We start from the raw sequence: 541281 nt of genomic DNA on the forward strand, positions 1-541281 counted from the left end.
GATGGCAGTGTCAGCTAGTCTATGGGGATGGGAAAACCGGCTGGCTTCCTTTGGACTCTCCATACAATGCAGGCAGCAGGTTGTTAGTAGAATGCTGCCCTTCTCCATGTTCCCAATGTAGGTGGTGCCTGAAATGTCACAAGGAAGGGGTGCAGGGGAGTGCTTGCAGACATATCCTAATTGCCAAGGGATTTAGACAAGATCCCTCTTGGACTTGGTATAGCCCTCACCACAAGGCCCACAGAGGCAGCATCCTAAGCAAAGTCTCTCGTGTCACAAGTAAGTTGCTACTTATTTGATGTATGTCTACATTAAATGCTTCTGACAGGGATCTCTCTCCTGTGACTAATCCTGCCACATCACTGCCCATGAATGACCAGGGCTGGTAAGGTTAGGGTGTATGGAGCAGGGACAGTGAAGAAATCAATTCAAACTCTAACTCTGGGTCTTTGGCAGCCCATGCAGAGCTGAGGTCATACATTAGATGTAATTTAGGAGAAGGAATGGGGTCATAAAGGCAGAGAGAAATCAAACTTCCCAGACACAAAGGCTCATTAGTAAGGATTCCTTCCCTGTCTTGTCTCTACCAATTCTACAAACCACAGCTGTGTGCATCAACTGTACAGAAGCCAAGAGCTACCAGGGTGACCTGAGTATTTCTCAAATCTGAGAGGCAAGGATAGTCCCGTTTCTTCCTACTGAACTAGTCAAAAAGAAGAACCACTTTCTTGTTTAAAATTCTTAGAATCCCAATGAGAGATGAAAGACAGGGAAGGAACATCTGATGAGAGATATTCTCAGGGTTCATTCACCTTTGATAGAATACATTTCAATTCTTTCATCTTCCTATCAGGAGACAAATTCAACAGCAACACCCCCCCCCAAGAACCTGTCAGCTGGCCATGTGGAAACGCACAGAACTTTGTGGGACCGTAAGTTAATTCAGATAAGGAGAGAACCAGGGATCACCTTCCCTTCCTGACTCCAATGTAGAGAAGTTGGATTTTTTAGTGAAACTGATCAGCTGATCAAAACATCCAACATTGTGATATTGGGTTGAGCAGACAGAATTATTGGGTGAGGGGATTCCTAAGGCTCAAGGGGGTGAAGCCCTCCACAAAGTTATCTCTGTTCTATCTATTCACCCTTTTCTCTTGGCTTTTCAATAAGCATCTGCAAAGACCTCTGCTTGACCCACAAAACACAACAAAATACTGCTACTTGAGAACCCCGAAAAGTGAAGATTTAGGTGGCATAATTTACAGTCATTTATTCTGCTCAAGGAGCCTGTCTTGTCTTTCTTCCCTCCCTGTCCTCAGTACTGATAGACCCTAAGGAAAAATATCACCCAACCTGAAATCTTTAGTGTGCTCCAGTCTGGGAGGAGTGAGTAGAGTCTTTCTCAATGTCATAACATCACTCCTGCCTGTACGGTTTCACATCAACTACTTCCCTCAAAGCCAAAGGCTAGTAGATCATTAAGTCTTAGGGTGAGTTTTTTAGTTTCATCTTTTCTATTTTCCTTCTCCCCTCCCACTCTATCCAGTAAACTTTAGGTGAAGGGAAAGTATGGCAAAGTGGCAAGCTAACATTAATATTATTTATACAACATTGATTCCTTGTATTGTTTTATGTAGATTACTGGAGCTAAGGGGAAGAGAGATATTTCTCTTACAAAATTGCACCACCTGATGGGTTTGGGCTCTAGGCCTTTGGGCACTCCCCAAGCACTGCTATTCCCAATCCATAAAACAATGTTTTTCTCAGCTGCCTAAGCTATCTCTCTCACCTTTGCCGAAGAGATGTCTAGGTAAACTGACCGATGCCTTGGAGTGTACCATTTGGTTTTAAACAGCAAAGACTTCTGTCTGTTCTACAATTTGTAACTCTTTGGGAACCTTCTCAGCACTCCCCTCAATCTAATTCCCTGACTACAGCTGTACATCAAATTGTTGGCACTTCCTTCCCTTCCTCCACCATCCCAAACTATGCTGGAATGCTTTAGTGAAAGTAGAAGATGGGCAGCAGAAGGAAAAAAAATGCATTATTCCTTCCCTTCCTTCCCTAACCACCCCTCCCCCCCAGCCCTCCCACAAATAAATAAGTTAATGGATTTAGGAATTTTTCCCACACAAGAGTCTTCATGATCGTCTCAACTTTTTTTTAAATGAAGCATGGAACTTCATTTATTTTTACCCATGAGCAGCTAGATGGTTTTGGAAGAGTCCCACCACAGTTGCTCAATGAAGATTTTTTTAAAAATCCCGACCATGAGGAAGTCAGTCCACTGCACTGTCTCTCTCCCTCTGTTTTGTTGCCATTTAGAACTCCATTTTGTTGTTTTAACTCACTCCACCTGTAGCAAAACCAACATCTAAACTAAAAGACCAAAGAGTCCTGGCAGTTGGGGCAGTCCTTGGACCACCCTATCCCTCCCTGCCCCCAGCTAGGTTCCTTCCCAGTTGAATGAGTTGGGGCCTGGGACTTCTGCTGCTATAGGCAGTCTTGACAGAGAGCTACTTGGCCCTTGATATAATCCCTGCAAGGGCATATTCTCCTGTGCTTGGGGTGGGCTCCTGCGCAGCTGAACAGCAAAAGATCACCTTGAAACACACAATGTTTTTTCTTGTCGTCATACGAGGGCACCAGGATGTCATTGGCCAGTTCTGTGGTGTGGCATACCACCTCATACCTATAAAGGAAAGGACAGGGAGACATGGGGTTTAGATCAAGGTTGTAGCTTTTTTTGCCACTAGTGTCCTGGAGATGAAACTGTTCCCTGAAAACTGTTCCTGGATCATTTTGTTGGCTGGTTGGTGAAGTCAGAGTATTCAATATGAAGCTAGAGAACCTAGGCTCAAGTACCCGGTCTGCTGCTTACAATCTGTGTGGGTTAACCTCACTGGACCTCAGGTTTGTCATTTGTAAAAGGAGGAGTCTGGATCAGATGACCTGTTAGCAACTTTTAAACCCTAAATCCTATGGTATGGTAAGGAGCCTGGTCACAGAGCTTGCTAAAGGTCAAAGTCAACAGAACTGAACTAAAATGTTGACTATAAATGAAATTCAACATTTTGGACAACACTGCCATTTGTCTTTTGAGCCTTGTGCTGGACATTATGAGATACACAATAAGAAATACTTTGTATTAAAGACATTTTGGCTCCCCTGACCACCAGAGAGCACAGTGGGACATCCTAGAAAGCAGGAAAGAATATATTATACTTCTACTGAATATGTGAAATACAGTAAAACTTCACTTATTTGAAATCCAAAGGGGCAAAAATAATTTTGGTTTAACCACAAATGGATAGAACGACATGTACCCTGTAATCATTCACTCTGCTATCAGCCTTCTGAGTCTTTGCTCCAACTGTTCCTGAAACTTCGATGTCCTCCCTTCAGCTTTGCACCTCTCAAATTCCTGCCTTTCCTCTAAAGCCTAATTCTAAAATGCTACCTACCTCCTCCAAGAAGCCTTCCCTGATTTCCAAGGTTGGAAATTACTTTCTCCCTTGTACTTCCTGTAGTACTTCTTTTATAACTGGTGAATGAACTTAAAAGACTGTGCATTGATGCTACCTACATGTGTCCACGTGTGTGGGTTTTATTTTCCTAGAAGGCTATAAACTCCTTGAGAATAGGGAGAGTTTTTTTTTTATCTAACTTTTATATCCTTCCCTTCAGCACTGAAAACTGTCCAGACTGGGCAGTGGTTGACACATAGTAGGCACTTAATATTTTTGTTGTTCAGTTATTTCAGTTGCGTCCAACTTGTTGTGATGTTATCTGGGGTTTTCTTGGCAAAGATGCTGGAGTGGCTTGCCGTTTCCTTCTCCAGCTCATTTTACAGATGAGGAAACAGAGGCAAATAGGGTTAAGTGACTTGCCCAGGGTCACACAGCTAGTAAGTGTCTGAGGCCATATTTGAACTTAGATCTTCCTCATCCCAGGCCTGGAGCTCAATCCACTGGGCCACCTAGCTGCTCTAATTAAGATTTATTGTTTTTATATGCATACACAATACATATATGCATTATAACATAGAAATATCCTGGCATAATAGAGAGCTGATTTGGAAGCCAGGAAGTTCCAGCTCTCTTGCATGCTGGCTACGTGACCCTGGTCGAAGGGTATGTTGGTAAATGTCTAACAACATGCTCTCCCTCCAAAAATATTTAGGACACACTTTTTAGTTTAATCTTCATCATTAACACTCTATTAAGTCTAGAAAATCGACAAAACAATAAATCAAGCGTTGATGGCATTTGGTGACTTCCCAGGTGTAAATGCTCACACTGAAAATTTAACAATTGTTTTGAGCTGACTCCATTACACCCTGGATCTGGCACAAGTCACTTAGCCTCTCAATGTTCTAGGTAACTAGAAGACTACAAATTACAGAGGAGGTGCTGACCTGCTCTAATAGGCCTTTTCTCACCTGAGCATTCCCAATATAAGTGAAATCACCAGCCCAGGCCCTATTTCTAACTCTACATCATTATGACTGATCCTTTTGTGTGTATGTTGCTCATCCTGTCCCTACACCTGTCTTATAGAAATTAGTATAACCCCTTATTCCTGCTCAGGTATAGGGTGTTTGAGTTTTTCCATCTTTACTTTCAAAATGATGCCATGATGCTATGTTCCAATGTTAAGTCAACTCCATCCAAAATATCTGCCCCATGTGGCTGGGCTCCATCACACTGGAAAAGGCCAACTGCTTAGAGGAGTTAAGGGCTTTGTAAACTCACTCCCTGGAGTCCTCTACCAAGCCAAAGAAACCCTGCTCCATCAGCACGTGTTAACTAAGAGATGTAGGACAGCTTCTCAGGAGGACATCCTAGTCTCTTATCTCTAAGCTGCTGTTGCATAAAGTTGCAAGCTAGGGGCACAGAGGAAGTCTGTGACTTCTTCTGAACTTCCAACACTTACAGCCTCAGAAGGCCAGGGAGAATAAAGATCATCTATCATGAGGGGATCAGAGAGGAAGAATAGGTTCTACTGATTTCCTAAAAGGGAAAAGAATAAGTCTGAGACTCTGTGGACCATGCAAATCACAGTGGAACTCTATTAACCTCTGGGCCTGGATTTTGTTCTCTTTGTGATTGGTTCTGATGGAAAAAGAAAGCCTAGAAGCATCTCTCAACCCTGATGGTTATCCAGAGAAGAGATGTGTGAGGATGGTTAGTTTTGGTAGCTCTGAAAAACTTCCTAACTCTATCTCTTCAACCTGGCCTTCTCCCTACCAACAAGGGAAGGACCTTATGTACTGAAGAGCTGGGACTTTAGAGTTGTCTAGATTTACCCCTTTATTTTTTTTTATTTATTTTTTCGAGGTGGTAAGGCAGGGCAATTGGGGTTAAGTGACTTGCCCACGGTCACACAGCTAGTAAGTGTGTTAAGTGTCTGAGGCTGGATTTGAACTTGGGTCCTCCTGATGCCAAGGCCAGTGCTCTAGTCACTGAGCAACCTAGCTGTCCCTACCCCTTTATTTTAATAAAGAAACCAAGCCCCGAGGAAGTTAAATAACAGGCCTAAGGTTACACAGGTAATAAACAGCAGAGGTGGATCTGAATCCAAGTTTTCTGACTTGCACTCAGGCCTCTTGAATCCAGTATTTCTCTCACTATACCATATTACAATACCTTTGCCCTCAATTTGCCCAATATGTATGGAGTGAACTGGCATAGATGCAGACTCCACCAGAGAATTCAAAAGGAATAAATGACCTCTTTTCTGGGGGAGGTAGTAGCTGGAAAGAAGTGGCTTCAATGTGGAGCCCAAGGCCTGGGACCCACCTGGCAAGGTCAACATCTGCAATCAGTTCAAGGCTTAGATATAACCTGGATCCACCCTTTTAGAAACATACTTGAGGGCCAGATAATAAATCTCTCTGGGTTAAATTGAAATCTAATGGGTGGTGCCCTAAGAAATAGCTATTTTACTCAGGAAGGATTCAGTCTACTACGCTGGGGTCTCAGTATCTATGACACATCCTGCCTCAGTGTGGGATTCTTTATTAACATGGGTTTGTCTTGGACACTGTCCAAAGTAATTTAGTTGTTGGAAGTACTGGAACGACCTCACTATTTCCTGGTGTCATCCACCACCTGGTTCCATGGCTTGGAATCTGAACACAGCATTAAGAAAAAGGTTTTGGGATGAAGGTCTCACTATGAGGCCTGCTGCTTCCCAGGATTAGGCAGCTGGATTTCAAGAGCACACCCCAGACCAATGATGACAGCAAATGATAATCATGCAACCAAGATGAGTGATAACTAATAAAGATGATTACAAAGCAGTTCATATCTGTAGGGTTTGACATTATGATATGGAGAAGTTCACAGGGACAAAGGATAATAGGCAATAAATGCTTTGATAAATTTCTGCAAAGGACTCTCAGGGGAATAAGAATATATGTTCGACTAGATAACTCACCACCATCCAACCTCCCTCTTATTTATATTAGCTACTGTTTAAGAGTTCCTTGCATTTATTATCTCATGCGTCTTCCTAAGGACTCTATGATTTAACAGAGCACCTAAATCGTCACTCTGACTTTACAGATGAGGCAACTGAGGCACAGAGAGGTTAAATCACTTCACCCAAGACATCCAGAGAGTCAGGTAGAGATACATCTAGGGCCTAAGCATACTGAGCTTCCACTAGAATCCCTGCTTTTCCAGTACCTGTTACATATATGTACACATACACTCTCACATGCTCAAGCATGTTACATACACACACACACACACACACACACACACACACACACACACACACTTTCCCCTGGGGTATATATAATCTCTTCTCTGTAGCCTCTGAATACACACTCCACCCCCACCCCACCTTGGCAGTCATGATCAGAAAATCCTGTAGGGCAGAGGCCATTTTCCTGGAGCTGGGGCTTTTTGAGACAATCCAAATTTAGGCTGCCTTTAACTGATCTTAGAAAAACAAGAGTTACTCTCAAATATCTGGTTAGACCCCCGGCTTCCTAACCTGCAATACAGGAAGTGACCCAAATCACATAAACTTATCTCTTGTGCTTCTCAGTAATTTCCAAGCATGGTATGAGACTGGCTCTTATATCAACTGCTGGGAACCAGTGCCAGGAAGAGTGATACCTAGTGGTTGGAGATCGTTTTGAGTTCACCGTCCCGTGAACATACCTTCATTCACAATGTTTCCTTTGTGAAGAATGCCACATCTTTCCTCTGTTTATACAAATCTTACTTTTTCTTTTTTTTTTCTATTATATATAACTTGCTATTCATTGCATTTAAATATATAATAAAGTTATCATGGTTTTTTTTTCCCTCCTCCCTGGATGACTACCATTAGACACAAGTGAGTGTGAGTGTGTGTGCATATATGTATGTGTATGTGTATATGTGTGTATGTGTGAAACCATTCTATCTATACATACTTCTTTTTATCAGTTCTTTTTATGGATGCACATAGTGTCTTTCTTCCTATGTCTTTCATAGTTAATTTGGGTATTTATAATAGTCAAAATGACTTATTTGCTCAAAGCTGTTCTTAAAACAATATTGCTGTTATGGTATACAATGTCTTCTTGGTTCTGGTCTTCATTATTTCATGCAAGTCTTTCCATGTTTTTCTAAGATCTACTTATTCTTTTTAAAGCCTTTCTATTCTTTCACTCACTCATTCATTCCATCATTCAACAAAAGCTGCTTGAATCTTCATTGATCTCACATTCTTCTGAGTTCCCATACCACTTACAGTCTGTATGACATTGTTTAGCATTTAATTACAGATGGTAGGCCACATTGTATCAAGTTGTTTCACTGGCATTAGCCTTCCATACTAAATTCCAAACTCCTTGAGGGTGGGGATCGTAGACTTACAGAATGTGAGTTCATCTAGTTCAATCTCATTTTATAGGTCAGGTAACTGAAGTCTAAGGACTCCTTCCTCACCTCCATTCTCACTTCCTCAAGATTCCTTCGAGTTTAAGCACTTTTCATAGTAAATCTTTCTTAATCCCAATTGCTAGTGTCCTCCCTCCCTAAGTACATTGTATTAACTGCCTCAGACTTATTTATATTTTTTCTCATTTATATTTATTTGGCACATATGTACATGTGTGTATGTATACACACATACACATATCTTATATACACATGTACATACACACAGATGTATATGTGCACATATATACACAAAGAGGTATGTGTATATACACACACGCACACACACATCTCCCCTATTAGAATGTCAGGTCCTTGAGAATAGGGATGGTTGTATGGTTGTGCTGGTATTAGTTGATTAAATGACTTGGGAGTAGGTAACAAAGCTAGGGTTTGAGCCCAGGTCTACTGATTCTAAATCTAATATTCTTTCCACTAAACCTTACTGTCCAAGGTCATACAACTTGTCACAAAACATTTCTTACACTTCTTATGTATGCTTCATAGCCGATTGTGTAGAGTTTACCCTAATGTGCTTAGCTGAGGTCCATTAGCTGAGTTTTAACCCCTTGTCATTTAATAGGTTTTCCCATGCTTCAATAGCCTGTGATCTCATCAGTAGGAGGAGTCCCTTCTCTAATGGATGCCTCTGAAAGTTGCCAATGCTGAAAATCTATCCTCCTTTGGCCAATCTAGTGATGATCCTCTCTAAGTTTAGCCAGGCTGCTCCTAGGACAAGGGTATCTATGGTCTATCATTGGAATTATACTTGAAACCCTCTGGCTTGATAGAGACCGTCGGACCTTATGTTCTGTTGACCCAAGGATAGGGACTTGGACTGGAAATGTGATATCATTGGCATGAGGAAAACTTCTCTACCAGTCCAGGATGGCACCTTTTCTGAACATTTATAGTCTGACACCAGGCATTGGCAAATGAGGGCCCTGGGGTCAAATCTGGCCCCACCATTTATTTTTGTACAGCCCCAAACTAAGAATGGTTCTCTTAACTTGTAGGCCACACAATAACAGAGGGTGGACTGGGTTTGGCTCTCAGTGTATAGAACCTTGGTCTCAGAGTTTCGTGGAACTCTGAGAGGCTAAGTCACTTGCCTAGGGTCACACAGCCAGAATGTGTCGATGACAGGACTTTAATTCGGTCTTTCTGGCTCAGAAACCAGATCTCTATCCAGCATGCCACACTACCTCTCTTCTGACATAGGCTTCAAAGACTTAGAGTCACCAATATGTCATTACAATATCATTGGAAGATTTAAACAAATCACAGAATATCAGAGTTTGAAGGAACCTCAGAGGTCACCTATTTCAATCCATAGCTGTGACATGAATCCGTTGACAATATCCTGGCATCTATCCAGACTTAGAAGTCCTCCAGTATTGGGAAACTCTATGTCTAATGAGATAGCCCTTTGCTACTTCTTCCTCCAAACAATTTCTATGGTCTATCCATTTCTTCTCCATTATTATAATTAAGTTTTAGTCTGAGTCCCTGTGATCACATCTGAACCTAGACTTTGACACTTCCCTCCTTCTTAGCCTCTAGACCCTATTCCCTCCAATTTATCCTGTAATGCACGGAAATGATTGCCTTCTTTCACAATCACATTGGACCAGTTTGGACTGTCTTCAAATGACTTTCCATTGTAAAAGAGAAACTTCATCATGGACTTCAAAGCCTCCACCAATCATCTCCCCATATGCCTTCATCACTTCCTTCTTTGTGAAGTCCATGCATTCCGAGCAGACTCGCTCTTGCTGATTCCTGCTGTGCTTTTTCAGGCCACATTTCCTTCCTTGGTGTGTCTTTCCTATTTGTCTCTGCTAAATTCTGCTCAAGCCTCACTTCCTTCACAATAACTTAAATACATCATCCTGCCAGTATGGCAGAAATGCTCCTATTCTCACATGTTCCTGATTTGTACATGCTGGCATTGGAAGAAGGGACCTTAGAAACCATTCAATCCTCTGATTTCGTATATAAGAAAACCAAGGCCCAAAGGACTACAATTCAATTCTCCTTATTTCTTTTTACCATAGCAATCAAATTTCCATTAAGGACTGGTATTGAATGGGACCAGCCTGGATATTAGGTGAAAAGCTGCTACGTTAAGTTATAAACTTTGAAAGTAAGGAATTAAAATGAGATAATGTATATAAAGTAATCAGAAAAAACTTTCCTTCAATTCTTCACTTTCCACTCACTTCTTAGCCCCTTTCAATTGAGCTTCTGACTCGCTACTCAACTGAAACTTCTCTCTAAGGTGACTAAATTTCAATGGCCTTTCCTTAGTCCTCACCCTTCTTGATCTCTCTGTAGCTTTTGACCTGATTGACCACTTTCTGCATAGTCAGTCAACAGGCATTGCTTAAGCATCTACTATGTTGTTAGGTGCTGGGGCTCTAGAGACTGAAATGAAATAGTCGTCCCTTCCAAGGAGTTTACATTCTGTTGGACAATTTCTCATCCTTTAGCCTTTTTTTTTCCTTGTTTGCTTCCTACCTGTCTGACTGCTCCCTCTCTGTTGCCCTTGTGGCAGTCATCATCTATGACCCACCCCCTAAACATGGATATACCCTAGAACACTACTTTGGGCCCTTTGTTCTTCTTTCCCTATCCTATCCCTTGGTGGGCTCATCTATTTCATGAGTGATTAATCACATGGGCTCAATTATCATCATTATGCAGATGATGATATGACAGACCTTCATCTCCCTCTTGAGCCTTAGTTCCACAACACCAATGTACTTACTGGACGTTGCTATCAAGAGAGGCACTTCAACACGCATGTCCAAAATGAAATTCATTATCTTAAAATCTAATGACTGTCAGGAGGCATACACTAAATACTTGCATACACCTCAGAAACATGTTGTGGAAGCCCAGAGCAACCATCATATGCAAATCTGGTCTAATTACAAACAGTCAAATATGTCCTGCCCAATTTGGGAAGATCGTTTAGGTCTATTGATAGTCATTATGACCAATAACTCTACATTACATTAAGTAGAATAAAGTTATTTCTGACTAAGTAAATAAATCAAAACTAGTTCAGTAGCTTAATTCACCAAAGCAAAACTCTCAAAGCTTAAACGACTTCCTAAGTACTTTCTGATGAGGTCAGGACTTTGTTAGCTCTGTTTTACTCAAGTTAGAAGTAACTTTGGAATTGCATTTTTACAAATCCACTTTCTAAGTCTCTGGGTACTGAATGCTCCTGTAGTAGTCTCTGACCTTGGGCAGTACACATATAGCTATTCCTATATATGAGTGCCTATCTGTAGACAGCAAAGCTTTTGTGCAGTTGTGTGTTCACATAGACACACACATAGATATATTTATGTTACCAAAGAATATAAAGCATTAAAAGAAACTCTAATCCAAACCATACCTAAAGCAAAATTGCCCTCTATAACCTCCTTGACATACAGTTATCTTCCTGTAATAGAGAGCTCACTACTTTCTGAGGCAGTCTATTCCACATTTGGACTTCTCTAATGGTTGAAGACTTTTTTTCTCATACTGAGTCAAAATCCACCTATGCACAACTACTTATTGGCCATTTGGGACCAAATGAAATAAGTCTAACCTCTCTTATTCAAAAATATGAAGACGCGCTCATTTGTGTGCATGTATTATATCCTGGTATAGACAAAAATAGGATGGTATTATATTATTGGTATTATAGATATGTGTTTAGAGGGATTATGGGATTAATCTGGGAAGGCTTCCAAAAGAAGGTGAATCTGAAGGAGGTGAGGGGCAACAAATAATTCAATAGAGAGAAGGATGGATACCATTCTTAGATTAGAAAGTAGCCAATGGAGAGACATTTTTGGACAAGATAACATTCTTGAGAGTCTTGTGTTCTAATAACCTTTTTGAAAGCTGGTTGTTCTAGGCTAGGGTTGGGCTGTCCCACAAGGAAACTGGCATTTGCCTGGCCTAATGGAGTCACTGACCTTTTTTTAAAAAAAGTAAGATTTAGAATGGTAAGGCACAATAGAGCCACCTATCTAGACCCCCCGCCCCCCTTTATCTTACAGATGAGGGCACTTATGAGAAGAGAGGAGATAGAAGGGATTTGTCAGCACTGGAAACTTTGCCCATTGGTTTGACCTCAAATAACAGACAGTTCTGTTCTAACGAAACATATGTGGTCCTAAATAGAACTGAGTTATGCAAAATCATGCGATAAAAACCACAGAGCTTATGAAGGAAATGGAGTTAGGGGCACAACACTCAAAAATTTTGTCAGTGACACGAGCAAAAAAAGATAAGAATCTAATAAAAATGGCAGCACAGTTAAATGTTAAATGGTTAAAAAATACAAAAATACTATGCTCAGCAAACACCCCAGGATGCACGAGCAAGTTGGGCAGCCTGCAACTCCTGGCCCGAGACTGAGGGCAAGGGGAAGGGAGTGTTGTGGACCAGCTCTTCTCTATCCACAGCTCCTGCTACACCAGCAGATACACAAGAAGTATGGCATTGTACCTTGAAAAAACCCTGAAGTTTGCTTGTGGAAGGGTGTATCAGAAAGATTACAACTTTTGAGTTATTGTAAAGTGACAGTTTTCAGTATTCATGCTATTTCTTGCAAAAGGAATCGATGCAGAAGCAAACTCAAAATTTGTGTTATGCTCAAAATGTTCCCTGATACATCAATTACATTGGAACAAATTCACGCTTTTGAAACATGCTTTATAGCAGAACCGACTGGACTTCATCCGGGTCATTAAGCCTAAGACTAGTTCTGAGAGTCTTCCATGTTTAAGTGAAGCATGAAAAAGACAGATAATCCAAGGTGCTAAAATAAAGCGATGCTAGCAGTAACTAAGCTAGTAACAGTCACCTGTCATTTTAACAGAGAGAGACTTAAAAAATAAAGCTGAGAAGTCGAGTCTTTGAAGGTGCCGATTGACAGGTGGTCGACATAATGTCTGTTCCCACCTTAAATGACATTTCTACTTCTCTTAACCTTTAATCAAAGAAGCCTCACCACTTTGCAAAAAACAGGCCTTGATTCCACTGGCATTTCTCTGTGCCTCTACATCCTATCAATTTTTATGTTCCTAGAAGAGAAAAAACTTGTTTACTGACCTGTAGTTAGACTTATTCAGGGTTCTCTCATCTCCCACATTGAATTATTTGGAAGGAAGAAGAATTAAGTACTTATGTGAGGATGAACATGGGCAAGGCATCCTTGAGAAATAATAAAATGTGCCCCCCCATACCAGAGAAAGTCTAAGCTTCTCATGATCAGAGGCTTTGACTTAATACTTCTTTGCTCCCCTGAAGTGCCTAGAAGAGTGTTTTACACAGAGTACATGAAATAATAAGTACTGCTGAAAGACTGATATGAAACACCTATGGTGCCTGTACTCATGGAAAGTAGTGAGGGGCTTGTTATTATAGGATGTTTAGTAGTGTTGGAATTACTGAATTCATTAGCCACTATGAATTTGGAGGCAGTAGGTTGCACCGAAAAATATATGCTAATAGGTTTGGAGTTTGAGGATATGAGTTCAAATCCTGCCTCCGACTCTTAATGTCTATGTGAATGTGGGCAAGTCACATATCCTCCCTGGGCCTTCGTTTCTTCATCTGTAAAATAAAGAGGTTGGACTAAATGAGCTCTTAGGTCCCTTCCAGCTCTAAATCAACGATCTTGTTATTAAACTATATTGTACAATGGCCCACAATAGCAGGGTTAATTTGCCCCTGAGGAAAAGGAGACCCTAAGAATTTGAAAATGACTTGTAACTGAACCAGGAAAGAATGTAAGAAATGCCTGGGCTGCCAAACCAATTCAGAGAAGGAAAAAAAAAAGAAAGGAGCCAGTTTAGAAGAAATAATTGCCTATGAATATGGATGTGCTGAGATTACCTGCATTCAGAGGAAGTCCTCAAAAGAATCTGTAGATAACTTGGTGCAACAACACTATCAGCATTTACCAATGCACGAATAAGTTATTCAAAAAGGGCTCATTTGGACAGAGAATTCATTTAAAACAGCTTTATCACAAACATTAGCATTCATTTCAATCTTTTAACAAACACAGAAACAGGGCTGGCCCCATCCACAGAGTCCCAGCCCAGCTGGCTTGCCTACCACTAGATCCCTCCCATCACTGAGTCTGCTGGCTACAAAGTTGGATATTGGTCCCTGAATTGCAATAATAATGGACCTTCTGGGAGAATAAGACAAATACCGCTCTGCTGGGACCTTTCTGTCCCTTTCTCTTGCTTTCCTCTTTGCTGACTTAGGATAATTATGGCGATGGGTAGAAGGGGGTTGCTATCTTCAGGAAGACACCCTTGTGGATAAGATGTAAAGGCAAGAGAGCCAGAAAGAGGAGTACAGGCAACTGGGGAGATAGGAACTTCTGAGGTGTTTCCCCTCATGGGGCTGGTGGCACTGAAAGGCAGATGTCCTTACAGTCTGTGCCATGAGAAGAAAGGGAGTAGAATGGGGCTGCAAAGCTTGGAGGGAGGGAGATGGGACAGGGAGTCAGTGAGAAAGAGGAAGGAAGGAGGGAGGGAGGGAGAGAGAGAGAGGGAGGAAAAGACAGAAGGAAAGAGGGGGGAAGAGAGAGGGAGGGAGACAGGACAGGGAGTTAGTGAGAAAGAGGAAGGGGAAGAGAGAGGAAAAGACAGAAGGAGGGAGGGGGGAAGAGAGAGGGAGGAGGGAAGACAAGGGAGAAAGACAGGACAGGGAGTTAGTGAGGAAGAGAAGCGGGGGGGGGGGGGGAGAGGGGGAGGGAGGGAAGGAGAGAGAGAGAGAGAGAGAGAGAGAGAGAGAGAGAGAGAGAGAGAGAGAGAGAGACAGAGACAGAGAGAGGGAGGAAAAGACAGAAGGAAAGAGGGGGGAAGAGAGAGGGAGGGAGACAGGACAGGGAGTTAGTGAGGAAGAGAAGCGGGGGGGGGGAGAGAGGGGGAGGGAGAGAAAGAGAGAGGGGGGGGAGATAGGACAGGAAGTTAGTGAGGAAGAGAAGGGTGGGGAGAGAGAGAGGGAAAGACAGAAGGAGGGAGGGAGGAAGAGAGAAAGAGGGGGACAAGAATATTTTCTTCCAGTTTTGTTGGCATATGAACCAACTGAAAATTCCCACCCACCCACATCAGAGCTGATAGCCTCTAATACAAGTTTTCCACGTGTTACAAATGAGTAGAGCAAGGGAAGAAGGTAACGTGGCACAGTGAAAACACTACCACAGTAGGAGCCAGGGGACTTAGATTTAAAAGTCCTACCTTGAACTTATGTTTGAAACATGGAAGCAATTTGGGACTTCTGCTTCTTTTTTTATCTGTGACATTTCAATAAACTGTCAAGTCCTGTTGTTTTTTAACTCAGCTGCTTCTTTTATAGCCCTGCCCCGCTCCATGCCCCCTAAAAACAACCAACTAAATTCAGATCTTCATTACTTCTCACCTGGACTAATGCACTGTATTTCCAACTGGAGGGACTAGTCGCTCACCTCTCCTATTCATTCTACACATGTTCTCTCCTAAAGTATCTTGTATTTACCTACTTTGTATGTATTTGTATTTATTAGTTTTATATTTGCACTCTTTATATATACTTGCTGTCTTACCATGATAATGTAAGTTCATTTCAAGGAGGGATCGTTTTATTCTTTGTATTTATATACAGCACTATGTACGATGCCTGACATATACATAATAGGGACTTAATACGTACTTGTTGACTAATTTCTGCCAAACTAATCTTCGTGCTACACAGTTGTGGATCATGATACTTTGTTTAAAAACATTCAGTTGCTTTCATCTGCATGCTAGATAAATTCCAAATTTTTAAGCCTCTCTGCCATCTGGCCCCAAACTACCTCTCCAGATCAAGCAATCAGTAAACATTTAATAAGTGCCTACCATGTGCCAGGCCTTGGGCTAAGCTCTGGGGATACAAAAAGAAAAAAGGCAAAAGAGTGCCTGCCCTCAAGATGCTTTCAATCTAAGGGAGGAACTTACAATCTAATGATCTTATACTTTTCCCTTGCATATATCCTATACTCTGTCCAAAATGGAAGAGTCACTCCTCCTTAGACATCTCAAATTTCACCACTTCTGTGCTTTTGCTTATGCTGTTCCTTATACCTATTCCGTCTTCTAATATCTCTAATTACTGCAACTCTGTGCCTCAGGGCTTCAGCTCTTCCAGGAAGTTCTCTAATCCCCCTCTCTGGTTTTCTTTCTCTTCTCTGGATTACCAACGATTGTATACACCTCTTTGTACATTTGTATCATTATACTTTGTATCATGCTATTTACATATTTAAGCTCCCTAACAGCTACTTGAGTGCTGGAGCTTCTCATTTATCTTTGTATTCCTGCAGCGCTCTGTACACAGTAGGTGCTTAACAGATACTTGGGGAATTTAAGTAACTAACTAAAGGAGAAAATTCATGATTTATACATGTTTGTTGAAAGTCTTTCCTTTGTTGCTTGTGTAGTGTGCACTTGCCTGTCTGCCTACATCAACATTTATTTCCACTGTAGACTCTGAGAGGGAAGAAACAGTGCTTGGCTTCTATCATTCTTAGTATAGTGCCTAGCACAGGCCCCCAAGTATTCAATGAATGTACCTGGATGAAGAAATCCTTTGTATGATGTGATGACTCAAGAGACATGCTGAAAAGGAGTCAAAGGTTGGTCATTTCAGGGACTTGATAACGGCAGAAGTGGTGTCTGACATACTCATTCTCATTGCCTAAAATACCTTAACCCCTAGCAGAGGCCCCAGGGAATATTAAACAAACTCACAACATACATAATTCATCAGCCTTTGCCCAAAGAACGGGGGCGGGGGGCAGGGGGGGGGGGAGGGGGAGGGGAATGGGATTGAACTGATTTCTTCTGACTCATGGGGTTTTTTTTCTTTTGGTCAAAACAGAAAATAGCTTTTTATTCTTTGATCCATTATACAAAGAAAGGAAAAAAACAGCATCACCCAAATCTCTGCTCAAAAGAACTTTCCTAGAGGTGAAGATGCTTTGCATTCTTCCTTTAAAAAACAAAACAACAAGAAAAAAGTGTTCTAACACTGGAGTTTCATGAGATTTGCAGGACAAATGACAGAAAGAGAACTGTTTTAAGACAGGAAATGTAAAACAGTCTTAACTTTATGAGTCTTAACTTTACTTGATTATTTAAATTTCCCCTTAAATGCTGTGTGATGACAGACAATGTGGACTGGCGATCTGTAATAGTGATCATAATACTTTATTATTTATAGGCAATTTTTCTAGTGGAGAGGGAAGTCTTTGTTTTGTTTTTTTTTTTTTGCAGGGGGGAAGGCAGGGCAATTGGGGTTAAGTGACTTGCCCAAGGTCACACAGCTAGTAAGTGTATCAAGTGTCTGAGGTTGGATTTGAACTCAGGTCCTCCTGACTCCAGGGCCAGTGGAGAGGAAGTCTTATTAATGGTAATAAGGATAAAAAGTGTTACTGACTAAGCAATCCTTATCTAGGGAGAGATGAATTAGACCCCAGAGATAGAGTTTTGATACTGGGGGTGTGGGTGGGGGAGAGGAATGAGTCACAGAGTAGAAGCAATTCCACTAGAGGTTCCAAGTGTGACATTCGTTCGTTCATTCAGCAAATATTTATTAAGTGCCTACTGAGTACAGAGTACTATATGCTCTTGAGCTAGGGGAAACACAAGCCTTAGCTAACACCTAGAAACACATCAATTCAGCAGAAACCACAATAATGGAATAAAAATATATGCAAGGGAGGTAGGCATGTAGATAGAAGCCAGAGATGGATGTGGGATATTTTCTGGACTCCCCTTTCCCTTCCTTAAAGTCTGAGGTCCCTGAACTTTTTGGTTAGTCACATCTTTTTGAAATTTGCTCTATTTTGATCTGATGGTTATTTGGAAGCTGACTGCTGGCAAAAGCCTCATCTCCTGTTTTATATTCATGAATCCTCATCTATATTGTCTCCCACAGTTCAGATTGAAAAACATTAACAAATTGAAAACAATGTCCATGATCTCGACCTCTAGCAAGGCAAATAAAAACAATCACAAAGCAGAGACTGTCACTAAGCTGCATAAGAATGGTACATGACTTCATCTCAGAAAACAATAAAAAGTAGCTATTTTTGGGATGATGGTAGAAATCATACAGTTCTCTCCTCCCACTCTCCTCCTTCGCTCAACAGTACAGAACTAGGGATCAGAAGGTACTCACGGCTCTAAACCGAACCTGGACATGAAAGGAGATATTTGTTCAAAGGATAAGTAACCGAACTGGTGGGCCTGGCTACACATGCAGCTGGCACATCACTCCCATCGATAGGCAGAGGCTAGCTCCTCTGCTTGGCACTTACTTCAGCACGTCCTTGTCCTTGTTGAGGTGTTGGAAGAAGGAAGGCTCACAGATGAGTTGGTTTTCTTGGCAGACTTGTTTGCATGATTTCCCAGGTTCAGAGAGTTTCACCTGCAGAGCACTAAGTGGTGGCCACATAACTTGCCCATGACAGAAATCCTATAACAACAATTAAGCAATGAGTTAAGGCTCAGCTCAAATGTCACCTTTTCTGGGATGGACAGAAATGATCTTTCCCTACTTAGAACTCTCTGTACTTGTCTTATGCATTGAACAATATTCTATTTTATTCAATAAACATACATGTCACCTCCCCCCTTAGAATGAAAGCTACTTCAAGGCAGAGACTGAATCTTATTTACCTTTGTAACTATCAGCACCTAGGATAGTGACTTACAGTTAGATTTTAATAAACATTGGCTGAGGGAAAGAAGGAAGAAATCAATCAATCAGTAAACACTTATTAAACGTCAATTTGTACTAAAAGAAACACAAAAAATGTAGATGAGATGATCTTTCAAGAAGACTGCAATCTAGAAAGGGCAAATTGCTCTACTAAAGGTTATTTGGATAATGAAACAACTCTGAATGTTGTTCCATTGACTCTTCGTGACCCCATTTGGGGTTTTCTTTGCAAAGATAACTGGAGTGCTTTGCCATTTCTTTTTCCAGCTCATTGTACAGATGAGGAAATTGAAGCAAACAGGGTTAAGTGACTTACCCAGGGTCACACAGCTAATATCTGAGGCCAGGCTTGTCCTCCTAACTCCAGACCTAGCAATCTATCCTCTGTACCGTCTATCTGTCCTGCACTCCTCTGAAAGTGGATGATTTAGTAACTTCAACAGATTTATTTATTACAACGAAGGTACTTAAAACCCAATCACTAGCCAAAAGCTGTAACAGATTGCACTAAAGAATCATGTTATCTACCTTTGAAAGCAAAGGCAAGACCACATCTTCCTTTTCTATTTGTTAGCCTCTTACTCTGCATGAAGGAGATTAGGACTTCACCTGTGAGGCCAACCTGAGTGAAAACTGATAACTGTTAGTACTCAGTCTTGAAGATAAATCACAGAGTTTATCTCTTTAAACATCACAGATAAGAGAGAATTTAGGAGAGAATGGTATCTCTGTCTTTGGGGAGGAGGCCAGACAGATCTCAGGCCCAAAGGCCCCTTATCTACAACCTATACTGTAGGTGTGGAAGGAGGGAAACCATGAAAATAAGTGAGAGTGGGGAGAAAGATTCTGCTTTTGTCCAGGAAAGGGAATGGAGAGAAGAGTTAACACTTCACCGCTCTTTGCTAGGGATATACTAACACAGGCTTTGTGGAGCAAACATAGCAAGAGGCACTCTTTGGAATCTTATATCTGCTTCAAGCATAGGAGACTGTTACTGTCTCCTAATTCCAGAACAAAAGGAAATGTCCCTAGACTTAAACTGCAAGATCATATACCTAGTGTTTTTTCTTCTAAAGTAAATTTAAAAAAACATAACAAGCCTTTATTTTCTCTTATTCCTACCTTCTCCCACCCTGCAAAAAATAAATAAAAATAAAAAATCCTTGTAATAAATGTTCCTAGTCAAACAGAACAAATTCCCATGAGGTAGGTAGCATATTTCATCATCAGTCCTCTGGAGTCATGGTAGATCATTGTGTTGATACAAGTTTTTAAGTCTTTCAAAGTTGTTAGTTTTTTTTTTTTACAATGTTGTTATAGTTTAAATTGTTCTCTTGTTTTTGTTCATTTCATTTTGCATCAGTTCATCTTAATCTTCTCAAGTTTTTCTGAAAATATCCCTTTTGTCATTTCTTACGGTACAATAGTAGACTGTGACAGTCTTATACCATAATTTGTTCAGCCACTCCCAAACTGATGAGCACCCCTCCACCTAATTAATGTTAATGAATCAAGGATCACTCCTTGAATCAAGGATCAGTAGTTCAATAAAATGGGACAGTTAAGTCTAATTCTGCCCTCTTCCCCTCGCTTTTAAGGCACACTGGAAGATTTGTCAATCATCCCCATGGGATCATCCATCTTTCTTCAAGTATGATTGGAAAAAGGAAAAATGGGGGCATGCCCTTTTGAGTGATTCCCCCAGCCAACAGGAAGGCCTGTTAGTAAATAGAGACCATATAAATGAAAGCCTACTTTACTTGTGAAGCACAAGCTTCCTTGGAGAAAGACTATTAAAAGTGAAGGTTTCATTTTCACATTACAGGAATGAAGCAATGGCGAGAGCCTGAGGCCAGCAGACCTGGGTCCGAGGACTGGCTTTAGCTGATTGTATGCTTTTTTACCATGTTCTGGTTTTCTCACTGTGAAGTGGAACTATCACCTACCCAACATCATTTATCACCAGATTGCAAAAGGAGTAAAACCAAAATGTCCTTGTGATATAAGATATGGAATCAGCGCCTTTGATATTCTAGGGCTTTTTTTTTTTTTTTAAAGTAAGACATTCTAGCTAACAGCAGCTCCAGGTCCCACTCTGAAGCAGCTTTCACATCAGACTCTGATCTTTCTAGACCTCCAGGTTCCTTATCTAGAAAATGAGAAGATTGGAAAAGGTCATCTCTAAGCTCTTTACCAATACTAATGGTCTATGAACCTGTGTAATAAAGCTAAAGAGTCTGTTTGGAACGTGTGATGCTAAGTTCCTACCTAATGCTATTTCAGCCAGTTACTCAATTTATACCAAGAGTGAACTTTCTCACCTCTTGAGTCCTATTCAGTGATATTGATGAGAGCTATTTATTAATCAATGAAGTATTGAATAATTACAGGTGACAGGAGAAGCAATATTCCAGAGCAAATGACCTCTGTGAGCAACTAGTCAAACCTAGCAATAATGCAAATTTCATCATAACAAGGGTTACAAGATAAATTTGAGTTAGCAATTTATACACAATTCCCAGCATGCTGTGACACTGTTGACAAGTGTCAATAAGTCATAGCCCTCTCAATTCTTTTCCAGCAGTGGGAAGGGTTTGTATTGTCTCATCTATGTTCTTTTGTCAGTTCCCCTTTGTCATCAATGGTACACTGAAATGACAAGTCAGGGTTTGGATACCATCAGTTTTCGAGGATCAGTGCTAACAAATGATCGCTGTGGGAATTAAACCTTTGTAAGCTTTGTATCAGCACCACACTGTAACCAACTGAGCCAAGACGTACGCTTGAAAGTTATTTCATCTAACATGTGCTAGGTAGGTAACCAGGGGGTGTATCATCTTGCCCTCAGACTCTTAATTTATTCTTTGGTAAAATGGGGTTAATAATACTCATACTACCTACCTCCTAAGATTATTTTGTGGATAGTGCTTTCTAATTGTTAAAAAGCCATATAAATGTATATCTCTATCATCATCATCATCATCATCGTTATTCCTACATGTCTGAAACCATTAGGTTGAGAAATTTGATTTGTTAAATCTTCAACCTTTCTCTCTCCTTCTCTACCCACCAGATAACAAGAAAAGGATCAGATTTTTTTTAACAGGCTTGTTCTTATGCCTACACTGGTATATTGATCATCGATGGCCCTCAATGAAAGTCTTTTTCTATTTAGGCCAATTGTAAGGTTGGCAACCTTGGTCACTGTTAACTCTTTCAAGCCACTAAAATGCTATTAAATAGCATTTCAATTCATTTGAATATTTAATCAAATAATTTACTGCTAATTAATGCTGGTAATGACCGCAAAAAATTACTTTAAAGATATTCACTATAAATCAAGGATGACAAAGAATCATAAATATATTAATTTAATAAATAAATCTTCATTATTAATTATTCCATTACAAAGGCCTGCCACACTATTTGACTTTAAGGAAATGCCTGTTTTTTTTTTCTTGATAGAGGGAATATTAAAACATTGATAGAAAGTAACCAAACTCTTGATCTTGGATAACAGGGATTTTCACCATGGCACTAACTCCCTTAGTTCTCAAGAAAGAGACCAGAGAACTGATTTTAAAACAGGATTCACTTTAAATCAAGTACAGTAAGGGAGAAAATAAGGTGAAGCTTCATGATGTTCCTAGTGATAGAACTTCTTCCCCACTGGTCCCTCACCTGAGTCTATTAGGTTTGGGTGGCATTTGGTCTATCCTGCCCAGCTACATTCTCATGCCTGACCAGTGTTGTTAATTATGATTTGCTCTGGACCAGGGTGAGCAATGATAGGTAACCTTGAAATAGGTCTTGGAGCAAAGTAGAACTAATAGTAAAACATGTGCCATGCAGCTCACAGCTTCCAACACTGTAGCTCAATTTAATTAAAACTGCACTGGGATTTTATAGCTCAGGGTTACATGAGCCCTTTATCTTCCAGTCACCTCCTCAGGGTACAAAGCTTTCCTAGGGGTTCATGAGTCTGCATGTTTCTGTCTGTCTCCATCTTCATCCCTCTTTACAGTTTTAAGAAATTATGACTTTTTTTTTCTAGTAATAGGACAACTTCCAACTGAAGCTCCAACATACCCTGGCCTATTTTTGATTATTCAAGGGCTGATTATCCCATTTGTAAATAAGAGTTTTTGGTTTTCTCCCTCCCCCTCCTGCTGTTTTACTTGGGGCACTATGGTTCTACCAGGAGGCTACTTGGGGAAGGGTTGGGAGGGTGGTTTCCTTCTAGTCTCTAGGCTATAGGAATCGAGTCAATAACTACGTGAATGATATTTCAAGGTTTCCCCTGGTTTTAGCACTGTCACTAATGTAAGAAAAATAAGAATATTGGAACTATTACCCCAAGTCAGTCCAATGCTCCATAAAACTACAAATGGACAGTATTTGGAAAACGTAGCATGGGATGGTAGAAACATCATTGGATTGCTTGGTTCCAATCCTGTCTCAGATATTTACTAGCTATGTGATCATGGGCCAATCATGTAATTTCTCAGTCTCAGTTTTCTCATTTTAAAAATAGGAATAATCATATCTACATTATCTTAAAGTTCTATATAAATGAGTTATGATTATTCAGTCTCTGCCAATGGCTAATATGAGGGTATGGTTGTCCCCTTTTTTATAAAAATCATAAAGTTAAGGATATGTCCCACTTTTCTTTAGTAACCTGTTCTAGAATTAGATCTAAATCCATTTTAGAACCCATTCAGAATGTTGTCTAAACTGAATTCAAATTCCATGCTTGACTTGCACCATTAATAATTACTCAAGTTACTATCTGTTATATAAGATAGAACTTGCTTTTATTTGTCTTCAGAAAAAAATCCTCAGCTAAGTTTCAAAGGACAACACAATAGTGCCATAATTCTGGAATCTGGTAAATAAATCCATATTCACTTGACCCGATTTATGTTAGGCAGAACCCATAGGAGGTCTCACCTCAATCCTCGTCTTTCTGTAGGTGCTTAATGAACACTTGCTGGCTGACTGAGGGATTCTAACCTTCTTAACTCTTTAACAGAATCACATGGAGCATTAAATTTGAGAGTGGTCTTGAAAGATAATCTGGATCAGACTCCTGTCCCCTTCCTCTTTTAGTCTGGAAAATTACTCCATTATCTAGGGCCCATGTTTTCTAGTCTTTCCTCCACCTACATACTCTCCTGCAGTAGCTCCTTCTGCTGTCCTTATGTGATAATGATGATGATGTTAAAGGTCTAAAAACTTGAAAGTTTAAAAAGTGCTTTACAAATATTATCTCATTTTATCCTCACAACAGCTCTGGGCAGTAGGTATTATTAATGCTCCCTCCATTTTACACATAAGGAAACTGTGGCACAGTAAAATGTCCTGCCCAGGGAAACACAGCTAGTAAGTATTTGTGACAAGATTTGAACTCAGATTTCTTGTCTCCAAATCCAGTACTATATCCACTGCATCATCTAGCTACTTTTATGAACAACAAAAAAGTTTGTCATTTTCTTAAATGTTCCCATTTTGATTTTCCCTCTTTAAGACAGGCAACACTTTAAGGCAGGAGATCTTGTTAACTCATTTTAAAAAATAAATATTTTGATAATTGTATTCAGTATAATTGGTCTCCTTCGTAATCTTATGGTTTTTATTTTGTTCAATTAAAAATAGGATTCTGAGAAGGGGTCTATAGACTTTACCAGACTGCCAAAGGGGTCTAGGCCCCACAAAAATAGTTAAGAATCCCAGCTCTAAGACTAGGAGTCTTGGCAGAGAAGACGCTGACCTCCATTGGTAGAGACAATGTCCTCATGTAGGTTTCCCTCTCCCAGTGAAAGGACAGGTACAGGTGCAGCCCCAGTCCCTATCCCTTCTACAGACATTGTTGAAAAAAAACCAACCCTCACAATGTGGGAAAAATCACCTGTTTAGATAATTACCAGAAAACTCACTTTTAGCTTCAATAAACCATCCATTCATTTTCTTTGGCCATTAGAGCAGCAAGAGAATCACCAGCATGTTTTCTTTGCTCTTCTTGAAAACCCTGTACTTGAGGTTATATGAAACAGAACAACTAACAGGAAAGAGATGTTTCTAAAGAGACTTACCTGTTTCTCAATAAATGCATTCATCCTTTGCAACATCCCTTCACATGTGAACTCATATGGCATGTAAGGTTCAATCTGTTGAAATAAGACACATTATTTCTATGTAGAAGGAGGACACTACTCACTGGTTTTTCCACTGAATGGGCAGTAAGCTCAGGTTTAATTATGTCTATCAATTGTTGCTTTTGACACGACAGTTATGATCTTTTAAAGAAGATTCATGATTTTTGTCCATTTCAGAGCCTTAATAAAAACTAAGCTCTAAACTGAGCAACCAGGGAAACTAATTCTATTGTTCCCACTCCAGAAGCCCTAATAAGTCCTACATGTCCAGGACAGAGGGACAAATTCTCGTGGCTCCAACCAAGTCCTTGTAGTTTTTACATTACACCCTGATGCCTAATCTGTAGGATAGAGAATTGGACCAACCCTATATTGGAAACCCTTGGCCTATCAACAATGCTACAATAAAACTGGATCAAACTTGGGTTTCCTTACTTTCCATGGTCTTGCACTAGTACATTACGCTGCCCATGAAATGTCCTTAAGCTTTAACCATAATTCATAGTACAGTGTTTGTTGAAGGGATGACTCTGACCAAATACAGCATTTTTTTCCCCTATATGCAACATGTAATATTTATCAGTAACACAATCTCCATGTCAGGGTAGTGGTTTGAGGGTGTGAATAAGGGAATTGTATCTAAGTACTGTGGGATCAAACCAAGGATTTTCATAGCAGAGTTCCTATTTCTAGAGTACATATCTCTGAAGAGTTCAAACTACTTTGAAAATATTCTATTATTTCTACATGACTTTTAAAATGTCCTCTACACATCAGAGATGGTCCTTCACATTAACTATTACATTTTATTTTCTTTTAAAGAAATTTGTATTTACATTTCACTGCCAGCCACTTATACTTTTCACATTCCAACAGATGTCTACCAAGAGGTTCATACAAAGGACCAAAAAAAAGGTCTCTGTAATAGAGGACTTGTGCACTCACTCACAGGTTTTAGCACACTTTGCTGTGGGCAATATTTTTTTCTACAGCTAGACAAACTGATAAAAGCCACCTTCCATGTGGCCAGCAAATCTAGTTATGGGCCTAAGACAAGCTTTAAAACACAGAAGTCTTTTCTCTAATGTATCTCAAAAGGCACACAGCAGTGAAATGGGAGTTTATTAACTCAAAAGGCTTATTTTGACAAACTCAATCTGAGAAATATTTCTTCTGTTCTCTACCCAGACAAAACCCTAGCCTAGCAAACATTATGAGAGTGCATGAACTGCCATTACGGTGTATTAAATGCTGTTAACTGTAGCAATTTTCCCTTCAAGCAAAAACAAAAAAAAAGTGTCATTCATTCCTGAAATCGTTGAACATATGAAGTACATTCCTTTGGAGAGGGATCTAGGTATGCCAATGATGATACTCTAAAAGAGATTCATCTTTCTGGAGAAACAGAAATATAATTATATCACCTGCAACATACCAAAAGGCTACGCAGTTAGCTCAACTGTAGGCATAAAGAGGGGAAGTCATTCTCCAGTAACCAGGCCTTCCAAGCTTCTGGCCACCATGGGTTAGCAGCAGCAGCATGTTTGAGCAACACAGGCAAACACAAGAGCCATCCCCTCCCCTACCTCAACATCCCTCTCTGTTAGGTTAACACAGTCTTTTTCAGGGATCCGCTCCATCTCGTGGAATTTTTCCCAGATCCACTCCTCTCTGCCATAGGAACCTCTTCAGACCTACAAAATTTTACTTTCCAGTGAGCGGAAGCTATTCCCCAATGTCATTAGTTGATAGTGATAAAGACTGGCCCTCTGATTTCACTGTAGGGGGAGGTCTAGGTGAGGAAATTCCCTCCATCTCTGCAGGTCAGCATGTTCTTGGTGACTTCTGGCCAGAAAGTTAGTCAGAGAGATTATGTACTTTGTCCAAGGTCATATAGCCTGGATGCGTCAGAGATGATACTTGAACACAGATCCTCCTGGTTTCAAGCCCAGTCCTCTATCCACCATATCACGTCCACTACCTCATTAGTTGATAACTTCTTCCATATATCAGCATGGCGTGATTGCATTGGTGTGGACAATTCCTCTACTGATGCAGATTTTAATCCCTCTATAACTTAGTACATGGTCTCTAAGAGTTGACGTAATTGAAAAAGTTTATTATTCTCTGACTAACCTAGGGATGAACCTGAGCTGCGCTGAGCTGAAATGAGGAGGCTGATCCTTGGGAAGTAAACAAAGTCTGTTTCTGGGACTGGAATACTTTCCAGAATTTTGAGGCCTTCTCAAACTTACACTCTGATTCTACAGCCTTCTAGAGCCCTGGTTATGTGCCTTCCTTGATGAGGGATCAGCGTAGGTCTGGTCATGCTTCATTACATTATCAATTCCTGGGCAGGTATAATCACATTTAATATGGGTGGCCCTTTAAGACCAAAAAAGCCTTCCACAATCAATGGAAGCGATTCTTAAATGGGAAAGTGTGATGAGAAGTAGAGGAAAAATATTTTGGGAAAAGAGGGCCTCAAATGCTACTTTGTCTCCAATTCTACCTGCTGTAGACTGCCTAGCAATAGTGGGCTAGGGCACTTGAACTTTTGGCTCAACTATTAATGCATTTCTACCTGTAGGATGCCTTGTGGTTGTTGTTCAGTTGTTTCAGTCACGTCTGACTCTGAGACCCAGTTCGGAATTTTATTGGCAAAGATACTGGAGCGGTTTGCCATTTCCTTCTCCAGCTCATTTTACAGATGAGGAAACTGAGGCAAACAGGATTAAGTGACTTGCCCAGGGTCAGACAGCTAGTAAGTGTCTGAGGCTGGATTTGAACCCAAGAAGATGAATCTTCTGACTTCAGGCCTAGCATTCTATCCACTTCACCATCTAGCTGCTTAACTAATTTGATGCCCTGAGCCTTGAAACAGAAGGATGATAAAAGGTTAACAGATGTTCTAGAGTGAAATACTTCAGGTACATGGCCCCTGCAGAGATTCTCTTAACTGGCATAACACAGTTAGGAGAAAGCCAAAGGATGTACACAGTGTAATTTCCTAAATAGGAAAATAAATTATTGCCACTCAATTGGAATTCCAATCTTCTAATTAGGCCTAACAGGGAAACCTTATCTTATGCATATTAATTTAGCACAGTAACTAATAGTTACTTTATATAGTGCTATACAATTTACAATTTGAATAGCACCAAGGTAAGAATGAGTTGCTATAAAAAAATCACTTTCAAGCATTTCCTTGATTACTTTTTCTTATCTCTTTATCATAGGCACATGCTGTACAGGCCCATCTTTTGCTATCTGTTACCTTCAGAACTTTCTAATGGAATAAGAACTGGGTGAAATCGTGGTCTACTCTTTTCAATTTCATAGAAAATGTGGGAAACTCCCATTTCAAATTCCATAGGTTAGACCCATTTTTCTATCTTTAGTGGTAAGGTACAATGGTAAAGTTTGACTTAGGAGAACAAAGCATTTAGGATGACTGCCACATCAGCATCCCCAATACTTTCTGGTTCATGCTATACATGGAGAAAATGAATGTTTTTTTTAACCTTTTGATTTAAAATTGCTTTCACTGCATTCTCTACTTCACGATGATCAGTTGGGTTCACAGTCCAGACATGTGGTCGCCCAATGAAAACTTCAGCATAAGGATGCTGAGAAGTTAGCTGAAAAAGAAAAAGAAACAAAATAAAACACATTATCATCATGTACCAGATATTTTCCTTTCTGTGCCAGACACTGTTTTTTGTGCTTTTTATGGTACTGAGTTGTACTGGTGCAAGTAACAGAATACTGAGTATTAAAAACAAACAATCAAATGAAGCAACTTCCATTCATATCCCACCCCCTTCTCCCCTTCCACCCCCCTTCCCCCAACTGGTTTTAAGCCTTCTAAACACCCATATAACAATAAAATAGGGATGACTTCAAGGCTAAGAACAAATTATGAATCCCATTTGGAGACAGGAAATGGTATGTCACTTCCAGGGGGAGATGGAAGATATGACAGTACACCTCCCCCCAAAAAAGATGAAAATAAAATAGCCTGCCACACATCATGCATCACTGAACATCTCCTATATCAGCCAGTGTCTAGTAAATATCAGCTTAGACAGTCAAGTAGCACAGAACAGAGGCTTGCAATAAAAATCAAGGTTTCAATGTTCTAAAAATATGAGTAATGGTGAAAAGCAGAGAAAAAAGAAAAAAAAATAGACCAAGAGGACACCTCACAAGTTTTTGGACTAGTCTGGAGAATACGAATTATGCCAATATAATGCTTTTCTAGTTAATGAGTGCTGACAATGTGATAGTACTGTAAGGGACCTAGGGAATATATAGTTGTTGTGTCCTCTAGGTATTAACAACTTAATTTGGCCCAGGAGACTAAGTCAGACTATTTCTCACTATGAACTCTTTTTTGGCCTACAACGATGCTTCACAATAGGTATATTTGTCTAGCCAACTTGCCTTTCTTTACATTTAAATTTCCTATTCTTCTAGGCAGAACCTGTTTTGTCTACATGGTGCTTAAAAAATCACAAGTAAATACCAGTTGAAAGAATTCACTGCATTCTCCTATCTCTGCCATGTTTTCCACTCTCCATTTCCCACTACACTAAAGGCTTGCACCACCCTTATTCAAGTCAAGCGAACAAGCATAAGACGATGGCCCCTACCACCAAGACTTTATTAATACTAGCCTTTTGCCACAGTCCTATTTGTGTCCCTCTCCTCTTTCCAAAATCTGCTCAGGATTTACCTTCTCCAAGAAGTCTTCTCTGACTAAATCTATCCAGTTCCCAGTCACTCCAGTAATAACAGAGTATTCTTGCTTCTTCCTATAATGATTATGTTGTTCCTATCCTATGAACAGTGGCAGAAGATATACTTCTGGCCACTTTCAAAGTCCTCCAATTAGACTGAAAGAAAACTCCATGAAGGAAAAAAGAATCCCATGGATTATTTAATTTGTCTCTCTCAATGCCCAGTACAACGTTCTGCACTATTCTAATAAGCACTTAAGTGTTTGAAGTCACAAAGAAGAAGGGAAAACTTTTGATCTCTCAACGCTGAGTGATCTTTTCCTCCTCTGAGTCCCCATGGTCCTTTATATGGACCTTCTCAAATGGCTTACCACTTCCTTTGTGCTTATCTTTCTGTCTCCGATACCAACTGGCAGGGTGACCTTGGGCAAGTCACTTAGTTGCAGAGGTAGAGGGTGTTTTCTCATCTGGGAGTTCCCTATACAATTGAAGCCATAAGTACTATTCCAATCCCCTATGATATTTAGCAACATACAAGCCTTATGTATCTACAAGACTGTAAATTCCATAATGATGGACCATACCTTATAATTCTTTGAATTCTCAAGTACCCAGAACATAGACAGAACTCACAGAATCACAGATTTTCAGAGTTGAGAAGGATCTCAGAGGGCAGCATAGTGCCCATAGGTATCTAATGTTTATTGACTGATTTTACCCAACCTCTACCTGAACATGAAACCCTTCTGCATCACACTTGAGAAGAGGTCACCCAGCCTTGACCTATTACTTCCCCAGGCAGCCGATTGTCCTTTTATGAGGTTTTATCACTAGGATAATTTTCCTGCCTTTTGGAGCCAGTCAGAACCAATCTAACCTCTTTTCTATATGCTAGCTCTTCATAGGCTTGAAGGTAGCTATCATATCCCTTCTGTGGTTTATTTTCTACAGGATAAATATCCCCAATTCCTTCAGGTGATCTTTATACAACATAAACTTATGGCCCTTTACTATTCTATTTTTTTCTCTTTCTTTTTGGAGGGGGGGAGGAAGGGCAATTGGAGTTAAGTAACTTGCCCAAGGTCACACAGCTAGTAAGTGTGTCAAGTGTCTGAGGATGGATTTGAACTCAGATCCTCCTGACTCCAGGGCCAGTGCTCTACTCACTGTGCCACACCTTTACCATTCTAGCTGCCTTTGCCATGATGTTCCTTAGCTTATCAAAATCTTTCCTAAACTGTGGCACCCAGACTGAAAACAGCACTCCAGATGTGGTGTGATCATGGCAGAATACAGTGGGATTATAACCTCCCTAGTCACGGACATGATGCCTCTCTAGGTAGCCTAAGATGTAATTTACTTTCTTGGCTGCCATATTAAATTATTGACTCTTCTTCATCTTTCAATCAACACGAAACCCCAGATATTTTGCCTATGAACTCCTGCTGAGCAAGGCCTGCCTCAGTTTGAACTGATGAAGTATATGATTTTACTTTGTGCCCACACACCAGGCTGTGTGACTCTGGGCAAGTCACTTAACCCCTGTCTATCTTGGTTTCTTCATTTATAAAGTGAGGATACTGATAGCACCTCCTTCCCAGGATTGTTGTGAAAATCAAATGAGACATTTGTAAAGCACCTAGCATAGCATCTGGCACATAGTAAGCACCATATAAAAAGGCTAGACTCGAGTTCAAATGCAGCACCAGACACTTTACCAGTTACAGAATCCTAGTCAAGTCACTTAATCTCTGTCTGAATTTCTTACTGTAAAACGTAAAACACCTACCTTCCAGGGTTGCTGCAAGGATCAAATGAGATAATATTTAAAAAGCTCTTAGCCCAGTGCTTGGCATTTAGTGGGTGCTTAATAAATGTTTATCCCCTTTCTTTCTCCTTTTATGCTTATTCAATTTTGTCTTGTTAGAATTAGTCTAATATTCTAGCCATTCTAGATCTATTTGGATACTGTCTCCTTAATCCAGTTTATTAGCTATCCTTTCCCCCCAAAATTGTGTAAGTATGCTATACATGCGTTTATCAAACTCACTGGAAAAAAAGTGAAACAGCATAGGGTTAAGTACAGTTCATGGAGCACATTCTTGATAACATTTTGGTCCGAATATTTGACCAGTTCCAAATCAACCTGACTGTTCTATCACATAACCCTATCTCACCATTTTTGTCCATTAATTGAAGTTAAACTCATTATCTGATAATTTGCAAACTTCCTTTTTCTGAAAACTAGGATATTTGTCCTTCAGTACTTTCATATATCCCCAGTTTTCCATGATCAAAGATCTACTAAAAAACTCAGTGTTTGTCTAATAAGTGAATGAAAGAGTTTCGTCTCAACCCATAATGAATCCGTATCATTCTCTGGAGGTCAGAAACCTATGAAAAAGAGAAGTATGAAAAATTTCCAGGCTATTAGCCTAACTAATTTTACTTAAAAGATTGAGAACAGGGAAGGGAACAAGCATTTATTAAGACCTACTATCGTGTACACTAACCATGGGATTTCCTCACGCACTATGTCTTCAATTCTTTTCCCTTCTCCCCCTATATTACCTCACTCAGTGATTTCATCTACTCTTATGGGTTCAATTATCATCTCTAGGTGGTAGATTATTCTAGGATTTATATATTCAGCTGGAACTTCTCTCCTGAAGTCTTGAACTGCTATCCCTTAGGTATCTCCAAATTAAAACTCATTATCTTCTCTCCCCTCCAAACATTCTCCCCTTTTCTGAATTTCCCTATTATTATCAAGGGTAGTGCTGTCCTCCCCCTCATCTAGGCTCCCAAACTCAGTGTAATCCTATAGATTACCTATCTGATCTACTGCCAAGTCTTGTTCTACCTTTGTAACATCTCTCGTACATGTTCCCCCCTTTTTTCCCCCTCTGACAATATCATCACCCCTTATTGCCTCTCACCTGGCCTATTGCAATGGCCTGTTGGTTGGTCTCCTTTCCTCAAATCTCTCCCCACTCTAGTCCATCCTTTACTCATGTACCAAAGTAATCTTCCTACAGGGCAGCATGGACCATGTTACTCCCTAACTGGATAAACACAAGTGATTCTCTGTTACCTCCAGCGTCAAATACAAAATCCTCTTTGACTTTTAAAGCCCTGTAGGGCCTGGCCCCTTCATACTTTTCCAGTATTTTTAGAATTAATTCTCTTCTGCTGTTCTCCAGACCTACAGAAGCAGCACGGAATATAATGAATAGACCACTTTGGGTCAAATGACCCGAGTTACATCTCCACCATTTACTACCCATGTGACCTTAGAGACGTTGTTTATTATTTCTGAGTTATTTATAATGTCTGAGAATCAGTTCCTCATCTTCAAAAAGATAATGAATAGTAATCCTTGTACTGCATACCTTACAGGATTCTTAAGAAAAAAAGTGCTTTTTAAACGTTAACACACTACACAGATGTGAGTTAATGAGTTATTTTCAAAGCCCTATTTTTCTTATGTATGAGCTATGACCATTAAGGGCTGGGATTTATTTTTAAACTAGCCTACATGGTATAGGCATTTACTTCAATCAGGAATTTCTTTCTTAGACTTACTTCAGGGACTGTTTATGACTCACACCAGGACATCACCCTTATTTCATACTTAAATCACCATTAACCAGCTTGATCATATCTTAATTCACTAGGTTTGGCTCCAAAGGCCAATTCGGCCACTTCCAAAAGTCTGTTGTCAAGGATGAATGTACTACCATGAAGGATGTATTTATTTTTTATTTTTAAATTTTTGAATTTAACAAACAGTTTAGCTATGTGGTACAGTAAATAGACCATTGGGCCTGATGTCAGTAAGACCCAAGTTCCTTCTCAGCTAATTAAGACACTTACTGTGTCTTAGCTGTGTGACCCTGGACCAGTCACTTAACTGTCTGCCTCAATTTCCTCAACCGTAAAATGGAAATAACAGCACCTGTCTCTCAGGGTTGTTGTGAGGCTCAGATGAGATAATATTTATAAAATGCTTACTTAGCACAGTGCCTGGCACATAGCAGGCAATAAATATTTGTTTCCTTCCATGTAAAATGGGTGTCTCCAAATATGCATTGTAGAAAAGGAGAGAATTGTACACGAAACCATGAATATCTATTCTGTGGAGGTTACTTAATAGGTTGAGTTTAAGATGCCTAAGGGACAATTAGTTCAAGATGTTCAGTAGGCAGTTAGAGATGCAAGACTAGACCTAGACCTCAGAAGAGATGTTAGGGATCTATTGATTTTCCTTTTAATTATATAATAAATTCAACATGGAACTTTCAAAACTATCCTGCTTGACTGTGATATATCATTAAGAAAGACACCAAAAAACCATGTGTAATTTTTTTTTGTGGTAGCAGAGTGCTGGAAACAAAATGAGTACGTGTTGATTTTGAGGAATGGCTAAACAAACCACGGCACATGAATGCAATGTAATTATGATTGTGCTATAATCATGAATATAAGGGGTTCAGAGAACTACAAAAGACTTGTATCGACTAATGCAGAGTGAAGTAAGCAGAGAAAAGGAAAACAATGCATATAATGAGAACAGAAAAGATAATAAATTAACTAAAGAAACCGCACACCAACTGGAATGACCATTTGGAGGCTCTTTTCAGTAGAGATGTAGAGGACTATGGGTGTGCAATGTTTACATACTCTCAGATGCAATCAGTTCATTGGTTACTTTTGTTTTGAACTGATTTTTAATAATTTGTTATCATGAAAGGGTTCACAGGGGGAGGAGTATGTTCAGATAGGACTGTGATGTCAAATCAAAAAGCATCAATAAGACTTTGCTTCTATTTGTGGAAGGCCTAGCTCAGTTGCCGCTCATACTATAAAGCCCTTGGACTAATAGGATCTTTCTCTTTTCCAAAGAATAGTTCTGGTAGAATCATTGGAATACAGCCTCCCAAACATTACTGTTTCGAAGGGGAGGATATTCATTTATGATTGACTTGTTAAAAAATATCCGTCACATTGCTTTACAGTCATTTCTCAAATATGTCATCGACTTGCTAGACTTCTTCCTTCTTAAAGGCAAGAAATGTGCTTCATTTTTCTTTGTGCAGCTTAACATGCCTAACTCGATGCCTTGCGTGTAGCATGTGGTGAAGAAATGTTTGCCAATCAATTTCATTTATATCACATCCCCTGCTTAGAGAAGCCTGCTATAATCAGAAGGCTAAGGATAATGTTTGTTAAAGTACTACGCTACAGTCACAGTCTTTTGGCTAATGCTTTGATAGATGCTTACCTCTCTCAGGGTTGGTTTGCCTATAAAAAAGTCCGTGTTTTTGCTGCTTTTTGGTGGGTTAAATTTGACATTCAGGAATGCACATCCGTTAGCGATAGCCTCAAGGGGAGCTGGACCCTCATATGGGAACCCCAGTCCGACAAACAACTGCAAAACAATAACAAAAAAAAATCCACACAATTCAGGATTGTTTTCCTTCACTTGAAATGAGTTATCATACCTTAAATTTCTCAACACAAAGCCTGCCGTAGCTCTGAAAGACGTCCACAGATATCTTAGATGAGAGGTAGGAGAAAGGTGTGTGCTCCCACTGAACTCTCTGCAAAAATACAATTGCAAAGCTCTCTAGAACTGTAATTAAGGTATGCCATATTCTTCTTCCATGATAAAAAGGGAAGGAATGGACTTGGAGGGAGGGAGGAGGAGGTCCTAATGTCCAACAATAATCTTTCTGTAATGGGCCAGAGAACATGACTAAGAAAAATCTTGGCAAATTAAGCAGGAGGTTTCTTCATTGAATGGATGGAACAACAGAGCCTTTCAGTGATGCTGGGGGTTGGGGGATGCCACAGAAGGTCACTTGGTAGCTTGATTACATTTCGAATGACAGTATTCTAACACATGATGGCAGACTGGAAGACACGGGTTCTTAGAATGGTTACATCGCTGGACACCATCAGAACTCTATTTTTTTTTTTTAGGAGCGTTGGTAGGAAAGGGAAGGCATTATTCTTTGTAAAATCAGTTAAGCTGCCAGTACCCACAGCTGAAGCAAAATGTTGGGCTTTTCCTACTATAGACAGTAGATGGCAGCAAAATGACAGTCTGCAGACCTCAGCAGAGCTAAGACAGAGGGACAATGGGGGTCACATAATGCTTCAACTTGGCATTGTTTTTCCTAGTCCAAAATGAAATAGGATTTAATTGGCACAAGCCAATTCTACTGTCTAACGTGTCTCCTTAGGAATTTAAGCTCCCAGATGGTGAGGGCTTACCCTCTGGAGAATTTGGTAGTGTGCGAAGTATGGTGTGGAGTGTACTCAATAAATATTAAGTATGGTATCAACAAACCCATTGTGTTGTCCCCATAGGCAAATCAACTTAAGACAGCTCACATTCCACTGGGGATCATTTACTTTTGCAATAGCTATGGAGAATGCCAAGAACCTAACATCTCACTTTCCTGGCTCTTCGAGCTAAGGATGCTGAATTAGAACTATGTTTATGAATTGGATTCCTTCTCCTTCCCCTACTCTCCTTCACCTCTACAGCTGGCTTAATGGGGAAGTAACTTAGAATGGATTAATTAAAAAGCTCTAAACAATAACCGTCCTCTTCTTTCTCCTCTTCCTACCCCCCACACCACCATGTCTGGAATTCCTTCAATCCTCAGTCAAATCCCAGAAGCGGACATAAAGGTGGTTTGGTCCCATCTGAGTAAAGCCTAGAATTTTGTTGAGGAAGGAAGCAAAATTTCAAGTTCTTTTAAATGTTTTCAGAAATGATGGCTAGTGTACAACCATAAATGTAACATGCTTTTTTTTTTCCTGAAGGAAGGGAACCTAACATTGTAATTATGGGGAGGTACCACTCCTTTCCCCAAAGATCCTGAAATCACTGAGATAGGAGAAAGTAAATGGTGACCTTCACTAGGGCTACTAAGAGTATAAAAAAGTAAACACTTAATAGTCTCTGAGCAGGGAGGGGAAGCTTCACATCTCATCCAGCCGTATACCCAGGGGGGGCTTGCCATCTGCCTGCTTTCACTTATTTGTTCCTTTCCACCTGGACTAATACTTCCCACATTAGATCTCTATACATGAGTTTTCCAGAATTCAGGTCCCAGGCCCTGGGGAAGGTCATCTACTCATCTTTGGAGCTCTCACCTTAGGGGTCCAACCCAGTTAATTATGTCACTTCTGTCTTTATGTCTCTCATCCAGCTCCTCTTCTTCACTTCCCCTGCACTCCCCCTAGTTTGAACCTTCATCCCTTCTTGTCTGTACTATTAATAGCCTCCTAACTGATGTCTCTGCTTCCTGTTTATCTGCTCTCACAGTCATCCTCTGAGATACTCCTGAAGTGATCTTCCTAATGCTCTGTAACAATTCATGTCACTCCTCTACTCAAAATTTCTTTAGTGGCTCCTCATTGCCTAAAAAACACAATATAAACATTAAAGCTCCTTGTTATATCCAGCATCCATTGCCTTTTCTAGCTTGACCTGATCTCAACCTTTCTCATTTAATTTAAGCCTTTCACATATCCCCGTGATTCACTACAATTGGACTAGGGAGGCAATATGTTATGATCCAAAGAAGTCCTAAAGGACCAAGATGGTACAAGGGAGAGTGTCCTTGATCTATCTTCTCAGTAAATATGGCAGGAATGAATGAAGGAAAGAAGGAAGGAAAGAGGGGAGTGAAAGAAGGAGAGAGTGAAAGAAGAAAGGAAGGAAAGAGGGAAGGAAATAAAGGAAGGAAGAAAAAACCAGATTTAGAGTCAGAAGGCTTGAATTCAAATCTACTTTTGCCACCTACTATATGACCCTGGAAAAGTCACAACCTTTCTTGAACCTTAGTTCCCTTCTCTGAAAGATGAGGGGTTTCCACTTGCTGCCTTCCAAAATTCCGTCTGGCTCAGAAACCTATAATGTCGTGTCACTACTCTACCACCAATCCTTGTCCTGACCTCTGTGGCTATTGTTTCTTCGCTTACAGCTTTCGCCCATAGCTGGAATAATGTCCTATCACTTTCAATCTCCTCCCTCTCTTCTTTCAAGGTCCAACTCAGGCACTACATCCTTCACAAGTCTACTTTGACTGCCTCTGGTGAATATGATTTCATCCTCCTCAAATTTCTAATAACATTTATCTCATTCTCCCTTGTGAACTTGTCACCTTTACCTTTGGAGAAATGCTGGTGTGGTATGCCTAGGGTCTAGCACAGTGCTTTGTATATCATAAATACTTAGTAAATGTTATAGCAGATATGGCTTTAAGGTCTAACAATGGATTCTCCCTCTACAGGTTAGCTACATCTTAGCAACTTACACTGTCTTCCACTAGGAGTGGGAGTATATTCATGAGAAAAAGGTGCACCTGCAGAAAAAAAGAATTCAAGGAAGTACCAGGTGTTGGTAAAGAGAAGAGAGAATGATCCTTTCCTTGACCAATTTAAAGCCCTGGAGCTGGCTGAGGTTCTTACTCTTGATTGCTTTGGATACCTTTTGCTTGCTTCTATGTCCTGGGGAGAATTGCCAGAAAATGACAGATTTCAATAGTAGAAAGTCTGACTTGTCAAGTAACGGGAAACATAGGATTATAGAGGTAGAAAGGCCCTTGTATATCAAATCCAGTGGTTTATTTCCAGTCCTCTTCCTGGCTCTTTCCATCAAATTTGACTGCCTCCTCTTTCTTCATACTTCATTGTTCCTTAATTCTGTATTCTCTTCTGGTTTTTTTCCTATTGTTCCTACATGTTCTCTATTGGCCCCTTCCATACCTTACATGTGGATTCCCACCCAATGATCTATTTTAAGCCCTAGTCCTCTCCTAGTATTTTGTCTCCCTTGAAGATCTGAACTGAATTATCACCTTTATACAACTTCAAATCTGTCCATCCAAATCCTTTCCTTGACCCCTAGAGTTCTGTATTTCTTACGGGCAATTGTACTTCTATCTTTGTCTCACCAGCACCTCAAAGTCAACATATCTAAAATCTCACTCACCAACCAACCTCTAAACCTTATCTCCCTAACATTGTGTGTGTGTATCATAAATACATATTTACCCGGGCTCAAAAACTCTTTCTTGACTTTTCTCTTATACATAACCAACATCTGTTAATTCTACCTCCCTTATTGCTTAGATTCATTTTGTTCTCTCTGATCATACTGCTAACAACCATCACAAGTCACATTTAGGGGTGAGTTGGAAGCAGCTGATATGGGCTCTTGAGAGCCAATTTTTAAATGATCAGTGTGAATATTCACACTGCAGAAATCAGCAAGTGTTACAAATCAAGTCTTGATTTATTGTTTTGATTGTCTAGACTTAGGTGATGGAGAAAATGTTAATAATGAACATTAAAATTAAAAGTTTGCCATTTATTCATCTTTGGGTTTTTTTGTAGGTACGGTGATTAAACATTTATGAGCCTACCACTGGGTCATACTCCACCTGAATGATTGTAATAGTCCTCTAACTGGTTTTTTTGCTTCTTGTCTCTTCCCTCCCCGACCCATGTCAAACAGTTACAAAAATTATATTAATGACAGTATGTCACTCCCCTGTTCAAAAACTTTTAGGGGCTCTCTGAATACAAAATCTGTAGCCTGGCATCCAAGGCCCTATACAATGCCTCCTCATTATCCATCCAGCCTTATTATTCCCTTCATGCATAATACCTATGAAACAAATTGTTTCCTGTTTTCATCTTCTACTCCTCTGCCTCTGGCTCCCCAATCTCATCCAATATATTCCTCTGCACTGATTCTCCAGCAGAAAGTGTAATCTTCCTTCTCCATGTTTTTATGTAGACCATCCCCCATGACTAGAAAGCACCTCCCCTCCCTATCACCTCCACAAATCCATCCATCAAAATTCTTCTCATCCTTTAATGTCTGGCTCAGAAGACACTTCCCCCATAAAACAGTCCTTAATCCATGGCCCAAACTTCTGTTTCATTTGAAAATGATGTCTCCTTTCTAAAAACTTTAGAGAGCACTCTGAGAACATCTTAAGAGAATTTCCCCTTTGCCCCATTCTACCTTGTATCACAGTTATTTGTATGCATGCTGTATTCTCCCTATTCCCTCCTTGAAGGCAAGGGATATATGAACCCCCTCCGCCTTATTTTTGAATCCTCAGCATCTAGTATAATGCCTCTCACAAAGTGTGTGCTTTAAAAAAATGTTTATTGTTATTGTTGTTTAGATCTGTGACATTCTTGGGAATAGAGAACGATAGAGGATTCAGACTGTGTCCCCAAAGGTTTGAGTCAGAGATATGGCTTCTTACTGCTTCATAACCTCTGTAAATAAGGGCATGTGTTGAAACCTTCATCGCAAATTGTATTGCACTGAATTGCAAATAAGAATTCTGGAGAAAAACAGATAAGACATACGGTTCTTGACTATTAAATAGAATAATTTTTTTTAAAAATAAGCTCCCATGACCAACCAATTTGAACCCATTAATTAAAAGTATTTGGGGCTGTTGCTTAATGGACTTGAATGTGACCTAGGTTTAATTATATCTGAATACATCTGAATTGGTACTATCTTCTTTGCTGAGTGTTGGTCATGAAGTAAATCCCCACAAAATACATATTTTCACTGACTCACAGAAACCATGGCAATTTAAAGCAAAGCTTAAACAACAGCACACGACTTCGCTTCAATAATTTTTCTTACGGTGCTAATTAAGGTTACAGGAAATAAACTACTTGGAAACATCAAAACAAGACTTTTAAGTTGTTCCTCCCAGCAGGTCATTTGTTTTCCTGCTTCCTGAATAAGCCCTATTATTTGTGACATTAATAATGGAGTAGTCAGGTCCATCGATGTCAAACAATACATGTGAGTACCACTGGAACATAGAATGGTAGAGCGGGAAGGTGGCCTTAAGAATTATTTAATCCACCCCTGTTCCCATTTTACAGATGAAGAAAGAGGCTCAGAGAGGTTATGGTTAAATTACAGTCACAGAGCTAGATAACAAAAGAATATAGACTAAAACCCCAGGTCTCCTGATTTCCAGTCCAGTATCTTTCTTACTATGTCACTGCAGGCTGTTAACACAGAAAATCAGAAAAGCTAGAAAGGACTTTTTATTTAGAGAGTCTCTCTATTCCAAGCCCTGAATTTTACAGTTTTGGGAAGCAAAGCCCAGGGAAACATAAGGACTTGCTGAAGTTGACACAGCTAGTTAATTTTAGAATATTGAGTGGCACCTGGGTTGTGCAATTTGTGAATCCAAAAGGCTATTTCATAAGCCTTCTGATGCATTTGGCTTTTGTCACATGCTTATAATCTGACCATGCACAACTGAAATCCCCTAACTGCCTGTCTACTTGCATATTTCCTCAGCATCCTTAGCATGCAGCCAAGTTACAAAAATGCAAGTATGCGTTAAAACGCAGGGGCCACTGAGTTTCCCTATTCAGCTAAAAACTCAATTTTTTATTTTATTTATGCTATCTCTACCCTTCAGAGGTCTGGAATCTAATGAGGATATTCCAGATGAAGAAACATCTCTACGTCTGCTCACCCCAAACTCCTTCAATGTGCATTTCTAAACAGAGGCCTTACATGCTATAAAATGAAATCTTCTAACCAATCATAAGCAGTAGAAAACAGACGAAGTACCATCCACTCATACCAACGTGTTCATAGCACGTTATTGGGACCTGGCTGCACAAGAACAAACATTTTAGAAAAACTACTCAGATTTGGATTCTTTCTAAGTGATAAGAGAAATGGAACCAACAAGAGTTTAGGTCTGGGTGCTGTTTTTTTTCTTAATGGCATAGACAATATTTGGACTCAAGTGGAAGTCAAGATGATTTTTAAAGAGCTTGTGGACTGAGTTAGTTATCAAATCATTCATGTTGTTGCAGAGCAAAAGGGAAGGGGGTGGCCTGTATAAGCCAAACCAGCAGAAAACCCCCCAAATAGTTGTCATTTGCTTTGGCATATATTACATGAGTTGTCTGAAAAATGTTTACTTTCCCAATTCTGACCTGCTTAGTCTAGCATTATAATTAGTTTCATCTTTCTGAGTATACAACCACTAAGCAAAGAAGGGAGGTAGCCCTGGCAAGAAGGGACATTCTAAGTATAGGAAATAACATGGGTGTGGAGGCAGGCAAATATGTTTGGCGCTCACTCAGTGAGGGGTGGGCCTTCATCCACTTGCCCAAGCTGCTAAGATAAGCAGGTAAGGGCTTTGTTCGATGAATGCATCCTGACTCATTAATTGTTCATTTCTAACTGGAAATTTAGAATTTATGTGATTTCAAAGGAAATTTTAGCCGATTCCTTTAAACTCCTTGGTCTGTTTGTTTTTTAGATTGGGCCTATTCTCCCTCAAATTACTATCTTGAGAACATTTCATTGTAATAAATGAGACTTCCAGGTGAGTTAGGCCCTTAGTATAAGGCATTTTAGGAAGGACATCAGCTTTTTCAGGCCATGAAAGTTTGAATTGGTGAGGGATTGTACAGTCAGTATATGATGACTAAGTCTAAGTCCAGATTCCTCTTCATGTGATTACATACAAGTTTTCAGTGCTTTATATGGAATGCTAAATCTAGCCTTTGCTATATATGCAAGGGAGGTGGGCAGAGTATGGAGCAAGGAGAATATTATTCTTAAGTGTTCCTCACAATATGTGTTTTGTGATTTCTTTCATGCCTTATAGTATGAACTGCTCCATGCTTCAAAGTTCCTGGAGAAAGGTGTGTAACTGAAAGAGAACTTGACACGGGGTGCAGAGAATATGTGAACTGAGAGGCTCTCGCCTTCAAGTCCAAAGTCCATTTCTGAGTCTTGATGCTACACAGAAGTCACATGTTCCTGGTGGGTCTTTGCTTCCTCTATTTTAATATGCTGACACTCTAGTTTCATAGTGAGGAAAGCACTCTAAAAACTGCAAAGCACCATATAAACGTGAGTTGTTACTCACTTTTACCTACAAGAGGTATCTATAAAAACCATTGTGTAAATAGATAATAGGGCATGTTCCTGGGGTAGTGCCAGGAACTAACCATGTTAAGTGTGCATATAAAACTAACACACTGTCTATGGTGCACGTGACCTGAATCACAGAATGTTATGCTAAGGAGACTTCAGAGATCAGCCAGACTAGCTGCTAGACTCATTTTACAAAGGCGGAAGGTGAGGCCCCAAGGTCGCACAGTGGGATAGTGAGATTCTCCCTGACTTCTAATGCGCCTCTCCTTGGGAACCCAACACTGAAAGCAGGGGTGGCAATAACGGAAAGTCCTGCTGGACAGCTGGGCTGTTTCATCTCCAAAAACCTCTTTTACAATGTAATGTCACAAAAGAGCAAGAAGGCCCCAAATATGCTAGGAAGACAAAAGGCATTACTTTGCATCATTAATGCTTGAAGCCTGCTAAAGTCACTGCCAAACCACAGATCCTTTACTAGAGATCAGTCCACTGGGGATAGGCCAAGCTTGTTGTACTCAGCTGTCTAGATTCTCTTTGAAAAACCAACCCCAGACTTCAGTCACTTGAAATCCCCAGGATGAAAACAAAGCAGCAAGCCTTGCATGGTGGATTCATTAATTTGAGAATTGGGGACAAAGAGGAGAGCAAAGTGGCCAAATTAAAATCATGGAAAACAAAATCCAGAGACTACAATAAAACACTTGTTTCTTTCCTATTATTTCTTTCCAAGTGCTCAGGAGATACTATTAATCATTAATGGGTCATATCCTATTGAGTGAGAGAACTTTTCAATGAGCACAGGTAAAAAGTGGGGTGCTGATTCAGGAGACCCCTCATCAAGTGGAACCCTCATGGCCTGAAAAAAGCTGATGTCCTTCTTAAAGTGCCTTATACTAAAGGCCTCACTTGGCAGTGTCTACCATTACAATACTAATCATTCACTAAAAGGAAATCTGCTAAATATGGTTATCTGAATAGGAAAGGGCCCAATCTAAAAAAAAAAAAAAAAAAACCAGGGAGCTGAAAGGAACTGCATGAAACTGTCCTTGAGATTGAATGCTCACATAGTCTAAATTTCTGGTCAGAAATAGACAATCACTGAATCACGATGAACTCATCCAGTAAAATCTTATCTTGGGCAAGTGGGTGAAGAACCCATTCCCAGCTGACATGTTTGCCCGCCTTCATGTTCATACTTCTTCTTCCATCCAGTATATTCCTTCCCTTCCCTACTGCGTCTCTACTTTTTGAATTAAGACATCTTCTAAGACCCAGATCAAATACTGCTTCTTCCATAAAGGCTTTCTCTATCCCTTAGTGTAAAAATCTTTCCTTCCCAGGCCTAATATTTACCTATCACTCCCTTAAACCTCTACCATATTCTATTCTGTGTTAGAATGACTGCATTGCTATTATACACATACTACAGAATTGCAGAGTATTACACTATATTGCATATTTGTGAGTATGACATAGCACTCCTTGCTAGATCAATCATTCAGTGAAGAAACACAAAATGTCTACTTTGTACCAGGCTCTGTGCTAGGTGCTGGGGATAGAAATTCAATAAATGAAACAATCCTTACTCACAAAGAACTGCCATTTTAAAGGAAAAGACAAGTACACAGATAAATAGATACAGAATGAATATAGGCTAATATAGAATAAGTTCCATAATGTAAGGGACCAAGTTTTAATTATGCTTGTTTTTCCCTCAGGAGAAATCAGACTGCCTTGCACAAAGTAGATACTGATTTTGGATTCACGCCACTAGGACCATCCTCTCTCATGGATCTAGTTTAATGAGGAACAGTTGCTGAAAGCACTAAGAGCAGGATTTCCTCCCCTGGGGTTCTTGACCTTGGGTGTATATGTGTGTGCATACACATCTATATATATTTATACACACATACAACTGTATTTCCATATAATTAGTTTCCTTTGTAAGTCTATGTATTTTAATTTATGCTTTTAAAGACATTATTCTGAGGAGGGCTCCATAGGCTTCACTGGACAGCCAAAAGGGTCCATGACAAGAAAAAAAAAAAAACGTTAAAACTGCTGAACTAGGGGCAGAGATCTTCGCTTCTAAGTTTACAGATGGACCATGGGACACTACTGAGCTGTAACTGATTATCAAATTGCATCTTTTTGACCTGCTCTAGTCATAGACAGAGTTGTTTCCATGTGGAAAACAAACAATTAAGTGTGATGCAGAAAGAAAAAGGAAGTGCCCAGGAAGACACCTTTCCCTGACAAGACAGCAACTGTAGAACATGGTCTGTAGCTCCTCTACAATTTAAAATTTGAGGATATAGAGACTAGCTTTGGTGGTTTCATAAATATGATATCTGTAAAGTGCCTGGCACATAATAAGCTCTTAATAAATGCTTGTTTTCTTTTCCTTCCATTTTTCTATAGGCATTTTTATTTCTGCTTCTTCTTGTATTCTTCTTTGGTTTGCTGGATTCCAGTGTGGGATATCATTTCCCTAGCTAATTTCTAAGAAGGGTTGGTGCTCATACCAAGGTAAAACTAAGACTGGGGAGCAGAGAAGTGGAGAGGAAGGGAGCATGGCTAGATAGGTGAAAAGAAGATACGTTTGTATTAAAAAACAGAAGGAACCAAGGGGAAATGCTTTCCAAGGCCATCCTAGTGAATCTTGGTTTCCTAGCTTGAATTGTACTATTGGACTTTTGTGTTAGGAATTACCCTTCTGTAGATTTCTGAGAAGCAATTAAATCATCAAAATCCATTTCTCTGTCAAGACTGTCCTTCAGAATCACTAAACATCCCAGCTCTTTTGGTTCAAATTTAATATATCACTAAAGACCTTTTGTCCTCACTTGCTTCTTGCAGCCTGATAGTGCTAATGATGCACCCGTTGGCTAATGGTGTTCAGATTTCTGCTGAATGGAGGGTTTCCTGCACTCAGTTCAGAAATGCAGAAAGATGGTTCATCATGAAAAATAATGAATCAGAAGCTGATTAAGCATCAATCATCTCTATATGGCTCTAAACCTCTTGAGGAGCAGCAGATTCACTTCATTCTGAAATAATGAGGGGTTGAAGAGAGTGAGGGATTCCATTCATTCCAGTAGTATTTGCTTCCCTGCATCTCCAGTTCCCTACCTCTAATGTAGATCAGAATAAATTGCTTTTAAATTGCCTGGAGACACAGAGGAAGGAGTTATGGGCAGAATAGGTTGTAGATGCAAAGCTCCAATGGTCTTTACTGTCATTATTTCAAAACTCAAGATTCATTCATTTTAGCTGTTGCTGGCATGATGCACAAAAAATCACCTCAGCTATACACTGGCTGGTTTCTTTCACAGTGACTAAGTGATTCAGCCATAATTCCACTCAGAGTATTTGGACATACTCTAGTAAGATCAAGAAGCAATGCATAACTGGACTGGTCCTATAAACCAAAGGAATTTAGTTTTCTAGAATGAATGCTACCTGCTTCTCATACTCCAGCTCTCTTGGCCACACCTGCGTGTCAAGGGTGTCCTGGCACCAATATGTCTATCTCTCCTGGTACCTCTGTTGCCCTCTCCTGGCCTTTGGATGGCCTCTCTTTTGGCCCATTCCCCACCAAGTGACAGAAAACAGATGCCAGAGGTGGTGGGTGAGTATTCTTTTTAAACGTGTGAGGCTGAATAAGACATTCATGAAGTTAATAGAGGTGTGAACGACAGTAATGACACACTACTGAACAACTACACCGCCAAATGTTATTTTAAAGGGGGATGAGCTTTTTCTAACACGTCATGTAGAGAAAAAAATAGTAAAGCAAAGCAAATGGCAAAAACAGCATTGTCACAAAAGGGCAGGGAAGTTCATCCAATAGATTTCAGCTCAGAACAGACTGTACCCTTCTCTGCCCTGGGGTACCTGCTGGAAGCAAATGGCAAAAATGACATCATGGGATTTCTGTGGGCTTTGCACTCTTATCTGAATATTTACCAGACTGAAAAATTATTTCCTAGGGCAACAAAGTGTTAATGAGAACAACTTTGAGAATATAACGTGGCCTTGTCCAAGGGATCTAAAGAACTCATTGGCCTTCATCTCGTTCATGACACACTCCGGGGGGGGGGGGGGGAGATTATCTTCCTTTCACAGCTGGAAAAACTGAAGCATGGGTAGGAAAACAATACCAATATCACTACACAGGGCACAGAGTCAGAATAGTTGGGTTCAAGTCCTGAGTCTACCAATTATCATATGAATTGGGTGAATCACTTTTTCTCAGAGCCTGTCTCCTCATATGTATATGAAAAATGGGAGTAACTCAGGGGGAATTCACCCCCTCTCCTCAATTTGAGCATCTCTCCCCCTAGAACATGGTCATGTATATCAGCATCTTGTTAAGAAGGTAAATGACAATGCCCAATTGGCTTTGGGCCACAGAATCATAGGAAGACAGATCTAAAACTGAAAGGTACCTCAGAAATCAACAAGTAAAATTCCATTTGTTTTACAGATGAAGAAGCTGTGTCCCAGGGAGATTTAAGGATCCCCCTAAAGTCATGCAGACAATGAATGACAGAGCCAGATGTGAGCCCCATTCTTCTGCTTCCAAGTTGTGTGCTTTTTTCCCCTGGACCATAATGCCTTAAAAACCTCGTAAGTTTTCTCTCATTTGTTGACTGTGATGTATTTATTCTCTTTGCATCTGAATGTGATGATCTGAGAATATACTTAGGAAGTACTTTATTTTTATGTGCTGTAAAATACATAGAACAAACTGGTTGGGGTGCAAAAGGAACCTTTAACTACTTTTATCAAATCCTCTTGTACCCCCTAGTTATGAATGACAATTGGTTGGCCATTTTTCAGTATTTTAAGGACTTGGCAACAGATGAGCAAAAACTAATCTAGAAAACTACTTGTCAGTCAATGCCAAACCAATAGCTTCCTAGAAGTCACCTAAACTCATTTTTTGTTTATCTGTAAACAAGGAGATGGGAAGAATGTGAAATACTGGCTCTCCCTTAAATTGGTAGTGAGAATCTCACAAATTTACCAAAAAACTATTACTTCCTGCTGTTACTTCCCTGCTCAAAAACTTCTAATGGTTCCCTGTTGCCTAATGGATAAAATTCAAACACCTCTGCCTGGCATTCAAGGCCCTTTGTAATCTGGCTTCCCCTACACTTCCTAACAAAAAATTTCCACTTTAGATAGAGGTAGTATGCTTTTTCAAAGGTCATTTTTTCCCTTTCTCCCCTGCTACCTTCCCCTCAAAAAGGCCATTTCCATTTCAAGTTCTGGGACATTATAAAGTTGGTGTGTTCAGAGAAGAGCAACCAGGATGGTAAAGGCATTGAATTCATAAGAGAGGAGGACTGGTTGAAGGAAATGGCTATATTTAGCCTAGAGAAAAGAAGAATGAATGAGGGGGACAAGATGGCTGTATGCAAGGAGCTGAAAGGCTGTCATGGAGAAGGGATTAGGTATGACCTCAGAGGGGCGGAGCCAAGATGGCAGGTGGAAAGGAGGGATTAGCTTGTGAGCTCCCCACCGAGTCTCTCCAAAAACCTATAAAAAATGGCTCTGAACCAATTCTAGAACTGCAGAACCCACAAAATAGCAGAGGGAAGCAGGCCTCCAGCCAAGGACAGCCTGGATGGTCTCTGGGTAAGGTCTATCCTGCACGGCGGCGTGGACCAACCAAACCAGGAGCCAGGCGGAGCATGCCCTAGTGCCCTGAATCAGTGAGCTGCAGCAGTTACAAGACTTCTCAACCCACAAACACCAAAGACAACAGAGAAGGTTAGTGGGAAAAGCTGCAGGAGTGGAAGGAGTTCATGGTTGGGCTACCGCCCTGGGGGCAGCGGAGGTGGGGCAGCTACAGAACTACAGCTGCAGTTGCTTCCTGCCCCAGGCCCACCTGGTGGGAGGAATTAAGTGGCAGATCACAGCAGGAGTGAAGAGCCTGCTGAAGATCTAAGTCCAGTCCAGGTTGGGGGTTCTTGGGGAAGGAGTGCTGGTGTGGCAGAGCTGGCACATCCCCCCAAGCTTGGAACATAGTTCTATTAACTCTACAAGCAGTCATACCCCACTGAAAAACACAAGGGTCAAGTTAGTTAGCTGGGAACATGGCCATGCAGCGAAAACACACCCAGATTCAGTCTCAGACTCTGGAATCTTTCTTTGGTAACAAAGAAGACCAAAACATACAGCCAGAAGAAGTCAACAAAGGCAAAGAGCCTACAACAAAAGGCTCCAAGAAAAACATGAACTGGTTTCAGGCCATGGAAGAGCTCAAAAAGGATTTGGAAAAGTAAGTTAGAGAAGTAGAGGAAAAACTGGGAAGAGAAATGAGAAGGATGCGAGAAAACCATGAAAAACAAGTCAATGACTTGTTAAAGGAGACCCAAAAAAATACTGAAAAATACACTGAAGAAAACAACACCTCAAAAAACAGACTAACTCAAATGGCAAAAGAGCTCCAAAAAGCCAATGAGGAGAAGAATGCCTTGAAAGGCACAATTAGCCAAATGGAAAAGGAGGTCCAAAAGATCACTGAAGAAAATACTACCTTAAAAATTAGACTGGAACAAGTGGAAGCTAGTGACTTTATGAAAAATCAAGATATTCTAAAACAGAACCAAATGAACGAAAAAATGGAAGACAATGTGAAATATCTCATTGGAAAAACCACTGACCTGGAAAATAGATCCAGGAGAGATAACTTAAAAATTATTGGACTACCTGAAAGCCACGATCAAAAAAAGAGCCTAGATATCATCTTTCAAGAAATTATCAAGGAGAACTGCCCTGATATTCTAGAGCCACAGGGCAAAATAGAGATTGAAAGAATCCACTGATCACCTCCTCAAATAGATTCCAAAAAGAAATCTCCTAGGAATATTGTTGCCAAATTCCAGAGCTCCCAGATCAAGGAGAAAACACTGCAAGCAGCCAGAAAGAAACAATTTGAGTATTGTGGAAACACAATCAGGATAACCCAAGATCTGGCAGCTTCTACATTAAGAGATTGAAGGGCTTGGAATACGATATTCTGGAGGTCAATGGAGCTAGGAGTAAAACCAAGAATCACCCACCCAGCAAAACTGAGTATCATGTTCCAAGGCAAAATATGGATTTTCAATAAAATAGAGGACTTTCAAGCTTTCTCAGTGAAAAGACCAGAGCTGAATAGAAAATCTGACTTTCAAACACAAAAATCAAGAGAAGCATGAAAAGGTAATCAAGAAAAAGAACAAGAAAAAGAAATCGCAAGGGACTTACTAAAGTTGAACTGTTTTGTTTACATTCCTACATGGAAAGATGATGTGTATGATTCCTGAGAACTCAGTATTAGGGTAGCTGAAGGGAATATGCATATATATATATATGTGTGTGTGTGTGTGTGTATATATATATGTATATATGTATGTATGTATATATGTATGTGTATATATATATTTAGAGAGAGAGAGCAGGCACAGGGTGAGCTGAAGATGAAGGGAAGATATCTAAAAAAAAATAAAATTAAGGGATGAGAGAGGAATATATTGAGAGAGGGAGATAGGGAGAGATAGAATGGGTAAATTATCTTGCATAAAAGTGGCAAGAAAAAGCAGTTCTGTAGGAAGAGAAGAGAAGGCAGGTGAGGGGGAATGAGTGAATCTTGCTCTCATCAGATTTGACCTGAGGAGGGAATACCATACATACTCAATTGGGTATCTTACCCCACAGGAAAAAAGGAGGAAGAAGATAAAAAAAAGGGGGGATGATAGAAGGGAGGGCAGATGGGGGTGGAGGTAATCAAAACCAAACATTTTCGACAGGGGGGACAGGGTCAAGAGAGAAAATTGAATAAAGAGGGATAGGTTAGGAAGGAGCAAAATATAGTGAATCTTTCACAACATGAGTATTGTGGAAGGGTTATATAAAGATACACATGTGAACTATGTTGAATTGCTTGACTTCTTAGGGAGGGTGGGTGGGAAGGGAAGAGGGGAGAGAATTTGGAACTCAAAGTTTTAAAAACAGATGTTCAAAAACAAAAAAAAAAGTTTTTGCATGCAACTAGAAAATAAGATACACAGGCAATGGGGTGTAGAAATTTATCTTGCCCTACAAGAAAGGAAGGGAAAAAGGGGATGGGAGGGGAGTGGGGTGACAGAAGGGAGGGCTGACTGGGGAACAGGGCAACCAGAATATATGCCATCTTGGACTGGGGGGGAGGGTAGAAATGGGGAGAAAATTTGTAATTCAAACTCTTGTGATAATCAATGATGAAAACTAAATATATTAAATAAAAAAAAAGGAAAAAAAAAGATATGACCCCAGAGGGCAGAACCCGGAGAAACAGATGAAAGAGGCAAATGTAGGCTTGATGTCAGGAAGAATTTCCCAATCATGAGAACTGTTTCCCCTCCTTGGAGGTCTTTAAGGAGCAGCTGTACAACCAATTATCAGGCATATTAATTATAAGGGGTGTCCATTTAGTGTTTAGGTTGAACTAAATGATGGCTGAGATCCTTTCCACTTCTCAAAAATGGTGATTTTGTAATTTATGCACATTGTTTTCCCTACCTAAAATGCCCTCTCCTCTCATTTCTTAAATATTGACATACTATATACCCTTTATGGCCCAGCTCAAGGCTCTCACAGGAAGACCTCCCTGACTGTTCCAGTCCACATTGATCTTTTCTCCCTTCTGAATTTCTATAATATTTGTAACTTCCAATAAACACTTGTTAAATTACCATGACTTGGGAGGAAGAAGGAGAAACATTCTTGAATGCAAGGAGATAGATAGCTCAGTGACATCTTCCTTACAACTAAAGGCTTCATCATGAGAGATGCAATTGTCATCTATAATCCTTGTGAGCTCTCACAGAAAGTCACTCCCTAGAAATAATATTCTAGAGGCTTTCCACAGCACACAGGAAGAAGAAAGGCTTGACCCTAACTTCAATAATAATTAGAAACAAATTCATAAATATGGTCATTGGATCAGCTCTTAACAAAAGGTTGACTTACCTTGGTTTCTCTGAGAAGAAATTGTAAATCTCGTCCACTGAGGATTCCGTGATTCTTCACGTAGCTGGGCATGTGGTTAGTGCTAGATCCATAGACAGTCGCATGTACTTCCATGTATGTGTGAATGATGTCCAAGTACTCCTTCTTATTCTAGAGAACACAAATACACATTATATATACTTTAGTTTTATACTCCATTAATATGGGTCATAATTAGCTATAAAGGGGAAAAAAACCAACCTTATCTTAGAAGATCTGGAGACTGTGGAGCTCATTGCTTTTAACTTTATGGTAATTTAGAAATAATAATGATGATAATAAAATCTAAGATTCATATAGTATTTTAAGGTTTGCAAAAACCTTTACAAATCCAAGTCCTGAGTTTTTTTTTTCTTTTAAAAATTCTGGCTTGGGTATTGAGTGGCAAGAGTCATATAATAGTTATACAGTTTTGCAAAGAAAAAAAAAATGTTATGCAGCAGTAGCAGTAGCAACTTGCTACTGAATACCAAATGAATAGCTTACGGCAAGTTGTTTTGAAGTAACATCCTGGTTTTGTGATTACCAAGAACTCAACACATCAGTTTTGGCTCATCCTCATTGTGGGGGAGGAAGTTTGGGGAAGAGAAAGGAAAGCCCTGAAAACTCAGTCTGCCTAGAATAGACATTTGGAGATGCCAAGGAGTCCCTGTGGAAAGCAAGCACCCAGTCCCTGCCAGTCTATCATTTGATGAATGGCTCGGTTCCTCTTGTCAAAAAGAGAGCCCACCTATTTCTGAGCTTAAGGAGACCTAGTGGTCTTGTACAATACTTATTTATTAACCAAGGTAATGTAGAGATAATTGCAGCATTCAAGTAAGGAAAAAAGGAGAAAAATTAAACAAGCATATTTCTTTTAATGCTTAAAGTTACAGAAGCAACTGACATATGTATGTATCATGTGTGTATATCTATATATATATATACAGAGATATAGATATACACACACTATATATATGCATACACACAATACAAAAATACCATGCCTAAAAATACATAAAATACGTGCGTATGTTTATACATATGTAGTATATATATATATATATATACATATATATATATATATATATATATACACATATATATGTGTGTGTGTGTGTGTGTGTGTGTGTGTGTATCTCATATGTTTGTAGGCACTAGATTTTGAGAATGATTTTATAAGTCAAAATTTTCTGTGTGTGGGACTTTATACAATTTTCCTGCCTGAGCACTGCACGATTGCTTGGTACTTGCTTGAGCTTGATTTTCTCCCCTATCTCTTCATTTTAAAGGTGCAAGCTTTCTCATGGTTTGCTATTCTATATTTTTTCTGAGCCTGTTCCCCAAGCCCTCAAGTCAAACATAGTAATAGCAGGTTTTGTGAGAGGAAACCACAAGGGCGTAGGAGCTTTCAAGGTCAGTACTGTGAACGCCTCTATTAGACTGTGAGCTCCTTGAAGGCAAGAACCTTCGTTTGCCTCTTTTTGCATCCACAGCACTTAGCATGGTGCCTGGCACATAGTAGGTACTTAATTTAGTTTATTGACTGGTTGTTAAAAGGCATAAACGAGAAGAAGAAAATGTGATTCTTTCTCCTGAGGTGGCAGTTAAGATTTGAGGGGAAGCTAGCTGGACTCCCACTGCTTAGAAATCAATGACCCATTGACTTTTAAGGCAGAGGGATAGACAGATAGACCTCTCAAGGTCCCTTTCATTCCATATCATCCCAAGTCCTTCTAGAACAGACATCAATTCCAAATGGTGTGCTACTCAGGAAAAAAAAAAAAACCCACACTCAGGTGTCCAAAGGCAATACATGAAGAGTATGGATCTGTCCACAGATTATATTTGTCCCAAACCTTCCATCCTAACTACTCACAAACCCCAAATCACCAAAATAAGTCTATTAATATCCATGTGACTGGACAGCACAGAGTCACTTTCACACTCTGGAATGTTCTTCCCACAACTCCACCTACTCCATTGTGTTTTATAGAATCAAAATTTAGTTCCACTCTCTTAAAGAAACTGAAGCCTAGAGCTTCTCCCATGGTCACAAGCCTAGTTAATGGCAGAATCAGTACTAGCTGTCTCATCCCTTTGCTTACAGTCCAATGCCCTATTATATTAATCTATCTTTGTGATGGGGGATGGGACCTGGACTTTGCCCCTGAATTTTCCCACACTGGTGTAAGACCTAGTCTTTGCCTTGAACCTTCCCATATTGGCATCCAGTCTACCTGGATACCCAATAATGCTTTTAACTCTCCTTTCATTGTGGCCTGACCACTTAACTTCTTTCATTGTCTGCATCTGACCCACCCTAGGCTACTTACCACTCCTTAATCCCATCCAGATCTTCCCATAGTCTTTTTCTGTATAAAAGTACCAATTTTACCCCCATTAAAGTACACAGATTCACTGAAAATCTTGCCAGCTTCTACTGGCATCACCATAAACTTGCTACTTTGACTGGAAGACTTGAGTGGTTGAATTCTTTTCAGGCAAACACCCCCCATGCCCTTGCATTTGGGGGTTCTCAACACCCCAAACCACAACAGTATAGACAGCCAAGTAACACAGCGAATAGAACACTAGACTTGAGTGGAAAAGCCATGAGTTCAAATCCAGCTTCAGACATTTCTTAGCTGTGGGATCCCCAGCTAACCCCTTTCAGCTTCAGTTTCCTTGTCTGTAAAGTGTAGATTGGGGCAGCTAGGTGTTTCAATGAGTAGAGCACAAGCTCTGCAGTCAGGAGGACCTGAGTTCAAATCTAGCCTCAGACACTTCACACACCTACTAGCTGTGTGACCTTGGGCAAGTCACTTAACCCCAATTGCCCTGCCTTCCCCCCTCAAAAAAAATGTAGATCATAATAGCACTTATCACCTAGGGTTGTCTGAGGGATCAGATAAATGTAAAATGCTATATAAATAAATGCTAGCTATTATCATTATGTTCAAGTGGGAAAATCACATATGAACATCAGCCTCTGATAGAAAAAATGGTAATTTAAAATATATCTCAAAAGTACTACAGGATAGAAAAAAGAAACTTAATTCACATCCTCAGTCATGTCATGTTCTATAAACAGTGACCACAATGATGTAAAGGAAAAGAACACTGGAAGACATCAGAACTTAGATCAATGCAAGTGACCAGTTTTGGCTCCAGAAGACTGACTTTGAAACCTCCCTTCGTCTTCTCCACTGAGGCTACAAGTGAGGAATAAAGCATATGCTGTCAGATATGATGAACATGCTGATTTGTTTTACTTAAATTTGCTTCTTTGTTACAAGAGAGGGTTCTGTTGGTGGGGCGGAATTAGGAAAAGACAGTCTTTTAAAAAGGCATCAATACAATATTTTAAAAATAGAGCTGCAGTTTTAATTACAGAGAACCATGGAGAAACCAGGACTATATATAATTCCATTAATTTATATAAATTTATGGCAAATTCATATTGAATAGAAGTGACATTTAAAACCTTGTTTTATTCACATATGAACCCCTCCTAGTCCCCAGAAATCCTGAATAATAAAGCTTCCACCAACAGTTCTGAGGACTAATGGCTTAAAAAAGCCTCCCAGATTGTCTTGGTATTTCAATAGTCAGTGTAATTTAAAGAGGCAGTTCTTCCTCGAGAGCTGGCTGTGTGCAGTTAATCTTTACATTAATATGGTGCTGCTGATTTGATTTCCCAGGTTACACTGCACTTTCCCTCTTCAGCCCTGACTCCCATTAGTAAGGCCAAAGCTTAAGGTTTTATACCGGATGATAACTTCCATTTTACATTACAATACCTTCCCTCTTTGGTGTGGGGGAGGGAAATGAAGGAGGGACGATGGCTGGGTAGGAAGCCTTGGCAGTTGCTCTCTCCATAAGTGAGCCAAGCTCCAATTCCTGAAAGCCACGTTCCTGGGCCATGCCTTCTGCTAACTGCTCCTCAAGATTATGTTTTTACTGTTAAATTCCTGAATATTCATCCTCTAGTCCAAGAGACAGAGAGTTAGTACTGGGCTAGGCATTAGGATGCTTGTTTTCTAGATCAGACTACCACTAACTCGCTGGGTCATATGAATGACCCTTTTGCCTCTTTTTGAATCCCCAGCTTAGCACAATGCCTGGCACATAGTAGGCACTTAAGAAATGTTTATTGATTGACTGATAATCATTCATCCCTCTGGGCCTCAGCTTCACATAGGTAATGTGAAGGGATGATGCAGGCTGATCTCTAAGACCTCCTTCTAGATCTACAAAGCTATTATATGAGCTACTCAGTCCTCCCTCTCCAGCCTGTTCCCAAAGTGAAGCCAAGGGGCTCTTTCATTGAGGATTAGAGAAAAACATGTACTGACAAAACAGCGGAAACATAAAATCCAAGACAGGAGGGGGCAGAAGCAGGGTTTTCTTAGATGCCAAGAATTCTTTTTTTTTTTTTTCGTCCTCAGCTCAATTTAAATTCTCTTTAAAAATAACCAATAAAACCTATTAAAATTTAAATTGATGAAAGCAGGAAAGGTACATTCCCAGATTTAAACAAATAAGGCTAAGGAGAAAGTGAGAACTTAGTACAGGAACACTTGGCCTCTGCTGCTTCATTCTTTCTTTAGCTGTTTTTATGATTATAGCTTGAGGCAAGTACATTTGCAACACTGGTAGTAAGATATTTAGTGCTGGAATTGAGAGCTTTGGGAAAACAACATAATATGAAATATCACTGGTGTGAGGACAAGGTTGGGGGGGGGGAGTGGCAGAATGTAAAATGAATAGCTCTTTTCTCATTTCTTCATTCACTTGAGCTTTTTATATTAAGAATTTCATTTGTGAATGCTACTTTTATATGCATTTAGTGACCTTTTAAAAAGATTCGTATTTCTAAGATCTGCTTACATTATACATATCACTAGATTTGGAGTCAGAGGACCTGGATTTGAGTCTTAGTTCTGCTAATCATTATGTGGAATGAACTTGGGACAAGTTACTTCTCTGGGCCTCAGTTTCTACCCCTGTAAAATTGGAAATTGTACTAGAAAATCTCCTGAGATTTCTTGCAGCTCTAAATCCTTTGAGCCTATCTTTGTTTGTAAGTATAAACACATTTTCATTTGCATAGGGAGTGCTCTAGTATGCACCTGGTCTCACCCATGGCCATAAAAAATCTCTATGGGTGTAAACCTCATAACACTCCATACTTTATCATAACCTGATGGTATTCAAGTTCTCCCTAATAGATATAGATCTTGGCATGGCAGCCTTCACGTATCTGTGAAGGACTGTCAGATCTGACGTATTCTGAATGACTCAAGCGCATATCATTCTGGAGCTAGAAAGGATGGTGGGGATACATCCAGTTCAGTCTTCTTATTTTATATACAAGGAAACTGAGACTGGGAGACGTGATGCTGCTTGACAGAGTGACAGAGCTGGTTAGCAGCAGGGCCATAATTAGAACTCATGTGTTCTGAATGCTAGACAAATGCTCCAATACACTATTATTTCTCAAACTACTCTGTTGGTCCTTATGATGTGAAAAGGTGTTCCATGAACAATCTTTAATACTAGAGATTTTTTCTTCTAATGTTTTAATGAAATTATATATAAAAAGGGAAAGGAAGAGAAGGGAATAAGCATTTATGAATTGCCTACTATGTGCTAGGCACTGTGCTAAGTACTTTTTACAAAGATTATTTCATTTGATTCTCATAATACTCCTATGAGGTAGATGCTATTATTATAATACCCATCATACAGGTAAGGAAACAGAGGCAAACAGGGTTGAATGGCTTGCCCAGTCACAAAGCTAGAAAGTATCTGGGGTCAAATATGAATTTAGGTCTTCCTTATTCCAGGCCCACCACTATATCCACTGCTTCATGATCTGCCTTTCAAAAACATATTAAGGATAGGAGTTTAAAACTATAAAAACAGGTTCAATTTTCTGTGTTCTAAAACGCCCTCTCTTTAACCTGGCATTATTCTGTATTCATATACTGTGGATATTTACATTTACTTTGTAAAGCTCCCAGTTTACACTGTATATATTTTGTATTTACACGTTGTCTGCCTCATTTAAATGAGAGATCCTTGAGGGTAAGGATTATAATGTTTGCTTTATTTTGCCTCTGTAGTGCTTAGTACAGTGCCTGGCACATCATAAGTGCTTAATAAATGTTTGTTGACTGAATGTTCTACGGTCAAACAAGAGGATGTGACCAAGCCCTGGCCTGGTTTGCCAGAAGAGAGTTCACAGTTGCGTTGAAATATAAAATGTCTACCCATCAGTCCTGCAAAATGAGGTTTAAGTATCAACCTCCTGGAAGAGTGTAACGGAAGTTATTATTACTGTTTAAATTTGTTTCTGTTAAATTTCTGCTTATGAATTATTCCTTGTTTAGTGTTTATTTTGGTAAAGGAAATAAATACCCGTCCCATACCCAATCCATACTGTATGAATATTTATTTCCTACTCTCTGGAGACCCTCCATAAAAGTAAAAACCCAGGCTTTAAACCTAAGCTAGGTTTTCCCCAGGAGTGAAAGATATAATGAACCAGAGCAAGGGAAAGAGAAGACTAACTCCTCTCATTAGAAGCCAGGATCCCTTGTGGTTATATCCAGACTGGATCATATACTTGGATGCAGAGCAGAGGGCTCCCTTAGTGGAGAAGGGTGTGGGGTGAGTGCCCCAGTCCCTTGGGCCCCAAAATATTATTGTTGTTGGATATGTAAAGAACTTTAGAGGTTATACAAATGCCAACTATTATTATTCAAGAGAAAACTAGTTCCATCCACCTGCCTTCAATGCCATAGTAACCAGCCCTGAGTATGACAAGTTAAAACAGCAATTACTCACATTTAGATAATATTCAAAGGATGATGCTGTAGGATAGTTGGTACAAGTATTATTATCCAAATTTTAAAAATAAGTAAACTTAAGTCAAAGAGGTTCAGTGACTTGTTACTCTACAACTGAAATGAGGTTTCCCTATAGAGGCAAACAGTATATTTGTTGTTGTTTAGTCATTTTTCAGCTGTGTCTGACTCTTTGTGACCCCCTTTAGGGTTTTCTTGGCAAAGATACTGGGGTGGGTTTGAAATATCCTTCTTCAGCTCTTTTTTACAGATAAGGAAATTGAGGCAAACAAGGTTAAGTGACTTAGCCAAGGTCACAGAGCCTATAAAGCATCTGAGGTCAAATTTGAACTCAGGTCTTCCTGAATCCAGGCCCAGTACTCTATCTACTGCACCACTTAGAGGCCCAAACATGGGGTCTACGCTTGGCTAAATTGATAGGTTACTACATGTACATTTATAGAGTCTACTGAAAAATTCGCATCCCTTCTCTAGACCTCTCAGTTTTCTCAAATTGAGGAGATTGGAGTGGACGACATGATTCCTAAAGTCTCTTGCATCTCTAATATTCTGTGATGTCCAATACCTCTGTCTATGCCACCATTTGGTTGTTCTAGTAGCAAATTTTCTTATTCCATTTCATATCGACCTAGGAAAGGAATGTTGAAATATTACCAAAAAAATCCTACCTATTAAATATTTGGAAGCAAAGGGTTCTGGGCGGGGAGGTGACTTTCCAAGAAAATGTATTGATTCTCCAGAATCATGGAATGTTTGAGGTGAAATGAGCTCTAGGATTGTGATGGGCCAAAAGATAGAAACCAAACTGAGTTGAGCTGCAGCTTTAAAGGCCTGAACTTGGACCTTTTATTCAAAAGGGAAAAAGGAAAAAAAATTCTCTTTCCTGGACTTCCTCATGGTTAGCATCTGACTACCAACAAGCAAAATCCTTCTGCACTTAGCTCAAAGGTAAGAGCTTCCACATTTGGATCACTTAATTTTAGAGCTCTCAGAAGAAAGAGGAAAAAAAAGAAAATCTGGGAGATTAATTTTAATTTATAAAAACATAATCTAGTATACCACACTGCTACCAAGAAAACAGCTACCACTATTAGCCTGACATTAAAATCATACCAACTGTGGAGCTTAATTGACTGTATGAAATTTATAAAACTCAGTTTTTGAAATAAAGCATTTGGGGTTATTTTCTTTGGAACCTATATAAAACCTATCTCTTTAAGAACCATAGGGCCATCAACAAAATGTGGGAAGGTCATACAACACAGCCTCCAATGGTGCCCTAGGCTATTGCTGAAAATTCCCTGCAAGAGGATTACAGATTTGCAGTATGATACATAATTGAATATGCCAGGAAGCTTCCATTATAATCATGATTATGCTTGTGGTAAGCAGCAATGCTTCAAAATGACTGAAGAGTTTTTGAAGATCTTTACATTAGGTGCCTCTTTCCAACATTCAGCAATAACTGTTCTGTCTCCCAGAATGGATGGAGGAGATGGAAAACATGTTGCCAGCATATGTTTTATTATGCAGGGAGATAGGGGACAGGCAAATTTGTCTCTGCCTGCAAACAGCCATTCTCCTGGCGCCTGGCACACAGGCCTAGACTAAAAGAGCAGTCTGCTAGTAAAAAGGTAAAAAAGAAAACAGAAGCCAGCTGCTAGGGAGTTTTCCTGACCCAAGTGAATCTCCTCAGGCAACTCTGACAAAATCCCAGAGAGCCCTCTCCTCTAGTGTTAACACTTACTGAAAAAAATTATGCATCAAACACCTGATTTTATCCGGAGAGATGGAGAAGGGATTAGCTGAGAGGGGGAAGAGCCAAATGACAAATAAGATACATCATGATTAAAGCTGTTTCTACCAGTACAAGAAATAGCTGCCTAAACACAGGGTTGTAAGCAGAGACTTTAAGTATCATCTAAAGAGAATGGACCTTTTCTTCTAGAGATCTTTTTAATTGGCGATTCCATAAAAGGTCTGGTAAAGGAAGGCCCTTTCTGAAATCTGTGTTTGGAGGCTTAGAATTAAAATATATCACTGACTTCGAGACAAGAATAGTGGTACAGGAGAAAAACAAAGGCTGGCTGGGAGAAAGAGGTCCTTGGTACGAAACCCCATTCTGTAGCTAACTGGCTGGGTGACTTTGTCTGGGCCTCAGGTTTCTCAGCTATAAAGTGAGATGAATTGTTTCAATTTGGGAAATGACTAAACAAAATGGGGTCCCGAATTGGGTTTAATTTGTGAAATGACTAAACAAACTGAACAATGTAATAGAATACTATCGTGCCACAAGAAGCAATGAATAGAATTCGGAACAGCATGGGAAGACTTATATGAACTGATGCGCAATAATAGTTATGTAGTGCTTTAAGGCTTCAAAGTGCTTTATAAATATTATCTCATTTGATCCCCACAGCAACCTTGGGAGCTGGATGTCATTATTATCTTCATTTTACAGAGGAAGAAACTGTGGCAGAGAGAAGTGAAATGACTTGTCTAGGGTCATACAGCTAATAAATGTTTTGAAGCTAGATTTGAACTCAGGACTTTTTCTGACTCACAAGCAAAGTACTCTATATGCACTGAGCTACTTAGATTTCTGAAGAATTAAGTAAGCAGAGCCAGGAAAATAATATACTCAGTGATAAGAAAACTATAAATGGAAAGAAGAAAAAGCAAAACAAGTCTGAACGTCACGTAATTTTAGAGAGCAAGCTTGGCCTCAGATGAAAAAAATGAGAAAAGGGAGTGCCTTCCCTTCTGTGCAGAAAGTAAGACTATGGGTGTGGAACATTGTATACACTGTCAGACTTAGAGGATGTTATTGCTTAGTTCTGCTGAACTGATCCCCCACACCCTTCTTTCTTAAAAGGGATGGCAGAAGTGAAGGTGATAGAAAAACCAAGTATCAACAAGAGTCAGTATTACCTAGGAGACAGAGCCTTGGACTTGGAGCCAGGAACACTTGGTTTCAATTTCTGCCTCAGAAACTTAAAGGCTACGTGACCCCCATTTGTGACAGTCAATTTTTCTGGCCTTCAGTTTCTTCATCTATAAAATGGGAGAGCTGGACTCAATGACTTTAAACATCCCCTTCAGTTCTAAATTTATGATAACATCTAAAATTTTTTTCAACTCAGATTTGGACTGGATAAGCATCATAATCCCTTACATTTATGTAGCTTTTTAAAGTATTAAATGTACTTTACATAAATCATCTCATCTAGACATCACAACAAATAAGAGGTAGGCAAAACATATTAACACCTCCATTTTTCAGATGAAGAAACTGAGGTTAAGACTAAATACCTTGTTCAGGGTCACAGGTCTAGCAAATAAATGAGAAAGATTTCTAGTCAGGTCTGCTTGACTTCAAATCTAGTACTCTATTCTCTACACCATGGTGCCCCTCAATAGAAGGAATAATGGGGACTATGGATGAGGGAGCACCCGCATTACCAAAATCAGGGATCGTTGAAGCATTGAAGATACCTACTAAGTTGCTAAAGAAATATTTCACTTACTTGAAGTGGGTCTGACCACTTGCACAGTAGTAGGCAGTGCAGTGTTGTGGAAAGAACACTGAATTAGGAGAATTAAGAGATCTGGGTCTTAGTACTGGCTTTGATCATAACTTTTTTTAAAATAAACATTTTAATTGTTTATTTTTAATATCATTACAAAATTCAAATTAAAGGGATGCATTTGGAAGACTAAATTTTTTTTCATTGTGATATTTTCAAGGATTTAATTTCTCCTTTGAAAAATTTTGCTATATAAATGGTCATTAGGATTTAACGGAACAACAATTTGCCCACAATTTTCTTATCAATTGTTTTAGAGACCTCTGAGTGTTTCTGAATGTTTAGTTGTTGAATTAAAAGTACTTCTAGAGTTCTCTTTCATATTGTATTCTTTCTTTTGTATTGACTGTAAGAGAAAATGTCACTTTGTAAAACTGAATGGAATGACTATGGCAGATAAAATTATATGGGAAAGAAAGTGGTATCAGCAAAAAGATTACTGGTAAGGTCTTGTGCCTATGTAGGCTTCAATTTTTTTCCATGAAAAAAAAAGGACCCATTTTCATTGATAGATCTTTTTCTTAAATCATTGTTTGGTTTTTAGGTTTATTTCTGTTTCAAAAGGCTCATCTCCCACTATAAATTTTAAACCAATACTTATAATACTATAAGTATTAAACCAATACTATAATACTATTTGAAAATATTTTATAAGTCCTAATTAACTTTCTAATATTTGTTTACATCTTATAAGAAAACATCGACTGTTTTGCCACAGGGTATGTAAATGTATTACCCAAGAATATGGGGAAAAACTATCTTTATCACAATGCTTCACTTTTTGCTATCTGTTCCTTTAAAATCACAAAGATAAACTTAATTATTGACAGAACAGCATCCAAAGTGAGTTTCATATATTAGGTAGCGCAAAATGCTGGACCTACGGTTCAAATCCTGCCTTAGATACTTACTACTCGTGTGGTCTTGGGGAAACAGCTTAATGTCTCTCAATCTTATTTTCCTCATCTCTAAAATGGGGATAATAATAGACTCTACCTCTAAGGATTACTGTGGGGGTAAAATGAGATATTTGTAAAGCATGTTGAAAATCTTAAAGAGCTATATAAATGCTAGCAATTACATACAAAAACTTGGGGCTTTAGAAACTGTTTAATCTTCATTTACCAAAGATGCAATTAATCTCATTTTAATTAAATAATTCAGGAATCTGTAATTTTGCTCCAATGGTATTGCAAGTATGTCACTTGACAAGTTGCTTAACCTTGAATCTGTTTTCCAAGACTGCCAAATGAGAAGTAAAATATTTCCACTATCTCAGCATCATTATGGAGCTCAGAAGAGAAAATGGAAGTCTTCAGAAGTATAAAGTAATTTCCAAATGAAAAGGATTATCAACTGACAGACTCGAATTCAAGAGAAATTAACGTGGATCTGAATTTGCTCCAATATAGGAGGAATATAGCACAGTGACAAATCAACAACATCCAAAATCAGAGGTCACGTGGACCAACTCCTCTTACGGAAGAGGAAACTGAAGCCCAGCAACATGTCATGATTTGCATATGGTCATATAGCTAATTAATGGGTGCAGAACCAGGGCTAGAACCCACATCACCTGACTCCAAGTCAAACGCCCTTTCCCTAAACTGCTCCTATTTACATTTATGTAAATCATTTATTATTGGATGTTTTCATTGGTGTTTTGGCTTACTTCTCAATGGGTAGTAGGAGCTGTTTGTGGTTCTGCGTCTCCTGGTGCATGCTTCCTCAAGTCGTTATCGTCCACTTCACATTTTAAGCCTCTCGAGTGCAAAGACTACATCTGTTTCATTTGCTTTCCAAGGCACACAGCCCAGTGCCATACGCACTAATAAATACGACGTGATGATGATGGATGTGTTCAGTTTGCTCTAATGTGCATAATATCTCCCCTCAGAATAACAAATGTCAACATATCATTTTTGTAATGTTGTGGACCACACTCAGAAGAAAGGACAACAGATAAAAAAAACCAGGACCCTCCATCTTTGCCTATATTCTCTGTCAAAATAAAACATACTTGCTAAAAGCCCTATTCACAAACTTTCTGTAATCTTATACAGAACAAGAAAGCTCAAATATTTTGACTGGAAATCTGATTTTAGATTGAAAATATAAGTGAGTTATAGTTAAACCCTTAATCATACAGTTACAGGCTAGTTTTAAAAGGACCGCCCCCCCCGCCGAAATCAAAGGTCCTCTTGAAATTTCTTCACACTACTTTATTTCCTTTTGGAAACAGACAGTAAAAATTAGGGCACTTGGTTTAATTAGAACATATTCAGAACTTTAAAATGCTACAAGTAAATTTATTTGCTAAATAAATGTAGCTAAAATACCTAATTTAGAACTGGCAATTTGAAAACAAGAAAAACTAAACCTCTGAAAAAAATGTAGCTAAATTCCCAGGGCTATCCATTCTTTTCAGCAATTCCCTCTCCATATCTTCCCTCAAGCAGCAATTTTCAACCAACCCAGACTTTCTGCTGAGATATGAAAACTCATATTTTGATATTTCAAAAACTCTACTACCAGACTGAAGACCATCATCAGAGAATCTGTAGATAGATTCCTTCCAGATATGCTAAATAGCCCTCCATTCAGGTAGCATCCAGATTTAATTCTTGCTTGTACACTTTACTTTAGTGTCTCCTCATTGTCCAATGGGCAAAGTACAAACTCCTCTATTTCCCTTTTCGGCGTTTGATCTAACTTAATTTCTAAGTGCTTCAAAGTGTACTCATTTTTTCCATTCAGGTTGTTTCTCTATATCACACACACACACACACACACGCACTCTTTGGACATCCAAGCTCATTTCTTTCCTGGCTTTGTTCCTAATGTTTTTACTTTCCAGCACCCTTGGCCTTTTCCAGCTCCCTTTCATGTGATACCTCTCCCCATTAGAATGTAAATTCTTAGAGGGTAAGAATCATTAATTTTTTGGTTTGTATTTACATTCCAAACACTTAACACAGTACCTGGCACATAATAATAATAATATAAAGTTTATCGATTGATTCATTAAAAATGCATTATCTATTTCTGCACTCTTGTGTCTATGCTTTTCGTTATGATTCTATTCCTACTCTTGGCTCCACATTGGATTTATCCTCCAATTCCATTTCCTCCATGAAGTCTTTTTCAACCATATCTGCCCAGAGGGATATCGTTTCCCTTTCAATCTCTGCAGCAGTTACAGTCTGGACTAAATTGTCATTTTATCATATGCTGTCTTCTAGTGTTATGTAACAATTCACACATACATTTGGTTTGTCTCACCAACCAGACTCTAAGTTCTGATAGAGCACAGTCCTCCAGTCTTTGTATAACCCATACAACTACACAGCATATAGTTGATGCTTTATAAATACTTGCTGAGTTAATCACAGACCCACCTTACTTCAGCATATTAAAAACATATTAGGTTGAAGAAGTAGAAACCTCTAAATAGAGCTAAAACCCAATGAGGAGTTCAAACATTCATATACCTTGGAAAAAGTGAAATGAACCAGATCCTATCTCCAGGGACTGAAGATGTTGACTAATCTCCCTCACTAAGTAACCCAATTTATCTGTGGAGAATCTTCCCATTTAGCAAATGACCACTCCCTAAAAGCCCCATTTTTAAAGACAGAGACCTCTTTCTTGGAACAGGGCCCATACTCTACAGCTCTAGCTCAGCCTTCCTGATCATCTTGATAACTTGTGTTTTTCTAATACTTTCAGTTTTACAAGCTAATCCCTTTCTTTGCAATAACCCTGTACGGTAGTTGGTGTAAGTATTAACATCCTCATTTTACAGATGAGGAAATTAAGGCTCAGACAGGTTAAAAGAGAGTCATACTGTTACATGGAAAAGGCAGGATTTAAACACAACTCCGTCCTGATGCCAAGACATTAATAGAGCATTGCAAATGGAGCATTTGCTCTCGATGAATGACAGCGCTGTCCATGGCAAACAGAAAAGTGATTTCATTTCTTTCATCTCCATGGACGAGCAAGGCAGCAGAGGGGTGAATTTACTGTCCTTACTGGAAAGATTATATTGAAATCGCATCTGTGCTGTTCACATAAAGTTCCCCATTTAGAAACTGTCACGCTATGAAAGGGAAGTGAAGACACACCCTACATCCCTCCACTGTGCTTAAAAAGAAGGACCTAAGACACAAGTAAAAAGAGCTCACAGCACTTTCAAGGGAAAACGCTGCTGTGTCCTGGAGTGGATTTCTGGACCTTGGCTTCTGAGTTTAGTTTCTCCCCACCAAAATATTAACATATCTGCCTAGACAAAAAACACGTGTGATCCAAATTTATCACAGGAACAGCCCATGATAATCTGCAGTACTCCTGATTTAAAATTTATTCAGGTCATCTTCACACACCATTAATTCAGTTAGCCACAAAGCCATTAGATAACATATGTGCATGACTGTGGGCCAGTTTGTTTCCAGGAAAGAAATTAATCACCAGAGACATTATCTAGTTGGTTATTCGGGTAGTTCAGCTGGTAAAGCATATGGAAGGTAGCACGTAGGCCAGGGTTTAAGTTTTCTTTTATAAAATTAAAATGTAAATGTCTTTAAGAATGTTATAAACACAATCACTCTTAGAAAAGAGTTGCTGTTGGATATGGGCAAATACTCATTGAGGTAGCTTTAGGGATGTTGCAAATCCTAAAATTTGAATAGTTAAATTCCCAGACTTGTATCAGTGTTTTCTGGGGATACCACCAATAACAGGAACAGGCCTCAAACTAGAAAATGAAAAAAAATTCACTAAAAAAATAATGTGGAAGTTTAGGAAAAAAAAAAATTAATGCCATAAGTCCAAATGGCAAGTACAAAAAAAGGGTACTCAGGTAAAATTAAATGACAGGGGCAAGGGATAAAGCATGCATGCGTGACTTAGCATGAATGAACCCAATGGCTAATGGCTGAGGTCCCTCTATCCTTCCCATCACAGAGGTCCCATTGGACCCCAGCTCTAGCAAGGCAGTGCAAAAGAACACTCCAAAGGAGGGGTTCTTAAAAAGAACACTTTACAAGAGAAAGAGATTTCTTAGAATGATATCCTTGCTTTAGGTATTAATTGCATTTCAGAATTATTAAAAAATTATGTTATGAGCAAGAGTCATTATTGGAACAACAAGGGATAGGTAGGAAGAGAAAGTGTGAGAACTTAGCTCATAAGTCTTAGATCTGATTTCAAATTGGCTAGAGCCAGAAGTGCCTCAAGAAGCATAAGGACAAAACTTCATAGATTTGTGATCTCTTATTGTACAAATGAGGGCAGCTAGGTAGAGCAGAGCACTGGTCCTGGAGTCAGGAGGCCCTGAGTTCAAATGTAGCCCCAGACACTTACTAGCCATGTAACCCTGAGCAAGTCACTTAACCCTGTTTTCCTCAGTTTCCTCTTCTGTAAAGTGAGCCGGAGAAGGAAATGGCTTTGCCAAGAAAGCCCCATATGCAGTCACAAGGCATTAGACATGGTTAATCAGCTGAACAACAGTACTAATTACACAACTGAGACTCTTTAGAAAATGTACATATATTCCTAATAACGCCTTCTAGACCACTACCCACACTGGTAATAAACCTTACTTATATTCATCCATCATGTATTTTTTTTTCGTTTCCTCTTTGTGATGAATAAATGCTAGAAAAGGTTTAACAACCAGTTTTCTGAAAAATGCATGACAAACTTTTAGGTTTAATCTGCATTATTAACATTTTCCCATCATTTTAAGTCTAGAAGATAATCAACAAAATAATGAATCAAGCCTTGATTTGTAGCATTTGCCATTTTCAGAGGTGTAAATGGTCATACCAAAAATTTTACAATTGGCTCTTACAGGCCAGAGCTGGATCCAGCACATCCTGCCTGTGATTTGCATATAGTATCACTGAGAAAATGATTGTTGAAGTAGTAGTTTTTTCCTCCCAACTCCACGATTCTTCTTGACTTCTTTAATTTTTATTAAGATTACCGCTATCCTTTCAGTCACCCAGGTTTGCAACCTTATCATCACTGACTTCACTTGCCCTCAATCCAAACACCCAATCAAATGCTAGATCTTGTCATTTCTAACTCCACAATACGTCTCCCATCTGTCCCATTCTCTCTTCTCATACAGCTGTCATGCTAGCTGAGGCCAAATTTAAAATCTTCTGTTTGGCTTTTAAAGCCTTACACAACCTTGCCCCTTCCCGCCTTTCTAGTCGGCTTATACTTTACTCCCCTCCTTTATTTTGCTATTCTACATTTTGGGGACACTGATCTTCTTGCAGTTCCTCACAAACAACACTCCATCTCCTAATTATATGGCTTTTCGCTGGCTGTCCCTCATGCCAAAATGCTCTCCCGTTTCATTACTATGCTTTCCTGGCCTCCTTCAAGATTCAGTTCAAATCCCATGTTCTGTAAGTGGCTTTCTGTCTTACTCTCCCCGCCCTGTTCTCCCACTATTTCCTATTGCCTTCCCCCTCAGAGATTTGTCGTTGAGTCTTTTCAGTCATGTCTGATTCCCTGTGACCCAATTTGGGGTTTTCTTGGCAAAGATACTGGAGTGGTTTGCCATTTCCTTCTTCAGATCAGGAAACTGAGGCAAACAGGGTAAAGTGATTTGCCCAGGGTCACATGGCTAGTAAATGCTGAGATAGGATTTGAAATCAGGACTCCAGGGCTGGAGCTCTGTCCACTACACCACCTCACTGCCCTCAGAGATTACCTCTGATTTATATGTACATAGTAGTAGATTTTTATGTACATAGTAGTTTACATACTATCTCCCCCATCAGAATGTGAGCTTTTGGAGTTCAGAGACAATGTTTTTGCCCTTCTTGGTGTCCCCAGCAATTAGTACAATGCCTGGCACACATTTTGTTGTTCAGTCGTGTCTGACTTCTTTGTGACCCCATGGGTCACAACTGCTACTTTAACAATCATTCATAGGCAGGGCTGTGCTGGATCCAGGTGCTGGAACAAGCTAGGGAAGGAATGAAGAAAGGCTGGCCTGCTCTTCTTTGTGAAATGAAGCCTCCAGAAGGAAATAATCAATGCAAAAAGGGGGGTAGGTCTTAAAGAGGGATACTCCATAGTGAGCAGGCCCAGGGGTGGTAGGATTCCAGGTCAAGGAAATCCCAGGCACTGTGGGAAGTACCATGAAGAGAAGGCAGTAGAGGCATGGTTTGAAAGTCCAGAAGGTCTGGGGCAGGGCTTCTTTAAATCCTCAAACAAACCCAAAGGGGTGTTGCATGTCTTTACATCTCAGTCAATTATATACCTGAGATGGTCTAGTATAGAAAATCATCCTCAAAATCTCGCCCATTCCCACCTTATATTTTCATCAAGGATACACTCAATACAGTACAATACATTTAGATCATCCTTAGGAAGTGCTAGAAACAAGATTTGAATCCAAATCTTCTGATATCAAATCCAGTGCTTCCCCAATGTAACTCACTGCCTTTTACATTTTATTGTCTCTTTGTTTGGATTCAGCAGCTCTTTTCAATTTCATTTTATGAGCCCTTTATGTAACACAAAGGTAAGAGTCCAAATGTAGGTGTTCCACTGGTCTTGGTGATATGAATAGATTGCTATAGAAATACTGCTAAGTTTTTTCCATTTTATGCTTATTTATTGTCTTTCCAGTTTTATTTATAAATGCTCTTGGGATGATCTGGCTTAGCAGCTTAGTTGGGACCCATGTTAAGCCTTCTATAGGCTTTTCTCCTCTACTGTTTTTTGCTTTTGTGAGATGACAGCATTTTGGCAGACCACCTGTCATCCGTTGCCGTTACCCAATGACCAGCCTATCTTCTCTTCCTATCTCATTTCCCTGATGACATATTTTACTACTGTTCTTCCTTAAATTTCCTCAATTGACATGTTGCTGCCATCTCACATCTACCCCACCCACTGCCCTCTGTTTGATATTCATTTTTAATTATTCAGAGAATGTTGTTTACGATGCCTTAGTGTCATATAACAACTGGAGAGTGATGGTATTGAAAAGATGGGCCTTTGTTTCTATGGGAAGCTTAGGGTCATAAAAGAAGCTTTGAAATTTTTTGAAGGCTATCTAGCTCATTATCTTCCTCCTGTTCAACTCTGGGCCCAACTGCATCCATCTGTATTATCTGTCCTAGAGAAACATACTGATGAGCAAGCTCAGTAGGATGCCCATCTAAATGCATGTCATAAACTGGGCAATAAACACTCATCAGCCACTTCATTTTTAAAATATGGATGGTCAAGTTAAATTTTTTTGAGTAGTTACAGATCTCTTCCAGGAGGCCATGCAATGGCATTGAGGCAATCAGCACAAATGTCATCTTTGAATAGGAGTGTCTGGAGGACCTTCCCATCCACAAGCAATCTTCAATTAGGACTATGGACCTGATCTCTTCCATTACAATGGTGAATACCCATGGGGAATTTACATCTTTATCTCCTTGTTTTATGCTTCACTAGATTTTTTTTTTACACATGGTTGTTGAATAGGGCTCCTTCTATTGCTGTATCTTTTTTAATATGAAAACATTGTTTATAACCTTTAATCTTCTATAATAATGTGCAAATGAGCTTATACTTTAAATCACATTATCCTCTTGCGGTCATGTCTTCTCATTCGTCCAAGAGATAAAGTGTTTGCTGGCAGAAAACAGTTTCTTTTCTTTTGTTCTTTTCTTTGTAGAAATTATCTTATATTGACTAAACTTCTGCAAGAAATGGTGATGAATCGTGTCAATATTTTTACTTTTATTCATTTCTTCATTTTCAGAGTCAATAGCTTGTTTAACTAACTCTGGTTGGAGTGGTTATAATTATCTTTTATCATCCCGATTCTAAATGATTCTGAATCAGTAACTAGTTGTTAGTTGTTCAGTTGTGTCTGACTCATCATGATCCAATTTTGGGGTTTTCTTGGAAAAGATACTGGAGTGGTTTGCCATTTCCTTCTCCAGTTCATTTTACAGATGAGGAAACTGAGGCAAACAGTTGAGTGACTTGCCCAGGGTCACACAAGTAATAAGTGTCTGAGGCCAGATTTGAACTTGGAGAAATGAGTCTTCCTGACTCCAGGCCTGGCACTACGGTACCATCTAGCTCCCCCAAACTAGTTGTTAAGATTCATTCGATTTCATTTCCAAAAGCCATCTTTTAGTGCTTACAATGTCCAAAACTTTCTGAATCTTTTCTGAAAGATTTAATTATATACAAATGTGAGGCTTCTGAATAATCTATAACACTTGAAGTTCTTTGATTTCTCAATCTTTAAACTATTTTCCCAACATATCTTTCCCCCTATTCCAAGGTCCAACATATTCTTCCTTTTTTCCTGCCTTTTCCTCAAAGTATCAAGGCACACAGTAGCTTGTTTCAGAGAACCTCATTAAGTTTTTTTGTAAAAATTTTCTACTCCATTATTTCTTTGGCTACACAATGAACTAACTCTGACAACCCATTTATTTGCCTCTCCAAGGAAAAACTTAGTCATCCTTACAATTAGCTGTAACTTTCATGTCATCTGATTCCATTTATAGTGAGAATGTCAAAATTAATGTGCTTCAGTTTATATGGTAGTATATTCATTGGATACTGGATAAAGATCGAGAGTGCCAAAAAGTCATGTTTGCCTATAATCCAGAAACTATGCCAATTTTGGGCAGCCTGTGTTCCAAGGGTTCTCAACCTTTTTTTGTGTCATGGACTCCCCTGGTAATCTGGAAATCTATGGAATATAGAATCTATAGAATAATATTTTTAAATGCATAAAATGAAATATGGAGGATTACAAAGGAAACTAGTTATACTGAAACAAAGACATAAGTTTTTCCTACCTGAGTTCATAGATCCCCCTGAAATCTATCCGTGGACCCCTGGGGGTTCACAGTCACTGGGTTAACAACTCTTATTCTACCCCCTTCCTGTTATTCCACCACAATCCTAGATGCAACTTGTCTGCTATTTGAGGATCAATTTACCTGAAGAAGACATTTATCATCAAGAAGGTGGCCACTAGATAGCCAACTCTTTGACCACAACAATCAAAAGAATAGTTTTTTCAGTCATAGTTGGGAAGACACAAGAAAAATTATACACAACCAAAATTTCAACAAGGCTTCAACACAACAGAAGAGCTGTTGAATAAGGTAGTACATGATTAGATGCCAAATGGAAGTATAGACGGTATGTATGATTCACATTTTCTCGTATTCAAGGACTTACTTGAATTCTACTTTAGTAAAGGGTCTCCATCACTTCTAAAAACTCCCTGAATATCCTAGTCATCACCTCTGGAGGCTATTATTCATCAGATGTCCTCACATCACAGCATTTTTTAGAAGTGGACTATGTACACTTATTTTTCTGTGTTTTGGTCTTGTGTACACATTCTTCCTTCAATATTTACTTATTCATGCCTTCAAAACCCCATGCTACATACATGTTTACCTTGGTGTCCTCCATCTCTTTGAACCTTCACCAAAGGCTCTGACCAACTAGTCATCATCTCTCTTTGACAGCTACTCCTTCCTGGGCACTTCTCCAGGCCCAGTCTTAAAAGAAACCTCCATTACCAAGCTACCCAGTCAATACTTATGTCCCAATGTGCATTTGAGCATTTCCTTTGCTGTGCTGGTGGCATACTGTTCTATGGCCTTCTTCTGATGTGGTTTACTGGCTGACAATAGAAAACTAATAAGGATTTTTCTCGGTTTCCAAATTATTATACTGTCCAATGACAGTCACAGCTCCCATCTTAGCTATTTTCATCTTTTCTACATTTCTGAAACCCACTACCTTCTAATGTATTTCTGTCCCCTGAGGAAGGGAATACTTTGATTTGTTCTTCTTTGAAGCATTTATCAAGGTCTCATTTTCTTTTCCTTTTTTTCTACTGAAAGTACTTGCCTTTTCTGCAAAGTCCAAGATTCTTAGACAAGGTTCCTCCTGACTAGCTCCACCCCAAACATGGGCCTTCCTTCATTTGGACAATGAAAACCTCTCATACTTCTGTTTTCCTTTTATACATACATACATACAAATACACATATATACACACATATATGTATATGTGTGTGTGTATATATTTATATCCTTTTACACATACACTCATACATTTTGCTCTGCTCCATGATAGATTTTTTTAGGCATCCTCAGAAGTTGGAGTTCCAAGGCCCAACTTCCACATTCCTAGGTAATCTTTCCCTAATAAACCACATTTTGATCAGTGCTTAGTCATTATCTTACAATTACTAAAGAGTTTGACGAAAATGGAATGGGATAGAACAAAATTAAGAAAAAGTAAAGAATAAAAAGACAATGATAATCACAGAAATTTAGGAATAAAATGTACTTAAATTCTTCCCCAAGTGAGAATAAAGCTGTTTGCTTTCATTAAAGCTAATTTTGAAATGCTAAATGGCTTAAACATGTACAAAGGTCATAAGGGACTGGTCTGTTAAGAAGATTGGTTGTATATCTCACACTGTATAGCAAGATAAGGTCAAAACGGGTACAAGATTTAGACATAAAGGGTGATATCATAAGCAAATTAAGAGAATAGGTCTACAGAGAAGGGAAGAATTTCTTAAAAAACAAGAGATAAAGAACATTATGAAATGCAAAATGGATAATTTTGATTACATTAAATCAAAAAGGTTTTGCATAAACAAAACCAATGCAACCAAGATCAGAAGGAAAGCAGATAATTGGGAAACAATTTTTACAGTAAGTGTTTCTGATAAAGGCCTCATTTCTCAAATACGTAGAGAATGGAGTCAAATTTATAAGAATACAAGTCATTCCCCAATTGATAAATGGTCAAAGGATATGAAAAGGCATTTTCAGATGAAGAAATTAAAGCTATCTATAGTCATATTAAAAAATGCTTTAAATCACCATTGATTAGAGAAATGCAAATTAAAACAGCTCCAAGGTGCTACTTCACAACCATCAGATTGGCTAATATGACAGAAAAGGAAAATGAAAAATGTTGGAGAAGATGTGGGAAAATTGGGACATTAATGCATTGTTAGTGGAGTTGTGAAGTGATCCAACAATTCTGGAGAGCAATTTGGAACTATGCCTAAAGGGCAATCAAATTGTGCATACTCTTTGATCCAGCAATACTACTACTAGTTTTGTATCCCAAAAGGATCATAAAAAAAGGGAAAAGGACCTTCATGTACAAAATTATTTATAGCAGCGCTTTTTGCGGTGGCAAAGAATTTGAAATTGAGTTAATGTCCATCAACTGGGGAATGGCTGAACAAGCTGTGGTATATAAATGTAATGGAATACTATTGTGCTATAAGAAATGATGAGCAGGTGGATTTCAGAAAAAACTAGAAAGACTTACATGAACTGATGCTTAATGAAGTGAGCAGAAGCAGGAGAACATTGAACACAACAAGGGTAACATTGTGTGATGCTCAACCATGATTGACTTAGCTCTTCTCAGCAATGCAATGATCCAAAACAATTCTAAAAGACTCATGATGGAAAATACTATACATATCCAGAGGAAAAAAATTAACTATAGAGTCTGAATGCAGATCAAAGCATATTTTCACCTTTTTTGTTTTGCCTTTCTTGTGGCTTTTCCCCTTTGTTCTGTTTCTTCTTTCATAACATGACTAATGTGGAACTATGTTGAACATAATGGCACATGTATAACCTATATCAGATTGCTTACTGTTTTAGGGAGGTGGAATGGAATGGAGGGAAGGAGAAAAATTTAGAACGTAAAATCATATAAAAATGAATGTTAAAAACTATCTTTATATATAGTTTGAAAAAAACCCTATTTACTAACCCCTCCCCCCCACGAAAAAAAACCCCAAAGAATGTTGAAAGCTGTCAAAAAACAAACAAACAAAAAGAATATGGGTTCTATGCTAGGTGACACAGAGCACAGGGTGTTGGGTTTGGAGTCAGGAAAACCCAAGTTCGAATCCAACTTCAGGCTGTGTGACCTTGGGCAAGTCACTTAACTTCTGTTTGACTCAGTTTCTTCATTTGTAAAATGAAGATAATAATAGCATCTACCTCCCAATGTTGTTGTGAGAATCAAATGGAAATAATAATTGTAAATTGCTTAGCACAGTGTATGACACATTATATATAAATATATATATATATATATAATATATATATAAATATATATTTATATATAAAATATATAAAATATTTTTACGGGTGAGCAAACTGAGGCCCAGAGAGTTCTGGTTTAAGGAGATTTAACTGATTTATGTCTGAGTCTCAGTTTCTTATTCTGTAAAAAAGAATGAGAATAATAATAAAAACAATTATCATACTGTCCTTCATACCTCATACATGGCTGTTGTGAGGTTTAAATAAGAATATATAAGCAAAAATTCTTTAGGATAGGGATAGGGACAGAACCTGCAATTTCATTGCTACAGGAAACTCCCGGATAAGTCAACTCCCTCTACCAATGCATGTTGGTGCCTTCTTTGAAACTTACGGTCTTATGGAGTTGAATAGAGAACCAAAAGGTTAGATGACTTGCCCTGGGTCACAGAGCCTGTGTATATCAAGAGGTGGTATGTTAATCCAGATGCTTCTGGTTTTTAAGGTAGGTTCACTATTCACTACATCATGCTGTCTCTCAAACTATGAAAAAATTATGAAAGCAATATTTAAAGTAATATTACAAACTTTATAGAACTGTATTTAAAATACTGGCAAGTATATGGAATTACAGTTATTCAAATAAATGAAATTATTGGGCTGATGCTAATATAATCAAGCACCACCAACCACCTGGTGGGCAAAGCACAATACTTTGGAGTAACTGCAAAGTCTGTATAGGCTAAGATCCATTTTGCAACTTCATATTCCTTTTAGTATTGGAAAAGTCCTTCCCCTGATTTTTTCCTCTGATGTTTTCTTATTATATTATGTACAGTAGGGTCCAATCAAAGTGAACAAGCTACATTCAGTCAGCCTATAGCATAAACTAATCAATAGCTTTTAAATATTAATTAGGACCTGAAGTCTAATAATGTTAAAAAGAAATCTCTAAATTCAAGTTAGCTCTTAAAAGCTCCAGCTTGTTGTTTTATATAGTGCAAAGGTCTTCAGAAATCCAAGGGAAAATAAGTTTTGAAAAAAGTTTGAAAAACAAACTTTGAAGTTTTTAAAGATAAAAGTCTGAGTGTGATATAAAAAGCACCAAAGGGCCTTTCCCCGCAAGATGGCACTGAAGAAGAAAGCTGTTGTCCCCCCCAAGACAGAAACCAAATCCAAAACCTTGAAGGCCAAGAAGGTGGTGTTGAAGGGTGTCCATAGCCACAAAAAGAAGATCTGAACATCCCCCACCTTTTGGCAACCCAAGACACTAAGACTTCGAAGGCAGCCCAAAAACCCTTGGAAAAGTGCCCCTCAGAGAAACAAGCTTTATCACTATGCCATCATTAAGTTCCCCTTGACCACTGAGTCTGCTATGAAGAAGACTGAGGACAACAACACTGTAATCTTCATTGTGGACATCAAGGCCAACAAGCATCAGATCAAGGAGGTGGTAAAGAAACTCTATGACATCGATGTGGCCAAGGTCAACATGCTGATCTGGCCTGATGGAAAGAAGGAGGCCTATGTCTGACTTGCTCCAGACTATGATGCTTTATAACGAAAATAGAATCATCTAAACTGTGTCCAGCTATCCCACTCTACCTACAATAAAAAGTTTTCCAGTATAAAAAAAAAAGCACCAAAAGATAACACATATTTCAATATCATCTTCTGCAGAGGTCACCAGAATTTCAAAGAGCTTTGAAAGGAGATATTCCACATGAGACAAAAAAAAAGACGTTACAAGGTAGCTTAACTGGAACTCAAACCATGTGCAACATCATAGCCTAAGATGTCTGAAATTATTATATATATATATATATATATATATATATGTATATATATATATTACATATATATTTACATAATATCATTTTCAAAAGAAGAAAAACAAATTTTCAAGCATACACCTGGACACTCATGAACATCACCAGCTATGCTGCTGTTCTAATCTAGTCTTGGGGGAAAAAAAAACAAACAAACAACATGGAAATGGTAATGTGTTCAACTTCTCACATCTCCTCATATCCCTATACACAATGCTTACTGATGTCTGATGGCATCGAATGAATGGATGAACGGTGAATGAGTGAAGCATTTATGAAGTGCTCACCATGTGCAGAGCACTGTGCTGAGAGCAAAGGAAGACTACCCCTGCTCTCAAAGAACTCACACTTTAAAGGGAGACAACATGTAAAGAGTGTTTCAGCTCTAAGTTGGATGGTGTATCAGGAGGGCAGAGTTTATAATCTCAAAGAGGATCATAAACATGTCTGAAAGGTTCGGAATCGCCGGATAGAAGAAACTCTCAAAGTAGAAGGCAGAAGAATCAAAACATTTATTTAGGCTCAACAGTAACCAACCCATGAACCAGCAACCCCATTTTGATATGTTGGTCATAATCTTCCAGGCCCAATAAGTACGCCTTGAAAGAGTAACCAGGAGGCTACAGAGAAACATGATTGCGTAAAGCAAAATCATGTTTCCCCCTTGATGGTAATAAGATTACCCACTGGACTGAAGTCTTTGTTCAGCTTCCTCCCGTAGATCAGCTCTGCTGCTGGCAGCTCCTGCCTCAGCTGTGTCTGTTTCTGAAACTGAAGCTGCAACTGAAACTGACGATGTAACGGTCGTAACTGCCTCTGTAACGGTCGTTGTAACTGCCTCTGGCTCCAACCGGAAAAGGAAAGAGAGGAAGAGAACTCTCCGAGCTGTCCTCTCCCCTCTTATAGGGTCTCTGACATCATTAAGCTCCGCCCAAATGACCAGGGCCGATTGGTTCTTGAGTTGGCCCCTCCCCCTAGCATAGACATCAACACCTCCCCTCAGCCAGCCCCATGACTCCTCACACAGGAAGCTGTCTGCTTCCCGGCATGCTCCCCGGGCCTCCTGCCCCGGAAGAGCAAGCCACAGTGTCCAGAGGCTCAATGAGGCAAGCTGAGCCATTCAAAGAAAACAAAAGCCATTATGGCTACAGATGGACAGGTCCAATTGTCTTTAGGGGGTAAGAGCGAAGTTACTAAAAAGAATAAGCATTGCTTAGAAAGGCAAAGAGTGATTGCCAATCATCCCCATACCCCATCACCCATTAACATTAAGGACAATAAATAACACAATTCTTAAAAATACAGATGTTTAAATGCTGCTGACATCTGTCATAGCACCTCTTCTGCTCATTACCTTTTTTTGTTTTTTTACATTTTGCATATATCTTATGTAGGTTTACATGTTAGTTTCCCTCATAGAGGTTAATTAACTTGCTCTGGGTCAAAGAGGTAGTATGAGAGGCAGGATTTGAACTCAAGTCTTCTAACTCCAAGCCCAGTGCACAATCCAGTAACCACACCAAAATATGTAAGCACATCCTAATTTGGCAGAATTTCTTTTGAACTTTAGAGAACAAGAGAAATACTATGATATATGGTAATTATGTCTATTCTATATAGCATAAAGAGCACTTTACCGGGAGACAGGAAACCTGGGTTCTACTCTTGGGTCTGCCATAAACTATCAGTACGACCTCGGGCAATGTTCTCCTCCATATTTTGAGCATTAAGTACCTCACCTGAGGAAGACTGAACTAGATGGTGTCTAAAATTCCTTTTAGCTCTAAACTCTAAATTTAAAGTAAGTCTTCCTCCTCTCCCTTTACTGAGGGAAAGGCAGGTTCCAAGACAGGGTTAAAATGAGACCAGTGAAGGGAAAGAAGCATGCCATATGGAATACAAATTAGTTCCTGGACTTTCATTTAGGTATTTGCTGGCATGAAAATGGCCAGATTATTTTTTTACTGGGAGGTGTTTAAAATACATATCTCCTTGGCCCAACTCCATCCAGATGTTCAGTTGGAGAATTCCTACTAACATTAGCAAATATAGCTTCCCTAATACTGCTTTCTCTCTGTCTTCAGGTACCAGAAGACTGCCTTTGCCTCAAGATGGGCCCAGTGGAAAATGAAACACTCTCAAATTCTCGTCCAACTGGCAAAGCGAAGTCCTAGAAAGTTAACAGTTACATCCTCCTCCTGAGGATGAGAAATTGCTTACACTAATTCATTTGTGAGTATTCCTAAAGCATCATATCTACTGGGTAAAACAACTTCCTTTTTATTTTAGTTCTGAGGGAACAAAATTGAAATACTTGACCCTGGAGTCAAAGTGATACAAGCAGCCATCAAAACAATATAAAATATTCAGACAGAAAATATGCTTGAGAATTTGCCTTTTTTTACCCGAAAAAAACCACACTAATTCATTTACCAACAAAACAAAACTATTTCATTCATCATTGCTTATCCCTCATAACAATAGGCTAATATGCTAATAAAATAAGAAAATAGGAGAAAAATAAGGAGAAAGGAGGGCAGGAAGAGGAGAACAGGAAAGAGAGGAGAAAAGAGTGAGAGAAAGGAGAGAAAGAGTGTGAGCATGAGGGAAAAATATGAAAAGATCAGAACATTTCACAAATTATGTTACCTAAACAGGAAGAAATGAGTTAACATAACCATGTGCTCTGCTGCTTACTAGTCATGTAACCTTTGGAAAATCACAAACTCTTTGAGCCTGTTTCCTCATCTATAAAATGGGGATCATAACACTTGTATTACCTATTCATAGGATTATGGTGAAGAAAGTGCATTGTAAACTGAAAAGCTCTAACTATTATTATCCTGAAAACACAATGCATAAACAAAACAAGAATGGCCTACTCATCCCTACTTGAAGCTGAAGAATGGAGGAAATGTAGCTAATGTCAATTTGACTGGGTAACTGCTATGTAAGGTCTGAAACTGTATTTTTCCCTGTTATTCTCCCTCTCCCAACAAGACCCTTCCAATCTATTAAAAATGTGGCAAAACAATTCATAGAAAAAGAATATTTTCTTCAAATGGCAAGGGAATTCCCCAATGAAGTTACCATGTTGCTGCTTCACTTTGCTGAGCTGTTATCTAAACTGCCAGTGGTTTCAATCATCCCATTTCCAATTCATTTCATGTTAATATCATAACTAAAAACAAATAACAAAGAAAAAAACATCTCTATTTGAGGCAAGCTCTTTTGGGAATTTGGGATTTTCAGTTTCAAAACTAAAGTTTTGAAAACTCTAGTTTGCAAACCATTTTGAACCAGGCGCAACCCTCCTGGCCATGAAAATGGATAGAACTACAACACTGTTTACTGCCTTACCAAGGGCCAATCAATCAAAATATAAACATTTATTAAGTGCTTACTGTGCACCAGGCACTGTGCTAAGAGCTAGGGATATGAAAGGGCAAAAGACAGTCCTTGCCCTCAAGAAGCTCACAAATCTAATGGGGGGAGATAACATGAAAACAAATATATAAAATGCAAGCTATACACAAGATAAATAGGAAATAATTAAGAGAGGGAAGGCACTGGAATTAAGAGTGGTCAGGGAAGGCTCCCTTTAGAAGGTAGGATTTTAGACGGGACTTGAAAAGGAAGCTAGGAAGGTCAGTTGTTAAAGACTAGAGAAAGCATTCGAAGCACTGGGGACAGGCCAGAGAAAATGCCCAGAGCTGAGAGAGTCTTGTTCATCGAATAGCTGGGAGGTCAGTGTCACTGGATCAAAGAGTGTGTGTTGGGAAGTAAGGTGTAAAGACTGGAAAAGTAGGAGAGAGCTCAGTTACAAAGGACAATGAAAGCCAAACAGAGAAGCATTTTTTTGAGCTTGTAGGCAATAGGAACCCAATGGAGTTCAAGGCGGATAGGAAGAGAAGTCTATATGCCTAGTGTGAATTCAGGTCAGTTGGCATTAAAGGGAAGCCTAGTTAAATCTCAGCAGAGTGAAGGCTAATGTTGGTCACTCACCTGTCTGCCACAGAAGGCTATAACATAAGCTTTTTCTCAAGGATGAATGAGACTGGCCTGGTACTCCCCTGTGCACCCTTCCCCCAGGGATTCCCTTGTCCTGCTATACTCATTCCAGTGGTCACCCTCCCAGCTCTCCACTTCATTTGTTGATCTATGAGGTGTGACAGAGAGTAAAGCAAGGAGATAAACCACAAGTGAATATGCATCTCATTACCTGAGAGTCACAGCTGGTGTTCTGCCATCTTTCTAACCTACTAAAAATACAGAATTTAAGAAAAGTCTCCTGTCTGTGTTTTTGTGTTAGTTTCCATTTTTATTCTGGTTATATAGTCTTCACATGTTTGGTTATGTTAGTGGTGTCTGATTATTAACTACGTGAACGCAGATAAGGTTTGTACAGTTCTCTTTGTACAACATCTACGACAGAGTCATACGCAATTTAGGGCCTTAATACATTATTTGGCTTTGGCTAATGACAAGGTCAAAACTATCCAGTCTTCAGGCAGAGTTTTATTTTGTTTAAGTGTAGCAGCAATAGAGTTGGGTTCTTCATCTAGGTTCTTCTTCTGTGATAAAAGGTTTCACCGTGGTGATAAAAGACACTGTAGAATTTGGTACAGAATCAGACCTATTTTCTTTGGAGTTTCCGCCCATTATCAATAGAGGCTTGCGCTCTGGTTTGTAACTTGGGGGTAGGAGGCTGTGGAGGTAATCTACTCTAGTGATAAGGAAGGCCCTTTTCCTTTTGCAGGTGGGAAAGAATGAATCTCAGAAACCAAAGATATAAGGGAGACAGCAAACTTTAAGATGACAAACTCTATAGGACCATTGAACTTTCCTCAGGCCTTGGCCTCCTTCAAAGTGAGACCAGGACAGTCACAGAGAAAGGTCAATTTTTTATTTCCCCCAAACATATATCAATTCTGTTATCAGGGTGGTACGTTCCAGAGTTTATTAAAATAAATTCAACAAATGTACGTTAAGTGCACACTCTGTGCAAATTGATAGTCAGCTTGATGTAATAGGTAGACAGTCATTTTCTGAGTTGGGAAGAGCTGGGTTCAAATCCAGCTTTTGGCTGTGCGATCTTAGGCAAGATACTTAAACTTTCAATTCTCTTAGGGAAGTCTCTCAGAGAAGGTCCAGATCTGATTTTGTAGCTGGAATGGGTTTCTTCACTAGGAGTTCCCCACTAATGAGTTCTTCACTAGCAGTTCTCTATTAAGGAAGTAATAATAGCTGATATGTATGTAGCACTTTAAAGTCTGTAGTGCACTTTACTGTGCTATTATTTGAGCATCACAACAAACCTGTATGGCAGTCGCTATTGTTTACCCCATTTAACAGGTGAGGAAATCGAGGTTGAGAGAGAAGTTATGTGACTTACCCAGGGTCACATAACTAGTAAGTGTCTAATAAACATCTTCCTGATTCTGAGTTTAGTGTTCTGTCCACTATGTCATCAAGTTGCCTCAAAGTCACAGCTCTAGTTTAAAAAAAAATGTGTTAAGGTACTGTGTTAAACACTGAAGATACAAAGATGGAACCAAATGGTTCCTGCCCACAAAATGTTTACATTCAGGGGTGGGGGTGGGATATAATAGATATACAATATGAAGCATATATAAAGCAAGTTCAAGGGTGGGAGGGTGCTAATGGGAGAGGAGAGGGGTAGAGAGTCAAGAAAGATCTTTGTGCAGCAGGTCCTGGGCTCTGAAGGATGTCAGGGAGTCTAAGAGCTAGAAATGGAGGTATACGTTCACAAAAAATGGAGAGCTCTTTGTACGAAGGCATTGAGGCAGAAGATGGAATTCCATAGAAAGCAAAAAGGCCAAGTCTGAGTAAAACGGAGACTGTATGGAATAATAAAAAAAGGGAAATGGAAAGGTAGGTGAGAACCAGATTTTGAAGGGCTTGAAATGCCATCACGAAAGGATGATGCATATGTGTACATAGCATTTAAAGAACCTTTTAAGAATAAAAGGTTCTATAAATGCTAAATACTATTTCAGAACCACATTACTAAGCCAGATCTAATATTTTCTAACTCTGTTTTTGACAAGTTTTCAGATGTCAAAACTATTCTTCTCAGAGTAAAAATGTGGAAAATGTGCATTCTGGCTCCCCCCAAAACTCAGCATAAGCAGGCTATGTCCACAGACAGTATTCCCTACCTAAAACCATCACTAAGTTTTGCTTTTTGGCTCCTATGTCAAGATCGCTGCCCACTGATAAGTCACGTTCCAACAAGAACAAGGGCTGTGCTTTCCAGGCTTCTGGAAAAAATTATTCATTTAGTCCTCAAATGTTTTAGCTATTATTAGTCATGGGAAGAAACCAAATGTGCAAGGCACTATGCTAAGCACTGAGAAGAAATGTTTTATATGTACATTTATATCTACTTGCATATGGATTACTTCCCTTCCAGTGGCCCCTTCCCATTTCTAGCACCTTAAGGAGAAGGACTGTCTGGTTTATGTCTTTGAACTATATGTTCAAAGACATATGTGTGCAAACATATATATTTGTATAACCATTATATATCTATATCTGTATATATCTATACGCGTGTCTTTGGTGTACAGTATATATCTACTGGGGAAAACCCTATGTTCAAGTGTCCATTTTTGCTTATTTTGCTTCCGTTAATAAAGAAGGGAGAGGGAAAAGAGAATAAGCATTTGTATAATGCCTACTAAGTGCCAGGCAATGTGCTAAGTATTTTACACACATTCTCTCATTTGATCCTCACAAACAACTCTGTGAGGTAGGTGCTCTCATTATCCATCTTATAGGTGAGGAAACTGAGGCAAAGTCACTTGCCCAGAGTCACATAACTAGTATGTGTCTGAGGTTGAATTTGAATTCAGGTCTTTCTGACTCTAGGTCTAATGCTCTGTCCACCTAGCTACCCGGTAGATTTATCTGATTTATTAACAGATTTGTGAGAGGGAGCTCAGTGTAGTGGAAAAACAGCTGGTCTCCAGGTCAGGAGGTTTTGGATTCCAGTCCTACCTCTCAGTACCCCCAGGCAATTGCTTAAGACTTTATCTGCTTGGATAGAGAGAGCTCCTCATTGGGAGTACCTTACAATAATGAAATTACAAAAACAAACAAAGCCTCTAGATTTATAGTTTCCAATTCCATGACTGACTTTTACCATGATCCTGCTTATCATTAAGAGAGGCCAGAAATCTTCAGGTGTTCTCCTTTCCCACTGCTTCTGCCACCATTATCTCACTGTAGTAGTTTAACTCAAGGGCACCTAGGTGGCCCAGTGGGCTCAGAATCAGTAAGATTCATCTTCCTGAGATCAAATCTGGCCTTAGACACTTACTAGCTGTGTGACCCTGGGTGAGTCACTTAACCCTGTTTGCCTCAGTTTCTTCTTCTGTAAAATGAGCCGGAGAAAGAAATGGCAAACCACTTCAGTATCTTTGCCAAGAAAACCCTAAAATGGGGGCACTAAGAGTCGGACAGGACTGAAATGACTAAACAACAATAGAGGGGCTTAACTCTTAAGCAAGAGTAGGTGTGAATATGTGTGAGCTCCTCCACCTTGCAATCTTGTAAGGACAAGAACAGTATAGTATTTTCCCATTATCAAATTGTGGCTCTTTAGTTTCGATTTCATTTTCCCAAACTAAAAACATAGCATAATTACATCCTCTCTCCTGCATGAAACAAGCTTTCTTTGAACACAGGGAATGGGAAGATAGATACCCTCTTTCCCCCTCTTGAAAAATGCTGGCCCTTCATCCTCAGGACTTCCACAGCCTCTGCTAGCATGAGGCAGAAGACATTTCTAGCAAGGCTGAAGTCATTTACAGGAATTAGTGTGGGAATACTCAGAGGGCACACACAGCTTCAACCACAAACATGAGATTTTGGTACTAAGAACACCCCTCAAGTGCCCATTTGTTGCCTGGAGTCATTGAAAGCCATTAAGTCTTTTCACGCTGTGGACAGTGCTTTCAGAATAACTCAGACTGTGCCCAGCACTCTCGTCCAAAACAAATTTTCCCCATAGGCTGCACTTCCAATAATTTTCTACTCAGTTCATTTTAGAAAAAAAAATCTCATAAACAAACTGATATCTCAGCTGTTCTTCTCAGTGTCTAATCACATTCGGAATACAGGCCTCTTCAATAGCTACCAATTCAGAGAAATTTAAGGCTGTCTCCAACTTTAAAAAACAGTCTTAATATCTCTTCTCCTACTCCCAAAGTGAGTGATCTCTGAGTATATTCCAGATAGTATCAACATCACTTCTCTGAATTCTTCCAGTACCATAGGGAACTTCAGCATGTTAGACCTCTTTGGTCACCATCCCAATGCAAATAAGCCAGTTTTTGCCTCCTCCACTACTGTCTTCCTTCCTTCCCTCTCTCCCTCCCTCCTTCCTTTCTTCCTTCCTCCTTTTTTTTAAACTTCTCCCCATCACTTCATTGTTCTCTAAAGCCTTCTTCCACTGACAACTGCTGTTCTTCTCTTCCTCTCAGAAAACTTCTTTTCCCAACCCTAACCACCATCGTTCCCATCTCTGTTGCCAAACTGTTAGGTTTGGAGTCATAGTAAAGAGTCTGGAGACAAATTACAACCACAACAGCTGTGTTTACTAAGAGCTACAAATGAACTCATCCCAGCGCTATTAGAATTGCAGGAGCAGGCAGCCATTTGGAACCTACCAGCATCGCTCCACCCTCAGGATGTACACTGGCTGGCTGGGCCTTACGCTCTTCCAAGCAAGTGATTGGCTTTGTGAACACATTCCTTTTTTTCTGCTGAACCCCAGAGACTCCTTTGGGCCTTAGATGTTTACACCAGAAGAACTTGCCTTTGAACGCTTAGGTATTCTTCCTTCTCACAGTTGTAGTAAATGCTGGGAGAGTGTTGCATGTAGCAGGGTAGTTGTTATTTGAATGGCAACAGGACAACTCCCTTCTCCCTAAAAAATAATACCCCTACTGGACTACCTCACATTATTAAACTCCAATATTAGAGATTCTTGGGTAAATATGTTTGCTCCTATAAAATGCAAAGAACCCTGAGAGGGGTAATGCATTAAGAAAGTGATGGGTCATTCTCATTTCAGGGTGAATTAGCAGCATCAGATCAGTGTCCTCCCAAAAGCAAACTGAGATTTTCATTCTGAGAGAAGAGTCTTTTGCTTGACTTAGCAAACTAATCCTTCTACGAAGTCCCCTATACAGGAGCAACTTTACTAACACTTGTTAGCTCAGGCTGACCCAAAGCTTTGGGACAAATCAGTAACCACCACAGCAAGGTGCCATTGCTACTGCTTGAATTCACAGGCTCAGCAGCTTAGCATTAAATCAACTTCACTTTCAGTCCCATTCAAACCCTATATTAAAATTTTTGTAATTAGCAATTTGCTTATGTTCTTAGGAACCACCTTCCACTTTACCACTTTTCCAGTAACTTGGTTCCCTGTCCTCCTGCCCTATGCTTGAATCTGTGCTTTATTTTGCTGCTAGTATCCAGTATTTTTCAAGACTGGGATTTTGTTTTGGTCCCCACTAATCTTTCCAGGAAGTAGTGTCTTGCCTTTAAGCTCTGCTGATATACCTTCCACGTTGTGACTTTCACCATCATGGTTTTGATATATCGAAGGCTGGAGTAAGAAACTAAATGGAAATTTTGGAGGAGTTTTGTGGAAGCAACAGATGACACAGAAAGGGCAGCAGACGACACAGAAAAAGTTCAGAAACTCAGAAATGCGTAAAATATGTGTATCATATATTATCAACATATATGTATAAAATATAAACACATTTTTATCTTTTAATAACATAATAATTCAGACTTCTGTGGTACAAAAGGAGTGCCAAAAAATTTTACATGGGTTTTCCAGATTGCAGGGGTGCTGTATCCCTACCTCCTGTGATGTGGAAGGGATTACTATATTTCTCATACTGCTTGCTATCAAGCTTTTTCGATACCATGTATCACCCATCTATTGTGTCGGCTGGACCTACCTAACATGGTCTGTTCATCTGCCTGAATTTCTTCTTATTGCTTGTGTCTGAGGCCTGCAGCTATGCTTACTCAGTCCATTAGCTATCCGCAGTCTGGCCTGCCTGCCATCACCTGAGCTCTAAAGGTGAGAAAAGGAGAGGATAATGTTGAAGAAGAAAGAAATGTCAGAGTAGGATACCAGAGAATGTCTATGAATGAGAGGAAATGCAACAGGTATACAGATGGTAAGAAGGTATTGTAAAAGAGAGAAAGGGGGCAAAGAAAAACATTGTCTACTTGACAATTTTGCTTAGGGCTGGCATTGTCTTCTTGTTTTCCAGACAATTTTTTTCTTTTTTTAATTAAATTTAATTTAATCTTCAATGAACAAAACCCTATTTTATCTTGCTCCTACCTCTCCTCTTTCAATGGAAAAAAAGAGAGACAAAACCCATGTAATAAATATGCATAGTCATGAGAAATAAAATTCCCACATTAGTCATGTCCAAAATGAGTCCATGACTCCACTTCGCATTACAAGTCCATCATCTCTTTCTCAGGAGGGGGGGTAACACGAGTTCATTAGTCCTCTTCAGTCAGGGTTGGCTATTGGGTCAAACAGAGTTAAAACTTTCAAAATTGTTTGTCTTTACAATGTTGTTGTTATTATACAAATTACTCTCCTCGTTCTGCTCACTTTACTCTACCTCAGTTCATGCAAGTCTTCTCAGATTTCTCTGAAACCTACTTTTCATCATTCCATATGATATTCTATTATATCAGGGGTTTTAAACTTGGGATTTGTGAAGTTTTTTTTTAATATTCTGATAATTGTATTTCAATATAATTAGTATCTTTTATAATCCTATGTATTTTCATTTTATTCATTTAAAGAACATTATTCTAAGGGGTCCATAGTCCTCACCAGAATGCCAAAGGGATCCATAACCATTAAGGCATAAATGAATGAAGAAGAACCTTTGCATTACATTCAAATGACATAATTTCTTCATCCATTCCCCAACTGATGGTCATTCCTTTAGTTTCAAGTCCTTTGTGACTACCAAAAGAACTACTATAAATATTTTTGTGTATATTGGTGCTTTTTTTTCTATTGTGTGTGTTGTTCAATATATTTCATATCTATGTGGGCATCTGGGAAGAGAAGGAAGGACAGGGATAACATCCAATCTCTGAGTCCATCATTTTGAAATATGGATATCAACTAAAATTAATTCACGGACCAAGTTTACTCCAGGACAGGTAAACAATTGTCTTAGATGGCTTGGGGGATTCATGTGTTTAGGGGAAAGGATCTGGAGTCCCTGAATTTATAACTAGAGTTGGTTTATAAGAGGTTGAAGTAGTGGTATGATTTGAGGGACACCAAATGGTCTCCCTGACCCAAAATGTCTGCCCCACCTGTGTGGCACACCATGCCTGAGACTCTCAGCAGTAAAGATGGTTCTTTTCTTTCTTTTTTTAAATTTCTATGAATCCCCTACCAAAAATGCAAATATCCCTGGGAAAAGGTATCATAAAAACTTATTCTAAGCCCAAATTCAGTTGATTAGATTACTAGTTGATTAGATTACCTTACAAACTAGGTATGGACAGAGTCCTGCAGGAAAGGATATGGGGTAGGAAAATTAGTTAGGACTGAAAAGACAAGAATGTTATATTGCTGATGGAGAACAGGCTGATGCAAGGGTGGGTCCTAGATCCCTGAAGCAGAGGTGAGGATAGGCACTAAAGGGAAAATAAAATTTATAAAAGCTGAACTTTTAAACTGTTATTTTGTTTGGGGTCAGCCTTGACTACCACCGGTGGGACCAAAATGTGGACCTTTAGCTTTCCAAACTAGGCTGTCTTTGCCAGATTTCTCTATGATGCCAAAGCAACCTCATTTTGGAAGATCACTTCAGGCCAGGAAATCACACCACAGCAGTATCCTCTGCCCCTGGGTTCCTCATATAGGATGGCTCCTCCTCCTTCCAGTTCCAATTAAGGAAGACATTCAGGCTAGCAATCTCTTCATTTCCCACCAGGCTGTACTCCTCAGGATTTCTCTATCATGCCCCCTTACTGGGTACCTTCTCTTTGTCCTCCTCCTTTAGCTTTGTTTTTTTTATAATGTGTTGTCTTCCTCCAGTAGAGTGTCAGATCCTTGAGGGCAGGGATTGTCTTTCTTTTTGCTTGTATCTGTGTTTCCAGCGCAAAATAAATGCTTGCTGACTCATCGATTGACCAACCAAACAAATATCCTCTATCCATGAAAGTTCTACTTGCTAGCTTCTTTGATGGAACTTCCACAAGTGTATATCAAGACATTTGAGATCTTCCTGAAACTGATGTGTGGGCAAACAGAGATCTGAATACTACAAGAGGGTAGCCACAAACCAAGCATGAAAATGTCCTTTAGCCCTTTCAAAATTAGAGAATGCTTTCCTTACTCAGATTGGGTGAGCTGATAACTAGATTATAAAAACATGCATGTCCATGACTCTGTGCTTCCCTGCCTTTCCAGCAAACTAGGTTAGGAATCCTGGTGAAATTATGGAAGGTTGTTCCAGAGGAGCTTTGCTCCTATTCCCATCAGGGATTATGAACAAAACCTCCACACTAAATTTAACCCACACTTAAGCTATAGAGTGCCTCTGATCACTAGATTTTTAGACTGATGACTCTGTGCAACTCTGCTTCACTTAAATTCAATTCACACAAAAGTCAAGACATCACCCCATGACGTCACTGGTCCTCTTTGAAAAACGAAGATCAAACAACTTTATTGCAGCAGTATGAATTCTTACTGGGGAAGAGAAGAGGAGGTTGGAACATTATTATTATTCTAAAAAGCAAATCAGTTAACTGCAAATCTCAAATGCAGGTTTAAAACTGCACACATCTCATCCTTTCCAAAAGAAACTGGTAAATCACAAGGTAGGAGCAGTTACAGAGATGCTGGGCACACCCTTACTGTTGCAATCAATTGACAACTCCTTGTATAAATTTCAAGGGTGACAAGGATTAGCCTCTGATGGTGAGATCTGAAGTTGAATGTTGATTTCAAGAAATTAGAACCTTAATTATGTATCAGCAGGGCACTAATGAAGTCACATGCTTATTATAAGCATTTTCAATGGGGATGCTAAGAAACTGAGGTATTCTTCTATTTAACCTCTCTTGTACCTCTTTTGTCTTCACTGTAGGAAAGGGCCTAATGGTGTATCAAAACCTTTAAACAAAGAGCAATGGATTGGCAGGCATGAAACAAGATGCTTTTCTTTTGTACTCATTTTGCGCAAGTCTTTTCTGCAGGTTCCTGCTCTTTAGTAGCCATAGGGAACTGCTTTTGAAACATGAAAGGAGATAACATTAGCTCTCCTTGAGTAGACAAGCTGTTTCTGGTAAAAGTGAAGCTGAAGAATTATAGGATCTTAAGAGTTGGAATAAAATTGACTTATGTAGAAGTTGGTCTTCCTAAACCATCTGGAAGCCTAGTAAGAACTAAGAAGGCAAAGGGCCAAAATAGAAGTCAAAAGTCCATACCCTGAAACTTTGAGACTTTACTCATAGAAGGATTCCTTTAGGCCTCCACATGAAGCCCATTTATTCTTACTTTCATATAATTATCATATTCTTGGTTATTCATTTCCTTAGTTCAAAGAAAGCTAGAAACAGCAAACTAGAAAAGGAAGAGGGAAGTCCTACCACAGGAATACTTCTCACTTTGCAATGAGAGAAGATGGAAAAACTATAAAAAACAAAATCAGACATAAGAAATAAAAGGCATTTCAGTCTGAGATGACACATTGGAAGGGCAAATAAATACTTGTAATGCCTCACAAGACCATGGGAGTGTCAGTTTATTGTAAGGGAGTGAAATTGATTATGTTCAAAATGATGAATGAGTCTTCAAAAAAAAGGTGAAACTATGTTTATATGCTCTGCTTAAAAAGGCAGGGGGAGTGTGTGATACATTGGGAGGCAATGTAAAGAAAATATAAAGGGAGGAAAACTTTAGACAAGGAATTAAAACTAAATGATAGCTGGACCCAGAATTGTCACTAACTAGCTGTGTGGCCTTGGACAACCACTTCACTGGGCTTAAGTTACCTCATTTTTTAATTAGATTATCTCTCAGGTCCTTTTCAGTGATATCATTCTAGTCTAATTGATTTCAGAAATATTTCCACCAAAAAGTGATCGAGTTATTAAATATTTACAAAGCACAAATTATTTGTAATAAATAGTAGGATGATAAAGTTTTGGAACTTAGAGGTAAGTTTCCACTATGTGGAAAATTCACTCATGTGGAAAACTGCATCCCCCTGCTCCCCCTCCATTCTAGATAACTGGAGTGATATTGCACTTTAAATTCTATTCTCTTTGAGAGAGCTCTTTTCACAGTTGTATAGCTTCGAGTCTTGTGAATACATTGGACTGTCAGGGTGTCTGATGTTGGACATAGGTGCATAAGGATGAAGGGAGTCTTAGTGAGTTATACTGGTGGGTATAGGTTAGGAGTAATCTCATTTAACGGTTCCTTGGTTTCCAGAAGGGACATACCTCCCGGTTGTTTGGGCAGCTCTTCTCCTAAAGTTCATGAGCACAAACCCTAAGAATCTCAGATCAAAATGGTACTGCCAAAGTTCAGCTGGTCTAATTCCCTACCTTCAGGCAACTAATTATCTAAACAATGTGGGAGAAATGGCCAACATTCATTTTCCTAAAGTTCTTTTTTGGAGGGATGGATGTGGGAGTGGTGGAGTAGAAAGGTGGAAGAGAGAAGGCTGCCCAACCTTCCTAGGTAGTTCCTTCTAATGTTAGTGGCAACAACACAAATTTGTGGCCTGAGTAACACTCATTTTAAAAGGAACATCTGTTCCTTGTACTTGGTTCCTTGGATGCTTTCAGATGGGAACATTTTGGAAAAAGAAACTAAACTCCTACACACTGTGTTGTGCTCAAAATTTCAAGAATATGTCCTATATTTATGCTAAATTTCAAAACGTGCTACATCTGTTTGGGCCTTTCCCAGCATACAAAGCTAGAATGATGTAATAAACTTAGAATCACATACCAAACTTCTGGTGTTGAAGCAAATCAAACTCACTTAGACATTGTATTAGTCTGCCTTTTCTCACGCTTGAGGAATAAACATGGCTTGTAAAAATGCAGAAAATCTTAACACCCTGGGATTTTTAGATTGTTCTCAAACATTTATGAAAAGGAAATAATACCTTAGGGATCTTGGTTGGCACTTGTGGTATTTTCTTTTTCTGTCTATGTACTTATCTCTCTTTTTTTTTAATAACCCTAAAAGATTTTAGACCTAAATGTTTCATCTGTGAAACTGAGAAGTTTGTCAAAGTCACCTGGCAGAAAGTAGGACTCAAGTCTAGAGACAAGAGCAATACAATTTCAAGGTCAAGTTTGGGCAGACTTTTCCCCACGCCTAACTGAGAGTGGACAGAGGAGTAGGAAGAGTGACGAAGTTAACACACAGCTCTCTCATTTTTCCTTCTGAGCTGAAGTCTCCCACAAAAACATCTTCCTCCTGCCTATGATCTCATTTCACATCCCAGGTGAGAATGGGAACAAGAAACATTTCCTTTCTTATCAGCCTCAGCTAAAAAAAATGCCTTGGTAACAGGACAGATTTTAGTGTTGGTGGATAAAGATGTATAACTTCATGGAAACCTTATAAAATAAACGTTTGTAACCCAAATAGTCCCACCTCCCCCAAACTTGGTGCTCAATTGAGGGAGAAGGGTGAGGTGACAGCCTTGCAAACAGAAAGGAAGTCTCATCTTTTAAAGCAAGGGTGTATCCTGGACCATATCCTGCCCCTCTCCAACTCTGGACAATCTAATAAAGCCTGTGCAACCCCTTTCAGAAAAAATGTTCTTTTTTCCTAAGTAAAATAAAATACATGGATTATATAGGAATCCAATTATATTGAAACAAAGATGCAATTTTTCCCCAACCAAGGTCAAGGACCCCCTGAAATCTATTCATGTCACCCAGGTTAAATTTAAAGGCATCTTTTTGCCACATTGGCTCAAAATGTTAAGGGGTCCTAGGTATTTACTAGAAAACTTGGAAAATATGGGTTGTTTATGACAAAGACAGCTGCTCTGGGTTAGTTAAATTAGCTTCCCTTCCACATCTTGATTTAACTGAGTCACTCCTCCATTCATCAACATCTCAGAAAGACATTAATATTAAGATAGAAACGAATGTGTCCTATTTCTATACACTGCTCTGAAAAGAAAAAAAAAACACAAACCATTAACATGAAACTCTTTTCAGTTCTAAATGCATTTGTACTGTTTCAGCTAAAACACACATTTCCTAGTTCAAGGGACCTTACTGATCATTCTAGAAATATATTTTATGGAACATATGTATATACCAGATAGGTGGCACAGTGGATAGAGCGCAGGGCCTTGCAGTCAGGAAGATTCATCTTCCTGAGTTCAAATTCAACCTCAGACATTGTAATAGTAATTTAAATTTGAAGATCTTTCCCACCCATTAATAGGCCCATGTGACCTGCTTATGTCACAGAAAGCCTAAGTCACATGGTGGGAGGAGCTTACTCAAGGAGAAGAACTAGAAGGGTGGAGCAGGAAATGCTTAGAGCAGTTAGAGCTGGGGGAGAGAGTAGACTTGTCCTAGCTGTGCTGAGTGTGTTTGTTGGTGGCAAGGCCCCAGCAGTGGGGCGGGAAGGTTATGGGATGGTGTGGCTCCCTGCTGTGATGTAGTGTTTCAGGTTCTTTGCTGTTATTATAAAGTGGACTTACTGGTTCTGGAATTTGTTTGCTGCTTGGATGGGTCAGACTTATTGGTTTTGGGACCTTCTTCTCTGGTGTCTGAATAAATGGTTTACTTCTTCTACCTTCTATACGGAGAGTCTCTTATATTTTGTGATACAGAATTACTAGGCATATTTACAATTATCATCTATATTGTGATTATTGCCTTGCTAATACAGATGCTTACTAGCTGTGTGACTCTGGGCAAATCACTTCACCCTGTTTGCTTCAGTTTCTTTATCTGTAAAATGAGCCAGAGAAAGAAATGGTAAACCACCGCAGGGTCTTTGCCAAGAAAACCCCAAATGGGGTCACAAAGAGTCAGACAAAACTGAAAAATGACACAACAACAATAACAACAAATACATATGTGGGCAGGCATTTTTTAACCCAGGAACCAATTTTGTCCTATAAAATGTTTCACTCTAACTTACACCTACCTATGTGTATTGAGGAAGAGTTTCCTACCTAAAGTGTTTTTTGGCTGGCTGTCAATGTATCACATTCAATCTGGTGTTTCTCCTACTTTTACCATTAATACAGTTTAGTGCTTCAGTATTAGACACCATTCCGGGAAAGGAGAAAAAGAATGCATTGTGTTCTTAGAAAAATACATGCAGTCACAAATTCTGCTGTGATCAAAGGTCCCAATTTGAAATCTGTTCCTCACTGACCTAAGTAAGTTGAGGGGCATTTATCCACGGCAGGCCTTTCCATTCACTATTTATCAGGTGATAACTGAACTAAAGGACAGGGAGGTCAGCTCTTTACACAATCTAAGGAAGTTTGAGGCCTTTAGAATATAAGTCCAGAGGGGGCAGAAAAAAAGACTTCTTGGAAAAAAAGCATAATTCCTAAGTCAGGTAATTACAGTAGTACCAGATGGCCAATAGCTCAAAATTCTACATTTTTTTTTAAGACTTGGTCTCCTTATTTCTCCCAGGTTAGAAATGCAGGGACTACTTATGGGCATCATCCTGCTATTGATCAGCATGGGATATTTGACCTGTTCTGCTTCCAAACTGGGCTGATTTGCCCCTCTTCCTCAGACAACTTGTTGGCCCTCCATTCACTCTGGAGGCCTCAACGCAGGAATGCTGAACTAAATGCAGACAGCTGATTGTCACACCCCACCACAGCTTAGAATTCCTGAACTCAAGAGATTTGCCAGCTTCAACCTTGCCGGTAGCTGGCATTAGGGGCATGCACCACTATTCCTGGCTCACTCATTATTTTTGACAGGGACACTTCAAAGCAAAGTATCTTAAGAAACTAAAATAGCATTACTTCCAAAATATAAAAGGAATGAAGAATTTGTTCATGTGGAATAAAAGTAAAAGCAGGGAGTACCTTTGTTTGATACCCTAATAATCAGCTTTCAAACTCCTTAATATTTGTGTTTACTTCTAAGGAAATCACATTAAGCCCTGAGAATTTAGCTTAATTGTTGCCTGAAACAAGGTTTAATTATATTACAGATTTTTTTTTAAAAAAAGATATATTTCTAAAAATAAGACTTACCTTCCAGAAGCTATCAACTTTGCCATACACAAGGGACTGATTTTGCCTTTTGATTTCATTAATGTGCTTGATATCACTTGAATTCAGGTGCTGTTCTACCACAAATCCCAGAAAGCTATTGTCTGGTGTGTGGGCTATTTGAAAAAGAAAGGAAAAGAGGTTTATACTTTTATAAGTAAAATGATAGAAAACACATGCACAGCTAAATGTCTAAATTTACCCAAATTTTATACAATAACATAAGAATGAAGAGTTTCTTTTGCTTGGGAGTATTCCTCTACTCCCACCCCCACCCTCACCCTCACCCCAATTCTTTCCTCTGTTTCACATTTATCCCTATTAGGTTTTTCAAACAGGAATGGTTTTCTCTATTGTGTATTAACCTAGGCCAAATCCCCTTATTCTCTAAGCACACAGAAGAAATGCATTAGTCTCAGAATCATTAAGATACATTTCTTACTGCCTCCTCAGCAAGAGAACAAAGTCTACAGACAGAAATGACAAAAACAAGGATTTTCTAAGTGATAGGTAAACCACACCAAAATGAGAACACCAATATTCATTATACAATTGTGGGAAAAGACTTGCCTCAGTATCTCCCTTCTCATTCTCTGGGCTCTGAATACCACCATATTTTTGTACTTGACTTTGGCCAAGCATAATTCACTAAGAAGGTCCTCATTTATATCCTATGCCTGTAATCTTCAGACAAAAATCAACAAATACAGTAAGAATGAAGTGAAAATTCAGTTGCACAAGCAAAGATCTTCAAAATGCTTTCCCTTGTACACCTGTCCATCCCAAGAATCCCTCAAACGCCCTATCTTATTGGCATTCTAATGGAATCTCTCTTGCTTACAGCCACATTTGAAGTCAGGACTTGGCAGAGCCAGGACTCCAAATCCAGTGTGCTTTCTACTATCTGCTAAACTGCCTCTCTCTTGCTGGGCTATGAATAATTTAGATCAAATTCTTCCTGGTAAATGAAGCATATTCATTTAACATAACACACTTGGGGGTTAATCACATTCATTCCCACAATGATCACTATTTTGGTCTATGGTTAAGAGGAGAGGGGAAATCATTTTATAGACTTTCTCCACAAAGATGTCTCCACAAAGCCAGGCTTGGCACTCTTTTTAAAAACATCAGGAGCATGTCCCACTGACTAGAGCACTGGACTAGAGAAGTCTAAGGACCTGAACCTCATTCTCAAATTAATCACCCAAAGAGGAATGACTTAACACTGGCAAAATGCAGTGAAGAGCTCAGATGAAAGATATAGATACATAAATAAAAAGTGTTATCATCATCTGGTCTCCCAAGCTTTTGCCTAATGGGGGTGACAGAATGAGGAGATAATAGGGTTGTGACGGGGGAGTTTGGTAGAGTCTGGCCAATCTGTTATTTCATTTCTGAGATTTTGAACAAGTGCCCAGAGGCGAATGCAATGCCTGTAGCCTACTGAACAGTACACAATGGAATAAATTCTTCAAGCAAGAAGAAAAGAGGACAGGCCTACTGTTTTCTGGTTGTTTTGTGTGTGTGCATGCGTGCATGCGTGTGTGTGTGTGTATGTGTGAGAGTGAGAGAGACAGACAGAGACAGAGACAGAGAGACAAACAAAGAGGTTTGGGGAGGTTAGCAGGGGGTGACAAGGGATGTGAAGAGCAGGAAGCGAAATATGGACAGGAAAAGACCCTAAATACATTTTATATTTTCCCAAAAGAATCAAAGAGACTTCACTGATGTCTTCATTACTTGGAATGCTTTAAAAAAAAAAAAGAAAGAAAAACCAGCAGGTATTTGACTCAACATACAGTTGATAGATGACAGGTATTTGTTGTATTATTACTGTAATTTACAACCAAACCAACTTTGACATGGTACAAAAGATGAATTACCAAATTACATATACATTCTCTTCTACATGTAAGGTTTCATTTGAATCATCCATCTTAACTCCTCTCTGCTCTTAGGATAATATCCTGTGAATAAACAGCCTCACAAGTAAGTTTCAACACCTCTGATCAAAATCAAAAAGAAAAATGTGTGCATGTGTGTGTAATTTTTAATGTGCATCTTTGTTGCACTGTATCAACAGAAGTTTAGACGCTGCTAAAACAAAACAAAACACCACAACATTTTGTTTGACAGATTCTGCTAAAATCTTCCATAGCATCTTAAGCCTTAGGTAGATGGAGAACTTTTCATCTCAGTTTTTTCACTGCTGCTGATTCTAATCTATACCAACAAGTAGCACAAAGACAAAGGTGGTGTCAGAAGACCCACCTATGGAGATTGGTCTAAAACAACAGACATTATTCTTAGCCATCTCTATCTCATAACAGCTATAGACAGAGATGCTCAACAGGGTTTAGGGACTGGACTGGAGAAAGATACTTAAAATAATGTCAGTAAACTCATATTATCTTTTATCTTGTCTTGGAATTACAAAAGGGGAATGGGGGGAGAGGTACAGTGGTATTCTAAGACATGAACTTAAAACTTAAGTAAAATCAATTTCTTTTTAAAAAAGATACTGGGGGAGGGGGACAGAGCCAAGGTGGTGGCTGAAAAGCAGGGACTTGCTTAAGCTCTCCCCCAGGTCCCTCCAAACACCTGTAAAAAATGGCTCTGAACAAATTCTAGAGCTGCAGAACCCACAAAATAGCAGAGGTTAGCAGGGCTCCAGCCCAGGACAGCCTGGATGGTCATGGGGAAGGGTGCATCACATGGTGCTGGGAGCGGAGCACAGCCCAGTGTGGGCCACGCCAGGACCAACCAGACCAGAAGCCAGGCAGAACAGGCCATAGGGCCCTGAATCATTGAGCTGTGGCAGTTACCAGACTTCTCAACCCACGAATGCCAAAGACAACAGAGCAGGTTAGTGGAAAAACTGCTGGATCAGAGTGAGAAGAATGCGTGGTCAGCCCCAGTCCTGGGGGCAGTAGAGGTGGCATAGTGCTGTGGCTGTTTCCAGAGCTCCATCTGTGGTTGTTTCCAGCCCCAGGCCCACCCAGTGGGAGGAATTAAGTGGGAGATCAGAGTGGGAGTGCAGAGCTTGCTTTGTCCTGCTTGGATCTGGGTTATGGTCCTGGTTGGTGGTTCTTAGAGGTGGAGGAGCACTGGTGTAGCAGAGCTTGCAGTGATGGTTGAGTAGAAGTAGCTCTGAAAACAGCAGCATAGCCCCTTAAGCTTGGAACAAAGTACTCTCTGCTCTACAAGCAGTGAGACCCTGACAAAAAGCCCAAGGGTCAAGTAGTTAGCTGGGAACATGAACAGGCAGTGAAAATGGACTCAGACTCAGACTTTAGAATCTCTTTTTGGTGACAAAGAAGATCAAAATACATAGCCAGCAGAAGTCAACAAAGCCAAGAGCCTACATCAAAAGCCTCCAAGAAAAATATGAATTGGTCTCTGGCCATGGAAGAGCTCAAAAAGGATTTGGAAAAGCAAGTAAGAGAAGTAGAGGAAAAATTGGGAAGAGAAATGAGAAGGATGCAAGAAAACCATGAAAAACAATTCAATGACTTGCTAAAGGAGACCACAAAAAATGCTGAAGAAAATAACACCTTAAAAAATAGACTAACCCAAATGGCAAAAGAGCTCCAAAAAGCCTATGTGGAGAAGGCAGAATTAGCCAAATGGAAAAGGAGGTCCAAAAGACCACTGAAAATTAAAATTAGATTGGAGCGAGTGGAAGCTAGTAACTTTATGACAAATCAAGATATTATAAAACAGAACCAAAGGAATGAAAAAATGGAAGACAATGTGAAATATCTCATTGGAAAAACCACTGACCTGGAAAATAGATCCAGGAGAGATAACTTAAAAATTATTGGACTACCTGAAAGCCATGATCAAAAAAAGAGCCTAGATATCATCTTTCAAGAAATTATCAAGGAAAACTGCCCTGATATTCTAGAGCCACAGGGCAAAATAGAAATTGAAAGAATCCACAGATCGCCTCCTCAAAAAGATCCCCAAAAGAAAACTCCTAGGAATATTGTTGCCAAATTCCAGAGCTCACAGGTCAAGGAGAAAATACTTCAAGCATCCAGAAAGAAACAATTTGAATATTGTGGAAAAACAATCAGGATAACACAGGATCTGGCAGCTTCCACATTAAGGGACCGAAGGGCTTGGAATATGATATTCTGGAGGTCAATGGAGCTAGGACTAAAACAAAGAATCACCTACCCAGCAAAACTGAGTATCATGCTCCAAGGCAAAATATGGATTTTCAATAAAATAGAGGACTTTCAAGCTTTCTCAATGAAAAGACCAGAGCTGAATAGAAAATTTGTCTTTCAAACAAAAGAATCAAGAGAAGCATGCAAAAGTAAACAAGAAAGAGAAATCACAAGGGACTTACTAAAGTTGAACTGTTTTGCTACATTCCTACATGGAAAGATGATGTATGTTAATTCATGAGACCCTTCTCAGCATTAGGGTAGTTGAAGGGAATATACATATATAGAGAGACAGAAGGCACAGGGTGCATTGAATATGAAGGGATGATATAAAAAAATAAAATTAAGGGGTGAGAGAGGAATATATTGAGAGAGGGAGAAAGGGGGAGATAGAATGGAGTAAATTATCTCACATAAAAGTGGCAAGAAAAAGCAGTTCTGTTGGAAGGTAAGAGGGGGCATGAGCGAATCTTGCTGTCATCAGATTTGAATTGAGGAGGGAATAACATACACACTCAATTAGGTATCCTACCCCACAGGAAAGTAGGGAGAAGAGGATGAAAAAGGGGGTATAATAGAAGGAAGGGCAGATAGGGGGAGGAGGTAATCAAAAGCAAACACTTTTGAAAAGGGACAGGGTCAAGGGAGAAAATTGAATAAACACAGACAGGATAGGATAGAGGGAAATACAGTTGGTCTTTCATAGTATGACTGTTATGGAAGTGTTTTGCATAATGATACATGTGTGGCCTATGTTGAACTGCTTGACTTCTTAGGGAGGGTGGGTGGGAAGGGAACAGGGGAAAGAATTTGGAACTCAAAGTTTTAAAAGCAGATGCTCAAAAAAAAAAAAAAAGCTGTTTTTGCATGCAAATCAGAAATAAGATATACAGGCAATGGGGCATAGAAATCTATCTTGCCCTACAAGAAAGTAAAGGTAAAGGGGATAGGGGTGGGGGGAGTACAGTGACAGAGTGGGTTGACTGGGGAATGGGGCAATTGGAATATATGCCATCTTGGAGTGGGGGGTAGGGTAGAAATGGGGAGAAAATCTGTAACTCAAAATCTTGTGGAAATCAATGCTTAAAACTAAAAAATATTAAATAATAAAATATGGAATTCAACATCAAAACAAACAAAAAAAAAAGAGCTGTTAACAAACTTGTGACCTCTGCAATAGAATATGTTCTCCACTTCTGAACTGACATCTCCATAACAATGTTAACCTGGCAGGGAGCCTTGAGACTCTGGGTTACAAAAACTGGGGGATTTTTTTTGCCTTGTTTTTAAAATTAATTTTAAAATTCTGAATTTTCAAAGAAATCTCAAGCATTTCCATACACACAGCTGAACACAAAAAAGAGGATTATATGTTAAACAGTGAATCTCCATTTCATGCTGCTTGCCTTTAAAAAAAATACCTAATAAATTCCACACATTACTTTCAAAAAAATAAAACAAAATAAATTTAAAAAATTAAAAAAAATTAAAAAGATACAGAAGAGTCTTCAGCCTCTATAGTATAAACACTACTAGGCCCCTAGGGGAAAGATAAACTTATATGTGACTTTGAAAGGATTTATTAAAATTCTAATGCTTATGGGAGCTTACATTATCTATTCTTGGAAATTTTAACGGCTAATAAAGTTACACAGAATGAAATAATGCAAATCTTGGGTACACATACACACGAGCCTGCATTACAATATAACTTCACTTGGAACCCTCTAATCTGGAATTTGTGATCATTTGGATGGGGTTAAATTGTTTTCATAGTCAGCACAAGCTAAGAACATACTCATCTTTTAGGATCCTTAACAAATTAGTAGGGTAAATAAGGCTTTGGGGGAGAATGTTTAGGCTATTAAGAGAACTATTTTCAAGCACTTCAAAAGTATTCATTAACATACAAACAATTAATTTCCTAATTACAAATTTTTTGTTAACTTATCAATCCCCTAAGGACAACTTTCATATAACACTATTAGGCTAGTCTGAATTACCATATTCATTCAATCAACAAATATTTATTGAGCACTAAGTTTGCTTAGAGCTCTAGAGCTCCTAAGAATGTGCTGATGCTCAGCATGTAAAGATGAGACAAACATCATCCCTGTCCTGGGGATCTTAAGATCCCTGTTAATTATGGATACATGATATGCTCCTTCTTCAAAGTTCCTTATTCAAAAAACAATAAAACCCTAAAAGAACTCTAACAAAGGATTTCATTAGGGAGATTTAGAATTGAAAAAGACTTCCAATCATGAGAAGAGAATGAAAGCTAATGAGTGGATATCTCCAGGCTGCTGGGAGCAAGCTGAGATATCATAGAAAAAGTGTGGTATACTGGATAGAAAAGTGGACTTAGAGTCAGGAGGATGTGGGTTCATATCCCGCCTCAGACAAGTCATGTAATCTCTCTGTGCCTCAATTTCTTCATCTGTAACAAAGAGATGGCTGGACTCAATGACCTCTAAGGTCCCTTCTAATGCTAAATTCCTGTTCCTATGGTCCTAAGCTAGCAAAGCTTCCAAAACATTTTGTTGAATTTAGGGGAGGTCAAGCATTAGATTCACATAGAAATGGGCAAGTCATGGACAGGCTACAATCAGGCTCTTTGAAAGGAACACTCAAACCCAGATCCCAGACTCATTTGTCTAAGGTTATTTGAAAACAACATAACTTCATTCATTTGCAAAATAGTCTAAGTGATACTTGATTTTTTTTTTTTACTTTACCTTGGACTTTTCTTCAATTAGAATGGTTTTCCTTATGCTTCCTCTACAACTAGCCACAAACATCTAAACATGTCAGACACTTTACATTTAATGGCCACTTCCAGCCTCTCTGCAGTTTCTGATACTGCTGACCACCACCACCTTCTTTTCAGAAACTATGTCTATGACAGGGTACTAGGCCTTCTTCTTGCTTTCCACACCCTGTCTTGGTAATCTCATCAGCTCCAGGGGTTCAATTATCTATATGTAGATGACTCTCAGATTTACATATCCCACCATACTTGCTCTCCTAAGCTCCAGTCCCAGATTGCCCCTTGCTTTTTAAATATTTCCAATTAGATACTTCCAATGTGTTCATAATAGAATTCTTTCTTTTCCCACCTAAACCCACCCCTTCCCCTCAAATCAGGAATCTTAGCTGAGGGCACCACCATCCTTTTAGTTACCCAGGTTTGAAACCTTGGAGTCATATTTAATACTGCACCCTCCCTCACTTCCCATATTAAATCACTTGCTAAATGTTATTGACTCTACTCCCGAAATATCACAATCAATTAATCAAGCATCAATCAATTAACCAGCATTTATTAAATGTTTACTATGTGCCAGGCACTGTGCTAAGTGCTAGAGATGCAAAAGAAGGCCAAAATATGGTCTCTTCCCTCAAGGCATTCACATTGTAATGTGGCAGAGAGCCACACAACCATGTACATATGAGCTTATATGTATCTGGCCCCTTCTCTCCAACTCATTTGGACCAGAGAAATAGTGTTCCAATTGTCTCCCCATCTCAAGTATTTCCACTTTTCAGTCCATCTTCCACAGAGCTGATATTTATTTACAAAGTAGAGATTTGACTATGCTACTGCCCTGTTCAAAAATTACCATGAGTCTACTGATTCCCTCTGGGACAAAAAAAAAATGTAAACTTCTCTGTTTGGCATTTAAAGCTCTTCATATCTGGCTCTGGACAACTTTTTCCAGGTTTATTACACACTACTCCCCTTCATATACTCTATTCCCCAGCCAAATCAGCCTACTTCATGTTCCCTATACGCATGTTACCTCTTGTGTCTGTCCTATTGTCTTACTCCAGGTTGTCTCCCAGGCCTCTCATGCCCTCCTCTCCCTCACCTCTAATTCTTAGAAACCCCAGCTTCCTTCAAAGCTGGATCAGGAGACAATTCCTACACAAAGCCTTCCCTGATCCCTCCAGATGTCAGGGCCTGCCTCCACAAAAAAAAAATGATTTACTTCATATATTTTGGATTAACTTATGTGTATACATATTGTTTCCTCTAATGGAATGTAGCTCCTTGAGATGGGGATAATCCTGTTTTAGTCTCTGTACACTTAGTAACTGTTGGTACCTAATACATAATAGGTGGTTAAAAAATGCTTCTTGAATGAATGAATTCAATGAATTGTATAATTATTTCTTGTACTTCCTCATATTTCAAACTGTCCTACTGCCATAAACATTGTGGCTTTCCTTTATACTTTGATCTATACCAATATTATCTACATTGGGCTAGCCAAGAGCCCTAGGGTCATTCCTAAAGTGCTTTACAAAAAATACCCTATGCAAGTATCCTAGAGACAGAAGTCAATAAATAAAAGATGGCTTTCTACTAATTCTCAAAATAGGAGTGGAAAATGCTAAGACACAAGGATGGCCATGGGAGTAGAGATGGGGGGCTATGAGAGAAAAGGTGTCACAGACATTGGAGCTAGAAGGAAACTGAGAGAGAGTTCCATGGGCAAATCATTTATTTCTCGGTTTCCTCTTCTGTAAAATGTAGGCTAATACTTGTACTCCCCAGATCATATGGAGGATGGCAAGGAAGCTGCTTGTAAACTGAATCACTACGTAACGCGAGCTATTATTTTTACCATCCCATCACAGGGAGGACTGTGATTCAAACTGAGCATACTCCTGTTTATAGCTATACAAGGCACACTGGGATGAATTCATCATATACCAAAAAAGGAGCCAAAGAACAATAATGGCCAAGGTCATTACTCATAAATAGAAAAGCATCTCAAAGGCCAGAGTTAAAGATCTTCTTAGCTGAGGACCAAAAGAGGAAGTAGTGTGTACTACAACTTGTGATTTTGCATACTGTGCTTTTAGAAATAAATTGTATTGATGCCTTTTGTTTTCATATCACATTCGTTCCTACGTAGATCTTTCCCTCCCCTGCCTCCAGCAAGCCTTCCCTTGGGGGAGAAATACTTTTAGAATCCTACTGTGCTTTTTAATAAAAACAACAAAAATAGATAATAATTGACATTTATATAGCTCTTGAGGGTTTTCACTGTGCTCTACACATATTCTCTTGTTTTGGCTATGGAATAATGCTGTCAGATTATTGCCCTTATTTTGCAGATGTGGAAACTGAGGGCAAGGGAGGTGAAATGATTAGCCCAAGGTCATGTGACTAGTAAGTATGACAGGTGTGATTCAGACTCAGGTCTCCTTGATTTTAATTCCTGCATGGCGTCCATTACACCACACTGATTTAGAGCTCCAAAGTCCAAAGACTTTGTTTTAGGATGGAATGGGATTTCCTCTAAGATTCCTGGCCTGTCTGGTAGCTATTTTGGCAGATTTTTTTTTTAAAAGCAAATATATATATATATATATGTACACACACACACACACACACACACACACACACACACATATATACACACACACAGAAGTTAACATTTCAATCCGTTAATGCAAATAACAATGGCTCCAAAGATCAAAGCCTGGAAAGTATTTGATGAAAATTAGAATATGAATTCTAAGAAAAATGATTTCTTAAAATTAGTAGTATGCTCATTGATCTTCAGTATTTGAATATGCCCAGCTAAATGCTTAAGAGATACAAAAAGAAGTATAAGACATGACTTTAAGGAACATATATCTTTTAATTTGTATAATAATAATAAATAGTTAACATACACATCGTGCTTCCTACATTCCAGGCACAGTGCTAAGTGCATCACAACTATTTTCTTATTTGATCCTCACAATAATGCTGGGAGTTAGGTACTATTATTGTTTCTATTTAATAGATAAGAAAACTGAGGTAAACAGAGGCCAACTGACTTGCCCAGCATCACACAGTCAGTATAAAGCTTTTTACTTGGCCAAATACATTCAAATGAGTTAAATCCTGCAAGTATATTAACAGTTTTTGTTGATAAAGAAAAACTAGAATACGGAGAATTAGACTACAGGCCTCTATGATAAACAAAACAAAACAAAACAAAAAACAACTCCTAAATCTAGAAAGCCTCACAAATCAACATATAATGGAGAGGGTTAATTCTAACCTGCCCTACACTGTGGTTGGATGACAGACCTTTCATGAAATTAAAGAGCTTCCCTTTTTGTCAACAAGAAGCAGTCACCTTAAAATAGAGTTCAAGTAAAACATGGCACAATAAATCTTCCTGTCTAACATAAGGGCACAGTGAAAGCATGGCTGGCCCATGTGACCTAGAAGTTGAAGACTCAAAATCATTGTTTGTTTTTTGTTTTTTTTATTTTAGCTCCAGAAACCCTATGGTCGAAAGCTAAAAATTACAAGAAAGCTGAGAGATCTATGAAAGATTTTTTTTTAAAGGATGAGATATGCCCAATGATGGAAACTGCAGAGTTGGATACTTATCCCAAAGGGACCCCAGAAGGGAGATAACCATCTATCGGGATGGTGTATGGGAAATCCTTGCCTTGAGTGAAGATTGGGCAGGGCAACCTGTAAGGATTCTAATTTAAAAATGTGTAGATTTGGTGAACTAGGAGAAAAATAACTCCACACCCCATTGGGTCTCATTATCTTTTCCCCCTACTGTGTCTGCTAACGTGAATCTTCCTTATCTTGAATCCTTCAGCATGGAACAAGGAAGTAAACTCCCATCAGCCAAGGCAACAGAATACATTACACAACCTATTGTAATAACTTAAAGTGATATCGAAGGGGCCAATCCAATAGAAAAAAGAGAAAATATATTGCCCAGCTTTTGTGGTATGAAAGACCACAAGAATAAACTTTCCCCCCAATCATTTCAACAAGAAATCAAATTCCTGTAAGCTCTATATTGGCTTCTCCAGGGAAGGGTTTTATTGCAGTACACTTACTAGTGTGATTAAATAACAGGGTGGGGAGAAAAATAGCCCAGCAGTAAGCATAGCCTTCTCCCAGACCAGAGTGGAGTGTACAAAAGGTCTTTCAGAAGGAAACAAGGGACACTTTTTAAAACCTGGAGTTCCATTCAATTCAATAATCATTTATTAAATGGCTACTATGTGAGAGGCATTAAGGCTGCAAAGATACAAAGCCCAAAATGAATCAGTGACTGCCTCCATGAAGGTCCCATTCTAGTGGGGAGCGAAGGGATGTGCGAGATAGAATACAGACCCAAAGAAGTGCTGGACTGAGGAGTGTGTTATATGATCTTCATGGCAGTGGGGAGCCTGTAAAGTTTTTAATCAGGGGGACAGTATGCTCAGACCAATGCCTTAGGAAAATTCATCTGGCAGAATAGATTGGAGAGAGCAAGACTACAAGCATGGAGACCATCACAGGTAGTTATTACAGTAGTCTAGCTGGGAGATGATGAGAGCTTAGACTACAATGGTGGTGGTATGAGTGGAGAAAAGAGATTTGAGAAGTATCATGGAGACAGAATCAACAAGACTTGAAAATTGGTCGAATGTTAGGGACAAGGGAATGCTTAGAGTAAAGGGTAGCCTCAAGGTTAGGAACCTCAGTGACTGGCAGAATAACAGTGCAATACAAATAAAAGAATTTGGTGGAGGGAGAGAGTTGGGGAAATCGTTGGTTTCGGACACACTGACTCTGAGATATATGCAAGGTATTCCGGAGCAAATGGGCAACAGGCAACTTATTATTTTTTATGTTGAATATATAAATATCCTTATATCAATACAGATATATTAATTACTTATAATGGGAATGACACTTTACTAGGTGCTTGAGAAAGACAAGAGGAGAAATAGTACATTCTATCAATGAGTTTATTTGGACTACACAGAATTAGAATTCGGAAGAGAGATTAGAGTTGAATTAAGAGTTCTGCCAGCATCTGAGTACTTGAACTAATAGGAACAAGTCAGACAACCAAGGGAGAGTCTAGAGAGGGTTCTTAAGCTAGTTAGTGCCTGTGAACTTTAAAAAAAATTTTTTTTATAACTGTATTTTGACATAGTTGGTTTCCTTTGAAATCCTTTGTATTTTATTTTATGCATTTAAAAGCATTATTCTGAAAAAGGGTGCATGAGTTTCACCAGACTGCCAAAAGGGTCTGCAGCAAACAAACAAACGACATTGAGAACCCCCCATTTTAGAGATAAATGTCAAAAAGGCTCAGGAAAGAATCCTGAAGGATATCCATGGTATGGGGGTAGGAGATGATGATGATTCAGAAAAGAAGCAACAAGGCAGGGAGAAGGAAAATCAGGAGAAGGGTATCATTCAAGCCAAGGAAAGAGAGGAAGGAATGGTCACTATTGTCAAACACTGTGGACAAGCAAGGAACATGAGGCCTGAGAAAAGGCTGTAGTTTCCTTGGAGAAAGCAGTTTCAGTCCAGTTGCAGGACTGGAAGCCAAAGATCAAGAGGCTGATTGTGAAGCGATAGGGACTAAGTTGGAATTTGGCAGTGATATAGGACCAGATCTTAAGGAAATGGAAGGGTCAAGTGAAGATATTTTAAGGAGCAAGTTTGTAGACCCAAAGACTAAGAAAGACTGAACATAAAAAAAAGGGAATGATCAAAGGGATGATAGAAGTTGGAGGCATAGTGGAGAGAGCCCTGGGCCTGAGTTCAAATCTAACCTCAAAGACTTGCTAGCTAGGTGATCTTGGGCAAATCACCTAACCTCTGTTTACTTCAGTTTCTTCAAATGTAAAATGGGGATAATAGTAGCATTTACCTTGCAGGATTGTTGTGAGAATCAAACAACATGATATACGTAAGTGTTTAACACAGTACTTGGCACAGAGTGGGTATTATGTAAGTGGTTATTCTCTTTCTTTTTCTTCCTTTCCCTTTCCTTCCCCATGGGACGAATTCACAATCCTCTGTCATTACCCATCATTTTTTCATTTCCCCGAGTCTCTGATGAAGAGGCAGCCCTTCTCCTCTTCCAGACCAAGCCTTCTACAGGTACCCTTTATTCCATCTCCTCATGTCTTTTTCAGCAGATTGCCCCCAGTACCATCCTCCACCTCTAATCTTCAATTTTCCCCTATCCACTGGGAACTTCCCTGCTGCCTACAAACACACACTTGCCTCCTCCATCCTTAAAAAATGCTCACCAGACCCTACAATCTCAAGCTATCATCCTGTATCTTTCCCTTTTCAGCCAAATTTCTTAAAAAATCAAGTCACTTCTCCATCCAAATGCTACTTAACCCTCAGCAATCTGGCTTCTAACTTAACCTCTCCTTTGAAACAGCTCTCTCCAAAGTTAGCAATGATCGCTCAATTACCACGTAGAATAGCCTTTTCTCAATCCTCATCCTTGTACTCTCTTGTAGCATTTGATACCATTGACTGCCCTCTCCTGGATTCCTCTTTGAGTTTTTTTGTTCTTCTCCTACCAACCAGTCTGGATACTCTTTCTCTGGATCTTCAATTAACTAACCATGGCTCAGTCCTGGGTCCTCTCTTCTTTTCTCTCTATATTCTCTTGCTTGGCAAACCCATCTGCTCTCGTGGCCCTAACTATCATCTCTATGGAGATGACTCCTGGATTTGTATATCCAGCCCTGACCTCTCTAGAGTTCAGCTCCACATCACCAACTACCTATGGGATATTTCAAACTCATATGCCACAGGCATCTCGAAACCGACATGTCCAAAAAAGAACTCTTTTAGCCTCAAACTCACCTCTCTTCTGGACTTTTGTATTACTATCAAGTATACCAGCATCCTAGTCACTGAGGTTCACCCTCACCAAGGTTCACCCTCACTTTCATTCACTTCACATCTCCAATCAGTTGTCAAAAGCAGTTTTTTTCTATTTCCTCCTCTCATTCTCACATTTGTCCCCTTCTCTCCACTGATATAGCCACCACTCAAGGTCAGATGCCCATGGCCTCTTACCTTTATTATTGCTATGGCATTCTAACTGGTCTCCAAAATGTCTTTTCATCTGGTGTTCAAAGATCATTACAACCTAGTGCCACCCTACCTTTCCTGTCTTACCATGTATTAGTTCTCTCCACGTACTCTCCAGTTCAGCCACATTGATTTTTTTAGTTATTCCTCATCTATGAAAATTCATTTCCCATTTTAAGCCTTTGTACTGGCTGGCTCCTATGCCTGGAAAGCTTACTCTCCTTCTATTTCTTAGAGTCTCTAGTTTCCTTTAAGACCCAGGTCAAAGATGGTACTTTTCTGGTCTCCCTCCCTGAGCTGTGCCTTTCTCTCCAACCTAAGCAAAGTGAGGCTGAGTGAGGTTATGTGACTCATTTCTCTCCCAACTCAGCTCTTGACTATGGAACTTTTCCCTCTCCTCCCCAGCTGCCTCCTCACCTTGGAAATGTCTCTTCCTCCTGGTAAGTTACTGCATAGAATGCCCATTTGAGGATATGCCTGGGCCAGACATGGCTGACTTTTCTCTTGGGGCTCCCCTAATTTCACCTCTGCATGGCTACCTTCTTCACTTTCCCCCACTTCTCAACTCTTGTTTATAAGTGATAAACTCCTTGAGATTAGGGAATATTTTTCTATTTATGCCAAGGTTTATCATGGTGCCTGATACAAAGCAAGTGCTTAATCAATACTTTAGTGATCTATCTGTGACTTGCCCAGGATCACAGAGAGTAAATGTCTTACTCAGAATTTGAATCTAGGTCTTCCTGACTCCCAATTACACCATGCCACACTGGCTTCCAATGATATTTAAATTCTAGTCTCTATGTCATAATGCTCACAACACCAAGAAGAAATAAGCAAAATGTCTAGGTTTATTCAAATTTGTTTGTACAAGTTTCAACTTGATTCATTGATTCAGGGTTGTTTTAACTATATGTGCCTTAGATTGTGAGCTCCTTGAGAGAAGTGACTGTCTTTTGCCTCTTTTTGTATCTGCAGTGCTTAGTAAGGCATCTGGCACATAGTAGGTGCTTAATGAATGCGTAACAGGAAACAACAAAGTCTAGGAGAATAGGACATGTCTCGCCCTGGACCATCTTGTAATAACTTAGACTCTCCCATATCAACAAGATCAGGGATATGATGAAGTACTGCCAGATTCCACAATCTGGTTTCCTTCCTCTCTTCCCTTACCCCCTGTGCTGTGTGTGTGTGTGTGTGTGTGTGTGTGTGTGTGTGTGTTGAAGAAAAACCAACTGGGAATTCTCAAAACAAAAATGAAGTCTATTGCTCTTAGCACTAGTGATTCATGGCAGGTCATATATGTGACCTTAGTGGGAATTTCTCAAGCCCGATTCAGATGGAAGAGATACCCAAGTATGGGTATGTAAGCTCATCTTGTACTCTCTACTCTTCTAGTGATTTGTCTCTCCATCTCTCACCATAATCCACCCTGCAAGTCTTATCTTTTGATCCTTTATACTTCCTTTTTCCAGGCTCTAGAAAATCTGGGACGTCACATTCTAGTGGAACGCCAATTAGATTTGAAATAATTAGGCAGCTAGGTGGTATAGTGGACGGAGCACTGAGCTTGGAGTCAGGAAAACCTATGTTCAAATCCAGCCTCAGACACCTATTAGCTGTTTAATCCTGGGCAAGTCACTTAACCTCTCTTTGCCTCATTTTCCTCATCTGTAAAATGGGATGATGATAGCATCTCCTTCTCAGGGCTGCTGTAAGGATGAAATGCGGTAGTAATTGTAAAGTGCTCAGCACAATGCCTGGCACACAACAACTGCTAGATAAACGTCAGTTATTTTTATTATTATTATTATTGTTAATAGGATCTGGGTTCTATAACTTACTACTGTGGGGAAGTCATTTAACCTCTTTTAGTGTCTCTTCATCCATCAGATAATGGCCTCTAATATCCTCTGCAGTTATAAATGTATGATCCTCTGACTCATGTGTTTCTGACTTCAGTTTCTTAATTGGATGCTCATCTCCTATATATATTCTTAACTTGGTGTCTGTTTGCTTCTAGTTGTTTCTGACCCCAGTTTTGATCATCTGACCTGACTTCCTGAAACTAGGCAAGAAGGGACTGAGTCTTTTCCCCCTTACTTCATGGCCCAAAATGTGAAGTGTAGCATGTTTTAAGTGAATAAATAAATAGGCAATAGGTACCTAATCTGGAGATAGAAAAATACAGGTACAGTTACTTTGGATGTCTTGACCTATGGGACCGCCTTCACCTCTTTCCTTGCTTTCCCACTTATTTCTTGCTCAGGAAATGAGGTTTTTTTTTCCAACCTTTTCTGTCTCTCTCATCCTAGATCTAACTTCCTGTTCTTTTTTCTCATTTCCCAGCATTTTTCACCTCTTCGTAAACTCTTTTTGAAATCATCCTACCATCAGTAGGTTGAGGGAGTGGGGGAGAGGGAATCAGTTTCATTCCTATGCCCCATTCTCCCTTGAAGCCATTCACCTAAGGGGGGGAAGCCCCAAATTTAAGTTTAATATCTTTCTGACTCTCCTATCATCAACCAGTCCTCCACCAGAATAAAGATTGATCTTGCTTTGCTATCCAATCCAAACAACTAAAAAAAATTGTAAGGCTTCTTATTCTGAATAATATCTATAGCCTTGTCAGAGATGCGAAAAACAGTTATAAGTTTTGTGTTTACAGCAAAGATTCATCTTAGGTAATAGTAGTGAATGCTTTTTATTGTATGGCAAGGATTGGTAAAATCTTCTGAAAATACAGCATAGACCACCCCTATCCTGGATAAGTGACTTAACCTCCCCCTGCCAAGCCTCAGTTTTCTCATCTGCAAAATGGGGATAGTAATACATCTACCTACCACACGGCATTATGAAGAAGGTATTTTATAAACCATTGAAGGTTATACAAATGTGAACTAGAATCCATTTGGCCTAACTACAGGTAAAACATCTTCAAGTAATTTGGATGAATTACAAAAGCATCAAAAAAGGCCAGCTCTACCACATACGAAAGACCCAACCACAGCCTGGGTGATTTGCACAACTTCTACCAACAGAAAGGAAGTCTGTCACTGGCCCACAGAGGAAGTGGTATGATCCTTCAGGCATGAATAGCACTGTCAGTTGGAGAAGGTAGAGAGAATTCATTCGTATACACACACACACACACACACAGAGCGCCCTTCTGTGTTCATTATCTTGGACACTCATCCTGCAACAACTCATGGGAATTAAGAAGTTCCCATGTATGCTGCTGCTGAAGGAGGTTCTCTAAATTCTAACATCGAGCATTCAAACTGCTTCTCCCCCCTTGTTTATCGTAACACCCAAAGTCCTCATTCCTCTCCCAGATTTTATCTGGCCCTCTGCCTTGTCTCCTTACAGTACTTAATGTGGCCAAATTTTTTTTTTAAAGCTATATGTTTTGGTGGTAGACGACTCTTCCTCAAAAGAATGTCTGGTCAGGATGTGACTTTGGAAAGAATCCTGGAAAGGAACCATACACACACAGCCCAGAACATCGGCAAATTAAAGAGTAGAAAGTGGGATGTCAATCCATGTCTCTGAGTTTGAAAAAGACTGGACCCCCACTCCAAGATGGTGTATATTCTGGTTGCCCCATTCCCCAGTCAGCCCTCCCATCTGTCACCCCACTCCCCTCCCATCCCCCTTTCCCTTCTTCTCTTGTAGGGCATGATCAATTTCTATGCCCCATTGCCCATGTATCTTATTTCCTAGTTGCATGAAAAAATTTTTTTTGTTGTTGTTGTTTTTGAACGTTTGTTTCCAAAACTTTGAGTTCCAAATTCTCTCCCCTCTTCCCTCCCCACCCACCCTCCCTAAGAAGGTGAGCAATGCAACATAGGCCACATGCATATCATTATGTAAAACACTTTCACAATACTCATGTTGTGAAAGATTAACTATGTTTTGCTCCTTCCTAACCTATCCCCCTTTATTGAATTTTCTCCCTTGACCCTGTCCCTTTTCAAAAGTGTTTGTTTTTGATTACCTCCTCCCCATCTGCCCTCCCTTCTATCATCCCCCCTTTTTTCCTGTGGGGTAAGATACCCAATTGAATGTGTATGGTAGTCCCTCCTCAGGTCAAATCCGATGAGAGCAAGATTTACTCATTCCCCCTCACCTGCCCCCTCTTCCCTTCCTACGGAACCACTTTTTCTTGCCACTTTTATGCGAGATAATTTACCCCATTCTATCTCTCCCTTTCTCCCTCTCTCAATATATTCCTCTCTTACCCCTTAAATTGATTTTATTTTTTTAGATATCATCCCTTCATATTCAACTCACCCTGTGCACTTTGTGTGTTTGTGTGTGTATATATTTATATATGCCTACATATATACACAGACACACACATATGTATATATATATATATATATACACACACATATATATATATATATGCATATTCCTTTCAGCTACTATGATACTGAGGTCTCATGAATCATACATATCATCTTTCTATGTAGGCATGTAAACAAAACAGTTCAACTTTAGTAAGTCCCTTATGATTTCTCTTTCTTGTTTACCTTTTCATGCTTCTCTTGATTCTTGTGTTTGAAAGTCAAATTTTCTATTCAGCTCTGGTCTTTTCACTGAGAAAGCTTGAAAGTCCTCTATTTTATTGAAAATCCATATTTTGCCTTGGAGCATGACACTCAGTTTTGCTGGGTAGGTGATTCTTTGTTTTAATCCTAGCTCCATTGACCTCCGGAATATCACATTCCAAGCCCTTTGGTCCCTTAACGTGGAAGCTACCAGATCCTGTATTATCCTGATTGTTTTTCCACAACATTCAAATTATTTCTTTCTGGCTGCTTGCAGTATTTTCTCCTTGATCTGGGAGCTCTGGAATTTGGCAACAATGTTCCTAGGAGTTTTCTTTTTGGGATCTATTTGAGGAGGCGATCAGTGGATTCTTTCAATTTCTATTTTACCCTCTGGCTCTAGAATATCAGGACAATTCTCCTTGATAATTTCTTGAAAGATGATATCTAGGCTCTTTTTTTGATCATGGCTTTCAGGTAGTTCAATAATTTTTAAATTATCTCTCCTGGATCTATTTTCTAGGTCAGTGGTTTTTCCAATGAGATATTTGACATTGTCTTCCATTTTTTCATTCCTTTGGTTCTGTTTTATAATATCTTGATTTCTCATAAAGTCACCGGCTTCCACTTGCTCCAATCTAATTTTTAAGGTAGTATTTTCTTCAGTGGTCTTTTGGACCTCCTTTTCCATTTGGCTAATTCTGCCTTTCAAGGCATTCTTCTCCTCTTTGGCTTTTTGGAGCTCTTTTGACATTTGAGTTAGTCTATTTTTTGAAGTGTTGTTATCTTCAATATTTTTTTCAGTATTTTTTTAGGTCTCCCTTAGCAAGTCATTGACTTGTTTTTCATGGATTCCTTGCATCATTCTCATTTCTTGTCCCAATTTTTCCTCTACTTCTCTAACTTGCCTTTCCAACTCCTTTTTGAGCTCTTCCATGGCCTGAGACCAGTTCATGTTTTTCTTGGAGGCTTTTGTTGTAGGCTCTTTGACTTTGTTGACTTCTTCAGGCCATATGTTTTGGTCTTCTTTGTCACCAAAGAAAGATTCCAAAGTCTGAGACTGAATCTGGGTGTGTTTTCGCTGCCTGGCCATGTTCCCAGCCAACTTACTTGACCCTTGAGTTTTTCATCGGGGTATGACTGCTTGTAAAGAGTACTCTGTCCCAAGCTTGAGGGGATGTGCCGTTGATTTCAGAACTATTTCTATACTGCCAGCTCTGCCACCCCAGCACTCCTCCTTCCTCAAGAACCACCAACCTGGACCTGATGAAAATCTTCAGCAGGCTCTGCACTCCTGCTCTGATCCGCCACTTAATTCCTCCCACCACGTGGGCCTGGGGCTGGAAGTAACTGCAGCTGTAGTTCTGTAGCTGCACCTCCCCCGCTGCCCCTGGGGCAGTGGCCAAACCGTGAACTCTGTCCCCCCGCAGCTTTTCCCACTAAACTTCTCTGTTGTCTTTGGTGTTTGTGGGTTGAGAAGTCTGGTAACTCCCACAGCTCACTGATTCAGGGTGCTAGGGCCTGTCCTGCCCAGCTCCTGGTCTGGTTGGTCCTTCTGCCTCCCACGCTGAGCTCTGCTCCTCTCCGCTCCGTGCGTGATAGACCCCATCCATCGACCATCCAGGATGTCCTGGGCTGGATCCCTGCTTCCCTCTGCTATTTTGTGGGTTCTGCAGTTCTAGAATTTGTTCAGAGCCATTTTTTATAGGTTTTTGGAGGGACCTGGGGGAGAGCTTAAGCAAGTCCCTGCTTTTCAGCCACCATCTTGGCTCCACCCCCGGAAGTCTTTATATAGTGCTTTAAAATTTGCCAAGGGCTATTCATATTAACTCAGTTATCCTCATAATATCCATAGAAGGTAAATGGTATTATCCTCATTCTGAGGATAAGGAAACTGAGACTAAGAGCAATCAAGTAACATATCCATAGTTAAACAGCTAGTAAGTATCCGAGGCAAGATTCAAACTCAGGTTCTACCTTTAGCCCCACACTCCAGCCACTGAACCACAGGTTATCTTATTTGATCCTCAAGATATTGGTGCTATTGTTATAATACCCATTTTACAGATGAGAAAACTGAGGCTGAGAAAGGTTAAGTCACTTGCCTAGGGTTGCACAGCTAATAAGGATTTGAACCCAGGTCTTACTGAATCCCAGTCCAATGTCCTAGTAGTACTATGCTATCTAGCTTCCTCTGAAAAGGAAGGAGAGTCAGAGTTTGCTCTATGGTTCACTCACCATACCAGCTCTCCATTGCTCCATAGCCAATAGATTACATGGCTAGCTATTCAGGCTTCTTGAGGCGACCTCTCCCGGTCACCAAGGCTAACTGGTCAGTCACCAAGCATCTATTAGGCACTACTGTGTAGTAGGCACTGTGCTAAGTTCTGGGGAGACAAAGAAAGGCAAACAAAAGAAAAACTCCAAAATAAACAAACAAACAACAAAAAAAGTCCCTGTTCTCAAGGAGTTCAGACAAGTTAGGAGGTGGAGATAAAGAGAGAGAGAATTCCAGTGAAAGCACCTTCACAAGATAGTGGGCAGGGGCAAGGTTGGGGAAATCCAACCCCATTTTGTTCCTCGTTCTTTCCAAAGAGGTCTAGTTGGAGGCTTGGTGATGTATGAAGGCAAGGCCCAGCTGCAGCATCATCACACCAAGTCATCTCTTGGAAAGGGGTGTGTGTGTGTGTGTGTGAGTGTGTGTCAGGGGGTGAGGATGAGATAGGATGTGGTTGGGAAAACTGTATCCCAGCCCTAGGAAGGACTTCTCAGTCCTCCACAGAGGTTACTTCTGGAGCCTTGATGCCTTTAAGAGTCCAATAGTTAACAGCAACTGACACTTACATAGTGCTTGAGGTTTGCAGAGCACACTACATATGTTAATTATCTCATTTCATCTTCAAAACAACCAGGTTAGTTGAGTTCTTCACTTATGTTGCTGTCATTCCTACTCCACATTTTATATGGGAGGAAACTAAAATTAAGTGACTTGCCTGTGGTCACAAAGCCAATAATTGTTGTGAGGTCAAATTTGAACCCATGTCCTTCCTGAGTCTATATTCAATGCTCTTACCTCTACAGTACCCTTAATTAAAACAATAGCACCAATACCCCTGGGAAGGATCATAACTAGCCCTTATCAACCTATATCTTAATTAATAGTTAACATTTTATCAGGTATGAGAAGGAATTGGGGGAGGGGTGAAGTGGGGAAAGGAAGGGGAAGAAGGAAGTAAAGGACCCTGAAAGAGGGAATAGAAGGATAACCAAGACAAACTGATTATTTGACAATTTTATACCCTCTGCTATCACCTCTAGGTTTGTGCCTTGGGTTGCCAGCTACTGGGTTAGTGGATTGTTTGGGGTTTCCTATCATTGGTTGTCTCCTGATTCCAAGCCATCTTTTATAAACTAATATAAATGCTACCTCTTCCAGGAAACATTCCTTGATTTTTTCCAGTTTCCTCTCTAGGACCTCACATAATACTTTACTTTATATCTTTCTCAAGAATTTACAACACATTACTCAATATTATAGTTATTTGGATACATGAAACTTCCCTGTTAGACTGAGACTGTTAAGGGGAAAAATCTCCCTATAGACTAGGATAATGTCCTGTACACAAAGCAAGGACTTAGGAAATGTCTTCAGAATTAAATTTAATTCTTTCTAACCCTCAAAGGTCGGATGTCCTCTTTTAGGTGCTCATGTGATATAGGCCTTAGTTGGCTTCCTTTGTTCCCTTGTTTTTACTCTTTTAGGCCAGAGAGCATCACCTGTGGAAGCCTTCTTGGGCATGCTAGAGGCCACTGCCTTATCTCAATAGCATGCCCTCCCTGGGCTGCTAATCTGGGGCTATTCAGCTCCATATCTTGCAATAGTCCCAGAAAACATCACCTTGTTATAGCATAGTCTCCAAAGAATTCCAACTGTGGGACACTCAAAGGGCATTGGAGAATCATAGGATAGTTGTGATGAGAGAGCAATACATTACAAAGGAGGAATTCATATAGCAAGAGCAGTGTGAAGTGTGTTATCTTAGAAATGCTTGATAGGGAAGATATGATGGGCCAGTAAAAAAGCAGGAGTTAAGAATAGACAAAATGGGCACTCTGTTGTAATGTATTTCTTAATGTACTCCATTCACTCTATTGTAATGTCATGAGAACAAAAGGAGAGAGACTAGTACTTTGGGTGTTTGGGTGGACCAGATTTATGAGAGAATCTGGATTAAAGTCCCAGGGAATGGGCAGGAATGGGTGAATTGCCCACATTGGTGAGACTGAGTTGCCAGTGGAGGGCAATAACTGATATTCACAATAAAAACTATGAGTGATCAAATTATGTTTGGTACCTTCCAAGTTCTATCTACTATGCAATACAGTTTATCAAGAATTCTATTAAAATTACATTTGGAAGGTAAGAGATAGTAATCTGGAAAATTTACTTCTGTGGAACACCTGATGATGCACGATAAAAGAAGAATTACTGTAATAACAGCCACATGACATCAAGAACATTTAGATGCTTTATGCAATCCAGATGAATACACCTCACCAATGGTGATGTTTCACAGTAGGTGGTGCAGTAGATAGAATGCCAAGCCCTTAGTCAGGAATGCTGTTGTTCAGTCAATTCTTTGTTACTCCATTTGGGGTTTTCTTGGCAAAGATACTGGAGTGGTTTGCCATTTCTTTCTCCAGCTCATTTTACAGATGAGGAAAGTGAGGTCAACAGGGTTAAATGACTTGCCCAGGGTCACATAGCTAGTAAGTATCTGAGGCTGGATTTGAACCAGGCCTTTCTGACTCCGAGCCCAGTGCTTTATCCACTGTGCCACCTATTGGCCAAACCTTACCTCACACAGCCTAGCACACAGTGAGAGCTTAAAAACTGCTAGCTATCATTATTATCCTTACTTTCCAAACTCTTTCAAAAAGGCTAAGGTCTCCCATTGCATCCTGGGCCACCTCTAGTTGTCCTGATGTATATCTAGCCACTGGATCCAGATGGCTCCAGAGAAAGTGAGGCTGGTGACTTTGCACAGCCCTTCCTCACTTAAATCCAATTCACTTGCAAGTCATGGCATCATCTTTCTGATGTCATGGTCTTCTTCAAGAATGAAGAACCACACACACACACACTCACTCACTCAAAATGCTCTCAGACACAAGTTCTTTCTCCATTTGTCTTCTTCTTTAACAATCAACAACCCCAACCCCTTCTGCATTTCCAAGTAAGACCTACTTTTTATCCTTTTGATCATTTTTGTCCCTCTGCTCTGAACCATCTCCATTTTTTCAAAACCCTTTTACAAGTCCAGTGGCTAAAACTGAGCACAGTGTTTGTTGGGTTGTGTCCATTATGTCAAAATAAAATTCATTGATTAAAAAACCCAAACAAAAACAAACAAAAGGTGGAGAATTATAGGGGCAGTTTATAATTTAATAATCTCCTTTAATACCACCATGAAAATAGGTTTCAAAATAAAGTTATACCCAAAATTACAATTCAGCACAATCCTGTACAATATGACAAATGGTGACCGTTGCAGATTCACTTTTAGTCTCTGCATATCAGACGTTGTTTTAAAGATTTTTAAACATTAACACTAGCCTTTTCATATTGAACATGTGACCAACCTGAATCCTGACAACCTGCAACAACATGCAACATGTAACTGAGAGTCACTAATTCTAATCTCTGACTTTATAATGAGAAAACTAGTTTTCATAGACCCCTACCATCAAGAATTGGGATGCAGGATGCTTTGCTCTAGAACTCTTCTTCCCCAGGTCTGAGGGAACAGAGGAGGCATAATTTTCAAAGAAACATCTCCAAATGCCTGGGTAGCTTTTTAAATACTATTCTGTCATTTGTTGTGCCTTTCTACTTTGTCTAAATTAGTCTATCCAGAGCTGCAGAGTGCAATGAAGAGCTGTGAGTATGTTGACAGACAGATATCACAAGAATCAAGAAGTTATGTAAGTCAGTCTCTTGCCTTCAAAGAGATAACCTCAATGGGGGTATAAATACTACTGAAGAAAGTTCTGACAAGTACTTCTAAGCTCAAAACTTTTTTTGTTTTGGCTTCTACAGTAAACCCACAAGTACTTCATGTGACTAATAGTGAAACTAGGAGCATCAATAGCAGCTATATCATCCCTCACTCTTTCCCCCTTTCTTCCAAGTTTTTAACAATGAGAGGACCTTGACCTTGCCAAAACCAACCCCTTTACATGTACCCTTGAATCCAACCTGTCCAACAGATTGCAACCTTAAACATTTTCATTCTCTCTCTCATTGTCTTCCTATATCTTTCCTCTCTAAGCTAAACTAGAAAAATCTACATTCATTTTTCCCCCATTTTTTATTACGATTTTTTATTTTTAGTGTACAACACTCAGTTCCACATGATTTTGAGTTCCAAATTTTCTTCGCCCCCTCTCTCCCCTCCCCAAGACGGCATGGAATCCGATACATCTTCTACATATAATTTTGCGTTGAACTTATTTACACAATAGTCAAGTTGTAAAGAAGAATTATGACCAATGGAATGAATCATGAAAAAGAAGAAACAAAAACAAAAGAGAAAAAAAAAGAAAAAAAAAGGAGAGCAAACAGTTTGCCTCAATCTGCATTCAGACTCCATAGTTGTTTCTCTGGATGTAGATAGCTCTCTCCCTCATGAGTCCTTTGAAGTTGTCTTTGAACCTTGTATTGCTGAGAAGAGTGAATTCTATCAGGGTTAGTCATTACAGAATCCATGTATCTGTGGCTGTGTATAACGTTCTCCTAGTTCTGCTCCGCTCACTCAGCATCATATCACGTAGGTTTTTCCAGGTTATTATGAAGTCCATATCTTCCCCATTTCTTAGAGCACAATTGTATTCCATTACATTCATATATCACAACTTGTTCTACATTGACTTTTATTTCCTTCCCTTTTACTTATCAATCCTTTGCCCTCTCTATTCCAACTTCAAAACCTAACTGAAATGGCTCTTTCTAAATTAATTGCCAGATCTGATGGCCTTTTCTCATCCTATTTTGATAGACTGCATTTTACACCGGTGACCATCTTCTCCTGCCTACTCTCTCCTTGTTGGGATTCTGTGACACTTCTGTCTCCTGATTCTCCTTCTCAGTCGCCTTTGTTTGCCTCATCAACAATATCACACTCCTTGCTTGGGAGTATTGTCCAAGGCTCTGTCCTGGCCTCTATGTTCTTCTCTCTCTACACCTTCTCTTTGAGAACTCATCAGTTTCCAAGAGCTAACTTATCGTCTCCACACAGACGAAGCATAGATCTAAATATTTATTAGTTTTAGTTTCTCCCCTGCTTCAGCCCCTCATCACCAATAGCCCATGGGGCATTTTCAAACTGGATGCCCCAGAGAAATCATAAACTAAACCTCTCTAAAACAGAACTCATCTCCTTCTGTACTCAAACCCACAACCCTTTCAACATTCCCTATTTTTGTCAAAGGCACCATTAATCATTCAACCTCATGGGTTCATAACCTCAGCAATGTGGTTGACTCAGTTGATTCTTCATTCTCCCTCACCTCATGTATCAAATCTGTAGCCAAATCTTGTAATTTCTACCTCCATACATCTCTCACAACAGTTTCTCCCTTTCTATTCTGGGGGCATAGTGGATAGAGCTCAGGAGTCAGAAAGTCCTGAGTTCAAATGTAGCTCCAGACACTTACTAGATGTTTGACCCTGGGTAAGTCACTTAATCTCTGTTTCAGTTTCCTCAACTGAAAAATGGGAATAACAGTCTCTACCTTGCAAACGAGATTATAGTTGGAAAGAACTTGTGTGCCTGGCACATAGTGGGGATGAAATAAATACTTCTATAGTAGCCTTAATATAAATGCTTCCCTACTTTGCCTCTACCCATCAGATAGCCACAAATCAAACTGTCCTCTCCTTGCAGTTAAACTAGTCCAATGGCTTTCTAACTGCTCTCTCTGCCTCAAATTTCTCCCCACTCTAGTTTGTCCTGCACATTGTCACCAAAACGTTTTTACTAAAGTCCAAGTCTGATGTCATTCCTCTACTCAATCAACTCCAGTGGCTCCCCATTGCTGTTAAGATCCAATATAAACTCAATTTAGCCTTAAACCTCTTTGTAACCTGGATCCCACCTATCTTTCCTGTCTCATTGGGCATTACTACTGCTCTCACTCTGTACTACAGCCAAACTGACCTTTTCTCTTTTCCTCATTCATGGCAGTTCATTTCTGGTCTCTGTGGCTTTGTACTAGTCATCTTTATGCCTGTAATACACTCCTCCCTTACTTCCATCTCGGAGTCACTTTCTTCCTTTAAGATGCAGTTCAGGTACCATCTTCTATATGAAGTATTAAAACATATATACATACATATAGAATAGCATATGTGTGTATATATTTATGCTATACATATTTTTATACATACTTTTTTAGGTTTTCTCCCCATTAGAATACAAGTTCATTGCATCATTTCATTCTTTATACTTGTATGCTCAGTACCTAGCAGAGAGCATATATGTAGCAGGTGCTTAGAAATGTCTGTTCATTAAATGTCTGCCAATAGTATTTCAAAGGAGGACTTTTTTTTAAAAAAAGGTTTATTTTAAAATCAAGTGAGAAGAAAAGAGAATATATCAAAATGAAAGCAAAGAAAGGTGTCAATTTCTCTTTTAAAAAATGTACTTGTTTTGCTATGCTACAAAATTTTGCAGAGAGTCCAAAGGAGAATTCTGACATTGGGCAAACTAGACTTCCCATCCCCCCCCCAAGAATGTAGATCATAAAATCATTTCCATATTTCCTGTTCTAGACAAAGAAATACATCTCACTTTGTCTTCTGTCAAATGACAATAGAAAGGAAGTGAAAAGAGAGGAGAAAAGATGCTAAAAGAGGAGAAAAAGAGGAAAAGAAAGAGAAAAGAGGAGAGAAGAGAATAAAGAGAATTCTAGAACTTTTGTCTGATAGGGGTTAGGAGCTGGTTCGTAGGGAACTTAAAGGTTATTTATTCCATTGGCGTCAAACCCAGAATAGAAATGGGGGAGGTCACTAAAACATACATAAAGATACCCATGGGAGATACACTGACTTAGACAACCACATATTAAAATTTTCTATGACTTTTTGTTGCTTTTGTTAAATATCTCTCAATTACATTTTAATCTGGGTTGGGTTGCAATGGAGAGGGTTGTGGGCTGCGTATCGCCTGTGGACAATGTGTTTGATACCTCTAATTTACTCTACCACTCTCATTTTACAGGTAAGGAAAATAAGGTTCAGGGAAGTGAAGTCATTTGTCCAAGGAGAAACAGGCAACAAAAGATACAGCTACGATTTGCAGTCAGGGTCTTCTGATTCCAAAGCCAATGTTTTCCCTATTGTATTATGCTGTTTACTTGTTATATTATCATGGCCACTGAGGGGCATACAAGTTGTATCTTCAGCACCTGGGCCAAATTTGTTTACAGATCTTTGAGGCAAGCTATAAATCACTCCACCTTCCTACAGTCCTTCACTCATCTGGATCTGCTCATGAGACAAAGGGAAGGGAAACACAGCCACTTTAGGAAGACTTTCAGGAAAGCAAAAGAAAGAATACTCACGGAACATTGTATAAAATTGTTGAGGATTAAGGTTCCATTTTCCCCATGGGGTCTTGTGACCTTTAGACTGGGCATAATTAGCATGATTAAATTCTGGTTCAGTTCCAAATGAATCCAGTACTCGGAGCATGCACCTGAAAGAAAAATCCAAGTTTTCTCAGAACTGAAATCTTTATCTGAAAAACCTTAAAAGCAAAAGACTAATTTATCCTTATGGTTGTCCCTTAAACACTGAAGTGCTTTTACTTTAAAAAAAGAATCTAAAAGCTAATGGCTGTTGTCCCCTTGAGTTGCTTTCAGGGAATCAATATTAGAGCTAGAAATGACAGCTTATTTAGTCCAAACCTCTTTTTACAGTAGCACAAACAGAGGTGCAGAAAAATTAAGTTATTTGTTCCAAATCTAACAATGAATTGTACAACTGAGATGAGATCTCAAATCTCTTATTCTCTCCTTGGGATCATGGTGCCGCCTTTTTATATCAAATTCATATGTCAATATTAATCTACCATGTAGGCATATAATAAACACTATTTGCCTCAGCTTTCTCACATGAATTGTAGCTTATCTTTCAAATGCTTGTTTGCCTCATACTTTAGGTGGTAATTCTTCAATAAATACATAATAAATCATAACTTGCTTTCGAAGGTTGTTACGTGAATGTATGTGTGTGCGTGTGTGTGTATGGGGGTGTTGAGCCAAAGAGACAAGAAAATGGTCAAACTTCCCTCTGCTTTGACACAAAATAACCTTTCTACAGGGTGTTCCTAAAGTCTAGACACATAGGAAATGAGTTATTGCATCGAGTTCATGTGAATATTGCAAAGTGCATCAACCTTTGCATCACAAATGCTGGAAATCATATTGAAGATGTTATTTGTTAATATTCCAATTAAATAAAATGTTGAAAATTTCATTCATTTCATTTCCTGAAAATATGCATTTTTGCCTACGCATCCAGACTTTAGGAACACCCTGTATTCTGGAGAGTTAAAAAGCTATCTATGTGGTTCTAGAAAGTGAGTCTAGGTAAGACTTTGAATTTTGCTTAAAATACAAGGTAATGATTTTTAAGTATTCTATTGGAATAGAGTGATAGCATGCCATCCAACAGCATTAAAAATGGGGAAAACTGCACATAAAGTATCCGATAAACATTTTTCAGACACACACACCCCAACCCCGAACCTCCCCCCTGGAAAGTAGGAGCCAATATCAAAGCAAAAACAATTGTTTATTTTTCAAAGCTGATGATATCAAGTTTGTCTCATTCTCATCATTAGTGGCTGCTCCTTGAAAATAGTATCTTTTCCTGGACTCATACATAAATCAAAAATTCTGAAACCCACTGAGCGAGCAAGCTTTAAAGTAAATAAATCAAGACCAAGCCCTCTATCTTAAGGCCTGATGAAAAGAATGACTTTAAAGAGCCTGGCTCAGCTACTTTCCACCTTTTCTAGAAACATGGATGCCTGCCATTTAGGAGGTCAAACTTGAAACATGTGTTGTACTTCAGGAAACAAAATCAAGGGGAAAAAAATCAAACGCACAGATGAGAAATTTTTGAATAGGAAAAAGGCATAGTGTCACTTTTGTATGATGACTTCCCTATCAGAAAATACATTCAGTCTTCCTAAAGCAATAAATATAGGAGAGGAAAAAAACCTCCAGGACCACACTGGAACACAAGTCAACCACAGGGACCATTCCAAATCAATGGCTGTTATTCTCTGCATGTCACCAGTGGCTTTCACTGAAAACATTTTAAAAGCATCAATTTTCTCAGCATACTCCAGAACACTCCATTGGGAATCCAGGGGATGCTATAGAGGTAAATGGGAACCATAGGTGTAGGAGATACGGAAACAGGGAGCTTTAGGTTTCCAACATATTTTTCTCATTTTCCATGTCCCTTGAATACTGCAAAACAGTATCTTTGCGGGGGAATTTTGGAAGCCACTGCGGGTGTTTTCTAGGATGGGGTTCTTTAATGAGCATCCACAAGGGCTATTCTCATTCCTCAGTTCAATGCAAATAGTCAATGAGTTCCTCCTTTGTAACAGGCAGCATAGGAGGTTCTATATAGTGAATGAAAAGTTGGATAAGGCATGGACCATGAAAGGCTCTCCTTCCGGCACTTTTCTCCTCTTGATGATGATTTAAAGCAGGGAACCTTTTCTGTCATGGACCCTCTGGGCAGTCTAGCTGTTAAAGCCTAGGGACCCCTCCCAGAATAATGTTTTGAAATGCATAAAATAACATACATAGAATTAAAAAGGAAATGGATTGTATTGAAATATAGTTATTGAAAATTTCTTTTTAAAAACAAGTTCATGGATTCCAGGTTAAGAAACCCCTGTTTTAAGTGGTCTATCTTTATTTATACAAACATTAGAAGAAATATTTTGAGTATGTATTGTTCCCATAAAAAAAGAAAAGAAAAGCCTTATCACTTCTCACCTGGGATATTATAAAAGCCTCCTAAATGACCTCCCTTCTCTTCCCCCTTCCCAGTTCATTTTCCCCACAGCTGATATTTCTAAAGTGTAGTTCAAGCTATGTCACTATGTCCTATGTCATTCTTGGACTGAAAAAGCTTCAGCAGCAACTTAATGCACCTAGAGTGAATTATTTTTTTTCTCTTTGGCATTTAAAGCCCTTCAGAGTCTGGCTCCAGAATTAAAATTACTGCTTGCACACACACACAAAATGTTCTAGGTAAACTGGCCCACCTGCTACTCCCTAAACCCATCATCGCTCATCTCTGTGCCTTGGCACAGGCAGTCCCCTCATGCCTAGAATGTACTCCTTCCTGATTGCCACCTCTTAGAATCCCTACCTCCTTTGAAAGCTTAGTTCAAGTCCCATCTGCTTTGTGAGGTCTTTCCTGAGCCTCACGCTGCAAGAGATTTTGTAACGACCATTATATGCAGTGACTGCATATCAGGAGCAACTAAGCATTTTAAAAAAATGATGCTGATATCCCATGCAATGGCTAAAAACTGGGGACTTTAAAATACAGAGAGTCATTTTGCTCTGAGGCTTGGGGCTTTATTTTTGTTTCTGAGCTTGTCTTTTAAAGTAGTTGTCAGATAGACTGATGGCAACAGAGGAAATAGAAGAGATTCACAGGAAAGAGCCTCTTTCTCAGAAAGCTTCTAAACTTACTATATTTTAGAACTATATTTAAGGTATTAATATTTATGCCTTCACCCTGATGCTGTATGCCTGGCATCTCAGGGCAAACTGATGATTAAAAAAGATATTCTGCCCTGAGATGCCAGGAGCAAGTTGGCCTTCTACCAATGAGGGACTCATATATCAAAGCCAGACAATTCTAGAGCATCTTTCACGGTTTCTTGTGTCTAGCATCACTGGGTGACCATTCATTACACTTCTCTACCTGTTTCTCATATCTAATTTACTGCTTTAAAAAATGCCACTATTTGCCACTGGGACCCAAATCTCTCATTTTCCCCAGATAACCTTCTTTAGGTAGATTCTGAAGTGAAACATCCCAGGAACCATAGGCAACTTAGAAAAGAGGCTATTTATAAACCTCATTTCAAGTCCAAGTTCAATGGAATTCAATGTTTACTCCTAACTGAAAATGAACAATTCTAAGCTAAATTTCAATATGATTTACTGGATTACACCTTGGCCCATCTGCCTGCCATAATGAGTCTCTCAGAACCACTGCCAAACTTCCTAGATTCTTAGTCTTGCCATGGAACAGAGCTCCTGGGGCAGAGATACTAAGAGAGATAGACTGCCATTTAATATTACTAATAGAGATGGTATTTAGGTAAGGAGCAATGGATAAGTTGGCATGCTGTTTGAAAAGATTCCTCTGAATAAGAATTTTTTCCCAAGTAGAATAAAACACCAAATAAATGACCATTTCTATTACACAATTGTCCTTTTTAATTGATCCACAAATTGCACTACTGAGGTTTTTGTTTTGTTGTTGTTTTGCACGATGGCACCAGTTAGTGGTTGTGTTATAAGCATTAAATATTCAGACAGGAATTTCCATCTAATATTTATCAGGTATTTGCCTGGTATAGGGAGGCAAAGGTGGAAGAGGGAAGAGAGGAGAAACCCAAGTCATCTAATGAAAAAAAAACCCAAATCCTCAACCTTTTAACTTAAAAAAATCATAAGTATTTGTGTCTAATTGTACGTAAGACATTCTGCTTGCAATATGTATTGCTACATTGGACATTATACTCATTATATACACATAGGTGTGTATATACACATACATACACACTCACAACTACAAAGAAGACACTGCTGTCCTAAAAAGTAATTCTGACAGGCAAATCCATGACTCATAAAGGGTAGGGGAAATAAACAGGGGAAACCTACACTGGAAAAGGGAAGTGCAAAAGCAGGACCATCATTCCTAAAAGTATAACTATAGGGAGATAAAAAGAACATAATCTCCTGTCCAATCAACTGTCATTTCCTAGAAATCTCAGAATCATGCTGCCTTCATTCCAGCCTATTCCTCCTGCTCTCAGAGCTCTCTCTGCTGGATCCCCTGCTTCTGATTAGTGAACTTTCACCTTCTCTCACTTGGTCATAGGCCCCCTGCGTCACCCGTCAGCCATCTCTGAGACATGCTGCCATGTCTTTCCAACTCCAGTTCCTATATATGTGTTGTCTTCCCTTATTAGAATGTAACCTTCTGTGTCAACAACCCAGCTGGCAGCTTCTGTGGGGGTATAAGATTCACCCACAGCCAGCACCCAGAAAGCTGTCAACAGCACAGGTTCTTTTGATCTGCCTAATTAAGGAAAGCAAGGTGAAGGGGTTGACAAGCTTACTTTTAATTCAAATATCATTCAGTTAGTTCAGGGGGAAAAAACCAGCACCCTGAACTTCAAAACAAAATGCAAACAAATTACAAACATCAACAGACTTTGTCTGATTCAAGTCCCAACAGATAGTTACCAGAGTTCAACAAAGTTTCGACATTCGGGTTTACAAGCTGGAGGGCTCCTTAACTACAGCTGCCCAGAGCCTCCTCATCAACACCATCTCCAGAGCCCCACACCAATGGCTCTGTCCTCCCTTCTTATAGGGCTTTAGACATCATCAGACATCATCTGAATCACCAGAGCTCAGGCTTTGGTGATTGGTTCTTGAGTTGGCCCCTCCCCTTAGGACCCTGGGAGGTTCACATCCACATGGATTACGTTAACACCTAATGGGGTTTGGGCCTGGGGCTTAGCACCTAGTAAAGCTCACTGAGATAAATTGAGTCACTCAAAGAAAACAAAGGCCATTCTGGTTACACCTTCTCAAAATTTTTGCATCCTCAGCACTGAGTATAATGCCTGGCCCATAGGAAGTACTAAATAAATGCTTCATTTATCCCAGAAATTGGCATTCATACCACTTCTCAGCTGTTTCTAAAACATGCCACAGCACTTGGTACTTTTTCCCTCCCCTTTCTTTTTCCACTAGAATGTAAGGTCCTTGAGGACAGGTGCTGTCTTATCAAATAAGATATTTATAAAGCTCTAAGCCCAGTGCCTGACATATACTAGGCACTTAATAATTCTCCGGGGGAGGGGCAGAGGAAGAGGTATATTTGTACCCCTAACTCTTAGCACAATGCCTGGCATATATTGCTGTTCAGTCGTTTCAGTCATGTCTATGACTCCCTTTAGGGTTTTCTTGACAAAGATACTAGAGTGGTTTGTCATTTTCTTCTCCAGTTCATTTTACAGATGAGGAAACTGAAATAATCAGAGTTAACTGACTTGCCCTGGGTCACACAGCTAGTAAGTGTCTGAGGCCAGATTTGAACTCAGGAAGATGAGTCTTCAGAATCTGAAGCCCTACACTCTAACCACTGTGCCACCTAACTGCCTGCCTGGCATATAGTACAGACTTAATAAATGGTCTTTCTTTTATTTTCCAAATATCATGTTTGTTTATTTTTAAAAATGTAAAACTCAGCCTTCATTCTAAGTATTTCCTATTAGTTTGAGGACAGATATCTAAGAGAGTGGAAATGCAAGATCATTTTACACATTAAAGAAATAGGGCATGCCATCTCCTTACCAAAGTCTGTCTTACTGAACCCTTACTTTATCAAAGAACTGAAGTAGGTATAAGGAGAAAGAAGGGATGTGAAATTGAGAAGTTAGAGAGAATGCCTGAAATAGGCTTCCTCTTCTTTGGAGATCGATGAAAATAATGAATGGATACTGAAGGTGGAAAGTAGCTGTGAACGATTTGGCTTTCAATTAGGGATAATCAGCCCAAATCGAAGGATCTTCTTTTATCTTCTTACTCCATACAAAAACAAAGGACACTTAAATGTCATTTTTAAAAAAATAGGCATAAGTGCAGACAAAATACTTACTGGTAATGAACCCAGGAAGGGCCAAGAGTTTTCTTAAATTGAGCAAGTCCCACGATATCAATATAAATGAGTTCCACAATCCTATCACCTACAGTTGGGCAGCCAGATCTATTACCTACAACCCTCTTCATTATCCTAGGGAGAGAGGAAAAACACACACAACAGACCATTTACATTTTGTTATATATACACAGGTACCCTGGTGACTTTTCTAATCAAATATCTCAAATAACTTCTTCCATGAAGCCTTCCCTGATATCTCCCAGCCATCTGTTTCTCTCTTTGTCTCTCTCTCTCAACCCTGTCATTTAGATGCTAGTCATAGTGTTGAAAGTCCATTAGAATTAGGAGTCAGAAGATCTGGGTTTGAGTCTCAATAATGATTATCTTAAAGACTATGATTTAACCTCAGAACTTTGTTCTTTCTGTAAAATGGGCCCAATACCTGCTATACCTATCCTTGTGGTATTGATAGAAGTGTTTGACAAACTCCAGTGCCCTATATAATTTCTTAAAATTATAATCATCATTATTGCATTTATCCAGAACTATTCATTGACGGTATTGCTGTGGTTGACATAATGCTAGATGCCAGTCATATGCATTTGGTCCTGTACCGCCTGGCACTTTAGCAAATGTCATTTTTCTCTTCCTTGTCTGTTCTTAATAAAAAGTAACAAGGTGCTTTTAATACTGCTTTCTAAAATGTTCCTTTCCTTGCAATTTTATGTATAAGTTAAATTCAAATCTGTCAGGAATTTTTTTCCTTATTCCACACAGTAATAACTTGGCAGCTTAGGTCAGCCTCTCTATAGGCAGTTCATCCAGTGTGTGAGTGGAAAGAACTGATGGATGTGTCTGTGAGAATGCTTAGCCAGCTGTGTCAATCTAAAAGGGATTAAGAGACTGAGAGAGAGAGAGGGAAAGAGAAGGGAAGTGAAAAAGGAGAGGGATGGAAGGAGAAGCAAATGTCAGTTAAATAGAAACACAATAGTTGACAGACTTGGAGTTGAAAGTCTGCTGACTTAAAAAGAAGTCCAGGCTTTCAGGAAATTTGCTCTTCCCAAATTAAATTACAAACAGGAACTTGCCTTGATTTAAGATATAAAAAGCTTGATGCTGAGTGGGGAAGGGTATGAATTTCAGCAAGAGACAGGGAATTAGTAAAGTCAAGAATGCATTGTGCAGCAGATGTATGAAGCACCTGTAATAGCAATGAATAAGCCCCTTAGTTTGAATTTTCTTGCATTCATTTATGAAGCCTCCAGAGCCTGCAGCTACAATGAAAACATATCATCCTTTTCACAGTGTATGTATTTAGCTCCTGAAAATAATCTTCTTATCTCCTGTTTAGTGAATTATCACTTTCATTTTTCTCTGCAAGAAATTACACACTAATAGAGGCTTCAAGAGTTTACAATTTCTTTTTTTGTATTCCAGCTTCAAAATTGAAAAGTAATCTCCTTACTCCTTGAGCTCAGCCAGTGAAGCTGAAATCCTAATGTCATGGCCCAGTAAGTAGAGAGATGTAATTAAATCACTCCACTGAACTAATTCACCAAGTGGGCCTCCACTAAATGCATTCTCTGCAATCTTGAAGCCAGATTCCTTGGTCAGGAGTCCCAGGTGAACGAGAATCTGAAAAATAAGACACATAGATAGGCTCATGTTGAATTAACATCCAAATTACTCAAGACACTTCCACCGTAAAACTCAGTACTTGATAAAGTGGCCAAAAACAGTGTTCACATTTAAAGGCTTTATTTTCTAGATTGATAAAAAGGAGAGGAAGAAAATAATATGTGAGATGGATGATCAAGGACTACGACTTTACCCTTTGCATATAGATCAGCACTTCCCTACAGAAGCCATGTTTTTTTAAAAGGATATTAAGAAATCACACTTAATAAAGAAAAGTATAAGCCAAAACAAGTTTATGGTTTCACTTCACACCCAGTAAATTGGCAAAGATGACAAAAGATGGCAATAGTCTATGTTGGAAGGGTTGTGGAAAGACAGGGGTAAAATACTAATACATTGTCGGTGGAGCTATAAACTGGACCATCCATTATGGAAACCAATTCAGAATTATTCTAAATGACAAAAATATTAATGACCTTTGATCTAGAGATCCCACTTACAGCCATATGTCATAGGGAAATCAATGATAAAAAGCAAGGTTCAATTATACAATAAAACATTTATGGTATTGCTCATAGTAGCAAAGAATTAGAAACAAAGTAAATGCCCAATCTGGGAAATAACTAAACAAATTGTGGCACATGAAAATGGTGGAATATTACTATGTTGTAACAAATAATAAATATGTTGAACGTGGAGTAAGTAAGTTTCAATTATACAATTAGGTATTAATGATGAATGTAGCAAAGAATTAGAAACAAAGTAAATGCCCAATCTGGGAAATAACTAAACAAATTGTGGCATATGAAAATGATGGGATATTACTATGTTCTAAGAAACAATAAATATGTTGAACACAAAGAAGCATGTGAAGACTTGTGAACTGATGCACAGTGAAGTAGAACCAGTAAAATGATATATATAACTAACACAATGAAAATGGAAAGAACGATAAAAATCAGAATTAAATTATTTGAAATAACAATGATCAATGACATACTGGACAGAATATTGGACTTGGAATCAGGAAGAACTGGGGACACTATGGTCAGTAAGCATACCGCTAAATTTCCAGAAAGCTGTTTATTCCTGGTGTTTGAGAGAGCCATAATTTGGGAAAACAAATACAAAAATGAGCTGCATAAAAGATACAGCAAATTCACCCTGAGGGAATGTCATTCTCAACAGCACACATTTCTTTCTTGGTCCTATTTCAAAACAGAATCGAAGTTAAAAGGAAAACTGGTGACTGTAACAAAATTAATAAGAAACTCACTTTTTTCCTTTTTCTCTTTTCAAGGTTTTGCTTTTCTGCCAATGATTTAATTGCTTCAATCCATGCACCAGCCATTCGTCTGATCCTTAGTATCATCCATCGGAATTCTTCATGCCGTTTCATCATTCCATAGAGTAGATTAAAATCCGTACGAATTTCAGCCTCGAGAGAAGGGAAATGGGGTGGGATGAGGTGAACAACCCCAAATATTTTGGAAGCATGATGGTTTTTATGTGGTGATGTTTCATCCTGAATTTGAGTGGCTAAATCACTATTGGACTTTAAAAATAAATCTCCTCTTTTGTACAACTTAACTTTAAAGAGCCAGGATTATCAATTGAAGCAAAGGAAACAGACCACCTAAGACATACCATTATCAATTATTTCTCATTAAATGAATTCTGTTCAATTTCATTTTAACTAAATGGGTTGCAAATGTACATGAGACATCTTGAACTTCTCTGAATCCTATTTTAATGGTATGGAGAAACAAACAAAGAAACAACTAGTGGGTCTATACGGCACCTTGTACGGGCTAGTTGATCCCCCAAGGATTAGAGGAAATTCCCACAGTGTATCCTATTTTCTTTTTCTAAGGAATTTATATGCAGTTCTACTGCATGAAAGGGAAAGGTTATGAGAGGGGGCAGAAGGCTTTGCTTCTGTCCCTGACCAACCAGGACAACTTTACAAGGAGTAAGTTCTAAATATAAGACACTTGGTGTTGGTATGGTCATTTTGGGAGGTGGGGGGTGGGGAGTGGACCTATGACTTCATTGAGGTAGGGGAACTCCTGGTGAGGAATCACCCTCTACCAATGAACATCTGCAACTATTTTATAGCTTAGAATTTTAGACAATTAACTTATTTCAATAATCTGTATTTGATTATATGTGTATATGATATTCTCTCCCCACTGCCCTCCTACCTCAGAGGAGGCAAGCAAGAAATGTTTCATGTTTTAGTCTTTGTAGCCCTACTGCCCTTGTGCATAGCAAGCATTGAAAGATTAAGTGACTCACCCAGGGTAAAGTAGCTTGTGTCTGAGCTCAACCTTGAACCCAGAACCTTTTTTATTTTTAAACCTCTGAGGCTAACTCTATCCACTATGCTGCACAATATCTCTTAGACATTGTTAATGGAGTACCAGGACTAACAAGAAGTCCCATATTTTATGATGAATGTAGTGAACTTTGAAAGGGCCCTGAAGAAAGCACCCTAAGTCATCAAGGACCAGAAATCAAGACCTCAGACAAAAAATTAATAGTTTAAGGGGTTCTTAACCTGGGGCATGTGAACTTACTCTTAAAAATATTTTAACCGTGTCATTTCATTATAGCTGCTTTCCTTGGCAATTCTAAGTATTTTTTTTAACGCATTTAAAAACATTATTCTGTGAAGGAGTCCATGGGGTTCACCACTCAGACAAAAGCTAAGGTATAACTTAAAAGCAAAGAACCCCTGATTTTGATGGGACAATGTGAATAAAAGATGGAAAACCCCAACAAATGCCCAAATACCTTATTTTTCTCTTAAAATAATTCTTTGTCACTATTCCTTCCAAAACTGGTAAAACTAAATTGAGCTATTCCAAGCAACTTTCTTTTCCCTAGGTCACTTTAGGGAGTTAATCAGAAAGCATCATTATTAAAGAATGGAGAAATTTTATTTCTAGGCCTAAGCTATTAACTAAAACCATCTCATTGTGATAACCCTGTTCTCTCATTAAGCAAGAAATCCAGCCATCCCAGTGCCTTACTTCTGTCTTCCTGAATCCTTGTTTACTTAAGGTTATATTCAGAGGTTGGGTGAGACAGATAATCAATCATCTACAGGAAGCGCTTCTAAATCCCTCCCATCATGGTGCTCTCTCTCCCTCCTCAAATTGTCTTGTCTTTGCTTACATGTGTACATGATATTTCCTTCCCCCCCAATCCCTACCCCCATGACACAGTAGGCAGGAAATGTTTCTTGTTTTAGTGTTTGCAGCTCTGGTGCATTGCATAGTACTTCACACATAAGCCCTTGACATATGATTGATGAGTGATGTTGCTTCAAGTGTTCTATAGTTTCGTACTGTGTTTTCATCAGGATTATAAACTCCTTGACTGAAGTTGAGTCATATTTTCTATTAATTTCATATTCCATCATGTAAATGCTACCCATAATTATACAGGACACACAAGAGGTATTCAATAAATACTGGTCAATTTTTCCAGGCCATCCATCAGCCCTGAATAGATCTTAAGTTCCACAGGATTGGCAAAGAAAGTTGTTCCTTTGATGGTGTTTTGTGTTATAACAGGAAGCATCAGGAACAGAGGTGTCAAGTATGCAGTCCTAAGGACCTCTGAGTGGGCCAGAACCAGATTCAAATATACTCAGGAAATAGTTAACAAAATTAATAAAAATACAATAGAACACTGGTAATGCTAATATGTATAATATATGGATTAGTAGCCCCCATTTCTATTTTAGTTTGACACTAAAGTTCTAGAAAGAGTTAATTACAGTGAAAATGAATCTGTTCTAAAGACATAAGACCTGTAAATAAGTTTTCAAACATTCTCACCATTGAATTCTGATCTGGTTCTTCATAGGGATTTTTTGCTCTCCAAGGTAAATGAGGACACCAATTTTCAACCTGGAACACAAAAATGCAAAGTCATAGGTGAGTTGATTTATATATTAATGTCCCTCTCCTCGACCTCCTTCTGATCCCTTCTTTGGAAAAATGTTAGAAAATAATATCAGGTCAATAATTTAGTCTGAAGTCTTTTACCTATTCAGAATGAATAAAACCTCACCAGTCTTTCTTACTGAAATCTTAAAGCTCAATTCTTTATCAAGGGCCTATCCAATTTTTAAAGTTAGAGGCCTGAGCAGCTGAGGAAAGAATCTTCTCTGTGATTGATTACAGAAATGATCAGATAAAGGGCAAGAACATCTTTTGATTAAGACACCATAGGTGTCTTCAAAGGCTCCTTCCCTGAACCCTTTTCTTTTCCTTCTCTATACCTCTCTCTTGGTGATCTTCTCAGGTCTCCTGGGCTCAATTATCTCTTTCTATATGACTCCCAGATCTATATATCTAGGGCTAATCTTTCTCCTGCTGGTATTAAAGAGATGGCCCTCTGTTTCTAGGAGAAATTTGGGATCACTAAAAGAATTATGCATTTTCCTGAAGGTAACATTTCACCAGAATTATTGCAGGGCTGTTAGTTATAAAACACAATAATTTTTAAAACTCTGAAAGTGAATGTTACACATAGAGAAGTGGAGAGGTGCATTTTAGATGGGAGGAGACTAACATAATGAAATAATAACTTTGAAGAACAGTAAGAAGTAAAGACCTAATCAAGGAAATGTATGATAGGAAGAGAAGATGGCCTGGTGATATGTACAAGGATGACAGGTAGATAGATAGCTAGTGTTCCACTGGTATTCCTGAGATATTGAGAGAAGGCAAGGAAGCCCTGTATCATGTTGAGTGTCATGAATTTATGGGAGTCATGGACAGAATCAGACAAGATGTGCAGACACGCATGGGTTTCTATTGAGTCACTAGAAGGAATGCTCCGATTGAAAAGATAACAGATTCAATTCCAGTCATCTCTCTCCTAAGCTACAATCCCACTTGTTGGCTATCTCTACCCTAATAGGCCACAAGCATCTCAATATCAAGATGTCTAATACTGAAATCATTATCTCCATCTCTCAAACCTGCCTGTACTCCAAACTTCCCTATTTATTTTGAGCACCACCACCCTTCCAGTAACCCAGGATCACACCCTTGGAATTATCTCTTATCTTTCTCTCTCCCATACAGCACCCATCCTATCAACTACCGCATCTTGTAGATTTGACCTCCATAATGTGCCTTGTATACATATCCCTTTCTTCACACTTATCCAGGCTTTATCTTAGTTTAAGTTTTCATCATTTCTTCTCCAGACTATTACAATGCCCTCTTAACTGGTCTCCCAGTTCGAGTCTCTTTCCCTTTCCAGTCTATCTGTCACATAGCTACCAAAACAATCTTAAAGCACAGGCCTCACTGTGTCACTCTTCTATCTAAATTTTTTCAAAAAGAGACTTCCTATTGTCCTTAATATGAAATACAAATTCCTCAGCCCTTCATATTGTGGATTCAGTGTATCTTACCACACTTATCTTATTATTCCCCTTCTCCCACTCTGCATTCCAGCCTAACTGCTTGTCTCATAGCTTGACATTCCATCTCTCATCTCTCACTCTTTGTCCAGGTTGTTCCTTATACCTGGAATGCATTCCCACCTCACTTCCACATCTTAGAATCTGTGGCTCTCTTCAGGGCTAAAATCAAGTGCTATATCCTACTGGAAACTTCTTCAGGTATTTAATGCAAATGTTTGGTTTTTTTTTTAAATGAATGAAAAGCCAAAGTTACAGCACTTGACTCTGATTATAATGTAGTTTAGGATCTTACTAAATGTGACTTAGAAGTCAGAAATAGGGTTCTTAATCCAGGATGCTTTGTAAAAATCTAGTTAGTAGAAATAAAGGAGGGTTTCCATCAGTAACACTTAGCTATGAATGACCTGAATACAATAACTATATAACATCCATGTGGGAGAAGAGTTTTTTTTTAATCAGAGAAGTGAAATGTATCTTTGTCCTTTTATGGATCAAAGGAGAAGCAAAATGTATCTTTTCCCTTTTCTGGATCACATTTAGATTTAATCATACTTACAAATGACTTCTGAATGTCAAAAAGACTCTCCAGAGTGAACAAAGGGAATGTTACAACAGCTCTCCATACATAAAAAAGCAACTTGCCTTGTCTGTCCAAGCTCCGATTACTGGTCTTACAACAACATTACCATGAATGGCAAAATCTTAAATACTACCAATGAGAAAAGTGAGGAATAGAAAGAAAAAATAAGCAATGTACATAGAGAAGGCCTCGTTGGACCCAGCAACACTGCTTACATCTGTGCTTCATATATTTTGGCTGGACTAAAGAGATTAGATCAAAGCAATGAAAGAGAGTGCCCCCAACAAAACATTGCTAAAAAAAAAAAGCATGTTTATAAAATGAAAGCTTCAAATGGACTTCAGGCTTCCAATACAACAAATCACAGAAAACTATAGGAGAAGAAAAGCAGAGAATCTAAATAAACTTGACACTAAGAAAATAAAACAAAAAATCCTACTTAATTTAGGACCAGAGAAATGAAACTGTCCATAAAGGAAGAAAGAATTAAAAAAACAGACAAGTAAAAAGCAATGTTAATGAGAACATGTCTTGATAACTAAAGATAGCCTCTCCCTTCCTCTACTCCTACTTCAAACAAGAAAGAGTCTTAGATTCACTTTGGTGGAAGTGTTGTATGAGCCCTTGTTCCAAAAGGTGACTTTAGGGTAGAGGACAAAACCTTTGGTTCTTGGGAATTGTTTAGCTGATCATGTATATTGGTTCTTCTTAACCTGAAACACTGGACAAAACTTTGAAAGTTTCTGAAAGAAGTGTATTTAAATATGGAAGATTAAATATGTCTCTGTAATTTTTAGCTAGGAGTTTCAATATACAAAATCCATCATAGTAGAAAAAGTAAAAATTCACCTTCTTTGATTGTGGGAATTTGAATGAACAGGAGTTGGTTTTGGCAGGGGAGAGGGATAAGGGAAGAAAGAATCCCTAGATAACAAACTAATTAATTATACAAAAACCAATTCTTCCATAAGGAAAACATTTTCATCTTTTTTCAAATCTCAAAGGATTACTCAAGCTGGAAGAAAGCCAACATTGGCAATGACTCCAACTGCTGAAACAGTTGCTTAAATGAGCAACATTTTCCAAAATAATGGCTTCAATTAATGGCATTTTGGGAAAATACTGCCAAAGTCTAGTAACTTACTGTCCTTAATCTGTAACTTTCTCCTTAAAAACCAACTTGAGATTCATGTGATCATCACTAGGCCATAAAGAACATAGCCATTTAAAAAAGTAAGCCAGATCATTCCTAAAATGACCTCTAATTTGAGGGCAAAATTCATTCACCATGAAACTATCTTTTTAGTGCATTGGTTTCAAGCTATAAAACGAAGTAGCCAGAAAAGTAGAATTCTAATATATATTTTATGTAGATGTCCCATGAATCAAGTTTTCTCAGAGAGAACACACCAAATAAAAGTATCTTTTGTCTGAAATATTATTTCAAAAGAAAATAAAATCATATTTCTATGAGTAACTATAGTAATAATATTTAATATCAAAGAGATTATCCTTTGAGTAGGGGTCACAAAGTCTCTAAAAAAGATCAAAACTAGGTCCCATTTGTATGGATTGTAAGAAGGACATATTCCATTAAGTTAAAAAGGAAAGAGACAAAAGAAATATACAAATCAAGTTGGATATAGAGTGGGATGATAAGGAAAGAATAAAATCATGTCAAAAAACAGTAGGAGATTCAATGAATGCATGTATATAATGATATATAACACGACAGATTTTCTTATTGCCATTTCTCAAAAGCGAACATTTTCTAGGCTTTATTCTTCTGAATGAGTTAATTATTCAGTTCTGTTCTAGTCCTCTCTCTTTCCAAAGATTAGTATAGTCCTTTGTTTGAATAAATAGCCAACAATTTTGACCTGAGGTTTCTGTAGGGTCTTGTGTCATATTTTTCAGTTAAGAAGCACATTGCAAATCAAATTAAATAAAGTTCAATCTTTTACTTGAAACCTGGTCTGGGTGAAGGACACAGCTGAATTTACTTGTATCCAACAAGACTACAAAGAGATCACTTTCAAAGGGATTTGGTGCATCTTCACAGTATTAAGTTTTACTTTGGGGTGGAGGGATTATTTCATTGGAATTTTTTTTTATTGTGTTCTGATTTGCAATGTTTCAGAAAATAAAATCAAAAGATGACAGTATTGTGTCTACACACACAACTGTTTTCGCTAATTTGACTGACCATTCATAATGAACTTGATTCGTATTTTGGCTGAAGTGGCCAAGTGACTTAACATGGTTTTAAGCTTTAATAACTTAAGCTTTAGTAGCTTAAAACTGCATTAATAGTTTAAGCTTGAATAGCTTAAAACTGTATTAAGACTTCTGGGACACCCTGTATATGATCTTGGTCTCTAACTAAAGTTTTTTGGTAACTTAAACTTAAATAACTTAAACTTCTTTAGGATTTTGGGGACACCCCTGCATTGCTGTGTAGTCTTTTAATTGTGATCCTTCACTATCAGCATACCACAATCCATATCTGAGACTCACTAGTCAGCAGGCATTTATTGTTCAACTACTTTATGTCCAGGAAAATGGACGGGGGAGGGGGGGAAGGGGGGCAAAGCATAAGATGTGTTTTCTGCCCTCAAGGAGCTTACTACAATCGGTTGAGAGGAATTAACATACCTAACATAAGAAGAGAAAATCAATGACTTATCATATATTACTGACTCAACTACAGTACAAGTCCAGAGAAAAGAAATAATGTGGGCTAGAAGATTGGAAAGAAGATCCATGGAGAAGGTATGATCTAAAGTGAGCCTTAAATGATGAGTAATTAGAACAGCTTACATTTATATTGTACTTTAAATTTTGCCAAAGATTATAAATATGCTACTGCATTTGATAATCACAGCAACTTTCTTTAGGAGGTAGGACAAGTATATCCACATTTTTCATAAAAGGACACTGAGGATCAACTATCCATTACATCAGTCGTGTCAAACATAAATAGAAACGGAGACCGCTAAAGGATCCCTGTGGTTTTATCCTTACCTAAAAAACCCCACATATTAACATTACTTATGTCCTACTACATTTTTATTTACTTTGTTAAATATTTCCCAATTAAATTCTTATCTGGTTCGGCCTACACCCAGGAACATTGCTGGCTGTTGGCCATATGTTTGACCCTCTGCACTGCACCACACAGTCTGTAGAAAGAGATGGTCATAAAGATTCGAATTTCCTTTGAATGACTCTCCCTGGAGAGGAAACACAAAATTATCTCTCAAAAGAGGAGACTAGGATATATTTCTCAGCAGTGAAATGAATAAAATAATTGTGCTTGCATGGTAAAGTACAAAAACTTCTTATATTAAAAATGAAGTTTCTTTTCCCTCAACTACTGCATTACTGACAGTAGAGAGAAATCTATATGAACCGTGTTTTTCTAGGAAGGCACTCTAGAGCAGCCGTTGTTGGCCATTTTCAAAGACAGTCAGATTTTTATGGTTTGGTATATACAGCTACAAACTTTCATGGATAGTTCACACATTTTTTATGTGCATTTTTGCCTAGAGACCCAGGCAAATATTGTTAAAAGACAGTAACTATTAAAAAATGGGTTAAAATAGTACCTTTGAATGTACTTGACTCTACCATCTAACATTCTAACTCTTTCATGATCTCCCTAAGCAGATCATTTTAGCCAGCAAAATACAAAGACTGAATGGAAAATATGTTGAGTCAATGTGAACTCAGAATTTCCTTGCAATACACCCCCAGTTTGAAAGCTTTATTAAGTCTATTTCTTAAGTTTGCACTGCCATGGTAATTAAGAATGGAAGGGTCCTCATCTCTGCCTCTTGGTTTCCTTCATGTCTCGGCTAAAGGCTCACACTCGGCAAGTTCTCCTACATCTTAGTGCTTTCCCTCTGAGACTAGTCCCAATTTATCCTGTCCTTATCTGGTTTGCAGCTAATTGATCGCTTCTTGTCTCCCTCATTAGCCTTCGAATTCCTAGAGACTAGAGCTGATTTGTTGTTGTTGCTGTTGCTTGTTTTGTCATTGCTTTTCTTTGTAGTCCCAGTGCTCAACAAAGTGCCTGGCACTTAGTAGGTGTTTAATAAATGTTAATTAACTACTTTATGGCCAAGAGAAGTTATAAAGCCTAACAAAAACAAAGAAGCCTCTGTGAAGCCATCTTTTTTCTAAGTGTTTCAAATGTTGTTTCTTTTAAAAAAAATTACTAATAAATTCTGTTTATACATTAACTACAGGTTCTTCTGGGGAAAATTTAGGCAATCACCAAAAAGAATACTGCTCCAAAGGATAAAGGAAACCCAATCAATCCAACCTAACAAATATCTCTTAAGCAGGGTATTGTGCTTGGGGCTCAGGATAAAAAGACAAAAATAAAAATGGTCCATTGCCTTAAGGAGCTTATATTCAACTGAACATAAGCAGTCTGATTAACTACCTTCTCCTACTGCAAAGGACAAAGAATGCAACACTAACCAGTAACAGGGCAAAGAAATATACAATATATTAATGAAATCTTCAAAAGGTACTATACTGTAGTGGTTGCTGGTAAAAATAATGAAGAGAAAGTAAAATGAGACATAATTGAAAGAGAAACCTGAGCAGTAAACTTTCTGAAACCCTGGAGGGAAATAATCTTAAGGGTTTATGGTTTATAGTGTTAGCAAGAATTTTAAAAGATCAAATATTAAACACAGAGAGAAAAATAAATTGTAAATTACACCATAGTACCTCAAAGGCTTTATTTATTATAAATAACATTTGCCAAGATTTTGGCATAATATGGGATGATTTCACCTTTTTGCTTTTTTGATTTTGGTGAAGTAGAGCCAAGAATGTGTCTGGTTGGGGCTAGGGGTTATCTTAATAACTAAAGCTTATAAACTAGAAATATGATTAAGAAAAACAACCAAATGATTCAAGGAACAGAAGATCAAAGAAAAATTGACTAGCCAAAGATATCTACCTCTTTATTAACATTACATCTTCTCTGAGTATGTGTGTACACATCTGTCTGAGTAGGAGTACCTAGGATTTAAGATAAAAACTACAAATATACATAGAGAAGTAGAAGACTCAGAGAGTGAGGGGAATATTATTATAAATCTATACATCTACATTTCTGCTGAGGTGCCCATTATATCTTACTAAAAGGGCAATTCAAATTTTGAACTGTTAAAATTCTTAAAAGACTATGTTATTCTTCTCACGTAATGAAGTCCCACAGTGAGGTGCTGTACCTGTTACACCAAAAACTAGAGAGCTGTATTCTTCATTGAGATTTTTTCCCCCTGCATCATAAACAGTCAATTCTTCATCACTGCCCACTTTGACAAATTACTCCATGCAACACCATTTCCAAGTTATCTTTAGCAGCCAACACAGCCCATAAATCCAAATCATTGTACTGGTTATTAGGATTTCATTTCATGCTCGCATTCACAAACATTTAAGCTTTCAACCTTTGCTGTTGGGCATTAATCTTGGCATTAATCATGGGATTAAGTACGCTGAATTTAAACTCAAGGTTAATGGCATGTTCAGCCAATATTAGTTTTACATACTGCCAAGGGAGAACTCAAAAAGGCAAAGACCTTTATATCTGTTGTTCACTAGATATAAGAAACAGATTGATGAGTAAGGCATAAAATTGCTTCTTTGTTCCTTTATGAAGCAGTGTCATTCCGCACCCTCAACACATACACACACACACACACACACACACACACACACACACACACACACACACACACACCCAAACTGTTGTATGAATCAACAGCTTTTACCTGTTACAATTCTAGCAATCAATCAGTCTGCAGATTTATTCTTTCAGAACTACTGTAATTCTAAGACAACTAAGTGCTACAAAAGTTGAGGAGTTTTAGAAATATATGTTGTCTGCTTCAAGGCTGGTTGCTAGAAGAGTCAGGTAAAGTTGGGAACTAGGGAACAAGGGAGGAGTAAGTAGCTAGGAAATACACTGATAATATCTATATACATAGCAAGAGAAGTGAACTAAGAAATTCATTTTGAATTCATTGAAAGATCACAGCAACGGAAGCAGATTCTAAGAGCTTTGCAGAGAGCTAAAGTAATATACCTGAAACAATGACATTCATAATAATTATTTTATGGGTCCCCATTTCCGTAATGGAGGTAGTTACATGATTCACAAAGACAGATAGAGAAAATTATTTCCCCAGTGTTCCAGAAATGTAAAACTGCCTAATGAATCAGTCACTGATTCTTTCCACTTGGAGTAGCTGAATACTCAGTTTTCCAGAGAAGATGTTTTCAAGCCTCATTTTTTTTGGGCAGGTGCCAACTCAATGGTACACATCAGTAAAATTAGGACAATTAAAGTTATTTTATAGGTATGAAGTCAGGTATTGTGATTGTAATTTCAAACATTTATTGGTCTGAATGTATGACTCTAAGTTTACAACAAGGATGTTTTGTTTGAAGACTGGACAATCATTTGTACAATACAGAATAGAAGAGGGTTCATGCTGTTGCTAAGAGTTCAAAGAATCACAGATTCTAAGGGACATCGGAGTAAACTAGTACTCTCCATACCCAACCAAAACAGGGCTCAATAATCTCAGAGGGCCCATTTAACCCTAAGATTCTATGATTTTACGGTTCATTTCAAAGTGTATTTACAAAAGGGTACAAATGTACTTTTTAGAACCAAAAAGTTCAGCCTTCTCATCTGTAACATGAGGATAATTTATCCTAGCTCTTCTTTACTTCATACAGATATTTTAAGAGTAACTGTTGATGGCCTTGACTATAGAAAGAAAATCAATGAATTAAAAAATTTGATGTAGGCTTATCCTACTGAAGGTGCAAAGGTTGGAGGGATCATAACTATAATTCAATGGGAGTTGGCCTGTCATGGGACCATTGGAAAGCAAATAAGCACAAGCCTGGAATTACTCAAAAACCAGGGTTACCGAGGTTATAAGGGAATAAAAGAAGAGTTCATTCAGGGAAAAATAGTAGGATGCAATGTAACTTAGAGAATGCAGAAGTGCACGTTCAGTTAGTGTTTATGTTTGAGACTTTATGACTTGTTTTTTGTTTTGTTTTTACAAATTTTGAAAGTACAAAGGTTTAAAGGGAAAGAATAATGATAGTAGCTAAAAATTATATAGAGTTTCAAGGTTTGCAAAACACTTTCAAAAATATTTTATTTGACCCTCACAATAATCTTGATTATCCTTCTTTTACAAATGAAGTAACTAAGGTTTAAAGAGGTTAAATGGCTAACTAACCCAAAGTCACAAAACTAGCAAGAAATAGAAGGAATTTACACCTCAGTCTCTTCTGACTGCCATTCCAACAACTCTTCATCATATCACAATACCTTTTAGAACAGACATGATTTAATTGTTAATGGATGTTGTGCAAGGAACTGGGGTAATATTTAAAGGCATATTCATATAGTCAATCAACAAATATTTATACTTATTTTTAAATATTTTGTGTACCTGTAAAAATGCCCTCTGTATATTTGTATCCCCTCCCCTTTAAAAAATGACAAACAATATAATAGATACAAAAGAGATGCAAAGCTTCTAGGAGGTAATAAGATGAGAAAACTACAAAAGCCAGCAATCCTAATAAACATAAACATTTTCATGTTTAGAAAAAAAATAAAACAATGAAAACAGATGTTGAAACATAATTGTTTTAAATTCATATATTAAAATGTAAAATGAAAACGACTTTATGTCACATTTCTAGTTCTAACTTTGTATATTTACCTCTACCTCTTATTTAGGTGGTGCAGAGTGGTTTACAATCCCACTCTACAGGAAAGATTGGAAGGTTTTAGCTTCATATTCTATTCAAATTAAATCCCTGAAAATAGGTGCCTTTGGGGGCAGCTAGGTGGCCCAGTGGATAGAGCACTGGTTCTGGAGTCAGGAGGACCTGAGTTCAAATTCCGCATCAGCTATTTGACACTTGGGCAAGTCATTTAATCCCAACTGCTTAAACCCCCCCCCTCCCAAAAAGAAAAGAAAATAGGCATCTTTTAATCTATACAGGGAGACGTGACTGGCATAAGACACCTTCCCATCTCATAGTCTCATGATATTCCTACCCAGCCATACACACTTTTTACCATTCCTGCTAGTTGTAATTTTATCCTGTGCACTTCAAAGATCTTAGACAAAAATAAGAGACTCATTTCTTGATCCAGCACATGACACCTTTCTTTGCGCATATTAGGCACTAAACTTTTATTGTATGAAATTATTAAAAAGGGAAGGAAGACCACCAATAGTTAAAATACTGGAAAACACAAGATGATGTCTATTTGGCCTTGGATTGCACTTCACTTATTTTCCTGACTCTCTTAACTCCTCCTTCCCCTCAATCTCCCCGAATGACTTACCTTCATTTTCTTTTTTTATCTAGAGTGAAAATCAAAACTGGTAGTAGTCACTGAATACATACCAATCAATAGCATATGGAAGGAATCAGAATATTGAAGAATCAGAGAAAACTAACCTCAATTAGAATCTTTCTATTAACTGAGTACAGTTCATACAAAAATAATAGGGGCTTCGTTATATAGTGTCACCAAAATCTTAGGGCTGTTTTAAACCATTATAAGTTAAATGACTTAAACTGGCACTAAGACTTCTGAAATAGCCTGTATTTATATAAGGCTAACCTACAACATAAGCAACAACCAACAAAGTGTACAAAACTGTCTTTTGGCTTTAAAAGTTGCTGGAGTTCTAATTTATGTTTTTTTTTTTCTCCTTTTCATTATCATTAATCACCATGCCATTCTACTGGAACATATTGTTGAAAGTTGTAAAAGATCCAGGAAGTCATTCTTCATGCATTATATGGATCTTTATTAGACTATAACATCTAAGTTGGATTACAGAACTTCAAACAAAATGTAGAGAAACTGGAGAGAGTCCAACAGGACAAAGATGGTTAAAGGGATGAAACTACCTCTATAGGGAAGGATGTTTGGAAACAAAAGTAGGGAGAAATGGAATAAACTAAGGGGTGGGAGAGTCAAGAGGCCTTTTTAGGATGAGAGAGTGATCTAACACATCTGTAGAGAGAGAGAGAGGAAGGAAGTAGCTCAGGTGATCTTTTGTGACGACTTTAGTAATATTTTATATATAAATTCCCATACTATGAAAGGTGACAACTAGGTGGAGAGACAGAGACTAAAAATACAGAAAGATATGGAAAAATTAATGGAACGGGGCCCCCACCCTATCTAATGGTACGTATCTTCTGTTAGGCCCTTCCACTCCTGAAAAACTTGTCTGTTTGTTTGTCCTTGAGAATGACATCATCATCTCTCCTGCCCCCAGAAAGTCCCAGTCCTCCCACCTTTATTCATAATATTTTTCTTTCCTGGAACACCATTCCTGCTTCTTTTTTTGCTAGAAACCAGAACAGATAAGAGAAAGATTCAGAAAGGAGATGATCAAGTTGCCACTAATGAGCACTTCTCTGTTAAACTATTCTCCTATGCCTTTCTTCAAAACAAAACTCCAGTCCACCTTTCCACTGGAGAGGCTCTACTTTCCATATCCCACCATACAGCACCTACTATGGCATGTTGTCATCTACTACAGCCCCTTAATTTTGCATACAAGGTAACTGAGGGTCAATGGGGTTAAATGTTAAAACCTAGGCTCCTTGAGAACAAAGACTATCTTTTACTGTTCTTTGTATACTCAGTCCTTAGTATAGTGCCTAGAACATAGTAAATGCTTAATAAATGCTTATTGACTTGATTGACTTAAATGAACTGCTCTAGGTAATGTCTAGAGTAAATGTCAGAGCTGGAATTTGAACTCAGATTCTCTAACTCCAAATCCAGTGTTCTTTCCACTGCGGTCCTCTGAGTGATTTGGCCTCGCTTCAAGGAGATAATAGTCTCAAGCTCAAATTGCATGCATGTTTTAGACAAAAGATTCATCTCTCTACACTACTAGCAACTACATTTCGGGATGAATGAATGAAAAAGCACTTATTAAGCATTCATTATGCAACAAAATTGAGCTAAACTCTGGAATACAAAGGAAAAAAATAAGACAGTTCCAGCTCATAAGGAGCTTACACAAGAAGCAAGAGAACACATATGCAGGAGTTCAGCTGCAGAAGAGGGATATATACATAATTCCTAAGCTTGGGACACTGGCAGAACAGAATTCAAGGCCAGGCCATCCTAAGCGACAAAGAGATGCATATGATACCTGGAAAGGGTAATATTGGCATACTGACCAACTCCTGATTAGGTCGTCCAGCCCATAGCTTCCCCCCTCCCCTCACAGAATTAACAATTCAATTCACCAACTATTCAGGGCTGACCAGCTTGTGCTAGGCACTGGAGGTAGAAAGCCAAAAATGAAACAGACACTAACTACCCTAAAATAGATAGAATTTTACTGGGGAAGGGAGGGGGTGAGGAACAGTACAACAGGAGTGCAGTATATACAGCATGACAGATCAGTTAGCATAACACAATCTCCATAGAAAGCACTAACTGAGGGTAGAAGGCAGGGGGAGATTGGAGTGGAGGTGAGGTCAGAGGGAATTCTGGGTATGGAAGACAGATCTTCCAAAGGCAGAGAGATGTGATGTTTAGTTCAGGGAAGTTCAGATAGTAAGAGGATGTGTGATGTATATAAAAGGGTATAATAAAAAATAGATCTGGAAAGAGGTAAAGGTAAATAAATATAAATGTTTTAGGAAGACCAAGGCAGAAGGTCTGTGATTAGATTTTGAGCTCCTTGAGGGCAGAAACTGTCTTTTGTCTCTTTTTGTATCCCCAGCATTTGGCACAGTGCCTGGCACAAAAGTGCCTAATAAATGTTTACTGATTGACTGGAGGATGGACCAGAGGCAGAGAGACCAATCAGCAGACTATTACAACAGTCCAGGAAAGAGATAATGAAAAATCTGAATTAGAGAGGTGGCCATGTGAATGGGAGAAAAGAGGGTGGATTCCAGAGATGTGGCAATTGATTTTAAAACCTTGGTAATTGAATGGGGGATGGGAGAGAAGGAAGAGTCAATAATAACTATGAAGGTACCTACCTGTCATAGTAAACTAGCAGCATCTTCCCTGCAGGTCAAAATACTACCTGAACTCTATGGTTTTTCACATGAGAATAAATCAGCTATAATATGAAAGCTGCTGCTCATATGCTATTCTAACCTTCCCCAAGTCACTAACATTTCACTATTTCAGTGGTTTTGCATTCACTTTTTTAATGGTTGGAGTATTCAGCTCTCCTTCAATGACAGCAAACATTGCTTTGACATAATAATTCTGTCCAGATCATATTCTATATTATGCTGAGTATCACTGGTCCCCGGCTGCTTAGCTTAACTAAAGATGGGCAGAAACAAGAGAATTTTTTCAACCTCAGAAACCCCATTTGCATTTCCCCTGACTGATTTTTCTCTATTCTGGTTTTCTCTGTGCACTTTCACTGGCTAAACCCCATTCCTGGAATTCTCTCCTTCATCTCTATCTTCTCTCATTCTTGGCCTTTTTCAAATCTCAGCTAAAATCCCAACTTCTGAAAGAAGGCTTTCACAATCTCCTTTAATACATGTTCTCTCTGGGGTTAGAATGCCTTTTCTCCAATCAATCCACTGCATATTGTCTCCCCTGTTAGACTCTAAGCTCCTTGAGGGCAGGAACTGTTTTTACTTTTCCTTGTATCCCCCAAGGTTAGCATAGAGCCCACACATTGTAGATGCTTAATAACTGTTTGTTGACTTGCCTTGTTTTCCACCATCCTACCCATCCTACAGTAACCATACCGGGATTTGAGGTGGTGAAAACAAGGGACCCTGAATAGTTACCAAACTGCAATGTGATTCCTTTCTCCTCTTTTACCCAGCCTTTGGATTTGAGGGGAAAGTAAAAAGAGATGGAAATATTCTTAAAAGATTATTTAATTTAGAAATAGAGTAGAATTAAATCTCCTCCCAACCATTTCCCTGCTTCTGAAATTAATCCAGACAGCTTCTCAGACACAGATATCAAGTTTGCACAAAAGTAAGGCCTAGGAAAGGCTCATATGTGGCCAGATATTTTGAAAATTCTACATATCAGGCACTGCTCTAGACATTGGGAATACAAAGAAAGGCAAAAACATCCCTTGCCTTCAAGGAACTCATATTCTAATGATGGAGAAATGTAAATAACTAGCTACAAACAAGATACATACAGAGTAGATGGAGGGGCTGAAGGAAGGCACTAGCCGCTGGGGGATCAGGAATGTCCTGCAGAAGGTGGGATTTGAGCTAAATCTTGAAGGAAGTCAGGGAAACTAAAAGACAGATGTGAGGAACAAGTGTGTGCCAGATATGGGTGACAGCCAATGTAAAGGCAAAGAAACCAGAGGAGAGTGATGTGTGAAGGATATCTAGTAGGCAAATGTGGTTGGATAATAGAGAATATGAATGAGAAAAAAGTGTAAGAATACAAGAAAGGCAGGGAGGCACCAGGTTGTGAAGAACCTTAAAAGCCAATCAGAGGGATATTTGAGCTTAGAGATAATAAAGAGCCAGGGGAGTTTATTAATTGGGTAGTGAGAGGATGTAACATGGTCAGATCTAAGCATTAAGCAAACTACTTTGCTGGTTGAGTGAAAGATAAACTGAAGTGCAGAGAACTTAAGATAGAGAAAAAAACCAGAAGTCCGGGGGTGAAGTGATAAAGGCTGACCTAGGGTGGTGACTTTGTGAGTAGAAACAAGGAGAAACATATAAGGTATGTTGTGAAGGCTGAAATAACAAGATGTGGCAACAGAATACCTATTTTTGGGGTGGGTGAAAGTAAGGAATCAAGGGTGATAACTAGGTTGAGAGCCTGAGTGTCCAGGAGGGTGGTGGTATCCTCAACAGAAATGGAGAAGTCCAGAAGAAGGTAGTATGGGGGGAGGGGAGGGAGGAAATAATAAGTACTGTTTTAGACATGTATAGCTTGAGATTCCTACAAGGCATTCAGTTGGAGAAGTCCAAAAGGTGATGCAAGATCATACTGCAGGGCTGGCTAGGCTGGCTAAAGTGATGTGCGAATCATTTGCATGGAGATACTAACTGAACCTCTGGGAGCTGATGAGATTACCACATGAGATAATATAGAAGGAAAAGAGAAGAGGGCCCAGGAGGAAACCTTTGGGGACATCCACAGATAGCTGGTGTCACAGGGATGAAGAACCATAAGAGAAGACTAAGTGGTCAGAGTTAGGAGGAGAACTAGTAGAGAGTGGTGTCATGAAAAACTAAAGAGGAGAGAGTATCTCAGACAAAAATGATCCACAGTTCAAAACATTGAAAATGAATCAAGAAGGATGAGGCCTAAGAAAAAGCCAGTAAATGCGGAAATCAATGATCGATGACAACTTTGGAGAAAGTTTCAGTTGAATAATGTAGTAGGCAGCCAAACTGCAGAAGGTTTAGAAGAGATAGTAAAGAGAAAGTTAAGGTGTCGATGTAGTGTAGATAGTCTTTCTCAAAGAGTTTAGTCAAAAAGTATAACAACAATGTGGCTTGCCCATACTGTGGCTGTGTTAGGCCAACAACACCAGCACGCAGAAGGGATGCCAGCACAGATTCTTTGATCTGCTTCTCTAAGTAAAGTAACTTTAAGGGGTCAACAATCTCACTTTAATCAAACATACATACGTCATTCACTTAGCTCAGAAGAAAAAGCCAGCACCCTGAACTTTAAAGCAAATACAAATAGAAGTTACAAACAGAAAATATCAACAGATCAGATAACACAAACCAGTAGACAGGCTTCTAGCTTTCTGTCCAACATCTCAGTATATAGTTACCAGGGAAGCACCAACATCTGGGTTTTCAAGCCAAGGGGCTCCTTAATGGCTACCCAGAGTCTCCACAGCAACACTCTTCCAATGAATGAGCCCCAAACAAAATGCTAACCTCTGAGTTTATATACCCTTCTTAGGGCCCAAAGGCTTCACAATTGATCAGCAAAAGGGTATGGGCCTGGGGCTTTGCACCTAGTAAGACTTAATCAAAGGCACTTGATTACTTTAGCATTCTAAAAGAGAAAACCTTAAAAAAAAGTTCCACCTTAATTACCAACACAAAAAAGGAAGGTGAGATATAGGGCAATATCTAGCAGAAATGGCAGGAATCAACTGGGGACTTTTTTTTAAGGTTGAAGGGGACAAGGACATACTTATGCAACAGCGAAGGAGTCAGTTTATAGGGAGACACTAAAGAGAAGATATGGGGCAGAGAGAGAGAGAGTTGGGGCAATCTGTTGGAGTAAAAGGGAGAGTATATCAAGGCTTCAGGTACCTGGATACAGAGGCACTGGCCACAACAAGGAAGGCCACATCTTTATCCAAAATAAGAGTGAAACAGGACATTGTTGGGGGAGATTTCTGGATGATTTGAGATTAAAAAAAATGAGGGGGAAAGGAAGAGCTCTTGGAGATTGATCCTTAGGAAGGAATGAGATAGAGAGCAATGCATCTTTTTCATGTTATTCCCACTGATAAAACTGTATCTGTTTCTGATCTGGTGTCTTTGTATTATGAAGACAGAGAGGTAGAAAAAATATAAATAACTTGCAGCAAGATATATGTATCTTGCACCTATTTTTTTGTGGGGTGGTGTTAAATCAGGAAGCTCTTTCTTCTAGGACTTGGACAGGAATGCTCAGTGTAGGTGCTGACAATCCCCTTACCTTAGGAGAAACACACTGCAATATATAAACCCTTAGAAGAGCATGAAATTAGCTAGGCTTGTCAATCAGTAGAGTTGGATTACAGCTAAATTCTGGAACTACAAGGCAAAAGAAGACTTTTGAAAATTAAATTGAATAAGGAACCTTTTCCCTGAGGGTGAAAAGGGTGCTTATAATTGACTTCTCCTGAGACCAGAGGCATATCTAAAGTGTGACAGCAGTATCTCCACACTCCAAGAAAATAGAAGGGTACACACATTAGAAAACCAAAGCCAGAAACATTTGAATAGAAACACTATAGGAATCCATTTACAAAAGTCTGTTAATCAGGAAAATCAGACTGCCAAAGCTGGAAATTTCCAAAGACATTTCAATGATCATTAGCTCTGGAGTCATGGTGACAACTAATATCCTTGGCTAATGGGTGACCGTGTTAAAGGGAAACTTTGTTAAAGGGAAAAGATAGTGACAATACAGTCAATCCTCAACATTCACCCATTTAACTTTAAGTTCTTCAAGTATTTGCTGATTTTATTAGTAACCTCATTTTCACTTTTACATTGGCAACCATACACACTCAAGGCTATGTACAGTAGAGAAAAAAGTGAGACTTGGGATGCGCATGTGCAACACACTGAAGTTTATAGCCACAAAAGGGAGGGAAGTATTTGTAAAAGTGTTTGTAAATCCACTCCTGAGAATGCTAATGTAACCTCCCAAGTGTTCAAAGAGAAAGTTGAAAAAATGTAAAAGTGACTAAGTTTGTGGGTAAATGAGATAGACACCACCGTCCCTGGCTTCTCACCATTGTTCTGCTTCTCTTGTTGCTCCTGCAGGGTACCCAAGCATCCCAACCAGCTCAGCATGGAGTAGCACATCTCCTTCTTCTCCCTCCCCATGCCACCATCTCCAGGGGAGGGGGAAGAAGAGAGGCTTCCAAGCTGATCGGGAGGGGTTGGTTACTCAGCCTGAGCCATGTTCTCTTCATGGGGAACGAAAGTTCAATCATAGAGTTGAAAGGGTCTAGAGATGGCAGGTCACCCCTTTCCCTTTTTTAATCTCAGGGCTCTTCTGACATCAATGCCCTTGCCCCTCCCAGTCCCATTGGCCTCTCTTCTCCTCAGCATTTTATAGGTTATTTCCTGCTTACTGTATTAGGAAAAGTACATATTATCAGAACTAATGTTGTGTTATAAAGAATTGTATGCAGAAAGGTGTATTTTCAGCAATCTCTTGTGAAAGATTACAGTTTCGGTGGTCTCAAGAACTTAACCCTGTATTTCCCATAGGTTGAATGTACCAACATTCCCACTTTTTACTTTCTTGAAACTGTTTTTTTCTAGGAACATTACCATATGAAAGTTGAGGATTGACTATATTATGGGCCAAGATAAAAAGAGGCAATAGCTGGAGTGAGAACAATCCTCACAGGCAAAAATGACAGAAATTTTGGCTATAAAGTCTATATAAAGCAGCCACCTTGGCTTCTAGGATGAAGGGCAGACCCCTCCTATCATTTCCATCATGGCACAGAAGAAAGGAAATATGAATTCCTTAAGGAAGAAGTGGGGCAAAAAGCATTTTATTCAGCTGACTTCTCTATTTATTATATAAAAAAAGAGGCATTTCCTTCTGGCCTAGAATGATTAGAGAGCTATTAGTATCAATTAGTCAAACTGAAGAGTGAACAAAGATATAATAGAGGGAAGGAGAGGCAGGGCAAGTGCCTACCTCCTGCCTCCCTCCCCTCCCACCCCCAGTTAACAAATCCTCAGAATTCAAGTTTAAGTAACTAGGTCTCATTAATTGAAAGCTTGTCAGAGTAGTGAGCTGACTTTGCTAAGGGGAATACATCTTTGAAGCAGGAATGAGTTATTGTTGTTGAGTCATTTTCAGTGGCATCTGACTCTTCATGACCCCATTTGGGGTTATCTTGGCATAGAGACTGGGAGTGGGTTGCCATTTCTTTCTCCAGCTCATTTTATAGATGAGGCAGGGTCACATAGCTAGTACATGCCTAAGGCTAGATTTGAACTCAGGAAGGTGAGTTTCCCTGATTCCAGGCCCCACACTCTATCTACTAAGCCACATAGCTGCCCAATGAGACAGAATGGGACATTATAAAACCTAGACTGGATTCCTGGCCCCATCCATGACTTGGACCTTAGGGTTCCACCTGAAGATTTAGTTTTCCTAGTGATGAAAGGGAGATAATAACAAATTCCATAATTAGGAATAATAGTCTTGGTAGAAAAGCAGCATGGTAACATGCTGGTGGTAACAGAAAGAATCCTGTACTGAGAACTAGGCTATTTGTGTACTAGTCCTTGCTCAACCACTGCCTACTTATATGAACTTGCTTAAAATACTTTCTGTATGTATAATTGAAGAGGGGAAGTCAGCATAGGTTAGTGGATATAGAGCAAATTCAAAGTGATGGAGATCTGGGTTCACATCCCTTCTATGACATATACTGGCCCTGTGAAGATGGGTAAATCACTCGTCCTCTGAATGGTTTTAGACTATAAATTACAGGAAAGTTGTAAGTCTCCAGCAGCAGAGGTAATCACCTCCACCAATGACATTACAAGTCCAGGACAAAAATGAAATAAAATAAGATGGAGGGGCTCGATCAGATGATCTCTAAGGTCCCTCCCTAGTTCTAACATTTCCTAATTTTCTGAATCTAAGTGCTTAGAGCTTCTCTAAGAAGGTGATACTTAAATTGCATGGTACAAATGGCAACACAGGGAAGTAAAAACGATATCCATTTCACTTCTTATGTGCCAACTTAGTAGCATGGCATCAGGAAAGAGGGACTAAATCGGGAAAACATGGCTATTCAAGTGAGAATGAATACAAATTCCAAAGCAATTCTAGTTCAGAACCCAACTTGAGAAAACAAGTACCACACCCTGGCCCCAAAGCCACCAGATACAGTACTGACCTCACTGAGGTAAATAAAAAAAGAGCACGTGGATCCATCCACACCATAATTTGCGTAGCAGGGATCTGTTCTCCACATATCTTTCATCCACTGCAATGACAAAAGTCAAATGAAAACATCATTGTTGTTCCTTTAGCAATACTTCTGCATATTTGCCAGCAGATAAAGGGAAATCGGAGGAGAATCAGGGCTGGCTGACCCACTCAAGTGTGAGGACAAGAACACAGGCAGTAAACTGAGAGCCAAGTACAGAGGACAGAAAACACAGTGTTTGAGTAATAAGAATTCAACACTGGTTTGTATCTGGCTTGGCAGAGTTGTTTATATCTGAAATGGTAAGAAACCAGAAAACTGAAGCTGAAATGGTATGGATTCAAACAAACTTATCAAGTGCCTACCTTCTAGGAACACTGAACTGCTAATTCTGCCTCCCCAACCAGGTAGGGTTTTCAGAGATGATACAGATGACTACAATGTAAACATCCTTGGGATTTAATATCATAATCCTAATTCCATGACCAACTCAGTTTTCTGAAACCTCCCAAACCCTGCTTTTCTTGGAGAATCATTTTCCCAGATTTGGGACATAAAAACATTATTTTTAATGGTTATTAAGGATACACTCAAATGACCTGGGGCCTTCTAAATATTTGGGCACAAATGCAAATGTGACATTTAAACCCAAGAAACAGAGACTTTCTATAAAGGGCCCTGGGCACTGATTGTAACAATAATACCTCTCTGTCAGTGCATCTTGGAAAAAGTTTCCAAGATATAGACCCAGGTCTGAAGGAGGAGTTCTGCCTCTCTGCTTGACTAGTCAGCATCCTCTACAGAATATGTTAGCATCAAGGCTGCAAAAGTTCCCTAAGATATTCAGGTTCCCAAGTATAGAGAGTTTTACCTTCATTAATGGAAATGAACACCATAACCTTCTTTATTGGGGAAGAGGAAAGGACAAATAGAAAGTTAAACATCTAAGGCATGGATGCCTAATGAATGGGTGCCATCTTGTTTTACCTTGATTTTCCCTTCGCAGTGTGGGAAGCCATCCATAGGAGGCAATTCACATTTTTCTTGAGCTCCATTAATGATATCTGTGGAGAAAAAAACAATATAAGAATATCATGAGTAATAAAACAGTGGGGTGCAAAAGCTTGTAGCAGGTATAAATCCACACAGGCTGGCTTTGCATTCTGAGAAACACTGCAAAGTTGACAAGTGATTATAAATCTCCAACAACAATAATAATTAATAAAAGTTGACATTTATGTAGAGCTTTATGGCTTGCAAAGTACTGTGTATACATTATCTCATTTGATTCTCACAACTGCCCTGTGAGTTAGGGAGTCAACGTATTACTATCCCCATTTTACAGATAAGGAAACAGAGCAGTGAAGGGATTTGCCTATAGTCACAGAACTATTGAACGTCAAAGGTAGGATTTCAAACCAGGTCTTTCCAAACTCCTAGACTAGTATTCTTTTCACTATACAATCTGTCTTCGCACTGTGGAGAAACAGCAAAAAGCCAATAGCTATTTGTGTTTCAACATTTCAATAAACTTGTTCACCTTAGTTTCCCCATTTGCCAAATGGGCATAATGATATTTGCCACCATCTGTTTTATAGTAGTACCATTTGGGTCAAAAGAGAACATGTGTTAAAAGCATTCATATTGATGATCAATTAAAGTGTACAGAACTTTATGAAGTATTGAACTTTAACAATTGCAACAAGAACTCTGCTTCCAGGTCAGATTAAGGGGGTGACAAAGAAGTGATTGACCAAGGGCAAGTGTATCAGTAAGGCAAGATTCATAATATCGATGGTGACCATAAACATGCCTGTATAGTTCGGAATTGCAAAGTATAACAGACTCTCTGTATAGAAGGCAGAAGAAGTAAAACATTTATTCAGAAACCAGAGGATCAAATCCCAGAACCAATAACCCAAATCTGACATAGCAGAAATTGTATTCCAAAACCAGTAAGTCCACCTCAATGTAACAGCAAGGAGATTAAAACATGGTATCACAGCAAAGAGCTAAGCCATCCTGTAAACTTCCCTTCTGCTAGGGCCTTCACATAAACACCCATTCATAAATCCTAACTGTCTGCTTGCCTGTGTCCTCTCCTCCCACAATTCTGAAAGCCCCTTGCAGTTCTCAGAACCCTTCCAGTTCTCTGTCTCTGTCTCTGTCTCTCTCTTTCCACAGCTCTCTAGTCTGAGCTTGATGGCTACCCACAGGTAGGTATACCTCATTTAGGGCCCTGGGGCTTACCACCTACTTAGCAAATGGGCCTTCCTACAAACAGGCCTCTCCTAATCAAGCTTCCCTTAACTAGCTCCACCAGAGGCCTATTAAATGAGTGGGGAAGATCTTTGAACTTATTAGCACCAGAGCAGGGAGTAGAATTGTCCAGGGGTAGTAAAGGTGATAAAGAGAAATGAGAATAAACAGATAAATATTGTGCTCTCAAGATAAGGAATACATATCACATCAAAGAAAGATAAGAACTATACGTAACAGGTCTCAGATTGAATGGCTATAAGAACTCAAATTTTTTTTGAACTTGAATCACAGATCAAAATGAAATCATTTTGAGTTTATAATGGTTAGCACAGAAGATGAAAGACTCAGTTCTTTTAAAAGATATATATATATAGCAAGTTGTTGAGCAACATCTCCTCGTGAGACTGAGAAGTGGTGATTAGGGGCAGAGGAAAAAGAATTTACAAATCTTGGCTTAAACCAGGAACTAGGATGAGAACAAATAGAAAAGATCTGTCATGATTTCTATTATATACCATCTACTCCATCAATGATGGTAGATTCTTATATCATAGTTCCAAACATGCTATATGAGGAAGTAGCATTATGAAAACCACGACAGGAGGAATAGCCGGATTATACCAAGTATTCACAGAACAAGGTCTATACAGGAAGTAGCACAATTTGGGGGGCACTAAGGGAACAAATTTAAAGGTGTCTGAAAGAAGGAAAAATAATGAATAACTGGAAAAAAATCATGGATATTACTATACAAAAAAGGATACCAGGGACTACTGACCCACATACCTTCTTTCTCATCTCTAAAATCATGAGGATTTGCACACATGACAGAGGCACTTTTGATTAAAAATATTAAAAAGGGACTGGCAGGATTTTGTTATTGTTGTCAAACAAAGGCTAGTGTCATATAACCCTACTGACAGGCCCCTTTGGGATATTTATTAAGCTCAGCAGTTGGGAGGTGGCTATAAAGCATATGTCTTTTTGGAACAATTCTTTTAGTGGTCCGTTTTCAATTAATTTTATTACCATTATAGATATTCTTTCTTTTTTTAAATCAAATTAATCAAAGGTTTATCTATTTTACTGTTGTTTTAAATAAAACCAGGTCTTAGCTTTATTTGTTAGTTCAATAGTTTTCTTACTTTTAATTTTATTAAGCTCTCCTTTGATTTTCAGCATTTCTAATTTGGTGTTTAATTGGGGGTTTTTAATTTATCCTTTTCCTAGCTTTTTTATTTGCTTGCCCAATTCATTGATCTGTTCTTTATTTTATTGGTGTAAACATTTAGTATTATAGATAATAAAGTATGAAAACTTATATCTTAGAGAAGGAGTATGGAGTAGTAGATAGAGAGCCTGCCTCTGGAATAAGAATGGACCTGGGTTCAAGTGTCACTTACACTAGATAGGATCTCAGGCATTTCTTCACTAAGAGAGAGGATTTCATCACTTAAGAGCTCCCTGTAATGATGGAATCATAGGACTGGACCAAAAGAATAATCTTGATTAATTTACTTCTCTAAACGCTTCTGGAACTATTTCTCCTCTGTAAAATCAGTATGTAGGTATGTCAGTGAAAGAGATGGTCTCTGAAGGTCTTTGCTAACTCTAAATCCTATGATCTTACTTGAAACCCAGATCACACTGATTGGTTGGTTGATGGTTGTCCTTCATTCTCAAAGAGGACCACAGTGACATCATTATGTTAGAGTCAAGTTACAATGCATCTGACTGTGGCTTGATTAGACCAATATGAACTTGGAATGCTCTACCACAGGTCGGGCACAAATAGTCCAAGTGAACATTTGGAGTGGATTCTCTAAATTTATGTATCTTACATTTCTTTTGAGCTACTTCGATTCTATTTTGTTCATAGAGCCAGCACCTTCTCTGAAGAAGGCATGCCATGCTGGGCAGTCTTGTGCCAGTGTCTCCCATGTCATGCAATCAATCCCAAAGTTCTTAAGAGAGACCTTAAGAGTGTCCTTGTATTGCTTCTTCTGACTACCATGTGAATGCTTGCCCTGTGTGAATTCTCCAGTTTTCTGCCAACTCTAAAACCTATGATCCTACCTGAAACCCAGATCATGACACAGCAGTACTAAAATTATTATGTCTGCAATGAAAGTTGAGACAGACCCCAATTCTTTTGGAAGTACCAGGCAACTTTTATCTTACAAACTCAAATTTTTTATCTTTTCTCCTTTCCTATCAACCCAGTACATTTCTACTTTTGATAAAACTGTATTTCACAAAAGTACTTTGTAAATATCCCTGTTGTTTGCAGAGGGGGGGTCAGGGCCTGGGGAGCATCTTCCCTGTTTTGTAGACACAACTTTGCCTAGGTCATTCTCTCAACAATATACTTTAAAAAAAGACATATTCAGCACAGGTAAGGTGCATCAAGTTACTTCACAATAATACAGAAGCCATAAAAAGTGTTTAGAACTTCACCAAAGAAAAATCAGTACCAGGCAAGCATAAATAATTATTACTGCTATTACTAACACTACCAACACCACCACCATTATCAGTTTGTCTTCTGATTTTGCAAAAGAATATAATTTGATTTAAAAATATAATTTTTTTAATTAACAAAAATCCATTTTCTCTCTCTCATCTACCCCCATTAGAAAAAGGAAAGAAAAATAAAACTCTGGTAACAAATAAGCATAGTCACTGTGTTTATAAATTAAATGAAGACATTGGACCCAGAAGAAATCAGACCAAGTATAAAGGACATAAACTGTGGGGAACAGTGGTGGTCATGGTTGTGAGTATTGCTTGGTTGTAGTGGTGGTTGCTCATGGTAGTAGTAGTTGCTGTAGGTGTTGATAGTGGTTATTACTGTTTTAAAGGAGAGCCCTCCCATATTCCTAGTACTGTTTTTTTGTAGTCCCCAGCATTTACTACTGTCAAAAAAATTAGTACTAGGACATGGCTAAGGGCAGGAATAACTACATAAGATGGTGAAATCATTAAGCTCATTAAGGACCAGGGTGCACATGGCTGACAGGCTGGATCATCTGGGTCCATGGTCTGTTTGAATAGTCTGTCATGAAACCTGGAAGAAACTCAGGTTACACAAACCTTGAAGATAGTACGCTAAGAGATTCTAAGACTGATAATGAATTTCCATTAAGAAAGTCAATTTAAGTTTATCAAGTCACGCATTTCCAGCTACAAAGGGCCTGAGAAGCCAAATAGGCCCAGGATAGTTAAATGATTTGCCTAAGGTCACACAGGCCATGACAGAGGCAGGATTTACACTCAAGTCCTCCAATTTCCAGATCAAAGCTCCAGGGAAGTATCTTCTGAATCAATAAAGTGCTATCTTCTTTGATCTTCAGTCTAGATCTTCCTACATGACTATAGTAGTAGCAGGTCTGAGAAAGTGCAAAGTCTGTGTTATGACATCAATTAGCTCAAGGTCTTGTTTTTTTTTTTTTAATTCCTTAAACAGGCAGTTTTTTGGCTAATTCAATGAGGCTTTCTCTACAGATTCATTAGTTCTTGATAGATTTTCTGTCATCTGTTTAGTTACATACTCATGAGGTCTAAATAGAAAGTGCCCTTCTGAAAGCTCAATTTTCAGGCAGGAGAAATCAGTGGGTCTGAGAAACACCTAGGTGAGTCCAGGATAGAAAAGATGTAGGGGATACTCTTTCCTAAAAAAGCATTCACATAGGTGGACCAGAGGTGGTTAAGCAATGAATGCTTATAGGAGTCGCACAGCCAGATACAAACTTAAGAGGACAGCTGGGTACCAGGGGAATGGCATGGGGGGTGGGGGAGTGAGTCTACCACACTGCAGACTAGACTCCATTTTTTAAGCTCCCTTCCTTGGGAAGGCAGCGTGAGCAATGAAAAGAATACTGAATTTGAGTCAGAGGACCTAGGATGAACCCTGACTTTATTATTGGTAGGATTTTTGTTAAGTCATTCACCCTACTGGGCCTTGGCTTTCTCTTCTATGAAATGTGAAGACTGGATCAGATTATCTCAAAGGTCTCTGCCTGCTCTGCCTAAGGATCCTATGATACCTCTCTCAAGTGGGAAAAGGGGTGTTCAGTCCTGACCTAAGGGACAATAGGAAGAACGGATATGTCTTACAGCATTTTCTTGTCCCCTATTTCCTAGTTTCACATTCCCTTCTCCATCCCATTCTCACTGTATATCAGCTCAAATCCTGCAGCTCTTCACCTTTTTCCTAGCAAACTGCACCTGTATAGTGATTCTTATGGGGATGCCAATAGCTATGTGTCCAGCCAGTAGATTATTATCCAGGTGTGAAAAAGCTGTCTGCAATTGCCATAGGGACAATGAGGTAGATGGAGCAAAGGAAACAGGTACATTTCCTGCAACTGAAGATTTTAAGGAGCAATGAAGGAACTATTAATAAGTATAGCAGGAACAAAAGACCCAGTGACCAAAATGGACAAATGGAGAGCCATTGTCAAAAACTAAAGCTTACCGCTGACACACTGAGCATCTCTTTATCTACAGTGGGTAGTGGGATCGATGTACTTACATGTCCAGTGAGATAGATTTCTGGGGACTCATGAACTTGAAACTTTTAATATTTGGGTAATTTTTAACACAATTGTTTCCTTTGCAATACAATGTATTTTATTTTATTCATTTAAAAATTATTAGTCTGGAAAGTGGTCCATAGGATTCACCAGACCGCCAGGAAAGTCCAAGACACAAGAAAAAAAATAAACAATCCCAGCGTTGAACAGATTTCTAGCTTTGGTTTTCTTACCTGCAAATGAAGGTAAGCAATAGAAATGAGGTAGAACACAGAGAGTTGAGAGGGGACTGGGCCAAACAAGGTAAAAGGGATAGTGAGAATAGAAAAAAGCTAATGATAGAAATAGAAGAAAGGTATGGTTACTATACTGTCCAATATATATTATCTGCTGCACCACTGAGGCAGTTAGGTGGTGCAGTTCATAAAGCAAGGGGACCAAGGTCAGGAATTCAAATTCAGCCTCAGATACTTAATAACTATGTGACCCTGAGCAAGTCACTTAACCTGTCTCAGTTTTCTCTTCTGTAAAATGGGGACAATAATAGTACCTACCTCTGAGGGTTTTTGTGAGGATCAAAATCCAATGATGCAATCTTTGTAAAGTGCTGAACAAATCTTAAAGTTCTATGTGAATGCTAGCTATGTCTATTGTCTTCAATTTACATTCTTTCATTTATGTAAGATAACATATTTAGAGCTGGAGAGTCCTTTAGAGGCAGCTAAGTAGCACAGAGAATAGAACTCTGGACCTGGACTCAGGAAAACCCAAGCTGAAATTCAACCTCAGACACTTATGTGACCTTGGGCAAGGCACTTAGCTTGTGTCTGTCCCAGTTTCCTCAGCCGTACAATGGTGATGATGACAGCATCTACCTCCCAGGACTGTTGTGAGGATTTAATAAGATAATATTTGTAAAACACCTAGCACAGCACCTGGCACACAGTAGATGCTTAATAGATGCACGTTCCCTTCCTCTATCCTTTATTACATTTTATATTCACAACAGACTGGGATCAAGAGAGGCAATATTCCCTCCTTTTTACAAGTCAGGCAAGAGAATTCTCATTATCCCTGGATAGTACTTCAGCTTCTGACTTCTACCCCAGACCTCTGTTCTGATTGTGATCAATCACAACTATTATCTCTGGGGTCTGGGAATACAGAGAGGTATAAGGCATGCTCCCAGCTATTGAGGAGCTTAAAATGTCATTGGGGAGACAAGACCTATACCTCAAAACTAAAAAGTAGAGGGTAACAGAGTCTAAGGGCCCAGCAAGTACTGTAGGCAATAGGAGTTCCATGAGCTCTGAGAAAGTAGCAACAAGGGGTCAGTATTTATTTATGTGGGGGCCCTTCAGTTGTAAGCCTTTTACTTGGAACTTTGAGCTCTGAATGAGTCTTAAAAAAGATTGCTACATACAAAAGTATAATTATTTGTACAGAGGATCTGTGCCATAGGAAATGGATTTTTGCTGTAATGGGAGAGATTTAAATAAGACATAAGGAAGATCTGAAAATGAGTGCTAATATTATACTATAATTTCTTTATGATGTGGGTTAAGGGGAATAGAACTAATACTCTTGTAGTTGGTTAATCAAATTTTATCAAGTTTTAAAATACATCATTATGTTTCATGTGATATGTTTTAACTCATGGCCTGAGTCTATGAGCATTTATTAAGGGCTTATTGTGCACAAAGCAAAATTCTGAGTGCTGAGGGAGATACAAAATTCAGATAAGATATAGTCTCTGTCTTCAAGATGCTATTGTCTAGTGGGGGGGAATAAGGTACCAACACAGATAACTATAATATACAGTATTATAGTTTAGTGAAACCATCAGAGAGTTACAAAACAAAATGTTATAGGGCATCTGAGGGGAAAGGAAAGGAACAATTTCCAACTCATGGGAGCAGAGGGATATAACCCCTGAAGGCGTAGTATTTAAGCGGGGCTTTAAAGGATGGGTAGGAAATAATTAAGTGAAACAGGGAGAAGGGACTCCAGGCATGTGAACAGTCTGAAGGAAAGCATAGAGGTGTGAGAGGACAGATTAGGTAGGAGAGACAGAAAGACATCCATGTTGGCTCAAGCACAGAATGCATGGAAGAGAATACACGAAGTAAATCTGTTAAGAAAGGTAAGTGGGCAACAGTCTGCCGATGGTCTGGAGTAAGTACATGAATTTTACCTAGGACGCAATAGGAAGCCAGTGAAGATTTCTGAGCAGAAGAGTGATTTGATCAGATGTGTAAGAAAGATTATTCTGGTAGTGCTAGAAGGGGTGGATTAGAAAAGAGAGATGGGTGTAGGTGGGGAAGACAGGAAAACATTGTGAGGCTACTGAAATTCAGAGTGATGATAATGAAAGATGTTACCTGGGTGGCAGTAGGACAAATAAAATTGAAGGGAATGGAATCAAGAGATGTCACAAGATAGAAACAACTGACTCTGCTTAGGTGATCATGAGAGGTTAGGAGAGGGAAGAAATTAATCAAAGATGATAGCAGTGATACAAAGACAGGAGACTAGGTGAATGATGATGCCCCATAAAGAAGCACTGAAATAAAAAAAGAGTAGATATGGGGGAAGAACAAAGAGTTTACAGTTGGGATAATTTGAATTTGAGTGTGGTGGGATAGTCACATGTAAATATCCTACGGGCAGTTGGAACTGTAGGTCTTGAACTTAAAAAAAAAAAGGGTGGGAGAGGTTAGAGCTAGATAAATATTGAGACCAAAGTTGAGGGACTAAATTAAATTTACTTCAATGAAGAGTGTGTAGATGGTTAGACAGAAGGGAGACATGGACAGATCCTTAGGCAACACCAACATTAAAATGTTGGGAAGAAATCAAAGGGATGCCCATCAATTGGGGAATGGCTAAACAAGCTGTGGTATATGAAGGTGATGGAATACTATTGTGCCATAAGAAATGGGGATGATGCAGACTTCATAACAACCTGGAAAAACCTACACGACATAATGCTGAGTGAGTGGAGCAGAGCCAGGAGAACGTTGTGCACAGCCACAGATATATGGATTCCGTGAGGACCAACCCTGACATACTGCGCTTTTCTCAGCAACCTAAGGGGCAAGGACAACTCCAGGGGACTCACGATGGAGAATGCTATCTTCATCGAGACAAAGAACTGCGAAGTTTGAATACAGACTGAGGCACACTACATGCTCGCCTTTTCTGCTTCTCTTTTGTTTTTGTTTTTTGGGTTTTTTTTTTTTGGTTCTGTTTCTTCTTTCTCATGATTCATTCCATTGGTCAAAATTCTTCTCCACGACTTGACTAGTGCATAAATTAATTCAATGAGAAGTTATACATGACAGTTATATGAGACTTCATGCCATCTTGGGGAGGGAGGGGGGAGGGAGGGGAGAAAAACTGGAACTCAAAACTATGTAGAACCGTGTGTGGTAAACTAAAAATAAATAAAGAAATTTATAAAAAAAAATGTTGGGAAGAAGAAGAGATACCACATACCAGTATTTTACTGTACAAATTAATCAAAATTCACAGATTCAACCTTGGACAAGGAGGTCTGTACAATTACACTCTGTGCATAAAAAAGACTAATTAATGTGTTTATATCATATCACAAAATAGTAGTCTATTTCCAATGGGCACCAAAGCAATAAAAATATGCCCTACTTGTAACTAAACAGATTCAGGATGTACTTACAGCAAGAGGTTGGAAGTCCTACCTCTTTTTACAATCATGTTTTTAAGTTGTCCACTGCGAAAGGAAATACTTAATGTGGTAGATGTGGGGTGGTGGGAGGAGTATGTATGGGTGTGCTTTTGGAAAGAGGAAGAAATGAAGCATGAAGAAATGGAAGACAGAACTTTCTGAGTGATTCTTGTCCCTTCAGAATTCAAATTTTTAAAAGGTTCACTTATTTTTTAAATGCAGTTTAGTAAAAATGTCAGGCATTTGAAATACTTCTCTTTGGAGGAACTTGTATGACATAGTACCATTAACATTTCAACCAGCACTGAATAGCCAGGCATCTGATATGTCAAGGGCTCCCGTCTGGTTGTCTAAGTGAACCACAGCTATTTTAAAGAAGAAAACAGCCCAACCTAGAAACCTAAAAAAATGACCATCTGTCAGCACTGGGAAGTCTAAGAGAACTTAGCAAAGTTCCTTATCCTGTTATTTAACGGATTCTAAGACAACGATCCTTACAAGAAGTGGCACCATTCAGTAGATGCAAAGATGATACACGTGCCTATAAATATTTCCTTTCAAAAGGCAAACTTCTCAAATGGCTCTGTTTTGTCCACAGGATAAGGTAGCTTTAATTTCTGAATGCCATATAAATTATGGGAGCATGTAGTCACCCTTATCTAATAACCAAAAGAGGGAAATGTATCTGTATGCCTATACCCCTATTTGTTTTTGGTTTCTAAGTAATCTGAATCAACTTTACCTCTCTCATGAGAAAAGATATTTGTCCAGATCCTATAGTAGCTGACCTCATTTAGGAGTTTGTGGGAGAGGGTATGTGTGTGTGTGTGTGTGTGTGTGTGTGTGTGTGTGTGTGTGTGTGCATGTGCATGTGCATGTGTATGAAACTAGATAATGTAACTATAAAGAATGATATTGATGGGAATGATTATTACCATTATTAGATTTCATATGCTGATGAGTTTCATGCCATTTATCAGTCAGTTTCACATGAAAAACATGATAAAGGTAAAATGCAAATCTTCTTTCAGGGCAATTCAACTTTGATATAATTATGAAATGACTCCACTATAGGTTTACAGGGGTGGGGAACCTGTGGCCTTGTGGCCACACATGGCCTTCTCTGTCCTTGGGTACGGCCTTTTGACTGAGTCCAAGTTTTACAGAACAAATCATTTTATTAAGGGAATTTGTTCTGGGAGGGCCACAGGTGGCCTTGAGTCTGTAGGTTCTCCACACCTACGACTCTGATATAATTATGAAATGACTCTACTATAGGTTATGAAATGACTTCCCTATAGGTTAGGAAACCATCTAGGGTCATATTTCTGGTCCCATTGCCCAACAGAAGCAGTCATTCTCTGATGTAAGTAAGGGTCAAGCAAAAACAAACAAAAACTAAAAACCCACCAAAATCATTATCACCAAGGGGATGAGAACACTGGAAGCTATTCCATATAAATTCCAGGTGAAGAAAGGGGGAGATTTGCCCTTAAGAAGAGAACTTACAGGAGAAATGATCCTGTGTCTTCAAGCATTTGAAGGCCTGACTTAGAGAAAGTGTATAAGACATACTGTATACTGACTGTGTGGTTCGAAGAAGATAGAAGTAGGAAAAAAATGGGTGAAAGTTATAGGCAAATATTGCTTCTATTTCTATATTAGATTTCAGCTGCTCTTCTGCAGAATAAAAATTCTTAACATGGAGCCAGTGAACTTAAAAAAATTGTTTGGTAAGTATATTACAATATAATTGGTTTCTTTTGCCATTCTATTTTATTTTGTCCATTTAAAATATTTATTCTAAGAAGGGACCCTCAAGACTTCACCAGATTGCCAAAGGGGTCCATGACAAACAAAAAGTTAAGAGCCCCTAATATGGAGTATATTATATTCATGCTTTAAATGTTTATTCGGGTAATCAGTCAGCTGATAAACATTTATGGCGAACCTATTATGTGCCAGGCACTGTGTTAGGCACTGTGGTAAGCACTGGGGACAGAAAGACAGAAAGACAGCTCCTGCTTTCAGAGTTCTGTCTAATGGTGAAAACAACAATTATGCACAAATAAGATATATACGGGGGAGTAGTCTGAATTAAATGTCAAAATAACTTTTCTGACTAGACTCACAAGGGGCAAACACATAGACTCAGAAGAGAGCAGGCCTGGAAGCCCGAAAACTCTGGGTTCAAGTTCTTCCTGACATATGCTGGCTATTTGATCCCAGGCAAGTGACTTAATTTCGTTGTCCTCTAGGCAGCTCTGTAAGACCATACAGTTGCAAAGAAGGCATCAACCTTCACAGGTTGATGGTAGAGGGAGTTTCCTTACCTGATGATTCCTTATCAATAAAATCACAGGCCAGCCCCTATTTCTATCTCTATTTCAGAAAAACTATCCCAGAATGGGTAAAAGCATAATGTTCTTTGAAGTAAATATCAGGATTCTTTGCTGTAAATTTTTTTTAAGAGGGGGAAGGTCAATTTTCCCTATAGGAATGCATCTTTAAAGTTATAATGACAAGTCAATATGAAAGAAAAAATGGTCTGCACCTGGGGTGTTATCTGTGAAGGGAATAAGAAACTCAATCCACTAAAGAAGATGAACTTTTTTCTTACCACTTTAGAGAGTTTCATGGACCCTCAAGAAGTTAAGTGACTTGCTCATGGCCAGCTAGCTAATAAGTTCCAGAGGTAAAATGTGAACCAAATCTCCCAGTAAGAAAGGCTAGCCCTCTGTCCACCATAATACTGTCATGCAAAAAAAAAAAATGTTTTTTGTCATGTAAATTTTCAACTTTTGAGAAGTGGATCTGAAACAAAAAGTAAGCAAAGATATCATGATTTCGACAGAGATTATGGCAAATAATGTATAATCAATTTGCTATTATCGATGTTGAAAGGAAAGGTAGGATCAATAATAAAATATAGTAGATAATCCCCAAGCATTTATATTTGGTACTGGAATGCAATGTATACATTTTTTCTCCGGAAGATTTAAATTCTTTATTGTGCTTTTTTCCTAAAGAGAATATTAATATTAGTTTGCTTTATTTACAACAAAACCTAATATATATAAGATTAATACTCAGTAACCAAATGAGAAATAATCAAAGGACATGAACAGATAGCCTTTGAAGGAAGAAACAAAAACTGGTTTTTACATGAAAGTTGTTCAAATTCTCTGATAATTAGAAAAAAAATGAAATAAAGACCACCCAAAGATAGCACATTACGTCTACTAAATTGGTAAAAACGGTGGGGGGTAGGGGGGGAGATTAAAGCCAGTGTTGGCAAGGCTATAGGGAAATAGGCACTCTATTACATCACCAGTGAGATTATCATACATGATCCAGAGACCAATTTGGCAATATTCATTAAAGACTTCAAAATAGATCATACCTTTGTACCCAGCAACCTTATCGCTAAGACTATAACCTCAATATGAGACAGAAAGAATAGTGGTTATATAGCTGGCCTTGGAGCCACCAAGACCTTGGGCTGAAGGTTCTGCCTCTGGAACATTTTGATTTTATGGACCCTGGGCAGGTCATGTTCTTCAAGCAACTTTCTAATACTGTAAGTTGCAGAGAAAATGCCAACCTGCCTTAGTAGGAAGAGTTTCCTCATTCAGAAGTTCCCCTTATCTATTATGTCAAAGGACCAGTTCCTATTCTCATATTCTAAAGATATCATCAAAAGAGTTATCTGTTTAAAAAAAGCTGCTTTATTTGTAATACTAACAAAAATTAGAAACAAACTGGATGACCAACAATTGTTGAATGGATGAATAAATTACAATATATTAATGTAATTGAATATTATGGTATAATAAAAATTGATAAATGTGAAGAATACAGGAAAACCAGAAAAACATATATGATCAGCAGAACCAGGATAGTATATACATATGATACATACATACACACACATTTATGTATGTGTGTATATATGTATATGTATGTGTATATGTACACACATATTGGAGATACATACATATACACATGTATATGTATATATGTGTGTGTATATAAGGTAATGAAGTTTTAAAGATTTTGGGAAAAAAGATAATTTTGGGTTTTTTTGTTAATTTGATTTTATACGTATGTCTGGAATAATATCATGGGATATTTTCCTCTTTCTTATCAAGATTTAAATGGCTCAAATTTGAGGTTTTCAGTTAAGAGATAAATGTCCACATTTTATTCAGTTTTGTTTGGTGTCTTGTTATAAATGTTGCAATACAGTAATCATTTCAAATTTTACTTTACCTTTCTTCAACAAAAACCATCCAACAAGATAAAGACATAGGCTAGGGGTATATACTCAGAGAGAAAGGAACAAAACATTTATTGAGCGCTTATTATATGCCAAGCACTATGCTGAGCAATGAAGATACAAATATAAGAAAGTCAAGGACGTGCACTCTAATGGTGGAAAATAACATATAATGGTACAGAAAACATGGTGACTGAACATCAGGAAGTGGCTAGAGTCCTGGGCCCCAAGATAAGGCAAATGATCACCTATGAGAACTAAGGCACCCAGCGGTAGAGTCCAAGATTGTAGAGGAAGGGAGATGAAGATAATGGTCCAAGAATAGAAATGCTGGTATCTAATCTCGTTCATTCTAAAGATATGAAAACTAAGGCATATAAAATGTGAAATGACTTGCAATGATTAAAAGCAACATATAATTAAAGATTAATCTGTGGGGTAAACAATACAGTTCTACTCACATTATGAGAAGAGAAATAGAGAATTGTAGGCTCTTGAAGGAGGAGATAGGAACTCTCTCTTAAAGGACTAGATAAGGGGGGGGGAGGTCAAAGGACTAACAGCCTGAGATAAGTCAAGTATGACTAGGGTACAGGGCATAGACCAGTCTTGCTAAAATTAGGGGAATAGTAAAGGAAAAAAAAACTTTGGAAAAATAAGTTGGTATTAAAGGAAATTAGACTATATCTTGCAGACAGCAGGGAAAGCTGCTGGTGGTTTTTGAACAGGGAACTGACATAATGTGAAAGCAATAACCCTTTCTCCTATTATAGGAAAAAATAAAATAAAATGGTGTGACTTGTTCCACTTTATGGAGTAAACCACATACAGAAACTCAGTGGTAGTGAGGCCACATATATTTAAAACAAGACCAGTTGTAAATTTTCAGGTAGAATGGTTTTATTTCAGATTCTAAATCAAACATTCCCAGCTACAGCCATTCAGTTGATTTACAAACATGTTGGCAAAATGTAGCTTTGCTGGTCTCTGACATAAACAATTAAGTTGAAAGGGATTACATTTTCCACATATTCATGTTCCTAGAACATGATCTAGATGACCACTCCTCCCTCATGTCTACTCATGTCTATGTCTCTCTGTCTCTTTTTCTGTGTCTCTTTCTGTTTATGTCTGTCTGTCTTTCTCACACAGACACAGACACACACACATACATATGCAGGCACAAAAACATAAGTGGTTTTATCAACTATGCCAAAATGCAAGTGTAGACATCTTTTTTCAAAGCAATGTATTCCTGGAAGCCCAGTTATGAGGCATATAAATCAAACTGAGCACACAGACATACATATACATATGCTGGTAAATTTCACAGCTCAAATATGTTCACTGTCATGGCAAAAAACCCTTCTAGGATGTGCATATGTAGTAAAAAAAAAAGGATATGTCTATTCCATACAGTATTGAATGAGTAATGCAATGAAATATGAAGCAGTGAGAAGCAACCAATGTATAGACATGCTTAATATTTTTTTATGAAGTGGAAAGCAGAGAAGCCAGGGAAGAGGGGAATGCTATAGGAATACACATAGTTTTTATTTTGCTTATTTATTTTTTCAAGAACTTTGTCAATGGTATATATAACTTTGGTGTGTGTGTGTATACACACACACACACACACACACACACATCAATGTTATATATGACTTTGTCAATGGTATATATGACTAACTTCATGAGGGTAGCTAAAATTCTAAAATTTAATTTTATCTATATGTTGCCCATCTCCTGGATAAACATAATCAGACATACAGGACTGGAAAAGACAAAGTATAAAAGCAAAGAATGAGAGATGGAGAACTGTAGTTCAATACTAGTATCCACCAAAAAATGAAACTAACCAAGGAAAGGCCTTCAGGACATTGGAGAGATCCCACCCACACAAAGGATTTAGGAAAATATATAGATGGGCAAGAAGCACACAAAATTAGGAGGCAGAAAGCAGGCTCCTCCTGGGAGGCAGAAATAGTTCATTTTTTTTTTTTTGCTTTTATTACTCTAGCTCCATAGCACAGTGCCTTGCACACAGTTGGTGCTTAATAAGAGTCTACTAAATTGAAGGTATGGAAGATGGACCCCCATCAATGAAATAAGAGCCTTTGAAATGTCTAAGGACACAGTTGCCTAAAAGAGTGTGAGGACCTAAGTGCTGAAGCTTTAACAGAAGAAAACAGATTTAAAACTAGTTGAAATTCTTTTAAAATTTATACATTTTACAGCAGCATATCTACACCATTGGCTTTTGGAACGCATGTTGAAACTGACTTTGCTGAATAATTTGGATAATCACTCTTTTATGCATAAATCTGCATTTATTCATCTCTATGTAAATGCCATTTTCCTCGAGTTTATTCTTAATTCCTGCTCTCATTGCTACTGCAACAAAATGTTCTTTACTGGCATTTTAAACAGTAATGTAAGCTATAACAAATATTCCAAAGGGACATTTATGGGGACATTATATTCATATTTTATGGTAAATAGACATTAAATTCTATGCTTTTGTGGAATCCTGTTTTTACGTAGTAAGTAATATGAAAAATTAACTGGATTGGCTTATAAAATTTATAACAATTATGAGATTCTGTGAATCATGTTTTCAAAAATCCAGGTTTTGGTACTGACACATTTAATTACTAAGATGCAAAACTGTACATAAGAAAGGTGGTAATGCATTAAAGACTGAGGAGTATCACTGAAGAGTTAGCTTTAATACTCAAGGTGATACAAATATTACCTTATTTGATTCTCTTTATAGACCTAGAAGGTAGGTGGTATTTATCATCATTTTATATTTGAGGAAACTGAGGCAGAATTAGTTGACTTACCCAGGGTCACATAGCTAAGAAGTATCTGAGGCTGTATTTGAACTCATGTCTTATTGACTCTAGGCTCTGTACACTATCCTCTCTGCCAATTAGGTACCTTAAGACACCTTCAACACCATAATTCCTTTCCAATAAAACAGATTATTTACATAATATCCCCCTCCTACACACAGATATTTTGTTTGATGACAAGAAAGATAAACTATGTGTGAGATTCCTTTAACAGAGATGAATCTTCATAGTTAGAAGCACAATTTTTTTTCCCAATCCCTATCCACCCTCATACTGCTAGTTAAGAATCTGCTCCTTTTCTTTGTGCCAAATAACAGGTTTTAGCAATGCATAGTCCACAGCTCTCCAACTGCTCTTATCAAGTCACAGGGGTTCCTGTCTATTTTTGTAAAGGAAGAGAAATTCCATGAATATTCCTGTTTTGTTTTCATCCTACTTCAGACATTAAACAAGCTATGCAAGCCTAGAGTCATTTGACCTCTTTCAGCCTCACTTTCCTCATCTGTAAGATGGGGACAATAATAATGCTTATCTTCAAAGGGTTTTGTGAGGCTCCAATGAGATAATTATGTGTAAAGCACTTTATCCTATATAAATGCTAGCTACTTATTATTAAAAATGAGAGGGAGAAATAAAAAGGGATACCAGAGAGACAACTTTCTTCCTCAGAAGAGGGAGAAGACTAAAGTCTAAGATGCTGAGATAGCATTCAGGAAATCATTCAAGCAAATTTATGTCATAAATATGTCTGCTTGCCATACTGTGTACCCTTTGAGTCACTTGTCACAGGAACTGAGGCATTTTGTGGATAAAACAATCTAGTTTTCTGCTGGCTACAATGCTCCCATTTGGCAAAGGCAAAAATATGGAACCCCCCCCCCAAAAAAAAATCTCTGCAATTTGTATTTCATCAGAAATTGTAAAACTATGTTAGGCACAGTTTTCTCACTTTAAAAGTATCGCTAGTATGTCAGCCAGAGTAGTTTAAATTTAGGTATGAGATCTGGAAGTTAAATTTCTGATGCTAGAAAAGGAGTTGAGAATAAAAAAGGAAGCCAAAAATCCTTTACTGTGTTTCCAACAAAATACTAAAGAGGAAAGGTTTGAAGAAAGAGGACTCAGTTCAAATTTAAGACCTATTCTGATTTGCTCGTAACTTATATAAAATACACTTGCCCACCCAAAAGAGTAACTTTTATCTAGTTAATTCAATCAACATTTATTGATTGTGCTAGGTGCTAAGGGGAACAAATGAAGACATGAACAGGACATAATCTCTGCCATCATTTGAAAATAAAAATAAAACAGGCACACGAATACATATAAACTAGCCCCCTTCTACCACTCCAGTCTTCTTAAACCTTACTCCCCACCATGTGCCCTTCTCTCCAGTGATACAGTCTCCTGGCTATTCCACCAAGAAAACATTCCATCTCTCCTTTGGGGAATGCTGTTCCTCCAACACTCTAACTACAGACCTCTCTGACTTCCTTTAAGTCCTAACTAAAATCCCACTAATACAGGAATTTTTTCTGAACCCCTCTTAATTTGGGTGTTTTCCCTCTTTTAATACTTTCCTATTTATCCTGAATATAGCTTGCTTTGTATATATTGTTTGTGTCATCTTCCCCATTAGACTGCAAGTTTCTTGAGGGCAGGCTTCTTTTTGTAGCCCCAGCACCTAGCAAGCACAGTGCTTGGCACATAGTAGGTGCTGAAAAAGTGTTTAAGGATTGATTGGTTGATTGATCAATATACTACAAACCAGAGCATCAAAATGGATGAGAGGTGCAAAGTGTTATCAGCATTCACAGAAAGGAAAGACTACTGCTGGCTGAAGGGATGTCTTGTGTGTACATCAGGCTGTTAACCATATCTGCTTATAGGTCTCTCTTGAAAATATGCTTATCCTACCAGATGGTAAATTTCAGAGGACAAGGGGCAATGTTTTACCCTTATATCTCCTCTTGCTCCCCATTCTCTGAATACAATATGTATTTAATAAACATTGAACTGAACTGAAATGAATTAATTTATTCTATACTCTTTTCTATTTATACTAGTGAAGTTCAGGATTTTAAGCAACAGAGAAAGTATCACACTCAGCTGACATACCAACAGAGTTTGTGGGTTTATGCTAGCATGTAAAACACTTGGTAAGTCAGCAGAGCTGGAATACCAGGGCACCCTGAGGGAAAGAAAGGAGGCAGGTGAATCAAACCATGACCACTGCCCCTCTCCCACCTACCTCAGATCCCTATACCTACAACTAATTAACCTACAACATGCAAAGTCCATAGACTTCTAACTCTGGTGTGGAAACTGGTAGGAGTTCTCAGTATTAAAGGCAAATTGCTCTTGTCAGCTTAGACAGCTTAATAACCTATCTAATGAAAAAAGAGCTGGCTTGGATACTCAGTTGCCATCCTTTCATCCTCAAAGAGGACCAAAATGATATCACTTTTGGGACGCCCTGCATAGCATACCAATAGAAGGAACCAAGTAGCCTGGTCCTTAGTTAATGTTCTATTTGTGTGTTTGTGTGATTCAGTGGCACAAGACTTGGATTCAGGAGACCCAAGTTCTAGTCTCAGCCTTGCTACTAACTATCTGTGTAACTCTGAGAAGTTGATCTCTAAAATTCTTGTCCTCAGCTTCCTTATCCATAAAATGAGGAAGTTTGATTAAATGGTCTCTAAAATCCCTTCTTGGGCAGGCCTGGAGTCAGGAAGGCCTAACAGTTACTAGCTGTGTGGTCTTGGGCAAATCATTTAACCCTGTTTGCCTCAGTTTCCTCATCTGTAAAATGAGCTAGAGAAGGAAATGGCAAACCACTCCAGTATCTTTGCCAAGAAAACCTGAAAAGGGGTTTTCAGCAAGAGCTGCACATGACTGAAACACTTCAACAACACCAACAGCAGCAGCAAAAAATCCCCTCTAGTACTAACATTCTATGATTAATCTTTCACCATCCATGAAAAAGAAAAAGGTCTATTCCTTCAATGAGTTCTTGATAACACAGTGAAGATAGTCCAACCTCCCAACATATTCCAAATAGTCACAGCCAGCTACATTTTCTATCAATAGCGGTTGCTCTGGTGAGTACAGCTGCTTTAGGTTAGTTCACAAGCATGTCAAAAATTAAACCTTACTCTTCTTTAAATCACAGTTCAAGGGTTAAGTACAGCTTGTTAAGGTGTTGTTTTTCTGACTGTATTTTCCAGTCTGTTTCCAATGTGTTTGGATCTGAATAGTTAATTGTATATTTACAGTGCTTAGCCCAAAGCTGGAGAAGATTTAAATAATACCCTTAAATCTAAAAGGTAAACTGCAGGTGTGCACAGAGTCAGCAGCACCAGTAAATAATTCACCCCTAAAACACTTCAGCAGAACAAAGGCTGTGATTTCACTCCCACTCCTTGTCTGCAAGTACTGACAAAAATCACTATAGAGATTTTAATCTACAGCATGTAACCCACATCTCTCAGCCCACACCCAGACATCTTTCTGTTTGGGACTTAGGCTGGGTGTTGAACAATCAACCAAAACCCTATCAAGATGATAAATATCAGACAAACCTAATAGATAATTACAAATTGTTCCCCTTTAGTCTTGAAAGTCTAGACAAGTAATTTACCAAAAGGTAGGATATGGGAAAGGAACGGCTGCTTCTGGCTGCAAGTACAGGTAAAACTGAGATTACAGGTCAACGAAGTTTAGAGTTGATGGTAGCCAGGAGATCTTCACTCAACCGCCCACTCTTATCAAGTCCACTAAAGAGCCAAGGGACTCATTTGGTAGCAGCATCAGCAAGGAAAAGATCAAAGAGTACCCTAATTGTTTGGCTGAGTTCTACAACCGCCTGGAGCAGCCTGATGAATTAAGACCAAAGAGATAGAAAAAGACCATGAAGAGCTTTTAAGATTTCTGAACAAAAAAAAAAAAATTTCTGAACAAAATATTGGGGGGCCCAGGAGTGGGGTTACATTGAATGAGATGTAGTTGGGGAGGCAAGGTGTTGAAGTATAGAGAGGTCAGTTCTAAGTACATGGTTCTCAAATAAAAAGAAAGTGAAAGTAGGGACATTTCTTCCTTAAGGGAAATCTCCAGTTTCTCACTACACACCCACTTTTCGAGTGGTATTCCTTAAGCATAAGGCCACATTCTCTTGGGGGCAAGGTATGAACAAAGGTGTGAAGCAAAGTAGAAAAGAAGCAAGCAGATAGTATTTCAAGGTTTTCCTCAGATGGCAATGCCTTCCCTTCCAAGGCTCTAAATATCATCATACGTCAAGGCCAAGTTAAAGTCTCATGACTCCATAAAATTTACTGAGGCCACTGTATGATTTTGCTACCATCTTTTTCTCTGAACTCCATTAGCATTGTAGGACCACCACAGCACGTAGTACTTTATTATAAACTGGTCTGCATGATTTTGAATTGTTTTTATATGCTTCCCGATAAAACAACTCAATAAACATTTTGTTAAGTTCCTATATAATGCAAAGACTGTAAGCTCAAGGTCAGTGGCCTAACCTGGACTCTTTTTCTATCTTTGGAGCACCTAGTACAGGGGTGGGGAACCTGCGTCCTTGAGGCCACATGTGGCCCTCTAGGTCCTCAAGTGTGTCCTTATGACTGAACTCAAAGTTTGGGTTCGAAGGAAACTTGAGGACCTAGAAGGTCATATGTGGCCTCGAGGCCGCAGGTTCCCCACCCCAACCTAGAACAAAGCTAGGGACACAGCAGGAACTAAATGAGGTACTTGGGAAGACCTGGGTTTGAATATCACATTTGAAATTTACTAACTGCATGACCAAGGACAAGTCACTTAACCTCTCTGAGCATCAGTTTCCACATCTGTAAAATGAGCATAATAGTACCTTTAATATCTGCTTTGCAAGAATGTGTCTTAAATGAGATAATCTGCATAATGTGATTTGTAAACCTTAAAGAACTACATAACGTCAGTTATTATTATTACTATTAATAATATCCCCTGAAGATTGATAATCATGCAAAATACACACACGAATTCTAAATGATTATATCTTTGTAATCACTTTGGTTCAGTAGAAAACATGGAAACATGATCAAGATGCTATGGGTTTGCATTTTCGTACTTCCTTTGTGTTTTGGCAAGGTATCTACAAATGCTTGAAAGTGTAACAGCATATTTTCTTCCTATTAACTAGACAAGTCTAGGAGAAAATAAGCCTCATATATCTTGAATCCTCTGCCTGAATTCTATTGCTCTAAACATAAAAAAAATGAATATTTCCCCTTCTCATGATCAGATAGCAACTTCATTTTAAATAAAGTAACAGAAATAACAGTAACAGAAAAAGAGGTTAAATGCAAAAGATAGATAGCAACATCTGTAGAATAAGGGCAATCCCATAAATAGTATCTTGATTTCATATGTACTACTAAAAGGGAAAAAAATATTTTGTTTCAACTCTAAAATCCCATAATTTTCTTTGATTCCTTTAAAGCATCAAAATCATTCCACTTGGTGAAAAATGTGGGTGAGAAATAAAAGAGAATGGCGAAGTTGTTCCCATGACATGATGAAAATAAAAAAAGGAACCTTCCATTAAGCCAATGTGGTTATGAACAGGAAATTCAGAGGAACACACCATAACCCGAGGCAGTCACTCCCTCAGTTACCATTTAAGTTTATGACTTTGAGTTTACTTAATACCCACAAATTCTAGAAATCCACCACCAGATTCAACTGGTAATGCCTAATTATACGTTAAAAAAAAAGGCTTGTGGGTTTTCATGGAAGAACAATTTCTCAACCATGGTTCCCTAAAACAAAGTCCTTCTGAGGCTTATACCAATAGGCTGATTTCTGGCTTAGCTTGCCCAGCTGGGCCTAATCATTTTCTGCAAAGGCCAGACTATGGCTCCCCTATTTCTCTCCAAATGGCCAAGACACACAATCCCTTTCTTTCCAAAAGGGAAAGAAATATGAAAAAGAACATTTATGCTCAATGTTGCCAATATGACTAAATGATCTTCTTCTCCCCAAACGGAGTTCACTCATTCATCCAACACCAATTAGTTATTAAATACATATCTTCCCAATGAAATAAAATTGTGACGATCCTTAGGTCCCACTGAAAGTAGTAAAACCATAGTATTTGAGAAGTATTTTGGAATCATTCAAAATCCATTTTCTCTGGCCCTGGGCAGTAAGACAAGAAAGTATGTGTCTTGGATTCTTGAAGAGCCCAGATAAAATTCAGAGTAAAGGTTTTGGTAACTTTATCTGATTGAAATGGGTCCCATTACTCTATACTGTAACAAAGCAGTGTTGTAGATGGAGATGGGTTCCAACGCTAACTCACAGCAGTCCTTTGCTGCTGCTGCCACTGCCTTACCAATGGCTGACAGATGTGAGAGCTACTTTGAGTACGTGCTTATGGTATTTGGATCATAGAATTTAAAGTGGGAAGGACCCCTAAAGACCCTACAGTCCAAATCTCCCATTTCACAGAAAGTAACAACAATATCACATAGGTAAATAGGCATATGATAGACATCCTCAGGAATTCTTTCATTTTACATCAATTTCATAGATGTACGTCTAGTCCTGGTACTAAGAATAAAGAAAAGAATTCACTATCCAGAAAAAAAAATGCTGGGAAAACTGGAAAGTAGTATGGCAAAAACTAGACCAATATCTTGGATCCGATACCAAGATAAACTTCAAGTGGACATATGACTTAGATATAAAAGGTCACATCATAAGCTTCCTGGAGATAAAAAAAGAAATTACTCTTCAGATTCATGGATAAAGGAAGAATTCCTGACCTAAGAAGGACTAGAGAGGAGCCAAACAGGTCAAATAGGCAATTGTAATTACTTAAAATTAAAAGTTTTTGCACAAACAAAATCAATGCAGCTAAAATTGGAAGCAAAAAAAAAGAACTGGGGAAAAAAATCTTTGCAACAAGTTTCTTTGATAGAGATTTCAACTCCAAGATATATAGGGAACTTCCTCAAATTTGTAAGAATAAGAACCATTCCCCAACTGATAAATGGTTTTAAAAGTCGTGAACAGGCAATCTGCAAAGGAAGAAACCCAAGCTATCAATAGCCATATTAAAAAAATAGGTATGTATATGAATCACAGAGAAATAAAAATTAAAACAATTCTGATGTTTCACCTGACACTCAAGAGATTGACAAAGATGACAAAAAGGGAAAAGGGCAAATGTTGGAAGGCCTGCAGGAAAAATCACATTAATGCTCTATTTGTGAAGCTATGAATTGATCCAGCCATTCTGGAATGCAATTTGGAACTGTGTTCAAATGTTACTAAATTTTGCCACCCAGTAATACCACTAAGTCTATTCTGCAAAAGAGAGAGGAAAAGGACTCATAAGTAAAAATACACACACACACATATACACACACACACACACACACATACACACACACAAACACACACACAGAAAATGGCAAAGAATACAGGTAATTAAGGGGTTGACTATCAATTGGGGAATGACTGAACAAATTATGGCATATGAATGTAATGGAATACTCTTGAGTCATAAGAAATGTCAAAAGGAATGGTTTCAGAGAAACGTGGAAATACATCACGAACCAAAGCAGAGTGATATGAGTAGATCCAGGTGAATAATTTATACAGTAACAACATTGTTGAGACAAACAATTCTGAAAGAGTTAAGAATTTTGATAAATACAGTGACCAACCATGATTCCATAGGACTGATGATAAAGCATGCTATCTACTTCTTGATAGAGATGTGATGGGCTTAAAGTGAAGAATGAAATATTTATTTTTGGATATAGGCAATATGGGAATTTGTTTTGCTTGACTATACATTCTGTTATATGGATTTTATTTTTCCTTTTTCTCAGGGGGAGGAAGGTAGTAGAGAAAATGTATTTTTATTAGTTAGCAAATTAGATAGCAAATAATAAAACTAAAAATTAGGAAAATAAAAAGCACAAAAATCTGCATGAGTTCTTTCCAAAAGGTTTGACATACCAGAAGAATGGATGATATGGAAAGGTCAACTAATGGAATTAATATGTAGGACCACAAATACCTTTCCCTTTTAATTCTAGTGGCCTGGTTCCCTCACCTTCAGGGATATGGTAAGATAGGGGTGGAGAGCAAGGAGAAAGCATTTATTCTTTCTCCTAATACTTCTCATTTTTCCTAAAGGTCTGTAGTCACGTGTATTTTTAATTTCTACTTAATATACTAAATCACAGGACCAGTAACCACATCAGTGCTTGGAACCAAGCACGCATAGATAATGTACTTGTCTGCAATTTAATGAGTCCATCGTCCATTTTCAATTTTCATATTTTCCACTCAGTGAGTAGTAACACTTATTATCATATACACATTAATAAAACATGCAGGAAGAAATGGATAGCGTGAGTGCTGTCTGAAACAAATTGTAATTAAATGAAAGTGGACTCTCTTGCGTATTTAAAGATGAGGTCATTGATTCATTAATACTAGATTCTGAGCTTCTCAGTTGTTCTACCTGGACCAAGATGGAGATGGGACTGCCCATGTATTCACAGAATCACAAGAATCATAAAATTTGAAAGTTGGAAGAGGCCTCAGTGACCATCTAGTTTAACTTTTGAAGGAAAGGACTTCCTACACTAACATCTGACGAGTGGCTGTTCAGCCTCTTCCTGAAGACCTCTATGGAGGAAGCTACCACTTTATGAGACAGCCCATCTCACTTTTGGATGGCTCTAATTGTTAGCAAGTTTTTCCCTGACATTGAGATGAAATTATCTGCTTTCCAATTTCTACCCCTTGCTCCTGGTTCTGCCCCATGGAGCCAAACAGAACAAGACTAATCCTCCACATGAAATTCCTCCAAATAACTGAGGACAGTTATCACATCTCCCCTCGTTCTACTCTTCTCCAGGTAAAACATGTTTAATCCCTTCAACCAGGCTTCATAAGAAACAGACTCAAGGAGCTTCCATCCTGGTTGCTCACCTCTTAGAGATTTCTCAGTTTCTCTTAAATCATGGTGACTAGACTAGAACATAATGGCGAGGTCTAGGGAAAGCAGAATACACGAAGCCTAAGATCTCATTTGGTTTTTGTTTGGTCGGAGTTTTGGGCTGCCACATCAAACTGCTGAACCAAGCATCTTGACCTTGCAGTCTGCTAAAACCCCCAGAACTTTTTTTCAGAAATACTTAATTCTAGCCATGCATTTTCCCATCTTATACTTTCCAAGTTGAGGTTTTTTTTTTTTGTGCTCAAATGTAAGACTTAATACTAACCTCTACTGATTTTCATCTTATTAAATTCACATGGTAGATAAAAGGCTGGCCCTGGAGATGGGAAGGACCTGGGTTCAAGTCTCTACCTCTGAAACAAACCGAATGTGCTACCTGGGTCAAGTCATTTAACCACCCAGTGCTCTAGACCAGTGGTCTTTTCAAATAGAAATGGTGGCCACTAAACTATACATAAGGCTCACGGCAGGCCACATACTGATTTAGAAAACCACATATTAACATTATTTATCTCTTATTGTGTTTTAAATTATTTTGTTAGATACTTCCCAATCACATTTTAATCTCGTTCAGGTTAAGCTCAGTAGTATTGTGGGTTTTGTGTTTAACACCTATGTTCTAGATAACTCTATAAATCTATAAGTTGGACAGAAGATACTGAGATACTACTGTAATAGAAAAGGGTTCATCCTCAGTGACATCACAGGCATAAGCCTTATTCCTATCCTTAGACTAATTCCAGGGTTCTAGTTCCTTGAGAGCCTTTGGGATCCTGACTCCATCATCTAGTGTGTTAGCAATCCTTCTCAGCTTGGGGGTCATCTGCAAATATGATGTGCATACTATTCATGACTGTGTCCAAATTTTCAACAACACATGGCCAAGCACAGATCCCTGGAGTTTTCCACTAGAGACCTCCCTCCACATTGACAACTGCTCTTTGAGTATAGCCATTCAAAAAGTGCTGAATTCATCCAACTATATTATCATAAAATCCATGTTACTCCATCTTTTCTACCAAAATAGTGAGATTTTTTGTTAAAAGCTTTTCTAAAATCTACATTAGGGAGCCAAGCAGGAAGAAATGCAGTCAAGCTCCTCAAGAAAACTCTCCACAAGATTAGAGAATTTACAAGATTGAGTCCTTTTCAGGAAACCCAAGGAGGGAAAAATGGGGGAATCATATTTCTAGTACAGGTCAGTAAAGGGGAAGAGAGAGAGAAATGTTGCCAGATAATAGAGACGGAGTCTGACTAATGGCAAACAATGGAAAAATAAAAGAAAACTAAGACCGTTACTAGGTCACAAAGGGATGCCAGATCCATACAGGGGAGCTCTGACCTTTTCCAAGATGCAGGAACAGGTGCCAATTGGCAGCTCTGTTCCAGGACCCTAATCCAGAGCAGACTGAGGAATGAACAGGAGCTTAGGGGACGTGCTCCAGGGGGAGGAGTGGTTGCAAGCCCTTATTTGTGTCCTGAGTTAGGAATAAGTTCAGAAGCAAAAAGTAGCTCTGTGGCTCTGAAATACATGGATGCAGAATAAAGATTGAGACATGTATGTATGTATATGTGTGTATATATACACATGTATGCCTACATATGTACATACAAAAGAGTTGCTGTATTTTTATACATGTAGATCCTTTTTTCTTTCTTGGATTTCTTTGGGATACAGGACTGGTACTAATATAAAATGGTCAAAGGAGATTTGCACAGTTTGGTAACTTTCTAGGTATAATTCCAAATTGCTTTCCAGAATGGCTGAACCAATCGACACATAGCTCTAGCTGACATCAGTGCTCTAGCATACCTGCTTTCCCATAGCCTCTCCCACATTTGTCATTTTGATCTTCTGTCATCTTTGTCAGTTAGCTATGAATTTTGAAACATCAAACTGCTTTAATTTTAGTGATTTAGAATATTTTCCATAGTATTGTTCATAGCTTCAATTTCTTCTTTGAAAACTACCTGGTCATTTATTGCTTAAGGACTGCCTCTTATTCTTGTAAATTTGAATGAATTCCATATGTGTGTGTATGTATGTAATAAGTATATATATATATGCATATACACACACACACATATATATACATTATATATATAATATTTATCAGAGAAGCTTGTTGCAATGATTTTCCCCATTACCTGTTTCCCTTCTAATTACTACATTAGATTGCTTTCTGAAAAGCTTCTTAATTTTATATAATCAAAATTGTCCATTTTATCTTAGTGATTGTATGACTTATTTAGACACAAACTCTTTCCTGATCTATGCATTGGAAAGGTAATTTCTTCTGGGCTCCTCTAATTTGTTTATGATGTGATCTTTTCTATCTAAGTCATGTATCCCTTTGGAGTTTATCTAGCTTCCAAAACTTGCTTTTTACAGGTAAAGAAATTGAGGTCCAAGGAGTCCAACTGAACCTCCCAAGGTCACACAGGGGATTATGTAATAAAGCTAGGCTATAAACTCATTGTCTTTCCCGCTACCCATTATTGTTTACTGCATCTGTAAAATGGACACTGTAATTTACCTTGGATGGGGATGTTCTCCCTCTACTACTCTCCATCTACTTTTCCTGGCTGTTAAAATTAGATAAAGTTGACTTAAAGGAAGACAGGGTGCATCTGGGAGGAAAAAAAATTACTTTTTATAATACACAAAGTGTTTAGCAACTTTGGCAAAATAGTTCCCTTTTATTTTATCCTTTCTTAGAAAACTGTACGACTGCCTCCCAGATAGAAATAACCATAAAAATTCAGATTAAAAATACCTAATAAACAGACATAGCTAAGCATGATAGGGCATGCTTAGCAAAAGAACACAAAACAGGAATCTTTTAGTCAAGTCCTGGTAAGATAATTGGTAATAGAGGAGTAGTTTTTAATAGAAGGTAATTGGTAATAGAAGGAGTAGTCCTGGTCCTGACTTCATGAGACTAGGTGAGCTCAAAGGAAAGAGTATATTAAAGAACCTAATGAATTTATCCAGGAAGTAGCATTTAAGATGCTACTTGACAGTTTCCAAGAGAAATCAATGAACAATTTGGAAAAACCCGAATCTTACATGCAAATTAGCATGTGAGAAAAGCTGCCAATATAAAAAATCACCACCATTCCCAGTCTAGAAGTGTGCATATATGTCGTGTGTGTGTGTGTGTGTGTGTGTGTGTGTGCGCGTGCTCTCATTTTGGATTTTGTCTTTGCAGGAACTTTTCCTACTCTTTTTTTCTTTTTTGCCATAACAGGTAAAACACAAACTTAGGATTTTGTCTCAGTGAGTGGTCTCACCTCTGAAATCCTCAAATGTTCTCTTCCCCTGTGTCAGCCTATGCCCAGGGGAGAGTGAGGGCACACAGAATTAACAATTCCCTCCATCACTGTGACAAGGCTCTACCTCATCAAACTGACAGTGGAGTTCAGAAGCAGGATAGGGTGGGGAGAGAGATAGGGACTGAAACTGACTTGCCAATCTCTCATGATCTCACGATCAAGAGAGGTTTTTGAGTAGGGGTTTCTAATTTGTGGTCCATGAATTTTTTTAAAAAAATTATTTTCAGTCTAATTGGTGTCCTTTTTAATCCTATGCATTTTATTTTATGCATTTAAAAATCCTATTCTGAGAAGGTATATGGGCTTCACCAGAATGCCAAAAGGGTCTGACACAAAATAAGATTAAGAACTCCTGGGCCAGAGAAATGAAGAGGAATACAAAAGCAAATTCATTAATAGAAATAGAGATACTAAACATGGTGGAAAGGAAAAAGAATATTAATGTCAGTGAGAAACCACAGATCAAATTCATCTAGAGCAATGAGACAGAATGGATAGGGAGTCAGGAAGAACTTGATTCAAGTCCTTCACCCATGACACATTCTGGCTGTGATACCATGGTCAAGACCTTTAATTTCTCAGTGTTCCTAGGAAATGCTTTAAGGCATTACATTGCAGGGTTTTCAGCAACTACATTACTTGGTACATAGAGTGCTGGACTTGGAGGAAGGAAAACCTGAGTTTGAATTCTGCCTGAGAAACTTGCTATTTGGATATCCCTGGGCAAATCGTTTCATCTGTCAGCTTCAGTTGCCTCTTTTGTTAATATGGGGCTAATGATAGCACCTATAACATAGGTTCCTTATGAAGATCAAATGAGATAACATTTATAAAGTGCATTGGAAATTTTAAGGTATATATGATATATATATATGCACATATATATCATATATGTATGCTACCTATCATTGTTATTTTCTCATTGTCAGTTCCCCGTGCCAATAAAATCAGAGTCTATTCCATAAACAAATCAGTGTTCCTGAACTTTTACTTTGGTACCTTTCTAAGTTGGGGTGGGAGGAAAGGCTGTATAGTGAATGAAAAAAGCAATAGTACAAGCAAAAGAGAGGAAAATGAGATTCTATAGCTCAGATTACCTACTTTAAAAAAAAGATCTGAGAGTAATACACCTAAAATTAGCCAATAATGTGCCCACCAATATCAAAGCTAAGCAGTAGAAACTGCCTCTTCTCCCCTTGCTGCATATAACAGTCTGACTTGCCCTGTGTTTGGATGTGAAGGAAGAGAAAAAGAGAAGGATGGACACTCTAATTTACCCAGGACATATACATTGTAAGGTGGGCCAGGATCCTAAACTGCCTTAGAAACAGAAGGACCTGAAAATTGTCGTGAAACCACAAATGGTGAGCATACCTCAGTATAGCAATATATTTGATACCAAGATGCTTTGCTTGAATAATCAGCCTCCTAAATGAGATTAATCAATTAACAAACATTTATTAAGCACCTACTATGACTCTATCATAAAAATCTTAGTTGCAAAGAATTAGGGGGAGGGGTTTTACCCATCTCTTCTTTGGGGTCAAGTTGGATTATTCCACAGCATTAAATTTGATTAATTTATTTTCTTATTTTGCTACTGTTTTGATTATTTTGCTGTATGTTTTCTGGTTCTGTTTACTTCCTTCTGCAACAATTCATATATATCTTTTCATACTTCTCTCTTTCATATTCATAATTTCTTAAAACACACTAATAGTTCATTAATTCATAGACTGCACTTTGTGCAGCCATTGCTCAACTGATGGACATCCACTTTCTTTCCAGGTCTTTGCTACCATGAAAACTGCTGCTTGAGGGATTTTGGTGTATATGGGGTCTTTCTTTTTGAGATACACGCCTAACCACGGAATCTCTGGGTCAAAGAGTATGCACATTTTTGTTACATCCTTCACATAATTTCAAATTTTTTACTAAAGTGGTAATAATACCAGTTCACAACTCTACGAACAATGCATTAATGTGTTCACCTTTCTCCAACTCCAACATTCCCATTTTTATCATCCTTGTCAACTTAGTTTAAGTGAAACCTTGGGGTTGTTTTGATGTGCATTTCTATTATTATCAATTTGGAACATTATTTCACATGTTGATTAATAGCTTGCAATTCTTTTTACAACTGTTTTTTCATAACCTCTGAATACTTAGCTAATGAAGGATGACTTTCGGTGTTATTATTTGGGACAACAGGAAGGAGAGACAAGGAAAGAGGGGGTATAGTGAAAAATGTAGATGATGTAAAAACAAAAAGCATCAATAAAATTTACTTTAAAAATAAATTATGAATTGATAAGAATCTTACTTGCCTTTGAAGATGGAATGATAATCACCCTTATAAACTAAGAATCTAGAACGAAAAAGCCCCAAGAATACCACACATGTAGTGAGTATAACAAAGCTAGAATTCAAACCCTGGTCTTCGGACTCTAAATCCAGTCTTCTTGTCACTGTTATCTTACATATGAAAAATCTGAAGCCAAGAGTGTTTAAATAACTTGCTTACGGTTACAGAGCTAGTAAGAGGCAGAGCCAGGATTAGAACCCAGGTCTTCCAACTCTCACTCCAATGTTTTGTTTTTTTTTTCTTGATAAAACCATTTCTCTTTGTAAGAACAATGGTGTAAAAGAGTCCAATGAGGTTGATGAGAGTTTTTATCTTCTACTGGACAATTACCAGCATTAGAGGTAGTGAACTAGGCCAGAAGAGATAGGATCACACACAAATAAGATCTCACTGTCACTAGCTCCCTTTCTTATAGAATAGCTGCTCATTGACCTAATTAACACAGAATGTTGTAAAAGAAAAGTTGTCCTCTCCATCTCCCTTTTCATATTCAACATATTACAAAGCAAGTGCATAAAAAACTTTTAGGAGTAAAAATGATTTGTTCAACATCTTGGCATTCAGACCTTTCTGAAGTATTTAGTAAAGATTCAGAAGAAAATCTGCTGAGTATCAATATAAGGTGGGGGGAAAAAACCTAAATAAAAATGTCCTTACCACCTTGGATTGATATTCAAATGAAATAACTGGAGCTTAGTCAAAGCACTATAGGAGAACTTGTCTAAAGGAAGGCTTCTCATTTTCAGGTCCTTAACTTTTTCTCATCTTAAAGAAAAAAAAACACACCACATTTATTACTTTTCTTTTGTTTTAAGATTCAATAGGATGGTATATTCTCAACAAATTAATGGATTCCTTCTTTAAACCACAATTAGGAGTCCTTAGCTACAACTGCCTCCAGGAAATTATTTCCAGTAAGACTTAGAAACATAGTATATACCACAAAGTATCTACAAGTTTTTACAGATCTTATGACCTAAGAAAGTGAGCCTAGTATTAAGAAAATAACTAATATCTCTGCAAATAAGATAAAACAAACAAACAAAAAAAAAACAAAGCCTCTTAACTGACATGTGTAACAGAAAACCACAGTGAATTAGGGGAAAATGGAGCATAAATTCAACTAGGATAAATTAACCTCAAATCCCAGTGTGTTTGCAGGTATTATATGGTTAGCTAAAGAGCACCTTACCTCTGCATGACACATTTTGCTTTTCAAATTGCTTTCTCATTATGTCACTGTATCTGCGGGTTTTTATATGCAAGTATTATCTCTACATGAGGATTAAGAAAATTGGCAATAATCACTGAGGAATCAGGGAGAACTAAGAGAAAAGGCAAGAGAAACAAAATGCTATCCGGACTTCAGAAGGAAAAAAGTGGATTCCAGTGGGAAAAAAAAAGAGTGCTAAGTTTGATACAAGTCTCAGCAAAGTTCTAGAAGAAATTATTGAACACTGAGAAAATAAAGCAGATGGAGTAGCAAAACTCATCTATTAGAACTTTAAGGTTTGCAAAATGATCATTATGAGCCAAAATGAGTTCACAAAGAAAAGCCATTTACTTGCTACTTAACTATTAGTAATGAATCTTTTTTTCCCCTGCTAGTTACTTTAAACATATCACGAACACCTCTGAGCCTCAGAGGACATTTATAATGAGAGTACTGGTCAAATAATATATAATAGGGTTAAATGAGTGAGATTCTAGGATTCTTCATTTATGCCCAACTAACTCCTTTCCCTTTTTGTGGGTAGGGTTGCTATATAAAGAGAATGTGGTAGAGATAACATATCTTGATTTCAACAAGACATCTAAGAAATCTCTGCCTATGTCCCTGAGCGCGAGAGAAAGGCAGGCTAGATAATGATAAGTCACATAATTTGATATTTTTAAAGGGCCTCAGCAGCCATATAGTCCAACTTACTTATGAATGTATGAAGTAGATTGATAAGTGTTAATTATAACCAACTGCTGATTAATGCTTTTGTCCCAGCATAAAACAAGAGTATGTAATACTAGTAGATAGTGCACTGGACTTGAAGTCATGGAAATTCGGGTTAAAATTCCACTTCTGACACATATCAGCTGAATGATACAGAGCAAGATGTTTATTATCTCCAAATCCCAAAGAGTGCCCTAGGACTTACCTACTAAAACATAGATGGAATGCAATTTGCATTGGTAGAATGAGTTTCCACACCAGGACTTTCCTACACGGGTAAAATTCATACTCTGACTGGTCTTCTCTAAGTCCCTAAATATGGCGATCACATTATGAAAGATGTGCTCAGTAAACTTCTGTGGGACCCTGGTCCATTCGATATTGTTATCAATATCATGCGTGAAGACACAGAAGGCATGCTTATAAAATTTCAATAGGAAACAGCTGAGGATGATGGCTAATATGCTGCATGACAGAAACAACATTCGCAAAGATCTTGGTTCACTAAGGAGGACTAGTTCCTAACAAAATGAAGTTTAATAATAAATTTAATGTAAAGTTACGCTGATTATTAGAGAAGGGAGGGACATTTAGAGATCATTTTACCTATTGCCATAGTACAGTCTATATTATTCTTCTTTCTAGTATGAAACATTGTTTGATTTTGTTCTTATAGCACAGACCTTACTTTCTATTTTGTCATATTTTCAATTTTCATACAATGAGATTTATCTTTCTTGGTCAGAGAGCATAGTCCTATCATATTTGTTATTCGTAAGTTAAGTCATTTTAGCTTTTGTCCAATATAACTTATGCTCCCACCTAACCACTTCATTATTTCTCCTACAGACCTTTGTAAGGTCATTCTTAACATGTTGCAAGGATAGTGAGGTGGATCCACTTTAGGTCCCATCATCGGATTACTTCATTGATGAGAATATATCAAATTACAATATCCCTTAGCAAAACTAATTCGGTTACTCTTTAGCGATAGTTAGCAGTTGATGGTATGACACAGGAAGCCCTACAGTATTTCTTGGCTATAGTACTGGTTGACTTGGCTAACGCTGTGACAATGATTAGTAGGAAGGTATTACTAAGAAAAGATCATACAAAACGATTTAAACAGAACTGTACAAGTACTGTATAGAGGAGATCTGGTTAATTGGCACAACATCGAAAAAAATACATTTCTCTCCCTGGGAATTTTAGTCTACTAAAATCCTACAAGCTCAGGAATGACATTTGTTTCAGAATAAATAATCTTAAAGTAATGTTAGACTATGTTAATCAAGCATGGTGTTCAAAGCCAGGGAGATAAGATGTTTTACTCTGAGATGTTCAGACCATAACCATACCTAGAATATCAGCTTCAGTATTGGACATCCTATTTTGAGAAGGGAGTGGATGGAATAATGTGTCTGGGAGTATAATCAGAATGGTTAAACATCCTGAAAACCATGCTATGTGAAGAAATTAAGGATAGTTAGCCTAGAATGAAAAAAAAAACAAAGAAGAAAGAATAGCTTTTGTTAAGTATTTGGATTGTATATCATATGGAAGACAAATTAGGTTTATTATGTAAAGTTCAAAAGCAAACAATTAGAAACACCAGGTAGAAACCTCAGGGAAGAAGATATCCATATAACACAAATAAAAAGTTCCTAATAATTAAAGCTGTATAAGAAAAAAAGAGACTTGCTTTTTAGGTAGCAGCCTCCCCCTCACTATAAGGGCTCAAGCAGAGTCTCTGTGACCTCTAAGGTTCCTCTAAGGTCAGAGATATTGTATGGGGGAGTCTTATTCTGGGTAAAAGCTTGACTACATGATTTCTCTGATTCCTTCTAACTCTAAAACTCAAACTCAAGGCACATAGTGGCTGTAATACGTCTGAGGCAATGCACCTACTTGGTGACACAGTTGGATCTACAACCTAAGTCTTCCAAGTTGGGCCAAGGCCTTACCCATGTCTAGGCCCATGCTTTCTCTAACCAGTGATATCAAACTCAAATAGAAATGAGGGCCAATAAATTGTGCACATGTGCCTTGCAGGTACATATTAACTTAGAAAACAACCTATTACATTATCTATATTATATAAAGCCACCTGGTAACATCATCTATATTTTATTGAATTTTTATTTACTTTGTTAAATATTTCCCAATTACATTTTAATCTGAGTCAGGCCACACATGGGAGTGTTACCCTGAGTGTTTGACATCTCTGCTCTATGATACCATTTGGTATTTTTGAGCCTGGGGCATCTAGCTAGGTAGCACAGTGGTACCAGGCCTGAAGTCAGGAAGACTCAACTTCCTGAATTCAAATGTGGCCTCGGACACTTACTAGCTGAGGAAGTCACTTAACCCTCTTTGCCTCAGTTTCCTCATCTGTAAAATGAGCTAGAGAAGGAAATGGCAAATCATTCCAGTATCTTGGCCAAGAAAACACCAAATGGGGTAACAGAGAGTCAGACATGACTGAAAAACAATTTAATAACAAATTCTTGAACCTGCTACAGAAGGAAGTCTTGCACTGACTAGAGACTAGAGGGGAAGGCCTCTGCCAAATCTAAGACTCTAAGAGTCTAACTATCTAGTATGGTTACAACACATTCTTGTCTGGAGGCCAGGACACAGAATCCAAACATCTTCTTCATGTTTCTTCTTACCATATGACACTGAGAATCGACACAGGATGAGCAAGCTTGCAAACTAGAAAGGGAAATGCTAAATTTACCAAACTACCTGAGCCATTAGGTTGATTGCTTTCTTAGGTTCAGTCAGAGAAATAGTTAACTTTAGAGATCTTATAGGAACCTAAAAGCGTATCTCTGCTGGCTATCTCTAGGAACCAAAATGATGAAACTGAAACACAATTATAAAGATTTCAGCTTCTCAGATAAGTACAAACCCAGGCATAGACAAACTACAGATTTTCACAAACCTTGAATCTGTTTTGGGAACAAGAAAATCCTATTTTGTCCCGTTAGAATATTCCTCACACTTAAAACATAATTTATCCTTGGGAATATCACTGGAATTAGCCTCATTCTCCCAGACACTAATTTGACTACTCAAAGATCATTAGCTTTTGTTTCAGCAATCCTATGGTGGAACAGTATAGTAGAAACCAAAGCACATTTGAAGTTGAATGACCTGAGTTTGTATTCCAGACTGCTATTTATCATTATGGTTCTGAGCAAGTCACTCCGTAGAGGGGTTAGACACAGTGGCCCCTAATTTTCCTTCTCGCTCTAAATCTAGGACCCTAGAAAACTTTTCAAACCACTTGTTTAACCCATGCTTCTCTTTTAATTATTGAGAATCAATAATGATGATAGCCTCAACTACACTCTGTTACGTGAATATCATACCAGGGGTTTGATGTTGAGTAGATCATAAGCTTGAAACTTCTCTAGTCTAAGGGACAAACTTCCTGGTTAGAAGCATATACCCCAGGATTCCCTTAGGGATGTAATGGTAGAGAATATGGACCACTGCTGACAATATATCAGTGACTCCATAAAAACTAGTTGTTAATTTAATCCCCCCAAAGCCTTGGGATTACAGAACTGTTAGCCTGAGCTGTTAAAGGGCTACTGTGTTTGCTGAAGAACACATACTAATAATTGGAACTCTGGGAAAAACCAAATGCCTGCCAATGGCCCAGGAAGCTTCAAGACTAGTAATTTAGAAGGCATCCTTGTTTCTGAGAAAGAGTCATTTGCCAACATTCACTTCCTTAATGCTTCCATCATTCCTGGGAAGGTGAGAGATAGACATTTATGACTGTAGCACCATCTTACAAAAGTATAGCAAAGGCCAGACAAAATCACTGGAAAGCTGGTTTCCAATAATTGCTATTAAAATGAATGCTTCCTCATTAAGAATAAGGCAGGCACATTGTTACATTGCTGGTGGAGTTGTGAACTGATTCAGCCATTTTGGAGAGCAATTTGGAACTATGCCCAAAGGGCTATAAAAATGTTCATATCCTTTGACCCAGCAATACCACTTCTAGGGTTGTATCCCAAAGAGATCACACAAGTGGGAAAGGGACCCATATGTACAAGGATATTTATAGCAGCTCTTATTGTGGTAGCTAAGAATTGGAAATCAAAGGGATGCCCATCAATTGGGGAATTGCTGAACAAGCTGTGGTATATGAAGGTAATGGAATACTATTGTGCTATGAGAAATGGGGATGATACGGACTTCATAACAACCTGGAAAAACCTACACAATATAATGCTGAGTGAGTGGAGCAGAGCCAGGAGAACATTATACACAACCACAGATACATGGATTCTGTGAGGACTAACCCTGACAGACTTTGCTCGTCTCAGCAACACAAGGTACAAAGACAACTCCAAAGGACTCACGATGGAGAATGCTATCTACATCCAGAGAAAGAACTATGAAGTATGAATGCAGATTGAGGCAGACTTCACGCTAGCCTTCCCCCTTCCTTTTTTTTCTTTTTCTCTCTTTTGTTTTTGTTTTTGGGTTGTTTTTTTGTTTTGTTTTGTTTTGTTCTTTGGTCATGTTTCTTCTTTCTCCTGATTCATTTCATTGGTCATAGTTCTTCTCCATAACTTGACTAGTGTGTAAATTAATTCAATGCGAAGTTATATGTGGAAGTTATATGGGATTCCATGCCGTCTTGGGAAGGGAGGGGTGGGGAGGGAGGGAAGAAAATCTGGAACTCAAAATTATGTAGAACCCATTGTTGTAAACTAAAAATTAAAAAAAAATAAATTAAAAAAAAGTCCACTGAAAGAAGAGACAGAGCACTAATGACTTCCTTAAAATAAACTTCACTTCTCTAAAAAAAAAAAAGAATAAGGCAGGCAAAAGAAGAAAGGATTAAAAGAACACTTGAAAAGAAGTTAATAAGAACTCAGTAAAGTGTTTTATTGTTATTAAATTATTATTAAACATTATTATTATATTATTAAACAAAAGTCACTTTTAGAGTGCTTTTATGGTTTATAAAGCCTTTTCTTTAGAGTCCTATGAAATAAACAGCACAAGTATCACTATCACCATTTTAAAAATAAATAACTTTGGAGAGGTTAAAAACCTTATCTACAATCACACAAACTGTATAAGACCTGGAATTGACTCTCCTCTCTCCTAACCCCTTAAATCAAACCCTCTTTCCACTGTCTCCTTTATTCTAGAACTCGATCCTTATCCCGATCCTCAGTTACTGTAACCTGAAAGCAAATCTCAAATATTTACTTTGGTCTTCTATTCATCAGGATCTAATATATGCTACTTGGCAGACAGGTGATGAAGTAGATTGAGCTCTCGGCCTGGAGTCAGGAAGACCTGAACTCAAGCTTGTCTTTGGTCTCTTATTAGCTGTGTGACCTGGGGAAGTCACTTAACCTCTTGCCTGAGTTTCTGCAACTGTAAAACGGGGACAGTAATAGTACCTACCTCTAGGAGCTGTTATGAGGACCAAATGAGACAATATTTGTATAGCACACACTATAATGCCTGATCTATAATAGAAGTTTATAATCCCTCCTTCTTCCCTTCCTTCCAAAATACTTTTTAAAAAAAGCAATTACTAAAAATGTTCCATTAGTATCAAGTTAAGACAGGTAGGCAATTGTCTTTGAATGATGGTAGAATACTACGATATGAGAATTTTTTTCACTTTGAGGGGGAATGAACCTAAGATGAGATAGTGAAATGCAGAACATGAGACTAGCTGATGAATCTTATTCTCCTGTGATAGACACTAGAAAGTTGTACCACCTCCATATTTCCAATTGGGGAAATTCCCAAGATTGGCACTATTTCACAATTATTTAGCAAAGGGTAATGAGAGAAGAAAAATTAGAACTCCAAGAGATCTTAGAAATCACCTAAGAAAGGAGACAAAAGTAATTAAGCAGAATTTTCAGAGGTAGTAGGTCCAATGTCTAAAGAGCTACAAAAATTTCAGGTTCCTTTCCCGCAGGCCACCTGCCAAAGCTCATTAGTATCCTGGGAGCTGTCTGATCTTAGGTGTGCAGCAATATGTAGCAGAATGATTTCTAGTCTATAAAGACTTCTAGTCTTCCCAACAGTACGAAGTATTAGAATACTGAAGGCAGATAACTGGCAGGATGTTAATTTGCTTCTGTCCACAATTTCTAAGTTTCATGATCTCATCTCCAGCTGCACGATGGTAAAGAGTAAGTCTCCACTGTAAATGTTTACTCAAAAAGCTCACAAACATGAAACATAAAGACAGCTTAAGACTAGCTAATAGTGTGGCTGTCCAACTCTGACAAGGCAAATAAAAAAGCAGTTTACAAACCCTCTGTAAATCTCAGACACATGTAGTCTCTCTGCTCTAACTGTCAATGTCGAAAATGTCAATGTCTAACATGACCTTAACTTGACGTAAAGAGAACTGGGGTGCTGCAATCAAGAAGCTTTCGATGGAACTGTCTTCAACAAAAGAAAGATGAACCACAGGGGCAGAAAATTCTACAAAGAAGATTAATTCCATTGACCCACACTTTGATATGGTTCAACTCCTCTCAATCACACAACCTACTGATTAGATACCTGGTCCCTAACACAGTGCTTTTTCACTAGGGAGTAAAGTTCAATCTTTATGTTACTCTTCTAGAGTAGCTTTTATGACATGCAATTTTGCTCAGGGTTTTGTTTCTGGAATATAAGCTAGTAGGGAGAAAAATACTGAACCTGATTTCCATTTAAAGGTCTGTAAATTTAAGCAATGGTTATGCAAAAACTAGTCCCTAAACCCTATAAACAAAATAGTTAATCTCTGTTTTTATCTCTAGATATCAATAGAAATAGATAACTATCTCTGTATAGAAATCAAGAGTTATATATAACTCTCGACATATATATAACTATATATGTCATATATGTAACTATATAAGAGCTATATATCTATCTCTAGATAGCTAAAGAGCTAGCTAGCCATATATACTTACACTCTCTCTCTCTCTCTGTTATATCGAGATATACATACATATATGATCTCTCTGTAGATATCTAAATCTAGACATGCATAGAAATCTAGAGATGGTTATATCGAGATATATAAGTATATATAGACAGATATCTAGATATCTATAGATAGCTACCTATGTATGGAAATCTAAAGATAATAATATATCTATAGATAGAGCTATAGATATATAGTTATATGTGCCTATATCTGTACATATATGAATAGTATACGAGAATTTATTTACTAATAGTATGTATATATACTATATATATCTATGTATACAAACTTATCTATATATGGAAGGGACAGTGAGGGAAGGGAAGAGAATAAGCATTTATAAAATACCTATTATATATGACGCACTCTGCTAAGTGCTATTTACAAATATTATGTCATCTGATCTTCAAGACAACTCTGTGAGGTAGATGCTATTAGTTATCTCTATTGTACAAGTGAAGGTCTGTTGAGAACACTATGGAAGTTTTCAGCCCATATTTCCAGAATCATGTCCTTATCACTGATCAGTGTAGTTCCAGCACTGATCAATGATGAGAAACTAAGATGTGCTAGAGTTCTTTGGCTCATGAATAGCCTTCAGGAATCATAGAATCATAGGTATCAGTACAAAACTGAATTCATCTGCCTTCTTACTGAGCCAAGAATCCTACATCTCCCTAAGCTTCGCTTGCACTTTACTTTTGATGGAGTTAAATGTCTTCTTGGAGACAGATAAACTGTCTTGCTGGTAAACCCTAAGGAGTTCTCGTTTTTTGTTTATCAGCTTCTGAATTTCCCCATAATTTTCATCAAACGAATGCTGACTTGCCCAGTGTCACACAGCTAGTAAGTGTCAAGAGGCTAGATTTGAACTCAGGTCTTCCTGATTTCCTGAATCTAGTTCTAGCACTCTATCCATGAGATGCTTCTATACAATAAAGAAAGGGGAGAAGGGAAGGTTAGATAGGCAGTTCAGTGACACAGTAGAAAGAGCACTAGCCCTGGAATCAGGAAGACTTGAATTCAAATCCAGCTTCAGATACTAACTAGATGTATTATGGCCTTGGGCAAGTCATTTGACCTCTTTTTGTCTCACTTTCCTCACTATACAATTCCTCACTATAAAATATATAACATTAGCACCTAACTCCCAGGACTGTTGTGAAGATCAAATGAGATAGTATTTATAAAGTGCTTAGCACAGTACCTGCCACATTAATAGGTGCTATATGAATGCAAGGTATCGTTATCGTCATTATTATTAGGTAACTATGACAACCTTGTGAGATAGATGCTGTTATTATCCGCATTTTACAGATGAGGAAACAGAGGCTGAGAGAGAAGCAAAATTACTCGTGCAGGGACACACAACTGGTACATAGCTCTCAGCCTCTGTTTCCTCATCCATAAAATGAGGATTTAAAAGCAGATCTTCTTGATTCTGAGTCTACTGCTATCCACTGCATCACCTAGGTGCATTTAAATATACAACCCTTAATAGTATTCCTGGGTTTGTTTTTGTTGTTCTTAAGACATAAGAACAATTCAACCGACACTTGCATGTCAATGAAAACAGGTAAAGAAAGATAAAGCAAATAAGACAGAGGAAAGAAAAACATATGTTAACAGTTTTAACTGCAAAATGTCTATTGAATCAATACCATATGCAAGTTGATAAGACAACTGCACACATGTACCTCATTAAGCCAAATTAGCATATGGGATCTGTCACATTTTGATTAAAGTAAACAATAAAAATTTCAATGTGTGGTATCTCTCATCCCAATAACAACAACATACAGTGAAGTCTTCATCAATGATACCAAATCAAGCACTAGCTCCCTCAGCCAGACACTGAGGAGTACAGTAAAATGGTTCCACTATGGTATTACAGATAACTAAATGAGGATCCAGAGAATCTTTCCATGGTTTTTCATCAAATGATTATGGTGGATAAGCTTTTCAAACTGGGGATGTTTAGTCTCACTTTTCAATTTTTTTTTAAAGCTCTTAAATAAAGTGTCAAGAATTAGTCCAAAGGTGTTATGGTGTTTGGATTCCTATCACTTTATATTTATTACCATATTATTGTATGTGTCTCCAAGGATTATTTTTTTCAGAATTTCCACTAATATACCAAAGGTGTGAGAATTTTTAAACATTGTGTGTTTACTTTTTAATAATTGGTTATTAAGAAAGCAGTTAAGTACTAAACCATATTTCCAAGAATATGCTGTTAAAAAAAGTCTATTCAAACTTGAATCTTAATTTTTTGGAATGCCAATAAGAATACATTAGGGTAATGGAAAGCCTGAGGAAATTAAAATATTTTCCATTTTAAGAATATGAAAATGTATTTCTGGCTCATTCAGGGGTAGGTCTCAAAATTATATGCTAGTGAAAGCTGAAAATACTTTTTTAAAAAGTTATAAAACGATTGGCCTCAGATTAACAGGTAGACAATTTTTTCCCCTCATGGATGCTTATACCAAACTGGTTCACATAGAGGAAAGGAGGACAAAAAGTTGACCCCCAGGGAGTGTCTGAACACCAGCATTTATATTTAGAGCCTAAGGCATTTAATGTTGATACTGGTTTGCTGCCTGTGGCTCCTTTCAGCAAAATGCAATTCCTTGTTTATCCCTTTCTATGTTTCGAATGTTTGTTTTCTTGCTTTTTCCAGTTTACTTGATGCATGGTAAAAAAAAAAAAATTCCCCTACCACCAGCTAAAATGGTAGTCCAAAGATTGGCCATCTCTGAAACACAAACTTTGTGGGAAGATCACCTTGCCCACACCACACCAAATTCTGGAACCTCTGCGAAGGGGCTCTTTTTAAAGAAATTATTAGATACTGAAACTTAAATACACAATAAGGAAAAAAGAAACATAGAAACTTAAAGGCAAAATAAGAAAAGAAAAAAAAAGCATTGCTATGTGCACAACAGAATGTTAAAGAGGATTCAAAATATACAGCAATATATTTCCAGTTCAAGAAAGTATATGTAATAAATACTACATATTGTGTTGAGAGTTGTCTATCTTTTCTTTTGCTTCCTTGTAAGTTTTTTTTTGTTCTCCGTGGTATACTTTTCACTTTTGTTCTTTTCCTTCTTTTCCACCCCCCAGAAGTCTGCAATTAAGCATAACCCACAAACACACACATACACACAAACACACACACATATATATATACACACACATACATATGTATATACATGTGTGTATACACAAATACATACACATGTGCATACATACATAATATACCTATATACACATAAACACATACACACAAAGATATGTATGTGTGTGTGTGTGTATATACATAAACATATACCTATACATACATATACTTATACACACATACATATACTTAGATATCTGTAATCATATATAGACAAATTCATTCATATGCATCTTATTTGTCCTGTTTTTTTGAGGTTAGCTAACCTCTTCCTTCATAAGTCCAAGTCTCTCCATATTTTTCCAAGTCCACCACCTCACTGCTTCTGCACTCCTGCACTCAGGGTGTGTGCTGGCTCCTCCTCCAACAGGGCTGCATCTCCCCAGCACAGCTGGGTCTGGCGTTCCTTGTCAGCAGAGGTTCCCTTAATCTTCCTTGGCTCTGATGCCCAACTCCTCTCACTGTCCCAGAGGTAAAAGTTCCTGTAGCTGGGGCCAAGGCAGCCTCCCAATCAGGCTAACCACAAGGCTTGCTTCTTGTTGTTTAAGCAAAACTAGCCTGGAGGTGTTTACTCTTCACAGGGATCAAACTTCCTCCTGGGATTTTCCTTCAGATCTTCTTAAATTGTCCCAGGAGGACCACTGTTCTGCCCCTACTCTTACTTATTTTTAGCACTCTATGTTCACCCTGAGGCACTATTTTATCTCCTTTGTGGGGAAAATCAGGAGAGTCTGGAATTTTCTGACCTATTCTGCCATTTTCCCAGAATCCTCTCTGCAAAGAGGTTCTTAACTTTTGGGGGGTCACAGGACCCCTTGGACATCTGGTAAAATTTATGGACCCCTTCTCAAAATCATGCTTTTAAATGCATAAAATGAAATAATTAAGGTGACAGAGGGAATCTGTTATATTGTGATAGTTATCAAAATACTAAATTTTTAAAGAAACTAAATTCAGGTTAAGAACTTCAACTAGGAGGTTGGGTCAGCTCTGACAAGTCCATAAACACAACTGGTGACTCTTTTGGCCAATCCCTATGAATTGAGATTAAGGAAAGGAATCAAGGTATGAGCTTATGTGACTTTTCAGGAGTTTCCAACTACTACAAGGGAAAAAAAAACATTTGGGAGTACAAAGTTTAATTAGGAGCAACTCTTCTTGAGCATTTTGGTACCGAATCAGCCCAATCATTATGGATTGTTTGAAGGAGGAACCTTTAACTCAGGGGTTCTTAATCTGGGGTCTGCTAGGTGGCACTATGGATAGAATGCCAGATGTGGAGTCAGAAAGACCGGCTGTGTGACCCTGGTGAAGTCATTTAATCTCTAAAATGGGGAAAACAATAGCACCCACCTCTCAGAGTTGTTGTGAAAATCAAATGAGATAATTGTAAAGTGTTTAGCTCAGTGTGCGACAGATAGTAAGCACTACATAAATGTTAGCTATCATTATAATTATTATTATGTCTGTAAACTTTTAAAATATTCTGATAATTATCTTTTGGTGTAATTGTATTTCTTTGTAATAGTGAACATTTTATTTTATTTATTTTTAAAAATTACCCCAAGAAGGGTCTACAGGTTTTATCAGATTGCTCTAGAGATCCATGACACAAAAAAGTGCACCAGCTTTAATTTGTCAAGGTCTACTGGGAAATTCTGGGGTGGAATTAAACTTTTGGCTCACTCCTGGGAGTCTCTCAAGAAATCAAGATTTGGAGAAGAATAGAGCCCATAAGCTCAGCATCCTCACTAGCCAGTGAGAGGTCAGGGCTTCCCTGTCACACTAGGCAGCTCATAGGAAAGCATAAACAACATGCTTCTGGTTGGGCAAAGCTTCACAGAATCCAGAGTATTCTGCTACACTTAAATGACATGTATCCATTACCACATCTGTCATGCTTTCTGCAGTAAGTGCCAATGCTGGGTGAACTGCAATACTAAAGAAGTGTTCCTGAGGATTAGTTTCAAGAATAGAATTCCCTCAGCCTGGTGCCATGTAATTTCTTTATAAAATTAAAATAAAGATGGGAATACATGGTTGACTTATTGTCAATTCCTTAAAATTGTGAAAATCAACTAAAAAGGGTCTTGAACATGTTACTGATATTTTATGAAAGAGATCAGATCACTGCTCTCCAACACCCCAAATCATAAAGGACATTCCCAAAGCAAAGCTTGTGTCAAAGTACATGAATTAACTTAAGCAGTAGACGCAGTAAGTGTAAGGACAAGCAAAGTAGGAATCTTTACTGTTTTTTCTTTTGGAGTGCTTCTTAGCACTAAGGCAATCAAGTGCTTTTGAGTAAGTCTTGCCTTTGTAGAAAGGCTCACACCCTTTTGCTAGTTAGGTCTTGAGAGGTGTGAAGCTCACTGACACTGAAGAAGTGTGTACACACACACACACACACACACACACACACACACACACACACACACACACTCTGAGGTTAACATTTTGTTTGGGGCTCACTCACTGGAAGCATTTCTGTGATTTGACCAGACAAGACTCTGGGTAGACGTTAAGGAGTCCACCAGCTTTGAAAAACCCAGATACTGATGCCTTTCTCTTTGGTAACTATGTATGTAATGTCTTGGTTGGACAGCTAGAAGCCCTGTGTGTTGATTTGTGTTTATTTGCTCTGTTTATATAATTTCTGCTTGTAGTTTCTGTTTGCATTTGCTCTGAAGTTTAGGGTCCTGACATTTTCCCCTGAACTAAGTGAATGATATATGTATGTTTAATTAAAGTGAGATTGAAACCCCTTAAAGTTGCTTTCCTTAGAAAAGTAGATCAAAGAACCTGTGCTAATATTCCTCTTGTATGTTGGTGTTACTGGTCTTACACAGCCATAGTAGCGGCAGGTAGCATTGTTGTTACAATAAGTTGACTACAAATTCATGTTAACCAGGTCCTCAGTGCTCCAGGCCAATCCCTTTACTCTTCCTGGATTGAATTCTCAGTGGCTGTTCCAAAGCTTTTCTTCTCTCCCTTTGCCCCCAAAAGCCATTTCTACCATCTTCCTTTTTAGCAGATGTCCTGGCCTCTGACTTTACTAGGAAACTCAATGCTATCCAACCCAAGACCACCTGCGTTCCCTATTCCACATCTCAAAAAACCCTTTATCATAAGGAATTCTTAACCTCTTTTCTGTCTTTGATCCCTTTGACAGTCTGGTGAAGCATAGGAACACCTTCTCAAAATAGTAATTTTAAATGCATAAAATGAAATAACACAGGAGTATAAAGGAAATAAATTATATTAAAATATAGTTACCCAAACTTTTTTTTAAAAGTTCACAGACACCAAATTAGGTACCCCTGCCTACATCTTTATCCTTCTTCTCCTCTTCTATTCCAATCTCTTAACAAAGAGATGACCCAAGTCCAAGTCTTTTTGTCTTCTCCATTGGCTTGTCTCATCAATTATATTCCCTCTTTTCCTACTGACCAGCTCCTTCCCTGCTAGCTCAGATCATGCTCAGATCTACTCCATTCTTAAATAAAACATTTCACTTGACTTTACTCATCATCCCCTCAAACTACCATTATATCTCTTTTATCTTTCACAAACTGCTAGAGTTTTCTAAGACACTGCCTCCATTTCTTTACCATCTATTTCACTTCTCAACTTCTCAATCTATTTCAACTTCCATCTTTCAACCTCAACATTTAATTAAAATTTCTATCTCCAAGGTGATCAACAATTTACTCCAACTACCTGCTAGACATCTTCTCCTGGCTATCTTACTGCCACTCTAAATTTATAACATGTTCAAAATAGAACTAATTATTTTATTGGCACCTCAAAATTAACATGTCCAAAACAGAACTCATTACTTTTTCACCTGTACCTGCCCCTCCTCCTTCAAGCTTCTCTATTTTTGTTAACAGCACCACCAAGTTCCCAATTACCCTCAACTCTCAAATCTAATCAGTTGCCAGGACTCATCAATTCTATCTTTACCCAACAATAACACTTCTAGGGCTGTATCCCAAAGAGATCACAAAAATGGGAAAAGGACCCATATGTACAAAAATATTTATAGCAGCTCTTTTTGTGGTGGCCAAGAACTGGAAACTGAGGGAATGTCCATCAATCGGGAAATGGCTGAACAAGTTGTGGTATATGACTGTAATGGAATACTATTGTGTGTGATGAACAAGCAGACTTTAGAAAAAACTGGAAAGACTTATGTGAACTGATGCTGAGTGAAGTGAGCAGAACCAGGAGGACATTGTACACAGTAACAGCCACAGTGTATGATGACTGACTTTGACAGACTTAGCTCTTCTCAGCAATGCAAGGACCTAAAACAATTCCAAAGGACTCATGATAGAAAATGTCACCCACCTCCAGAAAAAGAAATATGGAGTCTGAATGCAGATCGAAGCAGATTATTTTCTTTTTTTGCTTTGTTTTATGTTTTTCTTTCTCATGGTTACCCCTATTCATTCTAATTCTTCTATACAACATGACTAATGTGAAAATATGTTTAATAGGAATCTATATGTAGATCCTATATCAGATTGCTTGCCATCTTGGGGAGGGGGAAGGGAGGGAGGCAGAGAAAATTTAAAACTCGTGGAAGTGAATGTTGAAAACTAAAAATAAACAAATCAACTTATTAAAAAAATTCTGTCTTCACAACATCTCTTTTAACAAGCAATACTTTGTTGAATGGTATCTGATACCCATTCCCCTACTCTTCACCCACATAGTCACTGTCACACTAGTCAAGTTTCTCATCACCAAGGCCCAGTACATAGTAGGTTCTGAATATGTGGTTATTGAAGGAACAAATGGATCATCAACTCTTGCCTATTGTGTTCACATCCTAATTGGTCTGTCTCCTGTCTTCTAATTTCTTTCTTTTCCAATTCACCTTTTACACAGTTGCAAAAATAATCTAAGATATTAAAGTGTCACTACCCCACTCATAAGTCTTTAGTGATTTCCCTTTGCCTCCAGAAAAATGAGAAACTCCTCAGTCTGACATGTAAGGAAGTCTTCCACAATTTGGCTCCTACTCACTTTTATAGCTCCCTTTTCACGAACTTTTTCAAGCCAAGCTGAAATATTGACTATGCCCCAAACTTGGTACTTTATCTCCTCCCTGCATCCCCTCACCCGTAGACCATTCCTCAAGTCTGCAATGAACTGCACCCTCCTCTCTCTCATAATTCTTACTTTCCTTAAGCTCAGGTGTCAAATTTTCCACAAAGCATTCTCTGAATCTCACATCCCACCCCACCCCCCCAGTTATAACAATTGTATTATGTACATATTTGTATACTGTTATCATCCTCCTTTTCCCATCCCTAGAGGAGAATTTAAGTTCCTTGAGGACAAGTAGTATTTTGATTTTATCTTCCTTTTATATCTCTAGTTACTAGCATGAAGCCTTGCACAGAGATATTTAAATGTTTATTGAATTGAATGAGAATCTAATTAATTTAAGCCTCACTTATTGGGCTGTGATATGCGTAGTATTATGAACATAACACTTCAAAATAATCTCTTCCTTTGCCTATAATCAAGGTCTTAGTTATGAAGGAGATTTTTTAATCTCCAATCAATTCCTCTGACTATTTTTCAAAACAAGGGCACAAGAACATCATGAATAACTTCAGCACAGCTTCAGTGCTGTCTAACAATTCTTGCCTGTTAGAGAATGTTTTATCTTGCTATTCAGTAATGCAGGCCAACTGTGAATTGCAGTATTTTTGTTAGCTTACCTTAGATATGACTGACTCATTACTATACATTTATAGCTTAGTATTTACTCTACTTTAAAGTCATTTTTTAAAAAGATATTTATTTAAAAATATTCTGCTGACTCAGGCTTTTCTTCATTAGACTATAATCCCCTTCATCATTCTTAAGAATTTCCTAAAAATAATAATAATAATATGTACAAGTATAGGTGTATGTACATATTGTGGGATGATAGAAGAAATCATGGGATTTGTATGTTCAAAAGTAGTTTCTTTGGGTCAGGATAGATCAGGTCCCTATACTCAGTGTTCTAGTATGTCTATAGACTGCTTCCCTAGCTGTCCCTGGGCAGAAGGTGGTGCAGTGGATAGACTGCCATGCCTGGAGTCAGGAAGACCTAAGTCCAAATCCAACCCCAGACCCTTACTACCTGTGTGACCTTGGACAAGTCACTTAACCTGGTTCACCTCAGTTTCCTCATTTGTAAAATGAGCTGGAAAAGGAAATGGCAAATCACCCAAGTATCTTTACCAAGAAAACAAAAACCAAAGGGAGTCACAAAGAGTTAGACACAACTGAAAAACAGCAAGACTGCTTCCCTTGAGGTCTTATACACTAAGTTATTCAGCTGTCTGACAAAGACAACACAGAGACAACTCTGCCTAGGAATTTTGGTCTGAATTTTATGGCTTCTAGATGTCTGCTTTCCGCTGTGAGACAGCAATTCTCATTCTTGTAACTCTTCCATACTTTGGCCAACCAAGCAGTTGGCAAGCTAATTTCTTTTTTTTCATGAAAAAAAGTACAACACAAAGTGAAAATCCTAACAATGTCATGCGTTTCCCTTAGAGGTCAAAAGAGAATCACTTCTGATGAGTATCAAGATATTTAATGCTGCCCTTTGAAAGAATGAAATTTAAAGAAATGAATCTTAAAGAAAACAAAACAGTCTCAGTAAAATTAATAGGAAGGAAATCCCTTTGCAACATGTTTCCACTTTCACTAAGTGAGCCCTCTGGGATATCACATGGATCAGAAAGCTACATAGGTGAACAGGTCAAGATGTTTTGTGAACTATTCTAGTCTAACTGAAAATCCCCAAGAACAAACACAATCAAGGAAACAAAACAGATTCACCTTAATTTCAAGGCCCATTAGCAATACACAGGAGGGAAAATTATGCTTCAAATGTGACCCAGGAACTCAGAGGAGCCATTTGTCATTTTGAATTTCCAAATGATAAGTATAATGATAGGGTTTTTATTTTCTTTAAAATAGATTCCTCCATCAAACACTGGACAGATAAATGATAAGATTCAGTATACAAGTTAAAACCCATTGGCTTGATGATCTAATACTAAAATATGGTATATGATAGAGAAAATGTTCAAGAAATGAGGGGCTGCCTGCCTAATGTTCAGCTTAAACTCAAACACCAGAAAACAACCACTTGAGCTGAAAATGCACCTTCGATTTTGTGATTGTGTTTCCCAATTAACCCTGTAAATTAGATCACTCAATGTAAGGATGCTATTTTCCTTTAAATTTTGGCTAACGTTGAACATTCAACATTAACCAGTAACTCAGTTGGATGTTGGCCTGTAACTGGATAACTTATATGTACTCATATTTATATCTACTGATACATCCAGCATGCTACTGTCCAATGTCAGTCATTCCTCACTTGCATTCTATGTAGTTGACCAATGAAACACTTATGGGTGGTAAATCTGAGATCAAAGGGTAGTGTTTGTAGGTGCATCTAAGTGTGGGGTGAGGAAGAAGGGAAGTTTCTCTCTTCTTCAGGATTCATCTCACTTGTACGGAGACCTTACAAGTAAAAGTAGGGAAGAACAAATCTCGGACAGTGAATAACACTCCCAAGTAAAGGGTTAAATGCTTAAGTCATCTTTAGAGTCAGCTAGGTAACACACTGGTAGCACCCTGGAACTGGGGTCAGGAAGACCTGAGTTCAAACCTCATTTCAGATCTTAACTATTTGGGTCACTCTGGACAAACCACAATCTCTATGTGCCTCAGTTCCCTCATCTGTAAAATGAGGATCAAATTAGCATCTACCTCCCAGGGTTGTTGTGAGGATGAAATGATATTTGTAAAGTGCTGTGCATGTGTTATCTGCTATGGTAAATGCTAGTTATTATGATTTTCATCGCACTTCAATAAATATTAAGACTCTTGTCCCTTGCACATACTAGTTAGGAATATAATTAACAAAAACAATATAGTCCTTGTCATCAACAAACTTAAATGCTTTATTATCAAGCCCCTAAACTGTACCCATGACTCTGGGTTCAGCTCTGTCCTTACCTGGGCCTCTATGAACCCATCTCAGTACAGAAAAGCTAGAGTTTGTCAGGGAGAAACCATCTGTTGGCACTTTGGTCAATCTTTCCAGAAATTTATGTTATTTTGAAAGGAGGTAGCAGCATACTTTTGTGGTTATGGTTGTTTTTCCATCATGTCTGACTCTGTATGACCACATTTGGAATTTTCTTAGCAAAGATACTGGAGTGGTTTGCCATTTCCTTCTCTAGCCCATTTTACAGATAAATAAACTGAGGCATACAGGATTAAGTGGCTTGGCCAGGGTCATACAGCTAGTAAGTGGCTGAGGCCATATTTGAACTCAGGAAGATGAGTCTTCCTGACTCCAGGCATAGCACTCTATCTGCTCCTCCACCTAATTGCCCAACAGGGCAGTTATATATAACTTATATATGTCAAGTTCTATATTAGCCTACTTCAGAAACTGAAACTGGAGAGTAAGAAATAGTGACTAATGGCCAAAGTTTGGGGATTCTAGAAAAACTGCTCCTTCATCCTTTTTTTTCTACTCCTAATTCTGAGGCCAAAGAACAAACTCGCATCAAGAACTATAACTAATTTTATTTAAATTCACCTTTTGGTTTTATTGAAGTAATTATTCACCAGTGTTTACTTGAGAAACATAAAATTTTGCAGAATGATAAAGTCCCCAGGATAAGAAAAAAAGGGCTCCAATCTACCCTTTCCACCCCAATTTCTCCTACTCCTCTTTTCCTCATTTTATGTGCCAATCAAACTGACCACTTGCTGTTCCTCTCACACACTTCTTGCCTTTGCTTTCTCTGCCTGGAAGAAGGTTCTCCTTCCTTCCATGTTCTCATTCCCTACTAGTTCCACCCATCTAATGCCCCTACCTTTGAAGGCTTAGCTCAAACAACAACAACAAAAAAAACAACAAACCCAAAACCATGCTTTGAGCCCAGCTGGGCATCTTCTAAAATAATAATTCTATGTGCCTTCCTTTATCACTTTTACACTCTACCTCATATTATTATATTACTTAGATACAGTACATTCTGGGATTTGGTCAGGAAAGCCTGAGTTTGGATCCTGCTTCAGATACTTACAAGTTATATGACCCTGATCAGTTTGCCTGATTTTCTTCATCTGTCAAATGGGGATAATAAAACCTACCTCACAGGGCTATGATAATAGATGATGTATGATAATAAATGATATAGTAGACACGTATAACGTTGCCAACCAAACAACAGCAGGTAAATATTAGCTACCATTAGCTGGATGTCAGAGGTAGAACCTCCAGTGAACTTATGGGACATATGGGACATATAGTACAACCCACTCATTCTACAAATGGGGTGTCTTCTCCTAAGCTTCATGTTTCATGAAAGGGTGTATCTCCCTTTGTATCTCCCATAGTGCCCAGCAAATCGCTTTACAGATAGTATATGCTCAAATATTTATTGTTTCATTAAAAAAACTGACTTGGGATAAATGACATTTAGAAATGAAGCTTTCTGATCTTAAAATAAATGGAATAAAAGGAGAGAGTCACTACAAGGAAAATAAATTTCAGAAACCTGACTTCCACTGCCATAGTACACAATTTAAAGACAGTTTGCAATCAACGGGAAGATACATCAGCAAGCAACAAGACACAACAGTAAGCAATAAGAAACATCAGTGAGCAATAAGACACACCAGGAAGAACATTTCTGAGCAATTACCACATGTCTTAATGCAGAGAAGGAAGTAGAGGAGAAACTTCACTCAACTAATATAGTAATCCTGTTCTTAAAATATGGATTTTCTCACCTCAAGGGCAATGTTTGCCACATCTTTGCAATAGTTTGAGAACCAATGACATACAGCAGTGAGACTGAACTAAATCATAAATGTCTCAAGAGGAAAACTGCCTTTCCCCCACCCCCCAAACCAGAGAAACAGTAGGTAATGTGGCAGAATAGAAGGAGGGCTGGTCTTGGGAGTCAGGAAGACCTGGATTCAAATCCCAGCTCTAACTCTTACTGTACGATTAGGAACAGGTCGATTTGTCTTTCCGAGCCTCAGTTTTCTCATTTGTAAAATGTGTCTCAGAGGCATAGGAGACAGATATTAAGTGCTCAGAAAATCCTAACACACTATAAAAAAAAATCCAACATTGCTATTCTCTTTAAAGATCAGTGATCACTGAAGTGTGAGTGTTTCCATCTTTGATGTAGGTCACAGTTCCTCTCTGATTAGGCAGGGCTTGGCTTCAATAGTTACTGCAGTCCTCTCCTCCCCAATCATATTTATGTGGCTATCCTGGAAATGAACCTCTCTGAACTTAGCAAGGCTGGTCCTAGTTTGTCGGAACAATTGCAGTTTATTTGAACCTATCAGAGCCAGCACTGGCATAAACTTTTGAGAATCAAGGGTCCATTCTATAATAAGGCATCAGGGGGTATTCGGGTTGTTTTTATCGTTAAGAGGGTTTTTGTGTACACTAATAGCACATGGCACTGTCAAGGCACTTATTTAATAAATACCTTTAATGGTTGACAGGCAAATTCCTAACTCAATGAAGCAAAATTCAATTCAGCATTTATAAGGTGACCATTTCTGTCCCTAGTTTATAATCTACTGTGGTCAAGATATTGAAAATGAACACTCTATAACTATCTATATATTTTATTTTATCTACCTATTTTGTTAGGTACTATTTTAATACAAAGGAAAGGGCTTGCTTTTTTCCATCTTGTCAAAAAGAGAGAATAAGAGGAAGTGATCATTTAAAAAATTATTCATTTATTTTTAGTTTTCAACATTCACTTTTATAAGATTTTGAGCTCTAAGTTTTTGGAAGTGGCTTTTTAAATGGAAGCAGGACAGACTTGAATAAAAGGAAACTTCTGGTCAGAAGGATTTTTGGATAGCAAGGGACATAGTTGAATCTCATTTCCTGGTGTCTTCAAAATTTTGGTAGCATTTTAAGATTTTTCAAATATAAATATGGCAGCCCACAGAGAGACATGTTGTCTTGTTACAATCTCTTCCAGCTCTAGCTCTTGAAAGCAATGTATGGCAATGTGAAGGAGAATGAAAGAGCAGGTGTTTCCATTACCAATCTCTCTCTTCCCCAATTTTACTTCCCTTTTCTAGTCTCCATGCCTTTGACAACTGAATATTCAAGACCCTCTATAGTCTGGATTCAATTTCTATGTCTGACCAACTTTTCTCACACCATTGTAATCTTCTGCTCCAGCCAGACTGATCAACTCACTGATCTTGGCAAACACATCATGTGTATTCCAACGTACAACATAGACCTAAGATGCTCCGTCCCCTTATCCGTTTGCTCACTACTTACTTAAATCCTATCCATCCTTCAATATCCAAGCTAAATCTCACCTCCTTAATGAAGTTTTCCCATACTTCTCCAGGCTAAAATAATATTATTCTCCTTAATACCTTATCTTCTCTGGCATTCATTTAGAGCTTACCATAAACTATGGAGTGTCTCGTAATTAGTTGTCTTTTAATTGCATTATGTTTTGTTTCTCTAAATAGATCATAGAGTTTTGGAGGTAAAGAAGCATATCAAATGCTTCTTTTTATCTCTCTCTCCCAATGCCATTAGCCTACCCATGTGTACCCAGAAGGCACGCAAAAAATATCCGTTGATGGATTAAATAAGTATGAGTCATTGTGATGGGATCATCCAAAAATGAGACTCTTTTCCATTAGACTCCCAGAATATTGTATTCTACTTCTTCTGTCCAATGCTCCAGAAACCAATCTCGTGAGGATCTTTGAAAATCTTCACTATCAAAGATAACAATGCATAGATATCAGATAGCCATAATTCTGAAGGGGACCACAGGAAGGCTAAGAGCAGTAGCTCTCAAAGAAGAGAACTCTGATGAAGCTGAGGGCCTTCCTGACAATATTTTCCATTGCAGGAGGAGGGGCAGATGAGGGAGTGTTACATATTTTAATAAGCAGCTCAACACAGTGGGAGGTTTCCTTGTCTAATTACATAAGTTGTTAGAAACCGCAGGGAAGAAAGGATTTATGTCCTAGATGACATTGTCTCTGTGTTGTAATTAAAAGTTATTTTTAATACCTTTGTTTAGTTGAACACTTAGATTATTGGAAATATATGTTGAAATTTACAATTCACAAAAAGGCAAAGAACACTATGAGAAGCCCACAAAACAGAGCTAAATAAAGTAAAAGACAAATGTTCTGACATTTCAGGGGAGGAAACTGAAAAATGGGGGGTGTGGGGGGAAGAGTTTCACCAAAATCTATGCAAAATTCATGACATTTTTAAAAAAGTGGCTATGAAAAACATATACTTTTGAAACAGCAATAATAATATGTAACTAAATGAAACTATCCTCACTCAGGGCTCTGCTACCATCCAGTAGAGTTGTAAGTATATTCCTTAAGATTAACTTGATGCACTGAACTCTGGAATTAGAGGGACAGGTTTGGATCGGACTTGTTGCTTCCCTCACTCTCTCAGCCTACTACGAGGATGGCCACAAAAGTAAACGTGAGCCCTAGAGCATCGCCATGAGCTGGAAGGGACAGTCACAATAGGGAAATTGTAATCCTACCCTCAAGAATATTTATAAAGTGTCTGTTCTTTAAAAAAACAACAATAACAAAATCTCTCAGTGCCTTTTTGCCTAAAATCAACTCCCATTTATTTCAAAATCCTGCAGTTCAAGAAAGGATAAAAGAAAATATATTTAGTTGATTGTTTATGGTGCTGGTGTCAGGGATGGGGCCATGTCATTCTGGAAGGAGGTCTCTAGCGGTAATACCCAGGCCTCTGTCTTTAGCCCTGTCCTATTCAACATTTTTATGAGTGACTCGAATTTAGACATAGATGGTATGAATATCCAACTTACAGATGGTACAGAGTTGGGCAATATGTGAGTATTAGGATCCAAAAAGAATCTGACCGTCTAGAACAATGGGTCAATGCTAGCAAGATGAAATTTAATCAAGGTAAATGTAGTGCCCTGTATCTGAGGGGTTTTTTAAATATCATCGGCTGAAATATAGTGTGGAAACTTACTTAGAGAGCAGTTCACATAAAAAAGAAAATGAGAGGTTTTAAATGGGTCATAATCTCATTGAGTCAAAAGTATACTACAACTTCCCAAAAATAGCTTATTTGATTTTAGACTACATTAATAGAAGCTCATTCAATTTTAGGCTGTTAATAGAAGCATGTTATCCAGAACAAAGGAAAGTGACAGTCTCACTGTCTTCCATAATGGTCAGACTACATCTAGAATATTAAGCTCAGTTGTAGTCAACACATTTAAAAAAGAACATGCAAAACTGGAATAAGTTCAGAGGATAATGACCAGGAAGACAAGATGTATAATCACTAAAGACAGGGATCTTGGGGGCAGCTAGGTGGTACAGTGGATAGAGCACTGGATCTGCAGTCAGGAGGACCTGAGTTCAAATCTGAACTCAGTTAAAACAGCATTTGGCCACACTTACCTGCTACACTAATTTTTTCAAATGCTGCTATGCTGCTGGGAACAGCCGTTGTGGTGGTATTAGTTGAATTTGCTCCGGTGCCATTGATTACAAGATTGTCCACCTTCGATTCCAACTTGCCAATACGTTGTAAAATATTGTCCAATAAGACAGCAAGCGTTTTCTTCAAGTCTAAAGAGAATAAAATAAAATAAGGGCTATTTGAAATTAGTTGACTCCTAATAGGGCTTTCTTTTTTTCAAAAAGGTGAAGTAGCCTTCAACCCAACCATGTCAAAAGTGATCATCAGAAAATATCAGCCTGAGATCTTTCCAAAGCTAGCTGAATATTAAGGGCTTATATGATGGAAAGCTTTGAGCCAAAGCCTATTTGGAAAAATCCATTACCAATGAACTACAAGGTAGTTGCTTATGGAATTCCATGGTTATTTCAAGACACTAGGATGAGAACACAAATTCTCTGTAATACAGTTTTCTATCTGTTGGAATGCTATTAGCTCCTACAGTCCTGCAATGGCAACTCAAGTTCATGACAATGCTAGATAGTAATATGCACTAAAAACTCAAGAAAGAGTAAATTATGCTTACTTAGCAATGTCCCCATTTTCTTAATGGAGTTGACCATAATTAGACTGAATGTAATAAAGTTAGCACACTTCCTCAAACACCTAACTTTGAGTTTGAGTGGCTGATTTAGTGAACAAAATGTAATCTTTTAATCATCCCAGATCACACAATCATTATCACTAATACAAAAGGCCTCCCAAAAAACCTTTCCATATATATAGGACTACACAAAATAAATAATGGGCTCAATCAAACCCTCTGGGAGCTCACAATGTAGACATTGAAAAAAATATACACATACACCCATATATATGTGCATACATATATATATATGCATATATATATATATGCACACACACTTATGAAGGGGGAGAGAAGGAGGGAGGGAGGGAGGGAGGGGGGGAGAGAGAGAGAGAGACAGAGAGAGAGAGAGAAATATCTCAACAGAAAGGCAAACATACACAGATCAGTCAGTCAATCAATAAACATTTATTATATGTCCCATCTGAGTGCCAGGGATACAAAGAAAGGTAAACACATGGATATTTGAATGGATGCAGATTACAAGTCAGTTACTCATGCCTTCCCATCTTAGGAGACTTTTGTCCCCATTTGGGCAGGGCGCTATTGTTGAGGCCTTGATTGTTTTCCCTGGACATCACAAGGATTGCCCAATGGTAATTCTTTGCTCTTCCCATACAACCAGACTATCTTCTTTTATTATTACATGTTTCTTTAAACACATCCTTTACTCCAGTTCTTCACAGTTACTTGTTTATTATGTGTTGCAGCCTGTTCACACCCACCAAGTGCCTCTCTGATGCCCTCTTAGTGACACTCAATTTTAATTCTCTGACGACTCACAACCATATGACAACACTGGTATTAAAAAGACAGGTCTGAATTTCAGGGAGAAATAAGGTGTAGGGAATACATAGCTCAGGGTGGATGAGAATTTTGAATTTAGACAGATGAAAAATTATCACCTTTCATTTTATTCCAAGGGTACAGAGGCCAGCCTGCTTTTAAACAAATGCTTTGCTGGTTGAGCTGATGTACCCTGGCATGGCTAGGATATAAATATATATCTGTCTAGTTCACAATAGATACACTAGCAGCTGTTGGAGCTGAAGTCAAGGCTGCCTGACTGTCCCACATGGAGAATTCATCAGAACAACAACAACAAAAAAAAAAACCAAAAAAAAAAAAAAAACAACCCAGAAACGTAATTAGGGCGGAAGCTTAAATTAATAGTATTTTTAGGGATCGCTGTGCCCAAACAGTGGGAGCAAATGGCCCTAATCATCAGCAACATGCTCTATCCAAGGCTATGTTACCAAGTTTAATGGACTATCAAAGTCTCCCGACAAAATAACATTGGGCTGTGATTAAAACCCTGTGGGAAATGGTGTGACTATGCCTAATGCAGGCTTTGCTTTACTGGCTGGAACACAGTAGGCACTTTATAAATACTTACTGATTTACTTGAACATCTACAGAATAAGAACAATTGGGATTAAAGATGTAGAATGGCAAAGAAATCTGAGGATGGATGTCCATGAAAAATGAGGGAAAAGTTCAGAAACTAGTGAATTAGAGGAGCCAAAGACCGTGTCTTTTCATCCATTTTATAGCTTTTTTGAACATGTTCTTGTCCTTGAAATTTTCCTATTTGAAAAACAAGCTTAGCCTGATGTTCTCTCAAATGAAGAGCTTCCAGATAAAGCAGCTTCTTATAGAAGGTACCATTAAATGATTCTTGTCATCTGTGATATGATACCTATTAGTCTTTATGACTCAGTTATTCACCAGCATGGTATGAACCTGTCCTAGCAACGGGAAGACACCTATCTTCCTGCTTTCACAGGGCCTGAGTGAACATCTGGATTTCTGGGGTGGCCAGCCAAATAATTTGCATCTGGGAAAATGTATCAGAGAGGGTCAGTAGCATTCAGCATAAAAATCTAATGACCTCAGGACTATGAACTCCTCAATTTTATGCTCCTTGAGAGCAAGGACTTTCATAGCTTCCTCTAGGTCTGACATGGTACCCAATGTATCACAGGAGTTCAGCGAAATTTTTTTTTACTGTTTCTTTTGCTGATGATCATTGTACTTTCCTTTTGATATGGAGGTTCAACCCCTAATAATCCTTCTTATTTCTAGTTGGTAGTTAACCTAGGCAGCTGGAGGGTGCAAAGGATACAGTGTTAGACTTGGAGTTGGGAAGACCTGTTGGAAGGCTGCCTCAGACACTTATTAGCTGTGTGAGCCTAGACAAGTCACTTGCTTTCTCTCAACCTCAGTTTCTCCATCTGTAAAATGAGAATAATAACAGCATCTACCCTTACAGGGTTGATGGGAAGATCAAATTTATATAAAATGACTTGCAAACTTTAAAGCGTTACGTAAATGTCAGTGATGATGATGATGATGGTGAACCTGATGGTACTTTCTCAACCCACAAAGCCTACTATGAGAGTACTATGGCAGAGGGATGATACATGAGTTAGAAAAGCATTATCTTAATTGGGCTTGGGCTATGCCCAGTAGAGTATATTTAGTAACTGTGTTTGTATTAAGTGAAAGTCTATCCTTATGCTCTACAGGAGCCATTAGTGAGATATCACATAGGTACATATGAAGCTTGCACAAGAGCTGAATCTCTGGGCATTAGAGATGCCCTTAACCTTGACCACAGCCTTCCTCTTTCCTACAGCTAGACTCCCTAGCCATTTTGTGCTTTCTACAGAGCTTTGAAATATGACTAAAACAGGGCTGGGGCGGGGGAGGGGGGTAGAGAAAAGTAAGGGAATTATGTGCTGCAAGCAAAGTTTTGGAGCAAAAAAGACAAGGAGTGCTGCTGCTAGCTGTACTCTCCTCCCCACCGGGAGTGCTAGCAAACCAAAGATAGGGACATGGAAGAAAGGGGGATAGGACAATTCCAGCTTGGAGGAGATTCTAATTTACTCACTTAGTCATTCAATAAATATTTACTAAGTGCCTATTGTAGGAGTCTTACACTACTGCCCTTCTCTCTGTCTGCACTGAATCATGAGATATGCTTGGGCTATGCTGGAAAGCATGGGTCTTGATGGCAGAGAACTAAATTTGGCCTAAGCCTGGGCTGTAAAGGTGGTTTGATTCCATAGCAATATAGCAGTAAAATCACTCTTTGGGATGGCTGGCCAAGCAGCCATTGAGCTACAACTACCTCATAGAAGAATATTTTTTGACCTCAAATTCATGAACTTCACTGCTTGTTGTCTTAGAGAATCCTAGCAAAGGAAGATCAATCACGAGAAGAGAAAACATGGTTGAAAACCTCAACCTTGTCTGCCCACACTCTCACACTGGCTGAAGCAAATGTTAAATTGCATCAATGATCTTTTTGAGCCACTTTCCCCTAGCTTCACTAGAAAGATAAAACACAGTTAATAACAATTATAAAAAGAAACGGCGTATTCCATCCAGAGTCCTGAGAGATAATTTGCTAATAACCTGAATTATGGTAGAAAACAAAATTGAGGACACTCTCCAAAAATTTATCTCCATATTCCTCACTTTACTATTATCGGTTGCCCTAATTTCCTCATCTTGTTATAGATTCTTAAAGGCACATTTTCTTTATAATGTCCTCATACTTTATAACTAGACTTCCATTTGGAAAGATATTTATATAACAAGAGGTAAACAACACCTGCCTTAAGGATATTGGACAGTGACTACCAAAAGGTTCCACCACGCATACATCAGATTGACAAAGCTGCCAGAAAAGGAAAATGACAGATGTTGGAAGGGCTGCAGAAAAACTGGCACGTTAATGCACTGATGATGGAGCTATGAATTGGTTTGGTTATTCTAGAAAGCAATTTGGAACTATGCCCCAAAGGTCACTAAATTGTGCTTACTCTTTGGCCCAGCAATATCACTACTGAGCCTATACCTACAAAGTGATCAAAGAATGAGAAAAAGGATCCATAGGTACAAATATATTTACAGGAGCTCCTTTTAGAGTGACCAAGAATGGTAATGAAGGGAGTGTCCATCAATTGAGCAATGGCTCAACAAATTATAGTATGTGAATGTAACTATTATTACATATACGTATAACTATTATTACATATACATACAATATAGTTATTGTAACTATAAGAAATGTCAAAAGAGATAGTTTCAGAGAAACCTAAGAAGACTTATATGAACTGATAAAGAGTAAAGTGAACATAACTAAGAGAATCATTTATACAGCAGCAACAACAGTGTAAAGATAAACAACCACAAAAGATTTAAGAACTCTGATCATTATGCCAGAGGACTAACAATGAAGCATCCTATCTACCTACTGAGAGAGAGATGATAGACCTAGGATGCAGAATGATAAACAAATTTTTGTATATTACCAATATATGTCCTACTCTACTATAAATATTTGTTACAAGGGTTTTTTTTCCCTCTTTATTTTTTACCATGGGAGAGGGAAGGAGAGAAAAATCAATGCCTGTCAATTTTTTTAAAAGTAAAATAAAATAAACACTATGTAAAAAAGAAGTCTTCAAAACTATCAAGGTTAAAGAATTTCTCAGAATCAACAACCATTTATCAAGCATCTATTGTGTGCAAAGCACAATGTGAGCCACAAAAATCATTAAAGCATGGCCCCCCAGCCCTCATGGAATTTACAACCTAGTAGGGAAATGTGGCATATACACAAAGAGGCAGTATAATAAGTTTACAATAATGACAGGCAGAGTGGAACAAAATGAGAAGCTAAGAGAGTTTCAGTTAAGTGATGCATCACACAATCAGTTAGCAGCCAAGATCTGAATAAAGCCCAGGACTCCTTGATTCATAGCCTGGGCCTCTGTCTCATTGTTGAATGAATGGATGTGACCAAGATTCTCAAAGGCTCTGCCAAGGGACCACAAACTCTCGAAAAGCTGGAAAGACTTTGAGTATGTCCTCAATTATAAATGATGTGTGCAGTCTTCCAGGACAAGACTAAATTCAAAGGAGCTAATGTCAAGAAGGTCAGTCATCAAGTTATGAGGACTTGTTTTATGGGATGGTTATTAATTTTTTCAGTCACAACAACTTATAAATACTATCTACTAAGTTACAGGGAGCTTAGGATCACAATTAGTAGGGTGCCTCATCAATAAATATCAGCAAGTATCTACTGAATGTTTACAGGTCAAGCATGATTATGCTAAACAAAGTGGAGGCAAAGAGAAAAGCAAAACCTTCCTGTCCTCAAGGAGCTTACCTTCCAACAGAGGAGACAACACTACAGAGACTACATACAAGAAACACACTAAGTAGGAGCAAGTTAACCTTACAGGGGAAATTATTAGAAGCTAGGGACAAAAGGAGAGACAAGGAAAGGAAGGCTTCCTGCAAAAGGTGATGCTTGAGAGCTTACTTGAAGGAAGTTAGAATTCTGAGAGACAGAGGTGAGACAGGAAAGCATTTCAAGTACAACCACCAGAAAGGCATAGACATAGGAGATAAGTTAGCTAGTATGGCTGGGTCATGGCGACATGATTCAACAATGTCAAACGCTATTCCAAGAATTTTGTCCAGGTCATAATTAAGTTTGAGTCTTCCACCAGAAGAAATTAAATATTTGTTATATTGCTTTAGGACAGAGGCTTATAAATTTATTTGCTCTACCGTCCCCTGTTTAAAAAAAATTACTCACTCCCCCCTGGAAATCTACTTTCTTTAACCCTTTAACTTTTTGTTTTTGAAATTTGCATCATTTCAAAAAATATAAAATATCTCTATTTTTAAGTGAAGCATCTTAAGTTTAACAACTTATTGCAAATTTGTGGGTTTTTTCCTGCATTCAATTTTGATGATGCAATATTATGTCATATGACCATATAGTATCATACTATAAACAAGTCATTACATGCACATATTTCTGCCGATGTATGCTGGACTTCCTGACAACACACAATATGCTCACCTGCCTACACCTGCTTGTCAAGACCTGTCAGGTGACTTGACCACAAGTTATAACTTGCATTTTGTGTATTTGGAAAATAATGTCATCACTATGACTTTAACTCTGTTACACAACAGATAAAACATGTATGAACAGTTTTTTTTAAATTTTCTTATCTTCTTTTCTTTCCTTATGCTCCTACCACCCCTCCCTATGGCACCCAAGGCTACTACCACCTCCCTGGATTGTTCCAGCACCCCCAAAGCGGGCAGTATCTCCCACTTTGGGAACCTCTGCTTAGGATGAAAATATGGATCCTTTGAAGGATTATAGATTTACAAGAGTATAAAGTGCCATGTTGGAAGAAAGAAAGATCATTTCCAATTGAAAGAATGGGGTAGAAATCAGTGAAATCTTCAAAGTGGAGTAGCATTTGATATGGACCTTGGAAGAGGGATGGGATTTCAAAATGCAGAGAGAAGAGGAAGATGTTTCAGACACAGGAAAGAAGGTGAACAAAAGTACAAAAAATTGCGAATTGCTGGACAGGTACAAGGGACATCACATAAAGAGGAATAATACAGTTGTTTAACCCCAACTCTCAAGTTCCCTATCATTTCCTTAAGTAATTACTAGAAGCAGACCTCTTTCCCAAACTGAATTTCATTTCCTAGGTACTGATGGGGCACCATCAATGCTTGGGTAAATTCTGCTTAGCCTACTGATTATCTTATTTTAAATACCTTAATGACCTTGATGAGTCTTGCAGGAATTCTCTATTATTTTTACTGTATCTGGTCAGCTGAGTAGAATCAGTCCACCATTACCTCTCTGCAGGCTGCCAAAGGTCAAAGATATGGATGTAAGAAAGATAAAGTATCTCACTTCTAACTAGGATCCTGGTATTTCCAAGGAATATGCCACAAACACCATCAGGATCAAGAAAAGAGAAACTTGGGAGAAAAAAGAAAAATGAAGTCCAAGAATCAAAGATTTTTTAAAAAAAGCAATAGCTACACAAGTCATGGGGACAATGGCAACAAAAAATGCTTCTATGTCCAGCTCTGCCACTTACTACTGCCAGGCTGGCTTTGGGCAAGTTTCCTCATTTGTAAAATAAGAGGGTTTCATTAAATGACAGCTAAGGTCCTCTTTTACTTGTAGAGTTTAGATGGGGTTCTCATCACTTATTAGTCTTTTGTTTCTTTTTTCACTTTCAGTTTTATTAATTGGTTTTGATTTTACATTACATACATTTACATATTATTCCCACTTGTGAGGTTCCTTGTCACAAGGCAAAACAGTTAAGTAAAACTAATGATATAGTAACCTTATCTGAAAGTATGTGCAACATTTCACATCTGTAGCATACCCCAATCTCTATTTCTTTTAAATGAAGTCTATTTACTCACCTTCCCACCTCAATTTCATTGGGTTTTTTTTTTACAAATATGCATAGTCAGGCAAAACAAGTTGTTCTTCTCTGCCTTAGCTGCACCTAGAAATCTCATTATCAATAACTTCATTGTCTAACAGCAAAGATAACTCGGCAATACCTATCCTGAAGCTAAAGTGGGGTGACTTGCCTTCTTGAAACTGTTGATGCATTATATCTTTGAAATGCTGAAGTCATTGCTTGGAACTATCCTACTCACTTTTAAGGAAGATCTAAATCCCATTTCTAGTAGTTCCTCAGCAGACTTGCCATTTACTCTTCCTGGCTACAATTGGAATGCTCACCTATTTTGGAGCCATGTGACTTTATCTCACCTCTAACCAGGTCCAAATATCAATGGCAGAGGAGTACTGGAAGAGCACATAATGCTGCCACCTCCAATCCATTCACTCTGTCTACTGCCTTTCTCCCCTCAGGCATGCTGCCCAATCCTTTCTCAGGACTGCCAGCAAAGCTTTGGTCTGGTGACTACAGCCCTAGGTGGAGGAACAAAACATGCTTATTAATTGCCCACTATATGCCAGGCACTGTGCTGAGTCCCGGGGATGTGAAAACAAAAGGAAAACAGAATAGCCTCTGCCCTCCAAAAGCTTTGCCTACCAAGGGTCCAGTACATTGAAGTCAAGGGCCAAGAGTGCACAGCAGGTGGGCTGTCAGAATCAAGCATGTTTCCTTCATACCATAGCTGGCATCTGACCTCTCCTCCCCACTCACGCAGCTACCATCTTAGTTCAAGCCCTCATGGCCTAGATTACTGTAGTTTCCTAACTGATCTCCCTGCCTTAAGTCTGTCTGCACTCCAGTCCAACCTACTCCTGGCTGCCAAAGTAATTTTCCTCAAGAGCAAACCTGATTATATACGTGACTTTCCCACTCAACCAACCCCAGTGGTTCCTTATCGCCTCTAAGATCAAATAGAAATCCTCTGTTTAGCTTTTCATGCCCTTCACAACCTGGCCCCAACAAATCTGTCTAACCTCGATGAACATTACTTCACTCTTCAATCTAGCTAAACTGGCTTTCTCATTCTTCACATATGATGCTCCACCTCTTGTCTATGAACCTTTGTACTGACCTTCTTCCATGCCTAGAATGCACCCCCTCCATTCCTCTGCCACAGAAATCCCCTCTCTTCCTCAAGATGTATCTCAGGCACTGTCTTCTGCATGAAGTCTTTCCTAATCACCCAATAAACTAAAATCCATATTCATTTAGGTTATATTTATATCAGGTATATGCTAACAGCTAGGTGGCACAGGATCTGGAGTCAAAAAGGCAGGTTCAAATCTGGCCTCCAATTTGAACTTACTCCCTGTGTGACCCTGGGTAAGTCACTTAACCTCTGTATGCCCCATTTTCCTCATCTGTAAAATAAAGGTAGTAACACAACTACCTACAAGGCTGTTGTGATGATGAAATGAGATGAAATTTGTAAAGTAATTGGCAAGCCTTAAAATGCTACATAAATGCTAGATATTATTATTTTGATGCATAATTTGTATATGCATACTACTTGTCTCCTCTGTTTGAATGTAAAGACAACATAAGTTTGTTCTTTGTGCTTGTTCTCCCTAGTGGCACGTTGTAGGTTCTGAATAAACATTGTTGGGTGATTCCTTAATTTTACCATCATGCCAAAACATCATGCAAGAACACTGTTATACCCATCTGCTTGGATTCCCGGCAATCACAAACTTGGGTCATTGTGTGGGGTCCAGGCACTGAATGCTTCAGTCTTATATGTGCTGATTAAAGCCCCAAATATCCCCTCACTAGATTTGGGCCATCAGAGTTCATTGAGATCTGCCTGCTATTGTATTAATAGTGACCTAACAGTCATTTATTGTACGAGATTTTCCCATCACAATAGACTCAAAGTGGGGATGAAAGATTTCTCATGATGAACGTGTGGCATAAATTCTACCTAAATATTCCTTATAATGTGAGTTGGCCCATAAAAGAAAAAGGAAGGGGGATACCACAGTCTGCCCACATGCTGACAGCCGGAAGATGACGTGATACTATTTATGTAGCAGCTTTTGGCTGCTGGGGTGCTCTGGGTACTGATGCTCCAATGTCTCATCCATTTTTCTTGCTTTTTGACCCCCAAACTGCTGACCCTGAATTGTCTCAGTCATGGTTTAAATGAGTGGTGACAGCGATATTGGAAAAGAAATCATGATGTAACTGGGGAGAACGTGAAATAATATTTCCAAACTTTTCAGCGCACGCGTGCGCACACACACACACACACACACGGTTATTTTGAGGGCAGGGGTTTATAAGAGAACCAAAACATTCCCCCTTCTCCTCACCCCCTTCCTCATCTTCAGTTCTTTCTCTGAGTTTCTGGGCTTGTGGTATGTACAATTTTATGAACTTCATGTCTGGCTGTGGTTTTGGCAGTAGAGTGAGTTATGCTTCCAGTACAGTAGCCTTGGTGGGGGAAAACCCCAAAGGGGTGCATTGTACCTACAAGGTCTTTTCTTATGAACTGATGGTTTTCAGTTAACCACGTTAACATGCTAAAATGACAGAGGTCTCCCTGAGACACTGTATGGCCACATCAAACAGCTGTGAATATTTCCTTTAGTCGGTTTTACTCTCCACCCAAGAATGGAGTACTTCCTTTCCTTGCAGAATAGGGAGGGAGCTTCTGCTGTTTCAAAGGTGGTGTTTTTAACGTTACTCCCAAGGAAGTGCTAACATCCTAGTTCCTCCAAAGGAAAAAAAAAATAAAGTCCTTCAAGCTGTCTGTAGGAGTAGGGGCTGGAAAATATACCAGACAGTTTTATTACACTAATTAAAAATAAAAACAAAACTAATTTTAAAAGTTAAACAGGAGGCTATATAAAATGCCTGTATGCATTCCAAATATGTTGGCGGAAGCAAAGAAGAAAGAAGCCATCAGCTGCTCCTCATGGGAAATCTTTCTAAAAACTGTCTGGATTCTCTCTAGAAGAAGTTACATTCACTGATTAGTCAACAAAAGCCTAAATCCCATTTGAAAAAAGGCTATACTCAAATGTATCATGGGTGTCACACCATTCTCTTCCCATTTCATCTCCCTTCCAGCTCTCTTTTCTTCATTTGAATGTAAACTCCTTGAGGGCAGCGACTTGGGTGCTTATTCATACTTGCATTCCTAGACACTAGCACAGTGCTTGACCTATAGTAAGTACTTTCTGTATCATCTGTTGACTGTGGGTGGTGGTGAGGGGGAGGCAGAACCAGTAAGTAAGGCAGCAGACAGGCAAGGGCTTTCTGGTTTCAAGAAGTACATAGTCAATCAATCCACAAGCATTTATCAAGTGCTTGCTATTGCTAGGCACTGAGAATAGCAAACAAACAACAAAAATGACAGTTTCTGCTTTCAAGATGCTGTTAGTCTATCAGAAGAGATGGCATGTACATATATTATATGTATATGCAGAATAAATGCAAAATAAATCCAAGGTAGTTAAATCCAAATGACAGAGGGCACCAGGGGTTTGGGTAGGGAGGAGATCTGGAAGGGCTTCATGTAAGAAAGTGGTGCTTCAGCTGAGCCTCAAATGAAGTGAGGGAGTCTATGAGGTGGATGTTAAGAGAGAATATATTCCAAGGCCACAAAGCTGGGTAACTGAAGAATGGTGGTGCCTTTGACAGAAATAGGAAAGTTCAGTATGCTCCATAGAGTGACCAGTCATTTGGTCATGTGGAACTGAAGCTCCAGAGCAAGAGTGGGGCTAGAAAGACTGAACTCTAGAGCTGATAATTAAACCTATGGGGAGTAATGAAGGGAGAGAGAAGGAGGATGGGGAGAGAGGGAGATTGGGAAAATGGAGAGAGACAGAGACAGACAGACAGACCGACCGACAGACACTGAGAAAAGGGTCCAGAACAGAGCCCCGAGGAATATCCACAAACGAAAGAAATAAAATGGATGGTGAGTCAGCAAGGAATGAAAAGAAGCAATCAGTCAGGTAGGATGAAAACCAGAAAAGAGTGGTGTTATGAAAACCTAGAGAGGAGAAAATATCCAATAGGAGATGATGATCAACACTGTTCAATGCTGAAAAGCAGTCAATAAGAATGAGGACTAAAAAAAAAGTCACAATTTAGAAATCATTGCTAACTTTGAAGAGAGCTGTTTCAGTTGAGTGATAGAATCCAGACTGCAAATTGAGAGGAAAGGAAGAGAAGGCAATGAGTAGATAGTCTGTGTGTCCCCGCCCTGCCCCCCACTCCCCTCTCCCAAAGAATTTTGCTGAGAAATGGAGGAGAGATAAAGGATGATAATAGCTAGATCAGATTGTCAAGTCTAGTGAAGGGTTTTTTTTGTTTTGTTTTTAAAAGATGGGGGACATGGGTATTTTGAAAGGCAATAAGAAAGGGACCAATAGATAAGAAAACACTTTAGAATGTTTAGAAGATTAGAATGGAGGAGGGTGAAGACTGAGGGAGCAGTCTGCTAGAGGGGATTGGATACTGTAACAGCAACCACATTGGCATACCCAGGATGGCTGCTAGTCCAGGTTCTTTGATCTGTTTTACCAAGGAAAGCAACTTAAAAAGGGGTCAATGATCTTCTTTAATTACATAAAAAATACAAAGGGAATTAAAGACCAACAGACAGGGCTCTACTGCCTGAATCAAAGGTTTACATTCACCACTGGATCAAGAGAGCCTTTACTGCTGAGCAGTCAGGGAGCTCTGAACATATGGCCACTCAGTCTCGACCAGTGAATCACACCATTTTTCTCATAAGCAAGCCCCCAAAGCAAAAGCTCACCTCTTACAATATATACTCTTTCAGCTAATAAGCTCGGAGCCAGAAGGCATCACAGCCGAACTCATTGCCTAATTAGCTTATTAACAAAAGGTGTGTAAGCCTTCCTATAAGCAAGCAAGCTTCTCTTAATGGGCTCCACATGAGGCCTATTAATGGACAGGGAAGATCTAACACCCCCTCCCCCCCATTAACATTACAGATATAGCACCTATGTTGAAGTACTGATCTTGGCCAGAAAGACTTCATCACCAGGGACTGGAGGAAAGGAGGAGAGTATGGGGGATGAAGTCAAAGGGTTTTGAGATGAAGAGAAGGAGAGGAAAGGGAACTCCTGTCTAGCTCAACTGGCCTCAATCTTCTCAGTAAAGTAAGAGGAGAGGTACTCAGCTGAGAGGGTGAGAGAGGGGAAAGTAGTGGGGAGTTGGGGTGGTGAAAGGCTTAAGAAAAAAAGGTTTAGAATAGACTCTTAAGGAGTTGGAATAGAAAACCAATTAGGGAGAATAGGATTGCTTTGCTTTAGAGTGAGAGACCAACTGAAGTTCAATCATATAAACTGATAACATACTCAGTCAATTCAGTTACATGGCTTCTTCCAGATCTGGACAGAAACACGTAAGTATAAGCAGAGGAGGCACGTGTTAGGAGCAATCTAGGGCTCGGGTTTGGCAAGGGATGAACAGCAAGAGGAAGCCAAGTGAAATGCCAGGCTAATAGTCCGGGAACAAGAAAAATACAGAAGTTTAGAGGTCAAGGCAGAATAGTGGTCAAAACCCAGGCAAACAGTCAAGAGTCAAAGAACAAGCATAAAATAAGGTTTAACACAGCAAAACCTATGAGTGAATGAGGTCCCCAGGTGTGACTAGTCACCAGAGCTATATAAACTCATCATCTTTGCCCCCCTCCTCTTATGTACATTAATACTTATATATTTATATACTTAGGTACATGCTGGAAACTGTGTTGCTATCATTCCAGACTCTTTTCTTTCCGTTTATACCCCAAAATTATTCTGTTGCCAAGTCCGGCTGATTCTAACACCATAACATCTGTCATATCTATCTCCTTTTTTTCACTCATATTGCCAGTGCTCAAGTACTGGTCCTTATCATCACTTCCGACCTAAACTATTATAACAATCTCCCTGAATCCAGTCTTTCCTCTCTCTAATCTATCTACCACATTTCTGCTAAGATAATCTTCCTAAACTACAAGTTCAGCTGTCTTACTCTCCTGCTTTTAAACTGTCAATGATTCTTTACTCAACTAGGAAAAAAAATACAAACTCTTCCTTGTATTTAAGGCCCCTGTACACCATATCAAGGGGCAGCAAGGCTTACTAACAGAGAAAGTGCTGGGCCTAGAATCAGGATGATCCTATTTCACTTTTGTATCCCCTGTGCCGAGGTCAGTACCTTGCACACAGTAGGAACTTACTAAGTGTTTGATGCATCAAACGGAAACAAACATACTCCTCCTACTCATACTAGAGAAAACAGATGGAAAATACTACTATCTTCCCGCTTCCCATTTGGTTAGAGAATACACACCAAAGAAGACCACAAGAGAGGTGTCCCAGGGACATCCACAAAATGGGATTAAAAGTTTCTTTCCAATTCCCTAAGACATAAAGGTTGGAGGGCAGATAATGCTGGAGAGCTCATTAATTTCTACTTGTATCACAATTTTGAGAGCCCTCAAGAGCCTCTGACTGGATATGCTCCTCACAGATGCTATCTTGTGTAAGCCCTAGTACCAGGAATGAAACTGTATTGAACAAGATGCAGCTATTAGTCTCCTTGGGCCTGGACAATAGGAAACTACCCATAGCAGTCAAAATTGATTAAATGACTCCTCTACAGTATCTTCTAGCTTTGGAATTTTATGACTCAATATTGAACTGTTGAATCAACCCACTATTATTCTTGCAAGGACTTGGCATGTCTACCCACTGCTTTCTTAATGTATACCTACAAGATCTTTAATTAATCTGATATGAGAAGGGATAAGGGGAATTCTGTGATATTTTATCTGACATCTTTCCAACCACAGACAAGGATGGTTGCTGGGCACCCTTTCCTTCTTTCAGAACAGATGCTTATTTACCACATACATGGCAGAGCTGTAGGATAGACATTGAAGGGTCTTGCATTTTAATCCCAGTTCTGCCTATGTGGCTAAACCCCTCAACCTTCCGTTTCCTCATCTCCAAAGAACTACAGGACTAGACTGCCAGTGCTTCTTCATCTGACAGCGATGTATTCAGTGGAAACACAGGCCATCAGGATAATAAAGAGGTTCCAAGTACTGTGCCTTGAACTCAAGTCCTCTCCATGGAGAGTACTACCATGGATCTACTCAGCTTGCAACAAGAGAAAAAAGAAAGGAAAAAAACAAACTAGGCTAGCAAATTTTAAATAATTAAAATGTGGACTTGCTCAAGGATTGATATAAGATTGTGATGTCTGATAACTATGGCTTCCTCTGCTCCCATTCTCTTTTGGCCAGTGATATTCACCCTATGATCGCAAATACTTCAGCACAGCTGAACTGTCTGTCTCATTGGCACACAATCAACTACAAAACTGAGCAAGTAGAGCTGATGTGACGAATTGCCGTAAGGGAAAGAAATCATAGCAGGATATGCAAGAATTTCTGATGAATCTTTTAAAAGAAAAAAAAAAGAGGCGCTCAACTCAGAAAAGGAAATTGAAACAAAGATTGTTTCTTAGCATTATCCCTACAAAGCTTTATATCTGAGGCATAATTGTTTATTCTCTTTAAAGTCAGAGAATATTCTATTTTGTGAACAACTATTCATGAAAAGCAATGAAGAAAGAAATGAACTAATTAGAGTAGGTAGAATTTTGTCATATAGTCATATGACTTTGAATAGTTATATGACTTAAAGCAAGACCCTTCTCACAAAACTTTTCTAGTTATAGGAGTAAGAACTAGACCTATGATTTAATTGACCTAGGAACTCCGGGATGAAGAAACACCATCCAGCAATGCAAGTTGGCATCTCTGCAATTTACAGGCTTAAAAAGTTGTCTGGAACACTGAGCAATTAAGTGATTTGCCCAAGGTCACACACTTCAGAGGTTGAAGCCAGATCGTTGCACTCTGAGGCCAGCATCTCAATCCATGATATTTCACTGCCTCTAGCTTTCACAGTAAAGGGAAAGAAAATTTTTTTTCTTTTTCCTCCTTAACTCAGAAAAAGAAAAAAAATACATATAAAGCATGTAGATTAAGACACTGAATGTAGAATGGACCCTCAGAGTGTTTATCGAAGATCAATGAGACCAGTATTTTAGTTTCATATGACTTAGACAAACAATTATAGAAATATCCTTGAAGCTCTTAGTTAAATGAAAATTAGATAGTAAATTCTCAATTTCTAAGCTACTCTCTGAAAATGGGTCAGCTAGATTTTAGAAAATTCTTACAAAATGGTGTCTCGTGGCTATACTGAATAGGATCACATATAAAGCATGTAGATTAAGACACTGAATGTAGAATGGACCCTCAGAGTGTTTATCGAAGATCAATGAGACCAGTATTTTAGTTTCATATGACTTAGACAAACAATTATAGAAATATCCTTGAAGCTCTTAGTTAAATGAAAATTAGATAGTAAATTCTCAATTTCTAAGCTACTCTCTGAAAATGGGTCAGCTAGATTTTAGAAAATTCTTACAAAATGGTGTCTCGTGGCTATACTGAATAGGATCACAAGACAAAGAGCTAGATGGGAAGTTATGGGAAGATGGAATTTTATTTTAGGCATATTAGGAACAAATGTCTTTACTGACCAGCCATGCTCTGAAGGGAGAGATTAAAAGCAGACAGGCTGATGAGTTAGTTGGTATTCAAGAAACACTTTGACAAACTGCCTTAAAACTAGTTTCTCCTCACGGAAAATGCATAAAATAGGGAAGTAAATGTCATTTAAATTATTTTGTAAGAAATCATTAAGCAAGAAACAATATAGAATGGTCATTTTCTTTCTTGCCATCCCTACCAATTCTTACAATTAGCTTATACATGGTGCACCACAATTCCATGTGCATGAAAAATTACAAACAAATAAATACCTCTTCAATAGCATTTCCTTGCCCAGAGCATTGTCCTTTTACATATATAATCAACTCAACAATCATAAGAACAAGGGTGCAGATAATCTAACACAGGAGGTTATTTATAGTCTCTTAAAAATTTTGGCACTCAAGAAAGATTTAGTTAACAGGGAAGTAACCACTATCCAAAGATTGAATCTATTCTATAGTTTGTAATAAGTTCCCATGACTGTCAAATATTAAAAAAATGCAAAATACTATCATCTTATTATTTAAGTTAGCCTAGAATCTCAAGCATGTCATTGGTGTTTGATGTCAGAATATATTATGCTCACTTTCCCCCAATCCAATCCCAATTAGACTTAGTTTGTATGGGTTGAGGAAATGAGGAAGAAAGTGGTCCAGAAATGTATTGTGTGGGAAAAGAAAGAAAATAGGCTTAAAAATTTCTCGAGCAACTTCCACACACGGATATTCAAGAGTTACCTACAAATGTTTCCAATGAATCAGTGAGTGAATCTTTAAGAATATGTTGATGACCGGAGCCTTATTTTCAGAAGGGGTCAGCTCTAATGATGCATGGAATATATAGCACCATTACCGAGTAGCTAATTTAGTGAATGCTCCTAAAGACGGAGATGATGAGACACACAATTAATTACTCAATTAATAAAGCACTGTGAGTTTGTGATTGTAATTTTTAAAACACGACGAGTAGTTATTTTACTAGAGAAACACCATATTTAAGACTCACCATAGGCTGTCATCACACCAACATAGGGTCCATCCACCACGTTCCTATTTTCTTCTGCAAGAGCTTTGATATACCTTTTGCTGAGGTCCAATATTTGTTCACGAAGCATTGAGCTGCTTTCATGTTGAGTTCGTTGCTGGATGGTAAAATGCAGAAGCATCATACCCCAAATGAAGCCAAAAGTCACCAGGAAAAAGCCTAGTTTCTGAGAGGATAACTTCCATGGAGCAAAGAAAGCCATGGCTCCCAAGGAGCTGCTTCTTTCCTTGGGTTGGATCTTAAAGCACCAAAGGGAGATGCAGATCCATGGTGTTGGGCTCAAAAAGGACAGTCAGTCTCACTCAGGCTCCTGTGTCAGCCGGTTTCCTTCTTTCAGTTCCATCCTGCTGTCAGAAGAGAGAACAAAAAAAAGTCAGTATAGCACAACTAACCACAAAGAACAGACAACTCTCAGGAAATGGTACCAGGTTTCCACTTTGATGGCTATCGAATGTGAACTTTGAAAAACAAAGTGCTTGCTTCAATATTTTGCATTATGGTTGAGGATTTTGACTAAGCTGGGAGGGAAGATTTGGCAAGGTGATAAGCTGTACAAATATAAAAGGGGAAGATGTGTCTGCATTTTTGAGTATGTGTGTTAACAGGTGTAATAGAGCTTTACAAGTCTGGACTAAGTTTGAAACAGGAAGCTTATTTCAAAATGAGTGAAGTGGCAATGGGAAGAGATATCACTGATGATGGCAAACACCTGGGGAGGGGAGAAAGTCCTCATCCTGGAATACCCAATATCATTCCTTTCAGCACTTTCTGTAGCTATTGCTTGAGTTTCTAGCCAAAAATCCAAACCACACACACACACACACAGAGCAAAGGGTTATTTGTATAGGTGATAATGAAACTGGGATTCCTCCCATAGGGAGTGGTTATAAGAGAGGCAAAAGTAAGGCATTTTATTCAATCCAGGCAAACGCAGGCTTTTCCTAGGAATATTCAGAAGACAAGATGTTTCCTGGATGGCCTCTTTTCAAAGCACTATTATCAAATGGTTATATACAGGAACACTGAGTTGGTTTTAATTTTCTACCCATAAATTGAAAAGTGCCAGTGGTATCTCACTCTTCACTTCTATATTTCAACACATTTTTAAATGAAACCACATTCTTTCCCCTTTAGTGTCTTTCAAATTATGTCACACAAATTATGAAGTCCTTAAATAAGACTCATGTCTGGCCTTAAAGCAGCATCTATTCTTTGAATTTTCACTTTTGTCTTTGTATCCACAGCACCTCACGCAGTATCAGGTACATAATAAATGTTTGTGTTTTGATTCTGTGTAGAAATAACAAACTTCAACACAAACCAACTATACCAAATTTAACAATCAGGAAGGCCCTTTCTAAAAAGACAGGCTAGAGATCCCCGATGATCTATAGACCAAGCATGAATGATTACCATAATAAATAAGTTAGTATTGTAACACACAAAGTATAGAGAGGTGATTAAAATCTCCTAAGGATAAAGTACAGACCCTGTAACCTAGCTAGAGTAGTTAAGAAGATCTGGGTTTAAATTCCCAGGCTGATATTTACTAGCTAAGTGAACACGGGCAAGCTGTTTAACTTCTTTGAACCCAACGAAACTCTCTAAGACTATAAAGTATAGATGGATCACCACTTGCATCTGTGGAAGAAGACTGCACACAGCGGAAAACCAAAAGTACTATTGACCTAAGGATAAGATGCCATACTATGAATTCTAGGAGTCTCCCAGGACATGACATTCCTTCATAATATTGCACCAGCAGAGTTGGTATAGATGGGCTCAGGTCTGATCAAAGAACTACCTATAATGATAATAACAATTTATATATAAAGTGCATTGTAGGTTTATAACAGAGAACACAGATATAAAGACAAGCCTCACATGTGGTCCTAATCATTCCTAAAAAGCAGAAGGCAAGTACCATTAAGGCATCCGACTGACTACACTTCAGGCTGACCACAGTCTCCTTTCACTTAGTGTCAGAACGTTTACCAACTCCCTCAGTACTGCCTCCCACCCCCCCAATAATTTGGTACCAATCTACTTTTAGACTTTTATCTTCCACTGTTCTATCACCTAAAACCTTCATTCCATTCCTCTTCTCCTATTTTCTTTACCTTAAAACTCCATGACATCATGCCCCAATCTCTTACAGTGAGATAGCCCTTTTCCTTGCCAAGGCCTTGAAGAAAGAGAGGGATTCTACAAAACAAAAGTGAGGCAAGAAGCTGGTTCTAGACAAGAAGGAAAGGCACAGTGATGAAAAATGGAGCACCATGGAGGAAGAGTAGAGAAAAAAAAGACCAGTTTGGCTATATGGTAAAGTGCCAGTTGTGGTGCAATGCCTAATGAGGTTGGAAAGGCTGGGTGTGGTCAGGCTGTAAATGGTCTTAAAACTCACATAGTGGGTTTTTTGTTCCTAGAGGCAAAAGGGAGCCAGTGGAGATGACTGAGTAGCAGAATAGTATCATAGGTCAACCCGGACTTAAGGAAACTCACTTTGGTACAGTATAGAGATGGACTGGAATAGGAGGCAACTGAAGGAGGAAGATCAATTAGGATGCCATTGTGATAATCTGGGTGAAAGATAATGAAGGTCTGAACTAAGAGAGTAACTATAGGAGCAGAAAAAAGGGGCGAGATCCGAGAGATTTTTTGGAGGCAGATGGCAAAATCTGGCAACTTATTGGATACATGTGACAATGATGAATGAGTTCAGGATAATGCCAAGGTTAAAAACCTGAAAAACTGGAAGTATGACTGTATCTTCAAAGAAAATAGTGATAGGGGTAGATTTTGGGGAAAAGATAATGAGCTCAGTTTTAGACATATTAAGTATGAGATATCTCTGAGACATCTAGTTTGTAATGTACAATGACTGGTGATGCTGGGTTGAGTCTCAGTGGAAAACCTGGGCCTGGATAGATAGATGTGGTTGTCATGTGCAGAAAGATGATAATTAAAACAATGGGAGCTAATGAGGTTAATAAGAGAGAATGCAGAAGGCCCGGGACAAAACCTAGAGTAATACCCACTTAGAGGGGCATAATGTAGAGGATGAACCAGCAAAGGAGACAGAAAAGGAGTGGTCAGATAGGTAAGAAAGACAATCAGAAGAGAGTGGTGTCATGAACACCCTGAGAAGAGAAATTATACAGAAGGAGATGGTGGTCAATAATACTGCAAATGAGGCAGACGGTCTGCTGATAACTTTAGAGGAAGCAGTTTCATTTGAGTAATGAAGTCAGAAACCAGACTGCAAAGGGTTTAGGAGTAAATAGAAAGTAAATGCAATGAGCATGTAGTCAGCTTCTGGGGATGTCTGGTTGGGAAGAGAAAAAGAGATAACAGCATGACAGCTTGACGTGATGGTCAGGTCTACTGAAGTTTGTTTATTTGCTTTAAGGATGGATGGTAGATTTGAGAATTTTTGAAGGCAGTGGGGAAGGAATCAGTAGGTGGAGAAATAGTGAAGATATGAGGGAGGGTAGGGATGATTAAGGGTACAAATTGCTAGAGAACACAGGAAGAGAATAATATTATTTCTATGCCTGTTCATATGTTAGTTTGTTGGAAAAACTGTCAAGGGACCTATCTCATGTTAAATTACTCTAGTATACACATAATTATTTGTTGGTATAGAGTAATGGGTTGGCATAGAGTATTGTATTTAAAATAGAAAAAAAGGGGGATACCAAATCATACACAAGGATTCCCTGGTTGAATAAAGTCTTAGAAAACCATACATCAACATTATCTATGTTCTATTGTGAGCAGCTAGGTAGCATAGTGGAAAGAACACCAAGCAGAGTCACGAAGATCTGAGTTTAAATGTGGCCTTACTTACTAGCTGTGTGACCCTGGGAAAGTCACTTAACCCTGTCTGTTCAGTTTCTGCATCTCTAAAATGCCCTGGTGAAGGAAATGGTAAATGACTTCAGTATTTTTGCCAAGAAAACCCCAAATGGGGTTATGAAGAATCAGATACGACTGAACAACAACAACCAAATGTTCTGCTGTATTTGATTTATTTTGTTAAATATTCCAAATTGCATTTTAATCCAGTCCTGGCCCACTTGTTTGACACCTCTGGGGTACAGAAGATGAGCTTCAAGCATAAGCCTGAGCAATGAGTATTCCAACTTTCTGCAGACATAGAAGGACAAGATTCCTTTCTTAAATCAATAGAAACTGTTATATAAATATAAGGCAGTTAGGTAAGAGTACAGTGCAGCGAATGGAGCACTAGAATTGGAGCCAGGAAGAGCCCAGTTCAAATCTGGTCTTAGTCGCTAACTATGTGATCCTGGGCAAGTCGCTTAATTTCTGATTTCTTCAGTTTCCTCAGCTGTAAAATGGGGATAACAATAAAAGCATCTATCTCCCCTGAGGTTACTGTGAGGATAAAATGTGATATTTGTGAAGCAGTTTGCAAACCTTAGAGTGCTCTATAAATTCTTACTACCCTCTCCATTACCACATACTCAGCTACAGTAACATTAGAAACTATCTCAATTCCTATCAGGAATACAAAGTTATCTTACCCCACCCTCAAAGGAAAAAAAGAAAACCCTTCAAGTGAGAGAAATCCTCATCCCACAACAGTGGTAAAGCGAGTCCAATGATGAATATGGTGCCAGCAAACCCTTATCAACAAAAAGTTTAATCAAATGATCATCAAAACAGCTATCTATTTATCACAGGCTCCAGAGGCAATGGAATTCACGCAACAGCAGGTTAAGGAGCTGTCTTGTCGTCACATATTACAGCCCCAGAGTCTTCTAGAAAAGTTATCCTTTCTGCTGCATTAAGTGCCAAGAGTCTCATGGGGTCTTCTGCCAGACAGACCAGTAATAGCTCAGGGTATGATTCTCCCCGTCCATCATTAGAAACTGTTAATCTACGTCTGGCCACGATTATCTAAATGTCCAATAACACTTTTTGCTCTCAAGTAAGGAACTGCCCTTCCCCGTTGCTGTCAGGGATACCACCATCCTCCCAGTCCCCCCAGGCTGGCATCTTAAGCATCCTCCTTGACTCCTCCCTCTCTCTCACCCTCTATCAGTGGTCAAATCCTATTGTTTCCTATTCTGGAAGGAAGGAAAGCAGGAAACAAGCATTTATTAAGTGCCTACTATGTGACAGGCACTACATCAAGCATTCTGCAATCATTTGATCCTCACAATAACCCTTGGAGGTAGGTGTTAGTTATTATTATTCCCACTTTACAGTTGAGGAAACTGAGGTAGATAAAGGTTAAATGACTTACCTAGGATCACCCAGCAAGTGAGCATCTGCAGCTGAATTTGAACTTGGATCCTAGCACTCTATTCATCATGCTGTTTTCCTGCCTCTAAAGTCTCTTCCAGCACTAACTCTATGATTCTACATAAATAAAAGAATATAATTTTAACTACTTTATAACTTTTCTCCAATTCTTTCCCTTCTCCCAGACTAACAGCCTTGGAGTAATTTTTTGCCTCCTCCTGCTTCTTCACCTATCATTAGCAGCCAGTCCAAATCTTCCTAATTTTTCTTACATGGTATCTATCTAGTTTGGACTATGTTTTTCAAAGCCTCCACCTGGACCACTATATAAGCTTCTGAGCTTGGTTCAATCCAGTTTCTCTATGCAATAATTTCCCTTAAAATTGCCTTAATCAAACTATCTCTCTAAGCAAAACTCTCAGTGCCTGCCTTTACTCCACTTTATCAATCCTGACTCTACAGACTAAGATAAAATATTAGGCAAGTCACTTAACTTCTAAATGACTTCTAAGTTTCCAGGTAAATATACTAATATCCCAACCAAGCTCGAAGCATTCCACAGAGCCTGCTTTGGTTGCCTTCATGGCCATTGGAACAAATTATTCTCATCCACCCATTCTGCCAGGGAAAATCCTTACATGTTTGGGGTAGACACCCTCCTAACTCACCTGTGGGTCTGGGGCCAGTCAGTTACTCTCTCAACCTGGTTTAGCCCATCTGCTGAGATGGTTTTACTGATGTTTGGCTGTTGTACATGCTATAGTTTTATGGAGCCACAGGGATGAGTCGGGTGAAGCTTAGAGCTTGGTTAAACATCAAAGATGCTAAAGTCATCTACTGAATTCCAGGCCATCACTAGTCATCTTGACTTTTTTCCTGCCACTGGAAGAGGGAGTGAAGCTGCCTCACTTAAATCTAATTCACATACAAGTCAAGACATCACCATCGACGTCACTGGTCCTCTTCAAAAATGAAGGACAAACAACAGCGAACAACTAATATCTTGCTTCATCATTGTATCCCCTGCACCTAGCATATGACCTTGAACATAGAAGGGACTTAGTAAATTGTATGTTTACATTGAATGGGCAGCTGAGTGGAGCAGTGGATATAGTGCTGGGCCTGGAGTCAGGAAAATCTGAGTTCAGATTTAGTCTCAGACACTAACTGTGTGACCCTGGGAAAGTGACTTAACCCTGTTTGCCTCAGTTTCTGCAACAATAAAATGAGCTGGAGAAGGAAATGGCAAACCACTCCAGTATATTTACCAAGATAACCCTACTAAGAGTTAGATACAACTGAAACTGGCTGTACAAACAACTTTTGCATTGAACCCAACACACATCTTTTCCTTTTGGTACTAAAGAAATAGATGCCCATCTCCCATTCAGATAAGGAATACATCAATGAATCTCCAAAGTCCACAAGAGAGATGTCACAGGGATGTCTCTTCTCTTACAATCCCACACAATAATATCAAAAATATCTTTCCAATGACCAAAGACAAAATGGGAGGAGGCAAATACTGCTTGAGAACACATAGATTTCTGCTTACATCACTATTCAAGCATGTAAAAAAGGCCCTTCCTATGAACTGTCCCTCCCTTCTCTCCCCACCCCCATTACTCCCATCACAGCCATTCTATTTCAGCACCCCTACCAGACTTCCATCTGGCTTCCCCATCTTCACTTAGCAGGCCTCCTACTTCCACTCCAAGAAGAGGACATTTCTTCAAAAACTGTTCAAAAGTAATGATAACATCTAGCATTTATGTAGGACTTTAGGTTTGCAAAGCACTTCGCACACATGTTTTCATTTGGTCCTCATAAACAGTCTTGTGGAGTAGGTGTCATCATCCCCATTTTATAGATGAAGTGACTGAGGGCAGGAGAGTTTAAATGACTTGCACACGGCCCCATAACTGAAAAGTACCCAAAGCAGGAAAAGAACTAGTCTTCCTGACTCCAAGTCCAGCACTTGATCCACTGTACCACCTAGTTGCTTAATTAATTAATAATAGCGACAACAACAATTATATGGAACTTGAAGGCTTGCGAAGTGTTTTTCATAAATTATCTCATTTAATCCTCACGACAACCCTGTGAGTTTTTTGAGAATTACTCTGCCAGGGTCCATGAATGTGTTTGGGAACATGATTTCCATATTCAGATAAACTATAAATTGCTTGAAGATGGATAGTATAGTGTCTTGTATTTCTTGTATCCTCCTCTCCCAGCTCTCCCATCTCCACAGAATTGAGGGCAATGCTACATATAGAGAAAAAAAGAATGCTTTGAGGTGAAGCAGTGTAGGTGGAGGGAAGGTGTGCAATGTTAAAAACTGGACTGTGTTTGAGTCAAGGGAACTATTTCCTAGCTTTCATTTTGTTGCTAACTAACACCGTGATCTCTAAAAGTCTCTTTCTCCCTGGTGTATCTCCTCTTCTATAAAGAGATGTGGATGAAATTACCCCCAGGTCCCTTCTATTCCCTACAGAGGTACAAATCATTGTATGAGCTATGTTAGTTTACCATGATCTCCACTAATGATGAGATGTAACATTTATTAAGCACCCTCTGTTTGCAAGATGCTGCAATAGCTTTTCACATCAAAGGGCTCATCACATAAACACAGACCCTCTTAGTTCTCATATTGTTCTTTTTGTGTGGTTCTCTAAAACACCTATTCAATGTATTGCATGTTATAATTATCTACATTAGTGTTTCCCACTTGCCCCTATACAACACAGACACAGACACACACACACACATACACACACACACACATTCTGCATCATACCATACAAGTTTTAAGAGAAAGGACCAGTATCTTATCTAAACTTGTTATTTTTTTCCAGCATCTAACACAACAGGTGCCTAATAAATGTCTGCTGTATTTGTATTTGAATTTTTTTTTAAGTTTTCAGTGGCTAACCACACAATGCCCTTGTCATTTCACATTTCTATTCCTTTCTCACTCACCTCCTCTAGAAGGAATAGAATATGACAAAGTTTGTCAAGGAGGGGTGTGCTAGTAAATGTCTAAACAACAACCTTTAGGGGTGGGGAGGAATGTAAGCAGAATACACTTTTAAACTAAATCCACATCAGTATTTTCTTTATCATTTCCTAAGTCTAGACAATCAACAAAACAGTAAACCAAATCCCATTTGGTAGCATTTGCCTGTTTTCAAAATGTAACTGACCAAGCACTGAAAATTTAACAATTGGCTCTCCTTTGAGCTGATTCCACTCCATCCCTGGAGATAACTGCCTGTAATTTTTGTGTCTGAGGATATGTCGACTCTTGGTAATGTCAGAGGAAATGAACTATAATTAAGTATTTAGAACACTAACATTTAGAAAGACATACTAATTCAGAAATGTCACTGCTAGGGAGAAGTAAAGGTTAGCTAGGTAGCTCTGAGTAGAACTAGGATGAAATTGACAGCTTTTAAAGGGCTAGTAGGTTGAAGACAATGAGAAGAAGCAGAGTTAAAGGAATACTGGGATTGGTAAAGGGAAATCTTAGAGTTTCAGGTCAGAAGAAATAAGATAGAGGTGCGGTACACACACACACACACGTAGTATATGTACATACACAAACATAGATGCTGTGTGTATATGTGTGCCTATATACATATATAGCGTATATCTAGATGTGTATAAACATATATATACGCGCACATGTGTGTGTGCATACATGTATATTTGCATTATCTGTGCAGAAGCAAGGGGAAAAAATTCAGGCAACCAGTACAGATGGAACACACCAGGCACAAGTCTTTCCTCTCTTTCTCAGTCTATTCAGATCTAATCCATGCTTCAAGGCCTAGCCCAGATGCTACCTACTAAATGAAATCTAATAATATCCTTCACAGAAAGTGGTCTTTCTGTTCCTCTGAATTCCCAAAGTACTTTATACCTTCTCACACGTACATAACTATTTCTCATGTGTACATAACTATTACTCCATACCCTTATTCTCTCATACAATAATATCACTGTGCACTTGAATGAACTTCATATGCGCTACAATATAAGGAACCTGCTTCAAAGTTGAGTGTTAGCCTTCTCCCTTAAATTATTCCCATATTCCATTAGCTGGTAGAACCTTTTTCTGGCACAGAAGGCCCTCCTAATTCAGGAAAGGGAATGAGAAATAATGTAGTCATTTACACTGAGTGACTCTAGAGGGGCCTGTTTTGCCCTTCCACATTTTACTCTGTTTCTGAGATTCAATTCAAGTCCTACTTGTTTCTTTTTATTGGAAACCTTTAAAAAATATATATATATATATATGCATATATATATATATATATGTATGTATATGTATGTATATGTATATATATATATATATATACACACACATATATATACATGTATGCATGTATACATATATATTATTTTTACAAACATTTGTTTTTCCCTGCCAACCCTTCCCTTTTATTAAACAATAAAAAAAACCAACCTTGGAATAGGCGTAGTCCAGCAAAACAAAATTCCCATATTAATCATGTCCAAAAAATATATATTTCATTCTGCATTTTAAATCCATCACCTTTCTGGCAGGAAGTGAGTACACTGATCAGAGTTCTAAAGTCTTTCAAAGTCATTTTCTTTATAATCATGGGGCTATCGTATATTGTTTTCATAGATGCCTCTTCTTCTTAAATGATCTATTTCATCATTTCTTACAAACTGGTAATATTCCATTATGTTCATGTACCATAATTTGTTTAGCCATTTCCCAGGAGATGGGTACCCTTTTGTTTCCAGGTTTGGGCTACAATAAAAAGAGCTGTTTTTTTTTTCCTACATATGGCTTCATTTCCCAGCAGTCACCACAGCACCTGGTATATAACAAGCCTTTATTAAATGCTTGTTGACTTGAATTTCCTCTTTCTTTGTTCTCTTAGGAGGAAGTCTACCATTCTCCAAGGCTTCTTTGACCAGCCTACAGTGATCTTCTCCTTCTCTAAATTTATATAATTCCCATCATTTTATCACAAGATTCAGTAATCAATTACATAGCACCTTGTATTGTTTCACAAATGTTAGTATTGTCTCTCCAGGTGGATTATAAACTCCTTAAATAGTCTGGGACTATGCTTTTTATTTCTTGTTGTTCCACAGCATCTCCCATAAACTTGAACACATAAGCAAGCCTTCAATTGGATTGATTGGAGAGCTAATGTGTTTGGTTTTCTTTTTAAGTGTCTTTAACACAGGTAAGGATCAAAGCTAGTTTCAGTAGACTATTAAATCAAATCCTTGAGCTGGCTTGTAGTTTGTCTTTTTAGACAGCTTCCCCCACCCCCATGCCCCACCTTTTTAAACAAAAGTGTAGTCTGAGATGTCACTAATATCACTTTGAACAGATCTCCAACCAGAAGATGGTAAGATTACTCATTCTTTCCAGACTGACAGCGTCCTTTAATAAGCTCTTATTTTCTGAGACTATTCACTGTATGCTATACAGTTTATATAGTACTTTCATCTCCAGAAATCCGATTCCCCTACACAACTTTAATGGCATATTAATGCCTATAATGCACCAAATTTTAGTTGTGTCATTGACTTGTTTTCTTTTGCAAACTTGACCCTCGACCTCCTACTTTAATCTAACTTAGTTTCTCTGAATCTCCACGTCCTGCTCCCATAGGCAGCCAAGAGACACTTTGCGGTTTCTGTCCAACAAATAAGTAGAGAAAAGCAAAACAAAAATTTACTTTGGGAATTAGTGAGTTTTCTGTAGAACTGAGTTTGACATCTTTAAATTGGAAAAGATTTAGGGACTGGAACTCCTTGGTGAGGATGTTCTCTCTATCAGAGCACTGTAATTTATGTATCCTTAAGAGAGTTGCCTAGAGCAAGGAGAAGAGTTAATTGAGTTACTTAGTGTCACAGGGACAGAATGTATCAGCAACAGAACCCGAACTCAAGTGTTACCAGCTCTCTATCCAGGACTCAGGATTCTACTTTCTTTTAACCATTTCTACCATAGTAAACAGAATACAGAAAAAATAATTCAGCTATTTCTTGAAAATTCCAGGTCCTCATTATTCTGGTGTGCTACAATGCAGTGATGCCCTCAGGGGCTGTTCAGGCTCGGGGCAGTTTGTTCAGACACTAGATACCCTCAGGCCACTGGGCCTTTTCCCTGAGTGTTTTCTTTTCAACTCAGTAGTCACTTTTCAGCGCTGTCACTGGGTCTGCCAGCAGCAGCCCGAATCATTCTTCTAATCTGATGTCTGCTGCAAACTAGGGCAGAGCTGAAAATCGCCAGGGGATATCAGAACACCAAGCTTATTAAATCACTAACCAAAATTTTACATAGAATCCTAAGTCAATGATCTCTGTCCTGAGGGCTGCTCTACTTCTAACAGAAGAAAGTGCACCAGCTTTCTGACAACTGTTTTCATTATTGCCCAGTAACTTTTTTTTTAACTTTTGCCTTGGGTTCCTGGCTATCTGGATTCTAGAATATTTAGAATTTTGACCCATTCATACCTCTCAGGGGCATTTGAGATCATTCTAGCCCAACATCTCATTTTACTAGTAAGAAAACTGAGGTGCAAGGTGGTAGTGAGTGAGCCCCAGAGACAGTTTACAAAGCACAGCCAGAATTTAAATTCATATATTCTTACTTTAAATCCTGTGTGATCCTTCCACCTCAACCAGAATGCCTCCTTAGAAACATTATTTCATGTAGTCCCTAAAATTTCTTTGTGGTTTTCCACCTACCTTCAGCACTAAAAGAATTAGTTTCATTAGCCTTTTAATTCCGGATTGATCAGGTATTCTAGATTTATTGTGGTTTTTTTTTTAACATCAGATTCACTTTCTTCCTTAATTTAATGCTTAGTTTCTTCCTGGGAAGGTTTTTTTCTATCTTACTTTTTTATTTGGCTATTTGAAGCATCATCCAGAATTTGTCTCCTACTCACAGCCTTGATCTCCTTTTGTGCCTGTTGATTTGTAGACTAGCATCTTCAACAAGGAGAAAGAATCTCAATGCCAGAGACTAATTAGCAAATGGTAGCCCAGCCAACTTGGGACCAGGACTCTGAATCCATAATGCCAAGAAGTGAGAAAACTGAATCAGGAATATGACTCCCTCAGTATTTCAGATAGGTGGGGCTCTGCCAGCAGTGAATACTTAATGAAAATGTATGTCTGCCTTCAGTTTTCTTTTTGGCTTTTGTTTTCCTTTGTGATCTAGTCCAAGCAACTTGGCTTCTCAGGGCCTCTGTAACCCTTTCCTATAAATTAGAAGTAGTCATGCTGCTTTATTAAGTAATTTTTGAGTCCCTTAGATATCAGTTAGGAAATTATTTATTTTGTTGTTGGTATTCAGAACACTTGAGCTGGTGTCCAGTTTCTGTTTTAAAATTCTCTTCTTAATTGACAAAAACATATTTTCTCCCTTTTACCCCCTACCCACCACTGAAAAAGAAAACCACAAACTCTTAAAACTAATACTGAATATGTCTTCCCAATTTCTGATAACATGAAATAGCCAGCAGTAAATAACCTTGGATGTGGAGAGTTTAGATAAATGAAATTTATGGGATATGCAAATGTCAAATATCCAGACTTAGAGTTTTGAACCATCTGAGCCAATCTGGTCCTCACTCAGAAGCCTCCCACTGTAAGCTGCTGGTAGAAGTGATAAGGGAGTGATTATAAGAGTCCTAGGGCCATGATAACTTAGGAATAGGTCCTGGAAATTTGAAGGCTGAATATGAATTGAGGCATCTGTGGACAAACCGTTGAGATACTAGAGAAAGGAAGATCGTTTTAGGGCTGTAGAGATTAGTAGTGTGTTTTCACTTTAAAATGAACACAATGTTATGGGTTAAAATTCCATTTGTGGAACCATCTTGATCATTAGAAAAGAGAAAGTGGCGTCAATGACAAAAGGTCATTGGGGTTGGGGGAACTATCTAAAACTCTAAGAAATAATCTTCTATAAAAAGGATTTAAAAAAACCAATGCTACGGATACATTTCGGGTGTTGTCAGAAGCTTGTTAAAGAAAGGGAGTAGGATGATGAATAGTGTGGCTCAGTGGTAAATTTTGGTAAAACGAAGTGATAGTGATTTTTCCCTTAAAATACAACATGTAAATGTACCTGTATCCCTACCTTTGTGCAGGGGCCAATATTATATTATGCATGGGACAATGACAGCCCTGGCTGGTATTCAGCAATTCTAATGCCCTTCCTGAGGTGTCCTGCTGCCACCATTCAGGGGTGCTTTCCAACATACTTGCTGCTGTCAAGCACTCATGCTTGGGACTTGGGGACTTCTGTGAAGAGATCCATATGGTCTGTTTCCAAGTTGGCAGAGCTGTTTCTGCCTGCCTGGTAACTAAGCCTATCGGCTAAAAAGTCTTTTAAAAAAATGACCTCCTAGATTAATTTCAGAAGTTTACACTTCATTGGGAAAAAGAAGCTACTTCACTGGTACCCTGGCTCCCTCTCAGTTCCTCCTTTTAACAACAACAAAAAAGGCAACAGAATTTCTAGTTAGAATCTCCCCCAGCCCATCTGTCTTTCCTGTAATAATGATGCCTTAAATTTTTATTTATATTTGTATTTCTTTTCACATACGTTCCCATTGGATCCTCGTGAACCTGTGTGGTAGCTAGGGCAGGCATGAGCTTCTCATCTCTTCCTTACATAAGAGGATTTGACAACAGTTTCTGGCTTGTACTTGAAAACCAAATATAACTTTAGTATCTTTCTAATCCAAAAGTTTCCAAATCAGCCAGTAAGAGAGGGGAACATACTTACTTCTCTGAATTCTAATGGTTCAGACTGGTATAAAAAGAGACTGTGTGATATGGTGGGCAGAACACAGGAACCTATTTTCTGCCTGGGTTTGTCACTGGGCAAGCCTGGTAAGTTGTTTTCCATGGAAGTGAAGATGCAGGGAGGAGGGCATTAGCTGTGATTCTATTATTATCACCTTGATCTTGCAGATGAAGAAACAGCTAGATTAGGTGACATGATCACCATCACTCTGTGAGTCAATGGCAGAGCTGGACTGAAAACTTCTGATTCTAGACACTTAGGTCCAATGCCTTTTCAGTGATATTACAATTGTGCTTCATATTTCTTCCCATCAGCACCTCCCAATAAAAACAAGGATGAAACAGTCTAACTCTGACTATATGATAATGATAATTTTATAACATGTTCATGGTAGTACAGTATGATTTGGGAGAAATTATTAATGGCCTAACAAGAAAGAATACATTTGCATAAAAAAGAATACATTTGTATATCTGCTTACTTATATTTTGCTCTTTATCATAGTGAATTCAGCCAATACTTGTTCCAATACCTGTGTATATAAGTAGAATCTAGTTTAATCAATTAAATCCAGGTAGACTGTTTCCATTTCAAGAAAAGGGGAAAATAAAATTAAGGGTTGAGAGAGGAATGTACTGGGAGAAAGAGAAAGAGAAAGGGAGAGGTAGAATGGGGTAAATTATCTCACATAAAAGAGGCAAGAAAAAACTTTTACAGTGGAAGGGAAGAAGGGGGAGGTGAGGGGGAGTGAGTGAACCTTACTCTCATCAGAATTGGCTCAAAGAGGGAATAACATATACACACAATTGTGTATAGAAATCTATCTTACTGTACAGGAAAGTAGGAAGGGAAGGGGATGAGAGAAGGGGAAGGGGGGTGATAGAAGGGAGAGCAGATTGGGGGAAAGGATAGTTAGAAGCAAGGAGGGACAGGGTGAAAAGAGAGAATAGAATAAATGGGGTGGGGGCATAGGATGGAGGGAAATACAGTTCTTGTGGTTTTTCCCTTTTGTTCTGATTCTTCCTTCACAATAGGACTAATGTGGAAATGTCTGATAAGATTATACGTGTATAGCCTACATTGAATTGCATGCCATCTTGGGGAGGGGAGAAGTGAGAGAGGAAGAAAAAAATTTGGAACTCAAAATCTTATAAAAGTGAATGTTGAAAACTCTGTTTACATGTAATTGGAAAAAATAAAATACTATTTAGTGGGGGGGGGGAAGGGGAAATTGAGGGTTCATGGCAGAGAGAATTATACGATAGCACTAGTCTAAATACGCTGCACAGCACACATTTGTAGGCCTGAAATTAAGGCCAGTCCATCCACTGGCATCACAACATATTATAACTAAACCCTACCTACTGTTTTCAAAATCCTGCTATAACACTGATTAGCCACTATCACCATTTATATCATTTCTATCATGGAAGTAACTCAAGTTGTTTCACTTAATGGCATATTTTCACAGAACCAATTCACGATGTTGGGCAGGGCATGCTTACCTGTCTATTTAGAATTTCAAAATTCAAAAGGGACCTGTGATCTCATCAATGTAGGGGTTCTCTTCAACAATGTAGACTGAAACTCATCTGAACCTGACTATTCTGTTTCCAAAAAGTTAAACTTGGGGGTTCTACCCAACATATGACAGACCATTCTGATACTATGAGTATAGAAATGACTTGCATGAGCTCTCCCCCCCACCCCCAGGTCCCTCCAAATACCTATAAAAATGGCTCTGAAAAAATTCTAGAACTGCAGAACCCACAAAATAGCAGAGGGAAGCAGGGATCCAGCCCAGGACAGCCTGGATGGTCGCTGGGTAAGGTGTATCCCATGGGGCTAGGGAGTGGAGCAGAGCAGAACCCAGTGTGGGCCACCGGACCAACCAGCCCAGGAGCTGGGTGGAACAGTACCTAGTGCCCTGAATCAGTGAGCTGTGGCAGTTACCAGACTTCCCAACCCACAAACACCAAAGGCAATAGAGAAGGTTAGTGGGAAAAGCTGCTGGGACAGAGTGAAAGGAGTTCATGGTCTGGCCACTGCCTTGGGGGCAGCTGAGGTGGTGCAGCTACAGAATTGCAGCTGCAGTTGCTTCTGGCCACAGACCTACCTGGTGGGAGGAATTAAGTGGCCAATCAGAGCAAGAGTGCAGAGCCAGCTGAGATCTGAATCCAGTCTGGGTTGGCGGTTCTAGAGGGAGGAGTAGCGCTGGTGTGGCAGAACTTGCTTCGTACCTCTGAAAACAACAGCTCAAGTCCTCAAGCTTGGGACAAAGTACTCTATAATCTACAAGCAATCATACCCTGACGAAAAACTCAAGGGTCAAGTAGTTGGCTGGGCACATGGCCAGGAAGCAATATTGGATTCAGCCTCAGACTTTGGAATCTTTCTTTGGTGACAAAGAAGACCAAAACATACAGCCAGGAGAGATAATTTAAAAATTATTGGACTACCTGAAAGCCATGATCAAAAAAAGAGCCTAGATATCATCTTTCAAGAAATTATCAAGGAGAACTGCCCTGATATTCTAGAGCCAGAGGGTAAAATAGAAATTGAAAGAATCCATGGATCACTTCCTGAAAAAGATCCCAAAAAGAAAACTCTTAGGAACATTGTCACCAAATTCCAGAGCTCCCAGATCAAGGAGAAAATACTGCAAGCAGCCAGAAAGAAACAGTTTGAGTATTGTGGAAACACAATCAGGATAACACAAGATCTAGCAGCTTCTACATTAAGAGATTGAAGGGCTTGGAATATGATATTCTGGAGGTCAATGGAGCTAGGATTAAAACCAAGAATCACCTACCCAGCAAAACTGAGTATCATGCTCCAAGGCAAAATATGGATTTTCAATAAAATAGAGGACTTTCAAGCTTTCTTAGTGAAAAGACCAGAGCTGAATAGAAAATGTGACTTTCAAACACAAGAATTAACAAAAGCATGAATAGGTAAACAAGAAAGAGAAATCTTAAGGGACTTACTAAAGTTGAACTGTTTTGTTTACATTCCTACATGGAAAGATGATGTGTATAATTCATGAGACCTCAGTATTAGGGTAGCTGAAGGGAATATACATGTATAGAGAGACAGAGGGCACAAAGTGAGTTGAATATGAAGGGATGATATCTAAAAAAATAAAATCAAATTAAGGGATGAGAGAGGGAGAAAGGGAGAGATAGAATGGGGTAAATTATCTCACATCAAAGTGGCAAGAAAAAGCAGTTCTGTAGGAAGGGAAGAAGGGGCAGGTGAGAGGGAATGAATGAATCTTGCTCTCATTGGATTTGACCTGGGAAGGGAGTAACATACACACTCAATTGAGTATCTTACCCCACTGGAAAGGAGGAGGAAGGAGATAAAAAAGAGGGTATGATAGAAGGGAGGGAAGATAGGGGGAGGAGGTAATCAAAAACAAACACTTTTGAAGAGGGATAGGGTCAAGGGAGAAAACTGAGTAAAGGGGGATAGGATAGCAAGGAGCAAAATATAGTTAGTCTTTCACAACATGAGTATTGTGGAAGGGTTTTACATAATGATACACATGTGGCCTATGTGGAACTGCTTGCCTTCTTAGGGAGGGTGGGTGGGGAGGGAAGGGGGAGAGAATTTGGAACTCAAAGTTTTAAAAACAGATGTTCAAAAATAAAAGTTTTTGCATGCAACTAGGAAATAAGATATACAGGCAATGGGGCATAGAAATCTATCTTGCCCTACAAGAAAGTAAGAGAAAAGGGGATGGGGTGGGGAATGGGGTGACAGAAGGGAGGGCTGACTGGGGAACAGGGCAACCAGAATATATGCCATCTTGGAGTGGGGAGGAGGGTAGAAATGGGGAGAAAATTTGTAATTCAAACTCTTGTGAAAAATCAATGCTGAAAACTAAAAATAATAAATAATTAAATAATGAAAAAGAAAAATGGTCCTCTGCTCTTATGGGAAACTTGCAGTCAGTAATGGAGGTTTACAATTTCCCCAAAGCAATCAAACATGTTTTCTTCCTCCTGTTCAACTCCACCCCAACTCACTGTCCATCTGTACTGTCTATCATAGATATAAATACTGTTGAATGAGGGCTATATCCATACAAATGTATAGGGAAATTTGGGCAACAGACATTTTGATCCACCTGGTCTTTTAGATATTTTTCACCCACTTGGTCTCTCTTAGGTGGATGGACAGGCCAAAATCCCTTGAGTGATTGCAGATCTCTTCCAGGAAGCTCTACAATATTCTGGATTTTGATGTACTACACAAAGCATTTGGTCTCTTCTAGCAAAATGGCAAATACTTTAGGCAAGCAAAAATCTTGCTTTATATCTCACCTAATATTTATTTCAAAGAACCAGTGAACAAGGTTATTTCTGGGGATACACATCTCTGCTTTTGTCTCTCTGTCTCTCTCTCTCCTTCCCACCCTCCCCATATATATGTGTATGTATATATGTATACACACATACATACACATATGTGTATACAGACATTTAAATGTTCATTGATTTTAAAATATATAGAATTACGTCACATTAATCTAGCTAAATCTTTAATGCACCAATCACATTCTCTGATTGTTCTTACATGCTACCTGGACTATGAACAGAACGAACTAGATAGTAACAATGAATAAGAACTGAAATATGTACAGTGCTTTAATACTGTGAATGTTTAGTGTTCACAAAGCACATAACCTATATTATTTCATTCAGATCTCTCAATAAGGTAGGCATGACCAGTATTATTTTCCCAATTTCATCTATGAGGAAATAGGCTCAGGAAGTCTGTGACTTGCCCAAAGTCACACCCAGTTAATAAAGTTACCAGAATTTGAATTGTAGATGGATCTTGTAATGTAGGGAAGCATTTTGGTGTAGACTTGGGATTTCTTCACTGTAAAAAGAGTACTATACTTAGAGGGGGAAACCCTAATTTTGAATCCTAACTCTCCCACTGTAGGGCTTTGTGGCCTTAAGCAAGCTGCTAACTACTCAGGGGATCATTTTTATCATGTAAAAAATGAGAATAAGCAAGATGGGGCAGTTAGGTGGTGCAGTGGATAGAGTGCCAGGCCTGAAGTTGGAAGACTAATCTTCCTGAGTTCAAATTTGGGCTCAGACACTTACTAGTTGTGTGACCCTGGGCAAGTCACTTAACCCTGTTTGCCTCAGTTTCTTCATTTATAAAATGAGCTGGAGGAAGAAATGGTAAAGCACTCCAGTATCTTTATCAAGGAAACCCCAAATGGGGTCACAAAGAGTCAGACACAACTAAAATGATGGAACAACAAGCAAGATCCAGAAGGTAGAAGGCTAGCCTGGAAATCAGTCCTGCTTCTAAAACGTACTTAGCTCTGTGACAATGGGCAAATCATTTAACTTCTTAATGCCTCAGACAGATTTTTAGGGCCATATATTAAAGCCAAGTTATGTACAATGAAGAAATTATAAGCCCACATCCAAAAAAAAGTGCATTGGTAAGGTTCTTCCTGTAAAATTAGCTGATTGTGTAAAATCTCCCCCTCCCCCTCTCTCTCCCTCCCTGCAGGGTAAAGGCCAACATAAGCACAACAGGTGGGAATGGGGGGGCTATAGCCCCATCCAGTTTTATTAGGGGGAGATGACCTATTACCTCGATAAGCAGTCATAAAAGATCTTTCCATTCTGTCTACAATTCTGATGATTAGGTAAGCCCTCCCCACAGGCTTAGGCAATAGTGATAAAATTAACAAAAAATGCAGACTCACATTTATAGAATGCTTTCAAAGATATCATTTTATTTGGTTTTCAGAACAACAGAGAATACAGGTAATGCCTACTATAATCCTCACTTGACAGATAAAGAAAACTAAGAGGTATCAAGGTTAAGTGATTTGCCTAAAGTCACAAACCTTGTAAATGGAAGAAGTTAGGCCTAGAAATCATTAAATCAATTTCAAATTCCTTACTATAGATAATATTAAAATGATTAAATAATACTAATAATAGTAATATTACTTAAATTAATGAAACTAAATAATATTTTAAATATTACTGAATAACATAATTAAATAATATTTAAATCTCCAATACATAAAACCACTTTCTATTTAAATCCCACTCCAATGCCTCCATATGGTGTGGGGGGTACTCTGCTTTGTCAAGAAAATTCCAGTGAGTAAATGACCATAGTAATCTAATATATGATAAACCCAAAGATTCAAGCTTTTGGAACAAAAACTCACTATTTGACAAACACTCCTGGGAAAGTTGGAAAACAGTACAGCAGAAACTAGATATAGAACAACATCTCACATCATATACCAAGATAAGGTCAAAATGGGTACATAATTTGCGCATAAAAGGTGATAACATAAGCAAATTAAGAGAACGTGGAATAGTGTACCTATCATATTTATGGATAAAAGAAGAATTTAGGACCAAAGGAGATATAGAGAACATTATAAAATGTAAAATAGATAATTTTGATTACATAAAATTAAAACATTTTTGCAAAAAACAAAATCAATGCAACCAAAATTATAAGGAAAACAGAAAACTGGCAGCCAGGTGGAGGGGAGGAAGAATTTGCAACAAGTACCTCTGATAAAGGCCTCATTTCTCAAATATACAGTGAACTGAGTCAAACTTATAAAAATATAAGTCATTCTCTAATTGATAAATGGCAGTTTTCAGATGAAGAAATCAAACCTATCTATAGTAATATGAAAAAATGCTCTAAATCATTATTGATCAGAGAAATGCAAATGAAAACAACTCTGAGGTACCACCTCACATTTATTAGAGTGGCTAATATGACAAAAAAGGAAAATGCTGGATATCGGAGGGGATGTGGGAAAACTGGGAGACTAATGCACTGTTAGTGGAGTTGTAAAGTAATCTAACCATTCTGGAGAGCAATTTGGAACTATGCCCAAAGGGCTATAAAACTGTGCATACATACCCTTTCATCCAGCAATGCCACTGCTAGGTTTGTACCCCAAAGGCATCCAAAAAAAAGAGGAAAAGAACTATTTGTACAAAAATATTTATAGCAGCTCTTTTCATGGTGTCTAAGAATTGGAAATCAAAGGGATGCCCATCAATTGGGAAATGACTTAACAAGCTGTGGTATATGATTGTAATGAAATATTCTTGTGCTATAAGAAATGACAAGCAGGATGACTTCAGAAAAACCTGGAAAGACTTATATTAACTGATACATAGTGAAATGAACACCAGGAGAATGTTGTACACAGTAACAGCAATATTATTCAAGGAAGAACTGTGAATGACTTCGCTCAAGAGTGGGGAACCTCTAGACTCAAGGCCACATGTGGCCCTCTAGGTCCTTAGGTGCAGTCCTTTGACTGAATCCAAACTTCATAGAACAAATCCCCTTAATAAAAGGATTTGTTCTGTAAAACTTGGGATTCAGTCAAAAGGCCATACCCAAAGACCTAAAAAGCCACATGTGGCCTCGAGGCTGCAGGTTCCCCACCCTGATCAACTACTCTCAGCAATACAATGATCTAAGACAATCCAAAAGGATGAAGGATGATGCATACTATCTGCTTCCAGAGAAAGAACTAATATTGACTTAATACAGACTGAAGCATCCTATTCTTCACCTCAATTCTTTCATTTTTTTTCTTTTATGTGAGTGTTCTTATACAAAATGACTAAGAGGGAAATGTTTTACATAATTGCACGTCTATAACTTGTATCTGATTGCTTACCATCTCAGAGAAGGGGGAGGGGAGTTGGGGAGAGAAGGAGGAATAATATTTAGAACTCAAAACTCTAACTAAAAATGTTAAAAAAAATGCCAGTGAAACTTGAGGCTTTATGGAGAGGACCATTGGTGGATTATATGTCTATTATCCAGGGATGTGCAGAAATAAATTCAGAAAGATTCATCAATATGTGGGTCACCTGGGTGATGAATGTTTCTGGCCACAGCAAATTTCAAAAGACCATCTCTAAATCAGAAGTGAACTAGTAATCTTTCTCAGTGGACTGAAATGCTGAAAATATGAATCTTTGAAGGACATTTGAACCACCATTTCAGCTTTCCTTGTCTAGATGTTCTGGAATTCAATTCCATTATTCAAGAACAGTGAGCAGAACTCCATGCAGCATTTCAGATGAGGACACAGACTTGTCTTATATAGTTCAAAAGATCCATGACTGCATCCGTGCAGGTTCATTGTTGTCCTTAGAGCTTGAAGAGGACCAAAATGACATCACTACATTGGAGGCGAGGTACAGTGTGTGCAACTGTGGCTGATCAGACCAATTCAAGCTCAGAAGGCTACACCACAGGTCAGGCACAAATAGTTCATATGAACATTTGGAGTAGAGATACCTCTAAATTTGAGCATCTCACATTTATTTGGCGTTACTGCTATTCTGCTTTGCTAACAGAGCACAGTGCTTTCTTTGATGCAGGCCCGCCATGCTGGGTGGTCTTGTGCCAGTGTCTCCCATGTCTCACAATCAATTCCAAAGTTCTTCAGAGAGACCTTGAGAATTTCTTTGTATTGCTTCTTCTTACCTCTATGTGACCATCTGCCTTGTGTGAGTTCTGCATAAAATAGTCTTTTAGGCAAACATACATTTGGCATTCAAGCAACATGGCTAGCCCATGCAAGTTGAGCTCTCTGCAGTAGAGTTTGAATGCTTGGCAGTTCAACTTGAGATAGGACATCAGTGCCTAGTACCTTATCTTGCCAGGTGATCTTCAGAATCTTCCTTAAGACAATTCAAATGGAAGTGATTCAGTTTTCTGGCATGGCAGTGGTATACTGGTATAATGCCCAAGTTTTACAGGCATACAACAATGAGGTCAGCACAACTCTGTAGACCTTCAGTTTGGTATGCAGTCTAGTATCTCTTTTCTCGCACATTTTTTTTCAGGGTCTCCTAAATGCTGAGCAAGCCCTGGCAAAGTGTATGTCAACCTCATCGTCTATGTGCACATCTCTGGAAAGTATACTGCCAAGGTAAGTGAACTTATCCACAGCATTCAGAATTTCTCCATTTTCTGTAACCAATGGTTCCAACATATGGATGGTGTAGTAGTGCTAGCTGATGGAGAACCTCTATTTTTTTGGTGCTGATTGTCAGGCCAAAATTAGCACAAGCAGCAGAAAATCAATCCATACTTCGTTGCATCTCAACCCCAGAAGCTGCATTGAGTACACAGTCATCTTCGAACAAAAAGTTACACACCAACTCTCTGTCCACTTTGGTCTTGGCTTATGGCCTTTTCAAGTTAAATAACTTACTATCAGTTTAGTACCTGACCTTGATGTTGTTTTTGTCCTCATTGAAGGAATCTGACAACATTGCTGAAAACATCATGCTAAAAAGCATGGGAGCCAGCACACAGCCCTGTTTCACTACATTGGATTGGGAAAGTGCGAGAGCATCATCCATTATCCAGAACCTGGTGTAGCCAGAATGGCCTTTGTTTTCTTTGAATGACTCAGCTTACCTCATTGAGCCTCTGGACACTGTGGCTTGCTCTTCCGGGGCAGGAGGCCCGGGGAGCATGCCGGGAAGCAGACGACTTCCTGTGTGATGAGTCATGGGGCTGGCTGAGGGGAGGTGTTGACCTCTACCCTAGGGGGAGGGGCCAACTCAAGAACCAATCAGCCCTGGTCATTCAGGCGGAGCTTGATGATGTCAAAGACCCTATAAGAGGGGAGAGGACAGCTTGAAGATTCTCTCTTTCCTTTTTCGGTTGGAGCCAGCGACAGTTACGTCAGTTACAGCGACCATTACATCGTCAGTTTCAGTTGCAGCTTCAGTTACAGACACAGACACAGCTGAGGCAGGAGCTGCCAGTAGCAGAGCTGATCTACGGGAGGAAGCTGAACAAAGACTTCAGGCCAGTGGGTAATCTTATTACCATCGAGGGGGAAGCATGATTTTGCTTTACGCAATCATGCTTCTCTGTAGCCTCCTGGTTACTCTTGCAAGGCGTACTTATTGGGCCTGGAAGATTTTGATCAACATATCAAAATGGGGCTTCTGGTTCATGGGTTGGTTACTGTGGAGCCTAAATAAATGTTTTGATTCTTCTGCCTTCTACTTTGAGAGTTTCTTATATCCGGCGGTTCCGAACCTTTCAGACATGTTTATGATCCTCTTTGAGATTATAAACTCGGCCCTCCTGATACATTTGGCGTCACGAACAGGATCGCTAGGTATAAGATCTCTATTTAGAAGCAGAACAATTTCAGAGGAAGAGATGAATATCCCAGGATGGGAGGATCCATTTTATTCCTCCCTAGCAAAAGAATTGGCTAAAAAAGCTGGACCCTGTGAAAACTGGGAACCAAGGCTACGGAGAGGAGATCCTAGGGATTTGGAAAAGTGTTTACGAGAAGTTGGGATTCAGTCAGGGGCATCACTATCTAGGCAAAGCTGGATAGTGTTATCAGCCTACCGGCTAGTATACGAAAGATTGAGATTAAGTGAAAGACATGGGGGCACTCCTACCCCACAGGAAGAAGAGGAATCTCAGATAGCAGGAGACCAAACTGACTCAAATGAGAACTTTTCTATTAATGTGGCTAAGAGCAACAGGAGACCAAAAAAGCCCAGAGTGCATTTCAACCCAGCCCAGAAAGAGCCTGACTGCCTGCTTCGTCCTAGCCATGGTGGCAGAGGAAGTGAGTGGGGAGAGAATGAGACAATGTTAGGGGCTGAGGCACAAAACACTACTGGGGTTCAGGATGTGCCTCACACAGAGAATAGGAGATGGTTAAATGATCAAACAAGGGCTCGACCCATACAAAGGAGGAAGACAGAAACCCGAGGTGAAGATTCAGTTACAAGGGAAATTCAGGAAGATTTCTCACCGCAAGAGGTCACAGATATTTTGAGTAGATTCAGCCAAAGAATAGGAGAACCATTGATATCTTGGATGGTAAGACTCAGTGATCAAGGGGCCGGTGGAATATCAGTAGATGGGACAGACTGCATGAGATTCATAGGTATCAGCCATGATCCTCTAGTTCAACAAGCTTTTAGGGAACATCATCAGCAAGGAGATGGTGATAGCAGGACTACTCTGTTGGCATTAGCCGCTGTGGGATGCAATAAGAGATATGCTACTGATTCTATGTGGCCCACTGAGCACAGACCCTGGTATTCACTTAGAGATTGTATCATGAGACTAAAGGAGGAGGTAATGAAGACTGCCATTATGACAGGAACTGCAGACAAATATTACAATGATTCAATGGAACTGCCTCATAGGAATTTAATAATTAGGACAGCTCCCCCTGCTTATAAACAACTAATTTTGAATTTATTACTTGGAGAAGTAGGGAGCCGTCTTACAACAGTGATAAATAAGATTTTACAGTTATATGACTTAGGTGACTGGGGAAGGGATAGATCTCCTCAAGAGAGAAGGGTGAATAACCAGCAAACTTGGCGCCAAAGGAGAGTAACAAGGAAAGAAATGTTTACTGCTTTATTGAGAGCAGGAGTAGGTTTTGAAATGATAGATGGAATTCCAACCAATGAATTATATAGAATGTACAGAGATAAAGGCCTTGATAACAGGAGAGATAGGGAAATCAGAACTGCTCCTGCAAATGCTACAGATGTTGAACCTTCATACCCAAGTGAATCACATGAAAGGGAATACTAGGGAACAGGCCAGGCCCCAGCCCAAATTAAGGAAATACACAGGCTGGATTGTAGACCTCACATTAACTTGACCATATATTGGAAAAATGGGTCAAGTACGGTAACTGAGGCATTAATAGATACTGGGGCCGAGGCCACCCTTATTTATGGAAATCCAGACAAGTTCAGCCATGGAACTCCTATTACCATTACAGGACTAGGAGGGACTGAAATATCAGCCAGACAAGTTAAATTGATGATGAAAATTGGACAGTTGCCCAAGAAAGAATATAGTGTGGTTATTGTGCCTATTCCTGAATACATCATTGGAATAGACATTTTGAAGGGTATGACCTTAAATTTACCTGAAGGGAAATACCAATTTGCTGTGAGGAAAATAGGCATTAATGCAGTCTTAGTGGGGAAAATCAAGATGGATCCAATCACTTTGCCCGAACCTTCTGAAGTAATTACTTTGAGGCAATATCGTGTGCCAGGTGGGCAAGATGAAATTGCCAATACTATAAGAGAATGTGTTGAGGCAGGAGTGTTAGTCCCTACAACTACTCAATGGAACAACCCTGTCTGGCCAGTCCGAAAGTCAGATGGAACATGGAGGATGACAGTAGATTATAGACAGCTGAACAAAGTGACTCCTCCCTTGTATGCTGCTGTCCCAGACACGGTTACTTTAATAGAGAGAATACAAAAACATGAAGGGACTTGGTATGCAGTTATTGATTTGGCCAATGCCTTCTTTACAATCCCAATAGACCCCAAGCAATGGAATCAGTTTGCTTTTACTTGGCAAGGCCGACAGTATACATTTACACGCCTGCCGCAAGGATATATTCATAGCCCAACTATTTGCCACAGGATTGTAGCTGAACATTTGGATGAATTAAAGTTACCTGGTGTACAGCTTACACATTACATAGATGACATCATGATACAGGGAAAGAATATAAAGGAGGTGGAGGAGAGTTTAGCATTATTAATTGACCATATGAAAAGCAAAGGATGGGAAATCAACCCCGCAAAGGTTCAAGGGCCAGCTCAAACTGTAAAATTCTTGGGGATACAGTGGAATAGAGGACTGCGAGAAATTCTCCCACAAGCTCGACAAAAAATCCAGGATTTCCCACCCCTACCAATAAGAAAGAGGCCCAAAAGTTCATAGGGCTGTTTGGTTATTGGAGACACCACATCCCACATTTGGGACAGATTTTAAAACCCTTGTATAAAATCACCAGAAAGAAATATGAATTTGACTGGGGACTTGAACAAAGTAGAGCTTTTGAGGAAGCAAAGGCTGCTATTCAATTAGCTCTAGACTTATGGCCTATGCAAAATGGGCCAGTGGAGTTACAAGTGACTGTACAAGATGACTATGCAAATTGGAGTCTGTGGCAAAAACAACAAAGCCGAAGTGTACCTTTAGGCTTTTGGTCAAGGAAACTGCCCTCATCTGGAGTGCAATATACACCTTTTGAGAAGCAGCTGTTAGCTGCATATTGGGCTTTAGTAGAAACTGAGCAACTAACTCTGGGTCATGAAGTGGTATTAAGGCCTGGAATTCCAATTATGACTTGGGTAATGAGTACCCCAGCTTCTCACAGAATTGGACATGCACAAGAGGCAAGCATAATCAAATGGAAGTGGTATATTCAGAATAGGTCCAGAGCAGGCAAAAATGGAGTTTCTGCTCTACATGAATCTGTGGCGAACATTGATACTGAGAGCAATGAAAAGCCCCTTGAATCTAAGCAACAGATGGTACCATCCTTAGTGAAATGGAATAATGGATATGACGGACTAAATGAAGAACAGAAGAAACATGCTTGGTTTACTGATGGGACAGCAAATATTTAGGACAGAAGAGACATTGGAAAGCAGTAGCCTATAACCCCTGTACAAGGAGAACTCTGGAAAGTTCTGGGATAGGTGGAAGTAGCCAATATGCTGAACTGATGGCAGTGCATCAGGCCATCAGAGCAGAGAAAGGAGGACAGTGTCATATATTTACTGACTCGTGGGCGGTAGCTAATGGATTAGCTACGTGGATGCCTATATGGAGGAATCAGAATTGGGAGATTCATGGCAAACAAGTTTGGGGTAAAGAGTTATGGGAAAATATATGGGACATGTCTTTGGTTACAGATCTGTCAGTTTTTCATGTTGATGCTCATGCAACCCTGACCACACCAGAACGTGAGTACAATGCACATGCGGATCGACTAGCAAAGATTGCTACTGAATGTATTGTCCCTACTCCGACTCCAACTGATGACCCAGCCTTAGCAAGATGGGTCCACCAGACTGCTGGCCATTTAGGGGTCCAGGCCACCCATCGATGGGCACAGGATCGAGGTATCAGTATTTCTCATGCGTTGTTAAAACAAATAACAGAGGAGTGTTGTATATGCCAATTAGAAAAAGAACGAACTCTTCCTAGGATAGTTACTGGAGAAATAGCAAGGGGAAAAGTTCCAGCCCAAATTTGGCAGATAGATTATATTGGCCCACTACCCCAGGATAAAGGATGTAAATATGTATGTACGTGTGTTGACACCTATTCCGGTGTACTAGTGGCTTGTCCTTATAAAAACGCAACTCAGAAAAACACCTGTAAAACTCTAGATATTGTAAGTTTATATTATGGAACCCCAATGCAGATTCAAAGTGACAATGGGTCACATTTCAAGGGCAAAGAAGTGAAAAGATATTGTGTGTTGAATAATATAGAATGGATATATCATATTCCATATTACCCACAAGCATCTGGGCTAATTGAAAGAATGAATGGATTGTTGAAAGAACAGCTGAGAAAATTAAGCTCAAATAATTCATATCGACATTGGAAGGATAATTTGTCTATTGCCTTACGTAATTTGAATAATAGACCCTTAGGGGGAAGTACACCTCTAGCCAGAATGATGACCCCAAATCTGCAGATCAGAGAACAGCAAACATGTGAGATCCAAAACATTGAATTTTGGACTGTGAGGGAAGATGTCCCACTACCAAGTCCAGGAACACCTGGTTCAGCAGGATATGATTTACATTGTATAGAGAATTTTAGGTTAAATAGGAAAGAGATAAGAAAAACCCCTACTGGAGTATGTATGAGAATCCCCAAGAATCATCTTGGACGGATATTACCTAAACCAGGATTAGCGGCTCAAGGAATACATGTATTGGCTGGAGTGATAGATTCTAATTATCAAAAAGAAATTGTTGTGACACTCCAGAATATGGGTAAAAAACCTGTACAATTTTGTAGAAATGATAGGATGGTTCAAGTCATTATTATCCCCTGTGAAAAAATACCCTTTGTGAAAACTGACCCTCCTCCCAAAATAACTACTAGAGGGGCAAAAGGGTCTTGCTCCATTGATAGAATAAAGTCAGGAGCTAAGGTATGGGTAAAACGGAAGCCAGATGATATTCCAAAGGCTGCAGAAGTTATAGCCCATGGGAAGGACAACACTGTAACAGTTGTCTATTCAGGGGAAAATAATTACCAAATCGTACCCCTGAACCATATATTTTACCGTGAATAGGTTATAATAATAGATTCACAGACTATTCTTTTTGTCCTTTGTTTTGGCTAACCTTGTTGCTAGTTTTGTTTCCTTCAGGCTTAAGCACCCTGCACTTTCCGGTGACTGCCTAAGCATGTAGCATTCTTGGAATTCCTGCCAGCTCGTTAAAGAAATGACCTCTGGAATGGGACTTTTTGGGGGCAGGGCCATCTCTACATCCAATTTCAGCATGAAGAAGCTATGGAAAATGAGACCTTCACCCCTCACCCCAAGATTTTGAGCCCCAATCGTTCAAGGGGGGTGGAAATGATGATAGTGTTCTGTTTACTTATTTTGTGTTATCCTTGCTGTGTTGTTTTATTGTTATGATATTATTGATCCTATGTAATGGATACAAGGATTTAGGGGTGGACATTTGAATTATTAATAATTATTTTGGGGATGATTGATTGAAGAGATTATCTTGCTGGGACCTAGGGGTGGATCGCATTTGAATCGTTAAACCATTCACTCTGGACTGATGTACTTTTCAGCCATGGTAACTTTGAATTACAAGTGGGTTATGATTAGTGTTGGTGGAGGAAAGAACCACACAAAGAAAAATCACAGTGTGATTTTATTATTTTAAAATGTTGAAACTGAAATTGTACAAGTTATAGGAATGTCACCAAATGATATGTTTTGCTTTATAATGAATGATATGTTTTAGTTTCCTTTGTAATTGGATCACAATGTATGTTCTAGGATACATGGCTGATTAGATTATGTATCCTATAACAAGGGGTGGAGTGTAGCCAGAATGGCCTTTGTTTTCTTTGAATGACTCAGCTTACCTCATTGAGCCTCTGGACACTGTGGCTTGCTCTTCCGGGGCAGGAGGCCCGGGGAGCATGCCGGGAAGCAGACGACTTCCTGTGTGATGAGTCATGGGGCTGGCTGAGGGGAGGTGTTGACCTCTACCCTAGGGGGAGGGGCCAACTCAAGAACCAATCAGCCCTGGTCATTCAGGCGGAGCTTGATGATGTCAAAGACCCTATAAGAGGGGAGAGGACAGCTTGAAGATTCTCTCTTTCCTTTTTCGGTTGGAGCCAGCGACAGTTACGTCAGTTACAGCGACCGTTACATCGTCAGTTTCAGTTGCAGCTTCAGTTACAGACACAGACACAGCTGAGGCAGGAGCTGCCAGTAGCAGAGCTGATCTACGGGAGGAAGCTGAACAAAGACTTCAGGCCAGTGGGTAATCTTATTACCATCGAGGGGGAAGCATGATTTTGCTTTACGCAATCATGCTTCTCTGTAGCCTCCTGGTTACTCTTGCAAGGCGTACTTATTGGGCCTGGAAGATTTTGATCAACATATCAAAATGGGGCTTCTGGTTCATGGGTTGGTTACTGTGGAGCCTAAATAAATGTTTTGATTCTTCTGCCTTCTACTTTGAGAGTTTCTTATATCCGGCGGTTCCGAACCTTTCAGACATGTTTATGATCCTCTTTGAGATTATAAACTCGGCCCTCCTGATACACCTGGGCAAGTATGCCATCATGAAACTGACGTACAATACTGATGAGCTTCTCCAGGGCAACAAATTTTGTCATGATCTTCCACAAGCCCTCATGACTAACAGGGTCAAAGGCCTTGGTCAGATCAACTAATGTTGTGTATAGACCTCAGTTCTGCTCCTCAAATTTCTGCATCAGTGTAAGAACTTCTCCAATGGATTCAAGTCCTCATTCTTCCACATCTTTGTAGATACCAATTGCTCTGGCCAAAGGAATTTGGCCACCTGGTGGCCAAATACCTGGTGGTGGGCATCTCTGAACTTAGCTCAGCTGGTCATTGGACTGTGATACAAAAGTTTATTGTGAACGTTGTATACTTTCTACCTTTTAAGAGCCACCAGGGCATGTGTTGTACCGGCCCTAGAGAACCTATAGTTATATCTACTCCACTATCACACAAGATAATAGGACTTCCGTGGAGCTTTATTTTATTTAGATGTAGGCTAACGTTATTTGTTTGGTTTCCAGCACTCTGGGTGATGCTCTTCCTATTGTTGGGTTTCTGGTCACAGAAGCACATTGGTCCAACAACTACAATGACTCAGATTCTTTTTCTTGGTTTCAACCTTAAGCTAAAAACTTTTAGTTCTCTACATAGAGTTTGAACCCTTGATCCCTAAGGCATCATAGAACCTTTATGTAGCAGAATATCAATGTATTTTTGTAGAATGAATTAATTCTATACTACAGTTACTACATTAAAGCTGATCTGCTCATTTTTTTTGTTTACACACAGACCTTTCTATAGTTTATTCCCACCAGTTTGAGTTTTCACTACCCAAAAAAACTTAGTGTTCTAATTCAAACACCATTATTTTTGACAAAATGACTTTGAAAGTGACCGAGGACTCAAAGTGTCTTAAATTAGGGCTTCAAAACCCTTTTAAAGCAATTTCTGAAATTTTCTGTTTCTGTGTTTCTGAAAATTTCATTTTATAGGCGGCTAGGTAATAATGTGGATAGAGCGCAAGACTTGGGAGTCAGAAAGATATGACTCACTTGCTATGTGACTGGGGAGGCAATTTCTCTCTGTGCCTCAGTTTCCTCATCTGTAAAAATGGGGATAATAATAGCACCTACCTCACAGTTGTTGTGACAGGAAATGAGTTAACATGTGTTCAGCACTTTGTAAAACTTAAAGGACTATATTTCCACATTTCAGCATCCCTACATTCTGGAAAATCTGTGTAAAACTTTTTGGCCCTGCCTTCAGACCAGAGAAGAAGCCAGAATTTTTTCTTTTTCTTTTATGAGGTGTTTACAATACCTTATTCTAAAATTTGGGTTGATATTGTACAATATTATACATATATTTTATGCATTTCTGAGTTTCTAAACTTTTTCTGTGTTGTCTGCTGGCCTTCCACAAAACTCCCCCCAAATTTCCATTTAATTTTTCATGCTGACCCATGATATATCAGAACCATGATGGGGAAAGTCATGATGTGGAAGGGATAACTATATAAATGCTAGCTATTATTATTATTTGTGGAGAGACTTGGCATTTTAAAAGAGAATGTGTAGGTGTCTAAATGGCTTTCTTCTGATGGCAGAAAAATTAAATATATATTAAAAAGGTTCCAAGAATTGTTTCTTTTCTGTTTCTGGTGTGTTCTAAGATGGTGTTCACATCTTTCCCATGAGATCATAAACTCACAGAAGGCTGGTATTATGTCCACAAATGCCAGGGTATATATCTATCCCCACCCAATCAACCTTTATAAATGCCAGTTATAGCTATTATAAATAAGCACCTAGTTTAGTCTCCTTAATATACAAAGTGATCTAAAATATTCTTCACAACTTTATCAGAACCTAACACCTTAGTGCAAATTATTTTATCAATCATCTAACAAGTGATGGAGGGGAGGGCAGATGGGGGTGGAGGTAATCAAAACAAACACTTTGGAAAGGGGACAGGGTCAAGGGAGAAAATTCAATAAAGCGGGATGGGTTGGGAAGGAGCAAAATGTAGTTAGCCTTTCACAACATGAGTATTGTGGAAGGGTTATACATAATGATACATGTGTGGCCTAGGTTGAATTGCTCAACTTCTTAGGGAGGGTGGGTGGGAAGGGAAGAGGGAAGAGAATTTGAAACTCAAAGTTTTAAAATCAGATGTTCAAAAACAAAAAAAGTTTTTGTATGCAACTAAAAAATAAGATACACAGGCAATGGGGCGTAGAAATTTATCTTGCCCTACAAGAAAGGAAGGGAAAAGGGGATGAGAGGGGAGGGGGGTGATAGAGGGGAGGGCTGACTGGGGAACAGGGCAACCAGAATATAAGCCATCTTGGAATGGGGGGGAGGGTAGAAATGGGGAGAAAATTTGTAATTCAAAATGTTGTGATAATCAATGCTGAAAACCAAATATGTTAATAAATAAATTGCATTTAAAAAATAATAATAATATAAAAAAAAATCATCTAACAAGGGCATGGGTGGATAAGACACAGAACCAATAAGTTTTGATGAGAAAGCGAGGTGAAGAAAGGTTCAAAGAAGGAAGTACAGCTGGTTTAAGTCAGAAAACTTTGTCTGGGAGGGATAGGGTCAAAAGAGAGGAAAATCACAAAGAAGAAGATGATTTGCTCAAAGTTCTCAGTTCTTGTAGCATAGAGTTAGAGATGGAAACGACCTCAGGGACCTTCTAGTCTAACCCTCTGATTTTACACATGAAAAAAACTGAGGACCAAGTAAGTTAAATGTCTTATGCAAGGTCACAGAGGTAAGAAGCATCACAGTCTTGAGTTAAACTTAGGTCTTTTCCCTCTGTTCCAATATTATTTTCACTGTGCCATTCCATACATGTACTTGTAAAGTAGGAAATCTGTGTGTTCAGGGAAAATTAGTTATAGAAAAGTTCAGGATTCTCACCCCAAACCAATACTCTACAACAATACCTAGTGATGCTCCTCCCAAACATGAACAGACATATTGAGTTACATTCACAAAAGACATGGCTGAGGACAATTCCAGACTCATGGCATAAACTCAAATGACCTTTGATGATGCCACCATAATACTCCAAGATTACTATTTCTCTTGCTAAGATAAATTATCCATTGTTTAAATCTTCAATTCCCCCTCTGTTTTAGTGTTCTTTCCTTGGCATCCAAAGTTGGGCATTTAAAATCCTCGATGACCTGGCTCCAAGGCTTATTTCTCATTGTTCCCCTTCATTTGCTCTATGGTCAAGCTAACAGACTTTTTTTTGTTGTTATCACACACAAACTTTCATCAACCACCTCTTGCCACTGTGCAAGCTATTCCCTCATGCCTATAGTTCATGCCTTCCTTCTCTTATGTCTTAGAATCCTTAATTTCTTTCAAAGCTCACCTTTAAGCCCTACTTCCTGCAGGAAGCCTTTCTTGATCCACTGAGTGTAGTTGGGTGGCACAATGGATGGAGCCTGGGGCCTGGAATCAGGAAGATCTGAGTTTAAACTCAGCCTCAGACACTTACTAGCTGTGTGACCTTGGGCAAGTCACTTGACTTCCGTTTGTCTTAGTTTCCTCATAAGGAGGTGATAATAATAGTACCTACCTCCCAAGGCTTGTTGTGAGGATCAAATGAGATAATATTTGTAAAGTGCTTAACACAGTGCCTGACACATGGTAGGTGCTATATAAATGCTAGCCATTATTATTATAGTGCCCTCTTCCCTCATCCTTCCAAAATTATCCCATATTTACCATGTCTATTGTGTATAAGTGGATATGTTGTCTTTCCCCTGAAAAAGTAAGATGCTTGAGGACAGGGACTGTTCCATTTTTGTCTTTCTATCTTTTGGCGCATAAGAAGTGCTTAAAAAACACTGGTAGATTGATTGGCAGGTACTATAGATTACAAGCATCTTAAGAGTTGAATGAAAAGGTCACAAGAGCTCCAGTTAAGAGGAAACTGTCTTATTTTGGCCACTCTCTAATGTCTGTAGAGCAAGAACATCCATCAAGCAATCAATTAACAAGTATTTTTAAGCACTTACCCACCAGGCAGACACTGAGCCAGGCATTGAGGATATGAATATAAAGACTATAATGACTGCTACTCAAAATCAGCTTATATTTCATTCCAAGTAATAACCCAAAAAAGAGCGAAACAGAGCAAATCCAGGGTCACAGCAATCAAAGGAAGTCAGTTGGAGTGGCTTCATGTAATGGACCTGACTCCATCTTATCTAGGAGTCCCTTCTTGCTAAAGGGAGAACTAAATCAGGAACGTATGGTCTAGGAGATGGGATAGAGGGAAGAATAATTGCACATTCATAACAGAAAAAGAAAAAAAAAACAGGGACTCTGAGGCAGTACACTGAAAAGCCCCAAAGGGACAAGGAGTTGATTGCAAATACCCAAGGAAGATATTTTGGTTTGGTTTGCCAGGCCTTTTCTTTCTGGATGAGTAACATTGAAATTCATATATTACACAGGCATTGCTTCTCTTCTCTGATAAATTTTTTAAGAGTTCTACATACATATAGAGAAAGCCAAGCTGCACATTCCTGGTCCCATAGGTCTTCATGCCACTGCAAATGCCAAGCATGCCTAAGCCAGGCCTTTTAGAAGGGAAATAATTAAATTCCAATAATACCTGCCCTCATTTTGAATCTATAAAGGCAAGAAAGCCATAGGGAGAAGTCATTAGATTTAATGGGAGGCAGGGTTGGAGTACCAGAAGAAAAACACATCTCCTGCCACATACAAGAAAGGTTGCTCAATGAAGGTTTAGCACCTTTTGTAACTTAAATGGGCTCACTGATTCACGATGGCAGTTTTATGAATAATAAGGTCAGCGACCACAAGTACCAAAAACTGCAAACTACATGGTAATTGTTCATGTACAAAAAGTGATGATAAGAAACAGATCTGGAAAAATACACAAAAGAAAACCCAAAAGTTCATAAGGAGACACAAAAAGATTTCTTTTTATTATTATTACTTTATTAAAATACATACTTAAAAATATATCCAAGGAGCCCATTATCTTATCAGGATAGTCATTCACATTCGCATCCTGTGATACCTGGGCCATAAATCTTCCCACACATTAGAAAAGAATCTTTTTAAATTTTTGTGGGTACCAGTCCACCATTTGCAGTGCTTTTTTTTATTTTTCAGAGACTTTTTTTATAGTTGTTTGGAGGGTTCTGGGGGAGAGCTTTAGCATTTTTTTTATTTTTAAGCAAACTACAAGTGATGGGGGGAGATAGTGGACAAAGAATTATGCTACTGGCCTGCCACCAAAACGACATCTTCTTAAGAGATTTCGGTCTACTAAAAAAGATCAGCTTGTAGTAAACTATCTAGTTCTTTTCTCTTAGTATCTCTAGTCAACTCTCACTTTGATTCTGCAAACAGTTATTAAGCCCCCACTGTGTACTGAGTACTGTGCTAGGCTCTGTGATACAAAACCAAAAGAATGAAAGGAGCCTCAAGGAACCTACTTGTTGCTGGGAGTGGGGAGGGGTTTGTACAGAAGTTCTATGGCACATATTTATAAGATGGCTTATTTTGCTAGGGTTAAGCTGATTCATACAAATGAAATCTCTCAATGAGAGAGAACCTGGTCATCTTTAAAGGATCCTTCTAGGGCCAACATTGTACAAATCTGTAATAAGCCTTATAAATGGTCCAGACAAGAGACTGATCCTGGGTTTCTTTATAATAATGTTCTGAATCAACTGAAGTAACTAGTTAGGAGCTAGAGAAATTGAGAGGGGAAGACTTTGGAAGAACGAAAACTCCTGATGGAAGCTCTTCTGCACAAACATTTCTTACAGTGGAGCTAGAAATTTATGGACACTAAAATACTGAGTTATTGGTGTTTGACTTTTTAAAAAAGCATACAAAATCTATTTAGCTAGCTAGCTAGCTAGCTAGCTATGTACCAATCCCATTTAATAGTATGACTTTCTTTCTAGATAATGGAGGAGAAGGAAGATGAAGAGGAGGAGGAAGAGGAAAATGATAAGGAAGGAGAAGAAAGCAGGAGGACAAGAGTAGCATTTATATAAAGTGTCAAGGTTTGCAACATACTTTACATATTTTGATTAATTTGGTTCTCAAAGTAAACCGAGGTTTTAGGTGCTATTACTATCCCCATTTGACAGATAAGGAAACTAACTTGCCCAGGGTCACACAACCAGTAAGCATGTGAGGCAGGGTTTGGACTGAGGTCATCCTGACCGATGCTTTTGCACTTAGTTGCCTAACTCAATTTTAACATTCTTAGTAATTCCAAGGGCTTGTTAGAATAGTATCATTTGTGTTTTAATAGGGACTGTATATTATATAATAACAAAAAGCATTATTATTTGTTATTTATTAAGCCCTCTCCAAAGCCCAGAGGAAACATGCTCGTGTCCCCTGGAGCTTTCATCAAAATCAGTACAGATACAGTGGGGCTATTATTGCAAAACCTTTGCATCAGGAATAAAACATGATTCTAAAACATACAGGAAGGTGCCAAGCATTTTTGTTCCCCTAGAATCTTCAGGCAGATCACGAGGAGACAACAAAAAGGCAGTACACTTTGTAGTAGAAAGATGACAAATGAGTAAAACTGAGAAATTAGATTAAAAAAAAAGCCAAAATTTCAAAACTAACACCATGACTGGCATTCTCCTGACCTAAGTTTCCCTAATATCATGTAAGAAACTGCAGTCCTTGCTGTGGTTAAACACACGAAAACCCTTACAGAATGGCAGGGTAGAGACCACGAAGCTGAGGAGAAAAAACAATTAAAAAGGAAACAGTGTTTGGGGAATATTAGCTTGGAAAAAACTCCATGAATTGCCAACAGAATAAAGTATGGAGGTGGAAAACTAATGCAAAGAGATGTGGCAGAAATGGAGAAGAACATGATCAGAATGGGAGATGAGTCCACAACCAACTCCTGGCTACAAGTCACAAAGAAATGCCGTCAAGGCGACATTTGTTAAGCAGATGAAAAAAAGTTCCCGTGACAAAAGAGAAGGAGCTGACAGACCAGCCTGATAGAGAGTGATGGCTGGAGACAGCTGAGTGCACAGGGCCCCTCGAGACCCCTGCTGGGGGTGGGGGTGGGGGTAGGGGTGGAGAATCACAAAAGACATCAGAGATTTCGACATCTACATAATCTCAGGGCCTGGTTAGAAAAACAGGACACGAAACTGGTGATGGGTAACAGATGAGCTTTCTAAGGTACCACAAATCAGCCAGTAATTACAAACAAAAGCATTCTGAATCATAGAAAGGATTTACTGGCACTTACAAGAACCCTCTAAACTACATTATAGGGCCAATCTTGCCCCTTTTGCATTAGTGCAGGAAATGACATGGCAGAAATACCACTTTATGCTCTTTTTATCTAATCCATTTATTGTAAGGGAGCGGGGAGGAAGAGACAGAGAAAGAGAGGGAGAAATAGATAGAAAGGGACAGACAGTGAGGGAGAGGGTAAAGTAGAGAGACAGAGAAAGAGGGAGAATGGAGGGAAGAAGGGAGAGGGAGAGACAGAGAGCAGAGAAATAGGGGGGGGGAGAGAAGATGCATTTGACTATTATCATCACTTTGACACCAGAGTTGCATTTATAAAAAAGTAAGCTTCCAAAAATGGGAGTTTGAGGAGGGATTGAGTATTGTATTAAGAAGCATAAAGATGTATAGTACTATCTATCACAGCTTCCAATTTCATGCAGAATATAAATATAATATCCTATTCCTATCCACCTGTTTCAGAACTGTACCAGCACACTGAGAGGCTTCAGCTCTCAGACAGAAAGTCAGAGCGGTGCAACGGCTACATCTGGAGTCCAAAACAATCTGCACTCCAGTACTGTCTCAACTACTTAACTGGCTGCATGTTCCTAGGCAAATCACTTAATTAACGTTGGTAGGCCTCAGCTTCCTCATTTATAAAATGGGGGGGGGGGAGAAGGGAGCATTGACCCGATGACCTCTGAAGTCTCATATTATTTGTTTTCCTTTTTATTCACTCAGCTTCACGTCATTAGCCACTCTTTTAGGGACTTACCAATAAATACAGTGAGTGAGGCCATCACTAAATTAGTATTCCCCTCCATCTCCTTGTAAGGAAGGAGATAGCACAGTAATCACGGGGGTTTACATGCAGAGAGGGAAGATGAGACAAATCCTGGCTGCAGGGTTCCCAGGACTTCATTAGTCTCGGTCTATAAAGCTCCTAGAGACTGTAGACCATATAACTATTTTCTGTATAAGACTATTTTTCAAGACATATGCCTTTTTGGTGACGATTACTAACTCCACCTCCTTCCTCAAGCCTCCATGGTAGCAACAAAATCCTTGACCAGCAGAAGACCACAAAGAGGTCTCAAAACACTACCCTGCTGATGCCCAATGCATAGTCATTGTTGTTCAGTCCTTTTGCAGTTGTGTCCAACTCTTCCTGACTCCATTTGCGGTTTCCTTGGCCAAGATACTGGAGTAGCTGACCATTTCCTTCTTCAGTTCATTTTTTTTTTTTTTTTTACAGATGAGGAATCTGAGTAGACGGGGCTAAGCAACTTGCTCTAGTATGTCTGAGGTCAGATTCGAACTCAGGAAGAGGAGTCTTCCTGACTGCAGGCCCAGATTCTATCCGCTGCACCACCTGGCTGCTCCAAAAGATACAAGGTCAAAATGCACAGCAAGGGCCTCAGTCCTATTTGTCAGAGCCTACATTCAGTCAAACTAATCTTCCTTTCTCTTCTATGATCAAAAAACTTGCAAAGAATGGCTCCCTGAGAGTGTATGCCATTCAATCTCCTCAGGCTGGTGTTTGAGAACCCTTATGAGCTGTCTGGCTCCAAAGCACCTTTTTCTCAGCCTCATTTGGTAGTACACGTCCTTCTTCATTTATCTCAATCCTCACTCTAGCCATACTCCAGCCCTAGAATCCCCCACTTCCCCCCCCCCCACACACACATACACATGTTTGATCTCTCCCACTCTGATTGGATGAGTCTATTTAAGGAGGTCACTCAGGCCAGTCATGCCACGGTCCCTTCCATACTGTCCCCCTGGACTTTCTCTACCCTTTCCTCTCCCTATCAGCTCACCTTTGTGTGCTGTTTTCCCCTCTTAGAACATTAGCTCCTTGAGGTCAGGGACTGTCTTTCTGCTTATAGTTGTATTCCCAGCACTTAGTGTAGGACCTGGCATACAAATAAGTGCTGAAGAAACACTTGCTGACTATTGCTGTTCCCTGAAATCTTTCTTATCCTTCCTAGTCTAGCTCTACTACCTTGACTTCTACTAAGTCTTCTAAGATCCTTAGGTCAGAGCCTTGCTCCTCTGCAGATCTCCCCTGGCACTTGATTCATACCTCTGATTCATTTATCACATCCAAATTGGTATTATACTGACTTGTGTTCTTATTTCTTCCGCTAGGTCATAGACTCTTCGTGATCTAGGGTAAAAGCATTCTTATTGCAACCTAGCATAGCATCCTGAATCAAGTAAACACTTGCTATACACAATTACGATTGTATAAGAGGAAAAATGTATGTACAAAGAAAATGGAAGGGCAGCATTCCATCGTTAGAGCTGGAATGGACTGATTCCAGCACCTTTGCTTTACAGATTCAATTGAGCATTTAAGTGCCGACTAAGTGAAAGACACTAGAAACACAGGGAGAATAATAAGTTAAGTTTGCATGCTGACATTCATTTTTCAAATACATACAGTTGTGAACATAAGTTTAATTGCTTCTTCAGGCAGCTAGGTGGCGTAATAGATAGTATATTAGAGTCGAAAAACCGAGTTCAAATCTAATCTCAGATACTTCTAGTATTGTAACACCACTAACTTTGCTCAGCCTCAATTTCTTCACCTGTAAAATAAGGATAATAACAGCCATTCCCTCAAAGGCTTGTTTGTGAGATTCAAATGAAGTCATATACAGAAACCTACAAATGTCTTATAAACAAATCTAGCATTATTGTTGTTTGTATTTTCATTACTCCTGATATCTTGAAAGTTGATATTTTTTTATTATCAGGGGTGAAATTTTTTTTTCAAAAAATTAGCTGTTGTGGTTCCTTTGGTTGCCATAATAGTGAAACAGCCTAAATGCCCCAAAGGTCAAATTATGTAAGAAAAGTGAACATTCACCCACAGAATTTCATGCCATCATTAAAAATAATAAATGTGAAGAAAATGGCAAATGAAAAGAAACCTAAAAATATATACATTTACACATATGTGAATGGGTAATCAAAAAGACAAAAAAAGAGATTTCGAGAGAACAAAATGACAAGCCTTTACATAGACCTGGGAGTGAAACTCCCTCCTAACCTCATCCTCTCAAGGTTCCTTCAAGGCTCAGCTTCAAGGGCTACTTTGAAATATACACCTTCTGTACAAAGTTTATTCTTATATTGACAGGTCCAAGAGTCACATCCAAAATTTGCTTTAAATAAATTTTGAACTTGCCTACCCACATACAGGTTGATACGATAGAACACAATAGAATCCAAGATCCTGGTGGCCTGGGACTTCATTTTTGTGAATTATATCCCTAGTACCTAGATCAGTACCAGACACATTGAAATTCTTTAAGAAATGCTTATTGAATGAAAGCTGTTACAGTTATTTCTATGTTGATACTTTTGTTTTTGTTATTACAAATATTTTTCAATGTATGTCCTTTTTTTTGTTAAAACTCATAATATGTTTTAAATACAATAGCTTCCTAAGGGTTTTTTTAATGTTAAATAGAATTGAAAGTTATGTCCTAAAAAGGACAGTTTTCCGTCTGTCCTTGCAAAGAGTACACAGAGAAATAATCCCCTGCAGTAGGGATAAGCAATAGGAGCTAATCCAGCCTCTCTTTGATGTTCGGTTGTTGTCTTTCCCTTTTCTTCTCCTTTAGAATGCCAATCTGTTTTTCAGCTCAGTTTTCACTTAGCTACAGTCATTTCTTATTTTTCCCTCAGACTTGCCACTACATGAAGAAGACAATATAGTAAAGGAAAAAGCTTCGGAGATAAAGACTGGTGAGACTGGTGAGAAGCTAGCCTCTGCCACTAACTAGCTGTGAATTCTTAGGCCCATCACTTCCTTTCTCTGAGCCTCTATCTTTTCATTTCTAAATTGGAGGGGTGCGAGGAGGAGAGAATATTAGATTAGATCATTTCTAAGATCACCCCAACTTGAACATTCCACAAAAGTTATTTGCTGCTCCTTACTCCTCCTCTCCCACATGACTGAGTTTCTCCCCACCTCGGCTTCCTTCCACACACTCATTCAGCAAGCAAAATTCATTCATTTAGTTACTACAACAGACCATGGAATGCTGTGCCAAAAGTGTGCCCCTGAGAGTCACTGAAGAACCAAGCCATTCCCTTCATGAGTTTTTCATTTAATAACAAAGGTCTCTGGTCTCAGGCAACCCTTGGGAATACTTCCAGAAACAACAAGACAATGGGGCCATAGTAAATGAATCATCTCCTTCATCTCTAACATAGTTCTGCCAAACCTACTCTGGCTTTGCCCCCTCCCAAACATCACAAGATGACGAAATGGGTCTTTGTCATGTAGAAGACACAGAGTTAAATGCTGTCATTACCAATCCTTATCATCATCTGCTAAGCAGTAATAAAGCTATACTCAAGCCATGCTTTTCTGTTCATTATTAATAGGGCTGTGGCATTTGCCAGACAAACCGGATGGATCTGAAGGTGTGAGATGGAAGGAAGAAAAAGGCAAAAGCAATAGCATGAAAATTGGTGCCAGATCTGGCTTCATTAATCACTTTCCTGGGTCTGTTGTGAAATCATCTTAGAAGTAACTGCAGGAGGACAAATCCTTACTTGCTTATATATTGGAAAGATTCCAGCCCTCTTAGGCATGTTTCCCTCTTCCAGCATTCCCTATATACACCTTTTAACCTTTTGTTTTCCTTAAATACATTTTGGGTAAAGGAAGCCCAGCAAAGGTCTTTTGGGTAAAGCTCACTGAACTTTATTTCACTCTCTCAAGTTTTAGCCCCTACAGAGGCTTCCATTTTGGAAACGTTTGGGCTGCAGCATGGGAAATTTTGATTCACTAGCAGCACCGTGGGTTTAGTGGCATGGGATCTCTTAAGTAACAAGTCTCAGCAAGGTTTAGACTTTATCATCTTTCACCCAATAACTCCAGCCAACAACATTGATGCTCCTATTTGATGCTAATAACGTAGGCAGACCAGCACTGAGCTTCTACAGCCTGACTAATTGGAACTTTGATTTTTATTGTTGCAAACCCCATTACCACTACTATGAAGACATCTGGTGAGGACAAAACATCTTTCATCCCAATTTGGTATACCTCACTCTCTTAAGAAAATAATTAAAGTCAGGAATTGCAATGTATCCCTACTACTACTTATTACTGTCACCATCCTCTTTGTCATTCACCGAATACTGTTAATGTAGAAAACACAGCAGTTGTCACTCATGAGGGAAGTGAATAATACAAGGCAGTGCCATTTGGCAAATAGCTCGCAAGAAAATGTGATGATTTCTTCTAAATTATCTTTGTTTTTAAACTGATATTTCAAGATAAAAAAAGGTAACATACAAAGCCTTAAAAACTGGGAGGCAACACAGTATGGAAAGACTTCCACTTGCAGTCAGGAGTACTTGATTCAAATACTGCCTCTGACACTTACTAGATAGATATGTGACTATGGGGGAAATCCCTTAACCCAGTGGTGTCAAACTCAAATAGAAAGGGGCCCACTGATCCATACATAAAGATCCTTGGGCCACATATTGACTTAGTTTTATAATATAATGTTATTTATGTTATCATCAGTTTATTTTGTAAAGTATTTACCAATTACATTTTAATCTGGTTCCCAGGTGTATTTGCCACTTGCACCTCAATCCTTCTGGCTTGCAGATCCCTCACCTGTAAAAAGAGGGCAGACTGTTCTTATGATCCTCTGCTACTCTAACATTCTACGCATCTGCCTCTGGGTCTCCCTACTTCTTCTTACCCTCAGCTACTCCATACATAACTGGTATATATCTCTTCATTTACATGTTGTCTCCTTCTTTAATGTAAGTTCCCCAGAGGCAATGACTATTTCTACCCCTTTTTTTCTTGATAGTATATTATTTTTTTTTCCCAATTACATGTAAAGACAGTTTTCAACAATCATTTTTGCAAAATTTTGAGTTCAAAATTTTTCACCTTCTCTTCCTTCCCTCCCCCTTCCCCAAGAGAGCAAGCAATCTGATATATAGGTTATACATGCACAGTCATGTTAAACATGACTAAACATGACATTAACTAAACATTAGTAATATGAAAAAATGAGAACAAAAGGGAAAAACCATGAGAAAGAAAAAAACAAAAAGCAAAAAAAGTATGAATAGTATGCTTGGATCTGCATTCAGACTCTACAGTTCTTTCTCTGGATATGGTTAGCATTTCCCATCATGAGTCTTTTGGAATTGTCTTGGATCACTGTATTGCTGAGAAGAGCTCAGTCATTCATAGTTTATCATTGTACAATATTGCTGTGTACAATGTCCTCTCAGTACAATGTTCTGCTTGCTTCATTCAGCATCAGTTCATGTAGATCTCCTCCATCATTTATTGTATCCACAGAATACAGTAGTACAGTGCCTGGCACATAGTAAGTTGTTTAATAAATGCTTATTGAATTACTGCTTGTGTTGTGTTTATCTTGAAGCTGTGTAGGTTAGGCCTAGGGCCCATAAGACTTCCAGATTAGTACCAAGGAAAAAAAACACACTTGCATTTGTCTTAGTCTACAATTTTTAGAAAAATGGGAAAATCCCAATCTCACATACCATCTACACTGCCTTTAATTAGATGTCCTCAAAGTCAGGCATAACATTTTACTGGGTGACATGGAATATAACTGACCAGACCACTTCTACTCTGACTTGAGGACTTAGCACCTAAGAGCCCAATTTGTTGTCAATTAACAAATTGTATTTTAGATGAGGGGAAAAGAAGAAGATGGATGATGCAAGTAGGTTGATTGCTGGGTGTAAATCTATATCAGGAGGGTAAAGACTATTAAGGAATGGTCACATGCCTTCACATAATGTACACCCATTCAAATGTCTCATTTAGCCAGGTCTTTTCTGTATAGCACACAGCAACTAGATGTCAAACAGAGGATGAAACAAGTACTTCTGAACATGCACCGACTTCAGGTAAATGGGGTTTCTAAACCAAGGAGAGCTTCAATGCTGAGCCAGCTCATTTACCACCTACCCATTATTTGGAAGAAATACAAATTTCAAGGTCTTATACTGTCTCACCCTTGGAAAGAATAGCTCAATATGTCACAAGTTAAAAACAAAAAAATCCTTCTTTCTTTAGGTGGGAAAGGAGAAGTGGGAGGAGAGGAGTAAAAAATGGGAATGAGAAGCAGTATACTCCATAAACCCAGATTATACAGTCAATTCTCAAAGAAAAATTGAATGTTAGAGCTGAAAGGGATCTGAAAGATTATCTAGTTCAGGGGATAAGGATAAGGGTGATACCTGTGATTTTGCTGTTATAGGGAACTCCCAAATAAAAAAGCATCCCCGACACTCATACTGGTCAGCATATTCTCGGCAGCTTTAGAGAATTGCCCAGAACGCTGAGAGGCTAAATGATTTGTCCAGGGGCCTAGAGCTAAGATGTGCCACAGGCAAGAACTGAAGTCAGACTTTCTTAGCTCCAGGGCCCCTCTCCATCTCTCATGTCATGCTGCCTCTCTATCTAGTCCAAACCCTTTCATTTTCAAGAAGCAGTAACAGAGTGCCAGAGAGATGAAGGTTTTTGATTCTCTGTTTTGCCTTTAGCCTGAAGCCCAACATTGGGCAGAGCGTGGGTATTAAATATCCATTAATTTAGTGTTTTTTTCACATGGAGTTTGAAATACGGCAGCTTTATAGAAATTGTTTAAGGAAGCCCACAGCTCAATAGGAAAAGCACTGGTTACAGAGTTGAGGGACCTCAGTTTTATTCCTAGCTCTGCCTGGTATGACCTTGGGCAAGTTACTTTGCCACTTCTGTGCCTCAGTTTCCTCATCTGTAAAACAAAGAGTTAGACATAGTACTCTAAAGTCCTTTCTAGCTCTTGATCTTTGGTCCTATGAACTGATTCAGAGCCAAAAGAAAATGGGAAAAAATAAGCTTCAAAAACCTAATGAGCCAACCAAAAAAAAAAAAAAAAGCTAAAAAGTAATAATGAGATGAAAGCGTTCAGTATTGCTGGATGGAGCACTCTGAAAAAAGAACCTCATCATTATCAGACTATAGTTTGTAAATGGAGTGTGTGACAGAATGTTCTAGGCAATGCCATTCCTAAGAAATCTAGCAAAACTCACTATTGATCACATGGACAGGGAATTACATTATTGAGTCTCCTTGTTATTTAACAGCCATTTCTCAAGGAGACTCAAGAAATGAAAATATTTTTTTTGAGGAAGCCAAGTATACAACTACTATGAGGTCCTTCTTCCTCTTCCTGGGAAATAACAGACCCAAAACCCCACCTCTGCCCCACCACCCAAAAAAAGGTTAACTTTTTAACTTGGAAATAGTATTTTTGGTTTGGTGGTGGTGATGTTTTGTTTTGCTTTTTAATTTACATTTTTCCTGGGCTTTCTCAGAATTCCTTCTAGCCTGTTCAGAAGATGTGTGAAACTGGTCACAAACTCATTTTTTTTTTTACTTTCTAACAAAAGTGGACCAACTGCCAAATATTTTTTATGTGAATACTTACTTGTATGTTTGTATGGGAAAATAAATAGTAAATAAACACAACCTTAGACTTACAGGATAAAAACCGAAGAATACTCAAACCCTATTTCCCAGACCTTCCACTCGAGATACTATCCAACTTGCTCACCAGTCAAACATGCCTGTCATGGAAGCTATTGGAAGTGAGAGTGGCATCTTACCTAGGGAAATACCTTCTAGCTATGGCCATAAGAGAGGGAAGCATGGCATTAATGGAAAGATTAATGGTCTGGAAGGCAAACAACTTAGTTTCTAGTGTGACTATGATCTCTCATATGGGACCCCCAACTTCCTCATCTGCAGAAAAAGAGCATTGTACTAACTCTAAACTTCCCTGAATGTATACTATGTTACCTGTAGCAAAAACAGACATCCCCTGGCCTCACACACAGTACCTTTCTCAACTTTATTAGGCTTGTGAGATTGGAAAAATGACAGGCACCAAAGCTCTTCCAATGAAATAACAAAGTCATTGAGCCAGACTCAGAGTTGGACAGGACGTTCGCTGTCCATTAGTTTAAGTTTTCCTTATAAAGGAGGTTCATCATGGTCCCGTGTGACTTTACAATCAAAACCCTAATGAGATGTATGTCATCCTACAAATAGGCAAGGAATTTACCTTACTGGGCTGATAATTTCCATGAAAGACTTAAGTAAACCTATTAAACTGAGGACACCACATCTGAAACAATACCAAAAAACTAGACTGAGGTACTATCATGACTGAGTTGTGTCCAACTCTTTGTCACCCCATTTGGAGTTTTCTTGACAAAGATAATGGAGTAGTTTGCCATTTCCTTCCCTAGTTCATTTGACAGATGAGGAAGCTGAGGCAAACAGGGTTAAGTAACTTGTCCAGGGTCACACAGCTAGTAAGTGTCTGAGACTGGATTTGAACCCGGGTCTTCTTGACTCCAGGTCTAGCACTCTATCCACTGCACCAGTGGACTCCCCAAGAATTCGATACCAGGACAAAAGACTCCTATACTGTGTATTAATCCAGCTTGCCCAAATGTGTATTCCACATTAGATTGGGAGTTCCTTGAGACAGGGACTGTCTTTTGCCTTTTTGTACATCCCCACAGTTAAGTGGCACAGTGGATAGATCTTTTCTCCAAGTGTGCTCTAACATAGTGGAAACACTATGTTTGATATAAGTTCAAGCCCTATGACCTTGCACAATTCATTCCACCTCTGTAAAGCCCAGTTTACTCATCTGTAAAATGGGGACATTAATACTTGTATAGGGTAAGTAAAACCACAGGTCTGCATTTTAGTCAACATTTATCACGTCTGTTCTATTGCTATTTTTACACATTTAATTTGGCCAGAAAATGAATGGTTTCCAGGTATCTTCTCCTCCCTGTGTGATTGGCCAGGGCTTCCCACAGGGTATTCACTTAACTGACTGACTGTGTTTCTATAATAAGGATATTTGCCTAGCCAAGCATGAACTGTGTCAACAAATGGACCAAATGCAATGTTTTAAACTACCAGTTGGCAATTGGCAGTCCCTATGAACGCAGCTCCAAGGTGGCCTCCCTCAACTCTGTAACCAGTGCTTTTCCTATTGAGCTGTGGGCTTCCTTAAACAATTTCTATAAAGGATCACTGGATCACTGGACTGAGGGGACACCTTTCCTTGAATTCTCACTGACAGACCAACTGGACTACTACACAGCAATGGACCTAAGAAAGGGAAGCACGGCATTAATGAAAAGATTAATGGTCTGGAAGGCTTTTGGAGGAGAAACGAATCAGCCCAGAAGTGAGAGAACCTCCTTTAAGATGTTATAGAAATGATAGTCTTCCACTGTCACATGGGCAATAATAATTAATATTTGTTTTTCAGTAGCCCTTTTTAATATACTACTAATAGGTTTCTAACACCATGTGGTCTAATGCTAATCTACTGTGGTTGTCCAACAATGGAGGGATATATGCCTAATATGAACCCCTTAACTCCAGTGCCTTCCTTCTGTTGATCTTTTCCAATTTATTCTGCATATATCTTGTTTCTACACAGTTGTTTGACTGTTGTGTTCCACATTAGATTGTGAGCTCCTTGAGATAGCCACTATCTTTTACCTTTTTGTATATCCCCACAGTTAAGTGGCACAGTGGATAAATTGCTGAGCCTGAAGTCAGGAAGACTCATCCAAGTTTAAATCTGGGCTCAGACACTTAACTAGCTGTGTGACCCTGGGCAAGTCACTTCACCTCTATTTGCCTTAGTTTCCTCATCTGTCAAGTGAGCTGGAGAAGGAAATGGCAAACCACTCTACTATCTTTGATAAGAAAACCCTGCTTGGGGTCAAAAAGATTTGGACACAACTGAAATAACTGAACAACAGCAACATATTCTCCAGTACTTGGCCATAGTGTAGCACACCAAAGGCCCTTAATAAAGGTTTACTGACCCTAACAAACACTTTAAGATTCCAAAGATGGGTCTGCTCCTTATTTTCAGCATCAAACACCCAAACAAGAGTTACCTGAAGGAGACACCTTTGCTACCTATTTTAGAGGGGCTTGAAGAGGATCCAATGAGATAATGTATGTAAATTGCTAACACACTATATAAATGTGCTATTGTCTTTATTAATAAATCTGTTTCCTGAAGGGATTTCTATTCCTGGAACTGCTTTACCTGAACTGACTTGTGGTGATTTCCAGACTGGTTCTGTGAACTGAGGGAACTTCCAAATATCTCACTGGATCTCAGGAAATTCTCCTCCCAAAAGGGGAAATTATTAATTCACTGCTGTTAAAAAGATAAATATCTGCCATTGCAAGTTTAAAAAGAAATGCAAATGCAAAATGCAAATGCCAGAAATGCAAAAGACATCAGGAATTATGAGTACTAGGGAAATGAGTAAGTAAGAAGTGAAAAGATCGACAAAAATGGAGGAAGGAAGATAACCCTATAAATTAAACAATAGAGATTAAATAGAAAAAGGACAAGTTTGACCTTGTTATTTGTCATCTTGTGCAGAGACTAATTCATGGAGATAGAGACTTTTTTTGGTCACGATGGAAATATCTACCTGGTGCTAAGGTTGTATTTATGCTAGAAGCTGTTACAGGCCTGCACAACAGGTGACCCGTTGGCTACTTGCCACCCACCAAAGGATTTCAGGCAGCCCGTGAAAAATGTAGGATTGCCACTTCACGCTCTCCTCGTTATCATGTGGCCCACGGCAACCAACCATAGTTAGTCTGTCTCTAGTTTAACCTATCTGCAGCCCAAAGTTTAGCCTGTTTTAATTTGGCTCCTACCTACTGCCAAGTTGTGCAGGTCTGTGTTAACCAATAGTCACAAATCCAAAAGGCTGAAGTAGAACTTATTTTATTACGAGAGAAAGCAGAAACATACATGCTGGGTCCCTTCCTGTACAGAGTGCAAAGGATGCCAATGCTGCAGCAAGGTCTTGAGTATTTAAAGGTTACAGCAGAAAGGGGAAGTCTCATGGGAGGAGAGAAAGGCAATCCCCACCCCAAATGAGAGTGGCACGGGAAGGGAAAGGGAGCAGTAGGAGGAGGGGGAAAGAGACAGAGTCAGAGTCAGTCAGAGAGAGAAGGGGCAGGGTGGGGGGGGGTGGAAGGGAGAGAAGAGAGAGAAGGGCAGAACCTCTGTATTCCCCACCCACCCCACCCCAACCGCCAAACCATGGAGGCAGCATGTTCTGCTCATCTGAAAGGGTCCCAACTGTACAGTTTATCAGCCTGGGTAGACTGGCTACAGCCAGGTTTATAGCTGAATCAGCTTCAAGGGCATACTGAGAGTTTAACAGAGTTCAACTGCAAAAAAAAAAAAAAAAAAATCTCTACTATATTTGGTCAGGGGGCTTCATCTCTGGAAAATAGGGCAACTCAAGAAAACAAGTTCAGAAAGCCAGCCCTAAAATTGTTCCCCTCCTCGCCTCCCCATGGATAAATAGCAGTGTGGCTGTGCAAACACTGATAAGAGTAGAAATTGTCATTTGCAACATCAAAATAACGACTTGTTGTAGGATTCGTTTTGGCCTAGAAAAGCTAAGGAGGAGAAGAACACGGAAAGCCGGATCTCTCCATTTAAACTGATAATGAATTTGTTAATTGCTGCACTTATGCGGTAGTTTTCACAAATTGGTTTAGAAGTGAAAAGAATGGTGCTAATTCCTCAAGTTGTTTTTTAGTTTGGACTCGATAAAAAATTGAAAGCTTCTCCCCAGCTTCAGCTTTTCCAAATCAAAAATTAGCCTTTGGACCCCTTCTCATAATAATCCATTTTTAATGTATGAAATAAAATACATATGATTACAAAGGAAACCAATTATGTTGAAATACAGTTACCAAAATATTTTGAAAAACAAAAACAAAACAAGTTTAAAGACCCCACAGTTAAGAACTCCTACTTCATACCTTCCTCCAGATTCACAGTGGATTAAGTCATGTAGGATGCTCCAAGCTTCTTGGAAATAAAGCAAAGCTCTGGATAAAACCAGAGCATTATTATTAAACATTTGAGGACCAACCATTTATGAGGCACTCAGAACATTAAAGAATTAATTAAGCAGCTGTACAAAATCCTAGCAACTTGTAATACATGCAGCAAATTACACATTAGATCCCAAGCCTTTTAATCCAGAGGGGGGTTGGGGTGGGAGAGCTAATCAGTTGTATTCTGAGGAAACTGTTAGTCACTACTTCTGTACAAAAGCAAGCAGCCAGACTCTGGGAGAGGTGGCCTTGTGAACAAACACGTCAGGGCTGATAAGGCTGCTCTTGCTGCTGGGCCGACAGCTTCCTCAGACAACTGTACCACTTTCAGAAGGCTCATTAGCATTGGACAGCTGTCCCTGTGCTTGACAGTACTGCCTGCCTCAGGGATCTGACAAGTACAGGTCACTTTGAAGGTAGGAGAAAGAGCTCAGAAGACAAATTTGAAAAATTGTTTCATCCTTCTGGATGCTGCCACAGGCTGACCCGGTGCTACAAAAGGCATTGTTTTCCTTCTCAGGGTGAATCCCTGGGTCCACGGAGAGGCGCTTTGCTTGTTTACGATTTTCTACAATCCCCCTTTCTCACCTATTTGGGTACCTTAAAAGATACAGAGGTCTGGGGTTAGCGAGGAGAGTAGATTATAATATGAAAGGGAAATAATTTAATCGTTGGCCTAAGCAAAAAAAAAAAAAAAAAAAAAGAGGATACATAAAATATTCAATCCAAACAAGTATCTATTAATCACCTACTGAGTACAGGGAACCATGCCAGAAACTGGAGAAGAAATACATAGATTAGGGAGACAGTCTGGGGAAGAAAACTATGACAGATGCACAAATAACTATAATATTAAAGAGAATGGTGACAGTGGGTCTAAGAAGGAAGAAAATGATCACAGAGTTGGCCTTAAAGGGTCAATTTCTACAACACCCTTAATTTACAAATGAGGCCCAGACAGTTAAGTGACTTGCACAAGGATATATAGGCAATAAGTAACAGAGCTAGTGGGCCATTAATATTTGGCCTAGACTCTTTCCCCCCCCCACATTTATTTTATTTTTAGTTTATGGAATAAAACAAAGCATTTCCATAACACGGTATAATAAAAAAGACGATTGCACATGAAACTGCAAATCTATTACGTACAACTTGCTATTTCTTTTAACTATATAATAAAATTATCATGTAAATTTCTTTTTTTATCCTTTTTTTTCCTTCCCTCCCTCTCACCCTGGAAATGGCTACCATTAGACACAAATAGGCATATATACGTAAAATTATTCTAAACACACTCCTATTTATCAGTTCTTTCTCTGACTCTCCTTTTTCTCTGGCAGGTACTAAGGACACTAAGAAGCTTCCCCTTTAATCAGATAATAAAGCCCTTATCAATGTTATACAATAATTCAAATGCTCTATCTGTTCACCAACAGGCATACAGTAAGTGTTTAATAAATGCTCATTGACTGACTAACCCAATGAAAGGTGAATGATAGTTATTTTCTACTAGAGAAAAATGTGGAAGTGATCTTGGCCATGCCCCAAAAGTGATACCACAAATCTAGTCATCTGTCTTGAAATACAAGTGGGACAATAGTCATAAAGGAAGGGTGGTCTCCCTGCACTAAAAAACAAACAAAACATAGAACTTGATGCTTAGAAACATGCTACCCTACTCCCAACGACATTAAAAAAAATTCTTTTTTTTTTTAATGAAAAGTAGGAAGAAATTAATGAAAGCATTTCTTGAGCACTATACTAAGCCTTGGTGATACAAACAGAAAAAAAGTCCTTACTCCCAAGGAGTTCACAATCAAATTATAGGAGACAGCACGCAACAGCAGTAAACATTTTCCTTTGTGCATGACATTTTATGACTGATCTCACCAGTAGATATTTGAAGAAAAGCCTCCAAATAACACTAACTGGAAGATTCACTGAAACCCCATCAGACTGGGTCATTAGCAGCATTCTCACTAGCAGAGGGCTGATAGTTCTAAAATATGATCCTTTTTTATGGGCCTGCTGGAACAGCCATCTTGCTAAAAATAAATGACCATCATTTATGAAGCCCTGCACAGTCTAGTCTCAATTATAGAAGGTGTTAGAGGTCATAGGGAAATGAAATTCAGAAAGAATACTTTAAACCAATGGTTTCAAGTTCCCAGTTGTTTTATATGTGTTATTCATAATAACTTGCAGGAGAGAAAAGTGGGAAAAGACATGGATTTGAAGTCAGAGGAGTGGGTTCAAATCCCAGCTCTCTCACTCACTATCTAGTCACTGAACCTTTCTGGGCTTCCAATTTCTTACTGGTGCAAAAAACATTTAAAAAGCCTAGTCAGGGGTGGGGAACCTGTGGCCTCAAGGCCACATGTGGCCCTCTAGGTCCTCAAGTATGGCCCTTTAACTGAATCCCAAACTTCACTGACCAAATCCCCTAAATAAAAGGATTTGTTCTGTAAAACCTGGACTCAGTCAAAAGGCCATACCCAAGGACCTAGAAAGCCACATGTGGCCTTGAGGCCACAGGTTCTCCACCACTGGGCCTAAATTAAATGACTTCTAAGGTACCTTCTAGATAAAAATCTATGACATTCCATATGCTAAGATTTACAAAGCACTTTCCTTCCCAACAACCTCTGAGGTAATCTTCATTTCACAGAGGAAGAAACTGAGGCTCAAAAAAGGGAACTCTTCTTGCCAAATTAGATTTTTAAGTTACTTTCTAGGTAGATTTCTGTTCTTATATTTCTCTATCTCCTACAGCATGTAGGATAGTGTGGGCATATAATAGACATCTAAACATGATTGATTTGTCTCCTTCTCTATCAAAACTTCATCAGACCTGCTAATAACGAAATATTGATTTTAGCCTCCCTCTTTATTCTTCCCATATTCACCCTTGAGGAAAAAAAAAAGTCTGGATACACCTACTTCACAAAAAAAAAATAATTGAATGACTCAAGCAACAGGGAACTATAAAATGAGCTTTGTGTTCATCAAGTAATTTGGAGGAAATAGGAGAACATTAACATGTGGTAATCATTTAACCAACATGCAGAACAGGGCAAAAATCATTATGCTTTTTTCCAGACAGTGCCTTAATGCTCCATTTCCACAGAGCAAGAGGCAAAAAAAAAGCAGCATAGATTTTCATTTTTGAAAAAAAAGAAAAAGGATCGTAAGCATAATCCAGCTGCATCCAACACCCAGCTCTAACATACCAGCTGCAATTAGGAAACTTGAACTATAGACAATTGGGCAGGGCAGCCAAAGAATGGAGTTTTCTTCTAACAGCTGGTTCTACTACTTGCTTCATTCTGTGCCAACCATCTTTTAAGGTTTCAGCTCCGCCCTATGTAGCCAAGCTTTGTTACATCTTTAGTTCTGTGCCAGGTTGTGCTAAAGAAAAATTTGCTGCCCTCTTAGCGAATATAAAAATACAGAACAATACTCAATCTGAAATTCAACTGAGAGAGGAACAGATCATCATAGTCTAAAAGCTTGGTCAAATTTGTCAAAAATATGTTGTAGTTTAACGGGGCAAACTATAGAATGAAATTTAATATGGAAGCTATAACAACAGCTACCATTTATATAGCACTTTAGGGTTTGCAAAGCACATTACAAACAGTGTCTGAGGTCAAACTTGAACTCAAGTCTTCTTGACTCCAGGTCCAGTGCTCCATCTACTGGACCCTCTAGCTGTTTTTTAAATTTAACCCTTACTTTAAAACATAGGAAGTAGTTATTTTCCGTAAAAATGTGCAAGTGAAATTTATGTGCACTAGATTTTTTTTTTTTGAGACTGAGTATCCTTACTTTATCCAGACTAGATGTATAGTAGCCACTCACAGGCCCAATCCCAATAATATGATCTATTTCTCTGACTTGGGCCAGTTCACCCCTTCTGAGGAAGCCTGGTAACCCTCAGGTCCTTGGAGTTCATCATGTTAGTGCTAGACTTAATGTTAACATCTGATGGACCTACCTTTGCTCAGAATTCTCAAACGCAAGTGATCCACTGCCCATAGCCTCCTCAGGGGCATGTGCTCTACCATGCCTAGCTAGTGGGCTACTTTTTACATTGTCTTAATCAAAATGTTTTAAGACAGCTTAGTATGCAATGCTGCTACATTTTAAAGGAGCTAAGAAAACCAGGCACAAATGCCATTCAAAATAAACTACTTCGCCTTCATTTCTCATGGAGCAAGAAACAACCTGATGCCCATTGTTTACAATTCACAAGGTACTGAACTGTCCTTTCCAGCTAATGGAGACAGGACATGAGTCCTTCACAGCACTAGCCTTATGCAAAAGAACAAAAGGGAAGATGAGGGCAAGAAAAACCAACATAAAGAAGGCCAGGGTCTCACTCTATAGTCTTCCTCATGGAGTATGCCATGGGACCTGCTAGGTAATGAGAGCTTAGAGTGACTTGTGCCAACTGAATCTCATTAAACTCAGCCTACTTGGATGGAGTTCAAGACAGATAAAGCTTATAGGACAGACAAGGCTGTATTCTATAGCCAAGTGTGTTCCAGAAGAAATTCAAGGGCACAACTTGACCTCCTACACTGGGGAAGTCACATAGGAGAAACAGGCACCAGTGTGAGACAACCACAGATCTGGTAGCTCTGTTTAGTTTTTGTTTTAATTTTTTATATATTCTGTTTTTATGATGACACTTCCCAAATCCCCAAATATCCCCTACATACAAAATACAATCACTGAAAGCAGTTAATTTATAAAGGAGGGATGTATCCTTTATCTTTCATAGACTGGTAATAATATGGAGAGTCATCTCTGACCAGAGTTTTGTTGCCTCTGAATGTTGGCTTCACTATAGTCATTATGCACAGGACAACAATGCAAACCCTGTTCCAAGGACCTGCAGGGGACTCAGAGTCATTCAACTGACACTTCAGTTAACATTTATTACAGTACCTATTAAGTACAAGATCCAAGAAGATTTTTTTTTGAAGTTTGTCTCAGCCCATGAATTCATACCCAGTGCTATCGCATAACCCTCCTACTCTTCAAGGGCAGATTTTTTTTTCGTTTTTGTCTCTACATCTCCAGTCCTTAGCAGAATCTTACAGAGAGTAGGCACCAAATAAAGGATTATTGAATATTCATGCAGCCCTATGTGGTGCTCCTGAGGGCTGTGACCCCAATCTTTTCTTGCATCTATCAGGAAGCTCAGGAAGGCAGCAGGGCATAGAAAGTTAGGGGATCATAGGCTCATCCAATCATAAAATTTAAAACTAGAAGGAATATTAAAGATCAGTTAATTCAACCAGGAGGTTTAAGAAGCTGGCAAGAAGATTAGATAGACTTTTACTATTTGTCCTGAGAGGCCAGAACTAAGACCAATGGAGGAATGGATAGATGTTACAGACAGAGGTTTAGGCTCCATGTAAGAAAACAATGACAACAACAACCTATTTTGACCAATAAATGTAGGGGATTTAAGTGTTATCTGACAATGTGATGTGAGTTGCTATGTAAAGGTATGTTTTTGCAAAGTAACAACTCTTTTACAGAATAATAACCCTTTAATTTATCTGTTGTAAAAATCCACATTCATACATCATTTTTTTTGTTTGAGTGGAGAAATACATAAATGTTTTAAAGGTAAAAGAAAGTAATCAAGTATATTAGGGAAATTTGTGAACATGGCAGGAAAGTTAAAAAAAAACAGAAGGTAGTTGAAAAAAAGATAACACTGATAATTACATCAAATGAATCTTCCATTTCATAATAGGGTGGGAATGAAGAGGAAGCAGAAAATAGCAAGAGAAATGCCAGTCATGATAACATACAGTAGGGATTTTGTATGCCCTGAGACTGCCATGGAAGCTATGAAGTTCTGGCACAAACCCAGAAACTCCTGAAAATTAGGCTCTGGCAATACCACTGATTAGGTTAGCATTTCAGTCAGTGAGATGCAACTGCTTCTAAGAGTTACAAAAATAGATGGGAAGAGGCATAGGATTGTGGGCTGGCCTTGAAATTATTATGATGAGCTAAGTGATGCTTCTCTGTGTGTAGTTCTAATACAAGGCAGGATACAGCAGGAAAAAATCAGGAAATACAAATATTCCACCTGCTGGAGATGCTTCCATAAAGATGGTGCTGGTCACTAATGTCAGTAAACCACAAGAGTACAAAAAATGCAATCAAGGTAAGAATTATTTCATTATGTGACAGTGTTAGAACATAACAAAACTGGAAACACATTGCCATTGTCAGGACTTCATTCTGCTCTTTGTCAGTGGAACCCTGAGCTACAAGTCACACAACAACATATTGGCTGACAACTGTTAAGAAACAATTTAATTCCTAAACCAAAATTAGGTGAAATAAGAGCTGAAATTGAGGAGGGGCTGCTAAGAAGGAAGAGGGCAAAGCCGAAAAATGTGAAGTCACTGAAAATATTCACTTAACAAAAACTCCAGATATTCTGCCTAATAATGAAATAGATGACATAAAACAACACCGGTATCTCCAATGATTTTGAAGAAAACATGGACATACATTTTAGGACCTGCAAACAAGAACATATGTGGCAGATATTGCCCAAATAAGAATCAAGGGAGAAAAATGGAGCAATCAAGGATTGTTCCTAATACAAAGAATCAAATACCATCATGGCAGAAATGACTTGAAAAAGCTATTTTAAGACATGAGAAAATGCACTGGGAGATGGCATCAGTATCTAGCTGGCACATGCAATACAAAACTTGAACATATCATCCAACTCAAAGCAACCAAAAAGAAAGTAATATGGAAAATAAATGTGTAGAAGAAACTCTAAATTCCCTTAATTAGTAATTGAAAGCAAAATTCAAAAGGTTAATGTGAACAAAGAGTCAAAGCAATGTAAAGTATATTTTTTTAATTCAGCATCAAACATTTTATAGTAATTAAAGAAGAAAGAAAACCCCTGAAAGAAGACTATGTGTATAACTTCTGATTGTCTTTCTGGTTCGAAGTTGGATCAAAGCAAAACAGAAAACTTGTGCATGATCAACAAAGTGTCCCAAAACTTTTAGTGCAGTTTTAAGCTTTAATTGCTTAAGTTGAGAGAAATGTCTTACATATGCTATAAACAATAACAGAATATTCCTCTCATCACTCAGGGGAGACTTTTAAGTTTTAAACTTTAATTGCTTAAAACTGCACTAATATTTATGTTACACTCTGTGTAATGAACAATAGGAGCAAAAGGGATGTGTGACAAAAAGTCCCAGGGGTGCAAAACACAACCTATTACTGATTCAAAAATTACTGAACAAGCCAACCAAAATCATTGAACATCTACACTTGATCACTGTAAACCATTGACTCAGGTCTACATTAATGGATTATTCATGTGCTGCAAATACATAAAATAAAACCAAGTATAATGAGAACACTAAAGGAAGCTCTCACTATACTTGTATTTTTGTATTTGTGAATGTTCTTAATCTTTTTTGTGTGATGGACCCCTTTAGCAGTCTAATGAAGCCTATGGATCCCTTCTCAAAATAACGGTTTTAAATGCATAAGATATAATACATATGATCATAAAGGAAATCAATTATATCAAAATACAACTATCAAAATATTTTTCCAAAATAAATTCATGGACCTCAGGTGCTGTGATGTTAAGAACATCAAATGCTGTCCTTGTGAAAAACTTTCCCATGTTTAAAACACAGTAACACAAAAATGTCAAGAACAATGGGTATAAAATGTAGCATTTTTTAGGGAAACAGTTGAAACAATAAGATTCTTCCTAGACCGTAAAAAGGGAAAGGACCTACATGTACAAAAATATTTATAGCAGATCTTTTCATGGTGTCAAAGAATTGGAAATTGAGGAGATGCTCATCAGTTGGAGAATGGCTGAACAAACTGTGGTTTATGATTGTGATGAAATACCATTGTCTTATAAGAAATAACTAGCAGGATGATTTCAGAAAAGCCTGCAAAGACTTACATGCACTGATGCAAAGTAAAGTAAACAGAATGAGAACTTTGTACATAGGAACAGCAACATTGTGCGATGATCAACTATAACTGACTTAACTCTTTTCAGCAATGATCCAATAATCCAAGACAAATCCAAAAGACTCATTATGGGAAATGTTATCCACACTCAGAGACAGAACTGATGGTATCTGAATGCAGATCAAAGCATAGTATTTTCACTTTTTTCATGTTTTTTCCCTTTTATTCTGCTGCTTCTTTTACAACATGACTAATCATGTTTTACATGTTTTACATGATTGCACATATCAAATCAAAACCTGTATCAAATTGCTTATGGTCTTAGGGAGGAAGTAAGGGAAGGATTTGGAACTCAAATTTTTATATAAAAAATGAACATTAAAATTGTTTTTGTATATAATTGGAAAAAATAAAATACTAGTTAAAAGAAAATAAAATTCTTCCTAGATTTAATCCCATTATCATCTCTTCTGAGCAGAACTGCATGTACCTTCCACATTTAAGAGGAAGTCATGCCAAGACTTCTTGTTACTTGGTATACATTTTTGAGATCAAATTACGTGGCTCTATCAAAAACCACAATGATATAAGAAATGTCTTTCCTAACACCAAGGAAAGAGACTGAGAACTTTGAAGCCTGATTCTGAAGGTCAAATCAAAACAACTGAAGGTGATATTTAGAAATACCTTAGGCTTCTCTAAGCAAAGCTCATCAAGTTTAAAACTATGAAGGAGAAAGCTAGGGCTGTATACATCGAGATTTAATGGAATCTTGAAGTTAGAATTCAATCATAAAATCAAAACTCAATAAAAATGGTTAAAGTATTTAAGAATTAGGCTATACTAATCTTTTTTTGTTTTTGGAGGAAATCAGGGTTAAGTAACTTGCCCAGGGTCACACAGCTATTAAGTGCCTGAGGCCAGATTTGAACTAAAGTCCTCCTGACTCCAAGGCAGCTATGGAGAAATCAACACTCACCATCCAAAGGAAGAAAGGATAGATATTCTCAGAGCACATGAGAAAGGTTAATATCTTACAGAAAAATACTTTTGTAACAGACTGCCATGATTTCAGCAAACAAATGCCACTGAATTTGAATGTAATTAAAAGCAGTTTACCTCCAGACACAGACTATAAAGTAGTCAAAATTTATGACTGGAATCAAAAGGTCCTCCATGGGTGACATACACATGAACAGCATGTCCCCAAAGAAGTGTCAAGGAATGGGCAAGTCATGCAAATTCGTTCATAGAAACAGAGGGGTTTATGAACCCCATAAGAGTAGGGTTGTAGTTGTCTCCCTAGAACATAATACAGTACCTGCCACATAATAATTGTTGCTTAATAAATGGTGATGAGAGAAATTCAGGAGCAGGTTATTTACTTCAAAAATTATAGATAGATAATCTTTAAGAAGCTTGCACTTACTGATTAATGCTGCTCATGTAAGAAAATGGTAAACAAAACAAAACAAAAAACCTGTATCACTCTAGGATGCAAAAATTTAGCATCCACTGTAGGAAGACCCAGTGAATAGAATTATGCATCAGAAACTTTATTTTTTTAATTTCATTTTTTTTGGTTACATTTTAAGTTCAGAACAGTCTCCCTTCCTCTCCAACCTGCCCTAGAGAAGGCCACCATTTGACACAGACTTATAAATATATGTAAAACCATACTATGTGTACTTCTATTTATCAGTTCTTTCTCTGGAAGTGGATAGGATTTTCCTTCTTAGGTCCTTAAATCAATTCTTAGGTGACTTGAGTATTTATAGTACTCAGAATAACCTGCTTGTTCACAATTATTCTTCAAACCATATTATTGTTATTCTATACAAAGTTCTCTTGGTCCTGCTCATTTCACTTTTCATTATTTCATGCAAGTCTTTCCGTGTCTTTCTACAATCAACCAGCTCATCGTTTCTTATAGCACAGTAGTTAGTATTCCATCACAATCATATACCAACATGTGTTTAGCCATCCTCCGATTGATGGACATCCCCTTAATTTCCAGTTCCTTGCTACCACAAAGAGAGCTGGTATAAATATTTTAGAACATATAGGTTCTTTTCCTTTATTCCTGATCACCTTGGGAAACAGACCTAACAGTGGTATTGCTGGGTCAAAGAGAATATACAGTTTTATAACTCTTTGAACATAATTCCAGATTGTTCTCCAAAATGGTTGGATCAGTTCACATTTATATGAACAGTGTATTGATGTCCCAATTTTTTCACATCTCCTCCAACATTTCCCATTCTATTATTTTAGCCAATCTGACAAGTGTGAGATGATATCTCAAAGCTGTTTTAATTTGCATTTCTCTAATCAATAACATTTTAGAGCATTTTTTCATATGACCTTATATAGTCTGAATTTCATTGAAAAACTGCCTGTTCATATCCTCTGACTATTTATCATTTGGGGAATGACTCTTATTCTTATAAATTTGACAAAGTTCTCTATGTATTTGAGATATGAGATCTTTGTCCAAGACCTCATAGATCTCTCTAATACTGGGGGCCAAATTTCCCCCAATTTTCTGTTTTCCTTCTAATCTTGACTATACTTGTTTTTTTTTGTACAAAACTTTTAATTTAATGTAATCAAAATTATCCATTTTACATCTCACAATGTTTTTGTTGCTGTTCTTTATTCTTGTTTATTCATCAATTCTTTTTCTCCTATCCATAAGTCTGATAGATAATGTGTTCAATGTTCTTCTAGTTTACTTATATCTCTAGGTCATCTATCCATTTTGATGTTATCTTGGCAAATGGTGTGAGATACTGATCTATACCAAATTTCTGCCAGACTGATTTCCAGTAATCCCAAGAGCTTTTTTTTAACCAAATAGTATATTCTTATCCCCAAAGTTTAAATCTTCACATTTGTCAAACACAAGGTTACTATAATCATTTACTATTAGGTATTGTGTGTTCTGTTCCACTGATCCACCTTTCTATTTCTTCTCCAATACCTGATAGTTTTGATCCTGCCTTATATTATGGCTTAAGATCTGGTATTGCTAAATATTCTTTCTTTACTGTTCTGTTTTTCATTAATCCTTTTGATATTCTTGACTTTTCTTGAAATGAATTTTTTTTCTAGTTCAATAAATTAATTTTTTTTGGTAATTTAATTGGGATGCAATTGGATAGAGTAGGTAGAATTGTAATTTTTATTTTATTGACTCTACCTACCCATGAACAATTAATATTTCTTCAATTATTTAAATGTAACTTTATTTTTACATAAAGTGTTTTATAATTATGCTCATGTAGTTCCTTGATATATCTTGGCAATTATACTCCCAAATATTTTATACAGTCTACAGTTATCTTAAATGGGGTATCTCTTACTATCTCTTATTGAGGGTTTTGTTGATAATAAATAGAAATGCTGGTAATTTATATGGGTTTATTTTGTATCCTGCTATGCTGCTAAAACTATTGTTTCAATTAACTTTTTAGTTGAATCTTTAGGGTTTTTGAAGTATATCATCATATCAGCTGCAAAAAAAAAAGATAGTTTTATTACCTCCTTGCCCATTCTGATTCCTTAAGTTTCTTCTTCTTCTCTTATTGCTATTGCTAGCATTTCTAACATAACATTGGTAATAATAGGAATCCTTGTTTCACTCTTGATCTTATCAGGAAGATTTCTAGCTTATCCACATTACAAAGAATGCTTGCTGATGGTTTTAAATAGATGCCTATCATCTTAAGGAAAAATTCATTCATGCCTATGCTTTCAAATATTTTAATAGGAATAAGTGTTGTATTTTGTCAAAAGCTTTTATTGCATCTATTGATATAATCATGTGATTTTTATTACTGATATAATCAATTATGTTAATAGTTTTCCTTATGTTAAACCATCGCTGCATTCCTGATAGAAATCTCACTTGGTTACCACATATAAATTTTGTGATATGTTGTTGTAGTCTTCTGACTAGTATTTTATTTAGAATTCTTACATCCATATTCATTAATGAAATTGATTTATAATTTTCTTTCTCTGCTTTTGCTCTTCCTGGTTTAGGTATCAGTGCCACATTTGTTTCTTAAAAGGAGTTTGGTAGGACTCCTTTGCCTATTATTCCAAATAATTTATTTAATATTAGAATTAGTTGATCTTTAAATGTTTGGTAGAATTCACTTCTAAATCCATCTGGTCCTGATGCTTTTTTCTTAGGAAGTCACTTATGGCCCATTCAATTTCTTTTTCTCAGTAGTTCTATTTAGATATTCTATTTCCTCTTCAGTTAATCTAGGCAGTTTATATTTTTGTAAATATTCTGGGCAAAATAACTCCTAATAATTGTTTAGAGTTCACTCTCTTTTTTGATCATATTAACCAATGGTTTATCTATTTTATTATTTTTTTTCATAAAACCAACTTCTAGTTTTCTTAATTAATTCAATGGTTTTCTTGCATTCAATTTTATTAATCTCACCTTCAATGTTTAGGATTTACAATTCAGTGTTTAATTGGGGAGTTTTAATTGTCCTTTTTCCTATTTTTAAAAATTGCATGTCCAATCCATTGGTTTGCTTGTTCTCCCTTTAATTAATGTAAGCATTTAGAGATATAAATATTCCTCTACTTATGGTTTTTGCTGCATACCATAGGTTTTGAAGAAACTGACTTTCATAAATAGATAAAGCTTCATACAAAGATAGATGAAAATTCAACAAATAAACTGCATTGAAATCGGACTGTTATCACAGATGAAACTGTTGTTTACAATTATCCCTACAAAGGAAAACATTTTTAATAGAAGTTGCCAACCAATTTTATAATCTCCAAACTATGCAAAACAAAAACTCTCAAAATATAGAGATAGAACAGAATAAATAAAAACCTTACTGGTATTGGGGTAAGGCACATCCCATACCTACTGTACTGTTTACTTAACAAATGCCCTGAAGATGTTTTCAGTAAGCCTACAGAAAGAAGATAACTTTCCATCCCAATACTTTGATTCAATTACAAAAATAAATTATTTTATCCACCTGGGAATAGTCTGTAGAATATTAAATACTAAAGAATAAGAGCAGGATATTGCTGCATCCCAGGACCATACATATCTTGTCATCAACAACAGACCAGAAGATTAAAAAAAAATTAACTTTCATTTCAAATGATGACAATAAGCAATAAAGAATAAACCCGATATCCACTTTGGGAAAAGACTTCCCCCATATACTAATTTTTTTTTCACTTTAAGAGTAAAAAAAAAATATTCCCACCAGGAGGCATCCATAATTTTCTTAAAGTAGCCTAAAAATTTCTCTGTCACTCATCAAGGGTAGGTCATAAGTAATGCTTGCTAAAAGGAACAGAAACTTGGAAGAAAACTACAGGTCAACAGAAATTTCCAACTCTGCTTGCACCATGAGTTTGGCAAAGAAAGTGACCATATAAATGTCAAGCAAAAGGATATGGAACATAGCAACAACAAATACACTGATAAGAATACTATTCTTCCAAAAACTAATCTGTCAACAAGCTGCTAAGTAGCAGCCTCTGGGGAAAATCACCCAATGTGATAGGTTGATTTCTGTACTCCAAGATGCTGCTGGCTGATAATACTATAGATGCTCTCTTGCTATAAAGTTCCAGCATTCAAAAGCTCCACATATTTATACACAGAATCGCAAAATGTTAAGAGCCAGAAAGGACAGTAGCAACGACTCATATTTATATAGTGCTGTGAAGTTTACCATGTGCTTCTCTCAGAACAACCCTACAAGTGCAAAATACTGTTATTCCCATTTTGTACTTGAGGAAATTGAAGGTCAAAAAGGTTAAGTAACTTTATAAGCAGTCTAAATCTCTATTTTATAAATGAGGAAACCAGGGTCCCGTCATATAAAATAACTTACCCCCAGATCACACTATTATTAGTGGGAGAACCCAAACTTGAACTCTGGATGTCCATTATAATACTTTTTCCATTAGACTAGTGGTATCGGCCTCAAATAAAAATGGGGTTCATTAGTCCATACAGAAAGACCCCTGCCAGCTACATATTGACTTAGTTTTAAAATGCAATGTCATCTATGTTTCATTGCATTTTAATTTATTTTGTTAAACATTTCCAGATTACCTCTTAATTTGACTGGAGTATTTAAGTCACACATGACCCTCAGGATATGTGTTTGACACCTCCACCCAAGAGTATACCTCTAGTTGAAAAAGCCCTGTCCTTGAAATTATCTTTGCAGATAACCTGTCTTCTAAAATACAAAATCAGCCATGAAACCTCAATCAGGGAAATCAACAATCCTTCCCTTAATTCAAGTGCAGTGTACTCAACCTAAACAAGTCTGAAGAGGCTTTCAGTGTCCGGGTCCAACTTTACTATGGGATTTGCTAAATGAAATTCATAGTGATTCTGAGTATGAGCCACAGGAACCCTCCTTAATGGAAGCATACCCATATGGGTTCAGCCACCAGAATAATCCAGCAAAGCAAACTGAAAAGGAACAGCCAGAAAGACAGTAGGAGAACTAGGGAAAAGCAGTGTTAAGAAAGACAAGAAATAGAAAACAAGAGAAATTATCAAAAAGACTAGGGGGGAAGGATGGAGAAGGGAGTTTGCTAGCAGTGAGATGGGGGACATACTAGGTTTTTTTTTTAATTTTGTTTTGTTTTCCAAGTGTTTAGTAAGCACCTACCACATGTTAGGCACTAAGATAAGTGTTTTAACAAATATTATCTCATTTGATCTCACAACAATGCTGGGATGGTAGATGGTAGTATTTTTAGTCCCATTTTACAGTTGAGAAAACTGAAGCAGGCAGAGGTTGAGTCACTTGCCCAAGATCACATAGCCAGGTGTCAGAAGTGAAATTTTAACTCAGGTCTTCCTGACTCTAAGTCCAGAGCTCTATCCAAGGATTCACCCACTTACCATTTAAAAGACACTCCCTTCCTCACACAGTCCTGCAAAGGTGGAGATCAACCTCTTCAGCTTATACTCTCCCACATATCAATGAGAAAGGAGCTGAGCCAACAAAGATATGAATAGGTGTCTAGTAAATATATGGTGATCAGAACCACAGAAGCTTGACTAAATTGTACTTAGTGCCAGTTTCTCCAAAGATGGTAGAGAATGATAGATACCCCAAAGTCACCCTGTATATTGGTGCATACACTTGGTTCTTGGATGGGCCTGGTGCCTGAGGCCCTTAGTCATGACAAAGAAATAGATGGTATTGAGGCACATGATATTTGGGTGCTGATAATTAGAAAGGGCTCATACGTTGCATTTCTAAGGCAGTTTAGTTAAGCAGGGCAGAACAGCAGTAAATCTTGGGTTGAGGAGGCCTCTAAATCCAGACCCTGAGAAGGTCCATGTTTGAGTCCCACTCAGTAATGAAGAAAGGAGAAGGATCCAGTTTGAGAACACAGTTTGTTGTTTGTCCTTCATTCTTGAAGAAGACCATGACATCAGGAAGGTGATGTCACAACGTGCAAGTAAATTGGATTTAAGTGAGGCAGGGCTGCACAAAGTCACCAGCCTCACTTTCTCCTCCAGAGCCATCTGGGTCCAGTAGCAAGATATAGATCAGAACAACCAGGAATGGTCCCAGATGCAGGGAGAGGCCTTAGTCTTTTTAAACTAAAGTCTTTCCCAGGCCTCAGTTGAGAACACAGGCATGCCAACAATTGCTACCTGGGAATTCAATGACTGGGAAGGGCTGAGTCTTTGTTGTTTCTTCAGGCGAAGGGCCAAGTTTCTCTTTAAGATAGGACAGCCTATTGTATTGGGTGTGTGCATATTTTCTGAATTTCTTCATCAGACACTTAAGAAATCATAGGTCTGAAAGATAAGGAGAATTACAAACAGAAGGAAAATAGCAGCATTTGCAAAAAGTATTACAACAACCTATTTTCTTCATCAAGAATAGTGAAGCCACCACACTTGAACCCTGACATCATAGACCCTAAAGTGTTTATAGAGGAATTGGAAATAGCACCAAAGAAAACTAAGATGGGAAAATAAACTGGAATGGATCATGTATATAATATAGAGGATAGCTATGCTTGAGGCACCAGCTGAAAGAGCACTGATAGACCCATTTACAAGGTAATGATGCAAATGACATGATGATGATAATAGCCATTGACACTTATACTGTGCTTTATGGTTTGTAAAGCATTTTACAAATATTACCTCATTTGATACTCACAACAATCCTAGGAGGTAGGTAATATTATTATCCCCATTTTACAGTTGAGCAAACTAAGGGAAACAGAGGTTAAGTGATTTGCCCAGAGTCACACAGCTACTAATTATCACAGGTCTTCCTAACTCCACATCCAATGTACAACCTGCTGCATGACCTAGCAGCCACATAATCACTAGTAGTAATATAGATGGTGTTTTGAGATTTGCAAAACACTGTACATATGTTGAAAGGGAAGATACCAAAAGGAGGGGAAAAGTCTAGGATCTCAACAATTTGAAAAAAAGGTGACCAAGGAAACATCATCAAATGTCTACCTGTATGCCTACTCACATCTGTATAAAAATCTTTATTTTATGAGGATCTCATTTATGTACAAATTGAGGGCATCCTCAATTTATTTGAGGATGACAACAGAGAGGTTTGTTTTTTTTCTCTCACTGGAAATTCCCTATAGTGGTGAAATCACAGTTCTTATTGAAAAAAATCAAAAATAAGATGATAGATTCAGAATTAGAGGCCAACTAGCCCAAACCCCTCATAGCTTACAAAGGAGGAAAATGAGAGACAATTAAATGACTTCCCCAAGGTCACAAAGGTAGAATTTAAGACCAGGTTCTATGACTGAAAACGCAAGCTTCTTTTCAGTATGCCATGTTACCTGCATTTTCTTTTGTTTTTATTTATATATTTCGATATTTGTAGATTTCAAGGGAAATTTCAATAATTTTTCTTAAAAATACCTTAATTTTGCATAAATTTAAAGTCATGGTTTATCTGCAGGGTTAAGTTAGCAGGAACAGAACAATGAACTCCTGGGTTCTAACCTCAGCTTGCTTCTTAGCATCTAGGCAAAAGATTTTATTATGTTAAATTTTGAAAAGATAAAGTAACGCTATATTAGCTTCCCTTTTTAGCTCTCAGGGATGTTGCTGCCAGGCCAAAGGATAGAAAATCTACTTAGAGCATCTCAAAGTAATGCCTGGTAAACTCATGTCATGTGTAGCAGTGTGTCCAAACAGCCCCATGAGAAACTGACATTAATGGAGTTAGTACTCAATGCTGCTAAGTCTAGTTCTTCTGAGTATTCCCCATTGTCCTTTCCTGGCCAGATGCAGAGCCATAAGTACGGGTGAAAGCTTCTATGGCATAAAGTTTATAAAACACACATATTCTTAGGGATCCACATGAAAAGGAAAAAAACAAAGTAGGTAACAATACTGCTCATCAATAAAGCTAATTCAACAGATAGAAAATCATTATGAAAAAACATTTTCACCTTTTTTCTCCTTGCTTAAAAAAAAAAAAGGAAGGGAGGGAGGGAGAGAGGGAGAGGGGAGAGAGAGGGAGAGAGAAAGAGAGAGAGAGAGAGAGAGAGAGAGAGAGAGAGAGAGAGAGAGAGAGAGAGAGAGAGAGAGAGCACGCGAAGAAAAACCCTGTAAATTGCCACTGGCAGAGTTTTATGTTTAAGGTACATTTTATGCATAGAACATTCAAGAACAGCTCAAGGTTTTCCAGCAAATGCCTGTTCATTAACACAGCAGGAGGCTGCAATACCATCTGGCGCCCCATGCCATGTCCAACTGAAGATACATTGCTGAGACTGAACTCCAGTACCACACAAGCTTATTTTTGCCCTTCTCCCTGACCCACTCCCGCCTCTTTTTAAAGAACAGTACAAGGACATACATGCCTGTTTGGGGTATGACAATAAAGGCCTTAAAAGTAACAGGAAAGTCTGTTATACTACACAAAATGAGATCAAGTGGGAGCCCAGCTTTTATGGAGACTGGTTAAACAATTCCAACTCTGGCAACAACCAAGTTAATGAGCCTAGATAAAGAGAATTTAGGAACTCCAGAAAACTCCATAGGGGCTCACTCAGTACATTGCCATCTCTCTTACAGAGAGATTACAGCGACTTTTACAGTTGAAGCTGATTTGAGGTTTCAGATCTTCCTTTGGGGCATTTCCCTTGTATCAGAACCAGCAGACTTTTTAAAGGTCACATTCAGGTAAGAACTATGATTTTGACAAGAGCTCTTCCAGTCCTATGGGGAGGCAAATAACCTGAATCCTTCTCCATTTGAAATCCAACTCATGAAAAAGACACCAATGATGCAGACTCATTCAAGGAATCACAGACATTTACAGTTGGAGGAGCCTTTAGAGTTCTATGTAGTACCACCTCCCCATTTTACAGATGAATAAGGGGAGGCCTAGGAGGTTAAGGGAGTTGTCCATGGCTTATCACTCCCAGCCAGGTGTACTTTCTACAACACTATTACCAATGCAGCTACTCTCCATCCTGAGAATCTCCTCACTCCCCTGACATCACCCTTCAATAACCTGAAAAATTAGAGCAATAGAAAATAAGCCCCCAAGGACAGGGACTGTTTCTTTTTGTCTTTGTACCCTGCCCTCCCCCCCCCCAACCTCTGCTGCCCCAGTACTTAGTCCTAGCACCATGCCTGGTACGTAGTAGAGATAGGAACTTGATTTGGGTTTCCACCAGGATAGGGAACTCCCAGATGAAGATGCTCCCTATACCAATGCGGAACAGCACTCTTTTCTGCAACTTAAGAGTCCTAGAGAGTATCTAGGCACTGAAATAACTCCCCTAGCATTACCCAGCTTGTACAGTGTCAAGAGGCTGGGCTTGAACCCAGCTCTTTCCGGTTCCAGGGCTAGCTCTTTATCTGCTATAACCACCATCACACATAAAGGTCCTTAAAAATTTCACTGAATTGAAGCCAGAGAGGCCTCCTACAAATGAGAATGCTCAGAGAGTCTCCTATTGATCCTGATGAAGCCCTTTAACATCAACCTTCCCAGGATTATCCTCAAGGGATCGACAAGGCCTCTTCATTCCAGCATCCTCATTATGAACAAGCAGGGGTCAATGTGGCAGTTTCTGAAATGAGCCTTCAATCTCCCCAAATAAGAAAATTAAATAAAAGATTTCTAAGAGGCAGCACCAGGGAAAAGTTGGTATGGCTTTATTACCATAGCATGTAACTATTTGTCTAGGCTAGCTCATCAAATAAAAGCCAGTGTGTTTTTATTAGCTTGCCTATTTAAAAAAGGATTTGATAGCAAGAGTCTGTCCGCTTTATGTTCCATTATAATGCTCTTTTCTGTGGTACAACTCTTCTCACATCCTCTTGGGTGGCTTCTTTCAGAGCATTACGATTTCACCAAAACAAAACAGCTAATTCTCCAAAAAGCTACACTCCTATTAGTCCCACCCTTCTAGTTTGCTGTTGCTGTTGTTTAGGCATTTAAGTCTTTGTGACCCCATTCTGGGGATTTGTTGGTAGAAATACTGAAGTGGTTGGCCATTTCCTTCCTCAGCTTGCTTTACAAATGAGGAAACTGAGGCAAACAGGGTGAAGTGACTTGCCCAGGGTCACACAGATAGTAAGTGTCTGAGGCCAGATTTGAACCCAGGAAGAGGAATCTTCCTGACTCCAGGCCCAACTCTCTCCATTATGCCACCTAACTTTACCCTCTAGTTATGGATATTCAAACCCTATTTGTGACACTTACTACCTATGTCATCTAGATCAAGTCACTTACTTCTCTTCCCTTATGTCACTCTCTCTCTTTTTTTTATCTGTAAAATGAGGAGACTGGAATAAAAGCCTTTGAAGTTTCTTCATGCTCTAGAGCCATGATCCTGGGCTCTTGACTCTCCCTCAGTCAGTCAATACGCATTTAATTAAGCACTTAATTAATGTGCCAAGTGCTAAGAATACAAAGAAAGGCAAAAAAAAATCCTTGTCTTCATGGAGCTCACATCCTAATGAGAGAGACAATAGTATAATAATATTCATTAATATTAATTGTAATTAATACTATATTACTCTGAGGTAACCAAAAAGTGGAAGGCATTAGCAGCTAGGGAGTCTAGGAAAGGCCTTTTACTGAAGGTGGGATATGTGTTGAATCTTGAAGGAAGCCAGAGAAGCTAAGAAGTAGAAGTGAGAAGGAAGAGATTTGCAGGCAACAGCAACAGCCAGTGAAAATGAATTACCAGGGGAGATGAACAGCAAGAAGGTCAGTAGTACAGTACAGTACAGTAGTAGCTAGTTCATAGTGTGCATAGAGGGAAGCGAAATATAAGAAAACTGGAAAGGTACAAAGGGACCAGGCTATGATGAGTTTTCAATGCCAAATAAAGAACTTTCTATTTGATCCCAGATGTAATAGAGAACCACTGGAGTTTGAGAAGGGAAGTGACGTGGTTTACTTGCAATAGAGTGGAGGATGGATTGGAGTGGGGAGAGACTTGATGTTGGGAGGCCACTGAAAAGGCTATTGTAACAGTCCTGGTGAGAAACAAAAACCTGAACTAAGGTTGTGGCTGTGTGAGTGAAATGAAAGATGTCGTAAAAGTAGAAGTGACAAGACTTATCATTGGCTTGGATATATGGGCTAAGAATGAAATGCCAAAGATAATACCAAGGTGAGAGTTTGGGTGACTGGGAAAGGTGGTGGTGTCCTGGACAGAGATAATTCTGTTTTAGATATACTGAGTTTAAAATGCCTGTAGGACATCCAGTTGGAGATATCTAAGAGGCAGTTAGTGATGGGAGCTCTAGCTCAGAAGGTTAGGGCTGGATATACAGATCTAGTAATAGATTATAGAGAATATAATTGGTTCTATGTTATTGCTCCCAAATTATTTTCAATTTACTTGGTCTATACATATATTTTTTTTTCTTATTTGTGTACAGGTAGTTTCCCTGAGTAAAATATAAGGTCCTTTAGAGCAGGGTCTACCTTCATTTTTACCTTTACATTTCCAGGTTGTACCAGTACTTTGCACATGGGAATCACTTAATAAATGGGGGTACAAGGGAGTTTTCGACAAAAAATACTGTGGCATTGTGGCTAAAGCACTGAACTCGGAATCAAGAATGATCATATTCAAATCTTGCCTCAAACACATTAGTTACATAAGCATGTACCAATCACTCGATCAATAAACAGTTACGGAAGCAGTAACCAAGCTCCAAGTACTGTGCTCTGTGCTGGAGATACAGAGACAAAAGTAAAATGTCTCTGCCCTCAAGGAGGATTCAGAGACAATCTAAAGGCTTTAAAGAATAGAGGAATACACAAAACAGATAGAAAGTGGTTTGGTGGAGGACAGCACTAGTAGCTAGGGAGAGTTGAAAAAGACCTCAGGGCCCTGGCTTCTCCCCTCCACAAATAGCCCCTTCCAAAAAAAAAAAAAGACCTCAGGAAGAAGATGGTATTTTAGCAGAGTGGTAAAAGAAACTAGGGATTCAAAATAGTACAGATGAGGAAGAAGTATACTCCAAGCATGGGGATAGTCAGTGCAAAAGCATGGAGATGGGGGTTGGGGTCTCATGTAGGAAAACAGTAAAAAGTGCAGTTTGACTGTACTACAGAGTTCGTAAAGGAAAGTTATGTGTAATAAGGTCAGAAAGGTAGTTTGGAACCATGTTGTGAAGGGCTTGAAATGCCAAACCCAGAAGTAATAGGGAATCACTGCAGTTTATTGAGAAGGGTGTTACATGACAGACTAAGCTTTTAGCAATATCACCGGCAGCTGTGTGGAGGATGGACTAGAGAAGGAAAAGACTTGAGGCAGGAAACCAGGCAGCCATTTAAGAGGGCAACGCAATAGTCTAGGTGAGAAACAGGGAAGTTCAGAAAAAGGACTTCTGGGTGGTATAGAATAGTGTAAAATTCAATTAAAAGTCAAGGTTGAGAAGTGAGAACAGTGAAGTTAGAGCAGGGATGATGGGAAAATCCTGGGATGAGAGCACAGACCCTAATGAGGTGAAATAATGGTTTGGGGAAGGAGTAAGGCTTAAGGAGAAATGGAAAGTAAGAGGCGAAGATGTAATAAGTGAATTTCGATGTTCTTTATCATGAATACTGATGTATAGCAAAATCAAGGGTATAACTAATTATCCCAGTGTGTGGGTGAGGTAAAGGAGAAGAGTACATTATAAGACTAAGTAGACTGAGGAATTGGGAGGTTCTGGTGGTGTTATTGTTCAGTCATTTAAGTCATGCCCAACTCTTTGTGACCCCGTTTGGTGTTTTCTTGGCAAAGATACTAGAGTAGTTTGCCATTCCCTTCTCTAGCTCATTTTATAGATGAGGAACTAAGGCTAAAAGGGTTAAGTGACTTGCTCACATAGCTAGTCACATAAAGGGTCACATAGCTAGTAAGTGCCTGAGGCTAGATTTGAATTCAGGAAGATGGGTCTTCCCGACTCCAGACCCTGCATTCTAGCCATTGCACCACCTAGCTGCCCCCTGATGTTGAGTGAACATCAATATGTATATCAAAATCCAATAGGATGGGGAGTGGAAGATGATGATCAAGGCACTGAACTCACTGAGAAAGGAAGGAGAATGATTTCGGAGCAAGTAGATAAAAGCCACCAGGATCTAGACCGGGTGATAAACCTCTCTGAGCCTCAGATTCCCCCATTTGTAAAATATGGATGATAGCACAAGGTTACTGCGAGGATCAAATAAGATGATACTGTACATACATCACGTATGTAAGCCTCTTTTTAAAACTTAAAATGCTATAAGTATTTGAACTATTATAACTGAGATGTCATATAAATGGAAGGTGGATTATTAAGGCTACCAAGGAAACACGAAAGAACAAAAAATTTACATTTCTCATTTCTGTGGTTGTTGAGTTGTTTTTCAGTCATGTCCGACTCCTCGTGACCCCACATGGGTTTTTTTTTGGCAAAGATACTGAAGTGGTTTGCCATTTCCTTCTCCAGCTCATTTTACAGATAAGGAAACTGAGGCAAACAGGGTTGAGTGACTTGCCAAAAGTCACATAGATTTGAACTCAGGAAGATGAGTCTTTCTGACTCCAGGTCCAGCACTCTATCCAATGCACCATGTAGCTAGCTGCCCAGTTACATTTCATAAAGAAGGAATAATTTAAGAATTGAGAAAAATATGAGCAAAGCAACCATCCACTAGGACTATAGTGAAATGCAACTGGAAGCATCCCAGAAAGAAAAGAAATCTGAGCAAGACCTCCTAAGCCTTGTGGCGGTTGTGAAAAATAAACACACTAGCCTATCAGAGAAAAGAACTCTGCTTCCAATGTCTATGATCTGCATGGCCTTGGGCTAGGTAATTAACCGCACTGGGCCTCAGGTTCCCCCTATATAAAAAGAAAGGACTCAATGAGATGGTCTCCACTATTCTTATAGCTCTAGGTCTGTGATCCTAACCTTCTTTTGTAGCATTCTCTGGTATTTGTCTCCATCATATGCCCTAGAGATTCCTTAATCTATAAGCCTAAAGGTTGTCACTGAAAGGGAGAAACATGCTGAGACTAGGAAAGAACAGATATTTTTAGGAAGAGCAACCATTAACTACTCACACTCCTCAGAACATTAAGAAATAGTTTCTGAAAGCATGCTGGAAAGCACATTTAATGGAATTCAGAAATCATGTCCTTAAAGGGCCATAAGGAAGACAGAGAAGAAAAATGTCCCAAGGAACAGTGCAGTGGAAGTTAAGCAGCATGTGACCATTGCTTGGAAGAAAAATGCTAGGAGCAAAAGGAAAAGAATGTGACCAAAGGCTAATAAAAGTGACTGGCTAAATCACAAGGATAATGGGTGAGATAAAGGAACATAAAAAATTTGCAAAATGAAAAATAGTTTCAGGTTTTTGTCAGATTTCAAGTCTTTTTTTTTTAAGAAAAAGGTAAATTGGATACCCTACCTCCAACTGTCCTTTCCCAGTCTAAACTGATCATTCTAGCAATTATTCTACCCACCCTTGCCCCAATTCATTCAATTCCCTTCCATTGATATTGGGTATGGTGGAAAATGCAGTGACCCTGGTATTAGAGAACAAGGGTTCAAATATTGCCTGTGATACTTACTTACTATGTGTAGGATACCTTTGGGAAAGTCACTGAAACTTCCTGGGCCTCAGTTTCTTCCCTTATCTGTAAAAGGGGAGGGGGGTAGGTGGAGGTGGTGGTGCTTAGACCATATAGTCCCAAGTTACCTTTGGCTTTAAGTCGATGATCCCATGGTCTCTTATTTTCACAAAAGTAGGACAACTTTCTTCAATGGGAAAACATACAAACATATATACATACATACACACACACACACACACACACACACACACAAACTTTAAGGCTTGCAAAACACTTTACATGTTTTATTTGACCTTCAAAACAATTCTATGAGAAGGGTGCTATTATTATCACCCGTTTTATAGATGAGGAAAATGAGGCTGAGAATTTAAGTTATTTGGCCCAGGTAACATGTCTAGTAAGGCAGGATTTGAAACAGGTCTTCCTAACTCCAAGTCTACCACTCTATCCACTGAGCCAATTAATTAGAACAACTTAACTACTTCTTGGCTGTAACAAGGGGCATGATTTATTGGTGGGAGGGGAAAGGGAGAGTAGATGGAAAATAGATTTCTAAAAAAAATTAATAAACATTTATTAAAATATTGTGAAATTAATAAATTTAAAATAAAATCTGTAAAAAAAAATGATTGTGAAAAAAAATGTAAAGACCCCACCTTCTGTTTAGAAAAAGTGACTCTGGGGGGAGCTAGGTGGTTCAGTGAGTAAAGCACTGGCCCTGGAGTCAGGAGAGGACCTCGGTTCAAATCTTGCCTCAGACACTTGACATACTTACTAGCTGTGTGACCTGGGGCAAGTCACTTAATCCCAATTGCCCTGCCTTCTCCCTTCCAAAAAAAAAAAAAAGTGACTCTGCAGTCAGTCCATATACCTTTACTAAATGCCTACTAGGTGCCAGACACTGTGCAAAGTACAGGAAGTATGAAGAAAGACGAAGGCAATCCCCGCTCTCAAGGAGCTCATAGTCTAATGGGGAGACAACATGTAAACAATTATGTTCAAACTATAAACAGGCTCAACTGAAATAATAAGAGGGAAGCTAGTAAAATTAAGGGGGATGGGAAAAAGCTTCCTGTCAAAGCCAGAATTTTTAACTTGGCAGTTAAGGGAAGCAAGGAAAAAGAAATGAAGGTGAGCACTTCAGGGATGGGAGACTAGCCAGCAAAAATCTCCGAAATTGAGAGATGGAGTATGTTTGCTTGAAACACAGAAAGCAGGCCAATGCTACTAGATCCAAGAGTACATGGGGGGAGGTATAAGGTATAAAGAGATTGGAAATGTAGAGGAAGGGCAGGTTATACAGGTCTTTCCAAACCAGGCAGAATATTTTACATTTGATCCCAGGGGTGATAGGGAGCCACTGGATTGTACTGAGAAAGGGGAAAGGGTGACGTAACCAGATTTGCACCCTTCCCCCCTTCTAAGAGTTTAATATTTACATTATTATTATTATTGCTAACATTTATAATGTGTTTTAAGATCTAGATCTTAAGATCTATTTCCAAAGGGAAAATAAAAGTGTTCTACATAATTTCCTTTAATTCAGTAGAATGTAACACTCCTTAAGGGCAAGGGCTCATTTTTTTTTTTGTCTTTGAATATCCAACACATAGTACAGTGTCTTGTTATTGTTATTCAGTTGTCATTGTTATTCAGTTGTGTCTCACTCTTTGTGACTCCATTTGGGGTTTTCTCAGCAAAGATACTGGAGTAGTTTGCCATTTCCTTCCTCCAGCTCATGTTATAGATGAAGAAACTGAGGCAAACAGGGTGAAGTGGCTTGCCCAAGGTCACACAGCTAGTAAGTGTCTGAGGCCAGATTTGGACTCAGGTCTTCCTGACTCCAGGCCCAGTGCTCTACCCACTAGACCACCTACCTAGCTGCCCCATCTTGTACATGATTTAAGTGCTAAATAAAATATGCCTGTTGGATTGAATTCATATGGCAACCCTCTGAGACATTACAGACATCTTTCCCATCTTACAGAGGAGGAAACTGAGTCTTATATAAAATGTTAAGTAACTTGCCCAGGGTTACACAGTATCTGAGGCAGGATTTACAATCAGGTTTTTCTGATGCCAAATTAAGCATTCTAACTAGCATGTCATATCTTTTTCCTTTTTTTACAGTTCTCCCTACCCTCATTTTCTAATCTCCTTAAAAATGGGGGGGAGGAGGTGTCAGAATGGGAGATCACATCACTATTGCCTAAGTAAAGAATCAGTGACAGAATTCCTGGTGACAGAGTTACTCCATTTTAACTGCAACAAAGAAAACTAATTTTGAAAACACAGATAGTGTTAAGGGAGGTTAACTATTCCCCTGAAAGTCTTTTCCAACGGAAACACAAATTAGCAGCTGGATTGTACAGGATATAAATGAAAATGACAAATCTCTTTGAAATAAATGAGTAGGTTTGAAGTCCTCTTTCCTCTGTCACTGGGGTCTGCAACTCAAAACACTCACTGCATGCTAACCTGCCATATGTTTGACATCAACTATTACTTCACTCTTTTTCTATTATTTAAGCACTGGCTTGCTAAACATTTCTGTCTTCACTAAACTGATATATTGATATGCTCTTGGGGTGTTTATCATCACAGGAACTAAATATTTGGCCAGCTAGTCCTGTTAGTAATGATAGTGTGAGTACAAGTTATACACAAATACATAATCATCTTTTTGTCTTTCTTGTTCTAAGATCACACTAATACAGCCGGGAAGCTCCCCGGGTGCCCTCAATATTAAAGGAGTCAAGGAAGGCCTCCAGGATGTGGGGGTGGATCCTTTATGGAAGACTGATGGTAAGATATGGATGAAGTCACATTAGAAGAGAATATGTATCTAATTAAGTTGCTATGGGGTGTTTTAAGGAGGCTAGAAGGAGGAGGGGATAAAGAGGGAAGGAGATGGTTTTCCCCTGCCTTTAGGAGATTGTAATCACACTCTCCAGCAATACAGCTTCTGTTCACCCAGTTACTCTGGTAGATGCCAAAAGTCATCTTACTAATTAATGGACTTCTTTCGTCCTCTATTTAAAAATCTTCAGTGGCTCTTCATTGTCTACTCAATAAAGTACAAACCTCTGATCCCAAGACTCAATATCTTCCACAACTGGCTTCAGCATGCTACAGTGGAAAGTGGAGTAGCCCTGGAGTCAGAAGACTCTAGCTCAAAATCTGCCTCTGATGCTTACCACCTGCGTCACCTTGCACAAATCACTTAACTACAAGGGCCTCCCTGAGGCCCTTTCCCTGAGGGTTGGACCAAATGGTCCTGTCTTAGACCAGGCAGCTAGGGGGCACAGTGGAAAGGTATTGGACTTGGAATGTGGAAGTTGTTCTTCTCAGTCTTGTCTGACTCTTCATGTGCCCATTTGGAGTTTTCTTGGCAAAGATATTAATGTGGTTTGCCATTTCCTTCTCCAGGTCATTTTACAGATGAGGAAACTGAGGCAAACAGGGTTAAGGGACTTGCCCAAGGTCACATAGCTAGTAAGTGACTGAGGGCAGTTTTGAACTCATGAAGATGAGTCTTCCTGACTCCAGACCTGATGCTCTATCTACCGTGCCTTGGAATCTGGAAAATAAATCTTGCATTAGAAACTTACCAGCATTGTCACCCCAGGCAAATCACTTACCCTCTCCTGTGTCAGTCTCAGTTTCCTCATCTATAAAATGGGGATCATAATAGCATCTACCTCTCAGGGTCGTTGTGGAGATAACATTAGATATTTTTAAATGTTTTTGAAACCTTAAAGTAACATATAAGTGCTAACTTGTTATTATATTCCATATACTCATGCTATATTCTATATTCATATACTATATTCTACATATTCACATACTATATATTATCCAGTCTGACTGGACTATTCTCTTCTCCTCTTTTCATCCTGTTCTCCTCTCCTCTTGTTTTTGCTGCTGTCATCCCACGTGCATATCTTAAGTTCCTCCCCTCCCTTCAAGGCCTCAGTCAGGCACACCTTCCTCCTAGAAGCCTTCTTTAACTACTTTCCCCTTTCACAGTTGAAAATAATCTGCATCATTATACATAGCAGCAGCAATATTAGTAGTAACAATGATAGTAATAACGACCAACTACCAAAGACTTGGCTACTCTGATCAAGACAATTCCAAAGGAACCATGATGAAAAATGCTATCCACCTCCAGAGAGAGAACTCTGCATCTCTTTATTTTTCAGTATTGAGATATCCATAGTTGGGGGACTTCTATATTGTCAGTCCATCGAGAAGTCAAGCAATGATTATGGTTCCTATTTTTCACCCACAGTGTCGACCATGAACAAGATGATCTACATGATGTGAGAGATACAAATAAAAAAACAAAATCAGCCCTTGCCAACGAGGAGTTTACATGCTACGAGCAGATATGATCCATACACAGATAAGTAACTTCAAGGAAGGAGGAAGCAATAAAAAACTACAGGAATACAGGGAAAAGGGCTGGAAGAGGTGGTACTTGAACCATTAGGGATGCTTAGAGACAGAGGGAAAGAGGTAAACAGTTGGTACATAAGGATGTGTTAGTCTATCGATCAAAGGTATGTGCTAAAAGATACTGGGGATACGATAACAAAGACAAACCAGTCCATCCCTCAAGGGAATATACTTTATGTAAGGGAAACAACATTGGCATATACAGCTACAAATAGATACAAGATGATTTAGGGAGATGGTGGGTACAGGGTATCAGAAAAGACTCCATATAGAGGTAGAGCTTACTATGAATGAATTTTTTTTAAATCATAACTCCATCTCTCTCTTCACAAGAGAAGTTTAAAAATAGTAGTAAGCCATCCCCAACCATTTCCTGAAAGGGGGTGGGTAAGCCATGAGAATTGCACTGAGAGGTTAAAAGGAGCAGAAAGCATAGGAGGATGAGATCTAGCCCCTTTCCAATTTCTAGACACATCACAATTTTGGGGAGAGCCTGTCCCATTTATCTTCATCTGTGCTAGGACAAAAAGAAATTGTCCATAATGGTGTACCATGAACTGCCTGAACCCCCCTCCCAAGCAATAAACGGGAACTATGTACTAGGTGACCATAAATAGAGGACAGCTCACTGTACAAGTCACCAAAACATAACCTTGTGTGTTTTTAATGCAGTGTTGAGCTACAACCAGGTCCACAGGCATAGAATAAAGCACATATTTTAGCCATGTGTGATGGTAGAAAAGAAAAACTTTTAAAAAGTCAAAAAACATTTATGTCCCTACTATATGCCAAGAACTGCAAAAGCAGTCCCTGCCCTCAAGGAGCTCAAAATCTAATGAGGAAGAGAAGGAGGGAAGAGACAACATGCGAACAACCAGATATAAAGCATAAACTGGAGATAATCTCATCAAGAACTAGAAAAGGCTTCTTGCTAAACGCAAGAGATAGGTAAAAAGACTGATGGAATGATATACTTCAAATATTTGGATTTCTCTATAGGATAAAGTCTCAGAGTTCCATGACTCAAACTTTAGCCATTCAACATCTCATTTACTTATACCCTGCAGACAAGATTGCTTTGCAGCTCAGAAAACAGTCTTCAAAAAGCAGCAAAGTATAACAAAGCACTGAATTTATATTCAGAGGGCCCAGGTATGACTCCCAGGTAGATCTGTTATTTCCTATGCAACCTTGAGCCAGTTACTTTAATCACTCTAGGTCTTCATTTCCTCCTTTGAAAAAATGAAGGAACTAAATTAGATAATTTCTGATGTACCTTCCAGTTTTAAACTCTATAATCCTATTATGATGATAACCCATTGATGCGAAAATAAATTACTGTGATATTATGGCTTCAAAATCAAATGCCATTATAAACTCCTCTGCAACCATTTTTATATAGCTTTCTGGCAGATCAAACTCAGGTTTTCAATATCTGTGGCTGCCCTAACTTTAGAGTAACTTGATTTATTTTCTGCATCATTATCTATATTTCACATACATTCTGAAGCAGAAGCAAGTCATATCAGGCATATATTAGCCACTTTCTTAGTTATAGGAGGAAAAAATGTTACATGTCAGCTACCACTAAGACCAAAGTTGCCACTAATTAGTACAGCATGCCCAGACTTCAAAGGATTCTTAATGATAGGAATTATTTTCTTCATTAAGCCAGGTGTCATGTGATGAGATCTGACAAGTTTTTGGAGAGTTCTAGAGCCAGATCTCCTCACCACAGTGGAGAATAACTCAAAGTTCTTTTTTAAACAATAATAAATAATCTTGTTGTCCTGTGAGCCATGCCTACAGAAATACAGTCTCCTGTTGCAATCTACCATTAAAAAGTGGCCATGATGATAGTCGTTAAAATTTGTCACATTCCACAGGGGTTCAAATTCTCCAAGCTGGAATTTAGACCAAACAAGGGATGAATAATAGGTGTGCTGTCATAAAATCCACAGTGGGTCAAGAACTCTATTGTATATTTGCTCCCTGTGAAAGTAATTTACTGTATTCCCTACTTCCACAGACCACTAAATACACACTGACAGAAAGAAGGGGACTATTTACTGAATCTGTACTCAGAGGACCTTGATACATAATAATCAGCAATATCCATGTTTACAGTGATAACTCACTTATCTGTCAGCCTATCTAAAACATATAGAGTTCATAAAGTATAGAGACTGGACTCATGGTATTATTAAAGTATGGAAGCACAAGGTAAAGAACGTCCCCTATGAATGCTGCTCTATACCTTCTTTGAAGTTAACAGTTTCAGAGAGCTGCCTACTAGAGCACTGAAAGTGAAGCCACTTATCCAGGATGACACAAATAGTATGTATCAGAGGCAAGACTTGAATCCAGGTCTTCTTGGCCTCTATGCTAGCTCACTAAGCATTGCTGTCTCTTAGACTTTAAAAACAAAAACAAACTAAAATAAACAAAGAAAAACCCATGGACCCAAATACCCAAAATAGTTCTCAAAAAGACTTCACTATAATTCATGCAATTCATAGGGAAGCTGCTAGGATCTTGTGCCCCTCAGACCCAATTTACTCTCATTTTAGCCAAACTCCAAACAGCTTAGTTATTTGGTTTCATAGACCAGAGCAGAACAGAGATACCAAGCTGGGAAGTGAAGGGAGAAGTTACTAGAGGAAGGTAACCAAAAGAAAAAGAGGCAGCTGAAAAGACAAAAAAAAAAAATGATACAAAGCAGACATGAGAACAGTATGCATAACCTAAAGATCGTTCAATTTGGAGTGAAATGATCTGGGTTCAAATCCCACCTCTGACCATAGCTGCATGAGGCAGGTAGGTCCGGAGAAAGTGCTTAAAAAGAGGTCTGGAGACAATATAGTGCTCAGGAAGACTCAAGTTCAAACACAGCCTCAGATATTAATTTGCTATGTGACTCTGAGCAAGCCACTTAACCCCCATCTGCTTGGTCTCCTCATCTGTAAAATGGGAATAGCACATCTCCTCCAGGATTATTATGAGGATCAAATGTGATAATATTTGTAAAATACTTTGAAAACCTGAAAGCACTATATAAATGCTCACTATTAATATTCTTATATATGACCTTAAATAAGGCATTTCACTTCTGTGAGTATCCATTTCCTTCTTGTTTTAAAAAGAAAATGTTTTAAATGTTTAAAAATTGTTTTAAATGTTTAAAAAGAAAATGATGAACATTTAATAAATGTTGAATTGAAAAGAGAGGCTGATCCTAATCTTCCAGGATTCTATAGTTCTAAGATTCAAGAAGTATAGTCTGTCTATGGCCATTCAATCTAAGAGTAAATAATTTCCCATGTCTTAGTAGTCCCTGTGGCCATTGCTTTATCAGGGCATAACTGACATTTGCCTTGAGTCACAGTCAGCAAGATTAAATTATGTTTTTTTCATATATCTTTTTTTTTTCATCTCCACTAAAAGACCTACTCCAATGTCTCACTGGGTCAAGGAGATGCCTCTGTATTATCAAAGTCTAAGCAGGAGGGTACTTCTGGCAGGTCCCATAGCTTTCTGTCAAGGCTTTTAGTACAGGCCAGGTTACATTTCTGTTGTCCAAGGACCAGACTAATTAAAGTTCCCAGAGGCTCATCATCAGTTCATTAATTCAAAAAAGAGAACACATGAGTAGACCCATTTCCAGGAAAGTGGCTAGAAAATTCAGGAAGTGTAAAACATATCTTTACAGTGAGTTGGATAGTTATAGAAGGGCTAAGGTGATAGACATGTTATCTTCAGCCCACTAGCTTTGTATGGAATAAACAGCTATAGAGTCTATCCTTAGCCCTAGAAAGTCCCCCATAGCATAATAAAAAGAGGGCTGGATTTGAAGTCAAGATTATCTGGTTTCAAACTCCATTTCCAGTGCTTAGCTATCTGTGTGACCCAGAGCAAACACTTTACCTCTCTGACCCTAAATTTCCTCTTCTGTGATATTTATAGTATCTTTTCCTAGGATTTTAAGGCTCAAATAAAAAAAATTTAAAAACTTTTCAAAAAAATTTCCCATACCAAATATCAGCTATTATTATCACCATAATGTTGGTCACAAAGGCAGCTTGACAGAGTACAAAATGGTTTAATATAAACTTCATAAACACTCATTGTATACCATGAGGAAATGAGAGGTAAAGGAAAATGACCAATGACTGAAATATAATAGAAAGAGAGCTGACCTTGGAAATCAGCCTCCCTAGGTTCAAGCAATGTGGGTTTCCTAACTTGTCTGAAATCATTTCTTTATCCTTCAAAACGGGCTAATACTTGCATAACCAACACCTCCCAGGGTATTCTGAGAATTAAAGCAGGATTTAATGCTGGTGTAAATGTCAGCTATTACGATTAGCTTTTCAATCCTCACCCTCTACTGCCATTCTGTTCACTTTGCTCTCTTGCCTACATCTCTCTAACACCATGGTGTGGTATTAAATTCTTGTTGAATGCCTACCGCGTGACATTTAGGTGGTATGTTTCTAATTCTATAGCCTGGGACAACTATCTATTTGGTGAAAAAGTGAAAAAAAAATCCAAACCTTCAACAAGGAACCTAAGTTCTGTATTTAAAGGATGACCATTGGGCTCTCCATGGTAAATGGACCAGATATTAAAAGAACAGGATTTGCAGCAACCTGAAAGTCATTTGTGAATTTTTACTTAAGTGAATTAACCTAAGGGAGGTTCAACACATAGGACGGCTACTCTCCATCATTCTGTGCCGAGAAAGGGTAAGTAAAATGTCATCCCCATATCTTCTCAGGGGAGGCATGACATACAAAAAGAAATCTTTTATCTGATCTAGAGAAAAAGAAACTAGACATTATTTACAAATTGATCCTCTATTTCTAGGCACAAAATATGATCAAAGATTGTACTAAAGGAGTGGGATATAGAAAATACATGAACTTGACAGCCAAGCAACAGTTATTGAATGAATACCTGTTAGATGAAGAACACAGAACCCAGGAATGTGGTGTCAGAAAAGGTGGAATATAAGTAGACAGAGTATCTCTCCTTCAGAAGCTTGGAGTTTAAATAGAGAGGGTACTGAAGATATAGCAGGACATCAGAAATTCAAACCCTCCCCCACTACCACCCAACCCTCCCAAAAAAGTATGAATTGATCAGCTATGTACTACCTACAAAAAAAAAATGCTGAGGAGAAAGCAGGATTTGACCTTATAAGACCAGTCCCCCCAAAACCAGATATTCATAGATTAATTGGGTCTTAGACATATCACATTTTTTTAGGACCTTGGAGTGAAAGGAGCCAACGACCTATCAATCAAAATGGGTCAATAAGATACTGTGCTAGGTACTGGGAACACAAAGAAAAAGTGGATCAGTCTCAATCCTCAAGACATTTATAGTGTATGGGAACTCTAATACTGTGAGTTACAAAGGAGGTACCGATCTGCACTGACAGAAGGAGTTTCCTCTCCTGGGAGTTCTTTATAGCAGTGAAATCACTGGTGCAGTCCCTATCCCTAGCAAATAGAAGCTCTCCATAGCCTTGTCCCTTCCCATCTTTCCAGTCTTCTCTGTAACTCCCCTCTGCACACCCTATATAATAAAAATATGAATGTGGGCTAGGTTGGTGGAGAACATTGGCCTTGCCTACTTGGGTTACTCTTTGTACTGAATAAAATTTTAGTAATCCTGTAGCTTGGAGGTTCTTAATGTGAAATTAAAATAGTTTAGGGGGCTCATGAATTTGTTTTCTTTGAAATGGTCTCATAGTAGTTTTTTCAAAGTAAATGGTTTCCTTCAGAATCAGTATTTTATTTTATGCATTTGAAAAATTGAAGAGTCCATAGGTTTCACCCCCAGAGGCGGGGAAATGATATAAAAAAAAGTTAAAGGACCTCTGCTGTCGATGTAGATACCCAGAAAATCATTTAATGCCCAGTTTCATAATACCACCTACCTTATCTTTCTCCTCTACCAGTTCCTTTGGCAGTATAGACTTGAGGTCAGATCCTGGCTAACTTTCTTCCACTTGTACCTGCATGATCTTAGCAAATCATTAAACCTGGACCTCACCTTCATCTTTAAAACAAGGGAATTGTACCCAACCTATAAGATCATTTTCATCTCTAGGATCTTTGGTTTTCATATGATCCTCAGTTCTCTTGCAGAGTATGCTCATCTCATCTATTTCTAAAGTTTCAATTCTTCATGTCAACAATCACTTTTTGACTCCCTCCCTCTCCCCACATCCATGGAACCTCATAGAAAGTTTATATTTATGAGTTACAACTTTGAGGAAGAACCACAATATCAGGGCATTCCTGTGGGGTTTTCTGGTAAAGCTGTCTCAATCTCTATCTCAAGTTCCTTCCCCCAAATCCCAGCTCATCCCCTCACATTTATATTCCCTCCATCTAGACCTGGGGAAGGGGAGGCAAAATATGTAGTAGCCTAGAGTATAACACAGTGGGAAGGAGAGAAAGGCAACAAATTAAACTTTTAAATATTATTTTTAGTAAATGCACATTTTAATACCAGGAAATTCTTTTCTCCATGGTACAAAGTTATTATTTGTGAAAAATCAAGTAGTACTTCACAGTAGAGGTTCAAAGCTTCCTGTAAACAATAGCACCCGGAGGGAGCAATTTTCAAACCTTGCCTAAGGTACATGAACATATAGTCTCAGCTCTGTCCCTTACCCTTTGTGTTCTAACAACCTGTTTTATCACAATTTCTTGGCAGCCAGATGAGCGAATAGACATTTTGTCTCAGAGGTTGAAAAACTATGTCTCAAAGTGATTCATTAAGTCAAATATTAAGACAAACCATAAAATCAATACATACTCTTATTAGAGGAGACAAGTCGAAAGGAAAATTTTAATTTTGGGGGGGGGGAGGATGGGACATTTCACCATTTAGATTATTACAGAAAAATCTCTGTCCCTATTGACAGAGAATGTATCTTGTGTCCCAGAGAGCTTCCTTACAGATAATGCTGTTAGGCACAGGTAGCCTATTGGCAATATGGGTATAAAACAGCTGCCAATTCTTCATGACTAAATGTTCATTACATGTGGCAGTTGAGGTGGGGTAAGGGGACAAGAATAGTTTCTTTTCACTAATTTAAAACTCTTTAGGCCTCCGTTTCTCCATCTTTAAAACTGGGATAACAGTATCAAGCTCAAATTGTTGTTAGGAGGACCAAATGAGAATACATTTACATCTGTTTTTCAAAACTTAAAGCTCTATATAGATGTCTGTTACCACAACTAGTCTGCAAAAGGATAGGGTCACTTCTACACTTACCATAGCAATTGACATTTAGAAGAAAATATGGAAAGTAAAACCATCAATGCTTTCCACAGCATAAATTTCAATGACAGTCAATCACACTTTGAGGACTCCATACATAAGAAGTTGAAAACCAGTCAAGCAGCAAGCATTCATTAAGCACTTACTGTGTATTAATGGCAATGTACTAAATACTGGGAATACAAAAGGCAAATACACAATCCCTGTCCTCAGGGAACTCAAAGATCCATTCATTTTGGCAGGAAAGACAGACATGCACATTCACACCCAAAAGAGGGTTTTGAAAGAGCAGGGTATTCTCTTGCATTGGGGGCAGAGTAAGAGTTGGAGAGGGGGTTAGTAAGACATACATTGATGGCAGACAGATATAGCACACTGTGTCAGTGCCTGCCTGCTTATATCTAGAGGGAGGTGCAAACATTTTACTAAAATAACAGCACAAGGATGGCAGACATATATTCACCTACTCCAGAACACAAGTAACTGCAATTGTATTAGTAGGGGCTAGAAATAGTACTTTAAGGCTCCCCATACCAGCCTACTACCTGCAGCTACCATGCCTGGCTACCATTTAAGAAGACTGAACCAATTTCTCTCTCAGTCAGCAATAAGCCAATTTCAGGGGCATCATGCTGTTTTAAGTTAGCATTGTTCAGTAGGACATGAAATGAAGTTCTATTCCCATTAAACTGTGCGTGTGTGTGTGTGTGTGTGTGTGTGTGTGCTGAGGATAGAGTTAATGATGTATGTTTGACGAAAATCCCACCTCTGAAGCAGAGCAGGGAGAACATTGTACATAGTAATAATAACATTGTGTGATGATCAGCTATGACTGACTTGGCTCTTCACAGCAATGCAATGATCCAAGACAATTCCAAAGGACTCATGATGGCAAATGCTATTTACATCCAGAGAAAGAACTGTGGAGTCTGAATGTAGATCAAAGCATACTATTTTCACTTTTTTTTGGTGGCTTTTCCTTTTTGTTCTGTTCCTTCTTTCACAACATGACTAATGTAGAGATGTGTTTATATGATTGCACATGTATAACCTGTATCAGACTGCTTGCCATGTGGGGAGGGGGTGGGAAGAAGGGAGAAAAAATTTTGAAACTCAAAATCATAAAAAATGAATGTTGAATTTCAAATCCCTTTGAAGTTCAAAAGGAGACACTTCCTGTTGCTAAGATTTCTTCCTGTAGGGTGACTCCAAGAGTGAAATCTTTAGAGGATGCTTAGATAAAAGATGTTATGGTTGTGCTATTTTCTAACATTAACATTTTATTCTAACATTAACTTTTATTCACATCAGACCATTTGGATGGACTCTGTGTGTGTGTATGTTTAAATACATATGACATTGTTAGAGTATGAAGTCTGTTCAAAGGCCCACATTCAGAAGAGGAATGGTAACTGTGGTGTTTCACTCTTTGGGGCTAATGTACCTTGACTCCTAAATCCTATTAGATCCTAAAACTTGGGTTCACATCCTTGATATTGATATTGTCCATTAGTATGTGTATGAGCTTGGGGAAGTGATTAACCTCTCTGGACCTCGGTTTCCTCATCTGTATAATAACAGAGAAGCATAATACTCAAGCTCTAAGGTTGCCACCACTTCGAAGCCTTGAGAGGTAACTCTCAGTTGTGGAAAGGGGCAATACTTTCTATTACTTTTTTGTGGCAAGACTGAAAATGAGTGGGTGCCTGGCAAACTGCAACTACCCAAAATAGGCTTCAAATCATGCATTTGTGACAATTCACTAGCTTAAATAAAGTGAAATCATGAAGGTGCATTTGTTCCTTGAAAGAGGTACAACTGAGAAGCTGTTTGCAGCCATAGAATCATCGATCAAGAACTAAAAAGAATCTTAAAGATTATACAGTCCTATCCCCTCAGTTTTGCATGTGGGGAAATAAAAGATCCACCCTTGCCAGTTGAATTGCCTTATAAGCATTTGCAATTTAGCAAATACATGTTAAATCAGGCAAGTGTACTGCTCTGAATAGACAGCCCCTCTCCCTCCAAGTATCTGAACGGAGTCATTTCTACAGTCTCCAAATAAGGCCAAAATGGCACTTTCTCCACTCTTTTCCTTTTTGTTCAGTTGAGCCTTACCTGGACCTTTCCTTTGTTCACTTGAGCCTTACCTGGACCCTTTTGTTCAGTTGAGCCTTACCACTCTTAGTGGGAGTGTGGAAACTTACTGAGAGGGAGACACAAAAGGTACACACTTTGACAGCTAGGTAAGTGGCACTTCTCAACTAAAGTTCATAAATTTTTATCCATTCAAAGATCCCAAGGGGTAGAAGCTTTTGTGTATGCTTGGCAGGTATTCTGGGCACCATGCCTGGCTGGGGTTAATATCTGTTTATTACAGTACTTGTTTGCTCTAGTAGATCCTATTTAGATGTCCCCTTACTGAATAGTTTATCGGTCCTAAAATCACAGGAACAAGAAGGAAGGAGGGGGAAAACCTTCTCCTTAAGAACTTTATCTACTCCAAACAAGGTACATTTCTTTTAAACACAAAAGCTCTTTTGTCAGCTTGCCTGAACTTTGTTTCTCTGTTTGGGAAACCCAAAAGCTTTTAAAGATTGTCTCCAGAGAACATAGTCTTAAAATAAGGAGGAGGGAGGACCTATCATTTGAACGCCCCAGAGGCATTTATCTGAAAGAGTATTATCTTGCTTGTTAGGAACCAAATCCATCATTTATTAGTTCAGCAGGAGTTAAAGTCACATTTAGCAAGGACAGAACATCTATATAAAACAGATTCCCCATTCCAAGAATCAGCAGTCATTAACTAAAGCTTTCACTACTCTTAATGTTTTTCTCTCCAGCAAAATGCATACACACAGTAATGTAGGTATGTTAAAGTGATGGACTTGGAAGTCAGCCTGGGTTCAAATCCCACCTTAAAACACATAGCCTAAGAATTATGCGTTTGAGTCTTCCTTTCCTCATCTGTAAATTGGCAAAATAATACTCTTTCTACCCAGGGATATTGTAAGAAAACAAACCTTAAAGCATTATACCATCAATAGATGAATTCTACTTTTCTATTTGGGCAGGTAGGTGGTAGAGTAGATAGAGGACTAAGCTTGGCATCAGAAAGACTCATCTTCCTGAGTTCAAATCTGGCCTTAGACACTTCCTAGTATTGTGACCCTGGGCAAGCCACTTAATCCTGTTTGCTTCAGTTCCTCATCTATAAAATAAGCTGGAGAAAGAACCACTCCAGTATCTTTGCCAAGAAAACCCCAAACGTGGTCAGAAAGAGTCAGACACAACTGACAAACAACTGGATAACTTTTTCATTTATACACTATGTTTGAAATGATTATTCTATTCAGTAAATAAAATTTCTTTAAAAGAGATGTCCTTGAATAGCAGGTCTTTCCAGTCCAATTACAAATCCCTTACCTCAAGAACATCTAGATTATTTCTGATCACTTCACCTGGAAAACAAAACTAACAATCCATTCCCTTGGGCATGTAGTCACAAGAAAGAAAACACTTCAAAGCTACAATTAATACTCATTTCAGGGAACTCCAAATTCAAGACTCTCTTTAAGAAACCCAATATCAAAGGAAGAGACTGGTGGGAGGGGGAAGAGTTGGGGGTAGAGGGGAGAGGATTAGCCTTTCTGTACTTAAAAAAAAAAGTGGTATTGTTGAATGTCCTTCCAAAAAGGAAAGTAAATCATTTCAGTTTCTAATTTCTACAGAATTTACTGGCAGAAAATCTTAGCAGTAGGAGGGACAGAGGGCGAGAAACAGAAGGGAAGAGGGAGAGAAAGGAGGGATGATTCATCTTTTGAATCATCTAAGCCACAATGACCATCTATCTCATTCTTAAATATATCAACCACCCTCATTTGAAATCTGCCTCAGAGTAGAATAGCCTTTTCTTTCAGTAATTTTTTTCTCAAACTTATTCTAAACTCATTTCCTCTCATTTAATCCTCAGTATGGATGGAGCATAGTTCGTATCCTTAAGGACAAGATACATTCTATTTAATTCAAGGAGCAGTTACTCAACACTTAAACTATCTTACAAGGCATGTCCTAGGTGCCTGGAATTAAAAAAAAAAAAACTACACAAATGGTCTCTGCCCTCAAGGAGCATTACATTCTCCTATAGGGATACAATATGTACCTAAAGTATAGACAAAGTAAATAAAAAGTAATGTGGGTGGGAAGATGAAAAGGACAGCTCAGGGAATTTTAAAAGACCTTGGACTGGAGATAAAATCTGTGTGGAGGAATTCCAGGAGATACAGACATGGGGCACAGCCACTGTAAAGATACAGGAGTGACACAGGAATTTCTTGCATGAAAACCAGCAAGTATTCCAGTGTGACTGAAATACTGAATATTTCAATGAGAGTAATATGAAATCATTCTGGAAAGAGAGGCTGGAACAAAGATTTACCTGTCAAATAGGCATTTGAATTTCATCCTTAAAGCAACAGGAAGCCACGGAAGCAATCTGAGCAGGAAAGTGACACGTTTATGAAAACTTTTTTTTCCATGTCAACTGAACCCGAAAAATCATCAAAAATTAAGCTGTTAGGAGTACCTAGCCCCTAGAAGCATTCCTGTAAAGGCAACTGTTCAGCCATCTCTAATCCATAGTAACTCAGGAGATCCCTCTTGTTCTGAGTCACATGGTAGAATGGGAAAAGTCAGTTTCATTCTATGATGAGCCCAGAGTTCTCATTCAACTTGCAATCCTTATTTACCTACAGGCAATTCATGGAATAGATCCAAGATGTTGACCTAACGCCTCAGGAATTCTCAGGAGCATAAACGAGTTTCTGTCATTCTTGTTGCAATCAGATTTTCTTCTTGCTTGGCATCAGAGTAGAAGAATCCACCCCTGGTCTATATAACTTTTGAGAGGACAGGTCAGGAGTTTAGAAATACTCTACAAACTGTAAAGTAACCATTTAGGATGGTAGGGAAAGGCACTATTTACCAGATTCTTTTTGTCCTCCTGAGCATGGCATGAGAATGGATTTCCAGGTTGCTTAGTGTTAGTGTTAGAACCCAGAGTCCTCCTTACAAGTAAACATTCAGCTGCTATTTTTCTTCTCTCCCACCTCAAGATCCCACCTTCTGTCTTATATATTTATATTCAACATCACAAATAACCAGACACGAACATATCCATATAAAAAGAATGGGGGAGGGGATTGTAAATGAAACTGTACATTACATATGGTTTGTTCTTTATTTTAAATTAATAAATACTCCAAATAAATTCACCATGTCTGTCCTGCTCACTTGTGTCTCCCTTCTGACTTCCTTCTGTTCTCTTTGGTGCATTTTAAATGCTTCAGTGACATCTCCCTCCCTCACCACCCCTACCCCCGCCTTTTTTCCTTTTCCTTTTTTTTTTTTCTGGCATCATTATCACTAGTCCTAATCCCCATCAATCCCTCTCCTAAAAAAAAAAATTTAAAAATTGACTTCTCTTGTGACAAATAAGCATAGTAAAGTGAAGCAAATTCACACAATGGCTGTATCTAAGCATTATAGAGCTCATTATGCACCTCTGACAAGAAGTGTGTAGCAAGTATTGTTATCCGTGCTCTGGAGTTGTGGTGGTAGTTGCTTTGATTGGAGATCTGAAGTCTTTTAAAGCTGTTTTTGTTTCTAGTGCTGGAGTCTCTTATATAAATTGTTCTGGTCACCGTACTCTGATTTAATTCATCCAAGTCTTCCGAGGTTTCTCTGAATTTATGTCTTTCACCATTTTTTATGGTATAATAATATTCCATAACATTCATATGCCATAATTTTTTCAGCCATTCCCCAAATCAAGGGCAACCCCTCTAGGTTCCAGTACCTTGCTATAATAAATAAATATTCTGCATATATAAGTTCTTCTTTCTTTTATCTTGTGGGAGTATATGCCTCACATCCCACCTTCCATTTTAGTGCAATATGGAACCAAATACGACTACCACCAATCTTACAAATATGATAAATAAAAATGTAAGGAGGGAAAATATCAGAAAATGCAAGCTTCTCCTTCAATCCCAAAGGCTACTGTCTAATTCAGACTCTAGAGATCTTTAGGATTAGAGTACACAGGCAAACTGTCTGTAATCATTTAGGAATTATCTGCTCAGAAATAGAGGGAAAGACTAGAGCTCTAGACCCTTGCTAGCCCAATGCTCTAATGCCAAGATTTACAACAGTTAGTATGAAGACTGGAGAAAAGATCCAAAAGTGAATAAAGGTTGATTTGAATCTCCAAGCTTCCTAACAGGATGTAAAAATCATGGTAGGTGGGGAGGGTGGCAATAAGTATTATTAAACTCCAGGCAATGTTCAAAGCACTTTATAAATATGGTCGTATTTCTTCCACATAAATCAGGAAGCTATCTTTTACCTTACTTAGCTTTGAAGAAGAAAGTAGTGGTGAAAATGCTAAAATATCAGATAGAAAATGATGAGCAAATGCAGAAACATTGCAACACCCAAGAGCCCAGTCGCCAAGTTAAATGTTGGCAACTATTCCTAAGCATTTAAACATAGAACAAAGCAAAGCATGATTTAATATTTAAGAAAATGATCCCCATTAGCCCACACCCATGTGCCTGGGGGCCTACATAATGCCTCAAACTTTTTAATACTTTGCACTCTTCAAAGTGCTTCCACAAATACTTTTTTCATTTAATCTTCAAGAAATGTGTTGATTTATTGGAAATCTGTCCTTTTTGGTGAGTTCTGTGAGTGTTTGGAATCAGGTATATTTATGATCATTTGATGAATGGGTGATGGAAGACCTATGAAACCCTGTGAGATTCAGGGGGTTACTAAAATATTTAGAACTTATTGAAAGATTGCTTTAATATACTTTATTACTCCACCAACACTTTCAAATTGAGATGTACTACAGATATAGTCGTACTAATTAACAGCTCAATTTTTATTTTAATTTTGTCTTAAACATTACATCATATGTATGTGTATATGTGTGTATATATATATACACACATACATATATGCATACATAGTGCTTTTTTCACAAACATCTTGCATGGCACTCTATACACACCAGGAACTTAATGTGTCCATCAGGTTTAAGAAATAATATTTTCTTTTGGGCTAAAGCATCGTACAACTCTAGCTCATAATAAAGCTTCACCGTAAGACTTCCTTCTTCCTGGGAAGATCTTTTCAATCACTTCTGTCATCGCTTGCTTTTCCTTTCTTTAAAACATTTTGGGGCAGACATGGTCTCAAAGTAATCTAGAAAGCTCACAGGAGCATAGGTTTTTGGAGGTCATCTAGTCTAATCCCTTCATTTTATAGACCAAGGAAGTCGAAGCAAAGAAGAGATGAAATGAATTACACAAAAATCATACCAATATTAAGTGGAAGGTGATGTTTGATCTCTCATTGTTTCTAGGGCATAGGAGATAACCAAGGATCTGTGAGAATAGGCATTTAGTAAATACTCAGTCTCTCTCTAGGTCAAGCTTCACCCTTTTTCTCTTTTTAAGTGGGGAAAAGAAAAAAAAATTGTCCCTCAGAATACTTAGGCAGAAAAAAAGTGACCTACTTAAAAAGCTGAGACTGCAGTGCTTACAATTAAGATTGACTATATGAGATTTTTTCCTCCATCTCCCCACTCCTTTGAACCAAATTGTGGCATTCAAAATATCTTTAAAAGATGAGCTATAACAAACTAATACATATGGAAAGGAGATTGCTGGTAGAGCCCACTTGGGATGTGATTACACAGAAGCAGCAGTGCGCTCCAAGAATAAGGCTCTCAATTTCTCCTCCTTGGGAACCCTCTAGCACCACGGAGTTGCTCCCTCTTCTTATGCCCCAGGAACAGTGCCTCTGAACTCTCTCAAAATCTGCATCCCCTTGGTCCCAGAGCACTGACTTACGGAACTTAAATACAGACTTTCCACCATTCCCACACTCTGAAACAATTGTAGCTGATCAAGGAGAAGAGAGAAATGGCTCCTAAGCTTATTTCCTTAAAGTGTGTGGTCCAAAGGAAAGATGTTTTAATCCTTGCTCAAAATGCCTAGAGCAAAGATTTAAAATGATCAGGAAAGCAGCCAGCAGCGCTCAGTGACAACTCACAACTAGTATGATTTACAAGCTAAGTTTAAGTCATTTGATCTTTCTGTCAGATGGAACAATGCCCCTATGGTTTAAGTTAGAAGGTTTAGATCACTATGAATTAGGTTTGTAGTCCAGTTTCTACTTAGGCTTTTTGCTTTTGGAGAAACTACAATCTAATTTTTTTTTTTTTACAAAGATCAAGAAGCAGACTTTAGTCTGCTCTTGTAACCATATAGACATTTTATGTTAAGTTCAAAGATCGTCAACTTTTTCCTGAGGCTGAAATAGCCTCTCTCTCTTCCTCTAATGGACAATCCTCCCCTTTTTTGGGGGGGGGGAGATAAGAAAAGTTCCCTCCTTTTCACTTCCTTTTGAAACAGGCTCCAAGTCTTGGGTGAAAATTCCTGAAGCCCTGTGCCTTTCACATTCACCTTTACTCTTAACTGACTTCTTCACAACTCCTCATTCATTGTGTGAGGGATTGAGGGGAGGTTAAAAGGCTGAACAGAGCTGGCAACAATTAGAAGACCAGGAGTAGATCACTTGAAGGAACAGGCAACTGAGGCAGAAGACAGCATAAGTCTCCATCCATAATTTCTCAATTCTAGTAAACAAATCTTTATTAAATTCCTACTAAGTAGAAGGCTCTCTGTTACATCTGTCTTTTGGCCCCATCAACAATTCTTCCTCATTACCTCTACTTTTAAGTACTGTAAGTCTTCTAATTGGCCTACCTAATTCCAGTCTCTTTTCCTCCTTCATTCCATCCTACAAATCTCTGCCAGATTGCTCTTCCTGTTGGTACAAGTTTAATCATTTTACTTTACTACTGAAAAGCCTATAATCTAACACTTGTAGGCATGGAATATGTTGACAACCCATTAAGTCTGAGGATTCTAGGATTCTGGAATGCCTCTGGAATAAACAAGTCAGAAAAATGTTGGAGGAAAAGAAAGGATTCTGTTTTCACAAAGAAAAATAACCACGTGTAATAAGTGTTTTTGATACCTTCATGTATTGAATATTTTAGAGCAAAGTAATGCTTTTATTAGCCTTATTCAACATTATTAAAATATTTATTAACATTATTCAACATCATTAAAATAACATTTTCCTAAACTCTACAGTAGGATTTTCTAAGCTATGTTCTTCAGACTTTTGTGTTTCATAAAATGTGAATTTGGGTTCTGTGAGACAAAGTTGATGCCAGCATTATTTAGCACCTTAGCACCCTGCCCCCCTGCTTAATGCTTGTTGAATGTTGAGTGAACCTCTAAAGGGAACCATTCAAAAGCAGGCCACCTATGAAAAGTATAGAAATCAGGGACCTCAGAACTGGCAGAAACAGGAGAAAATACTGAATGCTGAGAAGAAACCACATCAATACATACTTTGGCATGAGGCAACATTGTACTATAGAAAGAACACAATACTAAAAGAAGACCAGGTTCCCAGTCCCAGATCTACTATTAATTCTTTCTGTATGCTTGCGACAAGTCTGAGCTTCTCTGGGCTTCAGTTTGTTCCATCTCTAAAACAAATATCATTGATTTAATAATCTCTAAGGAACCTCTAAGCTCTAACATCTGAATGTTGTATGTATAGAGCCAGTTATGTACATACATAAATCTTATACCACTTCCTGACCTCTCCAGCCATGCTGCCTTGACTCAGACCATCACCCTCCCAGGTAAACCTGGACTCCAACTCTGATAAGTCAGTTTTATGCTGCTTCATTCCAGTTCCAAGCTATGCCACTATCAGTACCTTCCCTTTTTCCCTATCCCCTCTCCCCCAGAATGTAAGCTTCTTTAGGGCAAGGGCTATCTTCATCATCACCAGGGAGCATTTACTAATTTATGACTATGTGCCAAGTACTACTGTTCTAAGTGCTAAAATCATGATCCCTGTCTTCCAGGAGTGTTACACTCTAATGGGGGATGTAAAATGTGAGCAATTATGTACATACAAGGTACATCATTACAAATGTAATCTCAGAGGGAAGGCATTAGCAGGACTGAGTGGGAAGGTGACACCAGGAAAGGCCTCTTGCAGAAGGTGGGATTTGAACTGAATCTGGAAGGACGCAAGAAAGCAGAGGGAGAACTTCCTAGTCTTGCTTAATTGTATTTGTATCCCAGTCTGTAGCATAGTGCATAGTCCTCAGTAAATACTTTGTCTACCTATCCAAGCCGTTTTGTTTTTTCATTTCAAGTTATTCCACCCTTGGACTTTCGGGATTGTGCAAATATATCCAACATCATCAACTGAATACCGATAGCGAACAAGACTTGATGCAAGAAGTAAAAGGATTTTGCACAATGAATCCTCAAATTAACAGCACGTACAGGAAGGTATCATGGTATTATGAAAAAGGTTAATGGCAAACATGTAACTAGGACAGATCCACAGGGGCAAATAGAGTCTCTGTTTCAAAGTGCTAAAATTTAGAAGTTGCCAACATTTGCACTCATTCCGTACTATAGCATCAACTAGAACCTAGTTACTGAGAATATTTAGTTAAAATAGGAAGCTAGGGCACCAGAAGATGCCATACTCACTGGGAGTTAATTTCTATCTCCCTCCAACTGAATTTGTCTTTAAAAGTTTAAGGGCATTCTTCATTCTGCTTGCTCCAGGAATGCTTTGTGAGGCTTTTCCAAGGTATGAAAAATGCCAATTATAGCTCTGAGCACTAGAGTAGGAATCAGAAGATCAGAATTCTGTTTGCTTTGTCATCAACCATGTGACACTTGAGAAATCACTTAACCTCTAGGACTCAATTTAATCATCTATCCAAATGAGAATAATAACACCAAGTACCCATACTACCTCAGAAAGTCATAATGAGGACATAATGAGATGAGTCCTGTTTGGCTGGGCAGCATATTTTGGGAAGAGGAGAAACTTATATAATGAAATTGAAAGCAAAGTTGGTGACTGGTTGTTAAGAACTTTAAAAGTCAAAAAAGTTTAACTAGAAGCATTAGGGAGCTACAAAAAATAGGGGGGTAACAGGGTCAGATTTGCAGGTAAGGAAATTCCCTTCTGCAGCTGTGTGAAGGATAGAGTGAAAATGAGAAAGACATGAGGCAAGGTAGCAAATTAGGAGACTATTGTAATAGTATAGGTGAGAGGCGATGAGAGCTATTGTGTTAGTATTTAAGGCAATATTGCCAAGAGGATATAACTAGTTGTAATAAGTTAATATACTCTTAATCTAAAATGCATACTCACCTGGACAGAATTCTAGATGATTTTGTTCAGACTTTTTTTAGTACAAAAAAATCCTTTTTTAAACAAAGTGGGTACTTTTGAGAAATAATTCATTTGAACCCTTACTCTATTCCTATCAGTATTAATCAGTTTGATATTTTACATATAGGGATAGATAGGTTCTGACAGGAGGCTCCAAACTTTAACATAAGGCTCACTACTTGTTCACTAATTTATGAGGTATGCTTGCACAACCACAAGAATACTGACAAAGATATACCCATCCAGTTTTGCTCAAATTCCATGTCCATACTCAGCATAGGTGGGATGGCTTGATGCTTTGGAAAGTTCCCCAACTTACTTTTGTACTTCAAGCCCATTCTCTCTTGTCCAACATGAGCAAGTGACCATCTTATGACCACTTAGTCAATGGAGATGTCCATTTCTTTGTTCCACCCACCCCACCCCCTGCCATTTTTTTAACCTACCAACCAACTAGATTCTGTATTTCACTGTGCCTCTTTTGTATATTTGGGCATCACACCCTATAAAAACAAGGGTCCTAGAAGAAGGAGATCATGAGGAAGATCTGTAATCCACTTCATCAGAGAAGACCATGGACCCTTTGATAAATTGTCATTGGCTCGGAGCTCTGACTCAGTCTCTTTTATTGTAGGTTGGACAATTTTAATCTCTAACATAGTCATTAAACAGGAAATGGCTAAACAAGTTGTAGTTCATGAATGTAATGGAATATTATTGAGGCATAAGAAGTAATGCACATGAGGAATTAAAGAAACTCTAGAAGACTTTTTTTTGAACTGGTTGAATACAAGACAGAACCAAAAGAACAACATGCACAATGATGATAATAACTCAAGGGCAAACAATATCAAGATATGAAATAGGATATGTCATTATGGACATGGCCAATGTGTACATTTGTTTTGCTTGACTATGTTTGTCTGTCACGTGGGGAGGTTTTTTCTTTTAATTTGAAGATTTGTGGGGGGCAGGAGGAGTCAAGTGATAATGATGTCAAAAAAAGAAAAGAAAGGTTCCTTGAGGCATTTCTTAAAATGACTAGAATGATGTCTAGAACAAAAGGAAATTTGGTCAAAAATATGGACAAGCAGGCCAGCTTTACACCTAGCATGATTTTATTACATGCTTTTTTAAATTTTAATAAGGCAAGCTGTTTGTAATAGGCTCATGGTTTCATATTTAATGCTCTTTTTCTGTTCTTTGAAAACTGTACTTTGTTCATTTTAATTACTGTTTGTCAAGTACAAAATAAGGAAACAAAAGAAAAAGAAATTTTTTTTTAAAAAGAAAAACAACATTGAAATTCACTGAATTCAAATAAATGCAATTACCAGTCCTAACTCCATAGGACTGGCACTGAAACATACCTCCTTTCTTTGGGTACAGAATTGTAAAGACTACAGATGTGGAATGAGATATATATACTGTTAGATATGATTAATGCTTCTGCTTTGCTTATGTAGTTTATTGTTTCAAAGAAGTGTTCTACTGGGGAAAGGATTATTATTTTTTTTTAAAGACTTGAGAGAATTAAAAAAAAAAAAACCTGTTACTGCCACAGAGATTTGTGAACTTGAAGTTTCTGTAGGGAGTAATTTCTGTTAACAAAATATATCAACATTCCAGGAAGGAAGGAAAAGCACCAGTACTGAAATTTACCTGGCTACCATGCAACTTGGAGAATGACCAATTTTAACTAAGGATACATCAAGTCACAATGAGTACTACCCAAACAATTTTTAACAATGTTCCCACAAATATCTATAAGAATCTGGTGCTCCCAGCAAATTACTGTAGTATTTATTAGTCACTGTGGATTAACTTCATAAACCCACTTTTTGAACTAGCCTTGAATTATGACAAGTCCTCTCCCCTTTTCATGAAAGGTCCATTTGCTGAAGTTATTAATTTGCAGGCGAAGTCTCACTACTTTAAATGTTACCTGTTTCTTAAAATAGACTTGGATTTTCAGTTCCTTAAAAACTTGCTACAGATGATGTCAACTGTTCTTTTCTATTTTTATTTCTTCATAAGAAGGCTATGATTCATTCGCTACTTTATGGACTCACTTAAATATTAAGGGTTCCCCCCTCAAAGTAAGGTTAATGTTGAGTGTCATTTCCGATGTAATTACAGAAACACTTCAGCAACAAAAGCTTGTATCCTTTGTCAAATGTAGCAAGAGCTCTTACCAGAGTTGGTTATAATTATATTACTCTATTCTTTTTCATAATGTACTCACAATAATGTATTCCTTTGAAACCAATCATACCACATGTCATAACAAGGAAACATGGAACCTAGGCTCCAAATTGGTTTATTGTAAACAGAGATCAAAACTGTAGGTATTTGGGCAAACCTATTTAAACTGACTAAAAACAAATACACAACTACCATCTGGCTCATTCTAATTTATCTAGGTGGCGTTTAAAAAGACATTTTGACAATTTCTGCAATTATATGATCTCTTCTAAGGAACTACCCCTAAGTTCATGATGTGTCTGATGTGTCTAGTGGTCATATCACCAGATACAGAACAAATGGATTTAACTAAAGCTATTTTTTAAAATCAGGGGCTGTTTATAAAGAAAAAAGCCAAATGTCTTTTATAACTTTTACATTAATGAAATTTATGTCCATCTAATCAAAAGAAGTCAATTTTAAACCTGCTGCAGAGGTGTCCAGATGAACTGTGAACACGAGACATTATTTTCTTTTCCTTTTCTGAATAATTTCACACTTACATTAGATGTAACTGGCAAAAATAACTATATCTGAAGAACAATATTTTTAATTCTGGTAAGATTCTAAATTAACCCCAAGGAGCACAGGAAATAGGGACTCACAATATAAAGAAAATGAAATATTCACAATTCTTTCTGATAAATAACAGGACTGAACACGTAACTTCATGAATTTATCTCAAGATTATGATAATGTTTAAGTATGTAAATATTGTAATTTACTTTTTAGTTCCAGTCTCATCCCCTTTTCTCTTCCCACTCCCCAAGGCTGAAACACTAGGAAACTCTGTAACATATTTATTTATTTCATACATACCTGAGCTCTTAGCAGCGACTAAACAGAGAGACTTGTTTAATATACAACAAACTCTCAGTCCTTCAGGTGCTGTGGACATGCTCTGTTTCTGGATTGGCCAGCTGTGTTAATTACTCCTCCTCTTCTACCTCTCTGGTCACTCACTGCATTTTAGCACCTGCAGACAAGGTGAGTTTATCAATCATTCTGACTACTTAGGGCTAAGTTTGTTAAAGGGCTTCAGGGAAAGGTAAAGTTTTTGTTTGTTTTATTTGTAGAAATAAACTGTAGTTTAATAGGGATACACATATAGTCTTCCACTTGCATTCAAAAAACTTCTACTGCACAGGCATGGTGGGAGTCTAGAAAGAAGTTCAGGTGGGAAAGACCTGGGGGTTTTAATGGACTGCAATCTCAATGATTCAACACAGTGTTATGGCATGCAGAAAGATAATCAACAGAGGGAAGGTGTTAGCATTAAGGAGGATGGGAAAAGGCTTCTTGTAGAAAGTAGGGTTTTATCTGGGACTTGAAGAAAGCCAAGGAGGGCAGGAGACAGAGATGAGGGGGAATATTCCAAGCAAGGTGATATTTTCTATTTCTCACTTTGCCCACAGGGCTTAAATACATCATGGTAACTTTTACATTATCCCCCATGCACCACCACCACCACCACCACCACCACCACCACCCCTCCTTTGAATTCCTTTAGTACTTGTAATTTATAGTGCAAAGTTTAGCACAGACTGTCGTATTGTTGCCATAGTGAATAAAGGTAGTATACATGGAGGGTAGAGCTCTAGCAACAACTACTAGTTTCCAGTGCTGCCTGACACATTAGCTGTGTGACCCTGGATAGTCAATTAATCTCTTATTGCTTTAGAGAAATTTGATAGAGGAAGCTCCTCACCAAAGGGGTTCCCTGTACCTGTAAAATCTCAGGTCTCGTCTCCATCCCTATTGTTCACTGTCTTGTGTAATGGTATTAGTCTTGCCTCCCCAGTTAGAAGGGATAATCCTGTCTTATGTGCTTTCTGTTAACTCCAACAATGTACCAGAGACAGACCACATATTCCCAATATTTAAATCATAGAATGCCAGAGAGAAGCACAACCTTGAAAATCATCTGTTCCAAGCACTAGAACTTCCTAACCATGAGGCAGCTCAGTGACACCATGATACTGTGCCAACATTGTGGAGAGCACTGATCTGGGAGTCAGAAGATCCTCAGAGACCATCAGTTCTCAAAGTGTGGGCCTCAGATGCTCTTTTCAGGAGGCCATCAAGGTCAAAACTAATTAAATATTGAGATATCATTTGCTTATTAAATACTCCCTTTCCCAACATATATACATGAGGCCAGATACACTCTTTATATACTTCAGCCATAACAAGAAAAAAATTGAACACAGAAGCAGATTTGAGAATCTGGCTGTCTCCTACTAAGTCAGACATGAAAGAAATTTACAAAAAACATATACAACAATGCCACTTTTCCAACTTTTTATTGTTTTGAAAAATATAGTTACTTTTCATTAGAATGATTTTTTGTTAATATATAGTTGGTTTAGTATTATTTTTAATGGATTAATAAACATTTCATCGAAAAATTGAGAATATTTAACATTCTCAGTTTTAGTTTCTTTTTTTTTTTTTGCAGGGGGGAAGGCATTTGGGGTTAAGTGACTTGCCAAAGGTCACATAGCTAGTAAGTATGTCAAGTGTCTGAGGCTGAATTTGAACTCATGTCCTCCTGACTCCAGGGCTGATGCTCTACTCACTGCACCACATAGCTGCCCCTAGTTTTAGTTTCTAATACGGTAGATACAGATAAATGTAATCTACATATGCAAAAGTTCTTTGGGGTCCTCAATAACTTAAGAGAGTAAAGAGGTTCTAAGATCAAAAAGTTTGTGCTTTAAAGACATGCTAGCTCTGTGATCCTGTCATTTAACCGCTCTCAGCTTCAGTTTTCTCATGTGTGAAATGAGGAGGGTTGAACTCAGGGGTACCTTCTAGCTCTAAATCTATGAGTCTATGTCACTTTGGGCAAATTACTCAGTTTCCTCGACTGTAAAATGAAGATAGTTCTATTTGTTCAACGTACAGTTGCTCACAAGGATCTTCTAATAAGCTATTATTATTATGACCTAGTTCAGGCCTCTCATCTAACTAGTGCTTCCTCAAAGTCCTCCAGATGACATATGGCAGAGCTGAGGTTTCAGGACTCAGATCTTATTGATTCCAATCTATTTGCTAACTACACGTTTTCTAAGAGCCTGACCCAAACAGAGCAATGTGCCCATGACCATGTCACTTCTCTGAAAATTCTCTGAATTTTCTTAGAGGCAAGATGAGGATAATAATCATGCCTACCTCACAGGGCTGTGGTAAGATCAGATGAGAGAGTGTGTAAAACATCATAAACATGAGCTGCCATTACTGTTATCATCATAATTACTATTAAATAATAGAGGAGTAAATGTATTTCTGATTCTGCATGATTCTTGGAAAGGGTATGAATTTAAAAAAACAAAAGTTTTCCTTCTCCCATCTCTCCAATCTCCACCCAGTTCAATATAGCTCAGCTGGCTTATAGCATCAGTCTTCTTTCAACAGTACAAGAGTAGTAGGCTCAGTAAAGCAATCCTTCCGTAGCTACTCTAAAAGCAACTGGAAAGTCACAAGATGAAAGAATAGATAAATAGAGTGAGTATGGAGAAAAGGTCTATGGTGCCTGATTTTTATGCCCTATTTACATTCCATTTTCTTCTGTTTCTTTCAAAGGTGAAGCCCTTCCAAAGTCCAACAAGCGAAATAACCATCTACAGCTACCATGACACTCTGTCCCCAAAGTAATAAGTCTCTCATTTAAAGTGACTACTAAGAGGGCCTAAAGATGGAGTATCTAGGAGGAGACTTTGGTGACTTCATTTTTGGAGGTCTGGCTCAATGATTTTATTGACACAGGGAGCTAGTAGCATGGAAATTCCCACCATTGATGCAAGCCAGCAAGTAAATACTGTAACAGTTCATAACTGATAGAAAATTAAGTAAACAGAACTAGATAAATATGTATACAGCTAAAACAACATGAATAAAAAGAGAAACGAAAAACTGAATTATGACTTCAGATAAGATTTAAGAAAATGAACTTCATAGGAAACTATGAGTTTGAAATATTGCATATACAGTCAGACTCAATCCTTGTTGGTTTTGTTGAAGTGCGTTTTTTTTTTTCCTTTTTAAATAGTTGACACAAGAAAAGGCTTGCTGGAGTTAGGATCCGGAAAAGCCATATTTAGAAAGGACTATGATATTAAAAACAAAAGGCATCAATTTAAAAAAAAACCATACAACTAATGTTAAGAGTTTTGCCTAATGCAGTATGGAATACCATAAAATTAAGTCATTTACCCATGATTATATAGCTAGGTGTCAGAGGTAGGATTTGAACCAATGGAGGTCTTACTAATTCCCAAAAAATTGTCCCTCTTTGCCTCTTTAGTAAATAAGTCTTCACATCTGATTTAAAATTTAAGTTCTTTCAAAGGAGGAACTGAAGTTTTATCCATTTGCCAAGGCAGCCAGATGTGCTAAATTAAATAGGAGGGTATATATCACAAATGTATAATTCATAATAAATTTCATTTATAAAACATTTTAAGGTTTACATACAGCATTTTCCTCAGAACAATCCTAAAAAATAGGGAATGGAAACTATAAATGAGAGAATTAAAAGGTCAAAGAGCAAGTAGATATTACAAAATGATCATCGTCTTCAACAGTAGCAACCAGCAGCAAATGTATAAGTATAAAACCAAAAGAAAATATCTCCTACACACAGATATATTAATTTAATATTCACCAAAATTTTCCTCAAGATTAAAAAAAGCACAATTTCTACTACTTCCACTAGTCTTGGTGCTCTCTCAAAATTTGTTGACTTGCTTCCACATGTTAAAGGAAAACTACAATGTATCATAAACATTCTAACCATTATATTTTATAACCCATTACCCACTCTTGCCCAATGACTTAACTATCAAATGGATAATTAAAAATCAGATAAGACACTGCCTTGACCACCTGGTAACAGGGAGCATCACTACATAGAACAAATGACATTCAAATCACTCAAGAATGATTCCTCAACCAAGATCTCAGACGCCTGCTTAATGGGTCAAGTTGCTAAGAGATACCTAATGGTCAAACTATCCTATGGGATGATATTGTTTTGGGCCTTCTACTCCTCTGCCACATTACACAACTCTTCTCACTCTGTCCCACATCTCCTTTCTGGTTCTTCGCTTTTGGACTAACTCCATTATTCAAAACTAAAGAAGTCCCCCCACCCTGGTCTAGAAAGAATTATATAACTTAATTTGGGGGTATGGTGGTTATATCTGTACTGAAAAGTTAATATCTATAAACAGAAATAAACTTGATTCACCTCTTATCTAATGCTATCATGTTAAAGAAGAAAATAGATGGTAAAGACATTGAATTCTTGGGGATACGGCTACATTATAGGTTTGTCTTTTTCTCTACTCTTGACGTTCCTCTAATGACACTCATGACAGAGCCCCTCCTGCATAATTCCTTATTTATAAAGATACTGGAGCCACTTCACACCTTGGGTCACATGCAGTGCCTTTCCATCGCATTAGGTGATGCTCAGTTTCAGTTTTTTGAGGACTGTGATGTTCCATAACTCACAATCATAAATCATCACCAAAAAGATACTGGTGTTTACAAAGATGGATCTTTGTTCTTGGGAGAAATTTCTAGATTCTATATACCTGAAATTACCTTTCTTGTTATTCAACAATAAATTTCACAAATGTTTAATAAGGACCTACAATAGGCAGTAGCATATGCTAGGAACTGGGAGTTGAGTCAGGAGAAAAAGGGGCATGGATGGCCTGAGCACCTCATGTAATGGTTGATCCTAGGCAAGAACTCAAGGATCATCAGAGGGAAGGGAGAAGGGCCACCCAGGGGTGGAGGCATCTCCAGGGTGAAAGGTTGCAGATGAGGAGGTGGAAACTGTCCAGTGAGTTAGGGGTAGAGCCAGGATTGCTCAGAATCTTTTCAAAAGGAGTTTACTATTTAACTTGATACAATGGGGAAAAGGGAAGGAGAGAGAGACATATACACAAATAACTGATAGATAAGTGGAATGGTGAGGTCCAGAGAAAATGCTAGAGTAATTATGACAAGGGATGAAACACTTTCAGCTGTAGATTCCAGGAAGACTCCATGGACAAGTTGACACCTGAGCTGGACCTTGAAAGGGAAGGACTTCAAACAAATGGAGAGTTGTGGGTGGGGGTGGTGAGAGTTCATTCCAAGCTGCAGAGGGTGAATCTCTAGTTTGTCTAGAACAAAAAGTACATAAGGAAAAAGTAGTTATGAGACAGGACTAGAAAGAGATCAGAGCCTAGATGTGAAGGAGATTTTCAAAGTCAAGAGAATAGATCTTTTATTCAGTAGGCAATAGGGAGCCACTAATGGTTTTTGAATAGGGGAGGAGCATGAATCAAATCAGTATATTACGAAGACGACCTAGGGCAACTAAAGTAAGGGGAAGGGAAAGACAGAGAGACAGAGAGAGAGACACAGAGAAAGAGACAGACAGAGACAAAGAAAGAGAGAGAGAGAGACAGAGAGAGAAAGAGAGGAAGGGGGGAAAAGAGACAGACAGACAGTGAATAAGTGATGATGACTTGAAGTGAGGTACTTAAAGTGAGAATTAATTAAGGGCAATTTACTGTAAAAGGCAACAAGGAAACAAACAGACCAAAAAAAAACCCAAATGAAAAAGTCTCTGCCCTCAAGCACCTTACTTTGGGTGGAAATGTACAAGTATACTTTCCCTATTACTGTAGAAGGCAACACAATCCTGCCAATCTCCCAGGTTCAAAACCTAGGAGTTATCCTCCACTCCTAGACTCCTCTTCTTCCCTCCCTCTCTCCCCCACCATGTCTCCCCCCTCCTCTCCCTCGCTCTCTACCTCTCTCATATGTGTGTGTGTAATATATTATGTATAATACACACATACATACGTACATACACATACATACATATACAGAGAGAGATATATGTATATGTTTGTATGTGTCTCAAAAGCACCGCTTCCTCCCCACCCCCACTAGTAAACTTCTCATTAACAGCCAGTAAACACAATAAATTCTTATAGCAAAGGCATTTACTAAGAAGATTTCAATACATTTCCCCCATAAATCTGGGGACACTGTTCCGCAAATACACCAACATCCCTGGAAAAACGGACACAAATTTAAAGTATAATGGTAATGAGGTACATGTATAGGACTTAGATGAAGCAAAGGTAATTCACAACTCCTAATATTTTCTCTCTTCTAGATCCTCACAGAGCTCTCGATGGCTGCAGTGTCTCTGCCCAGTGGGTTGTTCAGCAGTGTTCTCAGGGTAGGTTCCTATCTTAAGTTCAGCTCTAAAACTTCCAGAACTAGTTCTCTCTTGATTTAATAAGAAGTTCTCTCCTCTGCTGCCAGAATTCCTGTTCCTCAAATGTACTTCTCCCCTTGAGCGCCTTGCTTTTCTTTATACCCATGTCTGTCTGGAATGTCTGTCTGCTCTCTCAATTGCTCAGACTCTCTCAACAAACTTGCCAACAGCTGAATGGGACGTTTTCTTCTAGTTAAACCACTGCTAGATATCATGGCTGATGGGGAGAAAAGAAAGAATAAGGAAGGAAGGAACAAGCATTTATTAAGTACTCACGGTGTGCTAGGCACTGTGGTAAGCACTTTACAAATATCTCATTTGATGGGCACAACAACCCTCTGAGGTATGTACTATTATTCTCCCCATTTTACAGTTGAGTCAGAGGTTAAGTGACTTGCCCAGGTTCATGCTAGTAAGTGTTTGAGGATAGATTTGAACTCATGTCTTCCTACCTCCAGGCCCAGCACTTAATCTACTGCACCACCTGGAGGCAGATATTTCATCTCTTCCCTGTAAGAGGTCTCATCCACAAAGCACTCCTAATTCCAGACCCCGCTAAAAACTGTTCAGTTGAACAGAGTTGTCAATTTCCAGGCCAGTAAGTTTGTTGCTAGATGCTATGGATGGTTCCCCCCGCCCCCCCCCCCCCCCCGCCCCGGGTCTGGGAGAGTGGCCTGGGGGATAAGGGAGAAGAAAGATAATCTCCTTCTTCTGACCTCCCCATGTCTTGACTCTCCCTGATTCTGGGGAGCTTACATCCATAAGGTACCAAGGGTTTGTCTAATGTTCAGCCAATCACTTGCTTTCTTTAACTTCATCAGAGAAATAAGTTCATACACCATAAAGGGTTCAGGAGGTGTTGACACATTGCTAATACCTCTTATCTACTCTTTGCTTTCTAAGACATTAAGTGAGGTGAGAAACTCCTTAATATAAATAAATAGAAAATATGTAAAAAGTACAAGGTAATCTGAGAAAGCAGAGTAGCTGAGAAACATTAGGAATTTGGGTGAAAACAAAGGGATAAACACCTATCTCAAATACTGAGCAGTGAGATAAAGGAAAGAGCTCTAAACAGGAGAAAGAGAAGATGAGTTCAAATTCAGGCTTTGACACATAAGGTATGCCAAACAGATTATGTATTTTATCCTAGACACAGAAGGGAACCATGGCAACTTTTTGTGTAGAGAAACCATATTGAGAGACCTAACCTTTAGAACATTCCTTTGGAAGTTGTGTCAAAGATGGAAAAGGAACAGATTTGAAAGATGTTACAGAGACTCAACAGAAGTTGGCTACTATTATGACTGATGAAAGAGAAGGAAGAACCAAAGATGACTCTGAGATTTGCTACAAACATGGGCAGCTGGAGTAGATGGTGATGCCATTAACAAAAATAGGTAAGTTTGGAGGAAGGCAGGTGTACTTATCTGTCTGTGTCTGTCTACTAACGGGTTCTTAAGCCGGGAGTATACGTGTCTGCAGACAAATTTCAGGGAGATTGTAAACTTGGATGGAAAAAAAAAGACCTTCCTAATTTTCAACAACCTTTGGAGTCTTTTGCAGGCCTATGTAATTTAGTTTATGTACTATATTTAAAAACTCTTCTGAGAATGGGTCCATTGTCTTTATCAGACTGCCAAAGGCACGTGACACAAAAAAAGGTTAAGACCTCCTGCACCAGAATACAAGTGCCTGAAGGGTAGAAGGGAGTACTTCATTTTTGTATCAACAGCATTTTGTACATAATAGGTGTTTATTAAATGCTTATTGATTTTTTTAACTAGGTCACAAGCTCTTTGAAGAGAGAGAGATAGCATCTAATGTTATGCTTCTGTTGCGACTTCCACAGAACCAGCACAATGCCTTACTCATGAAAGGCATCAATGGGTCTTATCTCTTGAACCAATGGGGGTGGGGTTTCAATACCTAGGGGTCAGGCACTTTTTTTACCCTCAAGCCTTCCTTTCCTAACAAAGAGTATTTGAAGAATCTCTCTGAGGGCAAGGATGGGTTGCCCTTCCCATTTTTTTTGTTTCCATATCACCAACAGTGTCCTGCACATGACAGTCACAACATTTGTTAAATTGAGGATAGAATACAGCCTCCTTCTTTTCCTCACAAAACCTGTCCTAACCTTATTTGATATTTCTGACCTTCCCTTTTGGTTCCTTTAACCAAAATGTGTAGTACCAAGCCCTCCTGGCTCACCTTAGTCTAAGTTAACCCAAAAATGTCCATGTTACAGAACATTTTGCCATGAAATTGTAAGTTGTACCGTACAGAAATTTGCATTGTTTAGTCTCTCCTTTTAGTCTTCTATTCAATATTCTTTCCAGTAGTGATAGGCTGGTCTACTCTCTGAATGTTAAAACATTTCAATGCACCCTAAGCACTTCTGGAATTTGCTAGCTACCCTGCTGTTGTGCCCTTAGGACCTCCAGAGCTTTCCATCAGCTCTGCGGTTGAACCCTCCTATAGGTGTTTTCTCCCCAAATTAAAGCATGAGATCCTTGAAAGTAAGGATGGTTTTCTTTCTATTGGCACCCCCAGTGCTTAGCATAGTACATAGTACATGATAAAGCCTCAATAAATGCTTTTTCCATTCATTCAGTGCTCAGCATGATGTTCCTTCTACACACTGTACCTGTATAGTCATGTAACATTCCATCAAGTGCCACAAATATGTGCATATGAACATATATGTGTATCATATATACATATATAATGCATACATATATCACATCATCACAATGCTGTGCTACACATCTGTGTGTGTATATATGTATATATGTGTGTGTGTATATACATATATGTATATATGTTGTACCTGACATTATGGCACTGCTAGAACCATGAAATATAAAATTATGTAAATACATACAATTCTGTGACCTAATCTCTCCCCATCTGATATCTCAATCCAACTTTCCAATCCCACCACATTGTTTCATACCTAAAGCCACTCCACATGTGGACAGTAAAAATCAGGAAGTTTTCTGTTCTGGAAAAAGGTATTTTAGCAAGCATAATCATTTTTGGGGGTTATTTCCAAAGGAACATATGATGTACTTCCTCTCTTAAAAAAAGAAATGTTTCTACACCTTCTGAGCAGCCTGGTAATAACCCCTTTGCACCTTTGGGGTCCTTTACACCCTAAGGTTTCACACTCTAAGGTTACACTCCTCCACCTTTTTATAGTTATTTTTACAGCAATGAGAAAAGATTTTGTGTTGAACCAGTCACACTCTCACCACCTTTTAATGGCTGGCTAGGGTTAGGGTGCTACAATAGCCTGTGGCCCTGAAACAAAGCTTTTATAACTCACCCTCCTGGAGACTAAGCCCATGAATTTGGCTTCGTTAGTTTTTACCAAATAAGCTACAGCCAGGAATAAGGAGCAGTTTTGATATTCTAAGATTACGAATACATTCAGAGATACTGTTCCTACAAAAGAAAAAGAATCCAGTTTGCTTGATGCCTCTCAGTTGAGCTATTGTGTAGAAGTCTCAAAAAAATACAAGTATCTGATTAACAAAAAATGACGTTCTTCAAATACTCCTACTAAACTATCTATAAAAACATGAATGATATTTGCAGCATTATGTGCAAAAAATATCCTCTATTAACAACCAATAAATACTAAGGTCTTCATTCCTACTGAAAACTAATTTCTTCTCTGATGGATATGCATTAATACCCAGTTCTTCATTATTTTTTTCAATTAAGTCATTATATAGAAATCTCATTCATTTTCTTTCTTTTTTTAAAATTTGTCCTTTTTTGGGGGGGGGGAGGCAGGACAATTGGGGTTAAGTGACTTGCCCAAGGTCATACAGCTAGTAAGTGTGTCAAGTGTCTGAGGCCAGATTTGAACTCAGGTCCTCATGACTCCAGGGCAGGTGCTCTACTCATTTCACCACCTAGCTGCCCCAATCTCATTCATTTTTCAAGAAACTGAAAAGTCTAGAATGACTTTTCCTTTTCCTTTCAAAACAGCAAAAACCCTACAAAAGGCCTAATATTAGCATAAAATAAGATAACAAACCAAAACCTGATCTAGATTTCGGAAAACTGAGGGGTAGAACTGATGTGGTCACTACAACTTGACCATTTGGGAGATGATACCAGCATTTGAAGGTTCCTTCTCTAATCTTAAGCAGCACACTCATTTCCTAGGCTGAGGAAAAGAAATGTCATTTTACCCATTCCAAAGGCGATACACATACCCCATGATACACCTAAATGATTTTACTTTCAGAGAGCCGAGGGAGGAGCTGCTGCTCCACACTGAAAGAAACAGAGAGTTAAGTCCATTTCTTGATCCATAGCAACCTCATACAAAACATTGCTCCTACCCAAAGTGGGAGCAAATAAATAAAATAGTAAATATTAAGCAAAATGTATCAAAAACAGCCCCTTAGAAGGTGCCCTATATAACAATCAAGGCCATGTGGCTCAGTGGATAGAATGCTAGGCCTGGAGCCAGGAAGACAGTCAAAATCCAGCCTCAAGCACATTCTAGCTGTGTGATCCTGGACAAGTCACTTAACCCCTGACTGCCCCAATTTTCTCAACCATAAAATGGGGATAATAATAGCTCTTACCTCCCAGGACTGTTATAAGGATCAAATGAGATAATATTTGTAAATAGCTTAGCCCAATGCCATCCTAAATGTTGGTTCCCTTCCATTTCCTCCTTCAAGGCCAAACTCAAAAAAAGTACTGACCACACTAATAAAACAGGACACAACATATCATCCATTCATAATTCAGTGAACATGTATAAGACCATCTGTTCTCTGTAAATCTATGGAGGGCACAAAGGTGAATAAAGCCATGGTCCCTACTCTCAAGAATAGTATAATATAAATGAGGGCAGTGAGGTGCTGCAGTGGAGAGACAGCTGGGTCTAGAGTTCAAGTCCAGCCTCAGACACTTACTGGCTGTGTGACCCTGGGAAAGCCACTTAATGTCTGTCTGCCTCAGTTTCCTCCACTGGAAAATGGGGATAATAACAGCACCTACCTTGCAGAGTTGTAGGGAGGGTCAAATGAGATATTTATAAAGTATTTAGTACAGTGCCTGGAAAACAGTAGGTGCCATATAAATGACAGCTATTATTAGTATGAATAAGACATTTACATGCAAACTCAAAAATTAGAACATAACTATAGAGTAGAACAAACAATATATTATGAGATCATATGAGGAAAGCGGTTTTAGGGAAGAAAGCAAAGCACTCTTCTGGGAAACAGATCTCAGTTCAACTCTCAGCTTAGATATTTATGAGTTGCTTGGCCCAAGGCAAGTCATTTAATCTATCCTTGCCTCAGGTTCCTCATCTGTAAAATGCACATGACTGTTATAAACAGTGTTTTTAAACACTGGAGCACTACAGTAATGTAATCCATTACTAAATGAAGAAACAACGTATCCTCATCATTCATGCATAGGTTCACATCCTTTGTGTATGTTTTCCAACACCAATACCACCTGTTTTAGGTTATGGGAGCCCAGTGTATAAGGACCATGACCGCTTACCATGCAAAATCCATCACTGCTTCTTTCTTTTCGTTGTTACTCCAACATTCCAATGATACTGCAACCTATTAAACTGTGTGCATTCTGCCATTCTGTATGTCAGTCATCCATAAGTTCCCCCAAGTTTGTTGGATGAGGGAAAGGGAAGGTCTTTACTGCTACTGACGTCATGAATGCAGTCTGCCTATCTATCTGTTATCTCTTGTTCTTGCTACATGTACAGCACATCTTTTTTGGAGTACACATTTCTTTGGTGCCATCCTTCATCCCATTTCTCTTTTACAATTTCTTTTTTATGTGATGCAGCAGAAAGTCAAATGAATCGCAGAGTACCTGGGTTCAAATCCTACCTCTGACACTCAGTACTGTAAGAGCTTGGGTAAGTGACTTAAACTCTCTAGGCCTCAGTTAACTGTAAAATGAAGGGGCCTGTCCCCCATATCCAGAATTCTCTCCCTCTTCATCTCCACTTCCTGTATTACGTGGCTTCCTTCAAGTCTCCGATACAATCCCAGTCTTCTATAGGAAGCCTTTCCTGATACCAATTAATTCTAGCTTCTCCTATCAGCTGATCATCTCCAATTCATTCTGTCTATAGCTTGCTTGCATGTTGTCTCCCCCCATTATACTGTGAGCTCCTCGAGAGTTGGGATTGTCTTTTGTCTCTGTTTGTATCCCCAGCATTTAGAACAGTGCCTGGCACATAGTAGGAGCTTAATGGTAATTGGCTGACTGACTAGTGGCCCTTGAAGATGCCTTCCATTCCTCAATCTAGGATGCTCTAGTTGCATTCTGCCAGTATGTGCCTCCCTGCTGATCTTTGGGTAATCCTCAACTTCAATTCTTTGGCAACAGTAGAGTTCCAAGACTCAGTCACACATCATTGGAAGAACACTGGCTTTAAACAGATAGGCCTTTGTTTCCGGCAGAAGTCTGCAAATCTTTTGTTGTTATAATGATTTTAAAAATGATAGCAATAGCTTACGTTTGTCTAGCATCTTAAGGTTTCTATCTTTCATATCAACCTTATTAAGTCAGCAGTACAAGCATTATTATTGTCCACATTTTATAGATAAGGAGATGACACAATGAGGTTAAGTCACTTTCCCGTGGTCACTCAGTAATTGTTCTCTTGACTCTAAGCTTAAACTGTTCTTTTAACGGCTGCCTTCCTATCTGAAACGTGCCCTCTTTCATATATAGCAATGACACACTGGAGGCTCAACAACTTGGGAATGGGGGATAATTTGCACTTTGACAGTAAACATTTATTTAGCTCCTACATTTGGCTACTATTATGGTTACATAAACACTTCCCACTCAGTGTTATTTATTAAACAAAATCTTTGTCGTATACAATTTTTAGGAAACTCCTCTATTGGCAATTGATTAACATAAAACCCACTCAACTGGGAATCCATAGCCCTGAATTCTAGAGTTGGGCTCTGCCACAGGATAAACTTGGTCAAGTCACTTCATCTGTCTAGCCTCAGTTTCCTTACCTGCAAAATGAGGGGCTTGAACAAGATTATTCTCAAGCTCATCTCGGCTTTGACATTCTAAGATGACAAGAAATAAAAAGCTTTGTGGCATCCAAAAGATTTTGATAAGTTTGCTGCCCTCAAAGCAATCAAGGCAGGGAGAAAAGAAGCAAAATATCCATCAACATCACCCCACAACGTAGTATATGATAAACCCCAACGGAATGACAAATAGCAACCTCCTTAGAAGTTCAAAAAGGGTAACAGGAAGATTTCCCATGAAAGGTGGGTATAAATTCCAGCAAAGTCCCTCAATCAGACACTGTATAGGAGAGTTTAAAAAAAATGCTGAACTTGGAATCAAAGGCTTTTGGACATGCCAGGTATATGACACCACACAAGTATCTTAACCTTGGAATCGAAATGGCAGGCTTGAGCAGGCCGTAATACGTTACCAATGTAGAATTACACTGGTTAGGGGTGGGGGTAGGGTAGGTGGGTGGGGAGGGGCAGAAGGGAAAAGGGTACTCAGTGGACAGCTTCTGGGCTTCATGGGTATCCCATATTAAGATATCTAAAAGAAGCATTTCTGTGCCCTCTCCTTGCCCTGCAGCCTCCCCACCCCACCCTGCCTCCCACCCCAAACACATACACATTTTGTGGACAATATATAGAAGGAAAATAGACAGGATGAGCTGCATAGGAGAAGAAGGCATGGACTGACTAGCAGTGATCTCCATTAACTGAGGGTGTCTCCACACGGACAGATCTTGTATCAAACCATCAGATGACCTATCTCACAGGGTTTTGTGAGTAGCATGCTTTCTAAGGCTGAAAGCACCATGTGAATGTGATTTTTTAATAAGACCCAGAGGAAAGATGGGGTGAGACATATTTAAGGGACAGTGAATAGATCTGTTTTCCATAGGGCAAAAGTGAGTGATTAGGCTACAAAGATAGGTTAAAGTCAGAGTGCTAAAGCCCTTGGATATCAGTCTGAGGAATCTGGACATTTACATTCTCTTGTCAAATGTTCCTCATGACCAGGACCAACAGCTCTAAAATTATATGAAACAGCTGACTGGAGTTTAAAGGTGTACCACTATCACAACTCAAACTGTGTCCTAGCTAACATCATGCATTTACCCATTGACACCAATATCAAAATGGGCCATCAAAAGTAACAGCCATGAATATCAGACCCCAAACCGGTATACAGAGCTTTGGACATTTTTGATATTCAGTTCAGAGAATACCAAAGAAAACAGAAGCAAGATTACAATCACAAACCTTAATCTGTAACTTGAGATTATGCTCAGAGGCAACCAGGGGGCCCAGTGGATAAAGCACTGGGTCTGGAGTCAAGAAGACCTTAGTTCAAATCCAGCCTCAGACATTACTAGCTGTGTAATTCTGGGCAATTCATTTAACCTGTCTCAGTTTCCTCAAAATTAAAATGGGGATCATAATCCACCTACCTCCCACAGTTGTTGTGATAATAAAGTGAGGTCATATTTGTAAATAGCTTTGAACAGAGCCTGGCACAGATCAGGCACTTAATAAATGGTTATTTCTTTCCTTCCTCCTTCCCTTCCTCGCCCCCCACCCCATGCTTTTGTCCCTCCCTTTGTCCGTTCTTTCTTTCCTTCCAGTGCCTAGCACCATGCTTCGCACAAGTAGGTATTCAATAAAATGTTTGTTGAACTGAACCTCTTAATATCAGATAACATTAAACTAGTAAACAGGGAGGGGGATTCCACATATTGGGATTCTTTGCCTAGTTAGTAAAAACCAACCAACAAATATTTAGTCTACTAACACTGAGCCAGGTGCCAGGGGAGGTTGGGACAAAGAAGTAATTTAAGATAAGGCTACCTGTTATCAAAAAGTTTTGGATATTGTTTGGGGAAAAAGACTTGTTCACAAGTTATAGAGACTCCTTAATTGTCACAGCTCAGACTTAAAAGAACCTCATCTTTGCTAAACTTATTCCACCAAGCTGGAAATAAAAAGATTCTGCCACTCAACTCCCAGCCTACCAGGGAGCCGCAGGGGAGCTTATAACTTTCTTTTAGCTCTTGACCAGAAAAAGAGGGACAATGAGGAAGATTTTATAAGAAAAAGAAACAAAAAAAAAAGCCTCCAAAGTTTCTCCCATCAATCATTAACCCCAAATATAGCTTTAGTCCAGTCCCAATAATCCTAGTTCAGGGAATTTAAAACACCAGCCAAAATTAAGCCCTTTAAAAACGAAAACCAAAAGCACAATAACCTCTTCTCCCAAACAGTAAGGAGTAATTACACAATGAAAAGAGCGAAGAATATTGTCAGAGAACCCAGTTCACCTGCATTCCTTGCCACATCAATCTGTACGACCTTCAGCAAGGCCTTCTCTTGGTTTCACTTTCCTCATCTATAAAAGGAGGGTTGTTGGACTAGATATTTCTATGGTATCTTCCAGGTCTGAAACAGTAACTGTGTGATGTTTACATTCCCGCTTCCAAAGTTTTCTACCTGAAGTGAGCTAAGATAACTATACCAGAAGTCCTTCTCACAATGTTTAATAAACTGATGCTATAGTAACAACCCAGTAAGCAATCTCTAAACTAAACATTCAGCACTAAATTGTCCCAGAGACAGACAGATTTTTAGTTTATTTCCCAATTCGTAGACTATTTTTGGCATTTGACAACCTTTCCCAGGAGACTCAACTAAGGGAACAGCTACTGTGGCTATGATTGTATTACCATATTTTTTTCTACCAGCATGACCTCTGACCTAAAAATTTCTACAGTAATAATAATGAAGTAGCTAGTTTACTTGTATTATGTGGAATAATGTGGTCTTTCAATCAATCAAACATTTATTAAGCACTTACTATATGCCAGACACTGTGCTAAACTATAGATAACCAAGAAATAAATGAGATAAGATTAGACCAATCAAATACCTGCCTTTTTGTTTTGTTTTCTGTTGGGGGTGGGGGTGGTATGTGGGGGGGAACAGCTCAAAGATTCCTGTAGCTGCACCAAATGGTGATTAGGCAAAGTGGATAACTTGAATTTAATCTTAAAAATAAGATCCAGGGACTTAGAGGAATTAGACTTTACCTAATTTTGACTACAAGCTCAATGTACCCCAAGAAGACCTAGATCCAAATGCTGCCTCTAGCAGCTGGGTAACTTTGGACAAGTTGCTTAACTTTTCTGAACCTCAGTTTCCTCATCCATAAAATGGTCTAGAAATCTAGATGATCTCCACAGTCACATCAGATTCTAAATCCTACCTACCCTATGAATCTTGGAACTTTGATCTGACTAGAACTCTAAGATTTTGTGAACAGATAAAAATAATGTTATTATTGTAGGAGGGGTTGTGAAAAGACAGAAATACTAAATATACTGATGGAGAAGGGAATTGGTCCCAATCACTTGGGAAAGCAATTTGGAATAATATAAATAAATTGGCCAAAATATCCATTCCCTTTAACTCAAAGATTCCACTACTGGGCATATACCCCAAGAACATCAAAGATCTGAAGAAAGGTCTCATATACCTTATTTGCCAAAATCCTTATACCATCACTGGCTATCCAAAGAACTGGAAACAAAATAGATACCCATCAATCGTGGAATGAATAAATAGGTTTAGGTACATGAATGTAATGGATTCTTACTGTAACAATGAATGTGATGAGTACTGTCAAATGAATAGAAAAGAACAGGAAAAAGCATATAAATTGATGCAATGTTAAGTAAACAAAATCAGGAAATCAATACACACACACACACACACACACACACACACACATGCAGTGACTATTCTATGGGACCATAAATTCCAAACCTCCATTTAAGAAGGTAGCCCAGTTCAAATATCTCCCCATTTCTCACCAGGCTGCACTATTTTGGGACTTCTCTGAATGACACCTTGGTGGAGCAGAGTTCTTTCTGTGCTTTTCAGTTTCCTTTTGTACGTTGATTTCCCCTATTAGATTATAAGCTCCTAGAGGAAAGAGACTTTCTTTTTTCTTCTTTTTATTGCTAGCACTTAACACAGCTCCTGCCGCATAGTAGCAATGGAGAGGTAAGTTGTGGTGGTGATATCAGGCTGTCTATCTATCTACCCATCTATCTATATACATACATGTCTATCTATCTATCTATCTATCTCTCCATTGCCATTGTTTTGATACTCATTTTTATCCTTTGGAGGTAGTGTGTTCCATGTATTGTTGTCATATGGCAAAATCAGTAACCCAGAGGAATTCCAAAGAAGAATAAAAATAAAAGACACAAAGGGGAGAGAAATAAGCATTTATAGAGCACCTACTATGTTCTAGGTCCTATGCTAAGAACTTTACAAATATTATCTCATTTGATCTTCATAACAACCTTGTGAGGTAGGAGCTGTTTTTATTCCCATTTTACAGCTGAGCAAACAGAATCAAGTGATTTGCATGAGATCATACAGCTAGTAAGTCTCTGAAGCCACATCTAAACTTGGGTCTTCCTGACCTCCAACCCAGCAAAAAAAAAAAAAAAAAAAAAAAAAAAAAAAAAAGAAGGATGAGGGCCAGGACCCTTTAAGGCCTAAGAAAAAGGCCTCTTCCAGCAGAAGACAACAGCCAGTCCACAAGACCCACAGCAAGATATTCCAAAGGGCACTGCAAAACTGGACGTGATATTATGAGATCATATAATCCAGGTATGCTGTCTTGCCCTATATTTTGTCTTGCCTGAGTCTCTTACTCAGATTTCTGCTTGCTTACTATGCTTTGGCTTGTTTCTTCCGGTTGTGAGAATATATGTGACCTGTCTCACAACTGCAGCCCTGTCCAGCCTCAGTATCTTTCCCTCAAACCTAATCCTCTGACTATACCTCTGAATCCAGTTCTGCTACAGTTACACACATGCCTACTCCTTCCTAAAATTCATGGAACAAAAGAGCTAATCATGGGAAGCACATACATGTGCACACTCATGCACACACGCACACACACACACACACACACAATAGACAGGTGCAACCACGCAGGTAGGACAGTCCTGTAGAAAGTTCTTTCACACATAGCCCTCAGACTACATATTGTCCTTCTGTGACTTCAAAGCTACATTTATGTCAATGATGATTTTTTACCATAAACCCGGTCAGGGGTATAAAGAGGCTAAGGTTTATGAAGAGTGTGCCCCACAACAGTCTTGTGAGAAGAGACACAGTACAAGTGATGAAAACAATGAGGCTCAGAGAGGTCACCTGGCTAATAAGTGTCAGAATCAGGATTTGAACCCATTCATTTTTCTGTAAGTGAGGGAGGGGTTGACTGAGTAAATCAATCAAGTCACCCTACACCATTTAAGGTAAGTGATAAAATTCTCTGCCCTGTCATCTATAACATCAATGTTACTAGCAGCTGCTGTGGAGGTGTAAGATCAACAACACCAGCACCTAGGATGGCTGCTAGAATAGTTTCTTTGATCTGCTTTTCTAAGGAAAGTAACTTTAAGGAGTTTACAATCTCACTTTAATTAAACATACATATATCATTCACTTAGTTCAGGGGAAAAAGTCAGCATCCTGAACTTCAGAGATAACAGAAACAGAAATTACAAGCAGAAATTACACGAACAGAGCAAATAACACAAATCAGCAGACAGGACTTCTGTCTGTCCATAGCAATACACACATAGTTACCAGAGAGAGAGAGAGAGAGAGAGAGGGAGAGAGAGAGAGAGAGAGAGAGAGAGAGAGAGAGAGACGCACCAACATCTGGGTTTTCAAAGCTGGGGGTGGGGGGACACTCCTTAAAGGCTACGCAGAGTCTTGTCTGGTCAAATCACAAGAACACTCTTCCAGTGAGTGAGCCCCAAAGCAAAATGCTAACTTCAGAGTGTGTGTGTGTGTGTGTGTGTGTGTGTGTGTGTGTGTGTGTGTGTGAATGTACTTTTTCAGGGTCAGAGGGTGTCACAACCATGTGACTCAAACTCATGTGACTTAGGCTTTCTTGTGACTTAAGCAGGTCATGAAAGACTCTTGATTCAATCAAAGACAAGGCTCAATCAAAGGCACTTGGCTGCCTTAATGCTGAGAAGCACTCCAAAAGAAAAAAAAGTGAAAAGTCCCACTTTGCTTGCTATTACTCCATCCTAACCAGATGAGAACACACCTCAAAGGTTTTAGACCAAGAACAGGAAAAAGTCCTTAATGTTTGAGTAACACTATAGAGAAAGTATGGAGATTGGCTGAGAAAATGTGATGATGCTTTATGGTCTTGATACACAAGAGAGCTACTTCAGAAGCCAAGGAATTGGAGCAAGCAGAAAGGAATGAGTTTCCAGCTAAATCTGTGAGAAGGAAAGGACCAGAGGGAAGAGAACAGCAAAGCCCTAAGCCTTAGATGGTCTCCCCCATGCTTTGACCAGATGAGGACCCTGTATGTTCTGCGAAGTGCCCAGCAAAAAATGCTATACCATACCTTGGAGATCATCTTGAGGACTCCAATAAAAGGACTTCTGGGAGCTATGTGTTACCTCTGTCACATGTGCTCTCCTTGGACTCTATTTTAATGGTGGGAGAATGTTTCACAGACTTTTGGGGGGATGGAGTAAGGGGGTGTTTTATACCAATTATACCATCAGAGTAAAATACCCCTTCCTAAAAGCTAATTGTCTGACTAATTGATAATCAAAAAATAGTTGTGGCAAGAAGCACTCCAGAGGAGTTCACAAGCTATAAATCATTAGAAAGACAACGCCAAACACTTAGGGTTGTCCATAGAACCCTATGGGGATGCACCCGGATCTGACTACATATGCTAGAATATATGCTAGATTTCCATTATGCTGTCCTTCCTCTCCACCACACAATCAATCATTTTTCTCCAGAGCTGAGCATTCTGATGAGCAAACTTTTGACTTCGAAAAAAAAATTTTAAAGGGTCTACTTTATTTCAATTTCAAATTTCCTGATCAGTGACTATTTTAACTTTAGACACTTAACATAAAGCCCTGAACAAAAAAGAAAAGAATAAAAGTAAAAGGAATCATATACATAAATCCCCTATCTCCTCCACCTCACTTTGGCAACAAACCACAAAACACAGGACTCAACCTGGCAAAGTAATATGCAGCCATTTCCATGAAATCATTTACCCACTCTTCCATTCACAGTGACCTCCATCTTGAGATTTAGCCCTTGGAGAAAATGCCATTTTTATTCACATTACTACACACTAGAAATCGGTGACAAATGTCCAAATGATCCCACGGCTTTCCCCACAAACGTAATCCAATCAAATTCTAACTTTAGAAAAAAAAGGCTAGTTCACATTTTAACAAGAAGTATAATCTTGCTATTATCTCAGTTGCTCCATAATTCACTGGAGAATCTATTGTAACATGTTCTATAAAAACCACAGGGTTTGATTTTCTAAGGTTCTACTGGTATCTCTTCAGGGACAACTTACAGGACTGGGGAGAAGCTGGCATGGTTGTGCTGTCAGAATTCTGAGTCATTTACTTTGGGCTTAAAATGAAGCTTGAAGGTCTTGGAGAAATACTGTCTTACCCTCTCTTTAGTAGATTAAAAAAAAGACAGAGTCTGGGTTTGTTAGTCATCTATCTTACAGAGAATGAGGATGAAATGGTCAGATCCAAACAAGAAAAGTTAATGTTATAGAAATTCTATGGTCTTCGAAGTTGGCTAAAATGAAATTAGTAGCCCCAGGTTGGAGGCAGCCTAAAGCAAAGACAGCCAGTCGGCTGCGGTGTGAGTATTTATTGTTTTCCTGACCCACCTAAGCTGCTTTGTCTCCAGTATGCCAGCCTCTCCTCCACTCCCATGTTTTCCCAGGAAAAAAGAATAAGAACTAGATTCAAAAAGATGAATTAATCAGGTTACTCTGAGTAAGAGCAACATTACTTGGCCCCTCGAGGTGACTAGATTGCCAGTACTACATCAATGAGAAATACTAATCAATAGCCACTGATTAGGTGACTGATCTGTGCTAGGTACTATGCTAGAAGCAAGACATACAAAGATGAAAATTAAATGGGTCCTGCTTGGAAGGGGCTTCCATTCTATCAGAAGAGAAAATATGTAAACATAAACATATTCAAAATAAGCACTAGGTGATTAATTTCATCCAGTCCTTGGACCAAGTACCAAAAACTGATATCCTAACATTATAATAATTGTGAAAACATAACAAGGCTTTCTGTCTTCGGCAGAAAAAAAATCCTCAAAAGAACCCAGAATAGATATGTTCTTTGGAAGACCGTGTATATGATATACCAACCTGTCTGTCTTTCACTCTATTTATTTCTCCCATATTCCACCAACCCTCTTTTGATTTTCCCTCTTAACTGGCTACAAAATAAAACCAAAGTATTTTTATCATTTGTTTTTATTGAAGCGTTTTATGTTACCGGCTCTTAATTTCAAAAGCTAATGATCAGAATATTTTACATATCTCTTGCTATAAAAAAGTCATTTTAGAGTAAAAGTGAATTAAATTGTGTTTTAATTGTGTAGCCATCAATTGATTTGTTTTGTAGAGTGGGTCTGAGCACCTTGGGATCAGAGGCTCCCCAACTCTCCAAAACAGAAGGGTAAAAATTCAGAAGGCAAAGGTGGGAACTCAGAAGTGACTGCTAACTATATATTTGAAGGCCTAAAAGGCATAAAGAAGTGGTAGAAGGGGCAGCTAGGTGGTACAGTGAGTAGAGCACAGGCCCTTCAGTCAGGAGGGCCTGAGTTCAAATCAGCCTCAGACACCTGACATACTTACTAGCTGTGTGACCTTGGGCAAGTCACTTAACCCCAATTGCTTTCCCCCCCCCAGAAGAAACACTTTAAAAAAAAAAGAAGTGGTAGAAAAGAAGAAAATCTCGGAACAAGAAAATAATAAAGCAAAATACCCCTTCACGTACACCAAAATGGTATGCAATCCCATTGAAACATCTGCTCCCCACTTTCCCCTCTTCCAACACAGGGGACTATAAACTTCAGCTAAAGCATTGCTCTCCTACTACACTCAAGAAACAACAGTACTAGGGGCAGCTAGGTGGCACAGTGAATGGAGCACCAGTCTTCGAGTCAGGAGGACCCAAGTTCAAATGCCACCTCAGACACTTGACACACTTACTAGCTGTATGACCTTGGGCAAGTCACTGAACCCCAATTGCCCAGTCTTTCCCCCCCCACCAAAAAAGAAATAACAGTACTTTACTAAACATACATCTTCCATGGTCCTTGCTGTAAGATGCTGTATGAATGGCTTAATCACCCAATACATAAAGTTCCTTAGAGACGGTAACAATATGAGCAAAGGTATTATCATTTAGATCAGGAAGAAAAACAATCAATGACACTGGAGACACCAACTCACTGGTACCAGTGGATTATCTTAAGAAGGCTTTAGGGAGAATATGTAGATATTTTAATAAAACAGTGAAGACTTTGTCTTTAGAGAAGGAGTCAGTTATTATTTTGTCCTCCCATTTCTCCTCAAGGAAATTATTTCCTGTGAATCAACCTTGCCAATAAGGAAGTGTCTACAGGTAGGATCATAAGATTTAGAGATGGAAGCTTTAGAGCTTTGAAAAGATCCAGTCCAATTGCTGAATGAGGTCACAGAGGTCAGGAGCAAAGAAGCTAAAGAAAGAAACACCTAAGAAAGTCCTATAAAATAATTATGATTCTGGTCAAATCAAAATGTGAGGAAAGGTCTTTAAGGATAGCCCCTAGGAGGTAGCAAAATGGTAGAACAGAGATGCATTTAGCTGAGCTCTCCCAACACTCCCCTCCAAAGAACTTTAAAATAATGCTTCAAATAAAATCCTGGAGTGGCAGAGCCAAAAACTCGCCAAAGTGAGATATTCTTCCAGCCCAAGGCAAATTAGGAAGTTGGAAAGAAAGATCTGTGACCCTGGGGTTGAAGCTAGCCTGGTGCTCATATGGATGAAACATCAGTGGTGGGACTAGGTGGTGGTGATATAAGCAGCAGCAACTTCAGTTCTCAAGTCTCTCTCAGTAAGGGGACCTGGAAACTAGTCAGAAAGAGATTACAAGGCAACTCTAGGGTAGCATTAGATCAAGCCTGCACAACCTTGCATCACACTAAAGGATTTTGAGTGGTCAGTGAAAAATGTAGAGAAAAATGAGGGCCACCACAGGTTGCACAGGCCTGCATTAGATGAAGAACCAGACTCTGGCAACTCCATTGCCTACATGCACACTTCTGGCTTATAGTTCAATGTGCTGGTAAGCAAAATGGGTTCCTTAGCACTTAGTTCAACAAGTACCCTTGAAGAGTTTGGCTTTTGTTTGCTTTGAGTAATTCAACGTATTTTCATTGAGTCTTACTAAGTGCTAAGGCCCAGGCCCAAACCCCTATTAGGTATAAAACCTATGTGGGTGTGGATTGGCAACTAAAGTGGGGCCCAAGGTGGGGCTAACTCCAGGGAGGGCCTAGTTTACATGTCTGGACAGCAGAGGCTTTTAGACCACATGGGTTTAAGTCTGCCTCTTTGTGATGATTCTAGGTCACGTGGGTGAGTCGCCTGTGTGACTCACCCCTGACGCTGAAAAAGATATAAAAACCAGGGGTTGGCTGTCTCTTCCTTGGAACTCATTCCCACAGCAGTGGTGTGACTCTGGGCCAGCCCTTGTTCTGAGCTCCCGGGCTGAACCTAGATGTTGGTAACTATGAATTGTATTGGGTCTGTCTGTTGATGTTTGTAATTTGTTTGTATTTTGTTCTGAAGTTCAGGGTGCTGGATTTTTCCTCTGAACTAAGTGAATGATATTTGTATGTTGAATTAAAGTAAGCTTGTCAACCCCTTCACCTTTGCTTTCCTTAGTTAAGCAGATCAAAAGAACCTGCTGTTGGCAGCTTTCTGGGTGCTGGCTGTGGGTGGATATTACACCCCCACAGAAGCTGCTAGACAGATTGTTGAAACATTCAAAGGAAGAGAGAAATACTCTTAATCAAAAGGGAATGGAAACCCTGGCAAACAGTATCACTTTCATCCCCAAGGGCTCAGGAGCCCTGAGGAACTGTATCAATTTCAATCCCAAAGAATCAGGGGCCCTTCTGAGGTAAGAAATAGAATGCAGAGTAAGAGGGTAGCTACCACACCCCTCCCCATTTTATATCACCTGGGAAGCATGAAAAGTTCAAAACCCCCAGGACTAGCTCTGAAAATGCCAGTTCGAAAAAACCTGAAGCTTAAGATGGAGCCCTTCCTCACACACACCAGGAACAGAGTAAAATATTAACATAAAGTTCCAAATCAAGAAACAGAGTGGAAAAATGAGGAGGAGGAACAAATGAAGAAGCTGACTATAAAAAGCTGTAATGATGACAGGAAAGATCAAGATATAAACTCGGAAGACAATGAAGTCAAAATAGCTACAAGCAAAGCTTCAAAGAAGAAAACACAAATTGGATACAAGCTGAACAAGAATTCCTGGAAAAACCTAAAAAAATATTCTCTAAATCAAATAAGTGGTAAAGAAAAAGTTAAAAGAAACAAAAGCAAAGGAAGAAAATCATGAAAAAAATTAAGAGCTTGGTTCAGGGGCACAAAAAAATACCTAAGAAAATAATACCTTAAAAGACAGAATTGGCCAAATGACAAAAGAGATACAAAAATTCACTGAAGAAAGTTCCTTAAAAAGCAGAATTGGACAAACAGAAAAAAGAAGTACAAAGCTTACTGAAGGAAATAATTCCTAAAAAATTAGACTTGGGCAAATAGAAGCTAATGACTCCATAAGACATTAAGAAACCATAAAATGAAGTCATGAGAATGAAAAAAAAATAGAAGAAACTGTGAAATATCTCACTGGAAAAACAACTGACCTGGAAAACAGATTAAGGAAAGATAATTTAAGAATTACTGGATTGCCTGAAAGTCATGATCAAAGAAAGAGCCTAGATATCATATTTAAAAAAGCACTATGAAGGAGAAATTCCCCAATATCTTAGAAGTAGAGGGCAAAAGAGAAATTGAAAGAATCCACTAATCACCTTCTGAAAGAGATCCTAAAATGATAATGCCTATGAATATTATAGCAAATTCTAAAGCTCCCAGGTCAAAGAGAAAATATTTCAAGGAGCAAGAAAGAAACCATTCAAATACCACGGAGCCACATTTAGGAACACACAAGACTTAACAGCTAGAACATTAAAGGAGTGGAAAGACTTAGAATATGATTATCTGGAAGGCAAAAGAGCTAGAATTACAGCCAAGAATAATTTACCCAGCAAAACTAAGTATAGTCTTTCAAGGGAAAAAATGGATATTTAATGAAATAGAGGACTTCTAAGCATTCCTCAATAAAAGATGAGAGCTGAATAGAAAATATGACTGTCAAATACAAAACTCAAGTGAAACATAAAAAAGTAAATTTGAAAGAGAAATCATAAGGGACTAAAGTTAAACTGTTAACCTTTTGATATGGGAAGATGATATTTGCATCTTCTAAGAATTTTATGATTATCGGGACAATTAGAAGGATTCTATGTAGACATAGAAAGAGAGTATCCATTATGTTGGGATGATGTCAAAAAATGGATAGGCAAAAAATGGGGATGTCCTGGGAGAAGCTGGAAGGGAGAAGAAGGTTGGGAAATTATCTCACATTTAAAAAAGGCACAGAAGGAAGAGCTTTTACATTGTAAGGAAAATGGGGGGAGGCAAAACTTGAACCTCAATAACATCTAAATTGGTTAAAAAATGGAAATATATTGGCATGGAATCCAAATTCTTAAAGGAAAAGTTAAATGAATTATAGGAGAAAACATAAAGTAAAACTATCCTATTGAGTTATCAACATTCCCCACTCAGAGCTAGATAAATTTAACCACAAAGTAAATTGAAGAAGTTAAGGAGATAAATAGAATTTAGAAAAGTTAGATATATATACCTCTGGAGAAAATTGAATGGAAATAGAAAGGAATATGCCTTTTCTCAGCTGTACATGGCACCTTTATAATAACTAACTATGTAGGAGGGCTTAAAAACCTCATAACCAAATGTAGAAAAGAAAAAACTATTAAATGTACCCTTTTCAGACCTTAATGCAATAAAAATTACATTTAATAAAAGACAATGGTTAACACAGACTAAAAGTTAATTGGATATTATATAATCTAATTCTAAAAAATAGTGGGTCAAAAAACAAATCATAGGAACAATCAATAACATCATTAAAGAGAATGGCAATCAAAAACAAACACTTTCAAAAGGGGACAGGGTCAAGGGAGAAAATTCAATAAAGGGGGATAGGTTAGGAAGGAGCAAAATATAGTGAGTCTTTCACAACATGAGTATTGTGGAAGGGTTATACATAATGATACGCATGTGGCCTATGTTGAATTGCTTGACTTCTTAGGGAGGATGGGGGGAAGGGAAGAGGGGAGAGAATTTGAAACTCAAAGTTTTAAAAACAGATGTTCAAAAACAACAAAAAAAAGTTTTTGCATGCAACTAGAAAATAAGATACACAGGCAATGGAGCGTAGAAATTTATCTTGCCCTAAAAGAAAGGAAGGGAAAAGGGGATTGGAGGGGAGTGGGATGACAGAAGGGAGGGCTGACTGGAGAACAGGGCAACCAGAGTATATGCCATCTTGGAGTGGGGGGGGGGTAGAAATGGGGAGAAAATTTGTAATTCAAACTCTTGTGAAAATCAATGCTGAAAACTAAATATATTTAAAAAAGGGAGAGAGAAAAAAAAAGAATGGCAAGATAAAATTCCACAATTTGCGGGATGCAGCCAAAGCAGTACTTAGGGGAAAATTCATATCTCTAAACGCTTACATCAATAAAAGAGAGAAATAACAGATCAACAAACTGGGCGTGGAATAAAAAATACAATAAAATAGATAAACCATTGGTTATTTTGATGTTTTTTTCAAAAAGAAAGAAAATCAAATTACCAACACCAAAGATGAAGGTGAATTTACCACCAATAGAGAGGAAATTAAAGCAATATTTAGGAGTTACTTTGCCCAATTATATGTCAGTAAAATTGACAATCTAAGTGAGATGGATGAGTATTTATTTTAAAAAAACTGCTTAGATTAACCAAGGAAGAAATAGAATGTTTAAATAACCCTAACTTAGAAAAAGAAATTGAATAAGCCATCCATGAGCTTCCCAAGGAAAAAAAAAATCCCCAGGGCAGATGGATACACAAATGGATACTAAATATTAAAAGAAAAATTTATTTCAATTTTATATAAACTATCTGAAAAAAATAAGTAAAGAAGTTCTACCAAATTCCTTCTATTACACATATATAGTCTTGATAGCTCAGGGAGAACAAAAACAGAGAACAAAAACAATAGATCAATTTCCTTAATTAATATTGATGGAAAAATTTTAAATAAAATACTAGCAAGGAGACTACAGAAAAATACATAAAGATCACATACTATGAGTGGGTGGGATTTATACCAGGAATGCAAGGCTGGTTCAGTATTAGGAACTATCAGCATAATTGACAATATCAATAACAACAACAAAAAAAGTCATACGATTATGCCAATAGATGTAGAAAAAGCTTTGGACAAAATACAATATCCATTCCTATTAAAAACACTAGAAAGCACAAGAATAAATGGAGATCTTCTTAAAATTATAAGTAGCATTTATCTAAAATCAAGAGCAAGCATTATCTATAATGAGGATAAATTAGAAGTCTTCGCAATGAGATCTGGGGTAAAGCAAAGCTGTCCATTACCACCATTATTATTCAATATTGTACTAGAAATGCTAGCTATAGCAATGAGAAGAAAAAGAAAATTAGGAAACGAAACTATTACTCTTTGCAAATGATGTGATAATAGACTTATTGAACCCTAGAGAACTAGCTAAAAAAACTAGTTGAAACAATTAGCAACTTCAGAAAGATATGAAATAGACCACCATAAATCATCAGCATTTCTATATACTACCAACAAAACCCAGCAGGAAGAAATAGAAAGAAAAATTCCATTTAAAGTCATTGCAGGCAGTATAAAATACTTGGGAATCAACCTGCCAAGACAAACTCAGGGATTATATGAACACAATTACAAAATACTTTTTCAAAGAAATAAAGACAGATCGAAATTGGAGAAAGATTAATTGTTCATAGGTAGGCCAGCCAATAAAAAAAAATGACAATTATACCTAGGTTAATTTACTTATTTGCTGCCATACTAAACTACCACAGAATTATTTTATAGAGCTAGGAAATAAAAATATTCATCTGGATGAACTAAAGATCAAAAATGTCAAGGGAATCAATGAAAAAAAATATTAAGGAAGGCATCCTAGTAGTTCCAAATTTCAAATTATATTACAAAGTGGTAATCATGAAAACAATCTGGTACTGGTTAAGAAATAGAGTGGTAGATCAGTGAAATAGATTAGGTACATAATACACAGTGGCAAAAGACCATAGTAATCTAGTTCTTGATAAGCCCAAAATTTCAGCTTTTGGGTTAAGAACTCAACATTCGACAAAAATTGCTGGAACAACTGGAAAGCACTTTGACAGAAACTAGGCATAGAAAATATCATACATTATATGAAAATAAAGTCAAAATGGATAAATGATTTAAACATAAAGGGTGATATCACAAGTAAATTTGGGGAGCATGGAAAAATGTACCTGTCAGATCTATGGATAAGAGTTTATGATGAAGTGAGAAATAGAGGAGGATTATGGGAAGTAAAATAGATAACTTTTATTCCATGAAATTAAAAAGTTATTACATAAACAAAACTCACTTAGCCAAAATTAGAAGAACAGGAAAGTGGGGGCAGGGGGGGGATTTACATCAAGTTTCTTTGTTAAAGGTCTCATTTCTCTAATATATAGGGAATTGAGCCAAAATTACAAAAATAAGGGCCATTCCCCAAACGATAAATGGTCAAAGGATATGAACAAGCAATTTTTAGAAGAAATCTAAGTTACCAATTGTCACATGAAAAAAATGCTCTAAATCATTACTGATTAGAGAAATGCACATTAAAACAATTCTGAGATATCACCTCACACTTAATAGATTAGCTAATATGACTGAAAAGAAAAATAACAAATGTTGGAGGGGATGTGGGAAAATTGAGACACCAATACACTGTTGGTAGAGTTGTGAATTAGTCTAACCACTCTGGAGAACAATTTGGAATTATGCCCAAAGGACTATCAAACTGTGACCCTTTGACACAGTAATACCATTACTAGGTTTGTAACCCAAGAAGATCAAATAAAATGGAAAGCAACATTTTTATATAAAAATATTTATATCAGCACTTTTTATGGTGGGAAAGAATTAGTATTGAGGGGATGCCCATCAACCGAGGAATGGCTAAACAAGTTATGGTATGACTATGATGGAATATTATTGTGCTATAAGAAATGATGAGCAGGGTGGTTTCAGAAAAACCTGAGAAGACATACAAACTGATGCAAAGTGAAGGATGCAGAACCAAGAAAACATTATATACAGTAACAGCAATATTGTAAGGATGATCAACTGTGAAAGACTGTTCTGATCAAGACAGTGATCCAAAATAATTTCAAAGGACCCATGATGAAAAATACTATCTACCTCCGGAGAGAAAACTGCTCAACCCTGAATGCAGATTAAAGCATATTTTTAAACTTTATTTTTATTGTGGCTTCTTTTGCAACATGGGTAGCATGGAAATGTATTACATGACCTCACATGTGTAATCAAAATCAAAATTGCTTGCCTTCTCAAGGAGAGTTTAGGGTTAGGAAGAAAGGACAGAATTTGGAACTCAAAATATTTTTTAAAAGCAATTATTAAAAACTTTTTACATTTTTAACTCAGTAAAAAAGTTTTTAAAAAATGGTCCCTGGGACCTACATCTTTGAGCCATTGATGTTCCGTTGATGTCAAAAATATGAGAAAAAATACTCAAAGAGTAAAGTTTTTCCAGGTCTCACAGTACCACTGTAAGTAAGCGGCAGAGTCAACCATCTCATCATGGGAAATGTGAGTGGAAAAACTATCTCATAAATCAGGTTTGAAGCCTGGGTATTAACATGACAAACTTCTCATTAGTGGAAAAAATGGTTGACACCCTATGCTTGAGTTGAGGGTGGGGATTGAGGGTTGAGATAGTGAGAATGTTTGAGAATAGAGTTTTCTTGGGGCTTCCTGCTCAGAGAAAGAAAACACACAGTTCCAGGCTCTCTTTAGGTCCTAAGAGGAAGAGAAAGACTGTGAGAATAAACCAAAATGTAAATGAGGGGTTTCTCATGTATGTGCCTATTTCTGGTTTGTCACACTAGAGATTTCAGGAAATTTCCTCCTGAGTGAGATGGAAATCTGTCTGTCTGTCTCTCTGCTGGTCTATCTTTTTGCTTCACCATCTCTTTATCTTTCTCTGGTCTTTTTTTTTGGGGGGGGTGTCTTTCTGTGGGTCAATCTGTCTCTACTGAGCTATCTCATCTCTCACTCTCCATGAGAAAGCTCATTAACTCTGAGTACTGTCTGGCATACTTTAATCTTTATAACTTTTTCAAGTTCTGTTTGCTATCAGCTTGGATAAATGGATATTTGCTATTTACTACTTGTGATGGTTTTTCTGTAACTAGCATTTGGTGGGAAGGGAGTCAAGCCTTCAGATATTGCTTGAAGCACTCCTTCCCCATTAAAGAATAGCAATTAGGAAAATAGCACAATTTTAAAGTCAGTTACCCTAGGCTAGTAATATTTAAGGGAGGCAGATAGATATAATTTGTAGTCTGGAATGCCCTCTCTAAGAAAAGAGAAAGAAAGAAAAGCAACCAGCTTTGTGGCTCCAATTTCCTGCCACCCTTCAGGTAAGAATCAGTTTCCCTTGTAGCGGGGTCAGTGAGATTGTAGAGGTATCTATTCACAACTCCCTAAGAGACATATTTGGACAAACTTATATGGACACAAAACCTACATGGGCAATTCATATACCTTAAAATAGCATGCACATAATTCTCAAACTTAACTTGGAGTCAGGAAAATCTGTGTTCAAATTCTACCTCAGACATTTACTAGATGTGTGACCAACCCCAGGCAAGTCACCTAACTTCTGTTAACCTTGGTTTCTTCATTTATAAAATGGGGACAATAAAACTATCTATCTCGCATAGTTGTAGTGAGGATTGAATGTAATGACATGTATAGAATTTTGCAAACCTTAAAGTGCCACATAAAAACCAGCTACTAAAAATAATTTCAAGCCTTCAAACCAACATGTTGAGCAGAGTCCCACAGAAAACCTGATTTAATTTCTTCCTTTCCTTCAGTGGAGAAGTTAAGTAAAAAAAGTAACCAGAAGGCCAGTTCTATGAAAGCAAGGAACTACTTTATTACTCCAGGTTCCCTTCTCCCAATGACCTCAAGAAAGTTGATCCATTTTGTGGAACAGAATCCTCTCCAAACCATAGTTCACAATATTCCAAAGATTTGTTTTTATTAATCAGTCAAAGAACATACTTAGTTCGAAGAAAATGCATTTAATCAAATAGCATGATAATCAATCAACAATTATTTACTAAGCACTTGCTACCAGCCAGGCCCTGTGGTAGATGGTGTGCAGAGAAAGACAATGTTTTGTTTAAGTCTCTGCCCTCACAAAACATATAGCCTACTAGAGCTGAGCTTTGAAGGAAACTAGAGATTCTAAAAGTCATCAAAGTAACAGCAAAATATTCCTGTGTAAGCCTAGAGTTCACTCATCCACAAATATACACATCTTCAGTAAGAAGGGTGATCAAGCAAAAACAATCATGATCTTGTAAGGCATACTCTTGGGGCACCTGTGTAGGCACCTTGTAGAGGGGTACATACACAGAGAACATGTAATGCTGTTGAGAGGTTTACTCTTCAATTCTCATGTGAGATATTTCCAGAAACCCATTCTTAGTTCTCAATAAATGCCCCTGGTGGTGGCAAGCATTCACGGGATTCTATTTCTTTAAGCCAAAAAAGGAATTAAGTGAAACTGTATTATTGCAGAAACTGCCAAACTGCCTAAAACTTGCATCTACCATGCTCCCAGGTCATATGTAAATTTTAAGGGCCTGGCCAGTTAGAAAAGACCCTATTTCTCCTCCATAATAAATCACAGCCTAGTTTCTCTCCAGTCTGTCCATACCACAAATTAGATAGGTAGATCCTCTGAATACTTAGAATGTACAGCATTTATATAGTGCTTAAGGTTTGCAAAGCACTTAAATATGTTAACTCATTTGATCCTGATGATAACCTTAAGAAGTGGATGCTATTATTATCCTCATTTTATATATAAGGAAACTGAGGCAGACAGCAATTAAGTGACTTGCCCAGGCTTACACAGCTAAGTGTTAGAGGCCAGACTGAAACTCTTATCCACTGGGCCATCTAGCTGCCTAACTACTTGTCAGAAGACTTGGCTTCAAGCTCTCACTCCAATATCTATTAGCTATGTGACCTAATTCCTCATGGAAAAAAAATGGTTCTGCCCTCCATACTTCACAGGTTGTTGCAAGGAACGCATTTTGCAAAGCTTTAAGCACAACAAAAATGAGTTATTTTTATTATTATTATTCATGACTTAGCTATACTTGATCAGTCATAGCATAAGTCTTCAAGGTTTCCACTCTACCAACTAAAAACTCAGCAGCAGTTAAATTCAGAAGGATCTCACTACCTAGGAGATCAATGAAGGGAAGGAAGTTTGGATATCAGAAGAAAAAAAAATAGCCTCATTTAGGTTTTATCCAAAATCCATATCATTAGTACATTCTAACCAAATTCATACAAAACAGTGAATAAACCCCTTCATAACGATATTATTCATTTATGACATGTTTTCTATGGCTATTCTTTGTTCACTATTTTGCTTGATGTCATTTTGAAGAATAAAGGGTTATAATAAAGCATATATACACACACATAGTTACAGTAAAGGTTGATAAATGTATAATTTATTTGACTGTGTCTAAATTTCTAGGAGATTTTGTCTATTAAGCTTGAACCACTGGACTGAGTCTGCTACAATAGTTCTGACCAAAAAGAAAATGTAGGTAATATACTATTCATATGCTCCCTGACTGATAAGAAAACCTGTAGACTTGACCTTAAATCATTAAGACCTGAATTCAAATTCAGACTTAGACATTTACTATGTGACTGTGGGCAACTCACTTAACCTCTGTCAGCCTCAGTTTCCCCATCTGTTAAATGGGTATAAAAATAGCACCCGTCTCCTGGAGCGGTAGAGAGAATCAAATGAGATATATCTGTAAAGTGCCCTAAGAACCTTAAAGCATGATAAAATGGCACCTATATTAGAATATCCAGCAAAATGGCTCCAATTTTCAGTTCTTTCTTCTAGGTTCAGCGTTAGTGAGCAAAATGCTTTGCTTCTCTGTGTATCTGTCTCTCTTTTCAAACTATCCCCCCCCACCCCCACACACTTTCTTATGTGTGTTTATTCCCCTATGGAAATGTAAGCTGCTTGAGGGTAAGGCCTGTTTTCCTTTTGTCTTTGTATCCCCAGTACCCAGTATAGTGCCTTACACATGGTATATGTGTAATAAATGTTTATAGAATTATTGTTGAATTTTAACATACTCCTCTGTGAAGTAGGTATGGATGAAGTGAGTCAAAAAAATTCTAGTCTTACTCTAAATTCAGTTATTTCTCTCAGTTTAATGACATGCCTATCAGTAGATTATTTGTTTGTTTACATCAGCTAGGGTCAAATTTTAGCATTTACTCAACTTTGGTTTCATGGGTCATATAAGTATCATACATTCCAAAGTTTGACAGAGCCAATATGCCTACATTTATTTGGGACTCTGAAATTATGGATTATCTACTGGAGGTACATATGGATTTTTGGATGACCCTACCCCTTTTGTTGACAAAATGTAAAGTGTTATTAAGACTTGCTTATGGAGAAGATTAAGTTTGAGGAAGGGCAAAAATCCACAAAGATAACTCCAAGCAATCTTTATTTTTTTGTCTCCTGTTTACCCTAAAATTGACCATGCAGGTCACAAATTTCAGACATGTTGAATGTAATTATAAGAGGGGACATTTTAAAGCCAAGGGTTAATATTCCTTATAAGTTAGGTTCTGCCTACTGTGTTTATGAGATATATCATCTACCAATCTTACCCAGAAAAGACCTAAAGATACTTAACTTCAATGGAAGAGCAAAGTGAAATGGAGGAAATGGCTCATCAAGGTAAAACTCCTGACCCTGCCTCTCCCATACTTAGATAATAGAAATAATATTAATTCATATTTTTGTAACAATTTCAGTTTTAAAAAGCACTATACTCATTTCACATATTAAGAAACCGAGGGTCCAAGAGAAGGCTAGAAACAAAGAACAGGATCCTACATTAGGGTGGATGCTAGAGAGTGGAGTCAGAGACACAAGTGAAGAGGGGGAGCGAGGCAGACTAGGGGGAAAATCTATTGGCCCACAGAGGTAGTTTTCATTTTTTTCAGTAACTTTGTAACATTCCTTTGAGACACAAGAAATGTACATTTCCTGAAAACTAGCTTCACTGTATATTTTAATCAGCAATATTTTTCAAGTACCACTCCATATGAAAGAAACACTGTTTCTTCCACTAAAAAGACTCAACTGTTTTTTTTTTCTTCCCTTGAAGACATCCATCACATGGATGCCAATATCTTGGGATCAAAAAAGGGTCTCTTTGAAACTTTGTAGGAGGTTAAATCAATACACTCCTTATCCCATAACATTATGCTGTCTGCAAACTGCCAGGATAGACCAGGTCTGCTGACTTTGTCTTTTAAATGTAGAAACATAACAAACATGCATATGTAAAACCTACAACAAATTGGAATAAAAATTAAAAATTTCCAGAAGAATGTTAGATATAAAATGTAAAGTCCTACTATTAGTGATATAAAAGCTCAAAGTACATAAATGTTAGTGTTGAAATACCAGTTTCAAGTTAACAAGTGATTCTTTATAACTAACCAAAAGTTACTGCCGGTGGAGGGAAGTGGAAAGCCATTATATTCATTCATGTTGAAGTCAAGAAATCATATGATTTAGAGCTAGATGTGGCCTTAGAAATTATCTAGACCAGAGGTTCTTAACCTTTTTTTGTGTCACACTTTGGCATAGTTCGGTTAAGTCTACCTAATCCTATTTTCAGAATGTTTCTAAAAGCATAAAATAAAATATAGAATTACAAAGGAAGTCAACTACATCGAAACACAGTTATCATTTTTTTTTAAAGATCACAGATCTCGGGTTAAGAAATCTTGATCTAACCTAAATGCTTCTAGAGATGAAGAAAATTAAGTTCAGAAAGGCTAAAGGATTCGTATACAGCAGTAGGTAGCTGGGCTGAATCTGAACCCAGCCATTCTGAATCCAAATCTGGGGTTCTTGCCACTGGCCTCTCTTCCAAACAAAAGTGATTATTTCTTCCATTTCTTTTTGAAGTCAGGAAAAATGTGTGATAAAAATGGGAGACCAGTTATGGTTGTATATGGCTGTCAAAGTGGCTGACTTTAACGAAAATATTGTGATTCCCTGGAGGTGACAGACCCCAAGCCACAGAATCATGCATGGTTATAACCACTAACAGAATATTGCTTGCTTCATATTATGAATAGGTTAGGGTTTTTTCCTCCTTCCTCAGCTGCACATTAAATAGTACCATTCATATCAACATCTTCAGACATGAAGAATTACAGTTCCTTAATCACAACTCAAGAGACCTTTTGAAATTAACCCTGTTCAAACATTTTCCATCTAAATAGTCTCAACTCATTTCCTTTGACTTTAGAATGCCTGAAAGTTTGGGATTTTTTTTTTCTTTTTGAAATCAGTCCCTTATTCATTCAAAATTCAAAAGCAACAGAAAAAAAAATCGTGTAAGTAATGAATCATTTCAACATTAACCAAACACTGTAGCACTATTAGGATGCCCTCTTTATCAAAGTAGCATGTTACATCAGGATCTGGGAAAAATTATCTCTCCAGGGTATGTTTTTTTTCTAATGAAAACTAACAAACAACAACTTTCTAAACAATCTGACAAAGAATCTTCAATTCAGCTCCTTTCAAGGAGGAAAGTTACTTTGGTAACCTCCAAGAAAGGGGAGAATAAACATGATGAAGAAAGAATTAAAACCAAAGATAAGTGAGGAAATGGTAAACTAACATCCAGATATTTTAAAAGGCTTAAGTCTACAAATCCAAACTATTTATATACCAGGAATACAAAAATAACTTGTACAGAACTTACGGTAAGATCTTATAAGCCATTAAGAGAAATAGGAAGTACCACTAGATTTGGGAGTCAGGAAGAGCTGAACTCAAATCTTGCTTCTGACAGTAGCTCCTGGGCAAGTCACTGATCCTCTCTCAGTCTCTTTCCTCATTTACAAAATGGGGGTGATAATTGTTGTTGTTGTTGTTTGTCCTTCCTTCTTGAAGAGGAGGAATGACCTCAGGAGGGTGATGTCTTGACTAGCAAGTGAACTGGATTTAAGTGAGGCAGGGCTGTGCAAAGTCATCAGCCTCACTCTTTCCTCCAGGGTCATCTGAGTCCAGTGGCAAGACATAGGTTAGAATGACTGGAGACAGCCCCAGATGCAGTGGGAGACCTTGACCTTTTAATAGGTCTTGAACACTTGAAAGTGTTGCTGTGAGAATCAAATATGATACTGTATGTACAGCAAACTTTTTACAAATTTTAAGGCACCATTTAAATGCTCACTGCTATTAGCATTATAATCCTGAGGAAGTCTGAAGTTCAAAAAACTTGAAGATCTGAGATATACAATGGTTGCCTTCACTTTACAACAGGGGAGAAAAGGTGAATTACGGAAACTTAAAACTTAATATCAATCCCTTCCAACTTTCTAAAACATATTACTGACTAGAGTAATTTGTGAGCACTTAAAAATGCGATAGGTCCCTCAAGCTAATGTAGATCACTAAAAATAAGTCACACCAAAGTAACTTCATTTCAATGGATATAGATAACTTTATATATTTCCACAAATATTCACTGAAAAACATATTTCTAGTAACCAGATTTTTTTATAAATTTCTTTATTTATTTTTAGTTTACCTAGTAACCAGATTTAAACATATTAAATATATAATATTAACTTTTTGTAATAAGTTTAAATATTGAAATCTGATTACCAGGCAGGTAAATTAAAATCTAACGTAGAAAGTGTGCCCTGCATTCAACAAGGCATTACACAGACTTCTGAGATCCTAGAGGACAAGATCAAAAAAGGTGGGCAAGATGAGTTAAATGGATCCACAGCTGTGTGAAGAACCATGTTCAGAATACACATTATTTGATGTCAACCTGAAACGGATTCCTAGAGCCAGAAGGAATCTTTAATCCATCTGCCTCATTTTAACCCAAGAGGAAAATGAAGTTAAAGAGGCAGCAAAGTGAAATGAAATGATTGGACTTGACATCCAGGATCCTGGGTTCAAATCCTATTTCTACTACTCACTATTTGCCTATGTGAATGTTAGCAAGTCACTTGAATTTTCTGGGCCTCAGTTTCTCCATGTATAATATGAATGGGTTAAAAGTCTAAGAACCCGAGTCTTCTTACTCTTGGTTCAGTGTACTTTCCACATGAAGGTGGAATAAAGACTTTAGACTTCCAGGGCAACGTAACCTTGACTATTTTTATAGATTAAATTTTGAGTTTCAAATTCTCTCCCTTCCTCCAGCCTCTTCCCCACTCATTATACTACACACGCGAGTGCTAAGGCAAACAATATATAGTATATGTGCATATGAAGGCAAGCCCATTATACAAGTGAAGTCATGCAAAACCGTAATACAGACTATTGAGATAACTGGGTGTTTGTCTTTGCTATGACACAGAGTAAGAGTGTCTTAACCCTGTGCCTTCAAAAGCTCCTGAGGTGGAGTAGTTTGCTCCCCAGCTGTTTTAGGTCCATCTCTCACCCATTAGCAGAATGTCTACCACTTACCTGTTTTTATTGTCACTCTTAACCTCTATCAATTCTCTTTTCTCCACTTGTCTCCTTTCACCACTTCCCTAGTTCTAACCAAAAAGTTGGCCTTGTGTAGCTATCCCCTGCCAGACTACCCCTTTCCTTCTGATCTGGGAGCTAATCTTATCAGTTATCGCCTTGGATGTAACTATTGGATTCTCTCAATCATTTTTTTGTTACTACCAAAGATTTTTAGAGAGGAGAAGGGGGTGTAGTTGAGGAGGAGGAGGAGGAGTGGTTTCTATTTCTGGGTTTCACACTGTTCTGGAGGGATAGTCCTTAGATAACTAGAGTTTTATTATACTTGGTTAGTGGCTGTTTCAAAGTGAAAACCATTTTGAATAGACAGAAAAATAATACTTTGTACATTTTTTTAAATGAAAGGAGAACTATACTTAAAACTCCTCTTGTTGAGGCTGACTTTTAAATGAAATTCTCTTTGGCTGACATCTAGTGTAAAATCTCATCATATGCCAAAGATGTATATAGAGAGGACTTGGTTTATACCAGATTAATTCTAATTGGTTAGCATATTGCTATATAAAAGAGTTTCTTGGGTTGTCTGTTTTTTTAAGGGGGGTTGGTTTTTTTGGAGGGGAGAAAAGTATTGTGTACACGTGCTTTCTCTATTAGCAGACTGCCATCCTGAGGGCAAAGACCCTATTTCCTAGATTTCTGTATGTACTTAACAGTGTTGGATATCTTCATATGCTTTCAGTAGACTGACCACCAGTAAGTTAACTTCCCCTCAATATTTAGACCCTTCCAACAAAAGTTATTTAGCTCCCTTCACAAAATCATAAAATTTGAGAGCCAGGAAGACCCTGAGAGATAATCTAGTCCAATTCCTTTATTTTACAGATAAAGAAACTTTCTCCTACCTCCCCCACAACCATATACCCAATCTTTAGGGTCCATGTCCTAGCAAAAATCTAATTAATCCCCTCAACTTGGGGACTCCACCAAGGGGCGGGGCAAAACTGTATTGATTAGTAAGTGCAAGTTCTCCTCAACTCACTATACCTATACTGCCACTGGACTGCAACAATACTTCTTATCCCTTCCAGGTATCTCCCAGGACACCAGAGCCTCCCCAGCTTAGGCATATTGCCATCTGTTCTTTCCACCTCTTATTCTGTTAACAGTAATCGAATCATTAACCATTACTCCTGAAAAGGGCATGATAATCCACTATTTTATGGGTTTACTCACAATCCTTGTGACTTCCTAGACTGAACCTGGCCACCATTCTTATATAGGAACATATACTATATGTATGAATATATTATAATATACATTATGTCCCTATTAGAATGTAAACTGATTGGGGCGGAGCCAAGATGGCGGCTGGTAAGCACGGACTAGAGTGAGCTCCGTACCCGAGTCCCTCCAAAAACCTATAAAAAATGGCTCTGAACCAATTCTAGAAAGCCAGAACCCACAGAACAGCAGAGAGAAGCAGGGCTCCAGCCCTGGACAGCCTGGATGGTCTCTGGGTGAGGTCTATTCCACACGGAGCTGGGAACGGAGTGGAGCAGAGCCCAGCCTGAGCGGCGTGGACGATCCAGACCAGAAGCCGGGCGGAGGGGGCCCTAGCGCCCTGAATATGTGAGCTGCGGCAGTTACCAGTCCCCCCTCGACCCACAAACACCAAAGACTGCGGAGAAGGTTAGTGGGAAAAGCTGCGGGAGTGGAAGGAGTTCGCGGTTCCGGTTCGGCTTCCAGCCCCGGGGGCAGCGGAGGTGGGGCAGCTACAGCTGTTGTTACTTCCGGCTCCAGGCCCACTTGGTGGGAGGAATTAAGTGGCGGATCAGAGCAGGAGTGCAACAGCCTGCTGAAGATCTAAGCCCAGTCTGGACTGGGGGTCCTTGGGGAAGGAGGAGTGTGGCTCTGACAGAGCTGGCACCTCCCCCCCAAACGTAGAACATAGAACTCGTAAGTCTACAAGCAGTCATACCCCACTGAAAAACTCAAGGGTCAAGTTAGTGGGTTGGGAATATGGCCAGGCAGCGAAAACGCACCCAGACTCAGTCTCAGACTTTGGATTCTTTCTTTGGTGACAAAGAAGACCAAAACATACAGCCTAAAGAAGACAACAAAGTCATAGAGCATACAACCAAAGCCTCCAAGAAAAACATGAACTGGCCCTAGGCCATAGAAGAACTCAAAAAGGATTTGGAAAAGCAAGTTAGAGAAGTAGAGGAAAAATTGGGAAGAGAAATGAGAAGGATGCGAGAAAACCATGAAAAACAAGTCAATGACTTCCTAAAGGAGACCCAAAAAAATACTGAAAAATACACTGAAGAAAACAACACCTTAAAAAACAGACTAACTCAAATGGCAAAAGAGCTCCAAAAAGCCAATGAGGAGAAGAATGCCTTGAAAGGCAGAATTAGCCAAATGGAAAAGGAGGTCCAAAAGACCACTCAAGAAAATACTACTTTAAAAATTAGATTGGAGCAAGTGGAAGCTAGTGACTTTATGAGAAATCAGGATATTATAAAACAGAACCAGAGGAATGAAAAAATGGAAGACAATGTGAAATATCTCCTTGGAAAAACCATTGACCTGGAAAATAGATCCAGGAGAGATAATTTAAAAATTCTTGGACTACCTGAAAGCCATGATCAAAAAAAGAGCCTAGATACCATCTTTCAGGAAATTATCAAGGAGAACTGCCCTGATATTCTAGAGCCACAGGGCAAAATAGAAATTGAAAGAATCCATCGATCGCCTCCTCAAATAGATCCCAAAAAGAAATCTCCTAGGAATATTGTTGCCAAATTCCAGAGCTCCCAGATCAAGGAGAAAATACTGCAAGCAGCCAGAAAGAAACAATTTGAGTATTGTGGAAACCCAATCAGAATAACCCAAGATCTGGCAGCTTCTACATTAAGAGATCGAAGGGCTTGGAATGCCATATTCCGGAGGTCAATGGAGCTAGGATTAAAACCTAGAATCACCTACCCAGCAAAACTGAGTATCATGTTCCAAGGCAAAATATGGACTTTCAATAAAATAGAGGACTTTCAAGCTTTCTCAGTGAAAAGACCAGAACTGAATAGAAAATTTGACTTTCAAACACAAGAATCAAGAGAAGCATGAAAAGGTAATCAAGAAACAGAAATTGCAAGGGACTTACTAAAGTTGAACTGTTTTGTTTACATTCCTACATGGAAAGATGATGAGTATGATTCATGAGACCTCAGTATTAGGGTAGTTGAAGGGAATATCCATATATATATATATATATATATATATAGAGAGAGAGAGAGAGAGAGAGAGATATAGATATAGATATAGATATGTATATATATGTTAATGTATATATATATAAGTGAATGTGTATGTATGTATATATCTATGTGTATATGTATGTATGTGTATATATATATATGTGTTTATATGTGTATATATGTATATATATATGTAAAAGAGAGAGAGCAGACACAGGGTGAGTTGAAGATGAAGGGAAGATATCTAAAAGAAATAAAATGAAACTAAGGGATGAGAGAGTAACATACTGAGAGAGGGAGATAGGGAGAGATAGAACGGGGTGGATTATCTCGCATAAAGGTGGCAAGAGGAAGCAGTTCTGTGGGAGGAGGGGAGAGGGCAGGTGAGGGGGGAATGAGTGAACCTTGCTCTCATCAGATTTGGCCTGAGGGGGAATACCATACATACTCAGTTGGGTATCTTACCCCACAGGAAAGAAGAGGGAGGAAGATAAAAAAAAATAAAAGGTGGGGGGATGATGGAGGGGAGGGCAGATGGGGGTGGAGGTAATCAAAACAAACACTTTGGAAAGGGGACAGGGTCAAGGGAGAAAATTCAATAAAGTGGGATGGGTTGGGAAGGAGCAAAATGTAGTTAGCCTTTCACAACATGAGTATTGTGGAAGGGTTATACATAATAATACATGTGTGGCCTAGGTTGAATTGCTCAACTTCTTAGAGAGGGTGGGTGGGAAGGGAAGAGGGAAGAGAATTTGGAACTCAAAGTTTGAAAATCAGATGTTCAAAAACAAAAAAAGTTTTTGTATGCAACTAAAAAATAAGATACACAGGCAATGGGGCGTAGAAATTTATCTTGCCCTACAAGAAAGGAAGGGAAAAGGGGATGAGAGGGGAGGGGGGGGGGATAGAGGGGAGGGCTGACTGGGGAACAGGGCAACCAGAATATAAGCCATCTTGGAGTGGGGGGGAGGGTAGAAATGGGGAGAAAATTTGTAATTCAAAATGTTGTGAAAATCAATGCTGAAAACCAAATATGTTAAATAAATAAATTGCATTTAAAAAAAAAAAAGAATGTAAACTGATTGAAAGCAGGGACTATCTCACATTTATATCTATGGGCAGGACTTAACACAAGGACTAATTGATTAATTAATGCTTGTTAAATGATTTTTGATAGAATTAATAACCAAGCATATCAAAGATGGGAGAAAATAGGGTAAATATACAATTTAAAATTTTACTGCATAATCTTTCTAAAAAAATGGAAAATAATTAATGTGATTTTTTCACATAGATACTAGCATTCATGAGGTTTGAGTCTTCCCTTTTCCCTACCACTTACTTAATTTCCAAATAACGAAAAGAAATGCTGAGCATTTTCATATTCTAAATATAGGTTTTGAAAGAGAAGGGGGAACAGCATCATTTCTCAGTGACTAGGATGAAGCCATTCAATTGAATGAATCATCCTACAAGCCAAATCATTTCCTTCTAACATAAGATTCCTGGAATTGAGTTAAAAGTACCACACACTTATTAAGCAACTCGTATATATACACATTATACATAAAATTATTATTTAATATATATAATTATTATATATTATGTATTTACATGCAAGGCACTTTGCTAAGGGAAGAAACACAGAAAGTCTATGGGCTCAGAAAGTCAGGGTTCAGTGATTGTTATAAAGAATCATCAGACTGAGTGAGGAGGTACTGAGCAGAACTTGAGCCATCCTGGGGAGAAGACCAAGTGCCAGGATGGGAATTCCAAACATTCTCCAGGAAATACACTCTAAAATCTAACAATATCTGACACTAAGTGTCCTTATCTGGAATTGCCTGACCATCTCATATATCTCCCTCCTTTGTGGCTTTGAATAGGTTGGCCCCTGACACCTAGATTACACAGCTTCCTCTCTCCCATCTGAGAATTTCTATTTTCTTTCAAGATTCAGCTCAAGTGCCACTTTTATACACAACCTTTCCTGTTTCCTCTAGCTGTTTGTACTCTCTTTCCATCCTCAAATTACCTTATATTTGCCTGTTTGTTTACATGTCAAGTAAGAGGACCTAATTTTCAATCCTATCTTGATTACTTGTATAACTTTGGACCAATCACTTCAGTCTTTGCCTAAATTTCCTTATTTGTAAAAAGATAGATACCTCTAACATCCTTTCTAGCTCTCAATGTTTGATTTAATGCAGAATTAAGCTGAGGGCTGAGCATAAAAGAATTATCTCCTGAGGTCCTTGCCAAACTCCAAAATCCTATGATTCTTCAAATACAGAGGTCACAGAGGTAATATTGACCTATTTCAGGGGTGAAGAGATAAAGAGTAATTGCCCACAAAAATATTCTAAAAGGAACAGGATTTTTTTTCTGACTTCTCATTCCTAAAGGACTCCACTATACAATACACAAAAAGACACTACTTAATCACATGAATAAATACTTAGAATTTCATTTCAACAATGAGCATTTATTATGTGCCTAGCTCAGTAATATAAAGATGAATAATACACAATCCCATTCTTAAGAAGCTTATAATTCAGTAAGAAATATGAAACAAATACAAAAACCATAATGTTGATAAGTGGATTGAAGAGGTTCAAATAGAATACTGGGAGAAATTTGCGAAAGGAGAAATCATTGACAGCTACTGGGATCAGCACCTAAATTTGGCCTTGAGAAAAAGAGAAGGATTTGGGGAGGGGAGAGGCTGGGAAGCAGGGCAGTGTGCATAAAGGCACAATTACCAAAAAAAGGGGGGGGGGGCAAAATGTCATCCAGAAATCAGAGTTGGAATTAACCCTGGGAATCTGGAGCTTTGATCCAGAGGTCAACATACTGATGGGTAGGAGGTGTTTCCTTCACCCTGCCCCAAGGTTTCACAGAACAGGTTGGCTGCTACCCTGCTCCCTTCCCCCAATAAATTCAGCCTTAGGCCTTCCACGCCTTATCCTTCCAATCTTTCCATTGTGCTCATTGAAACCTTCTTCTATTGTTAACAAACACCATTCACCCAAGATCTTTTCCAGTTATCTTGCTCCCACTTTCTGGTCCTCATTGAAACCTAGCTTTCTCCTGAAGACACCATATCTCTTGGTACTCTCTTCAAGGACCCTTCTCTGACACCACTTACTACAAACACAAAGGGCCAACGGGAAAAGATGTCATACTCCTTGCTTTCTGCCTTCACTGATTTTGACAAACATTTCTTCTCTTCTAAGATTCACTTAATCCTGTCCATATCCTTTTTTTTTTTTTGTTATCTATTTCCCTCCAAATCACTATTTTTCCTGTAATAGTATCTGGATCACAGTGTTCCTTCCCCCCCAAATCCTACCCCTTTCATACAATCTGTTCTCCTCATGACTTTACCTTTCAAATGCCATGACCAGTCCAGTCTACCTCAACCACACCCAAAAATTGTGAGAATAAAATTTCATGTCCCTTTCAGTTGACCCACCTCAATTGAATTTGCCCCTAGTGGCAAAATTCCTTGTCAATAGCTCTGCCAGAAATAAAGAGTAATCTTTTAAGATGGAAAGTATGTGTGGGGAGGGGAGTAGTATATAAAAAGGCAAGTTGGGACCAGATTGTGGAAAGAAAATCAGGGATTTTTTATTTTATTTAATAACCACTAGGCATTATTTGAAAATGTGCAGCACAAATGACCTTCTTCAGAAATAAAGTCTGAGAACAAAGAGGAAAAAATGAATGAGGAAGCAACTGAAACACTGTGAGGGAAGGAGAGGAGTGGAGGAAGAGATAAGAAGACTAGTTGGGCCATTCCAGGACAGAAATCAGGGCAGGTAGGTGACACAAAGAACACAGTACTTGGTCTGGACTCAGGAAAACCTGACCTCAAATCTGGCCTCAGACACTTACTAGCCGTGTGATCATGGGCAAATAATTTAATCCTTGTTTGCCTCAGTTTCCTCCTCTATAAAATGGGTATGATAATAGCATCCAGCTTTCAGAGTATTATGTAAAGTGTTTAGCACAGTGCTTGGCACATAGTAAGCACATGTTAGTTGTTATCATCATCATCATCGGTAGTGGTAGTGGTGGTAGTAGAGGTTGTAGTGGTAGTAATAGTAGAATTATCCATTTAGTAATATTTCGTAATGTCCAGGCCAAGAGATAATAAGGTTCCAAACCAAGGTAGTAGCAATAAGGGGATAGAAAGGGATAGATGGGTGAAGTACCACAGAGGTACAATTGCCAAAGCTAGGACAATGTTTTGATCTAAGGAGTGAGGGAAAGAGAAAAGTAAAGATGAACCCAAGGGTTGAATGATTTGCAACTAGGAAAAATGCCATAAGAAGAAATAAGGAAATTAAGAAAAGGGGCAGTCTTTGGAAAGCTGATGATATAACAGTTTACTTTTAAACCTGGGGTGTATGCAGGACCAATGGAACATCCCAGGGGAAATTTCTAAAAAGCTGTTAGAGGTCAGTGCTAAATACACAGATTTGAGAGTCATCTGTATAGTGGTGATAATTGAAGCCAGGGGAGTAGATGAGATCACAAGGCAGAGAATGAAGAGGGCCAATTCTTTCAGAATGGCTGTTAGAGTTCTTATATAGAGAAATAGAAACAAACAAAAACTGAAATCTAAACCAAATTCTTCTCACAGGATAAACATTTCATTTCTTTCCATGAGGTACTATACCACATGGCCATAAGAATCCCAAAAGCTCAATCGCTTTTGTTTGAACCTCATTCTCAATGGAAGAAAAACCATTCTACTTTATTTCTTGAGAAACCAAGTCATTTCCCAGCCAGAGAATAAGCAACAACAAATTTAATTTCAAAATATCCAAGGGAAAATATCCCTAAAGGTAATGAGGCACAGAGATTTGGTTCTTCTTGAGAAAGTATCTCAACTGTGTACCAAAGCAACTCTGCCAACAAGGGAAAATCCAATTCAGTTCAACAAATTCAATTAAATGTTTGTTGAAGGAGAAAAACAATGATCATTCTTCCACAACCATTTTTGTTCTTTTACTCCACATCAACTGGTCACTTATATAATTAGAGAATACTAAACTTTGGGAAGCATCTTTAGAGATTACCTATTCTGAATCCCTTATTTTTAGCAGGAAACTGAGACACCAAGAGGTCAGTTTGCATTTAATTAAGCTGCATTTATTTTTCACTTTGCTTTGGAAGCATTTCTAAATATTTTATGTGTGCTATACATTTCCGGATAAAATACAAAACCCTGAGGCAAAAACAACATATTCTTCTTTATCTATGTATTAAAGGAGGTGCTTTGTGTTGCTAACTAATTATTTACTAACCAAATAACATGGGCAGAAATGGTGGAGAAAGGGCAAAATATAAAATAGGGAGAAATCAAAGACAGAATTAGTAGTGTTTGAATCAATGCCAAAAGTATAAATGAAGAAAAAAATTGTTCATTAGCATTCCAACATGGTAACTCCATGAAGTCAAGTGGCCCTAGTGGTCAGATGCTGTGGTATTCAAGAATGTTTTTCTAGGCTTCTGCTCTTTCTAGGATTCCACAGGAACTTTGGTGATGCCGCTGAGGCAGGGTGATCTTTACTTCGACAGATCTCCTAAAGGAACCCCCTGCCCAGACATTCCTGCCCCATTCCTTACTCCTCTTTTTCAACTTTCCTTTTTTAAAAATCTTTTAACAGAATAAAAATATGTGTTAGAAGAAACCAGGGCCAAAAGTTCTTACCAATCAGGGAAAACTGAAACACTTTAAGACAGAGGACAAATAACCCACAGAGGGAGAAGGCTCTGAAGGGGGATGAGCTCACAAATTAAGAATACAGACTACCGCTGCATTTTAAGAAAACAAACTTCAAAAGCAAAACCAGAGAAAAGGGGGATGAACTCTAAGGTACTTCTTATAACCTGCTATGGAGAGGCTGCTATAACATAATACACTGTCCTTATGCCTCAAGGAAAATGCTCCTGAGCCAGTCAGTAGCAAATGTGCTTTAAATTATTTTTTGAGTAGTGGAGAAGAATTCATATTAAGCTATCCACGGTCTCTACAGTTTCTTCTGGTCACCAAAGTAGACATTTATTGTGAGCTTGCCAGACTCAGGCAGAGAGCCTCAAGCCATGGGAAAAAATGTTTTTCTTTGGTAGTTATAGTTTACTGACCAGATTTGGGATCTGACTGACCTCCTTTACATAATCTCTAATCAAGTAAGCTGTCTCAGATAAGAGGTCAAAGAACAAATCACTCCAGTGGTCTCCAAAGCAGGGACAACAGAACATCCTCATGGGTGAAGGAGTGTGTAATCAACGTACAGGAGAGCGAGAAGTTAAGATCCTTTCTACCTCCCTGCCCGACCCATGTTGGGCCTTATCTTCAACACAACTATATTAGCCCCCAGTCACTCTGGACTGTACCTGGTCAAACTCCAGTGACTCCCTATTGACTCTAGGCTGAAATATTATTTGATCTTTACCTTATCCTTTTAAAACTTATAATGTACATAATTGTTAGCCTACTGGTGTAAGTATTGTATATTTGTATTATAATGACCATAATTATTAGTAGAGTAGTAAAGATACATAATGTTTAAGTAAGTAATGCTTGGAGACCACTGTCCTAGAGTCTTAACTTCACAGAACAAATCCCATTAATAAAAGGATTTGTTCTGTAAAACTCGTACTTAGTCAAAAGGCCCCCAAGACCTAAAAGGCCACATGTGGCTTGAGGCCACAGGTTCCCCACCCCTGGTCCTAGACCATGGATAAAGAAGGCGAGTGAGACTTTGGAAAACAATGGTTCTAACAAAAAAAATCACAACTGCAAGACCCTCCTCCCTCCCTTCCTTCCCACTTACCCACTCAGATTGCTGGGATTTTCCAAGCTGGAAATAGAAAGGAGCCTGAGGATCACAGCCACAGAGATAACCAATTCTCCCTTGTAGAAGGTCTTACTGTCAAAACTGATGGGTTCAAACCCCAGAAAGGCACACTTTTACATGTGCCTTTCTATGGAAAGGAGGGATACACTCAATAGTATAAATCAATGAGCATTTATTAAGTACCTACTATTTCTAAACACTGGGCAGGCATACAAAGACAAAAGTGAAAGTTCTTCATGTCAAGATGCCTACAATGTGGTGTCAATGAAAATTAGTTCAAATGTGGAAACACAGGAAAAAGACCCCAAATTCTACCTGTTAAGAAAATGGTTATAGTGAGTGCTACAGTCTTCTGGGACCTCCATGACATATATTTCTAGGGTAAGTACTTGGTTTTTACTACAAGGAGAGAAGACTGGATACAATAACCATTATATTAAAAATGTAATTAATGCATTTACATTACATTAAAAATGAAAATAGAAATTAAAAGGAAAAACATTACTACGGGAAAAAGAAACCCTGGCAACCATGGTTAGTTCCATCTTAATCTAACTTAATTTCCCCCTCAAATACACACTGAGATTTTCTCAGTATGTGGAATTCCAGTGCAGGAATTCCCTCTGCCACCAGGCAGATTTTGGGCAGCTGGTTGGGTGCAGTGGATAAAATGCCAGGCCTGGAGTCAGGAAGACCTGAATTCAAATCCAGTCTCAGACACTTACTAGCTGTGTAACTCTAGGCAAGACACTTAACCTATTTGCCTCAGTTCCTCATCTATAAAATGAGCCAGAGAAGGAAATGGTAAACCATTCCAGTATCTTTGCCAAGAAAACCCCAAAATGGAAGAGTCAGACATAACTAAAAAACAAACAAACAAAAACAAACAACAATAACAACAAAAAAGACTAAACAACAACAACCAGGCAGATCCCAGCCAATCCATGACTACTTACTAAATAAGTCTTAAGAATCTACTTGAATTAAGTGATTTGCCCAGGATCACACAGCTATTCAAATTCTGATTCTAGATTTGAACTCAAGTTTTCAGGACTACAACCCTGGAACTGTATCTACTCTTCTAAGCTGCCTCATAACTTCACTATTTTTATTCATGTAGATATTGAATACTAAATATCAAGCAGAGGTATTCCAGAAATGTATCTGAATAGAAACCACAAAGAGGAGGGGGTTAAAAAAAAAGGGCTTTACTTCATTTTAAACATGTAATTTTGTAACAGTACAGCCATCTTCTAGCTAGTAAAAGTTTCTTAAGAGTATAGTCTTCAAAGCAATTTTTAATACTAAAGGTGGCTTGGTAAAACATGTAATGACAAGTTTCACATCTCTCTTCCTATTTCACCAAAATCTGACATACCCACAAAGACCAAAACCCACAAGACATACCATGATCTTAAAAATACTTTCTCTTCTAGTCCTCCCACTTGCCTTTCTAGAAAACACTGGTAATAACTCAAACTACACCAGTCAGCAAGAAAGCCATCATGTCACAGAGACCACTCTATCTTACACCTAATTCTTGATAAGAAGCCCTAAAGTACACACTTCCCATGTGAGATAAAGGCCAGGATACAGAAAAGAAAATAGTACTAGCTTTTTTATACTTCCTGGCTAAAACTAAATCACCTGCATCCATTAAAGCTCATAAAAATAGGAACAGACATGAATTAGCCAAAAATGTCCTGTCATCTAGCCACTACTCGTGGGACCTTGCCAAAACTGTTCCAAGGAAGTGATTTCACAGAGAATTAGGATCCAAAAATGTAGGACTTTTTGGAAACTAAGCTCAATATTTCAATTATACCCAGATCAGCAGGTAGTTAGCATGGAGCAAAAACTAAGATTTGAATGGAAGGTCAAAGTACCCTTAACTTGATATGGGGCACCTTCCTCCATCAATTGAAGCTCTTCAGTGTAACACCACAGCATTAGACACTGTAGGGACTTCAGCATTTCAACTCTTTGGGAGGAAAGCTGAGTAAAAGTCTGATTTGTTATTTTTAAACTGAAAGGGAGGAAAAAAAAAGTATTTTGAAAGATCTTGGAGGTCCCTGTTCCAAGATGTATGTTTCTATTAAAGACCACTATGTATGCATGCATTATACATGTAAATATGTTAATAGATAGATAAATGAATACTGAGGTCACACTTTCAATCCACAAAACACCAGAAATTTAAAATTGGATCAGATTTTTTTTTTAAATCTTATTATTTATTGCTTTGTACCAGTGACCAGAAGTACACAGATGCCATTCACTAATTTCACTGCCCCACCCCACCCCCCAACCATTCCCTTTAGCAATCTTTGTCATTTCCATCCTGGTTATAAATCAACACTCATATGGATTCTAAGTACATATGAACCAGGAAGGTAGACTCATTTTTTTTAATGACTTATGTCAATGGATTTGACTGTGGTGGAAGTGAGGGAGGGAGCTGGGTACGCAAACGAACAAACAACTGAAAAGGTCTTGACATACACCTTATAGAATACCCCAGGTAACACTGCTGAGATCCAGGAAGCTTCCCTGCCCGACAGATACAGCATCTCCTCTGGTTTCACTGGTGAAACTTAGGGACCTCTCCTCAGAATGATTTTAATTATAAAATTAAATACATGGGTTTACAAAGGAACCTAATTTATACTGAAAAAAAAATTCAAGATCTTAGTTTAAGAATCACTGCTCTAGTATAAAAATGCACGAAAAAATAAGTGAGAGAAGGAAGGAATAAGCATTTAAGTGCCTACTATGTTCTAGGTACTGTGCTAAGCTCTTTATAAATCTAACCTCATTTGGAGAGAGGGAGGGAGGGAGGAACGGTGGAAGGAGGAAGCAAGGAAGAGGGAGGGAGAGAGAAGACAGGGAGAACAGGAGACAAAGAGAAAAAGGAAGGGATAAAGCGAAAGAACTCTAACCACACTCCCTCTTCAAAGGGACCCAACTTCCTATTTCGGGACCCTTTTATTTCTTGGTGTTTTTTTCTCCCAATGACCATTAGTCGACTGTTTGAAGGGGTGTTTTGATTATATCTCACATTTGAACATTTTAAATTGTAAATCATGGTCAAGGAACGGTTGTGAAAATATCTATTATAATACCATAATGTCAAAACAGAATCGAAGCTTTGTCCTTTTCAAAAATCTCCCGGCTCTGTCAAATCAGGGGAACAAAGAGGGTACTAATCTACCACTAAAGCTAGGATGAGACGTAGGGTGTGCGTCACACACAACCTCACCCAAGTTAAAAAAAAAAAAAAAACTCAAACGGGACAGTTTCAGGGATAAAAGTGAAACGGGATAGGGTCAGCTCCAACCGTACTTCCACCCCACTCCCAAAAACCTTTTCCTTACCATAGCTGGAACTTAAGGTGTTTGTGTGCTTTAAACCAGGAATAAAGACATGCATGCTCCCTCTAAGATGCTCTTTGCCCCTTTCTAAGGGTAGCACACTCCCCGAATCTCGTCCCAACTTCCTAGTCCCAGGCAGAAAATTTTTCGCTCCAACCCCAATACCGCCTCCAACTGGCTTCCACCTGCGGCTATGGGAGTTTGTAAAGCTACCCAAGGATGGATGTCTTCAGACAAGGAGTGGAAGAGGAGAGGAGGGAGTCAGTGGAAGGACCAAATAACATATAACATGTTCAGGTTCACCGGCGCACTCCCTCCATCCTTTTACCCAGAAACCTGGCTCCAACAGTTCTCGTGCTGCTTAGCAAGCGGCTCCTGGGCTCTCCAAACAGGGTGTTAACCAAATGACCAAGTTCCACCCGCGGCTTCACCCCCAACCCTATTCCTGGCGAAAGCTATAAAGCTAATAAATAGCACAAGTATACGTTACATGATATATTACAGAGTAAAAATGTGTACACACACGCCTCCCAAATCCTTCTGCGTGGAGAGGGTTTGTTGCGGAGGGAGTCAGGACTAAAACGGACTGTACTTTATGCTCATTGCCAACGGGAAAACTCCGCTCCTGCCTTTCTGTTCCAAGCCCCTTGAGTTCCAAAAGGAGACCACCATCACCACTCCCCAGGCCTCCCGCCGCCGCGACTTTGGCACCAGAGTGGGCACCAGAAGAACAGATGAAAGATGTCAAATCCCCTCCTGACCCTCCCCCAGGTCTGCAGAAGGTGGCTCGCTGGCAGGCTCCAGAAGGCGCCAGAGGAGCCCAGGTTCGGGGAGGGAGGGGTAGGTGGCCGGGACAGGCGACTGGAGCCCAGGCTGCACCCCTGCCACCCCTCGCAACTTTCAGAATTGCTAAGGGTTGAGTAAGGGAGGCGGGCAGGCAGGGTGCCTGCCTGCCTCGCGAGGCTCACTATTCGGCAGGAAGTTCCCTGGGCTCCACTGAGCATGCTCTCGCCTTTCCTCCCCCTCCTCTCCTTCCTTTCCCTTTCCCCCCCCTTCTCTCGCCTCTCGCTTTTCCCAGACTCATAAACCACCCCGAGCTGGCGGGCTCACAATTTGGCAACCGCGCTCCCAGGTCTCGCTAACCCCCTAAGTGGGCACTGGCCAGCGTACCCCTGGGGCGTAGAGGAGAGAGGAGGCCGCAAAAGGCCAGCACTAACCACAGCCCCAAGCTCGCTGCATCTATAGTCCCAGTCTCCGTGGGAAGCGCTCGCTTTCTGCCCCACCATCCCGCTCCCAACAACACCTCCCCCCCAACCCCATTCTCCTTGCACCCGGAGTCTAATACAGACCTCCTAGCCTGTTCTCTCACTCCCGGAACCAGGAGGAGACCCCTGGCCCCCAGGCATCCCGGGGGCAGGAGAGCCTGCGCCTTCACCTCGACTTCAGGAGGACTCCCGTGGGTGGGCAAGGCTCAGTCTCAAGTCTCCCATTTTAATAGCCTAATCGCTCATCCTTCTGCTCACCTCCCTTGGACTTCTCTCCCGAAGGTGATGCCCGTGGGCTTCCAACACCCCAAACACGCCTGAAACAACCCTGAAAGCTGTCCTCCTCTCTCTAGGGAGGAGCAGACCCAAGATCGGGTGCCCGTCCCACGGGTGGGACTGCGGAGGGGATACCAGGGCGCCGGTCTCCGGGCAGCAGCCCGCCCCGACTCTGAGTCCCAAGGTCCTACCCGAGCGGCCCGAGCGCTGGACAGCCGCAGAAGGAGGGCAAACCAGGGAGGCTCAGAAGCTGCCACCCGGCTCTGCCCCTCGGCTTGTCCTAGTCACCCCGTTCCTCTCTTTCTGGAGGCAGAGCTTCCCTTCTCCAGCGGGGCGGCAGGATGACGTGCTGGGGGTTGAAAGCAGAAGAGATGGGGAGGGGATGGGGGCGTGCATCCTTCCCTAGACCAAGAGCAACAAAAATCATCGCAGACGCTTCTTACCTCTCAGGCTGCCTCCCTTCTCAGTAGCAGCAGCAGCTGCCCCTGGAGGAGCTGTTCACCCGTCGTCCCTTATATGAGCCAGTGTGCAGGGATGCGGGGTTGGGCGAGCAGGTCACACCGCCTGCAGGCTGCAGCAGCAGCAGAGACCGCTGAGCCTGCCTCGCGAGCTACCTGGGAATGGAACCAGAGCCCGCGAGCCGCGGCCGCCAAAGCTGCAGGGTTGTGGAAACGGGCCGAGTCAGGGACAGTCTGCAAACTCCCAGACTTGGCAGGGACCGTGCACACAACGCGCGAACACACTTTACAGAGAGGGAGATACACTGTCAGGTTTTCAAGGGCTGGGGGCGAGGGTTCCTCTGCAAATTCCTCAACCCTCCCCTCCCCACCCCACCTCTCCAACTTCTGCCGGCTCCTGGGCCATAGCAAAAGAAGACCTGGATTGCGGCCAGGGACTATCTGCAAACTCTCCGCCCTCTCAGTCACTGTGCACAACCAATTCTGAACCAGGGAGCTCGGCTTAGGAACCGTCTACAAATTCCTAAACTTACTAGAGAAGCATTCCCCCTGCCTGCCTCTCTTTCCTGCTCCGCTGCCTCCTCCCCCTCCCCTCACCCTTTACCACCCCAAAGTCAGCAATTAAATCGGAGTCACTTGACACCTCTGATTGAGGAATTAACTAAACTGGTACTAAAGTTAGCGGCATTTCGCAAATTCTCACAGGAGCAAGGATCTCTCATAATACAGACAGAAAATTTGAACTGGCTCAAACCCTGTGTTGGCGAGGGAGACATCATAGTGTAAAATCAATAGTTTAAGAATCAAGGGACCTGGGTTCTGACTCCGACTTTCACAATCATCTTCTGCAAATCTGTGACCTTGGGTAAGTCACCTAACCTCTCTCCCTTTCTCGTTCTCTGTTCACTCATTCGAGAAATGAGAGTGAGGATCTCCAGCTCCTAGAATCCAAGGATATTATCGGTGTCTCCCAAATCCCTGGAGGAGATTCCGAAGAAGAAACATTTACTTTCCTTGGGAAGGAGCAAGCTCCCAACAAGCATGGACTGGAATTGCATCCGATTAAGCCTTCAGAGAAACCATCTTGGACAAATATACCAATAATAAGCAGTATTTCACATTAAAAGGATAGCATAATGAATTAACCGGAGATGATAAATGGTAAATTTTACAATCTCAGCAGGTACCAGGGGAAATCTGTCAAAAGATATAATAATAGCTAGCATTTATATATAGTGACTTAAGGTTTGCAAAGCATTTTACATTTATATGTATATGTGTTTGTATATATATATATGTGTGTGTGTATATATGTATATATACATATTATATATATAAAATCTTATTTGATTCTCACAATACCACTCTGCAGTGGGTGCCGATTATCCCTATTTTGCAGATGAAGAAACTGAGACAGGTTAAGTAACTTACTTGCCCCGGGGTCACCCAATAACTAAATGTCTGAGGCAGAATTTGAACTCAAGTCTTCCTGACTCCTGATCTAACACTCTGTGTACTTCACCAAGCTACCTTTCAGCTATCAGACTTATTGACACTTTGTAATAAAGGGTTTAGGAACAGGACTTTGGGTTGCACCTACCAGAATTAATGGTCTTTGTGCAATGATAATACAGAAGCCCAATTGCTTCTGTTGATTATTCTCTATCCCCCAGTTTCTAGCATGATCCTTCTGGCAGTCAAACATTCCTAAATGCTTTCAACTAAACTAAGGGCTAGGAACCATAAACTGTACGGCTATAAAAGACCTCTAGAGATCATTTAATCTAACACCTTTATTTTACTCCACAGAGTCCAAGATGAAACAGAGCTTACCAGTGGCAAAAGTGAACCTAGGTCTCCTAACACTCAGTCCATGACTACACTACACCATGAAATTGATGCCTTTTCCTCTTCCCCCAGAGCCACAAGACCCCTTACATATAGCCTCAGATTGTGGATGCAGTGACTATACTTTTCATACTTAGAGATTCAAGCAAGAGTAAGAAAACTAAGTAATTACTATCGTCTTGACTAATTCAATTTAACCCCCCTAGGCTTCAGTTTTCACATTTGTAGATGGAAGAGCTTGGACTAGATGACCTCTAAAATTCCTTCCATCTTTAAATGTGTTCCATTCTTTTTGCCAGAACATTCAGAAACTGCCCAGGGTGATGTTTTTGTTTTTGTTTTAGCTTTATTCAAGTCTCCATAGAGAATTCATTAGAAATCAAGGGAACCTTTCTAACAATTCCTTTTAACAAAAGATGTTTTGAGTGAAAGATGTGTTGAGTTCTGAAGTGTATATTTACCTCAGTCCCTAGGAAGATAGACAAGTTATCTCAAGCTTTTCTCAAGTCACATTTAGGGAGGAAGTAGAATGGTGACACCTCGTGGTCATTAGCCACTCCACGTTTGATACAGATGGTGTGGATTCTGATAAATAGTAGATTGCTTAGACTAGTGCAAAGTGTCCATGTCTAATTAATAATCTACTATCTAATTTAAAGCGCATAGATTAACTTGGAAGTCATGGATTAAGGTCAAACTTGAAAGTCTTATATTAAGTTCCAATTTGAAAATCTTAAATTAAGCTCAACAGAATCACTATGACTTGGCCTCTAGAATTAAAAAAAAATGACAATGGAATGTTTCTTTGATAGAAAAAACCCATGTCCTGAGGTTTAATACTATCCAGTAGCTTTTTCCAGGGAGTAGATAATGTAATTTACATAATAGATCCTGAAAATCAGTTACTTCTCACAATCATCAGAATAAGGCGCTTCCTAGGTTGGAATTCAGTTTTTCATCCAATATGCTCAGGGGTGAATATTTTACCAATTGAGGAGAAAAAAGAATCATTGGAACTTTAATCATGGGAAATCTGTGAGACAGTATCCAAGGTCCCATAAACCTACTGAACAATAACAAAGTAACTTTTAAAGAATTCCACACTTGTGAATGGCAATGTCATGATGCTACAAGGAAACTTTTAGATGTATTTTACAGTAATGCTGTTGTGCTTATTAACATCATTCTGTCTAGCTGGCTTGCTGTTTGCAAATTTTAGCTTCACTATAACTTAAAAAATGACATTTATTAAGCATTTACTATTTGTCAGGCATTGTGCTAAGTGCTAGGGATACAAATCTAAGAGAGTACCTGACCTAAAAGAATTTACATTCCAATAGGAGATAAGAAATAAATGAAGTAATGACAAGGGAAAAGAATGTATTGGGATTCATGGGGATCCATTTCCTGTTGTCCTGATTTATATTGTGCCACTGGACCCAGATGGCTCTGAAGGAAAAAGTAAGGCTGGTGACTTTGCCCAGACCTCCCTCACTTAAATCCCATTCACTTGCAAGTCATGGCATCACCTTCCTGATACCATGGTCCTCTTCAGGAACAAAGGACAAACAACAACCTGTGAGTAGTACAGGCTACCCCACTGAAGACCCAACTGGTCAGTTCCAGTTGGGCAATGCTGCTCCTCTCTCCCTTCCTTCCTTCTTCCTCCTTTTTCTTTTCACCTTTCTTTCCTTTTCCCTTTCCTTTCATCTTTCCTTTCCCCTTTCCTTTTCTTCCCTCCTTCCTCTCCCTCTGTCCACACTGAATATCATGGATATCATACCCTTACTTACAAGTGCAAGGAATGTAAATTTTGATAACAGAAACCTTCCGAGGTATCTTGGTCCTAATTTACTCTGGCTTTTATTGATTGACCAACAATTAGTCCCAGCCCAAGCCCCACTTAGTGGTCATTGTTTGGTCCCAGAAGGCTCAGAGTTGAACGTAAATAGTAACTGTTTCTGTTTTGGCCAGAAACCACAAGAGTCTTCTCCTACCAGATTGATTTTTTTTTTTTGACTAGGTAAAAGAGGCCATTCTTTGTCTCATTTCTTTTTTGTTTTGCCTACATTCATGAAATAATCAGATAATTTATTTTTTAAAGTCATAATATTATATATTACATTATATTATAATATATAATGTTATATAATTACATAATATATAATGATATGCTGAAATTAAATTCTAAATAGTAAATAAGTTTGATCATAAAGATGTTCAAAGTAAGATTTTAACAAAACTCTTACTTTTTTTAAAAAATGGATTAGTATAATAGAAAGAACACTAAATTTGGAGCTAAAAGAAATAGGTTCTAATTCCAGCTTTGCTATGTGATCTTGTGCAAGATACCTAGTCTTTCTGTAATGTCCTTTTTCCGATTCCCCTTTATCCAATTTTCTCCCTTGACCCTATCCCTTTTCAAAAGTGTTTGCTTTTGATTATGTCTTCCCCATCTGCCTTCCCTTCTATCGTCCCCACTTTTTTATCTCCTTCCTCCTTCTTTCCTGTGGGGTAAGATACCCAATTGAGTGTGTATATTATTCCCTCCTCAGGTCAAATCCAATGAGAGCAAGATTCACTCATTCCCCTGCACCTGCCCCCTCTTCCCTCCCAACAGAACTGATTTTTCTTGCCACTTTTATGCGAGATAATTTACCCCATTCTATCTCTCCCTTTCTCCCTCTCTCAATATATTCCTCTCTCATCCCTTAATTTGATTTTTTTTAGATATCATCCCTTCATATTCAACTCACCCTGTGCCCTCTGTCTATATATATATATATATATATATTATATATATATATATATATATAATATATATACATACACACACACACACACACACACACACACACACATATAGATATGTGTGTGTGTGTGTATGTAAATTCCCTTCAGCTAATTCCCTAATACTGAGGTCTCATGAATTATACACATCATCTTTCCATGTAGGAATATAAACAAAACAGTTCAACTTTAGTAAGTCCCTTGTGATTTCTCTTTCTTGTTTACCTTTTCATGCTTCTCTTGATTCTTGTGTTTGAAAGTCAAATTTTCTATTCAGCTCTGGCCTTTTCACTGAGAAAGCTTGAAAGTCCTCTATTTTATTGAAAATCTGTATTTTGCCTTGGAGCATGATACTCAGTTTTGCTGGGTAGGTGATTCTTGGTTTTAATCCTAGCTCCAGTGACCTCCAGAATATCATATTCCAAGCCCTTCAATCCCTTAATGTAGAAGCTGCTAGATCTTGTATTATTCTGATTGTATTTCCACAATACTCAAATTTTTTTCTTTCTGGCTGCTTGCAGTATTTTCTCCTTGATCTGGGAGCTCTGGAATTTGGTGACAATATGCCTAGGAGTTTTCTTTTTGGGATCTTTTTCAGGAGGATTCAGGTGGATTCTTTCAATTTCTATTTTACCCTCTGGCTCTAGAATATCAGGGCAGTTCTCCTTGACAATTTCTTGAAAGATGATGTCTAGGCTCTTTTTTTGATCATGGCTTTCATGTAGTCCAACAATTTTTAAATTCTCTCTCCTTGATCTATTTTCCAGGTCAGTGATTTTTCCAATGAGATATTTCACATTGTCTTCCATTTTTTCATTCCTTTGGTTCTGTTTTAGAATATCTTGATTTGTCATAAAATTACTAGATTCCACTTGCTCCAATCTCATTTTTAAGGTAGTATTTTCTTCAGTGGTCTTTTGGACCTCCTTTTCCATTGGGCTAATTCTGCCTTTCAAGGCATTCTTCTCCTCATTGGCTTTTTGGAGCTCTTTTGCCACTTGAGTTAGTCTATTTTTTAAGGTGTTGTTTTCTTCAGTATTTTTTGTGGGTCTCCTTTAGCAAGTCATTGACTTGTTTTTCATGGTTTTCTTGCATCACTCTCATTTCTCTTCCCAATTTTTTCTCTACTTCTCTAACTTGCTTTTCCAAATCCTTTTTGAACTCTTCCATGGCCTGAGACCAGTTCATGTTTTTCTTGGAGGCTTTGGATGTAGGCTCTTTGACTTTGTTGACTTCTTCTGGCTGTATGTTTTGGTCTTCTCTGTCACCAAAGAAAGATTCCAAAGTCTAAGTCTGAATCTGAGTCCTTTTTCGCTGCCTGGCCATGTTCCCAGCCAACTTACATGACCCTTGAGTTTTTCATCGGGGTATGACTGCTTGTAGAGTAGAGAGTGCTATGTTCCAAGCTTGAGGGGATGCTTTGTTGTTTTCAGAGGTATTTCTACACAGCAGGCTCTGCCACACCAGTGCTCCTCCTCCCCCAAAAACCACCAACCTGGACCTGACTCAGATCTTAAGCAGGCTCTGCGCTCCTCCTCTGATCCGCCACTTTATTCCTCCCAGCAGGTGGGCCTGGGGCCGTAAGCAACTGCAGCTGTAGCTCTCTAGCTGCACCACCTCTGCTGCCTCTTGGGTGGTGGCCAAACCTCGAACTCCTTTCACTCTGTCCCTACAGTTTTTTCCCACTAACCTTCTCTGTTGTCTTTGGTGTTTGTGGGTTGAGAAGTCTGGTGACTGCCACAGCTCACTGATTCAGGGTGCTATGGCCTGTTCCACCAGGACCCGGTCTGGTTGGTCTGGGCACAGCCCACGTTGGGCTCTGCTCCACTCTGCTCCCAGCTCTGTGTGCCATAGACCTTACCCAGCGACCATCCAGGCTGTCCTGGACTGGAGCCCTGCTTCCCTTTGCTATTTCATGGGTTCTGCAGTTCTAGAATTTGTTCAGAGCCATTTTTATAGGTGTTTGGAGGGTCCTGGAGGAGAGCCCTAGGCAAGTCCCTGCTTTCCAGCAACCATCTTGGCTCCGCTCCACTTTGTCTCATTTCTTACCTAGTCTTAATCACTGAATGGGCGTGGCCTCAATCAGACTGAGACTTGGGAAAGACCTTAGCTTAAAAAGGCCAAGGTCTCCCACTGCATCCCAGGCTATCTCCAGTCATCCTGATTTGTATCTTGCCACTGGACCCAGCTGGCTCCGGAGGGAAAAAGTGAGGCTAGTGACTTTGCGCAGCCTTCCCTCACTTAAATCCCATTCACTTTCAAGTCGTGTCATCACTTTCCTGATGCCATAGTCCTCTTCCAGAAAGAAAGAGAAATAAGAATAACAGTTGATTGATAGAATAGGTCAGTGACACATTCTTTCCAGAAATACATATGGCAACACTGATTTGATTATTGAACCTAGAGCAAGAAGGGCATGGGAGTTACTGGTATTGTTGTTGTTTGTCCTTCCTTGTGGAAGAAGACCAGGGACATCACAGGGGTGATGTCTTGACTTGTGCTTAAATCGGATATATGTGAGGTAGAGCTTAAGAAAGGCAGCAATCAGCCTCATTCTCTCCTTCTCAGACGTAGAAGTCCAGCAGCAAGACAAAGGTCAAGATGGTGATGGCCCACGTTGCAGTGGGTGATCTTAGCCTTTCTAAATGAAAGTCTTTCCTGGGTCTCCATTTGTCTGAGACCACACCCATTCAATGACTAAGGGCCTGAGACCCCCCCAAAAATGGCTCAATTCACCTTCACAAAGATATCAATCTAGGAGTGGAAGGCCCTCCAAGTTTCTGGCAAGAGCAGAAAACAATTGCTATTTACACTCACGCTAAGCAATAAAAACCTAAAACCTAAACAATGAGTTATAGAGGCTTAGGCTGGGGCTATTGTGGCCATTCAATGAAAGCCAGAGTGATTTGGAGTTTAAGGAGAAATCAAGTAGCTCCATTTACAACACAATGGGCTTCTAAAAGCTTGTCTTTTCAGAGTTATATTCCAACAACTCAAAAATGAGAACCACATGGGACAAAAAGTAAATGTTCCCAGCTTTTTGAAAAAAAAATTAATGCAAATAAATCAAGAGGGAGAACAAGGAGGAGGAGGAGAAATTAAAAACAACAACAATAAAATCATTCCTTCTCCCAAGAACCTGGCTCACCTCTTCCTGCACATACACACAATATCCATGGGAGGAATAAGCTTAAACTTAGACCATCATAGTAGTGAGGCACCCATGTAAGAAATATGTGTGACAAGGCTTAACTCATTCTCTGTAGAGACCTTCATGAAGAACCCTTATAGTTGTTGTTCATCTCCAAGAGGACAAAGGACAAAAAAGGGTAATGTCACACTTACTGGTGTTATAAAGAAAACTCCAGACTCAATTTTAGAGTTAGTGTCTCAGGCCTTTTTTATTATTTTGGAGAGGCTGAAGGACCTTTCCCTTCGATTCTCCAGAGAAACGGACACACCCCCTTAGTAAGAGAGAGTGTGTCCAGTACAGAAGCAAGAACAAGCTTTATAGGGTTAGTAACTGTAACTCCTCCCTTCTGGATCAGGATTCGTCCTGATCCTTCTGGGTTCCAGTCTTCCTTATAGGCCCATCCCATGTTACTCCTTGATATGTTCCCCCACCCTGGTCATACAGCACATGTTCACTTAAGGAGGTTCTAATCCTTTTTTGTGGCAGGGAGGGTAATATGCATGAAGTTCATTAAGCATGCTCAGTTACCAGACAGTTGCTGGCCCAGAGTTAACCCTAGTGGGTTTGAGCCAGTTTGCCTAGGGTCCCTTAGTTTGCTGTTTCTGAGCCCCTTCCATTCGTCATTGATTGGTCAAGACTTTTATCTTATCTCAGCAGCTTCCAAGTTGTCAGGAGGTTGGGGGCCCTATGGCTCTAACTGTGTGGAAACTGAACTTTATATATGTCACTATACATACATATATATATGTGTGTGTGTGTTTATGTGTGTCTATCTCACACTGGTATGCAGCTATGGGGGTGGGGGGAATAATAAGATAGCCATTGTGTATGACTGGATGGGAGATATGTGGAGTGTCATCTGAGTTGGTCATCTGTTGGGTAGTTTTGTAGACTAGTTGAGTTTGTGCTCACTTACTCCCTGATCAAAACAGCTTGGCCCAGGGTAAGAATTCCATATCCAGTGAGTGGAGTCATTTTATCTGATGATATATATACATATATATGTGTATATATATATATATATATATATATATATATATATGCTGTAACAGGTGGGAAGAAGCATGGCAGTGGCAGGGAAGATGACCAGATGGGTGAGATATATTGCCTACAATTGCCTTAGCCCAGGGTTGGGGAACCTGAGGCCTGGAGGTCACATGTGGCCTGCTAGGTCCTCAAGTGTGGCCCTTTAATGGAATGTAAATGGCACAGTAAAATTTAAAGGGCCATACTTGAGGAGCTAGAGGGGCACACATGACCTCCAGGCCTCAGGTTCCTCATTGCTGACTTAACCAATTCCTCCCATAGAAAATTACACATCATGAAAACATGCTGATACCCGTAGTCCAAACTCTTTAGTCTGTCTTCCAAGATCCTAGATCCTATAACCTGGTCCCAATGTATCTGTCCAATCTCATCTTTTACAACTCCCCAACATGAACTCTCTGTTCTAGCCAAGCTGTAGTGCTTACTGTATGTGTAAATACTTAGGCTACTTTATTCCTACCCCTGCTCTCCTGTTTCTGATCTTTACCCATTTGGAATATTTGCACCTATCCAAATCCTTCATGGTTCAACTTCATGACTTACTCCACTCTTAGCTTCAAGTCATATTCATAACTTCCTTTTCTGACCTGCTATGACACTATATACCATTTTGCTTTGTCAATGTTTTTTGGTTTTAGGTGAGAGAGGTTTTTATTTATATCAAAGATTATTTTCCCAATTAGATTACATGGCCCTGGAGGACAGAGCACATTTATTATACTTTAAAAAAATTCTCATAATGATAAAACATGGTTGGGCTCAATAAATCCTTGCTTAGTACCTTACCTCTGATATTATATCCAATGTGTCCTGTGTATATCTTGTTTGTACATAGTTATTGACATGTTGTCTCCCCCATTAGAATATGAATCACTTGAGAGCAGGGCCTGATTTTCACCTTTCTTGAATATCTATAGTGCTCAGGCCAGTGCATGGCTCATAGTAGGCACTTAGTAAATCTTATTGAATTAACATGACTCATTCAGCTCATCAAATATTTATTGATTGCTCTCTCTGTGCAATAAGTAATTGTAGGCATATAGTATTAATGAGATCAAAAATCTTCCCCACCCATTCAGTAGGCCTCAGGTGAGGCTAGGTGGGAAAGCTTGATTATATGTTTGTTTGTAAATAGGCCTAAAGCCTCTAATTGGCAGGTACTAAGCTAATTTGGGCATGAAGCCCTAAGGGACCTAAGGGGAGTTGCTAAGACCAGAGCCAACGATATGTGCACTGAGTTCTAGTCAATCATGAATTTAGACAATCAGAGACCTGAGTTCTAGCCAATCATACGCCGGCTAGGACTGTACATAAGAAGAGCCCAGAGCGTGAGAGAACCAGAATTGAAGAGGGACAGAACTGAAGAGAAGCAGAACTGAAGGGAAGCAGAATTGAGAAGCAGACATCAAGAAAACATTGAGGCAGCAAACATCAAGAGAGTGCTGAAGAGCAGATATTGAGAGAGTCAGCATTGACAGAGCTGCAGAAGAGAGTGCTGAGTGGAGAGTTAGCATTCATGAGTGCTTGTTTATAGGAAGGCCCTAGCAGGGGGGAAGGTTACAGGATGACTTGGTTCCTCGCTATAATACCGTGTTATAATGTCCTTGTTGCTACATTGAGGTGGGCTTACTGGTTTTGGAATGTAATTACTGCTCTATCCAATTGGAGTAGCTGGGCTTGGGATTTTATCCTCTGGAGTCTAAATAAATGTTATACTTCCTCTGCCTTCTACCTAGAGAGTTTTTCATACTTTATGACTCCAAACCATTCAGCCATGTTCATGGTCATCCTTGAGGTCATGAATCTTGCCTTACTGATACAAGGCATTGTACATGTAACCTCTGTCCCAAAGTCCACTGGTATGGGACTCTCTCCTTATTGGTGGACATGAAGGCCCTGTCCTTTGTGAAGGACAGATAGAGTGGAGTTGGTGAGAGCTACAGGGTTCCAGGGTTCTTTAGTACCCTTTGGGACTCTTCAAGCTTTAAGTCCTTGTGGGGACTCTTCAAGTTTCAAGTGTTTGAGCCTTGACTCACTTTGGATGCTTCTGGTTTCCAGCTTGACCAGCCCCACTTCAGGCTGCTGAATAAAAAGACACTGGGAAGATACAAAAGCAGCAGGCAGTCTCTGTCATGTTCCTGTCTCTAGCTTGCTACTCTGGGATTTCCCCTTGGATGAAATCTAGATGCTTACCCTTCATTGAGCTGAGTTATCTCCCTCCTCCCAAGTGGGAGAGCTCTTTCCCTCTCTATTTTCTAGTGTGCATTTTCCTATGTATACCCTCTCTGATTTCTGTTTTGCTATCAATTTGGAGATTTCTTTTTTCCTATGTGCTCTGCTTGTTCATTGTGGAATTGGTATTAGGTAGGAAAGGGGTCAAGCCTTGGATATAGAGCTTAGGGTTCCCCTTTCCCCAACAAATGACAAAGTGATCAGAAGTTAAATTGAACTCAATTAAATTGTCATAGATTAATAATATTTAAGTATGCAAATAATTATAATTCTAGCCTGGTAACGCCTTTCTCTGAGGAGACCAGAGTGACCTCTAACCCCAACCTCCCGCTTCCCCTCTTGATAGGAATGAAAGTCTCCTCTGGAGAAGGGTTGGGGGAAAAGAGACTAGACATGTCTATTCTGCCTTCCTTGAAGTCACAGAGTGACATTCCCATCCTATAGGAGAGACACAGCCCTCTTAAACTTGAGGTTCTCTCCTTGTATATCATACATTAAAGAATAAGCCTCTATTTTCTGCCCTGTGTCCTTGATTATCCTTACTGCTATTTTAAAGGTACATTTTGTGTATTTAATTAATTCAAATCTAGGCTACATTAAAATTGTTAGTCAATATTCATTAGGTACAAAGAGTGATTAAAACAAAAAGCAGAGACATCTCCTTTTCCTACCCTAACAGATCTAACAATATGGCTAGGGAAACAAGATAAACACATGTAAAAAAACCCTTTTTTAAAATGACAGAAACAATTAAATCCTAACCAAGCACAGCAGTACAAAGATGATTTCACAAGTGCTAACAAGGTTTCTACATTGATTGAAGTGATGGTAACCAAGTGAAGATTATTAGCCTAAGAAAATTTCATGGAAGAGGTAAGGAACTGGGGAGAGGGAATAAAAGGAATGTTTGGAGCAAAACAATTGGAAAATTAGATAATTAGCTTCTTGAGGATAGTCATCTGGTACAGCACCTTGCACATAATGGATGCTTAATTGGTATTTTTAGCTGAATTAAAACTGTTCTAAGTAGCACATGAAATACTGACTTATAAGCAACACACCAAACACATCTTGAATCATGAAAAGTACATAAAGATTATATGTTACAAAATATACTTAGTTAGTTTTCAGTACAGATGTTCCCGATACATAGAATTAAAACATTCATTTCAACAAACGTTGGTTAAACACCTGTTGTATACAAAGCCCTATGCCAGGCTCCAGGAATACAAAGACAAAAAAGTCTTTACCTTAAAGGAGCATCTATTCTCCTGGCATTCCTACAATATGTGAAATTTTCTAAAAATGTCTTGAAAATGTTCTGTATTTCAAACCTTAAGAACCTTAATTCTTAAATGTGAGATTTGTTCCTTGGGGTAAATTGTTGGTCTCAAAAAAGATTCAAATCACAAATGAAAATATAGTTAACTGTCTAAGGAAACATACTTAAAGGACAAATTCACAATTTAAAAAATAATGATTATACCCAAAGCAAATCACAACATATGAATGGAAAGTCTAGCAATATTATCTTGTTAGTTCATACTAGGTTATAGGTCTTAAGAATTCTAACAGCCATGACAACTTAATTGAGCAGAACGCAATGGACTAGTTACTCAACTTCTTTCAAGCTGCCCTACCTTCTCCATGCTTACAGTGGAATAACAGGGAATTTCTTTTGTTGGTTTAAACTCTGGCACAGAGGAGCAGTAAACAAAGAAATGAAGATGATGGTGCTGGGTCTGGAGTCAAAAAGACCTGAGATCAAATTTGGCCTCAGACACTTACTAGTGTGTGATTCTAGGCAAGCCACTTAACTTTGCCTCAGTTTCCTCATCTGTAAAATAACACCTATCCCTCAAGGTTGTTTTAAGGATCAAATGCGATAACAGTTGTAAAGGGCTTAGCACAGTGCCTTGTACATATTAAGTGCTATATAAAGGTTAGTTATTTTATTATCATTATTGTTGTTGTTATGTGAACAAATTGAGGGATACATTTATACAATAATAAATCATGTTAAAAAGTGAATGCATTTGCTGAAATACCTGGACAACAGAACTTAAATTTTCACAAACCAAGTCTTTAGGGACTACAAGTCAAATTGATTCACAGATCTAGTGCTGAAAGGGATATTAGTATGAATTTACTGCTTAATGTTATAGATGAAGACAGTGGGATAGTGCTCTTGAAAAGGGAAAGAGGAGAGACACCAGGAAATTTAGGCATTGCAAAAACAAAAGAAAACAATAAAATGTGTTTTACAACAATAAATTTTGTAAATTAAGAGTTTCCATATATTTGATGTCTTTTTAAACAATGTATGGCTCTATTAAATTGGATTGAAACGCAAGTTCAAATTTTGCTGAGGTCAACTTTCCCATCTATCTTTCTGGGTTTGTGATAAGATGTGTTGTTTAAATGAGTCTCTATGCTAGAGATTTAAAAAAAAAAACTCCACCTCTCCACAGGACTAAGTTGGCTATGTAAAACCACTCTACTCCTCAGACTAGAGTTTGACACAGTAAGCACAGTAAATGATAACATGTTGCCCAAATTAACTTGGACACATGAGTATTTTTCTTAACATATTTCTGCATCACTTGCCTTCAGTTTTTATGTTTTTAGTTTCCCTTAAGTCTACACCAGACTGCAGTTCAGCTATGGAAAAAAAAATCACCTTAGCATCTCAGGGCTATGGATTTTTAAAAATAATTTTTATTGGTATCTTTTGCTTTTCTATCACCTACATTTCCTATTGTTTTCCTGAAAAAGAAAAGCGAAAATAACCAACATATAAAAAACTCCGATGTTGTATACAGTTTTCTCTGCAAAGGAAGGAGGCATCTTCTTGTATCTCTTCTTTGGGATTAAGTTTGGCCATCAAAGTTTTGCAGCATTCATTTTATTTTTACTGCATGAAAATATATTTATTAACTGCTTAATATATGGCAGGCACTGTGCTGCATACTAGGGACAAAAAATACAAAAGAGAGGGCAATCTTTGCCCTTAAGTAACTTACATTCTAATAGGAGCACTAGTGAATAGGGTGATTTTGTACATATGTTTGGTCTGTAAAGTCCTGGAGATGGTAATAGTCTATTTTTTATTAACCAAACAGCTGGTTCACATGTATTTTTAAATATTATTTATTTTTTTTCTTTTGAGTTTTAAATTGTCTCTCTCCCTCCCTCCAATACCTCCCCCACCCATTGAGAAGGTAGGTATTACGATACCTATTACACACATGAAGTCATGCAAAATGTATTTCTGTACTAGTCATGTTGCAAAAAAACAAAAAAAATAGACAAAATAAAGAAATCTAAAAACAATATGATTCAATTCACTTCAGCCTCAGAGTTGTTTGAATTTGCATTCCTCTAACTCAGGGGTGGGGAACCTGTACACTTGAGGCCACCTGTAGCCCTCTGGGTCCTCAAGTGTGGCCCTTTGATTGAATCCTGTTACTCTTAACAATTGCTCTCCAAAATGGTTGAATCAGTTTACAACTCCACCAACAGTACGTTAGTGTCCTAATTTTCCCATATCGCCTATAACATTTATCATTTTCCTTTTATATCATGTTAGCCAATCTGACAGTTGTGATTCGGCAGTTCAGAGTTGTTTTAATTTGCATTTCTTTCATTAATAGTGATTCTGGGCATTTTTTCATACGACTATTGATAACTTGGATTTCTTTATTTAAAAACTGCCTGTTCCTATCTTTTGACCATTTATCAATTGGGGAATGCATCTTATTTTACAAATTTGACTCATTTCCCTATATGTCTGAGAAATGAGACCTTTATCAGAAAAACTTGTTGTAAAAATTTCCCAAAATTTCCTTCTAATTTTGGCTGCATTGGTATTGTTTGGGCAAAAACCTTTTTAATTTAATGTAATTCAAATTATCCATTTTACTTCCTGTAATCCTCTCTATTTCTTGTTTTATCATAAGCTCTTCCCTTATACATAGATCTGAGAGGTAAAATATCCTATACTCCTTTAATTTGCTTATATCACCCTTTATGTCTAAATCGTATTCCAATTTTGACCTTATCTTTTTATATTGTGTGTTTCCTGTAAAAAAATCTTCTTTGTGGAAATATGTTTAACATGATTTTACATGTATAACCTATATCAGATTGCTTGCTGTCTGGGGGAGGGGGGAGGAAAGGGAAGGAGGAAGAAAAATTTGAAACTCAAAATCTTGCAAAAATGAATGTTGAAAATTATCTTTACATGTAATTGGGAAAAAACCCCAAAATACTATTAAGTGAAAAAAATTAAAAAGAAAAACAAAAAACATCTTGTTGAATTCTGATTTCCAATCCATTCTGCTCTCTGCTTCCATTCTGTGGGTGAGTTAATCCCATTTACATCCATAGTTGTGATGACTGTGTATTTGCCTCCATACTATTTTTTTTCTGTTTGTCTTTTTTCCTCTCTTTTTCATCCTGTCTCTCCTCAAAAGTCCATTTTGCTTCTGACCACTGTCTCCTTTAATCTACCCTCCCTCTTATCACCCCTGCCTTTTTCTCCTAGCCCCTTCTCTTCCTACTTCCTATTGGGTAAGATAGATTTCTATAACCAACTGAGTGTGTTTATATATTCTTCCCTTTTTGAACCAGTTCAGATGAATGTGAAGTTCAAGCATTACCCACTTCATTTTTTCCTTTCTTATAAAAACTTTCTTTCATGTCGCTTTTATGAGAGATCATTTCCCCCATTCTTCCTCTCCCTTCCCCCTTCTTCCAGTGAATCCATTTTTTCACCCTTCCTTTTTTTTCATCCCAACAAAATAGACTCACACCCATGTCCTCTGTCTATATGGACTCCATATATTCTCTTCCAGTTTGGGAATGCAAACAGTTTAGCATTATGAAATGCTTTATAATTTCTCTTTCATGTTTGCCTTTTAATGTTTCTCAAGTCTTGTGTTTGCATGTCATATTTTTTGTTCACCTCTTGTCTTTTCATTAGGAATATTTGAATGTCCATTTTCCCCCGTGAAGAATCATGCTGGGTTTTGCTGGATAGGTCACTCTTGGTTATAATTCTATATTTTTTTTGTCTTCCAGAACATCATATTCCAAGCCCTCTGCTCCTCTTTTTCTGATAGCAGCTAAGTCATGTGTGATCCTGACTGTAGCTTCCCTGTGTTTGAATGGTTTCTTTCTGGCTGCTTGTAATTTTTTTCTTTTGACCCAGGAGCTCTGGAATTTGCATAATATCCCTGGTAATTTTCATTTTGGGATCTCTTTTAGGAGGTGATTGTTCAATTCTTTCAATTTCTACTTTGCCCTCCACTTCTAAGATATTGGGGCAGTTTTCCTTTGTAATTTTTTGAAATATGATTTCTAGGCTCTTTTTTTATCATGGCTTTCAGGTAGTTTAATAATTCTTAAATTATCTTTCTTGACTCTATTTTCCAGGTCCGGTGTTTTTCCTATGAGGTATTTCCCATTTTCTTCTATTTTAAAATTCTTTTGACATTGTTTTATTGTTTCTTCATGTCTCATGGAGTTAGTAGCTCCCACTTGCTCAATTCTAATTTTTAAGGAATTATTTTCTTTAATGAGTTTTTGTACTTCTTCCCCCATTTGGCCAATTATGATTTTCTAAGGAGTTTTTTTTCCTTCACTGGGATTTTATACTTCTTTTACCATTTGGCCAATTCTGTTTTTTAAGGTGTTATTTCCTTCAATATCTTTTGTGCCTCATTTACCAAGCTGTCAATGTTCTTTTCACAATTTTCTTGCATTGTTTTCATTTCTTTTCCTGTTTTTTAACTCTACCACTCTTACTTGATTTTTAAAATCATTTTTTGTTCTTTTTAAATCTCTTTCTTTAGCTTCTCCAAGAATTTTATTTTGGGCTCATGTTCAGTCTGCATTTCTATTTGGGGCTTTGCTTGTATATGTTTTCATATTGTTGCCTCCTTCTGAGTCTGTATCTTGAGCTTCCCTGTCACAAAAGTAGTCAGGTTTTTGTTATTTGTTCATTTTTCCAGCATATTTCTTGACTTTGAACTTTATTTTAAAGTTGGGGTCTATTCATCTGGTGGGGGAGGGGAATCACTATCCCAAGCTTCAGGCTTTTTCATGTTGCTATTCTCATAGCTAGTTTCAGGGATCTTTAAGTTTTCAGTGTTTTCAAGGAGGTGTGATGCCGAGAGATGTGAAATCACTTTTCTTTTGGACTGTACTCTGGTAGTTACCTAGGTAGGGACCCTATCTCCTTGCCACTGCAAGTGCTAGTGCTTTTCTGTGACCTGGTACTCTGATGTGGAACTAGGATCCCTGCTTTCTCTCTGCTCTAGAACTTTGACCCAGCTCTGCACGTGGTGCCAGCACAGGAGTCACCTATAATCTCTTTCTGACCAGTTGTCCTATCTCATTACTGTCCTTGGGTGGTAAGAACTCTGGAACTTCTGCTACTGCTGCTGTCACTACTGCCGCTTTCACCGCTATAGCCTCTGTAGCCTACAGTTAGTTGGTGTTACCTGTGCAGTGTTCAATGCATGCCCCCCCCAGTGTCACAGACTTCTTTCCTCATGAACTCCTAAGTTGTCTTGGCCTGGAAAAACGGCTCATTCTGATGTTTTGTTGGCTGTGCCACTCCAGAATTCAATTTCTTAGATTATTTAAAGTTCTTTGGAGGGGAATTTTGGCGAGAGATAGGCTTAAGTCCTCCCTTTACTCGACTGTCTCTGCTTTATCTCCTTCAACAGCCATTTATTTTTTTCTTATTTTTTTCCATTTGCATTGTTGTAGTCATTGTATGCATTATTTTTCTGCTTCAATTTATATAGTAATATGTTTATTTATTCACAAATTGATGGGCACCTATGTTGTTTCCAGGTTTATTTTTTTGCAACCACGGATTATGGCTCTATGCATTATATTTTGTTGTATACTGGGTCTTTCTTTTTGTCCATGACTTCCTATCTGGCAATGGAATATCTGGGGCAAAAGGTATTGGCATTTTAAAAAACTATGAATTGCTATCCACACTCTAGAATACATTTCTCAAGACTCTTCCAATGGGGAGACCTTTCCTGATTCCCCCAGTCATTAGTTACTCTCTCTCTCTCTGTCTCTCTCTCTCTCTCTCTCTCTCTCTCTCTCTCTTAATTTATATTATTTTATATTGTGTACATGCTGTCTTATTGCATGTAAGCTCCTTCCTTAAAAATCTTTTTTTTTTTCCATCTCTGGTGTCTAAAACAGCTCCTAGTACATACTAAGCACCTGGTCAGTTGATTGAATTGAATCCCACTGATAATGGGTAAAGAACAGTTCCTTCTATTTGTAAATCTTCAAAGGGTAGCAAGCTCTACTAAGTTCATCCATTCAATCACAGCCAGATACTCTGGAATTTTCTTACTAAAGTGAGGCAGGACAGTTTAGTGAAAATAGCCCTGGACATGATGGCAACTGCCTGGGTCTGAGTATCCACTCTGCCACTTAAAAGCCTAATATCCTTGAGGAAGTCACTGAACCCCTCTGATCTTGTTTCTTCATCTGTAAAATGGGGAGAATCAGACTTTTCTACTTCAAAGGGTTGTTTTAGGGATCAAAGGAGATTAATTAGTATGTGTGAATGTGCTTTGTAATCTCTAAAGTTCTACATAGATATAAAGTGGCATTAACAAGGCTATTTCATCTGCTGATTTCTCTTATCTGGCACCAGCAGGCACTGTGAGACTCTGAAAAATCGTGGACTCCAGAAAATTTCATGGGCTCAAATGGAATGAAGTGGCAAAAATTGAGTTTGCATTACCTTGCCTACGTCTCAGGGTCTAGGAGTAGGTAGGTTGACAGGGGAGGGGTGGGAGGAAGTGGAGGAAATTGGGAATTCAGTGAACTGGTTCATATGAAAGGACTCTTGTAAAGCATTAAATGCAGAGAATTATACAAGGTTGTTAATAATGCCTTTAGACTATAAATACCTTTAAAAAAAGATCTTTCATTTTATGCTGAAATTTTCTCCCATTTGAATTCCCAGAATTCAGTGGAAGATTTTGATACATTCAATGTATTTCCCTTTGCTTTAGGAAGGACACCAGGATTTGGTAGTGGTACAACTGTCATATTTGTTCTCAATTTTATTCCCCAAAGGCCTCCAGAAGTCCTCTTGTAACCAGCCAACACTTCCTACTTTCCCATTCTGGGACATCTCTCAGATGTGCTAAATTGAGGCAATTATGCTTGGTCCAAAACCTGAAGGGTCTGAGTAGGGAGGTGACATGCTTCTGCCTTTGGGTTTCTGGTTGCTACTGGTTGATTAACACCAAAAAACCGGAGGTTCTCCACCATCCAGCACCATACCATCCACACATGGAACCACTGGTTACAGCAAATGGAGAAATTTTGAATGCTGTGGATAAGGTCACTCACCTTGGCAATGTACTTTCCTGGGATGTACGCATAGATGATGAGGCTGATCCATACATTGCCAGAACTAGTTCAGTACTTGGGAGGTTCCAAAGAAAGGTGTAGGAGAGAAGAGGTAGTAGACTGCATACCATACTGAAGGTCTACAGAGCCATTGGCGCTGACCTCTTTGTGGTATGCTTGTGAAACTTGATCAATATACCAGTGCCATGCTAGGAAACTGATCTGTTTCATTTGAATTGTCTTAGGAAGATTCTGAAGATCACCTGGTAAGACAAGGCACCAGACACTGAGGTCCTTTTTTCAAGCTGAGCTGCCAAGCATTCAAATTCTGCTGCAGAGAGAACAACTTCGATGAGCAACTGACCATGTTGCTTGAAGCTCATATTGGTCTGATTAGCCACAGTTGGACACACTGTACTTTGACCCCAACATAGTGATGTCATTTTATTCCTCTTTGAGAAAGACAACAACCAACCAACTGAAAGAGAAAGTTAGCGAAGAAAAAAGTGGACTACCTAGCTAATGACTTCAAAAGAAGACTTGCAGAAGCATCAGTTCTGCAACTGGCGACCTGAGTTCAAATACTGCCTCACAATCTTAGTTGGCATTGGTCTAATTATTCAACCTCCATGGGTTTTCATTTCCTTATTTGTAAATTGAGAGGAGTTGGACTAGATGGCCTCTGAGGTCTCTAGATTTAGGACAGGGGACCTTAATTGTTTTCTATGTCATGGATCCCTTTGGTAGTCTGATGAAGCCTATAGACCCCTTCTCACAGTCATGTTTTTAAATAATTAAAAGGCATAGAATTAGAAAAGAAACCAATTCTAGTGAAATACAGTATAAATATATTTATTATAAAAAGTTCACAGACCCCATGTTAAGAACCCCAGGAATCTTGGGTGATGATCCTGTGACTTGATGTTCATATGCAGAGAATTAGTACATATGCCAGGGGGGTTGGTTAATTGATCTCTAAGCCTCTTCCAGCTCTAAAGGTATCTAACTAAAACCCTTAATGTATTTCTCAATTAACCACTTTCCGTTTTCATTAGCACAGTATTCCTTTTATTTAGAAAGCCTTATTTAGATACAAATAATAGTAGTAATACTCATGATGATGATAACAATAGCTAGTTTTTTACCGCATTTTTAAATCTGCAAATTTGCTTCATAAATATTATTTCATTTTATCTTCACAACCCCAGGAGATAGGTACTATTAATATCCCATTTTATAGAAACTGAAGCAAGCTACTAATAAATGTCCAAGGCTATATTTGAATTCAAGTTTTCTTGACTTCAGGTCCAGCACTCCGTCTGCTGTACTACCTAGCTACTACTATTGCTGATACCTTAGATATGTATAGAACTTTACAGTTTTAAAGCAATTTAAATACTTTATTTCCTGGCATGCATATAGTAATCCTGAAAGGCAAGTGCAGGTGTATCTCATTTTACTGCACTTTGCTATATTGCACTTTGCAGATATTACCTTTTTATTTTACATATTAAAGATTTGTGGCAACCCTTTACTGACCAAGTCTATCAGTGCCATTTTTCTAACAGCATGTATGCACATTATATCTCTGTGTCACATTTTGGTCATTCTTGCAATGTTTCAACTTTTTCATTATTATTATATTTGTTATAGTGACCTGTGATCAATGATCTTTGATGTTACTCTTGTAATTGTTTTGGGAACCACCAACCATGCCTATATAAGCAGCAAACTTAATCAATACATGTTGTATGCATTCTGACTGCTCTACTGAACAGCTGTTCCCATCTCTCTCACTTCCCTTGGGTCTCCCTATTTCCTGAGATGCAACAATATTGAAATTAGACTAATTAATAACCCTACAATCTCTTCTAAGTGTTCAAGTGAAAGGAAGAGACAATTGATGAGGCCAACTTCATTGTCTTATTTTCAGAAATTTTCACAGCCACTCCAGCCTTTAGAAACTACCACCCTGATCAATCAGCAGCCATCAATATTGGAGCAAGACCCAACGCCAGCAAAAAGATTACAACTCACTGAAGGCTCAAATGTTGCTTGGCATTTTTTTTCTTTAGCAATAAAGCATTTTTTAATTGGGCAAATAGATAGCACAGCAGATAGGGCACTGGTCCTAGAGTCAGGGAGACCTCAGTTCAAATCCAACCTCAGACATTTACTAGCTATATGACCTTTGAAAAGTCAGTTAACCCTGGTTGCCTCAGTTTCTTCATCTATAAAAATGGACTGGAGGAGGAAATGGCAAACCACTCCAGTATCTCTCCCAAGAAAATTTCAAATGGGGTCATGAAGAGTCAGACATGACAAAAAATGAGAGAATGGCAACAAAAATTTTAAATTAAGTTGTATACATTTTTTTAGACAGAATACTATTGCACAATTAATAGAATACATAGTATAGTGTAAACATAACTTTTTTATGCACTGGAAATCAAGAAAATTCAGGTGACTTACTTTATTGTAATATTCACTTTCTTGTGGTGCTCTGGAACCAAACTCATAATGTCTCTGACGTATGGCTATAATTTTTATATACACACATATTTATATAGTTTGGGTACAAATTCGACTAGAATTCTTGGATGAAATGAAGCAAGAGTTTATTTTTTCAATTGTTAAACATATTTTTAAAAATAAAAGGAGAGTGCTAAAGGAAAAAAAATTGGAGTAGAAATGAGAGCTATGAAAGAAAGAATTGGAAATGTAATTAAGTTTGGCACATCAGGTTCCAATCTTTACCCAAGATACAAACTCCCTAAGAATTTTTAAGTATATCATAAAAAAAATAAAACTAAGCTTGAAATAGATCAAGAAGAGATAATTCATGAATCATTAGACTTCCTGAAAGCCATGATCAAAAAAAAAAAGAGTCTAGATATCACTACTTCAAGAAATCATATAAGAAAACTGCAAAGATCTCTTACAACTAGAGAGAAAACTAGAAAGAAAAGAATCTACTAGTATCATATCCTGAAAGAAATTCAGATTGGTCAAGGAAAAAAATACTGCAAGCAGCCAGAATGAAAGAATTGAAGCACCTATGAGCCACAGTCAGGATCACATATGTTTTAGCAGCCACCAGCATAAAGGAGCAAAGCATTTAGAATATGATATCCAAAAAACAAAGGATAGAGGGCTTAAAACCAAGAATAACTCATCCAGCAAAACTGGGTATAATCCTATGGGGGGAAATATATCTTTAATGTAGTAGAGGACTTTCCAGCATTCCTGATGAAAAGATAAGAGCTATGTAAAAACTTTGAAGTGCTAACACAGGAGACAAAAAACCATAAAATGGTAAACATGAATATGTGAAGGACTAAATAAGGATGAATTGTTTATATCCTAGTATGGGAAGATAATATATGTGTCCTCTCTGAACCCTGTTATCATCAGGGGTCTTAGAGGGAGTCTAATTAATCTGGGCATGTTCTGTAATGTTTTGATGATTTAAAATAATGGAAAGTGAAGGGAAGAAGAAGACACTGGGAGGGGAAGGGGGGAGAAAAGAAGATTAGGGGAAAATATATCACATAACTGAGATGTACAAGTTGAAGTCTATATAAACAAAGAGAAAAGAGTGAGAGGAGAAGGTGACACTTGCATTTAACTCTCATGTGAACTGGTCAAAGGAGGAAAGACTACACACACATACACATAGAGAGCTGGGTACAGAAATAAATTTGACTGAACAAGGAAACAGAAAGGAAATGAGAGAAGAGAGAAAAAGGAATGTGGGGGAGGCAGAATTAAGGGAACAATTAACCCTAAGCAAAACAAATTCTGACTAAAGATGTACAAAAATATTTGTAACAGCTTTTTTTTGTGGTGGCAAAGAATCAGAAACTGAGGGGTTGTCCATCAATTGGTAACCCCCTGAACAACTTACAGCATATAAATGTTATGGAATTCTATTGTGCTGAAAAAATGAAGGGGAGATGCAGAATGAAGTAATAATTTGTACAATTTATACAACAGCAAAATTATTGTAAAGACAAAGAAATTGGAAAGAGTTAGGAACTCTGATTCTAGAGGATTCATGATGAAATGTTATCTATAGGTACCTACCTCACATAGGATTCAAGATAAAACATGTTGTATTGGTAATTAAGGTGGGACTTTCTTTTACTGCTTTCTCTTTTACACTTATTTAATCAAGTGCCCTTGAAGAGTCTGGCCTTTGTTTCTTTGATTGGATCAGGAGTCATTGGCCTGTATGTGGTGGTACTAGGGACTAACTTTCCCATACCCTAAATGGGATTTTTCACTGTTCTTTGAGTACTTCTCAGCACTAAGGTAATCAAGTGCTCCAGGGCCCTGAGATGGGCATATAAGATCCAAGGCTGGTGTTTGACTTTTGGGGCTCTCACTCACTGGAAGAGTGGTGTGTGACTTGAAGAGACTCTGGGCAGCTATTAAGAGCTCCCCAGCTTGTAAACCCAGATGTTGGTGCTTTGTTAGACCCATTGGTTCTTTTGTAACTATGAATTGTGATTTGGTCTGTTTATATTGCCTCTGTTGGTAATTTCTGTTTGTATTTGCCTTGAAGTTCAGGGGGCTGATTCTTTCCCCCTGAACTAAGTGAATGATATTTGTATGTGTGATTAAACTAATTGTTAACCCCTTAAAGTTACTTTCCTTAGTAAAGCAGATCAAAGAATCTGTGTTGGCAGCCCTCTGTGTGTTGGTTGTTGTTGGTTTTACACAGCCACGGTAGCTGCTAGCTGAATTGTTGCTACACATGTAGGTGCCAATAGTAACCAACTACAATAATACCAATAATAGTACAATAATAACTAACTACATCCTGATAGAGAGGTGAGAATTAAAGTTCATAAAAATATGGGTGGTCATAACCCTTGTTATATATAAAGTTAATGAGGTTCTAAGAGCTTGCCTTGTCAAGATCACCTGACTAGGTGGCAAACCCAGGATTCAGACCCAGTCTTTAGACTTTGAGGCCAGTACAAAAAAAATCCCCTTGATTTTTTTTAAGTTGTAGGCAAATTTATTAATGGGAAATAGCCCAGTTCAGTGTCAGAAACATTAGGGGAACCCAGTAAATACAGATCGGTGAAATTTATGGCAATGAAAACAGTGATGCATCAAGAAGAGATGTAGGTAAGGCTTATCTGGGGGATATTATATCCTGTGTTGTCCTTTGTCTTCAACACCACAGCATCCTGAAACAGAACCTTCCCCTGGGGGGATCCAGCAAGGAACAGAAGTTTGAAAGGAACACTGTACAAGTCCCTACTAAAACCTTATGTCCTACAGAAAGCCTTTACTGATCTTTAATGGTAAAGCCTTCTCTTTATTATTATCTCAGTTTATGCTATATAAATCTTGTTTGTATATAGTTGTTTTTATGTTGTCTCTCCTGTGAGCTTCTAGAAGTCAGTGACTGCCCTTTATCTTATATTGTATCCCTATCACTTAGCACAGTACATGGTGCATAGGAGGCGCCTAACATGCTGGTTGACTGACTAACTGCTATTCAGGATATGCCAAGGCCATATGCAGAGAAAATGAGCATCAGAATATTGGAGTAGGGAGAGGTACCTTAAGTAATAGTCTCTTAGTATGATTTGAGGGGTGCTAGGAAAACCCGACATCCAAAATTATCCCACTCACTGCATGTCACATGTCTGGACCTTCACCATTATAGATTCATTCCTTTGAGGTTTAGTTGATGATTAAAATACCCCTGGAAAGTATAAGTCAAGTCAATAAGCATTTATTAAATGGTCATTATGTGCCAGGCACTGTGCTAAGCTTTGGGGATACAAATAAAAGGAAAATAGAAGATTGTTCATATACTCCAGGAACTCACTTTCTAATTGAGGGAGATGACATGCAAATCATCACACATGTATATAATATATTATATTGTGTATGTGCACATATATATGTATGTACAAGTGTGTATACACACATGCATACACACATACAATATATACAATACATATATATACCATAATACATACTCATATACAATATATACATAATACATATATACACCATACATACATACACATATACATACACACATATATGTGTGTATGTGTATATACATGTATGCATATATATGCATATATGTATATTATATATGAAATCTGAGGTAATCTTAAAGGGAAAGCACTAACAGAGGGACATAAGGTGGGGTTTAAGTAAAGGCTTGAAGGAAACCATGGAAGCCAGGAGGCAGAGGTGAGTAGGGAGGGAGAGCATTCCAGGTGTAAGATAGAGCTGGTGAAAAGGCACAGTCAGGAGATGGAGTGTCAGCAAGACGGCCAGTGTCGCTGGATGGTGGGGTAGGTGGAGAGCAGTAAAGTGTAAGAATTCGGGAAAGAGAGGAAGGGGACAGGTTGTAAAGGGCTTTAAAAGCAAATGGAGGATTTTACATTTACTCCCTAGAAGTAATAGGAAACCACTGGAGGAAAGAAGTGACCTGGTCAGATCTGCCCTTTAGGAAGATCACCTTGTAAACTTCGAGGTGGATGGACTGGAGTGGGGAGAGACTTGAGGAAGGGAGACTTATCAGCAGGTTATTGCAGTAGGCCAGACCTGAGGGTCTATACCAAAATAGCAGCTGTTTCAGTGAAGAGAAGGGGAGATATATACATATACATATACATATACATATACATATACATATACATATACGTATACGTATACATATACGTATATGTATACGTGTGTATATCTATATCTATATCTATAAATCTATATCTATATATATACATGTATATACACACATGCATGCACACATAAATATAAACCACTAAATGCCTGCATATATAATTTGGACATTTTGCTTTGTGTCCATAGGAAAATTCGAAGAAAACCTTTTGTCAATTTTAATTTTATCATTGGGTACAACAAATAGTGACATTCAAGTTATCAAACATTTATTTTTTTTGCAGATTGAGACATATATGTATACATACATATTATATATATCATATATATATATTTAAAATATTTTATTTTTCTCCAATTACATGTTAAAACTGTTTTTAAACATTAGTGGTTATTTTATGCAAGGCACCAAGGATACAAAGGTTAAGAGGTACAGAGTCCCTGCCTTATGCAAATGAGTATTACATATTACAGATTGTGAATAAAGGGAAAGAATTAAGGCTGCAGACTAGCATTGTCAAAGATCACTATCAGCCAGAACCAAACTAAAATATATTTGGCAATGTTTAACAAAATAAATAAAAGTATAATATAACATAGATATTATTAATTTGTGATTTTTTAAGGCAACATGTTAATTCAGAGTTCCATTTTTATTTGAGTTTGACACCACTGGCCTAGACCACCACTTCTCAAACTGTGAGTTGCAACCCCATACTGGGTGTTGAATGGGTGTTTCCTTAGACAAACTGAGACTTAGAAAAGACCTTAATTTATAAAGGCCAAAGTCACTCACTTCATTGTGGACTGTTACCAGTTATCTTGACCTTTGTCTTGCCACTGGATTTCAATGACTGCAAGAGAGAGTGAGGCTGACCCACTCATATCCAGTTTCATATACAAGTCAAGATAGCACCCTTGTGATGTCATTGGTCCTCTTCAAGAATGAAGGATAAACAACAACATAAATGAATATATAAATAAAAATTATGTGTGTGTGTATAAAGTTGCCAAGGAAGAAAGAACAGGAGTTGGCACCAGATTGGATATTGTGATGTATAAAAAGTTCAAGAGACATAATTTCTGGGTAATTAATCATTTTATTAATTTTGGCTAGCAATTAATAAAAGGATTGTTATTTGGCCTTCTTTCATAAACTAAAGATGGATCATGGTGGCCTCTTGACACTTATATTCCCTTGGAAGAGTGGGTGTTCCTGACAGTAGGGGTTCTGGCAATCAACCTGATTGGTTAACAATGAAAAGAATGAATATTATAATGAGAGGTGGACTTATTCTACTGAGGGACTAGGGGAAGTGACTTTGATTATGTCATTCTCACTCCCAGACCACCCCCAGCCAAGGCAATCATAGGTTCCCAAAGTAGGGGATACTGCCCCCTGGGGGGTGCTGGAAAAATAGGGGGGATGGAAGTAGACTCAGGTACAATTGGGGGTCATTGAATAAAATTAAGAGGGCAGTGGAAGCATAAGGAAAAAAGAGAAGAAAATTTTGAAAAACCATTCATACATGTTTCATCTGATTGTAACAGAGTTAAAGTCATGATAATTACATTATTTTCCAAATAAACACACAAAAGGCAAGTTATAACCAATCAGTGGTCAAGTCTGCTGACAGATCTTAATAAGCAAGTGTTGGCAGGGGAGCATGTCGCACACTATCAGGAAGTCCAGCATGCATCAGCAGAAATATGTGCTGTATAATGACTTGTTTACAATATGATACCATAGGGTTACATGATGCAATATTGCATCATCAAAATTTCAATGCAGGAAAAAAAGCCACTAATTTATAATAAATTATTAAATTTAAGATTAATTTTTTAATTAATATTTTTTGAAATGACACAAATTAAAAAGAAATTAAAGAGTTCAAGAAAGTAGATTTCCAGTGGGGCACTGAGCATTTTGTTTTTTGAAAAGAGGGTGTAGGCCAAATAAGTTTGGGAACTTTTGATTCTAGACAATGGGCTTCCCCATTTAGGTGGGGTCTGAACAAGATTGAGGAGGATCCAATCTCAATATCAGCCTTATTCTTCAGGGGCTGATATGACCTAGTAAAGAATGAGTAAATAGTAAGGAAAAACATCCTGGATCTTTCTAATAATAATTGGTGATTAATATAAGAGAAAAATAATCATTTCTCTAAACATGTAATGTGAGTTGGAGTAAGCAATCAATAGATATCTAAGCTGGGTGACTGAGAAGATGGTGGTACCCTCAACAGTAATGGTGAAGTTCAGTTTTGGATATGTTGAGTTTGAGATGCTTACCAGATGTTCAATTCAAGATGTAACTTTTAGTGCTTATCACTTTAAGTGAGATTAGCTGTAAGCTAGCCTAGAGCAGGATAGGTGCCCTTTCAAACTCCAGGACTCCAGGAAGTGGGGAAAAGTGATGGAAAAAATTAAGAGATATCTCAGAATTCACCATTTTACTTCCCAACTTTGCCAAGGGCAGAGCCTGATAGCGATATCTATATATACCTATAAATATGAAAAAAGATATGAGGAGGAAAAAGTCAGGACTTAAAATTAAATTCCTAGATAATAAGCTACGCTTTGCTGAAGCTAGTAATATTCAGATTGTTCTCATGTCTAGTGAACTAAACCATGTGAATTAATGCATCTAGTAATTGCCTGAAGAGCCCCCAGGCCTTTAATAAGTAAAGAGTTCAGCTCGGCTACACAAGAGCACACGACACTGAAAAAGAAAAGTCTGAATGTCTCAGTTACAGTAACTATATTCCCTGGGATAGAGCCAAGGAGAGGCCCAGAGAGCATTAAAAAGAGTTGATGTTTCTCTTAAAATTCCCTTTAATTTAAGAGGCCTCTTTGGCTTCTCCAAAGAGTAAAGTCGACCTCCCCAGGACTACACAATGGCCCTGTTTGACTCTGACTTGAAATGATAGCTATGCTTAGATCTTTTCTCCTTCTGCTCTCCATTTGCAGTTCAGCTTGGTTTTAACACCATGGTATAATGGCATCTTATTCTCCATATTCCCTGATTTCTCACCCCACTTCAAACTTTCTTTTGTGTGTTGTCTTTCTTGTTAGATCGGAAGTTCCTTCAGGGAAGGAACTATCTTTTTCTTATTTTTATCCCCAGAACTTAGCACGGTGCCTGGCACATAGTGGGCATGTAATTAATTGTTTATTGAGCTGAAGTTATCAAATTATATCATTTCTCCTTTGGCTCTCCTTTACTTTTGAAAAAGCACAGATTTTTTGTAACAGTGAGGGATTTCCATGAAATAAACGTGAATGACCGTCATAAACAGGACTTCACTTTGAGAATTGTTGTTGTGGTTGAGTCATTTTTCAGTTGTGTCCAATTCTTTATGACCCCATTTGGAGTTTTCTTGGTGAAGATACTGGAGTGGTTTGCCATTTCCTTTTCCAGCTCATTTTACAGATGAAGAAACTGAGGCAAACAGGATGATGTGACTTGCCCAGGGTCACACAGTTGGTAAGTGTGTAAGGTCAGATTTGAAGTCAGGAAGATGTTTTCCTGACTCCAGGCCTGGCACTTTACCTACTACACCTTGCCTCCCAGTTGCCCCATTTTGAGGATTAGTCAGGGCTTTCTGGCCACTTTCCCCAAGGTATTTCCTTTCCTGCTCCAAATTCTGGAAATCCCAGAATGACTAATTAACCAATCAACCATGGATTACATACTCTGTACCCAAAAGTTTTACTCCAAAATGAGGGACGTCTAAATGAAAATACCCCCGGGAGAAAGAATATTTTACTCATGTTAAACTGTGAAAGACTGGTAGGAGAGTGTTTCTTGAGGACAAGGTTTAATAGTCAAGTCAATAAGCATTAAGAACTACCATGCACCAGGAAGTAAAAGTAATAACAATAGTAGGTCATGTTTACTGAGGGCGTTATAAAATTTCATTTAAACTTTGTAAAACTCTTGCCTCCCAATGACTCTGTGAGGTTTGGGACAAGCGAAATTAAAGCAGTTTAAAGGTAAATTATGAAGAGGCTGAGAATATCAGCTTCACAATATTTATGATATTATCGAAGGCTAGTCTTATCTACAACATGGGCTTCGAAAATGCAACATGTCAGGCCAACGTTGTTTCTTCCTACCACATGGGACAGTACAGGAAGTACAGGTTACTACCTCCTTCAGGTGTTTGGGTCAGTTTCTACCTATTCACGAGAGACCCACCCAGCCACAGAGTCTGCCACTCAGAAGTCTTTTTTTTAATGTACTTAATAATCATCAACAAACAAATATTTCAATATTCAAAAAGGAACAAGAAAGAGGCTTGCATAACAAATAACAGGCATGTGAAGAAATGCTCCAAACAACTAATAATTAGAGGAATACAAATTAAAAACAGATCTGAGATTTTACCTCACACTCATCATATTTACAAAGATGACAGAGGGACCGAATAACTGTTGTTGGAGGGAATATAGGAGAATATGCCCACTAATATACTATTAGTGGAGCTGTGAATTGGTTCAAACACTGAAAAACCTCGGGGAACTATAACCAAAAAGTCACTAAAGCATATATACACTATGACCCAGAAAACTCCTATCAGGCTTATGTATCCCAAGGGGATCAAAGATAGAAGGAAAGGTCCCATATGAACAAGAATATTTATAGCAGCACCTTTTGTAGTAGCCATGGCCTGGAAACAGAAGAATCTCAAAGGATGTGGGTTCAGGCAAATTTCATCTACTTCGTTTCAGCATGTAAGTAAAAATGGGATTTATTCACTGCACGTTGTTCTGACCTCTTTAATTTTCCCTAGAAAGAGCTGACGTTGCTTTTATATCAACTTCTAAACAATTGAAAACAGAAAGCATGAAAGAAGAAGGTAATAAGTGTAAAATTAATGGAAAGGCATTGGACCAGGAATTAGGAGACCTACGTTCCCAACCACCTAATGGCCACCACTAATTTACTCTTTGATCTTAGGCAAGCAATTTCCACTTTTTAAGCCTCAGTTTCCTCATGGAAGGAATGAGAGAGCTGTACTAGATGACTACTAAATTCCCTTTTACCTATAACATTCTACAAGCTACCTACTATGTGCCAGGCACTGTGCCAAGGGCTGGGGAAACAAAAAGGCAAAAGACAATCCATGTCATTAAGGAGCTTATAATCTAAAGGATCGTAATGATCTAATGATACTGTGATCCTTAGCTGTGCCTGGCGAAACATTGTGATCACAGCTACCAGGGAGGATAAGGCTGGTAGAGCTCTTATGCTTGGGAGTTCTGAGCTGTAGTTGGTCAAGCTGGTCAGATGCCTGCACCAAGTCAATCCAATATCAATATGGAGTGCCCTTGGAAGCTGGAAATTGCCCAAGGAAGACAAATTGGCCCTGAGCTGGCTCAAAGCTCCAGTGCCAATCAGCAGTGGGATCAGGCCAGTGAGTACACTTTCTACCTGGGTAAGATAGGGAAATCTAGGCTTAAAAAAAGAAAAAAAACAACTGCGATTCTATGAGAGTTGAAAGCTCATTTAGCCTTCTTCCTTGTTATGCTCTTGAACATTTTATTTCCCACATATAATTTCCTCAGACCCAAGGAAGCACCTGAATACTTTGCAGTAAGCAAGATGCTTATTAATATAAACCATTTCAATCATCTTTATTTCATACTCATCATCACAAAAATGAAAGCTGTGAGAAAAATATTCTCTCTGTCTGTCTCTGTTTCTCTCTCTGTCTCTCTGTCTCTCTCTCTCTCTCTGTCTCTCTCTCTCTCTCTCTCTCCCCTGCCCTTTTTGGTTCAATCTTCCCAACCTACATTTTCATCATGTCAGGTGGGGGGGGAGGGGAGATGTGCTGCTACAATTCGCTCAAGGTCCTAGTGGTTAACCTATTGGGGAAGAAGCTATTTTTCTACCCACAACAACTGTAACTCCTGAGCCTTCACTGTTGTGACCCATTTAACAAATCAACCCAAATAATGCCATTACCTCTTAAGCAGAAACATTTACTAAATGGTAAGCAAAGCAAGAATAATTATAACTTAATATTCTACTGATAAATGGACAACACACTTTCCTACCAACAAAAGTGGGCACAAACTTAAAGAACCATATCAAGAAGGCACGAGTCAGGGACAAAGCTCTGGACTGTGGGCCTTAAAGTCCTTTATCCTCTTCAGAAAGTCTGTACAGCAATTCACTGGTGAGAGGGGCCACTTCTCTGCTAGCTGCTACTCCCTCTGTTCTTCTAGGTCTTTACCTTCTCTTACTAGGGAGGGCTTGTTCCCTTCTGGTGAATTGGGACTGGGAGTGAACCAAGGCTGTGTGCTTTCTCTTGTGCCTTTTAGCATGATGTTTTCAGCAATGTTGCCAGATGCCTACAATGAGGATGAATAGCTCACTGACAGTAAATTATTTAAGTTGAAAAGGCTACAAGCCAAGACTAAAGTGGAGGGAGAGTTGGTGCATAATTTTTTTGTTCAGTGATGGTTGTGCACTCCATGCAGCTTCTGAGGCTGAGATGCAACAAAGTGTGGATCAGTTCTCTGCTTCTTATGCTAATTTTGGCCTAAGAATTATTACTGAGAAAATATAGGTTCTCCACCAGCCAGCAACATACCACCCATACATGGAACCATGAGTTACAGCAAATGGAGAAATCTTGAATACTGTAGGTAAGTTCACTTACCTTGGCAGTATATCTTCCAGGGATGTAAACATAGATGATGAGGTTGATGCATGCATAGCCAGAGCTAGCTCGGTGTTTGGGAGGCCCCAAAGGAAAGTGTGAAAGAGAAAAGGTAATAGATGGCCTACCAAACTGAAGGTCTACAGAGCCATTGTACTGACCTCGTTGTTGTATGCTTGTGAAACTTGGACAGCTCCATGCCAGGAAACTGAATCACTTCCGTTGGAACTGTATTAGGAAGATTCTGAAGATCACCTGACAGCATAAGATACTAGACACTGACTTTCAAAGTAATATCTAACTAACCTGCCAAGCATTCAAGCTCTATTGCAGAGAGCACAACTCCAATGGGCTGGCTACATTGTTTAATGATAAATGTATGCTTAATAAAAATACTATTTTACGGAGAACTCATACAGGGCAAGCATTCACATGGTGGTCAGAAAAAGTGATACAAAGATATTCCAAACGTCTCTCTTAAGAACTTTGGAACTGATTGTGTGACATGGGAGATGCTGCCGCAGGGCCACCCAGCATGGTGTGCCCTCATCAGAGAAGGGGCTGTGCTCTGCGAGCAAAGCAGAATTGAAGTAGGGCAAAAGAAATGAGAGATGCTCAGATTTGGAGAATCCACCCCAAATGTTCACCTGAACTATTTGTGTCCAACCTGTGGTAGAGCATTCTGAGCTCATACTGGTTTGATCAGCCACAATCAGACACGTCGAAACTTGACGCTAGCAGAGCCATGTCATTTTGATCCTCTTAGAGAAAGAAGGACAACAAGCAGCTGTGTTACTGTAATGATCTATTAACTCAATGTACATTTATAGATCTAACCTAGTATCTTAGAAACTATAAATCTTCCAAATTTGTATCTTTTAAGCTTTAAAAAGTTTTATTGTTGCCTTTTGTTTGACATTAAAGTCATTTCAAGGTAAAAATGATAGCTAACATTTATATAACAATTTAATATTTGCAAAGCATTTTACAAATATTGTCTCATCCTTATAACAACCTTGTGACAGAGGTGCTATTATGTTCATTTTATTGAAGAGGAAGCTAAGGAAAACGGCAATTGAATAACTTGCCCAGAGTCCCACAGGTAATAAGTGTTTAAGGTCACATTTGAACTCAAGTCTTTCTAACTCCAGATCCAGCGCTCTATCCATTCATCACCTCACCTCACCTTTCCTTTATAGCAAAGAAAACAACCAAACTATATTTTAAGTTCCTAGAATCATAGTTCTTGGAACTGGAAGGATTTTGAGGATCATCAATATGGCCCACCTCTTGCCTTGAAGTCAATATTTTCATCCTCAGTTTATAAATGAAGCAAAAGAGACTTAAAGAGTTTAAGTGATCCGGCCAATGACATACATTGAGTTAGTTTGCTCTTAATCTTGTATAGTCTTTATTCTAATGAAGTAATTTTAAGATTACTATGAATAGGCCTGTGGCTATTTGAACATTGCCAGGATGCAAAACACAACCAATGGTTTCAGGAAGTAAACTCTTTAAAAAGTGAACTCTGGATTTAGAAAAACAACAACCCAGAACTGGTCTATATTGGATACTGCTGTCCAAAATGCAGTGAATCAACCCTGTGAAGCTTCATGGAAAGTATCAACTGCTCATTGCCTGCTGCAGGACAGAAACTTTTTTGTAGACTTTAGGGAATGCCAAAAGAATGTGTCCTGGGTGTCTACACACACGTCTCTTCTCAGCGCTTTCTCAAGATTTGATAAGTGTTCTAAAACTGGAATCCAGCCTCAGTAGGGGGGTGATGTGGGAAGGAGAATAAAGAGATAGCCATACCCTGGCATTCAGCATAACCCTAGAAAGAGTTCCCTTTCAACTAATTCATTTCAAGTACATTGCCCACAGCCTCTAAGGAGGATACAGGGATGGGATCACTAAATCCCACTGCTTAATTTGAACATTTTCTGAGATAAAACAATTATTCACACCATTAAGGAATAGCAAAAAAATCCCATAACAATACTCAAAATAAAGTGGAAAAAATAATGTTAAAGGTAAAGGACAATCCACAGGGGATGTTTTGTGCTTGAGGAAACAAAGCAGAATGAGGCTAGTTAATTGATTAAAGTCTTTTGTTTTCCATGGTTTAGGTTTAAATTAACTATTAATGACAGTGGAGGAAGCTATCACTATCTTAAATAAATACGCAGAGCAGAGTTACTTCTCCCCAAGATATTGGTTCCCTGGCCAATGCAGAGGTTTACCCTGGATAGCCGTTGCACTCCCTCATTTTTTTCTTTTCCTTCTTATTCTGCAGACCTATAAAAAGACTCTTAAATAATTACTATGGATGCTTGCATAATAATACCCTTTGTGGTGTAGTATCTTGGAATCAGGACATACAAATTAGAGTTCTTGTTGCCATTTGCTACCTCAACTTCTAGTGAATCACCACTTCATTTGGGCTTGATTTTCCCATCTGCAAAATGGGGATAGTAGCATCTACTTCACAGAGTTGTTGCAAAAATCAAATGATATAACATATGAAAAGAGCTTTGCAAATTTAAAGTGCCATATAAATGTTAACTATTGCCATTATTACTATAACTATTATGTGGAAATAAATAATGAATATGAAGAATTGAAGGAAACACAGTGTGATGGAATGAAAAGGAAAGGGGGTAGGGAGGGAAGGGCAGAAGAAGTAGGAAAGGAGAGGAAAGAAAAGGGGAAAGAGAGATGGAAAGAGGAAAAAAGACAAAGAGATATAGGGAGAGGAACACAGAGTTGGAGAGGTTGTGTTGTGATGCAAAAGAAAAGGCATTTGGTTTCAGGAGATGTTTGTCAAAATGAAAATACATTACCAGAGAGGAGTAACACATTAACCCGAAGCTTAACTTTAGTATATGACATTGACTGTTCACTTATCAAAGGGCAAAATCTGAAGGAATTGGAATCAGATGAGTTTTGTTGGGTTGGTTAAGGAAAGGGGTAAAGCTGGGGTTGACACCACTTTGAAATTATTGTGCCACGATTCCAACTGCTGTTTTTCTGACTGCTAAGTGTCAGTGATCATACACAAAAATGAGAACTGTTATGATGTTCACTCTCTCAAGGCAGGATCAGGGACAGGTAGCAAGTCTTGCAAAAAGAAGTAGATGTCCAAGTGATGAGTAGGAGCGTGTGGTGGCAGTGGTTGGTCTTCCGGTCATTGCAATTCAGCCTTTCATCTCTGATGCATATGCCTTGGGTTACCAATACCTAGCAAAAGCCTACTTGGAAAAAACTCTTCATTGGGGAGTCCTAGGGAGTACCTAAGGCAGCATGGGCATCTGGAGGGGTGATTCATAAGGGGAAAAGAGAATGCTGCAAGATAGGTGTTAGAGGTGCTAAAATGGGAGGGTGCTAAAGATTATCTTTACCTATACTATAATTTAGACAAGGTTAAAGGCCTTTCTTTTACACTCTTCTTTGCACCACCCTTTTGACACTTCAGGATTTGAAGGGAGCCATATCCCTTGAATGTGCGCTCCATATTCTTTAACATCCCTGCCATCATCTTCAGATGCCTTGCAGCTCTCTTTTTTTGCCTGGAGGTTGAATCTGGGAAATTGTAAGTTGTTTTGTTCTGTCTGCACAGATGGCTTAGAAGTATTATCAAAAAGTCAGTTTCTTTCATTATGGATTGTTACCTAAAATAGAAATAGTCCTCATATTCTCATTCTCTCTGTCTCTCTCTGTCTCTGTCTCTCTCTCTCTGTCTCTCTCTCTCTGTCTCTCTCTCTCTCTCTCTGTCTCTCTCTCTCTCTCTCTCTCTCTCTCTCTCTCTCACACACACACACACACACACACACACACACACACACACACAAATATACCCTTTATATCTGCAAAATGTTGCAGGAAATAAGAGGTCTTCCAGCTGTAATAGTGGAAGCCAGAATAGAAGCCAAGATACTTAGCAACTGAGCTTTCTCTTATCTTCATCTCTGCCCTACTTCCTTCTTGCCTGGATTATGTATCTACTTACAAATAGCTTAGCATTACACCACTATGAGGTACACTTATCTTAGTTGGTTCGTTAAGCTATGTGATGCCTTGTGATAGATGGCATGCTACTGAAAAGAATATGTAGGATCAGCTTCAGTTGAATGATGGAGGAAAACCCTCCTAAAAACTCCACACCACTCAGAGATCAGTATTCTAACACCATATAGAGTTTTTCTTTCATTAAAGGGACTAATTTCAGAGTCTGGAGAGATGATGAATCACTTTGGCTCATTCCCTAACATTAAGCATCAAGCATCTCTAAATGCATAGTTATTTAGCAAATATTACCGCCTACTGCCAAAAAAGTGAAAGTAGAGTTCAATATACAACTTAAGGATTCAAGTAAGTTTATTGTATAGTATAGCTGGTCAGGTCTCAAGATGATAAAGAATGGTGCTATAATGTATCTGCTTCTGTTGTCCCTTCCAGGTCTACGATGAGCCTTTATTTCTCCATACTGATTTAAAGTTCCAACTTCTGATGCTTCTGTTGTAGTTTATGAAAAAAGTTTCACTTTTGATATGGTATTGAAGACATGTTGGATGTTGATTGGCTAGGGTACAGGTGGCTGAACTCATGAACAGTCTTTCTAAACTCATGATTGATCTTTTGAGCATCTTGACCTTGGCATACATTTACTAACCTTGAAAGATTGCTATTACTGCAGGGTGGGTAGCCTACGCGTTGCAGATTATCCTAACTCTCCTAGGCATGACCTTGAATAAGCTACCATATCTTAAAGTGGTAGGGCAAAGCCCATAAAGAAGGTTTCTTAGAAGAGTAACAAAGTGGGGATGGGGGTGGGGAGAGACTGAATTTTAACAGGTAAGCTATGAGGTTATGGGCATTTATGATATACTTTGAACAAAACTTTTAACTAATCACATAAATAGAAAGGATTATAACGTACTACATTTGATATAAGCACTTTTTTCTTAAGAAGGGAACCTTTCAAAAGTGAGAGGTGCATTGGCCGGTTCAGGACACAAAAAGCAATGAATGATTCCAATTTCACACAGAGGCTGTGGTTAGGAATTCCCCAAGCAGTTCTTCCTTGACTTTCTCAATTCCAGCCATCTAGGAGAATTCAGTACAGGTACAGAAAGCATATTTATTTGTTAGCACAGAGCTGTGATGGTACAAAGTAGTTCTTTCACTAGGAGTTTGGTTTGGGATGGGTCTGATTCAAGCCAGTACTGGTGGTTTAGATTAGATAATGGGGAAAAAGGAAACATTAACATTCAACAGCTAACAAAAAGATATTTCCTTAGGAATAGTAGGTGGTTAGTCAATAAGGATAGGCCCTGATGATACTATAAGTCGATTAGGCTTTGTGAAACAACTTTGACTATTGCCCACGGTGATCCACCAGCCAAGCATCAGAGAAGGTACCTGGAACTCTCTATGGTTGTCTTGTACTCAGGCAACTAGAATGTGATACCACTGCCTGAATCTTTAGTACCCTGAGCCAATCAAATTTCAAAGATGATCTCAATACCTTTTAAGAAAAAATAAGTCTAACTTACATGAGAGGAAGTGGGGAGGTTAGGATATTGCTTCTACCACAGGGATCGTGAGTAATTTGTGCAGATTCCTTTTTTTCCTTTTTCTTATTCGGTATTTCCTTCTCTTCATTGCTGAACCTATTAGAACTTTTGAAAGGGAAAGAAAAGAAAGTCCTAATAGGGATTCCTTTTCTGAGAGATAGGGACACTTGTTCCTTTCTATGCCATTGTCATGGCCAGCCAACAGTCCATCTAATTGGTAATATGGAAACATAAATTGCTGGTGTGAGGCATAGAATGTATTACAAGACAGTACTCTGCGTTTGTGTAGTTTCTTCCTCAAAGGTGTTAAAAGCATTTTGATGGTATGACTACCCCAGTAATGCTCACAACAACCCTCTTAATCAGTCAATACCATTTAAGTGTTCACTGCATGCAGAGTGTTATACTAGGAACAGGCTATTGGGCTGGAGTGGGGTTGGGGGATGCTGCTACAAAAATCAAAATGTATGTTCTCTATAGAGCTCATATCCTAAGGAGAAAGCTGGCAAACATTGAAAAGTATACAACAACATAGTACCACAGAAACAGAGAAATAAGGATGATACTAATTACAGATATAGAGGCAGATGGTCTCATCCTTGTTTTATACATGTGGAAAACTGAGGCAGAAAGCAGTCGAGTGTTCTTCCCAGTTAACTGCAGATGGAAGAAAGGCAAACTTTGTCTCAGCCTCTTCTGTTCTCTGTATGCTGTTTTGTGATCTGAGATTTGATGCAATTAGCATATCATTTATAAGCAGGAGTATATGGAATATAATTCTGTATCCTTATAAGTGTATTATTATCCAGCTCTCACCTCTCTAACTCGTCCACAAAGAGGAGAATAATTGCAACTTCCTCTCTTACCATGTATCCAAATTCTCTTGATCATTTAGGGCCCAGCTCACGTTGTATCTATATCGTGCCTTTCCTCACTGCTATTATAACTATGGATTCTATCTCCTCTGAACTCTTTTACTACTCATTGTTTCTACCATTCATTTGTCACTTACTGATTATTAACTTGTGTTATTAATTATCTTTTGTAATTTGACTTTGGTCCATGCTCAGATCACCAAAAGGTGAGAAACCCATCTGAGAGAAAGCAAGGACCTGCTTCTAGAACAAGACAACCTATATTCCCCTACCACATGAGTCAGAACAGTCTTTTCTCCACTGCTGAAGGAATGGGTTACATCTTTTAAAACTACCAGACTACAACAGTCTCTTTCTCTTTTTTGACAGTATCCACACGGTGGGGGTAGACAGTGAAAGTCTTGTTTGTTAATGGCACAAGAATTGAGCTGGAAGTGGGGGAAATACAGGGATCTGGGGATTTCCAATGAACAGGTTATCTTGGAATCTATGCTAATCAAGCTGAAGGAGCCGTGCAATGAGTGATTCTCCAAACATTTTTAGTGGGAAGTGGTGGGGACTTAGCACCATGGATAGTGGCTCTAATAGTGAAGGGGAGGAAAGATGACCAAGGAAAAAGTCCTCTGTTGAGTTCCTTGTTTTTCTTCTAAGGATTCAAAGTTTCCTAAATGGTGGAAGATTCTACGAACTGTTGGCAATGTACCTGAATAATTCTCCAGGAATTCTGCTGAGCAAAACATTGTCTAAAAGCAGGAGTTCTTAATCTTGTTTGGGCCATGGCCTTCTTTGGTGAAGCCTATGACCCCATATCAGCGTATTGCTTTTAAATGTATAAAATAAAATACATAAAATGACAAAAGAAACCAATTTTATTGAAATACAGCTATTAAAATACTTTTAAAGTATATTCATAGACCTCAAGTTAAGAATGCCTTCCTTAAAAGCTTTCTTCTAATAAAGGAGCTCCCATGCACCTATAAAATCATATAAGATTCCTTTAAAGATGTAATAACAAAGATAATTTTTGTTTGGTGATTGTCTTGCTATTAATATTAAAAGCATTCACTATAGTCATGGAGATTAGTCCTAGAATCTGAGTCAAAGAGAGATTCTCTGCGATGATGAAGTGTTCCATATACCCCTGCTTACAGATGATGTGCTAAATTGATCAAATCTCAGAACATTATAAACATCCTAAATGATAATTCCTACTTAAATATCAAATGGATCTGTGAGCCTGTTGCTTTGGAGTCCCTCTAATGATATAGATCATAACCCATCTGTGCCTGCCCATTCCTCTTCACTTCCTCCCAAAAATTTGCCATAAGGGGTCCAGCTATTCCCTTCTGGCTTTCACACATCAAAGATACCAGTGGAGTCTCTTGTTGGCCACCTCTCATCCTTTACTCACACTGTGTGATCAGTCCATCTTCTCTTTCTGCCACACAATTCTTCGATGACATCCCTTATTTCTGTTCTACAGATTTCCTTGTTGGTTATATTTTGCAACCCCTCTCTCCTCCATATGCTTTTCCATTTCCCTCTGCATGTTGCTAATCTTTAGTTCTTGGAGGCAATAGTGTACTATGTCTGGCTAGCTGCTGCCATGCAATACCTGGAAAATGTTTGTAATGAAAAGATGGGCCTTTGCTAAAGCTGAGGTTTGGTAAAAGTGACTGTAGCTTTCTTAAAGCAATATACCCCACTGTCCACCTCTTTTTTTAAGTCCAGGCTCATCTCATTCATTGTCCATCAGTCATATGTCTATGTATGTGTACATACACACATATTTATATGTGTGCATGTGCATATATATGCATAAATGTGTGTATATGTACATAGGTAGATAGATAGGTAGACAGTCAGACAGGCTGTACAGGGTGTCCATTCAGATGCATGTTAAATCTGACCAATGTTCTTCATCTGTTAGTCTTTCTTGTGTAGGTGGATAGGCCAAACTACTTTCAGTGATTATACATACCTTCAAGGAAGCTCCTGCAGTATCCTGGGGATTTAAGCAGCCAGCACAATGTCCTCTGCAAAAAGGAGCATCTGGAGCACCCCATCATCCACAGAGAATACTACTTGATCTGGACTCTGTGCCATCCCTCCTCCATCATAGTGGCCAATACTTTTCTCTGTTTTATGCCTTGCTTAATGAACAGAATTATTGAATGAGCTTATTTTTGTTGTTACATCTTCCACTGGATTTTTAATGATTTTGCATTATAGACAGAAAACACCTTATTGTAAAAGAGCCTATATGATATTGTTTCATTTGACCAAATTAAATGCTTTTTCAAAATCAAGAAACAATAAGGGTAATGGATTTGAATGTTCTCTACATCTTTCAGTCAATTGTGAAATGGCCAAAGTGGGGTATGTGGTTAGTGATAATTCACATAAGTCTATTTGTGTCCTATTAATGGTCTTATTGAGGATGCCCTTAGTCTGTATGCAGATGATTCATGAAGTTTTTTTTATTCTTTATTTAATATTTTTAGTTTTCAGCATTGATTTCCACAAGATTTTGAACTACAAATTTTCTCCCCATTTCTACCCTCCCCCCCACTCCAAGATGGCATATATTCTGATTGCCCCGTTACCCAGTCAGCCCTCGCTTCTGTCACCCCAATCCACCCCACATCCCTTTTCCCCTTACTTTTTTGTAGGGCAAAATGGATTTCTATGCCCCATTGCCTGTATATCTTATTTCCCAGGTGCATGCAAAAACAACTTTTTTTGAACATCTTCTTTTAAAACTTTGAGTTCCAAATTCTCTCCCCTCTTCCCTCTCAACCCACCCTCCCTAAGAAGGCAAACAATTCAACATAGGCCACACATGTATCATTGTATAAAACCCTTCCACAATACTCATGTTGTGAAAAACTAACTATATTCTGATCCCTCCTATCCTGTCCCCCTTTATTCAATTTTCTCCCTTGACCCTGTCCCTTTTCAAAAGTATTTGCTTTTGATTACCTCCTCCCCCATCTGCCCTACCTTCTATCATCCCCCCTTTTTATCTCCTTCCTCCTCCTTTCCTGTGGGGTAAGATACCCAACTGAGTGTGTATGCTAAGATTCACTCATTGTCCCTCACCTGACCCCTCTTCCCTACCAACAGAACTGCCTTTTCTTGCCACTTTCATGTGAAAAAATTCACCCCATTCTATCTCTCCCTTTCTCCCTCTCTCAATATATTCCTCTCTATTCCCTTAATTTGATTTTATTTTTTTAGATATCATCCCTTCATATTCAACTCACCCTGTGCTCTCTGTCTATATATATGTATATGTATACACACACACACACACACACACACACACACATACACACACACACACACACATATATATATATATATATATATATATATATATATATATATATATATATATATATCTGTATATGTATATTCCCTTCAGCTACCCTAATACTGAGGTCTCACGAATTACATACTTCATCTTTCCATGTAGGAATGTAAACAAAATAGTTCAACTTTAGTAAGTCCCTTATGATTTCCCTTTCTTGTTTACCTTTCATGATTCTCTTGATTCTTGTGTTTGAAAGTCAAATTTTCTATTCAGCTCTGGTCTTTTCACTGAGGAAGCTTGAAAGTCCTCTATTTTATTGAAAATCCGTATTTTGCTTTGGAGCATGATACTCAGTTTTGCTGGGTAGGTGATTCTTGGTTTTAATCCTAGCTCCACTGACCTCTGTAATATCATATTCCAAGCCCTTTGATCCCTTAATGTTGAAGCTGCTAGATCTTGTATTATCCAGATTGTGTTTCCACAATACTCAAACTGTTTTTTTCTGGCTGCTTGTAGTATTTTCTCCTTTATCTGGGAGCTCTGGAATTTGGCAACAATGTTCTTAGGAGTTTTATTTTTGGGATCTTTTTGAGGAGGCAATCTGTGGATTCTTTCAATTTCTATTTTACCCTCTGGCTCTAGAATATCAGGGCAGTTCTCCTTGATAATTTCTTGAAAGATAATATCTAGCCTCTTTTTTTGATTATGGCTTTCGGGTAGTCCAATAATTTTTAAATTCTCTCTCCTGGATCTATTTTCCAGGTCAGTGGTTTTTCCAATGAGATATTTCACATTGTCTTCCATTTTTTCATTACTTTGGTTCTGTTTTAGAATATCTTGATTTCTCATAAAGTCACTAGCTTCAACTTGCTCCAATCTAATTTTTTTAATAATTAAGATTTTTTATTTTTAGTTTACAATGCTCAGTTCCACATAATTTTGAGTTCCAGATTTTCTTTCCCCCCGCCCCCCCCTCCCCAAGATGGCATGGAATTCGATATATCTTCTACATATAACTTCACATTGAACTTATTTACATAATAGTCAAGTTGTAAAGAAGAATTATGATCAATGGAATACATCAGGAGAAAGAAGAAACAAAACTGAAAAACCCAAAAACAAACAAAAGAGAGAAAAAAAAACCAAAGGGAAAACAAAAAAAGGAGAGCAAACAGTGTGCCTCAATTTGCATTCATACTTCATAGTTCTTTCTCTGGATGTAGATAGCGCTCTCCATCAAGAGTCCTTTGGAGTTGTCCTGGCACCTTGCATTGCTGAGAAGAGCAAAGTCTATTAGGGTTGGTCATCACAGAATCCATATATCTGCGGATATGTATAATGTTCTCCCGGTTTTGCTCCACTCACTCAGCATTATATCATGTAGGTTTTTCCATGTTATTATGAAGTCCATATCATCTCCATTTCTTATACCACAATAGTATTCCATTACCTTCATATACCCGAACTTGTTCAGCCATTCCCCAATTGATGGGCATCCCCTTGATTTCAATTCTTTGCTACCACAAAAAGAGCTGCTTTAAATATTTTTGTACATATGGGTCCTTTTCCCACTTGTGTGATCTCTTTTGGATACAACCCTAGAAGTGGTATTGCTGGGTCAAAGGGTATGAACATTTTTATAGCCCTTTGGGCATAGTTCCAAATTGCTCTCCAGAATGGCTGGATCACTTCACAACTCCACTAGTAATGTAACAGTGTTCCAATTTTCCCACATCCTCTCCAGCATTTATCATTTCCTCTTTTGTCATTTTAGCCAATCTGACAGGAGAGATGTGGTACCTAAGAGGTGTTTTGATTTGCATTTTTGTAATCACTAGTGATTTTGAGCATTTTTTCATATGCCTATAGATATCTTTAATTTCTTCCTCTGAAAACTGTCTGTTCATATCCTTTGACTATTCCTCAATAGGGGAATGACTTGTATTCCTATAAATTTGACTCAGTTCCCTGTATATTTTAGAGATGAGGCCTTTATCAGAGACACTAGTTGTAAAAATTTTCTCCCAATTTTCTGCTTCCCTCCTAATCTTTGTTGCATTGGCTTTTGTTATACAAAAACTTTTCAATTTAACATAATCAAAATTATCCATTTTGCATTTTGTAATGCTGTCTATTTCTTGTTGTGTCATGAATTCTTTGCTTTTCCATAAATCTGATAGGTAAAGTATTCCTTGCTTTCCCAAATTGCTTATAGTATCAGTCTTTATTCCTAAATCATGAACCTATTTTTGTTTTATTTTGGTATATGGTATAAGATATTGGTCTATGCCCAGTTTCTGCCCTACCATTTTCCAATTTTTCCAGCAGTTTTTGTGAAATAGTGAATTCTTTGCCCAGAAACTGGATTCTTTGGGTTTATCAAAGAGTAGATTGCTATAGTCGGTGGGTACTGCATCTTGTGTACCTAACCTATTCCACTGATCTACCACTCTGTTTCTTAGCCAATCTTAGCCATTCTTAGCCAGTCTTAGCCAGTACCAGGTAGTTTTGATGACTGCTGTTTTATAGTACAGTTTAATATCTGGTATGGCTAGGCCACCTTCCCTAACACTTCTTTTCATTAATACCCTAGATATTCTATACCTCTTGTTCTTTCAGATGAATTTTGTTATTATTTTATCCAACCCTGTAAAATAATTTTTTGGTAGTTCAATTGGCATGGCACTGAATAAATAAATAAATTAATTTAGGTAAAATTGTCATTTTTATTATATTAGCTCAGCCTAACCATGAGCAACTGAGATTTTTCCATTTATTTAGATCTGACTTTATTAGCGTGAAAAAGTGTTTCATAGTTATGTTCGTATAGGCCCTGAGTTTGTCTTGGCAGATAGACTCCCAAATATTTTATAGTGTCTACAGTACCTTTGAAAGGAATGTGTCTTTCTATCTCTTGCTGTTGGGCTTTGTTAGTAATGTATAGGAATGCTGAGGATTTATGTGGGTTTATTTTATATCCTGCAACTTTGCTAAAGTTGTTTATTATTTCAAATAAATTTTTAATTGATTCTCTAAATAAATCATCATATCATCTGCAAAAGTGATAATTTAGTTTCTTCTTTGCCTATTCTAATTCCTTCAATTTCTTTTTCTTCTCTTATTGCTACAGCTAATGTTTCTAGTGCCAAATTAAATAGTAGGGGTGATAATGGACATCCTTGTTTCACCCCTGATCTTATTGGGAATGCATCTAGCTTATCCCCATTAAAAATAATGCTGGTTGATGGTTTTAGGTAGATGTTATTTATAATTTTAAGGAAGGCTCCATTTATTCCTACGTCTTCTAGTGTTCTTAATAGGAATGGGTGTTGTATTTTGTCAAAGGCTTTTTCTGCATCTATTGGGATGATCATATGGTCTTTGATAGTTTTGTTGTTGATATAATCAATTATGGTGATAGTATTCCTAATATTGAACCAGCCTTGCATTCCTGGAATAAATCCTACCTGGTCATAGTGTATTGTTCTAGAGAGAAGTTGCTGCAATCTTTGTGCTAATGTCTTACTTAAAATTTTTGCATCGATATTCATTAGAGAAATTGGTCTATAATTTTCTTTCTCTGTTTTGACTCTTCCTAGTTTGGGTATTAGTACCATATTTGTGTCATAAAACGAATTTGGTAGGACTCCTTCTTCACCTATTTTCCCAAATAGTCTATAAAGTATAGGAATTGATTGTTCTCTAAATGTTTCATAAAATTCACATGTAAAACCATCTGGCCCTGGAGATTTTTTCCTAGGGAGTTCATGGTTGGCTTGCTCAATTTCTTTTTCTGAGATGGGGTTATTTAGGAATTTTACTTCCTCTTCTCTTAACCTGGACAATTTATATTTTTGTAGATATTCATCCATATCCCTAAAGTTGTCAAATTTATTGGCATACAACTGGGCAAAATAATTCCTAATTATTGTTTTAATTTCCTCTTCATTAGAGGTGAATTCACCCTTTTCAATTTTGATACTGGTAATTTGATTTTCTTCTTTTTTTTAATCAAATTGACCAAAGGTTTATCAATTTTATTGGTTTTTTCATAAAACCAGCTCTTGGTTTTATTTATTAATTCAATAGGTTTCTTGATTTCAATTTTATTAATCTCTCCTTTGATATTCAGTATTTCTAATTTGGTATTTAATTGGGGATTTTCAATTTGTTCTTTTTCTAGCTTTTTCAGTTGTATTCCCAATTCATTGATCTTCTTTTTCTCTATTTTATTCATGTAAGCATTTAGAGATATAAAACTTCCCCTAAGAACTGCTTTTGCTGCATCCCATAAGTTTTGGTATGTTGGTTCTTTATTGTCATTTTCTTGAATGAAGTTATTAAATGTTTCTATAATTTGTTCTTTGGCCCACTCATTCTTTAGAATTAGATTATTTAGTTTCCAATTAATTTTTAGCTTATTTTTCCCTGGTTCTTTATTACAAATAATTTTTATTGCATCATGATCTGAAAAGGATGCTTTAATTACTTCTGCCTTTCTGCACTGGATTGTGAGGTTTTTATGCCCTAGAACATGGTCAGTTTTTGAGTATGTGCCATGTACTGCTGAGAAGAAAGTATATTCCTTTTTATCCCCATTCAGTTTTCTCCAGAGGTCTATCATATCTGCCATTTTTAAAATTCTGTTCACCTCCTTAACTTCTTTCTTGTTTATTTAGAGGTTAGATTTATCAAGTTCAGAGAGGGGGAAGTTGAAGTCTCCCATTATTATGGTTTTGCTGTCTATTTCTTCCTGCAATTCCCTTAACCTCTCTTCTAAGAATCTGCATGCCATACCCCTTGGGGCATATATGTTGAACAATGATATTGCTTCATTGTTTATGGTGCCTTTTAGCAGGATGTAGTGTCCTTCCTTATCTCTTTTAATTAGATCTGTCTTTACTTTTGCTTTGTCTGAGATTAGGATTGCTACCCCTGTCTTTTTTTACTGTAGCTGAAGCACACTATATTCCATTCCAGCTTTTTACCTTTACCCTGTGTGTATTCCCCTATTTCAAATGTGTTTCTTGTAAACAGCATATTATAGGATTATGGTTTTTAATCCATTCCGCTATCTGTCCCCATTTTATGGGAGAATTCATCCCATTCACATTCACAGTTATGATTCCTATCTGTGCCTTTTTCTCCATCCTATTTCCCCCCTGTTTATGCTTTTATTTCTCCCTTTTCCCTTCCACTCCTCAACAGCATTTTGCTTTTGACTGCCACCTTCCTCAGTTTACCCTCCCTCTTGATTCCCCTCCCTTATCTTCCCATTTTCCACTTGTAACTTCTTCCCTCCCTTCTGACCAACCCCTCCCCTTTTCCCCCTTTCCTCTCCTACTGCCTGTAGGGCAAGTTAGACTTCTGTACTTATCAGGGTATGTTATTCCCTTCTTGAGCCAAATCTGATAAGAGTAAAGCTCAGATACTGCTTTTCTCCCTCCCTTCTTTCCTTCTACTACAATATATTTTTGTGCCTCTTCATGTGATGTAATTTACCCTTTTCTACTACCTCCTTACCTCTTCTCTCAGAACCATCCCTTTACATCTCTGTAATTAAATTTTTTATCATTATATCAGTTATTTTATGCTGACATCTATAATCTATGAATATCCCTTTCAATTGTCATAATAAGTACACTTTTCTCAAGATTGACATATATATATATAACAAAACAACCCTATATAAGGATGTAGTTATTTAGCCTTATTGATTACCTAAGGTTTTTTCACCCCATTTACCTTTTTATGTCTCTCTTGAGTTTTGTATTTGGAGATCAAATTTTCCATTGAGCTCCGGCCTTTTCATCAGGAAGGTCTGGAATTCCCTTATTTCATTGAATGTCCATCTCTTTGCCTGGAAAATTATGCTCAAATTAGCTGGGTAATTGATCCTTGGTTGTAGTCCAAGTTCATTTGCCTTTCAGAATATAGTATTCCAATTTCTCCTATCTTTTAAGGTAGAAGTTGAAAGATCCTGCGTGATACTGACTGTAGTTCTGTGATATTTGAATTGCTTCTTTCTAGCTGCTTGCAGGATTTTCTCCTTGACCTGGTAGTTCTGGAATTTGGCCATAATATTTCTTGGAGTTTTCGATTTGGGATCTTTTTCAGGGGGTGATCGATGGATTCTTTTGATGACAATTTTACCCTCTGGTTCTAGGACCTCTGGGCAATTTTCCTTAAGGATTTCATGGAAGATACTGTCCAGGCTCTTTTTTTCATCATAACTTTCAGGTAGACCAATAATTTTTAGATTGTCTCTCCTGGATCTATTTTCCAGGTCATTTGCTTTTCCAATCAGAGGTTTCATGTTTTCTACTATTTTTTTTTTCATTTTTTAGATTTTGTTTGATTGATTCTTGATGTCTCATAGAGTCATTAGCTTCTACTTGCCCAATTCTAATTTTTAATGTTTTTTTTTCCTCCTTTATCTTCTCTATCTCCTTTTCCATTTGGTTGATTTTACTTTTCAATGAGACATTTTCTCCATTTATATTCTGATTTTACCTTTTAAAGATTTGTTTTCTTCATTGAATTTTTTTTCCATTTTTTCTTTTACCTCCCCAATTTGGTTTTTAAAGTCCTCCTTGAGTTCTTCCAGTAATGCTTTTAGGTCTGGAGACCAGTTCACTTTCCCTTTTGAGGTTTCAGATGTGGGTGTAGCATCTATGCTGTCCTCTTCTGAATTGGTATTTTGATCATCCCTGTCTCCGTAACATGAATCTATTGTCATTGAAAGCTTCTTGCTATACTTTTTCATGGTGTTTTTTTTTCCTCCTGGTTTCTGAAGTGGATCTCTGCTTCTGGGGCTGAGGGGGCTCTGTCCCAAGTTTCTTGTGTGGGGATATAGCATTATGTGCTATGGCCTCTGGTTTTGTGAGGTATGAGGGAGGGGTGGTCTGACTGCTGGGGGGTCTTCTCTTCCCCAGGACTGTTCTACAGAATGGGTGGTCTCAGTTCTTGTCCGTTCTGGTGTCTGCCACTTCCCCTGGCTGTGCAAAGCCAAGTCTGGGGTCCTGGCATTGATGTTAGTTAGATCCACCCCCTGGGGCTCAGTTACTCTCATTCTGCTAAGGTGAGGGCTGCTGGGACACCTCTCTTCCTGCACTAGTCTCCTTCTGCCACCACAGGAAGGGCTCTCTCCCCTATTTCTTTCACTACTGAAGCCCTCCTTCTGGCTCCTCTGTTTCTCCTGAAGTTTTATTCTCTGTGTTTATTCAAGGGAGGGATATGAGCCATTTTACCTGCACATCCTGGCTACTGGGAGTCCAAGAAGGTGAGTTTAAACCTTTAGACAGTGGGTTGGAGGCCTCTGGGCTAGCTGCTCCAGCTGCTCCAGCTGCTCCAGCTGCTGCAGACTCTGCGCTCTGACAGACTCCCAACCTGTGCTGAGAGGCCTGGGGCTCGATTGTGGCCGTAGCCAGTACTTCCACCCTGGGCCTGTTCCTACTCTAGCATTTTGCTCACCCAGCGCTCTCCCAGTGCACTGGCTGGATTCCTCTGCTGTTCCCGGTTGGTTTGGTCTGGTGCCAATCCATGTGCCTGGTGCTCCAACCCCTCTCAATCTACTAGTGGCTTCTAACTCTCTCAAATCTGTTCAGATTCACTTTTTTAGATTTATATGACAGAATTTGTAAGAGAACTCCGGTAGTTCCTTCCTTTCATAGTGCCATCCACCACCCCCTCCCCCCAATCTAATTTTTAAGGTAGTATTTTCTTCAGGGGTCTTTTGGACCTCCTTTTCCATTTGGCTAATGTGCTTTTCAAGACATTCTTCTCCTCAATGGCTTTTTGGAGCTCTTTTGCCATTTGAGTTACTCTATCTTTTAAGGTGTTATTTTCTTCAGTATTTTTTGGGTCTCTTTTAGCAAGTCATTGACTTGTTTTTCATGGTTTTCTTGCATCACTCTCATTTCTCTTCCCAATTTTTCCTCTACTTCTCTTACTTGCTTTTCCAAATCCTTTTTGAGCTCTTCCAAGGCCTGAAACCAATTCATATTTTTCTTGGAGGCTTTTGATGTAAGCTCTTTGACTTTGTTGACTTCTTCTGGCTGTATGTTTTGGTCTTCTTTGTCACCAAAGAAAGATTCCAAAGTCTGAGTCTGAATCTGAGTCCATTTTCGCTGCCTGTTCATGTTCCCAGTCAACTACTTGACCCTTGAGCTTTTTGTCAGCGTATGACTGCTTGTAGAGTAGAGAGAACTTTGTTCCAAGCTTGAGGGGCTGTGCTACTATTTTCAGAGCTACTGCTGTACAGCAAGCTCTGCCACACCAGTGCTCCTTCTCCCACAAGAACCGCCAACCAGGATTGTGGCCCAGATCCAGGCAGGGCAAAGCAGGCTTTGTTCTCCAGCTCTAATCTGCTGCTTAATTCCTTCCACCAGGTGGGCCTGGGGCCAGAGGCAATGCAGCTGTAGCTCTGGAAGCAGCCTCAGAGCTGCACCACCCCCCACTGTCCCTGGGGTGGTGGCCCACTGCTCACTCCTTTCACTCTGTCCCTGAAGTTTTTCCCAGGAACCTTCTCTGTTGTTTTTGGTGTTTGTGGGTTGAGAAGTCTGGTAACTGCTGCAGCTCACTGATTCAGGGCTCTAGGGCTTGTTCTGCCCGGCTCCCAGTCTGGTTGGTCCTGGCACGGCCCATGCTAGGGTGTGCTCTGCTCCGCTCCCAGTTCCGTGCGATAGACCCATCCCAGAGACCATTTAGGCTGTCCTGGGCTGGAGTCCTGCTTCCCTTTGCTATTTTGTGGGTTCTGCAGCTCTAGAATTTGTTCAGAGCCATTTTTATCGGTGTTTGGAGGGACCTGGGGGGGAGCTTAAGCAAGTCCCTGCTTTCCAGCTGCCGTCTTGGCTCCACCCTGAAGATTTTTTTTTTTATAGATGAGAGAGCAGCATATGGGTTGGTAGTTGATAGTTTTTTAATTACTTTTCCTTGGCATCAAAACTCTAGTGTTTTTTCCATACCCTTGGCATCTTCTCCTTTGAATACCCTGCCACCTGATCCCTCAGTACCCTAACAATTTGGTTGTTTCTAGAATAGATCTACTCTATGTGTACTTGATCCAATCTATCTACTTTTCCAATCTTTGTTCTCCTTAGTACCATTTCTAGTTGCTCTGTAAGCATCTCAGGCAATGTGATGTTAGGGTTCAGATGGTCCACTACCTTTGCTAAAGGAAATAATTTGCTGTAATAATTTTTGCAAATCTTTTCAATTTTCTTTTGTTTGCATTCCTCTTCCTATTTTTCTTTGTATTTGTTTGGAATGGATCATTAGTCATCTTGCCAAACTTTCTTTAAACTTGTTTTACCCTCTACTTCTCTTTGCTCTATAAAATGATATTGTTCATAATAACCAATCATCCTTCTTTGTAAAATTTTATAGATGATTTTTATTTTGACACAGTATTTTCTTTTTTCAGTTATCTATCTCTCTCTGGCAAATAAGTCAAATTTTTCTGACTTGAGTGTTTTGGGGGTTCTTTTAGTTTTCTTGTAGCAATTAATTTGTAGTTTAACTTCTAGATGAAAAAAAAACTATGCTGATGTTGATGCAATTCCTGTTGTCCATTTCTTTCTGCATTAAATCTTCTTAATTGCATGTTGTATCTTTTTTTATTGCTATTCTTTGTTCTTGTTTATAAATTCTGATCTTAGCTCTGAAAAGTCCATGGTCTGATTTGCACAAATAACTGACTCAAGGATAACTTCTATGTCTGTAATAAGTTTTTCCCTGTGTATTCAAATGTAATCAATTTCATTCTTTGTGTTGTTAGCAGATGAAGAATGCCTATTTTCCAGATTATGATATTCAGTTGGATGGACAACTTACAGAGCTCATCCTTGAGTACATATGCCTTAGAGAGATTCTGCAAATGGACAATAAACTGGGCTGGATTGCCTTTGGGAAAATCACACAATTCTTTTAATGAACACAAGCTTCCCTTAGAAATTAAAGATTTATCTTTTTAATATTCTTATATTCCCTGTGATGTTGTTTGGCTCTGATCCATGGAGTACCGTAGTCTCTGAAAAATTAACGCTTGGGATCAACCAAAGGGCAATGGTGAGGCACAGGTTGGGCAGGAGCAGACTTCAACACATTGTGAATAAGGAATTATGCAGGAGAAGGATGTCATCAAAGAAATGTAGAACTGGAAAAAAAAATTAAAAATGAGCTGGTTACAGAGTAAGAGCAAGGAGACAGCTAGAATGCTCCACTGGTATCCATTCAATAAGAACTTGAGGAAAGTCCCTTCCCCATATTGGGTGGACTCCCTGTTTTGAATTTATGTGATTTCATGGGTGAGTGTCAGATAGGAAGAGTAAGCATGGATTAGCCACATTTTTCATCTTTGGAATAAATAATTATATTGATGACATAGATCTTTTGCAATAGTGGATATTTGAAATCAACTCTGATAGATATGAGGCAGAATCTCAGAATTGCTTCAATTTGTATTTTTCTAGTGATTTGGAACAATTTTTTATATGGCTATTGATAACCTTGTGAACTATCTGCTTATATGCTTAGAACAATTTTCATTTGGAAAATGACTTTTTTTCTTGGTAAATTTGAATCAATTCCCATAGGAAGATGCCCTGTGGCACACCCCAGGTATCTCTACTCACTGAGGTGTAGAAACCTTTCTCAGTCCCTCCTAATTCTAGTGCCTTCCCTCTATTAATTATTTCATATTTGTTCCACATATAGCTTGTTTGTACATATTCGTTCACTTGTCTCCATTATTTGATTATGGGTTCCATAAAGGACTGTCTTTTGTCTCTCTTTCTATCTTTAGCACTTAGCACTGTGCCTGGCACATAGTAAGTGCTTAATACATGCTTGTTGACTGACTGTGTCATTTAAGTTTTTTTTATCAATTATTTAGATAAAGAAAGAGGTGGAATTTTTATCAAATTTCCAGATAACACGAAACTGAGAAGGATGGATGATATTTTGAATGACAACATACAAAAATATCTTTGTCACACAAGAACAAAGGGTCAATATCATGAAATAAAAATTAATAAACAAAAACCCAGATCCTGAATGTGGGTTCAAAAATTCAACTTGCTGAGTACAAAATGGGAAAGAAATGACTAGACAACAGTTTAGGTGAAAAAGAAAATTGAGGTTTTTAGTAGACTGCAAGCTCATGGTATGTCAATGGTATGACAAGGAAGCCAGAAAAAGTAATTTCAACCTTTGTCTTCATTAGAGGTGTAGTCTTTCTAGATGCTGCCCTGGTCAGACCACCTCCAGACTGTTATGTTCAGCTCTGTGAGTCACATTTCAGGAAGGACATTGACAAATTCTAGAGTAAACAGAGAGGGTGACCAGAAGGGTAAAGGGCTTAGGGACTAGGCCAGTTAAGGATTAGATGAAGGCACAACAGTTGTGTGACCTACGGCAATTTACTCTTTCGATGCTCTCAGAAACTTTTTAAGACTCTAAGTTACAGAGGAAGTACTGACTTGTGTTGGTAGAGGGAGTTTCCTCACCCATTCTCTACTCAACTGAAATCACAGGTCCAGTCCATACCCCTACCTGATTTTTTTTTTCCAAATATAATCTAAGTGGCTATTGTTTCTTTAAAGGTCATTTTTCTTTTATTCTTCACATGAGAAAAATAGATGTTCTACCTCAGTTTGGGCTTAATTTTTTTGATTGCACGACAATTTTCCTTATCAGTCACAAACTAGGAATACAGATACTTCTCTTAGAAATCAATGTATGCAATTTGTTCTTGCATGAACAGAAGACAAAATAAGCTCCTAATAAGTTCATATATCTTTCTGAATGTATGAAAGATTAAAACCAACTGTAGTAAAAAAAATTGGTTGAAGAAAATTGGAGATATTATCCAAGAGAATGGAGACTCATAGACTCACAATAGTTATCTTCAAGTGTTTAAAGAGGTGCTATTGTGGAAGTGAGATTAGATTTGTTCTGCTTGGCCCAGAAGGATGGAACTAAGAGTAATAGGTAGAAGTTGCAGAAAGTCAGACTTAGATTTTGCCATGAGGAAAAACCTTTCTAATAATTAAAACTCTTCAAAAGTGGAATGAGCTTCCATAGGAAGTCTTTAAGGAGAATCTGAGTGACCACTTGGAATATTGGAGAAGGGATTTTTATTTTATTTTTAAAATTTTTATTATTTTTATTTTTAATTTATTTTAAAAATTAATTATTTTTAGTTTTCAACATTCATTTCCATAAGATTTTTAAATTTTTATTTATTTATTGGTGAGGCAATTGGGGTTAAGTGACTTGCCAAGGGTCACACAGCTAGTAAGTATCAGAGGCTGAATTTGAACTCAGGTCCTCCTGACTTCAGGGCTAGTGCGCTATCTACTCTACCACCTACCTGCCCCTCCATAACATTTTGAGTTCTAAATTTTCTCACCCCCCTCCCCTTCTCTCTCCCCAAGACAGCATGCAATCTGATATAGACTCTACATATACATTCAATTTATACATATTTTCACATTAGTCATGTTGTATAGAAGAAATAGAACCAGGAGAAAGGAAAAATGAGAGAGAGAGAGAGAGACAGAGAGAGAGAGAGAGCGAGCAAATAGTATGCTTCAACCTGCATTCAGACTCCATAGCTCTTTTTCTGGATGTAGATAGCATTTTCCATCATGACTGTTTTGGAGTTATCTTAGATCCTTGCATTGCTGAAAAGAGCCAAGTCTATCAAAGTTAGTCGTCATACCATGTTGCTGTTACTGTCTATAATGTTCTCCTGGTTCTTCTCACTTCTCTCAGCATCAGTTCATATAAGTCTTTCCAGGTTTTTCTGAAGTCTTCCTGTTCATCATTTCTTATAGCATAATAATATTCCATCACATTCATATACCACAGCATGTTCAGCCATTCCCCAGTTGATGGACATCCCCTCAATTTCCAGTTCTTGGCCACCACAAAAAGAGCTGCTATAAATATTTTTGTACATGTGGGTCCTTTTCCCATTTTTTGTGAGCTCTTTGGGATACAGACCCAGAAGTGGTAGAGAAGAGATTTTTAGGCAGGCACATTTTGAACTGTATCCTCTCTGAAGTCCCTTATAGTTCTGAGAATTCATGATTCAGTTATTCAAGGCAAGGGTGGGGTGGAGCGGGGTGGGGAAGAGATGACGTGAATAAGGGGCAGAATGCATATGGGATATCCAGAAAAAAATTAGCTCTCTGCCAACTAGATCAGAAGATCTCTCTGCCACTGTGGTTCTCTAAATTATAGCTTTGTTCTTAGATTCTGAATTTCTAAGCAGCACACAAAATCAAATCCAGTACCCCCAAATACAATCACATTCTGTTCTATGCCCAGTGGTACTCTGGTATCTACAAAGACACAGAAATGACCGCAACAGGATTACAAGTACAATTTCTAAAAACAATCAGCTGAAAGTCATTAACCATTCTTTACAAGAATTATTATGCTTTTTTTCCCCCTTCCCCTGAAGCTTATGAGACAGCATACACAAACAAACAAACAAAAAGACCCAGGGGTTTGCAAGCTGACTTTCGGAAGGAAGATACAAAGCAATGAGCCTGAGTCTGGAAAGGAGGAAAAAATGGAATCTGAGGCAACTCAGTCTGGAGAAATTCTTTTCTGGGAGTGTTGTGAGTCTCAAGTAAGATAATGGATGTAAAGTACTTTGCAAACGTTAGAGTGTTACATAAATGCCAGTTATCATCATCACCATCATCACCATCATCATCATCATCATCCTTGAGTCATCTGGCCTACAATTTGACGATGACACCATTCCCTGAGTCTTCTACTGTACCTCTGTTGCACTTATGCAATGTTGTAGAATAAAATAGGGGTGTGCTAGTAAATGTTTAACAAACTGGACTGGGGGGAATGTATTCTTACCCCCTTTAAGTTTAATCTGTTTTATTAGCAGATTCTTAAGTCTAAATAATCAACAAAATAATAAATCAAGCCCCAATTTGTAGCAACTGCCAATTTCTCAGGGGCAGATGCTCGCACTGAAAATTTAACAATGGCTCTGCAAGTTGGTTAGAACTGGTTCCAGGAAAATGCTGTTTTTTTTTCTTTTCATGTGTAATAGTATAGAATTTCCTAGGCTATGCATTCCTTGAGATGGTAACAGTGATACTTCTTCACTTATTATTTTTCTCTGCCTGAAATGCCTGCCCTTAGGTTCTCTTCCTATTTTCACTGTTCTTTACCTGTCCAAATCCTATTCCTTTTTCAAAGTCCAGCTCCAGTCCCATCTTTTCCATCATTCCAGCCCATGTTGATCTCTCTCTGAGATACAAGAATAATTTAGAACTGCATTATATTCTTGGCTACTCTTTGATGTATAAGAATGTCTTGTTTCCAAACTAAATTATAAATGCTTTGAAGGCAAGGACTGTGTATTTTTCTTGTTTTGTATTCTCCTTCTTCTTCCCCCTGCACTAGCCTAGCACTTGGTTCATTGCTAGGTGATCTTTATGCTCCTTTCCAATTCTGAGTCTAGGAGTTTATGAGTCTAGACTGCTCAATGACATTGGGGAATTGATTGTTGACTCTTTTCCCCCAATAAGGAATCATAATTGGGCCTGGTGGCCTGTAGGGTAATCTGTCCTCTGCGGGGAGAAAAAGGGCAAGGGAGAGCTGTGAATTGAGTTCTGAAAAAACTCTGCCTAATGGATCTGTCCATCTTGCTCTTCAAAGGTTGTCTGATCCTATTAGTTGTGAAAAAGCCAAAGAGGCTTAGGCTGGGGCAGTTTGGGATGGCCAAATAGGGCCAACAGGCATCACATGTGGTGATTCTTCCAGCCACACTTACTGGAAACAGTATAATTATTAGCAGGAATATAGTACTTAAACTATAAACACCTGGAGATGGGTAAAGCCTCCTATCTCTATATTTGTATTCTCCCTCTTCAGTGCCTACAATACCAGGTAGGCACATGGTAAAGACTCCATTAAAAATTTGTTGAATTGAAGGGAATAGGTTAGAGATGTAAGTGTGACTAAGTTCCTATCTGCTAGATTCCACACAACAAAGAATCTGGATGCATTAGAGAATGAGAGAAAAAAGCTGTTTTATCTGTCTGTATAGTCAACCTTTTTGCTCACTCCCTAAAGCCAAATGGAGCTAATTAATTAGCAAGGGATTGGCTAGTGCTTGATAAACTCAAATATCCAAGCTTTTCAGACAAGAACTCACTATTTGACAAAAACTTCTAGGAAAGTTGGAAAGCAGTTTGACAGAAACTACGTATGGACCAATGTTCACATCATATTCCAAGATAAGGTCAAAATTTAGACATAAAGGGTGTTATCATAAGCAAATTAGGGGAGCATGGAATAGCTTACCTGTCAGATCTTTGGATAAGGGAAGAGTTTATGATCAAACAAGAGGTAAAGAGCATTATGGGATGTAAAACGGACAATTCTGATTACATTAAATTAAAAAGGTTTTGCACAAACAAAACCAATGCAGCCAAGATTAGAAGGAAATAAGAAAAATGGAAAAAAAAACATTACAGCAAGTTTCTCTGATAAAGGCCTCATTTCTCAAATATGTAGAAAACTGAGTCAAATTTATAAGAATACTAATCATTCCCCAATTAACAAATGGTCAAAGGATATGGACAGGCAGTTTGTAGAGGAAGAAATCAAAGCTATCCATAGTCATAAAAAATACTCTAAATCACTATTGATTAGAGAAGTGCAAATTAAAACAGCTTTGATGTACCACCTCACATCCATCATATTGGATAATATGATAAAAAAGGAAAGTTGAGACACTCCACTGTTGGTGGAGTTGTGGAACTGAATCTAAACATTTTGGAGAATAATTTGGAAATAGTGCCAAAGGGCAATAAACCTGTGCATTACCTTTTATCTAGCAATACCACTACTTGGCCTGTATCCCAAGGATATTTTAAAACAGAGAGGGGAGAAGAACTTGTTATTCAAAAGTATTTATATCAGCTCTTTTTGTGGTGGCTTAGAGCTGGAAATTGAGGGGAAATGGCTGAATAAATTGTGCTATATGATTGTTACGGAATACTATTGTGCTATAAGAAACAATGAACAGGTTGCTTTCAGAAAAACTTGGAAAGACTTACATGAACTGATACGAAGTGAAGTGAGCAGAATCAGAGAACATTGTATACAGTAATAGCAATATTGTATGATGATCAACTATGAATGACAGCTACTACCAGCAACAAAATGAAATAATATTCCAAAGGACTCATGATGAAAATGCTATCTATCTCTAGAGAAAGAACTGAAGCATAGATTTTTTTTTTTACTTTCTTAAATCTTCTTTTGTTCTGTGTTTTTTCTCATAACATGACTAATATGGAAATATATTTTGCATGACTACATATGTATAATCTATATCAAATTGCTTGCCTTCTCAAGGAGGGGTGAGGGGATGGAAAGAATTTGGAGCTCAAAAAAAATGAATTATATTTTTTTACATGTAATCAGAAAAAACCCAAAATATTTGAAAAAATACCAAGGGATTGGAAGGTATGACCTAAAAAAAGACTGAAAAAAGGAGATCACCTTAGCCCAAGGCAGAGAAGTAAAGAAGTACCTTCAAGAAGGCAAACAATTATAAAGAGCCTGGGGTCCTTCATCCCAGGTTTAGTTGTCTAAGCATAAAAGATCTCTTTTCCAGTAGAACTTAGAGAATTATTTCTCTGGAACAGTTTATGGGTAGAATCACTGGAAATCCCTTACACTCCCTGACATTTTGTGATAGGTATAGAGGATTTAGAAATGCTGTCTTCACTGAATCCTAACTGAAGAAACAATTCAAATGCCCAATTCTACTTTCAGATTACCTCACAGAGCCCTATTTTACTTCTGTCCAACTTCAGGCTTCCACAAAATCAATTTGACAGTCAGTACTCTAGAGCTTGCTAGGGAGGGACTCAGTGCCAAGGAAAAGCAAGAAGTTCATTACAGGATGCTCTTACTGGCCACAGTTTTCCTGACTCCACTCATGAACTGTGTCTGCCTCCTGATCACCCACTACAAGGGAAAATGGAAACCTGAGGTCAACCATGGCAAGCTACCATGGCATCCATTTAAAAATGATTGTATTACTACCAGTATTCCTTTTCTTAATAATTTTTAATGATACAACTTATTTGGTATAAGGATAGATGTCATCAGCACTTGCAGTGAATTTTTTCCCAACTGCAATTTTTCATTTATTAGTTAATTGAAGCAGAGTTTTTCCTCCCCACTTCAGGCCCACTGCCCCCTCCCCTGCCCCAATAAGGGAAAGTATTTAAGAGAAATGTTGTTAAGATTTATAGCAACAGCATTTGACCTACTTTGTAACAGCAACATTATGAGCAGGAAAGAAGCCCAGATTTCAAATATCTACTTTTCTTTGTGTTTAAATCCCTTGCTCTATGGCTGAGACGTGCCAAAGATAGACATTGTTTTTCCAGAGCTTAGAGAATTTGGGTTTTGGTGGTGGACTGTTAACTAACAAGCATGATTCCCACTTGGTAATCAGTTTCAAGGCCAACACAAAAAGGGAAATCATTTATAGCTGAATGAAGAGAGCAATGCTAATTCTGACTTCATTAAAACACCTCAGTGTTTGCCAGCTAGAAGCAACCAAATTGGTAGGATAAATATTTTATTTTTTTCTGTGAATTAAAAAGAGCAAAGGGATAAATCTTCTCATGAATAAATATATTATTTGACAGTGTTGCTTGAAGTTTTCAAGAGCCCTTAAAAACCTCTAACAAAATGATTTTCTTTTTCTGAAACAGATTGCTCCAAAGTGAGGCAATTGGTCCATTAGCCTAGCCATTGGAAAGGAACTTTAACATTCCAGTAATTTTTTTTAACTTGAACTGTCAAAAAGAGAAAGAAAATTACAAATCTTAACAACCCCATTCCAATCAGTAAGGATCTGTGTGTAACGCCCCACTCCAGATCTCTATTGCATAGTAAACATTCATAGTAAGTATGCTTGGGAATTTATCATAATTTGGAATCACAAATCTGTATGTGAATTGATTGATGGTCTGTAGCTACAGAAAGCCAACCACCTTACTAGAAAGATTAGTGAGACTTTTCTCTCAAATACTAGGGGCTATCTACAACTGAGACACAAGAGGTAATCCTCCTCCTTAGGAAGATCTCAAGGTCAAACAGCTTTTCACAACTTGTAGGACTGAACAATCTTTGTAGAACAAGATGAACAGATTCATTAGCCAGAGTTGTTTCTGTACTCAATTCCCAGTGCTCTCTCTCTCTCTCTCTCTCTCTCTCTCTCTCTCTCTCTCTCTCTCTCTCTCTGTGTCTTCCCACACCCCCTCCCAAGAGTGTGTTATCCTACAGGCCACTAGGTACAATCCTGATTCCCTGATTCCCTATAGAAGAATCAACCACCAATTCACAAGCATGATTGAAAAGGGACCTAAAAGATTGCCTAGCCACTGAAACAAGTGGTAGTATTTACCCTTAAAAGGTGATAAAACTGTTCCTAGGACTTGATTGGCATGATGTTCTAAGGCTCAAGCTGTACCTCCCTTAATGCAGCTTCTTAGGAATTTCTAGCCATATTTATGTGGCTTCTTGGTCACCTAAGGACATTAAACAGCCCACCTAAGTGGAGTCAGATCCCTTCAGACTTTGTGGATGTTCCAGAACCATACAAGTGTTGGCTGAGAACAAAGGCCACAATTCATTCCCCCATCCCCATGCTTTTAAGGGTTTCTAAAGCCTAATATCCAATTCTAGCAGAGTTTCAGAAGCATAGTTAGGTGAAAGTTTAAAAGGAAGTTCATTAAAATAAGTCAAACCAGCAGAAGCACATATTATCAAGAGCTTGATAGAATTCCTTTAAGGAGGGAGGTTTTTCCAATGAATCATCAAACTGAAAATCAAATTGAGCAAGCATCAGAGTTTGTTTTTCACCGGGCTTAGACATGTATTGGGAAACAAGTATACTGTACCATACAGGGAGATTTCCCAAGCATTGAAGACAATGAACACACAGAAAAACATATATAGCCATGAATATCACGAACCCCTTCAGAATCTGTGTGAGCCATCCAATGCCAGGCAGCCATGACCATAACCAAGTTTACCAAGTATTGCCAATAAAGGACTGTTGAATACCTAAAGGCATTTTCTATAGGTCCCCTAAGTGAGTTTCAATAAGATGACTATTATCTGAAATGTTAAAGCAATACATTCCCCGAAAGTCTTGGCAACCATGGTTATTATGATAGAGCAAAAGGTAATCAATGGCTGCCCTATTCTCTAAAGTCATCTATCTGACCTCCCTAATTCTGTATGCAGAGCAGAGATCACGGTGGCTATAAGATTTATAGACTTAGCCAGGGCATAGGCAAGATTGGTCAAATGGGTGCAATTATGGATAAGCCCTGAATGCCAACAAGAGACAAAGCTAATGAAACATACTTGGCTTTGAAAGGGAGGGTGATTTCATCCTCATTACTCTTTTCTGCTCCTTTTCTGCCTAAATGGTGACATGGTGGTATTAGGGCCTCTATTGGGATAGGGGAGAGTAGTGTCATAACTGTCCTTAGGATACTGGGACTATTTGATATAGCATAGGTATAAGCTATCCTACTGCACAGGAGGAAGAAAAATGTGGGCATGGGTGAAGGAGACCCCAATAGTTTGCTTATAATTCATATCCTTATTAGTATGGTTGAGACTTGGTATTAATTCACAAATTCAGTACATAATTCAGCACAGCTCACTTTGGATGGAAGAAACAACTACTGCTCTAATATTAAAATATTAGAATGGAGTAATAGAGTCTAAATCGTAGAAATTTCTATAGGAATAGTTATAATTAAAACCCCAGAGAAATGTATAGTTTCTCCTAGTTTTTAATCAGTTCAATAATAAACACATTGTCGTGATAATGCTTGCCAAAAATTCTCCTTGTAGACAGAAGTTACTGCTATTCAAATTCTATTAGACAGCATGACCCATATATTTCCTTTCAGGAAAGACAATTCTTCAGAGTGATGGTAAATCCTTTGTCCTACTTGGATGAAGCATTTCTCAATCATAATAACAATCTTAATGAGAACCATGATGAGTAACTGGGCTATTAATCAGAGTTTACATTTACAAGAGAGTCTATGCATAATCTTAGCACTTACTACCCCTCAGGACAGATTTCCCACTCCTTGCTGTCAGAAGGATGAGCCCCAAGAGGGACACAATGATTATGACCCACTCCCAGGTCTCCACCCAGTGGTATACTTGCCAGTCTGAATAGGTCCCACACCTAGTCTTCAATTTCTACTTAGTTCACTGAAGGGCTGACATGGGAAGAGATCTTTCATCTGACACAGGTTGCAGGGGTGGTAGGCCTTGTCTTCTTGATGAGGGCACAGTCTCTGGGAACCCCTTGAACCCTTGAACTCTCCTTGAATCTTCCCACTTGATCTGGCCTTGGCCTGAAGCTATAACCATTAGGCCCAAATGCCTATCTTGATCCTCCCACTCGACCTGGCCTTGGCCTGAGGCTATAACCATTAAGCCCAAATGCCTACCTTGCCCAGTCCTCTATTGTCCAGCTGTCTCCCACCCTTAATCCTGTTTCCCATCCTTAATCCTGATCAAAATATCTATACCCTAGCTCTGTTACCCTAGCCCTTTATTGTCTGTCATTTCCATCATCCCAGACCACCCCTCAATCCCTCCCACAATCTTTGTATATAATCTCCATCTTGCCGCCATGAAGTTGGTCAGATCCAATCTAGCTCAGATTGGTCTGGCCGGCTTTCCTTACAGGCGTCGCAAAGGGTGGGATCTCTTGGGGCAGGCCTAATTGGCTAACTCTTAATAAACTTTATCTTTTCCCTTGGCTGAGAAAGCTTGAGTCGAATTCTTTCGGCAGGACCCGGTGTGTCGGTACTTTGGGGTGTCAAGCACCCCTCACCCCAAACCCTCTTCATTCTGACTGCAAGGTCAGAACCTGATGTAATATGTCTGGGATTAGGGTAGATTTGTTTTTAGTAACAGGCATGTACCTAACTGAGTATTCCTTGTAAATGCAATATGAGTGGTGAAACTCACTTGAGCCAGTTGAGACTAGTGGGGCTCAAGAACATGCTTCCTCTGGAATTACTTGATGCACACCTGGTCTTCTGGCTTCAGGGAGTGGCATAGGTTCATGGGATATATAGTGAGACTGTGGATGTCCTTAAGAGCAGTCTATAAAACAGAGTAGTAGGATAACAAAGAGTCATTATCCAATACCAACACGTTCAAGGTAAGTCTAGTATCAGGCACTCACAAAGGCCTTCCAAAGAGAATTTCATGGGGAAATAGTACCATTTTTCTGTTGGCCAGATTTTGAGCTTGCATAAGGACCAGTGGTAGGGCTTTGACCCAACTAAGCCCTATTTGTTCACATATTATAGATAATCCTGTTTAATATCCTGGTTTTTCTTTTTGAATTTTCCTGATAACTAGGGGTAGTATGTACAATGCAGCTTCTGTTTTATACCCAGGCTCTTTTCTATCTGGGAAATATTTTGACTTGCAAAATGTGTCCCCTATTTGAATTTATAACCAGTGGGACTCCAAACCTACAGATGAAATTACTCCATGAGAAATTTCTTTGCAGCAGTGGTAGCATAAGCCTTTTTGCACAGAAATGCTTCTATCCATCACAAAAACATGTCTACCACAATCAGGACATATTTATACCCTTCCCTAGGGAGAAGTTCAATGAAATCCATCTGGATGTTAACAAAGGGCTCCCAAGATAAAGGATGGGTCCCTGGGGTGGTCTTAATTCTAATCTCTAAATTGTCTTGTATGCAAATAAGGCATTGTTGACAGACTAATTTAGCTGTTTGTATAACTCCTGGAGCCTTCTGATTCCTCAAAATTTTCTCCACTTGGCCCCCTTTGGTTCATATGGACCACAGGGTGGACAATCTGACCTGGGAATGGAGAAGAGCATGGAGATCTCTGGATAGCCTTGTCAATGGTATTTTTAAAGAAATTGTTCGATTTTTCTTCTACCTCTCTCTTATTTGACTTTTAAAATCTTTCTTGAGCTCTTTCAAGAAGGCTCTTTGGGTTTCATATTCCAATATTCCACCAAACAAATCTACCCTAAAGGAATATTCTCCTTTGAGGCTTTGGATGTGGGTACATTGACATGTCCTTTCCCGAATTTGTATTTTGATCTTCCCTGTCACCAAGATACTTCTTTATGGTCATTGTTTTTCTTTGTTGCTTTTTGCTCATGTTGTTTGCCTTTCTTTCTGGCTTTTAAAGGTGCTCTCTGCTTCTAGGGCATAAGGCACTGTCCCAGGCTTCTTGTGCTGGGGACTAGGGGCCTGGTTACTGGTTTTGTGTGCTGGGTCCTCAGGTGCTGGCAGCTGGAGGATGGTAACATATTTTGTGCTGAGCTGGAGCCAGTGGTGGTGGCTGGTGTGTGCCTGGTGTTGGCAATTGCCTGCTTCACCACCCTAGGGTTAAGAATATCCCACTGGTTTGCTGAGATGGGGCTTCCCACTTGCTTACTGAGATGCCTCCTGACCTGTACTGCTCTCCTTCAGCCACAGCAAGAAAGATCTTTCCCTTAACCCCCTTAGTCTCCTGAGCTAAAAGACTGCTGTACTTCATCTTTCTGCTGGTTCTACTATTTCAGGATTTTTCCTGGGACAATATTCTTTGAGTTTTTCAAGTTCAATAAGAGAGGGTGCTGCTTACTCCACCATCTTGGCTCCCAGAAATCAAAATAGGTCTCTGGATAGCCTTGTTTAGAAACCCAGATACTGGTGTCATCAGAGAACAAACCAAGCTTCCTCCAAATTGTCTGCTCAGTCTCTGGGCAGTTGGCTGGGCTATCACACAGTCACTAAATGGCCACAGTGAGGCAGAGGAGCGCTAGGTATCCCAGGAACAGTGGCAACAGGAAACTAAGAAGATAAGCAGTCAAAGTGACCAGGTTTTTTTTGCTTTTATTTCTAAGTTTTTTTTTAAATGTTGTTTCTTTTTATTTTTCTCAGTTACATGTAAGCAAAACTTTTTTAACATTCATTTTTAAAAATTTTGAATTCCAAATTCTCTCTTTCTTTCCCTTCTCTCTCCCCTCTGGAGAAAGCAAGCAATTTGATATAGATTATACATGTGCATTCATGCAAAACATTTTGTAGGAACTCTCAAAGACAGTAGTAAAGGAAAGGGTCTCTATATGTCACCTAGTGTTCCCTTATATTTTATAATTTCCCAGGTCTCCATTTTTTTGAAAGAGTAGAGGACTCTACAGAGAGAGAGAGAGCTATTGTTTCCAGTTCTGACCACTGATCCGGGAGGTCCTCAGAGAGTGGGGGAGGATCTTTAGAGAGCATGGTGTAGAATGGACAAGGAGCTAAGTTGCATGGAATAGGTGCTTCACAGACTTCAGTGGCAACTGACAACAGTGGCAACCTCTCAAGCCTTTAATTGAGGTTTTAAGTTGGTCATTTCTTCTTTCAGCCTTCTTTCATTTTCTTCATAGCTACAAAAAGTAGACTGAATCTTCTTTTTAGTTTTCACCTTGTACCAGAGGAAGCAAGCATCTATTTGGTGGGAATGTTTGATCTCAATTCCTCTTCTCAAATAAACTAATTTCTGTAAGTCAAAGGATACTTTCTCAGGGAACTATAAGGTAGGAATGTCCCTAGTATAAAAATTCCACTGTGAAAAATATTTCACAGTGGGTGGGCCATAAAGCTCAAATATCTTATCTGTGAGTATCCTCAGGGAGACCTTAGAGTTAGATTGTCACATTGTAAAATAGAAGGATTTATGTATGACACTAGACAGGACACAAGGCAAGACACAAGTTAAGACATGATTTTCCTGAGTTTGTAGAGCAGGTAGGCAAGAAGAAAAAATCCTTCTATCAGTCCCCATCTCCTTTTACTTAATCTCCTCTTCTATTTCCCTGTCAGGTAAGATAGATTTCCATATTCAACTTATTGTGTATATTATTCCCTCTTTGAGTCAATGCTGATGACAGTAAGGTTCAAGCGATGCCCATCACCCACCCTCCCATCTTTCTCTCCACTGTAATAGGTCTTTTGCACCTCTTGATGTGAAATAATTTACCGCATTCTACCTCTCCCTTCCGTCTGCACCCAGTGTACTCCTCATTCTCATCCCTTAGTCTTTTTTAATGTCATTTGCTTAAATTCACCTTATAACCACAACCTCTATTTATATTCCTTCCAGATATACCATTAGTGATATAGTTTTTAGTAATTACAAGTATCATCTTCCCATGTAGGGATGTAAACAGTTTAGTGCTATTGAATCCTTTATGTTTTTTTCCCCTTTTTACCTGTTTATGCTTCTTTTGTCTTGATATTGGAGATCAAATTTTTGGTTCAATTCTGGTCTTCTCCTTATGAGATCTTGAATTCCTTCTATTTCATTGAATGACCATTCCCCCCCCCCCCCCCAGGTGCATTATGCTAAATTTTGCTGGGTAAGTGGTTCTTGGTCATAGTCCTAGCTCCTTTATCTTCTGGAATGTCATTTCCATGCCCTCTGATCTTTTGATATTGCAGCAGTGTAATCTTGATTGCGGCTTTTTGACATTGGAATTGTTTCTTTCTATCAACTTGCAGTACTTTTTCCTTGACCTGATATTTCTGTAATTTGACTGTAATGTTCCTTGGAATTTTTATTTTGGGGTCTCTCTTCTGAGGTGATCGGTGGATTCTTTCAATGCCTATTTTGCTCTCTGGTTCCAGGACATCAGGGCAGTTTTCCTTGGTAATTTCTTGAAAGATGCTGTCCAGGTCCTCTCTTTGATTATGGCTTTCAGGTAGTCCAATGATTCTGACATTGTCTCTTCTGCATCTATTTTCCAAGTCATTTGTTTTTTCCCATGAAGTATTTTACATTTTCCTTTATTTTTTCATTCTTTTGAATTTGTTTGATTGATTCTTGACATCTCATAGAGTCATTAGCTTCCTTCTGTCCAATTCTAACTTTTAAGGAGTTGTTTTCCTCAATTAGCTTTTGTGCTTTCTTTCTCTATTTGGCACATTATACTTTGTAAGCAGTTGTTTCCTTTTTTCCAAGCTTTTGACTCTTTTTTCATTCTCTTGCATCGCTATCATTTATTTTTCCAATTTTTCTTCTACCTCCCTTATATGATTTTTAAACTTGTTTTTGAGCTTTTCCATGAGTATTTTTTCTGAGCTTTGGACCACTTCCAGTTTTTCTTTGGTGTTTTGTCCAGAGTTGTTTTGACCTTGTTGTCCTTTTCTGAGTTTGTGTCTTGATCTTCCCTGTCACCATAATAAGTTTCTATGATCAGGTTCTTCTTTTTATGTTTGTTTTATGCTCATCTTTTTTTGGCCTTTTTCCTTTCTTTTAAATTTGAGCTCTCCTCCCCTGATGGAAGGGGCATTGTCTCCAGCTAATTGTGACAGGAGCTGCAAAGTGCTGGCTGTTTACCTGATGTTGCCTTGAAGCCCACAGGGGACCCTCATGTGTGGTGCTGTGCTGAGACAAAGGGGTAGGAGTGGGTTGTACTTCTGGAGGTGATAGGAGTCTTACCTGGTGCTGAGCCAGGGTCATAGTGCTAGTGTCTGGCATGTGCTGAGGTTGATGAGACATTTCTGCATTTCCCCGGGGAATACACTGAAGCACCTGGTAGCCTGTGGTGGGGCTCTGGACTCATGGCTGCCTGTTTGTTTAGGCACCCCTAGGGTTGGTGTCTACCTATTTGTCCTGGGCTACAATGAAGCCTGTGGAGGTCTGGCCATGTCTGTTTGCATGGGGCTACACTGAAGCATATGGTGGGTCTCAGAGCTGGAGTCTGCTCATTCCCCTGGCTATACTGAGGCATGTGGGGGGTCCTGGTGTTGGTGTTTGTTTGCTCCCCCACACTGGAGCTCAGGATCTACTGCAGGTTTGTTGAGGTGGGGCTTGCTGCTGGCTTACTGGGATGCTTCCTGTCCTGTACTGTACTCTCCTTTTACCCAAGTGAGACAAACCTTTCCTACTGATCTTCCAGGTTTCTTGGGCTCAAAGATTGTTTTACTTCATCTTTTTGCTGGTTTGGTTATTCCAGGATTTGTTTTTGGGCATTATTTTATGGTTGTGTGGAAGCGAATATGGGAGAGTTACTCTGATTTAATATTTACTCTGCTGTCTTGGTTCCCAGAAGTCTCTCCAGCCTTTTTCTTGACTTCTAACTTTATCTTAGAGTGGTCTTTGCTTCTCAGGTGGAGGGGGCACTGTCCCAAGCTTCATGTTGCCTTTTTTAGAGCTAATTCTGAAAACCTGTGAGTTCTCAGTTCTTCCACGGTGTTATGCTCTAAGGAGAAGTGTGGTCAATGCTTTCTGGGCCTGTGCTCTGGTTTGTTAGTAACCACAAGCACTCTTTTCCACCTTGCAACTATGACCAGGGTATTCACTCCCCTGTGACTGCAAGCTCTAGTGTGCTAGTGCTTTTCCTCACCCTGGGAGCCCTGGGATTGTGACCTGGGTTTGTGATCCAGATCCCAGCAAAGTGCTTCCTTCTGAGAAGGTGCTCACACTCCCCTCCACCACCCTCCCCCATCCATTCCTTACTGTGGGCTGGGAGCTCCAGAATCCCTAATGCCAATTCTGTCACTTCCAAGGCCTGTGCTAGTTTTCTGGGATGACACCTGTGCTTCACTGTACTCCACTCTCACCCCAGGGAGACAGAACTTTTTGTTGTTGTTGTTGAATTCCATGCTTTATTATTTAATATTTTTTAGTTTTCAGCATTGATTTCCACAAGATTTTGAGTTACAAATTTCTCCCCATTTCTACCTTCTCCCCCACTCCAAGAGGGAATATATTCTGATTGCCCCATTCCACGGTCAGCCCTCCCTTCTGTCACCCCACTCCTCCTCCCCCCATCCCCTTTCCCCTTACTTTCTTGTAGGGCAAGATAGATTTCTATGCCCCATTGTCTGTATATCTTATTTCCCAGTTGCATGCAAAAACAACTTTTTTTGAGCATCTTCTTTTAAAACTTTGAGTTACAAATTCTCTCCCCTCCTCCCTCCCCACACACTCTCCCTAAGAAGGCAAGCAATTCAACATAGACCACACGTGTATCATTATGCAAAACACTCCCATAAATAGTCATGTTGTGAAAGACTATATTTCCCTCCATCCTATCCTGTCCCCCTTTATTCAATTTTCTCCCTTGACCCTGTCCTTTTTCAAAAGTGCTTGCTTTTGATTACTTCTTCCCTCTATTTGCCCTCCATTCTATCGTTCCCCCTTTCTTATCCCCTTCCTCCTTCTTTCTTGTGGGGTAATATACCCAACTGAGTGTGTATGTTATTCCCTCCTCAAGTCAAATCCGACAAGAACAAGATTCACTCATTCTCCCTCACCTGCCCCCTCTTCCCCTCCAACAAACTATTTTTTCTTGACACTTTATGTGAGACAATTTGCCCCATTCTATCTCTCCTTTTCTCCCTCTCTCAATATATTCCTCTCTCATCCCTTAATTTTATTTTATTTTTTAGATATCATCACTTCATATTCAACTCACCCTGTATCCTCTGTCTATGTATACACGCACACATATATATATGTACACACACACACACACACACATATATGTATATATATATATGTATATGTATATCTGTATATTCCCTTCAACTACCCTAATAGAAAGGTCTCATGAATTATACACATCATCTTTCCATGTAGGAATGTAAACAAAGTAGTTCAACTTTAGTAAGTTCCTTATGATTTCTCTTTCTTGTTTACTTTTTTGTTCTTCTCTTGATTCTTGTGTTTGAAAGTCAAATTTTCTATTCAGCTCTGGTCTTTTCACTGAGAAAGCTTGAAAGTCCTCTGTTTTATTGAAAATCCATATTTTGCCTTGGAGCATGATACTCAGTTTTGCTGGGTAGGTGATTCTTGGTTTTAATCGTAAGTCCTCTGACCTCTGGAATATCATATTCCAAGCCCTCTGATCCCTTAATATGGAAGCTGCTAGATCTTGTGTTATCTTGATTATGTTTCCACAATACTCAAATTGTTTCTTTCTGGCTGCTTGCAATATTTTCTCCTTGACCTGGGATTTCTGGAATTTGGTGACAATATTCCTAGGAGTTTTCTTTTTGGGATCTTTTTCAAGAGGTGATTGGTGGATTCTTTCAATTTCTATTTGACCCTCTGGTTCTAGAATATCAGGGTAGTTCTCCTTGATAATTTCTTGAAAGGTGATATCTAGGCTCTTATTTTGATCATGGTTTTCAGGTAGTCCAATATTTTTTAAATTATCTCTCCTGGATCTATTTTCCAGGTCAGTGGCTTTTCCAATGAGATATTTGACCTTGTCTTCCATTTTTTCATTCCTTTGGTTCTGTTTTCTAGTATCTTGATTTCTCATAAAGTTGCTAGCTTCAACTTGCTCCAATCTAATTTTTAAGGTAGTATTTTCTTCAGTGGTCTTTTGGACCTCCTTTTCCATTTGACTCATTCTGCCTTTCAAGGCATTCTTCTCCTCATTGGCTTTTTGGAGCTCTTTTGCCATTTGAGTTACTCTATTTTTTAAGGTGTTATTTTCTTCAGTATTTTTTTTTGGCCTCCTTTAGCAAGTAATTGACTTGTTTTTCATGATTTTCTTGCATCACTCTCATTTCTCTTCCCAATTTTTCCTCTATTTCTCTTACTTGCTTTTCTAAATCCTTTTTTGCTCTTCCATGGCCTGAGTCCAACTCATATTTTTTTTGGAGGCTTTTGATGTAGGCTCTTTGACTTTGTTGACTTCTGGCTATATGTTTTGATCTTCTTTGTCACCAAAACGATTCCAAAGTCTGAGTCTGAATCTGAGTCCTTTTTTGCTGCCTGTTCATGTTCCCAGCCAACTACTTGACCCTTGAGCTTTTTGTTGGGTTATGACTGCTTGTAGAGTAGAGAGTACTTTTCCCCAAGCTTTAGGGTCTGTGCTGCTTTTTTCAGAGCTACTTCTACACAGCAAATTCTTCCACACCAGCACTTCTCCTCCCCCAAGAACTGCCAGCCCAAACCTCGACCCAAATCCAAGTAGGCTCTGCACTCCTGCTCACATCCACCGCTTAATTCCTCCCACAAGGTGGGCCTGGGGCCAGATGCAACCATACCTGGAGCTCTGGAAGCAGCCCTAGAGCTGTACCACTTCCATACCCCCAGGGCTAGGGCCGACCATGCACTCCATTCACTCTGATCTACCAGTTTTTCCTCTAACCTTCTCTGTTGTCTTTGGTGTTTGTGGGTTGAGAAGTCTGGTAACTGCCACAGCTCAATGATTCAGGGCTCTAGGGCCTGTTCCGCCCGGCTCCTGGTCTGGTTGGTCCTGGTGTGACCTACACTGGGGTGTGCTCCACTCTGCTCCCAGCTCTGTGGGATAGACCCTTCCCAGTGACCATCCAGGCTTTCCTGGGCCGAAGCCCTGCTTCCCTCTGGTATTTCATGGGTTCTGCAGCTCTAGAATTTGTTCAGAGCCATTTTTACAGGTGTTTGGAGGGATCTGGTGGAGAGTTTAAGCAAGTCCCTGCTTTCCACCCGCTATCTTGGCTCTGCCCCGAGACAGACCTTTTTTGTCTACCTTCTAAGTTGTCTTGGGCTCGAAAATTATTTCACTCTATCCTTTTGCTTGTTTTGCCTCTCCAGAATATGTTTTGGGATGTCATTTTAAAGTTGTTTGGTGGAGAATTTAGGAAAGCTCAGAGAAGGCCTTACCTTTGCTCTGCCATCTTGGCTTTGCCCTTGGCAAACTTTAATGTGCAATATAAATGTGAATTGCTATTATTACTGTAGCAATAGCCCTAAAGGAACATAGATTAATGTTGGTACTTAACCTGATTAATTCTAAGGGACAGAACCCAAATAGGGCTTGTGGATATGGTGAAAAGGTCTGGAAGTCCTGGATTCTCTTCTATCTCTCTGTCCACGTGCACTTCTGGTTGTGCTCTAATTTGGGAGAGTTGGCTAGGTGAGTTGGCATTGCCTATATCCCTCAAATGATCTACATAGCTCCTCCAGAGTCTGAATATAGCTTATACTATTGGGGAAGTTAGGTAATAGAAGGCCCAGAATTTAAGAATATCTAGAAAGATCAAGAATATTTTAATAAAGTCAATTGATGTGTCTGTTCCTTCTTAATAATGACTTTGTGCTCTAGATTCATCTCAGAGCTATAGTCTGTCCTGGTGACACCACTCCATATCCCTACTGCTAGTATCTGAGATATAATAGTAAGGCAAATATTGTCTATCATTCTCACATCAGCAGATTTGTGTAGTTACACATGCACAACATAATCCATATGAAATGACATGCTAAAGTTTCAAGTTTTGAAATGTATCATCAGGGGAATAGAGCTCATTGTGATATTCTTCAGCTTTGCTGGGTCAGTTGCATGGCATTAATAGAGAATGAGAAAAGTCCTCTAAAGTTTATTTGTGTAGCAGTGGTGCTGTGAGCTGTCCCAGTAAGTGATACAAAGATTATTTAAGAGAGAATGCATGTGAAGGCATGAGGAACTTCTTTTACAGTCTTCTTATACCCTATTTCCCTTTACATTCTCTGAAGTTGGGAGCCACTGGTCTTCTCACACAGATGCTCCACCTCTTGACTCTGAGCTTTTTTACCATATGTCTCCCATGCCTCGATGCTCCCTCTCCTCATTTCTGTCTCTTGGGCTCCTTTGTCTTTCTTCAAGACTCAGCTTAAATTCTACCACCTTCAAGTGGTCTGGTTCAGGAAAGAGTTCCTAGACTACCCCTTCTTAAACATGAAAGGAACTCCCTCCACCCACCACATCCCCCTACTAGTGCTTTTCCCTGAGATTATCTTCCATTTACACTGTATATATCTTGTTCGTATATAGTTGTTTATATGTTGCTCATCCCATCAGAATGTGAGCTCCTTGAGGGCAGAATCTATGTTTTTGCCTTTCTTTGTATCTCCAGTGCTTTGTGCAGTGCCTGGCACATAATAAATGCATACTATTGTTGATGATGACAACAACGAGATTTAGTGTGCCATAATGAAGGCAAATGATTTTTTTTTAAATAGCGCAAGCAACTAGTACCACTAAAGAAAAGAAAAGCATAAATCAGGAGTTGTGAAGATCCTAGAGCTTTAGTTTAACATTATTGGATGATTTATGTCTTTGGAGGTTATACTTTATCTTTTTAAATCAAAAAAGTATTCAATGATGTCCATCGGTCAATAACATGATTCAGTCTATTCCCACATGAAGTCTGTTCTCTTAACCCTAAAACTTGGGCCATCAAACTGCATGAGGTAAGGAATATGAGTGTCATCTTTCATGCCTTTCCCAGGTCATATAGTGAATTTATATAGTTTATACAAATTATATATATATATATATATTATATAGTATACATATAATATATATTATATAGTGAACTTATACAGTAAATTGGATTTATATAGTGAATTGGAAAATGGGGGGAAGAAGGAGTTGTGGAGGAAAGGAAGGGCCAGATTTCAAATGAAAGCTCCACATCACTTTAGGTAGCATTCTTGTAGGGGTGTGTAATTCAAAGAGTACAAGAAGGAGACATTCAGAATGAGCAGGAAATGTGCTTGCACCTGCTCTATTCCATTATATTTCTCTTAAATCTAGGAGGAGTTCTTAATAATGGGGTACCTTGGTGTTTCCTATTACAAGGATTTTATTTATTGGACCATCAGATTTAGAGATCCAGGGAGCTTTGGAAAATTATCTGGTATAATACCCTCATTTTACTGGAAATTGAGTCCGTTAAATTACAATTTCCAAAGGTCATACAGATATACATGCTAGAAATGGATTTTTTTTTTACTTAAGTCTATCAACTCCAAAACCTTCTCCACTATACCATATTGAAATTGTTGCATTCTACATTGGTGCACCGTCAGAGGTGGTCAAGCCCAGGTCAATATAAAATCCTATTCTACCTCTTAGCTCTTAGGAGCATAGATTTAGAACTGGAGCTGGATGGGACCTCCAAAGCTGTCTAGTCCAACTCCCTCATTTTACCAATGAGGAAACTGAGGCCAGAGACTAAGTGACTTGTGCAAAATCACACAGATGCTAAATGTTGCAGATAGTACTTTAACTCAGGGCTTCTGACTCCACAGCCAGAGCTTGCTGGTTTGCTCGCTCTCTCTCTCTCTCTCTCTCTCTCTCTCTCGCTTTCTCCCTCCTTCCCTCTGTCTCTTCCTCCCTCCACATTTATGGCATAGTTTTCTTCTTCTGAGTGTCCACAAAATATTTTTCTATTTCCTCATTGAGGACCATTGTACCTACCTAATGTACCTATACTCTTTCCCTCCCTCCCTCCTCTCTTCCCTCATTCCCTTCCTGTCTCTACATCTTCCCCTCTTCTTCCTGTGCTCCCTCCCTTATTTGACTGCTAGCTGAACAAAAACTGATAGAGCTAACTCTTCATGATACATACTTACAATATCTTATTAGCAACATTATCCTGACCTGGAATAGCTTTCATGAGAAGATAATTCTTTCGGAATTCTTTTGGATTCTGGAGAAGTTAGATGATTTTGTGATATAAGCACTTGAGAAAACAATGCCTATCCTATGGGATTTGTTGAATAAGATTGGGGACAGGAGAGAGGAAAGAAAGGAGGGGTGGAAGGAGTGATGGATATAGGAGCAGGCAAAGGGAGAAGAAAAGTGTATTCTTGTATTGTGTGATGCAATGACAGTAATAATAGTTAAAATTTATTTAATACTCTTAAGTCTTGAAATGCACTACACATGTATTATCTTTTTTTAAAAATTATTTTTTATGACTGTGAAGTGGACACCATAGGTAATATAGTCCCATTTTATAGATGAGGAAAGTGAAACTAAGAGAAGATGAGGTTTGTCCATGGTCACAGACTTAATAAGTATTGGAAGTGGGATGTGAACCTTGGTAATTCCCCTCCCCCACTGCTTTTTCCTCTAATCTAGCTAGTCAGAGAAGGGAGGAGGGGAAATCTCTTTCTTTTATAATTCATTGCATTAAATGAGAGGCCAAATTCAAGACGCAGAATCAAAATTTCCCTACACAGAAGGAATCAAGGAATCAGGCATGGCCTTTTAAAAAATATGAATTCAATGGGTTTGCTGCAAATTAAAATGGGACAGAAATTGAACTTTTAATATGATTATTCTGTGCACTAACTTTCATATTTTTCTATGTGACAAATTTTCTAAGTGCAATCACCATGGATTGTCAAATTTAATTATTTGGGATACTTGTATCTAGAACATGCAATACCCATCCCTCCCCACCTCTTGACAGCTTTGTTGCTCTTACATTTTTACTGTACTACATAACTGCTTCATCAAATCTCAGGACTAATATACATGTGGAATGTTTAAGTTACAATTGTGAAATCAGAAAGTGGTCAGTTCGGAGATACAAATCTGAATCAAATTAGCTTGAATCAGTGTATCACTTGTGTAAGTTTAACACCTACACTAATGATATGTATTTGTTGTTATTGTTCAGTCATTTCAATCATGTCCAACTCTTCTGACCCTATTTGGACTTTTCTTGGCAGAGATGCTGCAATGGTTTGCCATTTCCTTCTCCAGCTCATTTTACAGATGAGGAAATGGAGGCAAATGGTTAAATGGCTTGCCCAGGGTTACACAGATAGTTAGGTATCTGAGGCTAAATTTGAACTCAGTTCATCTTGTCTCTAGGACCAGCGCTCTAAACCATCTAGCTGCCCTACATATTATATATTGCATATATAATATTTTATTAATATTTATTTACATATTGCATATATACATGCATATATATACATACCTGTCTATATATATGAAATATATGTAAATGAAATAATTGTAAATGGTAAACCTTATAATAGGAAAGAACCACATAGGATTGTAGTTACTTTTACTATTGACCCCCATTCTATTCTGTACTGGTATTAACATTTCTACCGAAGCAGGCTCACTGACTTAGAAGACAAAACTGATACCAAAAGTCATCTGTATATTGTATTCATATTTGTGGATTACCAAAGTGGCAAAGGTAGCAGACTGATTACCAGAGTGCCCTGAATGCTATGTATGAATAATACATCAAGTCCCATGGATGAATTGGATCAGTGGGAAAGACTGGAAAATTGTCACAGGAAGGTAGTGCCAGGACTTTCCTAACTTATTCCCCATTGTTTTCCCTCCCTGGCAAAGGGCAGCCTCAACAAGACTGACTGCAGGCTTAGCAGTTTTACCCTTTGGATATAACTAGCCATTCTGAAAGCTAAGCCTGACATTGGATGAGCCAGAATGAAAGAAATTGGGTTTAACATGCCTATGAGAGTTCAGTGTATACTTCTCAGACCCAGAAAGAGCAGGTCAGAATCAACATCCACCCTAAAAGTGTCTCTTTCCATCTCTCACAAGAAGTTCTTCCAGTCTTTAAAGAAAATATTTGATTCCTTCATAATGATTTTTGGCACAACAATTTAACTGACAATGCCAGAGATGCTCATGGAGCCCAATTAAACTAGAAAAAGATTTAAAAGCAAATAATATTTTAATGGTATTTTATTTTTTAATTACAGGTTAAGACAATTTTTAACCCTCATTTAAAATTTTTTTGAGTTCCAAATTATCTCCTTCCCTCTCTCACTATCCCCTCCCTAAGTGGCAAACAATTTGATATAGGTTATGTATGTGCAATCATGTAAAACGTATTTCCATATTAGTCATGTTGTGAAAAAAGAAGCAGGCCAAAAGAAAAAACTATGAAAAAAAAAAGAAAGTGAAAATAGTATGCTTTGATCTGCATTCAGATTCCGTCAATTCTTTCTCTGGGTGTGGATAGCATTTTCCCCGATGCTTCCTTTGGAATTGTCTTGAATCATTGTATTGCTGAGAAGAGCTAAGTTGTTCATAGCTGATCATTGCACAATGTTGCTGATACTGTGTACAATGTTCTCCTGGTTCTGCTCATTTCACTAGAAAATAATATTTTAAAGATATCCCTACCCTCAGAATTCATAGTGGTGGAAAGAGTCCACCCCCTAAGTAGCTATGTGCTTAACCTTCTGTTACATCCTGTTGTTTTAGTCTGTTTTTCTGTTATCACCACTTATCTGAACCTGTTCTCTTTATAGGTGCATAAGGAATCTTTATTCTCTACATCCCAGTAGGTACAGGGCATCTAGGACTCACTTTTTAAAAAAAGACATCTAGGTCTATGGTTACTGGAACACTCAATAGTGGTCACTTCTCAGCATATGAAAATTGGCATAATACTGGAAACTTTTCGTGTATAATCCCAGTGTGGAATCTTTGGCTTCTCCTCTCCTTAGCCTTCCTCTTCAACCTTGCTGTGCTTTCTGCTTTTGATCCTAGTTTTATCTCATTTTATCATTGATTGGCATCACATACCTCTGGTCTGTTCAGCTCCAGTACTTGTTTGTCCAATTCTTGACCCTGAAGGTTCATTAAAAAAATTAACTCACATCTGTTATAAATGCTCCATCAGGTCTCAAATTGGGGAAGATTCAATCAGTGCCATAGAAGTAGCCCAGTATTAATTTTTGATGGGCCTTTGACCAAGTTCAGAGGTGGGAAGGAATGAGAGATAGTACTGAGTATATGTGAAATAGTTGGTGTTAATTATTAGCCCCAAGGCCTTTGAACCAGTAATACCACTACTAGTGTTGTATGACAAAGAAATTAAATAAAGAAGAAGAGAATCCATATGGACAAAAATATTTATAGCAGCTCATTTCACAGTAGACCCAAACTGGAAACTGAGAGGGTGCTCATCTATTGGGCAATGGCTAAACAAATCATGGTATATGAATATAATGCAATATTATAATGCCATAAGAAATAATGAAATGGTTAATTTCAGAGGAAACTGGGAAGACTTCTATAAAGAAAGCAGACTGAAGTGACCAGAACCAGGAGAACAACTTATAAAATGACAATGACAAAAAGAAAACCTGTATTTAATTATTTTACCCAGTTCTCTATTAAGGGCACTGATACAAAAAGTATTCATAGTTTTTAAAAAATGAAAAAGCAAAAAAAAATCAAGAAATTTGAAGAGACAAGAAAACAAAAACATTAATAATCATGACTCTGATGATAGAACAATTATCCATGAATTTAGCCTGGGTATTAGATTCCAAATATATACAGAAGAGATATATAACAATAAGTTGCTCTATTTTGGATTAACTTGTAGTTGTGTGATGTATGTTATTAAACAGCTTGTCATTGTGGGCAAATTCACAGATATTTATAAACAAAGCATAGAAAATTTATAAACAAAACTCTCAAATATTTAAAGTGAAAATATAGTGAACCAAAACAATCTCAAAGAATGCTAGTTTATTTAAAGCAGATAAGGTGTTGACACTGAAAAACAAGAAATGGATAAAACAAAAGATATTGTACACACTATAAACATTTCTCGTAGAAGTTTTACTGAAGGAAAGTAATGACCAGCACAGAATCTAGCTCAACCAACAAATACTTGGTCTCTTTGTCAAGTGGAGAGACAATGCAGCCGAGACCAACACCCACATAGAAGAGAATTTGTTTGTAAAACATTATGGAGAAGGACAGAAGAAGATTATGAGCAGCCACTCATCACAAAACAGAAAAGGACAGTGATGACAAAAACAAGTCTGTAGAAAATTTGGCATAAGAACCAATTAAGCTAGACCATTCCAAGATTAACTAAGGATGAAACTAAGGAGGAAAAAAAGCTAAAACATGAACCATATATGTCAGCATTTGTATTGTTCTTATCAGTGATAACAACGCAATTGCCACATTTTTATTTTACCTTTTTTCTTCATGTTCATGTTATGTGATGAATCACAGTTGGCACTAAAGAAGATGAAGAAGAGAAAGGCAGGCTAGACTAAGTGCAGGACTCAGAGAAGAAATCTGTACTGAAGGCAAAACAATTTGAAAAGCATTGAAAGATCAAATGTCTGAAAGATTGAAGATACTCAATGATTGGTAAGAATCATGAAAGGTGACACTACAAAAAAACATCATTAAAAGAACATCACTAACAATTGACCCTCATGCCTATTCATTCATGCCTATAACATTTTATGGGAATATTTTTACACATATACCAAGAGTGCTACTGCTGCTGCTGCTGCACAAGTAGGCTTTCACAACCAATATTTCTATGGCATCTTGCATTCAATCCAACAAGCATTTATTTTGTGCCTCCCATACAACAGGCACAGTGCAAGGCCTTAAGGATACAAAGACAAAAGTGAAACAATTACTGTCTTCAAAGAGTTTATTTTCCTAAAAATATGCAGGGCATACAAGATGTTACTGTATTTATTGTTTGTGGATTGTATATATTTACTATATATACATATATACATACCTTGTATTAGTGGCTCCCTTTTGGGAGAACTCAGGCACACTGAAGAATGGCCTTTTTTTCTTTTTTGTTTTGTCAGTTTCTACCCAAATAAAACTTCCAAGTATCAGTATCCAACACTCCCCAAGAAGGCAGCTAGGTAGTGCAGTGAATAGAGTGCTGGGCCTGGAGTCAGGAAGACTCATCATCCTTAGTTCAAATGTGACCTCAGACACTTACTAGCTCTGTGACCTTGGGCAAGTCACCTTGTTTGCCTCGGTTCTTCATCTGTAAAACTGAAACAAATGAATAATAAAAACACTCCCCAAAGGGTAGCTGTCATTATCTCACTGGAAAGGACCTTAAAGATCATCTTTAGGAAGATCTATCTTGTGCCTGAATGCAGGATTAGATGGGCAAAGAAGAGGCTATTGCAATAAGCTAGGCAATGGGTTAATGAGTCTGAGTTAATGAGAGCAGTGGGAATAAAGGAAAGGATGGATATAAGATATTTTGAATCATTGGCAGAGTGGTAAGTGAGAAGAAAGACTCAAGTTGACTCAGAGATTTTGAGTCTGGATAAAATCTTATTTGACAGGAGGGAAAAAAACCAGGAAAACACAATTTCTTGGTAGCATGAAGCTAAAGGGATGAATAGAAGAGGGAATTATGTGGTAGATGTGTTAGACTCTTTGGTGATTTTCTTGATATAGTAGACAAGAATGAGGGATATTCCTAAAACATAGATCTGAGCATGTCACTCTCTTTCATAAAAAATTTTCAATGGCTCCCTAGTGCGTATAGAATAATCATCAGCCTGACATTGAAATCCCTCCATAATCTGGCTTCCACTTACTTTCTGATTTTATTTCATACTAATTCCCTTCACACATTCTCTTTTCCAGTTAAACTGGTTTAGTAGTTACTCTCTGTTTATAATATTCTATCTTTGGCCTCTATACAAATGGTTTTCTATGCCTGGAATGAGCCCCTTCTTCTTTTCTGCTTTGTAGTATCCCAAACTTCTTTCAAATAACAACTCAAATGTTGTGTCTTACATCAGGTCTTTCCTAATTCTCCTCCCTCTTTCCCATTTTCTCTCTGTCTCTCAATATAATCTATATCTACAAAGACTGGTTTGTTTTTTTTTAAATTTTATTTATTTTATTCTGAACTTAAGAAATAAAACCAGCATTTCCATAACATAGTAGAATAGAAAAAAAAGATGATTGTATATGAAACTACAAATCTATTCTGTACAACTTGCTATTCCTTTTAAATATATGATAAAGTTATTATATAACTTTTTAATCTTTCTGTCTATCTATCTATCTATCTATCTATCTATCTATCTATCTATCTAGTATTTTCTTCTAACTTACAGACTATCAACTCCTGGAAACTGCACCCAGTCCCCATCTCTATTTCTGTTATCTCTTTTACCTTCTTCCTTTCTTCAACCTTCTCCCTCTCTCCCTCCTCTTTCTCCTCCTTTCTATCTTATCTTCCTCTCTTTCTTCCTCTTCTCCCTTTCCCTCCTTCCCTCCCCACCCCTACTCTGTCTCTTTCCTTTCCTTATTCCTCCTGTCTAGCTTACACTTATATAATACCTTATAGATACCAATATTTTTAATATGTATTCTCTCTAGGATAACAACTTTCACTTAGGCCCTTAGGAAATAAAAAATGAATTTTTCTGTCCATGAAAGTGACACTCTATACTTGCCATCACTAGGGCCTGCACTTAGAGTTGTTTTTTTCAGGATCATGGATAGATGCATCTGTTCTCTCTTGCCCCTTGTGACCATCCATACACATTTACAAGAGGACTAGCCAGGTTTACTGGAGCAGCCTATGGTCATGGAACAGAGCAAAACTAATTGACCCCCATGGGATGCAAACCCACAAACTTCAGCTCATTAGCACTGTGCTCTAAGCAACTGTCCTCAGACAATCTGACTCTCATTTTAATAATGGTAGACTATGGGAATAAGGCTAGGGCAGAAATGCAAGGGACACCATTTAAGCACTCCTCAGTTGAAAGTGCATGCAAACAAGGGCAGGCTTGTAAAGATCAGTCTATGCTTCAGCTAAATGAAAATAGTTCAGTCCTTTATGGAATCTACCATGGGGATGTGATGTAGTGCCAACAAAGAGAGGGAAATCTCTAGCCACTTCAGACATTCTTTTCTTAATAAAAATGGCTCACATTTATATAGCATTTTTTTATTTACAAAGTACTGTCCTCGCAACAACCTTGTGAGGTCAAAGATCCCCATCTTATAAATGAAGAAACTGGGACTTGGACTTACCCAAGGTCATATTGCTTGTAAGCTGATATAAGGAGTCTAATGTAGATCCTTCTTGACTCCTAAGTTCAGCACTGCCCACAATCATATGCTATTTTCTGTGTTTTTCTCTCTCTCCTTCCTCAGTCTTTAAAGATATCTAAACAATTGTAAATAATTTGAATGTAAAAAAAGAGTATGAACTTATGGAAATTACATGGAAATAAATGCAAATCATTATGTAAATGTAGTAATACCATCTGGGTTCCTAGAGTAAATACTTATCATTCTACCACTGTCTCTTCAATTATCTCCTGAATTTAGGAATAAATCCAAGAGTTTCATTAGATTAAGTAGAGTGGACTCCATGGTTAGGTTAAGTCTAATGGATGCTCCCATCACAGCAAACTTTTGATAAAGATATTAGTTTGAAAGAAAATAAAGAGCAATAATTGAACTAAAATATAATGTAGAATAGGGAGTCAAGTAAGTTAAATTTTTTTTCATTATTTGTCATATATACATATGCATACATATGTATGTGTACATATATGTACATATATATGTCTATTACTATAGACACATTATTATGTCTTTACTTAAATTCTGCAGCATAAAGTAGGCAACATTTTGATTCATGGTTCCAAAATAAGTAGTAAGAGCTCAAATTTATATTCGGCTTTAAGATTTGTAAAATCCTTTCCTCATAATAACCATGTAAGGTAAGTGGCAAAAGAAACATTATCTCATTTTACAGATAAAGAAATAAATTCAACTTCTCAGAGACCCAGTATGGTGGACTGGAGGAAATACTAAAGTCAAGCTCTTTCAATATTCCTTTCAAGCAACTTTAAAATAATGCCTCAAATTGAATTCTGAAGCAGTAGCTTCAACAAAAGATTAGGGTGAGACATTTTTTTCCAGCCAAAAACAAATTAGGAGGTTGGAAAAAGAGGTCTATGCTACAGAGGGTTGGAGGGAGGGCTGGCCTGGGGTACACATGGTGGCATTACCAGCAGTGGGCCTTGGAGACAGCTATATCAACTGCAGAAGCTTGAGAGCTACTGTTTAAGCAGCCAGAGACAGTAAGGGGATCAGGCAACTGCTCAGAAAGAGGAGACCCCTGTACAAGCACTGGGTCCATGACTGGGCACTATTTGACAACTCCATTGCCTAAACTCATTTCCAAGTCCTAATTACAGGATGGAGAGAAGTGCTTTTAGTGCCAAGGAAGCAGAGGTTCTGAGTAGCAGTATCAATGGCAGCTGCAAGGAGTCAGGGGTTCTTCCTAGACCAGGAGAGCAGTGACTACAACTCTACCTAAATCACATCACCTTGGAAGCACTGAAAACTTCCAAACCCCGAGAACTGGCTCTGAAATAGCAGTGTGAAAAAGCCTGAAGCTTGAGACAGTACCCTTCTCTCCCTGACCTTACATTGGGAACAGAGCCCAATTTTAAAATAAAGTTCAAAATCACAAAAGAGGGTAAAAAAATGAGCAAACAACAACAACAACAAAAGCCATGACTGTAAAAAGATACTATGGTGACAGGAAGATCAATACACAAACTCAGAAGGCAATGAAGTTACAATGAAGCTACAAGCAAATCCTTAAAGAAAAAAGAACAATTGTGAATTGGAAACAAACCCAACACGAATTTCTGGAATAATTTAAAATGATTTTAGATATGAAATAACAGTTGTAGGAGAAAAATGGGAAAAGAAATAAGAGCAAGGCAAGAAAATTATAAAAAGACAATTTGCAGCTTGGTTAAAAAAAAAGGTACAAAAACATTGAAGAAAATAAGACCTTAAAAAAACAGAATTGGCCAAATGGCAAAAGAGGTACAAAACTTGAAGGATGAAAATAACTTCTTAAAAAAGCAGAATTGGTAGAAAAAGAGATACAAAAGCTCACTGAAGAAAATAATTCATTAAAAATTGGAATTGGTCAGGTGAAAGCTAATGACTCCATGAGACATCAAGACACAATTTAAAAAATCAAAAGAATGAAAAAATAGAAGAAAATGTGACATATCTCATTGGAAAAGCAACTGATCTGGAAAGCAGATCAAGGAGATACAACTTAAGAATTATTGGGCTACCAGAAAGCCATGATCAAAGAAATACTCTAAATATCATATTTCAAGAAATTATTAAGAAAACTGCTTTGACATCCTAGAACCAGAAAGCAAGATAAAAATGGAAAGAATTCATAATTACTATCTGAAAGAGATCCCAGAATTAAAACTCCTAGAAATGTTATAGCCCAATTGCAGAGCTCCCAAGTCAAAGACCACACTTCAAGCAACCAGAAACAAACAATGCAAATATCATGAAGCCAAAGTCAGAATCAGAAAGGATTTAGGAGCTAGCATGTTAAAGAAGTGGAGGGCTTGGGATATGACATCCCAGGAGGCAAAAAAGCTAGGATTACAACCAAGAATAATCTACGCAGCAAAACTGAGTTTAATCCAATAGGGAGGAAATGGATATTTATTGAAATAGAGAACTTTCAAGCATTCCTGATGAAAAGATCAGAAATGAATAAAAAATCTGACATGCAAATACAAGACTCAGGAGAAGCATAAAAAGTTAAACATGAAAGAGAAATCATAAGGAAATCAATAAGGATAAAGTGTTAACTTTATGATGATACACATAACTCCTAAGAACTTTATCATTATTAGGTCAGTTAGAAGGATTCCACATAGACATAGGGCACATGAGTGAGTTGATTATGTCGGGATGATCTAAAAAAAATGAGTAAGTGAGAAAGAGGCATGCACTGAAAGAAAAGGGAAGGGAAAGAAAGATTGAGGAACATTATCTCACAGGAAAGAGGCATGAAAGGAAGAGCTTTTACAGTGGAGAGGAATGGACGATGAATGGAACTCCCTCTTATCTAAATTGTTTCAAAGAGGGAAAACACACAGGCGCGCGTGCACACACCCACACACACACAAACACACACATCAATACAAGTGAGAAAGAGTAGACCAATGAATTAGGCATATACCTATTAAAAAAAAACCTCTAGAAAATTAACAAATTAATTTTAAAATCCCCAAGTAAAAGCCTGTATGGAAATCCTGAAAATCAAAGGAGAGATTATTAAAATTGAAAGTAAAAAAATCCATTGAACTAACAAATAAAACTAGGAGCTAGTTTATGAAAAAAAAACAACAACCCAAAATTGATTTTTTAAAAATTTGGATAATTTGATCAAGAAAAAGAAAGAAGAAAACCAAATTACTAATATCAATAAATGAATATTTATAAAGATATAAATGTCCAGATCAACACAAAAGGAAATAGAATGCTTAAATAATTTTATCTTAGAGAAATAAATTGAATGAGCTATAGAGGAACTCCCTAAGAAAAATCCTCAGGAGCAGATGGATTTACAAGCAGATGGATTTACAATTCTACCAAACATTTAAAGAACAATGAATTCCAATACTATATAAACTATTTGAAAAAATGGGTGTAGAAGGAATCCTATCAAATTCCTTTAATGACAAAAATATGGCTTTGATATATAAACCAGGGAGAAAAAAACAGAGAAAGAAAACTTTAGATAATTTTTCCTAATGAATACCAATGCAAAAATTTAAAATAAAATACTAGAAAGGAGATTATAGAAGTATGTCACAAAGATCATACACTGTGATCAGGGAGGATTTTTTGTAGAGCTAGTTTAATATCAGGAAAACTGTAAGCATCAATGACCATACCAATAACAAAAAATAACAAAATTCATATGATTATATCAATTTATGAAGAAAAAATTTTTTGACAAAATACAACATCCATTTTTATTAATTACACTGGAAAGCATAGGAATAAATGGAGCCTTTATTGGAATGATAAGTAGTATCTATCTAAAACCAAAAGCAAGCATTATCTATAATGCGGATAAACTAAAACCTTCCCAATAAAATTAGGGGTGAATCAAGGGTGTCCATTATCACCATTATTCAGAATTGCACTACAAGTAGTAACTATTGCAATAAGACAAGAAAAAGAAATTGAATGAAAAAGATTGGGCAACAGGAAATAACTGCTCTTTGCATATGACATGATGTTGTACTTAGAGAACCCTAGAGAATCAACTAAGAAACTATAACAAAACAATGATCACTTTAGCAAAGTTGTAGGATATAAAATAAATCCACATAAATCATTAGCATTTCTATATACTATCAACAAAACCCTGCAGGAAGAAGTAGAAAGAAACCCTTTGACCCAGCAATACCAATATTAAGTCTTTATCTCAAACAGATGAAAGAAAAGGGAAATTGACCTATGTGCACAAACAAATATTTATAGAAACTCTTTGTGGTGACAAAGAATTGGAAATTGAGGGAATACCCATCAGTGGGAGAATGGTGAATAAGTTGTTTTGTATAATTGTGATGGAATACTATTGTGCTATAAGAATGATGAACAAGATCATTTCAGAAAACACCTAGAAAGACTTATATAAACTGATACAAAGTGAAGTGAGGAGAACCAGAACAAGATCATACACAGTAACAGTAATATTGCAAAGATGATCAGCTGTGAAGATTTAGCTACCCTGATCAAGACAACAATCCAAGACACTTTCAAAGGACTTGTGAAAAATGCTATCTACCTCTATAGAGAGAAGAGATGAACTCTGAGGTCAGATTGAACCACATTTATTTTCACTTTATTTTTCTTGCTTTTTATGGATTTTTGTTGATGTTGTTTTTTTGCAACATGGCTAATCTGGAAATATATTTTGCATGGTTTAACATGAATAATTGATACCATATTGCTTGCTTTCTCAATAGGTGGAGGAGAGGCTGGAGAGAGGGAGAGAATTTGAGACTCAAAATTTTTTAAATGATTGTCAAAAATAAATAAATAAATAGAAAATTAAACAAACAAATGGATAAATGAAGAGACCAAGGTTTAGGTGACTTGCCCAACATTACCTATCTAAAAAGGGCCAGGGCCGAGCCTCGCACTAAGGTCTTCTGACTCAAAATCCAATGCTTATTCCACTAGACCTCTACTGAAGCACCTGAGATAGAAGGGTTAGTTTGGTTTGAGGACATAAAAGTAGTAACCTAGTAACTGTTAATGATTTTAACCACACCTAAACCAAGCCTGAAATAAACAACAGTGGTTGGACCTTAAATAAAAGTTGTTTTTACACAGAACAACTTTTCCTTAATAGGTTGAATGGAGACAAAATGAGCCCAAAGTGAGAAGTTAAAGATCCATGAACTTTACACAAAATGGGCTCAAAATAGCCTAGAAATATATATATAAATATATATATATATATATATGTATATTTCATATACATATATGTATGTATGTATGTATATATGTGACATTACAAGATCTATGAACTTTATACCCAAATTATCCTAGTTTACATAATGATTACTCTAAACAAGACCCTGCCACCAAAACAGGGGAATAGAACAATTTAAGTGTCACCCTGTGAAATAGAAGCTAATAAATATCAACATAAAATGCTTATAATTAGCCCTATGCAGAAATCACAGTATCCAAAAAGATGGCTTGTGACTGGATTGCTAATGAGCCTACAGCACTTATCAATTTGTCAAAGAGATTAAGTTTAACTAACATAAAGTAGCCTGTGATTTAATTAATTGCAGTGTATCTAAAGCAATATTGTTACAACAAAAGGGGAGTAGGTTATGGGGAGTCTAGAAAAACAAAACTAACAGAGTAGTAGTTCATCAGCACTTATCAACACTGTCAAAGGTAGGGAGATACTATTCCATGTAGAAACATGGCCTCTAGCTATTGGAATGGTATCTTCCCTCACTATAATCTATAACTAAGATGAAGCAATTAGGGATTTGTCCCAGGGCACAAAAATATAGAATTATAGAATACACTTCTACCCATGTAGTTCTTCATTCAGTGGCACTTGGGGTTCTTAGTACACAGGGAGCAGAGTCCCAGGGTATCTGTCTCTCACAGAGCATTGTCCAAGGGTCTCCTCTTTCCTACCCCTCTTTCCCCCCGCTTCCCATACCCACTATGGAACTTTTCTTAAAAATTTGATGACGGTAAGTTTTCTCTTGTCTGCCTCAGGCACATTTCATGCCACTTGCCCCAGGTCCAAAATTGCTAGTTACAACTCTGGCTCCCACTGCAAATGAATAAATTGACATTTTGATTTTAAAATCCCTCTCTCCTGAGCTTGTTTCCTAGGGCTTGAACAGATAAACTGACAAAATTGATAAAACTGAGTTTCTGAATTTGTAAAACTGAGGATTAAGTCCTGGAACTCTAGTCATTCCAACAGGGTGCAACTCCCCTGGGATGCTAGTAGGCCGGTTGGTCTCTTTCTATATACATCATGTAGCTACACATCAATGACCTTAATACATTTCTAAGTGGTTTAAATGTGCTGGCTTGCTTGTTGTGGGATGAAACCTATATCCCTGATAAAATTCAGTTGGGTTCACAGGTTAATTAACCTCTAGCACAAGAGAAATAAACTTAGGCATAGACTGAAAGAAACTCTCCAAGCACATGGCTGGATAAAGACTTGTGCTTTGGTCATGGGATAGAAAAGTATTTCTATTACTGAAACAGCAAGGGATTGTACCTTAGAGAATTATTTCAGCAGAAGACCCTAAGATTAAAAGGTGCTTAAAATGATCTGAAAGTTTAGTGTAGTTAAAGTCTTAAATTCAAGGTTGACAGCAGCTTACTCCTTTATTAAATCCTTATTTCAGAAAGGTTAAATGTATTTCCCATTTCTAGTCATCAATAAAACAAATGCAATAAAGTCAATACTTCCCATGTGATTTGACAACCAATAAGACCAAAAATGTAGCTCTCTGCAAATACAAGATTATAAGTTTCAAAGGAGTCGCTACATAGCTCCATCTATTGTCTATAAGTAAAATATCTCCGTTTAGAAGAAATGATCTGCCTTTGAGAAATGTGATTCATAATTCAAACTGCATGTTGCTTCATTGTTCACCTTGCTGCTTTTGCCAAAATTGGTGACTTCCTTCACCTCCTCTCTTTCCCTTTTTTTTCCTTTAAGACCTCTCTTTTCTTTAGATTCTCTAGGGGATAGGCCTACTTTGAGAAGCCTTGGTCAAGGGTTAGGAGTTCAGAACAGTGTGACTGACTATCTCCTACTCTGCTCCAGGCTGAATTTCTTACATTAGTCTGTTGCTTTTATATTCTGGGTTGAATACTATTTGTTAAACTCAAGGGAAAACTACTAGAATGATTAATGAGCATTTTTATCTGGAAAAAAAAAAAAACCACAGTCCTGTGGAAATGCTCTTGCTTCAATTGAGGACATATTTAAGTTCTATCTAAAATGAATTCTAGCTAATTCCCATAGCATGGGGAAAAAACATTTAGTAAATTTGTGAGTTGTGATTCTCTTCACAATTTTTTTTTATCTCAAGGTTAATTATTTGCTTGAATACCTTCTTGATATTATTGAGTAATAAAAATGATAAATAGGAGTAATTCCATAGGAAGACTTGTATGAACTGATACAGAAAGAAGTAAGGAGATGTAATGGAGCAATTGCATAATGACTACAATAAAGCTCAGGAAAAGAACACTGAAAGGAAACTTAACTCTGAATGACTATAACAACCAATCTGGTATAAGTGATCAAACAGTGAAACCTACCTCTTCTCTCCTATAGGTAGAGAGGTGGGGGACTACAGGTACAAAATGTTGTATACTGAATATTGTAACTGAAAGTCAGTTGGTTTTCAAAATAAAAATGCACATTTATAAAACTGTTTGAGATGGGCCTTTTGGGAGAACTATTTCAACAGAAAGTCCTTGTTCTCTCTATTTAGACAATGATACTTGTGGAAAATCTAGTAGACATTATCATTTCCCAAGAGGTTGGAGACTAGACCCAAGGAATTCAATTCAACAAACACAAATTAAGTATGTACTATGTATAAACAAGAGGCATTATGACATAATAAATGGAAGGCTTGTCTTGGAGTCTGGAAGACCTGGATTCAAGTCCTGCCTCTCACACTGGCTGTGTGACTGGTTGTCACTTAACCTCTTGGTGCCTCAGACACCTCTTGAAGTGTAAGTTACAGACTAGTCACTAAACTGCATTGGTGAAAGGAATTTGAATGTTCCCTCTGTGTTAGTTATGGTTCTTTTGAGGAGGGTGCAGCAGGCTGGGCACAGTGTAATTTTCTTATGACTGGAATCCGTAAACCATTGAACTCATAGGTCAAGAGAAATGTAGTTATCCCTTCCACATTATGACTTTCCCCACCATGGTTTCAATCTATCATGAGTCAGCATTAAATGGGAATTTTGGGGGAGTTTTGCAGAAGCCACAGATGGCATGTGAAAGCCAGCAGACAACATAGAGCCTATGACCAAATACTTAACCTAAATTTTACAATAAGATACTGTAAACACCCCATAAAAGAAAAATAAAAAATTCAGACTTTTCTGGTACAAAGGGAGGGACAAAAATTTTTATGTAGCTTTTCCAGATAGAGGGGGCATCAAGCCCCTAACACTAGCAGACAATGAAGTCTGTGTGCCCTAACTGTAGTGCCAGAGAAATAGTGCAAAGAGGAGAAACTGAAGGAAAGGTGAAGCCATACCATCCTTCTCCTGGCTTTTGACTATTCTTGCTACTGAGCTCATAATATTGGGCTTGTGTTGCATTTAGGAGGGCAAATTCAGATTTAAATATAATATTCTCTTTTTATCTTTCCCATTTCATCCCTTGGAATGGCTTAAAATGCAATGTATGGCAAGATATCTCATTGTTCTCCAGGCTGCATTGTCCCCAGAGGCTGTCTCTTGAATGGAGTACTGAGTGAATCCTTAGGGAAGGAGAGTATCACCATTTTCTCTGCTCTAGATTCTTGGACCTCAACTTGGATTGCCCAAGACTTTGGAAGGATTCTCCCATTATTAGGTCATAATACAATTGACCTTGAAAAATCTCTCTAAAATTTTCAATTAATGATTAACAAATTCCATCCTGGTCATACCCTGCATATCCCACTGATTTTGAACCCCTATAGGTCATCATGCAGCCCCCATCCTTATTTCCTGCCTGGCTGGGCTCATTTTGGTCTTTTCTGACTTTTCTACTGTCCTCCTTCTACCCCTGCTTTTTAGCTTTCTTTTATGTGTTGTCTTCCCCCATTAGATCGTAAGCTTCTTGCAGGCAAGGATTGTCTTTCTTTTTTGTATCTGTATCTTTAGTGCATAGCATAGTGCCTGGCACATAGTAGCCACTTAAATGTTTATTGGCTATTGACGATTGTCCTCTACCCAATTCCTTATTTTAATCCCCTCCCCACCGAAGTCTCAACCAAATGCTACATTTCTCTTCCACTGTGCCCTCTGGAATGTCTTCTCTATATGCAATAAATTTGTTTTTAACTTAAATCTTTTTCTTTCCCACCCCTTCCATTTTCTATCTTGCAACAAGACCTGACTTTCTCCTAATGAAATAGCCTTCCTGACCACCCATTCCAGTACCAGCTGCACTTTGACTCATTTCCCTCAACTCACTGTTTAAGGTAGAAGAATTGGAATGCTCCTTGAGCACCATTGCCTTCCAGGTTTTCCTCCTACAACTATCACCCCTTTCTTTTTTGAGGTCCAGGCAATCTATATCTACCACTCAATCCAATTCTACCAATGCTGGTAGTTCTTGTTTATAGACCTTCAGGTCACTCTCCTTCTTTCTTCAGTATTTGGCTAACTGTCTCTCTCTTTCCCAATTCCTGCCCCAATATAGCTAGAGGACTTCAGAATATATACTGATATTCTTTAAAACACCCTAACCTCACAGTTCCCCCATGGTCTACTCTTCCACCCCACCTCAGCAACATACAAAAATGCTCATACCCTTGATCTTAACATCACCCACAAGTGTACCACCTCCATGTCCATGGACTTTGAACTTTACAGAGATAAAGAAGGGCATGAAAGGCGCAAGCCAAAAATAAGGATCAAAATGAAGTGACTTCAAACAAAAGAGAATCTCTTTACTAGAAAATAGAAAGTAGGTTATATTGTGGGCAAATTTAGAAGAGGATTTGAAAATTAATGAATAGTAATATGAGCAAATGTATCCCATCTGTTCTCCTATCTTATCTCATTATAATTTATTTACTTTCCACCTTCCCCTCTGCCTTCTCTACCAAACCCTATTTTTCATCCACAACATGACCTCTGACCCTGTTAATGCCTCAGTTCTTTCCCAGGTCATCACCCCTGCACTTTCTTCCTTTCCTCTTCTTGACTTCTTGGTGAACCAATTCAGCTCTACACTGTTCTCTACTTTTCAGTCTCTTGCCTCCTGATCATATCACTGATTGCCAAGCTTCAGCCTTGGGTCACTCCCACCATCAACTGCCTTTGCTTCTTCACACACGCCACTGAGCAAAGGTGAAAATCAAGTAACCATTCAGAATGGATCTACTACAAATTTATGTTACATTACTTCAACCGGGCCCTCATTACTTCTAGGTAATCTTTATTTATCTCCCTAATTAATTCACTATATCACTCACCAAAGCAGGGTCTTTGAAATCTTTTCATCCTTAAACCTCCCAGGGTTCCCCTTCCCACTGCCCTCTCAGCTGGGGACCTTGCCTCTTGTCTTGTCTTGTCTTCCCTTCTCTTCTATTCTCTTCTTTTTTATTCTCTTGTCTTCTTTTTCTCATCTCATGTCACTCAGATGCCTTCTGCCACTATTTATCTTCGTCTCTGTTTCACATGAAGAGGTGGCCTTACCCCCTAGCAAAGCAAACCCCTTTGCCTTCAAGCAATCCCATTCTATCCTGCTTCCTCCAACAGATTACTCCTCTGTCATTCCTAATGTATCACTTACCTTAAGTCTCTCTCTGCCTACTGAGTCCTTCTCTACTGCCTACAAACATGTCTATTTCTCCCTCCATCCTCAAAAATGTCCCATTTGTTCCTTCCATTCCCATTAACTCTTTGTGGCTAAACTCCATGAGTAGAACATCTATAATAATTACATTCACTTTCTCTTTTCTCATCCTCTTTTTAACCCCTTCCAATCTGGCTTATGATTTCCCTGTTCCACTGAAACTGCTCTCTCCGAGGTTATCAATGATCTTTTAGTTGCCAAATCAATGCTTTTTTCCCTCGGTCCTCATCCTTCTTGACCTTTTTGTAGCCTTTAAACCTGTTCTCCTTGATACTCTTTTTTTCTCTAGGTTTTCAGAACATTATTCTCTACTAGTTTTCCTCCTACTTACCCTACCACTCTTCTCAGTCTTCTTTGTTGAATCTTCATCTGGATCCTGTCCACTAACTGTAAGGTTAGGCAAAAGATGAACCAAGATGGCAGCTGAAAAGCAGCGACTGGCCTAAAGCTCTCCCCCAGGACCCTCCAAACACCTATAAAAATGGCTATGAACAAATTCTAGAACTGCAGAACCCATAAAAAAAGCAGAGGGCAGCAGGGTTCCAGCCCAGGACAGCCTGGATGGTCACTACGTAAGGTCTATTGCACGCAGCTGGGAGCGGAGCAGAGCAGAGCCCAGAGTGGGCTGCGCCTGGACCAACCAGACTGGGAGCTGGGCGGAACAAGCCTTAGCACCCTGAATCAGTGAGCTGTGGCAGTTACCAGACATCTCAACCCACAAACACCAATGACAACAGAGAAGGTTAGTGGGAAAAACCTGTGGGGACAGAGTGAAAGGAGTTCGAGGTTTGGCCACCAGCAAAGGGGCAGTGGAGGTGATGCAGCTACAGAACTACAGATGCAGTTGTTTCTGGCCCCAGGCCCACCTGCTGGGAGGAATAAAGTGGCGGATCAGAGGAGGAGCGCAGAGCCTGCTCAGATCTGAGTCGCAGTCTGGGTTGGCAGTTCTTGGGGGAGCAGGAGAGCTGGTGAGGCAGAGCTTTCTGTGTAGAAAAAGCTCTGAAAACAACAGCGCAGCCCCTCAAGCTTGGGACAAAATACTCTCTACTCTGCAAGCAGTCATACCCCACGAAAAACTCAAAGATCAAGTAGTTGGCTGGGAATGTGGCCAGGCAGTGAAAACAGACTCAGATTCAGACTCAGACTTTGGAATCTTTCTTTAGTGACAAAGAAGACCAAAACATACAGCCAGAAGAAGTCAACAAAGTCAAAGAGCCTACATCAAAAGCCTCCACGAAAAACATGAACTAGTCTCAGGCCATGGAAGAGTTCAAAAAGGATTTGGAAAAGCAAGTTAGAGAAGTAGAGGAAAAATTGGGAAGAGAAATGAGAGTGATGTAAGAAAACCATGAAAAACAAGTCAATGACTTGCTAAAGGAGACCCAAAAACAACACTGAAGAAAAGAACACCTTAAAAAATAGACTAACTCAAATGGCAAAAGAGCTCCAAAAAGCCAATGAGGAGAAGAATGCCTTGAAAGGCAGAATCAGCCAAATGGAAAAGGAGGTCCAAAAGACCACTGAAGAAAATACTACCTTAAAAATTAGATTGGAACAAGTGGAAGCTAGTGGCTTTATGAGAAATCAACATATTATAAAACAGTACCAAAGGAATGAAAAAATGGAAGACAATATGAAATATCTCATTGGATAAACCACTGACCTGGAAAATAGATCCAGGAGAGAGAATTTGAAAATCATTGGACTACCTGAAAGCCATGATCAAAAAAAGAGCCTAGATATCACCTTTCAAGAAATTATCAAGGAGAATGGCCCTGATATTCTAGAGCCAGAGGGTAAAATAGAAATTGAAAGAATCCACCTGAATGCTCCTGAAAAAGATCCCAAAAGAAAACTCCTAGGAACATTGTTGCTATATTCCAGAGCTGCCAGATCAAGGAGAAAATACTGCAAGCAGCCAGAAAGAAACAGTTTGAGTATTGTGGAAACACAATCCGGATAATACAAGATCTAGCAGCTTCTACATTGAGGGATCAAAGGGCTTGGAATATGATATTCTGGAGGTCAATGGAGCTAGGATTAAAACGAAGAATCACCTACCCAGCAAAACTGAGCATCATGCTCCAAGGCGAAATATGGATTTTCAATAAAATAGAGGACTTTCAAGCTTTCTCACTGAAAAGACTAGAGCTGAATAGAAAATTTGACTTTCAAACACAAGAATCAAGAAAAGCATGAAAAGATAAACAAGAAAGAGAAATCATAAGGGGCTTACTAAAATTGAACTGTTTTGTTTACATTCCTACATGGAAAGATGATGTGTATAATTCATGAGACCTTAGTATTAGGGTAGCTGAAGGGAATATACATATATATATATATATATAGATATAGATATAGATAAAGACAGAGGGCAGAGGGTGAGTTGAATATAAAGGGATGATATCTAAAAAAATAAAATCAAATTAAGGGATGAGAGAGGAATATAGTGAGAGAGGGAGAAAGGGAAAGATAGAATGGGGTAAATTATCTCACATAAAAGTGGCAAGAAAAAGCAGTTCTGTAGGAAGGGAAGAGGGGGCAGGTGAGGGGGAATGAGTGACTCTTGCTTTCATCGGATTTGACCTGAGGAGGGAATAACATACACACTTAATTGGGTATCTTACCCTACAGGAAAGAAGGAGGAAGGATATAAAAAGCAGGGAAGATAGAAAGGAGGGCAGATGGGGGAGGACGTAATCAAAAGCAAACACTTTTGAAAAGGGACAGGGTCAAGGGAGAAAATTGAATAAAGGAGGATAGATTAGGTAGGAGCAAAATATAGTTAGTCTTTCACAACATGAGTATTGTGGAAGGGTTTTACATAATGATACACATGTGGCCTATGTTGAATTGCTTGCCTTCTTAGGCAGGGTGGGTGGGGAGGGAAAAGGGGAGAGAATTTGGAACTCAAAGTTTTAAAAGAAGATGTTCAAAAAAAGTTTTTGCATGCAACTACGAAATGAGATATACAGGCAAGGGGGATAGAAATCTATCCTGCCCTACAAGAAAGTAAGGGAAAAGGGGATGGGGGGAGAGTGGGGTGACAGAAGGGAGGGCTGACTGGGGAATGGAGCAATCAGAATATATGACATCTTGGAGTGGGGAGGAGGGTAGAAGTGGGGAGAAAATTTGTAATTCAAACTCCTGTGAAAATCAATGCTGAAAACTAAAAATATTAAAGAAAAAAAAGGTTAAGCAAAAGACTGTCCCTGCTTTCAAGCAGCTTAGCATCTAATGAGGACCTTATAATCTAATGAAAGGTAAAAAAGATAAAGGGTCTAAGAAGCAGAGTTGAGAATGAAATGCACTCTAGACAACTTGTACAAATACTGTACTTGGAGATGGAGATGGAAGATCAATTTCAGAAAACAAGTTTGGAAAGAATGAAGAGTACATGAAGTTGAACAGTATGGAATGAGTCTCCTAAGATATTTGAATCTTAACTGTGGAGGGCCTGCAGTGCCAACCTGAGGAGTTTGCATATTATCTTAAAGATAACAGATGGAGGGCATGGTAAGCCTTATGCCTTAGGAATATTATTTTGACAAGTGTGTGGAGGATGGACTGGAGAGGAGAGAACCTGGAAGCAAAGAGACCTCTTGGGAGGCAGCTAAGCTAGTCCAAGGAAAAAGTGACAAAGGCATGTAGCAGTGGCCTTGTCAGAAGAGGAAGAGACAGATCCATTGGATGTTGTGGAAGTAGGACATGATCTGACATTTGATTAAATATGGGGATGGAGCAGAGAAAAGAGCAAAAATGACCGAGGTCAGGAATCTGAGAGACCAGGAGGATAGCTGTATCCTCAACAGAAATAAGGCACTTGGGAGGAGAGGCTAAGTTGAGGGGAAAATGAAAATGCTAATACATAAATGCTTAATTTATTAAGTGTCTACTATGTCTAAGCCTTAGGGATATAAAGAAAGGCAAAACAGCAACAATAACTAACAAAAAAACAAAACAGTGAATTATATTATTAGAGAAGGAGGCATTTATTCATTAGTGACTGGACCAAAGGAGAGAGAACACAGGTGAGTAGGTAGCAGGGTTTGGAGATGTGGAGTTGGAGAGATTAGGGAACTCGTGACAGATGGCTTTGGTTTTCTCAGAAAAGTAGGAAAAAAGGACATCTGCTAGAAGAGAGAGGACTAGGAAAGACATGAAGCAGTAGTGGGAAGGAAAAAGTTTGGAACAAAAATGCTGGGAGCATGAAAGAAAAACAACCTTCACAAAACTGGCTACTAAAACTCCCATCATGTTAGACTACAAGAATATCCAGGGGCAATAGGCTATTGCTTCTCCTTCACTATAAATTACAAACTGGCCACAGATTTACCTTGTTACATGCAGTCAGACAGTCAGTCATCAAGTAGCTGAATGACCTTGGCCAAGGCATTTAATAATAAGAAATATATTAGTAGTAATTGGTATTTAAATATGGCTTTGAAGTTTGCAAAATGCTTTGAGCTTGACCTTTTCTTCTTCTGTGGTGTGGAAGTTGGATTAGATAATCACTAACATTCTGACCATGTCTGACACTCTGTGAATAGGTGTATTAAGTATCAGTAAGGTTTAGAATGATAGACGGGTTTGTAGGATATCCAGAGATGGGAGAAGATTCACATCTGCATCACCTATGAGGGGGAGATAGTGATCCCAAATGACTACAGACAAAGTCATGTGACAGAAACAGGGAAATATGGACAGCAGCAATTGCAACTGCTCAGAGATATCCTGGTTCTGTTATTTATTATCTATGTGACATCAGGCAAGTCACTTAATTCTCTGGACCTCAGTTTTGGCATCTATAAAATAAGTGGGTTGGTGCAGTGAGTAGAGCACTGGTCCTGGAGTCAGGAGGACCTGAGTTTAAATTCATCCTCAGATACTTGACACACTTATTAGCTGTGTGACCTTGGGCAAGTCACTTAAACCCAATTGCCCTGCCTTCCCCCCTCCAAAAAATAAAATAAAACAAAATAAATGGCTTGGACTAGATAACCTTTAAGATCCCTTCCTATTCTAAGTTTGTGATTTCTAAGGTTACTTTTGGCTCTAAATTTATGACCCTTTCCTGCTCTAACATTTTGTGATTCTAACGTATTTTGATAAATCTGTTACAAAAAATAACTTTGATGAGTATATGTTGTATAGATACCTTTGATGAATATATGTTATATAAAATAATTTTGAGGAGTATATGCTACACAAAATAATTTTGATAAGTATATATTATATAAATGATAAGATGCTAAAAATAGAATTGAGTCTCCCGATTTCTAATATGTCCCCCAACCACCAAGGGAGGAATAATAATTGTGGAGACCAAGGAAGGAGCATCTTCTCTCCTGAGAACAGGACCAGATGGACAGCAGGACAGAGGCTGCAGGATCCCATGTGGTACAATATTCCAGAAAGACTGCCAGGGTTTGAAATGGGAAACTGAAGCAGGGAAGCAGATGCCACGGCATGTATTCCCTGGGGCTTTGGATGAAAGCTGCCAGATCCTAAGGAAAAGGTACTTTCAACTACACAAGCAAGTCCTGTTTTTAAGAAATGCACATACTTGGCACTTGCAAATCTCTTCCCCCACCACATCACTAAACAACACTCAATCCTTTCATATTAAACCAGCCTTATAATTAAGCACTCCAATAATTTTTCCCTTTAGCCTGATCATTCATACTGCTTCCCTATCCCTCATCTAAGTATATTTACTGTTGGACTAAATGTAATTAATAATCTTTATCATTTACCTGGCATATGTTATTTTTCACTGCTCTCAAAAAGACTAAACATTTGTATAAGCATACATACACATATATATCCAACCCCTTGTATTTCTCTCTAAGGTAAGTCAATCTTTATATGACTAGTCAATCGATAAGACCTGGTCAGTGTCCAAGTGGCAAAAACAAAACTAAAACCTAAGTCTCCAGACTTTAAATGTGGAACCTTTACTGCTGCCATTACATAAACAGGTCAATATTGGCTTTAGAATTTTGAATTTAAAGTGAAATCTGATGATACATGAATTCATAAAATCAGATTTTCTTATTGTTTGCCCCCCCCACGACATTGAGATCTGTTTAATCTATCACCTATCTATCTATCTATCTATCTATCTATCTATCTATCTATCTATCTATCTATCTATTTTACATATGCAGATCAATATACCTAAACACTTCTAAGATCTTTCATTTTGCTAGTGTGGATACTCCTTACATTATGTAGATCATAACCCATCTATGACTCAGTGAATGGGCTTTAAGAATTGTTACGACCCAAAAACCAAAACGAAAATCATCCTCTTGCAGCCAACCCAAAGATGAGCCTCTCTGACCTTGGCTGGGCTGGTCCTATGGCCATAGACATACCCTGTCTCTAGGTTCACACTCAAAGCCTTCCCCGCTTGATAGGACCTGCCAAAAATAATGCTCTACCACCATTGGGTTTGAGTAAGCAGGATCATCTTGTCTCCATAGGAAGAAATTGGAGGGTTGGAGGGCATATATATGTAAATAGATACATATAGGTAATGTATCACCCTGGACCATTTACTTAACCTCTCTCAGACTCAGTTTCCTTTTCTTCAAAATGGGGGTAATAACTCCCACCTCACAAGGTTTGGGTGAGGATCAGATAGATATGTGTCTCAAAGCTCTATATAAATATATGCCATTACTCATCATTTAAAAAAAAGTATTATACATATTGCATATATGTGTACATGTACAAAGCTATAGATTTTCCCCCCAAGTATACCTCATATGCCAAAATGCATGTGAAAACAACATGTGAAAAGAGCCCAGGGCTGAGAGTCAGGAGGCCAGATCCCTTACTAGCTATAGAAATCCTGCGATTTCTCTGGGCCTCAGTTTCCTCATTTGGAATATGAAGGGTTAGGCACTATTTCTAACATCTCTTCTAGCTCTGACCTTCTAAACTATTTTGAAAAACATTTTTGTTGTTGCTTTTTGGGATTTGTGGGGGTTTTCTGAGGTGGGGAAGGAGTCCAGACCTGTGATTTTCCATCCCTGGTGGAGGGAACTACTGATGTGGAAACTTCGTTCACCAAACTCCATAAATTATAGCCTTGATATTTCCCTGGAGCATCAAGAAATTAAGTCACTGTCCCAGGGTTACCGAGTCAGTATGTGTGAGCATCTGGACTTCAACCCATGTGTTCCTGATGCTGAAACAATGCCGTTTGCCTCTCTAGGAAAGTGCATGTACTATAAAATATAAAATATTGATCAAAGAATTGTGGCCTCCAGCCTCATGACGCCTCTTACTCTATCTATCCACTTGAGTGTGCTGTGTGTACTGGGCGTCCCCCATTAGCTATACGAGGGTGGGGAGAACTGGGAGCATTGTTTGATTATGGAACACATGTCAGGATTATCCACTGAGACTTGGAACCCAAGTTTAGAGTTTGCAGTGAGCTTAGATCTCGTTCAGTTCTGCTCCCCTTATTTTTACAGAGGAGACAATGGAGGTGAGATGTTGTGGTCACCCACAGGCAGCAAGGTCAGGGTCCCAGCACTGGATCTCTGCTTCACAATCCACTACACCCACTAGAGAAAAAAACTAAATAAGCTCAGAATAATAAAGCTAGTCTAGCAGTTTTTAGTCTTTTAAGTGAAGAAGCACTTGTCCTTGTTTTGCTCAGGCCTCTGAGAAATACCTTCAACACACTCCTTTTTTTTTCTTTGGCCCACAGTTGAAAAGAAAGCAAGAAAGTTAAAAAATGCATTAGGACTAGGGCTCCTGGCAAACAATGTGAAGCTTTCATTCTGCCTTGTAGTAAATTCATCAATTCAGCAGATTAGGCACCGGCTGATGAGTTCAGAGCCAAAGCAGAGATCATTTGGAAGCGGTATTTTCCCCTGGATTTTCAGAAATTCATCTGAAAGAGTTGTACAGAGTCCTCACTGGAAAGCACTATTGGGTTAGATGGAAAATGAACTGCTAGGTGTCATTGTGATAACAGGCCCGTGTGTCTGGCATCATTTGGGGTACATTAGGGGTAAACAAATCAGAGAGAAAGCGTGCCAGCAACAGTTACATTTTGTAACAAATGTGTCTTATCTTGTTCCATTCACCGAGGAAAAGAAAACATCAGTTCTGAAGCCAAACCTATTTTACCATATCATCCATCTCTGTATCACCAGGGCTCTGCAGATATCTCTTCCATTAGGATTTCCCGTTATTAGAATAATACATATGCCATATTCTCCTGAAACTTAATAAGGGACCTAAGTGCCTTTTATTATTCATGTTGCCCATTCCTTATCTTAACATAATGTGATAATATGGAAATTAATTTAGTGCTCATCAGATAACATTACAGTAATTGCCAGGCTTCAGGTTTCTCTCTGCATTGTTGCAAGGTTTTTTCCAGGATCTAAAAATTTAATATTGCTCTAACGTGGAAAAGGTAGTTCTACGGAAATAAAGAGGTTTCTTTTTATATGAAATAGCATAAATACTAAGAACCATTCAGCTTTTGAAGAGGGAGAAAGTGAAATTGTTCTAAAAGAGGGAAATCCAGGGCCCTTCTTACTAGATGAGCGTTCCAGTTTTACTTGCTTCTTTGCTGAAGGGTAGGGGATGGGGTTGGGATGTGTAATGGCAATTTAGATTTGAAGACCTTTCCCACCATTACAGGATGGAACAGGAGACAGCGTGTACCATTCTTTGACCTCGATGTAAGAAGCCAGCCATGTACAAGTTCCTTTGAAGTAGATAAAAGAATTCCATTCTTGTTGCCCAGATGTACAGGTGTCTCAGCCACTGTTTTCCTGGGTATGGTAATTATAACTTACATTTTGTTTAGATCTTTGAGGTTTACTTGTTGTGGCAGTATGGTGTAGTGGATAGAGTTCAGGACTTGGAACAAGGAAGACATGAGTTTGAGTCTCTCCTTTCTTTTTTACTAGCTGTGTGGACCTAGGCAAGTTGCTTAACTTCAGCTAAATTCCTAGGACTCATCTACCAAGAGATAAATAAGAAGGTAACCTATGATGATGGAAGATATTCCCCAACTGGACTCCATACTACTAAAATCATGGATTCTCCCCATATTCCCACTGAGGTTTATGAAGCGTTTTCCTCCCAACAAAGTAGGTGCGTACATACCTGTGAGGAAGGCAATAACATCTCACGTTTTTATAAGGTGCTAAAAGTTGCAAAATGTTTTCCTCACAAGTATCCTATGAAGCATTAGAGTATTTTAGAAATGAACAAGCTGAAGCTTATAGCTTGCCCTAGGTCACACAGCTGGTTAGTGGCATATCTGGTATTCAAACCCAAGTCTGACTTTGATTCACTGGTCTTTCAGTGGTCCAAGTGTCCTCCAAGGTTACAAAAACATATCTTAAACGCTGATGAAGGACACAGATTTACATATTTTAGAGCAGGAAGGGAAGTCCAAGGGTTCTTTACCTAGGGCCCATGAGCTTTTTTAAGAAAAATGTTTTTGATCACTATTTCAATACAATTGGCTTTTAAAAGTCTATGTATTTTATTTTATGCATAAAAAATTATTCTGAATTGGCTTTTGCTGTTCAGTCATTTTTCAATTGTGTCTGACTCTTCATGACTCCATTTGGAGTTTTCTTGGCAAAGATACTGGAGTGTTTGCCATTTCTTTCTGCAGCTTGTTTAACAGATGGGGAAACTGAGGGAAGCAGAGTTAAGTTACTTGTTCAGGCCCACTTGTATTGTCTGAGTCCAGATTTGAATTCAGAAAGATGAGTCTTCCTGACTCCAGGCCTGGTAATCTGTCCACTAGGTACTCTGTCCCTAACTTTCAGGCTCAAATTGCAGGGACCATAGAGATGATGGGTCTCACTTCGATCGGTACAGGAATTTTGATCAGCTCCGTTTTTGACCCGGCACTCTGTCCCTCCTTAGGCAACCAGGTGGATCCCAATTCCTAGGGGTTTATTAAATTAATACCAAACTAAGTGTAGCCATCCAACAGATTTAGCCTCCTACAGCTTTGAGCTCCTGAGCTAAACCACTCCCCAGGCTCAGCTTCTCTGGTTGACGAGTAGTATCCACTACTGCACCCTGCCCTAGAGCCAGGATTTAAACACAGGGCCTTTTACTCCAACTCTAGGACTCTTTCCCCATGTTGCTTTCCTCACTCACTCTTGGTGAGATGGTCCTTTAATCTTTGTTCCATATCCACTGTATATAGAGAGGCTATGAGCTCTGAAGGATACACATTCCTTATTTTGGGGAGTTTTCTTTCTGTTTGTGTAAACCATAGGGACTGAAGCGCAATGCAGCAAGCAAAGAACATGGTGTGTAGTTCTTAAAAGATCTATGAGGGAGCAGGAGATCCAGAACAAAGAAGTGACCAAGTTATCATGGACATAATCAGGGACAACTCACAGGAGAGCATTCTCAAAGACTGCACTATGTGCTACAAAGTCTCATCCTTTGTGTTGAGACACCTGGAGGCCCCCTCAGTCTTGTTTGTGAAATTTTAGTTGGCAGGTGGGTGTAGAAACCAAGATGGAAGGTCAAGAAGAATGATTAAAATGTGTATTACAATTTGTGGTACAGGGAATAGAGATACTTGACCTGGGGTCAGATCTGGCTTCAGACATTTGTAAGCTGTAGGACCCTAGGCAAATCACTTAACTCCTATTTGCCTCAGTTTCCTCATTTGTAAAATGGGGTAATAATAACACTTACCTCCCAGGGTTGTTATGAGCGTAAAAATAGATTTTAACTTTAAATCATATTGCAAACCTTAAATGTTATATAATCTATTATTATTATGTTGTATATGTCAGCCTTGGGGACCTCACTAGCACAGACTAAAAAGGTCTATGAAGACTATGAAACAGACTGCTACCATTCTGCAGCCTGAATTATTGTATGCCTTACATTACATCTCCTGTGCTTGTACAACCCAGGTGTCATAGTTCCAGAATCCATTGCTGTAATTGCCTGAACTCTGACCCTTATCTGTGCAGCAATGTTTGGACTATTGGACTATTCCCTGGTGCTAGGATTGACTGTGTTTATGTTGCTGTATGATGCTTACTGTAAAAAAGACTCAACCCACTAATGGTTTCCTCCTTAATCCTGGTTTAGGGGTAAGGTTCCAGAGTAGGTGGCCCCTGCTTGGTGAAAGTCCTGTTAACATCTTTGTGCCTGTGTATCTCAGATTTCAGGAGTGCTGAGACCGCAGGAGTGACTGACTACATGGGCAAGAATGTTCTTCTGTTTCTGCTTTGCCCACCAAATATCTGATCTTAGATCTGAGTCATTGGCAGGGCTTCCTGTTCCTTAGATCAATTGAGAAAGTTGACCTGAGAAAGAGGGCCTTTTATTTGATCAATATCAGCCAATGCTGTTGACATACAGTCGATAGTCAGGCTATTAGTTATATATTGTTAAAGAAAACCATAGTGAGGATGGAGGACTGTGCCAGAGTTATCTATATTGTAAAGACTTACGTGTATGCATGCTATTTCTCCTGAAAAGATGTAAACTTCTTGAGGGCAGGGTCTGTTTCATTTTCATCTTTGTACTACTAGTTCCCAGCATCAAACGCAGCTTGTTGTAAGTGTTGAATAAATTCTCTATTGATTGTGAACAGCTGGGTTATAAATATACCAGCACTTCCACTAGAGGCTGTGGCTGTAGTTAGCCTGTAGTATTTCGGGGAGTCAGGGAGAGGGACCAGTGCTGCTAAATCATTAATCAAATTGACCAACAGAGCATAGTGACAGAGAGTATATGAGAAGAGTATGGCATGGAAGTAAGGGCATGATAAGATGCTTGGAACCTGCAGTTGGGCCACAGCCTATGGGGATGGCTCTTATCATGTGTGCTGTCCTACTCTCTGAGACAGTGCTGGTGGAGCTGTAGCATTTATCCCTCTGAAGTGCTGTGGTTGTCTCTGAACAGGATGCATACTGCTCAGGCTTCTGTATTGGGGGATAGGCCGACGTTTTGATCACTATCGGTTCATGAAGACAGTCACTTGGGATGAGGGCTAGAATCTGCATCTATGTCAGGAGTCCACACCAATAAAATCACAAATCCTTGAAGTATCCAAGTATATAGAATTTTTAGTATTTAGAAAGGCAATGTTGGTGTAGTAGAAAGCCTATGCTCAAGGCTCAGTTTCCTAATCTGTAGAAAAAGGGTAACAGATAGTTTGCACAAGATGAATTTGTTGCAGCGTGCACCATTGGAAAGTAAGTACTACTATCCATACTCAGAAAGGTTAAGAGACTTGCTCAGAGTCATACAACTAGTTAGTGTCCGGGGCAGAATTTGAATCCAATCCTTCCTGAATTCCTATCCAGTAGTCTACCATTATGCTAAGCAAGAGGCCTTTTTCAAGTGATAGATGAGACAGAGAGAAACAGACAGATAGAAAAACACATGGGGGGAAGGAGACAGAAGAAGACAGAGACAGACAGAGACAGACAGAGACAGACAGAGGCAGACAGAGGCAGACAGAGAGAGACAGAGACAGAGAGAGAGAGATAGAGAGACAGAGAGAGAGCCAGAGAGAGAGAGAGTGAGAGAGAGAGAGAGAGAGAGAGAGAGAGAGAAGGAGAAAGTGAGAGTGAGAGAGAGGGGGAGAGAGAGAGAGAGAGAGACAAAGACAGAGACACAGAGAAAGAGAGAGAATGAATAAAAATTATAAAGGTATAAAAATAGTTTATAAGGAGACCCAAATGGCAGTTTAGTTACTACTTTATTAGATTTAATATAAACACATTAAACAAACTTCATAGGACAGAATCTCTCAGGTCTATATACAATCCTCTTTTTGTTCTTTGTATTTTTAAATATTTCAAAATTTTAAAAAGAGCATTTTAAAAAGAGTATTAGAGGTAGGACTAGATTGATAAAGGTCTGACCTTGACAACTGCAGTATAGGCTCTTTGGCTGGAGGAGAGTAATTCTCCCAAGGGTGCTTAATAAATGATTATTGACTACTTATTATTGATAGAAGTGAAATGAAAGAAGGTGGGATTGGAATGAAGAGTCCAAAATAGAAACGCCCCTGAGCTGGAAAGATGCCATGATTAACAAGTTAATTCTGGATAGTCTGGTCCCTATCTTCACTTCTAAATTACCAACACATCTGCAAATACTTATTCTCCAGAAAATCCCTGAAACTGAGCAACTGCACCCCTTTGATCAAGAACTATTGGGAAGTAAAAAAGAACAACCTAGACTGGGGGAAAAAACTCCTTTGAAAACCAGACTCTGCAGAAATAAGGCCTCAGGGGAGAATGTAATGGCAAAGAGAAGCAAAAAATATTAGCACATTTTGGCCTAGGAAAAGGAAAGCTTTGTCACTCCCACTTAGAGCCTGGTGACTATCCACAGAAGCCCTCCTCCTCTGCTTAGGAGGAGGTCACTTATTTTCATTTAAAAATAAATATGGAAATCTGTTTAAAGAGTTGGAGGGCAAAGAAGGAGAAATTCTGTTCCTTTTTTGTGCACCCTCCTTCCTATTGGCTTTGCCCATTCCTGTGGCCAAGAAGAATGGAATTAAAGAGGCAACCAACATTTATTAAGTGCCCACTATAGCCTAGCACCATGCTAAGTGCTTTATAAACATTATCTCATTTGATCCTCACAAATCTTCGAATTAGATGAGAGGAGGTTAGGGAGAATATGACCCACTTTAGAGGAATGTAACTTTTGCCAACATCTTTAGGAATCTGTATTGCTCCCCAGAACTGTCCTTCTTTGTCTCTTGCTGCTTTTTATCTTCTCTGGTTTGATTCCCATCCTTCAGGTCACAACCCATATTTGTGGAAGCCCCTTAATAGACTAGAAGTTCCTTGAGGGCAGGGACTGTTTGGTTTTTGCTTCGTATCTTTACATACACAGTCTTGCATATAGTGCTTAATGTCTATTTGTTAAGTTTAAAGTTAAATAGGTTGAAGTAGATGAATTTCAAGGTCCTAGAAAGGACCTTGAAGTTAGAAAAGAAAGAAGTTAGAAAACTTCTTTCTGCTTCTATGTTAAGCCAACAAACATTTATTTAGCACCTACTATGTACCAGGCACCATTCTTCCCACTTTAGTCTTCCTATCAAATTTTGCCAAATGAAGTGTAAACTTCTTAACCCCATAATTAAGGCTCTCTACATCTCCATGTCTTCCTGTCTTTTCAGTCTTATCCTATTCACCTTTATGTGTCCTGCCTTCTACCCAAATTGCACTGTCTCCTTCCTTTATAATGTCTAGAGTTTCCTTGTTTCTGTTTTTGTTCATCACACCACATGTGCCTGTAACTGTGCTCTTGTCCTAGCACCACAAAAGCATGACTTGCTGAGTATATGCTCAGTGTATGACCTTAGAAGTTATCCAGATTTAAAAGGAATAGACAGAGTCCTTGCTGTTAAGGAAATTCTTAATGTATGTTGGGGAATGTAAACAAGACCCCCCCGCCCCCTGCCATGTTGAGAGTCTGTGTAGTATGGTGAATGGTGCTGGATATGGCCTCAGGAAAACTAGATTCCGATTCCGATTTTGACACTTATTAGCTATGTGGCCACAGGCAAAGTCATTGAAATGCACTTTCCTCTCCTTTAAAATGGGTACAATGGTAACTACTTCATGTGGTTGTTGAAAGATTCAAAGGAGATAATGTGTATCTATATACTGACTGTTATAATCAGTAACCAGGAGGTAGGTAGACATCTCTCATCTTGGTCTGTTAAAGTTCTACTCAACTCAAATACTCCCTGTTCCAAAAAAGTCTTTCCTAACCAGTTCAACCCAAGGAAATCTTTCCCTCCACAGAATTCTCAAAGCCCTCACCTGCACAAATCAGTTAGAAGTCTTTGAATGACTACATGAATGTACTGTGATGGGGGAAAGAATTACAAAGATAAAAAGACATGATCCTGACCTCTCATGTAACTTACAGCCCAACTGGGTCCCACAGTATTTATACAAATAATCATAATACGACAGAAGCAGCTAGCTAACGTTTAGTATGAATTTATTGTTAAGGCAAACCTCTTAATGCCTTAATCCACTGGAGAAGGAAATGGCCAAACACTCCAGCATCTTTGCCAAGAAAATCCCTTGGACAGTATGGTCCCTGAGGTCATAAAGGGTGAGACGTGACTGAACAACAACATTTACAGAGCACTTACTATGTGTTAGACACTGTGCTAAGTGTTTTATAATTATCATTTCATTTGATCCTCCTAACAACCCCGTGAGGAAGGTGCTATTACTGTTCCCACTTTATAGATGAGGGAAACTGAGGCAAACAGGGGTTAGGTGACTTACCCAGGGTCATACAGCCAGTACATATCTGAGGTTGATTTGAACTCAGGTCTTCCTGATTCTTATGGAACATTGTTAAATCCATAGGTGCAAATCATGGGGGAGCTTTTGGGAGGAGGTGGGATGTTAGGGGTAGCTTAGGTGAAAGAAGGAGGAGAGCGAGGCGTTTTGGGGTATTTGAGGGGTCATTGCCTGCATAGACAACAGCTGGGGGAAGATCTGTAAACAAGAGCAGGATGAATGCATAAAGGAAGCATTCAGCAGTCTGTGCTGTCCCATCACCTCTTCCTATCTCCACCCCTAAAGCAAACACACTGGTGCATATTTCTTCTCCTTCCCACCTCTTATATTGAAATATCTTACCACAGATGTCTGGGGTGGGGAGAAACAGGAATGATTTCTTCAGCACTCAGGGTGTAGGCCCTTGGTTGGTGTGGTGTAATGCCTCTCATATTAGGGCTGCAGAAACATCTGTTGTGCCACCATATAAATCTTAGTTTCCTTATCTGAAAAATGGGGCTAATAATCCATGCCAGGCGGATTTACTTGGAACAGAGGTTGAAGAGCTGGGGCTGAAATAACTATACAATGCCAGCTTGGTTCTGGGATATGGGTGGAAAGACGTTTGTTGTTTTTTGTTTTTTGTTTTTTTTATCAACAAGTAAAGGCTTAGCATAGCCTGCCATGCACAATTAGATCCTTAATTAAAACTTCTTGTGGATATTACTGGGCATATGTAAGCACCTGGTCCAGTGAAGCAGAGGAGTGATTTGGCCCACAGCAACCCTTGTCCTCCCCCAGTGATTCAACTATCCTGGCTACCTGCTAACAGCAACTTGGCAACTTCTCCCTCTTGTACTGGTAAGGAGGTCCTGGCCTGGTAAGAAAACCTCCTCTGGGTTCAGTTTATGTCATTCTTAAAGCAGGAACATTTAACTAATTAAGGCAAAACAAACACACTTCAGGGAGGTGAAATCAAAACCCCAGGAAGGCCCAGGACAGTAATGTCAGGATCTCAAGGCAATGCTAGTGGAAGGACCCTTCTGTGGAATGTGCTACCGGAGGGAGCCAGGGGATATCAGTGTGCTGGGGAGCATATCCTATAGCCAGAACAGCTGCAGTGGCAGCTCCCAGGGTTCTGACCCCTCTACTTCTGCTTTTTTACCAAAAAAATACATTGACTGCCCATGTGAAAAATCAGGCCTGGTTTGTTCATTATTTAACCATTCTCCTTCCATCCGCATGGGCCAGTTTCTGAAGAATTTTCCAACTTTGGGAAGTGTGTGTGTGTGTGTGTGTGTGTGTGTGTGTGTGTGTAGGAGTGTTATATTTTCCACCAAGTTGACACTTGATCACAGAGAAGTTTCTGCAACTAGTCATATAGTTTTAACCATGCATAGAGTTTGCAGTTAATGAAACTCAGGGTCATTGGCATGAGTACTCAGTAGTCTAGTTGGCTTTGCCATGTTGATGACCATGGATTGTACCCCTGATCCCACAGCGACCTTGCAAATGTAGGCCTTGGACAGGCATGGGAGTGTGTTTGGCTTATAATATCCTCATTCCCATTACAGGAAAAAAAAGAAGAAAACGAAAACACAAAAAAGCATGGACTTGTACTATATGAATGCAAAGGAATACTATTTTAATTGGGCTTTGGCACATGCCCAATCCTTATCCACTTGCAGGGCTGATGCAGCCTTTCTATGTGGAGGATGATGGAGAGCTTGCTTCTAATAGAATCATGACGAAGTGTGAGGAAAGAGCCTTGGATAGATTATGGAACATATGTAGATATTCTGTAACAGGTTCTGATTGGATAACCACATGGGTGAATGGGAGGCTCTTTGACAGGTTTTAAAAGGCCTTAGTCAGGTTCTGCCGTGAAGCTTCATTTAGTAAATCCTGTACTTACAACATCTGGTGAGAAATCATGCTGTAAAGGGAAAGATATTTGAGTCTGCTCCCTTCTGAAATTTTGTAAGGAGGGTGGGGCAGCAAATAGGCCTCAGCACTTGGCCTTTTTATTCAATGTTTCCTATTTTAGGTAAAGGGATTGGAGACTCTGCTCTTGCTTGGGATAGTGAGCCACAGCTCCAAGCTGGATCCAAGATCCAAGCTGGAATCCAAGCTGAATATTGTAGCAAGCCCATCACTGAGGTCTCAAGGAACAGGAATAATCTTTAGAAAAGACCACTGGGATCCCATTTTAGCAGCAAGACACCAATGTTATACAGCAACTGAGCTATTTTGAGCCTGTTTCCCCAGAGACTGAGGTGGTGTCGGGGGGAGGGTGATCTGGAGGTCTTGAAGAATTGCTTATTATGCATTTGTTCTTGCCATAACTTTGGAGTCAGTATCTCTTCGTAGATGCTAATTTATGTTGTTTTTGTTAAGTGGAACTGGGGGCTAGTTACTGACCAGTGAATGTCATTAGAGAAGAGATACCCCTTCCAACCCCTCAAGAGCTGGCTTGCAGAGAGCCAGGGACCTGAGCATACCAGCTACACCATTGTGGGGTAAGAAATGATGAATGGAACAGTTAAGGAGAAATCTGGAAAGATTCGTATGATCCAACACAAAGTGAAGTGAGCTTAGACAGGAGAACAATTTATGTAAGAACAAGAGTGGAAAGTCAAATGACTTTGAAAGACTTTAGAATTCTGATCATTGCAACAACCAACCAAGAGGCCAGAGCACCCATGATGAAAAATCTGATTCACCTCATGATAAAGAAGAGAAGGATTAAGAGAAAATGAAGAGAACATACACTTTTGGACATGGGTAGTGTGGTAATTTGTTTTGCCTGTCTTTGCCTACTAGTTAATATGATTTTGTTTTTCTTTTTAAGGGGAGAGATGGTGGAAGGTGAGAAAAATATTTGTTAATTAAAAGATAATATTTGATTTAAAAAAAAAGCATGGAACTCAGGAAAGTCACTTGACCTCTCTAGGTCTTTATTTCCTCATCTGCAAAAAGGGGTTTGGACTAGACAATTGTTAACGTCCCTTTGAGCTCAAAATCTATGATCCTATGAAATAGGCAGGAATTAATTGGGGAGGAGACAGAGGAGTGTTGAACAAATGAATGAAAACACCATTTAAACTCTTACTGTTGTACCAATCCCTTGGAATTCAGATACAAAGTTAAATCAATCACTGCCTTTGGCAAGATAACCTTGTATACCAAGGTGGTGAACAGGGAAGTTTGGGTCTGGGGTTGGCGAGTGAAGCAATGTGACAATAAGTCGACATGCCTTTTCCTACTGTGGATTTAACTATGGTTCAAGGAATAAGAAAGGGAATATGGGAGGAGAAAGGGTATACATGTCCGTGCCCATGGCTTGAAAAGTGGCCAGATTGAAATAACAATCAACAAGGAGTAAATTCTGGGAATATTAAGAAAGGCAAAAACACTGTCCTGATCTCAAAAAGCTCACATTCAAATCAGGGAGACAATATTTAATAACTCTGTACATAACAGAGAATGGGGGTGGGATAGCATGGGGCCAGGAAAGGCCTTCCTGCCAAAATTTCAGTTTAAGCTGAATCTTGAAGGAAGCCAAGGGAGCTAAGAGGCAGAGGTAAAGAGGATATGGGAAACAGGCAGTTCAAATGCGTGGAGCGGTAGTTAGGGTGAGAGGACTTGGAATTAGACTTGATTTTGAATCCTGCCTCAGACACTTACTTACTAGCTGCGTGACTCTGGGAAAATCACTTAGCCTTTCTGTGCCTCAGTTTCCTCATCTATGAACGGGAATTATGATAAGTGAACTTCTGGCTTAACTTTCTTCTTGACATTTTCCAAAGATGAGTGGGTCATGTAACCAGCTACAGCCTGTAAAATCAAGCCAAGGCATCAATCAGAGCCCCTTCGTTAACTGGTTAACTTTCTATTCTATCTGTCCTCAGATTTATAGCTTGAGATGTCAGCTAATAGTGGCTGAGAGAGATCTTTCCCATCTGTCATCCGTTCTTTGGTCTATAAATCACCACCTTCCCTTGTTTGCTCTTTGGAAGTCCACTGAACCCAACCTGCCTATGTAACTACATACTTCACTAAGCTGCTGAAAATGCTGGCCCACTGACTTTTGTAAACAGTGAGTCTAATCTCTGACCATAATAAACCCATTTCTCCGTATGTCTATGTCGTTGACTGTTGTTATTGGCAGCAGTACCTATCAATGAAAATTCAGGCAATTTTTGTCATGGGATAATAATATACCTACTTCATAAGTACTGCAGATGCTTCAGTGGTTTAACATGTAAAATACTTTGTAAACTTTTAAGCACTATATAAATGCTAGTTGTTGCTGTTATCATTTGCAAAGAACAAGCAGACCACTGTAGCTGGATCATAGAGGGGAATAAAGTGCAAGAAAATTGGAAAAGTAGGAAAAGGCCAGGTTGTGAAGGTTTTAAATGCCAACTAGAGGACTTAATAGTCAATTGTAGTACAATAGTGACCTACTTGCTTCAGACACCCTAAATCCCCGTGCAAATGCAAGAGAAGAATCTTAGACACAGACCATTAGCAACTATCCATAAAGGGAATTAGAATGGCATTGAGCATGAGGAAACTGAATTCCCATAACACAGTCACCTGACATGCCTCTAAACAGGTTCATAAAGCATGACCAAAAAACAATGAAATATTTGGCCATTGAAACTGAAATCCAAACACAAGGAAAATTCAACCTAATATTCAAGCCATCTTTTGCCAGTTCCTAACTACCTATCTAAATGGCTCCCACAGCTCCCCAATAATGTAGTATTTCTACTTCTAATCTACCCTTTTTGCTCTTAATAAAACATGCTTATTTCCCACCTCCAAATATTTGTGGCTTATTTTGTGGCACTGTCCCTTCTCCCTTTTCTCACTCACCTGGAATGTACCCCTTCAATACCTCTCCAAATCTGGCCCATGCTTCAAGGTCTAGCTCTTTCATTGGAATGTTGCACCTCCACCTGGATCTCCAGAAGCGGTAACCTGAAGGAGTTCTGTAACTCCTGCCCTGGGGCCACACTGCAGATTTGTGAACCGTATTACATCCAGCCAGTCTCAAAATCTACCATCCAGTAGATAACAGCTAATCGAATTTGCTGAGTAGAAGGGATGATGATACTGGTGTGAGAGGGTCAGAACTTTAGGAAAATTATTTTGGGAGCTGAGTTGAAGGTGAACTGGAATAGAGGGAGACTTTAGTCAAGGAAATAAATTAGAAGCTTATTGAAATAGTCCAAGTATGAGGTGATGAAGATCTCATAGAGGTGGTATCAGGGGAAAGAAGAGCCTGGGTATAGAGGAGAGACATTAGGAAGGTAGAAATAAGACTTGACAACAGATTGTATATGTGGAGTGAGTTTGAGTAAAGAGGTATGGATGACAACAAGGTTGTGAGGCTACGTTATTGGAAAAAGAACGGTGCCCTGGACAATTCAAGAAAGGTTTGGAGGAGGGGAAAGTTTGGGAGGAAAGATAAGTTCTGTTTGGGATATGTTGAATGGGAAGTGGCTATATGACACCCAGCTTGAAATATCCAAAAGGTAGTTAGTGATGTGTGACTGTAGCTCAGGAGAGATATTAGGATTGGATAGATATAGATATAGATGTCTATATCTATCTATCTATTATCTGTCATTTTCATTGAAAGACCATTTGAGCTCATGGGGGCTAATGAGATCACCAAGTGAGACAGTATGGGAGACACCAAAAGGACTCAAAAGAGAGCTTTGGGGGATAACAAATGGTTTGGAGATATGACCTGTGTGAAGATTTAGCAAAGAAGACTGAGAGGAGCAGTCAGGTAAGTGGGAGGAAAACTATCAGGAAATGGTGTCCTGAAAACCTAGAGAGAAGAGAATATCAGAGAAGAGGTGACTGACAAGATCGGGGGCTATAGAGAGATCAAGAAGGATAGAGACTGAAAGGGCATTTGATTTGACAATTAAGGGATTGTTGGTGACTTTGGAGAGAGAAGTTTTACTTTAAATGGCAAGGTTGGAAGCCAGAGGGTTTACAAAGAGAATGAAAGGAGCTGTAGCGGAGGTAGGTAGACGACTAGCAAGGATGGTTGGATCAAGTGAGTCGTTTTGCAAGAATAGACAGATCCGGGCATATTTGTAGATACAGATAAGGAGCCTGTAGACAGAGAGAGGTTGAGATAAGGAGATGATAATAGCATGGGTTATCTGCTAGAGAAATAGTTCTTAGAACATGGTAGATTCCTGGGCTGGCTGGATACAATGTAGCCCACAGATTTGCACATTTTGGGCCCAGGGCAGAAGTTGCAAAACTTCAGCATATGCCCTCTGGGGATCCAGTTAGACATGTAACAGTAGCAGTGAAAGAGCTGGACTTTGAAGCATGGGACGGAAGCAAGGTATTGAAGGGGTATAGGACATTCCAGGTGAAAGAGAAAAGGGAGAAGGGGCAGTGCCGCAAAATGAGCAAACACTTGGAGGTGGGAAATGAGCATGTTTTATTAAGGGCAAAAAGGGTAGATTAGAAGTTGACGTATCACATTATTGGGAGCTGTGGGAGCTATTTAGATGGGTAGTTAGGAATTGGCAGTAGAGGGCCTTGAACACTAGGCCAAATTTTCCTTGTGTTTGGATTTCAGTTTCAACGGCCAAATATTTCATTGTTTTGGGTCATGCTTTGTGAAGCTGTTTAGAGGCATTTCTAGGTGACTGTGTCATGGGAATTTGGTTCCCTCCTGTTTAATGCCATTCTAGTTCCCTTTATGGGTGGTTGCTAACAGCCTGCTTCTAAGACGTTTTTCTTGCATTTGCACAGGGATTTAGGATACCGGAAGCAAATATATTTTCTCATTTGATCTTTACCATAGCAAGACTACTTACTAGCATTCTCATCTCCATTATAGCCATAAAGAAACTGAGTCATGGTGACATTGTTTTGCTTAAAATCACATAGGAGACTGACCCCCCGAAGGAGCTAGATGGACAAGTAGATTGAGCAGTGGCCCTGCAGTCAGAGAGACCTGAGTTCAAATCCAGCCTCAGAAACTTAACTAGCTGTGTGACCCTGGAAAAGTCACTTAACTAATCTCTGTCTGCCTCAGTTTTCTCAACTATAAAATGGGATGATAATATCTACTTCCCAAAGCTGTTGTGAGAATCAAATGAAATAATATTTGTAAAATGCTTAGCAGAGTCTCTGGCACATAGTAGGTGATTAATAAACACTTATTGCCTTCTTACCTTCTTTCCCTCCCACCCACTCTGATCCAGTTTTACCAGTCCAAGGAGCTATCTGTTTTAAGCAGGTACTGAGTGGCTTATATTAGCCCATTACTGCTCGATCTACAAAAAATATCTGACAAGTCAGGTGTGGCTGAGATTTGAAAATCTGATAAGTTTAAGCTGAAGAAGATGAAAACCTAATAGCAGGATCCATAGCTTTTTTTTCTACTTTTTTTTTGGAGGGGGGAAGGCAGGGCAATTGGGGTTAAGTGACTTACCCAAGGTGATACAACTAGTAAGTTCATCAAGTGTCTGAGGCTGGATTTGAATTCAGATCCTCTTGACTCCAGGGCCAGCACTCTGCTCACCATGCCACCTAGCTGCCCGAACCCATGGCTTTCAACAGAAGCAACTGAATAGGATAGGCAAGAGAGGGAATCCTCATGAAATCTGTCCTGCTAATATCACTTAACCCTGTTTGCCTCAGTTCCTTATCTATAAACTGAGCTGGAGAAGCCACTCCGGTATATTTGTTAAGGCAATGTCAAGTGGAGTCACAAAAAGTCAGACACGATGGAAAAAACCTGAACGACAATAATATTCTCTATACCTACATAACCTGTTGCCTTCTTATTTGATTTCTTCTAAGTGTTTAACTTGGTAAGATGTAAAGAAGGTGAATAAAGTTTACATGACCCTTTTAATTGCAAGAGTAAAGCTCTGCCGATACTGAATGAAGGCAAGCCTGTTTTTGCATGTACTCATTGTCTAGTGAATTTTGGTCCTGGGGGCATGAGACTACAGAAAATCTAATAATCAGAGAATAAAGTTGGATGAGGAGCCTGAGAGGCTCAGAGAGATTAAGTGATTAACTTGTGGTCACTTTGCTAGTATCAAAGCTAAGATTTAAATCTAGGTCTCCTGACTCTTAAATCTGTTTGGTTTTTTTTTTTAATTCTTATTTTTTCCATTTAACCCCTGGAAGCCTCAGTTTCCTTATATGTGAAATGAAGAGGATGGAGTAGCTGGTGGCTAAGATCTCTTCTAGCTCTAGGGTTCTTTGAATGAGGTTTTGAGATTCTGAAATTCAGGCCAAGGTTGAAGGGTGGGTTGGAGGGGGGAAAGTTGCTTCCCCTTCTAACCATAGCTTTGGAACAGTTATCTATTCTATCTTCATTTAAGGGCTTTCCTTGAATGGGGTCCCATTTCTGTATCCTTTCCTAGGATCTTGGATCTGGGTACAAGGATTGGATTTTTGAAAAATTGACTTGAGAATTGATGAGTATCTTTAGGATTACAGGTTCCCATAAAATCACATTTGTGGAACTGCAAGGGGCCTTAGACAAACACTTTCATTTAACAGATGAGAAAACTGAAGCCCCGATAAATTGAGTGACTTTGCCCAAGGTACATGGTTCATACATGGCAGTTGGGATTTGAGTACAGGCTCCCTGACCTACATCTAGCAATCTTTACATAGTACTATGGTTTCTTTGAAAAGGAAGGAGGAGGAGCCTGAAGGTAAAATGAATATTGAATACACTTAAAGAAAATTCAGCCACAGAGGCAAGGAAACCCCATCTTAGGGTAGGTTATGACCTTGAATGCCTTGAGTACACCAGTGAAGCTAAAGGGGATGAAGCACAGGGTTTGAGCTTGTGATTTCTTAAGTAAGGGAATTCCAAAGTAAGGCTTTTTACCAATTTAGATCAGCACCTTTTCTGTAAGTTCTGGACAATAGCTTAGAGCATTGAGAAGTTAAGTCACTTGCCCAGAGTCATATAGCCATTGTGTGTCAGAGGCAGGCCTTGAAACTGTGATCTTCCTGACTCAAAGGTCAGTTCTCTCTATGCACTGCCCTGCTCCCTCTCTCGTCTAAAGAACGGGTAAGAATTCAACAGAAAGGACGTTCCAGAGATAAGTAACAAAATGACCAAAGGCATTAGGTAAGAAAGTATAGGACACAGAGAACAGTGTAGTCCTGGCTGTCTGAAGTCAAAAGTACACAGAGGAGAGTGCCGTGAGGAAAGACTGGAAAGGCTGAGTCCCGCCCCCTCAGGGTGCTGGTTTCAGCCATCATTCACTTAGCAGGAAAGGAAACTCAGTACAGTGGCATTCCACACCCACTTATTCAGTGCTGCCTTTGAAGGAGTTAGCCAACTGGCAGAGACCCAACAGCAGGCCTTCTGGGCCCACAGCTCTCTGAAAGCTTATCATCCTTGGTGAGAGTCACTCTCAAGGGATTTGATGAACTCTGTGGGTTTCAGGTCACATGCTTGTCACTTTAGGTTCTTCATTGATTTCAAGTTTACCTTGATTAAGTAATGACCTGCCCTAATGGATATAGCTTGACTCTCATTCCACATCTTTTCATTTGCGGATTAGGCTCTGAGCCTCCACCACATTCCTTTGTACTTTTCCTGTGTTCTCCATAGAGATAGTTTTATGCTGTTTCCTCGTATTTTTGTTCAGTCTTTCCTGTTAGATTTTAAGATCTTTTAAGAGCAGGAACTATGTCTTCTGTTTCTTTAGTGTCCCCTGCCATGGTAACTAGGGCTCTGCTCAATACAGTAGATTGTACATTCAAAGAACAAAACCCATAACTAGCAACAATTTCACTTAGGGAAAAAGGCGTACTCACTGGAGTATGGCCAAGGGTATGGAAAGAAGGTGAGAAGCCAGGGGCTGGGAAAGTCCACCCTGGAACACGTTGAGGTTTCTATCCTGATGAAAATGCTACTAAGGGACAAATTTCTGCTGCTGACGGGGGAGTTGGCCAGAAGAAGGGTACTGGTGAATGAGGCCAATGGTGAAGTGAGTAGAGAGAACGAATCGCACTGCTATTGCTACTGGCAGAACTGGGCCAAGGAGGAAGTGTCCCTAGAAGGGTATTGCCAGCAACCTCTAAATTTCTCATCCTGTGGAAAAGCCCTAGCTGCCCCAGCCTAGTTATAATTCTGTCAATTAATAAATTAAACTAGTGGTTAAAGTGGCAGAGTGTAAGTTTAGGAGCTGGTCTTAGAGTTCAAAGTCCTAGCTTAGAATCCTAGCTCCAACCTCGACTAGCTAATTTGTCTAAGTTTCAGTTTCTTCATTGGTAAAATCAGAATAATAATACTTTGCAGGACTTTCCTTTCAGGGTTGGTATAATAAAAATGTTTCGTAAATCTTAAGGTCCGATATAAATGAGCTATTCTTAAGTGACATCTTTTGTTTATCTGTCTTTGAAGCTAAAATTCAAACTCAATTCCGTTCATAAAATTACATAGTGTTAGAATTGAACCTTAGAAATCAGAAAACTGAACTGATCTGATCCACAATTGAAAGAATCAGAATCATACGATGTTAGAACTGACCATACAAGTCATTTAGTGTAATTCTCTCATTTTATAGATGAGGAAACCGAGGCCCATAGACCTAAAGTGACTTGCTCAAGGTCAAGCCCAAACAGAAAATGGCAGAGCCAAGACTGGAATCTAATCCTGTGACTTCAAGTCCAAAGCTCTTAAATATTTTTAATCGATACCTTTTGTTTTTATATCAATCATTTCCCAACCTCCCACTCATGTTCTTCATGGATTTGATGAAAAAAAACAGGTAAGCAAAGCCAACAGACTCAGTGATCATGTCTGACAGTACGTATACAATATTCTACTCAAGTAGTCCAGCTTCTATCTCCTGAAGGGATGGAGGTTCTGTTCATGGTTCTTCTTTAGGACCAAGATTGGTTATTACAATTAAGAGTTCAATTCCTTTTCACTTTTCTTTTTGTTTACATTATAATAATCATTTTGTACATTGCTGTCTTGGTTCTGCTTATTTTGTTCTGCATCAGTTCATACTAGTCTTGCCAAACATTCCTCATATCTGTCATTTCTTATGATGTATTAATATTCTTCCATATTCATATACCACAAATTGTTCGGTCATTCCCTAATTGATGGGCAATTACTTTTTCCACTGTTGATTATCGAGTCTGCATCAGTTCACACTAGTCTTGCCAAGTATTCCTCATATCTATCATTTCTTATGATGTAATAATATTCTTAGTCATTATTCAGCCATTCCCTGATTGATGGACAATTACTCTTTCCACTGTTAATTCTCGAGTCTGCATCAGTTAATTCTGAATAAAGTCTAAATTAGTTCACTTGTGATTTCCTAGATAACCACATAGAGCTTTCTCATTAAAATACCTTTACATCAAAGCCTAACTCCAGGTCCACCTACTGTGTTAAGGCTTCCCTAATTATTCCAACCCACATTGTTCTCCCCTTGCTCTGAAACAGTAAAATGCAGAAAGTTTCTAATGCATAGCACATAATCTAGCATTTTCTCCTGTAATTTGTTTGTATATGTCCTCCTGTTACACATAGCTACTCAACCAGATACTAAGCTTCTTGGGATCAGGCCTGCTTTTCATTCTTTGTATCCTCTCTAATATCTTAATGCAGAGATGGGCACACCCACCATAAACATGTGTTGAAGTAGGATGAATTAAAATAGTTTGTTTAATTTAAAATTATGAGTAATATATACATTGAAATGGAAATTAAGTTTTTTGTTCGCAAAATGATGTGTAATTTGAAAGCAGATGTCCTAACTGCCTCCCAATAGCTAAAAATCACACCTGGGAGAGTGAGACAAATTGGTTGTTTCATTATCTTTGATAAGCATGTTCCTAGAAAGTCATATAACCTGGGGCATTTTTCTGTAAATTATTCAAATAAAGTCAAGTCACAGCTTCCTAGAATTCAGGTTAGCTATGGTGATAATGTATGTTCTACAGTAACCTGGACAGAGATTGTAAGTAGGAACTGCTTTTTACATCTTGTCTTTGTATCCCCATATTATGTGCACAGTGCCTTAAGTATAATATGTGCTTAATAAATGCTTATTTTATTGAATTGACTCCACAGGTATACAGATTTAGGGCTGGAAAGGATTTTAGAGATTACTTGTAAGAGGCAAAATCTATTTCCTTTCCCTATAAATGATGGGGATTAGACTAGATGACCTCTAGCACTGTGGAGTGCTTAGAGCTTGGTCAGGCCTCAAAGATAGCAGGTCATCCAGCGCATCTTGAGTCACTGCCAGTCATCTTGACTTTTGTTTTGCCACTAGACTTTGGTGACTCAGGAAGTGAGGATGAGTCTGATGACTTTGCTCAACTCTGCCTCACTTAAATCCAACTCATGTGCAAGTCATGACATCACCAGTGATTTCATTCAAAAGCCAAGGATGAACAGCACCAAGATGATCTCTAAGGTCCCTTACAACACTATATCTATTTTCCTGTGGGTTTGTACGTGAGAGAGACAGAGAGAGTGGGTGTGAAAGATATGGATGGGTTAAAAGATAATTGCACAGAGACACAGCAGGCTGTAGGACAACCGCAGTTATGACTATAGTATAATAAGAGCTGAGAGGAGAATGTCAGATGTAGAAATAACCTAAAATAAACCTGAAGTCTTGAAACAATTCAATAAACACTTGTTAAGTGCCTGTTATGTGCCAGGTGCTGTGCTGAATGCTAGAAATAAAATTAATAAAAAGAAAGTCAGTCTCTGCCCTCCAGCTTACAATTGAAGGGGGAAAACAATACACAAAAGGCAAATGGAAGAGAGTGGTATCAAGGGAATCTTGCTTCAAGGAGTTGAAACCAGTCAGAGAAGCAAATGAAAAATAGAGTGAAGCAAAAATTCCAGTTCCTCCCCTTTATAAAGGAAGGAATTGGGAGGAGTTTGGCCAGCTCTAGTCCTTAAAATAGAGGGGAGAGAAGATTGAGGAAGGTGGTATCAAAATCAGGGCTAGAATAACAGCATGGTGGTGAGTTCAGAGGTGATGAGTTTATCCTGAGAGGATAAGCTGAAAGCACAGCTAAGAGACAAAGGGAGGAAAAAAAACCACACCAAAACATGATGACTATAAAACAGAAGTCCTTTAGGATAAACCTTCACGGATTGAGAAGAACCCATGGCATAAAGGAGCTTTTGCATAAGGAATTGGGATTCTGAAACTTTCCTGTCATCCAGGTGGCTTCTTAGCATGGTCTCTACCAGACTTGCTCCCTCTTCAAGGTCAGCCTCCTTAGCAAAGTCCCCTTCTTTAAGTATCCTCCTTATGTTCTCACCTCATCCTCTTCAGTCCCAGGGACTATAGAAATCACTTAGTTCAATAGTTACATTTTTCAGGTGAGAAGGCTGAGGGTCAGAGAAATTAAGTGACTTGCCCAAGATCAGGGGGTATGTGGCAGAACCAAGATGAGAATCAAAGGCGTCTGCCTCTTGGTACTGGGCTTTCGCTACTATACAATATTGTCAGCAAATGTATTATTTTTCTTTTATCATCCATGAGATGTTTATTCAATATTTATTTATTATTAATTGATTAATTTATTATATTTATTTATCCATTGACCCACGTATTATTTGAAAAGTTCTATAAATTAAGATGCTGTCTTAGTCAAGATGCAGACTGTAAAAAAATAAGTTTGATTGAATTTAGAGTTATAACTGAGAGACCTTTACAATATCATTTTACCTAAAGTCATACTTTTACTGAATCAACTAATGACATTAAGTGAACCCATGTTAAACAGACTTTTGTGGTTTGAAAATATGAACATAACAAAAAAATGATGGAGGAATGTGTTCTGAGTTCTAAGCGATGGACTCACAAATAAGTTTTTGGAGCACACCCACTGTAATCATAGCCTTCTTCCGTGTCTTTTTATTCCCTGTCATTGAGAAAAAGTAAAACTATCATTAGAAAAGAGACCAGATTGTAAGGAAAGGGGAAGGAAATCATGGCTATTTGTAACTATTCAGTACCTGCATCAGGTGGAAAATAGTTACTTATATTTGACAAGAGCCTGCCCAGCTACAAGATTCCAGACTACATTATGAGTTCACGTACAGTCCCTGTCAATGATGAGCAACTAAAAAATAGGTTTAACAGAACCCAGCACAAGTCTTCTATTATTGGAATGAGTGATTGTATTTTCCTATGTAATTGAAAGGATGGGTTGGGTTGGCACCAGACCTATTTCTTTTAGTAGTTCTTCAATTCAAATTTCACACAGCTGTTAGAGTGATATCCCTAAAGCATGGGTTTGACCATGTCACTCCCCGGCTAAAGAAGCTTCACTGACACCCTGTTGTTTCTAGGATCAAATACAAAGTCCCCTGGCATGGAAAGCCCCTTCACAATCTAGCTGCCACTTACCTTTCTAGACTTATTACTCATTACTTCCCTTCTTGTACTCTATGGTTCTGTCAAACTGGTCTACTTGCCACTTGTTCCTCACACAAGGCATTCTGCTTTCCATCTTTGCGGCCTTGTACAGGCTATCCCCTTTGTTTGGAATATGCTTCTTCATCTCAGCCTTATCAATTCCCTAGTTTCCTTCAAAGCTCAGCTGAAGTGCCTCCCTCTACATAAGGCCTTTTCTGATCCCTCTAACTATTAATGCCTCCCTGCTCCCCAAATTTCTTTTACTTATTTTGTACACATTGCAAATATTTTATATCAACTTATATTTGTATACTTTTCCCTTAAAAAAATGTAAGCTCCTCAAAGGCAGGAATTGTTTCATTTTTAGTTTTTGGATCTCCAGTCTCTGGCACATAGTAGGTCCTTAATAAATTCTAATTTAATGAGGAATTCAACAGGTAAGTTTTTCTATGTGTAAACAAAGTTAGGAGCTCTGTTACCAAGATCTGACACATGGGATACTACGGAAGCCTCTTCTGCAGAAGGTTAATGAAGCATTTCATGTTCAGAGTCAGCAAACACCAGTGAATGCTGCAATTGAACAAGTCTTATTGAGAACTTTTTGTGTACAAGGCACCGTGGAGAAGGCAAAGATAATATATGTGGCAGTTTGTCCTACAGAAGCTTATGATCTAATTGGAGAGACATGAGAAAAAAATGGCTAGCTATAACAGGCAAGAAATAGTAAGTGCCAAATGAACACAGTAGAAACAATACACAAGGATTTAAGAGGAGGGAAAGATTATAACAGATTAGGGAAATCTGAAGATTACTTCTAACACAGAAAGTTCTAGGATGCTGTAGTTCTCAGGCTTCATTAGAAGTTCCTTAGAAAATAAATGGCCCTTGTAGGATGGACAGGACTTACATGGAGAGGAAAAGGTTGGGTATTATCAATGTGAAAACAGCATGAGCAAAGACACATGGGCAGAAAAGGAAGACTGAAGTCTTGTGCTAGTATTCTTCCAGATGGTTGACTGGAAGACCTGCCTGTAAGCGACATAATTCCTCATGCAGGTTACTTATACAATGACTGTGATATTTAAGATCGTCTTTGGAACATTTGGAGAAGGATGCCATTTTGAGAGAGTGGTGTTATGTTCTCTTTATTTGGCATCCTTCTATTCCCACAATGGCTTCTTAGTTCAGAGCTCCCCACCCAGTTGAAACTCAACAACAACAACTTATTGGCCAATTGACTCAGAGTACAGTGTGTCCTGTTAGCCGTATTGCTAATGGAAGCAAATGGAAAATTTGAGAGGATGGCTGAGGATATTTTGCCCCATCTCCACTTCTAAGAGGGTACATAGCTTGTGTCTCTGGGCATAAAGAGATGAATAGATCCCAGTAATTTTAAAATCCTAGGAATGCCACGATGGAAAGGTTACCTGAATGAATTATTAATTCCAAAAACATCTGATTATGAAGAATGCTACTACTAATCATAGGTGATGTCCCTCACTTTCTGACCCTGTAAGTTTGGGTTGTACTGAAGGAGACTCATGGGGTTGTCAAGAAAAAGGAAAGTAGGTTGATGTCTATCACTACATTGGCATGTATGCCTATCTGGGAGAGTGGCCTAGAGGTGTGTTATGGAGCTTACTTTGAGTACCACTGTGTATTTGCCTGAAAAGGCTTGTTTTATAATAGGAAGAAGTGTTGTTTTCTTACTTTAAATCAGTTGTCTTCAAAAAAATCTGGGTTCCACTTGGGTGCCATGGCACCCAAGGACAGGGGCTTGACCCAAAGCATATATGATTGACAAATCAGATGTTGACAAATCAGGGTTGAATTCCACCTTCTCCACAATAGCCAGTCCTGGTCCTCATCTCCAACATAATCATTCTACCCCAATTTGGCCCAACGCTCCTTTATTCAACTTTTCTACTCATTTCTTTCAAGTGCTCAACCTTCTTCATTTTGAATTGTATGTGGTACCTCAGAACAGTTATAATCCAACAACAACTTGGAAAAATTTTCCTCCCTTTCATCTCTTTCCGTCCTATACTTTCTCCTAATATACTCATCGGGGGAAAAATTATTAATACAACTAAAAAAATTTAGAGACAATGGCTCTATATACATTGAGGGACCTGGAAAGATCTCTGTCTAAGCTCTTACTAAGTACCTGCAGTTCTCATTGTTAACAATTCATTTCTTGGTTACTTTAAACAATAATCTTCTGCTTGGGCTATGAATACTTCATGGTTATCCACTCTTATTATCCTCATTCAAAAGTATTTATTGCCCCTGCAGGCACTCTGCTAGGCTCTGGAGATATACAACACCCCCCCACCCCAATCCTCATTCTTATATTATAGAATTGAGTGAAACTTTTCTACAGTTGGAAAAGGGTGTGTGTGTGTGTGTGTGTGTGTGTGTGTGTGTGTGTGTGTATTTGTTTGTGTGTTGGGGAAGAACAGAATTTCATCCATGGTGTTCCGTTACAGGTTACCAGGAGAGGGTAGAAGTAAAACTGTAGGCTGCTTAAGTAGAAAGAGGAATCTGAGAGTGCAAAAATAGTAATAATAACAATAGCTAGCATTTATATAGTGTTTTCTACGTGCTGTGCACTGTACTAAGCAATTCACAAATATTATGTCATTTGATCCTTAGCAGATATAGCAGATGCTATTGTTAACCTCGTTTTACAGTTGAGATAACTGAGGCAAACAGGTTAAATGATTTGCCCAGGGTCGCCCAGCTAATAAGTATCTGAAGCTGGATTTGAACTCAGGTTTTCTGACTCAAGGCCTAGCATTCTATCCACCATGCCAACTAGCATCTGAAAATTCAATTGGCAGTGATGTGTGCAGAGGAAGTCAAAGCCCATAGTGGCCAGACTTGCTAATTATGGAGCTGAGTGACTTCAGGGAAGTAGTGATATCTCAGGTGAGGTCTCTGTCAAAACCAGGAGCAGCATCAAAGGGGAGAGGGAAGAACAGAAGTGGAGTGCTATTTGGAAGAGTATAAATAACAGAGTAGAAGGCTCAGGAAATCATTTTAGGACTTGGTGGATAGCAGGATGTTGAGGCAGATAAAAAATATTTCATTTCATTAAACTGCTGACCTATGAGGTACATATCAGGTTTATTTTTATTTTTTAATGCTTGGCAGTACATGGCTAGGCCCTGCTTTCCAGATCTTCCTAAATTCCTTTCAAGGAAAAAAAAATCTCTATAGGATCAGAAACACTATTAACTTTTCCAACAAGTCTGAAATCTACAACAAAACAGATTTTCCTTTGAGATCAGGATTATTACCTCTGTTTTTTTCTTCAGCTGAAGCAGAATAGATCTTACTCTAGCCTCTTATTTTAACTCTGTATCTTTCTATTTCAAAGTCTGTTTTTTGCAAACAAAATATTGTTGGATTCTGGTTTCTACTCCATTTTGCTCTCCTCTTCTATTTTATGAATGAGTTCATCCTATTCACATTCACAGTTATGATAACTGGGTATTTCCATCCAATCTGTTCTCTAATACCTAGCCTTTTCTTTATAACCCTGTCCCTTCCTCGAGTCTGTTTTGCTTTTGATCACTGCTTCTCTTAATTTACCCTCCCTCTTATCTAGCTTCCCTCCTACCTCTCAACCTTTTTCTCTCCTACTCCCCTGTTGGGTAAGACACATTTCTTTACTCAACTGTATGTGTGTGTATATCCTTCCCTACTTTAAGCAGCTCATATTGGAGTGAAGTTTAGGTGTTGCACACTTCTCTCTCCACTCATGCTCTTCTCCATTTTATGAACTCTTCTATGCTACATCTATCCAAGATAATTTTCCCCATTCTTCTTCTCTTTTCCCCTTCTCTTGGTGCATCCCTCTTTCTTATCCTTCCATTCTTCTTTTGAGGTCATCCCAACATTAGTAGATTCCCCCTAAGAACCCTGTTGATAATAAACTTCTGAGAAGTTAGATACATCATTTTCCCATAGAAGAATATGGGAATTGTTTAATTTAACCATGTTTAGTCCCTTCTTGCTTATGTACTTTATAATGCTTCTCTTAAGTCTTGTGTTTGAATGTCAGATTTTCTATTTAGCTCTGGTCTTTTCCTTAGGAATACCTAAAAGTACTTTATTTCATTAAATATACATGTATTTCCCCTGTAGGATTATACCATTTTGCTGTGCAGCTTATTCTTTGTTGTAACCCTGATTCCTTTACCTCCTAGAAAATCATATTCTTACCCCTCTGTTTCTTTGTCATGGTAACAGCTAAATCTTATGTGATCCTGAATATGGTTCCAATGGTGTTTGAATTCTTTCTTTCAAGCTGCTTGAGTATTTTCTTCTTGACCCGAGAATTCTAAGTTTTGTATATAATATTTCTCAGAGTGTTCATTTTGGCATTTCTTTCCAAATGTGACTAGTATATTCTTTCAGTTTCTGCTTTGCCCTGTGCTTCTAAGATATGTGGGTAATTTTTCTTCATAATTTCTTGAAATTTGATGTCTAGGTTCTTTTGGTTGTTGTTGTTCATGGCTTTCAGGTAGTCTAATGATTATTAAATTATCTTTCTTCATTCTATTTTCCACGTCAGTTTTTCCTATGAAATATTTCACATTTTCTTCTATTTCTTTTAGTCTCTTTATTTTATTTTTTTTTATGTCTCAAAGAGTTATTAGCTTCTAGTTTTTGGCTAGTTCTAATTTTAAAGCAGTTATTTAAGCAGTTATTTTCTTCAGTGTTGTTTTGGGCCTCTTTTACCAGGCTAATAATTCCTTTTTCATAACTTTCTTGCATTTCATTTCCCAATTTTTCCTCTACCTCTTTTATTTTATTTTTAAAATCATTTTTTGCTCTTCTTATATCTCTTTAGTGCTCCTGTGTATTCTTGTTGGGCTTGTATCCAATCTGCATTTTTCTTTCAAGATTTGCTTGTAGATATTTTTCTAATCATAGTCTTCTTTTGTGTGTCTTAAGTTTCTCTGTCACGATATAGCTTTTTGTGGTTCAGTTATTTCTGTTTGCTTATTTTTACAGACTATTTCTTAGTTTTAAACTTTATGTTAGTATTGGGCTCTGCTCACCTCTGGGAAGTATGTCTGACCTGAACTTTTATCTTTTTTTTTTTTAATGTCCTGCTGCTTTCACAGATCAGTCTGGTGGCCTGTAAGTTTACAATGCTTCCAAAGTGGTGTGATCTGGGAAGAGGTCTATTGACTGCCCTCCTGGTCTGTGCTCTGCAAATTCCTGACCCTTGTTTTCTTCAAAGCTTAGCTTGTTACCTTTAACATGGACCTTTTCCTGCTCTCCCCAGCTGCCTATTCTCCCTTACATTTCCTCACTTTTTATTTAGTTTGTATAGTTATATATGTATATAATGTCTTTCTGTCCTAATTTAAACTCCTTGAAGGCAGGGACTATTTCTTTTGTTTTTGTATCACCAGACCCTAAGACAGAATCCATAGTAGGGGCTTAATAAATGCTTGTTGATGGATTGAATGACAGTATCTTCCTTCTTGAGTAGGAATGTGAATGACTAGGTTGTGATTATAGCCCAAACATAAGATGATATTCAAGACCTTCAATGTACTGGTCTCTCCAGCCTTCTAAAAATGAGTCAATCTGCCAAGTCTATAAAGCTATTGCCTAAGCAGGATCTGAAAAATCCATACTTGAGCTATTTTTATAAACCCTGGGAATAGAAGAGGAAACCAAGGTCTCCTTGAGAGCCAAGAGCTTACTTTTGAAAGAATGTCTGAGGATCACATCATTTTCCTTATGAGCCAGGGTCATGGATTGCACCCTACCTCCTATCTAGAAAAAAATCTCAGCTGTTAGAAAACCCAAAGTTCCAAGGCTAAAGGCTGGTCTGCATTTTCTTGCAAGTGGTTTGAACTGCATTTAAAGCTTAATTGTGTGTGAAATGTGCAATTGCCACCTGCATTGGCCATTTGGCTTTGGCAGGAGAAGGCAGCTTGCCAAGGCCCTGTGCAGATCTGCTGCACTGAGGAAGCCAGGCAAGAATTACTATGAGAATTACAATGCAATTTGGAAAGTCCCATGCAAATGCTGTGGCAGAGCCAGCCACTGGCAAAATTGTATAGCATCAAAGAACTGGAAGAGGTAACCTTGACCAATCATTTAATTTTACAGATGAGGAAACTGAAGTCCATAGGAGTGAAGTTGAGTTGATCAAATTCTAACTGGGACTATTACCAAATTCCTAGTACAGGGCTAATTCTGTTATGCTATATGACAAAATTTATCTTCCTTCTTTAGTAGGAGAGCCTTTCCCACCCCATCCCTCACCTGCCCCAGCCCTACTATGTTTCTGTGGGCACTTTCTAAGGTATCTACTAGGGGGAGGGGTGGGGAAGGGAAGGGAATAAGCATTTATGTCATGCCAAGTACATGCCAGGCGCTGTGCAAAGTGCTTTTAACATATCTCACCTATCCTAACAACACCCTGCAAGGTAGGTGTTATTATTGTCTTTATCTTACAGTTGGGGAAACTGAGGCAGATAACAGTTTAGGTGACTTTCCCAGAGACACAAGGAACTGAACTGAAATGAATGAACAACAAAAATGTTTTATTTTATGAATTTCAAAAGTTTTTTGAGAAGCCCACAGACTTTTGTTGTTCAATCATTTGTAGTTATGTCCTACTCTTTGTGACCCCATTTGTGGTTTTCTTGGCAAAGGTACTAGAGTGGCTCACCATTTCCTTCCCCAGCTCATTTTATAGATGAGGAACTGAGGCAAACAGGGTTATGTGACTTGCCCAGGCTCACACAGCCAGGAGGTATCTAAGGCTAGATTTAAACTCAGCAAGATGAGTCTTTCTGACTCCAGGCCCACTGCACCACATACCACATTGTCAAAAGGTTCATGATGTTAGATAGTTTAAGAACCCTGGATTAATCAGATAAAAGGCCAATATTTTATTATTCTCAGTACTCAGTTAAAATTCTGCCTCCACACCATTAAGGATTAACACTAATGAAATAAAGGAAGTAGCAGCCTCAGGGGCAGGTGAATGAGAGGCATGTCTTAGAACAGATGGAGGTTTTGGCGTTCTTTTCAAATTATAGCAGATGGGGGCCAACCATGGTGCTTACATATATAGTAGGCCTGTGCTGCTGTAAGGCAGCAGGTACAGAAATCTCAGGCAAGAATAGGATTAGATGGATCTCTGATTAAAAAAAATTAATCTGGGTCCTCTGGTCAGTTTCACAGTCCTAGACGTTGGTAGGTTGGTCTCAATTTCCAGTTCCTTTCCAGGTCTCTAAGCTCCAAGGGCTAGAGTGAGACTCGATTTGGTGACCTTGGGAGGTCAATATCCCCTAAAAGAGAACTACATGCAGAAAAATCATTTTGATTTTACAATGTAAGAGGGGCAGAAGAGGAAGTCTTTTGTTATTACCTTCAGGGCAATAGACCAGTTTCTAACTGGAGGGGCTCCATGCTTTAGCCTCTAGGACAGCAAGAGCTGCCAAAAAAGAGAATTATAACAAACCAAGTAGAAGCCTGCTGGCTGTGGTTTGCTCTGCCAACCAGGCACTCCTGCACGGTTATTTGACATGAGAACTCGAATGACCTACTTTTCAGATCAGTGTAGCAGTATAGCAATTCAGCAGTGTATCCAGGGCCTGCTGTTTCTCTCTTTTCTTGCTGAAAGACTAACCTCAAAAAGAAAACTGGACATTTCTTGGGAGAAGATGAATAGGCTAGCTTGGAAGCTCACAGGGAAATAGCCCAACAGCCGAAGATCATGATGCCTAAACCACATAGATGATCAGAAAAAGCTGTTTTCCCCATTTTCCAATTTATTATTATTACTTTTTTTTTTTTTTTTACAAGATCCAGTGCAGGGGTGGGGCTTTGGAAAGAGTCTTTTTTGCCTTTTGTTGGCATCTGTCCTGCCTGAAACTCTCCTTGGTAGAAATGAGATCCTCATCTGGCATAGATCTCAGTTTCAGCCTCTCTCCTCTTTGTGTCTTTCTCCCTTTAAAAGTACATTCAAATACATTTAGAAAACAAAAACCCAACCCCAAATTGTTTAAGGGCACTTAAACATAATTTTCCTGTTGTCACTCTTCAGTTCAAAATATTTCAGTGACTCCTACTTCCTACTATATCCGGTCTTATTTCTTCTGCTTGGCATCCAAGTCCCTATAGATAAATTATTCCTACCCTATCAATATAACTATATGAGATATTAGCTTAGCAACATTGATACGTTGGTACCCAAGGAAAATTACACATCTAAAGAATCAGACTGTTTTGTCCTTCTTGGAAGCTTACTACTGGGTGTGATGAAGAGAGAACATTTCACTCCTCCATCATTCCCCAAGGAACTTCATGGCCAAAGGAGTTTTACTACCTGAGTTATGGACTCTGTAGCCACAGAAAGGGCAGCTGGAGCTATCCTTCAAGACTCAGGTTCTTCCATTTATTCCATGAAGTCTTCCTAAGTTATTCTAGTCCTCTCTGATCTCTCCTTTCTGGAACTTTCTAAATCATTTATTTTCTATATCATTCACTCAAGTTAATCTTTTTTTCTGTATAATTGGAAAAATATTTAATTTATTGAATAAAACAAAAATTTCCATAGCATAGTATAAAAAAGATGATTATACATGAAACTGTAAATCTACTATGCCTAACTTGCTATTCCTTTCATATATACAACACAATTATCATGTAAATTTCTTTTTTTTTCTTCCCTACCCCCCATGAATACTATTAGACACAAATAAGTATATATATGTAAAATTATTCTATACATACTTTTATTTTTCAGTTCATTCTCTGAATGCAGATAGCATCTTCTTTATATATCCTTTATAGTTAATTTGGGTCTTTGTAACAGACAAAATAATTTATTCACTCAAAGTCATTCTTAAGCAATATTGCCTATACTGTATAAAATGTTATCTTATCATTATACCCAAAGGCTATAGGTAGTTTAATAGAGTGACTACAGTAAGCTATACATATGCAGAGTATTCATCATAGATGATTTCCATGATATGATGCTGAAGTACCTTAATTTTATCAAGGGTGTTGTGGATTCTGATGACCTTCCTCTGAATGTGTCCCGTGAAACTCTTCAACAACATAAATTGCTTAAGGTTATTAGAAAGAAACTGGTCCATAAAACCCTTGATATGATCAAGAAGATTGCTGAAGAGAAATATAACAAAACTTTTTGGAAAGAATTTGGCACGAACATCAAACTTGGGGTGATTGAAGACCATTCCAATCATACTCGTCTTGCCAAACTGCTTCGGTTTCAGTCTTCTCATCACGAAAGTGACCTTACCAGTCTGGACCAATATGTGGAAAGGATGAAGGAGAAACAAGATAAAATCTACTTCATGGCAGGATTGAGCAGAAAGGAGGCGGAATCATCCCCATTTGTGGAGAGGCTTCTGAAGAAGGGCTACGAAGTGATCTATCTGACAGAGCCTGTTGATGAGTACTGCATCCAAGCCCTTCCAGAGTTTGATGGAAAGAGACTCCAGAATGCTGCCAAGGAAGGAGTGAAATTTGACAAGAGTGAGAAAAGCAAGGAAAGCCAAGACGCTGTGGAGAAAGAGTATGAGCCTCTGCTTGAGTGGATGAAGGACAAAGATCTGAAGGACAAGATTGAGAAGGCTGTGATTTCCCAGTGCCTGACGGAGTCTCCCTGTGCTCTGGTGGCCAGCCAGTATGGCTGGTCTGGCATCATTGAAAGAATCATGAAAGCTCAGGCTTACCAGACAGGCATAGATATTTCTGCAAATTACTATGCCAGTCAGAAGAAAACATTTGAAATTAATCCTAGATACCTGCTGATCAAGGACATGCTCCGAACGGTTAAGGAAGATGAAGATGACAAAACAGTCCTAGACCTCGCTGTAGTCCTGTTTGAAACAGCAATGCTAAGGTCGGGATACCTTCTACCCAACACCAAAGAGTACGGAGATAGGATCGAAAGGATGCTTCGTTTAAGTCTGAACATCGATCCTGATGCAAAGGTGGAAGAATAGCCTGAAGACGACCAGGAAGATGATACAACAGAAGACATGTCAGAAGATTCAAAACCAGAAGACGAAGAGGAAGTTGATATGGATGCAGAGGAAGAAGAAGAAACAAAGAAAAAAACTCCAAGTGGAAAAGATGAATTGTAACTCTCACCATTGGAATCCACTGTGTCCAGTGTAGAGAGAAAATGTGAATTTAAACTGTTCTGTTTGGGGAGGCTTGGCATATTTTTTTTGTGTGTTTTTGAATTTTTTTTTACTCCCCTCAACTGTAAAAATGTCAGGATTGTGGGTCACAGGAAGAAGCAAGTTTTTGTTTGTTTTTGGGTTTTTTTTTAGTTGAAATTTTTTTAACATTCCTCATGAATGTAAATTTGTACTATTTAAATATTTGGTGTAAAATCTTGTCATGTGTACAAAATAAAAAAAATTCCCCCCCCCCCAAAATGGGGGAGCTAGGTGGCGCAGTGAGTAGAGCACCGGCCCTGGAGTCAGGAGGACCTGAGTGCAAATCCGACCTCAGACACTTGACACCTGTACTAGCTGTGTGACCTTGGGCAAGTCACTTAACCCCAATTGCCCTCCCTGCCAAAAATAAAAAAAAATTAATAAAAAAATAACTCTTTGGGCATAATTCCAGATAGCTTTCCAAGATGGCTGGATCATTTCAACATTCCACAACCAATGAATTAACGTCCCAGTTTTTCTACATCCTCTCGAACACTTGTTACTTTCCCCTTCAATCATTTTAGCCAATCTGGTAGGTATAAAATGACATCTCAGGGATGTTTTAATCTGCATTTCTCTAAACAATAATGATTTAGAGCATTTTTATACGACTATAAATTGTTTTGATTTTTTTCATTGGAAAACTGCTCATATCCTTTGACCATTTATCAATTATAGAACCACTCTTAGTCTTATAACTTTGACAAAATTCTAATTACTATTTGTGAATTTCCCTTCATCTTATTTTTACTATGTCCCTTCTTAGCCTCTCTTTTTACCCTGTGACATTTATATAAACAGTTATATTAATGTTTGCAAAGCACTTTCTACACCTTACATAATTTAGTCACAATAAACTTGTGAAATAAGTGCTTGAGGTTTGGAGAGGCACTCCTTGCTTTAAGACGTCACTTAAGGGCAAGTCTTCAGTGATTTCTCCAAGGTTTCATAGCTAATACTGTAAATGTCAAGATCTTCTTGAGTGTAGGTCTAACCATCTGTAAGGCTATGCTGCCTTTAAGAAGAATATGTTTTCCATTAGCTGCTGGGCCTGTCCTTGCCCTGCCTTGAATTGCCCATCCTTTCCGCACATGAAAAACTACCAGAAATCTGCCTCCACTCACTTGGCTCAATTTGATTAAATCTTTATTCTATGAAGCGTAGAGGGATAAAGGGACAAGGACAAAGTGAATCGGGTTACTCTTGGTTGTCTGTCACTCCCATTAATATTGTCTAACAATTAGCACTTCTAACAATTTCCATTTTCTCTAGACGCAACTTATGAAAGTCACTTTCTCCTTTGGACTTCAATTTCCTTTTCTGTAGGATAAAGGGGTAGGATTCACTAGATGATATCTTAGGTTCCTTTTAGCTCTTAAAAAAATCTATGGAATTTAATAAATAGGAGAGAAAACAGGAAGCAATAATGTGGGCAAAGGGAGAGCCATTTTCTAGCCACAGTGTTCCCACTTCATTGATTCTATTATTTTAATGAATATTTATCAAGTAATAATATTCCTATATGTTTAAAGTGCTGCAGGTGATAGAAATTAAACATGTGACACAGCTCTTATCATCAGAGTATTTTCTGTCTAGTAAGAAATCTAGGATGGGTACTTAGGTTGTGCAGTGGACAGAGTGCTAGAGCTGCAGTCAGGAAGACTCATTATCTTGAGTTCAAATCTGGCCTCAGACACTTACTAGCTGTGAGACTGTCCATGGGCAAGTAAGTCACTTAACCCTGTTTGCCTCAGTTTCCTCATCTGTAAAGTGAGCTGGAGAAGGAAATGGCAAACCACTCCAGTATCTTTGCCAAGAAAAACCCAAATGGGGTCACAAAGAGTTGGACATGACTGAACAACGACAACAGAGATCAGGAAATCTAGGACATGTTCATAAAGAGTTGCAAAACTAGTTAGCATATTTGAGAAGTGGTACATAAAGCCCTTCATTTTTTCTCCTTCCCTTTAATTCCTGTTGGCTAGCTGAGCATACCTGACTTTTCAGGGATTGACTTTCTGCTTCAATGCCAGGCAAGAATTAAGACCATTTAGAATCAGGTTCTGAGTACCTACCTCTACCCTACAGATTTTTCACTCTCTATCTTAAATGTGCCAGCACTGCCCTTTCCTTGGAAAACATTGTGAAAGAAGAGTGATCAGAACTTTGATGATGTCATAAAGCTCTTAGAACCAGGAGACCTAATGCTTGGTATTTGTAAAGCATACTTTATTTTTATTTTAATAATGCATATATATTTAATGAATGAATGTTTGCTCTTTCTAATCCTGACATTTATTTATCTTACAGTCATATTTATAAGGAAATAATTTTAATCGCTTATTACAACTGTTCTATTAGGTTGCAATCATCAGATAAACATAGTTAAGCTTTCACTACTTTTTTATTATGAATCTTAATTAATTTAATATGTAAAATATAATTTTACTGGTGAAAGCATTTCTTCCTCAGGTACAGATTGCAACCCATCTAGTGGTACTCTCAACTTCTATCAACCTTGGCCAGGTCTTTCTGTAAATAGAGGATCCATCCAGTGTCAACATGTCAACAAATATTTGTTAAGTGCTCACTGTGTTCCAGGCATCTAGGTGGTATAGTGCATACAGCACTGGGTTTGGAATCAGGAAGTCTCATATTCATGAGTTCAAATCCAGCCTCTGTAATTTACTAGCTATGTAACCCTAGGCAAGTCACTTAACCCTGTTTGCCTAGGTTTCCTCATGTGTAAAAAAATGAGCTGGAGAAGGAAATGGCAAACCACTTCAGTATCTTTGCCAAGAAAACCCCAAATAGGGTCACAAAGATTTGGACATAACTGAAATGACACAACAACAAAATGTTCCAGGCACTGTGCTAAGTATATGCCTTGAGTTCTTTTATTATTTCATGGATACTGGATAACCATACTGGCTGTCCATCTGTTAACCCTCATTCTCACTTACATAAGTGGCCCATCTCTTACATGTCTTTGCTGATGTCACTGTTGAAGAATATTAAAACCATTTTTAATTTCTTTAGAAATACTAAGAAATATTTTCAACATCCCCAAACCTTTTGCAGACTTTTTCCTTTAGGTGTCTCATTTAGATCCTTGCATTTTCCCATCCCCTGAAGTGATTGGTCTGTGACCCACCCAGAAGTATGCTTTTCTATTCAGAAGGGAATTAATTACATATTGATCAAACAGAGGAAACACTTTCAGTACTTGAGGGAAATCATCAAGGAAGGGATTGAGTAGTGACAATAGTTTTGGAATATTAACCTCAAACTGGTTTACAGCATTACAATTTCCCTGTTTGAGATGCCTATAAATGTTACCTCAGATCATCTAGGGACAGAGAAATATGCAAGAACATGGAGGAACTAGACCAGTTCTGGATATTTTTCTCTAGAAATTACTTGGGTTTAGAAAAATGCTGTGTTACGTAAATTGTTTCTGGTAGACTCACGCCTAAAACACAGAGTAGAGAATTAATAATTTTTTCCTTCAACACTCATACCATCTCTTATATGTTTCTTAGTAATACATCACAAAATACTTCTCCTCATCTTCCCATTGTCATTTGGGTCACCTAGAAGGGCAATTCTTCTGAGATCATGGTATCTTCTGATATGCCATGATGCATTCCTGGGAGAATATTGGATTTAATAGGATGGCAACAGGGGACAGCTTGGGATGATTGAAAACAATGTATTTCTCCCCAGAGGAGAAAGAATTTTTATTTTTATTTGGGGAATATCTGTGTGTGTGTGTGTGTATGTGTGTGTGTGTGTGTGTGTGTGTGTGTGTGTGTATTTGTTTCTGTGAGGAGAGATTCTGAGGGACTGTGATGTATAAAAAGTTTAAGAGACATAGTTTCTGGATAATTATTTTATTAATAATGCTAGTATATTATTAATAAAAGAATGCCCATTTGGCTGTCTCTTACATCAAAGACAAACCACAGAACCCACCAACACTTATATGCCTTTGGCATATAAGTGTTCCAGAGTGTTCCTGAGGATGGAAATCAGCTCAGATGGGTAAACAAGTGATAAGAGAGAATGAATATTATAATGAGAGGTGCACCTATTCTAATGGGGGGGAACACATGATTTTGATTATGTCATTTACTTCCAAATCACCCCCAGCCTATCGCAATCTAATAAAAGACTTTATCCCCACCCAAACCAGAGCAGAACACAATGGGCCTCCCCATTTGGGTGGGGTCTGAACAAGATTGAGGAGAAAGTCAATCCAATCTTATTATCAGTAATGTCCTTCAGAGGCTGGCTTAGGCCAGTAGACAATAAAGTTTCAGAGGAGGATAAATCCCACATTTCCACCATATTGATAATTAGTTATTTAATAATTGTTTCTCTCAAGTACAGAAGATAGAGGCAACATAGGACAATAGAGAGAGTGCTGGATTTGGTATTGGTGACTCGGGGTTCAATTCCTACTCTCTCACTTCCTTTGTGACATTTAAACTTTTTTAGGTTAGACTAAATGGCCTCTAGACTAGATGGCCTCTAAGGTATTTTCTGCCTCTTAATCAATGATCCTAATATCTTATGAGTCAGAGAGCTACCATTCATTTATTCAGTAAGGTTACCAAAGTCATGGCCAGCCTAGCTTGGTGAAGGCTGTCCCAAGTCATGTAGGGCAAGGAATAAGCAATCTAAGTAGTAGACTAGAATCATGTAGTTATCCCCAGGGTCTGAATATCATGTTTCAGCCTGGGAACAGTACTGGGTAGGGATGGGGGGAGGGGATCAGGATTGTGAGTGACTCTAATACAGTGGTTACTCTGCCTACTGGGAAAGAGTTGGCCTGCTGTGGTCCCTGCTGAGCAGTTGAGACTTCCGTGCCCAGTGCATCAGATTCAAAATGATGGTAATTGGGGGAACCCAGAGAGTAGCCCATTATTAGTATTATTTTAATTGGAGTGTATGGAATCCACAGTACATCCCAGTTTCTTTCAGTCCAGCTGAGTTGTGAAACCAGAGTGTGATTGCCATTTTCCTTAGAAGGAATAAAAGAAGAAAGAAACAAGGTCCACAAAGTAACCTTTCCCTCTTCCCACTTCCTTTGTGGCTCTAAAATACAAAGTCCTATGAATGTTGCATATAGTAACAGACCTGGTGGCTGTGTCACTTGGTGTTGCTTACCAGTTTTTCTCAAGTGTAAGGTGGAAGCTCCCTGGATGAGAAGGGAAGGTGGGGGTTATAAACAGAAACCATAGTGATAGAAAAATAAAACGCATGAACAAAAACATTAAAAAAACCCAATAGGATACAGTCCTTCCTTCATCTTAGTATACCAAGAGTTGGCTAAATTGTGTTGTTTCATACTTTGTCAGTTGTGGTTGCTTTATAGAATGATTTTGCTGAACTGTTGCTCATTATAAGAGAGAGTACTGCATGGGAAACATTGCTGGGAAATTACTGTGGTGTAAATAACAAAACGCATAGTTAAAACATAAAATTAAATATAAAGCCCTAAGAAAAAGTAAATTATTTTTTAATTTAAAATTCAAACTTTTAAAAATTTTTAATTAATTAATTGAAATTTTAAGATTTAAAATTTTTTTTCAAGATGATCATATGTGTCCTGTCTAGTAAAATGCAAACCATCCTTACTGTTTTGCTAGAGTGGCCATACTTTGGTCATAATAATGATACCTATCATTTGTTTTAATATTTACAAAATAGTTTCCATATCATATCTCATTTGATCCTCACAACACTCCTACATGGTAGGTGCTATTATTAACCCCATTTTACAGAGACAAAGCAGGAATTCCTCAGTTAAGAGACTTGCCCAGGGTCACATAACTACTATGCATCTGAGAAAGGACTGGAAATCAAGTTTTCCTGACTTCTAGTCCAGCACCCTACACATGCTAACTGAGATCAGCATCATCCCAACCATATAAAAATGTAATTGAGAAATATTTAACAAAATAAGTAAAAATACAATATATCATAGATAATATTAGTTTCTGGTTTTCTAAGTCAATATACTGCCCTCAGTGATCCTTATATAGTACAGTTAGTAGCTCCCATTTCTATTTGAGTTTGACACTACTCTCCTACACCATGATTTATGGTGAGAAAACAAACATTGGGTAAATAAGAATAGAACAGATCTGGGCTGTTGAGTCAATAGTGCAGAGAAGAGCCACATTGATCACTGAGAACAACTGAAACAAATTCCCCTCTATCCTTACTGAGTGATCTCACCCATGGAGGTCAACTAGATTCAACTAGCATCAGAAATGCTGAGGACAAAATGCTCAGCACCTTGGAAAACAGTGAAGAGAAAATAGATTATAACCTTCTCTGCCAAGACAAATGTATTTGCGTAGGGCTCGGATCCTGGTGGTGTGGGAGACGGTGCTGAGGAGGAAGAAAAGGAGAATAGTGTAGTCACTGGCCTTCAGCTCAAATAGAGATGGATCCTTTGGCCCTACATTTACTTAGAAAACCACAAATTAACATTATATATTTTTATTGTAGTTTTATTTATTTTGTTAAACATTTCTTAGCTATATTTTAAGCTGGTTCAGGCATGAAGGAGTGTTGACCTAGCAGGCCATGACATTTCTGGTATAGACCCATATAAACTCTACGAGTACTTTACCCAACTTTTAGTATCACTGGCAAGTTGAGTCCACAGAAGGCATCTTATTTTGAGGGTTCTAGGGGTACGCATGAGGGGTTGGAATATCTTTCTAATGATATCAGCTTGAGCCCCCATGCTGGTGTGTTTTCCCAATATCAATTGCCAGTTATACTTAATTTCTCTCCTACATCATTGGTTGGCCAAGTGATTATTGCCTTAATAATAATCAGAGTGGCTACTCCAAGTTCTCTTAGGAATGTGGCATAGCCAATGGGCAGAGTCACTGCCTTTCTTGAAAGGACACAGGATTGCCCTTGACCCACTGCTGCACTGGTCCTCTGCAGGTCTTATGGGTTTGGCTAAGGACCAATTTTGCTATGGACTTCAGTTGCTGGCTTTGGAGATCTCACAAAGCTCTGTATGAGTGAATGAGTGAAAAAAAGGATTTATTTGCAAAGAAAGAAGAAACAAACAGGAGGAAGTCTCTATCTCAGACCCAGGCTTACATATGAGGTCATTCACTCACTAGCTGGCCTAATGGGAAAGGGGTGAGTAGGGCAGAGCATACCTTCCCACTGTCCCACTGATTTTTGGAGTTCAGAGAGTCATCCTTACATTTTGTAGCCAGCATGAAGGAAAAAAAAAGAATTTTTCCATTGAACCCTTTTAAAAATATCCACAGCTCTAGCTCAGCGACCAACTGAAAAGCCCTTCTTTACCATGCAGAAGTGGACTGGGAACTATTTACACAATACATGTACATGCTTTGATATAGAGCAATTGCATCCCTCCATTGTGGAGGCACGATAGCAGTATCTCATATTTTCATATAGTATCTTCCTCACAACAACTCCATGAGGTTAGTTGTATGTATAGTACTATCTTTTTTTCAGATGAGGAAGCCTGAAGCTCAGAGAGGTATGTGACTTGTCCATAACCACACAGTAAAACAGCAGATTCAACACCTAAAAGCAAGTCCATTTCCACTACACCATGATGCCCTTGAACAAGGACAGAGGAAAGAAAGATTGTAAGAAATGGTGGCAATGAGAGATTTTTAAAGCATGACTAAGCCACTAGCATCCATCATCAAATGTTCAACCTTTGAAGGACAGAATAAACAATTTTAATAAAGATGAAATTTTAAAATTTATTAAATACTTATTACTGTCTGAAACTTTGTACAACATGCTCCTTGGTCCATGATGGCTCATAATGGGTGAGCCAATGTAGATAAAACAAATACAGAAATTAAGCTATGTCTACATATGTGAAACCCAGTTTGAGAGTGAATGAGATGGATTTTCACTTGGTAGTTCTCAAGACGTCTAATTGGACAGTGCTGGATCTGACCAAATCTCCCAATTAGATTTCCTCCCCCTATAACTCACATTGAAGCCTATAGCAGATTAGCTGCACAGCTGGATTTGGAATAATAGGTCCTTAGTTTAAATCCTGTGCCATTTCCTATTTGTGCGATTTTGGGTGAGTCCTAACCTCTGGGATCTTCAGTTTCACATCTATATGAGGCGGTTGGAGCAAATGGCCTTTAAAGTCTCTTATAGCTCTAGGTATAGCTCTTATTGCTTAGGTACTTATAATCTTAGGAGAGCAAAACTGGTATGACCTTTTTCTATTGTCTGATCTCCCGTACGGAGTGGTTGAATTGGTGTAAGCAGAATGGCCGTTGTTTACTTTGAGTGACTCAGTTTATCTCATTGAGCCTTGCTGGGTGCTGGGCCCCAGGCCCAGAGCCCTGTTATGTGTGGAACTTTGGTGCTAACTCCACGGAGGGCCTAGTTTACATGTCTGGAACAGCAGAGGCTTTTAGACCACGTGGGTTTAAGTCCGCCTCTTTGTGACGATTCATGGGGCTAGCTAAGGGGAGGTGTTAACTCCAGAGCCATGCCCTATTGGGTGTTAACCTAATCTACGTGGATGTGAACCTCCCAAGGTCCTAAGGGGAGGGGCCAACTCAAGAACCAATTGGCTCTGGTCATTCAAGCCACGCTTGATGATGTCAAAAACTCTATAAGAGGAGAGAAGACAGCTTGAAGATCCCTTTCCTCAGTTGGAGCAGCAGTGGTGGCAAGCATGACTCTGGGCCAGCCCTTGTTCCGAGCTCTCGGGATGAACCTAGATGTTGGTAACTATGAATTGTATTGGGTCTGTCTGTTGATATTTGTAATTTATTTGTATTTTGTTCTGAAGTTCAGGGTACTGGTTTTTTCCCCTGAACTAAATGAATGTTCTGAAGTTTAGGGTATTGGCTTTTTCCCCTGAACTAACTGAATGCTGTCTGTATGCTCCCCTGAACTAATTGAATGCTGTCTGTATGCTGGATTAAAGTAAGCTTGTCAACCCCTTCACCTTGCTTTCCTTGGTTAAGCAGATCAAAAGAACCTGTGCTTTCCCGGCATGCCGGCAGCTTTCTGGGTGCTGGCTGTGGGTGGGTCTCACACACCCACAGAAGCTGCTAGCCAGATTGTTAAAACAATTGGTCACAGCTGATGATAATTGATTGGGAGTCTATTTGCTCATGGACTGACTTTGGTGGAATTAATATGGGAAAGACTGACGTGATGGTATTGATTTGAAGAATGGCCACAGTGGAGATCAACTGCAAAATGAATCCATTCTCAGGAAATGGAAAGTGAGTATGAGGCAGAAAAGAGCTAGTTGTGGGATCAGGGATAGGAGGAGACACAATGACAATAATAATACTTGCTAGCATTTATGTCATGCCAAAGGTTTGCAAAATGCTTGACCAATGTGATCTAATTTTATCCTCACAAAAGCCCTGGGAGATAGGTAGGTGCTATTTTTCCATTTTACAGATGAGGAAAGGGAATTTAAGTGACTTACCTAGGGTCATGTAACTAGTGGGGTTGATGATTAGGAAGGTACAATGTGGGAAGCCATTGAGCAATTCCTTTCACTGAATAGGTAGCAGACATAATGGAAAGTGGACTATACAAGGAGGCAAGAGTTCAAGTCTTGGCTATATAGCCTTTCCCTCGGTTTCCCTACCTATAAATAATAGAATATATAATCTAAAGCAGTATAAGTCCTCAATTCGAAGGGGAGTTTCAGAGCTCATTTGGTCCAATATATTGCTTTCAGGAAGACAAAGTATTGCTCCTCATTGCACAGGAGCTGACTGAATACCTGCTTTACTTATTGCACAGAGACTTTTATAAGCATTGAATGAAATAATAAGTATAAAATGTGATAGATATTCAAGTAGAAATCATATATCGCTAACACATTCTCTGTCCCTCCAAATATATTCCTATTCCATGATATAAGATCCCTTCCGGGTCCAAGGCCAGGATCCTATGACCTTCAAATGCCTCTTTTCCCGATGAAGTCAGATTTGGGGATACAGAAAGCCTTTGCACATCAGAATAGAAGCACTATTTTGGATGCTCTGCTCCTCTAAAGCTCTCTTAGGAGACAGTTTTTGGGGTGAGGATAAGGCAAGCTACCCAAGGAAGGATCTGAATTTTTGGTTCCATTAGCACACTGATTCTTTCAGCCATGAAGTCCAGACAGAGCAATAAATCAAGACTTCCATGGGTGTGTGATTATGAAACCCTGCAGTGAGGAGATTCAGGCAAGGCTAGAGAAAGCATAGCTTTTTTGCAGCCTTGAGTCCCCAAAGAAATCTGTCAAATGGCTGGTGCTTTTGGGTCCTGAGCCATGACCAACTGGTCTGCTGTCCTCTTCCTTCTTGGGTACAAAGTCTAACAAATTTGGCAATTTCTTTTATCAGTTCCTTCTTTGATTACAAGTTCTTCTAAGCCTGTCAGTTTCTTCCTGTCTAGTTTTTTTTCCAGCATTTTCTTCCATGCATGTTTTATCCTGATCTCCACCCCATCTCTAATAAACTATGTTTCCAAGAAATAGTTAGACCTTCCTAGGGCAGGGTCAAAGGTCTGTGTTTCCACCCAGATCTGTTAAGTTGTTCAAGAAGTGATCTCAAGGAGATATATTTTCCAAAAAGCTCTAATCTTATCAGTTATCTGTGGGGGACGGAAAAGGAATCCAGGCAGGAGTGTCTACTAGCCATAAATGCATTTAGGGAGATAGCTTGATTGCATAGTCCCAGTAAAGGCCTTGTTTACGGGGCAGACCAGCACCATCATATGGTTTACAATGCACAAGCAACATTTTGAATAAAAGAAGGAAATTGCCCACGTGATATGATTTGAGGGGCACCAATCATGCCCTTGCCACTAAATATCACTCTCTCCTTCCTGTGATGTTGTTAAAAATCATTACTTAGAGGCTGACTCAAAGTTTGTTTTATCTGTTAAGGTTCTTAAAAAAAAATCTAATTCCACTCCCTCATTTTACAGATAAGAAAACTGAGGGTCGGTATGAGAAGTTAATTTACTGAGGTCACACAACTGACCTGAAAGCTCTTTGTCTTCAGGATCCCAAATTAAAATATGAATGAATCATCAGCTTAAAAATAAAATTAAACAGTCACCAAAGTGTTCTTTAAGGAATAAAAACATTTTATTAATGCCTTTCATTCTCTACCACCTTAGGAATTTCCTGATATATGCCTTTCTCATACTCATCGGTCACTCCCTTGAAACAAAGAAAAACAATTCTGGAAAACCAGCTGACATATCAGTCATTCCTGAAAATATATTCCATGTTCTGTGCCTCTATTCTACAATTCAGTACCAAGAAGGAATAAGTTTGTTTCATTTTCTATTCTCAGTGCCTAAGATTGATCACAGTAATTAGAATTTGTCTGCTTTTTAGCATTGTTTTCAGTAACATGATTGTAGTCATACGTATTGTTCTTCTAATTCTGCTTTCTTCACTCTCTATCAGTTTATGCAAATCTTTTAAAACTTCTCTGAATTCTTCATAGACTTAAGTTTTATGTCATAGTATAATAATATTTAATTTGTTCCTATGCCACAAATGAACATCCAGGTCCCCCCTCCCCCCACAAAAAGTGAGGCTACAAATATTTTGTGACACATGAGGATCTTTATTTTTGTCTTTGACCTTCTTGCATTATGTGCCTAGTAGTGGGGTCACTGGATATAACATACCTTTTTTTAGCTAGTCTGATTGTAAGAATTATTAGACTGCTTAAATGAGTTCAAGGCCCCTTGGGAATGAATCACATAGGACAGGGCCTCAGAATGAGAGCTGCCAAGAGGTAAGACATGAGTACCAAAAGGGGATGTGGGTAAATGCTGAAGATGAACTTTACTGACAGTCTCCAATGTATAGCTTAGCTCTAACTTCATTGATTCTGTGATCTGATTTCACTGACCTGCTTCCTCTTCCTAAACGCAAGCAGGACAGAATAGAAGAGGCAGAAGGGTATCTAGTCTTGACTTTGCCATCAACTAGATATAAATATATATACACACACTTATGTGTGTATGTGTGTGTATGTATGTATATACACATATATATGGCCTGATGATAAGGTCCTTTGCTTCTCATCAAATGAGGTGATATGTGTAAAAACACTTAGTACACTACCCAGCAACATAGTAGAAAATGCTTGTTCCCCTTATTCCTGACCCTCAACCCCACCTCCTTGCTTCTTTTTTTCTATTTGTCAAATGGGAATAATAATCCCTGATGTATGTATGTACATATATACACACACACACGTATACATACACATATAATATAACCACACACGCATGTATATACACATATGTGTACATACATATACATGTATGTATATATAATCTAACCATATTTACACATATGTACATATACACATGCCTGCTTAGGTCTTACTGTATACCAATATAGAAGCCTATTTAGATCGAGTTATGAGATCTAACCAAACTGTCTTTCTCTGTATTCCATAGCACAGTTAGAATTCAAACACAGGACTTTGACTCCAAATCTAGCACTATCACTACTGTTTTCAGGACTGATGAAAACACATCTCTCTATGGCCCACCATCATCTGTGTTGTTGGCTCATCTTTGCAGGGAGGTGAGGCAGGGAGAGAGAGAGGAGGACCACTAGAAGCTGCATTCACCTCTGTTCTCTCCTTTGCTAGAAAGCTGATGTTCTAAACTGCAACTGAGCCTGATTCAGGGCCTGTTGTCTTTGTATCCTGCATGCCTGATATAGAGTAAGGACTTAATAAATGCTCTTTGGATGAATGAATAAATGAATCAATGAATTTCTCCCTCTTCTCCTACCCCACAGTGCAAATTCTTCAGCCACTTAAGATGAGTATGGAATGAATCAGTGACTGTGGTCATATCTCTTTCTCTCTGATGTTTTATTGGCTTATACATATATAGCCAGTGGTGTTTGGATCTTTGTATTTTAATTTTACTAAATTTACTGAAAAGCACAGTTTGGAACAAAAAAAGGCAGAATAAGTGAACAATAAATAGGTCAGTAGTTATTTGCTTGCAGTATCTTGACACGACCTTTGAAACACTCTGATTTACACTTTTTTGTGAGTGTGTATGTGTGTGCAAGTAAATGTGTGTGTGTGTGTGTGTGTGTGTATGTGTGGTGTATGTGTGTGTGGTGTGTTGTTCTCAACTATTTATAGTTTTTTCTGATTCAGCTTTATTGGCAGCAGCTATTCCCCAAAGGGCTTGAAGACATAGCAATTCCACAATCACGTGAGTTAAAGAAATTGTGGCTGAGAATGTAAGAGTTCTTACATTTTTCACTACTCTTGCTATTATTTAACAATCTGACAGTACTTTTGGTCACAGCTATGCATGAACAATGCCCAAGATTAGAACACTCCATGGCGTTGCTTTGACTCAAGGCCATTACATAGTAATTTAGATCTATATATGGTAGCTTTAGTTAGTTCAGTAATGTTAACATTTCAGCCAATAGTGAAACATTGATGATGCCCCAATATCACTTCTAGACTCTTCTTTTCTTGTGAGTAGGGAAGACCTGGACTGAGGATGAAGCACTGAGGTGCATGTGTAATTTTTTCCTGGTTTTGCCACTCAATTGCTGTGTGCCTTTTGGAAAGTTGCTCAGCCTCTCTGTGTTCCTTTTTTTTTTTAAATGAGCATAATAGTATCTGTCTCCAATGACAAGTGGCATGCCTGTGACATCAAATAATATTAAAATTTTGTAGCATTTAAAAGATAAGAATTTGCTTCGGGGGACCAAGAAGAAAAAAGAAAAATGGGTGAGGTGAAAGAATAGGAGTTTTCAGGTACCAGAGCATGGGCACTTCCAGGGAAGGAGTAAGAGAAATACTCAGAAAACAAGCAAGCAAGTAGGCAACAAAAATTAATTAAGTGCTTCCCATGTGTCAAATAGGGGAAGTTAAGTGGTGCAGGGCCTGGAGTCTGGAAGAACTTCCTGAGTTCAAATCTAGCCTCAGACATTTACTAGCTGTGTGACCCTGGGCAAGTCACTTAATCCTGTTTGCTTCAATTTCCTTATCTGTAAAATCAGCTGGAGAAGGAAATGGCAAAGCCTTCTAGTATCTTTGCCAAGAAAACCCCCAATGGGGTCACAAAGAAATGACTTAACAAATGTGACAGGCAGTGGATATACATACAAGCAAAAAAGAAGACGATTCTTGCCTTCACAAAGCTTACATTCTAATGGGGGGAAGATAACACACAAAAGAACTTGAAGGGTGGGGGGGCCAGTAGGGACCTCAGTGTTGAAGTCTGCAAAGTCAGAAGCACAGCTTCAAGGGGTATCCAGGTTGTCTGGTCTGGGTTATTCCACCAAATGGCCCCAGGAAGAACTCACCTGGATGAGGATGTCGCTGTTGCTAGCAGTGATCCCAGGGTGAGACTGTAGCTGACACATGGCGGTGAAGTCAAGAAAGTCAGAAGCACAGATGGGAGGGAGGCCTGAAATCTCAGGGAGAACTCGTTTTGAGGCCAAGAGAGACACTAAATCATTTATCGGTGGCAGTTTAGAGGTAACAGGAGACCCTTTACCAGGGTGTAGTCAGGGGAGATATTTTACAGAAAGACAAAGTTGAGGAGGCGATAAATGGAAGGGGCCCACCTGTGTCCTATAATTGAGTATGGGAAAATGTGTTCTGAAAGACTGGGGAATATTTTTTTTTCTCAGTCATGTCTGACTCTTTGTGACCCCATTTGGGGTTTTCTTGGCAAAGATACTGGAGTGGTTTGTCATTTCCTTCTCCAGCTCATTTTACAGTTGAGGAAACTGAGACAAACAGGGTTAAGTGACTTACCCAAGGTTACATAGCTAGTAGGGTATCTAAGGATGGATTTGAACTCAGGTCAGCTTGACTCCAGACCCAGTGCCACTGTGCCACTTAACTGCCTTGTAGGGGAATTTTAGACAAAATCTGTGGTAAAGGAATGAAAACTAAGTTAATATAAAAACCAAGCTAAGAAGAAAGATGGTAGGTAGGAGGAAGTCCAAATAGAATTAACTGGTCTTGTAACTTAGAGTCAGTGCTGAGGACCATGACTGAACTACAAGAATCATTGCAATGTGTGAATTTTTCATCTGTTTCTATAATCTTCCCTAATTTGTACATCCTTCTTTAGTTCTATATAGTAAAGACCCTTTAAAAAAGGTTGTAGTGCTGGTCTTGGAGGAAGGAGGATGTGAATTCAAAATGCTGCCACAGACCCTTACTGGCTGTGTAACCAAGGTCTGGTCATTTACTGTATCCTAGACTCAGTTTCCTCATCCCTAAAGTGAGGATAATAATAGTGATGACCTCACAGGGCCAAATGAAATACATTGCTAACATTAATCAATGATTAAATGTTTATTAACTGTGTGACCTTAGGCAAGTCACTTAACCCCAATTGCCCTGCCTTTCCCCCTCCAAAAAAAAAAAAACCAAAACATTTATTAAAAGGCTTTCTACGTGTCAGACTGTGCCAAGCACTGATGATTCAGAAGGAGACAAAAGACAGTCCCTGCCCTCAACAAACTCACAATGTAATGAAGAGACAACATGCAAATAAATACATGCAAAGCCTGGTGTACATATAGGATAATTAGAAAATCGTAAAAGAAGAAAAGCACTAGAATTAAAGGGGTTAGGGAAGGCTTCCTGCAGAACATGGGATTTTAGTTGGGACTTAAAGGAAGTCATATAATTATTATTAAGACACTTAGGAGGTTAGTTTGCTAACTGGGGTCTATAAGGAAAAGGGATGGGATACCAAAGGAAACTCCACTTAAATTTACCTAAGGTTTTGGGAACGTTGAAAATTTAGGGAGAATGGTAGCTTCTAATAACTTGAAGAGGGCACAGATGACCCAAGGTTTGGGTTTATGAACGTGGGAAAAATCAGGGTTACTGATGTTAGACACCTACAGCACAGGCCAGTAGCATTCAGTTCATAGATGGTTCATTAAGTTGAATAGCCTACTATGTGAAAGGTATTAGGTGAGACCTTATGTTAAATTAATGTGGAGGTGTAAGATTTTCCACACCCATTAATAGGCCTTAAGTGCAGGCCATTAAGGGAAGCTTGCTTGCTTGTAGTAAGGTTTACACACCTTTTGTTAATTTCTAATTAGGCACTGAGCCTAAAGAGTATATATTGTGAGAGATGAGCTGTTGCTTTGGGGGTTTGCTTGTGAGAAAGAGGTTGTGTTTCCCTGGGCAAGACTCTGAGTGGCAGTATGTTCAGAGCTCCCCAAGTCCTCAGAGGTAAAGGCTCTCTTGATTCAGTGGTGGATGCAAAGCTTTGATTCAGGCAGTAGAGCCCAGTGTGTTGGTCTTTATTTTTCTTTTCTGTATTTCCTGTGCTTGTATTTTATGTGATTAAAAAAGAAAGATTGTTGACCACTGAAACAGCTATCTTTCTTTACGAAGCAGATAAAAGAACCTGCTTTAGCAGCCATCCTGGGTATGCCAGTGTGGTTGCCATTACACCTTGGTATTCAAATGGAAAAACAAGCTAAACTCTGACCCCAAAGAGTTTGTATTCTACCAGAGCATGGATCATAAAAGAATTAAATAAAGATAGGGTACCTTGACAAAGGACAGAGTACTCCTTTTTTCCCAACTGGGGAATTGAGGAAGTCTTAGAAGATTAGATAAGAAAAAATAGGAAGAAAGTTAATTAATAACTACTTATAATATGTCATCAGTAGTGGAGTATTTAATATGTAACCATAACTTTGTTTTGTGACCCTTAATTACTTGCAGGGATGCTAGTGGCCCCCAGTGGATAACAGGGCTAGTTTCCAGCCTGGATCAGTTCCAAAGGTTGCTTCTTAACTTCCTCCACAGGGAAACAACTATGGAAACATCTGTGAGAAAATTTCTTCCGTAAGAAAATACTGTATTAGTATGGGAAAAAGACAGGAAAGGAAATATGAATCTCACCTATCTGCCACTGCCTCCTTCATCAGTGGGAAATTACTATGAGGGTTTACATTGAAGAAAAATTGTAAAATGTCAGAAATCCTTGTTGAAAAAGGTATCATTGAAATCTCAACAGTTAGTTATACAACAAGGGTTCTGTCTGCAGTAATCTGCAAGGGCTATGTTTTAACATCTTGGAAATAAGTAACTGAAAAGTGAAAACAAAACAAAAAACCTGGTAAGAGTCTGGACGCTTTGTTTCTCTGATATTAAAACAAAAGTTTTCCTACATTATTTTCTGGTCATTTCGGTTCTTTGGAGATAGTCTCATTCCCCAGGGGCCTGGGAACAACTGATTATTACAATAGTGTCAAAGAGCTTGATTTTGTTTCAGCATACTCCTTCCTGCTCCTGTTTATATCTTTTATGTATTCCTCTTTCATACTTTCTCCCTCATGCCATGGTCTGATTCTCTTTTACTAAGACATTTCTTACCACTTACTCACTGCTGAGGATCTCCATCACCTCTGCTGTGGTCCACTTGGTCCTTCCTTTTTGGGCAAAGTGCCAAGTTTTGGAACTTTTCCAGCCTCTTACCACTATCAAACTTTTCCCATCCTGTGATTAATCTGATAAATTATTTCTATTTGGGAGTCAATAGATGGCTCAATTATAATACCCTTCTCCCTCACTTCTAGGTAACAGTTGCATATTAGCAGTTGTTCAATATCTTAGATAAAAAAAAACAACTTCACTTTCAGTCACTGTAACAAATAATTAAGGTATATATCTGGGAGCATTCCCAGGATATTATTTGTTCATTCATTCCTTTATTCATTCAATGAGTATTTTATTCATTTATACAACAAACATTTATTAAGTGCACGCTATATGCCAGGCACTACTCTCAGTGCTGAGGTTACAAAGACAAGAAAGAAAGGAAGAAAGAAAGAAAAAGGAAGAAAGAATGAAAGGGAGGGAGGGAGAATGAAAGAGAAACTGTCCTCAAGTACATTCTATTAGAGGTGGGAAGGGGGAGGGGTAGGAAAATGATATAAACACATATAATTAAAAAACAAAATAAATGAAAACCAAAACAAAGTAATTTAGGAGGGGAAAGCACTAGCAACTGGCATAGGAGGTGCCTTTTGGTGCTCCTCAAATTACACTACTTTTGAAACTCCCAAATCTACCTATGCTAAGAACTGTGTGTCCTTGCACAATATTGAATGAGTCTTTGAGAAAGATGCATTGCAGAGACCAGAGTACTAGTTGTGGAAACAGCCAAAGAGTTGACTTAGAGTTTGGCTGGAGAACCAAAAGATCAAGGCAACAAATCAATTTTGAGCGATGAGAAAGCAGTTTGGACCCATTAGTTAATGGAGTAAGTTGGCTATGTGGTGTGGAGGACCAACAGTATAGACTAGGTTTTTGAAATAAATTTCCCTGCTGTCATCTTGAATTAATCTTTTTTTTTAAACAAATCAAATCATATTTACTGAGTATCTTTTATATGTAAAGGAGACTGCAAAGAGGCATGAAATACAGGATCTGTCCTTAAAGAGTCTGGGAGACAAGGTATATAGATAAAAGTTAAGGGAAAAAAAAACCAATCTAAGTATTGTCACAAGGTTAGGTGATAATGATTACCCAGTAAGTGGTTTAGATAACTCAGTTGGACAAACTAATATCTGAATATCCAAAGCACTGAGGACTCAAAGACAATTTATAATCAAACAGAGGAGAAAATACCTGTTTATAAATAACTACATAGCACTCCCCACCTCAGTATTCACACTCCTGGGTGGATTTCACAGAGAGTGGTTGTTACCTCTATGAGTTGATACTCCTAAAACTAAACAGTCCATGATCCTTTCACAAATGTTCTTACCTTTAATCACCAGCCGAGATGCAATTAACACAAAGGCAAAGACATTTAATAGATAGCATGGCAAGAAGTGTAACCACAAAAATCTGGGCTATACTCTCTCACAAATACCAAAGAGTCAGTGGGAAGAGTAGGTACATTACACAGAGTTCACTGGTAGTGAAGCACACTGGTAAGGAACACATGGAACCAGGCAACTCATCCCTTCAGTACTTCATGCCCTGATATCTTCCTTCTCATGGTCCTCATGCTGTGCTCTTCTGGGCTAAGTATTTCTGCTCAGCAGGTGCTCAGCTGGGCTCCGTGGGCATGCTCCTCTCTTCAATTACTGATTGCCAGGGATTATTCTCTCTCAAATCTGTAACTAGAATTCTTTCTACTGCCAAGGGTAACACTTTTAGAGTTTTGTCCACTTTCTCTGCTCCCTACTGATTGTGGGCAGCTAGGTGGTACAGTGAATAGAGCCACAGGCCTGAAGACAGGAAGATCTGAGCTCACTGCTCTGTGACCCTGGGCGAGTCACTTAATCTCTGTCTTCCTGTTTCCTCATCCGAAAATGAAGATCATGATAGCACCTACCTCCCAGGGTGTTGTGTTATAATAATATCACAAATGATATAATAATTGATGTGCATAAAATGATGTCATGATATGATAATTATAAATGCTTAGTACAGCGCCTAGTATACAATAATCGGTATATAATATTAAATATTGTTGTTACTAACTGAATAGTTCTGATGTGACCTAGTGACCTAGCTACTGGAAGGGTATAGGAGGAAAGAATAAACCCTCCTGTGACAATACAAAAGAGAATGGAAAAATGAAAGTCGTTTATTAAGTACTATGTGCCAGGCACTGAGTTAAATACTAGAGCTCCAACACAAAAGAGCAAGATAGTTAAGGAGCTTACATTATACTAGCAGAAGACTATGTGTTTCCGTCTAGTAAAGACTCAGGCTGAAAGCAAAGAGCAATCCCTTTTCAAGAACTAGGTTCTTCCTCCATATCTGGCTCTCCTTTCTGCAGCCAGCATCACCAAACTAGAAAGAGTTCCTATCTTGACTATGTTTCCCAAACTAGCATATTAGCTTTCTAAAGGTCTCTCAGGGTGCCACAGATTCTTGGTTAGCCATGGCAAGTTGTTCTTCATCAAGCTTGTTCCAAACACTTCTCTACCTCAAAAGAGCTAACAAAGAGTATAAACCCTTCTTGATACTTTGTTTAAAAACCTTAATACTACCTTGTCTCTGTTATCTTGACACTTACTTTCTTTGAATATATACATATACATATATGTATGTATGTGGATACACACACATATATTTGATTATGACTAGGCGTAGGGAATCAGTTGACCAGGTATGTTTGATAGTTTCCCTTGCTAGAGGCCCCTCCCTACCCCTACAAAGGAGAATGAATGAAAAACTACTTGGTAAGTACCAGGCACTGTGCTAAGTGCTTAGGGCTATACATGCAAGCAAAGGAGACAATTCCTGCCCTCAAGAAGCTTACACTCTAATGGGGAAAGATAATATAGTTTGGAGCCAGGGATGGATATTTTTTTAATTTGTTTTTTTTATTTTTAGTTTACAACACTCAGTTCCAAAAGTTTTTGAGTTCCAAATTTTCTCCCCCTCCCTCTCCTCCTCCCTCCCCTCCAAGATGGCATGTAATCTGATATAGGTTCTACTTATACCTTCACATTAAACTTATTTACACAATAGTTGAGTTGTAAAAAGAATTATAAACAACGGAATGAATCATGAGAAAGAAGAAACAAAACCAAAAAGAAGGAAAAAAAGAGCAAACAGTTTGCCTCAATCTGCATTCAGACTCCATAACTCTTTCTCTGGATGTCGCCAGCTTTTCCATCATGAGTCTTTTGGAGCTGTCTTTGAATCTTGTATAGCTGAGATAAGCCAAGTCTATCAATTAGTCATCACACATACCTTGTGCCTGTAATCAGGTATAAGGTTCTGCTGGTTCTGCTCCTCTCACTCAGCATCAGATCACATAAGTCTTTCCAGGTTGTTATGAAGTCCGTCTGCTCCTCATTTCTTATAGCACAATAGTATTCTAGTACATTCATGTACCACAACTCGTTTAGCCATTCTCCAATTGGTGGGCATCCGCTTGATTTCAATTCTTTGCCACTGCAAAAAGAGCTGCTATAAATATTTTTGTACATATGGATCCCTTCCCACTTGTGTGATCTCTTTGGGATACAGCACTAGAAGTTGCTGGGTCAAAGGGTATGCACATTTTTATAGCTCTTTGAGCATAGTTCCAAATTGCTCTCCAGAATGGCTGGATCAGTTCACAACTCCACCAACAATGTAAGAGTGTTCCTATTTTCCCATATCTTCTCCAGCATTTATGATTTTCCTTTTTTGTCATGTTAGCCAATCTGACAGGAGAGATGTGGTACCTAAGAGCTGTTTGATTTGCATTTCCCTAATCAATAGTGATTTAAAGCATTTTTTAATATGACTATAGATATCTATAATTTCTTCCTCTGAAAACTGCCTGTTCATATCCTTTGACCATTTCTCAATTGGGGAATGACTTATATTCCTATAAATTTGACTCAATTCCCTGTATATTTTAGAGATGAGGCCTTTATCAGAGACACTGGCTCTAAAAATTCTTTCCCAATTTTCTACTTCCTTCCTAATCTTTGTTGCACTGGCTTGTTTATACAAAAACTTTTCAATTGAACATAATAAAAATTATCCATTTTGCATTTGTAACATTCTCTATCTCTTGTTTGGTCATGAATTCTTCCCTTCTCCATGAATCTG

General features: G+C 38.7%; 2 protein-coding genes across 2 annotated transcripts; one reads left to right on the top strand and one right to left on the bottom strand.

Moving 5' to 3' along the window:
- Positions 1 to 2114: 2114 nt before the first annotated feature.
- On the bottom strand, positions 2115 to 386722 carry MGAT5 (alpha-1,6-mannosylglycoprotein 6-beta-N-acetylglucosaminyltransferase). The gene is made up of 18 exons (XM_036747575.1): positions 386401 to 386722; positions 332393 to 332549; positions 230982 to 231367; positions 213403 to 213573; positions 156359 to 156435; positions 155339 to 155428; positions 135465 to 135536; positions 132893 to 133054; positions 131444 to 131613; positions 129976 to 130110; positions 123594 to 123727; positions 95341 to 95474; positions 51599 to 51748; positions 34898 to 35044; positions 28396 to 28512; positions 24809 to 24883; positions 18310 to 18467; positions 2115 to 2692 (listed from the first exon to the last, which is right to left on the bottom strand). The coding sequence occupies exons 3-18, from the start codon at positions 231220 to 231222 to the stop codon at positions 2494 to 2496; spliced, it is 2232 nt and encodes a 743-aa protein (XP_036603470.1). The 5' UTR covers positions 231223 to 231367; positions 332393 to 332549; positions 386401 to 386722; the 3' UTR covers positions 2115 to 2493.
- Positions 386723 to 500707: 113985 nt separating this feature from the next.
- On the top strand, positions 500708 to 519738 carry LOC118837039 (endoplasmin-like). The gene is given in 2 exon segments (XM_036744065.1): positions 500708 to 500767; positions 518366 to 519738. Coding segments are annotated over 2 exon segments (1260 nt in total). The 3' UTR covers positions 519566 to 519738.
- The last annotated feature ends 21543 nt before the right edge of the window (positions 519739 to 541281 follow it).

Source organism: Trichosurus vulpecula, chromosome 2 (assembly GCF_011100635.1).
Source record: "Trichosurus vulpecula isolate mTriVul1 chromosome 2, mTriVul1.pri, whole genome shotgun sequence".
Classification (NCBI taxonomy): Eukaryota; Metazoa; Chordata; class Mammalia; order Diprotodontia; family Phalangeridae; genus Trichosurus; species Trichosurus vulpecula.

What these genes read in the sequence shown, in the direction of transcription:
- MGAT5 (XM_036747575.1), bottom strand. Translation starts at nt 231,222, where the DNA reads ATGGCTTTCTTTGCTCCATGGAAGTTATCCTCTCAGAAACTAGGCTTT. An exon ending in AACCAGATCAGAATTCAATG is followed by an intron (nt 133,055 to 135,464) that starts GTGAGAATGTTT and finishes CCTTCTCTCGAG; the next exon opens with GCTGAAATTCGTACGGATTT. An exon ending in AAAAGAGAAAAAGGAAAAAA is followed by an intron (nt 131,614 to 132,892) that starts GTGAGTTTCTTA and finishes CTTATTTTTCAG; the next exon opens with ATTCTCGTTCACCTGGGACT.